General features: G+C 38.0%; 2 protein-coding genes across 6 annotated transcripts; one reads left to right on the top strand and one right to left on the bottom strand.

Moving 5' to 3' along the window:
• The first annotated feature begins 48,756 nt into the window (after window positions 1-48,756).
• SH2D1A (SH2 domain containing 1A) lies at window positions 48,757-63,914 on the top strand. Its single transcript, XM_009976266.3, has 4 exons — window positions 48,757-48,893; window positions 60,881-60,944; window positions 63,246-63,381; window positions 63,741-63,914. Exons 1-4 carry the CDS (start codon window positions 48,757-48,759, stop codon window positions 63,779-63,781), a joined length of 378 nt encoding a protein of 125 aa, XP_009974568.2. The 3' UTR covers window positions 63,782-63,914.
• Window positions 63,915-69,932: 6,018 nt separating this feature from the next.
• TENM1 (teneurin transmembrane protein 1) lies at window positions 69,933-413,086 on the bottom strand. 5 transcript variants are annotated; one of them, XM_042807094.1, is made up of 32 exons: window positions 412,363-413,086; window positions 323,855-324,133; window positions 293,057-293,317; window positions 232,669-232,909; window positions 219,472-219,710; window positions 208,520-208,672; window positions 203,101-203,300; window positions 201,427-201,637; window positions 197,898-197,999; window positions 196,630-196,824; window positions 193,106-193,306; window positions 171,254-171,439; window positions 170,108-170,131; window positions 167,618-167,764; window positions 156,763-156,979; window positions 149,642-149,761; window positions 147,570-147,831; window positions 144,682-144,949; window positions 139,002-139,145; window positions 134,083-134,332; window positions 133,149-133,169; window positions 128,863-129,095; window positions 117,783-117,937; window positions 99,038-99,404; window positions 95,913-96,423; window positions 90,640-90,812; window positions 88,107-88,342; window positions 81,796-82,092; window positions 77,272-77,659; window positions 75,372-76,592; window positions 74,739-74,881; window positions 69,933-73,278 (listed from the first exon to the last, which is right to left on the bottom strand). In XM_042807094.1, the coding sequence occupies exons 2-32, from the start codon at window positions 324,069-324,071 to the stop codon at window positions 72,520-72,522; spliced, it is 8,142 nt and encodes a 2,713-aa protein (XP_042663028.1). In that variant the 5' UTR covers window positions 324,072-324,133; window positions 412,363-413,086; the 3' UTR covers window positions 69,933-72,519. The 5 variants fall into 5 exon arrangements, with proteins under 5 accessions (XP_042663028.1, XP_042663029.1, XP_042663030.1 ...); XM_042807095.1 differs by having other exon boundaries at window positions 208,520-208,669; XM_042807096.1 differs by lacking the exon at window positions 170,108-170,131.
• Between the last annotated feature and the right edge of the window lie 69,696 nt (window positions 413,087-482,782).

Below are 482,782 nucleotides of genomic sequence, written 5' to 3'. Positions count from 1 at the left end.
TGTAAAGTCTGTTTTAGTTATACCATTTTGGTACAAAAGCTTGTAAATGAAAGAAAATTGGGTTTTGAAGAGATGTGATAAAAATGTAGAAAACAACAAACAATTCTGAGAAAGTAAAGCCTGTCCTCTAGTTTACCAAAGAGGCCAGAGAGGAGATACTGGCATAGAATGAAATTCAAAGGAATAGTCTTCACATATGCTGTAAAAAGTATTTCGTGATATTAAACAACCAAAGACAATATGCAAGAAGTTAGTGATTGCTGTTGTTTGGGTTTTTTTGTTTTGTTTTTTTTTTTTTGTTTTGTTTTTTTTCGTTTGGATGGTGTGGTGCTGATTCCTGTAGCCTGTTAGAGCCAGAAAATCCCCATCTTTCCTAATCTCAATATAATTAAATAATCACATCTTTAAAATTTACTCCTCTCTGTTTTCCTCATAGTTTACACATACACTTCTCCTAGCATGGGATTTCAGGATACCACTACTGTTACCTTTAATTTCCTACCCATAAAAATCTATTGAGTTTTTGGAGATTTTTTGATTCACAATACTGTTGTGTTGATTTTCAACATATAGCTACCTTTTTTTTTTTTAATAGCCTGATGAATGTTGTGAGCTTGTTGAGTCATTGAAGCATTTGTCGTAATTGTCAACTTGTGCTTCAGAATTATTTTGATAAAACAAATTTGTTCTTTAAAAATTACTTAACTGCTTTAATTTCATTTTCTTTAATCAATTTATGATACTGAAATGCAGCTTATACCATTCCCTCATTTTCCATAATCCTAAGAAATCTCTAGTACAGAGTTTGTTTAATTTCTGATATTTATTGGCATCCAGAAGGGATCATGTCTTTGATGGAAGTGGGTGATGACATGTATTTGGAAAACAAGGTAATGTAGGACAATACTATTCTATAATGATAATTCTATTTAAAAAGTAACAGTTCAGTGTCAGTTGCGCCTGTCATTTTCCTCAGCTGTCTTTTTCTCCTGTATCCCTTCTTCATGGTGCTGAGCTTTCTTGAATATATTTCTTCGAGTAAATCTTAATTTTCATATTTTTTTTAAGTTTTTAACAGCTAGACTTTGAGCCATTACAGACTTTGTAAATGTGTGCCTTCCAACTAGAGATTCGGTTGCGCTTTTTGTTGTGCTTTTTGTAGCTATTGCCAGATTTTATAGATGTACATCATAGTGGCAGTATAGTGGTAGGAAGCTGTAACTGTGCCCAGAAAGATGCTCCAAAGCATGTTAAAGTGATTGGATGGCTGGCTGACAGAACCTGCATGAAAATTTCCCTGTTCTTCTGGAGAATATGTACCATTCTTTGCAATGGAGTTATGCTTCCCAAAACTGATTGTGTAATTTCTGCTAAGCTTTTCCAAGCATTTTTTGACCAGAAACGAAGAGGAAAGGCCATCATATTTTGCCTAGGTGAACTATTTTTGTCAAAGAGAAACCTGCAGTTACCAGTTTTAAAAGTGAAATTTGTGTTCAGCTGATAACATCTTGAATTCTGCACTTTCAGAAAAGCTATTTAAGGGGAGGGGGAGGGGGGGAATAAAACAACAAAAAGAACAGTAAACTATAAGTCAAAATAATAAAACCTCTAGAGGTCTTAGAACATCTCGAATTAGGAAGGAGTTGTGAAGTTAGTAGTTACTTCATGAAAGCATTCAAGTAATACAAGAAGGCTTTGGAGAAATTGATTAATGAGTTTGATGAAGACAGTTTCTTGTGTGTCGAGGTGGGTAATGACAGGTCGGATCAATGTGAACAGCAGCAGTTCATTTCAAGTTTGGTAGGCTGTGGACATACCTAGAATGCTATCCTGAATAACATCCTGTTTTATTTCCATTCTTTAAGAGTGCCTTTGAAAGAGGTTTTGTTTTTTTTTTTTTTCCCCTGGATACTAATAGTTATGATTTATTTGTCAGGATTTTAGCAGGGATGGTGTCCTTGTGCTTATTTAGCCCTTCTCTAGACTGCTCATTCAGTACATTTGACCTCAACTTAAACTTCTTTCCGTGTACCTTTTTCTCAGAATTGCCTGTAACATCTGTCAACAGGCATTGTAAGACAGTGGTTTCTTGGGAATTGATACGAACACTGTGTCATAGTTCATGCAGTTAATAGCTGGTTTGGGTTGGCTCACAGCTACGGTGCGTATGAACCGGCTTCATCTCAGCCTTCTGATCTTGCGCTGCTCAGCCCGAGTATTTATCTGATAGAGGGCTTCAGCCCTCACATACTGTGTTGGCAGCTCCACGTGAAACCTCTTATTTACCACGCCATATGGCCATTCCAGGAAGCCATGCAATTTGCCGTTGCTTTTTAAATAGCAGTTAAACCACAGTTCTTGAGTGACGTATGTGCAGATCTCTATTATTTTAACACACTCTTTTCACAGGTTTATATTCTGTTTTCTTCTTTTTAGACTGCTGAACAACACCAAAAGCAGAAAAGCAAACCACATCCACTTGTTTTTCATATCATGCACAAAAGCACTTAAAGATGTGGCATATCTTATATTTAGCCTGCTCTTTGTATTTTTCATCTTAAAATACTGAGCTGTCTTTTACACAACTGTTCTTACGTATCAACTGACAAAACTTGTCTTTTCATTATTTCTGTTGCTGGTTTATAATCTTTTGAATCTTGAAAAGCAGATTTTTTGGTGCGTTTTTTTAACTGAAGTCTTCCATTAGAGCTGGGAATTGATGTGCTCTGTGAAACCTAGCGTGGATTAGGGAAGTGGCTTTGTCAGTGAAAACGCTATCTTGTCATTTCCATCCTGTTTGAGGTACTGATGGTGTTACGGTTTACGGGCATGCTGTGTAAATGCTTGTAACTGGAGAAACCTACAGATTTGAACTATCAGTAGTTTCCCTTGTTTAGGATTTTTTTTTTTTTTTCCTTGCTCATATCAATAACTTGTACTTGGTGAAAACAGCTTGGTTGAAGTGCCATGAAGCTAAAAAGAACAGATGTTCTATTTGAAGTTGCTTTCATTACAAATTATCTTTTTTTTTTTTTTTTTTTAATGTTGCAACACTTCATTTTCCACATCAGAATGGTTTTTAACTTGCATAGTTCTGTAGCTCACATGGGTTGGATTTGTAGATCTGACAGAAAGAAGTGGTCCCCTGTAGAATGGAGAGACTGCCAAGGATGCAGTTTCAGCTGTTTTCATCACCTTCCTTTTGCTGGGATTTGTATAGAGTGACCCAAAGAGAATAGGTTGGTTGATTGTTGTGGCACACTACTGATTAATCACCGACTGTGACAGATCACAGATTCTGTGGATTTAGACAGTGAGAAGCATCGTCTCTTCGCATGATGTTCCTTTAGTTACCAGTATTAGATTTAGGTCAATTGAGCCATTATTAAAGTTCAAAAGACATGTCTTTTAGACTTTTCTTAAATCCCTATGCCCAGGGGAAGTCAGATTTTTTTTATTTTGTATTTTTTAAAATTTGATTTGCTCTTTCTCTCTCATTCATGTACCAGAAATGAATGATGTGTGGGGCGGTCCACAGAACCAAACCACCCCACTCTGATGTATAATCAAAACCATGGTAACTTGGCAGGATGGATCTTGCAGGTGGATAACGACTCCCGTTCTACAAAGCACAAACACATGTACGCACAAATCACAGCACCAGATCTAGTTCACACCAGCACAACATGGATCTGGAGAACAAGGTACTCTGACAGGTCAGCATGTTGGGCCTGGCTGGCAGCTTGGCCCCAGCATGGTTCCTCCTCAGGCTCTGCCTTCTACGTGGTGTCAGACTGTGGTGCCCATCTCCCCTCCCAAGGGGTAGCTAATTATTCCTATGTTAACTTGTCACCAAGCTGCCAGTGACCTTGCCAGTCCTGCAACCCTGCGTCAGCCACCTCCTGACTCCACCAAAAAAAATACCAGAAAAGTTACTTTTGCTCTCCAGTTCATTTAACATTGGTTAGCATGGTCAGCCTGGGCTGAGCAAATTCAGTCAGGTCTCACCTCAGTGAGAGAACTCATTTTTTTGTCAGAAAAATATTAGAGAAATCAGCTTTGTTTTGGGGCCAAGGCTTTCAGTCCACTGTATTCTAGGAATAAAAAGATTTGCTACATCAGCATAAAGTACACTTCTTATCCCTGTATGACTTGTTGGGGGAGAGGAGTGGGGAACATTTATAGTGCTAACGTTTTACCCGAGACATCTTTTTCAAAAAACTCAAAAGATTAGTAGTAGTCCTAACTCAATCCAACTTTGTTTATAAAGAAGTCCTCCTGAAATGAGGACTGAAAATGTCACTGCTTTTATTCTTCACTCTCGGCCTGAATTTGGATGGCCCCTCTTACTCCACACTGTATATAACTGGTCAGGAGAGCAATACAAGCCCGGTGCTGTCTTGGTCTTCAGGTGCTGCTGTATATAATGGAAGGTGGGCAAACGTGTGTCTGAGGGCATTGAAATGACAAGCAGATACAGAGAGATCCCCTCTGCTACCTGCATACATTGAACAGGATGATTATTTTCTGAAAGTAAGAACAGTGATTCTTGTAATGATAGACTTTTTCCGTACCATTTTAAGGTACAAAGGAGCGTACACGTTACAGGAATTTGGACTGTGATTTGGGGAACTGAGCCTTGTCTTTCAAGGCAGATATGTTCATGTTCGTGGTACAGCTGATTACAAAGAATTCTGCTTTCAAAGGATGATGCTAGCAATTATGCAAAATAAAGCTCAGGTTAGTAATGCTGTGCAGCTCAAATCAATATGATATTTTCAAAGTGATGCCTTGTAGCTTTTGCAAAAGTCAAATCATTAATTCTGTTTTCATTCTAGTACCATAGCATTTAGGGGTGAGATTTCTCTGACTCTGACTCTCAGATCTGGATAGAAAATTTGTGGTAACTTATTTACTGAATTTGGCCTCTTTGACTTGTTCAAACATTGGGTTGGGGTTTTTTTGAGTTACTTCTATTTCTGGTGCCACTATTCCTGACTGAGATTCAGGTATTTTCTTCTACCACCCTTCAAAATTACAGGGAGCTTTTTTAGTTATCTTTGGTCCCTGTTGTGTTGTTTTTTTTTTTTTGTTGTTGTTTGTTTTTTTTTTTTTTTTTTTCCCTAATCCTGTTTGGATAACTGAGGCTTTTTAACACTGTTTCAGTATAGCTCTTGATACTTAACACATTACTGCGTGAAGATGACCTTCGTATTAGCAGACAGCGTGAGATTTCTGTTCAAGACGGCCTCTGGTCTCCAACCAGATAGAGGAAAAGTTGCAAGTATTTGCTGATGACATCCAAAATACTGTTAGAACAACAATGTTTGTTGCAACATCCAACCTGGTTATAATTTTTAATAAGACTCATAGAAATATTGATTGCAAAGTGTCTGTAGAGATCTTCTAGTCCCCAGCATCCCTCTGGATGTTTAAGTCAGCCAGTTGAAGTCAGTGTGAACAGAACAGATTTTTTTTCATAGCTGAGCTTTAAGCGCTGTGAGGGATGGCAGTAACCGGTGCACTACCCTCGTGGCTCAGAAGTTTTGTGTCTGTCCCAGCTGTGGCTCGGGGCGCTCGGCCCTTTCCCTGTCTGTGTGGCTTCCCCAGCCAGGAGGAGCTGAGCTGCGGGGGCGCTGCCCCCCTCTGCCAGCCCGCACAGCTCCGGTCCCTTGTCCTCTCCGAGGGGCTGGTGTGTCCCTCGCCGTGACCCTCTGACAGTCTCCGCTGAGCTTCCCCAGTTCCTCACCCTCCTCTCGAGCTGGGAGCCCAGCAGGAGACACGCTACTCCAGGCACGGCCTGGCCGGAGCAGCGGCTGTGACACTTCAATCTGCTGGCCAGGCAGGCTGCCGTGAAGAAATGGAATCATCTTTAATCTGCTTAAGCCAGGATTGAGCAATTTTCATATTCAGCTGACTCTCAGCAGGCATTTCCAGAATTATGAGGCAAATATATTTTACTGTACACCATATTAATATATTGCAACTTGAGGGAGTATTTAATATTCCATGTATGCCTGTTTAGTCACTTGATCTGCACGAGCAGAGATTTACTCTACTGGAATGAGAGGGGCTGGTCTGCAGAGGTGCAGTGTCTCCCCGGCCCCGCAGGCAGCCTGCTTTTCATCAGGCTAATGAGCTCAACAAGACTTAAATGTATTAAAATTATCTTTTTCCTTCAAAATATTTCCATCTAACTCTGGTACTTGTGTGTAAACTCCCAAGTATCACCCCTTACAATAGCAGCGTGTAAAAGGTGCAGTGGGGCATGTCTGCAGGGGCCACACATTCTGGATGTTTCTTTGGGCTAGAGTTGATCAGATCCCCTGATGCAAATGTCACTGCCATGCCTGGTTCATGGCTGTCTTGCAGCCTGGGATAAGGTCTCTGCTTTTGTTTTGTTTTCTTTTTTTTTTTTTTTCCTTTTGGTTGGTTGGTTGGGTTTTGTGTTTTTTTTTTTTTTTTTGTTTTGTTTTTTTTTTAATTTGTTTTGTTTTTCCTTTCTATTTTTTCCCTAACAGTTTGTACCTGCAGATCTTCACAAACTATAAATGTCTACAAGAACATCCAAATAAGCAGAGCTGTTCTTGTTGCTTTATGGTAACAAAAAAAATCCTTTTTACAGAGGAAAGAAGGTCATGATAAGCCATTTCAGGGTGAAGATAAAATTGGTTAATAAGACTCTTCATAGAGAAGAAGGATAGTGATGAAGAAAATAACCTTCTTAAAGGATACTTCAGGATTTGTATTGTGAGAGCCGGGCTGAGGCTTCTCCACCGTGTTTTACAGAGTGTGTGTGTGTGTGTGTGTGTGTGTGTGTGTGGACTTTCCCCCGTGTCACTTGGGATGCGGGAGCCGTGCCAGGGCGCTGTGAAGGGTGTGTGGGGAGGTGTCTGACCGGTCCCAGGAATGCTGTTTTCAGTGCCAAGTGCTTACTGCCCTTCCCTCCCAAGAACAGCTCTGCAGTGTGCTCCAGCAGCCTTCGCCTCGGCACACAGAGGCTTTCACCTGTCAGCAGATGGAGGATTACCTCTGTGTTAATGAGCAAAATGGCAAGTACTTCTGGAGCTGAAAGGAATTAATTGCTAGATTAAAATGGGCTAAGTTCTCTATCTTAGGAAAATATTAGCATGTTAGGAAAGTAGTAAAGGAGCCTCTAATAGAAATAGAGGAGCCGGCATAGTAGAAAGGTGAAACAGGAGATGTTTACATGGTTTTAGTGGCTGAGAAATTTGAGAACAGATTGTACTTTTCAATACTGTCAGGATGCGATTTACAGAAATTCTGGTTTAGATGTGTAACGGAAAATACGTTTTAAGTGCTGGAGCATCACTGGTGAAGATTGCTGTACTGCCCGCTGGAGAAAAGGTCAGGTAAGTGATGTTTGACTCATGGGGAGAGGACTTCATCGTTCTTTCATTTGGCCAGACATCTGGGGGAGAGAATACATTTTGTTCAGGCTTAAGTGCAGCATAAATGTAGCTAAATTTATTCGAGGACCCAAAATAGCCCAGAAGCGTAAGTCATGGTGTGTTATGCTGTGCAGATACTCTTTTATCTCCCCTTATAGATCCTCCAGTAGCCTGATAGGCGCCTGTGCTTCCACAGTGTAAAGTGATCCGCCCCAGTAGCATGGTCATGCTGGTTTTCAAGAGATACATGGCCACCAGAAGGGCTCCCTTAAGAGGCTCAAACCACAATACAAATTCCACGCTTTCACCATAATGCCTTCTAGGGAAGTATTTGGGCTTGTTTCAGGTCCTTATATCACCGATTACTGGATCAGTGGGATTTGAATGCTGCCTAAACCGGTTATTCCATTTCCATCACAAGGACCACCCTCTCTTCCCCATTTCTCCTGTAGGGCCCTTCTCAAGATAATACTCAGTTAAAACAGGAGGTCCTCACCATGTTGGCGTGGTCTCTAGCTGGGGCTCTGGGAAGAGGTTCTTTCTGAATCATCAGGAAAAAAAGATGTGCATCAACCTGTCTTGGACTCTGTTTTCTCTATTAGCATGTCTTACTGTGTCCTCTCAGCGGTCTTCCAGCTAGAAAGAAAAATAAATTCAAAGGTCTGAGTGTGTTCAGAAGGAATTTGGGGTGAAAGTTCCACTGGAGTCAGTCATCCAACTTCTCATACCTTCCTATAATTTCAATTTTTTTCTCTTTTTTTTTTTTTTTTTTTTCCCCTAGGTCTCTTCTGAATGGATTTGTCATGGCTGCAACAGTTTTCAGCCTGGAAAAAAAAAAAAAAAATATATATATATATATATTTTTTTTTTTAACCTTTCCCTTTTGCGGTTGCCTGACTTAGCAGTAGGGCAGATGTCTTGCAGCGTGGTGTCCCCAGCCTCGCTGCCGGCACCCGTCGCCTTGGCCCCGACAGCGGTATCTTGAAGCAGCAGACACAGTGAAGTGGATACCAGTAAAGCATAAAAGCAGTAACATAAGAAACCACATGGCTACTGCCATATATTAGATGATGACATAAGATATACCTATATATCATTTCATTAATAGCAGTTAACTTAATCAGTTCTTTTCAGCCTTGGGGATGAACTTGTCAGCCCATCCAAAGTGCTGTCCTCTACTCTTTTACTGCCTTATTTCAACCTGTGTTCTAAAATCGTTAGAGTTTCTTAACTCATTAGGCATTTGCACAATTAATTGTCCAACAAAAAAAGCCCACAATTTTTTATTTTAAAACTGAATAGTTTTAAACTGGAATTTATTTGACTTCGCATTCAGCCCCTGAGCTGGTGTCAGGACGTAGGTAATGCTGACTCCTGCACCAATTAGGACTAATCAGTGTCATTTAAAAAGGAATTTGGGATCTATCATATTTGATATGCTTTCCATGAAATACTGAATGTTTCTGTCTTCACCCTCACTCAGTGGTAGCTGAAGTCTCCGTGGTGGTGTAGATACTTGTTTTAAGCCAGGCTAAAACTCTGCAGGCTCTTCTAAGCAGCGAGGCATCGTTACAGCGATAAAAAGGAATCTTGGAGGAAGTGGGAGCAAAACCCTCTTCTTTCTTGAGGAACGATCATAAAACCTTGAATGACTTGCTTTTCTTTGCCTCCATTTACCCTTCATGCAAGCAGCTCCGTAAGCCTGCTTTATGTTGTACAGCATCTCTTGTGCAGAGCGTTGTGGCCGAGCTGGTGGCTCAGCATCCCTGTGCTCCCTGGGGCCAGCGCCGAGGCGGGGGGGCTGGGCTGGGGAGCCACGGGGAAGAGAGCAGTTGGCTGGAGATGGACCAGGAGTGGCTGGGGCTCTGCTGGTGGGTCCTCACTCCGGGGGTGGTTGGAGGGTTTTCAAACCACTCCTTGTTGCCCTCCTCAAAAGGATGTGCAAGATAGTGCTCTAGGAAGGGCTCGTGTTGGAAGCTTTCTGTATAGATGAATTCTCACCACCCTATTACATCAAATTCAGAGATGGAGAGGCTTCTGCTTATGTTGTTTTAAGAGATGCAGCGTGTTAGGCAGGGCAGTTTCTCACAGCAGGACATTAAAGGTCCTGCAGCACTCAGGGTGCAGCAAAGATGGAGGAATCGGGTGTTCAAGCTTCTCCTGAGAATGGTTTCATGGGCTGCCTCGGTGGGATCAGAGGTCTGGTGCTGCCTCGTCTTACACCAGGTAAAGCATTTCTGCGTGGGAACTGTGGATGTGAACAGGCGGAGACTCACGCAGGGAGAGGGTCAGGTACTTGCTCAGCAGGTGATGTCGGCTGCTCGATACGCTCCAAAGCAGAATTTTAGCAAAACCAGGATCCTCTATCACTGCAACTGCTTGACAGAAGGCTGAGCTGCGGGGACTGCCGAGCAGGTGTCTGACTTACAGACATCTTTTCTGGTGCCAGAATGGTATCCAAGTCTTTGGACAAATTTACTGGAATCGTTATAGTACCTTGCAGTATTGGTGAGGTCTGTGATTCTCTGCAAGGCTGATGGAAGCCACATGGAGCCTCTCACCTAAATTGTCATTTCCTAATCATCTCTTTCAGCGTATCACAAAAGACTACCTTCTAAAACTTTTAAAAGTTTGCATGCAAATTAAAATCAACCTTCCTCTTGAACAAGTGCTGCATACGTACATCTGAATAATGCAATGTCTCACAGCTGAGCAGAACACAGACATTCTAAATTTGGGGTTTATTTCACGGCATCTGGGCACATCTGTACAACAGCAGCATCACACAATGGTACTGAGTGCCCTCCGTGGACAGGTGGAGATGCTACAGCCCCCTGCTAGTGGCTCCCCAACTTCTGGGAACCCACCTAGCCTGAAAACAGTGACGTGCCAGAGCTGTACGACTTCAGGACAGATGGACGAGAAATGGGGTGAGAGAGGAGGGGCAGCAGCAGATTCACCTCCAGTTGGCTTGGTTCATTTAGGAGCTTTTGGACTCCTTTTCGCCATTTTTCTGTGGTCGTCTTACATCTCTAAATGAAGGTGGGGAGCACTATAGGTTGTACAGGGAACCCACCTAAAAAAACCAACGTGCTACAAAGTGTGACATCATGGGGTTAGTGGTAGGCTGGGCTGTGCAGTAGCACAGAACTGGAGCCTCTTGTGTTTGGGGGGACAGACCTGGAAATGCAGAAGAGGAGGGATGGAAACCAAAAGAGATACAGGTGAGGGAAAAAAGCAACAAAACACCCAAACAAACAAACAACAAACCCACAAACGTGTAAGAGGGGGGAAAACCAGGGAAATTTGTTAATATCGGTCAAGGTGGTTATTTGGCAATTAGATGAACTTGTGCATGTCCCAGGAAAAGAAGCCATTAAGGAAAACAGACCTGCCAGCAAGTGGAGAGAGATGTGACTGAGGAGGAAACTGCTGGTGCTGCTCTGTAAAATCTGGTCTTTGAAGGGAACTTTAGCGTTGGTTGGAAAATCTGAAGTCACTAAAACGGAAGGGAAGAGGAAGTCGCAGAGCTACGCAGAAGGCAAAAAGCTCTTCAGAAACCTGATCACTGATGCTGAGACAGCAGGAGCCCTGCTCAGGTAGGTGAAGGCAGGAAAGGCAGCTCCTGCCCGCGCAAGGACAGGCCCCTTCGGCTGGGAAAGCTTCCCCCAGCAGCAGGGCTGTAATGCTCATCGTGGTTGGTCTCTTGTGGCTTTTCAAAGTTCTTCCGTCACAAAATCCCGTGTGTAACTGGTGAATGAGAGGGGCCCTGTCTCGCTGGTTGTAGATCTCAGCCCAAACCCCAGCAGGTGAGAGAAGATGTTGTCCGACGAATGCGCCGGGCTCTGCCTCCGCTCCAGGCTGGCAGCTGCTGGGCGCTGTGTGATCCCGCAGGTGAAGGCTCAGCCCTTCCCCCAGCACGACAGCCGTTGCAGGGCCCGTGGGCACAGCCCCTCCTGCAAGCGAGCGTGGCAGGTCTGAGCCTCCCTGTGCCCGTGGGGCCATTCCCGGGAGGCCCCCGGGGCTGGTGTGGGTGGTGGAGGGCGGTGAGCGCCGGCGGCCCCGGTGCCGCAACCCGACGGCCGTGGGCAGGCAGCCGAGACCTGGGTGGAAACCAGGGCTTGTGGCTTGCTGGTGTGCAGGGCTTGCAGCAGGAGGGGCTTGTGCCCCCACCTTGCAGTGCCTCTGCTCCTACTCATCCTCTTTGCTCTTCCACGCAGACACAGGCGGCATCCGCCTCTGCAAAACCCTGAAGTCTGTAACGAGCTGTGCTAACTGCCAGGAGCTTTTTTTTTTTTTTTCCCTTAAAGAAGTGAGATGATTTAAAAATTGATTTAGTGAAACACCTCCAGCCCAGAAATTAGGTCTCTCTGTTGGGAAGAATAGTGTTTTCTCTCCTTAACAGCACCCCGGGGCTGCCCCGGGTGGGCGAGGGCCCCTCGGGGAGCAGGGGGAACACCACCCAGCTGGCAGCTCTCCCAACCCGCCCCCCACGAAGTGGGATAAAGGATTTAGGTCTGTCCCCAGATAGGGGCTGCATGTTGGTGGAATAAAGGTTTCAAGCGTGTGTGTGTGTGTGTGTGGAGAAGCTGGAGGGCACTGTCCCCAGGGCACAGGTATTTGGTGGGGATGGGCAGATCAGTCCCTACTCTGTGCCTCTGGATTATTCTTCCAGGCTGGGCTCTGTCCTACGGGTGTCTGTCCGTCCCACACGGTCCACTATAGACATCTGACCTGCTTTTCCTGACCTGAACATGAATATTCCCACCACCTCAGCACAGGGCATTGCTGGCTGATGGGGAAAGCCCCAGTTCTCTGGGTTTGTGAGAAAAATTCTGTGGAAAGGTTTCATGGCCTTTCCTGACAGTTCTGGGAGGAGGAGGAAAAAAATGTGTCAATTTTGGGAGGTGGGAGAAAGATTCCCTTCTTGCTCTGGTATTCTGCAGCCTTTCAGGTACCTGAGTAAACGTTTATTCTGGTGAACTGCTCACGCTGCATCTCTGTCATCAAGCTGAAGTGGTTTGAGCTGGGTCACTAATAAAAAATAGATATTTGCATTTCTGTTTCAAACTGTGTTCAAAGCACCAGGAGCGAGAGATGGCACTTGGTGAGTGATTACTGCATTTCATCGTTTGGCACGTGACTCACGTCTGTCTGGTGCTTTTATGCCAGATCTCCAAAAAGGCTTAGAATTCGCATGGGGATGGGTTTTTAAAAGTGCATCATCTAATTCAAGTACAAAGCAGATGAACGGTCTTATAAATGTGATTAGTCATTTGTGTGCTGAAGTCAAAGCCTTATCTCTTTGAAAATCCAAATACCTGTTCATCTTCAATCAGAGCTGCTAGCTCCTTTTTTTTCCCCAATTTATTTATTTTTAATATCTAGCTGATAGTATGGCTGCACTCCACCCTTAAATGCCAGGGAAGAAAACGTGTGCAACCTTGCTGGTGAGAATGTCTTGGGAAAGCAATGTGATTTGTGTTTGTGGGCGAGCAGTGACAAAATTGAAGTGTAAATAAGGGTTCAGGCTGTATAAATCTGACAGTGCACTAGGTGCTGCTTGGTGGTAAATCTGTGTCCTGCGTCCCAGAGGGAGGAGGTGGCAGGAGGCTGCCTTGGCTCTGGCTCGCCGCAGAGCAGAGCGATCCCAGAGCGAGGGGAGCAGGGGTGCTGGCACAGTCCCATTTGTCATGTCCCACTCAGAACAGGGAGACAAGTGATTTAGATTTGTAAACCCCCAATGGAGTGGACAACGGTGAGACAAGTCTCAAAGCCCATACTTAAACATTTATTCATTTCCCACAATGTATTAATTGGATACATGATAATTGACTAAGTACATCACAAATTATGGCAAGTGGCATGATAGGCCTTGTGTTACTTAATGATAACCAGGGAAGGGAGGAAAAGAGGGGAAGAGAGATAGAGATGGGGATAGAAATAGAGATCGCTGGTCCAGGTTCCTGTGTTGGTCTCACCAACGAGGGTTCAAGGATACATCCTGAGAAATTTGAATAAATTTGGAGGGGACCCCCTGACTAAAAGTAAGTTAAAGCCATATTGTAGTCAGTGGTGGTCACAACATCAATTGGAGGATAATGAAAAATGGCCTGAAAATGGATCTTCAAAATATAATACTATATTGCAATTAATGTTGGTTAGCTGGAGAACTGAGAAAATGGGTGAAATTGCATATGTTGATTTGTGTTTTGTTTTAAGATGTGATCATAAAACTCGTGAAAAATATAGATTGTTGGTGGATGATGTTGATGGAATGTATGTATTAGCAGAAAGTGTTAATGGACAAAGGCTGAATCATACGGCTGGAGGGTGCTGCATCACCATTCACAGTGCCACCGCCTCCGTAGAAGCCCGTGCCAAGATGAAGGAGGTTGCTGACAGGACTGGAGAAACTATTTCAAGTAATACAACCGATGGATTGGTTTGATGGATGGAGCCCCAGGTCATGGACTGCATCACTATTAAAATCCTTAGGATTCACAGAGTAGGGAAAACCACTTGTAAATACTGGTCTTATGATATTATGTGGATTCTTGCTTTTAATGATAGGCCTTGCAGCAGTTAGATGTATGCTCTCTCACCTTCTGTCTTCTCTTTCCTCTGTACCTATTCACTATGTATGAATCACAACGGTTGAAGAAGCACTGGGAGTGTTTGAGCCACAGGGTGGTGTAAGAGGCGACTTGTAACTCCCCAAAACAAAGACTGAGAGAAGCAGCCTGAGGAAAACATAAATAATGGTGAGAGAGGAGACTTGGTATGGGGGGAAAGGAGGCCCCATGAGCCAAGGAATGTCTCAAACACAAGTAACAAAACTACAGTCACGGGATGGATAATGTGGAGTCTGGAGCTGATAAGGTTGCCTGGATAGCACAGGGTGCAGCTGGGGGAGGGAGACCGGTGGAGACAGGACGGTTCTGCCCGGGTGCATCTTGCAAAGTTTCAAGGGCCATATGTCAGGTGAATGATCTTTGCTTCATTATCCATGAAATCCTTATTAACACTGACACTCCTGCATATGCTAATGAAGATTAACAAGATCATGCTAGTTATATCATCCCATGAAGCACCTTACTCCTCCCCATACATGTGATACATAGATATGTAGGTTAACCTAGGGGAAGAACCCAAAGAAAGATGTATATAAATTGAGGAGGGCAAGGATAACAGAAGTGAAGAAGATGGATGCATCCTTGAATCCTCACTGGCGGGACTAATGCAGGAACCTGGACCAGCGATCTTTATTTCTATCCCCATCTCTATCTCTCTTCTCTTTTCCTCCCTTTCCTGGTTATCATTAAGTAACACAAGGCCTATCATGCCACTTGGCATAATTTGTGATGTACTTAGTCAATTATCATGTGTCCAATTAATACATTGTGGGAAATGGATAAATGTTTAAGTATGGGCTTTGAGACTTGTCTCACCATTGTCCACTCCATTGGGGATTTATGATTCTAAATCACTTGTCTCCCTCTTCTGAACAGGATGTGACACCACTGTCCCCCCACATGGGCTTCATTTCTCTTCTGGGACTGGAAAAGATGCTAAAATTACCCCAAGGAGACATGCAGTAGGGCCCCTCTTCCCAGGAAATACGCCTAAGCCTCATTTCAACTCATGGTGTATAACTGTGCTGCAGACCAGATGTTGGGGGAATGGGTTCACTGGGTAGAAGGCAGAGCTCCTGCCCCAGCTGCTCCGAGCTCCCTCAACAGCTGTATTTGGGGAGAACCAGCTTTTAATTCAAGAGGGACTTTCTAGGGAAGCACAGGGGCTGGCTCCAAAAAGGAGATGTTAAGTACTGGGAAGAGATTTGATCTCAGTGCTGCGGAGGGCTCTTTCCAGAGTAAAAGCTTATTTATAGAATGGCCCAGAAATAGCAACATGATATATCTGCAGTGCTGCAAGGCCCCTTGTTCCCTGCCAAGACATTCAGGGTGGCTGGACCATTTAAAATATTTTAGGCACAGTTCAACTTCAGCTGCCATCAAAGCTTGCACGGAGGAGCAAGAAGTGTCTGGGCAGGGCAGCAGCAGCCCTGAGCCCTCTGCCCAGAGCAACACATCAGCTGTGCCATCTTTCCCCCAAACTGTTTACTTTTTGAAGGTTTCCTTCTTCACCTTTGGCCGGGGAGCACCCACAGACCCCACACCTTCCCCTGCCACTCCTCCCTCCCAAACCATGCAGGGACTTTGAACAGGCTGTGATAGGGCTTGGAAACTCTGCCTGGGGCTTTGAAATTTTTCAGTGATGTGTTTTGTTTGTATTTTTTTTTTTAGATTTCCATCCTATTAGGAACTTAGCAGGGTTCTTGCTCCCCAGCCCATTGCTCGCGAAGCTGCGATGGGGCTGCAGTGCTCGGCAGCGTCTCTGCCCACCTCCCCTCTCCCAAAGGTGGGAACATCCCTGTCCCCTGGGGAGTGGGAGCCGCTTCAGAGAATGGGCAAAAATCACATTTTTGTCACAAAGTGGTTCTTACTGTGCTGAAATCTGTCAGAGAATGCAGCCAGGGCTACAGCTCTTGTGCTTTCTGGGGGAGGCCCAGGTGCATTTGGGCTGGCTGGGAGCTTTTGGAAAGGTCTGGTTTGCCTTCGCTCTGTGTCAGGGCTCAAAACTTTTAGCCGTGCTGAGAAATTAAAGGTGGTGACAGGAGCCTTGTTTTAGGGGAAATGTTTAGGTTTTTATTATTTAACTAAAACTAATGAAGTAACATGCAGTAATGAGGAATAGTTCAATTTAGCTTATAAAAAAATCTACCATCTTGCATCTGTCACGGTCTGGTGGAACTGCAGGAGGCTTTGCAGCATTTGTATAAATAAATGGAAAAGGTGGAAAAAAGGAGCTGGACAAGAAAGCAGCTCTGCTACCACCCCTGAAGGCGATACCCAGTGTTGGGCCTTTGAGACCCCCCTGTGCGCTCCTAAATAGGGGGGCTGGGGGTTTGTGCAGCCTGAAGGGGAGGACCCTGCCGTGCTGCCCCGCAAGCCACAGGGATCAGCGTGATGCAGACACACGAGGCAAAGAAAATACTTCAATTGATTTCAAGAGGCTCAACCAAGGCTAAAAAACGTGTGCGTTAAGATGAGTTTTGTTCGCCGGAGCATTGCATTGATTCGTCCTGTACCGGCACCGCTCTGCGTAGGAGCAGGACGTGTCCCCATGGGGCCACTTGCAAGATCAGATCTATACTGCACTCAGTTGGGGAGTAACTTATCTGTGAAATCTGCTGCCTAAAGGACAGCTGGCTTTGCCACTACATTTTCTGGCTGTATGTTCTTTTCTGATAAAAAAAGAAAAAAAAGAGAGCTTCATTCACCCTCCCCAGCAGTGGCTAGTGCAAATTTAATTTGGTATATGTAATTTGAGGACTGGGGGGCAGCAGTAAAACCAGAGCTTAGGAGCTTTTGGAAGCTATTAGATAACTGCGCTTAACAATGATTAAAAAATAACCCAATTTCCTTCATGCAGGTGAGGGCTGGACCTTTTCTTCCCTCCGGAGCACTGCCAGGGCTCACGGGCAGCGGGAGGAGGGTGCCAATCACTGCAGCTGTGAAGAGCTGATGAAATGAAATGGTAATTGGGATTTCCTCAGTAAGAGTGGGGGCCTCAGCTTTGCTTTCCTGCAGGAGAGGCAGGTTTGTGCTGGGGGGATGGAAAAGGCCACCAGATCCCTGCCATAGGACCCAGATAGAAACAAGCTGTGTTCCATTCTCCCAAGAGACAGGCAAACAGGACCAAGGGCCAGCCGGTGCCTGTGGTTGACCATGCTTAGCCTACCCCATGGTAAACCCCCAGGGACTTGCTTGTGGGAGCTTGGATTTTATAGGAAGATACTAATATAAATTATTAGTGTGAAGCAGCAGCCAGAGGCACAGCTCAGCTTAAGACAGGTTGTTTCTACTGCTTAAATCAAACAGCTAAACCATAGCACAGGTAAAACTTAGCTGGGGGTTTGCATGAGAAAATGAGTCAGTCGTGCTTTTAACGGTCTGTTTTATTTATTTGTTGATGGTTAATATGTGAAATGGGAGTCCTTACATCATGCACACTCCTCTCTGGTTTAACCAGGTCTTCCTCATGGTGATGTCTGCTGCTCTAGAAGGAGCAGAGACATTCTTATTTGTGTTAATGTGATAAATGTGACCATCTTTCAGTGGTTTGGTGTTACAGGCGCTGGAGGTTTTGCCCCATTGCATTCATTGCGGTGTTTTTCACATTCTCTTAGGAGAGTCGAAATCAGACTGTAAAGCTCATTTTTAAGAACGACGTGAAGAATGAATAATCCTGACCCAAAAGAGAGCTGCATGACATCTCACCCTGAGCATGCCCCTCTTGGTTTTGAGCCAGATGAGCCAGGCTTTGATGGGCTGTGTTCCATGGCAGAGGCCAACCTGAACCCTTCGTGTCTAACAGAGCACCAAGTCACCCCCCGCGCTCCCAGGGCGGCTCAGGCGAAGCAGGTGACTGAGGAGGGGGAGTGAGGCAGCGGCCGTGTCGGTGCTTCGAGCCATTGCGGTGAGAGCAGCAGATAGCAGGGGTGAGATGTGTGACAAGAAGAATATGTCAGGGTGGTATTTCAGACAGCAACCTCATGGTGTTTCCACCTCTGTGACTCCTCATTGCTGGGAGCTGCCGGCACCTGGGCTGTGCGTGGCTCCACTCTGCCTGTGCCGAGGGAGCGACATGGTGAGGGGCAGCGGGGGAGCCCACGGATGAAATAGCTGATGGTGGAAAAACCCCCACTGCAAGGTGCTAAGGAAGAGCCCGGGCTCATGAGATGTGCTGCTCCACGCCGTTCGGGGGACACACATCACCTCTCAGGCTGGGGCAGTGCTTGGAGCTGGTCCCTGGCTCCACCGACATCCCAGCCTGACCCATCACACCATCTCACAGCCTTCTCCTCTCTACCCTGCCCGTGACTGCCCCTCCCCTGAAATCCCTGTCCCTCTTCATCAAATTAATCCCGTACAGCTGTAAGTGAGAACATCCCCGGACAGCGGCTGAGCAGGCTTTGGGCTGTTCCAGGGCAGAACTGCGCTTGCTTCGGAAGCTCCATAAGGCTCCTGGTTGTTCCCCCCATCGCCCCGAGCATTTGCCTCTGTGGTGCACAGGTGACGTTCCAGGCAGCAACATGTGGTGCCAGGGCTGGCTCCTCGCTGCCTTCCCTCCCTCTCCTGTGCACAGGAGAAAGGTGTAAGTGGGTAGCAGATGTGTGTGGGAGCCTGGGGATGAGTGTGTCACAACCACAGAGTGAGCACCATGTGTTGCATCTGTGAGCAACTGACTCCGGAGTTTCCAGGGGGTGAGCGGGTTGGGTTTATTGGTTGTTTTCTTGGGTTTTTTTTTTTTTTTTTGTTTTGTTTTGTTTTGTTTTGTTTTGTTTTGTTTTTTTCTGGCTATAGCCTCATGCTGCCACTGCCTAGGCATCCGCCGAGTCCCCCAGCCACAGTGGGGGGCACATGTCTCCCTCACGCGTTCTTGCTGCAGGATTAGTCAGGGCCAAAGCTTTATTTTAGCTGGCTTGCACAGGTATTCTGTGCTTGTGCCTCTGCCTGGAAGGTAGAAATATGGACAAGGGTGTTGTCCCAGCTCCTTTCTCCCACTTTTTGGCCTGGGTCAATCAAGGCCACTGAGCCAGGCCTGGGTTTCCAGCCAGACTGAAGGCTGAGCCAGGGCTCCATCATAAAACCTGTGTTTCTTCATCTCTTCTCTAATATTTATGTCCAGACTGCAGAGGTTGGAAATACTTGCAATCGATAAAATAGTTTGACAAAACTGATCAATAAAGCATTATAAAATGCGGTGAAAGATGGAGGAGAGATCCACTGGCTGTAAAGCACCACTGCTGTGCGCAGCTCCTCTGGACAAGGAGCACGAGTGAATTGCTGGCTGTTTCCAAAATCTGCCTGTTCCCATGGGGTGAAAAATAGGAGTATTTACCATCTCCAGCTGCTGAGACGGGGTGTGTAGGGCTGTCGTGGCATTAGCGGTGCATCCGGGCTCTCCTCCGAGAACCAAAACCATTGGCAGAACCTCTTGGCTGTGGGCCCGGGGATGATGGCAGAGCCTGTGCCGAGGCTTACGGTCTCCAAAGCATCCCCACGCGCCTCAGCACCCTTCTGCTGGGGTGGGCTGGGGTCGGGGAGGGCAGCGCAGAGCTCGCTGGCGGTGGGCTGAGGGTGGGTGCTGCTCGGGCACGAGGGAGAGGTGGGGGGGCGGCAGCGGGGAGCGCGGCGCTGGAGCAGCTGCGTTGCTGCACCTGGGGACGGGCAGCAAAGCCAGCCCGGTGCCGTACCGAGCGCCAAGAGCTGCAGGTAACGTGGGTGATGTCTCACAGCAAAAGCACAAATCCATTCCTTGAGGTCTGGCTAACCTTTCCGTTCATTTAACCTGGAGAAAGTGGCAAATGAAAATTTCAAGCCCCAAAGCAGGGAATGTCAGAGCACTCTGCAGAGCCTGTGTTACTGCTGCAGCCACCCCAGTTATTTTTCCTTTGTTTAATTAAAGCCCAGGAAATGTAAACTGTGACGGTTCTGCAAAGAGGAAGTGTTACCACAGAGCGCTTCCTTGTTAAAGGTAATTATTACATGTTTGGTTTTGTTTTCTTTTTTTTTTTTAGTCTGCAGCTGTAGGTGCATGACAGATGGGCACTGGCTGCCCCAGCACCCTGCTCACCAAGCACCCTCGCCGCTGGGCACCTGGCCTCAGGGCAAAGGCAGCTGAGAGGTTCCTTGTGCTAAGGAACGCGCTGTGTGCTCTTCTCCAAAGTTTAAACCTCGTGAAGCTACCCGCTTTTGGATGATGCAGAGAAGTTAATGCAGGAACTCAAAGCCTGGCACCACACTAGCCAGGTTGAGAGCTGTGTGCGAGGTGGTGGAGGGAGGGAGCAGGGCAGCTGAGGATATGGATTTGCAGACCCCCGGACTGGCAAGTGAACAGGTAAAACAAAAAACCAAGCAACTACTGCACTGTACCTGAGATGAGTGCTGGGTGCACCACAGTGAGCAACAGCTCGATTGTAGAGCCACCGCATCCTCGGTTGAGCTCCACGTGAGCTGTCATCTCAGTATTTACTGACTTCAGAGCATAATTTTCACACATTTCCTCATTGCTTTAATCCCTTTTGCTGCAACTGATTTACCCCGGGGGCCAAATCTTGTCCAGAAAAGCGGGTGGACTTTGCAAAAGACTTGGGACAGTGAGAACTGGGGCTGGGTTCTTCCACCCCACCAAGCGCTGGGTTGAGGTGTTGGGTGTGGGGCAGCTGCTGGCGGGGGGCCTCACTGCCCCGCTCCCCCCGGGGCTGGACCACGGGCTATCAGGTGTGGAGGAAAACTGCTTTTCTGCCTTCCTTTAGTCCCTTTGATAAGACAAATAAAAGTCTACCCTGCTTCCTCCCTGCCCGGTGGGGCTGTGCAGCATTTAGTGTGGCCCCAGAAAAGGTGCAGCAGCTGGGGTTGCTTGACCCTCTGATTCTTGCTGGTGTGAATAGCCCCCTTGCCTCCTGGTTTCAGGCCAGAGAAATGTTAGTTTCATTTCAGTGGGCACACTAGTTGCAGAGAATTTCTTTTTTTTTTTTTTTTTTTTGAGGAGCTTCTCTTTTCGGAAATAAAAAAGAACAAAAAAGAGGATGAGGCAGATGGGATGAGCAGTGGCGTGCAGTGGAGTTCACCATCATTACACACAGAGGAATTTCACAAAACAGTGTTTCAGAAAGACAGGGAAAGACACAGAAACACACACCTAAACTGGCACCTTTTAATTTGTCATAAACCCATGTGTGCATGCGGTGCATTTGGTTGAAACTCCTATCAGCTGCTCTGTTAGCTCCTGGCACTCCTGGGGATCCCTGAGCACAGCATCTCCCAGGGTCTCGTGTTGGGGTGCCTGGTGCCCAGGGTGCATGGTGCTGGGTGCCTGGTGCCCAGGGTGCATGGTGCTGGGTGCCCTGTGCTGCTCAGACACCAGCAAGGAGCCTGGAGAAGGCTGAACTGGAACCAGCCTTTTTCTCCAGGAATCACTACAGTCTCTAGGCAGTGGGAGTGCCTCGACTCACTTAAGGTTCCTGTTGGATTAAAGCTCCGGGTGTCAGATATATGTATTTATATTACTGTTGCAGAGCTAACAGTGCTTGACTCTATGGGAGCACTGTAAATATGAGCCTTTCCCTGTCACTTGCACTTGTCTTGATTTTAGAGCACTCGGTGGTACCTGGAGTATTTAACAGCACTCTGGCTCTGACTAATGGTTACAGATGCACATAAGATAGAAAGATTAGCAGCTCAGCTGTCTGATTAATATGTAAATGTACCCAGTTATGTGTGAGTGCTTTTAATGAACTAACTCACACTTCTGCCTCCATATATCAAAGGTGATTGATGGAAAAAGCACTTTAGGTGCCTGCTGGAAAGTGTAAAAGTTGTTTTTGTCTACATCCTTCCTTTAAAAAAAGCCTGTAGACCTAGGGCTGAGATTTCCTAAGGGAGAAAAGACAGCCCAGTCTGAGTTTAATCTAAACTAATCCAAATTGTTGGCCACGCTCCTGCAGTATCTGTAAATTCTCAGATAGGAATAATCCATCAGGATCTTGTATAACAATCCACATGGTATCTTAAATAAACCTTCTCTTTGGCTGTAGCTTGCAGCTGACAACTACTGTAAATTATTTGATGATTCTTTATTTGAAGGGCTGTAGGGTGAAATGAATGTTGTGGTGAAGGCAGGAGGCCCCAGACCAGTGGAAGATGCTGCTGCTTCCATCCGGCTCGTGTGGCAGCACGGCCCTGCTCCCCAGCCCACCGGTCGGGCGAGCCGTGCCTTCTGCTGGGCTCTAGAAAATCAAATAAGAATCCCGAGGCATCAATGGGTTTGGGCCATACAAAGGGCTTCCCAGCTGGGGAAGAAACTCTTCCTGAGAGCTCAGACCTGCAGCAGAGGGTGGCAATGGCTGAGCCCAGAGCAGGGGCTGTCACCCTCGGCGTGTGCCCTGTCCCTGTGCCCCCGGCGGGCGAAGCCGCAGCTCCCGGGGCTGCAGGGCATGGGCTGCCCGGCCAGCCGGCAGCCCTGTGACGTGCCTTTCCCTTGGTGGGGAGGGCAGCCCTGGAAACACCCCCCGAGAACACCACCGTGAGTCACATCAGGCTTTCATCCTGCCCCTAAAAACCGCTGTGTATGTTTCAAGATCACTCTCTGCAAAATAAAGACCATTATGCTGAAACTGTTCTTGGGGCTCGGCGAAGGCGGGGGGGGGGGGGGGGGGAAGTTTTGCAGTAGTAGTAAAATTCGGAACGATGCTGCAAGCTAAGCACTGAATAATGTGTGCTCCCTGGGTCGGGAGCTGTAAAGCGCTCAATTGCTGCAAGATTTCACACAGATAAGGTGCACTAGAGTGTGCGGCTGCCAAAGGAGTTTAAAATATTCAAATCCTGTTATAGGTCTCTATTGCTTCATCCTTCTTGCTCCTGCAGGAATTTTGGGGGCTCAAAGCACACAGCATTTTCACCTCCTCTCCAGGCTGCAGGGACTCGCAGCCTCTCTCCTCCAGCAAAGCCGGGCTGGGTGGGAGCCCTGTTCAGTAACCCTGGCCCAACAGCTCTCCCTATAGAGTGTCCCGCGTTGTCTCCTTGCTGTGGTGTCTCGTAGCACGCTGAGGCTAAAATTGCTCTGTCCAAAATTTTCCATGCCTCTAGCCAGGTTTTTTTTGGTGTCGGTTTTAAATAGTCAGACCTTTTCTAAGAACAGGGGTTGGAGCGGTGTGAAGTTTCCTTATTGAAAATATTTGCTGATGTTCTCTCTGTAAGCAGAAACGTCTCGGTCGGTGTGTGAACGAAGGGGGAGTGACAAGGCAGAAAGGCAGCTGGTCTCGATGCTGCCAGCAACAACACAAACCACCGCTGCACACCCACTGTACTCAGGGCTGGTTTCAGCTCCGTAGAGGAGGATTTGGGACACAAGTCCCCTCGTGCTGGCTTGCAGGCGAGCCCTGTGGTGGGCACAAGGGCAGCAGGGTGACACGTGGCTCTGGCCAGGGCAGCTCGGTGCTGGTGGGTGCCAGCTCCTGAGCACCGTTTGGACATCTCTCTGTAAATAAGTGCCACTGCTGGCTCTGAAGTTTTTTTCTACCGTCATCTTTACTGGCAATCATTCTCACATTTTTTTTTTCCCCCTAAATGCAGCAAGCTGGATGCACACTCTGGCATTTTAAGTGTTTCTTTTTATTTTCTTCTAGTTCCTCTGATGCAGGAGAATCAGCTTCATGTACGCACTAGCATAGATAATGGTTTATTGTATTCTGGATGACAAATTGGTTTAAGATAATTATTAGGCTGATGTTTAAAGCTTTCAATGCAAATCAATGCAATTAAACATGAAATAATACTTCATAATTCATACAGAGAAAGATCTTTGTCTGCCACTAATGTTTCAGAAGAAAATGTTACATATAATTGTTTACTCCCTGTTACACCAGTGTCCAGCTAATGGGTGCTGAACTGGGACTGTCATCCTGTTATTTCTCTCCCTTGGTGTCTCATGGATTTTCCTGGTCATTCTCTTTTGCTTACTGTTTCTACTGTAAAATACAACTACTCCTGCAGTGCTCCCCCAGGCCACTGCCAGGAATCCCACCCTCCCTAGGATGTGCTTCGCGGTGTTAGGTGTGTGCTAATGCCCCCACGGTGGAAGGGAGGGGTGTCCCTGGCCAGTCTGGCAGAGGGAAAGCTGGCGGCATGGCCACCACGTGAGAGGGTCTCCAGCACCGACCCGAAATGCTGAGGGGCTGAGAGATCTTTCTCCTGTTTCTCCACGACAGCAGAAAGAGTGGGTGGCTTCAGCATCTTGTTCCAGACTTCCATAATCCTCCTGTTGCAAGTTCCCTGCGCTGCCTTCTCTTCCCACCCTTCCATGAAAGGTAGGTAGGAGAGAAAATCAGTGGTCATTTGGGTTGTGTTCCCTGCGAGCTGGTTTGTTCTTCAGCTGGAAGATGTTTAAGTGTTCACAAAGTGCAAAATAGTCAAAAAGTGTTGATGTCCCAGACAGGGTAAAAACACAGTGAAGGGTATAGCCTTCCTTTATTAAATGTTATTGTACCTCATAGACCTAACATATATATTTCTATATGGATGTAGTATATTCACTTTGCTTTCATGTAACAGGTTACTCATGTATTAGTAATTACTAACAGCACAGATCTTAGATCCTTCTGGGTGGAGAGTGTCCAAAATTTCTGTGGTTTGATCCCGTTTAAGGCTTCAAATACTTTGATCCTACATTACAAAATCAGGCTTCAAGCGGTGCAAGAGACATCCAGTATTTCAAAGCCAGGTTTCTTAATTTAACACTGCTTTAAAACTTGGCTGCTAAGCAGAGACAGCCTCTGTGTCCCTTGCTAAGGGCTGGCGTTGTGGGTGCGCATTGCAAAGTCCTAAAGCAACTTTGTTGAATTCAACTTCACTCTTATTTGCATTCAGGTCTTTACAGGCAGATCTGGATCTTTTATGTTAGATTTTTTTTTTTTTTTTTCCTTTTTCAATTCTAAACCAATTCAAAGCCTTTTAATGGCTGTAAGTATACACCTGATCTGCCATTTTCAGCTGCAATTTGTGTTGTCTCGCAGCAGCATTAATTCCAGCACCTGAGGCAGGAGAAGGGTCTACCGCCGTCAGACTGATGAGCAGGAATGGATCTGTGCTGTTTAATTAGAAGCAGCGCCGGCTTCCCTCAGAGCTGCTCACACTTTGCCCCGAGGCAGCCTGAGCACCAGCCGCCCTGCAAGGCATGGACCAGCCCCGGCCCCCGCCTCGCACCCACCCACAGTGGGGGAAAATCCCTCCGAGTGGGCAGAGCAGCCTGGCACAGAGCTCCTGGCACCGCACCCAGGCTCCTCTGGTGCCTTGCCACGTACAAATTTGTCAAATCAACCTCTAGGCATGAACCCCATGATTTTTGAATTGAGATTCAGCTTGAGCACAATCTTGTTCTGGGCACCCTGAAGATAACATATAGCACTGAGAAAAGATAAACAAACAAACAAACAAACAAACAAACAAAACACTCATATTTTCCTTCCTGGAGGAGAGCTTTGCTGGGTTTCATGCTACAAATCGTTCCAGGTTTGAGGAAGGCTTTTTGGCAGTCCTGGTGAGTCCTGCTTGCTCCAAACCTCCTGGGACAGCAAAGTTGTCACTGTAGGAGCGACAGTGGCTGACTATAAACTATCAATGTTTTCTAAAATCAGTGAAAAATTGTCAAGGAAGAATGTATACTGGCAAGGTTTTTGATCTATTTTTCAAGGGCAGAAATGAAACCCTACATCTCGTCATATGGACATAAACCATCAGGAAACCTGTACCTGTCAGAAGAGGTATAGTGCAAGATATTTTCCTCTTACACTCTCTTCTTCCCTGGCCTTGCACATGGGACAAACACTTATCAGCTTCTGGGAGGCTCTAGGGGAGGGAAAAAAAGACTAGGAATAAGGCAGATAAAAGTGGAAGCAGCAGGATGTGGTGGATGTATTTGCATATAATTTTGCTTTTGTGAGAACAATCATAACCCACTTACAGAAGGATGACATCAAGGTCTACCCTGTCAGCAAATCAGTTTTAAGACCTTTCATTTTTTTTCCAAAATAAGTTCTCTGCAGTTCTTTTCCTTTATAATCTACGCCCATTCAATCTACTTACTGGGATTTATGGACTGAAATTTGACATAGCTTTGTTTTATCTGTCGTGCCAAAAGCCAGATAAATAAACATAGCTTTATTACATGGGACTGGAAGTGGCAGGGTTAAGGGATAATGGTGAGAACTGTGCCTGAACTGGGGTGCAGGAAATGGTCAGACACAGGCAGCTTTGTGAGGTGGGGCCAGTCTTTAGTCATCTGGCTTAATGGCCCAGCTTGCCGACTAGCCCCGGCCTCTGGGAGAAAGCAGTCCCCAGCCCCTTCTTTTGAAACATTCCCTTGTCTAATTCTGGCTCCAAAACTCTTCACATATTCGAGAAAATGGGTTTTCCTTTCATATGGGAAGGAAAATGATACAAGCAGAGCTCAGTAATTTTCAGAATATATTGGGAAGAAAAGGCATTTATTTGGTCAGGTACCAGCTAAACTCTGCAGAAAAGCCATTGATAATGCAGAAAGGGCACTCGATACATGCAGAAACATTCAATAAATGTGTCATGTTTGGGGAAAACCACTTTCAGCTGTGGTCATACCAGGAGATGGAGAGTCCCAAAGTGACCCCGCTCGTACGGCACAGCACGAGCCACTGCTACAGGCTCTGCACCAGCGGGTCCAGGGGACTGGTGGCCAGCACTGGCCCCACAGCTCTCTGAACTGGTCGTACCTATTTTCAGTGGTGCTTGGGTCGTCAGGGGTGGGCGGCAATGAAAGCAAGATGCTGCTGTGCCAGGATTTGAAAACCAGACGGGGACGGCCCAGCTTGACACCAGTCCTAGACAAACATGTAACAGCGTATCCAAGGGTATGACTAATGAGGGATGGAGAGTTATTCCATCACTGTAGGGTTACAGAAAAGAACTTGATATCTTTTTAATGAGATTGCAAATTAGACTGCTAAAGGTAATAATGTTGTTGTAATTTACAGAGATATTTGATTCTTCAAAGCTATTGATTAAGGAATTAGAATTATATAAAATGAATATAGTACATACTGAGTGGATTTCGAGCCAGCAGATTTACAAGCCTCACAACACAGCTGTGAACAGAGGAGCAAGTGGGCTTGTGTCCGCCCAGCTCTGGTGGGGCTCAGATCTTGCTCTTTCATGATTTAACATGTCTGTCAGTGGGTTTGGGGAGAAAATGGAACATCTACAGATGATATTAAACCAGAAGAAAGGTGAAGAATGAGGTAGTAAGTCACAAAGGCTGAGCATTTGGGCTTTGTATCTTGGCACAAATAAACAGTGTTTGTTTTCTAATAAGGTCAAACATCAAGCCTTGTATCCTGGAAGCCCGGAGCCAGGCTGTGTTTGCAGGGCAGGGATTTCTGCCCAGACAAGCAGGGAGCCAGGGAACGACTGAGAGATTATGGTGAATTAAAGCTCTTTGTGCAGCACTGTAGCCTAAAGGTATAGGAATAATTTTGGTGGGATCAAGAGGGTAATTGCAGCACTGGGAAGGAGATGCTGTTGTTTCTGAGTTGGATGACACGTGAATATTTCTGAAACGTGTCCACTTCTGGTCTCTTAAGAAACCCGCTGCCGCTGTGGAAGGCCCTGAGAGGACGTGGGAGAGCATCGTGCGTGGCGGTTTCTGCCTGGCAGAGAGGGAGGGAGCCGTGCCGCTGCCGTGGTGCCTGGCTGACCGCGGGGCCGGCCGAGTGGCCGGCGAGGTGCTCGGCATGGCCAACGTCCCGGGCCTCGCCCCACGCGCCCGGCCGCGACGGGGCTCCTGTGCCGAAACCCGGGTGCCTGCCGAGGCGCTCTGTCTGCAGAGGCGTTTGGCAAGGCAGCTTTGGTGACAGCCCATGCTGGCAGAGGTCAAAGGAGATCCTGTTGCAGAGAGCTGAAGGGGGGCAGGTGTGGAGCAAAGAGGGGTGCTGGCACCGCACAACGTGCCGAGCACCGGGGGGAGCTCAGAGCAAGGAGTGACCCAGCTGGGGTGTGTCAGGACCTGGTTACAGGAGTCCTTTCTGACTTTATTATCTATGTACTGTGCTGCATGTTTCAAATAAACCTGGCTGCTGGTGAATGAAGTGCGTGACTGCTCAGCCTAGATCGGCTGTGTCTCTCTAAAGCCCTGCGCTGGAGCGAGTCGCTCACTCCTGCTTCCTCGCTGTGGCTTTGTGTGATCTGGGCACACGGAGGAGCACAGAGGCAGGGGAAAGCAGAGGGATCGAGGCGATACATTTTGCATTTCCCCTTTGTCTCCTGCATTTTGCTCCTCCACAGTTGCTTGGTGAGAGCCAGCTGCAGCCTTCAAGCATTAGAAATTTTTAAAAATCATCTTGTCTGCTCAGGGGAAAGGTGGCATGGCAAACAACTGCCACATTCCCTGAGAGATCAATAACACCCTGCAGGATGCTAAATTGTCCTTTATTAATCTGATGAATTATCCTGATACAGGGAGGAAGAGATCAACAGCATGGAAAATAAATGCATGCCCTGAAGCAAAGCTTGTCAGCTATGGAAATAGAAGTGTCTTTCCTTTTATCCATAACAAATAATCTTGAAAGTTAGGCTAGGAGACCAAAGTGACTTCTTAGGTTTATCAGTGCTACGTGGATAGAGAAACTTGCTTTTCTCTTTGAAAAGCAATTACACAATCACGCAGAGACAAGCAGTTTCCCTGCTGTGCTGCTGGATTAGAAAGCTTGAATATCTTCCTCCTCATACTTTAAGAGGGCCTGATTCAGCAAAGTACTTATGTCTGTGTTTCAGCATCAGAGCCATTCAAGGGAGCTCAGCTTTAGCCTTGCAGAATCAGGATCCTAGAAAAAGGCAAAATGAAAAGACATCAGATTTCCATTTTGTATTGAAGAGGGCAAAAATGAGTTTTCATAAGGAGGAGCAAAAAGCAGCACCCCTGAGTAGCTACACAGGAGAGGCAACCCTGGCCCGGGGTTTTCCCCCTGCCTTCATAGGCTGCACACCACGAATAATTGTGGCTTTCTCTCTTAAAATGGCATGATTAAGCCATTCCTTATGACATGTGGTCAGCTTTCCAAAAGTCTCTACACTGCCTTCAGTTGCATTGGTTTGACCAAATCAGGGATGGCTATTTTGGAATTTTCAAAGGAAAACGTTGTTTGCCTGTGTGGAGTGAATCCTGCTGTGATTTGTGCCCCAGTTTTCTTTCATTTGCGGGAGCACAGCACAGCATCACTCAACCATGCTCTGCCTGGGCCAAAGCAGCCCCAACCCAGCAGCTCTGCAGCAAGGAGCTGGGGCAGGTTCTTGTGGCTGAAGCAGAGGTTTGCTTCCTGCAGCTGCATCAGCTGTGCAGTGCTTGCAGGAGCTTTTGCACACCTGCTAATTTCCTAGTAAAATAAGCATGAACTCTCACGCCAGAGTCAGGACAACTGAGATGTCAACTCTCACATCATTCAGTGTTTCCACAAGAATAGAAATTTCCATTTTTATTTAAAAAGTCAAAGTTTCTAGCTTAAACTTTCAGAAAATACTTGAAAAACATTTTAGTCAGATTTAGGATTTTAAGCTATGTCAGAATTTTAAAATGGCTGGACATAGCAACCTGAATTGATAGAAATGGATTTAAAACTGCCATTGTAGGGGATTTTTGAAGGTGTGCTAAAGTTGCTCTAGAAGATCTTCAGACAGAGAGAAGCTCATGGCTCTTAGTTAGGGGCTACATTTTCCCCACTGAACTACAGAGTCTGAGTCAGACTGAAGTGCTGGGGTCTCTAGTTCTGCCTTTCCAACTTACTTTTATTTTTTTTTGGTAGAAGATACAAATACACAAATAGTCCCTTACAGTCATTGGATCTGTGCAAGCCACAAGGTATTTCCAAACAGAAGGAGGGGAATTGTGCAGGTGCAAAGCCCAGTTCAGATGATGAACTACCTCCAGTGTCAGTGCTTTGCTCATTTCCCATCCCTATGGGCAAATATGATTTTTTTTGAACCTTTAATCTACAGCACTCAATAAAGTTATGTAAATCTGGTGCAATGAGGAAGGTTTTTAAGCTGTGATAGGTATATCATGGTCTGCTCCCATTCTGTGAAATTGCTTTACAGCCAGGCCATAATCGCAATGACAGACATGCTTGATTGAGTCTTGTCTCTCTGTTAATCTATGGAGTCATTTGCAGGTGAAAATGAAGAGCTGTGTATACCTGTGAAACTGGGGATGCACTGAAAAATTATCCTTTTAATACTGAGTGTGAAGATTCCCCTGTGTTATTACAGGAGTGTGTTTTAGGATTAGAGTCTTTGGAAGCTTCTCATTATAACTGTGATTTATTTTTTAGTCGTTTTTCCCCATAAAGTAATATTAGAGATTAAGGAGCATATATTTCAGGTGATAGTGAAAAACTGAAGATTAAGGCAAGGTACTGAGAATGTGAGTGCATGAGAGATGGTAAAGATGACTCATTTCTCTAATACACAGGGTGAAAGCTTAACTGAAAGGGTGAACAGATGAGAGGCAGAGCGCAAGTGGTGTTTTATTGTCAGATCCTGAAAAATGTCATTTCAGACTCTCAGGGGAATTCTGCCTGGGCTCTCCCATTATGAGTGCAATTTGTTGTACGTGAAAGAAACCGATGACTAGGGGACGGGTGGCCTTTCACAGCGGGATGAGGAGGAGAGCAACACTTTCTGTCTCACAACAGCATGTACCGAAGGAGCCAAGAAGGTTGACTGTCCTTTGCTGGTGAGGATGAGCCAAGGAGGAGTATGAAGAAGTGGTGAAAGGTTCTCTTGAGTCTACAGTAGTGGAAGGACTTGGTGGGAGTCACCAGGTCCGAGAGTGGCATGCGAGGTTAAGTCCACCCCTTGCAGCACTGGAAGGGCTTTTCTCCCCTTGGTTTTGCACAATGGGATGTCTGCACACTGCTGCTGGAGCCTTGTGCAGCTGCAATCATCCTGTGCAGCCCTGGAGAGGTCTCGTTGCTTCTGTGAAATGGAGATAACGGCCCTTCTTATCTACAAGGCTCCTCTCAGATATCAGGATGATTAAGCACACGCGTTTGTAAAATGTGCCCAGCACCTCTTATTATTGATGACAATGATGACTGGGAGCAATGAGTCAAAATGAAAAATCAAAATACAGCATGAGGCAGTGGTGAGATAGTGACTCCCCAGTCCCCAAGCTCTCTGCCATGGTTCTTGCTGCCAGGGCTGCTTCCCACCCAGATCCTGCCACTCAGGACCCTGCCAACAACCAGATAGCCCCATTTGCAGATGGGGCAAGGGGGTTTTGGATGTTCCTTGCCTAATTGCAACCATACGAGTTAGCCCTGAGAGGGGGTGTCCCCCTACCACATTGTGCAGTAGGGAGCAGTGCCAGGAGCAGATGTCTTGAGGCCAAAGTGGGGAGGGCATTGCTGGAGGTGGCTCTGCCCTCCCAGGGTGGACCCAATCTGATTTTCCTCTCTCACTTTGGGTAAGAGGAAGAGAAGACAAAGCGAAACAAAGAGCACCTTGACATATTGACTCATTTTTATGCCCAAAGTCTGTGTCCTCAGGCTCCCTGCTAGCTCCCCTCATCTGCGCCCAATTACACGCCCACTGAGATGGTGACTAATGGAAGATCGGATCATATTCTGTGAAAATCAATGGCAAGCCTTCCCTGGTGCAGGACCAAGCTTCTGTGAGAAAAATGCTTCTTGTGAACGAGCAAAGTTGGTGGGGAAAAAAAGAAAAGTCTTCTTAAAAATCCTTTGCAGTGCTCAGCTTTTATATTTAGCCATCCAGAGACTTTTGATCCAATTTAGCTGGAAAATTGTAACCTTTGCTGAAGAGCATAATTCTGTTCAGTGGGAGGTGGCAGGGTGCTCCGGACCTCTTGGGCTTGAACCCAGAGGGAGGTTTTGTTTTAGGTCTCATGTTGACTAGGTTCTCCTCTCTCATTTAGAGAGTGTAGTGTTACTGTAAGGGAGGATACTCAGATGATAGTTGCCTTGGGCCCTTCAGAAAAATTGCCACATTTTACATTAAGGGCAACCTTCCTCACAGAGTACGTTGCTGCAATTAATTGTCTTGACACATGATTAGTACCTGGGGGCAAGGACGGATCGTTCTGTTGATTGGGCAGGGATGCGTTATTAATTGTATAAAGTGGCTCATAGTCAAAGGACACAAACCAGCAGCTGTGGTTATTGTCACTGTGGAACTGGTATTTGAAAGAGCACAGGAGATTTGTGACGGGACAGTGCTCCTTTGCCATTGCAACATTATTAAGATTCTCTCACTGCAACTCATAAGAAATAGGTCTTTAAACCTGATCCCCCCACAACACCAGGTCATTTGGTATTTCTGGTACTGCAATGCACCCTCCCATTTTCTCCTGTTTATTTTCCATCTTTGCACAGACGTGGCATCTGGCAGACTGAACAGCACAGGTAGCTCTATCTATCAGGGAGCAGTTAGGAGTTTCGTACTGAAAAAATGAACTGACCTTGACTCATTCTAAAATGATGTGATGTCCTGTTTAGAGATTTAGATCCATCTTCTATTAAGAAGTCATTCTGAAAGGAAGTAAGTTCATGAAGGATGTTACAAGACTTAGCAGAGCAGAAGTAAAAACCGCAATAATAATAATAATAACAATAATGATGATTGTATCATGTAATTTATTCTCTCTGCATTCCACGTAGTTGAAGCAATTTTAAAGCTATTGTTACACTGTGCAGGATCTCTTCTTAGTATTAATTACTAGACAATATAATACAATTCAAGCCTTACATCCTTCACCGGAATGAATCCTGAAGTATTTCCCTGCTGATTACAGGATGTACATACCAATGTGAATGCTTTGGAGAAAATACAGGAGGCAGCCACAGGTGGGGAGGAACAATGGCACCTCAGAGGTGATCACAACACCCATGTGGTCCTGATTTTGCACAGAGGAAGCTTCCAGGTGAAGGCTAAAGAAAAGTCAAAAGTCCCAGGGTGAGAGGAATATGTGAGTTGTGATCCGACATGAAGAAATTTTAAGGTTTTTTTTTCAAGTGGATGCTGTTAGTTGTGCCATGCAGCACCTGTGACATCTCTGCTAACCAGGAGGCATTTTCATGCACTGCATTTTATTAACGTTCATTCCCAATTTGTTTCTAGTCTGTGCAGGCTCTGATGGGAGTAAGTTGACACTTGAACACTTTTAGTTACATCTTGTGTGAGCAGCTCACATGCTCATTTCTAAGCCTGCCTGACATCTCTTCAGCTGCTGGTGGTGGTGGGTCTCCAGCAGTGCCCAGGGTGGGGAGGACACTCCTGCCCTCACCGCTGGGCACACAGTCTTGGGACACCCAATCTGTCCCCAGCGCTGCACTGGGACGGCATGCCTAGCCGCCTAATGAACTGGCTGCCTGCGTGCAGCTTCATGCTGTGCTGCCAAAATTTCTCATCTTGACAGCATCCTCCTCCACTCTCATTACTTTAGAACTAGAAATTGTACATACCAACTTTTTAGAGTGACACCTAAAGGGAAATGCATGTTACGTTACACGCTGTTATTAAGTGCCTCAGGCTCCAGCAATCTTTTTTCCTGCCAGCATTGATTCATTAAGCAGCATACGGAAGTATAATAGTGGCTGGTATTATGTTATATCCCCCTTGCTAACCAGACTCTAATTTTTCTTCTTCATTTTTATTTCCAGTGTTTTGCATTGTTGTAATGAAGAACAAATCGTTCTTCACGGAGAAAAAAGCACCTACTGAATTTGAGCTTTTTGGCTCATGTGTTTCTATGAGGCCTGTGTGTCTCACAGGTAGGATTTTTATATATTTGAAATTCAGAAAGAAAGACTTCTTGATTTAAAAATAATCTTGATTTATTTTGGAAGTCAAATTAAAAATAAACTTCTCAAGTTTAAGCATATTCAAGAATAGCAGGCTATTGTATCTGATAATCTACAGAAATGTCCAGGGCCCTAGAAAGCTTACATAGAAGACTAGGCAGGGAAAACAGGAAGGTAAGCCAGATACAGAAAGAAAACAACCAAAAAAGACTTGATAAGAAATATAGAACAATATACTCCCTCCCCACTGCAGAAAAAACCTGTTTCAAATCACAAGAGCAACTCAGTTTTGGTTTAGCTGAAAGCAAGGCTTGGTGCATTCAAAGATGGTCCTGTGCCATCATTTGCAGAATGTGCTAAAAGGTTGCGGCACCTGGTTTTCACAGGCCCTAAGCACTGCACCCCCCATTGTGTGGACATGCAACACTGTTTTTTTCAGTTGATCATCTTTGCACTTGTGTCAAACCTCATAACAACAGACTTAAACTAACGTAAACCACACCTTGTAAATATCAAGGTGTGGAAGCTGCTTCCTGGGGACCACTCAGACCATCCGGTGCGGAATGGACTGGCACAGTGCACAGCTAAAATGCTGCCTGGCCCTGCAGTTGGGTGGGTTTTTACATCTTGCTGAATTGTGTTCTCAGTTAGCTGTGCTGAATTCCCTTGATTTCTGGTTTCTGCTCTCTGTGGTGATGATGCAAGGGGAGAAGCGACCAGAAAGCTCACCCTACCAGAAGCCCCAACGCGTCTCACCCCTGTAGAGCTCCCATGGCGTGTAGACTATCACTAAAGCCTTTTTTTTTAAAAAAAGCCAGGCCTTGTGAAGCTCTGCATGGGCAGCATGTTACTGGACTCCATTTGCAGGTCGTTGCTGAGGTTGCTCAAGGTGCTGCAGGCACGTGGGTGTTGTGCCGGGGCTTTGGGGCCCCATGCAAAAGGCAGCTGGGTGGCAGCCATGGTCCCTCTGCTCTCGGGGCTTGCAGGAGGGCTGCCTGCATGCAGCCGTCCTTGTGCCTTGTGCAGGTGGGTGCCAAAGGGGCAGGACAGGCTTCAGGACAGCCTTGATGCCTCAGCCACCCATAGTGGGGTAGGGGGATCAAAGGTGCAGGACTTGGCAGGGAGGGAGGGCAGAAATGTTGGAGAAAATGAGGAGGATAGTGTTTCCCTGCCTATGTTGACTATGATCTTTCTCTCAGCAGAAGACTTGTTTCTACAGCCATTGCAGATGACTTCTTCCTTCAGCTGAAGCCCCATGTCAGCCCCCACAGTGCCTCGATGCAATGGTAAGGAGCTTGGCTGGCACAGCTCATAGCAGAGCCTCTCCAGGGAAACCCAGCAGCCCCAGTGCTGCCACTGGTGCAGGGGAACCAGATCTGGTTGTGGACGCACCCCATAACACTTCTTTCCCTGTCCTGTCAGAAATGAGCCCTCTGCCCTGCTTCTACTCACATCCTGAATTTGAATACATCCCCAAGTGCTAATGACTTCAGAGCTGCTCCTGAAAAAAATTCTGAGAAGATAAAAACTGCAATAACGGTGATATACTCATCTGTAATAAAAGTCAAGTGCCCTGTTAACCAAATACTTCATTTCTTAATTCAATTTAAACCCTGCTACGACAAATTTTTTCTTTTGAAGTGGACAAAAAATATTTTCAACTGATGATGCATATTTTAAATTAATTTTTAAATGATTATCTTAAGATACGTTAATGACAAAGAAAAGACGTGTGCGGGTGCTCAGGGCAAGACTAGGGCAGACACATTCTTCAATCTTAATTTATTACTGTTTTCACCTGCTGTGTTATCACCCATCATCTATTTTATTGTTGTTAATAGTTAATTTGCATATTAATATTTATTATTGCTCTGGCCCTCAGTAGGATTCCAGGGTTCTGGAGATCAAAGGGAGCGCTGACAAACTCCTCCGGCTCCAGCTGCAGCTGAAGGTGCTCAGCCAGCGGCAGTGAAGTGCCTTGCTGCGAGACCACATCGCTCCACGGAGGCAGAGGTGAGCTTTGTGTGTGAACGTAAAACGCCACTGAAATGAAAATGGAAAGACAGCCCTGAGGACTGGCGGGTTTCCCCACATCAGAACTTCCTGTAGTGACTCTGGTGCTCTGGGTGTGGATGACCTCTTCTTTTATTAATTTTTGTTGTAGACAGTAATTTGTGAATAATTTTCTAGGTAAAACAAAGGCTGAACTTTTGAAGCAAATGTACACGACATGACCTTTATATCTCCTAGTCACTGTCAGGCTTCACTGAGTGCTCTGCACCTTGACATTCAGTAAAGCAATAAAGAATTGAAATGTACTAATGTAACCTTTATAAAAATAGTTAAAATCATAGTTTAATTTTTAATGTCCCACCATGGTGTTAAAATAAGCTCAATAAACTTTGGCAGTAAATTACATTCAGAAGAAACTCAATTTAAATAATATTACGGTTGCGATAGTCAGCAAATTATGTTCTGAACTGCTGCTTCAAGAATAAAACCCCACCACATTTAGGGTGGGGCTGTTGACCTTTCCAATTTTTTGATAATAATTGGGCCACTATTCAATTTTTGGTAGTTGATCTGGAACCTTAGGTCCTTTCTTCTCGCATATCCTGCCCAAGCAATCAAGAGGATGTTGTAGATGAACATTTCTCAGCAGCCAGAGCAGATTAGTTTTAGGTATTTAAGCTGCAGTGTTGTGTTTAATGTCATCTTTATAAAAGACCTTCACAAAAAAAAAAGGACCAAAAGACTACTTGAGGGGAAGATGAAGAAATGAAACAAAAGAGTGGCTTAAGCAAGATTATAAAATTGTTTGATAGCAAAAATAATTTCTTGGTCTTCATATAAAATGACATGGTTTGCTGGGTGATCATTACAGATCAGGCTGTAAAATCAGGCTGAGCTTGTGACTCTGGAGTACCTATCGCAAAGCGAAGATGCCATAGGCTCACATATACAAACGCATGCTGGAAATGAGTGCTGTGTAATGACTGAAATCTGTATACGAGACACATGTTATTTAGATATGTATACACAAGACTACATGTTCCATCTTACATGGAGGGATCATAAACTGTTTCACGAACACGTATTTCTCAGAATTGTTTTGCCCAAACTGCTTTCCTTCTGTAGTTTATGGTGATACAGCAGTCCTCATCCATTGACCTGGATGCAGTTTTGATCTCTGTTTTGTCTAACTGGACAAAACATACTCCCTCATCCATTGACCTGGATGCAGTTTTGATCTCTGTTTTGTCTAACTGGACAAAACATACTCAGGAAGGTGAGGGACATGTGCCCAGAAGTGGCTTGGTTGATTGTTTTAGTCCATGAAAGGTATTGATATTCTTCTTGTTCTCTTGTAAAATTAAATCCTTCTCCCGTAGAGCCAGCCTTTAATTGCCTGTAGTGCTTAGATAGAGCTTGGACAGGGACCATAAAAGTACTTTGATAAATAGGTAGGATGAGAGAAAACAATGGTGCCTCAGCTCTGCTCACCCTCTCCTGTCCCTGCGCCTGCTCAGTCTGACTGCGGTATATCATGGTGGAAGGGGACACGTTGCCTGTCATGGGGGAAGTGCCAGGGAAGCTAAATACAGTGAGAAAATACAGTAATGCCACCATCTCAGGCAGACCAGGAGCTATTACTGGAGGGCTGACTTTATTTCTTATAGCTGTCTGGAGGTTTATGTTTCTTTGAAGCTGAGGACAGCACAGTGAAGGTGTGGGAGGTAATGTTCAGCGAGGGGAAGAGAGACAGAGGAGAAGCAGAGTTTGTACTAACAGGGAAAATGAGCTGAAGGGAAGGAAACAAATCTTACCTCTGGGCAGTAAAAAGGTGGATGCACATTATATACTAGTGGGTGCTTTTTTCTGGAGAAATGGTGATATCTACTAGCAGGTGATCTGGATTGCAGTACTAAAGGCTCATTTCGTTGTTCCCGATGCTGCTCTAGGCTTAGGTAATTTCACATTTTCTCTGTAAAGAAATAATTTTCTGAATGAGTTTTACTGTATAATTTTCAGTGAATGTAATTTAGAAAGACTTCAGTAAAACAGCGCTTTACCCCTTGAAGGAAACTGAGAAGAGGTCAAAAATTAGTGCTCTAGTTTCATGTTATTAGATTTCCCCCAATCAAGGCAGCAGTGAATATACTGCATTAATAGAGCACCAACTGTGTAGAACAAATGGATCATGATACTTTTTCTTTTTATGGTGGTACTATAAATACTTTCTCTCTACATACCTTTGACATTGGAAGTGAAGAATGGCATTTTAACACATGTGAAGAAAGCACATAATCTTATCTTCATAAAAGTTACTTTCACCTTCTTGTGACTAATTAGGAACACGGGACCTCTTTTCAGGCATCGGTCTTTTCTTCTTGAAGATTAAGGCAGATGAGTGTGTTACAGATGCTGAATTAGAAGGGGTTTCATGCATATGACTGCATTGTTACTACTTTGAACTTAGTCAAATTGGAGGCATTTATACCCTCTTACAAAAAAAAAAAAGACACGAGTTTTTCAAGGGGGCACAACTGATAAGAAAGTAGTGGGCTAAAAATGTGATATGCCATGAAATTATCTGACCTGAAGTTGCTGGAAGTTAAGAGGAATGTTTCCACCAGCTTGTAATCTGGACATGGCTCAGTCAAGAGGAAAGCACACACTTTGTTGGTTTTCTTTTATTTTTCAGTGACTGTACCATTTTTCTGTTAAAAGAAACATGCTATCTAGAATTATCTAATTTCTTGTACTTTTATTTGCTTTTCCTTTTCTCAGTAATTTCTCAGTTGTTTTTCAGTTAAAGTATGTACATGCAGTATTTACACAGAGCAAAGAAATTAGGTTTACATCTCTGAAAGATTTGTAAAAACTGAGAAAATTTTGGAAAAGTTATGAAAAAAAAAATTATGATGCCCTAAAGCTTGCCAGGATTATTCTACTGTCTATTAGAAATGATGGGTGAGAAAATTGCAGGAAGAACAGTAAAGAAGGCGTTTCAACAACACAAAAAGGCAAGCGTTTTATGAAATATTTATGTAAAAACTAATTAAATGAAAATAAAATCAGAATTATATTTTGCTTTAGAGTTTATGCTGCAGTATCTTGGTGGGCAAAACCCCCCTCATATTTGATGAAGAGCTCTCTGAGGTAGGCAAAAATTTCAGGCAGGGGATTTCTGTCTGTTTTAGCTGTCAAACAAGAGCAGGAAATTGAATTCAAACACCTACATCTAGCAGCAAAAGAATAACGTGCCTTCGAGTGGCAAAGGGCTGGCACCATTTCCTCACTGGGCATCAGTGTGGTCCCTGACTGTCCCATTGCCACTGCATTGCTCCTGCCCAGCGGGCTGGGGTCTCTCTGGGGGAGCTGGGTTCACTCTGAAGGTCTGGGGTCTCTCCGGAGGGCTGGGATCTCTCTGGGGGGCTGAAGTCTCTGTGACAGGCAGGTTGCTGCAACCTGGTGCCTGAAAATGTTCCTGACAACATTCCTCTGTAAGCAATGCCCTAATGTGTTTTTTGGACAGCCCCAAGCGTGCTTATGAATAGTTCATAGTAAAAGCTTCCATGGAGAATATAAAAAGCAATTAAATCTTAATGGCCTGATGTTTACATTTTTTGAACTACAGGTTGGAAAGCCTGAGTGCAAATTGTTCAGACACAGCTAACATTTTTGCTGTAAGGGGATTTGTGATAAGCATTGGGCAAAAAGTGTATCTAACCAATCTGGTCTCTCATTTTTTTTTTATATGCATTTTCCTTGTACTGCTAGAAGTGAGGGGTTTCAGTTATATTTCAGAAGACAGTTTCTTCAGGAAAAGGGCTGTTTGTACCTGCAGATACGAGGTCCCAGGGAGAGGGGAGCCTGATCTTACCCAGGCAAGGAAGTCAGGATGAAGATGCTGTCTCTGAACACCATCAGGGTTCTTAAACACCATTCCCATGGAAGCCACAATGACGACATACAAATAAAATAAGACACAAGTGTGAAGTACTTTATAGTTGTTTTTTAGGAGCCAGTCCCACATGGCTAGCAGCCTTGAGGGGGCTCTTTGCCCTGGCTGGGACTTCAGACCCACCTCACGTAGACCTAACAACCTTTCACAGGTATGCTATAGCCAAGTCAAGCAGAAAGCTTCATCTCCAAATAAAACATCCCCTTTGATACTAGGGAGGATGTAATCTGTGGTGTCTTAATCTTTTTCCTGCTCCCCACTGGCCATTGGCACATTAACCTGGGTATAACCCACAGGACAAGAGACCCATCTAAGGAGGCAAAGGCTGTCCTTTCAGTCTTGCAGACTTTGTGTCTTGCTGCCTGAGACATTTTTATTTATCTTACAATATTGTAGCAAGCCACCACATACAGGCTTCCTCATTTTGTCCTTCTGGCTCACCTTGACCCTGACATGGAGGGTTCAGCCACACTTGGGTTGTTGCTTCCCAACCAATGTGGCTGCCAAAACATGCCAGCCAAGGGGAAAATGGTTTTCTGCAGGCACTTGCATGAGAGTGCTGGCTCTCAGAGGGTACCCATCTGCTGTGGATTGAAATCGGTGACCTAGAGTTATGTGGATCTTCTGCACCACCCAGACTTCATCTACTTTGATTCTAACCTTTGAAAAACCCACATCTGCCTTAGGGAATGGTCTTAAATGCACAGAGCTGTGACAGTGATATGAGGAGTAAGAGCCTCTCTTGGCATGTAAATGTTGTCTTGGCCAGCTCAATTTCATTTGCTCTTTTCTCTCACTGTATTTGATTTAGTCTGCAATCAATAGTGAAATGAAAAGGATGTGGGTTTAGTCCTTGGCTTGGAGATGCCAGATGTGCAGGGTTCTGTTAATCTGTGCTACATGCTGTGCAGCACAGGAAGGGTCTAACCAGAAGTTGAATGTGGGGTAGACCTTGCCTAAAGATTGCTGCTCTCCAAAAACACCCGTTTCCTGTTGTCGGCCAAGAGAAGTTTCACCTGCTCTTGCTCTCACTACAATCAGGATAGCTCTGCTGTTGATTTCAGTCAGAGCAGAATCAGAACTACTAATCATCTAAGTATCAATGTAGTTTATGATCTGGAGGTAAAGCCTGACATTGAGGCCAATGCAAGTTTTCTTTACTGGAGTGAAGCAACATAACTCTATTGCAGTCTTTAATCAGTGGGAAAAGATAAAGATTAATAAGGGCATTTTTCAGGATCTGTCAGAAAAAAAAAAGAAGAATTTAATATGCACAGGTATTTTCAAATACATAAGCACCACATATATGTGAAGATGTGCGTGTAAACTTCTAAAGAACAATTAGTATAACCAGAACATGTTATTTTTTCCTTATTGATATTGTGTCTGTTTTGCTGACAGCCTGGCTTGTGAAATGAGCACGTGGTGAAGTCCACTGCCAGCATTCCCTCTATACAAAATACTCAGAATGGAAGAGTGTGTGCGTGTATTTCTCTGTACTGAGACCAATGTAACATCACAATAGAGTTTGAACGATTTACGAAATGGAAAATCTCGCCTTAGTGCAATGAGAAAATACATGCAGGGCTGTTCTGAACTAGTTGCTCTAACATTTAGTTTAAACCTGGTTAATAGACCATGTAAAACCTAAACATTTCTAAAAATATCTGTATATTTTCTCTTTGTGATGTTATAGGTAGACTTATGATTAGAATCTCAATATTAGAAACTCAGCTGGAAACGGGAATGTGCACACAGTACATTTTTATTTTGCCATGAGCAATGTTTGGTTTCAGGTGAAGCAGTTTGCGCATCACCACAAATTGATAGTATAGGATGATGAGGTGAGTGCAGTCATAAAAGAAACCTGGTTTATACAATAAACTGGTCCCATTGGGATCAAATGGTACATACTGAATTTTGTATTTATGAAACTTCATCACAGTGTAGTTTACCTCACCCTACAGTTGTGTACTGTGAAGGAGTGACTTTGTTATAGATCAGAGGTTTGTAACAAGAAAGCAATCCAGTATGTGTTTCCAGGGCAGTGGAGACCCCTGAGCTCCTTGTGTGCATTGTCGGCACCACAAGAAGGAGCTGAGTGCTGCTGAAATAGATATAAGGTAAAATAAAAATACACAGACAAGAAGGACTGGAGAAAACACTTTACCCTTTGAGTTTTCAGAGTTCAGTGAAGCCTATTAGAAAAAAAAAAAAACAAAATATTTGAGAGGCAACTTGACTCCAGAGAATAAACACTTACACAGGGAAAAAATAATGGGTAACAAAGGGCTTTTTAACTTAACTTTGAAAAGTAAAATGAGATCCAGTGGATGGAATCTGGAGCCAGACAAATTCAAATTGGAAACATGACCTACATTTTTAATAGCGACTGTGATTAGCCATTGGAACAAAGTACCCACAAAGTAGTGGATTCTCTCCTCTTGATGGCTTCAGATCAAGACTAGATGCCTTTCTGGGAGATAAGCTTTAGTCAAAAATAGTTATGCTTTAGTCAAACACATGTTACAGGGCTCAATATAGAGGTAATTGGGGAAATGTAATGGCCTGTGATATCCAGGAGGTCATGCCAGATGGTATAATGATCCCTTCTGGCCTCAAACTCAATGAATCTCAGAATGAATATAAATGCTATCATCTGGATGTGCATTTGAAATAATTGCAGGCAGAGATTAGACACGCAATTGCATATGGTTCAGAATTGATAAACTTTCCTCCCCTCCAGAACAAAGGCCCTTATTTATGCCTAATTACATGGTGCTGTTGTAATTCAGATAAATATCCGTTAGGAACTCAGATGGGTTGTCAGCAAATCAATTTTAACTACTGTGTGTGTGTTGTGTGGAAATCTAGTTTCTAAAGCTTATATTCAACTCCAGACTTGCTTCCACAAGGATGTATCCAGGAAGCACTCCAGCATGGACATTTACTCTACCGTGAGAGTGTCATTATATGATTTAGTGCTGACAACTTTGAAGTTGATTCAGTTAAATCAAAAAGATATGGAGGTCCTGGTCCCCAGAGCAGCTGGGTGCCTAATGCTTGTGACTACCTGTGCATTGCTGAATTTTACGGGAAAGGGTTGTTGAAAGAGTAATAGCAGAAAATAAAAAGGTGCAAGCTCCTATGAGTAGTTTTGCTTATGCTGACGTTATCACAAATGACATCTCCGCTTGATAATGCACATGCACCTGCAAAATAACCAGCTGCTGCAATGCTTCTGGAGAAAGAAGTATGAAATATTAACCGGTAAAAGAAACCGCATTAAAACACAGATAACTTTTAATATGAATTTCACCATATTATGTAGCTTTCAATTTTAGTGTTATCTCACTCACAAAGCATTCAAAACAACTGCACAGGTAAGCAGTGGGACCACACAGAGGAAATAATATTGTTAAAGTTCAGTGAAATGTCGTCATTTATGGTATGTGTGTACTTACCTGTGCTCAGAAGACAAATGTTGATGGGTATAGTTTCATTCATAAAGGTCCACAAACTTTCCTATTCTTAGTCCTCCCTCAGAATCAACTATGATCAATGGCACTAAACACTCAATTTCCAGGTAATGAAAAAGTTTATTTTTTCAGGTTCTGACCACTGTACAGAAATCCTCACAGTAGATAATTTGCCACTTGAGGATTTAATATTTTGAGGTAAGGAGACTTTCCCTGGACTATATGTTTAATTTGAAGGGGGCAAAAGCCTGGATCTACAACTGCCTTCACAACTACCCAAACATTTGAGCAGTTCTGTGACAGCCCAGTCTTACATGTTGGCCTTTCTCAAAGGGATTGAGATCTGAATGATGTATGTGTCCTGGAGCATAAAGCTGCAATCAGCACCTGCACCCAAACTTTATTTATTATAACCATCTTCCATTTTTTTTTTTCCCCAAGCAACATGCATAGAATATCATGAATAACATGGAGGCTGTAGAAATATATGCTAATCTGTGAACTTTAAGCCAAAATTTCTTTGGGTTCTCCTTATGAATTGATGCTCAGAACCTTACACCTAATTGCACATTTACTAATTGTAGCCTGTTTTTTCCAATCTTTCATTTCAGCTCGAAAGGGAAACATGATATCGGTGACTCTGCAGATACTCTGTAGAATAACCAACATTTTACTGAATCTCAGCATTACTTTCACATGTGAATAGCAAGTCTCTGTCTGCAGATATTATTCCACACAGTTCTGAATATTTTGTTAGATTACACTAAAAATGAAAGTGACATGAAATAATGAAAATCATATTTAAAGTTAGCTGTGTTTTAATGTGGCATTTTGCCAGTTAAATATTTTTTCAAAAACATTGCAACAGCTGCTGATTTTGAAGCTGCTTTTTCAGTACTTCTACAGGGATGGCATTTACGATAATACTGCTGTATCAGCAAAAGTACCAATACAGGTATTTTACTTTTTATCTTGCTTTATAGCCCTTTATACAAGGCCTTCCTATAACAGTTCTGCAGTAGCATTAATTTCATGAAGGTCCTGAAGGTCATTCTTATTTTCAGTAAAATAATAATATCTGAGAATTTTAATGATGCTCTTGCATTAGTGTTATAATATTCAGAATTGTTATAAAATTCAACAACGTATGAAAATGTCATCGCTAGGGATGAATGAAGCAGCTCATCTGAAAATGAAAATCAGCCTGAATCTTTGCAGGTGTTCAAAAAACTTAAGGTAATTTAATTTTGTCTCCCCTACCTCCACTTCTCAGGTACTTCTACAAGTTCCGGTACCTGAAATATCATCATAATTGATTTTTCTAGACAAAGGAAGTGCTTAGAGCTAATTATCTAAACTTAAGTATAGCATTTAGTATGGTGCCATGTGGGAAATTGTTAGCTACAATGGGAGATTAGTACAGAAATTGAAAAGTGAGTGAGAAAGTGAGTAGTAGGAGAAGATCAGTGTTGAGGGAAGATAGTAGAGCTTCCCAAGCATCAGTCTTGGGCCTGATATTATTTAACCTTTTTTATTAATGATGATCCCATAAAAAATAAGTATGTGCTAATGGAATTTACCAGTGACATAAGGGAGGGAGGTACTGTCACTGCAGAGATGAATAAAACTCTCATTTAGAAGGAACTGAGTGACCTTGAGGACCAGGATAGAATAAACGGGATGAAATTCAGAAGAGTGCAAGTTCATGCACCTGGGTCTTGTTAATCAGGTTTCTACTATACCTGCATGCTCATAGATAAGAAAAGAATAAGGCAGCGAAAGACATGGTCCGTACAGAGCAAGGTATTTTCACCAGGGTAGTGAAATGCTGGTAACAGTGTAAGAGACACATATTAGAAATCAGCCAGGATAGTGCACACAGTTCACAAATGATTCACTTCACTTTTGTGAAGCTACCAAAAAAGACAGAGTGACCATGGGAAGGGAGAGCTTAAGTGTGAGGGTAGTTTGGCAAAATGAAGGCTGAGGGAGGCCGCTATAAATACAGCATGGGCATAAGCTCCAGGAAGAGAAAACATCTATTTAAACTAAAGGACAACATTGGCACAAGAACAAATGAGTATAAATTGGTCATGAATAAATTTAGGATGGAAATTGGAAGCAGGTTTCCAAACAACAGAATAGCGATGTTCTGCAATTGCTTTCCAATGAGAACAGTGGAAACAACAACAACAACAAAAAAACCCCAAGCTACTTTTAAGATGGAGTATAATGAGTTTCTGAAAGGAATTATATGATGTGTTTGGCTACGATAGCAGGGAAGTAGTCTTGATGACCCAAGAGGTCTGTGAAGGCCTATCTTTCTAAGCCTGTTTTTCATGACCAAATATTTCAGAGCACTTTTAAGTGCTTCCTTTCCTTCATGTATTTTTTAGATAAATTTTTTATAGTATACTGCAGGGACTGCTAGCTGAACTGATTTAGGGAAGGCACAAAGCTGTGGTGTCCAGAATATGCTGAATACTCTCCAAACAAAACAAGAAAAGTGTCCAGCATCCTACAGGGCAAGGCTTGGGGTGATTAAAGAAACCACCAATTTCAGTGAAAGGCAACGGGGACTAAGTCCAAACAGGGGCAGCACCCCTTGGAGGCTTGGTTCTCTGTTGTTTCTCCTACTCTCCTGAGCCTGCTGTGCTGCTCTATTTTGTAGTTTGCCTTCTCAGCCCCACTGTGCATATACAACAGTACAAAATAGGATGGCAAAACCCACTACAGATGCATAAGATTAAATGGATAAAAAAAATGGAGCAGTCATTGCCAACAGTGAAAAGCTGCAGTCAAGATATATTGTTTGGGAGAAGGGAGAATTTCTCTGTCTTGGTGGTGTGGTGCTGAACTGTGCTAGCAGTGCCACGACTTATCTCTTCTCAGCCCAGGAAGCACTTATGTCCTTTGGTTTGGTTTGTTTTACCCTGCGTGGTGCCTCAATGCTTGCTTAGTGTCCTTTGTTCCAAAATACAGCATTTCTACTACTTCTTAAAAGCTGCATATTCCCTAGTCAATGTGGCCGTAACGGAATATGTATGAAAGCCTGGGTTTTGGGGTTCAATAGCTGGAGTTTTATGGGTTCCTTACCCACAAAAGCAAAACTTGATGTTTACAGCTCTTTTACAGTAAGAGATACTGCTTCATCAAAGTGTTGGGAGTATTCAGGCTGGCCTGGTAATGTGGTGACTCCCTTAGTAAGAGAGCATCTCATAGTAAAAATTTCATGATTTTCCACCTATGCTTTAGCTGAAATCTGATGAGTGGGGAAGAGATCTGTAGAACTGAATGATTCTGGTTGCTTTTCCTGTCCAGCTAACTACACACATACTTTTTCTGAAATCAGCTATTAATACTGAGAATAGGTTAAGAAATGGGAAAGACAGATGAAATCCCCAAGAGTACAGGTAGTTTGAAACAGGAGAAAAAATAGGCAGCATCTTTACGAGGGAACAGTGCTTTGCTTATACCTTGTCACCATCCACATTAATCACATTTGCAGTAGGCAGCAGCTCTACTTTTCTGTGCAAATACTTTAACAACTGGTTTAAAAAAGCGAGCAGGATAGCTGAATCCCCAGGTTCACGTAAACAGGGTAATGAACACTTGCGTAGCAAGATAGGAAAACCATAAACACAGTGGTGGAAGTTTTCAGTCCCTCTCCAGCTGAGGTTTTCTGCAGCTTTTGTAGCCCCTCAGCTGCCAGGCAGGGAGGCAGCTGCTTGCTGGGCTCTCCCTGAGGGCAACAGGCTCATGATGCCTCCGAAAGCTGCAGCTTTGCCATCAGTGACTTTGGTGCAGTGCCCCATGCACGACCTACCCTGTGACTCACTGGTCAGAAATGCCCATCCTTTAAAAGGAAAAGCTAAAACTAGCTTGAAAGAAATATTTTTGAGGAAAAACTATATTAAAGGTCAGAATTGAAAGACATGTGCTATGAAATGATCAAGAGAAAACATTTTGTTTGATTGAAACTTAAAAAGGGCAGCCCTTACTTTTGGTGTTTTTTAATTTAATTTTGGTTCCTGAAGTGTGTGTATCTAGAGAGCTATTTTTTCACCCATCCTTAACTTCAACCAGGACACAGTATTCTGTGAACACCTGGGTGAGATGATTTCATTCTCTGCCCTGTCCTGCTAGCAAACTCAATTTAAAACGAATCAATCATAAGCATGACCAGTTCTTATTGCTATATTTTAGTGAGTTATTACTCATACACTCAGATGTGAGAACGTGGCTCATCAGGGGAGTGCAGTGGCCTCGCACCAGGGATGAATTAATCCCTGAGCTCGCTGCAGCCCTGGCAGCCGTGGGTGCAGGGGCAGTGCCGCCTTGTCATTGACACGCGGTGCCACTCAGTGCCAGGAAACATGCTCAGTTTTTCTATGGGTGGAAATATCTATGGGGAGCATAAAAGTACATTTTCAACTTGTTTGCAAACAGACCTGTTTGCAAGCACGTGTGTATGGGCACTTTCAAGTGGCAAGTGTACTGAGGAAATGTCTGTGACCACAACAGGTGAGAGAAATGGCTTTTTCAGACATGTCTCTGGATTTTGGCTGCCCGTTTGAGAACCACGCAAAGGCGGCAGTGGCACAGATGGCATCAGGAAGGATGTGAGGGGCCTCCTTGCCTGCATCACGGCTGTTGCCTGCCTCCAAGCAGAGATAATGAGCACCCCTGACAGTGACATTTTTACAGTGATTAAACACCACCAAAGCCTACGAAAATAGCCACTCATGAGGTAAATCAGCTGGGGGCAGGTGTCTGTGGGGCTGCTGTGGAGCAGGGGCCATGCTCCGCACCCGCGGCCCAAGGCGAGTAGCTTGGTGCGGTTGGGACAGCCAAGCCAGCTTGCTTCTTCTGGTTTCTCAACCCTGGGGATTTTAAAAATAAGAGGTTAAAAAATAATCCTTGCCTTGCGGAGGGCCTTTGGGGTCCTGCTTCGTCCTTCTTTGTCTCCCCTTGGGTTAACGCCAGAGGAGACAAGCACCCAGCAAGCAGCCGCTGACAGCGGTGCCATGGTGGTGGCCTCCCTGCCCTGACCCAGCGCTGCCATCGGTCTCGCGGCCGTTGTGCACTTTATCATGTCACATCACTGCTGAGCAAGGAGCTGTGTGTGTGAGGGTGGGCTGTGAAATGACACCTCTGTGTGCAAGCTGTGATGCCGTGAGGATGTTAGAGCCTGTGAAAAAGGAAAACAAAAAGGGGCAAAGGAAAAATAAACACAAAAAACCTGTGCTCGTTCCCCACTCTTCCCTCAGTGGTGTCTCGCCCTGTGCGGAGGTTTCAGAGGTGTGAACACATCCTGTTTACATCTGCCACCGAGACGGAGATGTGGAGGGGAGCACACATCTGAAGAGCAGTCGGAGGCAGTGCCGCGCACAGGGAGAGCTGCCCGCAGCGGGAGGCGGCCCCAGCATGGACGCGCTGCCCATCTACCATGGGGCCATCACCCGTGAGGCTGGGGAGAAGCTGCTGCTGGCAGCGGGCACTGATGGCAGCTACCTGCTGCGGGACAGCGAGAGCATCCCGGGAGTCTACTGCCTCTGTGTGCTGTGAGTGCGGCCGGCCCCACACAGCCGCCATCGCCTCTCTGGGTGCGGGGCAGCTGACGACAGCGGGGCTGGGAGCGGGGTGCTGGGAAGGGCTGCTCCGGTGGTAGCTGATTTCCAACCTTTGCATCCACAGTATGGGATGTTCCTGCATAACAGTGACAAAATATGTGCTAATATTACCATTAGTAGGGATACGTGAGACTTTTGGCTCCATCACCTTGACTTAAGGCAGAGCGGTGTGTAAGGGGTGTGGGGGTCCTTTGCAGAGTGAAGAGGAGCAGATTTTGTCTTGCAGAGCCCATGCTTCCTACAGGCTCAAAACAAAAAGAGAAAGCAGGCCTGGAGCACTTAGGAAGGAGGAGACAGGCAACTTGACTTGGGATAGAGTGTGCTGCCTCTTTGTGCTGAATAATCCTCTTGCTTTCTGCCCATCTTCTGCTTCTCTAAGGCACTTCTGGGTGTGCTTAGCAACATCCTCAGTGTCCACTGTCACTGGGAAGGGTAGTGTGGATGAGTCATCTGGAACATGCCTTTGCTTTGGGATGCTCTTGGTCAGGATGTGTGTCCCATGAGGTGTTGGGCTTGGGGTAAACTACCTGTAAAGCACAAGAAAAACTGATAGGTAACAAACTAAGTGGTAATGTTTCATTAAATAGGGTGAAAGGGGAAAGATCTGCTGGGATGGTCTGTCAGAGAGAGGGTAGAGAGTTTTCCCTGAGAAAGCTGGGGGACTTTATAGTCATAGGACCTCGTTTTAATGAGGCAATTTAATTACCCTACTTTTGGCAAAAGCAAAAGTCTCGGAAGTCCTGAGAGAAAACGCTGTACAATGAAGTACCATTGCGTTGAAAGAAGAAAGATGTGTCTACCATGGCTAAACAGACACTTGTGCCTTACTTCAGTAGGAGAAGGAATACAAGAGAAAACCGTTTTAGGGCAAGCAAGAAATTAGTGAACAGAGGGTATTTAGGTACCTGGCAAAAAAAGCAGAAGAGGAAGGAGTCCTAAGTTTGTTTTTCCCAAATACCTTGAATAAAATCCCAGCAGTATATAATTAAGCCCTGGGTAAGCATTATTATTCCCCTGTTGCAGACCAGTAAATGGAGGCATGCGGGAAGGTTATAGGCAATCCAGAAATACAAAGCATTCTTTTCAGAGAAGATCTTTGTGGTGGAAGATATATTTTTTCTTCTCTCATGAAATCAGAAGGTGAACCAAGATAGGTGCTACTGCTAACAAATACCTTAACAGCAAGCTGAAAAATAGGAAATAAGAAGCATCTTGAGTTAAACGAAAATGGAATAGATGTAGCAAGAGGTAAGGAGTACTATGATTCCTATGATGGGAATAGGCAATAAAAGCAGTATCTCTTTTAAATAACCATCAGAGGAAATGGTGATATATCTCCTTAATGCTCAGCAGTCATTCAATGCGGGCAAAACACTCAGACATTAGAGAAAGGGTCAGGCAGAATGTTACAATGCTGAAAAAAGTAGAGAATACTAAAATTAGTCCACCATTAGTCTCAATCAGGGTATATAGGTATGTAACAAGGTCTTTCATTTGCACGCAATTACTTAGGATTTTTTTGCTATATTAATGCTAACTTATGTCCTTCGGAAGAAATTTCATGAATGAGGTAAGATATATAAAATGAAAATAGGAATAACAGAAAGGATTGCTAACTACAAAACTGTGCAATCTTTGGAGGAAAAGAAAAGAGGCTTCAGTAGGAAACAGAACCCTACCTAATTGTTTCTGGAAATTATGGGCCACTCATGTCTTCATGTTATGTGGCATACAAACATATATATAAGCAAAGGGGTAAAAGCAAAAAATATTACTGGTGAATGTTACTCAGGTTTCTTGTAGAATATTGCTCCTCAATAAATTTTTTATAAGGCAAATTTTCTATAGCATCTTTTATAAATCCAGATAGAAAATTAAATGAAAAATATTATGAGTATGATCTGATACAGACAGAAAGGTGGTTGAAAAATTCTAGAGCTAAGCCTTGGTTTCAATACTTCTTAATATTTCAATTCAGATCATTATGTAAGAAATAGCAGATCCAGTAAACAACATATCACACGATAACTCTGGAGACAGTTATCATAAAGAAACCAGGAAATGGTCTAACACTGAAGATAGCAATGACAGTTTAAAGAAATGTGTGCCGTAAACTAGAGAAGTACTTTGACAGGCAAAAGTTTACCAAAGCAGAACACTTTAGTGGAGAGATTGAAGGAACAATTAGGGAAGACATGAGAGGTGTAGATATGTATTCAATGGAGGTTGTTAAGCCTGGCTTTGGCAAAATAAAAAATAAATCAATGGACCCAACGCCACCTCTCCCCCCCAAATTCTAGTCTGAATATCATACACAGAGATGAAACAGGTGGTAAGCATGTCTGTGCATGAGTGCTTTGGTAAAAGCTGAGGGAAACATGCAGTTTCTCTGTCTTTTTTTTTTTTTTTTTTTTAACTTGCTTCTAAATAAATAACAACAATTATTAGGAATAACAAAGTTATTCAGAAATTTACGTTTCATTTCAGAATCCGTGCGGAAGATCATTCTAGGAATACCTAGATATATCAAGATTAGGCAAAACATGTATTTACTGGAAATACTGAGGTGATCTTTGAAACACAGGAAACAAAGCTGGTTAGTCATTAGACATATTGCAATAAGTATCAAAGCTAAACAAAAAAATTTACATCTTTCCAATGACAATTTTTATAAGAAGCAAAACTTTCATACTGCCAGCGATGTTTCTATTTCTCTTAGAAAAAATACAAAAATAGTAAAATTTTCCAAAATCAAAACGTGTTCAGTCTGTCTTTTTGCCCTCTCCCTGCACTTCCCTGGAGAAGTAAAATAAAACAAACCTAAAACCTCCCAGCTCTCCAGCTCCAAGCCTTCTTACAGTTTTGTTTTTTTTTTTTTTTTTTTTTTGTTTTTTTTTTTTTTTTTTACCATGGGGGCAGAAGGGAGTTGTCAAAAGGCACAATTCCAATGAACAGAAAAGAAACATTTATTAAAAAAAATAAATAAACAAACATTTGGATGACAATACTGTCATCAGTTTGAACTCATATATGTGGCCACTCTGCACTTCCAGCTATAGGTACAGTAATTGTTTAGTCCTGTGACTGCCACTGCATTGCTTAAGCTCAAACATTGCCTCCTTTTTCCAAGAAACTGCGTAACTTTGTAATGCCACCACCACCCCTTCCCTGCTGGGCACCCCCAAAAAGCCCTAACATATTTTGGCAGTCTTTGAGCCTCTTAAGTCACGTAATAAAGGCAACAGTGTTCATGGTCAGGCTCATTCACCTTTTGCTTTTCTAATTAAAAAGTGAAGCCCTGACCTTTGCAAAGGAGAAGAGTCAAAGACTTCATGAATCCCTTGCGACTGACACTGATTTTACAGGGCAAGCATAAAAGAGACAGGTAGTAGCATAAAACTTGACCTACAGAGATGGGAAACATTTGGCTAGAAAACTCTGCTTTCTCTCTTCTTTGTTTCTCCTGAAGTATTGCTTTATCTTCCTCGAATGCTGCTTTCTGCTGTCTAATGTCTTGGTGTGTACATGGCATGCTTACAAATCTTCAAAGTGAGAATGTATTTTGGTGTGGCTGTGGCAAAGCACAAAGAACCCACTTTCATAAATATTTTAAGGCCACCATTAAACTATGCATGGAAGAGTAGAAGGGTTTTGATTTGCAACAGTGTGCCCTGGGGCTCTTACAGAGGTGCTGCTGGCAGATTTTGGCAAAGTTTTTTAATATCAGATGCTCCCAAGATCTTCACTGCATGCATACCATTATTAAAATGATAACAGATACCTTAAGGGGGACACAGGGCACAATAACAGTGGCTAGCTGGAGAAGCAGCCTCTTAAACTGTGCCCAAAAAATGCATAAATAAATGCCTGAGAATGCCAAAAGCACTTCTTTCCTTTACAGATATATGAGCACACATGCAGAAACAAGCAGCTCATGCCTGAATTGGCAAACATAAGGCATTTGTAGTTTGGGTCTCAAAATTCATATACTTGAAAATACTTGGAATGCTAGTAGTTTTTTCAGACCTTTAAGAAAGCTAAACATGACATACTTGTCAAACTGTATGTTCAGATTATTTGTTTGAAACCAGCCATTCATGTACTGTGCTGCATTCAATTTGTGGAGAATAATCAGAAGCTGGAATAGAAAGCTATTTAGAGCTCTTGAAGCAATGGTAATGGCAACAGGGATAAGCTGCAGTCCTATCAGATTTTACATGTGCTATTTTTTCTGTCACCATAACCACAGTGCACAAGTTCAGGCAACGTGCCGAAACTTTCTGATGCGGCAGATGTATCAGCTGTACAGTGTGAAGGTGTAATAGAAGATCACGAGCTAGCTTCAGTTTAGCATTTCTTTTGTTTTCCATGCAATATTTTTGATAGAAATGGCAGAATAATTGCATTTATTATAACACTGCACATAATAATCATCATAATTTAAAAAGTAATTTGGAACAAAAGCCTCTGTCTGGGGAGGAGCCTCTCAGTTCAAGGTTGCCGTTGTAAATATCATGCACTATTTTCAGCTTGAAAGAAGTCTTCTAGAGCATGACAGTAAATTCTGCTGAGGTATTTCAGCTGCTTGATAATCAGAGTGAACTTCATCTTTGCTGAGAATAGCTTGTCTAATGGCCTTCAGATATTCCAACGGCTTTTCTTGGAAAGATTTTAGAAAGGCAGGCAGCCTGAACAGTGGTTAACTGCTGCACTAACAAATCTGTAAATGACAGAATGGGTTCAATTGTTAGACAACAGAACCTAGATTAGATATACCCTGAGTTTGTAGGCTTGAGTTCTGAGGATTTAGTTGAAGCAGTGATTTCAGGTTCAGGGATTTTATGGTTGGAGCATGCCCACCTTGCTCTGAGAGAAACAGAAAATAAAAATGAGCTATTGAATTATTCCCAAACAAACTGAGAAATGTTTCATAGAAATATGAAATGATAACATTTACAGAGCTATTGACAGTTTTATCTATTGCAGTTCTTGTGAGTTTTGCCTAAAGTGATGAAAGAAATTTCACCAGATAACCTTATTTCATGACCCTTTGCCTTTGTGAGGTACTATTCTGGAGTGTATAATAATTCATGAAGCCCACCATAAAGTAATTTCTTTCTATTTAGCATCTCAGATTTGAATAAATTCTCATTTTATTTAAAAATCTTAAGAAATTCCTCTTTGAAGCATGGTTTTTGGCTGGCATCACCTTGTACCAGACCAACATAAACTCCGCTCAAAAAGGCTACACACTTGTTCTTTAGGTAAATCAGTGGCATTTCTACTGATGGTTAGGGGTACTCAAGTGATGAAGATGCTGACAACCTTCCACAGAAATCTGTGCATAAATTCAGAGACATTTCATAAGATTTGACTTGCTCTTTCAAGCTTCTGTTAATTTCAGAAGAGAAAATCGATATAATGCATTTGTTTTATAATGATACAGCATTATGGCAATCTAATACTAATTACTGATTCAGTATCATGGGTAAATTTTTGTCACAAGAAGTGTTGGTAGGGAAATGAGTGACAGAAATGTAAGCTCAAGAGGGGGGTGTATAGAGTGCTGCTGTGAGTTAAGCTACAGCAACTCTGTTGGGCTTTTCAGATGTTGTAAATACTGATTTAAACTACTTTATTCACTCTTGCTGACACAGAGTTTGTATCTTGCACATCATCTCAATGTGAATGCTATTTCTTCAGCTTGAGTTAGCTGATGGGTGGTAATTGCTAAGTTGTTGTACCTTTATTGTATATCTGAGACCTAAATAAGGCAGGAACTTGCTTGTCAACCAGAAAATGCAAATTCCAGGACAGAGTGAGGAGCTGTAAGCTTAAATAGGATTTTCTCCTACATTAAATAACAAGACATTTTGGCCTTTCCGTGATTAATAAACCAGGTAGAAATATAATGATTAAAAAGGAAAAAGAAGGAAAAAGAAAGACTTTTAAGTGGACAGCTGGATTGACTGTTTCATCATTTTGGAAGCTGTCACTTCTGTCGCATGGGGGAGGCCATGCAGCTCAGCGGGGCTGGGGGAGACATTGATGAGCACACATGTGGGATATGCAGGCTCCCAGGCACTGCTGTGGAGTCCCCTGACCTCATAAGTTTTGGCTCTGTGGTAGCCACTGCCCACGTCTGTAGCCACTGTGGTGACCATGTCATTGCCCACGTTCCCAGTTTAGGGTTGCCCACTGGGCTGCTGCCTGAGGTTGATTCCCCTGGCTGGGCATTCAGGAGCTGATCCTCAACCTGCATCAGACACCTCCAAGTAAGGCAGAAGCAGCTGAAACATGGCCTGTCATGCTCATTATGTTATCTGCTGCAGACCATTGACCCCCCACAGCAAACATACTGAGTCCCCTATGAGATCTCCTGTAGTACTCATCTCCATAGCATTAGAAGTACTCATATCCGTAATATTAAGTGGTTTCTAAGCATTATCTCAGTTATGAGATGAAGAGTTTGTTAACTCCATTTCACAGAAGAGAAGCTGTGACACAGGAGGCTCAGGTGTGTAGTACCCTTTAGCTTTGGGTTCCCAACGTGAAGGACATAGGAATGGATTTTGAGACTACCCAGTGTTATTCCGTACAGCCTGCTGACTTTGCTTACATTGCTGAGGGCTCTTTCCTTGTTTCATACATCTTCTTACAAACCACCCATCTTCTATTCCTGGCCTTTTCACCCCTCCAGCATTATGTGTTGCTCTCAATTCAAGCCCCCTCAGTCTTCACCTCCATATATCTCCTTCCTTACTCACTGAGTCTTACTCTCTCCCCTGAGTTAGTTTTTAATTGCTGTTTCTTTGCCCAGCTTACATAGATATGGGTACCATTTTCTTTCCTTCCACATCTACCCCACCCAGTCCTAATATTCCCTTCCAAGATGTCCAGCCTAAATTACCTCCTGTTTTTTAACCTGCTAATCCAGGCCAGGCAACGTATGTACATCACTTGTGGCTTGGGATCATGGACACTGCTTAGCTGAGTGCCCATGGCACAGCCAGACCAGGCACGGTGCAGCTACAACTGCTAACAACCTTTAGAGAGCATCTCTCTTGCAGCCTAGGCAGCCACCACTGTTCTCTCTCAGCAACTGCAAGAGATAGATCTTCCTTCAAAATAATTTACTCTAAAAACTGGACAAAACCCGCTAAAATGGGAAGATTATTATTGTTATTGTTGTTGTTGTTGTTATTATTATTATTATTATTATTTTTGATGTGGGAAAAACATTGTTTTGCCTAACATGTCTCCTTTTCTGGCACTTCTGCATTCTCCATACATAAGAAACAAAATTTCAGTTTGTAGGCCACACCACTGTCTGTTTCTTAAGCGATATTGTAAAGTGAAATTCCAAGGTAAGGTCAGGATGCAGAGCTGATTGATATAGTGCAAAGGCATCAGAAGAGAGAGCTATGTAAAGAGGAAGAAATTGATGTCATTTATTGCTGACATGGATTTCCCCTGTCTCTCTGTCTTTCTCCCTTTATCTTTGCTCCATTTTGGATGCAGATATGAATACAAATTAGTTTAATAAAATTTCCCAACTGAAATACAAAACATTTGGAAATTATTTGAAAATGTACCATGCAGCTGAAATGTCATGGTAAATTTTAATCTGCAGCATGCGACTAATACCCTCTGGCTATCTCAATGGTGTAGAAGATTGTAATTATTCACCTGTTAAAGTAAATGTGGCTTTAACAAGTCTGATCACAGTTGAAAAGGAAGAGTGGAGAGGACAGGTAGACAGATGCTGTCTCAGTATGTCATCGGTGAATGATGCCTTTGTAGCTCTTTGGGAAGAATTATCTAGCTCTAAAGAAAAAAGCCTATAATATAAAGAAGTAGACTGTTTCCTGTAAAAGTAACTTTTTCTAGATTTTCCTTTGACAAAGTTTTCCCACTAATGGTATTGCAACAGAGACAGTGTTAGTGCTGTTCCCAGCTGGTATCCCATCCTTTGTTACCAAGATGAAAAAATAAGTGAGATGACATAAAAATATCATCACAAACCACTCTTTTGTAAGTGCTATCCAATATTGTCCTCACAGAAATGGCTGTTTGCTGCTTCCCCTCATCAGCATTTTGGAATTTTTTGCCTTTGATTAAAAATGTATAGGGCCTTGTTCATCAAGCTGTGAATTCATGATGGCGCCCGTCTCTTGAGCTTCATTGGCATGAAAGAGGATCTTTGCAATTGTGAGTGAGGTTTGTGGCCATCCTCGGGCCAGATGAAGGGATGAGGAGCCCTTCATTGGGTCTTTGCCTGGGTGTCAAGAGCTAGTCCTCTTCCAAGATATGTTGGTATGCCAGTGTTACTATGAGACTACATTCTGAAATCCTTCTGTCAGTGACATGCGTCCATTTCCTCTTGGTTTTGTCCAGCAGAGAGGGGAGTTCAGGTCACTGAGAGGTGGACTTGGCCTGCATCTTACCAGGTAATGTCTTTAAAGCATAAGCCATGTGAGAGGCCCCAAGTGACTAGCAGTGTATCCAGGCCACATGGTGTTTGGATATTGGCTTTAGCTAAGTGGCCACACCACATATTGGAACACTGTGTCACACTAGGAGCTTTTTTCTGTCATGAATTGAGTAAAATGTAGAAAACTGAGCTGTCTGCTCATGGTGGCTGGGGAATGTCTCATCGCCTGAGACCTAAGCTCCAGTAAATGAACTTTTCCAACTGCTTTTCCCCAGTGTTACATGTTTTGTTCTTTGAAAGGTAATGCCCTATCCAATCTCAATTTTAACTTTTGTATCTAATATTTGTTTTAAGAAAAACACCTTGATCTTCCTTCAGTCCATACTGATCTCAGTTAATGTTGAGTAGTTTAAATCATGAAAACCTTCTTCACAAAAGTCTGTGACCATGTAGCAGTAAAGAGAGCTTGGCTCATCAAAATCATGTCACTCACACATGGAAGGTAAAAAGCACTTTGAAGTGGTAATGAAGTAAATTCCTGCTGCTTAGCAGAACATTTTGATAAGATGATATTCATTGGTAGAGTACTTATCAGAAGAGCTGTAATTCATTTTGTGAAAACAAAGATCCCAATGGAAAGTAGTTAGACGTGAAGATCTAGCTGTTCCTCTTCTTAACAAAACTCATCCTTCTTTTGTGCATTTCCTTTGAAGAAGCAAGTGTGGTGGTCTCGGGCCATCGCCCATATACATAGTGGCTGTGTTTACTGATGGCCTTAGAATCAATACCAGATGATAATTTTGTGTTTTCAGTTTAAGCACAGTGAACCCCTTCAGGCCTTTTCAGTCTTTCCTCCTTTGGGAAAAAAAAATGTACATTTGCAAGATGAGTGGAGGGCTCTCTCTTGTTCCTCTCAAGGCTGTGATATCAATGTCATACACCGCCCATTCTCCATGGGGTGCTCAGAGCACCCATGTTCCCAAATGTTTGTTCCTTTTTCTGTATCTTGTGGTTTAATACAAGCTATCCTTCATGCTTTTTCTGGGATCAGTTGAAATGTTTTAGAGTGGAATTTTTAAAAAATTCAGTATACATATCTGTCTTATACTTCGCCCTGCTTTGGCCCTGAATATTACTTTATCTGACCTCTATTTTTCAATTTGTCCAGCTTAGTAAACCCTTCTGGCAGAGTGCTGAAAGCCATCAGACATTTCAGTCAGGGCCACACCCTAGTCCCTCAACTGTTTCAAGTCAGGTGATCTCTTAAGTAGAGAAAATGATGAGAGAAACAACAGATGGTAGCTTTCCAGAGAACTGAGCAATGTGTGGAAAAATCAGATTTTAAAAAGACTGAAGCAGTTGGAATGCTTTGGGACAACCAAGACCAAGCATGGGTATTATGTACAGTGTATTACTAAAAAAAAGAGGCAAGAGAGTGTGTTTTAGATTTTTACATACTGATTCTGTTGGCTTTGAGGCTCAAAAAAAAATATCACTGTGGAGATGTTCAAATACCCACTTCAAAGAGAGGGGATAAATTGCCAGGATGTCACTGGTGTTTCCCAGCACGTTATGGCCTGTAAAATCCTAGTTTCAGTAACCATATATTGGCTGGCGTGCTACATGCATAGGTGCAGGAAAGCCCCTTGTGATTTCTAAAAAGAAAAGATTAATGTGAACATCAGCTGCTCATGAAAAGCTGTCAATACAGGCACGGCTCTCCGAGGTTTTAAGAAATAATGTGATGGCAAGAGATTGTCTAAAGGCCTTAATGGAAGACATTGGATTACCTGAACATGAATGTATCTAGTGAGTTAGAGGGATGTGTTTTTAAGCAACCGGGCTTGACCTGTGGCCTCAAACACCAGTGACTGTAGTGCCATGGCACTGACAGGGGAACGGTGTTGTCCTTCCATGTCCTTCCCTCCTCCTGCAGCCACAGCAGGTGGCTCACACCTCTTCCCAAGGGCCCTTTTTGGGCCCGTCCAAATCCCTGACGGACTGCAGCGGTTGAGTTACTGGGGGAAGAAGTAGGGTTGTGGTGGATGTTTTCTGCATTAGGTTTCCATGATGTGAACACAGCCGGCCACTTTTCATGTCCACCGGATGCCAGGTGGAAAGTTATGTCTCTGGGGAAAGCACTCCTTTGGTTAACATGAAGAGGCGGGCGAAGTTGTGGTGGGGTCGTGGGGCTCCATGCACGAGGAGCAGGGCAGTGTCTCAGCTGCTGCACAGAGAGTTTGTTCCCACAGCAGCCCTGATGTGAGGGAAGGACTTTGTGTCTTCCACCTCTGCATTTAATCACGGTGAAAGTCGAGTGGTGGGGGGAGAGCTCACAAATCACAACAGGCATTTTTTCTCCCACTTCGTGGGGTTTTAGCAGTGTGACAACTGTTAACAACTTTTTGCTTGGGTAAATTATATAAGACATCGCTTTGCAAAGGTTGCTATAATGACTTTTTAACAAGAATTTATCCAGAAGCCATGACACGAAGCGTAAGTAATTGCAATCATACGGTATCTGTGTCATCGATGGTTTCTGCTATTTTGTCATAACTACTATAACACCATGTATAATTGGAAAGAAATATAGTATTTTTCTGCTTTCTTAAGAATCAGAATTGATACTGCAATAGGGCATGGTCCCTAAAATCCTGCTGTGTATTAATGTAAATCTATGTTGTATGAAATACAGTCTTTCTTATCTGATACCATCTAAACTAATGTTGCACCCATGGAACTACGATCAATTGTCTCTGTTTCTGAGTTAACTTTCTGGATGTCGGTAAAATAATCTACCATGTAAATCATTCACTGTGTTGGGTTTGTAAGAGAAGTGAGACTGACTCTGAACATGAGTATGTCTTTTGTCATTAGTGTATGACTCCTTATTCTTGAAAGACTCAAATCAGATTTAAAAAGAAGGAAGATTCCACACTCTTATAAATCTCCTTTACCAGTATTTGACAATTAGGAATGTACAGGCAAGGCAAAGAGTAATTTACCTCGCTTTTGTGGCTCTAGCTTTCCAAATAAATTACACTCATGCTATTGCTTCTGGGAACATCTGCATTTAAATCAATCACAATACAGTAATGCTATCTGCCAATAATACACTTTCTCTTTTTCCAGGGAAAGTATGTCTAGTGTGTGTCAGCAAAAGGAGGTCACTGAAAAAAAAAAAATAGAAAAAAATGCCAAGACAGGAATGAAAGCAACATCACTTAACCTAGAATAACTGAATATTGCTAAACTAGATCTCAGTCAGACCAATCCCTCTCAGCCAAAAATAACCCCATAGGTTGAATACTGTTTCCAACCTGCATCTCAATTTTTTTAGCTACTGAGAGCCTTTATGGGTGAGTTTATTTTTAAGGAAAGTTTAGCAGATGAACTGACTCCCATGTAACAGAGTGTACCTCTTGTGAAACCTGACAGTAAAAATAAGTAATAAATACCTGTTGATTTTTCTTTTTTTTCACAGGCATCAGGGTTACGTTTATACCTACAGAGTGTCCAAGACAGAAACTGGGTCCTGGAGTGCTGAGGTGTGTACTTTTTTCTCTTCTGAAAATTTCTACATCCTGTTTGATGTTCATATTGATTTAATGAAATATATTCAAATTATTCATGGTTCTGCATAGTCTGATTTTCATTGAAAGTAATCGATCTTGAGTGTGCCCATCACTCCGATGTCTTGGTGCCACTTCTGACAGTCTTGAACTCATAAATTAATTCCCTGTTACATTTCAGCTGCTGCATAATGCAATAGTGCATTATTTTGCATCATTTTAAATGGCAAAATTATTGTGGTTTTATAATTTGACAAGCACAATCAGTTCCCTTCTATCCCATGTACCATTAATGTCAGAATATTTAAGGAAATTATTTTCAATCTATGATGTTTTGAAGTTAATGTCTCTCAAGATTAATTCATCATCAGTGCAAAACTTATATAGGGTAGCCCAAACATGATACAAAATATATTTTCCCCATCTGATAAGAAACTGGTAATTCAAGTGTAGAGTAACACAATTTGCAATACAGACAACTATTTGTGTTGATGGAATCAGGATGCTAACCCATATTTCTTTTATGAAGGTCTTGTTCTTTGGATGTACTCTGTGTATTAATTCATAATTAGCTTTCTATTCGCACGTTAATGAACACTGATTACAAGCATTGCATAATTTCTAGACAGGTGTAATTCCTTGGCCATTATTATAATAGAAGTGGTTGCAGTGCTACAGAAGACAAGACTGATTCCTGGGGTTACTCCAGCAACTGACATTACTGCAGAATAAATAATTATCTGTGTCACCCTTGTGAATGGTACCCAGGAAGAATTTGCTCATTCATTCCTCTAAGGCACCAAGAGCTCCCTGTAGATTTGCACTGCCCAAGCAAGAGAGTTTTTGGGACTGGGTGGGGTGGTAGTGCACCCGGTGTGCCAGGGTGAGCACCGGTACCTCAAGAAGGGTGCCGAGACTCCCAGGGACCTCGGACTGGGGAGGATAATTCCCTGAGGGAGGCTGCAGCCTGCTTTGGCCCCAGGTAATGCCAACATCTGCAGTGAGGTTTTTCTGGTGTTAAATAGGCCTGCTACAACTTCTCCCCCATGACCTCCGCTGGCTTCCTACGTATGGGTTTGGGGCTTTCCCCAGCTATGTTTTAGGCAAACCTTATCTGTGTTTTACAGCGTAGGTGTCCTGAAGGCCCAGGACTCTCAATACATCCTCTACAGGAAAAGGTGCTAGCTACAGATGCATGATATCAATCCTTCCTTTAAGCAGAAACCTTTAAGTACACATTGCTACGAGCACGTTGGCCTCAGCTGTTAGAAGCCTAAATCCAACTTATCCCCACAAAATGTGCCTCTGAGGCCAAACCAGGCTCCAGCTGCAGCTTTCCCGTCTCTGCTTCCTTCCCTGTGTCTGGTTAGTCTCTGATCAAGCACAGGTCACACCCATCTTTCAAGGGTGAGGCAGGGAAATTGAGACAGTGTTGGTAAAATCCCAGCCAGTGCAAAGCCTCCATCTGGTGTCAGTGAGGCAGGATTTAGCCCGCAACTGCTGGGTGAGAGCAGTGTCCCTTGGATGGGACTATGCCAGCAGGACTTATATTTGTCCTCCCATAACTTTGATGGGGAGGAGTTATTACAAGAATACCCTGAAGGATTTAACACAAACATTGGCTTTTTGATTAAAAGCAGACACAGATTAATTTCACAGTATTTCAAAAGATGCTAACATAGAGAGATAGAGAAACTCCCACTTTTAATAAATAGGTAACATTTTGCTGCTGCCTTAACACAAGAGGAATACTCAATGAACACATAAGATAGTGAATGCTCAGAGAAAGGCTTGCAAAAATGCTGAATTTAGTGGTGTAAGGACTGCTCCTCCCCAGTGAGTGCCAGGTAGCTCTCTAGATTGTCTTACTGTTACTTCCAGGCTGGAAGTATTTTACCAATAAACCCCAGGCTGGAGGTTAAATCACTGGCTGCAATAAACCAGGGTCAGAAATAGCAAAAGGTCACTTGGGAATTTTCCTAATAAGCATGGCAGGCTCTGAGTTTTTCTTCTAGTGATTAAGAAATCATCCTTCTTTCAGCCTTATATCAGCACACTGCTGGAAATCGCTCTTAGGAGGGTTTCATAGCACGGAGGCCACAATGCGCTGGGGGAAAGAGAAGAGCAGTACGGCTCACTGAGTCATTTTAAGTTGGGACATCGGGGGGTCCACGTGAAGGGCTCGCTACTTCCCTGGGGGGGTGTGCATTTCCCCCGAGCCCGGCAGACGCTCAGCACTGAGCATCCCCTCTCACCTCTCACCCTTTGGCTTTGCAGACAGCACCTGGAGTCCACCGGAGGCTCTTTCGGAAAGTGCACAACCTCATTTCAGCTTTTCAGAAACCCGACCAAGGCATCATAACACCCCTGCAGTACCCAGTCGTCAACCACGCGAAAGCCAAACACTTCCCAGGTACTCATGAGGTGGAGGGTTCCTCGGCTGTGTCTGAGCAGAACCCTCCGTGGTGGTGGGGATGGAGGACTTAGACTTATTTGCGTCTTTGACCTGAGCTAGCCAGCAGGGTGGCATTGCCAAAAATATGCCCTTACTTTGCTACTGTGTGATCAAAATGCTGGCACTCAGGTGCTCATTAGGGATAGGGCTGGTCAGTGTGATGACAAAATAAATTTTGAGTATGTATTCCTGAATGTTATACTGGCAGCAGCTACCTTCCCTCCCCAGAGTCCTCGCTTGCGTAGGTATGAACCTTCTGCTCGGTCTGTTTTCTTGGAGTATTCATCTTTTCATATCTTTCTGATGGCTTTTCTTAGGGAGAAATGAAGGCCATGACTTCCACCTGCAGCCATCATGAAGATGTTTCTCCAACTGTGACATAACCACATCTTCCAATGTCTCCTCTAGCCAGTGCTCTAGAACAGAATGATTTATATGATAGTTAATACAACTCCATGAGTTTTCTTGTAACATTTGCAGAAATGTGTATTTCATAGAATTTCTAGCTCAAAATTTTGAAGTTTTAAGTTTCAGAATGTTTTGAATTTATTTTTTTCTTTTTTTTTTTTCTAAGAGAAGATAAAAGAATATCAACTACTAATGTCTTTTTTTTCTCTTTGCACTGTCAAGTACAAAATATTTTTCACTTCAAGATTAGTTCCTAATAAATAATTAGTTACTATTTTTCATTACTTATCTTTGGACCCTGCTTTGCTTTGTTCTGGTTGGCATTTATGCACAACTGGGCAAGTCACCTTTTACAGACTTAGGAAAGTTGCTTACGTTAAAGTTTACTTGCCTTGGGTGGTCTGTGTGTCTGTCATTCATACAGTTCCTAAAGATATTTCAGAAGTTTCACCGTGAGGATCCCTGCTAACCGGTTTCCCATCACAGCAGGCTCTCTGCCCTGTAACTCAGCAGAACTGGCCACCACTGTCTGGTTGTACAAAAGCTGTAGTTTGCACAAATGATCAAAAGCTTAAGCAATGCACTGAATAACTGAGACCAACCAGTGGAGAACATCCTTCTTTGCTTTTAGATATTCTCTGTACTTAAACCAAACCAACCCTGCATACATTTTAAAAAAAAATAAATTATTTTTTCATGATAGTGCTGCTGCTTTTCTTTACCTATCTGTGTGTGTTTCTATGCTGTTGCTGGGCTCCTGGAGGAGAGGGTTGACTCTACAGAACTCATCAGCTGTGCAGGGTTAATGTGCGGCTACCGGAGAACACAGAGTATGTGCCTTTTGCACGTGGGGTTTAACAAATGTGATGATACTGTCTGACTGAACTGGCAGACAGTAGGAAACACTTTTGAACATTGTCCTACAGCCCTCTTGTTTCAGGAGGAGCTGTATCTATACTGCAGTCAAAGGGTGGTAGACATGGTCCATGTTTCGTCCATGTTTCCTCCATGTGGATTTGTGCCAGACAGGCTTGCATGAGATCCTCTGAGCTTTGAGAGGGACACCAGCCAGGGACCAGCCTTGTTTGTATGAGCTTGGTTTGCAAGGTGGATGCATCTGGTCGGGTTGTGCCACCGTTAGTCGTCCTTCAACCCGCACAAATGGTCCTGACTATCCAAAAAAGGTGATTGTCCCACACACCCTTCCAAAGCACAAGCCTAACAGTGATTTCAAATGGACTACAAAATTATCTGTCGACAAAAATACAAGTCTAAACATTGTATAGCCACCTCTGGGCTGCTCTGGTTAAATATTTTGTGCCTATACTTCCAATTTCTTCTGCACAGATTGGAAGGAAAGAAATGTTTCCTAAGAAGTAAAGAGTTTTTTTTTCCCAGAACCACCAGTCTACAGGCCCAAGAGAACAATCCAGATCAACTTCGACCAGACATAGACAGGTTGTGGCTTAGTGGCACAGTGAGAGGCACCGCAGCTGCATGGGGCTGGTGGTGGGTCCCTGCTAGGGCCCCAGCGCATGTTTGTAGTTGCATACAGGATACTTACATTGGGGTAAATACCCTGCATGCATCCTTCCTCACCTGTATGTTAAAAAACCCCTCCACCCTTAACCTACTTAATTGTTGTTATCCTAGATCCTGCCTTGTTTTCACCTCACTAAAGGCAAACTGGATGCCAACAGTGACTGAGCTAAGTGGGCTCCAAGTGCAGGATTATTCAAGGTTACACTGTTCCAAGCAGCATTTGATAAGGCTGAAAGGTTTTAATTTTTTTCTATAAGTATCTGTGTGTGTGTGTGTGTGTAAGAGAGAGAGTATGTGAGCGAAACAGTGCAAGCAATAAAATATTTTCTGTGAAGCACATGTTCCTTGTAAACCAGCAATGAGAATAAATGCAATAAATAACCAGTCCCATCATAACAGGGACTGGTGGGCAATTCTGTTGCAAAGTTGTGACAATTTCAGTTCATTACTCAGTTTCTGTCTGAGTAAAGGCCAAATTTCATTTGTGCTGAAATGTCCCGTCCCCCTTGACTAGTCACATCATATTTTACACTCTGTGTGCACGTGTTGCTCTGCACCTCTTTGTTACATACTCTCGTTGGTTGAAAGAAGGGAATTCATACAGTACCATAGAGTGGCAGGCCCAGCATCTTTTAAATATTTTAAATCTGTTTTTTAATTGTTACATAATTCAGCAAACATCAGCCACAGAGGCACTGAGCTGCCCACCTCCAGCACGGCGCACAACACTCGCAGCACCAGCAGCTTTGCTGTCGCTTGTGCCCACTGACCCTTCCCCTCCTCCTCTGTGCCTTAAGAGTTTCCCATCTTTGCTGTGTGCCTGTAGTGGTTGGTCCCTTGGATGTTCCTCTCTGGCTTTGTGCTCCTGCAAACCATCCTTCCCCAAAGCCAACCGACCTGCTGGGTGCTGGCAGTGTGTGTGTGTGCCCCAGGCTTCCTGGGGGAGCCCTTTTGCTTTCTAAGTGGGGTCTAAGCTCCTGGTTTACTTGGCCTCTCCTGGGAGCAGGAAAGACTGTGCTTGGAAATGGTCCGTGGTAGATGATTGCAGCGTGGTGGGGATAAATGCAGTGGGAAGTGCTTTGCCCAAGGGCTGTTTCCTATAGAAATGTCCTGTTGACTTCAAGCAACGGCCGAGGCTGTCAGTGCTGTGTGTGCAAACCCTGTGGCACAAGAGCAGCAGCTGCACGTCCGCTCTGCGGCGCAGTGAGCTGAGGATAGATGGATTGACTATGGATGACTCCAGCAGTTATTCTTCTTCTAAAAAAATACATAAAATAGGTGAGAAGATGCCATTTTTGTTTAAAGCTGAGAATGCCGTTTCAGTTTCTGATGCAAATTATTAAGACAGAGGCTTGTTTACGTTGTTTTTTTTTTTTTTTTTTTTTCTGGGTGCCCAAGGGTCTGGAACTGCTGTAGGCTTAAACAAGGTGGATACAGAGAGAAGCTCATGGTACCCATGGGAGAAGGAGTCAATGCTTGGTTACGGGAACAGTAATATGGAAATTATATAGATTTCATGCATTGATTTAGGTGTGAAGAGCTACAGATCCTTTTAGAGAGCAGCAGCTGAATTTTGTGGGCATGACTTCACCAGGTAATGTCTGCATCACTTGCTCCTTCCTTCCCACCACCCCCCACTGCCAGGCTGCAGCCACACTGGGGTGCAGCCCCTTGTTGCTGCGGTTGCTCTGCCCCATTATTGCCAGCCCCCCCTGTCCCCCCCCTTCCCCTGGGTGCCACAGCCCCGGTTCCTACAGCTGATTTTGCAGCTCAGTGCGGGGACTCGGTGTCCCCTGACCTGGCCCTCCCTGCTCGGCCTTCTTCCCAGCAAAGGCAATGCTGTTCCTCTGCAGTGACTACTCCTGCCACAGCTCTGGTTTTGCCTCCACGAATCCTTCCCCTACTGCCCGGCTATGGCCAGACAGACATCTTGCAGCACTAAATCAATACCAGTTTCCAGGCTGGTTTTCTTCCCTTTTCTAGCAGAGATCCCCTTTGGTCTAACGTCCTTCTTACCCATCCAACGCAGCTCTTCCAGCCTCAGCCCTCACACTGGGTTATTGCCCAGCCCGGCTGCTCTGATCTGGCTTTCACCACATCACCCTTCCTTTAGCCTTAGACATTCCTTCTGCCCCTCCAGTTCACTGTCTCCTCCTCTCTGTTGCATGTGCTGGGTTTTTTTATTTTTCCTCATGCACACACTTTTGATATATATAGTCATTCATCATTATCTATTTGAAGCAGCTCTACAAAATGTGCAGGTACTTAAACTTGAGCAAAGTCCCCTACCACCGCTGTTGACTTCACCCACTCAATTCTTGGGAGCACAAATGCATTTAGCAGATTTTTTTTTTTCTCTCATATTTGTTCTGATGAAATGTAATAACATGTGCATAGAAACTGTCTGTGATTTCACCTGCAGTGAAATCTGCAGAGTTATATGGATGAACTTTGATAAAATTAAATCTTAGTAGCAGCTCCCTGCCTCCCAACTTTTGAATCAACCAATATTGTCTGAAGCCCTTCTTTAGCTGTATGGAAGCACCTTTTACTGACACGACCAGAATATCCCAAATACATGGTGTAAACAAAGACAATGTCACACGCCATCAGTTTGCACCTTTATTTTTTAAAAATGAAATAGTCAAAGTACTTTCTTTTCAAATATCGACACATAATATATTAACTTTTAATATTTACAGCGTGTTGCTGGGATGTTCTTGTAGAAAATGCATGCTTCTGGTCTGAAACCCAGAGCAAAATGCATCAGACCATTTAACTGCAGCCATATAACATAAACCTGTACAGTATCCAGTCACTATTCAGCACAGGAGTTAGAGCAGGAATAAAAAAATTGGGATCTATTGTTTCCTAGCAACGAGGCTGAGGCCATTATAACACAATTTCTGTAAGATCAGAACCTCTAACTGGTGTTAGACAGAAACTGAAGATCTTGGCATACATTGTAAACATTTTTACTGTTGATGAGAAAGCTAAAAAGGAACATTACTTTGACATATATCATATGCTATGCTTCTCTTTCTCATTTATTGACACTTCTGCCTGAAGAGTATGAAGATTTTAATGTTTTATCATGGTTCATACAAGTAAAATACTGTCAAGGACACGATTTGATATACTAACATTTATTAAAAGGCTAAAGTCCACCACGAGATCTAAGGAAAAACTGGAAATTGTCAAACACGTTTCCTTAGACAAATAATGGCAGGTGACAAATGCCCGGACAAATCCACAGCGAGTCCGACTCCACTGTTCCCCGTTTCTGCCGAGAAGCGATTCCTCTGGCAGTCAGGGCGCTTTCAACCTGGTAATGTTTTGTATCAAGGAGAGGTTTAAGTAACAGTCAGCATTTGATGGGGAAAACCCTCACGGCAGTCGGCGGCCCGAGCGTCACCGTGCTGGATCAGCCGTGCTGCGGCGAATCCCCCCGCGCCAGCTGACACCCTGCCAGGGCTCTGCCCACCTCTTTTTGCTCAGGCTAAAGCAGGAGCTGCTCTGCCCAAACCGCTTCCCGCTTCGGACCCGCGCCTCGGCTTCCAGCAGCACCGATGGCCATCGCTCACCTCGGAAAAGCTGCTGCTCCGTGACCCCGGCGCTGGGCGCCGGCGGAGAGGGGCTCGGCGGGCAGGGGGACGGGGGGGACGGCAGAGCCTTGGGGATGCACGGCCAGGGAGAGGGGGGGCCCGTCCACCGAGCTGGGGTGCAAGGCGAGGGTGTGAAAGAGCTCAAACCAAACAGCTAGGGTGTGTATACCGAGATGCACATTGACCAATCCATACATATTTATTTGGCTATGTTCTACATAGATATCTATATATATATATTATACCTTTGACATGTTCTAGATTTGCTAAATAAATATGAAAGCAAAGGAAACATTACTTGTACACACTATTTGTTTGGCTGTCGTAAAAAATATAGCACGTATTTCTCATGGTAAGTACTTTGCTACAAGATAGTGTGCAACAGTGTTTTTTATTTTATTTTATTTTATTTTATTTTATTTTATTTTATTTTATTTTATTTTATTTTATTTTATTTTATTTTATTTTTTTATTTATTTTATTTTAGTTTAGTTTAGTTTAGTTTTTTTTTCCACTTTCAAAACCTTGTTTGCGGTGCAGAATGCTAGCATCAAATTATGTGATCTAAATAACAGTAAAAATTTCCATGCCATTATTGTCCTTTTTCTCATTTGGGTTTCTAGGCTATAGTGCAAAACAAAAACAAAAACAAAAATAAGAAAGGAAAACTACCAAAAGCAACATTGAGAAATTGGTCTAATTACTAGGAAAAAAAAATGGAGACTGAAATATTCCCTGCCTCCATCTGGGGTTGTTCATGAACAAGATGGTCCAAAGCGATTTGTTTACTTGGTTCTCATGAATCACTGCTGGCTGGCCCATGTGGAGCTACGACTTCAGTCTCCAGTGCTCTTGCAGTAATAACTCATTTCTTTAGCACTGTCACCTCAACACGACATTTATATTTAGTTTCCTAAATTTCTGAAACTGTTATGATGAAGACATTTTTTTTCCTTTTGTAACCGGGCCATGTAATGTCATGTGATTCTTTATACATTTATAGTCTCATAACAAATAATGTTCAAAAATGTACCTTAGACTGCACCCAGGAACTGGGAAAATGCCAAATCTACTTTCAGAGACAAACTTGTAACACATTTCACTCTTTGACCTTTTGGCATAATATGAGAACAACAGTAATCAAGGCAGTATTAAAAAACACAGCTGTAGGTAATACAAAGTGCATTTCCTGCATATAATACAAATATAACTTTAAGAAACTAAAGGCACAAGCTAACTAAATATGTATTACATACTAGAAATGCACAGTTCAAGGTAATTCTAATAGCTTCAAATATTTGTTTATAGTGGATATTTAAAGCAGTTTGAAAATGATACCTCATTAGTGAATTGCAAAAAAGTATAATTGATTAAAATATAAGTAAAATAGACTCTAATATTGACATCTTGGATCAGTGATAAAATACATCATCACATTTATGAATGCACTCTCTATATACAATTCATAAATTATTCTTCCATTGAGTAAAAGCATATTAGAGGCTCAAGGATTTGAAGGTCCATTTTTAGGCTTGGTGTGGAGGTATTCAAATTCTCCGTGATTGTATGGAAAATTACAGAAATCAGAGCTGTCAAACCTGAATGTTGTCAGCTCCCAATTCTATACATTAGTTAATGATGAGCCTGATCAAAATGTGTATGTGCAGGTTTTGGTCCACAATTCCCCCTGGCTGGGGAGTAGAGGGCGGTTTTAGGAGCCAGGCTCTTGCTCAGCCTGGCCCTGCACCCCCAAAGCTGCGCTGGCTCCCGGGGGAGCGGAAGGAGTCTGGAAAGAGACGTTAATGGTGGGAGGCTGAGACCTGAATTCAAACCCCTGGCGGGGTCCGGGGGTTCAGGTCTCGTGTGCCAGCTCAGGCTCATCTCTAACTTTGGTACAGTCTGCTCCACTTGCCCAAAAACAAGGGAAAAAAAGAAAACTGGAAAGAAAGGAAGACAGACAAAGAAAGCACTTTGTTGGCTTCAGTAAATATGAGCAGAAATTGTTTCAATATATTTACTATGTCTGTTTTGAAAGAAATGTGCAATAACATCACTGTTACGGATACACAGGCTCTATAACAAGACTTCTAGCTCCCTCTGAAAGTCAGTAAAGGAAAACTGTTTACCCGTCCCTCCCCTCCCCATGTTCCCTCCCCACCTCCCGATAATCAGGTCTTTTAAAAATGACAAGCTGAAAGAAGGATCACCTACTCTGCTATGAAATAACTGTGCCAGCAGCGCATGATATCTTGGGAAATAAAAATTTCTGTCCATGCAATATAATGCTTTTCTATGTGCTCTAGATATTGAGCTGAAAAGTGAAGAGTCATCCCCAAAATGTTCTACGTTTATCAACATATTTACTATCCACACTTAGGTTCATCAACTCCCAACCCACCAATATTCTGCAGACTCGAAAAGATGAGTAATACAACAGGATTATTAATTTGAGATTAAAAGAACGCGATGCCTAAACCCAACAGCACTGCAATTTCCAAATGATCTGTGAAAAGATGAGTCCTGGCTCAACGACTACCGACAGGACTGATCCTGCACGGCTTGTTGCTACTGCACCCTGTGTGCCCTCCCAGCTGGGTAACGAGGGTTGTCCCAAAAGCACCGAGTTACAGCCCAGTCTGGAGCACGCTGATGTTGGTGGAGAGACTCCTGTCGACTACAGCGCTCGCAAAGCCCTTCTCTGGCCACCCCCGAGGCCTGGCTGAAGGCTGGCGGGGCCGTGCCACCCGGCACCCCTCCACCAGGAGGGTCGGCAGCTCTAAGTGTGCTGCTGGACTCCAGCATAACCCAGTGCCAAGGGAAACCTCGGCGGAGATACCCCCACCTGCAAAAGTAGATGCAACGTGGCATTCATCACTGAGGGGGCTGAGAGGTGGCTACGGCTGAGCAAAGCTAAAGACTGTACGGGACAACCTTTTACGTACTGTATCCAACACAAGTCGAGTTTCCCAGGTTAGAAAATCCCTTAGATCATAGCTGTGAGGAATGACATGTGCGGGGTTGGTGAGCAACTATGAAGTTTCCATACACAGTCTGGTTTCTGTATGCAATCCCTTGAACTTGTGGGAGATCTCACTGGGATGAAAACTACCCAGTAAATACGGGTTGCAGAATCAGGCTCTGTAACCTTGTAAATAATTGGTGAATTATTAAATCAACAACAAAAAAGTTGTGTTTCTTTAGAAGAAGGCAGAGCACGCTGCGCTCTCCCCTACCCCGCAGGGATGTGCGGTGTCACCCCTGGCACCTCGCGCGCAGGTCGCGCTGCTCAGCTGTCAGGACTCTGCCTCTGAAATTTTTGAATACTGCCACACAAGAACTAAAAATCGTCACTGTCATCTCTCAAAGAGTTAAACGAACAATATTAAAATACCATCTTCTGTCACATTTAAAGGCAGTTGGATATGTTTTTTCCTCTATATTTATATATACAGAGTTCTGATCTAGAAAAACCAATACAATAAACCATTTTACGTTTAAAAACAGGCAGTCTTTGGTGACGCAAAGGCAGAGATTTTCTTTGTTACCTTCTGCCTATTTCACTCTGTCTCATAAAGTGAATATTATTGGCACTGTCAGAAAGTTCGAGATACTGCTCCACAGATAAAACAAAATATCCATCGTAGCCTTGTACCCGCCCAGTGCTTAAAAGCTGCTGTTTCTCTCCATCTGTCCATGCCCTAATACCTTCTTCCCCTTCCTGCAACCGCCTCTGCTCCTTAGTCCAGGCCTGAGCCACAGCTCTCTGCCTGGCTACCTCTAAGACATGGTTCTTTTCTTCTTCCACCGTCGTTCCGTACCGAACGTTAAAGCACAGCGCGCCGTGCTGGAGCTGGATGTCAGCAAAGCGTCTAGTCCTCCCGTTGATTACAGAAGTCATCTGCGACACTGTGACGTTGACGCCATTCTCCAAGATGCGTCGTCCTCCGGTGTTGCCGATGAGGGCCAAATCTTCTTCCAAAGACCCCAGCTTGATGAAGTAATGTGTGTCTCGGCCCTCTATGGTGAAATGCAGGTTCTCCAGATAGTGGGCGTTGTTAAGGATGGCAGCAATGCGCCGGCTGTCCTCGTTAGCCACACCTATAATGTCAGCTGTCACTATACCATCCTTTATAGCAAATTTGATGCCTTTTCCGAATACGGAAGGAATAGCGGCAAATCTCGGTTGCTTCACTCCCTCATAGCACTTGCCATCACTATACCTGGGTGTCATAGGAAGCTGATCCAAGGATATAAAGTTTTGGAGTTGCTTTTGTAGCTCACACTGAATACCAAGGATAGTCTGGAAAAGAAAATACCAATAGTTTGCAGGCAAGGCACCTTGCAGTTCATTATAGTGTCTCACAGACCCTCCTAATCCCTTAATTGCCTAGCATGGATCTTCAATTTGTTTGGAAAACATGGTGCACATCTACAGAGACTGGGTATATGCAAGGCTTTCCAATCACCTAAGGTATTGCTTTCTATCTCTTGGACTCTTGTTTCTACAAAACAAATGGAAAACGTGTTTATCACAAATGCTATTTTTGTATTTATTTATCTTTTTTTTCTTCCTCACCTCCTTGAATTGTGACTCTAATGGCTGGTATTTCAACTCTTAGGCATGGGGAAACCTGAACTCAACGCTGTGCTCTTTCACATGATTCTATGCTTAGCCTCTGTGCATTTAATTACGTCTTCTGTAAAATAACAGTAATAGTTTTTATAGCCCATTCTTTAAAGGAAAGCAGGCTGTGAAGGTCTCAAGACACTAGAACAATAGCAACCAGTCAAGTACATCAGATCTGTAGATCTTGCTCCCCACTGAGGCTAAAAAAACCCTCACTCCAGCCATCTATTTGTCTTTTAACACTCCACCTCTCACCACACTTTTTCTGTGCCTTTGTAATAGATTCTTTAATATCTCAGTGACAATTTCACATGGACATGCTCCTACATCTGGAACAAGCTCTGACCCTACAGCCCTCTGCACTTTGTGCAGTCATTTGTGAATGGGAAAAGAAGTGTGTTAAATGCTATGAACATGAACCCACAACACTTTATACTTCCTTTTCCTGACTACATTAGAAGAAAGGCATGTTTTCTCTCTCATCTTTGCAAAATCATATTTCTTTGTTAACAAATGCTCACATGGTCAAATGCAAAACATAAACGCCCACACAGAATATTGGTAGTTGGTCCTGTTGCAGTTACACTGATTGCTAGACCCTGATAGCTGCTGCATGGCTCTTCTTTACTGAAAATAAGCCCTGAGGCAAGGTTGAGTTTTACAACTCCCCTTACAAATCCATAGCAACATTACCGTTTGCCTGAAATAATTACGTGGAGGTAAAGACTTGTAAAGCTGTTTATGCTCTCAGTGATTTTGCATCTCTTGTGGCATCTTTGCTAACAAAGGTGAAAATCTGTTGTTTTAATTTTTTAATCCCACAAAATTTTTTGTAGCTTTTTCAATTTTCACACACTTTTACCCTTTTGCCTATCCTGCCCTTCAAATTTGGATAGTTTCTCTGTATATGGCTGCAAAGTCCCTTCACGGCATTGCTAAAAGCTTCTCCTTAAAACTCTCCTCCACTCTTATGCCAGTACATAATTGACAAGATTAAAGTTTCCAGCATTGTTGGACTATTCCTTGCCTAGGATGTTGAAAGATACAGTCACATTGTTTCCTTGGTCTCCAACATTTTCTAATAAAATTCCTCAATTTAGTATTAGAAGCAGATGAACAGAGTTTTTGCTAACCTTTCCAGGATCCCACTCTTGGGTTTTTGTCTGAAGCTGGAGAAGTTCATATGTTGTCTCCAATGCTTCTATCTCTGGTTTTGGGAATCCAGGTAGTACGTTGTGCAACTGGAAGCCAAAGAGCTCTAGCCAACTTCCAATGTCTATAAAACAAGAAAAGGATGCTGGCAATAAGGCACATAACTCCTAGAAAAAGTGACAGTAGTCTGCAGAAATCCCAGCTATACAGAAATAATGATTTCACATCAGTTTATGTTTTCAGTACTGGTTACAGCATTTATTGTAGCAAACAAATTATTTGATTACAAAGCATAGCTATACTCAAATCAATAGTGTACCTTCTATTTATTTATAATGGAAAAAAATCAAATTAAGCTGCTTCCACTCTTCCCCTAATTTTAGCACTTAGAAAAGCAGCAGAAACAACTATTAATTATTTTCTTGGTTACCATAAAGGCTACAGAAAACAGATAAAGCTTAGTATGATGTTATCTATTAAAGAAATTACTTTAACATATGTAAGATTAGAGCCAAATAGTAACTTTGGATGTACATAAAAGATTTATGGAGTCTTGAATCCATGTCAGAATCTGATAAAAAATTGTATTTTCATAAAAAATGTGTTACTTTTACCTGTTGTATACTTAGCAACATCTTGGATTCTGCCAACTGGGTAATTATTTTCAAATGAGTAGAGATTAAATGGTTGTGGCACAGCATTCAGGTGTTTCCATATATGATGATTTGGTGTTGTCCATCGACCAGCAATGACATCATAGTCCCGCTGACCCAGATGAACTAATTTAGTAAGAGAATCATAGAGCCCTCCATGAAAACCAATGATAACCTGGAAATCTGGATTAGTGTCCTGGTAGATCTCTCCATATGGGGTGTACAAAATTTCTTTTATGACTTGGCCCCGACTACTAAATACAGCTAGAGGTGTTCCAGTGTTATCACAAGCAACATAATATTCTTCTCCACTGCTTAATTCCATTGCAATGAGATGACCTTGAAGATCATAATACAGAGATGTTATTTCTGAGCTACTATGATTGTACAAGTGAGTAACTCTTATTGGGTTGGAGAGATCAGCATAGAAGAACTGTAAGTGTTGTCCCAGGCTTGATTTGCTTGCAACTCGTCTTCCAAGACCATCATAACAGTACTGCACGGTCCAGCCAGACACTTTGTTGTAAGCTTTGTTCAGCAGACCATTAGAGTTGTACTCAAAGATCTCATTGCCTCTTTGCCTGAGAAAACCGTCTTCGTCCATTTTATATTGAATTTCTCCAAGTCTGGTAATGCGATCTCTCAGATCATATCTCAGAGGAGTGAGGCGTGCACTGTTTCCATGGCTCAGCAAGTTGATGTTGCCATTAAGGTCATAGCTGTAGCGCCACTGGGTTTTATCATTCACAGACACAGTCTGAAGTTGACCATCAGCGTCATATTCATAAAAATATCTTGTTATATTGGCATCTACACCTACACGTATATCACAGATCACCATACGACCCATATTATCATACTGGATGGTCATCCAGTAAGCAATCGACTTGAGAATTTCATATTGTACTTCAATCACCTGACCATTGGCACTAAAAATTTTGGTATGTTTCATTACAGTGGTGGTTATAACTTGGTTTAAATCATAGTTAATTACACTGAATTTTCCAAATTGTTCAGTCCTCCCAGAAACATCAACGTAACGGTACAGATCTATGGGAAGAGGCGTCTCGTTTATCATGGCCTGCATGCTTGTGACTCGGAAGTTGTTATAGCTGTAGTCAAATCTGGCGTTTACAAGCCCTTCTTCACTAAACCTGAAGATTTGGCGACCAATAAGCGGACCTGTCCAGAACAAACAGGGGAAAGAGGAAAAGAAAGAAAAAGAATTAATTATGTCCACAGTATACTTACGCTAAGATCTAGCACAGACAGGCGATGAACTCTAATATACCCTTAGGCCTTAATGCTATTTGACTGCCTCAGAAAATACCATTAACTAAGAATATGTTAGATTAGTCTCTCACAAACCTTTATTAATGCTTGCTCTACAAATTATTTATATTTTATTAACATCTGTTTAAATGAGTGCTATTTTATTCATAATTATTATTTCTATTTACTTACAAGATAATTCTAATCTAAATTTATTTTACATGGTGGTTTTCTTCCTCATATAAACAGTCCTTTTGAATTTATGTTATATTATGGTATAAACAGGGAAACTTGAAAATGCAAACAATAAACCAACTTGATTTAGTATTTAGCAAATATCTACACAGTGGAATAAAAACAATCAAACATTCTAAGAGCTATTCCATACCAAGCAATAAAAAGAAAACTGTATTTCAAATGGGACAGCTATATATGCCTATGGACACAGACATAGAGATATAGACACATATTTTTCTATTGAAACATAAAACATAAGAACTTGTAGACATAAAAATAATGAAATTTCATGCCAGCTAAGTGCAGGATCAGGGCCGAAAACTTTAACAAATGTAGTCACAGTTACACAAACCTGTTTGCCTGTATCTGATGGTACAGATGAACCCATCGTGCATTAAATGTATCGTTTTAATAACCCCAGAAGATTCCTCGTAGGTGAATGTGACTTGAGTAGTATCATAAAGAATCTCGGAAAGTCGGGACTGTTTAGTGTACTTGTAAAGGACTCTGCGCCCCGTCCCAGGATATAACGTCTGCAGAAGCCGCCCGTCTCTGGCGACGTCCTGTATGAAAGCCGCGTTGCTGTCCGGGGGGGTATAGATGTTGCGGTAGTACCCGACGGACAGCATGGTTTGCAAGGCGTGGCGCACCATGCTCGGCATGGTGACCGACAGCAGGTAGTCAGACTGGTCGTACTCAAAGATGTAGCGGCGCTGGCTGTGCAACAGGAGCATCACGGACTGCAAGCAAACAGGAATGGCAGTGTAAGTGGCTGATCAAGCAAATCATTACTCATTTAGTGAGGGCTTGAAGGCTAAGGAAATGCTGAAACAACCATCCACTCTTGTAGTTTGCTCTTACTGTCTGTACAATTTCAAGTGAAGCTTTCCGCTCCAGGAGACCTGGCCAGCAAGGTGGTACAAAACAGGAGGAGAATAATAATAAGTCTAGAGGTAAGGACCTCCAAACTGGAAGGCAGATGTGGCTCTCGGTAGCATTTCAGCCTCATGCTGCCTTGCTATGTTGCTTTGAACTATTTAGGTCATCCTTCCAGGAGGCAAAACCAGAGGGAACCTCTTCCTCACACACAGGCAGAGCATCTGCACCAACAGATGTTTCTAGGTGAGGTGGAAAGGGGAAACTTTCAATGCTATGTAAAAGGTATTTAGCTTTTATTGGCACTTTGTATATCTCTAGCACAGACATATCCCTTTTTCTGTATGTCTTTTATTAAATCCACGTTGTCCCAGAGGTCACAGTATCTCCACGCTTAAAGAGAGATGAAAATAATCTGCAGGTTCTTTGGTGTGACTACTTCTAGATCTGGTTTTTAGTGTTTACAAAGAATGTGATTTCTACACAGGTACTTGATATTTGCCCTGTGTTGGTTAATTGTGGCCGGTCAATGCAAGCTGGTTTGTTTGTTTGACAGATGAATGCGCAAGCATGTCAGACATTTTTCTGTGCAAATTTAAAGCTTGGGTTGTGTAAACCTTTTCACCAGTCATGTGCAAAGTCACAGCATTACCGGGTACAATCCCACTGGTGAACAGTCACTGTTGAAACAAGTATAATGAAAACACAGAGTGAAAATATATGGGGGAACTTTGTAGCCTTCCCTCAGGTCCAGCACGTGGCTTGGCTGACCAGAGCACTGCAAATACCTGCCACATGGTCTGAGCTGAGACAGAGCACTGACACTGCACAGTTCATAGCTCACAGACCAAATCTACCAGGCACATAAGCAAATTTGTCAGACTTCTGCATGTTTGAGACATCATGCAAAACAAAGTCTTATGAGGAACAGTGCGACTTCTTTTTTCACAGAGCAATAGGGAAAGAAATCAGAAAAAAAAGGCTTTTTTTTTTTTCCTAAGCTCAAAAATCTTCTCTGAGAAGAAAACACCTAGAGCTCAGCCCTGCAATGTGTTGAGTAACATTGGCCCTGAGCCACTTTGCTCTGACCAATAACCCAAATTCTTATTCAAAGGACCAAAGATAGGCTAATCCTTGGCCACCCTCTCTTCACGCCTGGCCCCCTGCCCTCCCAAGATGTATTTCTTCCTGCCCTTGGTGAAAGACATCTGTCACCTGTGCACAAGCCAGCAAGCACCAACATATGCCACTCGCAAGTTACCCGCTGCCAACTGGTGATGACAGACCTTTACACCGAGCCTTTTCTGATCGCTTTATTGCTGGTCTGCCAAGCATTTCTAACACACACAGTGTTTATTTTGTTTTCACCTTCACTCAAGAGTCCCCAGTCTGCAGTAAACCACTGGCTGAACTCTCTCCTAGCACTGATGTGACGCCTCTCTCTATATACTGCTCCCGGGCCTGTTTTTAAGCTGTCTGCCATTGACAGAGTATGAATAACAAGATCAGAAACATCTCTAATATAAGTTTAGTGCCCCTGTGTGCCATTTTTACAGCACTTTGTGGCTTTTCCACTTTTGTCCAGGATAGTAAAAGGACAGACAGTACTAGGGTTGGAGACTTAGTATCCTCTCTAACTGATTAGAGGATACTATCAAGAGAAAAAAAAATTAATTCCCAATTCATCCTAATAATATTACAATAGATTTTTCAACTCTTTGCACAAATTGGGTTCTAATTGCTTTAAAGGATTTCAGAGAGTAGCTCGTAAAACGTCCAAAAAGCTGTCATTTTATAAAAGCAACCGGAGTCTGCTCAACCATGTAATGATTGATGCCGCATGGTACATTGAGACAAACAGCCACTGGCAATTACTTGGAGCTCCACTGGGAATACACAGAAATGCTGAGCATCACCACTAGATGTCATTTCTGTCCAACATATACACGCAGCTGCTCATCTGTTTTGTCTGGTGGTAAACGGCAAGATTTTGGAAGTGAGTTTGGAGTATTCAGGAGATTTTATAACATCATTAAGTAACTGAGGAAATTGACTGAAACAAGAGGAGCTGAATCTCATCAGTAAAAATTATTTAGAGTCCTACTATCATAGTGCTTTTTAAAACCTAAGTTATTGGAACTGATTTTGGAAGGGGTAGAGATTTTTGAAGCTGTGCAATTAACTCATCAAGTGCTAAAAAATGAAGAATTAAATAACTATGAATTGGAAGCGAACTATATAATTGATTTTTTGATGAAAGAAATCATTGAGTCTTACGAGGTTTCAGACAACCTTTAGCAATCATTACATAATTAACACAATGAGTTATTGACTTTAATGGAGCCACAAAATGATATTTCAGTGTCTAATTTTGACAGTGAATTTATCTTTCTTTGGCACAGGAGCAAACAGTGATGAAACTACATTAAATAGCTGGGAGAGATGTCCATGGTATATATGACTTTCAATAATTTTAATGACAAGTTACAGCATAAGCCAAGCCTGCTGCTACCTGAACCAGTAAGCTTTTGGCATTTGCTTCTACAAGATCAGGGTTTGGCCACCTGTGTAGAATTTCAGAATAACAGTTTTAAGTTACATGACTTTATTTATAAACTCATCATAATCTACAAACAAAGTGGTCCAGAAAGATAAGAAACATACATTTTTCCAAAATTACAGTCTATTAGGCTGAAAGAAAAAATAAAAAATGCCTCCAAAAGGCACATTGCCCAAATATTTGAAAGCTGTACTAAATGCCTGTTTACTTGCAATTTGCATAAGAGCGTACAGACAAAAGAAGCCCTGTCAAATTTATCTGAAGCAAACTTCTGAAGCTTCTAGGGTTTGCCAATCTTGTTAACACATGCAAGAACCATACTGCATGCAGACAAGGAAAGAATCACATTTTTATGCATTCTCCAGCCTCAATAATTTTTTTCTCTGGGTTAGGTTTAAGTTTTTTGAGGATCAAGCTTAAATACATTCAAAATAAGCACAGCAAAGTTTATCTTAAAAGTACACATTTGGAACTTTTTAATACATAAATAACTTCAAAGTCATTGGATTTCCTGCGTGTAATATGCCCTATCAGTTTTACCTCACCTGTCCCCTCCCAGCCCTTCCCTGTGGTTAACGGGTTCAGAGAAAACGTTCTGCAAACTGAAGGTATATTGTATAGTCCAAGATATTGCTATCTTCAAAAAAAAGGCTAAAAGGACATTGTTTGAATACAGTGTCAGACTAAGTTCTGAAAGCTTTAAAAACACAGATTGGCTTTTTGATTTTGAGACAAGACCAAATGAGATGCTTCTACAGATGAAGGAGAAGCTGTTCTTCCTTAGTCTGTACAACACTTGTTCCCTCATTTTGTGACCATTACCTATAGACATAAATGAAAATTACAATACTCAGGCAATTTAGACACGAAGTCACTATAAAAGCAGAGCAATAACTCATTTCATATTAATGTTTCCCCCTAAAATGGCCCTCATAAATACTGAAGTAATCTTTCTCCTCACAGGATCAATCGCTTTTTTACAGCGCAGCATTGAATAGGTGCAAGCTTGCACTCACTGGCTCATAATTTTGGCTTAAAAGAACTGTGTTCATGGGGAAGAAAAAGCTGCCTTTCAGCAACTGTTACATTTTTGACTGTGTTGTACAGAGTAGCAACATGTTTTTCAGCAGTGAGAGTGTCCTTTGTCCACCTGAACTTGGACTGAGACCAAGAAGTCATTTCTACTAACCAATTAAACAAATCTGAGGTGCTAATAACTGTCTTCTGAACTAAACTATAGCAGGTTTAAACTGGCAACAGATAGGTCTAAGCAAGACCAGAGACATTTTGATCTAGTTATGTAACTGTATGCATTTTCTGGTTAAAAAGTCTTAAATACTCTTGCAAGAGATATCATTATAACATAGTTTACAATATAATATGTATATCAAAACAAATATTTTTCCCTTGGTACAACAATCCACTTTTTAAATTATTTACCTTTTCTAAATATGTGTAACTCCATATTTTACCATCAGCCCATGTTCTGGAAATTATGTTTCCACTTGGATCATACTCCATTTTCTCTGTCCAGGTTCCTCTTTGGATGTAGGTGACTAATCCAGAATGTGAATAAGTGATATTGACCTCATTGTACTTGCTGATGGGCGACCATAAAATTGGGCGTCCTGTCTGGTCATACATAATCCGAAGAGTGAATTTTCGATGATCATCATAAATCTTTCCCGTTCTGGTTACATGATCAAAATCAATGGAGAGCAGGTTTCTGTTGTGGGCCTAAACACGAAGATACAGTAAAGTAAGAAAACAATGCATCTTAATTACATACAACACAAACATTTCTGCATCAGCTCTAATCAAAACATGCAATGGTGTAACATTATGAAGGAGAGTTTAGGCCTTATTAAAGACAAGAAAATAGAAAAATATTCAGATGAGAAACAGAAGGACCAGGAAACAAAATGCTGTTTGAATTCAGTATTGTTATACTTTGCATTGCAGGACGCTTCCTATTTCCATGTGCTTAACCCTCACCTCTGCTCTTACCTTTTCCTAAGTTCTTCTTTCTTCTCAACTTTCAACTCTCTGTGGATGGACTTTTCTATCCCAGCCAAAGATGTGTAGTTAAACCCACAAATTAACAAAGATAACCAGTCCCACATTCTCTTTCTTAAGCTCTGTTAATGTTGATAGGTCAGCTACTGCTCTGGGACAGTCCACACCAGGTCACGTATTGACGCTGCAAAGGGAAGAGCTGTGCTGGCAGCTCCCGAAGACCCTGCTCACCAGCGTCCTCATACTTCTTTACAAAACCACCCCAATCTCACAGCTCGTGAAAGCAGTGGCAGCGGTGCCTAGTGCCAGCATCCTTGTTGCATCTCTCTTGCCACCTTTGGGACCACCAACATTTGTTAAACTCACTGTGTCTGACAGACTAACAGAGTGACTGTGCTACGATGTGTTAACATTTATCAGGAAAACGCAGAGGGGTAGCCTAATTCTCAGTTTGAAATCATGTTCAAAGCTGAGCCAGATTCATGAAGACAAGATATATTTATTCTGTGATTCCATCATCTACCTCCTTACATCACTCAGTCACTGGGCAATCACTATTAAATTCCATTTAAATCAGAGATATAACTTAGGGAACCGTAAGACATTGTTCATTGACTTGTCTTTTTCAGATCAGTGTTCAATGCACTCATATCTAATCACTTGTATTAATCTATTCCAGTTAATAAATTGCTTACAGCAGAGTCGATGTCAGTGCAGGTGTTAGCACAGCACACAGCACAGTGCTTGCTCCTCACTGAGACATGGAGGCATAGCCGTAAAGTAAATGGTTAAGAATACCTGTTTAATAATTCAGGCTGGGATCATATGGTGGTAGTGATTAGAAAGAATATTTTTTTCTTTCCCTTTTCTGTTTTTAGATACAAAATAATTTGAAAATCTAGAAGAAGCAGGTGTTCTTTCTTGAACTACCATTCCTGGGGTTTTATATACACACATGTCTAACTTTAATAGTGTTCATTTACAATAGTTGTAAAATACCTATATACCCCTGTAGACTGCTGTAACTATTACAATTTATGCTCTGATGATAGCTATGGAGCCCAAGTAAAATGTGATGCTTCGTTCAACTATATTTGCTTGTATACAGTCTGATGGGTTAAGTATATTATAATATATTTCTTTTCAAACTTCTTGCAATTTCTGAAAACAAACCTTCTTGGTGGCAAAATAACTGAAAAGCAGGCAGGGGATATACCCTGGCTCATATTCATTTGCTGTCTATGTACATGTTTAATGTTCTTATTGCTATTATTATCATTGTAGAATGCAGTTAGGAGAAAGGAAAGCCTTGAATATAAATTGCTTGCAATCTAAGTTTCAGGGATGGTACAACAAATAAGAAAAAACCCAAACAGAGGCAGAATTAGAGTAAAGTGGATAGCAGCAGTATCTGAAAGCTCACATAGTTAAAATAAGGTTTGGGTGAATGCCGTTACTTCCCTTATATTCCACATTTTATGTCTCATTTGATCACTGTCTTATATTAGATTTAAGTTAAATTTAACACCCTTTTCAAGGCAAGACAGGACGATACATGGGTAGCAGGCCTCATTTCAACATGGTCACTGAAAAGGTGCTTTCAAATCCCATTGACTTTTTAAAGACAACTTGTCCAACTTAACATACAGCATAGTAAGGAGCCTTGTGAGAAGCTGGAGCTTGTGTTCTGTTATAGGCCAGGGAAAACTGGTTTCTGAAAGCAATGTCAGGTCAGACTTTCAGTTGATGAAAACAGGGCGAAAATTCAGCTGACTTCAATAATAATGTTAGCAGTACATAAAAAGATATATTTATTATGTATTTTTAAACATTTGTTGACTCTACTTCTATTAGTTTTATAGCTATAAAATTTGCAGTGCAAATAATCACATAAATGTGCACTTCTCCTGACTTTCACTCTCAAACCTAAAATGTCTACAGTGTATAAATCAGATAAGATGATTTTGTTATTTCTTTGGCTGTGTTTTGATTTGAGTCAATGTAAACTGACACACACTGGCAGAGGATTTTGTTCCTACCATTAGAACTTGCTGTAGGAATGGTAAATAAAGGGAGATCATTTGCTAAATGCAATAATAAACATAGCTGTCAAAGCCTGTATCTACAGAACTTTGAATTGAGGCCAGTGAGTTACTTGAGTTACTTCCTTTTTTTGTTATTAAAAAAAAATAAATAAGCAAAAATAAGTAAGAATGGCCAAGTATTCAATTTTCAATTTTGTAGATATTCAGCTATAAAACCTGGACTGCATCCAATGCCAAGTTCTTCTAAGTTATGCAAAAGACAGGAGGGAACAGAGCTGCATTCTAATCAGTATATTACTATGCATCATGCTCGTTGGTTTTAACAACAGCCTTTGCTTCATTTTTAGAAGTCAATTAAAATAGGGGTTTAATTGATAAAAAAGAAGTCTTGTTAGATTAAGATTGATGTTAAAATGCCTGATTGTACATAGATTTATTGTTAATATAAAATACATATATGCCTACAGACTGTTTTATATACTTTCAGGAAGCACCAGGGCAGGCAGTTCTGCACTTAAAGGAAACTTGTGATTAATTCCCATTTCCAACATTGATTTAGATACTGAGACAAAGTTAGATGTCTGTTCTAGCATTTCAGTTAACTTACTCACTTCCGCTCTATTTCTAGAGCAGGGAATTTGCACCATGCAAAAATCTCACTTTCTCAAACACAACGTTTACAGCATTATTCAGAATGTGCTAACAGTAGCCTCTTTCCAAAATTGGAACTAATATTAATAGAGTGATGTGCTTTCAAGATGGCTGCTAATTGCTATTAAGAATTAAAAATGTTAGGACCAGGCAGAGAAGGAAGAGCTTTCTTCTCAACTAGGTCACTCTTTAACTCATCCCCAGTTACCTGCCTTCTAATTTATACCTCTTAGCACTCAAAGCCGTTTGTTTCAATGATGGTATCAGGACTGATCTCTAAGTAACATCTTTAAACCTCATTTCTATGCTTTTCTTTTGCTCAGAAAACTCTTCCATTGTGCTGTGTTTTTTTTTCTTTAACTGAAAGTCTGAAAGTCCTGAAAGTCTGTTCATTTCCACTGAGAACTCATCCAATCCCCAGAGCTTTTTTTTTTTACATATATTTTCAAAGTTCAGCATAGTTCTTTCTGCTCTACATTGCAAGCTTTCCGACACACTTCCTATTATGCCAGTCATGGCATATTAAGTGTTTTAAAACTTTCTTTTTAAAATATAACTCACTAGAAGTTTTCAGAAGGTCTCACTAGAACCTCATCCAGCAAAAGGGCTTCTAATGTTGGTACATTTTTTTCCCCGGCAGTACTCAAGGATCTGTCAACACTAAGCCCTAAATTCCTTTCATTATTTGGTGTGCTGCTTCAAACACACTTTATGATGGTATTTTTTGCTCCTGCTGTCCTGCATATTTCCTTTAATCACCAAGGAAAGACAGCTGTCTCTGGATAAATTCTCCACTCCTTTGCCTGCCTCACCAGCTGCACTGTTCTAGCTCCTTCCACCTCTGCTGATGCCCCACTCTATCAGCATCCCATGTAAACTTCTCAGTGCTAAAACTGAACTCCAGGAATCATGTATTTCACCTACCCAAAGTCCTTCTTATTGACAGTAACATCTTGATAATCCATTTGACCCTTTCTCTTGTGTCTATTTACATGTTGTATCCTATACGCACAATATTTCTCCTCCTTTCCACTGTCAAATCTTCTTTTAATGTGCTATTCCACCAGGTTCCCTCCAGCCTTGCCCTGACAGCCCTTGGACAGGTGCTCCTAGAGCTAAGTACAGTCAAGGGAGGGGAAAACACTGTGATACAGGCAGTTGACTTGTCCTTCTGAGTAGGCAGGGACAATCCGTAAGCCCCCTTGATCTTGGGTAGATACAAAACCACACATTTTACAGAAATAACAATGCAATGGTCAGCTGCTGAGATGTTAGTGGATACTTTTGGAAGGACAGAGAATATAAGAGAGCAGCACATCAAAATCATTCCTACACTTCACCTTCATCTTCTATCCTCTCACTGAATGAAGGTGAAGGAGGAGTACATGAGTGCTTCTATGCACCAACAGACTGATCCAGAGACAGGTCAATCAGCTGAGCTCTGGATAGCTTCAGCGTTGCAGTATTTCAATGAGCATTTTATGCCTCCAGCCAGAATCCATTCAATCCTGTCCAGTTTGTGTATTTCCTCCCTTTTTTGGCAGACAATTTAAGGATCATGCAGAAGCAAGTGAAAATGAGTTGAAAGAACCTGCAATCAATTTCAACAATAGAAAATATAAACTGCATAATGGGAAAATTGTTCAGGATGAAGTACTTATATTAAATGTAACTGTAATGAACAACTTAGCCCTGGTAATGTAAGCAGAATAGATGACTCTCTACATCCTTTCTGTTTAAGATTTTATTACATAAGATCCTTAAAGAAAAACGTGCCATACAGTTATTTAAGCACAAAATCACACAAAAATCAACTGGTTAGGTAATGTGAGCCATAGAAACCATAGTTTGGAACCTGACATCTTAAAGCGTTTGTCACTGCAATAAATTCAGCTGCGTCCCTAGCCAGGGCTATGAGGACTCACACCATGCTAGAGAGAAGGCAGTCAGAAGATGGGCAAGAAAAACTAAATGAAAGTTTTCCCCACTTGCAATATCCTAATAAAGTAACTGTGACTGTCAAATCTGAAAGATGTCCTTTTAAACAGGTGTTTCACATGCAGTGGCCAGTCTGGCCACATCATCCAAGTTTTGTGGTTTTGATTGAACAGAGCATTTCAAAACCAAACAGATTATACTATTTTAAAAAATATATAGTATCTCATAAGAGATTTTAAGAACCATGTCTATATTTTCAGAGCTAACAGCTGTACCTTCGGAGATAATACTTATTCAGAAAGATTGTAGTTAATGCAATATTTTTAAGGCTAAAATTCCCAGTTGTACTACTGGTACAGGTGTTTTAAGGGGTATTCATGTGAAAAATAGAACTGATTTTGTAAAAACCATGTTCTGCAAGGTAGCAGTCTCTTTGAGCCTTAGTGTTACCTAATTAAATGCTGAATGTTGACCATCTGTCATTGTAATCAGTGAGTTCTCCTCACAGATAAAAATAAACCATGGATGCAATGTTAAAGTAATTCTTTATTAGAGCCATAGTGTAACCCAGCCAGAGGGAGTGAGGGGGTTTGAGAGAGTGTGGTAGAGGGCAGAGTACACAGCCTGTCTGGTTACACGAGGAGGCTCTACATCACTCTGGCTTGCAGAAAACCCAGTGGCCAGGACACCCACGGTGTGTGCTGTGAGACCCACTCCCCAGGCAGAGGCTGGCACCTGCTATTTGCCCCAGAAGAAAGGTGCTCAGCAGATCTGAGAGAGGCAGAATGTGGCTCCAACTCTGCTACTGTGCCAGAGTAACTATGCATCATCCTTTGCTCACAGCTTCTTCAAAAGCCATAATTAAGTTCTTAGTTGAAAAAGAAGAGGAAGAAAAAAGGTAATTATGGCTTGAGGTCAAGTCTCACAACCAAAATCAAACTGAGATCAAACATCTCTGTGACTGTCTTGAAATTCATGGCTGGGGCCCACCATTGATACAAACTTTCCATTGCTGTTCTTACAAAGTACAACATTTCAACATGATTTTAGTTCAATGGCTTTCAAAGAGAACACTGCACTTTACACTAGAGGAAGCCTTACCCTTAGCCTTCTCTCAAACGTGGAGATATTGCCTTTGGTCTGCTCCCTCCTTTGCCTCCATTCAATGAGATTTGAGTTATGCTCTCCAGGAAGGGAGATATTGCACTTCCCTAAAGTGGGGCTGACAACCCCTGCTAGAATATGAGGCTCCGTGTTAAGTGTGATTTCCATTCCACTGGCAAAGGTGACTCTCAGAGATCCATCTGGGCTGACCCGGTAGATATTTTGGGTGTTATCTGTCAAAGAACAACCAAAAACAAAGAACAAAGTTCAGATCTCCAGATTCATGAAGCAAATGTTAAGTGCAACAGGGCTGTTTGTCCCTAGGCTACAGATAGCTGAACATACACCAACTGCAGTGTGATTTTTGCAACCTGAACCCCCAGGTCTTCCCATGTCTAAAGAGCTTTTTATTACATTTGGCTTGACAATTTAATTGTGGAGGTTTCCTGCATCTGGAATATAGAGTTTTTGCTTTCAGCTTAGAAGTATGAAGCCCATAGGCTGAGTGTTGACCACTGAAATCTTGATGATTTTAGCATGTTGGGATCTGTCAACAGGATAGTGTACTGCTTGAATGATTGCAATTAATATCTTAGGTCAAGTGTGAAAGCTGTTTTCAAAATGTCTAGGATGATGGCCAGTCTCCCACTGTCCCTTTTCCTTGTATCACCATACTAAAACCTCCTCTGCCCCATTAGCAACAGGACCCCAGGGTGGAGGCACAGTGACATTCAGCCATGAGCCTGAATCCTGATGCAAGAAATCCACTGGGAAGTGGTGGTTGGCAGAAAAATGAATGGGTCAGCAATGGTGGCACAGTGAGCAGCTCCAGAGGCTCAGGTCTGTGCTGCAGAGGGCTGCTGAGGGCAGCTGGGATGACCCAGCGCAGTCTTCTCCCCCTCCCCAAAACTGCCAGAAGCACGAGGAGGGTCCAGAGCATGTCTCCACTGAAAGGACAGAAAGGTCACCTCACGCTCCCTCTCCCTCGCCTGGGCACTGTAATTCCTCTCTTGCAGGCAGAGCTGTGCCACATGGCTTTGCATTTGGTCAGGCTAGGGATATGCACGCAGGGGGTCACTGGGGCTCAGCTGCCAAGGGACAACTTGATCACAAGCCTGAATGTTTAGTGCTAAGAGACAAAGCGAAAGTCTCACCCTTAAAGTGCAATTGAATTCATACCAGCTAGGGACTATGAAAAGCACCTTTTTTTAAAGCTGATCCACACAGCTATTCCAGCTTTTGAGATGTGAATATGTGGAAAATAGTTGGGTATGTCAGAAGGATAATAGGCATTATGTTAAAAGACACTTTGTGACTCAGATGTAGAGATTCCGTGTCTGACTGGTTGTTCTCAGGGTGCTTCGTGATAGTTTCACAAAGATATGGAAATATGCAGATTATATGAATTCATAAATATGATAGGTATAACAATAACTACAGCTGTTCATTTCTGGCACTGCCTGTAGTATGCTAGCACTTTCCTGAGACAGAATTTGGTAATATACCTACTTTGAAAAGTTTCAGATTTAAGGACAGACAATACAATAAGGCAGTCAGTAGACGATGCAGAGAGCAGATGGGGTCACTTGGCCAAAGCCTATCAGGCAATATGATAATATAATATAATTATTTCTACTTATTCAGTGCTGTCTCTGAAATGCAATCATGAAGAGGAATGAGTATCTCGTGAGGTGTGTTCTTCCTAGTTTTTTCTTATAGATCAGAATCTGAGAGGAAGAAAAGTTCTGTGATTTGCTCAGGGTTACAAAGCTTTTCTATAGCAGACCTGGAAGAAAATCAGAGAGCTATTGCCCAGCACCTGCTCTCTCAAAGCCTCTGACAACAGAAAAATCAACAAGGAGAAAAAACCCAGATCGATTAAATTAGATAGAACCACAACTTTGGTGATGAATCTGCAAAATTTGGAGGAGGACACAGAGGCACTTCCATTAGGCGGAGAGTAAATTCTTCCCCAGAGATATGATATTGCCAGAGAAATAATGTGGTGTCTACCAGGGTTGAGTCAAAATCTCATCCCCAAGGCAGTCACCAGCAGAGGTGGCTCATGCTTTCCTCCTTCCTACAAGTGCTGTCACCAGGATACAGCACTACCAAAAAGAATTCACAGCACTGGCCAAACAAATCATTTCAGTGCTAAAATGTCAGTGGAGCATGTCATTCTACTGGGCGGTATTTCTCAGAATAACAAAGTTCAGTGTATTATAGGTCTGTCAAAGTCCTTCAGACACTGAAGTAGAAAGTAGCACGTAAAGCCCGGAGACATTGGAGATTTCAATAATGAGAATCTATCCACGGGACTCTTTTAGGAGGAAAAGAATTCACTTGTGGTTTGTTTCTAATTGGTACCCCAGGAGAATTATAAGTATTTTCTAGCTATTTGTACTGAAGCAAGGAAGAAACAAATGAACTAATTCTAATGTCTTTTTCTGGCAAACCGTTAAGAATGCTATAATGTCTAGGGTTTGAAACGTAATGATCAGGGAAGAAATAACAGAAATGCTTTAATTACCTTGTTTTAAAGTATATATTGTAGAGGTAGCTGAGAAGTTTGTGGCTGTGATCACATTCTCTCGGTTTGAAGTATCAAGTTCCACTCGCGTCAGTTTTTCAACATCGCTGTGGAAACTGCTGACTTCCCCAGTTGGGAAGGTTGCGTTGGTCAGATGACCATCAGAGTCATACCTGCAAGACATGATGTTAAAGACCCATGAAAATACATCACTCTTGTCTTGTAGATACTCTTAAAAGACAAAAAAGAAAAAAAAAGGGAAAAAAGTAAGAAGCATTGTTAACATTGTTCAGTAAGTAGAAAGGTAAGAACTGGTCCATTTAGTCACTCAGAATGCATTCATTCCCTAATCTGAATTCCTGCTTAGACTCTTTTTCAGTGGTCCTGGATAAAATTCATCTGGGAATAGTATGAGATGCTACCTACAGCATTCAGCTTCTGCCAGAGGTTTCAGTGCTGTGCACAGATGGCCGGTGTTTCACCCGCTGGGGTGTGATACAGGAGGGAGGCCGCTGGAGGTCACTCGGCAGTCAGGCAACCAACTCACCCCCAAAAAGGCATTTTCTTACCCATAAGTTTAAATAAAACCAATTCTTCAATTCTGCAACACTCAAAAACTGTCTTTTGTTGCTGATATGTTAAGTACATAATATGAATGGTGAATTTATAAAGGAGACCTAAAGCGTAACAATAGTGATAAAATTAGATTGAAATCTCCAGTGATTAAGTTGCCTACATGGTTTTTACTCTTGTGTTACGTTTCTCACCGGCCTACTCAAATCAGCAGGAACTTCTCATCACAAGTAACAGCACCAGAATCTAGAGCACCGTATTTTAGTTCACCTAAATTGCATAAATGCTAAAGAAATTCTTTTAGTTTAAGTTACTTTATTTGAATTGGGCCATGTTATGAAAAAGTCAATAATTAATTCAAAAGCTCTGAGCAGTGTTTCTAACAGGTCTTTTCAGTTCTACAGATATCTTTCTGATGGTTCACATGGAAAAAAATGCAGAACATTGCTTGGTGCTTGATATTGTTTCATATTAATGCCTCCCATCTTAAAAACCTTATTGATGCTAACACATTTGTATTCATCCAAGACACCTCACTGATACTGCAGATGTATTTGCATGAGTAAAACCAACCCATATACATAAAACAGAAACCTATTTGTGCAGGTAGGAAAGCATAATTAAGTTTTCATGTTTTATTAACTGTCTCCTCTCATTGACAAAACATATTCTCAGCTGGTGTATCAACCGGCAAAGCTCCGTTGCCTCCAATGGAGCTCTTCCAATTCACATCAGCAGACGATCTGGCTGTGTCCTTCACTTTAATGTGTTGTCATAATTTCCTTAGGATCTTTATTTCCCTCTAATTAGTCAGACAAAGTCTATATGTCACAAGAAGTATTGGTGAAAAAACATCAGGATTTTTTTTCTCTTCCCTCCAATATAAAAAATAAAAATAGAGCAGCTGTTCTTTTCAAATGAAACGCGGAAAAATGAACTAGTGACCAGCTTGTGTTTTTTTCAAATAATCAAATGTTAAATCTCTCTCTCTTGCACCTCCTACTGCCCTCATATACATCAAGTGACTTATTTACATTCCATCCTTATGCTGTTTCTGTGCAAATCGACTGGGTGCCACACCCAGTGATTAAAACGGACTCAGATCACTACTTTTCATCATTAGAAAGCTCCATGAACATTGGGCAGTTATATTTCATTTACTGCTTGATCAAACAGATATGACAGCTTGCTAGGTTATTTGGATTTGCTACTGCACCATAGAAAAATCCCCAAATCATGCATTTTTATAGCGTAAATGCAGCCAGTTTACTGGAATGTACTTGTGCACATGACTGGGGATCCATCTTCACTAAGGATCCAGTTTTGCTGCTGATCGTGCTGCTGATGAGATACAAAACTCCCTGCGTAGCTGAAAATGGGATAAACTGTTACTGGATGGCTGGCTAGATACGGTACTGAATTATAATGAGACTCGAGCACATGCCAATGAACTCTTAGTCATGTAGATGGTCCCACTGACTTCAAGAAGAACATGCAGGTTAGTGCCTCAGTAAGAATTCCACAGCGTGACCATCTAGAGGTTTTTTTTTTACTCCAGATTGCTCCAAGAAACCCAGCCCTTTGAGGACAGGTTCTGCCACCTTTCATATGATGAATAGTAGCACACTGGGACTCAGTTCCTGCAGAGCAATGTCCTACCCATACTAATAGGGGCAGAATCATGACATATTTCTTAATGTTAATTTGGGGCCCAGTTATGCCACTGTTAATCATGTCAGTGACCATTTAATCATGCAAATAATTGCATTGATTTCAGTACCCACATGAGGAAGTGCTCACCAATATTTGAAATGCACACTTGGGGATACAGCTTCACAATCCATTTGCATTTCTATGTGCAGCACAGTTAAGAGTTATATCATTTCAAAGGGAAAGCGGTCTAATTAATTTTTTCAGAGAGAGTTGTTTCTTGCAGGTGTTTTCTTGTCCTTGATTTAATAGAGGCCCAGTGCTCCCTCTCCCCTCTTACAGCTTTAATGATATAATATTAAAAAAATCTAGATGACTGAAAATTGTACATTAGCTATAATTTTATGCAAGAGCTCTTTCAGTACTTCCATTCCATCAGATTAGAGTAGATGGATGACAAGTACTTTTGCAGACCTCTTCATAATTTCCCTCTGTGAGTGAATCTGACATATAGGTAGATGTTCTGAACAGTTCATTATCTTTGCTCATATTCCCAAGTATGTGCAATACGTGTTGTTAAACAAACTCATCCCTATTTCAGCTTGGCAGTGCCATGAGTTGAACTTTTGGATGTGAATGTAAATCTAGTTTAAACAGAGAAGATGATTCCAAGCAATTTGAAAGTTGCTTATAGGATAATTCTCTTAGCTCCAATACTATGTTCATATAGGACTCAGACGGAATTGACATATAAGTAACCCCTTCAAAAAAATCTAATTTTTAAACTGAAATCAGGTGTCAGTTCAGAATGTGACCTGTCTGAAAAATAGTGTCTGGTTAAAGGATAACTAAGGACCATCACACCCCGTGACCTATTTATGGCAGAAGGTGAGCAACATCTCCTGAAAGCACATCTATTCAGCACAGCGCTTATACTCCACTGCCCCTCTGACTGCAGCAGACTGGGTGATATTCTGTTTATCAGCCATTCAGGCATCTTTAATATATTATGAAGATGACTTAAAATATGGACTGAACATAAATATTAATGTCGTGACTTCACTATTTAATTTTGCTGTTGTTTTTGTAATGCTAACAATTCTGATTCTGCTAATTTCTACTGACTGATCTACGCTGGCAGAAGTGTGCAGTCGTGCAAAACCTGGACAACTGGAAGCATTAGTGAGGATCTTACCTAGGAAAGTGTTACCTAGCCTGCAGTTAAAGCTGTGAAAGTATGAGAAACTGCTTAATTTAACAAAATTTCTTTGTGTTAATCATATACATCACATCAAACCTTTCAAGACCCAGGTATTTCTTTGTGAAGAAATCTGTATTACATACAACGGGAGGCACCTGCAAGTAGGTGAAGTCCTTTAAAAGATCTTACTATGTTGAGTCATACTTTAACACACAACTCTCCAGAAGACAACAGGAGCAAACAATAATTGTGTGAAATGGTTTACACTTGATGTCAGTGGGGACAGGGTAAGAATACTGAGACTGAGAAGCACATGACTAAAAATAATCTGCTCTAACATGCTCTAACAGTCAAGGCCCTGCACCAATGCATGGTGTTCAGCATTTTAAGAAGTATTAGGCATGACTTGGAGCTACTGTAAAAGCTTTTTGGAAATGTCATTGGTCCATGGTCTGGATTGATGCCATCCTCAAGTAGGGATTTAAATAAATCACTCTCAATGTTGAAATTATTACAAAGAAGCATATATTTTAAGTCAGTTCTGCTTATAAAATGTAGCACTCAGATCAGTGTTTAAACAGCACCAGGACAACAGTGAGCTTTATCTTGTTGCAAGGTAATTTACATTTGTATTGATAGGTGCCTGATAATGAGAACTGAATCAGGAAGGCCCTGTATGGTTTTGTTTTCCTGCATATTGTTAAAAATGGCCCTCTCTGATGGTTTATACTTACATCCTATCAATTTAGTCTTTGGCAGAATAATAGATGGTAGGATGGAAAAACACCCCCTTGAATAAAAAATCCCACATTGCAGTGGGCAGCACTTTTCTTTGCTTTTATCCTACTTTTGTTTTAAGAAAATATAATTCTAATAACCTGTAACGATGGTGAATCAACTACCTCTCCAGGTGATTTATGCAATAACTTAATTCTCCTCAATTTGTTTTCTGTTTGTATCTCACCTGGATGGCTTTTTATTTTAGGTTTTGACCATGAACTCCTGTGCTCCACAGAAGGTATTATTATCCTACTTGAAGACTCTAAACTAGTACTGCAATGTTAACATATGATTTCCATCCATCTCTTGTCATATCCTTAAACAGGGATTATAACAACTAATTACAAATAATGAGAAATCCTGACACAACACACCTCTATAAATAAAAAATGAACTTTCGCTTGGGTCGTTCTCTCTCTGGGGCCAGAACGGGATGTTCTGACTGTATCTTTAACTGTGTTGTCTTGCTCTATACAAGTCCTGTCAAAGTTCTCCTGAAGTTCTTGCTTATGAGGCTATTTCTACTCCCCTTATATACAGCCTTTTGCTATTACATATCCTTTTGTTATTATATATCCTCTTCCTGTGCTGATAGAGACAAGTTCACAGTTGTCCTTGAATATTCCTTCCACAGAGATTCTCAATTTCCTTCATAACACTCCGTTCTCTGATTGGTATGCTAACTTTCCCCTTTGTGCCTTCCTCAGGAATTTTGCAGATTCCTAATTCGTATCACAACTTGCCTCTACTTCTTTAGTTACAAAAAATTCCACAATCATATTCTCATTTAGAGAAACAGATTCACAATAATAAAGTGAAAATGAAGTATCATTTCAGGCAGTTTCTGCTACACTTAATGGGCACTACATACAGAGCTTTTACATATGACAGGCTTTGGCACTTAAGAAATAGTAGTGTTTCATTGTAAAAGCTTGTGCAACAGCACTTCTTTCTCATGCAGTGTTCATAGCAGGGTGTCTTTTTAAATTACTAAAACTGACTAAAAAAAATTTCAATGTTCATTTAAAATAGGATTCCTTACACAAGGCATTTAATGTCATGGACTTACTCATACACAGTTGTCCAGCCATTTTCATCGCTTTTGGTTGTTAAAAGTCCCGTGTTTCCAGGATATGTCATCAGAGCCAGGTTGTAGCCTTGGGCGTAAACTCTTTTCAGAACCCCATTGTTGCTTATTGTCAGCCAGTACACCTGGCCCCCCGGCACCACGACCCACAGGGGCAGCCCACTCGTGTCTCTGCGGATGTGAACTGAATTCCCATTGCTACTGGTGATGGTGCCAATATCTCCTTCGCCACTGTAGGTGAAATTGTAAATGTAGTCCCTCGTTATGAGGTTCAGTGTGTGCAGGTGGGTGCCGTTGATGGTGAACTGATATAGTTCTTGGTCCGCTGGCGACGCAATCTCATACATATTCGTGTCACTGAGGTGAGCCTTGTTTCGGCTGACTGCACGGATGCGAACATTACCAAGGTCTGCTACATACAGTGTGTCATCAGGAGAGACTGCTAGAGAAGAAGGTGCTTTCAGCTTTGCATCTTTGGCATATCCACCATCACCTGGAGGAGAAACGGTAACTTTTTTAATCTGTAATGTCCATATTTAAATGGATCCCCTAAGCTTGACACACTGCTTCTCCTCAGTACCATTTACAGGTCAATAAAACAATAACTTCTTCCAGCTAATTAAATCCTTATTATATAAAGTTGGTGCAATTCTAAATCAATCTGAAAGAAGACAAACAAGAATATAAATTATCTTATTTACGATATTTTTGCTAAGGCCAAAATCCTGCTGCTCAGGAAAGCTGTAATGGCAAAATTGTGAAAGAAAAAAACATGACACCTGGTTTCATTCCCTACTTTTTGTCTGTTGGCACGCAGTTAAAGTAGAATCATGTTATAAATAAAACAAAGAAAAAATAAAACCCAGTAATTAATCTAAAATGACACCAAAGGAAAGATTAGTTTATACTTCTTAAAAACTCAACATTACAGGAAAACAAAACAAGAACAATAGTCAAAAGCACCTTGAGAAACTACTCCTTCCAATATCACTTGATAATTTACTTGGTTTGTGTATTTTAAGGTTTGAGGAGGATATTTGTATTATCATTGGCTACATATCCATATCAAAATTACTTTACATGAGCAGGATTTTCTATAACTAGCAAAAAAGCATATTAAACCTTACTCTTGTAGGAAAACACTTTACTATTTGTATTGCACCCCTTCTCCTGACTGAGAAATAGATTTGCTTGAGCGCTTAAGCATACCTTATGCTTTCTTGGAGATGTACAAATTAGCTGATCTTTCTGACAGCTGACCCTATCCTTCACCAATCCAGCCCTGGAACAATCATTAAATTTGCCACAGTTTTTCATTTTTCAGCACTGAGGGTAGTTTCCCATAATAGGAACCCTGAATAGGATTCTTTTCAGCACTGGTCTACCAGAGCCGTAACTGAAGCTGGCAGCACTTGGCAATGCACATGAGGCTTTGATTATCATTACAATGCTGGGTCAGCAACACACCTTCTCTGAAAGACCATTTACATTTTTTTCCTCTTCATTCTTGACATACTTAATGTTTTCTTGTCAGTAATTAACCTTTTACTTGAAATGAGAGGCTTAAGAATTATGATGACATTATGAAGCTGAACACAGTGCTTCTTAGAGATGACAAGATGACAACATACCGTGCACCTCTGTATAAGGAAATGCTGTCCTTTGTTCCATTATGAAATATGTTTTCATGAAAAAAAAAAAGGCACCGCACTTTGTTTTGGGGCATTCAGGGGAGAGGAGATATGTGGCCTGAGAATGTCCCGTGGTGCAGTGAGGACCTGGCACTGGCCGCTCCAGTTTAAAACACAAAATTGAGAAATTCTGAACATTATGTGTTTCCATCATTTTGCTGGTTGTGCAGTGTGACACAAGCAATGAGAAAGCATAAGCTAGTGTTTTTCACTTGAGGCAAAACACTTTGGTACTCTTCTTGGTGAGAAGGGCTGACTGATTGGGATCGAGTGAACCTTCAACAAGTTTGCCGACAACACTGAGCTGTGTGGTGCGGTGACACGCTGGATGGAAGGGATGCCATCCACAGGGACCTGGACAGGCTGGAGGGGTGGGCCTGTGAGAACCTCGTGGACCTTAGCCAAGTTCAAGGTCCTGCACATGGGCTGGGGCAATCCCAAGCACAAATCCAGGCTGGGCGATGAGTGGATTGAGAGTATCCAGGGCTGTATCCAGAGCAGTGTGGCCAGCAGGTTGAGGGAGGGGATTCTCTCCCTCCGCTCTGCTCTCGTGAGACACCATCAGGAGTACTGCATTCAGCTCTGTGGCCCCCAACATCAGGACATGGACCTGCTTGAGCAGGGCCAGTGGAGCCCATGAAGATGATCAGGGGCTGGAGCACCTCCCTTACGAGGACAGGCTGAGTGAGTTGGGGGGGTTCAGTCTGTAGAAGAGAAGGCTCCAGGGAGACCTTAGAGCGGCCTGCCAGTGCTTAAAGGGGCTATGGGAAAGATGGGGAGGGACTTTATCAGGGAGTGTAGTGATGGGATGAAGGGTAACAGTTTTAAACTGAAAGAGGGTAGATTTAGATTAGATATAAGGAAGAAATTCTTCCCCGTGAGGGTGGTGAGACACTGGCCCTGGTTGCCCAGAGAAGTTGTGACTGCCCTCTCTCTGGAAGGGTTCAAGGCCAGGTTGGACGGGGCTTTTTAGCAACCTGGGCTGGGGGAAGGTGTCCCTGCTCATAGCAGAGGGGTTGGAACTGGATGATCTTTAAGGGCCCTTCCAACCCAAACCATTCTATGATTCTACAATCCAGTAGCATTTAGGTGCAATTTGCACTGGGGATGGCATCATCTTCAACATGGGCAAACATAACTAACACAGAAAGACAGACCTGGAGCTAATTTTGAACAGTGTGTAATCTCTGTATCAAAAGAGTAAAAGCTAAGGCCACCCTGAGGCTCCTCCAGTACCAACTGGAAGACTCACGTCTCTGAATCCAATGAATTAAATCCACAAAGTGCTGCTGATAAGGTTTTTGGCTTTCCAAGGAAACTGAATCTTTGCTCCTCTCTCCTTCCACTTTGCTAATCTGCAGCTATGCCAGGGGATCTCAACAGATAAGAGACAGGAAATAATTATCATCTCCTTACCTGAAAAACAGTCACAGTTAGGATCAATCTTGCAGTCACAATCTGATGGGGCTCCAGCGATTATAGAGATCTCACCATTGGTTGTGACCTGTTGTATGCGGTTGATCTTTCTTTCGTCTGTCTCTGCGATGTAGAGTATGCCACTGTGAGACACAGCAATTGCCCTGGCTGACTCCAGGGTTGAATGGATGGCCACCTTGCTGATGATGAAGTGGTCGATGCCTGGCACCTGGCAGTGAATGGGGCGCCCTGCAATAATTCGTACACGCCTGTTCTCAGAGATCTGCAGGACAATGTTGTTGTCCAGGACATACAGTGAATTGTCTAGAGGGTTCACTGTGAGGTCTGTTGGCCACTCTAACCGCACCTGGAAAATAAATAATTAGGGGGGAAGGCAACGAAAAAAAAAATAAAGAAAAAAAAATTGATTAAGACAGTTTCATTCAGCCATTTCTGATCACCATGTCATCAAGGCACTTGGTGGATTCACCCAGCACTTCTTCACTAGTATGTACCTTTAATTGGGTTTGGCAGGATTTTCAACAAGCATACTCTTTTCTGAGGTCCAGCTCCAGTGTGGAACAAAACTTGATTTGAAAAGTAATTTAGCACCCTCTGAGAGGTATTTGCACAAGTCCATTAAGGTAGGAACTTTATTATACCTATGCAGTCATGCAAATAAAAACACACACTTCATGCCATGCAACATCAGCCAGAAAATTTTCCAGGTCGGAATGTTATTGTTGCAAGGTTGTAGTCAACACTGGCAGAGTGGAAAATAGAGGTTGTCAATGTCCTAACATTTTAATTGACTGTTAGTACAAAAGGAAAATGACATACTAGAAGAGTAGGACACATTTCCACAATTTATTTACTAAGCAAGAAATGTTAATAAGACTTATAAACCATAAGAAGTATGTGTTTGTTAATTCTTTGTAACAATAATACACCAATATGTCACAGTTCACATGAAACAGTAGCCAAGTCATAATTACTTGTAATGATTTTTCTTTGTGAATTCAGTGTATTAGTCATGCATTAGGTAAATTCTTCATACCTAAGGTTAGCTTTTTGCCTTTTTCCACGCAGGTGAGAATGCCAACCAAGCAAAATTTCCAAACCACGCAGGTGGAAATACTAGAATGACCTAATTCATCTGATACCTGTTGCATCATGATCTGGAGGAATTAAACATGCTCCCAATTAAAGGTGGGGCTGCCTGTCAGCCTGAAAGACAACCAGTATGTAGGCTGCTGATTGCAGCATGTGCTGCCCAGAGCTTCAAACTCCTCCTGTTGAGAAAGCTCAATAGGCAGTGTAGGATCACTGAATTGGGAAACAACGATGGAGTAGACTGGTCCTTCTCCCCAGCTTATGGCTAGTGGAGGATTTGGACTGCAGCTTGTCTATGGAAAGGTCAGAGAACAACTGAGCCACTGAGATTGCAAGACAGCCTATTTTTGTCTGTCTCAGGATGCTTTGCTTGTTTTCCTTTATAAAGAGATGGTTGCTTTTATCTGAGTGGATTTTTTCTGGACTAAATATTTCAATCATCAGAAGAGAATAAATAGCAGGCTAAATTGTACCAGTTTTATATGCTTTATTTGTCACAGAAACTTTTATTATTTAATTTACTGATTTTGTTGCTGTTTTTGCTCATTTTTCCACTGTGCTAATTAAAAGATCTATGAATGTAGAGACTGCAGATGCTAATACAGTTCTCAGGCACTGAGGAACAACATATGGTGGAGTGCGCGGCCATCACAAGCCACCTGCTTGTCTGGGGTCAGCTCAGGAACCAGGCTGGAGGCCAAATCTCTCCCTTTGTCAAGCATCAGTATTTCCTGAATAATCTCATTTCCAGAAGTACATTGCTGGTTTGATAATTGATGTTTTAATAAAGTGAGGGCGTTGTGGCTACTGTGTCTCGTCCTGCGTGGTTACATGGTGCACCACACAATTATGAAGGCTCATGGAGTAATCGAATTCCTCCTTGTGCCCAGTCCATTTTACCAGACAGGATAATAACTGCCATTAAGACTAATGCTGTTGGGTTCAAGATCTCTTCTGAACCAGGTGGTACAGTCCTTTCAAATGATGATAAATGCAGTGAAACAGTTGGAAACAGATTTGTCCCATAAAGTTGCTGATTTCTGTGTGTGTGTGGCTTCCTGGATTCTACCCACTGTGCTAGGACTGGTTTACACACTGCTGTTAGATCGTGCTTCAACTGAGAGTTCACTGGGACACCAGATAAAACTCTTTAGCTAGCATAAAAATCTCTAAAAGGCTATCTTCAGGAAACTTGGAAAAAAACATATCTGCAACGTACCTCTAATGTAGAACATTTGATTATCAAAGTAAATGGGAAACAGACACCTTCAACTTTCACAGCCTCCTTCACAGTTTGCTCTGCTGTAAAAATAATCCTTGATTAACTGTAACTAGATTATTAGTGATAAAAACTTTGGGCTGAAATGATCTATTTTTGTCATAATAACTCTGCATGGCACCTGCCATGTCTTAGCTGATTTTCCTTTGTGGACCAGCCACACTGCCTCTGCCCAGTGAATAACTTTAATTCCTTCCACTGTGAAGGTATGCCTGCTGTCTTGCAGATAAAGAGGGACTGGTTTGGGCCAAAAGGACATTTTCCTCTGGCTGATTTGAGGCTGATTTGGTTTACTGAGATAGAATAAACTTTTATGCGGCTGTCCTTTTCAGTTGCAGCAATGTGTCTAAAGCTTAGTCTTAACAGCTGTTAACTGCAAGCACATTTATTTTCATACTGGTCATGTCTGTAAAACTAGCTGCATTATAGTAAAAATAAATAAAATTTTAGTTGGAAATATCTAGACTATTTTGATTCTACACTAGAACTGTTGCCACCTAGCCCCTTTTCTCTGCAAAGCTAAAAGAAGGTATGGCTACTGCTTCTTCTTCCTGGGTTTAAAGAGGTCAGGGATGTATTAATGGTTTAATCCCAGGTGAAATATTAAATCTAGCATCCACCTGTCTGGAGATTGCAGCATAAAAACCAGCTGCTGCTCACTGCAACCTTATGCTAATGCAACTGGAGGGAAAAAAGAGGTGAAGTAGGCCAGTTAAAATCAAACATATGCACAAACACAAACCCCTGTGCATTTGTAATCTGAAGAATTTCACAGATTTAGGAAAAACTTGCACTGTTCTTGTCAGGATGAGGCTTCATGGCATCTTAAACTGATGTAAACTGGGGTTTGCAGTCCCACCCCATCTCTTCTCCCAGTGCAGCCCCCAGCAGCAAGGCCAGTGTTTATGTGCTCCTACAGAGAGCAGGTTCAGGACAGTTCGTTGGCTGAAAACTAATCACCTAAATCAGCTTAAGATGAAGTGTAACTGCACCCTCAGGTTCACTGTTATCTTGAAAAGTCACTGGTTGTTTCTTTTCTTTTAAAGCAAGCTGCCCTCTGGCAGGTTTCTGTGACCAAGCCATCAGTTGTGCTTCATTCAAAGCCAGTAAACATATTACAAAGAAGCACTTCAATTCTCATCTGATATGACTGTGCCTATTAAAACATTTTTCCAGACAAAACCTCAGATAGGATTAGAATATTAAATCAGTTAATATACTTTTTTATTTGAAGCAGTACTTCACAATCCCCTGTAAAAAGTCCTCTCCCATACATGTACATTTCTCTTATAAGTCAAAATTGGGCCAATTGCAGGTGTTTTTTTTTTTTTTTTATATTTAATGGGCTCTTTTTTAAAGTAGCGTACAGAAATGGCATTGCCGATTATCCCATTATAAACAGATTGACAAGTTTTGTTCAGTAGCAGTCAGTACCTCACACTTTTCACAGACTGAAATTTTCAGGTGACAGTTCTGGTTTGGTTCATGGGAGACTGAGTATACGCAATAGAAGTCACTGCCAAAACAAGTGAACCCTTGAGCAATAAGGCCTTTTGCATATAAGCATTAACATGTCAACTTTTCTGGGAATTCAGCATTTAACTGTCAACATAAAGACTCCAGCTATATCTAATAATCAATCTCTAGTTTAAGAAGTGCAAAATTAACACCTACTGGTCTGGCTTTCTAATACATCTTTTCATGTCAAGTGCTCTGGAAAACACGAAGTGCACTAAGGTGGCTTCAGTTTAAATGAATTTTCACTGGCAGATCTACATTTAGGTAGTCAAATAGCTCTCAGACCCAAATGGCATTTTTTGTCTTTGTTTCTTTCTTGCAAAATATACGCGTGCTTGTATAACTATCTACCTACCTATCTGGTTTTAAAATATTTAAAAATTTTTCCCACAGTAAAGCTTTACAAATAAACAAATAATGTGATTTTTTTGTAAAGTAGCACTGATAGGAAAGCCTGCACTCATATACTTCTTAAACATACACGCCTGCACATGTACACACATTTAAGTGTTAGTTTGTGAAGAATACTGCTTCACTTTTGGTTTTGACCATATGGCTAAAACTTTCTGCACATTTTGTGTGACATTTTATGGCTGTGGCATTTTTGGTACTATTTTAAACAAATAACATCAAAAAAATTCTACTGTTCATATCAAAGTAAGAAAAGTAAAGAGGGAAAAATTTATCCCTGTCTGCAGATTCCAGTTTCAAGAGCTTAACTGTTTGGTTGCGGGGGTAAATTTCAATGGGATAAGTTCCATTTATCATGGATTAAAAGAAGCTGTATAAATCCCTAAAAAGGCTTCACCACTGCTTTGATTTCTTGCCATGCATTGCTTGTATATTTTGATTCAATTTCATGTAGTAGCATGAAATTCATGCCAAATTTTTTCTGATAGTCCTGACTGATGGATTATTTCCTATCTGTACCACCCAGCTTCAAGCCCTTCTGTTTATGCTACCTTTACCTTTATTCAGCTCTATGATATGTGTTTGTAGATCTCATCATAGCCTCTTCCATATTTCTCTTTAGCCGCTAGCTTCCTTTTTTCATCTCCTCTTATTTATACTCACTTCATCTGCTGTTTCCAGGCCAAACCCTTTTACTCACCACAACGTCCTTCTAAATAGCATTTTTCTCTCTTGCCTCTCAAGCTCTTCTTTCTCCTTACTTCTGGGAGAGAAATGGCTCCAAGGAAAGACTCACACAGGTGGTCCATTAGGAGTGAGCATGTTGTTTACAAGGCTGAAGGAGACTGGTTCTGCTTCCCTGAACTTTTTACAGGATGTCTCACTACATATATTTCTCTCTATTTTCTCACAGTTGACAACCACGGATATTTTTTCATCATTTTCTGTCAGTTTTGTCTCACTTCTGGGCTCTTTCTTTTGTTGACACTGACACTGTCAGCTCCTCTGAGCAGCTTAGCTTCTTTCTTAATGGCACAGAGAGACACAATTCAGCTGCTGCCGTCTGACACAGGGGAACCCTTTCCCGTGGTGGGATTATAGCCTCCCCCCATGCTGGAGGAGCCTTTGTTTCCCATCCTCCTGATGTTGCATATTATAAAATTCAGAATTATACAGTTCAGCTGTAGCAGTCTCTGCTCTAAACTTCACAAATGTTACTCTCTCTGCATTCACCATTCCCAAGTGAAAAACCCAAATAAATGAGTTTTGTAGCCTAATGACTGCTCTTTTCTACCATGGGCTGGGAAAGCAGCTGTAGCACATTTACAGATGCAGCTCAGAGGTTTGAGGCCACCATTTCTCCAGGATCATGGCTTGGGTAGTCTCCCCACCAACTTGCCTTTGCTGTCAATTATTTCCAGCAGATGAGGGACCCAGCCCAGGAACACAAAGGCAAGGCACCACTCCAACAGTTTTCACTGCTTGTCTTTGCTTCACTTGCCACAAACATTCACTGGGCTCTCACTTTCCAGATCTCTTCTAGTTTCATAATTTCTTTTTTATGATTTTTTTTTCTGCTTCACAACTTCAAAGACCATATCTTGGGTCTACTAAATTGATAGGAAAAGTTTATTTCTATGGGGAGAGGTTTCACACCATCATTATTTAATAATAGAGAGAATATTATCCAGAATCACATAAGCCCATTGACTGTGAAAATCAATGGGTCTTAAACTCCTAAGCCATTTAAGCCTGTTTAAACATGGTACCCATGGTTTATACAGGCTATGAAAGAAACACTTTGTGAAATGCCCAGAAGGAATTTACAAAGTATTTTGAGCAGACTGGTACCTTTGAGAGGAGGAACCTTAAGACTCTTCAATTAAAATATCTCAAAATAGACCGTGAATTTGAATCTAACCCAAACGTGTCACCAGTGCTGGAGTGGGAATAGATGTCCTCCAAATATACCGTTGCATTAATTTGCATGGCCAAAAGGAAGGAGCGGGACCAGGTGGAAATCTAGCTAACAACAGGACTGCTTCCATTTTCTCTCACTTCTAACTTGCATTTCCAGGTCCCGTGCTTGTCAGACAAGACGGCACAAAAGTAAGGTTGCCTAAATCTTAATAAATCTCTCACTAGTTTTGGCCTCATCTTTCCATTTTGGGCTCGGAAGCTCTGGATACAGAAAGCCAGTGTGGTGCTGGCAATGCAGAAAAGGTGGGAGGCAGATCTTGAAAAGCTTTAATCGAGACAGTAATTAAAAGCTGTTTGAGAACAGTGAGGGGCTGGAACTAGTATGTTACGGTGTCTTTTGCCTCCAGTAACTACTGAGGTTCATAAAAGCATCTGGCTTGAAAACTGAGAGGAAGGGAGCATACATAGAAATTAATTTTTCAAAACTGGAAAATTCAATAGTAATAGCTTTTTAAATCCATTGTAAGAGTGAACTAATTCTGTACTAAAATGTAGCAGAGAGTTAAAGCAAAAGAACTACAGAAACTTTTGATTTTTATCTTTAAATTATACATTTTTTTTCACATTGATATAAAAAATTATGGGCAGAAAAAGCAAATAAAGTAATCTGAGTCCTTTTATAGAAATTAGCACCAGGATTAACTGTTATAATGACTTAATTTTGTGCAACTTATTTTTCACAAATATTTACACAGTCGATATTTCAACTGAACAAAACTAATGTAATCTAACTAGCTGTTATGCTGCATTGAAAGCAAACACATATTGCTCTTAGACTTCAAATAGCTAATAAAAAAAAATTAGGCATCTTGCATTTTGCAGAACAAACAAGACAACCACATTCCATGCAGCAATTCTTCTGTGTATTTACATGGATTAGATACTTGACAGAAAATACACTGGAGAGTGTTTGATTCTAGTCTGAGACTATAAGCAGTCACTGTGCTTTAAATTTCTGTCAGCTAAGGGCATTGGTTACTGCTGTGATACATATTTGGATGTGCATTATCAGAGTGTGCCAGAAAAGATTACAAGGATAAAGTTTAGGACTAATGTTTTTTTTCAAGCAAAATTTAAGAAATACCATTCAGCTAAATAATGTATCTCAAGCCTGGGATGGATACAACCTGGATGTAAAAGAAGAGGCACTTTGTTTTCTTGCCTTCCGAAAAGTCCCTGGACGAGGATTTTAAAAGTGCATCTGAAATTAAATTTACAACAGGTTCCTAATAAGATACCTAAATAAAGTTGTTGATGTTCAGTAGCTGAGCTCTAGATCTAGAAAGACACAGAAAGGCTCCAGACCTAGAAGGGCTCAGGAAAGCTTTACGAAGCCTCTTGCAAAACAAACAAACAAACAAAAGGGGTGGGTGATGGGGATTTGCAGGAGGCTCTAGAAGGGGTCCCTGGAAAGTTCTATATTCAGGAAAGGTCCATAAGGGCAATGGCTCCAGAAAAGTCTGCCAAGCTAGAAAGGGCTGCAGAAGGGCTCCAGAGAAGTGCTAGGTAGGCTCTGAGAAAAAGGTCTAAAAGGCTTCTAACAGTCCCAGGAAAAAGTTGTAGTGAGTTTCTAGACATGCTTCAGAAGCTATGGATGTCACAGCATGTCATGTGTGTCCCCTCCCCAACCACTACAGAAAGCTCTAGATCTAGAAAGGCTCCAGATCTACAGCGGTGCTAGATGTCTTCAGAAAGGCTCTCAACGTCTCTAGAAAACTTCTAAATATCTGGGTTTTAGGCTTTTCATAATTTCTAGATCTAGAAAGCAACAGGAATCTCTAGACAGTGCTAGAACTAGAAACATCCTTTTAAAACATATTTTTTTCTTTTTTCCTTCAAAACAAATCCAAAAAGACTGAAGCAAATAGCATAAGTTATAAATCCTTCTGGCTGGATGGGACCATGCAATAATAATTTTACAATGAAATTAGTTCCTTATGACTAGGTTACATATACCAAGTTTCAACCATTTGACCTGTCCTGATTCATCAAGTTTTTGGCATACCTTTCATGAGACACCCAATATACTTTTTATAGTTCATGGTAGTAATAGCAAAACCCACACTGGTTTTGTTGTCACTATTGTTATGGATACAGAAATGTAACTTTGAACAGGCAAGAAAAATAGCAGAAAAAGGAAATCCATATGGATGGAGGACCTAAAGGGTTTTACATCATACCATGACTTTCCCCAGTTCTCACCAGAGACAGCTACATGCTGCTCAGTTTCCCTTTTTGCTTTGAGCAGTTGATTGAATGGCTATTGAGTGATGTTCAGACATTTATGATTTTCCTGCAATGTGACCTACATTGCTAAACTTCATAAATTTATTCTCTGAGGCAGTGTATCATTTTGAATGCCATACCCATCCCAAAGGAACCTATCAGCAGGAGATGAGGCCCAGTTTGTAAAAGCTGAATGTCCTTCAGACATTTTTAGCTAATTTGTTTGTAAATGTGTTATTGTCAGAGTAACATACTGCATAAAATGGTGCTCTCTATCATTCTGTTTGCATCTCTCTCTGTCCTAAAATTCATAATGCACAGCTATAAATGTAACCTCTGCATGGCATGATACAAATGGATACAACCAACTTCTGTCTTGATATTTGCTTTTTTTTTTTCCCTCCACTGACACAGTGTCTTTTCATTTTTTTTTATTTTTTTTTTTTTTCCCCCCTGGGCACAAACAAGGGTAGAAAAGATGCTGAAGCAAACATGGTATCATGCAGAGGAGAAATCAGGCATTCTTAGCTGTCTTTGCCCAGGCTGCAGCTCCTGCCACATTACTTTTTGCGGTTGTCACAGCTTACTTTTATTTGACTTCAGCAGCTTGTAGGCATAACTCAGGGCAAACTTAGTCTTGATAATAATACTGGAGATATCACTAATACCTCCAAAGTAACACTTCTTGATTCTAAAACCTTTTCAGTCTTTGTTTTTAACGAGCTTTGAGACCCAAGAAGTACTCAGACAGCAAGGGAACAACACCCTCTGGAGTTCCCTTGTGCTGACATGCTTCAGAGTCCTGCCCTTTGTAAGCTGTTATTATTACAGCGTTGTTTTGACAGGATCCACAGACTTTCAGGTTCCCCTTGGCACCTGGAGCAATTTGCAAGCCAGAAATATGGCTGTGCCAGCTTTTTTGACCCCACTTCTGCTGGTTACTGTGGTGCAATGCTTTCAGTCATGCAACCATACCCACACTTTCTTTTACAGCTTTCAAATGCAGCAGTTTGCAGCTATGTAAAATATCAATGACCTGATAATAGAATTATATGCTTATATTGCTTTTTTTCACTTACACTGGTTTTATGCCTTTATTTCTGTAAGCTTTCTCTTGATCTGTGCTGTCATGAAGACAGACCAGGAGTCCAAAGACCAGCCCTCACTCCTCTAAGGTGCAGGACAATCTTCCTGGGAGCTGGTCAATGCTAGTTACTATCCCAGCAGTGTGCAACATCTCTGCAAGGACGGACATCATCACCTCTCGTGACTGCTGGCCTCAAACCTGCCCTGTACTCAAACTCCAGACCTGTGCAAGCCCATTTGGTCTCCCTCATCCTAAAGTTATGCAACATTTCCAAATATCCAAACCTGAATACACTGGGCAATGTGAAAGGCTTAGAATAGAGGTAGTAAAGACAGCTCCATGTAAAGCTCAATGATTATCGTTATTCACTTTATAACACCCAAAACCAACCTGTTACATCTGTGGGAGGTCCTTTACTTCACAGATTTTCAAAGGGTTGGTTGGTGAGAGGAAGAAAGCAACATACATATAGTACTAGCCCTGACAATTTTAAAAAAAATATCTAATGTAGGAATTGCCTCCATCAAAGAAGATATTTCTTAAATCACAGGCAGGTCTTGTTATTAGTGGATGTGGACCAACAACTGGATTAAAAGAAAAGGAGGGCCGTTGACTTCTCGGCCTGCCTCTGCATGCTCCCACCATGTACATTCCTTTCTCATCAGATCTTCTTGCACCTTGTACTCCAGAATGTAAGGGACCAGCTTTCACTGTCTGATTACTTATGGGAGCTCTGTAGTATATGCAGAAACCACATACACATATATTTATACAGACACAGTTATATATGCATATATAGGTACATATTATGTGTATATACATTCTTTATGCATACATTTTGGCCACTATGTCTCCTCAACAGATGAAAAAAGTTAGTTGTAGAAACTGATATATCTCAACCCGTTGCAGACTCCCACCAGTGTGGCAAAGATACGCTAAACATTTTCAGCAGCATAATTCAGTCCATCAGATACAAAGCCTCTGCCACAAATAACTCATCAACTACACTCCATGGCACTGAAACCATATTTAAATGAGAGAGATAATCAAAGGCTACTTGCACATAAGGAATAAAAAGTGAAGCAACCAGATAAGTTGGTTGCTTGGGGAAGACCGACAGGAGAGACTCAAAACAAGCCAGGCTGTCAGCTGGGAACCCATTCCCTGGAGAGCTGAAAGACGATCAGGTCTTTGAGGAGCTGGAGGAAGCCTGGGGGTGGCAAGGCAGCTTGAATGAGCTGGAGTTGCTGGGTGGATATGTACGGGGGCTTTGTGCACACACAGGCAGCATTTGGTGAGCGTGGGGGTTTCAGTTAGTTGAGCAGGTGTGTCTGAGAGCACCCAGGCTTAGGGCTGAGCTACCATCTTCTTGCTAACCATCCAATTCTTACAAAAATTTCTTCCTTCTTGCAATTTCTCATTACAAACAAATGATTAAAAACCCAATTTAAATCTGGCTCTGTATAGCAAATAGTATGAGAAAGTCATGAGCAGAAGTTTGTCAGGTCTTCTTCACTTCACCATCAAGTGTGTAACACTCTCTGCCTCAACAATCAGAGAAAAGGATGCAATTGCTGGAAGAGTTGATTAAAATGTACATAGTCTTTTACTCAGTAGTAATGCATTATTTATGGCAGATAATTGAAATAAATTGCTGTCTTGCAGGTGACCAATGCAAAAAGAACACTTGGGCTTTAAGGAAGAAATTGCAGTGTGACTTCATTGCACACTATCTTGCTTCTATGACTAATATTTAAAATTCAGTGATAGAACAATTTGATTAGAATATAAATTGGCTGTGATGAAACCGTCCTGCTTTCTGGTTGATATTCTAAAAATCACATTATATACCTACAAGATTGATTCATGAGCTCTCACAGACTTTTTTCCACCTGAGGTCCTAATCCTATGAGCCTCTTTTCTCTCAGTTCCTTGTTAAAGAGAGGCTACTTAACCTCTCGTCTACCCCTGGGAAAAGATTATTTTATCTTCTACCTGAAGATCCTTTTTTATCATCTTGGTTTTGCTTCAAAGTATGGATACTAGCCACTGTTTGTTCCTACATAGGTTATTATGGCTGAAATTATTTTGTATAGTCTTATGGTTTCCAAAGACTAACACTTAATTAATTGGGGGGGGCTCATTTTTGAAAGGACTTGAAAAAGCCTTGATAAAGGCTCTGTCCACTGTCTTTTTTGGTCTATTTTTCAGAAGCATGTACATTCTCTTAGTATACAGTTGTGCCTTTCTATACTCTTGCCACTCACTACCCTTTCAGTTAAGCTCAGAAAAGCACACAGTGAGAAGCCCCAGTTCCACTGAAGCCAGTGGCAAAAGGGTTGCTGATTTTGCTGGGACCATAATTTCCGTTCTAGTTAGTTTCTCTGGTACTCCAGCAAAGCCAAAGAAGAAAGAATATAAATTAAGCAGCAGAGTAAAAAGAACCAGAGAATAAAATTACTTTATACTGGAAAAAAATAACAGCTTTTCTGGGCTCTTTCATGAAGAAAAAATTAGAAAAAGTAATAATAAAGATTTTTTCTAAAAAGAAGAAACTCTGAAAGTCTTCTGTAAGGGAAGACCACAAATAAAAAATAAGGACCTATAAATTGCCATTTCTGCTTTGTATGGGTTTTATTCAGCAATTTCATGAATACACATAAAACACGTTTCTGCAAGACACTGAAAAACACAGTTCAGAGATTTGGAATATTTATGATGCATTAATTACACATAACTAGAACAGTGTATCAAAAGCTTCACACAGGTAGAGGACTAAAAGTAAATCAAGAGCAGGGGTAGTTTTGCAATAAGTTGCTGAAGTGAAAGCAAAGTTGTTCCTTTTTGGTGGCATGCAGCTCTCCAACACAAATAGAATATTGTGCATCTAGTATTGAAAAAAGCTAATGAGAAAGTGTTTTGTGCTTTCTGCTTCTGCAAGAATGCAGTGTATGCTGTTAGTTGTGTAGAGAAACACCTAAAGGGATAGCATGTCTTCCTCTGACCTGCAATATTAATTAATTAATTGGATCCATGTAATCCTGCAGTTGCTTTGTGATATCCTACTCTCAACCTGGCTTAAAAGTACTTCAGCCTAAAATCAATTTTGTTTTTATGCTGTCAGCTCGCTCCCCCTGTTTCTCACCCATTCATCAGATCATATTTTTGTCTTTCACATTTTCCTTTCCTTCCTCCAAATGCACTCAGTGAAAGTTCTGTTCAGGCTGTGCTTGCTCCAATGAGCAAACCCTCATTGCTGCTTTCAACTGAGGTCACCATGTCCTGGGAGCTTTTTGTTCTGCTCAAAAGGTTTCCACAATGCCACTGAAGCATATTGTGCCTGTGCAGATGCTGGTGGGGAGTGCCTGCAGCAGTTTTGGCTGCAGGAGCAACATCAGTGTTTGTTTTTTTGAGATATATACTACACTTTCAGGCAATTTTGCTCATCTTTACTCCTGGTTACTGGCAATCTGTCTCTCCACTATTTCAAGTAGGTCATCAACAGCATTACTTATTGCTCTCTCCCCTCTCTTCCATCATTCAAAGCAGGCTGTCCAGGACATGGCATTCTTGCCATGTGTGGCTTGCCTTTAAACCCTGTTCTAGAAACCTGCCTTTTTATTTGACCTATGCAAGCAAATTGCATATGTAAGTTACACTGTCACATTTTTATACGGGAGCAAAACATTTTGTAGTGTCACTGAAGTTTATGTGAAGCAACACAATATAGATGGTTCCCTCACATGGAGAACTGCTGAACAAAGGCTGATGAAGTGCAAATGTCAAGAAAAAGTCTTCAAACCAGACCTTTCATTTCTGAACACAGCAGTGACAGTTATTAACACCATCAATCAGGCCGGAGCTATTACTCTGGCACAGACTCATGCCTAGTGGGACTGACATCAGCAGGAGAACAAGGCCATGGTTACAGGCTAAGAGAAAGCTCTTGGGATTCATTTTCTGTTGCCTTGCAAATGTTTGGTCTCTATATTTGCAGTGACTGTGCTCAAGATTGGTTTAAACAGTTCCCAAATACTAACTGCTACCACTTGAACAGATATAAATGACCTGAGGTTCAGAGTGGTGGAAATTCAGCCCACATATTTCTCATGGGAGGAAAGATACAGGATGAAATTGCAAGATGGTAGAAATATCTGCTAATTCTCTCCTCAGCTTTCACCACAGCTATGGAGGCAGAAGAGCAGCGAAGCTTATCACTCAAGCTGAGTTGAAGTGTTTTTACTTTCACACAAAACCTCCCACAACGTCAATATAACTTCTATGAACACTGTATCTAATGAAGTCTGGTTTCCTAAGGACTTCCGTCTCATGGCTGACTGACTTGGGAGTTTAATAAGATCCAAGCACCGAATGAAGCTTTTCCTGTGAATGGGGCATTTATTAGATCGTGAGTGGAATCTCTGGAGTTTAATAAAAGAAAGTTTATGCTGCAATATTTCCTTTTGAAAGGGCACTTTAGGTCTTTCTCCTCCAACTGGATTAATATTTTTTTATGGAATGTGTAGGAATTTATTTGCTGTGAAGGCTGGTGTTCCTCTCCAAATTTGTTTAAAATTGGCCCAAGGTTTTGATTTACTGTGAGAGAAAGAATACTGACAGACAGACAGACATACCCACATAACGTGCTCTCATTTGCTATCAATAACCAGGCCAAAAAATTTCTGTATATCCTAGGGATGCAGCAAACACTAAGAGAGCGTGCACATTTAAGAAAAAGAGCAACATAGAGATGCCTCTGATCTAGACCACGATCAATCCCAAATTCATCAGGCACTGAAACAGAAAGATGATCCCCTCTTTTCCTTTTCACTCTTCATCCCAGTCTCCTCCCTTAGCACTCCTGGTGTGGCTTGTGGCCACGAGGCCCTGTCACAGGTCCTGCTGCAGGGTGGTCCCCCCAGCCAGCCCACTGCTGGTGCGAGTTTGGAGAGGAGTTAGCAGTGCAGCAAGTTGAGAAATCTGTAGGAGGATTTTAGATGAAAGCTTATGTCCCTGATTTAGAGTAGCTACAACAGTCTTCCTACCCAAAGGGTATGGGGAAAGTTGGAGATGTAGCAGGTAATTCTCTTCCCTTCAGCTGGGCTTCCATTTGACAGAAGGAGATATTCAGTAGGCTGTACAGGTGGGACATCAGTTAGCTCAATCCATGAAGCCTCCCATGCTCAGATGAAAAATTATAACGTTCAACATGGGTTTATTATTCATTTACTTAACCTACAACAAAACAGCTTCCAAAGAACAAATGAAGAATGGGAGCCAGGCCTAGAATAGTTTAAGGACCGAGCAGCAGGGGCACTCATCTGAGAAGTCTGGTAATCACATTCTGGGTGCTGTAGATTAGTGAGACGAATATTAAAAATAAAGGAACAAATGAAGATCAACACCACCTTTTGATATTCTTGAAAAAAGTTTTGCCTTTAAAATTTAGCTATTGATCATGTTCTAGTATTCAGGGTTTCAGAGGCAGCATTTTTTAAAAATATGACCAGCTCTATCAGAATGAAAGATACTGGAATAACTGATTTTAATGTAGGTGTCTGCTAAAATCCTGGCACCAAAGGTGAGTGTTTAGTATATACACATATATATTCATAAACCTAACTCTGAAGAGCCATTTTCTTTAGATTTGCTACTTACTAACTAATTTAAGAACACTAAAATCATCAGTGCTGAGAAGAAAAATCATCCAAGTTTTGTGCATGATGAAAAAGTACTGAGAACACTAGCATACCATATATATACCTCAATCGAATGTCCTTTTCCTTCTAAATTCATATTAACATCCTCACAGTGAAGTATGAGATTGAAGTAATTAGTCAGAGCTTGGTGGTTTATTTGCCACAATATATAATCTTTTCAACCCCAGCTGCCCTTCCCTCCCCCCTGGTATGAATGCAGAATACTATGCTTAAGAATGAGAAGGTGGTGAATAACAAACAGAATGATTAAGAAGTGTTTCCATCAAAACTGATATTGGAATAAATGATTAAACCCTTTCCTAATCAACACATTTATTAAAGTGAATGCCTTAAAGTGAAAGCTTGTCATTTATGGTAGTTTTTGCAATGGGCAGTTACTCTATATGCTTACTTCAAGAGTGCGTTTTTGTACTTTGGTAAATCAAGAAATACTGATTTTGAGCAAGTCGTTGATTTTATTGTCAGAACAAATTTAGCTTTGAGAATTGATTTTATTAACTTATTTCATAAGTCCCTCTAAACACACAGTTTGTGAGCAACCCACATTCTCTTGATGTGAATGCCATTTATAATCTAGCCAAAAAACAATTTAAGTGGAGATGGGCCAAGTTCATTCTTCATTTATGTTTATGCCATTCTGCAATAAACTCAGCAGTCTTGCAAGGATATACAATTGTTTCTGACTAAGTAAAAATATCATTCCCTTATTTTCACTGATATAATTTCAGATTAACATGCTTGACTTCAAGGGGATGTGATTATTTCAGAGAGTTTTCTGGTTATCAGCAACAATTTGGGAAGAAGACTACTGAGCAAATTTGATATAGCTGCTTTTCAGAACATGCATTCTCGGCATTTATTTCATGTCTGTGTTTTACTGTGTATGTGAAAAACTTCAAAAGTATGGATTTTGTGAAAAATTTCCATAAGTAGATTCACTTAAATCCCCACAAAACAAATTTTCCAAACAAGAAATTCTTCTGAAAGCTATATATACATCTGTACTTCAGACTGTCAACAATGTGACTTCACCTATCAATGACAGAATATTCTACAGTAAGTATTACTATACTTAGACTTAGAAAATGACGTTGGCCACTTTTTAGGGACACTTTAATACGCCATCATTTATTACATTGTTTAGAATATTTACTGGCAAGCATTTGTGATTTATCCAAAGATTATTGCAGTCTATGTGGTAAGAACATATCTAGATTTCCCAGAATGTTGAAACATTTGCAAAATTTTGAGAAACGGGCAGCAATAGTTTCCTGTAGGTGCTGCAGCATGGAAGCACCTGGACTGTTCATGGAAAAAAAAATTGCTTCTGCTTCTATGAAAAAAACGCCCTACCCCAGCTGAATGCTGATGTCCTGAGAGCAATATGAAGAAGAATTTGCTTTATGACATCCTTTTTCTCACCTATAATTTTTCAGAAGCCTTTTCTGCATGGCATTGGATCTATGTTGTAGAGTAAGGTAAACTAAACCTGTTTCTGACAAATAGCCAACCCACTAAAAAATAAGAATTTAGAGGTATTTGAATCTTCTCACATATCTGGCATATTTGATTTCAGCCCCAAAATTTTACGTTTTAAAATTAATTTTAATTTAAAAAATAAAATAATTTTATTTCTGCATTTGCCAGACCCCCTGCTGCACTTATTCACTCAAGGGTATTTGCATTTTTTAAAAGGAATTGACAACTATCAAAACTCACCATTTCAGATTTACTGAGACTTATTGTTACTGAGCAAAATGAGCAAAAATTTGAACACAAATACACAGCTGCACATCATACGGTCAGTGAAGCAATTATTTGTACAGCCGAGATGCAGATCACAAGGAAAAGGTAGGGAGCAGACATTGCACCTGGCACCATTCCCCGAACCTCAGAGATATCTCATCTGGTTGTTGGTGCCCCAGGCAGTTACATCCAAGAAGCGAGTAAATGTGCTTCAGGCAGCTGTAAGTCGGGTGAAGCATCGCTCCGGCCAGCTGGTGGGCAGCACTGGAGCCGGGGAGCACTGCTTGCGGTGCAGGGGCCCCCCCGGCACCTGCAGGGCTGGCTGCCCTGCCAGAAGAGGTGCCAGGGCAGAAGAGGGGCCCAGAAGCTGTATGATCTTAAGACAGTTACTAGGCTAGCTTAAGCTTGGGTTTAGCACAACTAAGCTAGTCGACCTGGTTCTGCTTTACATGGAATAATTATGTGTCTACTGGACCAGCGAGAATAAAAAGGCCTGTCTATTGCAGAACTGGGAACAGGGAGGCTGAGGTTCCTCTCCCCACATCTGAAAATACTTAGGGTACAGTGACATGTGGAATGGAACACAGACACCTTTTTCTGTTTTGACTCTGGTAATAAAATCCCCAAGTGCTTCTGTGACAGCAGCATTAGATTCCATCATCTGTCCCTGTAAAATCTGATAAGAACTACCCAAAACATTGACCCCACGTTCTTCATGTATATGTATCCAAGATCATAGTCACCTGCTATTACTCAAAGTCTACTTGGAAATGAGGAACAAGCTCTTACCATTGTTACTTAGTGTATTTTAACTGTGATTTTCCAATTATGAAGGACTGGGGAAAGGGCAGGGAGAAAATGAAACACAAAATTAACTGGATCCTGGCTATTAGCTTACACAGTCCATATTATAATTTTAATATGTTACTTGAATGCCTCAAGAGTTTTTCAAGTACAGCTTTTTGCCTATACTGAAGCTGATTAATTCAAGTATTTATTGGCAAAGGTCAATCCCTTCCTCATGCTATCTGTAAGCATAGCTCACTGACTAGTTAAGAGTACCATTTATGTTTCTTCATGTTTATCTAGGTATCTTTTTAAGCATAAACTAGAGATGTGATAAGTGTCTTGTAATCCTATTCTTTTACACTGCTCTTGAAGTAAGAACTGAAAAGCACTTTGAGAAATGTATTGAAATGCAGTAGCTTCGCTACAATACTGCAGTTGTGTAATTACTTATTGTAATGCTCCTCCATGTTTTAGAACAGACATAGATGTAAAGAGTATATATTTTTTTCATTTAGTAGTTCAAGCAAATCAGCCTGAATGTTGAACTAAGAAAGGCACTCTAAACTTCTGATAAACTCCTTAGAAGATCTATCTCAGAGTCATAAGCAACTTTCTGAAGCAATATGTATTCTTTATATAACCCACTCTACACATTCATATGCCATCTCCTGGAAAAAAAATCAAGTGTATAGTTTTGCATTTATATGGTACACCTTGAAATAATCATGTTGAATGGAGGATCCACTCCATATTGTGCAGTCCAGAATTATCTGATTCAACCAGCATATTCTGATATACAATCCTTGTACAAGAAACTAAGTTATCTGTCTCCATGATGTGTAGAAAAGTGACAACACATGAAAACCAGGTGTCTACCTGAGTGATGTCCATTCCAGAGTCACAGCTCAATGGCTGGGTTGATGTGAGGCCGTTCGAACCTATTATTGTTGTGATCACACCATTCTCATCAATTTTCCGAATCATGGTACCATCAACGAAGTAAATAAATCCATGCTTATCTACAGTGATACCTGGATGAAGGGAAAAGGTAAAAAACAGTGTTAGGACTGACATTATCTAGATTAAAAAGCATGAGCTTAAAATGTTTCTTCTCCTCTTAGACTCTGAATATCTGCTGATTAAAAAAAGTGTGACTTTTTTTTTTTTTTTTTCTACCCAGTACTTATTTGAGATTTATACAAACTGTATATGGAAAGATGATACTCATATATCAGACTGTCTTTGATTTACAGAGAATGAGGGAAGATATGAGGAAGAAACAGAACAAAACAGCAGAGGCTTTGCTTGTAATGTAATTCTATATACATAGAATTAGGCTCTTCAATAACTTTACTTCACATGTCCATTACGAAGTGTGACAAGACTAGCTTTTCTACAAACTTATCTTACAGTTGATTTTTCTTCATTTTCACTTTCTTAATTCTCATGCAGAGACAATTTTCTTTTTATTATTGTAGTGTCTGACTTATCAGAGTGTCTGAGCAAGGAAGAAGCACCCACAGAAAGTGAGAGAGATTTCTGTTGTGATATCGGCTAAACATACAAATGGTGCAAACCAGGCTTTGCTTAGCAGGCAAAAGGAGCATCTCTGCTGCAGAATGTATTGTAGTGCAGTGTTGCCCAAGATGATGTTCACGAACTGGAACCAGCTTCATGACAACAGTGGGCTTCAGCAGGAGATGGAGCAATTCTCCTGCTTCTGGATCTGTAATAGATCTAGTACCACTGCACTGCACTGTGCAGCACAGGAGAGACAGAGCCTGAAACAAATGCGAGGGTTATGCAGAGGAACGGTCATGGTCTTTTGTATTTCAGTGGGGAAACTGAGGAATGGAGGGCTTGCTGTCTCCCACCAGCAGTGTGGGGTACAACCATGTCACAACTCATGCCTAGCCTTGTTCTGTCTCAGTCTAACACTTTGTCCCCAGTTCTTCCTGCATTTATTTTGTTAGACTTTTCTATATTGCATGAACTGTAAGTGACATCTTTTTTCCCTGAAATGCTGAAAATATAGCTAGAAAAGCACTTCTATTCATGTTAGGTTTGTGAAATCCTTTCTACCAAAACGGCTCAATTTCTTGCTTTGAACTACTTCATAATTTCCCATTTAAAGTTGCATAACTTTGCAATTATAGCAGCTGCTGTGCACAGCCAAGCTATTTTAATAATGCATTTATGTTCTGCTACACAGAAATGAAAGGCAGAGGACTTGAACAGATGGTTTGGACAGTGGCTTATATGGTTCTTGATTTTTGTCCTCTGCATTTAGCACAACTGAAGGCTGCATGTACTCTGAATTTACAAAACACTTGTCTGCACGCCAGTTTAGGATCTCTCATAGCAATTCCACACACCCTTAAAAAAGAAGAAAAAACCCCAAACTGAATTCCCATTTCCCTCAGCCCCATTTCCTTATACTTAATTTAATTTCTTTAAATATATAGGACCAGTTATAGATGAAGGCAAAGGAGAGTGAGCAGTCTGGGGGGCAGGACCAGGCAGCCCTGATTGGGAAAATGCATCTCCCATGGGGCTGGGAGAAGGAGGACAGTCTCCCCAGGCCCCGAAATAAATCTGTACCTGGCAGTTGGAAATGCCTTGGGATTAGTTTGAGTTACATACACATTCGAGTGTAACACCCTTTCTCTTATAGTGTTAACACCCAGTGTCAGGGTCCCAAGACAAAGTGATCATGACCTCTTCTTTTCTAACAGAAAGCAGGAATAAAGTCTATACCAGTTTTTCTGTCATGGCCAGGAGGTTAGTGAGGGCTCCGCTCTCCCCTCCACCGGAGCAGGCTGACCTCCTGCGCCGAAGGGTTTCCATCCCTTACTCCAGCTGAGAGGGAGGCATTGAACGGGGCCACAAAGGCCTCGCAGGGGGACAGGCCTTTGGGTACAGCCTGCCATCATGTTCCCTACCGCCCAGTTCGTGTCTAGAGGTGCCTCTTCACTGCAGGTGATGTTTAGGCACCTTGCAAAGGTCTAAGGGTATCATCACAAAAAAGTCCAAAGGCCACAGCAGTTAACTTTAGCATCTAGCGCTTCTGCTATGACCAGCTTTCATGCTATCTGTTGGCACAGTGCTGGTAGTTGAAATGAATTCTTTTAAATTGTCAATTCAGTGCCTTCATCCGACTGTGAATTGCCATTAGAAGAGGGGTGTTCAGCATCCCATCACCTTCTCCGTCCAGAACAAAAATTGCCCTTGGACGGCTGAAGTCCTGCAGAGTACTGGGTTAGGCTACATTGCCTCGTTAAGTGAAACAGCTGATCATGGAATGTCCAGTTCTCCAGTACAGATGTCACCTGGGGATTGGAATCATCTGGGGGGGCTGGGTCAGTCACCCGGGGGGAAGTCTGGGAGGTTATAAAAAGGCTAAAGGAAGAACAGCCTGACTCCCACCTAGCCTGTGAGCTCACAGATCATGCCTCCTTGGTACTGGCTCCCTCAGAGAATCTTTACTCTTTAATTAGTAGAGCAAGAGTGATTTTGGAAACTACAGAATGACTGGAGAGCTCATGGCTGTTGTCTGCTTCTGAGAAGTCCAATTATAAATCTGAAGGTTTGAAAGTAAGCTGAGGTAAACTGTGCATCTGAGAAGCAAAAGGGTTTGTTTTGGTCTCGGGGGAGTGATCTGTACGTTCCAGTTTTTGGGAAGGGATGGCACCTCTGTCTGTCTTGCATGCATGCTAAAGACTTTGCACTGAAGAGACCTGTGCACACAAAAGGCCAGAATTAGGGGTGTCTGCAAGGCTGGAGCTGAGGGCTGGCTGCCTCCTCAGAAACAAAGGTTAGGTGTGCGAAGCAAACTGCAAAATCTCTTTTGATACAACTGAGCTGCTAAAACATCCACCCAAAACCCCCAACTGAAGCAAAAAGAAATCTAGCCTGGTTATTAATGACCATATAAACAATTAATATATAAATCTGATGAGGTTTTTACAAATGTTATTCTGAGGGAATGCACATGGCAGGAGCCACAGAGCAAACCACACTCAAAGGATTGCACCTTCTGTGGTGCATCTAGGGTCTGCAGAGGTTTTCATGACAATAGTTCCCAAAGGCCCAAGTCATGATCTGCAGTTTAGTTTGTACAAGGATAAATTTTCTTCTCAGAAAATGAGAAAGGCTATGTTGACTCTGCTATCACAATTTGGTGGCCACAAAGCAGATGGATCTGGGCTCTGAGGCACCTCTTGCTCTTCTCTTGCTGGGATGCTCAGGAGTTCCTGGGCTCTGTCCTGCTCTAATCAGCTTTATGCTGTAAGGCTGAAGCATGCTAAGGGATAATGAGGAAATGGAAAATCTGCTAGGAAATTATTCTAGGGTTTTTTCTTCAGGGATGCGTGAAGGTTGGAGACAAAGTTCTTTTCAGTTCCAGCCTCCTCCTACTTTCTTGGGAGTCTCTTCAAGAATCCTTTTGAGAAGAAAAAGCCATGCTGGACTGCTGTGGCAGGGAAGGTGTGAGGAGCAAGAACCACTGTATTTGACTCTTGTGGTATGCATGCAGCTATGATTGTTGGGGGTGTTTTTAATCTTACTGATATTGCATTGTGGAGCAATATTAGATGGGAATTTATTTGCTTTCCAGTGTGGTTCACAGGCTCAAATGAGAAACCTGATGTGGGTGGGAACTACAGTGCATGTGCTGTGACTTAGTCTGCCTTTGCAGAGGGGTGATGCTGCATGGTAAGCAAGGAGCTATGCTTCTCACCTGGACAGTGCAGCCCTGACTTGAATCCATGCCACAGATAACACAAGGCCAGGATCTATCACTAGGGCAAGTGTATCTTCTGTTTTACGCAATTTCCCTGTGAACAGATGGCTGTGTTGGCTGCAAACCGTCCATTATATAAAAATCAAAAATCATGTTGCAATGAAACGAAACTACTCAGCTGTGTTGCTGAATGGATTTCAGACACTGACTACATAAGAAACCCAAACATCCTCTAATGTTAATAGTTCACATTTTGCTCTCCAGCTATTGCAGAAAGGCAATCTATCTGCAAGGGAAGTACATATGCCAGTGTGATGGCATAAACAAGCCCATGTCTTCAGTATTTGTACTAAAGATAATAAATTCCTGGTACTTCCTAGTAAGCCAGTTTCTTCAAGTACCAGTGTGTATATGACCAACAATGAACTACTACTTCCACTGCTTACTCCTGTATGCTAAAACAACATGACTTTACCTATTTGAAAAAATTACTTATGCATTGCAGTCTTGTTGACAAATATCTCATATAAAGTATCCACTGGAAAACAAAATACAGATTCGTGGCTAAACTGCCCCAATTTATTCATTATTGGAGTTGGATTCATTAATTCTTCTGTCACATCTTGCATGATACTTCACATAATCTGTACTCCAAGAGCTTATTTTTAATCCTTTTCTGACGTACAGTGTAATGCAGAATTAAATCACACGCAGCACTTCAATTGTGCTGTAATCACGGAGGAACTCAAAGAGGAAACATGCACGTGCTGTGTAGTGAATTGCACTGAGTGCAAGTAGGAACACTGTATGCTCCCTGAGTGAGTAAAAAAGGTCATTTTTTAGGCATCCTTTCTTTACACAGAGTATGAGATGTAGTTTGTATTAGGCTTTCAGTCTGATTCTATTTTTTTTAAGGAACTGCAGCACTAAACTATATGCCCAGCTGACACTGTCTCTGGGCACAAGTATGTCTGATTGCATAAATTACAGACTTGGCTTGCTTGGATATAAGATTCCTCATTAAACACTAACATCTGAGTAAGGACAAAATAAACTTGTGCAAGGATTTAGTCTTGTTCTTTGACTCGGGGCTGAACACAATCTCTTTTTCCAAGTAAAATGTTTTGTCACTGGGACTGTCTTACATAGGACAATTGGATTTTGTACCTGAATGTAAAACAGTAGCTCTTGTGAATATCTATCCCCAGTAGATTTATGTGCAGGTACCTTGGAACAGTATTTATAACATTTAGAGGTGTTTTAATAAGTACTATTTAAATTCTGTTAACTAACATTAAAAATTAACTGCTGTTAGTGCAATCACACATGTCTACTAAGTTTCAACACTAGAAAGACTGCAGAAAGTTTTGCTCTTTATAACTGTTTTCTGCACAAAATAGTACTTAGTAGATGGTCTGGGTAGAACCATGATAAACACAGAACGCTGACTATAACCTCTCTTGTTATATGCTCTCAAGAGTGATTTTGGTTAAAGGGTTATTTCCTTTGACAGATCTGCCTTAGTGCACACATCTACATGACTACATATGCAGCTAACACTTTGAAGGCAAACTGATTATTTTTGTGTGTAGTTCTTCTGGGTATAAATTCAAAATATACATTTTTATTATACCTATGATCTGTCAGTCTAGAAATTTTGGCATTTCAATGTTAATGGAGCTAAGCTTTTAGTGCTAAAAATATGGATTAAAAGTAATACAGTAACTTCCCCATTTAGATGTTTTCTTCCCCTCCTCTTAGATCATAGCCTGAACTTCCATTCTAAGACTCTTTGGGAACAAATCCTTTTCGAACACAACAATAAACAGCAGCTAGAGCTGCATGTTGCTCGCTTCTGGAAATTCTACTTTACACTTTTTGCTGTGCTAAAAACTTCACCAATAAGCATTTTGAATTGAAAACTTCTAATTAAACTTCTGAAGAATTTGTAAAAAGAACATCTAAAACTACTGGTAGGGACTGATAAAAGAGAACGACACCTTCTGCTGAAGAAAAACTGTATTTAGAAGGAACTTGCGATTCTCATAAAACTTTTAATAGGACAAAGTGAATCAAATTGGTTAATTACCATTTTAAGGATGGTAAAAGGGCAAATTACATGCCATCCATTTCTAAACTTCTAAATGTCTCCGGTGCTTTTAATTAAAGCTGCCATCTAGAAACTACTAAAGTGATTTTATGCAATTAGTTATTTATAGGTTACCATAATACACTACTCAAAATATGATTCCAAGTGATTTGCAGTCTGTTGCTTTGTGATCTTTGTCATCTTTACTTCATTACTGTCTCACTACTAGAGGCAAATTATTCAGCAGTTCTTTGTTAGCTGGAACATGACTTCAGTACTTGCACTTGCATGTTCTCTTTAGATACATAATAGTAGAGTTGGAGCAAACAGCATTTTTAACTTCTGACCGAATGAAAATGTTCCTCTTCCAGTCTGGGACATGATGACTGGGGTCATACTTGATGTTGACAATGGTTAGCAGAAAAATTAGTAACTTATGCATTCAGATGAAGGTTGGATGACATTTAGGAAAACTTGCTGTCCAAAAAGTTTTCCTTAAATGTTCTACAAGATTACCAGATTTTTGAAATCATGGGTAGCTGAGACTACAGAAGTGAAAAATAATGAATAAATTTTGCTGAATCAAAATGGCATGAGATGAATCTTTTGCTGGTTCTATGATGCATTCATGACAATGATTCAAGGCTGTAAATCACTTTGGTTTGTCTACTACTTCATATATTGCTAATGAAACATCTCACCCCATTCTGCTTTCTTTTTTGAATTGTATGGAAGGGTTGAAAAGGTCTTAGAAATTAGAATAGCAAGAAAGTAGAATAGCAAAGATTGGTGAATAAATAGTATTGATGATTACCTGTGACATGGGGGGTCTTATTTTCACAAAAAAGCTATATTAGGAATTTCGTGTGCATCAGGAAGGCGTCAGGAATCTTTTAGCTGAGCAGGAACAGGCCCTAAACAGGCTACTGTCATTTGACAAATGTAAAGGTTTAATCTGAGCAGTTGTTCTTGCAGCTTTATTTACTTTAGAAAGTATTGCTGCAGATGGTGAGCCACAAGACTGATTATTTCAGGATGTACGCTACTGGGGTGAACACATTTCAAAACCAAGATTATTTTTTTAGTAGTATTGCCTTATTAATATAAAGCAAAATGAATAAAACTATATTGTGGAACTGATTTTTAATTTAAGCTTTCATTTGTGTTGCCATGGTCTGAGTGAAAAAGGTTCTTTGTTACAGCTGTGTATAAGGTATTTTTATGCATGGGATTTAGAACTTACTCCAACCTTCTACATTTTCGTGGTGCTTACTTTGAGGTCACTGTATCTGTGGTGAGGTCACTGCACTACATTCAAGTACTCTGTACTCAGTGTGCAGTTTTTAATTTCTTGAGACATTGACTGTACACACAGCTTGCACAGACAGTGTGTGCTTCTGTCTTCTAGTTCTAGAGCCTGGTCTGCATCCAGGAGTCAAAAGGCAGACACTGCTGGACCTTAGATGCTTAAATCTTAGGATTTAGTGCTAGGGCTTCCAAATGTTGTAAATCTCTTCTGATGCTTAGGGTTCAATCACTGGAGGGACTTACTGTTTTCAAAAAACTTAGTCTGGGTTTTCACCACAGATGTCCTGTGTGAATGCTCCAAGTTGGTCACAGATAAAAGGTAACTAAAATCAGATGTTAATCTAAGACACTTTTCTTAGTATACTGACTGGGAGACACTGTAGCTCAGCAAAAAATGTGGTAACTTGATTGTCTCAGCATCTTGCTGCCTCTGTCAATTAAACTTGGAAAGTCAAATCTATTGACATGTCTAAAGCCCACTGATTTCAGAAGGGCAGGGTAGGTAAGTGTTTAATGCCTTTGATCCAGGCATTGGCTTTGCAGTGCTATGTAGAAGAACTCCCAGATATTTTTATTAATTTTAGTGCTTCTTAACTGCTCCAATACTCAATGATTAATCTAGTTAAAATCAGGATAATATCCCTCAGTGCCTTATTATAAATACTAATCCAGATTGTTTAAATGATAGTGTTGGTGACTAGATGTGCCATAAACACTTTTTTTCAAAAAATCCCCAAACCCACCAAATAGAATTCCTCACAGCAAAATTAAAATCTGTTACTTGGAAAAGTTCAAATGATTGGAATTCAGTCAATGATTAATACCTTGTGTAGTTACTTCTTCATTTTCAATATCTTTTTGTGTAATAAATGTGTTCAGCTTGTCACAGATCTTATTTTATGTCCCCACCTTGTATCATTTCACATTCTGCTTAAGTACTTGGTCATCTATTACATGACTCATTAGTCTGAGATCTCTACAGAATTAAAGAAAGTTGCAGTAAAAATAATATATTGAAGTTCAAATTTCAACTACATCACCCATGCATGCTTAAAAACATCTTTCAAAGTCAGCTCAAGATACAATAGTACAAGATTAATGTTCACTAAGCCCCATCTCTAGTCCTTCACAGAGATGTGGGAACAGACTGAACAAAGTTATATGTGTTTGTTACCTGCAAAATAGAAGTTGTGGAAAGCAGATTAGATCATAATTAGTGTGACTTCATGATGTTTTCTTGTCTGGCATTTAATTCCTGGTCATGAAGCAAAGGCAGTCTTTCCAAATAAAGGTAATGAGAAATAAGTTGGTGAAAGATGTAAATCATTAAATAATAACCTAGGATTGCCCCAAAACCTGCCTGCATACCCACTGAAGTAGAAAAATAGTTGTGAGTTCAAAACAGTTAAAACAGAATTTGAAACAACCTTAATTCAGAAAAGTAAATGCGTATTTGAATTTCCACTTATTAACATACTTCTGAGGATGTTACATTTCTTATCAATTTTGTAAATGGATAAATGGACTCATACAAATAAGCCCTTATTCAGTCAAAAGCGGCCATTAGCAAAAATGAGAATACAACTTTTGAGCTGTAACTAAAAAAGGTCAGATGACCACTAAATGGAGTTCTTTCTCAGATATTCTCTTTCTACCAAGTAAGAGGTAAATTTAAATTTCATTTATAAAAGGAAAAAAAAAGCAATACTCAGGACAAATAAGAAGGTGAAGGGAAAAAACTAAAAATTTTTCTATATTAGCCTAAAAAATAAATGCTAATCTTGTCTAGTCATTGGTAATGCAAATGATTATATTTAATAATCTCTTGACAATTATTCTGTCTTTATTTGCGTTATCAGGTACCTATTCTCGCACAGTAAAAATCGCAGAGGTGAGAAATAGAAGGAATTAATTTATTTCTGTGGTCAAATACTACATAACATTGTGTTGCTTTGTGTTCAAGTATTTTTAAACACGGGTAAGCTGGTGTGTCTGTGGACTCACCAAAATTTTTGTCAGTGTTTCCTGACTCCTAGAAAAAATATATTTCTGTGTGCTGTTTGAATGCTATTCCAGTAGAAATGTGACATCATCTGACTTGACTAAAAATAAACCAAAAGATCCTCTAAAATTATTTAAGTATATGAGACTTTCAGGTTTCTTAATAAATAATAGATCTATGGGTACCAGGCAAGTACTTCCTACTACTTTCAGAGGTTATTCAACCTCTTACAGTTTAGAGGAAAACAAGATAATTAATATACACAGATAATTGTTCATACTATGCTGGTGAGTACAGGTTGATGCTGCATTTTCTTAGGCCCTGTACAAAAGGGCATGTGGCAGTGCATGGTGCCCTGAGATTAAAATCCAAAACATAACAAATCTGACAATTTGAAACTGATTTAGTTTATACTAGATGCATAAATCTAAAGCATCTGGGAGCCATTACCTGAATTTGCCAATATATGAGCCATTGTCTGTTAACAGTTAATTTTTGAATATTTGCTGGTGGTTCCAGAACTCATGAATTGTACTTTTATACCTCTTAATTTCTTTACGACTAGAGCGTTCTTTTAAGGAAGCCAGCCATGCATGGGTATTTTTAAAGAAAATGGCATATTACAAATTTTCACCAACATACTTCCCCAATAAGAAAATAAGATAGAACAACTAATTGTATTGTAATTAGATAGAATCAATTGTAATCAGCAATAAAACATCGATCATTTTCCTGCTAAAGGATCTGAAAACATGTTTTCTACTATTTTTAGAATTGATTCATTACATTAATTAGCTGCCTGAAGATTAACATTTATTTGTATTTACCTCACACTTACCTTCTATCATTAAAGACATGCTAAAGTCATTCTATAATTACAATGTATCTCTTGCTAAGCCTTAAAACAGGATTATTTGCTTGTTTTAGAGACGCTTCTGCCTTGGATATACATTCTAATTTCCTACTGATATACAGCCTTCCTTTATTAGCTCAGGAAAAATCGAAACCCTTCCTTAGAGCTAGTCATTAGGAGGGAGTGGTGTGCTACAGGGGAAGCATGCTAAAAGCTCACTCAGGGCTCTGCCTTGGGAGCTGCTGAGTACCCTTTGTTCCAGGGATTTCAGTGGGAGTTGAGGGTGATCAGCTGCTTTAGAGCACCAAATCCAGAGACTTTATCACAGCTCTAATGCATACTGCAAGGGGATTAATTGTGGCGCTGGTGGGGATTCAAGGCTTCACATGTATTTTTCCTGTGACAATACAGGATGCACTCTGACAGGAAGGCTGCAGAAAAACGCTTATTTCATGGGCAGTAGGTGAGATGTTCATATTTTGCAAAGTGCATGTAATAAAGAAGGACAAACTAGAGTTTCAGATGAACCTGATTTTGCTGGCTGTTTGATTTGAAGATCTCTGACTTAATGTGTATGAGTTAACTCCATTAAAATTACAAGTATCACATGAATGCATAAAATCGAAAAAGTGGACTTTGCAATCATATTATTTGCTTAAAAGTTAAATATAATTAAATGCTGCCACCTTGCAATTGAAAGGTAATAAGAGGAGTGTTGACACACAAGGAAAGAGTATTTCAGAGGATGCTAGCTGGAGCCTGCTGCTCATGCTCTTTCTCATAAAGGACTGGTTGTATTAAAAACATGAGTGAGCTTTATGAAATGATTTGGCTTGCTTATAGTTGGTTAAATCATCACCTCCAGAACCATTTTTGTCCATCTAGTTGCATCCGAGTTTCTAAATAATGGAAGGAAAGAGCAGATGACCAATACCAAGTACTTCAGATATGTTATTTTCTTACCTCTTGGACTGTTGAGAGAGGCCTCGGATGCCTTTCCACCATCTCCGCAGTGACTCTGGTCAAATGGAAGGCACTGATCACCTGTTCCTGCCACCACATCAGCATTTTTGGCCAGATCCTTTGTTTCAATGAGAGATTTTGCTTTGTAGACTTTTCTGGTGTTGGTGTCTGACAAGTAAAGGGATTCTGACACTGGATCAACAGCCAAGTAATATTTATGTGCAGGGCTTGTGCTAAAACAGAAGAGCATCAATGTTAAATAGTTTTTCTTTTTAATCTCTGTTCATGGAAGCATAACAATTGTATTCTACTTATCTGAAGACATATGCTCAATGATTTGGAGATGACAGAGGCATAAGTAAGACCAGCTTTAATGTAGCTCACGCAAGCACCACTGTTGAGAAGGAAGGAACTAATACCAGCTGCAGAGCCTGACCAGCCAGCTATGTATCCGTGAGCTCAGGCAGAGAGTGGTATTGGTGGAGTCAGTCTGTCCATCAGTACTGAGCCACCCACTATAAAGCTAACTGAAGAGACTTCAGCTTAGTCATAATGATTACTATCAAAAGCAAGCTCATTTTTCTATACCTGTTAAGTCCTAGTACTCTTGGTACTGAAAACAAATCTACAAGTTGCAGCAAAGTGAATCACAGACTGTTCTGCATGGGCACAAATACCCACTCTTGGTTATTTTTATCTGTTTCTAAACCTTAGGAAATATGAAGGTGTGAAATATGGTGCCTTAATTCATGCTGACTGTATTGTCAGGAACAAGGCAGAAGGCCAAGTGCTGTCAGTGCAACTAGGCATGAATTAATGTACCATAATTCATGCACTGAAGTGCCTTATTGAGATTATAAAATGTTATTTAAAAAAATATTTACATATGTTAATTAAATGGTGAGGATCATAAATTCTAATTGGAAAACTGGGCTGCATCTTATTAACCAGTAAGACATTTGTTTCTTTTTCAATGTAAAGTTAATTTCCAGTTTGAGGAAATTGCCTAAGCACATGGCACACCGTGCTAGTGTCCTGAGACTGAAGTGTAGTCCTGATTATAAAATAAAGTAAAAATCCAGATAGTTGTAGATCCTTTAAATCATGATTGGTTATTGGAATGGTGGGAGATAGGCACAGGCAGAGTGGTGGCCAATGCCTGGCAGAACATTTAGGTGCTCAGACAGTACTTTTATCACTGCCACGTTTCTCTGGGGGAGGATGAGATTTCTGAACGGTGGCTGGGCTAGACACTGACCTGCCTGCATCCCTTTTAACTTGATGGGACTTTTCTATTTGCTATATTGATATTTTTTTGTTGCTGTTAAAGTGACATTTTATTAACATTGATGCAATCAACTAACACAAGATCACTGTAACAAATCTAGGAAATGAGTTACTCAGCTTTGTCAGTTCTATTTGTGGTTGGTTTGACAATGCTCTGTGTGCAGCTCCTTCTGCAGGACTGGGTTTTTGTGCCACAACAAACCAGGAAAGGGAGAATCTAGATAAAATAGAACTGAAGAGCTGGCAACGGTTCCAGGACAGATATGTAATGTCTGAGATGATACTGACTTATTTTACTGACTCAATTTCAGGTGGATGGAGCTTCTTTAAATATGAAGATTTTGCTTGGCTAAGGCAGGTACTAAGCTTTATTAATCATCTATTAGACAGTTCTATCTTACTGAGCAGTGTTGCAAAACAATGTAAAAAATACTAATATCTTTTATTTTAGCTATCTGCTGAGGAGTCTATATATTGCTAATGAACTCCTAACAGATGATTAGCTGAAATCTTATTTCTATTTATCAGTGATAAGGCTAATGCTGTACCATGATAAGGATGATATTTTGGGCTTATTTTTCTCAGTTTGCATTCTCCACCCAAAAAGGGACAGAAACTACTCAGCTTCTTTGAGGACAGGGCCACAAGCTAGGCTAGCTTAAAGCTGACCTTAGTCACAAACATCTATAAAAGAAGGGGGGAAAGGATATTCCCACAGTTGGGGAACAGATGTGAAACCCTGACCAGGGAGTGAGAGAAGAGTGGTATGATGAAAGATGAGCAAGAGGATGAGCTAAAAGCAATTGATGCTGAATTATGTGTCACCAGTATTATAAAATTTTGTTTCTTCAAAACATTAAGAATCATTTGTGCTACGTGGAGTGAGCTCAGAAGAGGTTGGCCAGACAAATGATGGCTTTTTATTAAAATACTTCTGTGGAAAAAATTGTAAGGAGAATTCTAGATGTTAAATAAACATATTGTTCATCATGTAGAAACTGCAGAGAACCAGGGCTAATTATACTTTCTCCTTGTAGACACATTTTCTGTCATCCTTACTGTTAAATTTAATAGAATGGCTGTTAAAAAACTCTTCATGTTTATGCTTAAAGCCTTGCATGCTAAAATGTTTCAATTTTTAAAGAGTATTAGTAAAAAATGGAACAAAATAACATACTTGTTACTTTTGCAGAAGTTTGCAATCAAATCTAAATCTGAGTCTATTTAATTTAGCCTATTAAAAACTACATCAAGTAGACTAGGATTTAGAGTGAATCTTTCCAGAACAAGTTACTACTATCCTGTAGTAAAATTTTTCCCTGTAACCTCAAAGGCTAGTTTCCATTTTTACCAGCTATGAAACAGCTTTGTTATTTCTTATTAAAATCTTGATGACAAGGAAAATAAATGGGGTAAGTTGTTTTTAAACAGTCACAAATAAGATCAATGGCCTTCTCTGTTTACTGGTCTCCAAACTCTATCCCTTTTTACACAATATTTTCTTTGTCCTGGTAAAAAGAACCCTTTTTAACTGCTCCTTTTGAGACTAAAAATTGTGTTGAGAAACTGGATTTTGAAGCCTTTTCCTGTCATGAGCCTCTGACACCTTTTAATTGTTGCTTCCATATATTTCTTTGAGTATCCTAGAAATTTCCACTATGACTATGGCCTTAACAGCCTCAATAAAGTGGCATACAGTGGGACTGCTGAGTACTTCACTGTAACCTCAAAGACTACATTAACTTCAAGTGATTTCCTCCTATTTTTCAAAGATTTCACTTGGACAGAAATTATAATTAATAAGGTTGGGGTACTTTAGTATTGTCACAACTTGATTTAATTAAGATTTAAGCTCATCTCAAGAAAACAGTACTAGTGAGCAGGTATTAAAAATTCTACTTTACATAATAAACCCCTGAATTTAAAACTCGATTGATATTCTGAATGCATTATAGAGTAAATAAGTTAAATTTGTTCCTTTAGTTGACAAAGAAAGATAATGGTCAGTTTAAAGCAAATGGAAACAATCCTTCAGTTAAAAAAAATAGAACCATGCACTTACCAACTAGGAATTATTCTTTCTTTTTAAGTGTTTGTTGTAAAATATATGAGCTGTGACATCATCTGTAAGTAGGCTGGCAAATAATCTATAGTATTCAATAGCATTCTTGTGGCTAAAGTGAGTAATTCCAACCAGTTCTCTCATCCTGCAAATATACGTTCAGTCCGCACTCTGCTTCCTACTATGCCATGAAGCTGTCAGCTTGGGTTGTACTATTGCTGGTTTATTTATCTCATTTAAGTACTGAAACGCGAAGAAGTTTGTTTCTAAGGATACAGAGTGCCTTGCTATCTCTTTCTAACATGCAACATCATTTCTGCAGCTGGATTGTTGTAATAAACTCCCTCATCATCTGTCGCTGAAGCCTAATGTGCAATGTTAATTCTTTTAAAGAAATTTCTACATTGCAATGACAAAATGCTACCTGGAAAGGGGGGAAGCTACTTCCTTTTTGCTTTGGCTGGAGAAGCAAAGGACTGAGCTGTGACACAGCATCCTCAATTCTGGGGTCTGCTGCGCACCCTCTGTAACTGGCAGGTTTTAAAGTTTGTAGTATCCTAGAATTGCTACTCTCTTCTGTGACTCTGAACCCTTCTTTTATTATTTCTTTGTTGCTGAAACTCCTTGGTTGGCTATACATATGATCATTCAAACACCATGTGAAATGAATATGACAGCTATGAAATGCATTCCCAGCTTTTGAGTTTAAACCTTTCCAACGCTGCTGGGTGATCAGCAAACTGATTTTTAGAGGGAGACTTCATTCCTTCAAAGGGAACACACCAAACCTACTTTCCCATGAACAAAGGTGAATTTAATTAACACTTGTGTTTATTAAATTCACAGTGTTTCTGTATATCCAGACCTCTAAAAGCACTTTTGTAAGACTGTTACCATAAACATTGTTCACGTATTATTGCTACTGTATTTTACTTACCTGTGTCTCGTGTCTCTATTCCTAGCAAGATAGATTGGTTCAGGTTTTAAAAAAAAAAAAAAAGGAAAAGACAAGAGATGTTAGTCCTCAACAAAACTGTGTTCTTTGCCTGACCGCTCACAAAGCTGTATCCCAGTAATAAAATATTGCTTATCCTGTTACTTAGTATTATTTCTTTCTCTCAAACTGCTTCCTTTCCACTGCCTGCACATTGTCAAGTTAATTCTGAACAATCAGCACACATCATCATCACCATCAATGTTAGCTAGTTGGGAGATTCATGGGTGTTAATTAAGAGAAATTTAGTGTATCAGTGTTGAAATCTTTCTCGCCTTCCTCTCTGGCCCTGAAAGGGACTGGGAAGCTGCAGCAATAATTACAGGGGAGTTGTTAATGGTGGCATAGGCCCAGCCTGTGACATGTCAGACTGCTATGCCAGGTTTGCTCTTGTCTGCTTAAACTCAGTCACATCCTCTGCTACAGATGAGGAACAATGATATTAATTTTAAACACGGTAAATCTAACTTCAGCTACAATGCTGTGACTTGTATGATACTCTGCGTATCTGCTGTTGAATGAGAAGGTTTTCTTCAAAAATAAGTTTTATGGAAAATTTTAACTTTATGAGAAAATGTATGAAAAATCTTGCAGGAAGAAAAATGAGTTCTATTAATTCTGTACTTTGTAGAAATTCATTACATAAAACCTGTTCTAAAGGCCCCTTAAGATGCCCTTTTAGACTGCCTTTAACGTAAGCATAAGTTTTCTGATGAGTTTCTTTGACAGTTGAAGAAATATATGCTCACAAGGCAACTAAATGTGGCTGCTGCTTTAAGTCCCAAGGGAAAAACAGGCTCACCATAGTTTTCATAGGCATATCACACTCAGGATCATGAACACCAGTCAAAGAAAGCTATTTTTTTTTTTTTTTTACCTTAATTCTAATATGCCAATTGAGTTTCCAGAGGGAAAGATCCGTCTGACAAAATTGAAGTCACCAATATACACACTACCATCGGGCCCCGAAGCAAGAGCAACTGGGGCAAAGAGTTTGCTGTTGAGCGCAAGACCGTTGCAGTTGGAGCAAGAGACACTTCTCTGGTGCCCGTTGCCCATCACGGTTGAGATGACTGGTGGCTGCTGGGAAATGAACATATTCTCACCATTTCCTTTGTGCACAATTCCTAAGGAGAGGGACAAAAAAAATCAAATGTATAGCTTTTAAACTATTCTGCAGCTGATTATGCAATTCTCTAAAAAACCAGAGTACTAAAACAGCAACAAACATTGAGTCTTTTAAAGACTGTCACAGGGTTCCACTAATCTCTTCCAATTTTGTTCAGTCCCAAGCTTCACCATCACCATTTTGTCGATTAGTGGTTAGTGGCTATTTTAAAAGCCAACATCATGAGCAGAACTCATGGTTGGTTAATGCTCTAACAAATTGACTGTTAATTGCAGTGCTATCTGATTTCTTGGGGATTACTACTTTAATATTCATTTTATTCATAAATTTTTATTAGGTAGCAGAGGAATTTCTTAGGCAGTTTGAATATTTAATTAAAGGAGATTAATAGCAGCACTATTATGCATTTTTCACAAAAGAGCACTGAGTGGCAGTACAAAATCAATATTCAAATTTAAATGTGAGTCCTTCATGGTATATAAAAATGGTGCCAAGTGTAACAAAGCCAAGTTAAGAGTCAAGGAATAATTCTGAGGCACAAGAGAATGTCTTACCATCCAGAATACATTAAGTTCTGTCATAAAGTTTAAAACAACTTTGTAGTGTGTCAGTATTTTAGCACTGCTCTGCAGCATACATTGTTGAAAGTCTCTCCAGTTACTATGTTGGTGATACCAGAACCATACAAAGATGTATTTTCTCAAGATGATAGCTGTAGTGTTTATTTTAAATAACAATGTGGTAGTACAGTTAAGAAGTAACTTCAAAATGACATGCTATTTTAAGATTTTGCCTATTTCTCAATAGAAGATAGTCCAACATCTCTTGCTTCCCTTGGAAAGCCCCGCACTAATTCAGAAAAGTGGCATGATTAAAGGAATAAACACAAGAATTTCTGGACACTGTATTTTCTGTACACTGGGAAATGAGCATATTCTGGATACTGCAGGTTGTACACGTTGAGTCATGGACGAGTCTTCCCAAAGTGCACCAAGTGTATTTATGTACTGTCTCTAGCAACTTTTGTTAAACTATTTTTGGTGGCTTACAGCTAAGTCTGAGGCTAAAATTCACTTTGGAAAGTACTGAGTGTTGCCATAGCTATTTTGAAGGAAATTATATTTAAAAAAAATTATTTCTGAACAACAGAAGACAGAATACATATATTCATTTGAACATTGGCTTAAAAAAAGCATCTTGGAAATACGCTAATAAAATTAATGGCAATATCCTCCCTTGTGCACCAGATAAAAATACTACTAAATAAAGATGCTGCCCTTTGTGTGAAATTAACAATGTAAAGGTAATCTTTCAACTGCCTCATACAAATGCCAGTAAATAATTAGGGCTCTGGAGAATATGATTTGCTGTCAATAAATGTAAGCATGTGCTTAATTTCAGGCTTTTGAGCTGCTGCTTTAATTTTAGTTGGTGCTGTGTTGCACTGAGGCTGAAATTACCTTAAAGCATAAAGTCCCTGTAAAATTACCCCTCCTTCCCCAAGATAAATAAAAATAGAATCAATACACTTGCCCATCAGAAGAAAAATCTAATTCAAAGAATACTCTGAAAAATCTGTTAATAGCACATTCATTTGTATTCATGAGCTATAGGTGTCTTTAGAAGGACTCTATAGAGAATGGTATGCGTTCTATTCTTGATCACGAGAAATGCCCTGAAGATCTTCCAAACTGTCCAAAATCTTTGTGTTAGGAAACATTAAACTCTAATCATGTCATGAATTAGAAGTGATCAAGCCTCTAAACTGGAGGAGGAAAATAACTTTAGTATAGCTGCGAACAGGATGTGATCCTTAATTAACAGTCATATTGATGCAAAGCTGTATGCATTTAAATAGCTTGAGTTTCCAGTGACAGCCACATTGGGACAATACATGTTATTCACATCTATGCTGCTGGAATTGGACATTTTTTTTTTCTTCCTTTTTTTTTTTTAAAAAAGATACTTACATCTGGCAATAGAACACAGTTTTTACTTGCTATAGTTTCTGCATGTCAATACTTGTACCTCCACAGCTTAGACTGTACTATGAAGTACAATTCTGTAAAATTACATCTATTTCTTTTTACAACTTTTCTGTTGTACTTAGTTTATTTTGTATCATCTCTCAAATGAATAGCCTTTATGGGGAGGGAGGTAAGCATGTCTACCCTGTCCCTGAGTAGGAACAGTGTGCACAGCAGCAGACTTGCTGGAAGGCAAGGCTTAGTGGCTGAAGTTTGATATAAGCTCTTCAGGACTAGTTAACTAAGCAAGCAAAGTGCTCCTAGATTTTAGTTTGAAAACAAAATTATAACTTGTAATAGAGAATTTTTAGAAATACATTTATGTTATATTCCAATGCTATTTCTGTAGTTAATTCAGTGACAGTATTTCAAAAACAGATGCAAGTTTCATGCTTCTAAAAGGAGCAGCTCTTCATACATACAGAGGGAATGCTTCAATTAAAAGCGAAAAATCTCCATATATGCATACTTGAGAAGGCTACTCATGCTTTTCATTTCACTCACGGTGGCACAGAGATAAGTCTGAAATGCATAATTCTAAGTTTGAATCATATTCTTGTCCCTATTTAAAGTACGTTTTGTAGATCTGAAATAGAATTTCACTAGTTTCTAGATAAGGCCAGAGCACACTCGTTATTTTTCTCCTTTTGGTTAACATAGATCATTATTTGCTTGTGTTGCTTTAATATGAGCCTACAGGCTGCTCTGTCACATGTGCACTAGCTATGATATAGTCATTGTTTTTCTGCTCCTAACTGCTTTTCTAGTTCCTATACACGTGCCAAGTGTGCATGCTCAAAGCCCATTACAATAGTGAGGAACATCTGAGACATCACTGAGCTCTGGCAGGGCTCTGTCATCCTCACTGGAGATGCTCTCACATGCAAACTGTGATCAGAAGAGACCCAATGGTTTCAAGTCAGATGTGCTTATGCCCTCCCCTCCCCCAGACTGCATCTCTGTAAGCAATGGATAAAGATATTTAGCAGCTTCCCCCTGACTTAAGCCTTGATCATGCCCAGCACCATGGGAACATGTGAGGAAGAGGAACAGGTATAAAAAAATGCACATTCCCCATCCTTGTTATGGGGCTGGGGTAGTGGGCACAGCCTGGATGATTTCAGAGGATGTGGCATGTGGCTGGCCGGGCAGTGCTCTCTGGCCTTCTCAGCTACACACAGAGCTGAGATGGGGCCAGGAAGCAATTTGTCACCATATACCCCGTGCTCAGGAAAGCAATGATTTAGCCCCACTCAGATTATAATTGTATACTTTACAAAATCTCAGAACATGTTAGTGCCTATGGGGTGAATTATAGTAGTAACTGCTGCAGTTAGCAGATAGTCATATAAATTGGAGTTACTACCAGCAATTTAGTCTTGAAATTAAACTATGCAAGTGGTAAATTGGCACTAAGGAGTAGACTGTGGGGCTCACAGTTGGGGGCTGAGCTGACTGAGGTCAGATTTCTTTTTGTGTTAAATGTCAATAGCTGGCATTTAAAAGCGACAATCTATACAAACCAATAAGACAGGGTATGAAAGAATCGCTGTTTAAAATGTCAAACTATTTTACATCAAAACAGAAATCCAGATAATTTACAAACTAAATCTGACCTTTTGAATTGAGAATATTTATACTGTAGCTGCGCATTCAACCACAGAACTTGTAAAAATCTGACAGCCATACATCTGTGCATGAATCTTCATTAACAGAAGTTTGCAGATGAACATAGATTTTAGTGGACAGACTCTCAGCTGGAGCAAATTGAGAGAACTTTACTGAATCCAATACTCTGCTAATTCATAAGTGCTGAAATCCGACCCTAAGTTTCTCTTCCTCTGGACAGTGAGATACCTGTTTTTTGGGCAAAACCATATTTTTTTCTACTTACAATAATTTATCTACAAGTATAGTTTTAATAATTTAATCCCACTAGTTCCTGATTATAGATGTTAAGCAACAAAAAGAAAATCCCCCAGGAATAAAATAAAAGCAATGAGAAAAGAGATTCAAGTCTCCATGCTTGGAGAATCCCTATGCAGTGTTAAGACACCAAAAGCATTTACAGTTTTTTTCTAATGCTTCAAAAGGTGCTGGCTTGCTTGTCCTGAAGAGTACCTTACTGTGCTTCTTCACAAAGTGGGCAGCACCAAAAGCTTCTGCACACCAGCCTGGCAGCGTGGTTTTGCAAGTGCTACCTCTCGCTCATCCAGTCCGTTTTCACACACGGTTTGTCTCTCTGATGCCATGATGCTACTAACCAATGTTAGTCATAGGAAGAATTAGGGGAGTAGACACTTCACTGAGAATATAACACACTATAAACTGACTTAATATGTGGTACTTCTATACCAACAGTATGAGAACGAACATAAATTAGTATGCCCTTTTCCCACCCAAATGACCACAATGTGTTGGTGATCGCAAGAGTTAGTGATATTAATGTTTAATACCTGGGAGCCAGAACATTAAAAATATCCTTTCGGATGGCATTTACAGTTCAGTTCTCAATAAATGAGGGTGCACATTCAAAGAGGATTACATATTAGGAAGTGTAACGCTTAAAATCTGTACAATTAATTCCTTTAAAATTTGTATTCTTCTTCTGCATGGCCAGTTAATAAAGGAGGGACTTACCACTTTGTGGATTTAATACATGGTGTTTGTTTATAGACCAGCCTCCCAGATTTGAAGCATCCATTTCAAAGCCTTGAAGGATTACTGTTCTCTTCTCCCACAGAATAAAATCAGGACATGTTTCATATTCATATCCCACTGACACTGTAAACAAATAATTAAAGATCTATCAGTCTACTTTTTCCTCTGTGAACTACTAGGTAATTCTTAATTCCAGGTTTTGATATTCATCTGTCAAGTAATGATGCCACTAATTTTCCTCCGCCTGATTGCTATTGTTCACTGGCATTTTTTAGTTTAAAAAGGGTTTTAAGAGATTAGTATGTTATTACAGTTACTACTGTTTCAAAGCAGAAAACTACCTGTTGTATCACTTATGGATTTCTAAAGAGTATAAATCTCCTCCAATGACTCCTAACTTGATTGTTTTTTGCATTTCTGCAAATTACCTGAATAACAGCTTGTAAATTATAAATAATTGTAAAAACTGTGCAGAAATGGATTGCCAAGCTGAAAATTTCTAGAATTATGAATTTATCTTAACAGGCTTGAACATCATGGGGTTCCCCTCTACAGCTGGCCAAAATATCTGCTGAAAATGTTGAATTTCCCTAAGGATTGTGGCTTTTGGGGGTGCTCAAACTGACTGAATCCCCTTCCATTTAGTATCTCAGTAAAACAAACAAACAAAAAATCTTCAAAATTTAATTTTGGTATCTCTAATATACAAACCTTTTTTTTTTTAAAAAAGTTATTTTTCTCCTGTAGTTAACCTTTTTAGATTTCAGTGCAACTCATTCATAAAGAACGTTATTTTGACAGTAAATCACAAAATTTTATCTAGGAAATAGTGAGATCTAGTTCAGCCTTTCCAAAATAAAAATGTCTTTAAAAATATTTTAAGATACAAAATAAAATAATATTTAAAAAACACAATTTTCTGACATTTTCAATATTTTCTTCTCACTTTTTCTATGTAGCAGCGTTAGATACGTTTTACGTGAACCATAAATAGTTTTAATACCTTCTAAATTCCATTACTGGATGCAATCAAAATATTTTGACCAGCTATTGCAAGGAGCATTTGTGTTTGTAAGATAAATGTTTTATGGAAAACCGAAAGCTGTTCCTTACAGCTACATCACTTAGAGCTGCTTCATCATTTTAGCAGAAAGAACCTGCTTTTGCAGCTAAACTCTGACTTGTAAAAATCACATCTCCTTAAGTACTGTAAATACTGTATGTTTCAAACATTACAGGTTTCAGTCTGAGGGTCCAGCAGCCACTCTGTCCAATTTTTCTGTTACAGCATCTGTCATGACTAACATCAGCAATGCTTCTGAGCTGTGGGCACAGAGCTTCTTCCAGAACAGCCACATCCTGTGCTGGGATGAGCCATCAAGGTTCAGCAGCCGAACATGCTATTTTGTAGGTGTTAATGCAGAGAGAAGATAAAGGGCAGATTTTTCCTATGAAGCAACCTCACACTTGCCACCTACACGTTAGCATCTTTACTCCATTCACGCACTTAACACATTCAGTCCTGGTCCAGACGTGTATACTTGAAAAGAGTAAAGACCTATAATACAAAGTCACTCAGCCTCGCTCAGTGAACCCTTACAGACCCACTGGACAGTCCATCAGCTGCTGTATGGTACCGTGCTGATATCTGGGTCAAGGGAGATAAAACAATTTACACCATCTGAGAATCTGTGCCGATGGATCCACAATGGCACATTTACTGGGACTGTAGATAACGCTGTAAAGTGTCTGCTATTCCTTGCCTATAGTGGATGTTTCTGAGCTGAAAATACCCTCTAGAGGTTATCATCCCCTTTCTTAGAAGTTTCCTGCTCTCACAGTTATTGTGCATAGCTGCCTTTTTGTACCTTCTCACCAGTGAGACACATGGACATCCACTCCATGTCTAAAACCATGTTTCTATACATACTTACACATATTTATGAGGGATGTCTCTGCTCCAAAAAGGGAATATATGTGTGACCCTAAAGCAGGGTGTCCTGAGCCATCTAATTGGAGGCACTGATGTACCATCCATGAAAATTTCTTATCAATCGTTTTGCATGCAAAGTAATCAAGGCAAAGTGAAACAATTGTAAAGTCAACCAGGTGACTGCAGTGCCACTTGAAAAACAATTATTTTGATACTGGCAGGTTTGGCAAAATGTAATTTTGTAAATGAAATTACAATCTCAGTCAGCTTACCCTCATTGTGGGGTGTTACTTTCTGGTCAAATCAATTTATAGCCCTTTTTTGAAGTGACTGAGTTTTCATTGCATGAAGGAGAACGGTAGTGACTATGTTTTTGGACACTAACAGTCAGGAAGTACAGTTCTTTGCAGGCTCAAAATGGATTTTGAAAGAGTTACTGAAATAATTAGTACCAAAAATCTATTCTTTTCATACAACTACTTAGAAGAAAGAACAATGATTTGTTAGTAGTGTCAGCATATCACAGTCTAAGGGCTGTTGCCAAAATACGGGTAAGAAATAAAAGACACAATTAAACAGGACAGTAACCTCTACTTCAACCTCTCCTGAAATATTTGTACTTCTCAGCATTTTACTTCAAAAAAAGAATGTAATGAACTCAACCAAAGTAACAGAGTAATAAACAGAGGAGACTTAAAACTGCTTGAGATCTGGCTTGTATTCACACCCCGAAGGGTTACTCCTTGCACACCACTTGGTGCTGCTGTGTTGGATGCAAGGACTTGCAGGAGTAAGAATGAGCATATATGGAGCTGTACAGGAGCATTTATTGAGGTTTCTACTGAAATCCTTGCTTTTCCTATATTAAATTACAAAGGAACAGACTTTACCACCTAAGTTTTGTGTGTCAACATTCGTATGATTTATTTTTATTCAGAACAAAAAATGTTACTTTATAATCTCAGTTATTATCTGACAAGAGAAAATGGCCTCTTGTTAGGCACTTGGGGACTAGGCAAACACCAGCAAATGTCTCCAACAACTTTAAACAGAACCACTTGGGTGTGGAAATAACATGCTCCGAAAGTCTTCTTTTCTGTAACTGGTTATGTGATCATTGCTGTCAATAACCCTGAAGAAAAATAAAGATGTTTATAGTATTTATAAAACCAAAAGCAGATGGTTATATTCCTGAGTCCAGGACTTCAACATTCTGCAATTTAATTTAATTAAAATGAAAACTGAACAGAATGCATTATTAAATATTGGTAATATACTGGCAGAGGAAATTATTTTGACAAAAATTCATATAATGGATGCAGATAAATGTCCCTGAGTACTACAGTGTGTCAAATTAAATAAAGCTTTATTGGAATCTAAAAAAGCATGCTAACAATGCACTTAAAATAGAAAGATTTTTACTTCTATTTTGAAAGAAGCATAATTAACCTAAACTCTAAGGAGAAGAAAAAAAATTAAGAACCAATTAAATAATTTAAAAGTTGTTATCCAGCACTACTGCCTAAGCTTTATTCATATTTAAGCATATTGCACTCATCTATTTCTAATTTGGGAATCTGTAACTACAGTGTAATTTCGCAAGATGTTATGTATTTGATTTAAATTGTTTTAAAGTCCAAATATGTACTGGACTTCATGATCATCAGAAGACTCAAATGATGCAGAGGGAGCAGGTGTACTCAGCTGTTCCCACTCAAACACGTTAGTGACAAAGTGCAGTGGCAGACTGAATAAAGGGCACGTGTAGCCCTGCTGAGGGAAGCCCCATGTGGCACCCGTGACCTATGGTCCTGCCTGATCACCCGCGGGAGTGCCAAGGGGCACATTAGAATTTTTTGTCATTTCTGCACTTGCAAAAATATGTGTAAGTGAAGCCAACAACCCATTTGATACCTCACTGCAAAACACTATCAGGAGTCTCTGTCTGCAATGGGCTAGGGCTAGATTTGCCCCCCAGTGAGAAGGTTTCATGAGACAGACAGGCCAAAAAGGACACTTGGGCTCCCTGACACACACCATACCCAGGACGTTCAGAGCCCGCTCTGGCATCAGTGCCAGCACCTGACTGACCCTTTCGAAAAGTTGTCCACCTTCTGCAGATGTGAGCCAGATGTGGTAGATGAGATGATGCAGCAATTAAGGAGAGCTTGCACTAAGGATGGAGTTTTGATCGCTTGAGGCCAATGTAATGTCTTAACTACAGCTGGAATGAGAAGGCCTGTGCTTCTGCACTAGCATTCATAGCAGATCCGGAAACTAATGGAGCCGAAAATTTATCACTTATTTTCTGGTTCCTTCAGTTTTCAGCTGAATTTGTTCCTGATCCGGCTCATTTCATGATTAAATGAATGAGTGGTGGCCCAGCGGTAAGGAGAGAATGTGGGAACGTCCCTTCTGGCAACAGCCTGCAGTCGTATCTGTTGAAGTAGACTGTGGCACCACAGCCCTAGAAGCAGCTCCTTGTTTTCTGATATATTCCTATGTACATCACATGTCATAAATCATACTCCATACTTTGGTCTCATAACCCTTTGTGGACACCAGTGGCTATGTCTGCATCATCCTCTAAGTAGAAATGACTCGGAAAGTGCTAGAATGCTCCTTTCTCCCATCGTCTCTCCATGCAGCTGCCCCACAGACTACCTGGCTGGGAGCACACAGACGATAGCAGAATCACGCTCTAGTTGCTCGGGGGGTTTGCAGGGCTCGCAGAGCCTGGATGGCACCTTTTGGCTCTGCACGGGCCAAGTTGCAGGCACACTGCCTGTATGGACAGCACAGCAGATCCTGAGGAGTGGTCCTGGCTGCCCCTCAGAACAGCAATTTCATATATGGAATGAGGCATATTCTTCTCAAGGGTAGATGGCTCCATGTAGCCCTTGCTATTATTGTTTTATAGCCTGATCCTGACAATGCCACTTGCTATAATTCCCCTGACTTAAAAAGCAAAATAAAACTGCAGAAGAAGTGACTAGGGCTTATTCATAACACTGAGCTTTGCTGGTAAGGTAAATAATCATAATGGAAAGTATCCATAAGATTAGTCCATTAAGCAACATAACCCCCAATTAAGTTAAAAAACAAAACAAACCAAACCAAAACAAAACCCCAAGCTTTTTAAAAAAACAAATCATAAAATTAATGAATAAAAAAATGTCTGGCTGAATAAAATGTATTTGCACAGACAGCACTTCTGTAGCAATTCTCAGAATAGCTGCCTCTGCTGCCTGGTAAAGAAAGCCCATGAAACATGATGATTTTTGTATAAACATCTTTAAACAACAAATCAAGAAGTTTTAACTGTTGGGGATGTGAAATGTAGTAAGAAAGGATGCCTAAAAGTTAGAATTTTGTAAACTCTAAGTGGAAATGACATTTTAAATGTCACAGCCAAAAAATGACAGAAACAATGACACACCAAAGGTCATATTCAAACTAACATTCAAAAACAAAGACAGCTGAATATAATGCCGTTAGTACATAACCATTCTCCAAGGGAAAAGGGGATTTTCAAATTGATTAAATTAGAAAGATGACATTGGAAGAACATGAAAATAAATGTTCTTAGGAAATCATACGAGTCACTTTAGCTAAAGAGACATTTGATTTAAAAGAATGCAAGTGCAGCAACAAAATTTATAAGCCGTATTTTCCTGGCTTGATGTGTGTGAGTGCTTCAGCTTACATCAAGGTGATTCTACATACCCATTGCCTCAGCCAGACCAGAAACCTTCTGTCCATATATATCTGTCTTATTCCAGGCAAACGTGTATACCAAATTGGCTGCAGCAGGAAACCATTTCTGAAGCAGACGTCCTTCAACAGCAACTATCAGATGGACTTTTGTCATTCCAGAAGGGATGGTTGTGTGTGTCAAAATAATGCGCAGCAAAGTTTTATACCCCGGTGTTCGACTGCTGAGATAACTCAGCTTCACAAAACTCGAAGGAATTGGGATTTCCTCTTGGACCACCTTGGAAAAAAATACATCATTGTATCTATAGCTAAGAAAAATGCAAAATTATATGAATAACAGCAGGTGCATATTTTATATTTCACAATCATGATGTGAACACAGTACCACTTAAAACATTGATGACTTCTGTGTTTATTTCAGCAGTACAGTAGCCAGGCATATTACAAAATGTCCAACACTGGTAACTGCTTGGTCAACTTACTGGATAATGGTCTGTCCAATTTGATAAAGAGCCGCCTCCTCTAACGTTTTACTCTTATCTACTGAGGAGCAAATACTATCTCTGTGGACATATTCATACATCTGAGCTCTACAGCTTTATCGTGGCTTTATTATTTGGTTTACTTAACAAGTGTTTTTACCCAGAATAAAATTAGAAACTTTTTTTTAAAATACTCACACACTTTATATATTACATTATGATTTGAAGATACTATCCTGCTTTGGAGGTAATAACTCTAGCTTGTGGAGAGCTAAGGAAGAAAACAAACCTTCCTACTAAAGCACCTTCTGTGCAGAACTGCTTGCGGTAAGGCTCAGCTCCAGCAAGAAGGGGCATGGCATAGGCAGGTGCAGCACAAGGAACCTAACAAGTTAACTGGGGATGCACAGCAATGAAAATGAAACAGTCGGGGTGTCAGAGTCATCTAGCTAACAGGTAAATCCCCAGGGTGTGCAACAGAGCTCAAATCCCACGGCACTGCTGTTAGTGCTGCTCTCTGAATCACTGGGATTAAAGATGGCTTGGATATGCCCACTGTGGGGTAGTATCAATTCCTGGCTGTAACAAAGATAAGCCCTCAGCAACCAGAAGGACTGCAAAGACTTTGAGCTTGTGCGGGAAAAAAAGAAACCTGGCCTTGACCTTTTGAATGATATGGGTCTTCAAGCTACAAAAAGGGACTTAGCTCTTGTGATCTCATGAGAGAAAGAGGCTCTTCTGGGACACACTGTGGGGAAGAACAGGCACTCAAAAGCCACTGGAAACTATAGTGCTTGATAAGGTTAATGATTTTAGTAATAACAAGTTGAGCTGTCACAATGTTAAATTTGTCAAGCTTAGAAAAATACAGACTGTTTTGTTTATACTCCCCAGGTTTAAAATTTTTCTTGTTTAACAATATATTACTTCACTTTCAAAACAATTTTATTTACACATTGCAACAGTATCCCTGTCACAGGATTGCTGCAGTACAGCTGGAGGCCTGCCAGCACTTGTCGTTTCAACATATGAAATGTAGTGTTGCCAGGGAAATCCTGCTCCCTTTATTCCTGATTTGCAGTGTTCCCCTTCTTTCCTGCTGACATCCCAGCTGCCCCCTCTGTCATACATCTGACATCTCTTCTCATTTTATTTAGTAGAAAAGCAGGAAGAAATATTCATGCATTAATACATCCTAATATATCTCCTTCTCCTATTATTCTGGGTTACTTTTTGTTCATTTCCCAGTACCGTACAATGAAACTTAACACTCTAAGAACCCTCCAATGACAAAAAAAGCCTAAAAAGGACTAGGGGCAGTTTCTCTCTGAGTAGACTGCATCTTTGGCACCTTGCTATTTAAAGACGACCCAGGAATACCTTATGTGGAGTAATGTGACCCAGTTTTTTCTTACAAATGTGCATCAGTTAGTCTTAATTTATGTTCATTAGTTTCACTTAGTATGTTTCGCGAAGCAACACTATGGCTATCAGCTGACTGAAACATAATGTTTTTAATAGTTATGGAGATATTTAGACATAATTGAACTCAATCAGAGGTCTCTTGTACGTAGAATAAAGGCTCTTAAGCAGTAACAGCACTTTTATGAAAAAATAGAGAAGAGGTTGGAAATATTAATGTCTACAGGTAGCCTCCAAAATATCTTCCAGACTTGCTCAGTGAAATTTAAAGAGAACCTGAAAGAGGCCTTCTTGCTTGAACTCTAACTGCTCCAACAACATACTAAAAATTATGGGGGTTAACATGGTCTGAAACCTGTGTAGCTGTATTTTGTTGTGTGTTCATTTCATACAACCTCTTTTAAGTCCCAAATAAAAGATCAGTTAAATACAAGGTTAATTAGAAATTGCTTCTAAACATTTAAGGGAGTGTCAAGAAAATATATGTAAATAAAAACAATCCTTAAGATCATGGTAAAATTGCTCTACCTTGGAAAGGAAGTAATAAAACCCAAGAAGCTAACATATAGCTGGAGATGCCATTGTAAAGAACTAGAAGATGTGAATGGATGAAACATCCCCAGGAGTCTTCAAAGCATCGTGGGTCATCTCTCATACTGAGGTATGGAGTAGTTGTACTGTTCATCTATAACCTAGAAATGGTTTTGTGCATCACTATAAATAAATCAGGATTTCAATAATAAATCATGTTAGGACTCCCCACTTTCTTCTGCTTAGAGGTAAGAAATACAAACTTTAAAATATTAACAAAAATAAAGAAATTAAGAAAGAGAAAAGCATCTTGTGCAACAGTACTAAAGAGATATGGATTGGTGTCATTCTGACGAGTAACATCACAGCAGTTAATTGCTCACTATTTGGTATCACCTTCTAAATTGTCTAGAACTTGTTCTGCAACTGAACAAATTGCTAATTTGAAAGTCTTTTCATTACCTGTAGCTCTGGAATAACGGTTCCTCTTTCAGGACAGGACCCTCCAAATGCTGTCAAGGGTGAAGGGAGTACAATCGGATTTGGGCTGATAAAACTACTAATGTCACAAGATGGTATGTCCAACTCTGTTCTTTGCATTACAACTTTGTCTACGATGATAAATCTGTTCCAAGGCAACCAAAGTGTCCTTTTTTCAGATATGAAAGGAGATCTGTCAAAAACTAGAGTGACAGATATGCCTCCAACAGCCACAAGGTCAAAACTGGAAGAGAAAAAAAAAAAAAACAAACAAATTGCTTTGTTTCTTTTTGTTTTATCATCGTATTAGCACATATTAGCACAACTTCCAGTGCATCACAAACAAAAACTTCAAGTTGTTCATTACAGTTCTTAATTTACTACATGAAACCATTCAAGTATACTTTCCCAGCATCACCTTGGTGCTCTTGAAGAAGCTCTACCTATCTGTGCTTTCTCTCTGTATGCATCAGTAGCAAGGTACAGTACTTCACCATTACTTGGCTTACCTCTCCTGTATTTATCAACTAGAATCAGTACTAAAGAGTCATCTGTATCAAAAGTGTGGACCCAGTTACTTTGGTTTATATGAGAAGAAATTTCTAGCCCAGAAAAGGAATGCTACTCATAATCTATGCAGCTACATCATGCAGAATAAGAAGTCTTAAAGACTGTTAGGCCTTTTCTCTATTAACATATCCTTTTCCATTTTTCTAAAGGTAGCAGGAGGAAAAGGTTGAGTACAATGAGCAGGAGACCCCTCTGTGAAGGATATGAAACTTCTGGGAAAGATGCCGATTAATTGCACTGAGAGCAGAATCAGCTTTTGCATATTAAGGCAGGTGATCTTCTGGGAGCTATTGTGAAGAACCTTTGGCATATCTGGGCTGCAGAACAGTGGGACATAGAAGGCACAATATACAGAGTCTCAATTTCCTGAGTTTCTGACATCCAGAGTCAGGTAACACAAGGTAATATGTAAATAGATACTTCACTCTCTGTATTACTGAATGCATCTATTACGGAGGCTTTTGATGGTAACAAACTGCGATAAGAAGTCAGACTTAATTATGCATATATCATCACATTTCCCAAATGACACCGATTACATTCACAGCGAAATACAGGTAGCATATTTTAATGCAACAACTTTATCCAGGCTAGTATAAAGAGGAAATGATAATTACTAACTTTAAGTAGTGCGATTTGAAAGTCAATAAACTAAGGTAAAATAAATATGCATGCTCCTTACTTTTCTAAATTGACAAAGCCAAACAAAAAAAAAAATAATTGTGGAAACAGTGACAAATTACACTCTTTCCCTGTTGGAAGATAGCTTCTGATATCTTGTAATTCACAACACAGCCAAGGAAAATGAAGTCTTAAACTGCCCTTAGCAGTTTAATTCAAGTTCAGGAGCAAAACATGACCCTATTGCAAATAGATGGCCAACCCTGGACTGCAATATAGAACGTATAGGAACTTAATCTCTCTTTGAGAACTGAACTCAGCCCTACAAGGGTGGACTGGAGAAGAAGTGGAAGCCAGGATTTCTCAGGACTGACTGTGGAACAGCAGTTTAACCAGTTAGGGTCTGGAAAGAGTCCTCACTTTTGCTCGTGTGGATCAGGTGCCCTCCCTCTTTTTTTATGTTGATATGTGTAAACCTTCCAAGTAGTTTATTGAAGTGTCAACATGTATCAACATTAAAAAAGGGAGAACACAGGGAATTCTCTAGAAAACCTAACTAGTGAAAATATTCAAATATCAATAAGGTACTGTTACAGCAGTACTGTCACATTTTGACTCCAGGTGTTTGAATGCCACTGTATTACTGTTACTGTTCAGGTTTTTTCTTCTCCTCTTTCTTCTTTGGTCCCTTTACCATAGAGAGCTCTAACTAAATGTGCTCCCAGAGCAAAGGGCCAGATGTCATCCTCAATCCACACTACAAACAGTGAAGTCTATGACAACTTTGTACATGAACAGAAGATGGTAGATTGACCTAACTATACAAACCTAAACCAGTCAAAGACCATACATGAAAGTCTGACCTTCCATCTTGTCGACTGATGGTATATCCATACTCATTGTGGTGCAGAAAACTGACGTTCACTCCAACCAAAGGTGTTCCATCTATTGCTACCACCTGGCCTCGAATGACACATGCCCGTCTGTAACAAAAGGAGTAGAAGGCAACATGTTAAACACATCAGGAGGGTGGAAAGGGGATTGATTTCAGAAACTATGCTACACTTCTGTCCCAGACAGACAGAACTACTCTGATATCATTGTGACTGTTGATTTTGAATGAAAATTCAAACAAGTCCAAAAGATTGATTTGAGAAACCATTATCTCATGAAGATGACACACAGGCTCTCCTGTGAATCGCTGCTGTATCGAGAATATATTTAAATTTCTGGCTGTATTTCAGGATACCATTTGTTCTGCCATTGAATAGCACTACAAATACACACACTGATAGAGTGATTTAGCTTGCTGCAGCTCTAGGGGGTGATGATTTGTGAAAGGGGAGAATGAAACCTCATTCTCTGCTGCTAAGAATAGGGCACTACTGTCTGTTAGAAAAAAGCTGAACTACTGTGATAAGGCAGCAGTGAGACACATCATCTTCACCAAACTTCAGAAAGTTATATAGGTAAATTCAGAGAGCCCCTAATCAGATGTAACATACATTTTTCTCAATACCCCATCACATGCTATGCCCTTCTAAATTCTCTCTGGGATGTGTTGAGCTTGGACCCACTTGTCAGCATAAAAATCCGCCCATTCCAGCAGAAGTTGGAATATGGCAACACAGCAGAACACATCAAAGGCAACAGACAGGAAAGTGAACTCATTACTAAGTGGGCCTAATCAGAGGCTAACAGGATCACAGAATCATAGAAAATGAGAGCTGAAAGGAAATACAAGACTTTATCTTGTCCATTCATTTGCCTCAGGTAAGATCAACTATACCTACATTACTCCAGACAGATGCTTGTCTAACTCTATAATCTCACCAAGTAACACATTCCAATGGCTCTGTACAAGTTCTTTACTCATGTCAAGCTTTTCTTACTGTCTAATTTGAATCTCCACTGCTGCCCTTTAAGACCATTACTTTCACCCTAGCCACAGAAATGGTGAAGAAACTGCCCTCTTTTACTTCGCTTTAGCTTTTATGTATTTGAAGACTGAAATGTAAAGGAGACAAGTCTCATCAAGGACAAGGAATAAGATCTAAAATACCATCATGGTACAGATTAGGACCTAGTGGGATTTTCTAAGGGCTTACACAGCTACATTCCACTGAAACACCTTTCAGTATTTTGCCCTGTGCTGTCAGGTATGCTACATTAGCACACCTCCACTGGCTGAAAGGATCCAGGTCTTGGGATCTAATTATACGACTACACATAGTTCCTGGAACAGTGATAGCACATAATGAAGTAAACAGTGTATGCAGAAGTCTTTTGATAACATTAAGACATTTAGGGTTAAACCCAGTAGAATACTTATAAAGGTAACTGGCATTAATTACTCAATATAAACAATAAGCATAAATGAAGACATTGTAATGTTTCTCTCTCAATTTGAAAGTTCATCGTAGATCTCAACAGACACAGTGAATATGTAATCTAAAGGAAAACTGATTATCTCCTCAGATGAAAGTTATTTTGGAGTCTATATATGAATTTTGAAAATAACCCTTGAGAGATTAATTGATCATGATCCAGTGAAATCATATGCACAAATTGGAGACCATAAATTTCTGAAAATTCTGACTTGTTTCATAAGATCTCTGTTTCATAAGATCTCAGTCTGCAAAGATACTTGACAGGATACTAATTTATCACCATGATATCATCAAACCCGGCTGACTATGACCTGAGAAAATGCAACTGGTAAAAATTAACCCCTTTGAGAGTATGCCATTCACCACAGTTGATAATAAGAATTCCATGCTCCTGTAACATAGAAAGTTGCTGATTTTCAGCAAAGATGCTGATAAATCCCAGAGGAATTGGAGAGGCAGCACTACTGCCAGTATGCAAACCAGAGTTCTGATTTATCACCTTTTAATTTTCTACATTATCTAAATTAGTTGTGGCCCTATTTGTGGGCAAAACCTGCTGCTCCACCGAAGGCAATCAAGCTCTTGTGTGTCTCAACAGACTCACAAGACTCAACAGAACAGGCAGGTTCAACTACTCTTTGATTTGTTAGAGCAGAAAATACCAGTTCCTATTGTTTTCTCATATTTCTAACATCAACAGACCGGCTTTTCCTTTTCTAATCCCTTTATTAGTGCACTCCATATATTTATAATACACATTGGTGTGTGAGAGAGAGACCCTTAAGAGTCATCATTATTCAGTACATTATTCTTGCACTCCTGTTTGTTCATTCCACACAGACCTGTCTTCTGACTCCACTCTGTCCTCATATTTTATCAAGCACACAGATTTGTGCGATAACAACTCATCGAAGTCTTCACTATTTCATACTTAGTCTTTCTTTCCTCTACTCACTTTACTTTTCATTATTCATAAATAATATTAAGAGACTTATCTTTCAACTTTCTTGCTCCTTTTTTATGCTTCATATTTTACAAGCCACACACATTTACAGTTTGTGATAAAAACTCATAAACCTTATTATCCTACATTTATCTGTATTGAACTGTCTTTTAATCTTTTAGATTTTAAATGTTCTAAGCCTGCCCCTGTGTTGCTACATTTGCTCTCAATATTTACTGTCTTTTTATTACCTACTGTAAGTTGAAGAGTCTTCTACTCTCTGGCCTCTTGAATTACCAACACCTATTAAATCTCTGACTAAGCATTTGATCAGAATTAGTTTTAATTTTTGCATTTACTGCAGGTGTGAAAACATTTTTTAGTTACTTTATGATCAGTGCTAATCTCAAAGGCTTGCAGCAGGTTCTCCCTCCCTTCCCAACTCCCTGACAGCTCACGAAGTGGACTACCATGCCCAGAGGCATGCTGGCATGCAGTTTCCCTGCAGCTCTGCTGCTTGCAGAAGACCTCACTTAATTCTTTCCGTACCAGAGCTTTTAGAGCATGTTCCCTGCAGTAATGTCCCTTCATACTCAAATGCCACTTCACGCTTCCTTGCTTTAACATTCAATCTTTTTCTAGATAGGATGTGGACCTTGCTACCAATCATTGATTTTCTTAATTTTAACAAGAGAAACCTCTAAAGGTCATTATGTCTCCTCAATGTGCTGTATGTCCCTCTTCTATTCTCAACCTCTGAGATTTATTCTACACAGCTGTGACTGGCCTGCTTTTCTTTCTCATGAGGGATAAATAAGTCATATTAACTGTCCAACAGTCATCTATCTGAAATGATTGCATAAGTTTAGACTAAGGCTGTCCAAATTGTTTTAACTTAGAAGTAAGTGCAAAAATGTCTTTTCTAATTTTGAGGAGCTGGGAAGGAACATGTCCCTGATAAGATGCCTTAGTGTTTTCAAACGCATTAAAAATGTTTCTAGTCCCCTGGCAAGCTGTACTAAATCTGCAACTCCAGAGGGAGCAGTTGGCTTTTTGAGAGAAAGCAGTGATTCCCATAGGTTGCAGGTGGCCTAAAAGAAGTAGGATTTCTCTGTCAATGCTTCATGGGTCACTCCACATGTAACTGAGGATCTCAGCTCTGTGGGTCTCACTGCTCTGCCATCAGACAGTTTGTTTGACATCTCTAATTTAAAATATAAATAGAAGTTTAAAATTCCAGATGCATTCTTTCACTACTTGCAAGGCATATTATTCCACCACCATTCTGCCTTGCTCTGCTGCTATTTATCTGCTATTTTTTTGCTTTTGTTTTGTGTGTTAAGTTTCCAATATTCTCTAAGCACCTCAGGCTGAGACATTAGGTTCAGATGTAGAACTCTATCAAGCAACTTGTGAATTCGCAAGTGTCACACTACCAGAAGATGTCATTTACTGTATTACATTTCTGATTAAAATCTTCAGAGAAATTAAGCTAAAGGCTAGCAAGGTACATTCATTTCTTCCTGCTGACAACGTTGCTGTAAGCAGCCTTTGAAGGGTGATTAATTCAGTACCATACACTGGACCCTTTTTGTAGGCAATTTGTAGCGAGTCAAATAGCTTGCCAACAGCATGCATTAAAAATACTCAGAAAAGAAACAAGCTAAAAAGCTTCCTGAGAACAGAAGTTGATAAAAACATTATAATCTGCTACACTCTGCTACATGCAGTAGGTCAAAACCATTCCTGATGTAAGCAAGTACATTTCCATTTATTCAGAATGTGTCTAATCTGCCTTTCAGCGTGTCACAGTTTAAGTCGGAAGTTTGTAAAAACTCAGTACCAATGGCATAACTTTGTCATAAAAAAAAGCAAAACATGGTTTGAAAACATTTAGCTCCTTAACATTAATTTTGGTGGAGTATTTAGCCATGGCTCGACACAACACCTTGAATACATTGTAGAAGCCAAATGTTTAAAAATAAAAATCTAAGCTGAAGTCTAAGATGCAAACGCAAAAGGATAGATGTCCCAGCAGTTGTCAGAACAGCCAATTTATTATTTCAGATGATGCTGAAAATGCCAGGATATGGCAGAGACCAAACACTTTCAGTCTGAGGGACAGAGACAATCTTCATCATTTTTTGATAGCTTTCACAAATCTATTCAACATCACGTTGACCTTATCTACAGTGAGATTCATGCAAACATCACCCATATTAGAGTTCCACTTACCTATAGTACAGGAAAACACTGCACAATGTCATTTGAATCAGAAAACTGATAACATTGGATAGATGTTTCTTCCTTAATCCTCCTGATGGTCTCAAGAGACTTTTTGCAAAGGAAAAAAAAAGGACCCAAAAGCAAAATAGGGCTTTGCATAATTTGAGCACCAGTGGGAATGGATGCCAGTTCTTGGCAATAAATGAATGTCACTATTTTATTCAATCCTTTCAACATTTCTTGTTGAACCACCAGTTATAAAATAGGTGGCATTGCCGGTAGCCATGAGTTAATATCATTTGCCTGGACACAACCTTTTCAGCAATAGCTAAAAGGAGATTAAAACCCCCCAAGCATTCTTTGGTCTGTACCAGATAGGCAGGATCACAGATTTCTGATTTTTTTTAAACTGTAGTAACAGTTGTCTTTCTATAATTTTTTTTAGTAATCTTAATTCCCAGGAGAAGAACAGACACTAGATGACAGTCAGACTGACAATGTCAGAGGAAGATTTCTGAAAAGAGGCAGCACAGCTAAGATATTGCCTCCTTCTGAGACTCTGCTTATCTCTCATCCTTGAGGAAAATTCTGGCAGTTTTTAATAATATTTGACTTATGGATGAGCAATTTTTCAACAGCCTGGATGACTTGAGGATCAAGTAAAGTATGGACTGATGAAATCCTCAGGGTGCCCAATCGCAGATTACTGTTGACAAAACCCAGGAGACATGGCAGAGCGCAAGTCTCCAGGCACTGCCCTGATTCCAAAGATACAGACAGGCTCATCTGAATCCCAGTGATCTGCTTGCTAAACTAACTAGTAATTTCTCTGCAGTGGGAGGAAATGATATCTGGGGTGTGAACAATGCACCAATGCAAGTACAAGTCATATTCCTTAGTGGTATAAAGTATCAAACCATGGTGAGGGTGGGCTGCTGCTCACACACAGGCCTTTGCTGCTCTTCGTTCTTCAAAGGCATGGCAGATATCAGGGTAAAGAAACGAAATACTCAGAAAAAGCTTTTAAATCCAAGTTAAATCCCATCAATGATAGGTTTAAAAGATCGCTTCCTTATATCTATAAAAGCACGTTGATGGGATTATGTGCAATCTGGCTGCTAACATTTGCAGTGTCACAGAACACTGTACAGGCGACTTGAGTGCTCACCTCGCCTTTGAAAACACCTCACTGTGAGGCATTTTGATGAGGAAAATCTTTCACTGATGACTTTTGGTTTAAACTGCAGCATGCTCTGCTTCATGGACAGCCACCCAAGGACTTGGCACCTGGTGCAGTGGCACTGTTCATCAGCAGGATACACTGAGAGCCCTGCCACTAGCAGGTGGGTGCTTTTCATGGAGTTAATTTTCATGCCCTATTGTTCTACATATTTATAACATCCTGTTACATTATTAACAGTGATTAAATGTTTAGGTATTTCAGATCAATAAAGACTCTGTTTACATATTTGCTTTATTAAAAATTAATGTTACAAAGAGAAAGTGCACTGAATTTGTGCACAGCTATGGAATGAAGTCGAGAGTATAACCTAAGTGCTGTGTACTGTACTGTGAAAATAAAAAAATTCTTATACCCTTATTACTGGAACATGGTTTATCTAATGCATAGTCCTAGTTGACAGGGTAATAGTTAGGTGATGCGGATGATTTGTGGATCTCTTTGTCAGCATGTAAGTTACAGCTTCCCAGGTGAACTACAGCATAAAAACTTATGTGCCCCTATATTTCAAACATTCAACAAAATATGTGTTACCAGGTTTTCTGAGCAAGTAAGTGCCCCTTTCCTATAGCATAGTCTTTTCCTTTTAAAGGGCAAGCCAACCTCACAAACACTGAGAGATCCCTCTACTATTTGCATGACAGCTAGAGTAACCCACAGCACAAACCAGTAAACTCCACACTGGTCTATCAACATGTAGTAAAATCCAAAAAGTTTGTTAATTAGGTATCTGGGTTATATGTAAGTGACACATGTTAAATTTATTACACTCTAAATACCAATCAAATTCTATCAGGCAGAAAGGTGACTGAATACAACACATATGAATCCAACTCATCCTTCTGCTTCCTGTGATTTTACATATCTACAGCATATAGGGCAGAACTTCCCCTCACTTACTTTAAAAGTATGAGATACTTTATCTTCTACAGCAGTCAAAGTCTTGTCAATAAGAGTAGCAGAGTTTGTTGCTGTAACACTTTTATGAACTAGATAGGCAGTAAAGAGAATCTGATACACAAGATCTTCAGCTGTTGGGACTTAAATGTTTGCTATTGTTTTAAGTATTGTTTGATCACCAGTGAAGAATCCTCAGCTATCCAGGTAACACTGTTTTTCCTGGTTAAGTAATTTCATTTCTGTTCTCAACAGTCAGAAAAATCTTTCATCTAAAAGAAGACTCACCTGCTCTCAAATGAGACATCTCCTGGGATTACATGAGTGCTTTCCTTCCCAATAAGGAATCTGATTCGATCATAAAAGAGCCTTGGAGGATGTTGAGAGAAAGGTGGTTGGCTGTGCTGAATAAGGTCAAGGGGATCAGGCGAACCCTGGCAGAGAGGACTTGCGTAACAATTGCTTTGCTGACAACAGTCAGGGTCTACGCAGTCTGTTAAGCCATCTAAAACAGAGAGAATGGAAAATTCAAGAAATTGAGTGATTCTGAGAATAAGGCACCGTGTTTACTGCTGGAGAGCACAGGACGTATTTAATCAATTGGAAGGCATGCCGATTATGACACATTCAAATTCAATAAAGCATTAACATACATACTTAGTCCAGGAGGGGTATTTCTCTCTAGTCATAGTACTACCTCATAAAATCCCCACACGACAATGAAAAAACAGAACCTACAAACTAAGAGAATAATGAAGAGCAGACTCTTCACTGCAGAACACGCATAAGAAGAAAATCACAAAACAATACTTGTTAATCCAATGGGTACATGATCCACAGTGTGCAGCTGATATCTCTAAGAGTCCTTTAATATCACTACTGTCTGTTCACACCTTTGAAGAATATACACTTGCTAACTAGCCTTGCAATAACGAAGTCTGAAATGTTATCTAACTCATAAGCATCCTCACTACAGTATTAAAAAAAAGTACTTGTTACAGTTGTCTGACTTCTATTTTAAACCATACAATAGTTTTATTAGTGCTTTAGGATGTTAACTTTTTATTTATTGGTTGCAATACTAAAATGATCCGAAAAGGGAAGAATCATGACTGCATTCCTTTTGTAGTTGGTGATATACAAATATACACCTTGATGCAAGCTTTATCCCAGTGACCTGACAGATACAGTCTTCTCCGTGGATGTTTGCGCCAGGAAAGAAAATATGGGAAGTGAGAATAAACCTATTCCTCCTCCTTCCATTTTAAAATTTGAAAAATAGAAGAAAGAATTTTTTTTTTTTTTTAATCTACATTTCTTTATGGACAAACTTGCAACAACATTTGTGGATGAAATTAATTTACTTAAATGTCCAAAGCTAATGATGAAAAGTGAAGCACTGAAGTGCATCTAAATTAACCACCTAAATAAAACTTAAAATTGGGCTATTGGAATTTAATTGCTTCTATCAGCAGCTGAGACATCCAAATTGCCTAAATTACATGCTCAACCAGAAACAGATTTAATAAGGTATGGTAAAATGTCCAACTATCTTCTTAAACATCCATTTTATGATTTAGCAGTTGCTTACTTGCTTGGATTGACAAGCACACCAATGCATATAAAGCAAGATTAAGGCATTGTATCCTTCAACAAAGACATCTCTTTGTATTTTTAAGATCAGTCTGAATAAATGTGGAGTCATCATACCAATGTACAGATTTCCCTTGTGTTAAAATTGGAATGCTATAGGATGAACATACTGTCAGATACTTTCACTTCATGTTTTGACTTTGCATGCTCTGTTCCTACCAACACTTTGGTGTCTATAAAACCGTACCTCCTCAGGGCAAACTGCGTTATCAGGGAAGCTGCTGTAGTCTTGTCACTGACTTTAATGGGTGCAGGACCAATCCACAGCCAACTGCTCTTTTCTCAATAAAGCACACTGCACTGTGTGAAAGCTCAGTAAATAACAGCATAAAATATTCACTTTGAAAAGAAAGCAAAAGCCCTTCTACAGAACAAACAATTATAATGAAATGGGCTTTCCTGGAATATGAAAATCCTTGCCTGACCTTGAGCAAGATAATTGCTTGGCTAAGCAAAATATATTAACAAATCTCCTACTGCAGCTGGGAGATCAGGGCGGGCTAGTTTTTGTGATAATGAGCCAAGGGCAACTGTAGATAGCAAGCAACAACTAAGATCCTCTGATCTGGCAAAGCTGGCATAGCTACAGGTCAGTGCATGCTTTAAGTTCCTTCCACATTCCCCCAGTCCTGGAGACAACAGGCATTTGCCAGTGGTGGAAGAACTTCACAGGGTAATGTTGAGTTTATTGACTTTGAGCATAGCAGTAACTTTATATTCAGGAAAATCTACAAAGCTATTGAAATCTGCTAGGAAATCAGTAAGCTGAAACAATAAGGGGCCTCCAGTCTAAACAAAACCACATGGGAAGTGGATGGAGGAATTCATGATATGAACCAGGAGGGTTTTCATTGTGTTTTGATAAAAAAACAAAGTAGCTTTTTGTGTTGAAACCTGAAGAGCAGGCTTGGAACTGCAAGGGAAAAATACCTCCTTTTATTGTTTCATCTTTTTTGTCCAAGGAATGAAGACATCTCTATTCTTAGTAAGTGAAGTGGAAAACATCAAATTACTAGTAGATTCTCCAAGACTGCAAATATTGAAGAATTCTAATAGACTTGAAAAGGTGATAAAGAAATTGAAATCTCTTGCTTTTGCTTTATACTAGTGAAGATTCTTGCAAAGGGCTCTGATGTGGTTAGGTGTAGCTGTTCAGGACTGGTCTCTGATGATGGAATGGTTATGGAAGTTACAAGCCTTGTTCAAGGAGTTAAGGTACGTTCTGGAAGGTGCAGGCTGACTGCTGTCTACGTGGGAAACTTGACAAACATTGGTCTGGCAGAATAAGTACTAATCAGAAAAAAAAGGTACACTTATTTCAGAATAACAGTATCCGTGGGGAAGCTATTTTGGAATAATTTATTCCACAGTACCTATTCTGATTAATTTTTTCTTGTCAACAAGCCATTAGATGTGGGAACTGAGCTGACCTGAATCTCTCATTTATGTAAGAAATAAAATGAAAAGTCACAGAAATATAAGAATATGAAGATTTGCTTAGAAAAGAAATAGCTATAAAAATAACAATTAAATACTTTGCTTTCTCTATTAGAGTCTTCATTCTCTGCTTCTGTCAACAGCTTACATGCCTGGCAATGCTCTTCTCCATGTGTGCTCATTCTGTACACACGGAGAAACCGTGTAAAGGGAAAGCAGTTTTCCATCTTCCACTCAGACTCAATTTTCATCTTTTCTTTGCAGTTTACTTGACAGAAAAGTGACTATTTTATAAACTCTTCCAGGTTCTGCTAATGGAGTTATTTTGGTTTGAACTACTTGCACCTGGTTTCATTTGCCTCTCCGGGATTTCAGTACTACAAAAGAGTGGGTTTCCCATTAGTAGGGGTATGAAGTCACAGAAGCGTATCCGAATAACCCGTAGTGAGAATGGGAATTTGTCCTAACACCACCATGAGTTTTTGAGGCACTGGATATACCAGGAACAACTTATGGCCTTGGGAGAAAATCCTACCAAGTTGTCAGAGGAAGACATTGCTAACCAAAATATAAATGTTAATCTAAAGTAGGAATCTTCTAGGTTACAGATTTTCATTCATGGCTTCTCTCTCCCATACTGTTTTTTTTTGTTTTTTTTTTTTTTTGCATTTTATTAATCTTTTCATTGATTAGGTGACAATTTATTTCAATCTCCCCTCTCAACCATGCAGAATGAAACAGAAGGAAAAAAAAATATAACCAAACCCAAAGCCCCCAAAGAAACTACTGTAATTCAGCATGATACCCATTAAAATGAATCAGGTAAAACAAACCAGTACAGAATCACAAGTTATATACAGAGGCAATTTATGATAATGTAAATCATATTAGTAAGTGCATGTGAGTGTAACATTTTCAACAAGCCAATCCTATTTGAAATGAGACTTTTAATCCAGGAGAATAACCCACAAAAACAAGTAAATCTTGTTTATAAACTATAACATCAAGCTCATTCACTTGAGAATGCTACAAATGCATTAGTCAGTTCTCAGCCAATGGTTACATTTTTTAGTTAAGGTTTCATATCAGGAACCAACTATTAAAAAATTCACCATATTAAGAAAACAGCAGGGTTTCTCTTAAGTCTCAGGAGACAACAGTCAGGAGTATGAACAAACTACTACAAACAGCAAAAATTGTAATTCATACAGCAGGGGAGCCTGTATACTGAAGTTTTTAGTGTCAATTACCACAAAGTGCATCACAGCATAGGTGCAGACTAAAATGTGTTACAGAGGTGTAAATGATTCTGGTTTGCTATTAGCATTTTTTAATTTATTTTATATAAAAAGGCAGTCAGGCACCTTCACAGTGCACTGCAGATTATATAATAAAGTGATTCACATTTTGATGAGTCTGAAATTATGGTTTCATGCTTTCCAGGTACCTTGTTTTGTATGCAAGCAATAATGGTGAACTGGAAATTTTTTTTTTTGTAAGTAAATAAGAAAATTAAAATATTTTTAATATAACCACTAAAATAGAATTCACAAAGATCGACTTGAGGATAAAAAGCACTTCATAGCATTCTTAAATAATTTAAACAGCCTCAAAGAAAAGGCAGCGCATGCCAAAACAAGTTGCTTTGTTTTCAGTCACATCACTCCCCTCTGTATTTACTGTAGCTCACAATGTTAGAACAAGATTTTCCCATTTCCTTGCTGGGGAAGGAATCCTTTCAGGAAGCTTTCTATAAGGAATGATGTTAATACTTACTGTGTCAGGAGTTCATGTTAGTGGAATCACACAATGTTTTCCATCAAAAAAATATATTTTCTTGCTTATACATTTATATATTTTTTTTTTCTTAATTAATATGATGGACAGAATGCCACAAGTGTGATAATCCCTCCTCAGCTATGTTTCTACTGCAGTCACAGAAGGCTCAGTTTGTGCTAGGTACAGCACATTCTCTAATGTGCACATTATACACAGCAATCTCTCTTCTACATGGATGATCACCTTCCGCAGCCAGACAAATTGGCAATGGAGCTATGGGCCCACCTCTCCATTGGTTACTTTCCAGCAATGTACCTCTACTTTTACCGTGTTTGGGGAAATGCTGTACAGTGATTGTATTTCATATGTTTTATATTTTAGCTTTCCATAAGCTGCATAATACCTATATTAAATCCTCAGTAAAATAAAATAAGACTTGGAAAACAAAAAGGTATTTTGTCAGCTGTAAGCTAATAGCAAGAGCATGGAACAAATCACATATTTTGGGCCTGATACGAACAGCTCTACCCCACCTACTTTTGAAGTCCTGGCTTTTCTAGTCTTCTCATGTACCCTTGAATTACTTGCAACTCACGACTGCAAATATGGGAATATCACAGTAACTCACATTGCTGAAAATAGATCTGTATTCACAAGGATTACAAATTGCCCAGGTAGTGGCACACCCGAGGACATTTGAGAGGCACTGGGTGGGGTCACTGGTGAAGCAGTGGTGGCTTCCCCAGCTCACCAGTGCAGCACGCAATAACTCTCACAGCAGCATCTTTTCTATTAAACCACTGAGATGTTTTTTTAACTGGCTACAAAAGTGACAAATTCAATCAGACTCTACCTCCCATGTTACTAGGTTAGTTATTTTAATAAATTATCCACTATCATTAGGTTCTGGCAAACAAAACATAAATAGTTGACAAATAAACATAAAAGGTGACAAATACTTAAAATTGCTATTCCTCTGTTTTAAAGTTCATTTAAAAAAAAGACAGAGTTCTCACCCTTTCAAGCTTTTGTCACACATGGAGAAGACACTTCTAATGTTAACTACAATAAATTTGAAGTTTTATGGTTAATGCCGAACCCAGAATACTGCAAGAAGTGGTATACATGCTTATATGGCGCATGGATATTCATGTATGCAGGCATATTCACAAACACACATACTAATGTACTTGCTCAGTCACATGAAAACCAAATACATCTCTAAGCAATATGCTATCCTTAGTATAAATAATAGCAATGATCAGCATTTTCACGACTGCAGAGCAGCCCCGAGGTGCATGTGCAAGTGCTCTCTCGGTTCCTCTGTACTGATCTCAGTGAGTGCAAGCCAGCAATGGAGCTCTGAGAACTATGTCCAGAACACTTTCACAGAAAGTAAAAAATGGGCTTTAAGTTTCTCCTTGCAGTAAGCAGGTTTTGTTCTCTGAACTCCTTATGCAGTACAATCTAAAAAACTCAACACCAAGGAGTCGAGCTTTTCAGTACACTTGCATGATCAGTTGCTCAATACTATTGTTTGTGAAAAAAAAAAGATAATCCACAGGAGTCTTCAATTTACGTTTGCTTGCTTTCTTTTACAGATTTCAAATAAGCATTAAACAATGCCTGTGCTGACTTGTTTCACCACTGGCTCAGTTAAGGCCAATTAATGTTGCCAGGAATCTAAGGAAATTGAATCAAAGAGTAACTTCAGAAGAGACTAAGCAGCAGTAACCGTCATGAGTCTCTAACGCTTATTCATATACATAAACCCAAACTGTTTCTCAGATTTTAGCTGCAATACATAGCACGCAGCAGAGAGTGAGGCTAACTGGTAACACTGGTGTCTGTATAAGGGTGTTGGAAACCCACCAGTGTGCCTGTGAAAAGGCTGAAGAGTGTTTTATCCAAGGAGTACTGGTGGCGGTTGGCCTTCCACACACAGACGAATGCAAATATATGAGGGTATGATTTTCAGAAACTGTAAGTATCCCCGGGGAGCCCTCGCTGCTCAGCAACAATGAAAACCATTCCCATCAATATTATTTATATTGTGTAATCATAGCATATTACTTATATATGGACTCAATATCTCTCTGATGGATAGGTTATTAAAATGCCAATGGATGGGTCAGAAATACATCAATATTTTAGCAGCACTGGTTATCAACCTAAGGCTGTGCTGAGTCATATATTTTCTTGTGCTTGGAAAAGCTTGGAGAAAGCTACAATAACTGTCTGAAGTGACTGAAAGGATATTTGGAAAAGAATTCAAAGCTTGTAGTAAATAGTATTTTTCTTAGAAACAAACAGTCAAGATTGATTCACAAAAGAAAAAGAAAATATGAAAAGAGATCCAGGCAAATTTAAAAGAGATATCCATATCAAATAAATTAATGGGAGTGACAGGTTGCAACTTTCAGCTTAAGATAAAGACCTGCATATGCAGCAGCAATGTGTATGTGTGTGTATATATATATATATATATATGTGAGATCAGCAGGTAAGTTGTGGCTTGGCAGGGTGGGGGGGTGACCTGCAAGCTGGCATGAAGCACCCTGTGTGTCCCAGTGCTGCGGCAGCATGCTCTGCCTCCGCACACCCAGGACACAGGCACTCGGCACCACAGAACCCAGCAGGGCTTTCAAGCAACCTCCTGGAGCTACCGAGGATTCCAAATGAATCTAAAGTAATGGCAGAACAAGAGAAAATGACCTGCTCAGGTGAGCTGAATGGTCACCTTATAAACTGAAAATGAAATCGTGTCAGTTACAACAATGAAAGAAGAAGAATAAGAAATGAGTAATAATGTGATGCTGAAGGAAGGCAAGGGGAGGGAAAGGCCCCACTGCAAAGGACATTTGCTTGACTTCTTGGCATTATCTAATGGACATCACACTGCTAACAAACTGCAGATGCACTCCACAAGAGCAAGTGCAAACCATGCCATCGTGCATCTGTTATAATGCTAAGACCTTTTCAATGATATTTGTAGTGATATTTGAACAGGTAAACATGCCCTTAAGCCTGCAAGTAGGAAAAAGCTAACAGAGAGCTATGAGATGGAATGGGAAAGGCAGTTATGGTACAGTCAGGGCACAAATACAGTGTATATCAATGGGGCTCTAAAAGAAAAAGTACTCTCCCTGCTCAGGAAAATATTTCCCTGTGTGTTTAAACCTTACCAGCATGAGTAACTGCACGGATGGGGAGCTTAGTACTTCAGCATCTGGAGAACCAGGATGCCTGTGAATATGCTTGTGGCTTACCTTTATACCAAAATACCAGTTCTTAAAAAATTAATAAAAGACTTTCTCCCTCCCAAAGCATTTGTGCTGTTACTACAGATCAAACAATAACACTAACACTTCCTCGTGCCAAATAAATGGCATTATTCAATCCCTACAGTTGGAACTAATAAATTACTTCATTTTATAACATGTTTTTTTTCTACCATGTATTTGAATGTACTTTTATATAATAAAAATATCAGTTTTTCAGTGTCTGTAAGTACCGTATAATAAATCAACTTGAAACTACACAAAATTATCACTCTACCTAACTCATGGAATTAGAGTTTATTTGAAATAATAATTGTTCAACTTACTACAACTTTGTTCTTTGGTTGTGACTTCCTCTTAATGAACTTGAAGAACAGAACACCTCCTAAGGACTGGGATATAAATGTTTGATTTAAACACAACTGGAATGAATAAGACCTTTGCTAGGTGAGAATACCATGATTTGGAATATCCAACAGCACTAAATTAGGTCTACAGCATGATCTCTTGGGCTCTGTGTCGCTGACTGAATGTGTTCACATCCTAATGGCTTAGGAAGTTACTACCTGTCAGCTGAGTTTCTGTAACTCAAGTGAGTGCATGCTCTTAACTCACCATAACTGCAGATGAGAAGGTTAATAGCTTCCATCTTTATGAACCTAATCCAGTTATGTAGCTTGATGGATGGTAACTCATTATGCCACCGTAATATTCTTGTAGTCTAAGGCACAACCTCCCAGCAAACAGGACTTAACAGGTAATGTCATGGCTCCTTCCTAAGTTCTATTTTTACTGTTGTGTATGTATGCAAACACTGAAACGCCAGGAATCAACTTCTGATTTTGTATTAACATAACACTGGTATAACTCCAAGGAATTTAGGAGAAATTTTATAATTTATGCTTATGCCAAATCAGGTCCCATGAACTTCATATATAAAGAGAAGTGGTTTTAATATGTAGATATAATTTTCTTTTCTTATATAAAATTGATTGTGAAGGAAACTTAATTACATTTAGCCCATCTGTAGTAGTCAGATTAATTAAATATTTCTCTCTGCACTTATCTCTAATTGTAATGCCAACAGAGCTGTCCTAGTCCATGTTATGTTGCCGTTATAAAGGAAAAAGAAAATTACTTTTAAAACCTGCAGTGAAATGATGTTAAGTGTCTGCCTTAAACTGACAAATTCAAGGAGATTTAGAGTTAAAACTGCCAACTCTCTCAATAAGTCACTGTTATTGGAGAATATAAAGTACCAAAATCACAATATAGGGCAGTTTATGCAGAGCTGGTTCACAGAGTGCATCAGAAAATGCTTTACATACATTACAGGCTAAACAGGGGTTTTGTGGACAGATTTAAGAGTGCAGGCGAGTGAGTCAGTGGCTCGGGCAGTGGGGGAGAGCACCAGGCAGATGGGAAAGCATGCGGGGGGCAGTGATACCAGCTGTGGGCCCTGGTGTGAGAGGGATACACACCAACGCAGAAGAGCAGAGAGAGTGGGCAGGAAGATGGTTATTAGATGTCTTGGAAATAAGGTGGAAAAGGAAGGATAAGAGAGGAATAAGGCAATTTTGACTGGGGTTCAGAACCGAGGAAGCCTTTGCCAAAGGACAGCATGGTCTTAGAGCCCACAGGATACAAAATCAGAAGGTCTCAAAATATATCTGTAAATGAGGAATCATCACTGAGTCAGAATGTTTCTATTGAGGTCCCACAGTGACCTTAGTTCCTGGCCCTAAATCAAGCTTAATTTATCAATGACCTAGAAGAAAATAGACAAACACTATACTAAGATTTGACACTACAGTGGGTAATGAGATCTCACCCAAGACACTGAGATGATCTGTGAGTGTGACACAATAAGTTAATATATATTTCAATACATGTGAGTGTACAATCTAAGCAAGAAAATGTAACTGTGATTTGGGGCAAAGGTATTCACAGTCTGAATGAGAAAGCTGCACAGCAACGAGTATGGGGGCAAGCACACTGTAAAGGATGTCAGTAAGTAAAGAAGAGGAAAGCAATAGTGCTTCTTTAGACCATCCAGTAAATCAGTCATCCTAAAATACGTAGGAAAAATAACTAACACTGAGAAAAATCAGTGAGGAATATTGTGGTTTTTTTCTCCAACTAGTAAGTTTGAAATAGAATCTGGAGGTTTTTCCTGAAAAAAAATGCACTAGCTCATGTATTAGAATAAGCTACTGGAAAGGAGGCAGAGATTAATTTATGAAGGAACTCTGTTTTTTTTTTCCAGCAAACCTAAAACTTACACAGCCTTAGTATGAATCAAGACTACAGAGGTCTGAGGTAGGGAGCACCTAGTGTTAAATGCCCTGGTTCAACTGAAATTACTTCTGGTTCAGAAATTACTTCTTCATACTTTCTACACTAGCTTACTCAACAGTCGTTCAAATGTATGTTAAGATAACTGCAAGAACTGTGATGTGTCTCAGTGGAAACATTAAGAAAGAGATTAATGTTAAAAAAGCATCTCTAAATGCACGCCGTATGCTTGTAAATATATTCATTTAATATTAACATAAGACCAAACTCTGGATGCATTTTGACAGGCACAGAGCTTTTAGCATTTGGGAATCCATTGGCTGTCTTTTCTGAAACAGATGACAGAGTTATGAGGTAGAGTGGAAAGGGGATAGGAGAATTTACTTGTTACACCTTTTCTGTGTATTTTTTGTTTGTTTGTTATCTTTTTAAAGAAAAAAAAAAAAAAAGCAGGTAAAAAACCAAGTACTGGGATGATAGCTATGGCACATACATAATATCTGCCTTGAATAACATCTAGCATAAGGGTCTGCTCCCCCACTGCACTGATTCAGATGAAGTTAGTTAAAAAACTGTCTTGAGCAAACAGGCAAACACTGACATTCTGTGATAAAAAGTAAAACATACACCAAAACTATAGATTCAAGTGACAATCAAGGATGTGAAAAATAAACAGAGACATGAATTATCTATCATACCTCCGTCATTGTCCAGGTTATCTCCACACACCATTTCCATGACAATGTTACATCCTGAGCCACTCCAGCCCACTTGACAAACACAGTGCCATCCATTCTGATCAAGAGTGCACCTCCCATTTCCATAACAGAGACCTGGGCAACCATCTAGAAAAGAAAATGTAAAAAGATGCCTTCATGGAGGAGCTCTCTTCTTTTACAGTTACAATCATTAACATTCATTCATATAGTATTATACTTGTTGCCTTCAGATGATCACAGCTCCCTTGCAAACCATTTATGTTTTTGGCCAAGAATGGAAAATTCCCCATCCTGGTCCCTCCCTTTGCTTGCCCAAAAGTAATTTCTCAGTGAGGAATTAGAATTTTTTAGTGTGTAACATTTTGTGGGCAGGAAAAAAGTGAATAGATTTATAGGAAGATATTTATCAGTCTGCTGTGTCCATCTCTCTCTCTACTTATTGAAAAATAAGTTGTAGATCACAAAGGAAGGTATATACTTAAGCAACATTTATATCAAAGATACACATGGAAAATATTGTTTAAATGACAAACTGGCATTTGTGGACATAATCCTACACATTGCAAGGGAGTGGATGTGACCTTTTTATTCTGTTCATAAATACTCAGCTGACTGAGAAAAAGCCAATTTGATTTATGCTACAATACAACTCTTTCCACAGAAGGCAAATGAGGGAGCATTTCTTTCCAGTGTCTAGCTCCATTTCCTTCACATTATAGCTGATTCAAATATGACAAACACTTGTCCTTTAGTGACTCTGATTCTAGATCAAAACTGAAACAATGACTGGAGCATCCTCTGGATTATATACTTGTAAACTCTGAATCAATAGTAATTTGGACATTGTCAGCTAGATCTCTTGCTTATCAGAGTGAGAGGAATTGTTTCTTGGATGTGTATGCTCATGTCCATCTGCTTGCATAGTTTGGTGCCAGCTCAGACATTTGTCAAATCCTCACCATGTCACACATGGAGCCAAAGGACAATGGATAAAGCTCAGAAATAAGCTTAACAGAGCAAATGGCATCCCTTCTAAGAAGGCTCCTTTCTTTTTGATAGCACGGACATAGAGGAACTGAAAGCCCTTCTGTAACTGATAGTGAACATCAACACTTACGTGTTATTGATAGAATTTTTTTTGAGGGATAAAGAAGAGGCCGCAGGCTGCATATCTATTTGGCAACCCCAAGATGCTCCAAAAGGACTTTGGAAGAGCTGACCAGCGAGCCAGTGAATATGTACAACTGGTTTGTCAGGTTGTCACTTACAGCCCAGCATGCAGCACGTGTCCTGGCAGCTTTACACTAGACACGTCATCTCTCTCCTCCTTACCCTCGGCACAGTTTATCACTCATATCTGCAAACAGAGGGATTGGACAGTCTGACCCTGTTGCTTGAAAGAGCTGGAGATGGGTAGCACCATTTCCTCACACTGGAATTCTGGAAGTCACTGCTCTAAAATAGCATGAGGTTGGTAATCACCAGATAGTCTGTAAAGGCCAATTATTTGCCTCTTGAGGAGTTGGGTGAACGGGCAGGATGTGAGAGCTGTTCCAGGTAACAGGGAAGTTTTGTCCACTTAAATTTACCGTCCGGCTGAGTTAATTAGTTTATTGTATATGATCATATTTTGCCGCTGTGTGTGGATATCCTTTAAGACTAGAAATGTAATCAAATGAAGGCCTACATGATTTTACTATTATTTAATTTTGAAGAAATAATAAATGCAAAACAAACATCCAGGTCTTTCTGGAATATCGGTTGGTTTGATATTTCAGCTAGCAGCATTTTTGCAAGGGGCAATGTGCATAATTGCTCCGCACAGCATGGCTAGGACTGAGGGACTGCTGTCAAACTTGGGCAAGGTACCTGTGCTGACATGAATAAGCAGGACCTGCAGCAAGGGCACGGAAATCAAATTAACAGCACCAGACACAAAACAGCATATAATTTTACTCTTGTATGAAATCATTTTGAGAACTATATCACATCTAGCATAGACAGCTTTTAAAAAAGTATACTTCTCTATCAAAAGAAACTTACTTCAAGCACAAATGACAAAAAAAAAAAAAAAAAAAAAAAAGAAGATGTTTGTTCTCATGGAAGACAGGATCAACACAAAGATTTTTGAACAAGTCCTTATCCCTGTCATTACTTTGGAATGGTAAGTAAGAGCAAAAAACTGATTTGCACATCAGATGGCCACATTAAACATGCTTACATTGTTACAACTTTGCAAATGAGTTGAGCACATTATTTGTTAAAAACTGCATTTTCTTCTGTAAATCTTTCTCTGTCTCTGGGTGTATATATCTCTATATATCTGTATCTCCATAAATAAACGTTTTATCTATTCTGGCAACTTAGCAGTACAGAACCTCAGACAAAACAGGTAACACAAAACACTCCATTTCCAGTACTTTTGTATTTTTTCATTATTCTTTCGCAATGCTGATATGAAAAACTTACCTCGAACAGCATCTAAGTAGTGAGCTTAAAAAAGAAAAGAACAAAACTGAGATGGATTGAACTTCTGTACCCAAAGGAAAATACAGATACCATTTGCTTATGGCTTGCCACCTGTTGGTTAGATATAAAGTGTCTCCCTCTCACTGCAGTCAGATCTATTCCTGCTGCTGTGATTAAAATACATTACGTGTGTGATTGTTCTCCATTTGATGACAAGCATGCAGGGGACAGCTTGGGCCATACCTGGCAGTGCCTACAATGTGAAGAGCAGCTCTATTTATGTTTTTAATTATTTTTGTCCTTTCCTGGATTTGCTTTCCACAATCTTTTGAAAATTAAGACGTTCCTCACAAACCTAATTCTTGATTTAGCAAATCAGATATAGTAAATTCTAGAGTCAGTGAAAGAGTTATCTTAAAATGATCAAAATAAAGACAAAACATTCTACTTTTTTTCAAGAGGCAAGCATGACATCTTACACTGCTTACTTCTGAAAATTAGATACGCTTGTATTAGATGCCCTTGTATTATAAACAATTAAAATGTTTATGAATAATCTCACTTTAGGACATTTTAGGAAGAAAGACTATTAGATTTGCAAGAACCTGCTGTATTTCATTAAAAATATCATTATTACATTTTTGTAGTAATGACTTCTAAAAAGATCGGAAAGCTTTACCTTAAGAATACTGTTAGAAGCCAGCTATAGAAAAACCACTTCTAGTAATAAATAAAATATGTAAATCCTCACACATGAAGGCAAGAGATTTAATACAAGAATTACTTAAGCTGAATAATAGCTTCATCTCCTCACGCCTTCTATTTCTTAAACATTCTTTTGGTTCCTGACTCAAAGTTCACAGGTGAACACGACCCAAAGATATGTTAGGACCGAGATATCTGTGTGTTTTTTAAAAAACTAATTCATCAGTGTTATTTCCTCTAAACAGAAAGCTGCACTGAGTTGCTAGTCTGTGGGACAAGCAGGGTTCCCCATCAGTGCAGAGGCACCTTCTTACACCTGGCCTGATTCTGGGTCTCTGTTTTTCCAAAATGACTCGAATCAGACTGATGGCTGTGGCAGATCCTTGTATAACTGGTTAAGATTCGATGTATGTTATTTCTTGAGGTACAAAACCCCCTTACCAATGGTGCAGTGGTCCCCTTCCCATCCAGGGCTGCACTCACACTTCCCATCCTTGCACTGGCCGTGTTCAGCACAGTGAGAGTGACACGTACGTTCTTCACAGGTGGGGCCCACCCAGCCCTCTTCACACTGGCATATCCCTCTGGAACAGACACCATGGCTGCCGCAGTCCAGCGTACAGAGCTCTGCAGAGGGTTACATAAAATACCCAATGTCAAACAGCAGTTTCATACTACAAACAGACTCTGCACCGATACTAAATTTAATCACTTCTGTATGAATATCACTCATCAATTGGATCAAATATGGGATTTCATCACCCAGTACAGACCTTACACAATCTGGCTGCCTCATTCTTTAGCAGCCGCTTGGAAGATCAATTATTTGCTTGGGGTGGGGACTGCAAATGATGGCTTTGCATATAGTACAGTAATGGGTCTAAAATAGACAAACAATGACACAAAAAAATCTGTATCTTTTGACTGATTTTAGCTGAGGCCTTTAAGAACAGCATGCCATGTTCATTCCTAGGTCCCACTGGCTCAGTTCTGAAATCTATTATAAACTCAAATATTGCAAGTGAGACGAATTAAAGGATAAAGTGCCACATTAAATACATACAAGCAAAAGTCTTTGAGATATTCGGACATATATAGTGATGGAAAAACGGTCCTCACTTACAGTAAAAAGAACAACCAAAGAGGTAATGGTGAGAAGTAAGAGCAAGCACCCTGATCTGACAGCAGTATAGAATATTCCATGACTTACAGGCCACACAGATCTGCTTAGTTCTAAAATGGTTTTCAAGGATGAAAACTTTTTTGCCTTCCTGACTCTCGTGAGTAAACTGCTAGGAAACCAGAAAAGCTGTTTAGGGAAGACAGGAGTACCTCCTTCATTGCACTCAGAACAATTTCTATACCTGGCCATTGTAGAACACCACTTATTGTGAAGTGGAATGAAAGTCCTGAATTGTTTCAATACATCACAATATGCCAATTGCAATTCTACTTCCACTTAGACTAAAGTTGTTCTGTGAAAAGAATGGCTTCATTATAAAAAGGTTCTATGTAGTTTGAATTTATTTAGAATAATTAGTGTCAAGAGACAGAATTTGCTTGTTATTCTGCAATTAACCTGCCACAGAAGTGTTTCCTCTTTCTTCCTCTCGGAAAGCAGCTGATAGCACTCTAAGTGTAAGGCAAATAATCATGTCTGCTCTGATTTCAAATGTCAGTGTTACATATTTAGTTGTGGCAAGATTTTTCCTTTGACAGATTTTAAACAATGATCATTTATATCTTGGAACATTGTATATAAACATTCATAAAAGCATTTGTAGTGACAAATGCTGTCACTGTATATACCAAGCAAATTTTTTAAAGTTTAAATTGAAATTTTATAAATTCCAATCATTTTAACTCAAAAAAAAAGGCAGCACAGAAACGGAAAGTGTCATTGCAGATGTGCCAGGCTCTGTCTCCAGTTAAAGCTCGGCCCTTATTTTTGTTAATAACCAGGGTGATGGCACAGAGTGCAATTGAAAGAATCGGTGAGTGACAAAGTGGAAGAACATGGTCAAACTCAAAATCACCTTCAGAAGCAAAAGGCATGGTAGAGAACCCGAGATAAAATTCAGTAAAAAGAAACTGTGAAGCACTGTGCTCAGGAAGTCAAAATCAGCTACACAAAAAAATAATTAATTTTACTATTCAGACAGGGACTTGTGTTATACTGGAGTACAAGATAAACATAATTATCTGCTGATATTCCTGCAAAAGTGTATATAAGACAAGGAAAGAGATTGCTCTGCTATATTCAAAGGAAAACCTGTGTCGAGCCTGGGGCATTATCCCTTAGAAAGACTTGATTGCTGCCTGCTGATCATGTATTAATCTAATGCTTCATGCCTTGGACTGCCTGCTGGAAGGTACTGGGAAGGATTTCTTACCCCTTGCTGCATAATTTGGGTTGGTTTTTGTGTTCTGTTACTTGTTTGTTCCTTGGAAACCTGGGAGACCACTCAGAGGACTACAGGGGGAACTTGCTCTGTTATTTCATTGGTACTGATGTCGCCGAAATACCTGGTCCTATGTTATGGAAGTGAAATGATCCCACCAGATGTGGGATCACAAAAGAACCATCCTCAGGCTAGACCGGCAGAGGACCACTGGTATTATTTTAACCTATCTTTATAGCTTGAGGCACGGGCTAACTCCTGAGAATTAAATCTAACAAATTACCTGCTACTTCAAGGATTTAGGCTGCCAGAGGGGTGCCTTTGATCTCTCCTGATCTCACTCTAGTTCATTATAATTATTGCTTTTGGTATTTTACTGTAAGTGGCAAAGACTGTTAAGAGGATTTTAAGAAATATTCTGTGGTTTACACTATGCTGAGCTAAGTGGAGTAGAGGGGTTTTTTTGCCCCTTCTGGATTGAGTGTCTACTACATGGTGTTTTGCAGTTGTGGGACTGACTTAATTCGACTGATGCCAGAGGTTCAGGGCATATTGTAGGCATCAGTATACAGAAGTGGCAATGTAGGCTGGAACGGCTGAAGTGGGGAAGCAAAGCGATAGAGCTTCTAGTCATCTCAGCAGCTCTAGCATCTCCCACCACTTCTCTACCTGTAAATAAATCAAAGAACCAGCTGTGGAAAACCTTTAGCACATTCCTACACATGGCATGACTGCCTGCCTCACCCTGGTCTGTCTAGCCAGCAGAGTCTAATCTCGACAAACTCATTTACCAAACAAAACAAAAAAAAAATAGCAGCATGGAGCCAAAGGTCATGTAGGCATACCCCTATCATAAGGACATAGATCTTGCACATAATTTCTATTTTATAACCCCCAAATTAAATGGATCTTAAAATGTTTGAAAATTTTCCATTGTTCTCCCCATGTTTCACACAAGGAATAAAATGTTTAAAAGTTATTTAAGCTCCTAAATTCAATCAGATTAATGGATATACAAGATTTCCTATCTCATCAAAAAATATCCTAGGCCAGTCAGTATATAGTCTTCACTCACATGGCTCTTTTATTTAATTCTATTTTTCTACATATGATCATACACAGTCAAATAAATATTCCTTTATTTTTTGCCTATTGAAATACAGTAGCTTCCTCTATTCCAACCACACTTTCTTGGAAAGATAACACAGCAGCACAGGTTCTGGACCCCAAACTGGCTCTGTGTGATAGGAAGGTGTTAGGTTAGTTGTCCTGCACCCAGACATTCAGTTTTCATACCTCATTTCTGCCAGCAAGTTGGGGCACAGTAACCAGATGACAGTAACTGAGTAAAAAGCGTTACAAAAAAAGTGTGTGTCGGACCTGTTCTGGCAAAGGAATGTTGGAATGATCTTATCTAGCTCTTGCCTTTCCTTCTAATAATGCATTTTTCCCCCAAAACATTTAATCTAAATCTTTTTTGATGCAAATCAAAACCAATTCTGTAAGCACCAGATGAAATGAAACCAGGTTTCTTAGTCTGGACCAGACATTTTCCAGTTACCCTATTTGTCCTGCTGATCAGCCAACTCATACTTTATGGTCACTGAGGCCAATCATGAGACTTACATTTGTTTTGGTGATTTAATAGGAGGGTTCAGAAATGCTGTTTACCGTGATAATGTATTCGCCTGCCATGCAAATACAAGATTCTCCCCAGACTTCTAATGCAAAGCAAGGGAAACCAAGCCTAACGTCACCCTATTAATGCAGTGGTAGTAACTGCAGCTTTAATCAACAGCTAATTCCAACAACTAAGATTAAAAAAAGCATTATCAGTTCAGGTTGTCCTGTTTTTAAAGCAAAACAATTCCTTAGCTCCTCTGGTAGATAAACAAGTACAGAAATATCAGCATAGCAGGGAGCCACATTAGCATTTGTGTTTGTACTGAGAGACCGGGTTTCCACAGTGGACTAGACAAAATGAGATACTTAGTGAGTGGACAGTGACTGAATGCAATTGGAAATAATGCAATAACTTGAAATAGGTAAATATCTTCAAACAAAGATGATGTGGTAAAAATTCAGACAGCACTGAAGTCAGACAGCAAGTCAGACCTCATGCAACCGTTCTGCTCAAGGGAACATCTTCCTCCTTCCATAGCAGTTGGTCCTACAGGGTTCAGAAGCACCACAGAATGCCTCACAGGGACCAGCACAGTGGGGTAAGGGCTTTGAGCTGTGGGTAGGTACAGCAGTTGAGACAGCCAAAGATGTCTCCTCTGATTGAAACAGCTGTTCCACTCCCCCTCCTCTCCATCCATCTCCCGGCTCTGTGGTCCCTGCCTGGAACTTATCATCTGAAACTGTGGTGAGCTGATTCTACTTACTGGTAGGTAATTATTCACTTTATTTTCCTGGGTTAATGCCTGACAGCTTGCTGAGTTAAATCAGCCCACCGAGGGATCAAAGAAGCAACACAGGCAGGGCAAGGGAGGAGAAGCAGATCACAGCCTGGACAGGGACTGTCCTGCTGCGGAGCCACAAGCCGTGCCATTGTCTGACTGCAAAGGACAAGAGCAAGGGGAGGTGGCTTATGTGAGGTTATAAGGGATGCAGGTAACAAGAGGTAGAGTTTGGATTAGTCAACTCGGGGACATCCCAAGCCTTCAGTTATGCTGTTACATTAATTGTCAATCACTGTCACAATGTGCGGTGCAACATACACAATTTGATAAGTCCCTCAACTGTGCTGGTGTTTAGGCTTGTAGGCTTACATAAAAACCACCTCTCCTCTGCCGCTCCTCTCTGTCACCGCTGAGTGGAATGTACGCCTGCCCAGCTTGCCTGCCTGAGCTCTGGACAGGTCTTGTGGAGTGTGGTGGGTTAAAGACTGGTCTGTGGCTAACAGACCAAATCCTGTCGGTGTGAATGTTCGTGGCTCCCATGAAACCAACTGAGTCACCCTAATTCACAGTAATTCATGGCCCTTTTTCACTTTTTTTACCTGTACACTTTGCAATCAAAACAAGATTCTCTAAGTGTATGGTTGGAAAGTGAATTTCCTTATTAAAAAAAAAAAGCTTAGCTGTGCAGACTCCAATGTGCTGGCAAATAGCTGGGAGCTGGCCCTGCAGTTTCTTATAGACTTCCATGAAAAACAGTCTTTATCAAATCTAAAATTCAGAGTCTTTAGACTTAAACCAATTAATGAGTAAGAGACTTAAAAAATGTTCAACTCTGTCTAGAATTTTTACTGACAAGTCCTTAACTCTGAATGCTCATTAATTTTCTTGGAAGAAGGCAAATGTGAGCTGTGAAGCATTATTTGTACATATTCTTGAGAAGCAGACAAATATGTTGATCATTCCTGAGCTAATCTAAAAAGCATTAAAAATTCACTCCACGCTCTTCATTTTAATTATCTAAGTCAACAATGAGTTCTTTCAAATGTATTTTATAATAAGTTTCTACTTATGTGATATGAAAAGGGAAATTAAAGCTAAATATTTTATGATTTGTAATGATAAGGGAAGATTTTAATGTTAATTCAACATGTTTCAGAAATAACTCTTAGAAAATCATGCTAGGAATACAAAACTATATGTAAATAAAAGTGGTCAAATACTATGAAAACATTTTCATTTTACTTTTCTTCACATTGAGTGCTGAGTCTTATTCTACAGACAGTCTAAACCTTAAGTATGATATTCATAATTTTGCTATCCATTTTTTAATAAGTGGTTTTCCACAAAGATTAGAAATTAATCTATCCTGACTTTCATCCAAAAAGCTTTCCTGCTGGAGGCATCTAAAAAATCACTTCTCTAGGCCTAATAAAGAAAATTTTTTCAACTTAAATATACATTGCATTTAATAAACTTGCATGATAATTTCAACAATGTTCCTGAGCTTTTTAAATTACCTTCCTGCTTTGTCCTGGAGACAACTCTGTTCTAGCTTTCATTTTCAGCAACTGAATTTATTAATATAATTTTTTACACCACAAAAAAGTTCAAAAATTCAAAGTTTTAAAAGTTTCAAAAGCACTTGAGCTTTTTTTTTTATTTTTTCATTAAAACTAATCGAAAGTTGTCCTGACTAGAGAAGGTTACCTGAGATAGTGCACAATAGAGGTTTATCGTAGATACCGAGTTTTACGTAACTGTACTAGAAGAGGTTTTTTTTTTTATGGTATACCTTATATTATTTTCCTGATTTAAATAAACTCATTTGGCAATCTGGATGTTATAACTGCATCTAATCTAGGCTTCTCCAACAACATCACAGTATGTCAGTTAGGTGTGCAATTTTTTACATTCTTAGCTAACCACAGCTATGCCAATAAACCATCAAGCTAGGGGCAGATTTTCTACAGAGGCAACACAGAAGTATTACATGGGCTATGCCAGTGTTCAGTGACACCAGTTCTTTAAGCTGAAGGACTGCAAAGGACTTCACGTGATTATCTATTCTTCCTTGTTCCAAATGAAATTGTACCTGGAACGGCTTAAAAGCTCCCAACAACAGAGAACCTACAACAGGACTAGGTAATCCATATCACCACCAGACAAATATTCTCTCAATCTAAATTTCTCCTGCTGCAATACTTCTTGTCCTTTTCTCCATTCATCATGCATTTGCATCTCAGGATGAAATATATTAAAGGTCATCCTACAATACCACAACAATTTGTGAATTTGAGTGGTTTGTTATATTTGTGTGAATAAATTCAAAGCAATACTTTAATGTTAATTATACAAACACTGCAAAACGATTGCATTGAATTTGTTCTCACATATGCCTCCAAAATAATTTCCACAGTCATTTCCAAAGATTCTGCTCTTGCACAAAGTGGGACTTGGTGGCCCATCCTAACAAAAGACACAAAGAGTGAGATTCATCTCACCCAACCTGAGACATTTTTGTCTGAAATAGTTTTCTATTTCAGTCTGTTATCAGACTAGAATGTTTAAATTTATTCAGCTATTTATATTTACCCTTTCTGACACTGTGATGAAGGCAAGAGACTGTAACAAGCATATAAAGGTATGTGAATCAGAAGAAGAATGATTTTGGAAAAATTCTCAAGGAGAAAACAGGTCAAACTCCAAATTATATTTGCTCTTGTTTCTGGCTCTGAACAGTGTTAGAGAGAATGATGAAATATTACAACTATTTACAGTTTTCCATGCATGTGGACATTCCTTAAACTCCTTAAATATAATTATTTTCCTCCGTCTTCTTGATGTCTTCTATTACTTGGACTTTGTCGTGGTTTGAGCCTGGTCAGCAGCCAAACACTATGCAGGTGCTCGGCCACCCTCCCCCACCTGGGAATGGGGGAGGCAAATAGAGGGGCAGAGGGAGACTCGCAGGTTGAGATAGATAGAGTTTAATAATTGCAATAAAATAAAATGATGACAATAATAGAAAAAATAAATGGGCGATGCACAATGCAATTGCTCACCACCCGCTGATCAACACCCAGCCCGTTCCCAGCTAGCAACCCCAAAATACCAAGACCCCCCAATCTCAATCCTGGAAACAAGAGAGAGCCCCTTCCCAGCCACCTCTCCTCCTCCTCTATATAGTGAGCATGACGTTACATGATCTGGAAGATTTCATTGGCCAATTTGGGTCCGGTGCTCTAGCCGTGCTCCCTCCCTGCTTCTTGTGAACAGGCAGACCATGTGAAGTTGGAGAGTCCTTGAAATCTCAGTATGCTATCAGCATTCTTCTCATGCCAAACCCCATACTGAATCCAAACCACAGCATTATTCTACCTTCCAAAAAGAAACATTAACTTTATTCCAGCCTGAACCAGGACAGACTTTTATTAAGAACCCTATTTCCCCCCATAATTACATGACTAATACCCTGTTTCCTACTTTTTCTTCAGTAGATCTATTGGTTTTGCTATGACATAAATTAGTGATTCCAGTAAATAAGCTTTTGGGTGGTCTCACTGACAACTGAAAAATAGCACAGCTGAAATCATTCTAACTGAATAAAAGTTCTATCCTGGTGGTGATCTTTGTGTTATGAACTGCATTATCCCAGGAGGTGTTCTACTAGAAGCCAATGAGGTACTTGAGGAGATTGGTTCTTCCTCAGAGAAACAAGAGTTGCAGAAAAGCACTATTGAATAGTCAGTGTCTTCAGCACAAAGTGAAGCAATCTAAACTTCACACAGCCCTGACTATTATTTGGAATAATTCAGACAGTTACCGCACGATGATCAACTATTCCCATTCTTCAAACATCGTTTAGTTTTAAACCTTTCTACTGTAAGCTTTATGCAGAAAACCTTTCTGATGTTCTGATGTTGACATCCTCACAGATATCTAACTACTTTCTTATCTTCTTACCACAGGCCACAACACATAAAACAAAACCACTGCAACTAAAATGCTATATCCTCACTGTTTATTACTCAGAATGTTTCACCATCAATCTAGTGACAGATTTAATTGCTTTCTGGAAATAATCCTACCATCATCCCATTGAACTTATTTCTGGTGCATTAAGTACTCTACAAATAGCTCTTCTGACTATTTAGTCAGTAGGATGGCCACCTTAACACTATTGTGTACCTCAAAATATATGAATGTAACTGCATTTAAAAAACATTTTAAAGTAATGTAGTTTCTGATAACATTACACCTATTTGAAAGTATCTTTTCCAAAGTGGGAGCCTCAATTTGCTGGAAAATGTATTTGTGTAGAAAAGTAATCAGCAGACAGAAAGGTCTAAAGGACAAGTGCAGCTAAGGTGGGGGAAACAACAGAGAAACTTTTTCCCCTTCTTAGATCTTTCATCACACTTTTTTCTCCAGTTTTATTTTTCATCTGTTGAAGAATATTTTCTTCCTGATCCAAATCCAATTTGTATATAGAAAAACCCTCACCCTTTATCGATTTTGCTGTGGTTCAAAATGGTATTTTTACAGTGCAAAAATCTAATCAATACAGCCTGATGAATCTGGATTGGTAATGGTAAACATACTAACAGATATTTCATTTCAGGCAGCCAAAGCTCTGGAAATTGATACCACTGGAAAGGATTACTCATTTGCCATTGGGTATATCTCTGTTTACCCAGCCATAGTACTAGTGTAGAGCAGAATACAATTATGCTGTGCTTGCCACACAAGGGACTTCAGCTGTAGAACCTGTCTCTTTCTTAGAGATGATACAGGTTGGCAGGTTGGACAAGGTCTTTGTGAGAAACATTTAAAATAAATGAGCAGAATTGTAGCCCAATAGCAAGGAAGATTAGCCTGACACAAGGGTAAGGAGAACCACAGAGTATTCTGACCAGGACATTTTATAAATACTGTATTTCCCAAGTAAATATGAAGTTTCCTTGTCAAATCTGGTCCTGTTTTGTAATTTGTCTCCACTGTTTGATTTCACGTTGTACATGTTGTAAAGCAGTGAGATTACAGTCATCATGGGAGATTCATACTCTGACTAACAAACTCTGAAATCCTTCACAATACACTGAGAACCACAAAAGGAAATTCCGTGCAATGTCTACCTTGTTCGATATTTTATTTGATCAGGAGACTAGTAAGAAAGCAGCCCAGAACAATCTATCGTGAGCAGTAATGAGTGAGATGAAAGGTATGCCTTTGTATTCACTCACAGAGGGGAAAATGCAATCCATAGTTCCTCGGGCTGAAAAGCCAGTTGTGTAGGAAGAATGGGAAACCTGTTGAGTAAGTGACAGATCATGAGAATCAGGAAAGGCATGAGGCCTATGATAACAATGAGAAACATGAAGAGCAACCAAATGGCTTTGTAGGGAAAAAGGAAACAGGCAAAGAGATGGCTCGGTAGGTACGTTTAATAAAGTTGTCTCATGGGTACAGCCTGAACTAATACAGTGTCAAAAGAAAACAAAAGTTTTGAGACACCTATTTTCAGTGAAGGTTCACAAGATTGCCTGAGTGGATCAGCATACGTCTTTTATATAAGCACTAGATCTTTTATGATTCGCAGAAGTACTATTATTAACACTGACTAGGGCTATGCTCAGAGCATAGTTTTCCTCAATTATTTAATTAGTAAATTTGGTTAGTAATATTCATTAAAGTAGTAATGATTTATTTAAGAACTATTTGCAAAGAGTAGGCACCATCTTTAATTTACTGGCTTACAGGATGGCCTTTGAATATGGGTCCACTCACAAAATCTGCTCCAGTAAGGGCTTACCTCACCCAGGTCATGCGCTCTGTACATTTGATGTACCTGCTGGCTTTAGTAATGAAGATATATTTTACTTATTGTATCTCTGGAGGGCTCAAAATTCTGAAAAGGTAGGCAGTGGTACTCTGTTACTACTTTTCAACATATTACAGGAACATCTATTCAGATTCACCTGTGCAAAAGCAATGGCAGCCCCAAAATGCCACAGATGCCATTGCTGCTCAAAATGGACATACAGTTGGCACTCTGAAGGAAAGGGGATAATGATTTGCAGAATCTACATCAAAACGCTAGGACTGGATGCTTTTAAAAGGATGTACTTCCATTTTTACAATTTTTTTTTCAGGGGAGAGTTAGACTACATGGACAGACAGAAACAGTGGATCAACTAAAATAAGCCTTAGGAACTCTGTGTTCCTAACAAACAATTTGTATCACAGTAACAAATAAAATGAGACATTAGCTTCTTAGTAACATCACAGTTTCACAATCAAAATCAAAATCAGTTGAAGTGGCTAGCCTCTCTTTTTAGCACAAATAAGCAGTTTCTTGGACAAACTCAACAGCCAGGCCTAACAAGCTCTTGCACAAAAGCAAGCAGCACAGCCCCAATTAGCAAAACTCATACAGTGCTCAGTGACAGACTATGAACGCTGCTTACATAGACAAGGAGCAAACATTTCTGTGTTCATCGCTGCATTTGTGAAGATGAGTACAGAGGGAGATGAAGCAGCTCCCAGTAAATAAACCATAACTTCCCCTGTGTCAGCAGCACAAACAGAAATAGCAACACACATCTGGCAGTGGCTGTTCTCTCGTTGCTGCTCAAGCAAAGATGCAGCTCATGACTTGCATTTTTCCTGCACTGGGGAAAAGCTGCACTTTGGGCACATGATCCTGGCTTTTACATGAGCACTGCTACCACACTCCTCAGCGTCTGTGGTACAGCTGCAGTAGTGCTTTGTAGATTTTAAGAAGAGAATAAGTGTCCTTTATTATTTTGCTCACTCTTCCTTCTATGCTGCCTACAATTTTTCTACTAACTCACCACTTCTCCCTGGTTCCTCCTCACCCATGCAGATGTTGTTTTGCTGAGGCAGTTCTGTTATCCTCAGGACATGCTGCCCTGTCACATACTGCTCAAAGATACCCTGCTATTTCTCGCCCTGCAGAGCTGTCAGAGGCACTGCCAGGCTGGTCACCCTTCTTCAAGGCATTTTTGTCATGAGTGCATGGGAAACCAGAATAGGAGCTAAAAATACAAATGTGCCATGTGAACAGTCAGCTTTCTGTAGTCCATCAGAAAATGATTTTGTATCACAAGATAATAGATACTATTTTAATAATCTTTTTATAAAAAGCAAGGGTTCCTACAATATTGCAGCTACAATACACAAGGAATTTTTGCCTTATCACCATTAAAATGTTCTTGCATAATTGCTATTAATTTAATTTTATTTAAAAAGTCTTACTTGAGCTTCAGCATTTAAGCAAAAGTCCTTAAAGAGAGCAGAGACCAAGTATTCCTTAAATGTCTACATATATTAGCATTGCAACAATCTACGCAATCAAAAAGCTTAAAAATTAAATATGTAGGAGAAAAGAAAGTTTCCATGATTTTGACTTTTATCAATAGCAATTTCCTATTTTCAGAGGTAAGTTAAACTTCGTAGACTCTGATGCATAGACATATTGAAATGACAGCTATTTTTGTAGAACTCTTACCATGACAATAAAAAAAAAAAATATAAATAACTGCTTTTCAGGGACTGATGCAACACATTTTGCACAATAGATGACCTGAAATTCACCAAAGGACAAAACCTCTAGTTGTTCTAGTGCATTTTTGCACTCCTGCTTTAGCAATTCCCATTTGTGCTTTCCCAGCTGCGAGGAAGGGAAGCTCTCTCCTAATACGAGAACTCTTCTTTAAATGCTGGTGGTATGGATAACTTATCAGAGTTTCATCACTAGGCTTGTCTTAGAAAATTAATAGTAGATTTTGTATGTCACTGTTGTTCTGCTGTCCATTTAGGCTGTTTTTTTCCCTCCACTGTAGCATCCACAACACCAGCAGAGTGTTCCCACAACTTCTACTTCAGAGACGTCTTTTATAAAGGGTTCTTGTGGAGTATGAGCCTTTCATATTCAGTATTTCCATCCCGATATTTTCTTGGACATAAAAGTATTCACTAAAGTCCTTTCCATACTATATTCTGTCAGCTGTTTTACCATGGTTCTTAATCACTGTCCAGTAGATTGACTACCATGTAGATGATAAGGTTGAGATGCAACAAGGGATGCAGGCACTTAGCTACAACTTTAAATGTCTGAATCCAAAATTTAGATCCTTAAACACTTTGCTCAGTTTACCTAATTTGGAGGTGCTTGAATCACTTTGGCACCTGAATTGCTATTAAAATCCCACTTATTTACCAGATTTTGCTACTAGATAATTCACTAGATAACTACTAGATAACTCACGCAATTGAGTTCATAATAGCTTTAGGTTAAGCTCTCTAGTTTCACAATCTGTATGACCTTATACAGGTGTTGCCTAAGAATCCTAATGGGCGTTACTCTCAAAACAGATCCACTAGAGCTGGTCTAACACAAGACACATTGAGGGTGGACAGTTCCTGGACACAACCGACTCCCCACAGAGATGAGACGCCATTCATACAGAGAGTAAAGTTGCTGTTAGCTACCTGGAAGGTAGGATAAACAGGACCTGAGCAATTATGGTATCTTGCTCCTGGATAAAGGAAGAGCTGCTGGGATAGAAGCATCCAAAATTGTGTCTGTGGATTCCACCCTGTGGAATAAGTAATATTTTTTTTTGTGGATTAGACCAGGATTTACAAAAGCTGACTTAGGTAAATGATGCTTTACATTTGAATGAGAGACATTTCCAATAATTGCTGAATAAGGTGCAGACAGGGTAGATTAAGAATCTTAATTTTCAGGAAGTAAAGGGGAAGGAAAGAGCAATTATTTTTTGGCATATCTGCAAAATAAGCAGCAATCAGTTGAAAAACATCCCAAGTTTCCTTCATTGTGTATCTCATACCCTTGACTTATCCTAGTTCTTAAATCAATACATGACTACATCAGATATTTCTGGTTCCCTCTGGACTGATTTCAACATGCAGGAGAATTAATTTTTATTGGAGTGCTTCTTCACTGCCTTAAATTTCTCATGGTTTAAATTCTCCAGAAACACATATTAAATGTTCCAGTCTTTAACTACTAAGTTTTTAATAGAAATCTTGCTCACCAGATATCTTTTTTTTCACATTCTTGCAACTCTGCAGGAGATACAAATCAAACTAGTCACACATCATTTTTTTCTTTTCAATGAAATATACAGTAGTAAGAAAAGTCATTCTACAATGCCAGACAATGTACAGCAGGGGAAACTTCGATCATCCTTTTAATTAGCAGAGCACTAATAGTCACAGCTCCTCACAAATTAAAGAAAGTGGACAGTTAGTTGAAATTAAGTAAGTCCATCATTTCTTCAGAACAAAACAATGAACGATGGTTATAGTGTAATTAAAAAGTTCTTGAAATTTGTCTGAAATAGGGAGCAGAGTAGAAGTACCAACATGGAACAGAGCAGTCTATAGAAAATGCATGACAGATTACATCACATATTGAGGAAATTTCAAGGCTATTTTCACTACTGTGAGCTGTTTGTAGTGAATATCCTTGTCCTTGGCAAATGAGAATGACTGACACCCATAATTTGCAATTTCCTAAACCTGAAGAGTTTTCTGATTGCGATGAAATGGTTTTACCTAATTATTTTTTCAAGTTGTAGTTTTTGATGTTTAATTTTGAAACCAATTTGAGATGTCTTGAACTATATTAATACACTGTATTATGCCTTCATTTCTTTTTGAAGCACTTTAAAAAAATGCATACTTCTAATGATTTTTAAATTACTCTACTCTGAACATATCAATTTACAACAATTACAACATTTTGCATTTTTCAAAGCACTTCATTTTTAAAGAGGTTTTATGCTTTGCAAGACACTGAAGGAAGAGGCTGCTGATCCATTTTTACCCTTTGTAAAATTACCACCAATCTTGCTAGAGAGAGCTTAACCAAAAATAGATATGCTAAATATATACCATCTCTATATAATCATTTTAGGATGAATGTTTTTGTGACTAAGAACTGCCAGTATTCTTTTCCCAATCATAATTAGTTTGCTTCAGTGGTATAAATGGATTCAGTGAAATTATGACAAATGTCCTGGAGTAAGGACGATAGGAACTGGCCTACTTTGGCTGAATAGAGTCTGAAGAACTGAATACAGGACAGGATGTCAGAGGCATCAGCTCTGTCACAGATTTCATTACTTTTTCAGTCCATAGTATTTTAGGAATAATGCTGCAATTAATTAGCAACTTGGGGTTGGATTCTTACCTGTAACACACTGGGATTGCACTGGTGGTATCACTGCAGTTACACTAATTTATGCTAGCTAAGGCTCTGCACCACAGAATAACAACTGTCACCCATTTTCTCTTGATACTCCCTTAATCTCAACACTCCATGTTAAAAGTGTCAATCTGAGAACTGAAGGTTTTTTTGCTCAGTTTGTAAATGCTGCACCTTCAATTAGCCAGAGCTTCCCTTCTACCTGACATAAGTAGTCAGTACTCACAAGTTTGATTTTGTCTTTCTGAAAAGCACTGCCTATATGCCTCAAAGGGAGATGACTCATTAAGATCAAGGGATTTTGGATGCCAGCCTATAAAGAAAGCAACAAAGATCCACAGACAGTAAGTAGAAAGTTGAGTATACTGAAGTCCTGGTGACATTAAAATAGTGTACTATCAGTCTTCCATCCTACTGTATTATTTTGTCATGTATGCAGTAAATCACCCCGTACTGCACACGTCAGCTAAGCCATATGTTGAAGGTCTGAATAATAATTGATTTTCACATGCAATCATAACTGGATTCAGTATGGCATAAGGATGCTGAGACTTTGAAATATTCCAAGGATGACCTTTTCCAGCACAGGTAGTTTTCACAAAAAATATTTTATAATCAGTCTCACTTGGAACCAAGTATGAAATTCCTGTTCTCTATTCACATCTTTTAGAGGAGGGGGGAGACTGAATGGTAAACAGAACCCAATCTCTCGTGCATCTCTCTTGAACACGTCCACTGTCAGATGGCTAAACTGGTAAAGGCCAAATGCCTTTGGGCATTTTTGTGTGACTTGCCAAAGTATGTCTAAACTAGGGAAAAACTAAAACTAAATAAGCAAAGTGATAAACACGATAGTAAGAAATTCAAACACAGAATACTCACATTTATATTGTAAGTGTTATCATGGGATTTTAATTTTCAGTGCTTTACATCTGAGAAGCATTTGTTTTTCCATAAACTAATGATTAGAGAGATAAAAATCACATGGCTCTTTTGACAGCACGAGCTAAAGCCATTATAATGTTTGAAGACAACCTATTTGCTGTATGGTAGGTATGACTGTTGGGGTCAATATTTTGGACAATGTGAAACTGTAACAGTGCCATTGCTGTTTTGTTTTGTTTTCTCTTGGGAATACTTTGGGAATCAAAATGGTGGAAAGACAGCTTTTGGAAATGTCTGTGGACCTCTGTCTGGGATCAATTTAACTTGGCCGTAACTGCTGTGTCTCCCTTACTTTCAAGCAAAAGCAGACACAACTCTCTTTCTTCCTCATAGAGTACAAAGTGAAGACTTCAGCAAGTGGGATGGACGACTGTTCAAGGGACAGCTGCTTAAACCAACTTAAAGAAATAAAGTTACTGTAGAAGACACTGGTTCTCTGTATAATTCAATGTAGAGTACACCACAGGTAAAGGCAGCAAGCAATATTTGCTCAGGCCAGCAGGAATGAAAGATTCGATTACATTACCTGAATATTGACTACAGCACTGATCTTTGAAACTGGAAGTATAACAGCTATGTCCAAACATTTCGAAGGACTCCACTGGAATAACTCTATACTGCTTCTCTAAAAATTTCTGACATTGGTATGATTTTGAATCAGTGAAAGCCATAGCTTGTTTATGACCTTCAGTGTTCAAGCCAGTTGGCAAACTGGCAGGACAGTATAATCCATCTCCCTCATGGCAAATACACGCCAGTTTATAATCATATCGAACAATTGAAGTGCTTTGATCTTGTCCATATAATAAACCAAATCTTAGGTATGGATAGAAGGTAAGTGATTTTTTTTTTTTTCTCCTGATGTCACATATGGCTGTAGAAAGGATACATATCAGTGGTGTTTTGATTGGTGTAGTTAAAGCTCTGTCAATATTTTCAGAGTGAAATTCAGTTGCTGCTGCCTAAAGAAGGCAAAAGAATCGGAAGCATACATTATCTTTCTGTTTGAATGTTAGCTGACAGGAAGAACCTTTACAAATAGGTGCATAAGTAGCAAGGCAAAGGCTGAATGAAAACCATGTCATCTTTGGGACAGGCAAATTGAAATCTGAGCTAACAAAAGAAAATGACTTTTCATGGATGTTCAATATCATAGGGTAGAAAGAGGCCAAATATGTCTGTAAGAGTTATCTAGCTAAGAATACTGAAGGATGGATCTTAACAGAGCTGAATAAAAATCCAGCATAGGTTGTGTCGTACAAGTAGTGTAGGATTAGCAATACTAAACGTCTGAACAACTTTTAAGCCATACTGAGCTGCTCTCATTGAGAACGAATTCAAACATGGTGAAAACACATTCTGACAGTTGTTTTGGAGTTCTGTAAGAGGATTTTCTGGACCTCAAGGGATGGCAGCTGGCCATCAAGAACTGTGGATCTAGGAGGAGTATTTGGAGGTGGTGCAGTGAGATTGTTTTTTGGCAGTTCATAGGCCAGAACAGAGACTATGCTGGACATCTGTGTTAAACTGACTAGATAAACTGGCTTGGAGAGTGTGGAACTGTAACAGTGTTGTGGCTCTTTCTTTTGGTCTCGGAAATACTTTGGGAATCAAAGCAGTGCAAATAAAGTGAGCAGGTCTGTGCTACACTGGAGAATGATCCTGGCCTCAGGCCTCTGAAGATAACAATAAGATCTTGAAGCACTTCAGAATTACTGCTTTTTGGGCTAAAAGCTGGTGTAATGGTCACATCAGGAGAGCATGTCAATGATTTGGGCAGCAAGTACCTGCTCTTCCCAGCTCATAGCTGTTAACAGTATGCTTTGTATCGGATGCTACAAAGGTGACAGATTGCCAGCTAATCCTCATACATAAAAGATGCTCAAGCTGATAGGTCATGCAGGTCAGTTTACCTAAAGCAGTAGGTCAGGTGGACTCTGGACTGGTTGTAGGGTAGTTAATTCAGTGCCACACAGCTTCTCTCCACAGCCATAGTGTAGGAAACATCTCTAACACTGGAGTTATTTTTGGATATAAGAGTAATCCCCAACTCTGAATGCAAACTAGGGCTACCCTAGTTATACCAGCCTTTGCAGTACAGATATCTGTTGAATTATTCTATTCTGTTGAAAACATTAATTCCTTAAGAACATACATAAAGCCTAAAGAAAAAGGAAGATCTCTTCAGAAAAAAAGCATTGCAGAAGTTCAGTGGACAATCTGAGACATTTAGCTGCCGACTCAAAAAAGGGAATAATGCCAGAATTGATATTCCTATATGAAAGCCTCCAAGATGGATTCTGTAAAACAGATGGATCACAATTATGTCCTCCTCATTTTGACGGTCTCTTTAGAAACCATGCCTTATATGAGGGAAGACTAGAAATAAAACCCAATTCACTCTATTACTCTGTGCTTTTGTGCATGTGCTCCCTCAAATATTCATATATAAGTATATACACGTTTCACCTTTTTTTAAACTAGCCACTTCTTATCAACCAATTAATTCAATCATGTCACAGTTCCTGTATCCAGTTTGTTGTATTCAAACTCTCTCAACATGCAATTTCTTGTAGAATCTGATCTGAACAGTCCGTTAGATTAGAAGAAGATATTGTCTTTAGTACAGCAAATGTGCAGAAGAACAAGTGTATATACAAGAGCAAGTAACTGCGGTAACTTCTTTTGTCTTTCTTTGACCTTTGAATATTTAATCTTGGAATTTCAGTGTTCCCTTGGTGCAATTTTTTAATGAAGCAATAGGAAAAGAAAAACACATACTTTATGTGGTCAGTCACACTTCCCAAAAGGCCTACTCAAAACCCAAGAAATGCATAAGTTTTTTTTCTGGCATTATTCTTCTTGTGGAGGTGGAGATAGTGATCGGGAGAGATAGAAAGAGAAAGAGAAAGCAGGGGGTTGTGGAGGTGGGGTGGTGGAGAGGAAGCATGTGTATGCAGCATTATGAGAAGCAAATAGATTTAAAATATTTGCTCTTTTTATAAACATTAAGGATGAAAAAATATAATTAATTTGACAAAGTATTTGACAGTCTTTCACCTCACAGAAAGAAACACAATTGTAATACTTTTCACCTATTCAAACTGGGAGTAAAAGGTGCACTTTTTAGCAGAGATGGTCCAGCATAATTGAAGCAATTTACCTAAGGACATGGTAGACTATCTTCCATTTTCAGTCTTTGTGAGAAGGTTGAATTTCTAAAAACTAAACAGAAACTGAGTGTCAAGCAGAAACTGAAGGATGAATTTTTTTGGTTCATGTCCTACAAAAATATCAAACAGCATGAACACCACAGTCTCTTCTAGCTTCAAAAATCTATGAATGATTCCAGATCTCAGCTGGGGCTCCAAACATTTTCAATCCTTTAGGATATGCACGAGTCACACAGTCACCCTTCATATCTGTTCCTCCATGTCCACACTGATTTCTGTCTTTCCCCAGTGTGCCACTTGTGAAATGGAATTTCTTATTGTGTGAAGAGCTAGAGATGGTCAGGTAGGGGAAGGTATCATAGGGATGGCTCATCCCTCTTCAGGCTGACTACAGTGTATCTGGGATAATGTACTCTGAAACATTCTGGCATTTTTGCTATTTTTCCTTTTTAAAGTACAGTAAGATATATGAATTTCTATTTCGGAAAAATATAAAACTTAAAACAATTTATCTTTTTACTATGAAAGTATTTGAAATTTTCTGTGGAATACAAAAATCATCAGGACAGGAGCCTATTTATTTTAAGGTGATACAGAAAGGCAAATTTTCACAGTACTGACAATGATGTGGTACAGAGATGGTGGGAAATTGCAAGGGTTTGAGTCAGGCTGAGAGACTGCTCATCTACCAGTTGCAAAGCTTTCCTTGTTGTCTGATTCCAGATGAGCAGTCTGTGGTTTACCCTTTTCATTCTCTTCACTGTACACAACCTCATGATTTTTTCCATTCGCATACGACAACTCGTTTATTCTGACCTTGTTGACTTACTCATCTGATGTTTCTTTCCTCACTAAAATCAAGCTTTAGTTCCAGCATGCACAGCAATCACTGATCCTAGGAAGAAAGTCTCAAGTGCAAATGAACATCTATACTTCAGTCTAACACTCATTGTATTGCCACAACAATCCTGAATCTAGTTTAACAACTATGAAGAAAGATATATTTGGAAGGAGAAATCTGAAGTATCTAGTTGTAAAGGGAGATGCCTGTTGGTGGTTGAAAAAGCATCCTTTGATAACTCAGAAAACGGTACGAATGTAAAGAGGTATTTTTCCTACTGGTTGATGGAGGTAAGGAAAAAAGTTACCTTTCTTCTAAAAAATAATCAAAAAAATTTTGGAGGTGAGGCAAACATGAAAACCATGATCTGAGCACAGAAGATAAAAGCCTCTTCACTGCAGTTATTTATTAGCTCTTTGTTCTCTTACTTAATATTTAATTGCCCCATACAGCTGACACAACAGACCTATTGGAAATTAACTTCTCTTTTTGAGCTACAATAATGTATTAGAACTGAATCAGTTTGCATATTTTGTGAGCAAAAAATTAGTACATAGCTAGCATCTTTTCTAATTATTTGCTTCATTAATGGAAATATTACTATATTACTAACGTTCAGGTATTATTTTTAACACATAATAAAATACATGATAAAAATGCCAGCAACTGGACTTTTGCTAAAAGCCGGTAAAAAGTCAATTATTATCAAAGCAGCACCTCATCTGACAGTGTCAGACTGAAACTGCATGCAATAATTTTGGACTGTAGAATGAATACAGGTTCTTTGTAACAAACACTGAAAATTATTAGCAGGTTAATATTTTGTCCCTTAAAAAGTTATCATGGAGGGGGATATTTCATAAGTTCCAACTTAAAGATCATAACAATACACCTTAAAGATAGGAATGGAAATTTATACTATTCCAAGTGCTCTTTTCAACGATTTCTAAGAAAAATTGGTGACTTAGACTACTGGTTATATTCCACGTTATTCAGCAAATCTGTCACTTGCATCTCTTCTGTACTGGGATGTGCTATTTATCATCTGAGATTCCAGTTTTGTGAGCTTCATAGTGGAAAAAAATAGTAGTACGTACATTGGTAATGACATGCTCCATTACAGAGTAAAATGTCCAGAGTGCATTCATTTCAAGAAAACGAAACGTAAATGTATAAAGCACATAGGAAATCCATTTCAACTCTTAATCAAATTCAGCCAGATCAAACCCTGATGGTCTTCTAAGAAAGAAAAAAGTTTTTATCCCAGTATGAGAGAATGGATGCTCATTTTTGTTTAAAGATTTTTTTGACAGAGCCTTCTTACTCATCAGTCACTGCATTTAGACCGTTGTATTTTTTTATATCCTCCCATTCTCTCTGAGAGTTGTGGATTCTGTCATTGCATCAGCCTGATAAGTGCTCAGTATTGCAAGTAAGAGTCATACTTAACTCCAATCCATGCCAGGAGGCACTTGCACTCTTGCAAGAGTACTGTTCTCTCTGTCATGCCATAATGCAGTCAAAATTCTTGTCACAGAGAAAAATCCTTTCTATCATTGTCAACAGAAAGCCAGTTGCTGACAAGCCCATTCAGGGCCATGCCACATCACCCCTGGTTCATCCCTATCTTTTTTCTTAAATTTATACTAGCACAGTGCGGAGCCGCGGACAAACGACACGCCGAGACGGGTTCAGTGTGGAAGATAGAGCATCAATCAACGTGTGTGTTTATTGGTCCAGGATACATATATTTATACAGACAATGATAATTATTATGCCTACTAGTCACTAGCTGATTGGCTTAAGCTCTAAAGGTCGTATTTGCACGGTCCACCTACTTGCAGTTAGCTTACAGCACAAGCTTCTCATAACACTAAGTTTCTCATGCTACTATTTCTGATTCCTATTGACTTGTTTTTGATACACAACAGTACCATAACACAATGTTTCTCAGACCACCGTTACCATAACACTGGGTTTCTCAGACCACTATTCCTAATTCCCCTTAACCTGTTTTCGACACACCACAGTACACAGGGCTGAAGCGTCCTTGACATTCCTCCTGTATCAGCAGCTGCGAGCAGCTGCAGGCAAACCCTAGTGAGGCCCAGCATCAGCAGCTAGAGCAGGCTCTGATCATACAATTGCTCGGTGGGCTCAGGACCCTTGTCTCTGAGCCATTCTCCAACAGCACAGTAATAGTAACTAATTTATTTCACGACTCAAACAGAAAGCATAGGCATTATTGAAAAAAGACTCTCCAGCATACCTGTTGAACAGTCTGAACCCGTCCACTGCGGTTCACAGCTGCAGAGTCCTGTGTCCAGGAGGAAGGTGCCGTGCCCCGAGCACTGCTCCTGGCACACGGGAAGCGATGTCTCACAGTTCACACCGCCCCAGCCCATGGAGCAGTGACATTCCCCTTGAACGCACACACCATGGCCAGAGCACATTGGATCCAGGCAGTCCTCTGGAAAGCAGGGAATATATAACTTAGAGCATGACACTTGCACCCTTAGAGTGGTTTCTTAGTGAGATACAACATCAAGGATTCAGGTTAATATGGTGATTTTTGTGCAAAAACCTAAACTGAAATGATGTTAACAAACACAAAGAAAAGACAGTCTATGTTAACGTCTGTGCAAAAGTAGAAGTCAAAAGCAAGAAAAACACCGAGCATGTAGACTGTTAGATATCATATGATTCTACTTGTCAAGGACATTTTCTTATTTATAAAATGCAGATTCTCAAGACAGATCTATTTGTTCAAAGTAAGTGAAGTTTGTGCTTCAGTAGCAGGGCTGGGAAAGAACTGGAGCAATTAATAATTACTTCTACAATTGTGCATTGTGTTTCCATTTGGGTATTTGTGCTCTGTGTTTTGTTTACATCTGGGAAAAGAAAGATTTATTCTTTCATCTTCCTGTGGAAAGCTATCTCTACAGCTGAAAATTCGATACAAAAAAAGTGGCCATCCACTAACCCTGAGTACTGAATCTCTGACTGAATGCTTGCTGTAAAAAAAAAAATCACATACACTCAAAAAGTATGTGCTGGGCAATTGCAGATAATGAACAGATTCATAAAAGTCATAACGTACTGATGAACAATTTGCAAACAGACAAAGAGCTAAATTTGTTCTCAATTTGGATTAAACTATTCCTAGTGAAAAATTCAGGAGCTCTGTAGAAGAATTTAAATCAGCTAGTTAGTCCTGTATAATCAGCATATTCTTTCATAAAGCCCCACCATTTCTTTAACGAGACAGATTTTAAGCAGAACATAGCCTGCCTTCTCTGGAGGCTGCTGGAAGACGGCAGAGCTGAAGAGGATTTGTGGGGTCTGAGCATGGGAAACAATTAGCCAAAAACCTATTCATGCTAGATCCTGCTTCAGACTAATGTTAAAGAGGCACTTTAAAAGTTCTTGTATGTATTTTTCAAGCATCAGCGCAAGCACTGTTTTAATAATTAAACTGTAAACTTAAACAGAATCTGTGCTACACATATGAAGAGATGTTTTCTGCTTCAGTAAGAGAAGACTAAATACTTCAGATGTAGACATTAATGGCCTCCAGTTTATAGGACCTCTTGACCTAAGAATAAAGAAGTAATGCTTTATTTTTTGAGCTGCTAGGCCACCAATTCAAGATCTTATTTCAAGATTTATGTTGTATCTTTTCTAGCCTTCCAGGCTTGTGCACAACACAATGTAATTCTGAAAGAGGGGAATCTGTTTATGGGTAACACATATCTTGCTAAGCATAGGACAAAAACACCGGGCAGTTTTCTCTCATCCTGAGAAAACACTTCATTTTGCTGATCTTTTAAGATTAATCGAGTGTTTCCATAAAGAGTTCAAAGTATCTCTCACTTTAGTAATGATAATCTGACAGGACAAATTCAAAGGACCCCCAATGAATACATGTAGCTACAGGTGTTCTCTGGATAGTACATCTGTTACTACGTCTGCTATGCTAACAATACTGATATAATACTAAACTTATATTTACATACAATAATGTATTCTGAATCCCTGACAATTACTTCCCCTACAGCACAAGTTATGCTATACAATATGGTAAACTGAACAGCTATGTCATGTACACAATGTTACAATAGAAATCCACTGTACTTGGATGCACAGGTTTGTTTCACCCACCCTGTTTTTACATAATTCTACCTTTAAAAAAAAAAAATTTCTTTAAAAATTCAATGTTTTCATAATCAGTTTCAGTAGCTGTCAGAGTACATTGTTCCCCATTATTTTTGTCACCCATTTTGCAGGACCACCTTATGGCAAGAAATGAAGAAACTGAAAACAGCAGTCAGCCTCTCACCAGCTACAGACTTGTTTGGCATCATGGCCTCACTGAGTAAATCTGTGTATTACTTGCTTTTTCCCATTGGGTTTTCTTGGTTTTGTCTGTTTCTGAAACTACCAACAACTGAGTATGTCAGAAGCATTCTCTTGATCCTTTAAAAACCATACCAGGTATGTCAAATCCATTCTAGACATTTTTCTGACTAGAGAATTCAAGCCACATAAAGAGCCTCCTCTGTGTGCTACTCAAAAGAATTACCTAAAATCTATATATCAGGAAGCACAAAGTATGGTGTCACTAGATTCAGGCTAAGGGAACTGGTGAAAAATCATCAAATCAGGGCAAGCATGAATAACAGTCCTGCTTTCCGAGGCTGTGCACAGGGGAAGAAAGTCAAAGTTGATGAGCTAAGAGGCAAACAACAACTGCTTCTTTCTATAGATGAGGGCAGAGACACATTGGTACTATAAACCAGCAAAAGTACAATTACTTGTTCTCAGAATTTCCCACTTTTTAATAGCCAAGCCTTAAAGGATGCTGGTTTAGTACCCTGAACACAGGCTCACAGTAAAAATGACATATGACAACAGAATTACACAATATGCTCTGATAAACTGAAACTGTTTGCTGCTTTTTTGGCTTTATACTGTCAGTATGTTCCTTGCAGAAAAATCTAAGATGTAACAGAATGAAGAAAGAGAAAAGCTGATGACAATCTTCTGATTACTTTGGAGAACCACCACATCATATTTTGTTTAAATAATCTTCTGACTGCCTTACCCTTAGCTTTTGGCCAAGTAAAAAAAGTCTGCACAGGCTCTCTGACAGTTTGTGCTAGGGGACTGAGGTTACAGGCAGCAAGCAGGACTGGGGGTGCCAAGCACCCTTCCTGAAAAAAATTTCTGGAGCCTGAGAGAAGAAAAGTGGAGACAAACAAATCAAGATGGTCTCACAACTTTCATGAAAAAAAGAATCCTTGCTTGCTGGAATGTATTCCAGGAAGCTTTTGGAGAACTGAGAATACATTGTTTGCTGAAAGGCAAAAACTTCCACTCAGTTCTGTTCTTGCTACTTAGATTCAGTGGAGGGAAGCAACAGAAATCATCTGAGAATGAGAGTCCTCCTAGACCAAAAGAGAAACTGAGTATTTCAGAGGATTGACCATGCTACAATTATTAGTCTTATTAGACAATATTAAATCATTTTCATCTTTTAGAATAAAAATGTGAACCTTGGAAATTATGTGATCAGCTTCCACTGACTGTCACTGAGACCTGAATGCCTTTACCTTTGATAATTTTCTATCTTAACATTACTTTCTATGAGACAGTAAGGGTGCTTTTGTGCAAAACAGTACTGTTTCACAGTAAGTTTCTCACATCTATGAGAGTTGTTAACTACCTTAAAACAGGTTTGGAGATAAAAGACAAAAATCAAATCCCCTAACTATAGAGGGAAACTTCACAAACCTTCCTCACAAATCTCTCCTTTGTAACCAGGGACACAGATGCAGACGCCCATGATACAAGTACCATGGCCAAAGCAGGTTGGATCAATACACTGTTCTTCGGGAACATCACACTCTGGTCCTTTCCACCCATTTCGGCACACACAGTGACCTTTCTCATATTCTCCATTTCCGCTGCACAGCACTGGACAGGAATCTGAAGAAGGCAGATTGACCTTTTTAATGTATTTACATTACTTACATAGATTAACATTTATGGCATTTACTGTTCTGTAATATTGCTTTTCTATGACAGTTCCCCAATTTTCCATTTGATTCGAGGGTTGTGAGAGGCTGAAATCTTTGAACTAGGTGGTGAAGCAGTAATACAATGTCCTCATCTCCTCAGTCTACTTCACCAGTATACCTTAATTTTGACCTGAAGTGGGATATGTTAGAAGATAAAAATAATTCCCTCCTCTTGATTGGCCTATGCAGAAAATTTGCAGTGATAACTGCTTATGATTTCCAGTGATTAATATTTCTTCCCTGTGAACTGAAGCAAGATACTGCCCTTTTCTTCCTACTTCTAAGCAGACTTAACATTGCTGAAGTTTTAGCCATTACTGATCTGCATGTAAATCAGCGTTGTGGAAGCTTAGTTTTACAATCCAGTATTAGTTTCTGAGCCAATTAAACTCTTAAAAAATAAAGTCAATCCTAAATTTGAGGAAACATTGGAAAAACATGAGAACTTTCAGACATCATATGCAGCAGGTGATGGATAATACCGACAGAAATATCTGAAACGGAAATAAGCTCACTTACAATCTTTTTGGCATGTTTTTTGTCCCAGTGATGGAAAACAGTGTCCAAGCTGCTTTAGGCTTCTTTTCTACAACCTATTCAAGTTAAGACCATGGAAGAATTTGACTGACTTATGTAATTTTCTCCAAAGTGAAACTGTTTTTCACTCTCAAAAACCAGAAAACATTATGCTAAGGTAACACACTTATTAAAAAATGTATTTTACAATCACAGAGTGGATGCAAAGAGGGATGGAGGAATCTATTAATTCTGAAATTCAGGAAGAGAAAAGTGGTTGATGCATCTTAGCTCACGTACAGCACAAAGAAACTTTCTACGTGTATGCTAGTACTGTATCTGCCATCTGGCTGGAAAAAAAGGAATTTAATCTCTTTTAATCACTTGAATCTTTGCAAGCCCAGCAGTCACACACCATAATCGTGATCCCTGTCATGCACTGTGGGTCAGTTAAAGTGGGATTACCTTTGGCACAATCAGGACCAAGGAATCCTGGGAAACAGTGGCAGTGTCCCGAGATACATTCTCCATTCCCATTGCAATTAGTAGAGCAGTCATCCAGGATTTCTGTTTATTCAGAGTTGTGCACAAAGAAAAGGAAAAATTGGTTGAATTTGAAATAAATGGCATCCTCACCTCACTCTGCATGACACATCTCAACATCCAAATAAGTGCAGAAGCAGTAAAAGGCCCATTTTCATTCATAGGGAGCATAAAACAAAATTCCTGTTCAAACACCTTACAAATATTAGATTTTGTCTTGACAGCTTTGAGATAACAAGTGCATCATTTATATTACACCAAAAAGCTTTTAAAGTAAGTGTTCATGTAAAATTTACCACCATTAAAAGCATTGCAAGAACTAGAGTATTTGCTGAAAACTGTCCACCTTAAACACTTTCTTTTATTGCTGAAGTAATTTGTTTGAAACCTGTTTATAGAGTAAATTGCCTTCTATGGTGTTCATTTGAACCATGTGGATTGAATTCCTTGGAGGAGGGTAGGATTTTCACTTCTATACAATCAGATGAAAAAAAATAGTCTTTTACACTGTGATGAAACTCAGTGCAATAAAGGACTAAGAACTAGATTTGAAGAAAAAACTCCACATTCAATTCTGATCTTAAACTTGTCCATGTTTTATCACACAGCTTTGGATAGTAAACCACTTAACCTCACACATCTGGGGACAAGCTCATATCTGTACATGGATTAGCTGTATTTCCTACAGGAATTCAGTAGGTTCACTGATTTATACTGGTTTTATGTAAAGAATGTGAAGAAAATCCAAGGTTAAGATGCTCCCACGTGGACTACGTCCCTGTCAGGCCAGCACTAGGACTGAGGGTCTCTGCAACCCGTGTGGGTACAGTGCTGGGGGGGGAGAGGGGCTACACACCAGTGGGAACAGAGACTGTTTTAAGGACACATACACTATTAGATGTGGGGAAGTACCTCTGACTATAAGAAGATGGGAAACATGAATCTTTTCCCACAGAATAATAACTGTTGGGGAAAAGGAGGAAAATCCAGATCCTTTTGAAGTGTATCTGTCCATAGCAAGTGATCTGGGAGGAAAAACCTTTCTCAGAGATGAACATACTATTGGAATATTTAATCTAATAAAATCTGATATACTTTTAAAGTCAAATGTAATTTGTCAAAACATGGATAATATTCACATCCAACATCTAATATAACTGAAATAAGTTTATTTTGATCTCATTTATGGGCACTTGGACAGATAAAGATTGGTTCCTTTTGATAACACTTAGTGTTATTTAAAAACATTCCTTTTGGACTATCAGTTTATACTAAAGAATAGGCATTTGATATGTATCTATTCATCAGATATCCACAACCTGCACACAGATGTCTGTTTCAAAGACAAAAAAACAGCTCATTTCTGCAAGTAAGTTTTTTCACAGGTATGCTGCTTGTTATTAACTTTTATATATTACTGTTCATTATCAACTCTTCCATTGCTCTATGTGTACACCTGCCTGTCTTCTCAGTTTTCCAGAATCACACGGTAAACAATCCCTACATTGATCTGAAATGAATAATTAATGGTTTGGAAATTACATCTTTTTGATGCAATGTCTAGTTTGGGCTGGCCTTTATTCAATTTACAAAAGTACTCGAGACATGCCAGATTTCCCATGCAAATTACCCCTCTCAAGGGAGAGTCTGATCAGAGTTTTAGCTAAAGTGTCAGCAAAATCAATTTTCTACATAACTAATATTGAGCAACTTGAAATACTACCTAACAGATGCTCATGAAGAGGGCATGACTGCTTCACACAGCCAACGGTAGGATAGAACAGAGATGCGTCCAAGCTCTTGCTCAATTCTGAGTGTTTCAATCTCTGGTCCTGGTTGGTTCCTTTGTCAGCAGAGATGTCAAATGTGACTCTAGCCCAGGGGTAAGGAGTACGGCTCAAGGCTGCGTTTTGTTTTGGTTTGTTTTTGTGGAAACCCCCAAAGAATCAACCATGAACCATTATACAAAGAAAAGTATGAGAAGAGACACAGGTTATGAAAACACAATAGCTAGCACTATTTTCAAAATGTATCAGCAGTAGGTTCTTGCAGCATGAACCCTCTTTTTCCCCAAATAGTCTTCTCGCAGCCATTTCTGAGATTAAGTATGATTCTTGCCTGCACTGTGGCTCTCACTGCTGCCCTCTGTAAGACCCAGGCTGTTCTGCTTATTGGCCAGAAATGAGATGGACAACTTCTTTTTCACCAAATATAGGAACCACCAAATCACAGCATTCAATTTAATCTTTTAATTTTTGTTTTTGAAAGGGTATGGTACTTAACAATGAAATATTGGTTAAACCCTCTTGTATATACATTGCTGTCTTACAGTAGAAATAAATGAGGCAGCAGGTATTTGGATTCTGATGTGGACTGGAGTTTGACCAGGTTTTATGCTCTTCATAGAGTATCTGTGAAGATGCTTCATAAATTGCTTGAATTCTATTTTCTCATTTGGCATTGAATAATGGCATTTTGTCTTGTTTGTAAAAGATTCACTTTCCTGAACAGAGCAAATATGAACTTTTACACCAAAACCAGTCATTACAATTCTATCTGAATTTCTAAATTATTTTCCGCCAAGTCCTTCAAAATCTTGGTATTTGAATCATACTGTCCTGCTCTGCAAGGTGTTTACCATCAAGTAAAAATAGCATCCAATTGTCCTAAAGAGCAGATGGCATGTCCATTACTAGTAAAGGCATCTTGCTAAACATATGGTAGAACAGGTTAACTAAAGGGCATAGTGGGTAAAGTCTTGCAGCAAGCTGAGACTGTCACAAATACAATACTTCACCCAAATTTAAATACCAAAGAAACCCTACGTGTGAATACTGTTCTCTAACAACACCTAGAGTTGTAAACATTTGTCCACCTATATGTATTAAAAAAGCAGTAGAGATGTGATATGCCGCCAGGACAGTGTCTCCTATATTTGATTTCTGTGTTTCAAATAAAACGGTGCATTTGAATAACTATAAAACAACAGCACCCATCCATCAAACAACAATCTCAACCAAATCCACAAGGCTGCCTTTTAGATTTTCTAACTGAGTAAAATACTGGAAATAAGAGCTTAAAGCTTGGATAGTTTTTGTAGGATTTATGGCTCCCATGTAAATAGGAAGGGCAGACAATCTCTTTTACTTTGAGCAAGATAACACCAGAAATTACTCAAGCATTTAAGCTATCATATAAATATCTTAACCCACATGAAAACTTCACACTTAATTAATTTGATAACATCCATCTTCAATACATAAATGTTGCTATTTGTCTAATATTGGCATAAACATGAAGTTGCTCCACTGAGGTTAATTAAACTAAGCTGAAATAAAACATATTTAAGAGAATACTTAAGAGAAGGCAGAATCAAGGTCGGCAATTTCTTTTCAAACACAGCTTTCCAATGCAAAAATCAGAATAATAAGTTTATTGTTATTGTTCTTACCAATTGCTGTAGTTAGTACAAACACTTGCTCCACTTTCTTTCCATCGTTGTAGAATGCCATATGCCAAGCACCTTGATCCATATACTCAATAAAACCTGTTTCTTGCAGTGAAGTTAAGATCAGATTCCTGGGAGCTTGATGAGGCTCCTCTGAGTTTTTTGGTTCCTGTTTAATTAACTGTTTTCCATCCATCAGTTTTACAAAATCAAACTGAAATAATAATGAACAAAAATTAACTACCTAGCAAATTTTTATGGATCTGATCTGCATGTCTCATTCAAAGAGGAATAAACAGCTGAAACCTTAAGAGGAATTGCCTGACTGACTAAATATGCACCAATGGGGACAGCAGTTGCATAGCCTACTCTATTTAGGTTCAATTTCCATATAAAAAAGTGTTATGGTAGGTCAGAAATCTGGCATCAGAACTTGCTGTTTGCTATGGCAGAGTAAATTCAGACTTGCTGCACTAAGTACAACCGATCGACTTCAAAAATTACATCTGTTTAATGGGAATAATTCCAAAATTCCCAAGCTGTAATGCATACTTTATGCAGTGATTCATTTCAATTGCCAAGATCAGACTAAAGAACCTATTGTTCTGTATCAGATTTTAAAATGTTTGTCCCTTAATATCAATAGCAAAACCTAACTATACTTTTTATTTATATTCAATTTTATTAATGCAAATAAGTATCTATTTTTTACATGGAAGTTCTTAACACCTAACCAAGTTGATGCTGACAACTCAAGACCAGTTAACTTTAAAACATCAGTGATGTAAACATTTGTACGAATCCCTGTCCAATGAATTCATATCTTTCTCTAGGTTTTTCTAGGCATTCTGATTTTCAGTAAAGTTCAACTTCATCTCAGCTGAACACCCAGCTTCAGTTAAAGTCAATGACAGCTAAACATGCTTATTTCTAAGTGCTATTCAAAACTGTAACAAATAATTTTTGAGGTTAGACTAGATGATCTTCAGAGTTCCCCTCTAAACCATCTTTCCATGATTCGATATATGAGTTTATCACACTCTATGGAGTATGATCCTGCTATAAGAAACTTGAAATATCTATTACCCATAGAAATGACAGCTTCATATGCCAAATAAATTAAGCCTAAAAAAAAAAAAAAGTTGAATGTGACCAGAAATATTGCACATTCTTACTGCTTAGCTAGGTTTTCTCCTGCAAAATCTCAAGGACTAAACACCCCAAATTAATATTCATATTAGAAAACAGAAACGGCATTTTGCTGTCTTTTTTTTTTTTTTTTTTCATAATAAGTCTTTATACTAAGTCTTCTATTTTGATGAAGTCTTATAAAAGTTAAAGCATTTTCAAATGATCTGGTTCTTCATCCCAGTGCCCCTGTGAAGAAGATGCTGGAGCTACACAGCAGCACAGTGTGTACCTGCCCAGCCTCCCGGACAGTCACATCACAGTGTCACAACTACTGTCCTTTCTGGTATGACACTGTCCCCTCCTCTGAGAGAGCATGGTTTGAGGCTATAGCTAGACCTCAGTAAAAGAAAGGGATAAACAGGCTGCTTCTTGTGGTTATAGACAGTGCTTTCCTCCCTCCCTGCACTGAAAGCGTATTGTGACCATTTGCATCCAACTGCTGTTTGAAAATGTAAGCATGATAGAATTAGTATTATTTCTAATTACCTGAGTGTGAGTAGGTGGAATGTTCCTTCTGCCATAAATTCCCAGCAGAGAATCTTTTGCCAGTGAAATGTTAAATTTCAGGTACATGGGGTGATGTATAGTAATCTGAAAGCGCCAGAATAAACCAGGGGGGATCGTCTGCATAACTTGTGCTCCAATCTCAACTTCTCCCGTGTCTATGGCTCGTCCTTTCTGAAACACTAATTTTCCAGAAACAAACAAAACAATCAGTTGTGTATTGTATTCATGGTGGGTGAAGACAGTGGGTCATGAAGTATAAAAGTGCTTTAAATATATTGGAATATATTGAAAACAACCTCTAAACAGAGGGCGTTTCACTGAAACCATTGCATTTTTTATTCAACTAGTTGAAAAATACAAATAAACTTGCATGCAATATTTACGACAACAGGCGTAACAGAGCATTTTTGCCCTGGAAATCTTGGAATGCTTTATGAATATAAAAAGGTAGAAGTGCTGCTGTGTAAACCATGGTCTTTACCTATCAGCTCTGCAAACAAAACCCATTCAACTGAGAAAGCACAGAGAGAAGGCAACGGGAGATCTTCCTCTGGCACATATTCCAGACTGCTGCTGAATGGGCATTGCATAAGGTACACAAATGGACGCCAGTGAGGACAGAAAATCCATCAAACCTGGTAGGTCAGAGCCCATGTTCAAAGCCTAGATTTCTATTAATCACCATTCCTAATGATTTTATTATGGTAGTAATAATCTAGTCCTGGAGAAATAAAGAACATCTGTTTTGGCTTGGTCTTTCTGCACAATAACTAACAGAGGTATGAGGATAAGGACAGGCAATCTAAAGAGAAAATTGGCATAATTTCACAGTGCCTAACAATAAATTTGCAGACGTCTACAGTGTGTAACTTCACACATGGGTGTGGGAGAGCTGAAATAGAAAGGGAAATGGAATGTATAAAGAAGACACCGCCAAACTAAATTAGAGCTGGCTTGCCTTGCTGGATTATATCACCATCTTTGTGTATTTTAATGCCTGTCTGTGATCAGCATCGTGACATGCTGCAAAGCACAGACCCAATCCTGTTAACATCTGAGCTAATTCCATTGTAAGTTCTGCAAACTTTAACTCACATTTCTGTGCTTTCTCTCAACTAGGAAAAAAGCAGGATAGTATGCTGCATTGGTGGAAGAGCCAAGAGAAGACTGAACACAGCAGCCATATCCATTTATGCTTCATTGCATTCGAGTATCACAGAGAAGGATAAAGAACAATCAAAGTGACTGGAGCCTCACCTTTTACAATAATGCATATAAATATCTAATGAAACATAACGTACACAAAATTTTGTAAATTGCCATTTGAAATGAAAACAGCAGTAGCAAAGCAAGGGCCAGCTTTTTCCTGAATGTATTAATAACAAAGATCCTCAGTGGGATCTTACGTAGCCTTTAACTAGCATAGGAAGTACTTATCATTCTTAATGAATAGAGATTTAATTTACAAGGCAGGAACAGTTCTCAGGGTACTTGATCTTCCAGCTTTACGGACAACTGTGTCACCAAACCTACAGCAAGAACTAGGAGCTGACTTTTAACACCATATCACATAAAAGCACCTATTTTTAGAACTCAGAACTTGTAATCTATACTCTAAAAATATACCTGTTACTTAGTTCATGAATTAAAATATTTCCAAATTGCTGCTTTAACAGTGTTCAAGGTAAGACTACTTCTGTGCAGTTTGCTTCATGGAAAAAATCTGAATGGTGAGTTTTGAAAAGAGAATTAAACTTCTTATGCTGGGCAAAGAAAGTGGATCCCTTCCCACCCTAGCCCAACCCATCCAAGATCCTACTTGGCTGATGTAAATTCAAAACCCTTTTCCCTTATTTCCAGTACTCCAGAGATATTAAATCTTAATGATTCTTTGCAAGCAATTACCCTGGGTTAAGTAAAACACTAAGGAACTTTTTGGTGATATTGACACATGGTAATTAATGTGATTCAATTACAAGACGATAAAGCACTAAGTAAAAATTCAAGGATACAGTATCATTTTTGAAGTTAATGACATTATTGGTCGGTGTTCAAGGTCCTTTAAAATGTGGTAACTGCTTCTTAGTTTGCTGAAGTGAGAAGGCCTGTTTCTTTGTTGAAAATAAAAAGTATTAGGACTTTAGTTAAGGAGTATTTTCACTAATCGATGTTGTCAAATGCTGAACACCATGTTAGCGTTGCTAGTCTCAAAACAATGTATCTCTGAGTTTTTCCACATTTGGCTGAAAAATACCTTTGCTTTAGTAATAATTTTACTTAACCTTTAAAAAAAGAGATGTACTGAGATTCACTTTTATCTCTTTACACAGGAAAGAAGTGCATGCTGCTGTTCACAATGGTAACATGAAAATATATATTATCTACCACCTACTGAAAGTATGCACTCACAGCATCTCTACCTTTCAAACACTATTTTTTCAGCCAAACACATAGCATGAAAAGGCTACTGTAAAAGCCATGCCTAAAGTGCGTGTTTTCATATTCACTAAGCCACTGCACCTTCCTTGTAGAAAAATAATTTAGCTCTGTTTCTACACTTAACTGAACTAAGCAGGCATTTCGCTGTACAAAAAAGGCATCTGAAGATACACTGTTCACAGACTATCCTTCTATACTTCCTTGCACTTTCTCAAAAAAGTCCAAAATGAGCTTTTAAAATTACAATGCTGTAATACAAGTTCTGCTCTTGTTCTAAAAAGATCTTTCTCACAACAATATTTTTCTTATGATAAAGCATAATTCAATTATCTATATTCAATTCCTTATTCAGCTCCAAATCTTGCCAACTGGTATTACTTCTTCCCTATTCTTTCTTTCTAAGCACACTTCCCTTGCAAGTCTAAAAGAGAAGATTCCTCATCACAGGTTTCTCTTGTCTTCAAGAAAGTAAAACTCTGAACAGCATGGTGCCAATTATCTTCAGAAGAAAGTACCCATATACTGATTATTACTGATCCTGAAACAATCAATCTCCTTGTACTCCTGCGGTAAATACCAGCATCAATAGGATGTCTGAGCTTTTAATCACATTACTACATATTAAAATGTTAACTCATAGCCGTGGGTCAGTGTGTTATAAAGTGACTTCTTAAAGAAACCTGACTTGCTGGTTTGTAAACTTGATTTTCATTAAAAGATTAGTTAAAATAGATGTTTTCAAAGTCTGGAAAAGCATTCTCTGCTGCTGCATTGAGTTGGGAAAATGGGAGGTCACAATATCTGACGCTAGTTATTTATCCCTGTGAAATCACGTCAGAGACTTAAATTTTACAGTCAAAATATCAACTTTCTGTGGTATTGTGATGTAATGAAAGGAGTTGTCTGTTTCCAAATCCTCCTTCCCAGCACATCTCCACAGTGAATTTGTTATGAGCACTGGGAATAAAATTATTGATATATATTAAAAGTGATGGAAAGTAATAAAACCAGCAAAAATTAGCCATAGCCAGACTATGCATGTAATAATGCCTGGTACTAAGTCCACATGATTTTTCTTGTGTTTTCCCATGTGTATAGTCCTTGTTAGCATACACTCTGGATTACAGGTTACCCCCAAAAGGTGAAAGGGGACAAGTGAGACAACAGTCTAGTTATATTCGCAACTGACCTCTGAAACTGCTGGATAAGCCCTCAGTGAATTGGCTCTGCTATCACAGCCCCCTGTGTTTTAGTGTTGTGGGGGAGTTGTGTAGCTACACAAGACCTAGGGATTGCCTGGGGCAAGGCAGGTGGTTTGGTTTTTTACCTACTACATTGAGTCTCTATTGATTCACATAATCTTTTCTCTGTTTTCAAGCATCTAATTTTTAAGATTTTTGATGTTTTTCCTGCACATCCTCCTTTGGAAGCCAAATGCTCTGGAAGAGCTTTTATTAAATCTGTAATATATTGACAAAATGATTTAATGCAGTTGAGAAGAACTATTTGAGATATTTTCCATGGTGCACCAGGACAAAAATACAAAAGTGTATAAAACATTTACTGCAATTCACTACCAATACATTCTAAGGGACAAAATAGTGGATAACAACATCATTGTCTCCTTACATATGTTTCTATTGCTCATTTATCTAATATGGTCTCAATCCAGTTGTGCCACATTGATTTGTAAAACTATTGATGTGAGATGTAATCTTCCTTCAGGAGAGACTGGTACAACAATGTCCCACCTTGTCTCATATTTGCAATCAAAGATCTTACATAAAATAAGATCACAACTCTGCTCGAAAATTTGAAAGGTCTGGAAATCTCCTATCATTGCAGAGCTCTCAGTACAATTTTATGTTCCTCCTAACAACTGGAAAGATTAGGGTTTATGTTCTACTCATTCGTTTTTCTCTGATCTAATCTGATTCATCCACTTTTTCTGGGTATCATAAAAAGAAATGGGAGACCCGTATGCTTCTTACAGTCAGAAAGCATCACTGTGGTGGTCAGTGGGAAGCATAGGCCAGAGCTTGTAACTAATACTGGAGTAGGTGACCTAACAATGTTAAATGACTGGACTTCAGAGAAAGGAATTGTGCATCTCAGGGACAATCCTGCTCTCTGTTTCACACTCCCAGCTGCACAGTCCACTCCTTTCTGATGCCAGCTCTGGCACTCCTCTGCCTTTTCAAACGAGCTGGTTCAGCCACTTACATGGCAGAAGACTATTCACATTTTTTAACGAAGCCATTTTCTGCTGCCACAGTGAACTGACATGTCGTGGTCATGCATGAGACAATCCCCACAGTGGGTGTGGGGACTGTGGGAGCCGCACAGAGAGATTACAGGGGCAGAGCAGGACTGTCCCCGCGACAGCAGGGAACGGCCAGGCTGGCTCAGGCATTTTGCAAAACCTCAGCAGTTTCCTGCGAGCTGATTCACTGTGACTGGTTAAACCAAGATGTGATAGGATGCTGAATTTTAGCTTACGCCTTCAAGAACTGGATGCCTTTAAAAGCATTAAGATTTCTACCCTTCTGCATATTCTGACCTGTCAGAACAAAGGGTTTCACTTTGCCTAAGATTGACTTTGGTTTGCAAGACAGGAACAGCATTAAGCCCTCTGCACAAATGGGAACAAGGTGAATGCAGGTCTCACCTCACCTGTCTTAAGACAGAAGCCAAATGCTCTAATATCTCTTCTCTCACAAAAGAAGGGCCATTATTTTGCTATTGAACATTACCTCCCTAATGGCTTGGGTCGGTTGCTAATTTCAGTGAGATTTCTGCTAAAGGAAACAATCTGGTTACGGGCTTTTCATACTAGTTTTAAAATTATTCTAGAGAAGATAAAACCTGAACTCAAAATACTGTCAAACTATAGCAAATAGAGAATCTGAACAATAGTAATGTTTAAATATTTGTAATCTGTCTTCTCATTCACACATACCTTTTTTTTCCGTTTTATCAGAAACTTTTCCTCCAATTGGTGAGTAAGTAGTATCCATGGATTCTGTTGCTTTATTTCCTTTGCTAACTCCATTTTCATATAGCTGCCCTTCAACTGGCTGTAGTTGCCAGGTTAAACCAAACAAGTGTACTGCTGCAAAAAAATGAAGACCAATTAATTGATGTCTAAGCTACAGCACCTTCAGTCAGACTAAGAAAGAATGCTATGACCCAGTTTCTGCAAAGTCAAGTATTACTTTGTTCTGTTAGTAATATATCAGAATTTCAAGGGGTCTAATGAGCAATTTACAATTTTACCTTAAAACTCAATGTTTAATTAGTTTCCACACTTTCTTTTGGAGCTCAGCCAGGTCAGGGTGATGAATTTCTACAGCAATTAATGGAAATACTTGCAATTAAAAGGATAACAGTTGAATGAATTTAATACTGTGTGACAGATTCTAATGCTACATCAATGCTGTCCCTCAGCTTTAAGCTGTCAAAGAGCTCGCTTTGTTGATTAAAGCACTGACACCAAGTAAAACTTCTCACCTTTCCAACACAGTTATAAGTGAAACTGTGCCCACTGCATTCGCAAACCTCTTTATTTAGGTTAAACATTAGTAAAAACATTGACTCCATAGATTTACTCCAGAATTACACCGCAGACAAAAAACTGATCCAAAATATATGTAATTATTCTACAACACATATTAACAGAAATATAGTTGTTATTTATGTATGCACTGGCAAATCTACTAAATTAATCCTTTAATGAAGTTATAAACTATCCTTATTACCATACATGGGGGCTGCCTACTCCACTTTAACTACACAGCCATTCACTTTCTCTGTTTTCCTTTCTGTTGCTTCTGATCTGAAGCATCGAAGGATGGTAGGAGAAAGACAGCAACAGAGGATCTTATTTTAAGCATAATATGATAGTACTGCAGTCATTCTAGACAATTACCTAGGTCTTACTGAGGAGGGCAAATTCTTCCGAGGGGGAGGTTGCCTTAGCATTGAAGTAACTCAGCAGGGAGGACTGCTGACCCACTAAAATATGTATTGAGGACACCCCCCACAGAGGAGCTGAAATTGTCACATAAAGAGCAAAACCTGAGTAGCAGGCTCTTTAGCCACATGCAGCAATTTGCACTGAGTAGGATCTGCCCACAGTAGGAGCCTAAAAGGCAATATATTTGCTCTTCCTGAATCATAGAATGGTTCAGGTTGGAAGAGACCTTAAAGATTGTCTAGTTCCACCCCTCCTGCCCCGGGCAGGGCCTCCTTCCCCCAGCCCAGGGGGCTCCCAGCCCCGTCCAACCTGGCCTTGAACACTTCCAGGGAGGGGGCAGCCACTGCTTCTCTGGGCACCCTGGGCCAGTGTCTCACAACGCTTACAGCGAAGAATTTATTCCTTATATCTAATCTAAATATGACCTCTTTCAGTTTAAAACCACTACACACCCTTGTAAAATGTCCCTCTCCAGCTTTCTTGTAGGCCCACTTTAGGTACTGGAAGGAACCATGTAGGAATTGAGTAGGAACCTCAGAGTCTCTGAGGAAAAGTAAGTGTGATCTAGAACAGGTCTTGCATTTAGAAAATACATTGCTTCCTTTTGCACTTGCACATACTTTAAGGAAAAAAAATCTCGATCCAAACAGGAAATCTAGAGTCTATTATCCATTTTCTATGTGTTTGCTCACAAGCCTCCCTTGCATGTTGAAAAGTTAAACTATAAACCACAATCACATGCCTTGAATAAGTTCCTGACAATGGCTTGACAAAACTACCACAGGAATGCAAAGTTGCCAATATACAATCATTAACTCCAGATCTGTGTACTCCTGGATCACCCAGCCTCTGATACATGATCCAAATCAAGCAAATGAGAGCATTTCTATTGAATTAGTGAGGTTACAGTATTTTTGACACAAATTTTTTATATTGGTGTCAGTAGAAGAGAGCCAAATTTACTGAATTCTCAAATCACTGCTTCACCATCAGATCTGGGCTCTGGAGACACACCACTGGACAGTAAATTCTCATGCCCCAGAAGAGACATTAGAAGCTTACTCTGGTGTTTAGTGTTGAGATCTCAAACTAGAGGCTTGCTCGGATTGCTTCATATTCTATGGACTTGAAATCATCAAGGGACCTTGCTAATTCTTTGAAAAGGGTCTTGCAGTCAGACCACTCAGACCTAAATTCTGATCTTAGAGCTTATTAATGCAAGACAGATTACTTTTATGAACAAAAGGTACAACAAAAATCAACATGTCTTGACAGCTCTACAGCAGGAGGCTCTTGCTCCTGGCTTGAGCTTCTGGACATTGTTATTATTTAAAGAGTTAAAAACAACAAAAAGAAACAAAGTTCAATGGGATTGATAACTAATGAGTGTACATTTCATTTATACTAATGCAAATAATTATATCAGCATTTGAAACATATCAACACTAGAAGCAAAATATAACTGCACACATCAATAAGCTTTTATTGGCCATAGAATCATTAATATAATCTAGTTGCTTTCTTATGCTAATTCCATTATTACTATCATTAATATCCTAATAAAGCATTTGTTTGCACTGCAGATGGTATGTCACAAATCAAGGACTGAATATATAATGCACCTTTTTTCTTACTACATGCTTTTTCCAGATTACATACACTATGCATTCTGGAATCCATTTGCACCAATTTGAATAGTTTGCTTGACTTGTCTTCCTTCAGGCTGGGGAAGTGCTGTTGCTTTTATAGTTCATGCCAAAGCTTGGCAAGCTAGCAAAACTATTTGTATGTATGTTTGACAATCAGTTTCCTCCCTGCGAAACACCAACTGCATTGTACAGATGATGATCTCTGCCAGCCTTGGACTTCTAGTCCGTGGGAGATGACACAGGATACTGGTAGGCCAGCTTGATGTTAAACAATGTGAAAGACCAAATGTTTGAACAACAAAGCACATTGCTATGAAAATAAGGTCTGCTTGAGTTAAACTGAATGACTTCTACCACTGCAGAAACCTGGTCATCTTGCAATCTTAAAATCCATCTGATTTTCATTATGTTAGCTATAGCTCTTGAGAAATTACCTTTAGATCCAGGCATCACTCTGGTGATAACCAGACTGCCTACACCAGTAAAGCCATTAATTCTAAGCGATACCTTTCTCAGAAGTTAACTACAGGGAATAATTAATGTTTATTTAGCAGACACAGAGCCTTACCCTGCCTCTTCATTTTCAGTGATACTTTTCTTTTACCTGGGGTATACATAATTCCTACAAAGCTTGTGTTTCCTACAACATATGTACATCATGTTTTAAATATACAGATACTTCACCAAATAAGATTAAATAAAACTTTTAAATCTCTCTCTCTCAAGTCTCTTTAGAAATAAGTAGGCACATACTGAATTTCATTAAAAAGCTCAAAAGAACTTCTCTTTTGAGTCATTTTCTCTTTGATTTTTCTAGTGGATTTCTGGCTTTTGCTTTTCCCCTTTTATACAAAGGGGCACAGAAAATACTGTGGAATTTGACTGTGGGCCACAATGTCATTTCCCACAGCATAATTCCATTTGTGAGATTCTCAGCTGTATTTCCCATGTGTAGTGCCCGGGTATAAGACTCTACTACACAGACCAAACAGAAGATGACACCATCACTCTGTCCAACTTAGGACTGGGCTGGGTAAAAAGGAGAGAGATTCACTTTCTGATGAAGGTCTCTGCCCTTTCCTCAAAGTTCAGCCTTCCAGACTGATGTTTACACAAAAAGACCTTGACTGCAGTACTTTTGAGGGCTGGCTGCTGACTAACAGTATCAAACCCCACCATTATGACTAAAGATGCATTACTGGATATAGCTCAAGTTCCCACAGAACACAAAAAAACAGCCTTTGAGGTTTGATGACTACACTGGTATTAAAGAAAAAGTAAAAGCTACTTTGGTGCTCTGCTTACCTGGCTCCAGAAAAATTCTGCAATCAGATACCCTGCATTTTGAAGCACTTAAAATACCTCAGTTACTAGTAGTGTGTGTAAAGGTGAACTGTTACCATTTCAAGCAAAAACCGACGACTACCAGCAAGTGGAGATTAAACAGCTTGTTAGCAGCATCAGTATGCTTCACAATTGCAAAATTCATACTTCCAGCTAGGAGGGGCTGTGGTGAGTCACCAGGAGCATCAGCCCATAACATTCCCTCATCTGGGTCCAAACGAACCTCTCATCTGCAATCTGAGTGGCAGTATTTTCCCTGCTGGTAGCAACAGTGCTTCTTTACCCAGCATTCTTGAACTTTCAACTTGATTTCTCTATTTCCTTAGTTTTTCCATCCTACTGCAAAGTTCATCCAAAAAGATACTTTTTACTGGCATGCTTGAACCTCCAGTATATTCTCCCCTCTATTATTACATTATTACTTTGCTTTGTGTTATTGATGAGTTGCATTCTGTCACAAGCAGAGTTGTACGTTGCTTTCACTGAGGTGATCTGGAGGCAGGAGAACATATCTGAAGGCAAAATTTGACCCTCTTTACATAACATTTGGACATAGAGCTCATACGATGGATTCCACCATACCTATTTACAGTTATAGCTATTTATAACTATATTAGATAGCCCTATTTAATTCAAAGTTTCAGATCAAATTGTAACACTGAAGTAGACATATACTTTTTTTTTTTTTTTTTTATACAACATGCATTATGGATGTTATTGCGGATGCTAAATTTGGAGGAGTCTGTAGTCAGTGGAGCTGAAGAGACTGAAGGATGCCGCAGGATTATGGCGAAGCTAAGCTGCTTCTTCAGTCACTCTGCCCTGGCCAAGCTGCACAGTGGAGCTGCTCAGGGTAACTTCAAATTAACTCTCCCTTGAATACAAAAGATTCTACTCACAGTACAGAGCTTCTCTTGGCTAATATATTTAACAGATCTCTTGCAGAAAAAGATAAATTAAAGACATGTATCTTCTACCCTTTCCATAAATTTCCTTCATGGAACAAAGAGATGAAAAGCTACTGTGACTTTATGTTGCCTAAGGGATTTTCTCTATCCAGAGGCAGGTTTTTGGTTACTTCACGCTACTGCTGTAAGGGAAATCAGTTGGGCCCTGTACAGAACCAAAGCTTGGGTCTTTACCTTTGAGGTAAATGTCCAAACTGCTTATTTTGTTCAACATTTAAATAAAACAAACTGACACTTTCAGATAAACTAACTCAGTCTCTGCAATTCTGTGGCATACTCAAGTAAATATTCACAAATATATAAGCATTTTTTTCAGAACTCACTTTGTAAACTGGATTAACCTGCCATCTGCTATGAAGCCAATGATCTAATTTAATTTATTCTTATCTACCTTCTGTGTAAGCACAGCTTGTCAACTCCTGTGCTACACGTTTGGCAGAATATGAATAAGAGGCTTGGCTCCAGTGCAAAAGAGACTTTCAGTAGTGAGGAAATGTCAGAAAAGTCCTGTACAATAAGTACTTATCAACCTGCAAGACGAACTTCAGAGGACAAAAATCCTACAAATGTGAAGTCTCTCCAAATTGCTGACCTCTACTAAAGGCTTTTGTTTAGCTTTCTCTGCTGTTTCCAGTTATTTTACAAAATCTCAGTAGATCATCTCCCTGAAGCCTAGACTTTAGAAGAGCTGTAATAGAATGTATATTAGCAGCTGACTATTCTTTCTACACCTGCTCTGACCAAGTGCCAGAAAATTATTTTCTATAACTGCTAGCACATTCTGCTTATAAAACTGGATTTCACTGTGGCATGAAGCCATGGATGCATCAGTGCCTCAATTCCAGTAAAGGTGAAGCAATGTGAAAATACCTGAACACAAATAAGAGTCAGAATCAAAGTTCTGACTGAGGAAGGGGTGTTTTTCTTTTTTAAGCTAATTTTGTAAATAAAACGCTATGTCATTATGCTCTAACTAAATTTGAAAATTTGAGACTGTTAATATTTGATTCAGTCTTAAGAATTTTCTTTTTTTTTTTTTTTTAAATCCATATTTATGTGGAATGTTATTTTGGACCATATATGGCCTTTCATGAAATAAAGATTTTTCCATATATTTGTTATAGCCGTCTTAATTCTCAAGCATTCTTCTCTTCCTCAAGCAGTCTTGTCTTTACACCTAACAGATTTTTATACCTGAGAATAGAAATAACTGCTCCTTTCCTGCAATTCTTCTATTGGAATGTGTAAATCTATGCACTGAGATACATACGTCTATAAAATTTGGCCAGGCCCTTCCCAATTTTGAAACCATCATCCCTTTACCCTGTACACAGTGTGAGAAATGACAGCTCATGATGGCAGACCACAGAGAGGTTTTAATTTCCTCGTTTTCCATATGAATATAATTTAAGACCCAGCACCCATCTCCAGTGCATGCTCATAAATAGTGATAATATCATAAAGGATAGGGACAACTTCATATTCATACTTGAGAATACATTTGTATATAAAACAGTCATTATGTAGTCAGGGATGGTTAAATCTAGGAACATGGGATGCAATTTTTGGAGGGATTGAACATTTGCATCTCCTGCTGAAATCAATAGCAACCGTAGGAGTTCAGCACCTTTGATCAATAGGACCAGTGATTTGCAAGTCCAAATCAGTAGCTGATAAAATGGTAAGGTATCATGGAAGAAAAATCCTACTTACTAATGGGCTAAAAATAACTGACTAGATGAGCAGCCACATGAAACATTGTATTGTACTTAAAGAAAATGGTGTGGTGCTGAAAAATTACAGAAAAAATTAACGTATTTCTTATTTTGTCTTTTACATTTGCCTTGTTTGCTCTGAAATTTTTAGTCAAATTTCTTAATTGCCAATGGCTTCTTAGTTTTTTTATTGCAATGAGATTAAAAAAAGAGAATATTTCCTAAACCATTCCACATTGGTAGCCTTTTTATATTTTTTATAGCAACACAGACCAATAGATGAACAGAGACATACAACTAATGACTACCTATAATCAAACAGATATGTTCTTGTCTTTCATGTGATAATTTGGAATCTACATTATAGCCTTTGGATATCAGTATGTACACAGTGTCTTCTAGTCCTCATCTTACAAGATAAACTATTTTTCTATTCCATACTTTCCTTTTGCAAGGTGCCATCTCTGTAAATATCTGATCCTAGACTGGTGACACAGATCTAGCTCAGTCCTTTCAAACAATTCATACCAGGGAAATATACATCAACACATAGCCAGGGATTTATCCATTTCTGTTTTACAGTCAAAAATAAAAAAAATTTAAGATAACTTGATTTCAAGAATTTTCAATTTTCCCTCAAGATTTTCTTTTTTTTTTTTTTTTTTTTTTTTTTTTAAATTTGGGCAGTCATTTTCATAAATCTAACACACACACACACACAGCTCATATGCCCTTCAGATACAGTGAGTGCTAGCAGACAGATTTTGCCCACTTCAAGTTTCTGTATGAAGAGCAGATAACTTGTTTTCCCTAGTCAGCCTTTCACTCCACCGTAACCGAATGCTCTGCCCTCTTCCCACAGCCCTGGCCAGGCTCTCAGGAACCATTGGTGAAGCTGCTGTAGCTGTTGATGCACCGATGACATGCACCAAAATCACCTCCCTGGTAGGTGTCCCAATTGCTCACCTGCCATACTGCCCTCTTTGTGGGCGAATTCAAGCAATTGTGTGACAGAGTGCTAGGAATGTATAACAGTTCTCAACATACATGAAATTACAGAAGAAAAATAGAAGTATGTATGCCTTTATTTGATAGAAAATAATTCTACACATTTACAGTGTGGAGAACAAACATCCACTTTATGAAATGAGGTTTTTTTGGAGTAACTACTATGACTTTAGAACCTAATCACAGAAATTACTCCCATCGAAGTGAAAATATGTGTTTTACTTGACAACCTAAATATTATGACTAAAGGTTTTCAATAAATCAGTTGTTACACAACCATTTACAGAGTTCTGTAATTTCCTTACTGTCCATATAATAGACAAATTTATTTCAGAAACAGCCAAATAATAAACATGTTGATTATAGGCCAAAGTGGAAACATGGAGAAAAAATATTTTTTTTTAACTGACTAGTAGTTCAAAGGAGAGAAAATATAGTAGTATGTGTTCTCAAGTAAAAGCTTCTCTATTGAGTCTCACTGATAATAGGGAAAGACTGAAAAATAAAAGAAAAAAACATTTTGTTACTTTACCTTTCGACTGAAAAATCACAGCTTAGAGCACTCTGGCACAGTTCTCAGTTTGTTACAAATATAAGAGCCACTTGCAAATTTTTGATCTGGAATAAGCTTTGGGTTTCCAAGACTTTGGGAATGTTCTGACTTGAGGCTGAGATTTGGGCCTATTTTTAACAGTAACATGTAGCTCATGTATCTAACGGCAGTACAAGATATTTGAGAAAGCACATTTAAGTTATTAAATAAGGGGAAGAAAAAGCTTAATGTTAAGTTTTGATCTACATTCATTCAGCCTCAAATTGCAGCTCATTATAAGTTAATGCAGACTGTGCCTTAAAATACAATGATGAAAATAATTTTGCCTTTTCAAAGTCTCCCTTTTTCTTCCAGTTAACAACCACTGAGCTGACCCCAGGTTAAGTTTGATCCTGAAATTAAGTGAGTTTTGTTCTGCGAATTGGGCCTGAGTCTGTAGTCGTTGCTCAGACATAACTCCCTTTCGCTTGATGAAAACCTCCCTGGAGTTAGGACTGAGGGACCTGAATCATGGTGAGCAAAGATAAAATGCTTGGGGGAGTGAATTTTAACTTCAGAGTGCTACAGACACTCTGTTTTTGTATATCCAACTACTCTTATTTAAAACATGCACATTTAAATTTTTGACATGAAAAGATATGCAAATATGCAACCCTACAGATCAAGTGAACTTTGAAGATAGTTTATATGCTATTATTCATACCTAACAAAAGGGAAAGAACTAAGGTACCTGACTCATAAGAACAGACCATGAACTTACTTAAATATTTAACTGACTAGAAATGGGCAGCATGAATATTAATTTGGAATAAGCTAACTAATACTACCTGTATCTGTAGGAAAGCTTTTGAAACTGAAAAATTTCTGGGTAAAACTTGAGCAAATAATGGCTTCTTCGAAATTTTTCTGAATTAGAATTCCTGGTTCATAGATTTATATTTTGCTGTAGAAAACATAACAATAAATATTAATAGTTTATAAAATACAAAGATATCTTCATTTTACCTAGTTCTGCCCAACTAAATAAAATGTTACAACTTTATGTTACCAGGTTAAGATAAATACAGACACATCTACAGGAAATTCATATAGAGCTTTTTAATTCACAGTGACATGGAGTGCTTACAGCCTTCTCAGGCTGATGACATGCAGCAATATATCTCTAGAAAGTTAAAAAATTTTCAGTGGCAGTCTGAAATCTAAGCAGAGATGAAACAGGCAGTGCTTCATCTAGATAAAATCTAAATGGTGTGGGTGGGATATATATGGAGCAAACAGATGAGGCTGCAAAATTTATACAGCCAGTCCTAACTGAGGGCATATGCTCACCAGCTGTTATGTAAATCTGCAATTAATGTAGCTTACTAGATCCTCAGGTGCTTTCAAATAATCATACACCAGAAATGTTCAAATCTGCTTTCCCATATGCATTAGACAAGGATGTTAGAAAAAAACCTCCTCCTGAGGAGCATCTCACTGACAGTAACCAGAACTTTGTCATTATGGGACAAAAAAAAAAAATCTAGTGGAAAAGAAAAATGTCTGAAATTGTAATAATTTTCACTATAAAGACATTTATTCGGAGAATATAGAAAATCAGTGGCCACTTATCAGTTTGAGGTATCTGTACTTGTATCTCTATACAAACCACTCTTTCAGGCAAACTCAGAGTTATTCCCATTCAAGCTATAAGATGTTGGGGATACTCTGGCTCCTGCTCACCTGTGAACTGGCAACTAAATCAGCAAACCAAGAGTGCATGTGAGAAAGTGTGTCACACAAGCAAAAATTAACTAGATTTCCCTATGTTTACAGAAGCCACAGTTGTGTTCTAAGATGCTATATAATGATTTTTTTGTAATATTTTCAATTCAGATTGAAAAACCAATGTGACAGTTGATGTTCAGCTAAAATGTCACATAGTAAGTCACAAAGACACAAATACATCTGAAATCACAGTAACTCCAAGCCCACCTGCAATTAAAAAAAAAAAAAAAAAAAAAAAAAAGGAAGGTGTTCCTAGCTACTCGATAAATCCCGTCTATCTATCGTGATAACAAAATTGCAGTTAGGTACTTTCAAAGATAGGTTGGTAATTAAATAACTGCACTTCGATCTATGTAACATTTTGCTGAAACATAAATTCAATAATGGTACAGCAAAATACATCATAGAAAATATGGTGTGAAATACAACATATTTTTAGAGCTAGCTGTCATTCTAGCCAATGATATAAGAATTCAGAGGAAAAGGTGAAAGTTTTAAATTGTGATCAGACTGAAGAAATGAAATAAAGGTAGCAAGGCAAAATACAATAAAGCATTATCAGTCTTTTCCTAATAATTCTTTAAGAGCAACAATGTTGTAAGGCTTAATATGAAAATCAAATGTTTAAATTAAGAAAAATATCACAGCAATTAAAATCAGTAGGAGTCCTCTGCTAGTATAAACATGTCATCTTGAATAGTATTTCTTTTTCTATTAGGCAGCACCAAGGTTAACAAAGTAGAAAGTTAATGAGAATTCCAGGTTGTATTCAACCTCTGGCCAACCTAGCATTTTGTTTGCCAGGATTTACAAAGCACCCAATGGCAAACATTATTAGTAAAACATGATTTATAATAGTGTAAAAGCAAGCAAGACAGCAGAACAGAAAAGGTAGAGAATAATTCAGCATAGAAAAGAAAGAGAGGCTTACCGATAACATAGGCTAGCAACAACGCCAGGGTAACTGTTATAGCAGTAGCACTCAAAGCAGTGCACTTCCAGTTGCAACACCTGTAAGGTTTGTTAAAAGTGAAGGTAGGTCTGGAAAAGGTACTTCTAGGAAGAGGCCTAGGAGGTGGAGAGTAAACAGTATTGGATGTTAAAGGATAGTTCTGACTGGCTGCACTGAAGATAGCTGAAGACCCAGATCCATGTTTAAATAGGAAATGCCTATGAAAAGAAGACAAAGAATCATGTTGTAAAAACCACTTTGTGATTTAAGGAGTGAAAGGAACTGTATAAGCACTGTATGATAAATACTGCATATATCCACAGAAAATATCAAAGACAGGAAAATGTGTATCTGAACACCCTCCGTACTGAAACTTTTTCAACCACACCTCAAGATTTCCAGCAAGGTTTTAGTGAAACAACATAACGTAAATTAATTCTAAACTATCCTCCTAGTGGTTCAGAGTAATGCTAAGGAAGGGTTATTTCTCAGTGCAGTACCTGGGGGCCCTCCAAGACAAGCAGCCCCGGTGTGCCTTGTTACACAGGCATGCCCCAGATGTGGGAATTGTTGCCAGGAGTACCTACTCTGTGCACAGTTACACAACTGGGTTTATCTCACCAAGACTACAAAAAAAATGCAGAAGCCACTACCACTCTCAATATTTATTTTTATCATGGATTCTCTCCAGAATATAGGGGATAACAAAAAAGAAAAAAAAATGAAAAAAGGTGACTATGTAGTGGAAAATTGACAAAGCTAATCCATTTTGAAGGACTGTAGTTACTGTATAGGTGAGTACAATTTCTTTAGTATTCCTAATTGAGCTATTTTGAGAGCATATTTTCTTCAAATGCTTTTGCCTACTGTGGTGATTCTCAAACATACTAAGAAAGAATTCATTTGGAGACCTATTTCAGCATATTTTGTAGAGCTGATTGCCTTCAAGAAAAAATAGTAAAGACCTACATTAGCACAAAAAACCATAAGGTACAGAAACATGCCTTGCACAACAGGCTCTGGTGCAAGAGTGGTTGTCTATATGAAGATGAATGTTTTTCAGCACTGGCAAGTGATCTCCAATAAAATTTTGGGAAAGGATATTTAATATTAACAATAACTTACTGTGCTAAGTGCTCAGAAATTGTCAAAAAAGGACATGTTCAAGGCTCACCATACCAACAACATATTCACATTTGGAAACACCAACTTTCATCGGACCTTCTTTCCTTTATGCAAGTGAGCCAGCTTCCTCAGTGCTCTCTTTTCTGACAGGTACAGATCCAAATCTCATGTCATAGCACGCACCCAAAGAGGTTTAGAGCATCTTGATGTTTCTCTGTCTCAAGCCGTGATGTCTGAGATGAGCAAGAAAGTGAAGGGGCACTGATATTATGCAGCTTGCAAGACCAAGGACTGCCTTGGACACAGGGCTGTCACTCGACCATTAATTTAGCCTGAACCTCTGTAGCCTTTCTGTTGAGTACCCCGACTCAGGAAGGCATTTCCTAGAGAACAGCATTTAACTCTCCTGAGCTTGCCAGCTCTTTCCTTTGGGAGCCAGACCCTGATGTGAAGCAATGACCCACTTGCAGTTTAGGTGCTTTGAACTCTGCCCTGTTCACATGAGCTCCCAGCTGAGTAAGAGCATCTGTGACTGTTGTTGCCCATTTCTCTGTTCTTCCATCAGTTCAGAGATGTGCAAGTGCTCTCTGGTCCCCAGGCAAGCACTACCATGTCACTTGTGATGGGGATGCAAGTTGCCCTCAGTCGTTTCTGTCAAAATTGGAGGATCTTGTATTTAGAACCATGTGGCACTATGATGCCTGCAAGCCGAAAGACACAGACACACTTCACAGCTGAAGTTAAACGGCCAATGTTGACATGATCCAGTGTCTTCCCAATGATAAATGTACCTTTACACCTTCAGCAGGGCACAAGACAAAGTTTTGAATACATATATGGATCAATCAATCAATGCTGGCAGAATTTCTTTGATGGATTCACAGTACACAGGATCAAACACTCAAGAGTATGAAACATGATTATACTGTGACATTTGACTTTAAGAACATTGTAAATACTTGTTCCTGAAAGGTAATTGCTAAAATGGTGTAATGAGTATGATATTATGTATTTCCATTATAAGATTTTAAAAGAAAGGCTACAGTTCTCAATATGTCAGATCATAGAAAATAAAAAGGTATTAGAGAGCAGTTCTATCTTTTAAAGGGCCTTTTATTCAGGCAGTTACATTAAAAAGAAGGTAAATGAGAATACCAGTTAGCTTGCATTACAGATTACATTGCCTGCATATCAGGACTCTTTTGATAAACTACAAGAATGAAATTTTTGTGTTGAGTACTAGTTATTCCTGCTTCATACTTATTACCCAAGTAAACAGCACTTAAACAAAACAATGAAAAGGACAACTCAATCTGAGTACAGTATCCTGGCATTATATTAGGCAACACATTCTAGTTTTCTTTCCCACTGACTTTCACAGTTATATATAGTATATAGATGGCAATGCTCTGAACACAGTAATAGTACCTCTAACTATTTTAGTTCAGAAATTCTAAACTCAAATATGGTAAAATAATAAATTCAAATGAAGTAACGTAACTGTCTACAGGACTATATAAATTTTCTTCCTTCTTATCAGGCCATGAGAATACAGTTGGTTACTTTGTCTTCAATGCTTTGTTGTCACACACAAAGGCTTTTTCAAGTACATGAATTCTTACTTTTCAGTCAGCAGTTAACAAGATAGTCACTTAGACTTTTCGTAGGAAAAAATGCCACAGCAAATTTCCTACTGATATTCAAGGAAGCAGAAGCAGAATTGCCATATAAAATAAGAAAAGAGTTATTATATATAAGCATATACATACACATATATACACACAAATGATATATATATATATATAAACAGTCAATAGTTCTTTAATTGTTTTACATTTCCAAGACAGAATGACAAAAATCTACTTATCTGATAATTTCTCATTTAAATATTTTTGAAATTACTACAAAATGGTCTGATATTGGCATCATTGATTGTCCTTTATGGAGCACAGCTCAAAGATATCAGAGGTAAAGGGAAGGAAATGCTGAACTGAAAGTTACTGTTAAGAATCTAACAGCCTTGCAATCAATAGCCAGGAATAATTTCATTCTCATGCATAGGCATTTATAAATGTGGCTTCACAGCCTGATGGTAAAATGCTAGTGTGAAGAGGGATATTAGCAGAAGAGTGCACAGAAGCTGGATCCAGCTCACACTCTTTTATACAGATGACTCCATTCACAGAGAGAATTTACATAGCTCTAATGTGTAATAAAACTGAGATTCTGAGGCAATGCTACACCAAAACTGAGCTACCAGTGAAATAACGTTGAGAAAATGTTAAAAATCACCACTGTTTATGCCTTCTGTTTTTGGGAGAGTATACTGAGTACCCTAAGACATTTCTATAGAATTTGAAAAACACTGGTGGCACAAAAACAAATTTCCAAAGCTAGACTGTGACTATGTTCTCATAAACTCAGACGACTCATCTGTCTGAGCACACCACTGTTCCCAAAGGATGTTAGGACATGCTAAACTGTTGCTATCAATTCTATAAAATCAGGTGTTCTCTCTAAAGAGGAAAGTAATAAAAATTTCAGTTCAGAAGTTTAGATGTGACTGTGCCTAGTGTGTGCTTTAATAGTCGAACTAAGAGAAAAGATAAGGTTTTTTTTTTTGTTTGTTGTTTTTGTTTGTTTATTTGTTTGTTTTTTGTAAACTAGGAACACAAGAAAAATCCGAGAATTTATAGGAATGATTGATAAGGCCACTAGTTCCAAGTGGGGAAATTCTAAGTGTTCACAAAAACATAAAAAAAAAAAAAAATGCATGAAGAAGATGATAATAATATTCTCTTAAAAAGAGAAATATAGGACATAAGCTGTAAGGCATTTGTTTGTGAAATAAAAGTCGCTTAACATTATTACACTGATAATTCCATTACATAAACAAATATTAAGGGTTCAGTAATAATTTCACATATAAAAGAGTTGGAAAACATTCCCTCTTTAAGGTAACTGCAGTGTCTGTTTGCCTGTCTATCCATTTGTTCACCTCTACAAATGTAAAGCTTTTGAACTTTGAATCCTTTCAAGCAAAGGTAAGTGGAAGAAGAAGATACTGCCAGACTCAAAAATCAGGGGTGGGCGGGGTGTGACCAAAACCCTCAAACCCCTAAAACACCCCAACAAAACCAGCAAAAGCCCCAGTGAGCTCCCATTTCTAAACTCAGCTCTTGGTCCTCTCTAATCCCTGCTAGCCATCCATCCAGCACGGCACATGGGGGCTAATGAAGCAGAATCCCTACTGGCCGATCAATAGCTATGTCTAAATCTGCTACACTGACATGCCCCGTGAAGAGATATGAACTGAGGAAAAGGAGTTACTGGGGAGTTCAGGTGGCAGAAAGTATGAGATTAGTCCTGTCAGTCCTGCTGATCACAGAATAGCTTGCTTTCTGTAAAGAAACAGTTTCATGTGACTCATCATCTAAGTGCTTTTGTTTAACCTCAAGAGGAATGGCATATAAGCCTAAGAGTTCATTTCATTCAAAAATGATGAATTCTCAGCTAGGGGAGGGTTAGAGAACAGGACTTCATCTCTTTCTTTACATCCTTCTTTGTCAGGATATTTTCTTATGTACTTTTGGCTTCTTAATTGTAATGATAATTCACGTTTTACGAAAGCTACACATGAAGCAACATCTTAAATGAATTCATGATGTGGTAATGTAATACTATTACAGAAAACAGGTTAACCACACAAAGAATGCCTGAATTAAATTCTGAGAAAATATTTTCATATCCCAGTAATGTAGTAATGTCCCTCAACTTTGTCAAGGGCTCGATACCACTTCTGTAAGTTCTGTGCATTTACCCTGTGCCTAGCACCTGTAGGCCCAGAAGTCCACATTCATTTGTACCTGTTTTCCTTCAATTTCAAAGAACAAAAGAAGATTTGAAAGTGAACCACTGCGTGAGTTAGTAGAAACGCAAATCTTGCAATACCTTGGCCAAAAATCAGTCTGCATTTCTCCTGGATAAAACAAATAGGAAGACATTTGTACTTGTATGTGTTTCACATTCAAGAAACCGTTACCTAAAGTGTTACAAATTGCTGCATAGCTATGTGATAGGAAAACATATAAGTCTTCAGTTTGATTATTTAAATTTTTCAATTTATTTTCAACTAGATTTTATAACTGCATATAATATATATAACTATATCTATACCAGTGTTAATGTAGGAAATGGAGGTAATTCTTTTAGATGTGAACAGCAGTGCAATGGGAATTTTTAAGAGGCACAGTAGCTGAAACATAAAAAGGATTCTGATTTTTGGCATAACCAGAAAATACATAAAGGTGGTACCCAAAAGGCATTTGTACCTGACACAGTTGCCCATCTACTTTGGCAAACATCAACCATGACCCTATTGATACCCGACCCTTTTAAATCACTTAATATTTCCTGGACAGTGGGAAGAAGCAGAAATTTGGTATTTCCTGATTGTCTATCCATTATATTCTGTTCCCAAAGTGTGAGGGAAAAAAAACCCAGGAAACTTCTAAACTTAGATAATCAGAATACGGACCTCTGTTTATAAATCTTGCATATGGTACTCAGCAAACTATATAGTATAAAAACAAGACAGCTATTCTAAGGTAAGTATATAGTATAAAAACAAGACACCTACTTGACAACAAAGATATATGCACTATACCTTAATCTTGAAAATTGGCCCAGGTATCTGCCCTGTTTTACCTTTTTGTGTACTAGAACTTTAGGAACAGGAATGCTCATGGGTGAAAGAGGAGGGAAATATCCATGAAAACTATTTATTTTATCATTCTATTTTTATATGTATACTTGAAATATATTTAAAACCCTCTAGAGATTTGTCTTTGGGAATAGAACTGCTTTGTTAAAATTTCCTCTTTGAGCTGGACTTGCCTTTTGAATCATTCACACAGAATTGCTTCCCTTTATTCACTCATGTTTTCTTTACATGGTGTTTGAAAACTTAGCCCTGTGACCCTGGATGTGAAAGGATGTGAAAAGAATCTGTATCCTTTATTTTTCGCTTCAGTACAGAACAAGTGACATGATGCTGACTCACTTGTCTGTTATTGCTGTAGGCAAGCTAAGCCTGTTAACCAGGTGACTAGACTTCCAAGTCCCTGGCCGAAATCTGTGACAATAATTATATAAATATAGGATAGCATCAAAATCAATCAAGAACAACTTCTAAAATGGAACAGTTGCCCAAAATACAACTGTGTTCTGATTTTATTGGCTATTTAGTGAAAAAAAAGATAAAACAAAACCTACCATACTGAGGACATAAATTACTCTTGTATAGATCAGTATGGGGTTTAATATTATGATACATGGTGACATTGCTACATCAATCCAGTAGTTTTCAAAATTGCTTTTCTGTGGCTTAGAACTTTCCTTTAGCATTACAACTCAAACAACAGATGGGTAAAACTGATCAATGCACACAGAGATTCGTGGGGTAAGGAAGAAATAAGCTTGTGGTTTGTTCTAATTTTTTGCAATAAAATTTAAATTTCTGATGTGGAAAATGAGAAAAATAGTACTTGCAATAGTGTTTACAAAACTTACATAAAGAACAGTATGTAGTATTTGCAGAGTACTTTGAAACCATTAATCAAGAAGGACAAAAATACCAGTATTGTAATTTTGTTACTGATATTCCATGGTTAGAAGCATGACTTAAAACAAAGGAAGGAATGAGATAACTGAAGTAGACATAGCTGCCCCACAGTTCTCTTTGTCACAAGTTTCCTCCTGTGGGTATTCATGCATATTCTAACTGACTTTTATTAATAGCATTTGAGTCTGCCATCAAATACCTACACGCATATGCATATGGTTTAAAGCCAAACTCCATAACTACTGTGACAAATAACACAAATTTCACTTGAAAAGGGATCTATCACATTAGTTATGTGAATATTATCTAGTCTTCCAAAACAGATTTCCTAGAAGGAGCTATCCAGGGGATAGATACACATTTCCAGGCAGTAATATTATGCACACATATGTGATTTTCTTTGAAATGAAAAGACAATCTTTTGCATATCTGTGACCCTTTCCCACAGTCTGTTTTCCAAATCAGCCTAGACCCTTTGTATTAACCTGTAATTATTTTTCTCTTTCAAAATTTATACTTAGTCTGTTTGTTTGTTTTTTGTTTTTTGTTTTTTGTTTTTTTTTTTTTTGTAAATGACAACACTGTGTTTCATTGAAAGCTAACAGGCTGCTTATTGATGGCCATAAAGGAAAAACATATTTTTACTTTTAGTTATAACTTTATATACTATTCCATTATTTAAAATAATGAGAGAAGAGTATCTTCAGCATGATTGTTCAAGTTACTATATTAAGCCTGCATAAAAAAACCCTTACACAAATACGATCCCACTGTTCCAGGGAAGCCCACACCAGAGCTTCTCCCAAAGAAAAAATACTGTAGAGTATATGAACAATTTAAATTTCCTTATTGTCCTTAATGACTGGAACTCGAATTATTCAGAAGAAGGACCCTCAGTTGTCATTGCTGCTGACATGAAGATTGTACTTCACTGTAGCTGACAAATGTTTATATTTTTATTTCCATAAAAGATGTTTTCTTTCTTATATTATTAAATTTAGGGTCATATTTACAGCTTTTATTTTAAGTTCATGGCCATATTTACAGTTTTTAATTTATCTTTTACACTTCAGAAGTCTTAAATATTTTTAGATCTTTTCTGCTGTTCAGCACAAACACATGGGACTCAGACTGGATTTAAAACCCTTGCTATGTGTCTGTTTTTAATATGGTCAGCCTCTCTATAGGCTAGATTTATTGTTTAATTAGGTAGAAAATGACAAAATACAAGTGAAATGTCATAATAGTAAATACTGACCAACATGTTTTGAAGGAAAGATCATAAAAAAAGCCCTCTCCTACATTTATTCTTGGAATAACCACAAGAATCGTCATTTAACTCAGGAGTAGGCTCCATTCGCAAACAAGTTCTTAATGAATTGCATTGCTCAAATAGTAATTGTGTCCCTGCTCGGTGGTTTATGTTCATTAACACCTGTGTGCCTTGGGAGCTGTAAAAGCCTTTCTGTTTGCTATGGAAACCTTGAATGGGAAAAGATGAAGGGACAAAAGCACTTTCTGTATCTCTGAACTGGGGGCAAGATTCACAAGATGCTCAAATGAAGGGACCAAGGAGAAAGAATAAACCTTCCAAGAGCTCACGCTGAACTGTGGGAGTGTGCATTTATACATGCATTTTTCTTTAATTATTTCTTCTTTTAGTACTACTCCAGCTTAAACAGAAAGTATGTACAGGTTGCTGTGATTTGAAAGGCTATCAATGTACTTTTTGAAAAGCACAAATAATTATGAGCTTGATTAAAAAAGAATGAGGGAAAACCATAGTACACCATAAATCTCTTGGTAAGTGATAGCTATCAAGATCTCCCCTATACTAAACAGAACTATAAACAAGATGATATTTTTTGGAAAATAAAATCCAGATAGTCTTCAATATGAACCTTAAATAACTACATAAATACAGAAAGGAATGACTCCATCTAACTGATGAGCTGAATAAACTTTTTGAACTCCAAAACTCTCAAAGTTTCTAAGTGTCTAGAGCCATAATCAAACTTTAAGGCTCTGAAATATTGCTGAATAGTAACTAAAAATTCTAACTGCCTTGAACCCCCAAAACTTCTCTTATTATTCTAGTGCTTAAAAGTTTTATATAAATTAATGGTAATTGAATCTCAGGTTCATGGTCTGGTACCTCACTGTCCCCTTAGAGGAGCTATTACCATGGTGATAAGATTGCTTAAATTAAGCTGTCTTTTTCCACAGTAGTTGGCTCATCGCCAGTGCAGTGAAGGGAGATTTCAGTCCATTCAGCACAGCATTAACCTTACTGCCAACACTGCTAAATGGGTTAGAGGAACTAGAAAAAAAATTGAGTTAAAAAAGGAAGGAACAAAAAAATGTGTAAAATACTGAAGCACAAAACAGGACTAAAAAATCCCCAATTTGAATCAAAATCAGGTATGTTTTGATATTGAGACAGAAAACTAAAAAATACTATCGCTTGGGTAATCTAAATGCAAAACTTTACTCAAAACAAGTGTGTCCAGTGGTTTATCTGTGAGGACTGTAACAGACTATAAGGAGGATCAGAAATAATGTCAGTTAAAATCATTATTTAACATCTAGTTTTTTCTTCTTATTTGGGAAATTGTCTTAAGTGGGAAAATAAACAGTAAACACCAGGAAAAAACAAACCAAACCAAAACAAAACACAAAAAAAGCAAGATATGGAATCAAATACTGAGTCAACTGACAGGGCATGGAGAAAATGAAAAACACTCCTTTGAATTGTCAGGGTTTAATACATACTCCATAAAAAGTAGTAAGCTATGCTCAGATGAGGCTGTCAGAGATAATGACAATGTATTACACTGTAAATCATAAGATTTGAAACATTAGAGCAAAGTATCTATGAAACCTGAAAAAACAATTATTTTAGTGGAAAGGAAGGGAATAGGCACTAGGTTGCAAGTACCTTCTTCTGGGGGAGAAGAAAAAAATCAATTTATGTAAGAGCCCAATAACATTATCCTAAAAAACAGAATCAATGTTTCCTGTGTTTTTATGTGGTGAGAGAGATCCTTGCAGTCTTTTTCTGACAATACTTACAAGTTATTTTTCTGTGTGACAATGAAATTACTGCATGTTCATAAGTCATTTTAATAATGAATATGTTTTTTCCAAAACTGTGTGTGCCTGCATACAGATAGACCCTGCATTTGCATTTACAGGCACATTACATTGCTGAAGGCTGCAGCACAGTCAGTCGGCAGTTTGAGAGCTGTTACACCTCCTAAAGGTACAGCTCTTCTCCAATTCTTCATCAACAGCTATTCTATGACATGTCCTCTGAAGTTTTAAGTGTGTTCCTAATTCTTATTTTCATTTGGGTTGCTTACAATCAGAATAACTGCCAGAGTTAGATAACTGGCCTTGGTAATGACAAACCCCTAGACTATTTTTGGCTTTGCCAAAAGCTTGTGTGAACTTCAACAAGTCATTTTGCCTTTCCAAGTCAGTCTCCTCATTAAACAGTTGGGCTAGTAAGATGGGTGACCTGACAAAACTGTTTTGTGGATTAGTCTATGCATATAACATCTCTAGATGATGCACAAAACAGAATTTCTGATTTGCCCTTTCCTATAAAAATATGACAAAGTTTTACTCTACAAAAAAACTTTCAGAAAACATACCTTAGTATACACCTTTACTGCAGCACTTTGTGGTCTAATCTAGGGTTTCAAATTCTAATTACATGTTTAATGTATTGCAAACATTTTCAGAACTACAGAATTTCTTTTACATAAATATGACGTTATCATTATGAGAAGACTCACAAACTTGCTTCATTTCTGACTGTCCAGAGTGAATGGGATTTACAGTCACACGATTAGTTCTAAGAAATCTTTTCCCGTCTGAAAATTCTCTAATATTACATGGCTGTAGATAAACCATGCAAACACATGTGCTGTTTATGGATTAACGGGTGATACATTATGTAGAAAAGCTGAACACATGCATTTCGATTTTTGCCTGGTTATTACAGTAGGGAATATACTACTAAATCTTCTTTTTGATTACAAATGTACCAAATTAAAAAAATAATCTGCTTAGACATATTAGATATGTGCATATTCGGTGTACATATATACAAGTAGATTTGTACAAATAGATTTGATACTATTAAAGATTTAGCATGGAAACACAGCTGCCATTGACACGTTTCCCTTTACTTTGTAGGACTATTTTTAAGGGACGGATAAACATAATGGAAAAGGGAAGCAAGAGAATCCAGATATTAGGCTGAAGTATCTGTTCAATTCTAGCTGAATCATTCCCTGTTAAAGGAAGAAAAAACAAGCTCGAAGCCCTTCTTTTTCTCTAAGGCTGTGTTGTGTACTACAGACTTCTGGGAAGTGGTGATACAAATGTTTTTTTTATTACAATGTTTCTCTGATATATCATTTGTCTGCACATAAACTGCAGATACATCTTGGCAAACAGTCTCACAGATTCTACTTTCAGATTATATAGCCTTTCAGCCACCTTCGTGAGAGGCTGCAGCTACCTACCAGAGGGTGTATGAAATCAGCTGAAACAACCAGTGAAGGGTAGGAATGTGGAAAATTCCCAGAGTTTGTGAATCGCTAACATGTAGCCCACAGTATGTTTTTCAGTTTGAATTTCTAACCCACTGCACAGCCCTTTCATCAGTATCCAATTATATAATTATAGATATAACTATGTATTTATGTATTTGTCCTTTATGGGAAATTTCAAATTTGAAAAGGTAGTAAGAAACCAGAAAAACTAAACTGAACTCAAAAGAGACTTAAAATAGCAAAGTATTTTCCCCAATGAGGTCTGACAAGAATATAGTGAACAGGGATGCAGAAAAACTAAACAAGATCTATCCAACTGTTAATTGAAGAGAACCAAAAGGTACTTAACGGATACAGAATGCCCAGAGATCAGCCTTAAATGCAGCAGAAGATATAGATATATAAGCTTGTTACCCTCGAGATGTCAGGGATTTATCTTTATAAAGACTATGTAAACAGAAGCTTCTAGGCCTAGAAGGATTAACTGAACTAAAATTTTCTTTGTGTTCAATTTTGGAGAAAAGCTTTTATCCTCCTTGTTTCTTTTTGTAACTTGTTCTTAAGACGAATCAGGAAAGTTTTATTCTAGAATGAATCATCTTACTCTTCAATCCCAACTTAATAGCATTTCAGGTGAGAAAAATTTGACACTTCTGATTAGCAGCAGCTAAGTGTTTAAAGATGTACACTAAAATTAAGTTTTGTAATAAAATAAAAACAACCTTCTTATCAAAGAACAAAATTTAGGTTTCAGTGATTAATTGTGATAACTGGCCCTTGGACACAGGTGTATTAAAAATTAAAACATTTCCATGCATAATACCTTCTATTCACTGGATCAGATTAGTTGGATGTCAGATGTTCATCTGTTTCACCAAATACAACTCTCACAGAGAGTCATGCACTCTACATGTTTTAAAATGCCAAAACTCAAAGGAAACCCTAATCAAAACTTCTTGGTGCTCTGTTCACAATGAGGAGGAAGAAGGTTGTAGAAAATCAAGGGCTTATTTTAAGCATTGTCAGCAAACACAGCTGTAGTTGAAAGCCATCGAATTAGCTAATACTTATCATTAACAAAAAAAAGCTTATTATAAGCAAAAAAATCAGAAAAAACTGTGCATTTACCTCTGTGACAGAACTCTGGGTACTGTACATGTGTTTGCTGAATACAGAATGTGTTTGATTTCAATTATTTTTCAGAGTAGATTATTTGTGTAAATTGTGAATGCTCCTGTGATTTGGAAGTTGAACCCTCCCTTCCCCAGCTCCCAGAGGTAAGGATCTCCATACTCAATACTTGCCTTGGGTCTGTATTGTTTCTGAATTGCCAAATTATTATCAAATTATATTCTTTGTGTATACATGCAATAAAGTATTTAAATACACATTGAGGAAAATATTATTTTAGTATTATTTTCTATCTTTTCTTATCCACAGGAAAGCTGCAGCCTGAACACTGACTGACTCCAGAAGTGCCAGAGTACACCAATTAAACAAAACTTCTATTTGATGATTAAAAAATGGCTCTGGGAGAATGTGGAGGCTGAGACAAGTAAACAAACACGAATCCTGACTGCACACAACTCTAAAATAGCTATGTAATCTACACACCTTAAGGAAATCAATGTCTTCCAAGACTGCAAAAGACGTGATTTTATGACCAATGATGATCTAGATGAATCAAGTAAACAAGGCTTCACATGGCTACATGGCATGGCCTCAAATCAAAATGCACTGTCATGTCCTGAATGACAAACTTGTAAATCCCCATCACCATCCCATGTCAGTGTTAGGCACCCTCCCTACTTTTTTGGTTTTTAAACATTTGAGGTATGTTGTATACAACAGGTTGGTCTGTACCTGGTTTCCAGTGGGATGTTGCTGTTCAAGACCCAGCTGTTATGGAGATGCACTGAATCTTGTGTACTGGTGGGGGGAGTTGGGGCAGCAGGACTAGGCTGGCTGCGGGTGGTCATCGATCTTCTCTGGAGAGAATCAGCTGTTGGAGGCGGTTTTCTGGCGCAGGTGCATGCGTGTGGTGGTGGAGGTGGTGGCGGGAGGGGTCTGAAGGTGAATTGGTTATGTGGGCTACCTGGCATATCTGAAACAACAAAGAAAAGGCAAAGAAACCCACAGAGAGTTATTAATTTAAAAAGATCAAGCGAGCATGATATAATAGTTATTGGGGTTAAAGCATTGTGCTTTATTATGTTGTTAACCCAGTTTCCTGTAAAATGTTGTTGCAACATGTGAAATAATTTAAAATATAATATTCTACTGAAATGGAGAGTATCAGATACAGACACACACCCTCTAGCACTGTAGTTCAGTAGTTCAACAAAAAACAAAAAAGAAAAAAAAAGGAGATATAACATTCACTTAATTTGCCATAGGATTTTTTGGGGAAGAAGGTAAAGAACAAATAAATCAAGTTGACATTGAATTGAAGCACAGACACCAACTGACTTCATGAGGTATAATTCTCATTTAAGAACATCTGTGAAAGAAATAGACACAGTATAAGAATTAGCCTTGCACTTTAAATCAAGAGAGAAAATAATTGAATAATTCCTACCACCTAAAAGCTTCTTTTTAAAGATAAGATTAACACATTTCTGTAAGTCTGTTACTGCATTTGTTAAATGAGACCTGGGAAAAGGCACTCTTAAAGACTACCCGACGCAGTAGTGATCCAGATACCCAGAGAAAAGGTTTTATGGCAGCTAAAGGCAGACGAGCTGGCAAGGGGCTCAGAGCCACGAGACCAGGCTGTGAAGGAGATGGAGTGGAAGACGTGTGGTGGGTACCCAAGGTCCTGCTACCTGCGCTGCCCCTGTACCAGAGAGGGATGCTGTAACGGCAGGGTCCTGCCCTGTGCAAACACTGCTATGGGGCTTTAAGATGGCTCAGCCCGTGCCAGGGAGCTGGAATCCTCCTGCAAAAGACAACTAAGATATAAACATGGTGTAATGGTACTTTGAAGAGAGAACAAAATCTTGTTTTCTCTACTTCCCACTAGAGTCTCCAAAGCCTCTCAGTACAGCAAGAAACACAGCTATGGAGAACTGAAACAAGAAATCCCTTTTTAAAGGAACAATAATAAGTACTTTGCAGAGAAGGTGCTGATAAAAATTGCTGACAGATTGGGTGAACTGTGAAGCTACTAACCTGGAACTCTTCCAGCTAATTTACCTCCATGTCTAATGTGGCTTTGTCCTATTTCTATACTCACCCTCACTCTCCCTTTTACCTCAGCAGACATTCAGTTAAATTTGCACAAAACCAGCTGGAGTGGAGCTCTGATGAACCTGCAAAAAGTCCCTGCAAGGAACTGTTGTTGCTAGCCATTTATAACACATGCTTGCTTTAAATTATGACATGATGTGCCTTCAAGGTGAAAGATGAAAGCATGCCCCTTCCTTTCTGTGAATGGCTGGTGGAAAAGAAGCACTTTTTTCTCCACGACAGTCACAGTTTACCCCAACTGGAGAAACAAGGATGTTTAGTGCTCCACATAAGCCTTTCTATGCTGTGGTAAGCAAAGCTGTCATGGATTTGGCTCAGGCTTAATCCTTTTAATTTCATTGATCTTTTATCAAGGCAGCGTTCTTACAGTTGCATTAAGGTTTGCGCTGTAACATTACTTTGCATATACCAGAAAAGCATTTCTAAGCATATTGGAAAATTGGAGACCTCAGTAAATTAAATCACTGGAGTCAACAGTCCAGAGCTCTGAAATAATCTGCTAAGGCACTTTCATATAATAATTAATCTCAGTAAATCCTGTATCCTGCTATTTTAGAATTCAAAACAACTCAAATTTTGGACATAATATTTGATGTCCAGCATCCTCAAGTATTTGATCAATGGCTTTCCCTTACTTAGTGGTATCAATCTTAAATCCATTCTACAGAAAATTTGCAGGATTATTATACATCCTATAATTTGCATGACAAGACATTTTATTGGTTGTGCCACTGTCCTGTTAGAAAATTGCTGATCTTTGCCAGGACACAGAGTTAGACTCTACATCAAAAACTATGCAGTAAATGCCGAGCAGCCAAGGTGACTGCTTCTCTACAATGGGGAAAAACTGTTTAATCTATATGGCAACCTATCTTTTAGTTCCATTCTTCCCCTTTTAGCTGTAGTGTCTCTATCCTGTCGATAGCATGCAATTATCTGACAAATAATTTAGTTTGTTCCATGTAATAGACTGGTTCTGCTTTGTGAACCATTAAGTATTTCTGGTTGTTGGGTACCTTATGTATCCCTGTACAATTTATCACAATACATTAACACATCAAATTTCCTGGGGGATTCCTTTTTAATTAACACTCTTGTCACCCCTTCAATTCAGCTACTGGCATCACGGAAAACCTCACATCAGATTCTGAAGTATTTTGGTGATTTAAAGACAAGTCTTCTGCATCAGACCTTCAATTCAGTGAAGCACTGCAAATTCATTATGCTGAGAATCAGCCTGAGTTTCCAATTAGTTTTTACAGACTTTCCACTTTGACAAAGTTATTTTTATTTTGCTTGAAACTAAGTCTACATCTCATTAACTTTATACCACAAAAAATATTGCTTGGGATATAAAGCAGCATTATGTCTATATATGCACACTTACGATTCCACAGGACTGTGAATAAACAATAAACTGTAAAATAACTTAATGCAAAATCATTTAATACCTAAAAAGTGATATTGCACAACATAATTTGTCTAAAGCCAATAAGTTTCCAAATGTATGGGAGTGATACAGAGATTAGCTTAACTATAAATTTTATCTGTTTTTATCTTTAATGGTTGCTAATAATTTTCAGATTTTAATTTTTATTTTTACATCAAAAAGTCTATGTATGATATGCAAATACAGTATTTGTTTTCAATGTGTTCATTGACACGGCAGAAATTTCCATTCATCTAAAAATATAGCTATAAACTATGATTTCAACTCAAACTTTACATTTACAATAATTTGCTTCAGATCAGATTTTCATCTGAGGAGCATCCAAGACAGAAGAGATGCTCTTGGCTCTCACTATTGGCCTTCTAATCTGCGCTTGCATTTAGCTCATTTCTTTACAGACAGAAGAGACCATCCAGAAAACATCTAAATTATTTTCCCTGATAATTCATTATTTTAAAACAGTTCTTTCATTTCAGCAGAGCACATCTAGAACTGTGATGTTTCCTGGTAAGATCTAGACAACATCCTGCTTCTTCATTGCATATTGAATCTGCTTTATTTCACTCTATTTTGCACACTCCCCATCCACTCCACAAACTCCACTTAAACTTCTTTTCCCACTCTTTTTTTTTTTTTTTTTTTTTTTTATTATTATTATTATTTTTAGGGTTTTTGCTTTCATTCTTCAATAATAATGTTAATTAGTTTACTTTTTCTGTTTTGAGACACTTCCCAAAGTCCATACACTCACTCCAAAAGAAAAACTGCTGTACTGATGCTAGCTATAAACAAGAAAAAATTACCTTCTAATTCTGCTAGTCTGAAGGATTTCTACTTGCTCTCCTTTCTTTGAGTTTGGAGGGAGGATTTCTGCTTCTGTCCTGAATGTTTCTTCTTTGGTTCTGACCCATTTATTTGGATGGCCCTTGATCAATATTGAACACATGCTGCTCCATGGCAATTGTATACTGGAGCTCATTACCCTGCAGTTACCGAGCACAGACCTCAACAGCTCCTATTCAGCTGCTGAGTTCTACTACTACTGCTTTTTCCCTCAGGACATACAATAATTCAGATCTTTCTTTTTTACTAGGGCTCTGCTTTTTAGAAAGTGGAAAGTCAGTTAACTTTGACACTTCCCTTACTCTGCCATGTTGGTTGAGTGCTGCCATTCTGCTCAAAAGTCATTGGAGGCACAGACCAATGGGCAAGAGCAGCATTAACATAAACTCATTTTCCTTAAGAGTCAGGCTAAAATGGCTTTGTAATCATAACCATGTAGCCAAATTGCTTTGTAGACTGACAAAAATGTAATAAGCAGCTTTATCAACTAACTAGCACCTGATTAAAAATTAGTTTTGAAAATAAGCCAGGCCTTTGTTGAAGTATTTTCGTAACAGTTTTGAAGTATATTTACTATACGTTTTGGATCCACATAGAAAGAAGGGGCATTTCAACGGTTTTATCATTTATTGACAAGACTACAATAGCCAGTATTGTTACTAAGTGAAGTATATCAGAGAGAACATATTAAAAAGTAATGAAGCTTAAAAGGTTTGTATCTAACCTGTAGTGCTTTTAAGATATTTTAATTTTTTCAGTTCCTAAATTCATTATTTATTGGTATGTTTGTGTTTTTATTTTTTTTAACTAGACATATCTCAGCTGAGTGTGAATTAGCTTGCAATCCATTATTTAATGAACGAAATAGCAACATATGTTTGGAGAGTGTAGTTTAGTTTATTTAAAAGTTCTATGGGTATACTACAGCACAGTTACAAACCAATCTATAACTTTTTCTCAAGCAGAGATGAAGGCGCATAATGGGCACTGAAGAACTGGAAAAGATTCAGTGCAGGGAAGACAGAATCTTAATGCTTAAGACTAGAGCTAAAAGGCATAAAATAAAAATAAAAATAAAAATATCTCAATTTTACGATGAGATATATGCTCTGGGCCTAAGAAGACAAACTAAGAATTAGATGTAGGTGTTACCACTGCAGAGTGTTGGTTCTGCCTCATGTTAATATCCTTACTGGTGTTGTGTAAGTCTTTACACCCTTTCCTTCCATTCGAAATTTAAAAGAATTCTTTTTCTACATATATACTAATGACCTTACTAAACCCCTTAATTATTTGTTGCCTATCTCTGAATTCTTTTAAATTTTGCTGTTACATATTTTGAGAGAAGGGGAATATGAAAATAAAATTGTGTATTGATTTATGTCGTGTTTCAATAATCTCTTCTACACTTCTTCCTTCTGATGTAGCTCAACATTTAGTTAGCCTACCTTACTTGCAAAATCCTCTGAGAACTTTCACAGATCACTAGGATATAAACGTATCTAACCAGTACCTTTAATACTAATTTACCTTTAGATTATTGTTTTGCTGCATATAACTTTTTTTCTCAGCCTTACTACAGAGTAAACCTTACAGAATATAAAATATCAAACATCTCTAAGGAATTCTACAAACCATATGGTTTTAGGCAAAAGAAAGTTTATAATGTAGTGAAAGCTTATAAACTAAAGGTCATATGGACTTAAAGTTTACATATGAAGTAAAAGAGATCTAGAGACCTCCAGGGACCAATCTACTTCCCACCACAGCCTACTGACTCGTGCCCATGCTGCTTTGAGTTCGCCCCTGGGGCAGCAGATTTCCCTTGCTGAGCAGGCTGGAATGGCCCAGAACAGACTGAGAGAGGGAGGGACCAATTAAGCATTGGGGATCATCAAGGGGGTCTTGGTTCTTTATTTATCGGTACAGGCGTGCCCTCAAATAACCAAATATATAATTTCATACCATACTGCCACTCTAAGAGTAGAATGAATCCTACATATCATTATTTAGGTGGAGCTGAAAACACCACACTTCACTTCCAAAGGAAAATTAGCAGAGATCTTATGCCACGTACTTGGAATGGCACCAATGAACATGAAATACAGCTGGATTTACATAATAATCATGTAACGATGTCAAAGAAATGATGTATAATACTTAAACACAGTCCAATGTGCTCATATGGATCCCATTAAATATTTCCTTTATGTTCTCAGTATCACAGACGTTCAATTCCCTTGAATCCCTTACAATTATATACACACACATGATAACAGTTTCCAACCCATAATTTGTGGATTGTTTTAAGAAAAAGATATTTGATAAAATGAGAATTCTAATAATTTCCTAATGCTAGTGGAAAATTATTTCTCCTTCAGCATTTGCAAGTTTAGACATATCTAAAAATTAAATATGATAGCAATTCAACTCTGTTTAAAACACAAGTAACATTTACATTGAATGTCATAAGGTCTCACTATGTACGAAAAAAATCTATTCTGCATATAAGCTACAAGGACCATAAGGACTTATGATGGCTGTTCAGTAATTGTTTTTCTGTTTTTACATTAAGAATCAAAACTTGTACTGTAAGACCTAAGTGACTATATTTTGTAAACATCCATAATGGATCTCATTCTAGGAAACTTTACAAAAACATAATTACCCAGCTTTGAACACCAAAGTAAAAAAGAACGATGGGAACATCACCAGCAGGTCTCTAAAACACTGTTTCTTTAACAGAACTGAATGTTTTTCATTTCTTTCATTCTGTTTAATACAATCTCTTGTGAAGTAGTGCTAAATTCAGCTAAAATTCCTTCTGGAGTCCATATTTATTTAGGTAGACTAATCTCAGACTGGGATTTTCCCATTGTTTTAATTTACATTTTTGGTCCATTTCTAACAAATGTTGGATTACTTAAAGTCTACTAGCAAATCTTCACAACTCAAATAGTTTAAATGGACTTTATTACCTGCATGTGATATTAAGTATCAATGCCTTAAAACTTCTAGTAATAGAGAGCATAAGGAATTTTCACTACCAGGACTTTTTATTCACCAGTAATATACCATTTACTGTTGAACGTCAGGAGGGTATGACTGCTGGTCTTCGCTTCTGGTAAAACATCAATTAGTTAGTGGCATGATAAAAGTGAAAAAAAAAACAAAACCGGATATCTCATAGTGTTTTGGAAAACAAATTGGAAGTGTATCAAAGGTGTCTCTGTAAACAAATTGTTTCTTGACTCAGCTGCAGGAAGATGTGGGAGAATTTTTTAGGCAAAAGAGCAGAGGCTAGAGGTCATTAGAGAAGGAAAAGCTGTGATTTATCCCTAGGGAACTAGCACATGGCCACCCTTTTCAACTTTGCTGATAGGATGCATTCAATAATATTCTGCCTTTCAAGATACAAAAAATTCTGGCATCTCATCTTTGTACCATATACTTAACCTGTCAATTTTACTTTGTAAAAATCCTGAAATAAGACTGATATACTCTTTTTTTAGGTGTGCGTGGGGGAGTGTTTTTGCTTTTTCTAATGATAGAAATGTTAATATACTCAAACCAAAAGAAGGGCTTGTAGAAGCAAAGCTTTCTCTTTTATTCTCCAGCTCTGTCAGCTGGTGCAATGAAAGACATTACCTTTCCTGACAAACTTTCCCTCACTTAGATGCACTTATATCTGTAGACCATTAGAGCAACAATAGCACTACTCCTCCTTAATTAACTCCATCACTCAGTGTTTTAACTTGGGAACCTGATTGCTGAAGTAGAATAATTTTGGACATAAACACTGTACTATAAGATGCCACTCTCTGTGCTGTAGTTTGTAACGAGAAATGAGTTTCAGGTTATAACACTGTGCACTGCGGATAAGATGCAAGTTTTAAATGTTATCATGCAGAAGCACCTGACAGTATAAACACCCTGATGCGTGTTCATATAAAATAAACATTGCCAGGGGGAATTGGAAAGCTAGAGCTCCTGAGGTGCTTTTATTCTGCTGAACTGTCTGAATTATAGCTTCGTTCTATAGTACTTCTTCATATAGCTTTTAAATGCATTCTATGTATAATATTTACATGAAAAACATTATTCCATTTACATGGAATGTTCAAATTTATGTCAACTACTATGACAAATTTGAAATGAAACTATCCTAACTCATGCTCTTCCATCTCCTTCATTGCAGGTGGTACATCCATAAGATTCTCTCAAATACTCATCCAGTTGAGACAGGACGCCTCTTAAATCACTACAGTCTGTTCCAGCACAAGACAGGCCCGTTGCTGGTAAAGTCACAGAGGCCAAGGACAAAATGCGGAGAAGAAAAGCAGCACTCCAACTATGACAGAGACTGAGGGAACAGCCTAAACAACCAGCTCAGGCTTCCAGTGATTTGTTTAGCAGATCAAGCAGCTGCTGGTACAATTAACATCACAGAGAATTCAAAGAAGTGGAGACTGACAGCTCCCAGCCAGTTTAAAGGTGATATTTTCAGGAGAATGCATAATTCCTGCCATTACTTAAAAGTGGTGGTTTCAGTCAATATCATGAGTTGTAACTTCTATCAGTGGCAACTCACGGGGGACAGTACAATCACTATTCTAAAACTCTGAACAAAGTGGGAGAGATTATAGCTTACAGAGTAAGCCTATCATCCAGGTTTACAAAAGCCAGACAGTTACAAGTAGCCTGGCAGCAAATTCTGATGACCTTAGAGGTGAACAGATTTTGATTAAAGAGCAGTTTATGATTGGTAAAATAGGTTGCAAGCAGTCATGGCTGTAAAAATTAATGTTTCCCCAGTTATTGATGGTTTTCAGCAGAGTGATATATAGTCAAGTTTTGGCCTTTGTGTCATTAAATTCATTAGCTGTGAGGGCTTTCTAAAAGGGATCTATGGGTAATGGAATTAGCAACTATAAATCATACTGAAATACACAGTGTATTTAGCCCAGTAGTTTAGTGGAAATATCATGAATATGGACATATTAAGCCACTTTGTCACCAACTTTTCTACAGTGGATGTTAACCTTCCCTGCCTGCCTCTTACCTGCTTCATCTGTGTTCCTGTTATTGTGTAACATTTTTAGGAAAAAAGACTGCTTGAAGCCATGCCCTGTTATATACTCAAATGATGTAAAACCCTGAAGCATTTGGGTTCACTGCACTGCGATAGCTGAGGTGAAGGCTCTTCCATTTTAGTGCTTGTCTTCTCAAGGCTGGGGACAGTGACATGATTCCTACACCAGTTGACTAAAGTACATAATCCTGTTCAATTTAAAGACCAGCCATGAGAGAGATCGGTTTGTTGATTCATATTTTTGTAAATATAAAATATTGTGTAGCTCTACAGAAATATGAAGAGATGGTAAGCCCTAAGTCACGGTTAAACTTGACAGTTACATCAGGACACAAACTCAAGCTCCGATGAGCATGTTCATGCACATTCCTGAAATTACCGGGGGCAAGATCCCAAGCATATCTCTCATCTCTTTGGACTCAGAGCTAGTGCTTTGTTGACAGCACTGCAAACTTACTCTAAGTTTACTTCGAGGTGGAAGTGCCTGAACTTTCTGGCTTCAAGGATGAATCACCTTCCAGCTTCTCCCACCTGAATATACAAAGGCTTTGCACTGCAGATTATTATATCAAATCCAGACATCCAGCATGTCTTCTGACACTATTTTGCAAAACATAATTGAAAACAGTAGATCCATTTTTACAATCAATACCATATACAGACATAGAAGCTTGAAGCTCTTCTGGATCATTCAGTAAGTGTCTCTACCCCCATGTATTTACTTCATTTTTAAGACAATCCTTTTAGGAAGTTATTAATGAGGGTACATCAGGAGATATATAGACTTATTGATGTTCATAGTATTCTGAAGAATATGTTTATAGCTTATATAGGAAAATTAAGGTCTCGATCTTATTCAATAAAACAGTATTCAATATGTTTTTATTATGGATTCCACCTTGACATTAAATTGTTTGATATGGACATCTTTACATATATTTCCAGTGACCGTTATATGATTATAGGGAGTATTAAAAAATAATTCATTTATCTGTGGTTATATAGCAACTTATGGAGGAGCAGAAAAAGCTGTCAAATGCATCCATAATATGTAAATATATGAGGAATTTAACTGTGGCTCTATATGCATATCTATCTCAAATTCATCAAAATAACTAATGTAGTTGTGTTTTATAAATAAATACTAAGGAATACTTTTCTTGATAGGAGACTTTGTAATTAGATTTTGTGTAAATACTGCAGCCAGTTAAATAGACTACAATGTCTGTACGAGTATTGCATAAAGCCTTAGAGAGGGCTCGACATCACCTTCAGCTGGAGGACACAGAGGAGCACGACACATGGTCATTGCACTGGAATAAGCTAAAAATTACTTTAGGCCACATCATGGCATTGTTTTATTTTAAGTAGACTTTCTATTTTTCTATAGAAAAGTTTACTTCTACATTGTTTCCCTGCCTCCCTGGGGAACAGGTCTAGTGGTGCAGTGATGCTCCAGGAGGACCATAGCAATGCTGGGGCCATTTGTGTGGCTTTCCTCTACAGGAGTAGAGAAGTAGAAGACAGCTGTCTCAAAGCTGGTTGTTCAGAACAAATATCCCTCAAGCAACAAAGTTCAACCAGAATTCACCATAAATCACTGGGCTGCATCTGATTATAAACCTGCTTCCGCTGTATTGGCTATGTAGAAATGAGCTCCATTGTTCTCTCTGAGATTTAATTTTAAAGTGATTCTTCTTCCTCTGTAGACTGTATGGGGTAGAAAAGTCATTTGGTGCTACAATTTTCTGCTATCTATTTTGGATAATCAGAAAGTAAACTTTATACAGTTATATGCTACCAACCAAGAAAATGAACAGCTTTTGGTGAAACTGATAATGATTTTGTCTGGCTCTTCCTGAATGACTTCACATACATTCAAACTTGTTATATAAATTAGGAATATGATCCACTACTCCTGAAGTCAAGAAAAGACTTAAACACAGTTGATAAATTGACAAGCAGCAGGTATGTGTACTTATTACTGGTCAAGAAATACTGTTGGCAGCTTTTTTTTTTTTTTTAAAATCAAAGTACATGTGGCCCGTCCTATCCTCTCCTCTGCTCAGAGTAGCCTGACCTATAAAATAATGTGCAGTTAATACATAAAATACAGTAGGACAGATTTTTCTCCACAACCTTACTAGTTTCCCTGTTGGTCAAGGAGAGTTTGCAGGAAACCAGACTGTTTCCTTCAACTTCATTTACATTCTACTTCACAAACTTTAGTTGACAGATTTCTTAAGGAAGTGTTCTTTAAGACAAGTTTCAGTTCCAAAACATATATTGTCCTTTTGAAGTTTTGCTTTAGAAAAGAAACAAATTTTTAAAGAGACTTAATTCAAATTATCTTTTAATTCTCGATTTAAAATTATTGTTTTAAATAAGGAAAACAATATTTTTTTTTTTTTTTAATCAAGAAGAATGGTAACCTTAGCTGTTGGGTAGTTAGCATAATTTATTCTTGGCAACCCTTAGAAGTACACGGTATTATTTAAGAAGAATGTTGCGTGTAATTGTCAGATAGCATAACAGAAAGCTATTTTTCACTCAACAAATGATTTTACATGGTATCTAAGTTATACTGATTTAGTTAAAGGCTATACCTCAGCATAGAATTAGCTGACCGACTACTCCTGCCTTTTATCCCTAGAGGCAGTTAACAAGTTCCTGTCCCTCTCAACTTAATCTACAAGTAAAAGAAATACTTCTATAAAACGATCTATTCATGCCCTTGGCGTTTGCTAACATTTTATTTAGGAATGTTGACACTTCTCCTATAGTACTGAGCTTGCTGGAAGGAAAGACAACAGTACATATGTAACTGATAGCAAACAACAAATCAATTATGTTTTAAAGAAAGGAAAAGACTCATGTAGGGAAAGAAAAAATAACAACACAAAATCAGCTAATGTAAAGCCTGAAAATGAGCATAACAGCCTAGGCACAAACCCACACTTTTCTAGTTAGTCACTAACACATATTTAGTCATTTACAAGCAAGCATGTAGATTTTCTGAAATACCAATATGCTTCTACCACTCCATTAAACTAGGACTTGTGGCCTGGTTCCTCAGAACTATTTAGGACTTTTATCTCCACTCTGCCTTTTATTATTAAGAGCCTCTTAAACACCTTTGAAGACCTGAGCAGAGCTTCTATCAAGTACCAGTGGGGTCATTTCTGCATAAACTGATTCAGAAAGTTAACTTCAGGCAGTAAGGTTTGACAAGCTTCTCTTGTTATTCTTGCTCAACTTGCAAAGGAAATCTAGTGCAATTTCAAATTAACAAAGATTACATCATTTTACAGCATTAATAGGTTATAAAAGTTCTTTGTGACTGTATCCTCAGTTCACCTCAACATTTCTAAGGTGCATTTCACTCAAAGCTTATCTATATACAGTTATTTAAACTCATTGTAAATAAGACATGCATTTTTGAATATTACTAGAAATTACATCTATAAAATATCGAATAAAACCTTCAAAACAAATGCATAAGGGAGTATCAAGGGAAACATACTTTTTCATATGAATCTAACCAACAAAGTATTTTAATGAGTGCACATCTATTAAGAGAATTCTCAGGATACTGTAATTATTATTCATTTTCTAGAATTGTTTCACCATGAAGCTTTATGCTACTATGGGGACTTTAATGTTTATGTTTTGTGACGGCTGCGTTGACTATTAAAAAGCAATTTGGCTGACATTTTAAGTCTTTTGTTGCCAGTTTTAATTGGATTGTTCACCAAGCATCAACTCCCCCGTTAACTGCAAAAATTACAGGCCAACGTCAGTTTATAGTAATGACTGTTTAATGATTTTATCCTGTCAGTATGCCAGATTCATACGGATGCATGCATGATTAGTTTCATATGAAGACCTGTAATTAAATAATTGAAACCCAAACAAAAGAGAATATCAAACAGGAACACATCCTTAATAAAGACTCAAAGATATATCAAGATTCTCATTCCAAATGAAAAAATAATTGATGTTTTGAGGTCAAACAGCGCAAGTATTGGTGTTAAGGAAAAAAGTTCTCTGAACCTTTTTCTATAGAACAAATTTCTCATTAAGTGATGCAAAGTTTGAGAGCTCACTGCAGTGAGTTTTTGCTTATCATTCTTAAAACTCATTCAAAATTACTCAGAACTCATTATTAGCTATTTTTGTTTGCTTTCCAGACTAGGTAAAGCTGCTTTCATAATAATAATTATAAGATATAAAAATAATTAAACCTCAACTGAAACCTAGAGTACTTACAATCAAAGAGCAAGCCCACTAACTTCTCCGAAATTCAGATTCTTGAAAGAAAACCATATATTCTTTGTTCAGCTCTGAATTCTATGCCAAACTCCTACACATTTCAGAATTTCAAATAGAGAAAAAAAATTACTTTTAGAAGATAACTCTTTGAAAGTGTGAAATACCTATGAAAACAAAGCCAGAAACAAAGACTCACAAAGCATGACCAGCACTGCAAAGGCAGCGAGTGCTTCCTCATACTGCTCAAACAGAGTTCAAGAACGTAGGGGCTTCTTAGAGAATTTAGTACTTATGGTTTTGGCCATCTGACATGGATGGTAACTTTCTGTAGGCAGTTTTGAAAAGAACTTATTATTTCACAGATTTTGATACTTAGAAAGTCCAGGGGGGGAAAAAAAAAACATATTGACCAAAGGTTTTCACTGTCTTATTAATAAGCACGTCTGCACTATAAAATTTGGGATAGGGTGTCTCTGTAAACTGAGCTAATACATTTATAGAATCCCATTAAAGTTAGACCTCAAAGGTCAAATACCAGACTTTATTGTGTCACACATTCAGTAAGTTTTCAAGAAAATTTCAGCAATTTATAGCAACCTAGAAGAACTTCCGTTCATCTGTTTTCAGGCTTGACTTTTATAGACTATAGTCACCTACTAGAAAATATTAACCTACTGGAAAGTCAATAGATTTTCAAGGTTGCTTCATTTTTATGTACAAAAAGCTGTATGCCTTGCAGAATCATTCATTTTCCTTTTATTGCCAGGATGATGGCTTAAAACCTGTTCTGACCAAACTTTTGAGCAGATGGCTTTATTTGAAAGATTTAGGGGTAAATTTAGGACCCATCTCTTTTCCCAGTTACAACAGCATGATATGGGATTAACTCCATTGATTTCAATTATGTTATTCTGCCTTGGTTTGCTAGATGTAACCACAGAAGCTAACAGTCCAACTTTGATAGGATATATCAATTTTTTATATATTTAGAAACAGCAAATTTGTCACTTCAAAATATCAGCTGTGGAACACTGCACGATACTGTTCCAGGAACAGGGTTACTGTATTTGTCATTTAGAAAGGGATGAACCACTGAACCAGTAAAATACAGGTTGACACAAACTTGTTTTGATTCGTAAAATAAGAAGGTCCAGCAGAGGTATGTGAATAGACCATACATCAGCAGATGAAAATTCACATCGACAAACGCAAGGTATCTCAAATTGATTGCTGAGAGCTAAATTAACTCCAAGTACTCAGAAAATGGACCTATGTGTGTCTGTAAACAGCTCAATGAAAACCTCTTTTCTATGTACAGTTTTAGTAAAATAATGTAACAGCATGGAAAATAAAGAAAAAAATAAAGTAAAAAGACGTATAGAGTTAAATCATTACATACACAACTAGTGGAATACTTTGTTCTATTCTCGACACTTTTTTTTTTTTTTTTTCCAGAATAATTTGGTAAAAATAGAAGGGATTTTACAAACAGATGACTATATTAGTGATGTGGAAAAACTGCTATGTGAGAAGACACTAAAAAGATTGCGTAGTTTAATGAGAAGGAAGATGTAAATGATAGAGAAACCACATAATGAACTCAGTAGGTATGCAATTATTTACACTCACAATAAAAGTACAGTTGATCACTAAATGAAAGTGTTAGGAGAGAAATTTAAAACTGATAAAAGGGAATACTCTGGGAATTTTTTATCTTTTTTTTTTTTTTTTTTTTTTTTTTTAGCACTACATTTAATCTAGGAACTTGTTGCTACAAACTATCATTGAGATGAGGCGGTTGCAAATATTTTATGTTTAAAATTTTGTATAGGTAATCCACACAGAATAAGCAGGAAAGATACACATAAACAGAAGTGTATCTAAGTATAAAACCTACATATAGAAAGGAATAATTTTTATGTGCGTAAGTACATAATATACATATGTATATTTTATACATACACAAAAATCTCCACTAAATTCAAATTCCAATGGAAAGAATAAAAGTCAGACTGATATTTTCTCAGTTTATTTATAAGGCTAAATTTTTATAATCTTGAAGGATTTAATTTCACATACATTAATACAACAGCATGGAGCAAAACTGCACTCATTGCTTGCTTCCTGCTCCAACCAGAGAACCTCAACCAAATCGCAGCCAGTGGTGAATTTCTTCCTACGTGATCAGGTCAGGCCTGGTTTATTCAGAAGACATTTGGGGAAAACAAGATGAGCATTATTTACTCAGCCAACTGATGAAACAAATTTAAGGCAATCCATTCTCATGAAAAAGAAGAATGGATCTGCCTTGAAGTCATGTACTACAAATAATGCAAAAACTAGAGATTAAATACTTGATTTGCAGATCTCTGAGTGAGCTAGGTCTTGACACTTAAATAGCAATTTGAAACTCAACACACATAAGGAACCCATGAAACTACTTCTATAGGATTTATTGTCCAGAACAGAATAATAATTCAAGTCTCCTTCTGATGTTCATCCTGATGCTTAAATTCTAATTCTGATGCTTATTTGCAGTCTTTTGAAATAAGTGACTATTAGCAAATATTGTAAATAACTTCATACAGATTTTGTGAACAATACAAATGGTACTATTGCACTTCAACCTGAACGATGCAATGACCCAGTAACAAAGTACACTCCGACAAACTCATCTCACAGTACTGAATAACAGCATAACCAAGGAAACTACGATAGAACAAATAGTTTTGTTCATATACTTGCACTATTCTTTCTACACCAGCATACCTTTATTATGGAATACGTAGACTGAATGCAAACAAACAAGTTGTATCAAGGAGATGGAAGAAGGAGTTGGCAATAATGCATGCTATAGTTACCTTTTAGGAAAGAGAATGAACAGAATGGATGAAGATCAACAGGCAGTTTCAGCTTATGCAATTTCAAAATGACCTTTTAAAAGTAATTATTAGAGTTGAGTTGTAGCATTCAGCTGAAATTGAATTCTTCAGAATTCCATGCACTTACAAAGTAGAAATTGTGAAAGAAAAATGCATCATACACATCAAAAACGAGGGAGACACTCAGACGCAACTTCCCTCCTCCTCCAGTTTGTTTTTTACAATCTCACATTGAAGAAAAAGCAACACACCACGTATCTATCAAAATAAAGCATATACTATTGTAGAAAAAATACACAGCTGAAAAGTGTATGAGTAAACATGTCAATGAATTGGTTCTAACTGAAGAAAGAAGAACTGAGCAAAAAGATATAATTGAAGACAGCTGTATGCTAGTTCATAGTCCGAATTCGGATGAAAATTTTGCCTAATGTGGGACAGAATATCTGATGGCTGCAGAGACACTCCCAGGCTAGTTTACAGCCTGTAGGATCTCCAAGATCTAATTCTGTCCTGTTGATTAGACAGGAATAAAAGAGGAATGGGAAGGATCTGTCACCAGCTCAGTTCTGCAGTATATGTGCCAGCACCCCTACTTGCCCTGTGTGCTACAAAGCAACTGCACTGGTCCCAGTGAGGCTATGAAGAAAGAATTGGTACCATTGCCTGGGACATCTGCCGAGATAAAATTCATCTCATGTGAATAGCCTTGCAATTTGATAGGACAAATATTACTATATTGTTGTATCATTTATATTAAAAACATTGCTGCACAACACACCTGACAGCATAGCTAATGCAAAACCAACTTTTACTTCACAAGGCCGAACTAAATGACCAAGACTGTAGTTGACATTTATGGTATTGATTAGGCTCCAACATTAATACAAAGTAAAATGGCTTGGGAAGTTTATCCATTTACTGATTAGTGATTCATCTCCTTCCAGATGATCTCTGAGTATGACAGCATTGTGTATGTTTGCACTCTTCTTCATTGTGAAGCATTACCTCCATTTTACATGCTATAAAGGCAGCACTAAAATTATCATGCTTTACCTACACAAAACTAAACACACTTCATAATGCTTTCAAAATTACTTTATTGCCCTCGACCCCCACTCCGTCAAGCCCCACATGAACAGCAGCAAACTCCATGTCTACTAATAAAAGGCCACCCTCCCCCCAGGCATTAGTCAAAGACAAAGCTGTTCTATTAGGTAATATTAATAGAGAATCCTTGAACAGCTCCTGTCAAAGTGAGTAATATTGTCCGTGTCATCACTGAATATGAAAAATCACCTGGAAGATTTCCAACAGAGATTCCACGAATTATAAGAAAATTCTGCACTCAGTAATACCACAAATTCCAGGCAGACCATAACTACAGGCAGCTGCTATGTGGATGTACAGACACCATAAGCAGAAGTGGTCCCTACACGTACAAATATAGGGGTAAACTGTTGTCACTGGAGCACAGACAATGCACCGAGATGCTCCCTTCCCAGAAGCAGGAAGGGAGACGCACAGATCAAGTGAGACACTGTCTTATTTTCCTTTCACATAAGCCAGGTGAACACAAGGGAACTGCTAAGTGCACTCTCTTGATGGGTATAGTAATACATTCCTTCTCTCTCAGTCTCTCCTGGTGCTTCCACTGGTGCAATGAAGCTCTTTATTTTCTGTCCCAAGTTCTTACTGTCAAGCAAAACTGAGCAATGAATGGGGATACAGTTCAGCTGAGAACAAAGTTTAATTTAATATTCCTATAGCACTTTGAACATAAAAATACACTATAGAAGTGCTAAGTCTTATTAAACTTGGCCAATAGTGAACACAGGGTGACAGTTTTCCTAGGTTTCACAGTATTGCTTACCAGACTCCAATGTATATAAGCATAACCAGGCAATGCAGAACGCACTTAAGGGTAGAAAAAAAGAGGAAACACTCCTCCTCACAAATCTAGAAAAACAGTCTTTATGGCTTTCATCTGAGCATGGGAGGCTCTGCTTTATTTGCTCTGTCTGACACAGACATAGGACTTGAATCTTCAGCACTCATACCATTCACCTACTACCTGAGACATGCCACACTTAAAATGTAGTTGGCACAGCGCTGTCAGTCACCTAACATAGGAGTGCCTGACCACTGTGCTACAGAGCATGTTGGTGTCTGTCACTACTCCAATAAATATTTGATCATTTATATGCAGTGAAGTAGCTTGCAAGGAATTAGGAGAGTGAGAAAGAGAAAAGACTAATTGTGTACCAGGTGCGAGGGTATAATTTTCAATTCTCTCCTTCAGCATTATTTGACTTTCCAGGCGAGTATCTTGACAACTGCCTTTCTTCTGTGAACCTCTCGCTCTGATGAGGAATCGCACCTCCAGACAGAGAGCTCTTCTTTGGGGAAACGTCACTGGAATTGACACATTTCCTGAAATGTTTGGGTTTCAGCACACTTTGAAAGAAATAGGATTTTACATTTTAAAGGTCTACCATAGAGATACAGGCAACACTGCAATGTTAGGTGTAAGTCACAGTGGCAAATTTCTCTTTCACAGGTGGTGGTAGAAGTTTTAAGTTAGAGGAGCTTTTCTGACAGCGCGCAGGGCCTCCTGTGCAGTGCTGGGCTCATGCCTGGGGCAGCACGCCTGCCCATACAGAAATGTTGGTAATACTCTGGTCATTTATTTCTCTACCTACCAAATCCAAGGTAAACAAAATGTAGGTTAAATATAGTCAACAGGAACTTCTTGTTGATTGCAGTAGGAACTAAGTAAAGCACTGCATAACTTCAAGTCCATTTAAAATATATAATTTACCAGTTTTTCTTCATATACAAGAGAAAGACTGTGGATTCTGAATGTATTCACACACCATTGATGCTATAAAGACAGACTAATTCTACTATATAGCCCAATAAAAGACAAGATACCTGGTAACCTGCCTCTTTGTGAAACAGTAATATTTCTCATCTCACAGAGGAGAGATAAGAGACAGCATGGAAAGCTAAAAGGACAGCACTTTATCCCTTTGTTTGAAAATTTTCAATAGACAGCATTTAAAAAAAATAATAAATGGGTTCTATTCAAATGCAGCACCAAAGGAAAGGGTGTCTAGTTCAGGCTGGGCACAGTGACCTGCCCTAGTTTGTATCTGAACAAAGGCATAAAAGCAAATGATAAATTTCCATTTTGTTATACAATATTTCATTAGGGAGCTAATTAAAAAAGCTGTACTCAAATGCAGCATATAAACAATATTACAGATGAAGGGGAGCATTTCTGGGAAGATATTAGCTGATAGCAAGAACATAAATGATTTAATTTTTTTTTTTCTTTTCTCAACAGTTAGGAACAAAAAGCTTTTTTTCCCCATTACCTCATCCTAAGTAGTTTTTCAAATCAAGCCCATGTTCACATTCACGCTGTCACTGATAATGGATCTTGTGTCAAATAAGAAGAGAGTAAAGGACCTGATAATAAGCGCAATTATAAAACATCAAAAATGGTAGATCAAAGTGGATTTCCTTTATTCCACTGTGTACAGTCACTTCACAGCTTTTCAGTGTTCCTGTCATGCGGTCCTGACAGGATGTATTAATTTTCTGTATTATCATAGCAACAAGAATGGCATACTTCAGAAAGCAGTTGACAAATGCAGCTCCTCATTATTACTCTGTCTTACTTTTATTCATTTTGTTTATAAAAACACTTTTTAAATCCCCTTCTCCTGAGATTGTCAGGCATGATGATAGCCATCAAATGATTGATGAACTTGTGATAAACGAAACTTGGGGACAAACTCTCAAGCCTTCTAAGTACTGTCACTCTTCAAAAAAGAACTGAAATTTGCAGCCTCCAAAAATTTGAAACCCAGTAACGACTTCATGTTAGAAGAGCTTGGCAACTTTACCTAAATATTCCCACTCTAATTCATCTTGAAAGAGTATCCATATTTACTAAATTCTATGTGGGAATTTATAGCATGGATTGGTAACTTAACATACAAATTGCATTTGAAAAAAAAAAAAACAAAAACAAAACAACAAAAAACCTAACAATAACAAAAAAAAATCAGCAAACTTCAGGAGTTAAGCAAACTAGCTCAGCTTCATTCTTTCTGAGCTAGCCCCACGGGTACCATGACTCAAGTGGTGCAGCTGCTCAGGCTTATCACTGTAGGGTTAGTTAGAAGCTTCAGACATGAAATGTGCACTTCAAGAAAATAGTTTTACAGCATCTTTGCACAGGAAAAAATATGGACAGAGGTTTTGGACTTGTGGTCTTCTCAATAAATTATGCTTACCCTTCCCCACATCAAAGCTTGCAGGAGAGTGTGCTTTTGAGCTGATCACAAAATGTTGAAGCCAGTATTGCTAATATTCAAAGGAATACAGACTTGAACACAAAGAAAGCAGATTAAGAATCAAGAAAATTGCATAATGTAAACAAGTGCATGCAAAATAAAGTTCTGAAGCAATACATTGTCATATAAAATTGCATACCCCTGTTGAAGTGAGTAGATCATAACAATTTCCACTAAGTATCAACACTAAAACCAGAAAACTATTATACTCAACATATAGAATTTCATAGGATAAATTTTACTCTAAGCATACATGCTAATGTAAAGCATCATGTTCAAAAAGTCTACAATGTTATTTGAATTTAGAGTATACTTGACTAGTATTGACTTTCATGACTATCTTGAAAAAGTAAATCTAAATTCATTAATTCAATTGACTGTGACATGGCCCTATGCAAATGGAAATAAACTGAGGTATTATACTATGCTGTCACCAGAAAGACTAACTATTTTAAATATTAGTATAAAAGCAGATGCAGCAGTTTCATATCCTATCATATGAATATTATGGCAATGATGCATAGAAGTGATTTACATCTTCATTATTTCTAGACTGCAAGAATTGCTATTGCTAGCACTTTGTAGAGTCATTTGCTAACATTTAAGCAAGTTATGATTAATGCAATTTGAGTAGAATGCATATTGGACAGATAGATTATAGCCCTACTGATATTATATGTACAATAATTAGTGCTGTGACAACAGCTAATTATTTTTAATTTCAAAGCTGAAGGATTTTATCCATAAATATTGTGGCTGGAGTTAATATATCAGTTCTTTGCATAGCCAAAACAAGGTGACGGAAATTATGCATTAAATAAATGAATAATTTCTTATCAATATTTAAAACTAATGGAATGCCAATCAATAACACCACTAGACATTTAAAGCACTGCTACAAAGTATCACTGACAAAATTAGCGTATAAAGCACCCACATCATCATCCTACCCACTGTGCTGTGCAACACAATGAAACTTATTAAAAGACAATTGAAAACATAAAAAATACCTCCTTAAAATTCAAAAGGTCTGAGATATCAGCATGAAACACTGTTCCAGCTGTATAGAAAACCATCTGTCTGTCTAAGAACTGGAGAGAAGAAACAGACTCTTAGATGGACTCAAAAGGAATTACTTCATTGATTTTGATAGTGCTACTTTAGAAGAGCACACCCAAATTGTATGGCCTGCAGTCAGCATCAAGACCTTACTTATCTGCTAATGGTCAAAGTAATGTTCTGTATAGCATTAACACATACATCTAAGAATGTAGATAGCAGAACACTGAGGAAACTTTGAAGAGTTCACTTATGAATGAGCACCTAGTTTGTTTCAGACTGGAAGTTATGAGCTTAAAATATACCAGCAAGTTTGAAATTTCAGGAAAAGTGATTTGAAAGACTTTAAGAGAAAATTTCTAGAACTGGAATGGGGCATGAGAGAGCATGGGAGGCAGTATAAAAAAAAGTGTTTCACTGGCACATGAAGATGATGCACAATTTGTAGTAATCCATAATGGGCAATGAAGGACTTATTCCAGCATATGGCATTACCCAGCTACCTCAGCCACAGGTATAAGATGGCACAGGACAACAGCACGGAGATGATTGCTTCAAGCATTAATACCTACTTTTTCTACCCCTGGCGAGTCCATCAATTAATCAACCGATTTGTGCACAAACAATAGCTACTGGCAATAGTAGTGCAGAGCAAAAACCAAGGCAGCCCACCGCTGTACCAGAAGACAAAGATGTGGGCCTGAGCTGCTGCCAAACTGTGTGGCCAAATCTAAACAGTTCAATAGCCTAAATCAGTAGACAAGATATAGGAATGCAAACAGTATTTATGACCCAGTTGTTCAAAAATAATGAAAAAAGCCCCAGAAAACAAGGGATAATTCTAAGTTATGAGATTTTCTTAAACCCTTTTATCCATTTCCCTGTGAGTTCCTTTAGTCGCAGTGGGAATCGTTTCATGCTTTCTCATGACTGAGGAGAACACTACTTTATTTGAAAATAAAGCCAAGATCCTCACATCATCTTGTCAACTCTGCCTCCCCATGTGCTCCTAGGGGAGCAGGCAAAACTGGAGAAGGCTCTGCTTGCAGATTGGTCCAACTTTTAGAAGAACCTTGGGTGTGCTCATCATTCTCTGGGATTGCAGCAGCATATACCGATTTTCTTTTAGCTCTTCCAATTTTCTGGCAATATAGAGCATTAATAGTTGATGTTTCATTGATTTGATTATTTTCTTTAGAAGGTTGTACAGTTCTTCCACAGCTAAGAGCTGTAGAATACTCCCAAAAGCTTTCACATTTATCAGCACTTCTCTGACTCACTCAATATCAGTTTATTAGCCTTAATTTGTACCCTTGTGTTTAACATCAAGGAAGTTACTTTTTGATTGACTCTAAAGAAATAACCCTTAAAAACAGAAACTGAAACAAAAGCTTTCCCAGCAGAACAATTTTTAAAACTTAATAATACTAGAACAAACTTCTTGGTTTCATTTCCTTGGGTAGTAATTGCTCAGTGCAACGAAGAAGCCATTTCTAATAGAAGACTCAGATCCCTAGTTCCTTTAAGTGCTTTTGGTATCAGATTAAATATTAATACAAAACAAACTGTACTACCTTCTGATCTGTAAGTGATCACAATATGAAGCAGATGTAAGACTGTGTCCTGGTTTCAGCTGGGATAGAGCTAATTTCTCTTCTTAGTAGCTAGAATACTGCTGTGTTTTGGATTCAGCAAGGGATTTGGTATGAGAGAAATGTTAATAATACACTCATGTTTTTAGTTGTTGCTAAGAAATCAAGGACTTCTCAACTTCCCATGTCTTGCTAGTGCACATGTACACAAGAAGCTGGGAGGGAGCAGAGCCAGAGTACTGGACCCAAATTGGCCAAGGGAATATTCCATATCATACAGCAACATGTATACATGTATAGAGAGAGAGTTGGCTGGGGATTGTGGTTTCAGGATTTTCTCTCCTCTAGGATCACTAGCTAGGCATGTCAGCAGGTGGTGAGCAATTGCATTGTGCATCACTTGTTTGTATATTCTATTATTATTATAATATTTTTTGTTTAAATTTCAATTATTAAATTGTTTCTATCTTAACCTATAAGTCTCCTTACCTTTACCCTTCCAAATCTCTCCCCATCAGCTGGGATGCGAGAGGGTGAGTGAGTGGCTGTGGGGTGTTTGGCTGCCAACTGAGTTTAAACCACAACAGACTGATGCCAATATTAAAAGTACTCAGCTTTTCTTTAAAGTCAGTGTCTCAATTTATGTAAACAGAAAGGTGTTTATATTTTGGCACTTCAGATTTTCTTGAGCATCTACATCTCAAAATCATCATGAGATGAAAGAACTGGTCAGAAATGCAAATAAAGTATTTTATTTGACTGAGGTTCCCTTACATTAAGAACAGAAGAACCTGAGAAAGCAGCCAGACAACTACGCCTGACCATGAGTCTATTACAAGATCTGATCAGCCAGCAGAAGCAGTCTTAATTTCAAAGTATGCCATACAAGTGACGAAACAGTTATTATAGAAGATGTACACCTTAATTGTATCCCTGCCACAAACATGTACAAATACAAATATCACTACAGATACCTTATTCTGTTTAGTTTAGAATTCACCATCTTTTGCCTCATGGGGCAGAAAAAGATGAAGAGCCAATAATTTTTTCAGATACTTAAGTTCTCAACAGCATACACTTGAAGAAGTAGCAAAATTTCTCTCCACAACTGGAAAGTGAGACATGAGACGCAAGATCAATAGTATCCAGTGAGTCCCAGCAGCAAAGCTTTCCAAACAGCTGGATAATACTGGAGTGCTGCTGAACAGAAATGGCATCTATCCGTTCAAAACAGTGTGCCAGTGTTTGTACTACCACATACAGTCATTTTCTCACATGAAGTGGTACCTGATAAGAAGTATTCTCTTAGCAGTTTGTTTGTAGTTTAGCAAATGCAAGTGTCTAAAGGTGCAATGTTTCAAGAGCCTGCCACATAGCATGCTTATGCTCCAGTCCCAGATATTGCTGGCAATACAAGAAACTTTCCAGAGGACTGAGACCTATGAGGGACACCAAGACCATTGCAGAAGCACAGGCTTCTGTGGAGATGTAGCCCAAATAACTCCCATAAATTTTAAGCACACCAATTGGGATATAATCAGTATTAGGTTGCCTTGAGCTCAAATGTAAGCATACTAAAATAACGTACCAATAGCAGTAACATTTGATGGTGTAGCCGTGCACTACTATAAGCATTTTATTTAAGTATGCAAGCAATATAACCAACAAAGGAAGAAATTATGACCTGTGCGCAGGTGTCACAGAAAAAGATGTAACCAGTGACCCACATAACAGAAGTTACAAGGTAAAGAATGGGATAAGCACAAGGTATTGCAAATTGAGACATCCTCAGCGTTAAGTGCGCTGTCAGTGAATAAATCTAGTAAAGTTCTGTTTTGAGGTCTAAAACTGCTTATCAGAAGATCTGCCATTCTTCTAAATACTTTCCTCACAGCTGTCTCTAATTTCCTAACTGATTCATATATGTATGCACATGTTCAACTGTAACAGAGAGGACCCCAGTTTCCCTGTGATCTATAAGGTCTGCAGTAGACCCTATGCCCTTTAAATATATTATTAAATACAAGGTCACACAAGGTGATTGAAATCAATCTGATCTGAGTTCCTCTTTCTGCATTATCATCCAGAGTCTCATTTCTTCACACATTTAACCCGTCGGATGCAAACATCAGCTTGAAGTCCTACAGTAATCAAGACTGAAAGTGATAACAGATGTCTAAAAAAAGAAGCTAAAGTAGTAAAACACAAAAAAGTATGGGTGACAAACTGTGTTCCTGCAGATTTTAATGTTTCTTTTTAAATCATAATTGACATTAATTGCACTATTTACATGTTAATGTACAACACCTGGCCTCAGCTGGATATAAAGAGGCTGACAATGTTTTCCTCTCACCTCATTGACAAGAAATTGAACATGTACAGTTTTACAGAGATGGGCTTGCTAAATATAAGGCACCAATAAGTAGGACAATGTGAAAGCAATCTAACTTATTCACAAATCTTCAACAAGGGCAAAGCTACTGAACATTCATTCTGAATTATTAAAAACCTAGACCAAAACAACGTCTGAAACACACAGATAGAGGAGAAAAAGAAAAACAAGAGACAAAGCTTGATTAAGGAGCTTCACTTTTGACTTAAAAAAGGAGAGGACATCCCCCACCCTCCCCAGCCAATTACAAAGACTCAGTTACCTTGTGGATAGGATAAAAACTATGCAAAACCAATTCTAGATGTTCTAGATGAATGGGTAATTACTATATTATCCTTATAATAAAAGCCTGTATACTGCAGCACTGACCAAAGTAAGTACCCTCAGAAAACTTCAGCAGCGAGAATAAACCAGTGGTGATAAAGCTCAAAATTTTGACCTACCTGGTTTCTAACTAAAGAGCCTTCTTCCTACAGAGTGGCCCCGGACCAACTGAGAACGACATTACTTCTTACTTTTGCTCAATTGATGAGCCATTTCCAAAATAGCTACTCTAAAAAGTTCCCAAGTTAATTCACTTTATATCTTTTAAACACTTGCTTTTTGAACAAAACTACAGGTGTTATATGAGTACCGCTCCTGAAAATGCTCATTTATTGTTGCTAGTGACCACATCTCTGGAATTAATTTCCGAACTCCTGTTCTTCAGCATCTCATGACTTGAAATCAAAGAAAATGTAGATAACTAAACATTGACGTCTGCCTTATCCACGTCCAACATGAGCCAAATTTTTCCAACTAACATTCGCAGTATAGCAGAGCCTGAAGGATTCTGCCCAGATTCTGTCGATCAGATAAAATATAATCTTTAGATATGATCTAGTAAACTCTGTCTCTTCTGGCTGTATATTCAGATTTTTTAATAATTCTAAATGGATTTCTGTAGTGTGTTCAGGAAATATTTATTTGAGGTTTAATTTTCAGTTCTGCTTTGTTTCAAAAGCTTAGTAATATCCTTTTGAACAGAAACACAATTAAAATAATTATCTACATGTTGCTAATTTTACATTGTTTAAAAAAAAATAGCTTCAAATGCTGATATATTTTTCTCAATGTTCTAATTAGCAAACCCCTAAACATCATTATAGTTCAAATTACTATTGTCCTATCTGGTATTTATCAGAAAAATTATGCGGAAAAGCTAAATTAATTCAATACCAGTGTTTGGTAAGAAAAAAACGTACCAAACTGCTATTACTGAAAGCATTTATGTATTATAAAATATATTTGCATACAATAAAACTCAGCTCATGTAAATGAAAATACATTCAGAATAAATAAATATAATTTTGTTTAATATTGTACAAAATAGAATAAAAGCAAATTCTAAAACACATAAATTCCACAATGAACATAACCTCGGGGCACTTACTTTGATCACACTTTAACAAAGGACAAGTAAGGCAGATGTGTTTAAAAGAGAGGGCTAACCACAGCTGAGGGATGAATTGCCATGTTTCCTCTAGAAAAGATTTGTTGTTAAAATGTAACTTTTGATTTGAAAAGACATACTTTAATCAGTGTTACCAACATACTGTAGGCTTAAATTGGACCACAAATCCTGATACGTATAAAACAAAGATACACAATTCAGAAACAAACATGGTTCATTTGCTCTTTCTACTCAACTACTGGGAAGTGTTACTATTTACAAGCAAGGTTAATGATACAGTAACAGATAAATATAAAAAAAGACATAGATGTTAGAGGGAAAGCAACGACTGCAGGAGGTAGTGTAAAAGTTGTAGGAAATACAGTTACATTACCAGCATTTCTTGAAAGAATAAAGATGAATAAAACAGACAACCAGCTTGTATATAAACTACACACACTAAACATCAATGAAATTTGCTCAGGTCTTACTCAGTCAGAGGGATCAGCCTTCCTGTTAGTATCTCCATTGGGAGATGCTTTTAATGCTGCTAATACGTTTTGCTTTAAGTTGTAGCTGATACACTGTGAGCTGAGCGTGCCTCTGAGTTTTTATCCTAAGAACCTTTCTGTAGCTTTTCACTGTCTCTGCAGATGATGAGGTGAAAGACAAAGGAATTAATATAATACCTAATGAGGAAGATCAGTGCAAAGTCATCATTGCAGAGGCAAAAATACAAACACTAGCAAGTTGAAAGACTTACTGCTTAAAAAAAAACCACAACAAAAAACCACAAGCAGTTCTGACAGTCTCTGAAGTCAGAATTATCCAAATTTAGCCTTTTAACTAGGAAAGAGGCCACTGAATTCCCTATGCACATCCTTCCCAACGACACTTCAGAGTTCAGTCAAATTATGGAGCTACATCTCTTTCCAATGATGAACACCCAGGGTACAGCAGGATGAGCTGAGACCTCTGTGTCCACCTGTACCAACTGCACCACTGACCCCTGCATCAGTGTGTAATTCCTCTGACAGCGTAAATTGGCTTTGAAGTCAGTTCCATTTCCTCTCACAAGCAAAAAAACCCATCTCAACTCATGTTGATCAAAGCTTTTCACTCAACCATGATATAAACTTTATACCAATAATTTTTCTAATAGTTTAATGATAGGAAAGTTACTTGAACACCATTGCTGCTTAACAAAATAAAACATACATTATTGGTTGTGAATGTTCATTTACATAAATACAGATATCTTTCTATTGGGAAAAACAAAAAAAAAAAAAAAAAAAAAGGAGAAAGAAAAGGCTCACTTTGCATACTTTTTTTCCTCCGGTTGTCTCTTATGCAATTTGTCCTATTACTGCATACTGGCTAGAAAAGACCAAATTAATGAACCTGATATGTCCATAGAAGCAGATACATGCAGTCATCTCTAGAACATATGGACAAAAGAGAGGTATAGAAACACTAAATGATGACAGTGAGCAATATAAATCACCACACTGTGGGAAGAGGAAAAGACCCATCCCTAAATCCATTTCTCAGCCCAAGACTAATTTCTACCTTTGTACAAATGTAGCATAAGTATATATATTAAACACATGCACACACACTCCATCTAGAAAACAGCACTCTGGATGCATACACATGGTGGTATGCACACGATAATGAAATTGTTGACTAAACCCCCTTTCATTGTTACTCTGATTTTTAGTAACAGGATTTAGAAACACCAGCAAAAGATATGAGATACAATCTTTATGAAACTCAGCTCCACCAATCAGCCAAGGAAAGAAACCTCAAATTTAGGAGAGTTCAGGAAGAAAAATCTAAGGCTGCAGGAGAATGTAAGAGGCATTCCAAAAGGCATGTGGTTTCCATTATATTTTAGGTTTGGAGGGAAAAGATTTAATGTAAGACGAGAGGCTATACTTTATGTAATGTCTAATTCACACAAAAAAATAACAGTTATGTTTGTCAAAAATCAATAGAAAAAGATAAATTTGAAAATAAATAGCGATTTAAGCATTCAAGACTCTGAAACAGAACAACAAAACATTAATTACAGTTAAGGCTGACATTCTATAATGAATGACTTTGTAACTCACATCTGACAATACCAGACTTCATAGGAGAGAAATAATTTATAGGGACAATTAGGTACAGATTTAGCATTTGAACCTCATTTCTCACTTTCTGTCAATTTAAGTTATGGCTCTCTTATTTATTTGTATTTTAAAATCACGACTCATTTTGAAGAATTCTTTTCTTGGAAGCTAAAATTGTATTGTATTTATGGTTACTAAAATATTGATTTGTTACATAGATCAGCAAATACAAGTGCTGACATAGCTTCTTTCCCAAAGGAAACCAGAGCTGGCAATGATCTTTACATACAATTAACAATGGGAAAACTACAATTTTAATATTGAACCAAGTTTCAAACTAACTGAGGACAGTTTGAGGCTATCATTTTCTCTTCACTGTGAAGAAAACTCTCTTTGTTAGAAATTCTCTTCATCTCCCCTCTCTCCATAAACAACAGACCTTGCTGACTGTTCTAAGCCCTGAAACACCTCTACTTATTTTCCCAAGTGATACTTTACAGAGTATATAAGTTCCCTTTCTTTGACTACTGAAGGTAATTTTTCTCATTCATGTTATTTAGAGTAGATTTACATTTGTAAGAGAAAAAAATGTTCTTTGCCTTCTTTACATTAGAATCTTCTAATGTCATAAAGAAAATACACCTCAGCTAAAAACATCAATTATGTGTGCTCAACTCTGCAAGAATTAATGTAATAAGGGAAAAGATCCTACACGGGAAGAATTAATACATAAATATGTATGTTGTAATATTAAAAAAACAAAGCAAACCACCAAACATACAGGGTCTTGCTTTGGATCTTTGGAAGATTATTATTTTAGAAGTTCAGGTTTTGAAGCAAAGCATATTCAGTTAATAAAACCATAGTGGTTTAACTCTTCTGGTTGTCTTGATCAAGTCTACCACTTCCTATGAAGGTAAATCTTTAATAAATGAGGTTAGCATTTAGAAATAACGGCTCTCAACAGCCCGAAACCCAGTAAACCTACTACATTATCACCTGTAAATCAGAACAGATGGGTAGGGTTTTCCATTTTGAAGCCCCAATTTTCCTCTCACAATATGTTAGTCATTGATGTTTTTACAGTTGTACCTTTAATTACCCTATCACTTCACAGTCATGAAATAAAGCTGGCATCAGTAAATATCACGAAAAATCCTTGTCTGACATTTTAAACTGACTTTTTAATTTAATATGCATTTTTTCCCATTATATTTATTAACAAGTCTTGAGATAACTTTATTATTAATAAGATTTGCTTTGCCATAGCGTAACACTTTTACCTGAGGTACCTATGTACATATCAAGACACCCATGGGTCAGAGATGGTTTCATGCTTTCATAGGAGAGCCATCATGTTCCACAGAGGTAAGGGGAGAGCTGGTAGTGCTCCAAGAATAGCCACATCTGTAAAACTCATGTTAGCTCTCCTTGCTCCCACATATGCTTTGGGGACCACAGAGGAAATGTTTCATACACACCCATTTCTATCCTCCCTGCAAAACCCCAAACAAAACAGGCATGAGGAAATTAAAGAAAGCAGGTCTATATAACTGAACAGATTCTAACAGGAAGAAGACAGCTACAGTAATTTTGAGGTGACAGCATAGCTGGGGAATGTGAATATAGTGTTGGAAATCTCACACCAATCCTAGCAATACTGCTTTAAGAAGTTGACTTCAAGACTGTCTTTTATGAGAACCACATTTTTTGCTGAACATTACTGTTCAAAGTAGACTGCACTGCTGAAGCTGCTCATCCCAAATGTGCAAGTTTACAAGGAAGAAAACAAACCAGAAGAAATACACAGCTGGAGAGACAAGGAGATGAATTTTATTCTCCGATTTGCTGTTGTACTGAAGGGGTAAGAAGAACATCTCTCATGTGCCTTGACAGGCTTGTTAGATATTTTTATGTAGCAGATGTATTAAGAAAAATATCAATCTAAGAAGTTGTTAGGAGTCAATTCCATCAAATTTTTGAATTGGTTGCTACAAAAATAAATGAGGTTTCACAATACAGGAACAGAACTTCAAAACCTAATGGGATAGATTTTTCTATATTGTCTGTTGTTAAGGATTTAAAAGACCAATGTGCAGAAGAAAATTATGCAAATGCCAATTTGTAAACCTCTAGTTCTGCTACTTAGCCTAACTGCTAAGTCATACCCAATGGTATCATCATCAGCAAGGGAGAGGTCTTTCTCAGGCAAGCATTGGCTCCAGCATTTTATGAAACTTGAAAGAAAAAAAAAGGCAGAAAAATAAAGATACAAAAAACAGCTGTATGGTTGAATTCTCAAGAGCACATTCAATAAGGCAACCAAGACCTCCGTCTTCACTGAGATCAGAAATATGTTCGCAATGGAATATGGATATTTTACAATTATATTATTGAAACAACTGGACATGGACCAATTCACTCAACAGACTCAGCCATTCTTTTATCACCAGTTCACCTGGGAACAAACTTACAGGATAATTATACTTATTCTGAGAGAAAAGGGGGGATTTTTTTTCCCAACTGACCTTTTAAAATATCTCTGCAGAATAGATGCTTTATAATAGCTAATCTCGAGGATCTCTTATGGCAGCAAAAAGTCACAAAGGCAGTTCTCATCTTCCTGAGACTTGTTTACATATCAGCTCTTTCACAGTCAGCCAGGCCCAGCTGCATGGTTCTGTTCACTCAGAAGAAAATATAAAGGTTTCTGTGACTTAGATGATTATCACGTGACAAATATTGTAAAAATTATAGCCAGGACTGAGGACCTGCATAATATCCACTGATGTGTCAGGTATTGAAAGCTACACAAATCACTTCTGATGAGTAAAGCCTTTATGCAAGTTTATTTCACTTGTAAAAGTAAAGGCTTGAGTCTGGCACAAGACATCAGAGAAGTAGTATTCAACACAGCATACATATATATACACACACACACACACCCATCTATATATATCTTCACATATATAAATGCTAGTGAGGCAATGATAGCCAGCTGCACAGCGTCTAGAAAACTTAGTGAAACCGGAGAAACCGGTACTAAGCAGTCAACCTCCAGCAGCCATTTCCAAGCCTTCAGCCATACTGTGAACGGGGGGAAGGAGAAAGAGAGTATATTCAAAACCCAAACATAATCCAGACTAATAAACTGATCTGAAAAATGGTAACACAGCAGTGTGAAGAATCTTTTTTAGGGTAAACTAGAGTTAAAAAGAAGCTTCCTTGCAGGTAGCTTATTAGTAAGGAGCATGGTCAAACCTGAAGGTACTGCACGAGCTTCAGACACTCCAGCTGAATCAAAGTAGATTACCATGAACAAAACGATCTGTATTGGCAAAATGCAGCCAAGACTAATGTTGCAAAATTGAGCCTGCAGCCTTTTATACTTTGAAAATCTATTGAGAGAGTCAAACCCTCCTGTGATGCAAGTGTTTACAATTTTGTTAGCTGTGCTAGAATACAAATAAATTGAGATATTCATCAAAACAATTAAATGCAAGTTAAAACTTGTTGGAAAAACAAAACAAAACAAAACAACAAATTGGGGGGCTTTCAAAATGTGAATTTACCAGTACATGTTGCTACAAGTATTTTTTTTTTTTTAAATTCCTGCCAACCTTTCATCATCCATCAGCAGGTCTTCAACATGAGATCAGCTATAAAATGTCAATTAGTAAACCTGCAAAAAATCTGGATGCTGTAAATTAATTTAACGTGAGAAAGAGAAGTTGTTGACTCTGCTTAATCTGTTAAACCATTTCAGCACCTTAATACTGAAGGTGTAGCTGCCTGGAAATTTAAGGCAATGTAACTTGGAGAAGCCATAATTCTGCTCCCTCTCCCATCTCTGGTTACTTCACCTGGCCTGGCTCCACTGTGCAATCACACAGTAAGCTAGGTCAGGGTTCTGCACTGAGAATTAACCTAGCAAAAGAAATTACTATTTTTTGTGTAGGTCAGCCCGATGCCTGAGAGGAGACAGAGACACTAGGCTAGCATCAAGAAGATGGCAGGATTCTGGCAGTCAGCACGATCTATGGTGCAAGTGCATTTTAGGAGAGATGAAAGAATAGCTTCAGGGTAACATAAGGAAGACCAGCCTTCCACCTCAAACTATCCCCACAGAGATACCAGTCAGAAACCTGCAAACGCATATGAACTGACTTCTAATCATGACCACAGTACTCAAAAAGGAATATAAAAAATAAAGTTGAAGAAAAAAAATAGAAGTCAGCTGGCAGATACCTATGTATTGGGTTCAATTTCGGGCTGAGTTTACCAAAGGGAAAAAAAAACAAACAAACAAAAAAAAAAACCAACAAACTTAATTTCCTTGAGCCATGGACTGCCTGTGGAATCAAGGCTGACAGATTTGGAACCATAAAGACCTAATCAGGGAAGTTATACATTCATTTTCTTTTCCTCCTGACTTTTCTCTGCTATCCCATTCTCTATGCCAATACGTAAGAAAATAGGAGGCCCCATACTCTAAGTGTTTCCTGCCAGCAGAAGACTCACTGAAGTCAATCGCAGCTTTGTGTGTGTGCTGGTAAGACAGGGATCCTTGTGTAGAAATGGTTATATAAAAAAAGTATTTTAAAACAAGATATTTCTCTTATTTAATCATCTCACTATGCATTCTTGCCATTCTGGGCAAATAGCCAGGAAGAGGAAAAAAATCTCCTTCAATAGTAACAAAAGACATGAAATTGGTAATGTTATGATTCAGCCATTTTTTCTACCTTCCCCAAATACAAAACAATACATTGTATTTTTTGTTTGAAATAGGCTCTATTTTCTGCCAAAGGCAGTGAAAACACTTAAGCTATCTCTCTTAAAGAGTAAATGTTGCAGACATCATTCCCATTTAACACGCGGTCTTTAAACTTCAGTTCTGTAGACTTGTTTGAGGAGCTTGCAGCCCTTCAGAGAAGTCTGAGGCTGGGAGCCCTGGTGCCTCAGCCCCACCTCCAGCTGAAGGACCCCACGAGCGCCTCTTCGGCAAGTGCACGGTTAATGCTCCCCGCGCTCCGCTCGGGCCTGGTCTGCGGCTGACACTGACAACCAGGGCACACATTAGTGTCAACTGCGGTTTTCTGATGGGAAGCCCAGATGGGTAATTATGAGCACTTAAATGCCAAGATGCCTTATTAACCATTTCACTTTAGAATTGCGTAACAGCAAAATCGAGGTAATGTACTTTCTAATGCAGCAAGATACTCTCATGTACTGACCTTTCATTCATTGAAAAGATGTTCTGTGAGAACCAAGTTAATAATACATTTCTGTCTTTTTGGCAGAATTTGTAAGTACGCTTGTGAATATTCAGACAGGTGTCAGCAAAGGGAAACCATTGCTTAAGTTCTTTGGCAGGACTGCATTCACCGGTTGGAATAAGTCCTTCATTGCCCATTATGGATTACTACAAATTGTTCATCATCTTCATGTGCCAGTGAAACACTTTTTTTTATCCTGCCTCCCATGCTCTATCATGCCCCATTCCAGTTCTAGAAATTTTCTCTTAAAGTCAATGCTGGATGGAAGAAAAACATTTCCTACATGTTTCAGCAACGGAAAAAGAGTGAATCACTTTAATGGCTTATCTAGGATTCAAAGTGCAGAGCATGAGAGTATGTTGTTTCCTACAACATTTTCAGCATCAAAATTATTCTTTTTTTTAAGGCTGGCTTCCATAAGCTCCATGTTCTTCATACTAATTTCTCATAGCAACCTCCTTCCACAATTACAGAGATTGCATGTACATTGCGTTTCTGGGTACTCTCCATCCCTCTCTCACCTTTAATGTGCATCTTTTTTTACTGGACATTGTCCCTGTTTCCTCTGTCATATTCTCATGACACATCTCCACAATCCTTCGTGCTGCATGTGGTCACTACATTATGCCAGTGAAAAGTATATTTCTGATCCAGAGCAGGCACGCACACACAACTGTGCTGCTCATGGGTTAACCACAGCCACTCGATGCTGAGTGGAGGCTAGTGCTACACTTCTGTGTCAGTGGTTTCAAGCCATAATATAAACTGAGCAATTTGTGGATTGTTCACAAGATTTCAGTGGGACACTGTAAAAATTGCTACCAATAATCCTTAGTTTTTATTTTAATGCTAGTAGTACAACAGTGAAGATGCACTGTCTCCATGTAAGGAACTGTCAAGAAAAAAATAATGAAAATAGATTTATTAGAAGTAATTTCAAGGATGAACTAATATTCGGAGTCGGTTCCTAGCTATTTATCATTTCATACACATCTAAAAGCATACTCCAGTTATATAACACAATGATTGCTCAGCTCCTTTGCAAAAGCAGAATTCAAGGTACTATCACAAATTCTTAAAAATGGCTTTTATTTAACAAAGACACTTAAACTACAGCTTAACTAAAGAGTGTTTGTGGATGAAGAGAATAGAGGGGTTCATAAAATGTGAATTTAATTTACCTTTCTTTTATCTATACAGGATTGCATTTCAAAATGGGACTCATTCATGACAGAAACAGTGCTGTAAGTGAAAACAATTATGTGTATCCAATGACAACAATTTTTGAAGTTAAAATTTAGTACCAGGAAAACATCTTATTTTCTAAAGCCAGCTTCTCCGTGAGGGTAGATGCTTTTCCTATTTACAAATACAGAGTAGTAGTATTTAAAGTTAGTATCCAAGTGAAGAAAAAAAGAATTTTCTACTCCTGAATTAACATAAGGCCAATATATGGACATTCACATACCTGAGTCAAACAGTTTTGCTTCTAATAAATTAGGCTTTTCAGTGATTAAATTTTACTACTTTGATCTGGTTTATAATCAGAATGCATGGCTCTTAGTGAAGATCATCAGACTTTCTCGAGTCCAGTATCTTCTTACCTAACTAATCTGGAAGCCAGTCTGCCCTCTAAATCCAATGGTGATAGCTTTCCCCTGCAGGTGATAAAAAAGAAAGCATTTCTACCTCCAGTGGGTCATAACAGATTACAAAATTTCTCCTATGCCAGGATTAGAATACTGTGCTTCTTGTATTAAAATGGCATGGGAAAAATCCTTAGGTAGAGAAAGAGTGCAGAAATCTTGCTTCTATTTATGGACTGTTTTTTTTTCCCTTGTTGGTTTTACTCCATAAACTCCCCAAAATAATAAAGGTGGTGTAGATAGGCTTGTTGGTATCCTCATCTTCCCTTCCCTGGTATTATTAATACATCATGCATGACCCCTAGGAAGACCCCAAAGCGATCCGAAGACCCCCGAGTTCCATAAAAACTGTATATTGAAAATTTCTTACAGTACATCTTTTATAAAATATTTCAGCAGCCTGGAAAACAGAAGAAAAAAAGTATGAACTGAAAGGATTTAAAGGCCACCACAAAACTGCTAATTCAGAAAGCTGTGAAGCAGGTTGGGTGGAAGGAAAACATTACAGCTGATAAATCTGAGTTCCATAGTCTAGAAGAACAGAAAGATATCAGAGCCCACTTTGATATATATTCAGAAACTACGTTCCTCTTGAGGAAAAGTGTCAGGAAACAAAGTTTAAAAACACAGACAAACAAAACACAGGTGTGAAATAGGATAACCTTTCTTATCTTAATCAGAACATGCAGGAGAGGAAGAAAGTAGCTTTAGGGTTGATGGAAGGCCCAAGACAGAAATATGAAGAGAAGCTACTTCTTTCCTCAAAGCATGGAGATGGAGGAGAGAACAAACAAAAGGAGGAGAACAAGTTCTGCCACAGTCTTGCTTTTCAAAGGAGGAAATGTGGTGATGGGTCTCTTATTATCCCACTGGGACCATGGCTGTGTGCCAACCAACTGTGGAATAGTTGAGGTGAACACTAGCTAGGCCTCTCAGAAGTATGATAAAATCTGCAGGAGCAAAATCATTTGTTCATCACAGTATCAGTTCATAGCTTTTAGTAACCACGCAACACAGAGAATGTGGGATTTTCATTTTCTAAGAGCATAACCCAACCAATAAAAGTGGAGATCAAAGATGTTTTCTCCATTTCTCTGGTCACTAAGTGGTAGCACATGCTCAATTTCATAAATAATTGAAGCTAATGGGAAGTATTAACTTTAAATAAATTATTAGCAAAAATAGTGCTTTCTATAGGAAGCACAGCCAGCAGTATAAAAAACCCCTCATACTCCTGGGAATAATTAAATTTATATTAATTAAATGCATTTTTTCCTACGACATCAATGTAGATAAAAATGGGTTAGTGCATAGCATTTCTTGCAACTTAAGTATGACAATGCATGGAAAAATGTATTTGGTTGAATTACAGTTTCAGAATGGACCCAGGGTGAGACAGACTGCAATAGAACTACAGGTAAGTCCAGATGTTTTAATAATAGAAATGGGAAGTCACACTGTTGTATTCTTTTATATGACATCACTCTTGTCAGTGCTCCTAGATAAAGTTGATTCTACTAGAAATTGACTTTATTTTTTATTTTTTTTCCTCCAATTGTTAAGACAGGTTCTTTAGAACACTGTATTTCTCAAACCATCAAATATGTATCAGAACAAATGAAGGCTATCCAAAAGAATTATTCATACTCCCTAGTTAGATTATGTGTGTCATCCACACCCATTAGTAAAACAGAACTCTTTAGTAAACTTTGGATAATGTCCAATTCAGAAACAAGGAGATACTTGGCAGGAGTTGTCGCAACTCTCTAGCAGAGTAGGTGAATTATTTGGTATACAATCAAAGTGACTGGTGAATGTGTTTAGGCTAGTGGAATGTTGCAAATATCAGACACAAATGCAATACACTGTAATATGACTGCTCACCGGCTATTTTTTAAAACTGAAATTAGAGCACCTAATAATCACTAGACAGCTGAAAATAGAGAAACATTACCTGTAAATTAAAAACCTCTCAGGCCACACATCACATCTTTTACTGAGTCAAGATGTATATGCTTGCACACATATATTTTTAAGTCAATCAATTATTATGCACTGCATGCAGAAATTACATTAACCAATGTATGGATTTACAAAGCAAGCCTAAAACAGCCTCTGAATGCTGTACTCTCCCCATCTGCTATATCAGGGACTTAACCTCTAGAATTAACACACCCTGCAAACATATCTCTTAAAATCCAAACCACATAAGCAGAACAAAAGGCCAACCAGCAAAACTTGCACTACTCCTAGAGTGAAAATCTACCTGTAAATCCTAGGAAGGACAATAGCTGTCCATCTGCTCCTGGAGACACTCATCCCAGAGCTGAGCATCTGGGGTCTGTAAACACACAAGCAGTCATAGCTCCTTTGCTGAAGCAAGCAGAATGGGAAAAGAAAAGCGAAGCTTGCTAGCTTCTCAGAGAAATGCCAAGGTAGCATGGCAATCTTGTACATATGGTGCTGTAGGAATGACAATGTTATCTTAAGAAAGCCTAAAAAAACTTACAAAAGAAGTAGATAATAAAGAAGTTTGAATTTTATAATGGGCAACTCTAAGGACGCACTGAAATACAAATAAATATCCTTTAAAAAACTTCTGAAGTTTACATCTGTTAACATACAGTTTTAAATTTGATATACACTGAAGATTTATATCCATCCTTCTGTATGAGAGAAAAAAAAAAACCAAACAAACAAATTTATGAAAAACACTCCAGGGTCTTCCTTCATAACTTTCACATTTAATTTTGAACATTAACTGACTATCTTTGAGAAAATGTTTATAGCAGGGCAAGCTATGAAAGCTTTTTAAAACTCAATTCTCTATAATTGGGTAGAGATAAATATCCGTCTTTTGACCAATATGCCTAAACTCACAAACTGAAATCTGCATGCAGGTGTATAGGTGTGTACAACTTGCAGGACCTGAATCCATCATTTTGATCAAATCAGCAATGTCATTCCAATCAGGTCCTTGTAACAGGGATTATGCTAGAAATTTTTTTGGGAAAGGGTTGCAGAGTAAATTAGTTACCAGGGGAAGATGGTAGGGCACAGATCACAAATTTAATGTTATAGAACTTCAGAAATTGGATTGTATTTGAAAGCATTATTTTCAAAAGCATTATTTTCAAGGAAAAGTTGTAGGAAGCTGGTATATCACTTAGGCTATTCACCTAATTTTAAAATATTCCTTACTGTAATATGACATTTGTGTTTTTTTTCAGAATTTTTAACCATTTGGAATGAACCTCTCATACCAGGTCTCTACCTCAGGGTGTTCAAGGAAGCGGGGAGCGTTATTCAGATTCACCCAGACATCTCTGAGGATGATGTTAGGGACAATGTGTTTTCTGTATGTTGCTGGAGATTTTTCCTCTAAAATGCTCCAGGGCCCCTAGCTGTTGCTGGAACAAGAGATTAGGAAATTGTCATAGCATTAACCTTTATGCCAGTCTTGCATCCAAACCGAATGCACACAAGTCCTCAGAGGCCTCTGGGTGAGCAGAAAGTGATGGCACCACATCGTAGAGACACTGAGCAGACTTCAGCCCAGGGCTACAGTGGTCAGGTCTCTGCTCTTGCTGGTACATGTACTCATCCAGCAAAGAGTGCTAGAGAATATATCTGTGAGCCAGAGGTTTCCTCCTTCTATGATCCTAAAGACCTCTGCTTGTTGGCACTTAAGCATGATGGAGAAGACAGACGGCTGATTTAAACTAATACGAAAGAAAGAAGATCAGATGAAACCAGCTGGACAGGTGAGGGAAACAGTTAGAAACAAGAAGCGAGTGTGAATTATTAAAACAGACTAAAGTGCAAAAGGAGAGAAGTAAGGAACACACAAGAATGATTTGAGAAGGAACTGTGAGATCAGATCTCTTGAAGGCTGCTAGGGTAAGATGATTAGAATTTGAATGGAAAGGCCAGAAAGAAGAAATTAAGTAGGAGAAAAGCTCTGGGGCAAAGCTCAGGCTTGGAAAGAAAGTGACTGGGACCAGGCCAGGGAAAGAAATGAGCTTCAAGGAAGGGAGGGGCAGGGAAGTTGTCAGTTAACATTTGTGAAACCCAACAGCAAAACATGGATTTCTTTTCCTTTCAGTGTTGGTTTCAAAGAGAAGGTGATAGTTTGCTGCTGTTATCAAAAGTTCTTCAACTCAAGTAGTGTAAGTCTTTATATTGAATCTAGATGTTAGAAACTGCTCAAAACCAACTGATGCCACATAATAATTACACTTCTTATTTTGCCTTTTTATAAACCTACAGAGCTGTAACTTCAGTCAGTGAGAGCTATTCTTACTATTATATTGCACTAATGTATGAAATATCTGAAAAAATCACGTGTTGAGCAGTTCAAAACAGTTGCCAAGATTTAGCAGGTATTTTTCACCTAATACGTATGTATGTGAATTCACCATCCATAAAATGGAGGTAATACTCCCATCATTTACCAGGGTTATTGCAAAGAGAAATACATTAACATATCTGAAGTATTTGAATACTATAGTGATGAGCACCACAGAATTGCCAACAGGAAATTAATACTGCTGTAAGAACAAGGTCTGAATAGTGGTAATAAATAAGGCTTAAGGTTATACATTGAACAATTAAAATAAACTAAAATATTGAATAGCTTGTCATCATGTGGGCACATCCTATGCTGTGCACTCAATGAGAGGGGTCCTGAGGGAGAGGGCACAAGCATAAATGCAGGTAGTGACCGTAAGAGAATGCATAGGCATACACACCTTTAATTCTGACACTAGAAATCTTTTGACAACTAGGTTTGATATTCTTAAAATAATGATCACTATCGTAACAGAAAGAGTATAAATACAGAAAAGCAGCATTGTTCACATGAAAAAGTAAATAACACTGAAAACATACCCGTAGGCTGATAGGAATATTCAGTACTGCTGTAAAGATTCAAGTTTAACAAATGTGATGACACACTGTAAAATTCTTTTTGCTTGAAGCTTTTAATTTACCAGCAAACATTTATTATAACTGATGAATACAGTAACATGAGTTTCCTTTGTTCCAGACCTTTTCCTCTTTACATATCTACACACAACTACAGATGATTATTCCAACTTCTTTGGGAATGGATTTTGTTTAATTTCATTGCACAATAACATAAACATGTACACACTCTTACTGCATTCACCTCTTCACTTCTCTGTGATCTTGTCTATATGAAGAATAAAGGTAAAGTAGAGATTTCAGTATCTGCTTTAACATAATGAAGCAAATACTATTCCCATACAAATGGGATTATATAGCAGGGCTGAAAGCTTCTCCTTCATAAATTGTATGCATTAGTTAACATGGAAGTGATAGCAATAATTAAATTAATTTAGTCATGTGTATTTACACATACTGAGTGCCTTCGCCATGATCTATTATTAGCACTTATAAGCTAATTCATAATGAGGTACCAGAACTAAGCATGACGATGTTAGCAAAGTGCTTGTATTTTAGTAGTAGCTTCTAGAGGAGCATAAGATCATGTCAGTTCCTATTTTGGCAACTCGCTCAATGTATGTCAAATCATGCAGCCCTTCCTCAGGTAAAAATCCCAGTTCAAATAAACATTTTCACCCAAGGAAACAGTCAGAAGGCAGATAAAAGTACTGCTACATTTATAAACCAAACAAATTTTGACTGGGCTTTGCCACAAGTGCTGAACTGGACTGAGCCGCTCAGATGCCTTGTGCTTGCCAACTTACAGAATACACTGCCGGTTGGAGCTCGGAGCAGTCACATTTGCTCGTTGCGCTTTTAAAAATAAACTAGACTGACATATCACTTGAATTCTGGACCTTGTTAAAAAATTCTAGGCCAAGGGTTATTGTTTCATATGCCTTAATGTTGATAGAGCAGTCATGAAGTGTAACGCTCTAGTGCGAGATAATAAAATGCCTTTAGTACATTCCTCTGTCCCACTAGATGCAGCAGTCACAAAAGAACAGTAACACACAAGATAATAAAAGAGAAGGTAGCCTGTTACATACTCCAAATGCTTTTGTAAACTTATTTAAAAACTGATCTACTGCAGTAAAGTTAATATACTGTTTTATATTCACATTTAAGCCTAATTTCTCTGGCTCTCAATGAACAATGACAGCACCTGATTTACATTTGTTTCAAGGCAATTTAATTTTTTCCACTGGTGTCAAACTAGTCACACACCAGTCCATGGATAAGAAAAATCACTGTTAGTTCTCTTCTAAAGGAATAGTCTGTAAGGTTTAGACAAGCAAAACTATCTCTTCACATTAATTTTGTTAAGGATAAGCAAAGGATTGACTCCTAAAAGAGTGTCATCAATCCTGCACAGTAACTAAAAGACACATCCTGTAGACAGTCTTTGCAGATACACAATTTAAGAGGGGAAAGAAGTTACTGTTATACCAGTGCTCTGTTATGAATCAGTTAACAGCCGAGATGATGTACTTCACACCTGTAATATACATGAAATAAAGATAGATGAGAACTCATGCACAGCAAGTATTCAGAAGTACACAGTGGAAAACCACAGATGAATTAATCAGACTGTATTTAGATCATTAAATTCATAAAAGCAAAACAAACTCTACTAATTAGTAGCCACTCCCACTATGTTTTCCTTGTTAAAAAGGGTGTTGTTGCCACAGCGTAACTAACCTGAGATAAAAGTCTAGTGAAAGCATGGCAGACTGTATATTTCTGAGTCAGTATGACAAATTACAGAATAGTATTCAACAAGTTCCCAATTTATAATAAAACCACAAAATGACTTGGATTTTTGCTTTAAGCTAGGTCATTTAAATATGAAAATATTCAATGTTTTTCTTTACATGAGGTCAATGCTAAAATGCTGAAGCAAAGACAGAAATGATAACAGAAGATTTTCATTATCTATATCAAGTGTTTGGCAAGACACACAGACATGCTGAAGAGATTTACAAAATCCCCAAGTCAAAATTTTTCAAAGCTAGTATTTGGCAAAGCCTGTTTCTCACAGGTGAGATGAAAAGCTATCACAGGTGATACATGGTGCACTAAGAGAGACGTTGGGGATCAGCCACTCAAAATGCAAAGTGGATTAATTAGCATTGTCCACCCTTAATCAAGAGTTCTGGGAACCAAAAAATTAAATCTGACTGGACCTATAAGAAGACTATAAATTTCCACTGAGGCAGAAAAGCCAATGCACTGGAATAGATGGAAAACGTGTATAAGAAACAGACCCTGCCATGGCTGGAATCTGAAGCTCAAACTATACAGGAGAAAAGGAAGCCGTGACTAACACCTCATCAGGGGAGGGCAGCAATGCAGTAGGATAATGAAGGGAAAGTTCTGATTTAATCTTGGCACAGTTTGATGAGATGTGTTTCTCTTTAATTTATTTGCTTAAACCTTTAATAATTATTTGTCTATTTGGGTTACCATAGATAAATATCCTGACCTGCATTCTCCATGAAGTCTCCTTTATTTAATGACTGATTACTACACAAGTACTTCTCTGATGTGTTGGCATTATTATTTTGCAAACAGACCCTACCAGCACATTCCCAGATGTATATAGTCTTCAGATTCAATAAGTTTTCTGTATAAACAACAAATTGAATGGCCTTTGTCCTTATTAGCTTATAGAAAATTAATTTCTTAGTGTTAATTTCTGGGCTTGGGCCAGTTGCCAAATGCTTAGGGCAGCCACTAGAAGTATAGACAATATCACACAAGTCAGAGATGGAAAGATCTATTAGGTTATTACTTTTGACTATAAACTGATGAAGAACTGCAATCAATGAATCACATGCCTGTCATGTCCTCTATAGTATATACTCAATTGCGTTGGCTGTTTGAAACAACAAAGTCTCTACCACTTCATTTATTGCTTCATACTACTCTAAAACAGACATGTTTGAAAAATTTAATAGTCAGTAAAAACATAATAGCTTTACAGATTATGAAGTAAAGAAAGAGCCAATGCACTCACCCAGTCTGATCACTGTCACAATCAGAACAGCAGTTTCAACTAGAGACCCTCTCATTAACCCTCATAATTCAAGGCTCAGCTCAAGCATGTTTTGAAAAACATTCAGACCCGAAGGGCTCCAAGTACTAAGCACTTACTGTCCCTTGGCAAATTATTCCCATGTTGAATGACTACACGGTATTTTTAGTGAAACACCTATGATGCTATATACATTCAAAGTTGTTCTCTCCCTGTCACCCATGCTTGTTTCAGAGTTATCTGAGTGACAACTCAGACGTGATCTGCAGATTCAGGCCTTTTAAAAAAATCATTCCTTGAATAACAAGTCCCAAAGACATAATCACATTTTGCACTCCTCTAAGAGTCTCTTCAATTTTATACATCCTTGGTTTTGAAATGCCCAGAACCGACTTGTCAGAGAAGTCTAAATAACATCTGCTGTATTTCATAGACCCTTGACAAGACGCAAGTACACATGCAGCCCAAAGTAGCATTTGAGTTGTTGGCTCTATTTATCTCATTTACTGGCCCTTCAGGTCCCTTTCAGCATTACTGCTTTAGAAAGCAGTTCCTATTAAATATTCTATATTTGGTTACTATCTCTCATACTGAATCTCATTCGGTTTCCTGTGTATCCTTGTGGATCTTTGAAATGTTCAGTATTAACCTCTGTTTCAGCAGTGATGTTCTTAATGTCTGCAGCTTAAATATCAGATAGGAAGCACATTTTTAACATCTTTCACTACAATTTCTCATAAGGATCTTCATGTTCCTAACAGATTCTGTGGCTTGCTATGATCCCCCCATCCTCCATGCTTCAGATATTAAAGAGGCAACCAGGAATATTTTAATATTATAGTAAATCTCTATATTGTCTATAATTTTTAATTAAAAATATTATATTTAATTATATGTGCTAATTAATGTTTTTAAACATTGACAACAGCAATAAAGGGAGTAAGTATCACTTCTAATGGTCTTCTCCACTTCCCTATTTCAACTGTTATAACGTCTATGATACAAAATACTATGTGGGAAACAAAGGTTTTAATAAATTAAAGATATAAAAGCCATTATCCTTGACATAATAAAAGCTTTCTTATGCAGAAACTATGCATTTGTGCAAATTTTGACCTGATACCGTCTTAATAACAGATAAGGATAATAATTAAGTTCTTCACAGTTAATAATAAAATTCTGTATCGAAATGCTTTATGTATATTAGATGAGGCTCAGAATGAGCCTGTGAAAGATAATGGAGATAAAATAATCAATATATGTATACCATTTGGGCTTCTCCGAGGACTGGCTCATCTTTTAACCATATCTGTGTAATGTGAAATAAAATAAGTCTTGATTTTGATGAGAATCTATTAGCATTCTTGCAATAGAAGTAATAAAAATCACTGCCTGGAAGCATTGTTTATATTAAGAAACTGAGAAGCGTTAGGGTTAACAGTTAACTAAAACGTTCATTTGTGGCCGATCTCTATGACAGTATCTTATTCCAAATAGGATTATTTTTTGCATTTTTCCTACTATTTGATTAACTGATAAACTTCACTGAACATAGGTAAGCATTTCAAAGTAATACTATACAACCTATAAAGGGGCAGCAATCTCGTGTTATCAGCACAACATGAGTATTTCCAAATGTTTTAAATTCCAACAATGTCCTGGGTTTGAGTGAGCGGTGGGCTTTTTTGGCAGCAGAATGGGAGTAGATACACCTTTCTCTTAACTACAATTTGTCATGTTTCAACCTCTGAAATGAATGCTTAATGAAACTAGGCTTTCTACTTCTTCTCTATTTTATTCTAGGATGACTACAATTTTCAGTCACAGCTATGAGCTTATCACATAACTGAGGTGACCCAGAAGCATGCCTTTAACTAACTCCCTGGGTACCTTCATATTAGTAAAAACAAGATGTAGTCAAGTGAAGAGCCAAGAAATTAACTGAAAGATGTGGAGTTATGAAATGTCATTGAATTTGGTAGGCATTTAAGATCAATCAGGTTAGATCAGTAGAGGGTTGTTCCTTGTTCTTCTGTTCTTAAGGAAATAAAAAGACCAATCAGAAAAATCAAATACATTAAAACATTTGTCATCTGTTTTTAGATCACTATCTCTAAAACAAAGAGAGAGAAAATATTTTTAGAAGTAATTAAATCAGCCAAGTACAGTCAACCTGTAAGAAAGGCCTACTTGTAGAGGAGAATTTCTAGGTAACTGTGTCTACTCGTCTTCTTCCTGTTCTGGTGGCTCATTGGAAGCATCCAAAGAAAGGTCCAAATCTGAAATTACCAACACGAGCTGCTTGATATAAACTAGTTGAAGAACTCCTCCAAATACAATTATTATTCATATGATTAGGAACAAATGCTCGACTGCGCAGTCAGCTGCTTTTTGGGATGTTTGCTTTTCTTGTATTTGCACATGGATCAATATATGAAAACAAATGGAAGAACTCTCTAATCTGTGGAATTTTGAAATACTTTTCAAATTAATTGAAGTTTTGATGTATCAGTTGTGCAAGTCAAGCTAAAAATCAACATCAGATTTATCAAATGAGATAAACAAATTCCACACTTTTCACCTGCTCATCTTTTTAATTTGAGTATTGATTGATTTCAGCACAACCACTCACATTTACGCGATATATGAATGCTCCCAGAACTCAAACTGTTCAAGCTGCTACAAGTAGCAGCTGTATTGAGACAGAGCAGGTGTGTATTTGCCGCCTAACAGAATAAGCAATGCAGCCAACACCAAACTTGCATCTTAGGCTATGCACGATGAGGTTGACATACACTCCAAAAGATCGCTCCCTGCATCACATGAGTATTAGCAGGTCCTCTAGTTTTCCAGGAATGATTGCATCGGAAAATTATACAGACGCTTTAAAACTAATTTAACATCTCATGTTTCCACTTCTTTACTTGAGTTAGCTTGTTTTTTCAGCTTTATCAACACACTGATATTTATTTAGGATTCAAACTTCAGAATATTATCAATCAAAGACACTATCAACACCATAAGAGAAATGTGTTGATGTCCTCAGAGGACATAAGGAGACTAAGAGAGGCAAGGAACCAGAGAACATTATGGCAAGAAGGAGAGAAAACAGCAGGAGCGGAATCTTCTGCCATGTACTTTTGGCAGCTATGTTGTATACCTGAACTAGACAACAATACTTCAAAGAGTACTTGACCATGTTTTTTTTTTTTTTCCTATAGGCATACAAAACTGCAAATTACATCATTATATACTGAAAGGGCAGAAATGACAGGGAGAACAGTGCAGGAGACTATAGCTTTTTGGTGATACGTGGAACCGCTGTCAAAGATTACCATCAAAACATGATCTGAGCTGGCAAAGCTAACAGCCGAACATCTCCACTTCATGGATTCTCCTTGCTGCTTCCAAGCTGGCTGCAGGTTATTTCTGTTTCTGCATTCTGACTCCTAATGCAGTTCTGCAGTGGGAACCCACAACCTGATCTCTACCAGCTGTCTAGAGCCTGGATCAATTTACATTAGTTCACAGCCAGGAATTATATTTTGTTTCATGACTGCACAAACCTAAAACTTTGGAAGAAAACAATCTGAAACCATTTGAAAATGGCAACTTACTGCCATTTCTCTTAATGGAGGCTTCTTGCCATAAATTTGACCATGATTCAGTGCCTTAAGAGTTCTTACCAAGCCTGAAAGAGAAACCTAACAAACCGCAGGCTTTGATGTAGCTTTCTGCAACTTGAGGGGATATGTGGGTTTATTTTCTTTTTTCCCCTTTTCCCAAGCAGAAGGTAGATAATAATTCATTCTAATCTATTATAGAAGCAACGAATGAACAAATAATTCTACAAAGATTTATGCAACCCCCAATTGATTTAGACTGTTTACTTATTATGACTCTTTATTTAACATTAATAAGCATTGTTTAAATTCTAAAGTAATTGCATAGAAACATGTTTATTTTATTGTATGTACAGCTGTAGCATTGTTTAAAAATGCATTCAGTATAAAAGAGTCTTTCTACAGTTTTTTTCCTTTTATTTCTGAGATATTTATGATTTAGGTGTTTTGCCATTATTAGTCACCAACCAATTTATAAGATATCTCCAAGAAAGCTCAAAAAATTCTGGTATAGTGGGCTAGTAAAGAACAGAAAATACATTCTATTTTCTTTTGTATTAAAAGGAAATTGGATATCACAAGACTAAAATGGTGATGCCAGCCAGAAAGATATTTTGAGACAAAATGCAGAAGACTGTCTTCAGAGAAAAGATGTAAACAAAAATGAGTGACTGAAATAACGTGGACCACTTCAGACATGGACAAGAGGTACTAGGGATCAGAAATGAATTATTACGCTCTAAAATGATCCAATAAAAATTGAACCGTAGTGCAGTAATCAGAAAATGTATTGGAAAAAGATAGGTTATAAAAAGAAAAAGGAGCTTTCAAGTACTGTAGGTTATTAGCTACTATGGAGAAATCTGTATTCAGTAGATTACATTTCTAACAAAATATGCACACAACCAAACACAGCTGAATTTGCTGTTCAAAAGGAAGTGAACTATAAAAATTAAAAAGCTAGAATGGAGACAGAATCACAAGCTAGAATAAAAATAATCAATGCAACCATCAATAGGAGTGTCGAGATGAACACTGTACTGACGGAACACACAGCCATGTAGGCTTGAGGAAGAATGACTCAATTATATTTTTCCCCATGAGCAAAGACATAAAAGATAGTTGTAGACATATTGAGCACATCACAACAAAGTATTTGTGCAGCACCCCTTGTTAGAAAGGAAGAACTGCAGTTCTAAACAGTGAGTCATAACAGATGCTCTGGAAGGAAAACATTTGGGCTCTATTGTCTTTGGCAGTGGAGCCCTGGCAGACTGCAGCCACTGGGCTCACCTTCACAAATGTTCACCAGCACTTGCTAGCCCATAAACTCACACTTGCTAGCCCACAAACTCACACAAAATGGGAGGGAAGGCCTTCCTTTATTAAAGCAATGGAGAAGCACTGGAACAGCCATGTTCTTATCAATTTCTGAGCCAGGAGAGGGAAGTATTATTGAAAAAGGCACAAAATCCTTAAGTAGTTTGATGCTAAACTGGGGCAAGTGAGAGGTGGGATGCAAAAGGCTTCCTTGTGCACCTGCATGACAGATCATCTCTCATATACTCTTCCTATCAAAGTAGGCATGTTTCTGAGGACTGCAGCATCCCTTACGCCACTGGCACCGAGAAGACACCAAAAACCCAGGAGGTACTTGGCAGAACACCAACAGCTAGTCCCAAACACATGGAGTACGTGTGAGCAGACATACACTACTAACAACTGAGGGTGGCATCTTCTTCATAACAGCACCTTCTAGCTCCTCTCTCACTATTCCACAGAAAGACGGCTCTTTCAGTCACATTCAGGTTACTGAGATAAAAATGTATCTTGAGAGTGAAGATAGCACATTAAGACCTGAATAAGTTGACTATATTGTTGCACCATTCCCCAAAAGCAAAATCTAGGTTGCAAATGCATGCATAAACATGGATTTTCATTTATGTTGAGCTAATATGAATGAACTATTACAAAGAAAATTTATATCACCTTGCTTATTAAGACGTGATCTCTGGCTAGGCCTAAACCAAGCCTTTTATAATTATACCAGGAAGGCAACTGCCATCCTAAGCTATTTGCATATTCACTACCTCTATGTCGACCTTTCAAAAGAAATTTCTGTGACTAGAAATTAGACTTCATTGCTATCATCTTCCTTATAAAAGGAAATTACGTAATATTCTAGGAAGCTTTTATTCTCTCGAGAAAAATTCTCAAGTACATAAAAATAAATTTGGCATTTTTCCCTTCACCAGGAGCTTTATCCTTTTACATCAAGAGTTCCACCCCTACCTGTGATCAGCAGGCTAACTCAAAGCAGCATCCCTTTCTGTCAGTGGATGAGAGAACGCAATCTATTGCCACCCACAAAATTCAGCCGTATTGCAAACAGTAAGATCTGGCTCATGCAGACCATCAATTAGAATAAATCACAACATACACCACTATGAAGGAGTTTGAGAACCAGCAAGAGTAGCTATTATTTACGTACATTCTGCTTCTAAGATTTTTGTGGTAATTAAAAGATACAAGCACCCATGAATTGTTTTGTCATAAAGAAAACAAATGAAAAGTTTCCCATGCTGAGGTGCACCACTCATTGGATCTCACTGACAATGCACCGATAATAACTAGAAAACAGCCCTATTATGTGATCCCAACATCAACAGTTCAAGCAGATTTAAATCAAATAAGATTCAATTCAAGTAAACTACATCAAGTACTTTCTGGTTGTTCAACTGGCTTATACCAGATTATGCAGAAAAACATAAATTCAAGGCATGCATTATGATTCTACCACTTCAACAAACAGTAAAATACTTGCTCTGAAAGAGCTTAGCAAGACTGGACAATAACAAAGAGTTTGCTGTCTCAAAAGCACTGTTTGGGGAAAAGTTAATCAAATATGATGTTCTCAAACCAAAATTGCTGCTTGATATTGCTGTTGGACAAAACAATGAGAAGGGTACTTAAGTCTAAACAACACTTATTGTGGCTTTGGTACGTATAAAGTGTATGTATTCATTTATATTTTACATTTAATCAAAAATAACTGGAGACAGAAAGGGAAAAATCATATTGCAGTTACAGTTTAAAAGCTACATTGAAAAATTTTTGATTATATGTGTTTTAATTCATTGACTAATTATGAAAAACCTGTGATGTGATTGTGGCACGAAGACCTCTTTTTGCTTGCTGTCTTTCCATAAGTCAAAGGCATTGTTTGAGAGTGTAGGAGCGAGCCATTTAATACTGTTACGAATACTAAAGAACCCAGCAGTGAGTTACAGCTAAGTGGAGTGACAATATGGTGAAGATCATACAGGCAAACAAACCACACCACAAGGGCAGTCTCTCTAGTATGGGGTTCGTTAAAGGAATAGCTTCATGCAATCCTACAGGAAATATACCTTCAACTCTTCTTTGGCCATGGTACTTGATTGATAGGAAATGTAACAATATGTTAGAAAAGACAAGAATAAATCATCATGAAATATTCCAAGCTCATTTACAAATGTGAATTCATTTCAGCTTCAAAGCAAGTGACACGCTTACTACATTGATGTAAACAAGCCTAAAGCAACATTTGGTAATGCTCATTACAATGTCTAGATTCAGAAGCCAAAAGAAAATTAACAGTTCATCAATAACATTCAACTGTTCCACAAATATACCCCTAAGATAAGACAACATTGGCTGCATCAAACTGGAGTCATACTCTGCAGTATTTATTAGCATAACCAATGCTAAATCTATATGGGATCTTTGGAGAAAGAAAAACAGGGACAAATTCTAGTAGCTGGAGTCACAGAAATTCAAAATCATTGATATTCATGTGTTCACACTTGTTTAACATGCATATCATTTGTGGATAGGAGGACATTTAATAGATGCAAACATTTCTCTCAACTTGCCTGTAGTTGAAATACTGATGCTTTTTCCTCTTTTCAGTTTCAATGCACCATGCTGTCTTGATTACATTTCTAACGATGTCAGAGAAGATATAAAATCACTCTAATGTACGAAACTGATGAGGTGGGGAGGGAAGAGAGCTATGAACCATAATAAATACTATATACAGTTTACAAGTACTCTTAACTTTTGTCCCTTGGGTTTTTTATATGCTTTTGGTAGCTTTTAGCAAAGCTTCTAGCAATAGAGCTGAACAGCCCTGACCTGATGTCCTAAGCCACCCTCACTTCCAAGCATTTCTTCCCACATAAAAATCTTTTAGGACATGTTATTTAATAGAATAAAAGAACCTCTAGATCACTGACTTTCCCATCTCTTTTTCTGGATAACACCCAAGGCAAAGGAATATAGTTGCTTTACAATATTTGGTTTCTGTTGCCTGAAGGGCTGCTCCTCTTTATTACTGATACACCTCCTGGTGAACAACGTATGATCAGATGCTGACAGGTGCTGTTCAATTGAAAGTCATTCTTGTGGAGCACTGTATAAAGCATACATTGCAAATCATCTGGAGTAGAAACTTAAGATAAAGAAACAACACTGGCAATATAATTAGTCATCAGAATATGTGAATCTAATTAAAATATTACTCAAAACCATCTGTTAGGGAGAGGAAGCAGGAGTGCCTGCAGGAATTATTCAGTGCTCCTAGACCCATATTCTAGAAGAGCTTATTATACACAATTCCTCTCATGCTCATGTTATGAAATATAAAGCCAGGGTGTAGATCTAGGTATGATTAAATGAAATAAAATTAATATCTAAAATACTGAATTTTGTAAGACCTGTATATGATAGCAGGTTGAAACTAGCAGTATTCAGATCTTCATTATTCTGTACAAACTAACTAAACTCCATATACAACTTTCCATTATCCTATTTTCCAATGCAGTATTAAGAAACAATCTAATATATTTGGTTTAGCTTTCACTCTTAGAAGACTATGAAGGTTGCATCCATGGAAAGCAGCCACTGTCTCCATTTTCTATGCTTCTTCTAGATGTTCTGACCAAAGCTATTTGCTAGTATCAATACTTCCCATTTGTAAGATGAGGATATGGTAATATTATAACCACAACAATTTGTAACTCTGAATAATGCAGATTTATGCTGATCTTCATCTTGCTCCTAAGCCCAAGAGGAAATGAAATACTAACAAATTTGAAAATGGAATATAAGACTTTCTCATGTAATTTAATATACAATGAATTAAATGGGTAAAAAATGAAAAAAAAATCTGAAGAGGAAGAATGAACAAACGTTTGTCATCCATGGTAGGACGACAATAAATTCTTAGAAGATCTCATACTGTCAAGAAGAAATGATATTTAGATTAAACCTTGCTAGACCCTAAAAGGATAATTTGTCAGTATTTTCCACTTTTCTACCAATCCTGTATTCACTTGCTAGATTCCTTCTTTTTATCTCACTTACAGTATATTACAGTCTGGAATACCTGAAAAGCATTTTGCTATGGGGAAGAAAAAGCTCTGGATATCTTTGTATTTAAAACCATACGGGCTGAGGGTATAAGGAACCAGGTAAGAGTAATTTGATCTTATTTATCTCGTAGCCTTAACTATTATCTTCTATGACCAGAGTTCACAAGTTTTCCTGTTAGCCTTATTTTGCACTAATGATGTTCCACTAGCAGTTTTCAGCAGAACATCCCAAACTTTGATGAAATCAGGTTCCAACTCTCAGGAACATTTACATGTTAAGACATATCAGCAAGAATTGCTTATATTTCATAAGAATTAAACTAAACCAACATTAAACTAAAATAAGTAATTTATTCCAAAGAATATACATCTAAAATATGACCAGGTGGTTTTTGTAAAACAGATTGCTGATCTTTTAATACATTTTAAATTTTAACCAAAAAAGATGAGAAATAAAACATATTATAAACTTAATAATAAAACAATATAAATAAAACATCAGGATAGACACATTGATTGTTTAGAATGGAACTGTTCCTGGTAATACACTAGTCCAGAGGTATCCTCATGTAGAATTCATGGTAAATGTTTAACAATGGAAAAAGTATTTTGTTCAGCGTCCCCCTAGTCTCACAAAGATTGCTGAAATGAGGAGTCAGACAATCCTCACGCTTTTGCACTGCAGCACTCTGATGGAAGGCAGGCGCTTCACTGCCTATCCCATCTCATCTTTCGCCCCTGTGGCAACCTAGATAAATTGAGTTCCCAAGAATTGCAGCAGCACTGCAACATCCTCTTGCACTGCAAAGTATTTATGGAAATACTTTTCCTGCTTGCTCATTTCCACCTGAGAAAGTAAAAAGGATTTAAAAGAAAGAAGGAACAATAATTTATATTGCTACAGGCTCCTTAAGCCACATCCACTATCCTTTCCTCATAACACAGGGGAGGAAAGCCAAGTAATTTTTTTTTTTGTGAGCTCTAATGCCAGGTTACTCAATTCTGGGATGAAAATTAGACCTGACTCTTCTTCTCAAGCTTCCCTCCCTCCTCTCTTTTAGCTACCCATGAAAGAAAACAGAACTGCACGGCTAAAAATATTACGCAACCTTGTGCAAATGCACAGGCACTTTATTATGCTGTGGGCAAAGGTCATTTGGATTATGGAATATAAAAATTATTTCTGCTATATTCTAAATACTGTTTCATTATCTTAATGTATAATAATAAATACTCTGATATTTGTCTTTAAAATTTGTATTCATTGTGCTTAAAAGTGAAACACAAGAAAGGGTATGTTTTAAGACTGTGTACTGATTTTAATATACCGTATGAAAACTGTAGAGATTAGCAGATATGCAGATGTAGTGCCCCTGTCAGACAGAAAAAGTAATGAACGTAGTAATTTTAAAAAGTCAGAATTTTCCCCACAATACTGACAAGCAATTCATCATTAACTGAATTTCCATATCCGAGTGATTTCATAAATGGCTTAAATACTAGGGGCACAAATGCAAGACTTTCATTACAACTGAAGTGATTTTACACTGCTTACAGAAGCATCTCACACTTATCCAAAGCATTTCAGATAACTTACATACTTCCTTTGAGACAGTAACATTTCCAATGGAACCACTTTGAGGTCAACGACAGCATCTTACACTCTTAACGCCACCAGCAGAGCAGTTACAACGTCAATGTATATGCCAATGATCTGCAAAAGGCACTACTATGTTACTGCAGAGACTCATATGCTTATTTTGACAGAGGAGGCTTCTTTGAAACAACAGCAGAAGCAACCAACATAAACATCATCTAAACACTAAAAGAGAAAAAACACAATTGAAGGAAAAAAAGTCTTTTATTAAGGGAAGATTAGTGGCCATTTTTTGTCAAATATTTGAGAGTATCATATATCAAATATCTGACAAGCTATAGTAAATTCCAGAAGTTGAAGGAATGTCACCATGGGGTCTTTGCATTTTATTTAATTGATGAGGTTGCCTTAATCTATTAGGTGACTAAAACCATCCAACAGACAGGAGTGTACAAACATGAATGCAATCCATGTCACAATACAAAGGCAAAGTAAAGCACACTAGGAATGAAAAGAAAAATATTATATGGCACGTATGGAATGGGATTAAGACTGATGCTTACCTTTACATTTTCAAGGCTACTTACACATATTTGACCTAACTGCTCTACTTGCAAATTAGTAACTCAATTTCTTAATTGTACCACTGTAAAGAGAGAGTGACAGGACAGGAGCTAATGGAAGTACTTCTGATACAGCCATCCTTATTATAAACACAATCCTGCATAGAGAGTCAGTCACATGCATAATTCTCAGAGCATGTATTGTTGTTATAATGTAGCTGTAATTTCCTGGTGAAATGAGAAAGCCAGAGATCAGCTTAATGCCTGGTTTGTTTACAAAATAACAGTAAATAACAGCAACATTAATCCCAATGCTCTCACTTTCTTACATTAAACACAAGACTTTTACGAAGAGACAAATTCAAATCTAATTTAAACAGGTGTGAATTCACAGTAGGTCTGTTGACACACACCATAAATTAAATCAGAACCCTGTCCTTAGCTAAATCCTCCTCATGTTTGATTAACTACAACATTCACAAAGCTGCGTTTCTCATACAAAATCAGAAATTCCAATATTTCTTTTACTAGTTAGGCATCTTTATCCCTTTAACAGATACTGTTAAGATACTTGAATCTGAAGTGCAAAGAGCTGAGGTGACTGGCCCAAAAGTCACCCATTTGCCCAGCAACCAAAGTAAAAAACCTCGAGAAATTTAGGGAGAGTCAAAAGCTGTTAAATGGACCACTGCTCCCAGGTTATAAAATAAATACTCAAGTGAATTACACAAGATTAATATTACATTTTTCTATGTCATTAAACTCAGCTTTGATCTATAACCTATGAATTTCTATACTACACCTACCTATTAATTTATGGCTAATATTACTATACTGTCTTTGCAGACTTCTGTTTAAAATTATTGATATTATTAAAACTATTATTCCAAATAGAATCTGATCCTGTACGCTGATGTTAAGAAAGAAGTTTCCCAATAATTGTGGAAAAACGGAAACAACTACATTTTTTCATAGCTGTTTTTTTTCTTTTCCCTCTTGTTTTGTTTTTAAAAAGACAAATATGCTACTAAGAAACCTCCCCTGGCCAGATCTCAAGCACTCTAAGGCCATATTCCATGACCACTCTAGTGGTATTTCAGCCTGTACTAATACCTTAATTTCTTGCCTGCAAATCTCAAAGAGGATATTGTGAACTATAGCCAATGCCTAGTTGTCATAAAATAATGAAGTCAAAGGAATTGAACATGAATCCAGCTCCAGGACTGACTGTATTTCACAGTACACTCATCTAGTACTGAGAATCCAGTACTCTGCTATTGGTTCTCACTATTTAGTAGAGAAAGAATAACTAATTGCATAAAAATATGTAAGTATGTGCCAGGAGTAAGGCAAACAAGTCAACCTTTAAAGTACTTCAAAACAACTGACAACCTTAAATAGGTTAAAAATTGTATTATTGTAGGAATCACTCAAGTTTCATACTAGCTCTCAGACGACATATTGTAGCTAAAAGTAAAAGAGTTGATGGTTGTGCAAACAAGTCAAATGCAGCTCAGAAATGGATTATGGCATGTCGTGAATGCACTTGAAGTAAAACTCATCACTTCACAGCTGCACAGACATCCTGTGAAGCAAAACGTAAGAACTGCATGAGCAATTTAATGGGGAAGAGAATATGGATACAAAATGGATTGCAGTCTCATTTTTAGTACACTGGCTAGTGCAGGATGCAGATTTGTGTCAGATGATGTGGTTTTAGATGTATTTCTGAGGACTGCCTTTTTACTAGATCAGGGTTGTATTGTCTCCTGGACCATAACTTTACTCTAGAAAAATAAAGAAATTAATAAATTTGCCAGCTCAGTAATCTGGCAGACCAAACCACAGAACTCAATATTCTGATATGCTGAATGACAGATACCATTGTTTCAGTGAATTGAGGGTAAATGCAGTCTTCTTCAATGGAATAAAGTAACTATTTTTGATATTGGTATTCTGTAGTGTTTCTGTCTGAAATTTACATTCACATATTGTAGAATAACACTGTTGATGTTTAAATAGAGCTATTTATACTATACCAGAGATAAGCAATGATCCCCAAGAAATTGGTCATTCATTACTTGCAGTTAATATATATTTTGCTTAGCCTCAGGCAAAGCTGAAGGCAGTTTGTGCACTAATAAGCTATTATTAGTTGCCATTAACATTGACAACACTAATTTAAATGGGAATGTTGGTGTTTCATACAATCTGTTCAATGCTGCCAAAACAACCAGAGTATGCTTAAACAGTGATTATGACAGAGTTGGTGAGTCTATGAAGGAAAATAATCCTCAAATAAATTCTCAAATTGGGCTACTCAGAATACATAATGAAGTATATATCCTGTGTCAGGGAACCTCCTGCTAGAGCTTTCAATTAATATGAAAAATTCAAGGAATATCTAAACAGAATAAAATTTGCAAAAGTATATTTGCTTCAGATCCATGTGAAACAAAATAATCTCCTGAAATCAGTTCTACCAGCATCCACACACTTAGTTGTCTTAATGTCACCAAAAAAAAAGCTATTCTGTATTTGTAGCAGAATTGTGCTCATAGAGAAAAAAAATAAACCCAACAACAAGAAACAACTGGCATTTTAAAAATACAGACAATAATAGCCATTAATTTTCTCAAACAATGCAACAACTGTATCTTCCTCATTAACTTTACTCCAGTTACAAATAGCTGTGTTCACATGTCATGTGGTCAACCCTTGGAAAGCCAGAATTTCTAAATATCTATTTTTACAGCAATTAGACAGTATCATGGAAACTAGCATTTCATGAACATCCAGAAGCTGATGTTATGTGTTCACCCATTGTCATACCACAGAAGTTTCTGGCTGGCACAAAGAAAGTCTAATGCCACGGCAGGAACTGACAAGGACAAATACACCATTTGTGGCTCCCTGATAAAGCCCCTGGCACAAATAACTGCACAGAAACAGAAAGATGTGGCATCTATTACTTCATTTAAGTGGAGATTTATGAACATTATTCAAAGAGTGCTTTGTTAATGAAAACAAACCCAGATGGAAAACAGGCTGCTCTCTGGATCAGCAATCTTGACTATGAACTTACATGTGAAGTACTACATAATATAAATGAATATGGTTTGAACCATCATTGTTTTCAAATTTATCCACATTAACTTTCAAGACTGTAATTATTATGATGATTCAATGCCACAGGAAGAATTGATACCTGCTCTGTTGACCCTGTCTGGAGGCAACTAAAGAGTTAAATGAGTTTGTGCTCTCAGTTTCTCTCTCTCAGCTTGCTCTTGCCATCACTTTCCTCTCCCAATTATTTAGTTAAAATTTGTATTCAAGTATCTAAAACACAAATCCCTGATTAAAAATTTGTTACTAAGCTTACAAAGAATCAAATATTAAAGCCACATGCAAAAGGACTACTCTGTTCTATTGTAGACCATGCAGGAAATTAATTTAAATTGATTAAAATCATTCTCTTAGACAAACATTTAGAAGAAACGACTCCATTCTTTGTTGGTGAAGCACAATGACTACGTGTCCCTATCTTAATGACGCTTAACCCATAGTCCCTGCAATGTAGGATGATGAAAATAACAAAAGCCTTTCCTTTACTACCTACAGTAATTTTCATCTATACCAAGATGACTTATTTAGTACAACTTGCATGGATAGCAAAACATCATGAATATCCAGCTGCACCACTACATTCCAGACTGAAATACCTAACTTGGTTATATGATTAATCTGCTTTCAGTATATCGGCTTCCCAGCACCTTAAAACATAAATATCCGTGTGTATTTTAGTCTGAATGGTACAAATATGTACATGCCTTTCTCAGGTAGCATACCCTTTAAACCATTTTCACAGTTAAGGACCAACCAATTCCAGGCAGACCAGATTCAATTCCTGCCGCCACCATCTAAAACCAAATGTCTTAGGAAAACATGTAAAAAACCCCAAACCCCAACTAAAAAAACCCCTATGCTACAGCACTTTACAGAGGATGGATCCCAGACAGGAGGTGGCAAAAGTAGGAAGACAGAAGACAGGCATCCGTTGATCATTGTGCAAATGGGGTAACATCTGAAAATTAACTGATTCTAGCAACACAATACAATGTGATAGCACAGAACATTTAATCTTCAAAGGAATATTTAATTAAAACCAAGCTGTGCACTAAAACAATTTTTTTTTTTAACCAAACCACTAATGGAGATAATCTAATGTCTTTGAACCAATACTGGACATTATAATTGGTATTGACAAACATGCATATGAAATTATAATTAAATTACCAGCTTCATATTTGACAAATTCAAAACACATAACTACAGAAATGACATTCATGACTGAACTCTCTTTCATCTTCTGACTATAGATCTACTAAAATGTATCACTGTCAACACTGAGGTGTCAATCTGCCATTTTCACCGGTTTCCCTCTCTCTTATCCAGTTAAAAATACATATTTAACTACATTCAGACCTGCATAACATGTAGTTATTGAACACAGAAATTGAAATATGAGATAAGCTTGTTGATCTTAAGTATGATAAATTTGTTTACTTACTATACTCTTTAAGGAAACATTCAGAACAGATTTTCATCAATTTTCATGCGGAGATAAAAAATTATTAAATCCCCTCATAATACTTAATTAAATAGACATTTTCCCCTTCTGTGGCACATTAATCCATAAGAAAAGTAAATAAGTAAAAAGATCCTGAAAGAGAACAAATATTTTCAAAAATAAACAAAACATACCCCCACCCCAAACCTAACCTGGAAACCCACCCTCCATATGCAGAGAAATACATAACTCAGATATGACAAACACCTGCTCAATCTGTCCTACTGGTAAAGGCATGTCTTCAGGTGTAGCCTGAAATTCCGGGTAAATAAAGCACTTAGGGTTCCAGGTTGTCTTTCTGAAGTGACCTGGCTATGGAGTCTTAAAGCTTCACCCAGAAGCCAGCACGTCCAGGATCAACTCTACACAAAATGTGATATATGTGTACATGCATAGATTTTAGAACCTAATTCATAGGCCACTAAACTCAAATGACACATGTCCTATGGCATAAAAATGGAGAACATGGGAAAATAATTGGTATCTATAAGAATGACATTTTAACAAAATATTGTTTCATTTCTTGTCTACAAGTCTATTGTTTCATTTCTTGTCTTCCATCTACACTATAAATACAATAAGCATACTAAACAACCCTCTCACCTTTAATATAATATAGAGACCTAAGAAAAGAGGGGGACAAAGAAAGTAAATAGGAAGGAGAAAAAAAAAAAAAGGAAAATAAAGTAGAAAAAAGTTTCAAATAAGTTACTACTTCTCTTCAGTACATTAGATGCATTTATTTATTACCATTCTCCCCATCAGACTTCCTTTCATGGTCAGTGTCAGTGAGGGACAATGCTGAGTTTGCCCGGCTTGACAAACAGGAGCTGTGTTCCGATTTCATCCCCCTCATCCACATCCTCAGGGCATGATCTGGTGATGCACCACCTTCTGTTTCTGTATCGACATCTGAGCCCACCTCTAGCGGGTAATTGTGCTCAGCTACACCATGTAAATCTGTTTGATAGCCAGAGCACAGAATATGGGGAGTCTCACAGAATTCCATGTCTGGAAAAAAGAAAAAAGTTCAGAAAAAAATTTAGAAGTGAAAAGCAATAAATCTTTGATTTTCTTTTGGAAATTCTGTTTTGAGAATTAATATTGTTAATACTATTAGAAGACTGTTTTGGTCAGTGACTGACTCTGCTATCTAATCTATTATAAGTATAATATAGCTAAAAGAGTACAACTCTGTAAAATATATAATACTGCACTGTAATTGTGCCTTTTTATCTGATAGAAATATGTATTATACTCAAATATGTGTACACACCCACGTGCTGACAGTAGTACATCAATTTACAACTAAAGTCAGTATCTACAAATACAGATACTTCCTTGTTTTTTTGCCAGAAAGGCAACAGCTCTAAAATTAATCTCTATATGCTTTTATCATAGGAAAGTGTAGCAAATTTGCAAATAGGGAACTTACAAAATAACATTTGAGATATCTGGTTAATCACAGAAGACAAAGAAAAGGGTACTTACCATTGTCTTGCTCTTTGAGAGTGCTGTCCTTGCATATTCACACCAGTGGGTTTTGGTTCTCCAGTGCTGGTGACCTACAGGAACTTCCTAGAAGAGCAGTGACTACTAGGACTGTACAAGTGCCATCTCATGACAGCAAATAATCAGAGATTTTAGAGTTGTACAGTTCTCAATACTTCAGTTATTCCTTATAAACACCGCAAATGTTGGGCAGTAGAAATCCAAGGACAAACAGAAGGTGGACAGGACCCGTAATGTGAATATGCAGAGGAAACATTCTCGAAGAACTACAGGTAAGTAACACACATCAGCAAATTGTAACTTCCCTTTGAGGTAGCCTCTGCATATTCTCACTTGTGAGAATCCAATTACAAATGAAACTCCCAGGGAATAAGACAAGGAGTTCTAATTAAATAAGGATTACAGAACTGCACTCCCTAATTGAACGTCAGACCTGGGATGCCATCTTGAGAGACTAAATACAATATCAAACATGCATACAGTATTCTTCCAATTTCTAAAAAAGAAACATTAGAGACAAGAATCATTGATAGAGACTGAGGACAAATACTCTCTTCTACTATCAGCCTGACCAAAGCTTTAGTTTGTCAAACTAATCCCCTTACCAGCTAGTGCGAGGAATGGCTCTTATACACTCTCTGAAATAACAAAAAGCCCTGGTATTTTCTTTAAGGTATCGATCAAAATCTAACAAAAAACGTTAAGCTGGAATATGCTTAAGTGGCTCAACTGTTAAGTCATCTATTTGTGTATATCTTTCCTTTGCCATCAAAGCATTCCTGAAGGTCTACACTGCAATGACAGACCACGTGGGCTGGCTTTCATCTCAGGGAATGGCAACTTCTTTTTTAGAGGGCAGGGGAAGAAGGTGAGCAGCAAACAGAAACAAGTGGACATAGCCTCACTTTCCTGTGAAAGAGCCCTGGAAGGTCACCCTGCTATTGTCACTGCATCGGCTTGCCCATCCCAGCAGCACCAGCCATCGGAGCAGCAAGACAAATGTGAGGCCCTCCAGAGAGCAGCAAAGAGGTGAGTCAATGCTTTATTGTGAAACAGCTGATTTGAAGTTCTGCTTAATTGAGCTGAGCTACTATAAAAAAGTGCCAGGAGCTTCACTCCACATACTGCACCTGTGCTCTGAAAGAAAGGTGAAAGCCAAATCTTGCTGGCAAGGAGCTCACAACTAGCAATGAGGTAGCTTGTTGCATGCAGGAGTATAGTCCAGATTGACCACTACATCAAAAATTTATGATGGTTAACACATGCTTTAGCAGATGACATGAAAGAGGAATAAATGTATACTACCATTTAAAGAAGTATACTATCAACAAAAATTAAGATTTAGCTGCTGAAACCATATAAAATTCAAGGAAAGTAAATTAGGCTCTTACAGTTGGACACTTGTGTTTAAAGACACTAGCAGGTCTTTAGTGCTTCTAATAAGTGCTAATAAGAAGGTATTTCCAAAGGGGGATAGTTTATTGATGTACATCAAGAACAATTTATATTGAAAAACACACTTAATTGTTTCCTCATGAAATAAGAGAGCCAACAGGATTAATTATCAGCCTTAACACTAGTCTCAATTTTGACTGAGGTCCATACTGCAGAAATAACCTCCAATAAAACTACTACATAAATTATTTTTTAAAAGCGTTCTGTCAAAAAGCAGCAGCATTCTTATTTTTTAGCTTAGATTTCTGTAAAGTACTACAGCAACACAGTGTTCTTAGAGTATGTTCTCTGTCAGCTAAATTACACCTTGTCATTTCAAGAAGCATCTTCTGAACCTCCCTCCCGTCAAAGCAGATTTCTACTTATTTTCACCAGCTGAAGAACTTCCTCATAATTACAAATCTTCTCATAACTTCATGAGCCATGTCAGCTGAGGCCAGGACCTCAGGGAGCAAGGATGCAGGCACTTCTCTACATGGATGTCCAGTCCAGGCAGATGTCTGCCCCTAGCAGCTTGCAGCCCATGTTCTCCCTGTTTACAATTGCATATGCCAAGGGGAAAACTCATCCCAATAAATCTCACAAATGTTAATTAGATTACACATGTTTAAAAAGCACAGCATTTACCCTTCAGTCTATATGCTAATTCAAAATGTAGCAGCTAACATATTCAATATTTTAACTATTTTTTTTTTTTTTTTGGTGGAGCAAAAGAAAGTGACTATTTTATACTATAACTCATATTCAACTGAAATCTAAGATAATATATTGCCTTAATGGTCTACTTCTCAAGTATACGGTCCCTTCTAGTATGTTAACTCCCATGGGATGCATTTTCTCAAAAGCACTTAGAATGCCAAAAGTGGCTGCTTTTAGTCTGCATATCTAAACTTGTTACCTAAAATACTACATATTTCCACAAGGAGATAAAGTTCAAGTGGATTTATGATAGATTTAGTCTTACTAAAAAAACACAGTCACAAGAAAAATGAGGAAACTTTAATATGAAATTCAAGTTTTTTGCATGAACTGTGCACAGAGGAGAAAAAGGTTACAGTTATGAACATACATAGAAGATCACAATAGGATTTTCACCTATGGAGCCTTATGGACCCTATTGTAACACAATAACACAACAGCTAAAACTACAAGTACTTTATCCCTCAAGATTCTAATTTCTTTTTACAAAAATACTTATAAGGAAATGTAAAATATCTAATGATCAAAAAAAGGAAAGAGGACTGGGTGCGTTAAAAAAAAAAATCAGCATTTCAAGTAACAGATACCTTCCTTTCTACCTTTAAGCAACTTTATTTTCCTGAAAACAAAACAAAACAAAACAAAACAAAACAAAAAAAAAAAAACAAAAACAAAAAAACCCTTCAGAGATGAGCAGTTAAAGACAAGTTTGTCCCCACTGGCCAGTGGTGCCTTTGCTATTTAAGGTGCTCATGCTGATATGAGAATTAGGCAGCTGAACAGGCAGCCAGCTCTCACACTGTTCAACTTTGTTCATCAACAGAGAACTACTGACAACTCCAGATATACTCACCAAGTATTTATTTACTACAACATCAGTATAGCCATCAGTATAGTTAACAACTGCATAGTTAGGATTTTCATGCATATAGAAAGCATTTATACCAGTGCATCTCCAGAGCAACTATTTGCATGGCCAGGAATAACTGTGCGCCAGCTAGTCTTTCTGCAACTCTAGTTTTTCTGGCACAGGCAAAAAAGAAAAATTACCCAGGTGAAAAACCATGAAGGTCCTGTTCTTCAACTTAGTATTTTTGCAAACTTAGTGGACTTGCAGGACTTGTGTAGTTTCCATACTGTTGCCATTTGCCAAAAATTTTGCTAATTTCAAACAACTGGGAGACTAAATAAGTATTTATTTCAGCAAATAAATGTTTAAAATAAATAGAAAGATGTCCAAACAATGTAGATAAAAGAGAATCACAAACCTAGTGTATAAACAGAGATGAGCATAAAGAACCTTCCTTTCAAATTTTCCTATTGCCCTATGGAAAACTGTTATTTTGTTTTAATGACACAATGACAAATAATACTCTTTGAAATTACTTAATCAACCTATCTGTTCAACTAGAGAAAGAGCTTACAGAAAAATGTAAATTATTTGTAAACTGGAATAGTTTGACAAGTTGCTATTATGTGCCTTTTATGAACCCTATCATATAATTAAGCAATTCTGACTTACATATTTTAAAAGTCTCTTTAAATATCATAGATTCACAATTTTATTTTATCCTTGATTCTTTGTCTGAGGTGGTTCTTAGTCTGAGAATGTTCCCCACCCAAACACACACAAAAACAGTTCTCCAGATGAAAACGTACAAAATGCTCTACCTCTGCACATGTAAAACTATAAAGGAGCCCAAGTAGCTTAAAGACAAGGACAAAATATCAACGTAATGGAAGATTAAGTCCATGGTACTTATTTTGGGCTGGTCTCCTTCCTCTTTCACAGTGGAGGTTGTTTGAGGATACTGGAAACATCAGTCAGGAGAACAGAACCAATGCAAAGATCCTGAACAGTAATGAAAGGAAATCCAGAAAGGCAAATAATATACATTAAGTTGAATAGTGTCGTGTGTGTTAGCAAGTTGGTGTCTGAAGGAGTGATAATGGGGAAGGGGAAAAAACATCCCAAACATGTGGTTTTTAGATTGTTGCAGGGCTTGGGATTTTCCAGTGTTAAACTGCAAATTTCTGTACATTGTTTCACACTCTGAATTTACGTCAATGTTTTAATCAGCAGGTCTATTGTATGTGTTTCAAAATGAGAAGAAAGTCAGAGCAGCTACTCATGGCATAAGAGACTTGGAGAGAGAGGGGGGAGGAAGAAGTGTAAATCAAATGGGGAAAGTGAAGTTCACATTCATTTGTGGAAGCAATACATATGCAACCTCCTAAATGAGAAATTTTGAGGGCTGTTGAGCACTCTGCTAAATTCAGTGTGTTCAACGGCCCTTAAAATTTCTCATTTCTCACCTGAGGACCATGGTTTACTGGCTGTACACTGGACTTGAGAATTAAATGGGCAGCTACTACCTTAAGGTACTTCATAAAGTTGTTTGTGTAACACAACCTCCTAGATAACTTTGTGAATGTTTTTGTGTGTTCACATTTCATTTAGTCAAAGATCTTACTTGTCTCCATGTTGAGAACATGCTACATATTTCCTACAACAATATAATTCAAAGATATTAAGATTCAGTAACTATTCATATGAAAATCATTGAGGAAGAAGCCAAAAATCAATTAATTTGCAAAAGCACATTACACTGACTATTAATTTGCCTTAGAAATCTCATGTTTATCACCATTTACACTATTACCACAGCCCCAAACAGGTTCTCATTTGTATTTATTTTAATGAAAAAAAAAAACAAAAACAAAAACAATTACACATAAATAACATGTACATAAAAGATACCATTTGAGTTTTGTCCTGGTTTGGGCTGAAATAGAGTTAATATTCCTTTTCAGGGACTAGATGAGTGCTGTGTTTTGGATTTAGCTTTGGATTTGGTATGAGAAGAATGCTGATAGCACACTGATGTTTTCAGCTGCTACCGAGTCTTCAAGGACTCCCCGACTCCCCATGTCCTGCCCGTGCACAAGGGCACAGGGAGCAGGGAGGGAGCACGAACAGAGCACCAGACCCAAATTGGCCAATGAAATATTCCATATCATGGAATGTCATGCTCACTATATAGAGGAGGGGTAATCGGGAAGAAGCGCTCTCTCACTTCTGGGACTGCGATTGCGGGATCTTGATATTTCGGGATCCCTAGCCAGGAACGGGCTGGGTATTGGTCAGCAGGTGGTGAGCAATTACATTGTGCATTGCCTGTTTATATTTTTTTTTTCCTGTTATTGTCATTGTTCTCATTTTATTGCCATTATTAAACTGTTCTTATCTCAGCCTGCGAGTCTCCCTTCACCCCTCTAATTCCCTCCCTCATTCCCAGGTGGGGAGGGGGAAGGGAGGGTGACCAGCTGCAGTGGTTGGTTGCTGACCAGGATCAAACCACGACAAGCTTTTATACTTACATATCAAATGCATTGTATTGTACATGTTTTCTTTTATTATATTACAATTTTTCCTTACATTCCCTTATCTATGTAGTTTATTTTCTCACTGTAATTTGCAGTTACCACCAGAGATGCTAGAAAGTTAAAAATAACTAATAACAAATAAAGGAGGAATAAAAGAGGAATCAAAGTCTGCTATAACACCAAGGAGTTTCATAAAATTTGCAGATTAGGCAGCTAAGGGATTAGGCAAGGAGGCTGCACTTTCAGGAAACTCTTCAGCTTGTGAAATGTATGAGAAAGAAAGAAACTCTTTCTTCCTCCGGTCCTTCCCCAGAGGAACCAGAGGATGAAGTTCCAACCCATGCCTCATGGCAAATACTTTTCTAGTCCCTTCTTCAGTCTAATTCTTCCAATTTAAAGAAAGAGGACAGAAACAGACTGAACCTATTTTTAAAAATGCTCCTGGAGTTCTCAGATACTATTTTTAAATTTCTATTTTGTTTATTTTTGTTTTTCAAGAGTAACTATAAATATGCCAGAGAGAAGGCTTTCGGAGCTACAAGATGGATGCAGTGGGTCAGTTTAATTTAGGAAGAAACAAATTTAGAAAGAAACATTGTAATTATCAGATTGGCTAAGAATTTAACCGTTCATGTTCAAACACATCTTAAGTATTGCTGGCTATAGCCTTTCCTATTCCTAAAGTTTGACTTACGAGGTAAAGTACTTCCATTTACAATATTCTGTAAAAGAGAAATTTCTATTGCAGGTACTCATAAATATCTCTCCTTTAATGAATTTTAGACTTATAAAACCATAGCAAATGCCAGAAGTTAGCATTTAACCTAAACTTCTGATACAGGAAACCTACTTACTTTCAAATAATGACCACACTAACTCTACCTGATTAAAGGCAAGAGTGGGAAAAAAAATTATCTAATTATCACAGATGAGAAAGAACGTCAATATCATTTGTGAAGATAAAGTTCTTCTAATGCTACAGTTGAAATAGAGTTTGGAAAATTTTGCAAAACATCCAATTACAGTTTCATTCTCCATATGCAAAAGTCTATGAGGAAATGAAGAATTTTCATTTAAAAATATTTTCTGTTTCCAAAACCTCCAGTTGAAGAGAGAAGCACTACAATTCCCTTTTGAGAATTTTAAAGGTTCCTTGGTTCTGAAAGAATTTTACAGTTACAAATTTTGGCATTTCTATGTGTTTCAAGGAAGCAATAGATAATGGATCCTTTATTCTTGTCATAAAATTTTCAAAATTAAATCTAGCCACAGCCTTAGTCTGTAGATTTTCCAAAACTAAGATAGGTCAGCAGAACTACGAATCAAATCAGCTAGATCTGATTATCTAACTTTTCTCTTTCAAATAGTTTCATATGCACAAATATTCTTTCTCAAGATTAACAATAGAGTGGGAAACAGTGGAGTACTGCTAGCTTTAGTCCAGTACGTTTACAATTCTTAACAGGCAAAGCTAAAGGTTGTGGTTCTAACTTGTTTGAAAGCCTGTATGACACTTAAGAGAAAGATTGACAGGATTATTAAACAGAGTATAAGCTGTATACTAACATTCTTTAAAGTAAAATTACTCTCATATTGCTATATCCCTACAAACTTGAATTCAGCTCAGAGGTGCTTTTCCGGTAGTAATTTCTGAATGCAGCTACATTTAAAGCAGAATCACTTTCATTTAAACATCAATCTTAGAGGTTTCATGACTGGTATCACTTTCTAAGAGAACTTAAGATGGAAATATGAATTAATGTCTACCTTCAATTTTGTTTCTGGTTTGTAAAATATATCTTAAAATATATTTTTTCTTTTTAAAAAATATTTAAATTGTTTCCCATTTTAAATTTCCAGTCAAACCATTGACTTAAGATACCTGAGCTTCAAAGCCTCTTTTAAATAAAAGATGTGCAAAGCAAGTATCTTTATAAATTTCACTGACTTAGTGCTAGAAAGTAGCACATTTAAAAATCCAGAAGTCTAAAATCTGATTTAATTTACAGTTGGTATAAATCCTGAAGGGAAGTCTATGAAGCCAGTGGGTCAGGTAAAGAAGGTAGCACTTAGGCCTCAGGTCAGTGTGACTGTCTCAGACTAAGCATCTAATAAGTGCATATCTTTGTGATGATGGAAATACATTTAGAAATCTGTTATCAACACAGGTTTACCAGAAATGTTCTCCTTTACTGATGGGCTATTCAACAGACCTAATGTACTCAAACCACAAATGCTGCTCTAAAATAATAACAGTAACTCAGCTCCTCAACCTAAGTTTCATCAAAAACTATGAAGCGCTAATATAATTTTAAAATTGCTTAAGAGACCATCAACAATACTACTACCCACTTTCCTTTGAAGTGACATGAATGGAGGGCAGACTGCAAATGGAGGCAGATTAGAGCAGAGGAAGGTAGTTTATATCACTCTGTGCCAGTTTCAGTGAATGCTCAGTGAATGAATTATTTCAGATATGAAACAGCGCAGGTGAGAAGAAGGCTTCTGCAAGACTGCACTGCCAAAGTTGCATTTGCTCACATTCCAACTGACAAATTGTTAAAAATACTGAAAATAATTAGGAAAAAACTATTTGCAATGGAGCGGGTATTACAGAGAGGTCTAAGCACCTAGAGGCAAAATCCCTTAAAGGAAGGGATGTATAAAGCAGTCACGAGCATCACCGTATGTGTTTACGGAACAAACAGAACAATGCCTTGTGTGCAAGAGCACACAGACCAGTCGCTGCTGTCAGTGTGCTGCCATCACAGAAGCAAGGAAAACAGAGGCAACAGCCTCTCCTGGGGTGGGAGCTCCACGGGCTGCTCTCGACCAGAGGCTCTTGCCAGCAGTTGGAGGCCCCACAGCCTGCAACTGCCTCTCGGCTGCCTGGCAGAGCCAGGGCAGAGCCACCTTCAAGGCAGAGCAGGAGATGTTCTGTTTGACTGGTTTTGTATTGGTCTCGGGCTTTCTAAGAAGGTTGTATGTGAACGGCAGATCTACATTGTATTTTGCCTTTTGCAATTACTCTGTTGTAGTAGTAAGTTGCAGAAATGAGTAAGTCTTTACTTTTCTCTCAAACCTCCACAAGCAGAAGGATTAAGAAACCAGAAGCTAACAAGCAACCAGGACATTTGTGCAAATATCATGTAGAGGAGGAGTGTGCTGCTTGTTCCATGTTCCACCATGCCGAAGAACGTGGCTGGGCCTGGATGGAAAAAGGTGAAGCAGGAAGAAGAGATTCAATGCAAACAATCACCCCTCTCCCAACCAAACCTCAGACAGCATTAGCGTATGTATTCTTTCCTTTTTGTTGTGAATCTGCTAGAATTCCAGAGCAGAAAATGGCTAACAGAAATCAAAAGAGAAAAAGCTGCTAGTGAGAGACAAAACACAGCAGCAGCAAGAGTGCATACCTCTGTAAATCCTGACAGATGTTCCTGGCTCCAAAGGGTGAATTTTTTGCCATGATTTTTGAGAAGCCAGGAAGCATAATGAACCAGAACAAGTACTTCAGAAACATAAATGCTTGACCCTTTCGGATTACTCAAGTAAAAGCTTGACAAATCCCAGTCTGGAAGTTTCCACTGTCACCAAGTGTGCTGGTCACAATAAGCAGACACACACACATTGCCAGCCAACCTCTTCAGATCTTGGGGATCAACACCAAAAGTGCTATCAATCCTGAAAGTACATCTGATACCTCTCCCAAGCATCCACAGCTAAAAAGCCTGTCTGAATGCATCCAAAGTTTGAAATTTTCATCCAATGTTTTCTTGGTGGGATGTCTAATGCTTGCAGAATACTTGACCTAATTTTATACTTCTTTCTCTTGCCTTTTTATGTATACATATTGTTGTGGTTTGGACCTGGTCGGCAACCAACCACCGCAGCTAATCACCCTCCCTTCCCCCTCCCCACCTGGGAATGGGGGAGGGGATTAGAGGGGTGAAGGGAGACTAGCAGGCTGAGATAAGAACAGTTTCATAATGGCAATAAAATGAAAGCAATAACGATGATGGGGGGAAAACAAAAAGAAATATATAAACAGGCAATGTACAGCGTAATTGCTCCCCACCCGCTAACCAATCCCCAGCCCGTTCCCGGCCAGCAACCCCGAGATACCAAGATCCCACAGTCGCAATCCCAGAAGCGAGCGAGAGAGAGAGAGCCCCTTCCCAACCACCCCTCCTCTATACAGTGAGCATGACGTGCCATGATATGCAATATTTCATTGGCCAATTAGGGTCAGGTGCTCTGTTTGTGCTCCCTCCCTGCTCCCTGTGCCCTTGTGCACGGGCAGAACATGAGGAGTCGGAGAGTCCTTGAAGTCTCGGTAGCAGCTGAAAACATCAGTGTGCTATCAGCATTCTTCTCATACCAAATCCAAAGCTAAATCCAAAACACAGCACTCATCTAGTCCCTGAAAAGGAATATTAACTCTATTTCAGCCCAAACTGACACATATATACACTCACATAGGCGTATGAAATATTAGGTATACATAAAACATAGACACAGAAGTATATAAATATAGAATTTGTATGATCTTAAAATAGCTGAAATGAGAAGGAGTTTTGGCAGCCAACAGCACATCCTCCTGCTCAAAGGAGGGCCGAGTTAGATCAGGTTGTCCAGGGCCATTAATGAAGAGTATCAGTCCCGGCACAGAGCAAAGACTGCTGGGAAGACCTCTATCGTGGAACGCAGAGTGCTATGAAGCATTTTAAAACCATGTCTTAGGTGAGGTTTTCAAGAGAGGTTGGGTTAAGCCCCAACAATAAAACTGGAAATTCAGTTTTGAAAATCCAACACATAAATTGATTTTTCACTGTTAAAATATTCAATTTTCCCCATAAATTCACTAATTGCTTCTTAGTGTGTAATCACTTTTTCTACTAAGAAAAAAAATCAACTTATACTGCAAGATATCCCCCCTGATAGATCTTAGAACAGCTAAACAGTTTGACTTTGCCCTATTTCAGATTAGGGGTGCACATATTTGAACTTTTTTTTTTTTATTTTTTGCAATCTTTCAAAGCTTTATATGTGGCGGATATGATCTCACATGATCGTAATAAATTAGCATCCATCATGGAAGCAGCATATTCTTTATTTTAGATTGAACTGCTAAGTAACATTTAGAACAACAAATACACCCTTCAGATTAATCTCAGAACAAGGAAGAGAGAAAGCATGCACATGTGCACAAGCTCTTCAGTACTTCCATTCACATCCAATTACATCCAGCTGCCAATCTGACATCAATGAAAACATATGAAAGACAACTTGGCACATCCATTCCATTTGATTAGCCGACTGGGGATACAGCTTGTCAGTCAAATAACCCCTCTTCCCCCAAAACACTCTTGAGGGGTTTGTCATCAAATGTTCCATCTGATCAAGAAATGGGAGATCAAACTGCCTTCAAAAAATTCTGACCACTTCTTCTCCCTTCTTTGTTCAAGTATTCAGTTTACCAAAGGGATTTTAATAACAGCAGTTCAAACTTAAAGGTCAGCTCTACTAATCTTTAAGTTATATGAAAACAATTGAATGGAGATAATTGCACTTGCATATCTTATTTTTGATACGTACTATTTTGATACGTAACTATTTTTCAACTGTGTAATTAATTTTCTTCCAAGACCTTATGAGATTTTCTAATATTTCCAGATATTATTTAATCTACACTGTATTTGTATCAGTAACTATATAAATGATAAATACTATTACATCCTGTTTCATCAGCTATAAAATGAGGTAATTTTAGGTTTTTTACCATCAAGATGCATCAAAGTAACTCAGATGAAAGCAGTGGAGTCATTCTAGGTGTGCATCCCCAGAAAATGCACTATGATAATCTGACATCAATATCACACAGCTTCATTATTATTTAAGTCAAATAAACAGTTCTTAAAACTTATTTTACCCTAAAATGCAAGCAAAGATGAAAATATGAGACATTTGTGTCAGCATAATAGAGTTCCTAAGCATATAATATGGTATGTACAAAATTTTTCATCTCAAGGTTTGATGTAGAGCTCAGAAAGAAGGGGAAGTATCACCATTGTTCCTGTGCTGCACCAAAGGGAACTAAGTAAGAGAATTCCAAAGCACATCAAAGCTAAAGGTGTCTGTACATTTTCATGAAGTTTAAACAAATGCTGTGAGCCCCCATGATCTGTCATCAAAATTCATCCAAACTTTGGGAACACAGTCACCACATGAAGAAATAACTCCAGTATTTTTCGTGGGTAGGAGCACTTGCCTATATTTTTTGCAATTCTAGACCTTTTTGATTTCCTTGCCCTTTCTTGATGTGAGTTCTAATGGTTTTAAAATACTAAGTGGCCTATTTAAGTATATAATACTAATTTTAGAAGCAATTCTAGTCACTGACTTTGAAAATTCCAGCCTGTGATTTAACCACATAGCATTTTCATCTTTCACACAGACACAGCCATATAATTGATACCTGAGAAATAAGGAGTCACTGCTTGTTAAGCATTAAAATGCAATTGCTCGCCATTGAAAATTAGCAGGCAGGCACTTGCTGTTTCTAATGCAAATCACAAGTAACGTTGACTATCAACAACTAAAACTGAATCCCCTTCCTCATCAAATAAATGAATATATTTGTATTGCTAAAGTGTATAAAGATGGTTGGGAGGCTTAATACCTAACATGAGATAGCTAAAAATTGTTAACAACTTTGTTAGACAAATCATGAAAAAGGAAATGAGAAACTTAAATATCTTGTTTGGATCTTAACAGACTGAAAAACACAGGAGGGATTAGCTGTAGTACTAGCATTCCTCATAAAATTTGCTTCTAAAGTTTTCCAGCATCTGCCTTTGAGACATTTTATTTGTGGAATAGCAGATGCACACCAGTAGCCTTCATCATAGCTAACATTCCTTGTATTCTCCAGTAGTGGGCAACTGAAAGTCTATGAGCTCACCATAATTCTTGGTTCTGTGAAGCTGCTTGGTCAGTGATGCTTGGGAAGAGTCAAAGTTATGAGCCTCCACAGCAGCTGAGGGTACACTCTAACCCAAAGAAAATAAATCAAACCAAAAGGGCACTAATGGATTAGCCTACAGTGGCCCTGTAAACTCTCCCATGCCCTGAAAGAAAGCTTGTCATAGGCAGATAAGCAAAGCTCAAGTTCTGTATTGCTGGAAATACTTCATACCTCCTTATTAAAAAATTCACACAGTTGGAGGTGAACTAATTGAGGCGGTGGAGACAGTAACACAGAAGGCACTTAAAATGTAATTAAGTCATGATGAGAAAAGGGGCACATAAGGGAGAAAGCACTCCAAACAGAGACTCCAGGGAAATAGCAGATTTAAGCAAAAATGAGAGCAACTGTATATTAAACCATGTTCAAAGACATTTATATATACTGCTAAGAGAATCTGTGTAGATATCAATTTGAACACTAAAGCCACAGCTAACCAAGAAAAAAGAGATATATCTTCATTTTAGCTAACCTTCATGTGCTTTAATGCACTCCACAGACAGGAGTTTTGACAGGAAGAAGAGGGCCCTATCCTGCACCTGAGTGATTCTGAATCATACTGTGGATTTAAGAACAAGAACGCCACAGAAGCATTGAGTGTCTCAATTCTTTTTGTTTTATTATATAAAAACATACTTTAGCTCTACTGTTAGCTGTTCTGGAAGGACAGGAGCAGCCACTGTTTAATGTACTGAAAAGCAAAACAAAAAGAAAACAAAAACAGTAAAACCATGTAACTATAAACTTCACAATCTTGACTTAACACATATAACAAATTCCCTTTGTGACAAACTCTGCAGTTTAGAGAGACTTAGTAATAGTCTATACAATTTAGTGTCTATTTTACCCCTCAGTGTTAGCTATTTTACAGGGGGAAAAAAAATGTATCAGAAAAAGATAGAAGATAATATTCAGTTATATACAGAATTGTTTTCACATTAGAAAAAAAAACAAAAACAAAAACAAAAACCAACCAACCAAAAAAAAACCAACAAAAAAAAAAAAAACAAAACCCCAAACAAAACAAAAGGAAATACTTAAATATCCTTTTCTACAAAGATTTCTTCTAGCAGACAGCTTTATGTTTTAAACAGAACTTAAAGTTCTTTTCCATTGTTTTTTCCTATTAAATTTGTTTCATACAAACCAGATGAGTTCAGAGTCTTCACAAGCAACAGTTTTACTATCAGGTAACAAGTCTCAGGTGGATTTTGCCTTTTTTCACATTATCCACCATTCAGTGTTGTCTCGTTTCCCTACCAGCTGCTTTACCATTTCCTGAGCTGCACCATCTCGTACTGTGTCCAATATTAGACACAGCAGTGACAGAGCAAATGGGAAATAAACAGCACAGCTGGTCAGGGCAACTGGCAAAGGAAGCAAGCAGCACATCCAGAAGTGGTTATGAGTGGGGAAAAAACCCACAACAGTTGTTTGTAGGAGTTTAATTCACTTCTCTTTAAAAACATATCAAGATCCTCTCTTGACTCGACTCTAATCAGGTGGAGCTCTTATAAACCAGTCTGATTCAGTAAACACACAAAGAGAACTGAATTACAGACATTTTTTAATAACAGAGCTCCCAGTAGAAGGGGAAGAAGGGAAGGAAGGGCTTAAGACTCAGTGGGTTTGAACATGAGGATGACTCAAAACAAAGAAGGATGAACCATGAGCTGCCATGCAGCAATGAAGAAAGTGAACATAGAACAAAGAATCATTTCACCAGGCTAATAAACAGTACTTGTTTGAACTGTCTTGTCAACACCACATACATTCAGAAGCGTATGTACGTAACTCATCGCTGTCCTCTTCCCAAACTCACTGGTTTGTTTAAATTCAAAATGAGGAATGCATAAAGAGCAAGGAATGAATGGACAGATACCAGAGTGGAAAACAAAACACTGAATGAGAAGCAGCTCGTTAATGCACTGCTACTGAAAACCTGACGAGATACTGGCCAGAAAATTTCACAAGTCGGTATTTCCCTGTTTAATACATTTGTCTTCTTGCTTAGACTAGTTTGTTGAAATTGTAACAGGCAGATTTGTTAAGCATATTTTGAGGCTAATTTTCACAAAATGATGATACAAACACTAAAATGGTGTTGAAGATTGTCAAAGATGCCAAGTTAGTAAATACCTTGCTTGCAAACAATCTGCTACTGAAATCTTAACCACTTCAGACACTGACTGTTCTCTTACTGCTGTTATTACAGCCACTTTTTATTTAGCACTTTTATTAATTTTAATATTTACACAAAAGAAAATAAGCAGCCTTTATGTTCCTTTTTTCTCCTTTAGTAGGAATTATTAGCCATTAAAAATATATTTAATGGATATAATTTTTTGAAAAAGATCATAAAATTAAACTGAAATACAGGTATTTGCTTCCAGTGTTATTCCACTCAATAATGTAGATAAATCCATTATGATGGCAAATTTAAGGACTGAGATTTCTTTTAGTACCGATAATCCTTGACAAAAACTTGAAAATTCTGAAATATGTCTGAACACGCAATTGATCACAATAGATATCAAAATTGGAGCACTGAGTTAAGATAAAGAAGCACCCTGTTTATGTCTACTGTGCTGTTACCTCACATTCAGGTGTGGGATTTAAGGCAGCACATGGAAAGATGAGTGGCAAGTGCCTCTCTCTTCTTCCTCCTAAAACGTGAAGCGCTGTATAAAGGAATAACACTCATCATGGTCACTTGCCCCACATCTTACACCACAGATGATGGAGGATTATTAAAGCATGAAGAATCATAAACTTCATCCTGCCAAAACAGTGACAGAAAAGATTGGTGGTGTGAGAAGTTTGGTTTATTTGAGTGGAGCTGTTCAGGGATGATGATAATTATCTCTGAAATGAATATTCATCACATGGGTGAATTCAAGGCTGAATAATACTTCACTGGAGACTGAGCATAATGTTAAGAAGTTGGCCAAAGGAGACATGGCTCACTTAGATGACATACAGAGGGGTGCCAGGAATTCATGAACTGCAGAAACAGCCTGCAGTAGGCAGATCTATCCCCTATGTTAGATCTGCCCCTTTCTAAATACAAAGCTTTAAATTAGCTTAATAGCTTCTGTATCCCCGAAGGTATGCTCAGCCCTATTCCAATAAATACTTTACTGCTATTATTTCTGCAAGCAGCATACAGCATTGAGGTATCCAACACCACCCCTTCCTTTTCTCCACAACTCCAGAATCTTTTCCTGGCAGAGAGCATCTTGCTTGATTAGAGTAATAAACATTTTCAGAGCCACTTCAAAAGGTACGGTCTGTCTCTGCTGATTTTTTCGCTAGTTGCAGAAGCCTTTGGCTAGCCGAAGTGAACACCTGACAACTGACCCAAAATCCCAGTGGCCACCACAGTGGGACTGAAGTAGGAGAGTTTAACTTTGTTTATAAGTTTTATTTTTTTTTTTTTTTTAACAGATGTTTTCAGACTAGAAAAAAAATACTGAAAGAAAATGTTTGCATGTCAGAAATCCTCAAAAGTTGTTTGTTTTTTGTTTTGTTTTGTTTGTTTGTTTGTTTTGTTTTTTTTTTTTTTCATTTTTTTGTTTGTTTTTGGTTTTGTTTTTTTCTTTTTAAAAAAAAAGCAATGTAGAAAGCAGGCTGGACTATTTTGAAGGGCCTTTGCTTTTTTGGCAAAAAATGAGTTGAACAGCTACATGGGGTACGAGATACTTGAGAACACAGAGTGGAGTCCAACAAAACAATGAAGGAAAAAGGAAACATTACCTGTATCTTCTGTCTCCAAATCAACCTGAAGCAAAGCTATGCTAACCCTTAACTGCAAACCAGCGGTATTAGGAGAGCAACAGTAACTAAACCTATCCTGTGGAGAAGGCAGTGGTAAGGGCACACACAATGTACAGCCATATGTATGGCGGCTCTACAGTCCTACGGAAGGCAGGTGTGATCCAGCCCGCCTGACCAAAGCTACCACTGACCTCCTGTCCCTGTGCCATCCCTGGGTAGCAAGCCAAACTTTAATACCGGATAGTATCGTTAAAGTAGTAAAAGTGTGGGGACAAGCCAAGAAATACTTTAAAAACATGCGTCAATGAGATCTTCGGAAGTCTGATGCGCAGGTAGGACAAAGATGGATGAATAATTCCGTAAGTAGTGGGGTTATTTTTAATTGTCTGAAAGCAGATTTGTTTTCTAAGCATAGAATAAAAGCAAACTACTAGAATCGCTCCAAACACTTAAACTTTACAGACCAATAGCCAACAATTAATTGCAAACATTAAGTAATCACTACTACAAAATCATCTTAAACTCATGTCACACTTACAAGCATAATTCTTACTGATATCAGGAAGAACTGTATCCCCAGAATCAACAGTTTGATTAATCCTTCAAGAATCTGTATGCAAACCAAACCAACCAAATAAATCCTACAAATATTTCCTTCCCAAAACCACTAATTATACACTTCTGACAAAGCAGTACTCAAGGTTATGTACTGACACATTACAACACATAATTTGTAACATACTACTTTGTTAAATCCAGAAAGATTATTTTCTGATTTACAGTAGTATGACTAGTGAAGTCAAAGGACTGATATTTCATACAGAATTAGTAGACTTGTGTTTGTAATATTTTTATCCTGAAGCAGAAATGTAAAATTAATTTTGTCATATCTTTTCAGAAAAATTCTACAGAAATTAAACAGTCTTAATCCAATGTCCAAAGCAAAATACAAAACTGCAAGTCACATAGTAAATTAATGCATTAATTTATTAAGGAATGTAATCACTGGGAAATGAATTTTTAAAAAGATCAATAAAATCCCCCAAATATCTTAGAAAATTCCTCAAGCTAAATTTAAATGTTGAGGAAGCAACAAAAACCATCGAACATACCAAAATACCATCTTGGCATAATGCAATCCAGAATAAAGATGCCTAAGTTAGTACATTCAGTTTTAACTTTACCCATAGTAGTAGTATAATGTGAAAGTTTTGCCTGTGCTCACTGGCTGGGTGAAGGGTGTGCTTTGTCCCTTTGTCACAGACACAAGTTGAGTGTGTTCTGACGTTGAACTGTGCTGTGCTTAATAAGGTCACGCAAACAGATACACCAGTAAATCTATTATTCTTTTGCTCATTTTACTTTTTTCACTAGAACTCAGTAACTATTACTGAATATAGAACTGACTCAGAAAAGCTGAATACACAGGAAGAGAAAAGAAACATATTTAAAGGAAGAAAGATACACTGTGTGATAGCAGTCACAAAGGAAGAAGAAATGCATGTTCATCATTATTTTTACAATAGGTAACAGACAAGGTGGTCATCCAAGATATGCTCACATGAATGTTTATCCAGTAAGAACAGGTAAATAGTTTCCTTTTTTTCCTTTTTCGATTGAAATAGAAGGATTTTTTCATACCATGCCCTTCTCTTTATGAATTCTGTGTTTCCTTCCAGAGAGCCAAAGATAAATGATTTTTGTAATCCATCCCCAAGTACAAAATGAGAAAAAGAACCAGAGCAAGAGGAAATTATCAACACATTTTCCACGCAGCATGGGAGAATATGTTTGGGGGCAACTATTAGACAACATTTCTAGTATTTATCTATTTAAACTCTTAGTAACTGACCTCAACTGAAAAGAAAAACCCCAGATTGTTCCAAAGCTAGCACACCTATGAACACACTTCTGGTCTCTGCATTTCCTTTAATATTCTGCATCTCCATATGTACAATGAAATCTCAGAAAACAATTCTGGCTATTTTTCTGGACTAAACAGGGTAGGGTACAAGATTGAACCTTAAAGTAATGCAGGTAGGACTTGCATTGTATTATGTCAATACTAGACGTATACCCTTCTATTTTTATATACACATTTGTAGTAACAAATATGAAAACTCCCACAGAAACAACAAAAGGAAAACAGTATTAAGAAATTTTAAAATTAACTCCTGCCTCCAGCTGAATAGAATAACTAATTTTATGTAGGGAGATATACAATTCTCTGATTTCTACTAAAAATTATTAAGTTACAATCAATTTCTTTGATTTCATTAATAGGAAGGATTAAAAACATGTCCCAGAATTACATTACAGATAACCACACAATCTGTGTCCTGATATGATTTTTATAAAAAAAATTAGAAAGTTCTCCGCTTGATTACGGCAGCATAAGAAGTTACAGAATTGTTTTTCTTCAACAGATGGTGAAATAGAGATCAAGCTAACAGACATCATTAATTTCATGCAAGTGTTTGAAAAGAAGGAAAAAAGTTTGATATATTCAAATTGAATTGAGTGCAAATGTTTTAAACAATATCTGAAGTTGCTCTTTGATCAGAATTTAAAAACTTTCATCCCTAAGTGCATGCATGTTTCACAGGCCACAAAAAGACATCTGAAAAAAGAAAACTAGATCTTTTCTGCAGTAGTATTCTTAAAGATATTTTTAGTTATCATGAATGCTTACTTTTATTATTTAACTTTCTATTGAACAAAATTGAAGTAAATCATGAAAGCATGACTGCATGAAGCCAGAAGTAAAAAATTCTACAGTTAATCAGTGAAAGCACAAGTCAGCTTCCATTTTTAAGACATAAAAAAAAAAATTATGACTAATAAATTGAATGAATTAAGAAATTAACGTACCTATAAATGACTACTCACTACACTATCTGCATTTCCATTTCTATAATTTTTATACATAACAAAATCTACTTCTAGGATACATTTTATTACATTATGCTGTTAAGAAAGTCATATATGAATAATCTATGCTCTGTAATTTAAAATGAAGAGGAACTCAAGTTTTTATGCACTTCTAAACACCAACCACTTTCACCCTATTAAAATACTTAGAAGCAAGGGAGCCTTAAGAATTTCTGGCAAATATATTGCTGCTTACATTGTTGTCCATAGGAACTGTACATCTGAACTAGGAAGTCAAAACCATCAATATTGGAGAACTGTTAGAAATCTCAGATAAAACCCTCGATAAATCATGTAGTTTAAGCACATTGGGTCATTTATTCCCATACTTAGGTAACTTTTAGACCAATACATCTTCATTTGTTTGAATGAAAACAATCTTAAACTATGTATGAGTTAGTGAGAAAGAGTGTGGCATATCCAGTGAATAAAGAATTCTCTACTCAGTGGGAGAACTAAAATTCAAATAAATTTTAAAAATAGATAAAAATAAAAATGGATTAACCTCAGTTAGCTTAACTAAAATCAAACCTATTAACAGAAGTGTTGCAGAACGGTTCATGAATCTGCAGTGAATTTTTCTCAATGTTTAAGATTACACTAATTTTTCCTTCTGCGATAGCCTCCTAACAGCAAACGCTACATATTTTTGTAAGTGTGAAGACTGACTACATTCCAGTCATTCTATCAGGCTACTTCTATTGCCTTGCTGCTTGTCCAAAAGGCAGCAGGAACATATTTATAAAGTCCTATTATGCATGCCTTGTGATGTTTAGAAATGCCATCTTCAGCAAAGCAGAATAACTTTGAGCATATCCAGGTTTTTAAAGTTGATTCATTCTTCTTTCTTATTTGTTTCTTATTATTTTAATTCCAGGAAAAGTGCATTACTAATAAGGTGATATAAACAATGGCTGAATGATGAAATAAGCACCTCCCATTTAGTTTCTCTGCAGGGAAAGCTCTACACAGCTCACACTACACTTCTGTATTTAGGTGCTCACAGCAGGGAGGTCCGGATTCTTTGCCAAGCCCAGGTATGCAGGAAGAGTGATTTTGGCACTTCAGTCTTAAAGACAGACTTGTCTCACTTCCAGGGCACCTGGGCAGTATAACCTGATGCTGTTTTTCTTTAGCTGATTACAGCTTTGTCCTGGGTTGAGTGAGTGGTGGAGTTTTTTGGTGGCAGGGGAGGGGACTATCGGGGCGGCCCCCTGTGAGAAGCTTCTCGAAGCTCCCCCAGCTCTACGTCAGCTCCACTTCTGTTTGGGAAATTGAGCCAATCGGCTGCGCCTCTGCGATAACGTATTTAAGAAGGGACGTGGTGACGGGCAGTGGGACTGGTGAGGAGGAGTCGCTGCAGCTGCATGAACACCAAGGTCAGTGGAGAAACGGAGGAAGAAAGGAGGGGGGAGGTGTGCCGGAGCAGAGACCCTCCTGTATCCTGTGGGGAGACGGCAGGGCGGCCCCCCCCGCCACCCATGAAGATCTACGGTGGAGCAGACATTGATTTACGGCCTGTTGTTCCTGCTCGCCTGATCAAGGCTCTGTGCCCGAAGAAGGCCGGGGTCTCATGGGAAAAGGTAGCCTCACTGCTGTAATTCAGTGCTGGGAGGATTGCAGCATGTGGGGGAGTCCCACGCCAGAGCAGCTCGGGAAGGGCTGCAGCCGTGGGAGGGAATTCAGTCAGAGGAAGTTAGTGACCCATGACGGAGCAGTGTGGGGAACGCTGCGGCCCATGGGAGGAATTCAAGTCAGAGAAAGTTTGTGGAGGACTGTCTCCTGTGAGAGGGGGACCACGATGGAGCAGGGGGGAACAAGTTTTGGACACTCCCCTCACCGAACATGATGGAAGTGGCAGCACTGACTGCACCCCCCATTCCCTGCCCCTGTGCTGCTGGGGGGAGGAGGTAGATATATCGGGAGCAGAACTGAGCCCGGGAAGAAGGGAGGGGTGGGGGGAAGGTGTTCTCAAGATGTGGCAATGCTTCTCACTGTCCTACTCTGTTATGTGTTGTTAGTGTCTGTAATAAATATATGTTCTTTTTTTTCTTCCCCTAACTAGTCTGCCTTTTGCTCGTGATCACAAAAGGGGGATTTTCCCCCATCCCAGTCCTATCTTGAGCCCCAAGCCTGGCTCTGTCCCTTCTCATTGCCGGAGGGGAAGGGAGAGAGAGGTGCTGCATTGTGGTTGGCTGTCAATCAGGCCGAAACCACGACAAGCTTCCTCTACAGCTCTCTATTGTTTGTAAAGCATGGTAACAGTCCTGGCTTACATGATTGCGTTTTCCTTGGCAGTTCAAAAGCCATGTGTGAAGCTAAGCACCCTACACCAATTAAGTCAGTGGCAACACTGAATCTAGCTCTTCAGATACTACCATTTTCAGTTATCAGAAAAAAAGACTAGGACTTCTGTAATAGCTTATTTCTGAGCACAATATTTAAGACAGTCCAGCTCTTAATTTTCTTTCTTACAGTTGCCACTTCTGTAGCAGTTATGAATTCCAGTACATTAACACTGAATAAAGCATAGCTAATATTTCAAAAATTTTACAAAACTTAACATTTATGTCTCATTAGCCACTGTGCTAATATTATCATTTGAATTAACTGGCTTTGTCATTGCTTGGTGATTTTCACAGCAACTGTTTATATTTTGAGTTGTGACTTTTCTAGGTCCCCAGACGTTTTTTTCCTGAGGTTACAGCTGGAAGTGACTATATCAACCTTATTCAGTATTCACTGTTCTGTTATGTAACTGGTGCTTGGGGCGGTGGTGGTGCTGGTGAAAAAAATCAGTCTGCTGGTGTTAAACATTACCTTACTCTTTCCATGATGTTTTTCGCATCTGAGCTAAAGATACTTCATCCACTTGCAAAGCATTCCTGATGAGTGACAGTCAGCAGGAAACTGATTTTTGAGCAGCTTCCAATAAAACTGAAACTTTAAAAAGAGAACCTTAGATTTTAAATCACAATTTATTTCACATAAACACAGAACTAAGTTCAAAAGTATTTGAGTCTCACTCTCAAAAGAAAAACTATTTCAAGCTCTAAACGAGTTAGGATACATCCACCCTGCTGTTTATCCAGATATGCAGCAATGTCATCAACTCACTGAGCTACTTCTTGACAGTTCTTTATTTCAAGAGGTACAAAATCTTCTGACAGATATATAATTGAGAAACCCTGGGAAGAAATGTTACTTTGTTTCAGCATCTGCTCTATAAATGAAGATAAGCAAAGCAGATTTCTAGTTCCTGAAAATAAGGCAGCTTTTATGCGTTTCAAAAAGAGTGACATAAAAGACACAGCAAGAGTATGTATATTAAAATGGCTTGTAGGACAAGTGCAGAGCTGTTCACTGGTTCCCATATTCTGCAATACTTGCTTTGTCACTCTGTCTTGATGTGTGTTCATATCTTGATTTTAAGTTATGACGGAACTTCTTGGGCATGTTTACGTGTTATTGGAAGAGGCTTTGACAAACAGAATTCCAAAATATGCTAACTCAAAAGTTTAAGCCTCTGCTCTAGATATTCCACTCGTATTGGTCACAGGGTACTGTAAGGATTGCTGTATCTTGGTTTCTGTTACATTGTCTGGGTTAGTCTCCCCTTCTGATTTTTATTTCTATGATTTCTGCCATTTTACACCATGGTAAATTGGTGATTCAGAGAAGAGAATGTAAATTAGGATTTTCGTTTGTATCTGTACACTGACAAATGGATTGTTAACCTTGTGTAACATTTGGAGAATGCTTCTTTTATTCTTGTGATGAGATCTTTTAGCAGGGGATTGGAAATGCGCTGTGATCCCTCTCTAGTTTATTTCCTTTCTCAGTAGTTTTTTTGTTTTGTTTTTCTTGTTTGTTTTTTTTTTTTTTTTTTTTTTTTTTTCTTCTCACTTTTCTCCTCTCTTGGATATTCACTTCTTAAATCAAAAGAATTACTTATGAAAATGAAACTATTTTTGATCACACAAGGCATTTTTTCCACTGAGATGATGGCAGATATTATAAGATTGGAAGCAGCATTACAAGAACGGTGACAGCAGGTTACAAGCTTTTGTAACACAGTTGTGATCTAGGAAGGGAGCACCCACTTCAGCCTTGTGGGAAAGAGTCACTTCGCACACTCAGTTTGTTCATATATTTTGATTTGATGAGGGGAAGGAAAAGCATTCTCTTTGTGAGTTTCTGAATGAAGCCACAAACATACAGTTTCCTCATGCCAGTTATTCCAAGGAGAGAAATTTCCAATTACTTGGCAAATTAAAAAAAGAGTATCCAGAGGGGGTCTGAATGTAAGTGCAGCTTTTCCTTGCATTAGAGTTTGCAGATACTCCCCCACATGGACAAGGCTGCAGTCCAGGAAGCCACAGGGAACTGCTCATTGCACTGTTTTTCTCTGGGAGACAGTAACATCACCGTGATTAGAACACAGCTAGCCAAACAAAGCACAGCACACCAGGAATCCCTATTTCTGCAAAGGAATACAGGAGGAGACTGCACTAAAGCTTTAGGAATGTGGAGTCTTTTACTCTGCCTCATATGTAATTTTTTTTTTGGACAACATGAAGCTCAAACACTCAGACCAGATGGTGTAACATAGAGCAGCAGGAGATTGAGCGTTAGCTATCACTTCCTTCTGCTAATATACAGCCCAGAAATCTGAAGGACCTTTAAATCACCCTCTACTGAAAGCTGAATCCCTTTCATGAGACAGTACAAGGGACATATTTTGTGCCCCTACACAGACATCACTTCTTCATTATGTAAGTCTGTGCCCTAAAGTATGTAGGTACAAAACATGCTCAAATTAAGTTCTCAGAAGATTTTCTAAAATTAGCAAAATAATGTTGTAGACAACATTAGAAGTCTGAAATACTCTAATAACACAAAATACCTCACAAATTTTGATACGGGCCCTATCTAGTAATAGTATGTTACCAGAAGTCATCTATGTTATTTTTGCATTTTTTTCCTTAAATAACAGAATTTCAAGAAAAGTACTTTCCAAAAATTGGTTTCCTTTGTAATCAGCCTGTTCCTACCTTCCTCTTCCAGAACTCAGGAATGCTTCATTCCACTGTGCTAGAACCACCTTCCACTGCCACTCAATACACAGCTCTAAACAAACTATGCAGCTTAAAGGTTAAAAAAAAATTCTATCCTTCATTAACCCACAAATCTCATCATAAAGAAAACACTGGGAACAAGAGAAACAAATACCTGCTCAGCTGAAGAGTTCAAAACTACCACATTTCTAAAAGCCTGCATAGCAGTAGTTCTTTTAAGAGAGACTTTTAATTTTACATTTTTTCTTGTCCTTTTCAAAACTAATATCTCCCCTCCAGCTGCAAACATAAAAAATGCATTTTAATGTGTCCTGTTTACATGTCAATAAATAGGCATTATAATATTCTTTGGTAATATTCATAGCATGAATACTACTGGCAAAGGCTCCAAAATATGCGACTGGCAGGTAGAGCTATATTGAACTGTTCTACCCTGTTCCATCAACCACCAGGTGAGCACTGATAGTACTTGAGCTCTACCTTCTTAATATAAACAAGAGTTTGGGGATGGCCCTGGATAAAATTTTTCCCTTCATTAACTGCTCTCCATGGAAGTTTAAAAGCACAGAATCTTAAATTCAGCCAGGTAAGTGCTCCAAATCTCTATTAAAAAGATGAGAAAAATCACAGCCACTCTTCTGGCATCAATTTCCTGTGGGAGGGCTCACAATGCCACAAACTTGTGGTATGTTAGAGTATTACTCTAGTGTTAATGTAATGGATTAAGGGGAGAAGCTAATATAGATTGGCTTATTTATGTTTACATGTTATTTAAAAACAAAGTAACTGAAACAAAAAGCACATTATACACCACCCAAATTCAACTCTCTATGGCCCTGGTACAGAAACAAAGCAGATCTGCTGCCCTGCATGGATTACGCAATTCTGAAATCAGAAGAGAATATGGCTATTATGTAAAAAGCTTTTGCTACTTCACAGATGACAAAAACACACCATGACATTTTCCTGACAGGACAATTTCCTACCAGTGCTTTGTCATCACGCCTTATGTATATGATGATAAGTAAAACTGGTTTTGACGGGTCATATGATGTTAAGAGTTACATGTGTTTAAATCTTCCTTCCTGCTAAGCTTAGATGTGCTGAACTTTAAAGCATAGAAAAACAGACCACCAATTTCTGCACCACACATGTAGTTTTTCCTTTTCTAGGAAGAGAAAGTGCTTTTCAGCACTGAAGCATTTCTATTGCCTACGTATCCTCACCATTGCTAGAAAGTAACAGAGGGCAGAAATGAGAACTGGATGGCAACAACACTAAGCTAAAAAATATCAGTGCTGAAACAGAAGTGGCCTTAGGCTGAAGAGCACAGCTTTCTCACATTGTGACCCAGGGCTCTTCAAGAAGCCAGTGGAGTCCATTCAAGGAAGATTTGGAACATTTAGCTGGATCTGTCTACCTACTCCTCCTGAAGATAACTGTATATACCTTCTTTACAAAACATTTAATATGTTACTAATCTGCAGCTTTTGTCCTACAAAAAAGTTTTCCTTACTTCTTGGGCTAAAGGCAGAAAAGGTCAATTCTTTGTGAAGCACTCTAAAACGTCATTTCCTACAATACTAGTAATGCTGATTTTTTTCATACAGATTTACCAGAAAATATTTGTTGTTGGATCCTCCTGTTAGGAATAACTCCAGTTTGCCTTGTCCATAATGGAGTTCAATATATTTATCTTGCCAGGAAATACACTTTTGTCTAACCAGAAATTTACCACCTTATGCTCATATTGTTAAAGATCAATAAACTTTATTGTGCCAATGACTCAATCCCAGTATTGTGCCAATGACTCAATCCCTAGAAAACTAGTGTTTTCTACAAATCTATAATTAACCTAAAAGCCATAAACTTTTTTTTTTTTTTTTTTTTTTTTTGTACTGCCAGTATTTGTACAGTACAGCTCCTTTCATATTTATTTGGGTAGAAACAGAGAAAACTGTGGAAGAAAACAGTTCTAATGATGTAAACATGTCACAAATAAGCTAGTGCAATCTACATATGGCACAACTACAAGAACTTTTTTCCCTCATAATCAGGTCCATCAATGAGTTTCCTAGCAAGAACAACACTTCTGATGACTTTTGCCAATTCTACCCCATCTCTTTCAAGTACAAAACACTGTGTTTACCAATACTTCCAAGAATTAATTTACTGTGTTTGCCAATATCCCCAAACTATATGATATTGGGTCTGCCAGGAATTTACTTCATAAGATCTTCTTGCCAGGATGAGATATTGCAGATTTACATATCTTCAGATAAACAGGAGTTTGAGCATTCCAGTGCCTAAGAGAATGCATTTTATGATGTACACATTATACAATTCGCACTGTTCAGGACAGTGTTGTATCTGCTCACGTTGAGTTGTTAGGCCAGTAAAACTTAGATCAGCTTGAAACAGCCTGTGGGGTTATTTGCTAAATCTGGAACTGTCAGATAGCTACAAGTTTATGATGTAAATAACTCTCTGTGGAGGACATCAGTACTAGGTCTCAAGAATAACACATAGAAGACATTGCTTAATCAGTTGATTAATTCTGCACTTATTCTTTTCTTTTCTTTCATATTCCTATCTATAAGGAAACAAACCAATTGTAAAACCAATCAATAAATAATTCCTCTTTAAAGAATAAGATTTGAGGTACAATTTGAAGAATTGCCAGGAGTACAAAGGTATTGAAGGAGTTAAGTGTTCCATATTTGGCTATTGTTTTCAATCTTTAAAACAATTTTTTTAATTTGCAAGATCACATGGCTTTTCAAACAAAACTTGGACACAAAAAATGTTTTGCAAAATGCTAACAGTGTTACTCAGTTCTGTGGGATATATTTGAGAACTCTCAAAATGTTTCCTCTGAGTTCATGTCGAGTTCTAGTTTATACAGATTGTCTATATATGCAAACACAAATACCCATGCATAATGATTTTACATAATCTCAGATTTCAATTGAAACTTTTAATAGAAATAAACCCTCAATATTGATAGTAAAAGTGAAATAACTTCTCAGAATAAAAAAGTTCACAGAATTTGCTGAGATATATCAGTATTTTGAGCAATAAAACACATTTTACTCTGAAGCTATTTACTAAATTCAGACAACTGCCCAGAATAATTTATATAACCTACCGTGCTTAAGTAGCTCATACAAATTCTTCCAGTTTACATAAAAAATCTAAATTGGTTCTTCTTTTCACAAAACTAAATAGATCAGTATAGATACCCTTACACCTGTTCCTGTTACCAGTTTTTTTTTTTTTTTTTTTTTTTTTTTTATTCTGAAAACAACTTTCTTCTCATATTCCATCATTAGAGCTTTCTTGATTGCTATATCACCCTTCATCATTATCACCTTATTCACAACTGTTACTATGTGTCCATTCTCATCTATTCTCACACCTTTCATGGATGAAGTTCATGGATTTAATCCTCACTGCGTAATCCATTAATTCATCACACACTAAGTACAGGGCACTATTTCAGTTGCAGCTAGTAGCTAGAGAAGAATATTATGTCACTATACAGGGATACAACTATGGATGCTCCTTTAGCTTTATAAGTAGAATTTTTTTATGCAATACTCTTAAGCAATGGCATGCTACAGTGCTCTCCTTGCAGAACAATTCTCTCTGAAAATGGGTGCTACGGGGTTTTGGTTTTCGATTCCTTTTGGGTTTTTTTTACATTCCAAAGATGTGCCAAACAGGAGAAAAAAAAATTTTTTAACGATTCTGATAAGAAATTTTAGAAAACAATGGATTTAAACCAAATTCCATCTACAGTTTTATGTATGCATATCGGTCTGAGAGTCCAAAACTGAACCTGATTTTTTTTCCTGGTATTGATTGATCAACTACCAAGAACCACCAAGAAGTCTCCAACTCCCAGACCCCATATCGTGAAACCTGGTGTCCTTTTGTATATAACACACTAGAACCATAATCAAATCAAACTCTCTGGTCTGAAATTTTACACTCAGATTTATGAGCTTTTTTGCTCTACTGTAGAGGCTTAATTTTATTTCTACGAACATGGACATCAAGCCTCATACTGAAGTTTGAAACAGTACAAGACTACTGCTTCCAAGAAGAAACATACCAGTGCTAGCAAAATAGAGGATCTGCAAATTCATACAGTATCTCATAAAAATTAATTTATTTGGAAAAAATCTTGGGGCATATATTTCCAAGAAAATAGTCTTACAACATATGTGTGTAAAATACCTGGTTTGCTCAAGCATAAATCTGATTCCTAACAGGCCAGTCCTGAATAAGTGAGGTAAGTTCATGCCTGACAACTTCTCGCATAAAGGCACATTAATTTGACCATTTCTCCAAAATTATTAATGCAACTGCTTTCAGAGGCACTGTTCTGGAAGAATAAATTCAACATATGACACACAGGCTGGTTTCTTATGCCTACGATAGAGTGATTGCAATTCTTTTATATGTGTCCAAGCTAGCGATGCTACAGCTAACATGAATACAAATAGCAGCAAAGCTTTGCAAACAGGGAGCTCTTCAGAGGCCTTAGGTCCATGCAGAGGTTATGCTTTCATAGCCACAGTTGTCAGTAATGAGGTAGTTACTTTAAATAGATCTACAAGTACATTTACATCACCTCCAGTTACAACAATACAGCCATACCTTAGTTAAGCAAACTCTCATAACATGTTCAAGATTTAGTCATTTATAAAGAATCAAACATGTAAGTTGAGTTTTCTATACAAAACTTTGCTGAAATCTGTATTCATGAGTTTTTCTTTCCCAATATTGCTGTTTTGTAACTCTTTGGAGGGAATATATGTACATGGATCAAGGCTATATCTGGCAGCTAGGTATTATTCCTCCCATGAATTATAGGTACTTTCAGAGAACACCAGTATTATGAAAGTAACTTGATTCAGAATATCTGCAGTAAAAACAAAAAGGCTGTAAGAGTTATGTAGCACAGCTATTTGAATTTTTGCATTAATTTACACATCACAGGGGAGACAAATTTTCCAGCTTCAAAAAGCCAATTTTGTATTTTCTTGTAAAAAATAAAAATATTTTAATATTCAGAAGATTGGAGGCTTTCCTGAGTGAGCAGTGAGGGACTGAGTTGCTTTGTGTGAAGTTTTTTTGTGTTTTTTTGTTGGTTTTGTTTGTTTGTTTTTTTGTTTAAGAAATACCACAATTTTTAGCTGAGAAGTACTGGCCACACTGTAATGGATCAATTTAACCACTTCCTTGAAGAGCAGGGAGCCTTTGCCCCTGGAACCCTGTTGCTATTACCTTTAAGAGGACAGGACTCTTGCTGCTTCTGACACAGACTCAGATTTCTAAAAATACTCTCCCCACCTCACCACTGCCTGAATTTGTGTCAGAGCTAAAGGCAGGTAAGAAGAGCAGCTACTACTAAAGAAATATTTATCTATAGCTATCATGTGATGGTGTCCAGAATACGAGTCAGTCCATCTTTCTAGAAAAGCAATTTTACTTCAAAAAAAACATTTCCTGAATTTCTAATATTACAGTATGGTTAAAAATAGGTAAAAAGCGGGTTGTCACAGCAAGCCTTTGAAAAAAAATATTTGCTTGTCTGCTGACAACATGACATTGTTTCATAGTGAGCAATCGGAAAGTAATAACCATCATTAATAGATAAAATAAACACTTTACCTTGTGTGGACTGGTCAATGGTTTTCCTTTTTCTGCTATGACTGTTATAATTAAGTCTTAGCTCTTGACTATATTCATTCAGAGTTTCTCTTGAGTCATAAGATTGCCTTTGCTTTCCCCCATCTTCACTTTCATCTGAAGAACTCGTGTAAGTCAGATCCACTTCATGTTTAACTTTTGACAGTGGCTGGTAGGGTTTGCAGTCCATCTGCTCCATCTCTGATTAAATAGGCTCAAAGTCATGAAAACAAACAACTGGAACTCCGTAAGGAAATAGTCCTGGAAAAAAAAACCACAATAATCTATTTCAGATATCTTACATAAATTTACCTCACCAAAGCCCAATTCCATGTTTAGTTGATATAAACTAATTAAATTGTATTAATATCACTATAATCCAGGAAATAATCTGAACATGTCTTATTTTACTGGTTTACTTTTTAAAAATAGAATTAAAATAACAGAAACTTGAAATAAAAATAATAAAACCAAATCTTAAGAATTATCGCATTAGAACAAGCAATAACTGTACCTTATGCACAAAATATGTTACAAAACCTTATGTTTGTTATCAAAGCTAAGACAGAACAGTTACTGTTTCTCTAAAGGGATGTATATTCATCTTAAGTGAAAATAACATTTTGTATCTTTTGAAATATAAGCCTAGGAAACAGAAAGGTCACTCTTTTGAAGTATTTTGCTGTAAATTAAATTACATTTAATCAAGACTAAGAGCCTTCATACCACCAGACTTAATAAAACCACCAGACTTAATAAAAAACAAAAATGCACCAAACTATTACTCTACAAGAGCACATAATGGTTCAGAAACAGACATTTGCCTTTTAGATTGTGTGTACATTTCAACAGGAAGAAGCTTCTACCTGCAGTACAACCCCCCTTTTCCTCTGTTTCTCCTGTCTAAACTCATACCAACATGGGAGCTACAGTGATTCTCAACGAAACCTTCCAAACTGCAGCTTGCAGTTTTGTATATCATTAAAATGGTCTTAAAATCCAGTATCATTACAATCAGGTGGGTTGCAGCTGCACATGCAACTGGTGCACTTGTCCTGTATCCTTGCCTTCATGAAGCTGTTTCCATCATTAATTTTAAGGAAAACTCTGTGATGAAATAACAGGGGCCACGGCACACCTTTTACAGCACTACGGTTCACAAAGAGGGAGCTCTGTTAAAATAAGTTTGTTTTGGGTGTTTTTTTTGTTCGTTTGGCTTTTTATTATTATTATTATTTTTAGATTAACAGATGCTGTTACCTTGAAAAAGAAATGTAACGAAAAAAAGGTGGCTGTAAATATTATTGCTACAGGACTAAAAACATAGAAGTTAAAAGAGATTTTGCTTAATTAAAAAGCAATTGCTCACAGCTTCTTAATGATTTTAAAGTCAACAGCAGAGGGAAGTTTAATACCCATTATCCATCTTCAACAAGCACTTTTAACACCATACATTGCCAGCTGTGAGTGTACAATATGAATCTCCAAAAGCAACCATAGAAAAAAATGAAACCACACAAAAGGTAAACATAAAAAACCCCTCACAAAGCATTTCTTTTTATAGATCTATAGAGACAAGTTTAACTTCTGAAATTGTTTGATTTTTTTGAGAACCAAATGATGGTAGCTGTCATGGTGTTCCAGCATAGGAAAACTTCATCTCCTGCTTGGATGTCCTCCCAATACTTTTGGAAGGACCACCTTCCTGAGCAAGAGTGGAAAACACTGTGCATGGCATGAAGAGGGAATAAGGCTTCCAATACAGTAACAGAGGAAAATCCAGGCCCACAGAACCCTTGGAGGGCTGACAGGAAGGGAGACAGACCACTACATTAGGAGTAACAGTGTGGAGTGCACGCCTTGCCTTCCCCACATTTCAAGATGCTATCTGGAGAAAGAGGTTAAAGACACATCTTTACTTGAAACACAGACTCTCAGGGAGTTTCATCCCATCATTTAACCTGAGATAGAATAGTTTTTCAGAAACAATTAGTACCTGGATAAAGGGCTCTAGCTTTAAAAAAACACACAATGCAGTTCACATCTCTAACTCAAAGTGGGCTTGAAAGTGCCCAAGTCAATAAAAAACTATTCAAGAGAGAGAAGTAAAAAGACAAACTAAGGAGCTGCCAGTCTGCCAGAGACAAAGGCTGGTTAACAAGTATGTCATGGGACTTCACCAATGAACACAAGCTTTTGATGCTCTGGATTGAACGCACCATATCAAGTTGGTGTTAAGATGTTTCTGTAGACAAGTTACTAATAAGGGCTATTTGCTTCTCAAAAGTGATTTGCCTAAATAATTTACTGTTATTTGTCAACATTGCCTATTATTGCCTAAGAAGTTCAGTACTTATTTTATGATTTGCTTTAATAGTCTGATCTGCAACAGAAGAATACAAAGGTGCTATGACTTACAAGCACAGGGTTGGCTTAAAAGATTACCTGGTGACTCTGTAGAAATGGTTACTGACAGGAAAAAGCCTTCCCGTATATCCTGTCCGACAGAACAAATGGAGACACTGCTATAGAAGCCAGAAGAAGATGAGAAGAAATTAAGGGCCTATACTAAGAAGATGCAGTAGGCAAGAAATAAATCTCTCCATGAAGGCTACAAGCACAAGCAGCCTCAGATGCATGTGGTGCATCCCACTTTCAAAAGCACAAAACAATGAACGCAACAAATACTTGAACCTTATTTAATATTTTGTTTGGGAAAAGACAACACAATGCGCAACTCAAAATGCTAGAATGGGGCAGGAGTATAAAGAATATTGCTTGGATGTTTACACAGGTTTCTTCAAATAACTGGCCTTCAAGTAACTAAACAAAATACCCAGTCGATCAATATCAAGTTGACCTTGTCAGCAAAATGATAAAGTCTCATAAAGGCTTACAGTTCCTGTAACTGACCTTTGTGTGTTTTAATGCACTCCTCCTCACAATGAATATCATACTTTTTTGACCTTTCCATCACTATTCTGTCATTAAAAGGTTTCATAAAATTTTTAACAATTAAAAAAAAAATGAATAAATGTTTATTGTATATGTAAAGATATAAATATATGAAATGTATATTTAGGCACTGAATAGCAAATAATTCTCAACAATACTTTAAAACTGATATCATATACACTTTACAGTTAGATTTGTAGAAGAATACACAACTAAGATTTTAAATTTACAATTAAACACTTCTGCAAATTCAAAAAGAGTAAAAAATCTCTATTAGATGAGAAAACACCGCCTTTTAAGTAATGGAACTAACATAGATATGGATATGGATTTATATTTTTAATGCATTTAGAAAGTTGCATAAATCATAAATGATGTACATGTTACTAGAAACTATTTTCACATTTCGCTTGCATCAAAACCTTCTTACAACAACCACCTGACTTTCATGTTCTTCTCAGATGAGAATCCTACTTGCTCTGAAGCACAATAACGTTAAGATAACTGTGGCTTATGAGAAAGCCTGTGATGAGGCTGTTTGCAGTGCACATAATAATCAATAGGTATTTTACAAGAAAATTCACTGTGTGTTTTTATACTGTACTCAAATAGAGTGATGCCACAGAGATCATGTTACTTCAATAGTGCTTTGTATAAATTCTTGTCAGGCTGCTCTGATGGGGTGCCCATTTAATGAGCAAATTTCCATACTGATTATCCACCATCAACCCCATGAAATTACCAGTGGTATATCCGGCTGGTTACCAGTAAATCCAGACTTATTTAGAGAGGTCAGGATGATAATGAGTATCATGTAACTGAGCAGGGTCTTTGGAAGTGTACTAGAGTAAGCACATGAAGAACTGCAACCTTTTTGGCCTCAACTAAGCATTATGTCCAATACTCAGAGATTCCAAACTACACAGAATTAAAATGTAATTGCAGTTATGATGATAAAATATAAGCAAGAAACAGTCCTTGTCTACATATGTTCAAAACCTAAACTCAGAAGGCAGCCTCCTACAATTCTGTTTTTCATTCTTAGAGACCATTCCATCAGCTACAAACCCCAGGTCCACATTTGCTCAGTTCTCTCCTATATTTCTTCTCTTTCAACATACACCTTTATCTAAGAGCTACCATTTGCTTATTACCTTTTCAGACCACTGGTTTCTGAAAATGAACTATTAAGTAGGTATTTCAGCTCTGGGTTGCTGAAGGCAAAAAGAATAGTACCTTTATTCTGCAAGTCTTTTCTGATATACAAAACTGTAAAATATGAAAGGTAAAACAAATCAAACACTCTTGCTTTAAACCTTTGAGAAATGCAATACCAAGGAAAAAACTAACAACAAAAAAACAGAAAAAATATTCTGATCTTGTATATATCTTCCAAACTATATCCCTCAAATATTTGTGTAGATATTATAAACAAAGGAAGTCCTTATGTCATCCTTAAAGTTCTCTATTTTACAGAACAGTTATATGCAGTGAGAAAGATACCAGCTAAAACAGCGGAGCAGCAGTAGAGCGGGAACAAATTATGTTTCTAGATGATGCATGGAATTAGATAGCACTATGAAGAAATATGAAAAGTCTGCTTAAGTCTGCAGGATGGAAGCAGATAATGCTTTCCACTGAAGGAAAAAAAATCATACTAAAATCAAGAAACAGTAATTGAAAGCAATCTCTAGAAGATTGACTGTAGAAACTGAGAATTTTTTAAAAACCAAGAAGCAACCAAAATTCACATGAACATTTTTTGTGGTTCATAAAATATCAACACATCAAAAGACTTTGAAGATGACATAATGAAGTAAGGATCACTAGGTATGACATGGCCAATATTTCTCTGTATATGAGTGAGACTGTGAAATACTGAGACATTGTTTTATTCCTGCAAGTGGTCTACATAGTACCTCTTAAGAAGAACAGATGTACAGATAAAATAAAACAATGCGAGAATATGGGTTTTTACATATCTTTCTAAACCAGATATGTAAATGCCAAAATGCAGTTTTCAGGGACATACTGTGGGTTTAACACACTCCCTAGAGGATGTGCTGGTTCAGTCTACAGATAGATTACACTTGCCCATACATATGTATCTGTCATAGTGATAGATGCAAGTGGAATAAGATTCATTTTCACATTTAATGTTTTTCATTTAGAATTAGTCAAAGTCTAATTTAATTCTAGTTAATAAATTAATTCAATGTGTTGGCCATTTTATCCAAAGTTTCTGAGAGAAAACACTACAGAATAGAACTGTAAAGAAAGTCAGGTTGTTGCAGTATTTTGTGGCATATGGCAAGGCTGAAAGTGAACTGAAAAACATACGTTATGTCAGCTACTCAACTGTGATACAGAATTCTTGGCCAACATGTGCCCTTCCCTTTACTTGGAGAATTGCCACTGACTGTAAAAATCACACAACTCCTTAATGTTTTCTTTTGCAAACCCATCATTTGATGTTAGCGAACATAAGTATTGGAGGTTCAAGGGCAAAAGATCAAGATCTATTGCTTTGGGGCAAAGTACATCCATGATTCTGGGTGATACACCCTGGACAGGATCAGAATATCTCCTGAACTCTAAGCTTTTTTTGAAGAACTGTACTTTTGGAAATACAATTCCCGATTATATTGCAGGATAACTCCTGGTATGAACTTTTAATTTCAAATAATGAAAACACTGTAAAAAGTATCCCAGTATCTCAGTGATTCAAATATGAATCAAACATGAAAAAGTCTCATCTAATGCCTTTGCAACTTAACTCTTAACTGCATGACAGGGACAATATAGGGGAAGAGGTAAAGGAAGTTTGGCCTATATAAGAGTGCAGGTTGAGATTACAGGATCAGTATTCCTATATGGATCTCTCAGCAGTGATTTTTGACTGAACATCCTCCCTGGAGTAAAGCTGTATTTTCTTAGTAAAAGACATTATAAGAAGAGAACAGAATTGATGAAAGAGATGTTGCCCCTTACATTCAAGTATGCCTGGGACAGCTAAGCTTCCTCCAATTGTACAGGACGTTTCCAATATATACTAGGCACTTCTCTGAACTAAATATATCCAGATGAAGTGTTAAAATGCTTGCTAATGGAAGCTCAGGTTGCTCTCCACTGTTATGATTACTGATTTGGTGTCAAGAGCATAATTTTGCATTGTAGAAACCTAAAATTAGGAGATTCCACTTAGTAACCAAGTTCTATGAAAATACAGTTTAATTTTGGAACTCTTTTGAACTAAAGAGTTAAACAATATCACAGTGGGTTTTTTTTTTATATGTATATACACTTTGTAAATGCTATCATTTATCTAACAATATAATACAATAGTGAGGTGTACATGTACTTATCTATATGCAGGTAGGAAAAATTGAATCTTCACTTATCTAGGAGAAAGCAAGTATTGTTCTTTGGAAGGTATGCTGTTTTAAAATACATCAACATGTAGTAGATATTGGATGCATTTGTATGTGACAAGAAAATTGAATTCTGCTTTGGCTATTTGTTGATAATGTAAATTGTATAGATGTCAAATTGAGATAATTATTGCTATGTCTCTCTCCCAACTGTGTACTTAATTAAGAAGACCCAGTAAGACCTAATTAGCAAAAATGCAATTTTAAAAATCCAATTTAGTTGCTCAGAGATTATAAAAATTGAAAATAACATGTTCCATTTAGATATTATTAATTTTTTGAGATACCAATTTAAATTTTGTAGCACAATAAGGTTAGCATATGAAAATAATTTACAACACATCGATACCACAGAACATCTGGTAAACAGTTCAGGTATCAGATTGTCACTGATACTAGGATGCCTTGACAATGTCATTTAAAAACATTCAGCTGACAATCTTGTCTACATTTTCACTTTGCCTGTTTCTAATTAGAATAAGAGAAGTAGTCTTCATTGAACAAACAAGACTTATTCACCAGAGTATTTATGGACTAGCAAAGCATAAGAGCAAGCCTAAGTACCATCACACTTGATGAGACAAAAGATTTGATCAGTTAACATCACAGTGAGCGAAGTCACAAAAAGGGAATTTTCCTGGTAGATTTTTTTTTTTTTCCTGGCATTATTCTTATGTTTTCTCCTAATAAAGATTTCACAAGATGTTGTGGTAGACCTTAGGGGGCCTTGGCAATTTTATTTTCCACTTGCAAAAACAAAAATTCCCACCTAACAAAAATCTCTGAAACAAAACGCTGACATCAGCTCCAGCTGAGTATTGCTAATGGGACATTATCTGAAATATTATCAGAATCTCTCTAGTATTGTCTACCCCTCAGCTTTGTTGTGGATTGTTCATATTTAGATTGATGACCTTTTGGGGGTCATTTATTCTTGCTCTAACTTCTAGGATTTCTAGAAGCAGTGTTGATTCAGCAACATGTTTATTTCCCGTACAGACTCAAAACACTGGTGCACTTATAGTAAGCATATTATCTATAGTTTAATGTCTTTTAAGTATATGGATATTCAAACCAATTATCACAGCAGTGTGTAAGAACTTTTATGAAGCCACCATTATTCACTACACATAGAAAACCAACTTTTCAGTCTTTTCCTAAATACGTAGTTTTCTTAACTTTTGCTCTTCTAACTCTAGGAAAAAATACCATCAGTTATTATGCAGTTTTGACATAATCTACTAAGTTAAAACTTAAAAAGCTTTTCAGGCATTTGAAGTACTTTTTACAAGAAGACCTGACTACTGCCTGACCACAAGACCAACACCTGTATCACCTTCATTTGAAGTATCGCTCAGGTTGCTATTTGCATGCCTGACACCATCATGCCTGAGAACTGATCTTACTGTTCCTTTTTCTTCTTGCTTTGATGTCTGTCAAAGTATTCAGTATGTTCAAGTGCCATTGTTCTGACAAGCAGACCCTCCCAATGGACTTGTACTATATACTGTGACTCCCAGAACTGCTATTATTTGAGCTGGTGTCAGATTGATTTTCTTTCTGTTCATGATAGTGCTATGATCTTGCAGGGCTGAAATTACTGCTGATTTATGCCTTGATGCAACCCCTTGAGAACTGGCTTGTATCAGCATGTCACCTATGAAAAGGTACATCTGAATCCTCAGAGATCTTTCTAGTGGAACCTTTGTTCTCATTTCAATCGAGAATCCTTTGTAATGGATGTTTGCTAGAAATTTCTCCTGCAAGTACCAGGAGTCTTCTGTAGTGCAAACTGGAAGTATATTATGTATCTATCAATTTTTACCAGTCTGTGGGAGCCTTCTTGGCAGAAATTAATTTAAGATAAGTTCTCCATTCCCAACCTTATGGTTTTTGCAAATTGGTGATAGCATTTTTTTTAGCACTCCACAAAGACAGTGCAGGTTGTGCTGGCACTGAAGAGCACTGATATTCCCTAGTTTTATGTCTAAAGGCTCACCTATATAAGGAAATTTAACAGACTAAAAACATACAATCATGCCTTTAGTGTGTTTCTGGAATAATAGTCTTTTATGCCAGGGCTGCCTTTCATTTGGATGTTAGAAAAGGAAATAATTTCCTCTATTGTTTAAGCATTATTCACATTTTTACATATTCTGCCTATTAGCATCATGGACAGTTTTTGCAATCTCATTACAAGTAGGCTCTTGCCTACATATCTGAGCAATTTTCCCATAAAATGTAGCATCTTTTCTGCAAAAATTCACTAACAGGTAAGCACTGATTTTACATTTAAACACTTCTAACATGGTAAACTGCAACTGAAATTTTCTTGCCTGTTTTTAAAATCAGCCACTGAAATAATTTCCCCTGCCTCTGTTGGTAGAGCTAATTTAGGTAAGCTAATTATTTTCTTTTCATGTATGCCTTCCCTCATGGTGGAAGAGAAAAGACAGACATGGGGATTCAGCTATGTTTGTTATGGCTTTATAAAGGACTTGGCTATTTAGTTCCATCCTAATGTACAATTCCATACTAGGAAAAAGATCTTCAGTTGATACAAAAATACCATATTAATTCAAACAGAGGTTCAGTGTTGAATGTGGATTTGTTCAATTACATATGAAAAAAACCTAAGAACTGTAGCAACTGCACTGAAGCACATGCAAGTTTTGAGATATTTAAAAAAATCCTTACCCTACAAGAAAATCATCATTTCTACTCAAAAATACTTCATAGAAACAAGTGGTTGTTGTATTTAGTAAAACACTATTACATAAAGTACCTTCTCACTAGGACCTCTTAATGCTCCTAGACAGGATAAACAAAACATTTTAATAAGGAGTTACTGACCAATTCCTGTTTGCCCATGTATTCTTTCAGTGTAAGTGCTTCTGGTACAGATACTGTCCTTTCTCCTAATTTAGGCACCACTATCAACAGTAGTCTTCTCAGAATACTACAAGAGGGACTGAAGCAGACAAATTTTTTGGAAACTGATATTCTGCAGTAACCAATTTCAGTCCAAATGTAAATGGGAGTTTACTGCAACTGATTCTTCCTATTAAACAAGAAACTAAAATGAGGTGTCTGAAATCAAGCATCCCTCCTCTCCTGTTTTGGTGTTGGAAGGAAGATGAACCTTCAGAAAGACATCAATAGCCTCCGTATCCCCAACGACTATCAAGGGAGAACAGGATGACTATAAACCTAACTTGGGTACATAAATTAGCAGAAATTAAACCATGCCACATTTCAGGTTTTTTGGAATAAGTTCTCAAAACTCTCAGCTACTTAAGACCTTATATCATATACCTAATACATTACTATCACTATGACCACTCTGCTAAAGCACTTGGCAAGAATACATTCTCCTTAGCACTTGTGCAATGATTCCACTTAAGTCAGCTCCCTTTCTTCAGCTGAAAAGTCATAGCAAGGAGAAAAAAAAAGAGAAGGATGAACCCGAAATATGTGGCTCTTGTCTGTTGCTTTTATACATACGTATATACACAAACACATATCGATACTAGCTTCATTTAAAAAAAAATCAGAATCATTACCCCTGCCTTAATATTAGGATGTGCTGTTGTCCTCGTCAATCATTTTTCCTCAGGGACATTGTGTGGATAACAATTCCACTCATGTTAATTCTATTTACATTTGGAGCACTGTAGTACACGTTTAATATGAAGCTGTGTTTCTTTCATGGGCAAGAAAAATGTCACTTTCCTTTCCCAAAGCACCAAAAGGCTCCTTTTACTGTCACAGAACACAATTATACGTTCGGGCTCTGCTGTCTCTTTCCAGCCAACAAGGCAAGAAAATGACCTTTCTTTAACCTATGGCTGAATTGCATTATATATGGTTCAGTGGATATCCTTTTTTATATTCTCCTTTATCAAGTGCCTTCTTACTGAGGTTACAAGATGGGCACCTGCCTTTCACATCTGCTAGTGAGTTCATTTTTTTAAAAAATCTTGCTTTTGTTTGAGAAGGGATGTTAACTTTCATCCCTTGGCTTGTAACAATTGTAAATACCTGAAAACACTCAAAGCTGCAAGGAGTCTGTGCCAGCAGAATTTGGTTACCAGTGGCTGCATTTTGCCCTACCACACAATCATGTAAAAGGTCAGGAAGAAATACGCCATTCACACTCACTTACTCCATGTCATGCTGTGGTCTTGTGCAGAATAACAACACTCTGAAACAGCCCTCATTCCTCCTCCATTCTGTGAAGCAATCTGCATGTCTGGTTTGTCTTGTTTTATGGGTAGCTTGGTAATGAAAGGAAAGAGGCATTCTCCACAGCACAGGTATCTCAACTGTGCTTTGGTTTACATGAACAGGGTGCTTGTGGAAGCAGAAAAAGTAGCTGTGACATTAATGGAGTAAGCCACTGCTGATCTGCACAAGAGAACAAGTCAGCAGTGGAGGATTTGTGAACATGATGCTGAATGACAAATATCATTACCGAAGAAAATTGCACCATATGACTGCAACAGTGTGTTGTTCTAAAATTAAGGTAGTTCAGAGACAAAAGAACACCATGCAAATCATTACTTACATACATAGCTCATCTCACAACTAGTCATATAAGTAAGCTCCCCTAGAAAACATTTGGCATTACTATTGATCTGGAGAGAATTCTAAATATTCATTTCAGTGCTCTTACACGTACCAGAGTTGTAAGGTTCAGCAGTTCGCTATGTGGCAATAAGGTTTCTGTCAACTGTTATTAAAGATGACTCATATTAATATATTTTCCCTGTCTAAGAAGGAAAGTTGTGTAGCTTCAGGATACCTTCCTAAACACTGCCATTTTACCAGTACATTGTTATATTAACACTGAAGGTGTTATTAACATGGAGGTAAAACGTGACTGTAGGCACCAAAGGCGACTGGCTAGTAACATACATTACATTAATCTTGTGAAGAACACTGTTCTCATAAAAGCTTAACTCTGAATTACAGCTATTACATTACACTGAAAATAAACAGAAAGTACCAAACATTCAAAACAAAATGAAACAGTCATGTCTTGTTCTGTATTAGAAAAAAATCTTTGTATTCAGCTGAAGAACTTTATATACAACCAGAAGCAATTCATGCCCAAGGGACTATTAGCTTGTGGAATGTCTGGGGATACACACAGTTCTGGCTTTTTCAATATCCACTGAATTTAAACATCATTCTGCACAATAGATGCAATATGAGGTATACTTGCATGTTACAAGGTATATGCGAATGAGATACAGGTTCTATGTACTTGTGAAAAGACAAAACTATTTTTTAATGAAAATACTGTGCAAAATTGTCTGAACATTTGTTTATATATATTGATTGCCTCGACACCAGCATGGTAATCTGTCAAGGCGAATTTTTTTTGAAAGTTGATATTGGCTTTGGAATTCACTGCGAACTAAGGATAGGATCTCTATTACCAATAATGGCAAAAAGACCTGAGAAATATCTGCACTAGTTCCTCTGAAGAAGACAATAAAATACAGGCTTCACATCCACCTACAGTAGCCTGTATAGTTATGGAACATAAGTGAATTTTCCAGAATAAAACAATAAAACCCAACCCCCCCCAAAAAAAACAAACCACCAAACCAAACAACTACCCAAACGCCCCCAAAACCACTGCAGATGCAGAGTGCAATCCTCTTCATAAAAGTACAAGTCTGCATATACTACTAGAGCACAAGTTCTGACATGTTCACTTACTAAGCATCTAGCTCTTAAGTGGTGGTATTTGTTTATGTTTTTTACAAACAGATATATGTATTTTGGCTTCAAAAATACTGCAAGTAGAAGGGTTTTAATCTATGCAAACTTTTACATCCTGGAAAAGACACAGAAACGCCTCCCACACATAGAATCTACTTTTATTTTTATATCTTACCCTTATAAAACTGCAAGGAACACAAATCCGCAGTCTAAACTAGAGACATTAACATGAAATTTACTACTAAAATGGTCATTAGAGGGCCTGTTACTCATTTCAGCTCCAACAATTCTCAAATCTCTTATTTGTACACTTCCAGCTAAGTTTTAATCATGACTGGAGACCTAATCACAGCTAAAATATATATAAATCGAACTCTTATTCCTACTGTAACATGCAATTCTTACAACAGTCAACTTGGAATTACAAGTGGTGTAGTGAGGATGCTGTCAGAAAAACAAGGATAGAAATGAAGTGGCTTTGGTCTTGCTCACCCTGTTTTATGGGTGCTTTTCTGAGAACAGTAGAGTCTGGTCCTGGGCTGACATCCCAGCTGGAGCACTTGGAAAGGGAGACAATTATTCTCCTGTGGCTTCAGCTGATCTATATATTTAGGGAACACAGTTTCGAAGGAGCCTGACAGTGAGCATCATTTTAACAAAAAGAAGGAAACGGTCAACTTGTTACTGGAAATAGATGAAAAGTTGGAGGAAGGAAAAAATTACCCTCAGTAGGCTAAGAGAAAAGAGATTTAGTTTCAATTTTTCTTCTGCAGTTAATGGAATACTTTTTTTAAAAAAAAAGAAAAAAGGTTAAGCTATAGCTACATCAAGCTTTATGTAATTGCCTAGATATTGTTGCCTAGTAATAGAACTACACCACTCAATCGATTTAAATAAATTTAAGGATGAGCACACATACAGAACTGGACCAAGGATTCCAGAGCTCACCAGAACCATTTCCAGGTATTACTGTCTCCAATACTGTGATGGTCAGTGTTACCTGTGTCAGAAGAACACACAGATATTTCTATTTAGATTTTTTTTCTCCCTTAATTAAGACTTTTAGGAAGATGTTTTGCCTTTAATTCCTAAAACATTTATTATTCTTAAACACTTTATTTTCAATTGCTCTTCAAGGTCAGTACAGTAGCCCAGAAGTTTTCTTACTGAAATGAGCAGCTACTTCTACATTTGAAAAGTAGTGTCTCAACAACACATTGATCTGCATTACTTTCTGTGAAACCTTCTTGCTTAATACTTAAAACTGCTGAGTACAAAGCACAATTTCCCTCTAGCTCTTGTCAAACGTTTTTTGTTAAGTGCCAATAATATTATAAAATCTTGTAAAGTACAAAGGTCATTTGTTCTTTAGAGTGACAATCCTACCTAAGTTTCTTGCTTAAATAAGGTGTCTAGGAAGTTAGGTGTTCGAAACATTACTTTAGCAAAACAGCCAACCAACAAAACGAATAAATGATCTTTGACTTTAGTGGGGGATAAGAAGAATTTTTATATGTTAAAGAGAAGAAAAAAAACCAATGAAAATGTGTCTGCCCTAACAAGACAGCAAGAAACACAACCGTTGGAATAGGAATGCTTTCTTATTTGATAATTTTAAAATTTATGATTGGAAAAATGAGCTCATTAAGATTACAAACTTACAAGTTACACAATTAAGGTCATCCTCAATATTATCATCTTAATATTTCAAAGTGAAGTCTGAGCAAATACAGTGAAACTGCTGGAGCTGCAATACTCACCACTTTATAGACTTTGAAAGTAAGAAATACTTTTTTCTGGGGTGGGAACATGCATTCTCTTAAAATCTGCATTTCTTCTAAAAATCTACATACATTCCTCTAAAATTTGATGGAAATTGCACTGATGCACAGTGGCATAAATAAGTTCAGACTCAAACTTCATACATTTGGCAACATAATCCTGTGATTTCTTCTTTGAAGTGCAAATAAAAGCGCTAAGATAACAATTACAAAAGCACTGGGAGAAACCCTGAAAAACAGTGTCTTATTAGCAGCTTGAGAGGGTCCATTTTACAACCACAGATGTCTGGAGGCTGAACTACTTCAATAACTTGGCTTTAAACCATCTAAAACCATATTACAGTCCAAAAGTAATTCAGATAAACTGTATTAGGTGAGTTTGGAATTAATAATCCTCCTTTATCCATTCAGTAGAAGGAAAGTAGAAGACAACTTAATAATTTAGTGAAAGTGTGCGGCACACAAAATTTTAAAAAGTGAGTTAAGAATTCATTACTTTCTTTGGATAACATCCAAATGTTGGTGCACACAGGTCCCAAATTAATCAGTGGTCCAAAACACCAAGTAAATTTATGTCCCTGATGAGTTTAAACATAAAAGAAAACATTAGAAATTTAATTCTTATAGCATAAATGTCTTGAAATCTGGAATGTAATCAACATTATCATATTTACTGAAAGTTAGAGACTTAAATTAATGAGTACCATGTGTTTATCTACCAAATTTCAACTTGCTAATCTAGTCTGATCATCATTTTCCGAGTCAAATGGTTATGAGAACTGCTCAATAAACGCTTAATAATGATCAAATGCCTTTTTACATCAAAACGGACAACCCAAACTTAACACAGAATACATTTTCATTAACACATAAAGATGGAAAATAGATCTACTAGGGATACTGGTGTTCATAATAAAAAAATAACCCTTTAGCAAAAATGTATGTATTCCCTGCATTGACAGGATAAAAAACCAACACATTTAGTGATCTGTGTGGCTGAAATTATTAGTTCAGATTTTAGCTAATGGATACTAATTCTCATATCAAAAATTTTATCTTAAACTACAATAATAGATAAATTTGTGAAAAGTTAGCTGGAACATATAAGGATCATGTAAAAAGCGAATCATTCTGCCCATGAGAAGTATCCTACTCAGGAAATGCAGATCAATTGAGAGAAAGTGTAAGTATTGACAACAAAATATGTAGAAATCACTGCTGATTCCCACTGACAGAGACATTAACATTGGGATATTGGTACTGTACAGCCTGTATCATGTGGTCCTTTTTATCAGGTCCATAGTATTCTAAAAACATAACTAAAGAAATAAAGAACAGGACTCCAAGCTGTCAGGTTTTTCAGTTCAGTATCCAGTTCTCTATATTCCTAAACAATTTCTGATTGAGTCACATTAAGCAGTGAACTCCACAGTTGGTTTAATTTTGTAATTCAGAGTTCTTTTAGGAGGATTAGGTTGATCTCAGCAGAGCTGCAGAGATTCCTAAGAAGTTAAGGTCTCCCAGATTTAAAATAAATAAATAAATAGGTCCAAGTTAATCATCAGAAACAGCCTAATCAGATTAAGGTTGTGAACTCTGGACTACCACAGTGTTTTCCAGCAGCTTGGCAAATTTAATCCACAAATGGGCAATATGATACAAAGGATTTCTATCAAATATTCTATTGCAAGACATTAAACTTATCATTTTGGTAAAGAAAACAAATATCTTTGCTAAATCTAATAAGAGATTTAACCAAGATCTTTAAGGGAGCTATCAAGGGCTACAGTTGTTGCCATGTTAATTCTTTTTCTCACAACAAGCATATTTATCTGGGTATTCAAATTCATTGTCATTTGAAATAAGATAGTTAAACAAATATTTTAATAGGAATATATTAAAATCCTTTCTTCTTTCAGCAGCTTCTTGTACTAGCAATTAATTTAAAACTCCAATTTCAGAACCACTCTGCTTCTACAGGCAGTTTCTCCAATATCTTATGCTCCCTTCTGCATCTCTCCTTTTATACTGAAGATATCACAACCCCTCTCCTCTCACTGCATAGGAGGGTTCCCTGGCTCTGAGCCTGCTCCTCAGTTCTGAACATAGCTCTGCTAAAAGTATGAGGCTTAACAATGACACAATTTTGTTTTAAAAAAGTATGTACGTGTAATGTCACCTCTCGTATGTTACCACATATACTAATTTTTTCCATTGCACTAGAGTACCTAAAAGGATAAATTTTAAAGCCACTACTATTTTCAGAGGTTTACTTTTACAGATACTGTTATATTTTAAGGCCTAACTTATAAATCCTAATAAACAACATCAAACCCCCAAACACAGTGCTTTAGAAGTCTTAACAACTTCTAAAACATACAAGTGTCAAGGTTTCCCCACTCCTTCCACAAAACAAAAGACAAGACTTCATTTAAAAATAACATTAGTGCCCCACAAAAAATTTTTCCCATATTACCTGCTCCTTGAATTACTTTCTATGAAATGTAAGATTACTTTCAAGAAAATATGCCGCTTCTACTTTATCTATAGTGATAGTAACAGGACTAATAGAACAGCCATTTCAAAATACCATTTCATTTGAAGTGCCTTAGTGTACACCGTGCATGATGTACCTTTGACTGCCTTATTAACAAAGGTCATCCCCATAGTCTAATATTATCGGGTACATTTTACTTGTCAGTTAAACTTGGATGAATACATACAGTTAACAGATTGAACAAGGCATTCAGATGTTTCCTATCAACTCTTGACAAATGAGAGATAGATAAGGCTGTACAGTCCTCATGACTTGCTGATTTTGACATACTGATATCTGTATAACAAACTGTTCACAACTACAAGCAGAAATTAAAACTGCTGTGGAATTCAACTTAGCTTACAGCTAAGAAGTTGCACTTCCCTGTCACAAATACTCTGCCATTCTAATATATGGCATTTGCCATAGAAATAAAGTTTTGGAGCCATCTAAGTAGGCCAAATTGTTGTATCTATTTTACAATGAATATACCAAATTGCACTTCCCTGAATTTATGAGTAAGAATCTTTTTCACCCATAAATTTCTTTTTTGTAGCTCTTTATCCAAAAACCTAGAAACGCTTTTCTTCCCAATGCTGCCCTCACATTTTCTGTTTGGTTTTCTATACCTCTCCATCATTTTCTCTAATCTTTCTGTTGCTTCACTTCAATGTGTAGCTTAACACTACAGTTAAGTGCCTTGTTTATACTCAGTCAAACTGAAGGGATAGTGCCCCTACATTGCTCAGATGGCTGCACGCTGCCCCACAGGGTGTTTGGAACATGGGATAATGTTCCACATTTCAGCTCTCATAATTTATAATAGAGGTTAGTTTTTGCTTATGCTTCACCTGAAAGAGTGACAGGAACTCTTGTCTACCAGCCCTGAGATTTACCTCAGTCCCCTGCAGAACGGCATTAAAGTTTAACAGTACCCAAAAAAGCTAATCACACTATTCGTGCATAATCCTGACCAATTTACGGTGAAATAAACTATGTATTAAGAACATGCAATTTTGGAATGTAAACAGACAGTCTTTGAAGGCTTCAGAATCTGCATTCTGGCATTTGGATACTGGAAAATACATGGCTGTCACTGTTTCTGAAGTACTCTTATAAACTATACAATCCTCGCAATGCTAAACTCAAGGTGAGGAAGAAGACTCAAGTGTGGCTAATGTTTTCCCTGCACATTTGGGGACAGGATCCATCCTTAAACACAGAGCCCAAGGGGACAGAAATAAGAGCCAGGGCTACTAACATATGGGTATTATGGTCATTATTTGTGTAGGACTGTCAGAGAGGAATTGCCATGGAAAATTAGCATTTCACTGAGAGAAGAAAACTTATACAATGGTATCGCCCAAGAACTGTTTCAGGCCAATATTTCTCCCAGGATCAATGCCCTGACAAGCAGTGATCTTTATGGACAGTAGGACAAGGGTTGCCACTTTTCTGTTTGCAGAAGCCCAAGCAGAAATATTGTGCTTATGCCCAACATAGTACAGGGCACAAGGAGTTTGACGCTTCTGGAAATGTTAGATTCATTGTACTTGCACTGCACAGTTAATCTGTGCATGTGCAATAAATCCAGTTTACTCAGATACATCAGACTTGCCTAGTATGCACAAATCACCTGTGTGATACGCGTACTGTGGGTTTGCACCTATGCAGAGGAAGTCTAAAGTATTCCCCAAGGAAACGAAATTTTGCACAAACAAAATTTCTGCAGAGAAATGGGAATGTGTCAGGAAAATATCCCTGGCTTGTCTCCAGAAGTGGCCAAATCAGCTTTGTGGTTTTCTGGCTGACCCATGCAAGGAACTCTGGGAAGACACTCACTCTTACCCAAGACATCACAGGCTGGATTAACTTGCTGCAAAGCAATATTCAGGAAAATAAACTGTGTTTGTCAGAGAAGACTAAACATGATCATAGGTTTCACTGCACACCTCCAAAATCTGAGGAGTTATCCACTCACATTTTCCCATTCATTTTTATGGAAATGATCTGAATATGTACTGGACAACTTCTGATTAATTTTCATTTGTTTTCTAAAAACACAACATTTTTCTTCAGAAAAAAACAGTCTTCTGAAATAGAAATGTAAATTAACCAGTTATTTATTCTCCAAATAATATTCATTTTCCACCATAAGTATCAGATTTAATGCCAATGGATATTTGTTTATTTTCTAAATAAAACTGTATCACCTCTTCAGTACAATTAATATAGAACAACTTGACTCTGAACATATTTTTGAAGTAGATCTTTAGCATATAATTATAAATATTGCCTCAAATTACTCTACTAGTTATTCCACTATTCATTTTATCTCTATGAAAATTAGAGATAAGCTTGAAATGTGCAGACCAGACACACTCACTACTTCATTCAAAGAGCTGCTGCTGACAGTGAGATCATACATCTGAATTCTGTCAAAGCATCATCAGCTTTAGATTTCTTGGATAACGTTTATCCTTTTGTGGTTTCTGAACCACACCCATTACTTTATAACACTATGGTATTATCAGAGCCCATAAGAGCTATTCTTCCACAAATAATACGTATTTCCTTTGCCAGTCTTACCAGAAGGAGGACACCTTAGCTATGTTGGAAAAAAAGGTATTCTAAACGTCTATGTGAAGTTTACATTTCTATCAATAGGCAGCAACACTGTTATGTGTAGCATACGAAGCATGTTTATGTACATGCACATGCCCAGACAATTACTATACCACTACAGCACACTTTTTCACGTTGCTTTGTTTTGTTTTAAATGTTACCTGATGCCATCCTCCAACTACATACAAGCAAAACCTATCAGGTTCATATGCTTTTTATAGTACGTGTATGGATCAGCATGGTATTTTAAATTATTTTAGTAATTCTCCCTGACAAACTGCAAACCATACCAGTTGGTTAGGAGGCAAATATGTGCAGTGGGTGCATGGTCAACTGGATAATGCATACCATGGTTGCTGCTTGGGGACCAAAAGATTTTTCAGGAAGACTCAGAAGTTTCTCTTGCACCTTGTAAAGTCCAAATGGCTGCTGAGGCACTTACGGAATTTTAGGGATGATTAAACTTTTGCTTGTTTGTCATCACAAACAGATTTTAGATCGCAGTGTGATTCATCAGAAGACCAATTTCGAAGCAGAAAACTTTAAATATAGTCATCTGTTTAGTGTGTTAGATATGTTGAATCTCACAATCAAAACTAGTATTTGTGCAGGGAAAAAAAAAAGCATGGGTTGAGGATGTAGAATTGATACGTTACAGAAAAAGCTCCTGAGGTACAGCGAAGGCATGTGATTTGCTCGAGGTCAAAGAAGCCACCATTGGCAATCAGAAAGAGAATCTGCTTCTCCTGCCTCAGCTGTGAGCTTTAGCCAAGAGGCAGATGCCACCCTGCAGACTACACTATGTTCGCCACAGTCAGTAAAGCCAGAGCTCTGTTAAAGCTAAGACACCTTCATAACAGCTCACCATCACAAAGCACAACGGACTAATTAATTCACTTTCCAAATATGTTTTTTTAAATTTCTATCATACCGAACAAGAATAGCACTAGAAAGCCTAGTGCTGCTAAACCTACATTTCTATACATGCTGTTGGGCTATGGAGAAAAGCTAAGCCTTCAAAGAGACAGGATTATACAATAAGATAGCAGTTCAACACACACAGATAGTCTTTTGTTATTTTCTGAACTACATTCATCTCCCTTTTCAGCAGGGGCTTTTTTTTTTTTTTCCTATTTTTTCTTAAACTAAAGAAAAATCCAACTGTGTATTCTCAACTGATAAGAAATGAATTTGGGTGTCAGTGCAAGAGGAAATCTGTAGAAATTTTGATAAAAGCTCTTTTGGGGGCAGGTGGGGGAAGAAAAGGCATTAAAGAGGTTATATTGGACAATGTCTCAGATACCATGGTTACAGCTGACCAGAGAAAGAGGCTTTCTGTATTACTTCTCTTTGGGTACTCCATTAATTTTCAGTTTAACAGCAATGTCACATGCTGGCTAGGGTTCAAATATGATAAAAGAGGCCTATAAGTGAAAGAGATTTACAGATTACTTGGATAACATTAAAAGTGATATCATAATTTAAACTACTTCAAGTATTATGAGGATAGTTAAAATCCATCAGGACTAAGATCTAAAAATTGTACAAACTCTTTCATAAATTTACATCTATAAATACTGATATATCTCAGTATACACACATATGTAGACCCACAGCCCAGTTTTTATCATCTGAAATGTTATCTTTGCACTGCCACAAAACTGATATGGGACTAGCACTGTTATTCTAAGAACACTCAAACAAATTGAATACATGTTTTAACTGATAGCATAATGCAATCGTCTCCAGGTTAAACAATTAAAACTCTGAACATGCATATGTACATGTAGCAGCAATATTATTGGTCAGATTTAAAACAGAGGGGCAGTAACCATCAATGATCTTCTCAACTACATTTCCACGTGGTAGGAAATATTTGGTTTACTTTAAAAAATACTTCCAGATTTAAGTCTTTCCTCCTTCCCTCTCATTTTTCCTTATTCATTTGTATTTTAAACATGGATATACATGGTGCACATGCTGAGATGGCAGCATTTCAATAACAGTAAATCAGGCTGCCGTGCTTACTGAAGTTATTATCATGTTTGCAGATGATGAAAAATGATGTCTCTAGGACTGCAATTCACACTACTTTGTGAAGGCAAACGCATAGCCTTGGTACTGCAGTAAGCTTTGGTAAAATACATTTATCACAGGGAAACCATAGGATTTTTTGCAGTCAGAAAGACTGCAAAATTCCTCCTATTCTTTGTAGTATCCATTCATATTTGTATAGTTTTAGGCTGACCATTTGCTTGTTTATTTACTGCCTCCTAGGCAAAATACTGTGCCAGAAATCAGTATGTAGAATAAAAGACTCATCTACATTTTCCTCACATAGACATATTTATGCTCTACTCGTGAATCTCACCCTCACAGTATAAGCACACCAACCTATCTATTTATACCTTATCAGAAAGCTACTAGTGATAATTTATGGAAAATATGTAATAATTACTTATTAAGGTAATCCTAACAGGTTTATCATTCACGAAGGCCTAGTAAATTCACCATATGCTTAGAAAAATTTGCCCCATCCTCTCTATCTAATTTCTTGCCTGCTGAGTGAGAATTCTGCATCATCCAGTTATACAAAAAAGATTGGTAGTACCCATACAGAAATTCACAAAGAACTACATGTAATTCAGTGGCAAATGTCACAGATGAAATAAAAATATTACTATACACAAAACCTTCACAGAGGAAGAAACACATACATGCAGTGACTGTAATCTAGTCATTACTTTACAGAAGAATCCAAAGTTTTCTAAGTGTGCTATAAATCCACATGTCTCAAATGCTAGCTGTTGCTTTTTATCTTTCCTTTACCTGAAAATGCGTAAAATACCTTATCAATAGACAGCTCGTTACTGGCTATCCACATGAAGATTTTCAGGATAGTTATTCTAGCAAAAAAAGATGGCAGTAATTTACATTAAAAAACAAAAAAAAGGCTCATTAAATTATCCTTTTTTTTTTTTTTTTTTTCTTCACTGATCCAGAAACTAATCAGATCAGCTAAGTCTCCATTTCTGCAGGTTGCTAAATACACATTTGGGGTGGGGACAAGATGGATAGAACACTTCTACAGAAAGTCTGATGTTACCTTTACAGACAGAAAACTTGCTACGTAGTGCAGAAATATACAACTCCTCAACTGAATTTGGCTTAGAAAATATCCTTGGATGGGAGAATTTTGATTTGCACAGCCATCTTAAACCTGACTTTATCTTTATAAAGAGAAAAATTGAAAACATTCTTCAAATATACCATGTAACAAAGTGTAGAAGAGAAACTCCCTTGAAGGGAAGCACTGGCAAAACAATTCTAGTAAATATATCTTGGCTACACTGCTACACTGAAAAATGTAAAACCTTTTTTCCTCCAAAAGGATTACCAGACACTTTAGCAAGGCTGCATGGTTTGCTCATTCACTTCATCCTTCCCTGATGCACAGTCACCTCTAACCAGAAAGGCATTGGTACTTAACAGTGTGTAAAAACATCTCCCTCCAGTTAAAAGTGAGGAGGAAGGATAACTTACCCAGTAAGTTAACTTTGTTTATGCTAAATGTATTAATCCTGTACAAACCATAAAGTGTGTTTTCTGAATACTTCTAACAAAGACTATGATGTAGACAAGGCTCGTGTAAAATGTACAGAAGCCCTAAAAATATGCATGTTACGTTCACATGAATATGTGTAAAGGCAGGCATAGAGAACAGCTCTGGAAACAAAATATTAATTATAATATCTTGAACATAAATAGAAGTGTGAAGTATAATAATTCTAAAATAACACATCCTTGGTGGGGGTGGGGTGGAATTACTCTAACAAAATGAAGTTTCAAGTTCTTACAACAGCACACAGTATTTCCAGTGCTAACTCCAGTGTAATTTCTTACCAAAAAACCCCATCAACAACCCTGCTATAGTAACTCCCTGGAGATAAAGGATGTGCCAACTCAGATTTTGCAGACAAATCTCTTGGGGCGGGGGGGGAGGTGGGGGTGTGATAAAAATAACAAAAGTACAATCTTTCTCTGCAGATTCTAATATACTGAAGTGACTTTATCCTGACATATCTAGAGTTGCCCTCTTGCTCCTTTTCAATTTGATTAGTATAGCAAGATCTGCTTTTATATAGTGTTTAGAAATAATTACAGTTAGAGTTCATTTGATGCACCTTGCATGCCAGATTGTCAGAGCACTAAAAGTTTAATTGATAATAAAGATAATATCATTGCCTTACATTTATATGGTACTTTTCACAGTGAAAGATCCCAGAGGCACTGTTGACTTACAGGTACCACCAGAGTGGAAATGTGTTTGCTATTTGTTATCATACAGCAAAAGAGCTACAAGATGGCACACAAAATCAAGCTACCCAAAAGTTCAGGATCTTCCTCTATTCACTCCCCTGACCCTGGGAGCTTTGGTTCTATGTAACAACTGGGCTTGATAAGACAAGTAAAAGTAAAATTTAACATTCAACACTTTTTTTCTGATTGACAGCTGAAAGAGAATGTAGACATGAAAGATACTTTAGTTTTTCTTCATGGTAATTTAATCACAAAGATCCTTTGAAGCACAGATAGTGAAATGAAGATATCTTCAGGTGCTAGAATGACTACCAGGGCTGGGTTTCACAAGGCCTGGGTGAATGGCTGCCCCTGAGTCTTCACCATCATGGTTTCTGGAGAGGATGGCAAGACTTGCACCACCTCAATTCCCTCCCCAACTCAACCATGTCCTTGTACAATGGAGAACTGCAACCGAGCTCCACTGATTACAAAAACTTTGAAAAAGCTTCTCAAAATCATGGATCCTCTCCATATGAAAAAAAAACCACAAAATATCTGAACACAATCAATGCATTTTCTAGCAGATGGATGAGCAACGATCAGCTTGTTTCTCATGACAGAAATCACTGCCTCAAATGGGATGGGAGAAGGGGCAAACCCTCTCTCCCTTGTTTTTCAGGCATATCTTAGTTCAATATATTCTGGATGTTTCTAACTAGCATCTGACAGTAATCTGATATTCAGAAAGCAGAACTGCTAGACAAAGCCTGATGATCAGCTAGCCTCTTTGACCCCAGCAAGGTCAAGATTCTGCTCAAGGCATGAAGAAAGAAATCAGCCTCAACAACACTGTTGCACAAAAATCTCTCTCCAGTGATGAATGGTAAGCAGACATCTGCTCCCATACTCCTGGACTTCCCTACAGCATTTAGCATTGTGGATCAGAAAGATGGCAAGGATCCAAAGAACTGTACTGAAGTCATTTAAGTCCTTTTTGAAGGCACATACAGAAAGTAAGGACGCAAAAAAGCAATCTCAGCAGTGCAAACCTCTCCTCAGAGGACTGACAAAGATACAGACTCTGCATTTGTATTCACAACAATATAGACTCAAGCAACAACAATAGACAAATGGCAATGAAGCCAAAGCTGTATTTATCTCATGTAAGCACAAAGACATCCCAAACCCCACAATTTTGTAATGTTTAGCTGAAATCAGAACTAGAGACTGAATCTGAACCCAGACTTACACAAAGACAAAACACTGAAGAATATGCAAATATCAGTCCTACAACTGATGGTAAACTTTAGTCTCAGGCATTGATGCTTGGCCAACACAGTTCAGTTTCTGCATTCCTCATGACTTCTCATTCCCAGGGGGAACTACTTAGAAGTAGTTTCATCACTTAGTAATATACTGTATTTTATATAAATCACTTAAAGCCAGCCTAATTTCAGACAGGGTGGGAAACTTTCCATAAAGAGCACCGCTACCAGAAACGTCAGCACCTACAGAATTAGGTATTGGTAAAAAAAAGTATCATACAAACTGGATCCATTTCATTCACAGTATTAGCTTCCACCCATATCAAAAGTTTTCTGTGGACATGATAATACTCTCATCTTCACATTCAGTCTCTATACTATCTGTTTCAACTGAGTTACTATGGATGCTAAACATAAGCCCAGAAATGGATCCACTCTGTTTTCAGTGTATACTCACATTCATTTTAGATTTACATCTTTGTTGCTGAAAACATAATACATCTTCAACTTACATTTTCTGTTTGTGTATTCATCAAAGTATTTGTTACTTCCACGTATTTCAGGGGAAAAAACCCAACCCAAACCAGACCCCAAACAAACAAAGCACAACTCAAATCTTTATTATTAAGATAAAAGCAACATATAGATATATTTTCTGATTTATGCTTGCAAGAACAGATGTTTCTGGCAACAGAAGTACTTTTATGGATGAGTTACATATTAAATTTGGAGGACAAGGAAGCTATTAGTAGATTCAGATTAATTTAATTGTTGACGAATGCCAGGCACTGCATTCATAAACACAACTGGGCTCTAAATAAAATTCATTTACTCAAGAGAAAGACCTTACTATTGGCATAGACTATTTAATGAATGTTACAGCTCTCATATCCTGACAATGAGAAATAATACAAAAATATTAAGGTGCCTTAAAAAATTAAAGTACTAACCAATCATTAAATATTCTGAGTGACGTGACATACAATCAATGCTAAGCCTTCTCCTGTAATACTATACTTGGATTGTTTACAGTAAAAATAATACAGATTCAGAAACATGCTATGAAGATTATTATTAAAATAAATATCCTTCAGGTTTTGAACCCTATGTGTATGACTTATCTGCTGCTATCAAGTGAGGATTCTGGATTACTGACCTGTTGTACTGTTCGCTATTAATCATAACAAGCTGGTTCAATTTTCCATTAAGCCATAAACTAGACATGAGACACCAAAAAAGCAAATAAAAAGTGAAACAGAATTCTAGCACATACCTCTGTCCTGTTTTGGGCTGAAATAGAGTTAATATTCCTTTTTGAGAACTAGAATAGTGCTCTGTTTTGGATTTAGCATTGGGTTTGGTATGAGTAGAATGCTGATAGCACACTGATGTTTTCAGCTGCTACTGAGATTTCAAGGACTCTCCGACTCCCCATGTCCTGCCCATGCGCAAGGGCATGGGAATCAGAAAGGGACCATGGCCAGAGCACCAGACCCAAATTGGCCAATGAAATATTCCATATCATGGAACGTCATGCTCACTATATAGAGGAGGAGTGGACGGGAAGGGGCTCTCTCTTTCTTTCAGGATTGCGATTGAGGGATCTTGGTATTTCAGGATCGCTACACAGGCACGGGCTGGGTATTGGTCAGCGAATGGTGAGCAATTACATTGTGCATTACCTGTTTATATTTCCTATTACTGTCATTGTTCTAGTTTTATTACCATTATTCAACTGTTCCTATCTCAACCTGCGAGTCTCCCTTTGCCCCTCCAATTCCCTTCCCCATTCCCAAGGGGGGGGGGGAGGCAGGGAAGGGTGGGTGATTTGCTGTGGGGTGGTTGGCTGCCAACCAGGCTCTAACCACAACAACCTCTAACAGATGATGGAAAATTTCCATTCAGATCAGAGTTTCATAGTTCAGAACAGTCTTTTTTGAAAACCAAGATCTAGAATGCATATTACATACTTATTCTCATTTAGAATATCTACAAAGAACAAAGTAAATTAAGAATCTCTTGCAATCTTGAGGGGAAAAAAAAAAATAAAAAGCAACATTGAAAGGCTCAGTTTCAGCCTAGAAATCTGCTACTGCATGTGCTACGTTATATATAAACACTGAGTGCTTCAGCAAATTCATTTTTCTACAATGAATTATGTATTTACTGGTTTAACTCCCCTTCTCCCTCCTTCTGTTAAGGGCAGTCAACACTATGCTCATAGACTGATAAATCATTCAGATTATCTGTGATTTTAAGTCATACATTCAGCTGTATTAGTCACATCACTGTTTATGATCATCTCCATAGGTTGTTTTGTTTTCAATGAGCAAAATGCCTAATAGTAAACTTTTCAGCAGCAATGACAAATATTGGGTTTTCTGCTGTTAATCCTTTTCATGAAGCTTCTCTGATCTATTACCAATGTAAACCCTCATTAAGATTCATATCTTCTTTTTTTCTTTCTGTGTATACTACCACAAGGGAAACTCTAAGTCATTTCTCTCTCACTGATCCTTTAAGAGCCTGTGGCTACTGTTGATCTGTATTAATTGCTACTGAGAATTCAAAATCTGCATCTTCAAAACAGGCCAGAATAGCTCCCTTCATCATTATGTCAACTGCAGTAAAATTTTATCATAGAAATCCTGAGCACAATGAGGCTGGAGTCTTATGATTTCTTACTCTGAAATCACATTTCTGGTGAATTACGTTTACAAAACAATTTAGGGCTTTTTCCTTACAACAATAATTTCAATAAGCACTTAAATCTTTCCAAGTTCTTTTAAGTATATCTGAACTCACCACAGTTGGTCAATCTAGAATATTAAAAGTTTTCTTTGTATATTTAAGCCATAAGACTTACAATTTCCTCATCTTTGAAACAGCCTTTCCAGTAAAGTAAACATCATCTAAATTTGGAACAAACCTGAACATTCAAAAATAGATATGCAACGTGCATACTAAAGTATTAAGGACAATTTCAGTGGAATTAAACAGAATGAGCACAAACATTCAAGAACAACAGAAATAAAAGGATCTCTAAACTCTCTTATATCTGAAAACTCACAAAACAGGAAAGTACAGGAACACTGGAAAACAGTAAAAAAAAAAAAAAAAAAAAAAGCAGCCTGTTGGAAAATATTGTTCCTGTGTGAATATATACAGAGAAAATGTGTACAAAGTTTTCATCCTAGACCAGATAAATCTGGAATGTAATTTCAAATTGTCACTAGACTTACTATCCACCTCAGAGCGTTTCAGTATATGTGCATTTACTGACAGACTAATCAGAAAAAAAATTAGTTTGTCTTAAAATCCTTTCTTCAGTGACTCACTGCTGTATCAAATCTAGTGGTGCCTTTCCTGCCAAAGTCTGCTTTATTAACTCAACTGCACTAACAGACTTCACATACAAATACCTTAACTGCTTAAATAATAACTTGAGGTATCATATGTACAAATATGAAAGATAGGCTTCCCTAGCTGCTGGCATTTCCTGTGGGAGGAACCATCGGTTCCCCACAACAGGTGCCAAGAAATGAGAGAGACTAATGCATATTTTAAATATAAAGTAAGGACCTATCTGGCCAAACCATTAAAGTTTGAAGGGAAGAAAAGCTTTCAAAAAGATCTTAACAGATACAGAGACAAACCCCACTGATGCGTCCAATAAGAGCTCACAGAAATGTTCACTTAAAAACTTGAAGATGGTATTTTCACAGATTCTAATAAATGTTGATCATACTTTAGCTCCAGAAGACTAGTACCTACACTCACTAAAGAAAACAGCTTATTATTAATAGTACTTGTTTGACTTCAGACATTGATTGAAATACCCTTAAAACAGTAATGAAGCATTATTTTCATTTTTATATGAATTATTTAAAAATCAAAATGCTTAAAAATGAAACATTGAATAAATGTAAACTAACAAATTTGGTTTTTTTCTAGCCCTAAATTGGAAGGTATTTTAATTTCCCACAACATGGGACTTCTTTTGTGAAACATGGATTTACCAAACATTTGGGTAAGCAGAAAAAGCTAGGTTCTAGGGTTCAAATAGGAATATACTTATGTTGCCGAGTCTGATTGAAACTGGGTTGGCAAAGAAGCTTATCAAACATAATAGCCCAAACCAGAAAATACTTTATTACATTGTTTTATGTTTACTCATGATTTTCAATCCATGAGACATATTGTAGAGAATAGAACCTATAGTGAGATGTAGATGAAAAAAGTTTCTCCTCTGAAGCTGCATAATTAGAAAGTTTGACCAACAATCTATATGTTCAAAAATCCAGGAAAAATAATTTTCTGTTAAAGTTAAAAAAGGAAGAAGAGAAATTATGATACTCAACTATCAAATGCTCAGAAGCAAGATCCATGGCAAAGTTTAGAAGCTGTATTTAACTGAACATCAAAATTTGCTTAGCCTACAAAATCCAGAAGTATTTTCCAAAGAGTAACAAAAACATGAAACCTTCCCCTTCTTATACTGCACCAGGTACAGGTGCACAGTGCAAGCATCTGCAGCATTTATAAGACTAATATGAACATAAATAATATATTTAGGACAGAAGCCAGACAGAAATCAATGGCCTAGGTGCAATTCGGGCAGCAGAATGCAACACTCATGCTCCATATTTGAGTTACAGAGGAGGTCTTGCATAAAACATATGTAAAAGGTATCATCTCAATGTTACAGGGCTTTGACCCAGGCTAAAATGCCAAAAAAAAAAAACAAAAACATTTTAGCTTGTAAGTGCTATGGAGATTCTGAGAAGATAGCCTGGTACGTGGCTTCTAGGTCTGCATCTAAACATTTTATGAACAGATAGCAGAACAGCCAGTATTTTAGAAGGGGGAAACCTAAATCAGCAAAACCTAAACAATTTTAGTGCATTTTGCAGTCACTGTCAAGTTTGCAGGAAAAAAAAATGGTTTGGTCTAAAACCATTTATCATTATTTTAAAATAACGTCAAGGAGTTCTCTAAAACTCTTCAGTCATACATCATCTGTGTCCTACAGAGGATTCAGGTGGCAAAAAGCAAACAAGACAAAAAAACAAAACCACTTTTTGCAATCTGAAAGACTCTGGAAATAACACTATATATCAACAAATGAAAACTTCAGAGATGTTATTGTAAAAAAGCCCAAACAACACTTTAGTCACTGAAAAAAAAAAAAAAAAAAACCATCTCTTTAAAGAAGCATGTGTTTCACACTGCTTCATCTAGAAGTGCATCTTGCTCTGGGATTTTTAGTTTTTTCTCTACCTTTTCAGTCGTGGGATTCAAATCTTGATTCTTGTGGGAGTTTCAATTCAGTCGGTTTCCTCTCTTTCAGAGACAGGCCCCCTGCTCAGCCCTCTGCTCTGCTCTCACCCCTGGCCTTTCAGTACTGCTCACCTCGCACACCTGCAAGCATCAGCTCAGACCTTTCCTACCCAGCAGCCTCCAATTTCTTAACCATGAAGTACAAATTAGCCATGATGGCTAAGTAGGCTCTAGACCTTCATTTATTCTCTTTTATTCTCCCTGTGTGGCATTAGCCACTCACATTTGGATATAAGGCAAAATGGCAACGTGTTAACAGCTACACCAGCTCACACATACTACACTAGCCCTTCATCAGCCTTCAAGGTGTTTCCATCAAGTGACTTCACGCAGGGAGTACTGCTTTTCTGAGCTCACTCAGAGATGCATATCCTGAAAATACTTCTGATATATTCCTGGTATGCTTCACTTGCATTGCCTGTACCAAATGCACATATACATATGGAGTAGTTATACTGTAGTGGTGTATGTATATACCAGGATGAAACACTCCTTTTGTCCACTCCATATGCTTCCAGCTCTATACTATAAAGACTTCTATCTGAAAAAGAACATGAGGGTCTGGAAGACAATGTACTTTTCCACACTTCTTTAGCTGTCATATTCTCTTGGTTTATACCAGCAATCTGAAATTACTATAATGGTACATAGGTAACATGCACTTTAGGCTTCTCCCTAAAATGTCGCCAATCCCTGTCCAAAAAATAAGCCTAATTAGAAAACTGATATAAAAAACAATGTAGCATTTAGCTACTAAATAGCCTTTAACTATAATTTTTCAGAGAGAAAACAAGCAGACCATAGAAGCCAGTATTACTGAAAGTCATGTAGTATTTGGTTCTCTCACAAATCTTTCTCAAAAAATGTATTTTTCAAAGATCACAGCCTTTTAGTTATACATAGCATGTAATTCTGGAACCTGTATATGGCAAAACTAATAATGCATTCAGACTAACACATGCATTCAAATCTGTTGCAGAAATCTAAAAAGCTTTCCTTTAGGAGAACCACAGAGGTGTCCCAGCTCCTGGGGCTGCATGGGTAACATTTCCTGCAGCACGCTGGCCAGTCTCCTTGTCTGATTTTTCTGATTTCCCTTCTGCCCAGTTTAGCTGTCAGGGCTTCTAAATCAGATCACTAGCTTAGCTGATTTCTCACAGCTTTAGTATTGTTTGTAAAGCTATGATATTGGAAATTAGGTCCATATTTTTATCTTTGCAATCTCACTTTAGTAAGGCCATAATACTGTATGCATTATGAAATAACAAACCCCCTAATCCTGTGTTAAACTGAAAACCAAACAAGAACCCTTCCACTCAAAATCCACAGCTTGATCTCTTCCAGAAATAGCAGAATTCTGTTATTGCAGAAGACTACAGAAAGAAGTTTTTAATGATCAGGCAAAGGACAGGGGATTTGGATCTTCTGTTCTTAGCACCAGGACAATCCTCCTCAGTGAGCTTTGAAAAGCTCTTCTATAGTTCTATCAATAAAACAGGAAAAGATTTTTCCTGTTTCTACAGTGCAGCTGCATTACTTCATCCACTATTTACAGCTTCTGGATGCTGTAAAGGTAAGATTCATACAGGTGCCTACTAAAGAAACCCCAGACATGGGTTTTGGAAAAAACATGTGCAATGCAACACAAAGATCATCAAGTCACTCACTCTTTGGAAAGTTCACATGTAAGATATTTCCAGGATGTTCAAACTGTACTAAGAACTCTGCAAAAAAGCTATTTCAAAATCTTAAGAGTAAATGCTGTCCCTATATAAATTGTAAATACTGTCTACTTATTTACTTACTGGCATCTTTTTTTAATTTAACCATCACCTTGGTATCCAGTTGCCAAATACATTTCTTGGTTCCCAAATTGTATTTATTTAGTTAATTAATACTTCTCAGACTCCTTTCTGAGAAAGTAAAATGATTTGAGCTAAAGCTCTTGAACAGGTAACAATTCTTTGAGAGAATTTCAACATAGAATGTCCACAAACAATTCTTGCCTCTTGGGTAATTCACTTGTGTTACACAAGAGGAGAGTTAGCACCAACTTCCCAGCTTTCTCTTTAGCTAGACGTACCAAACCTTATGAAGACAAACAGAAAACTCCAACTCTGTTGCCTCTGGCAGAAATAAAGGCTAATTTCTCTTAGCACCATTCTCCCTTTGGTGTTTGGATTCTACTACAACTCCCAATAGCAGATCTCCTCCCCACACATTAGAAGGTTTATACCAACAGGCAACTGCATTGTGACAAAGATGGAGAGAAGTGTGTTAGATGGGCAGAAAAGAATTGAATAACACATATAAAAAAAAAGCATCTCTCAAACAATGAAGTAGTTTTTCTTAATGTTTTAAATAAATGCTGCTTTTCATTCCTCCCAAACTGCATTTATAGTATAATTATATAGTTGCTGGGGGCTACATATAGCTGAATTATAGGGTGTCTCTCCGACATTAAGGTTTGTGAAAGAGTCTCTCCGCTTCCCTTCATATTTCTCTAACCACCGACAAGGATACTCTCAAGGCATTCTATAATTCAATTACAACTATCCTGTGAGAAACATATAATTTTATAGAAAGAAGATTTAAGCCATCATGTATCCATTTTTTTTTCTGTTATGAAAGCATTTGTCTAACGTCTGGTATTAAATTTAAATAGGTTTGAAACAATCTTAACCCAATAGTTTTCAACTGTGTCATTTGATAGTTGTAAGACTGGCACAACCCTCCAAGCTCACTTTTAAGCTTAAGTGCTTTATAGGCTAAATATATGTTGAAGACTATTGTATAGAAAACACCATACAGGGAGTGTATGATGGATTGTGTGCATGTGGGTAAATATATGATATATGCACTCCAATTTCTGTGAAACTAAATTTTATATAAAAGCACACACTAAACACATTCAATGCAATTCAACTGTAATATCACATTCTTAGCTGCCATACTAAATGTGATATGCTAATTAGGATGCAAAAAACCAAATGTCTGAGCTAATTAGTAAATGGCATTAGAGTATCAAAAATGCTTCCCCATCCTACAGATTTTTCCAGGCACAGAAATACTGGTTCTTAACAAACCAGAAAGTGGTTTATAGGTTGGTTTTGGCATTGTTGTTCTGGTTTTGTTTTTTTTTTTTTTTTTTGTTTGTTTTTTTTGTTTGTTTTTGTTTGTTTGTTTTTTGTTTTTGTTTTTGTTTTTTTTTCTCCTAAGGAATGATATGAATGTCAATTGCAGCCAAAAACTAAAGAAGTACTCAATAAACAATTCCCACTCAGATAGTATTTTCATATGTTTCACAGCAAAGGAAAGTGTAACTAATGCAAGTAACTATCCCAAATAAGCTACAGATGGCCTAAATTTGTATTCTAACAAAACAGCTGATACATTGCAAGTAGCAGGATGTCTACAATCACTGCATAGCTCATAGGTATAATAAGTCCTACAATTCAAGATGTAGATGGAAAATGGGTTTAACTTGCAAACCTTAACCAATGTTAATTTCAGTTGAATGATAGAACTGTTTCTCATGTCTTCTATTTTAAACTCATTATAGGGATTAAAAAAAAATAATTTAAATATAGTTTATTTTACTGTTTAAATATTTAATCTAATGTTATTTTTCAAAAAATCAATATTATACAATTTATGTTTCATACTGTCAATATCCTGTGTATCACCAAGTATTACTATAAGAATACAACATTTGAAACCTGATCTTCAGATTGATCAAATAAAGTAGGATGGATAAGTGAGTAAATTGTAAAGAAAAATATTGCAACTATCTCCTAAATGCACACAAATATTAGAGGAACAAAAGAAAGCAAGAAATCTGCTCACAGTTCTGGAATGCTTTGACAATGATGAGTTTAATCTTCTGAGTAGAGACACACGAGTTTGCTTACCCTGGTGTAATTGTGCCCTTCCAGTGTCAGAGACTACTTGTAGTAGGCACCTGAATTGTTTTCACAAAGCTACCAGCAACAGCTTCTCCAGTGCCCAAGTTTGAAGAGAAACCAGCTTTATTCTCAATATATTCATCAGGAACTTTACTACCTTGAGGCATTTGGACATATCTATAAAAATAATAGACCTGGAAGGAACAATGCTCATTGTAGCTCAACTTGTGGAACATACCAATGAACCTAGCATCAAATTTCAAAAAACTGGTAAGTAACATTCAGTCTTCTTGACAACGTACTCTTGGTCACGATTTTTCTGATCTAGTATTTTGGAGTTATTTTAACCGTGAGGCCAGAAAGCAAGAATTTTCACTGTTAATACATACTGTTTTGTTTATACACAAAAAATACCTTTGTGTATTTAAGTCCTCACTTGTGTTTTTTTCAGATGCCACCTGAAATGGATTCTGAAAGCATCCCTGGGGCACAGAACTCCCATTGTACCATGCAAGGAAAGCAGATCCTATGCATTTTAAAGTCATCTTTACTTAAGTTTATTTTAGTGTTTTTGAAATCTGCAGCCTCAAAGCAATCTCTGACTCATCTCTTTCTTCAGCAAATTCAAAACAAGCCATCAGAATAATTCAACTGTATCATGTCAGTTATTTTCTATTTCCTAGTATTTCAAGCATGACTGGATGGCAGCCAATGCCAAATGCTGATTTTTGTAAGGGTAACCACTTGCTACCTAGGGAAAGGAAGAAAGTTGCTGGTTGACATATTATATTTCATCTATCATAATTTGTCAGCTAAACCCAAGAAAGGTTTCTAAAAAGACAATCTAGACAGCACTTCAAGAATTTTATTTTTCAGATAACACAGTTGACAAAAAATGGGTCTTTAAAACTCTTTCAAGACTCCTGACAAAATTAAGCATCTAAGGAGTCGTTTCTCAATTATTTTTCCACTAGGATGTTTTCTGGATCAAGCCGTTCTAAAACTGTGTTACAAATGACACTGCAGTAACACTAAATTGACACTTAAAAATAGAGGTGAATTTAATTACCTTCATTTTGCAAAATGGACTGCAGTACCATAACTTTCACCACACAATCTGATTGCTCTGTAGCAACAATATAAACTTTAAACATACTTCAAAAAGAAGTTATTTGTCCAAGTTCATCAATTACAGCATCCAAAATAACTAAAAAAATGTGACTTAAATCAAAATATTTCCAAGCTAAATGCATCTGAAAGCTATGATACAGATTTAAGAGAACTAAATCCTATGCCAAACAAGAAAATAAATATCTGCATATTCCAGTTTATACCAAACAAACAGATACCTCGTGAGCTTCACATAAGTAAACCAAGTATAAACCATTGCATAGGCTCTGTCTGCAATGCTTAGCTACTTATGCACTAATGATTCTCAGAGAGATCAAAAAGCTTTCTGGAGAAATAAGGAAAAGTCAAAATTATAGTTAGAATATTAAGTATGTACCTACAGACCAAGACAGCTGTCAATACTTCACATACTACTCAATTTGGATTATTGTTTTCACTACAAAATCTTGGTTGTATGCAGGAATATACAATTTTGGTACCACTTTCCACCAATTTTAAACCAATATGAAATATCCCATCATATAATAGTCTGAGCTGTAGTTTAAACTGTGTGTAGAAATAACGTTTACTTCTGTAATGAATGCAATCTTTGTTTAACTGGAAATACACTTTCATTTTAATTTGTTAATTTAAGAAAAGCTGTCCAATACTTACTCCTCCAGCTTGGAGCTTAAACAGCTTATTCATCTCTGCTCAGGAGTGTCAATTGCACGGAAGCTACAATCATAAAAACTTCGCAGAGACACAGATTAGTCTCTATTTATTCAACAATCCATTGTCAAATTCAGATGTAGCAGGAACAGGCAGAAGACTGGTAAGACTTCTTTTCTTGGATTTTCACGTGCCTTATAGCAACAGCAACTAGTTTAATTTTGTTAAGATAGATATTATTTAGATACTTTCAGACAAATCAATTTGTTGATGTCTTGAAACTTGACAAGACCAAGCAGTAAAAAAGGGAGGCTGACTATCCCATGTGGGCCTCTGCTTCCCACTCCCACTGTGCTCAAGAACTGACCAGTTGATCAACTTTAGTAAGTGCCTTTACTGGCCTCAATTTTCTGGGGCTCATTTATTTAGTCCAGATCCAGCCTCCCTGTACTTGTAACCAGGACTGCATATAGACAAAAACAAACACACATGCAAAACAAAACCAAACCCATATTTCATCTGGAATCAAAAGGCAGTATCATTAACAAAGGAACAATGACCCTAGAACTATCTCTGCAATTTGTCAGAGCCTGGCAGCCAGAATACGTCATGTCAGGTCTAGTGACTAGTTTCTTTGTGATCGAACAGAATTAAAAAAAAAAAAAAAAAAAAACGCACAAAACCAAACCAACCAAACAGAAAAATCTCTCTAGAGCTCATGGTCTACTGACAAATAATAGAAAATGAGAAGTAGTATCTCTTTCTGTGAAAGGGAAGTGTCTCTAGATTCATGGAGACTGAGTCTGGTTCCAGTTTGTGATGACAATGGACACAAATGGATTCTGTCATCATCCTGCCTCCAGCTGCGGTGCTTAGAGCACTCGACACATATGGCAGAACTTAATATTTCATTTCCTTTCACCTGCATGTCAGGGTCAGACATTTTTCCTCTGTTTCAGTACTACAGCAAATGTGCCTCAGTGCAGCTAATCTGTAATTCTAATGGGTGACTACTTACTCTAAGATACCTTATAGTGCCATCAGACTCATCTGTTTCAATACCAAAGCAGTGAGTTTCAGTGACAGAAATGTTCCTTAAAGATAAAAATGTATTTTAAAATTATGTAGAAGATGTCAAAATTATGCTTCAGATTTGCTACCAAATGCCCACCTGTAGTTCCACATTTCCTCTGTACCAGGCCCCATGACATGAAGAAACATTAGTTTGGATATTGTTGGCAAGCTGCCTGGAACTCCACTGTTAAGTGTAAGGAGTCAATTGCTTGATGTTGCCAGAAAGAACCCTAGGCTAAAAGAGGGAGCCAACTTGGATGGAGGGAAGAGATTAGTACAATGAGAAAAAAAAAGTAATGGGATAAATAACAAGGCTGCAGGCCTTTAAAGACAAAGCTTGCTAGAAAGAAAATATCACATCAGATTTATTTCTAATAAGAAAGTAAGATTACACTGGGAAGCCCTGAAGAAGAAAACTGCTAAATCTTTGTGACGCTGATCCTTGGAACACAGTGGAATAATACATTTTAATACAGTGTTGAATTTTAACAAACTGCAAAGGCCTTATAAAATGTTAGGTGAAGAAACAAAAAATTATCGAGATTTTCCAGTCTGTGAACTCCTCATAACTGTGATTATAAATGGGAAATAAAATACAACAATAAAAATGTATGGGGGCAAACATATCAGAGAGTATCCTGATAGTTAATGAATAACCAACAAAAAAGCATAAACAGGCTTAGATTACTGTTGTGACAATTCGTATCTAACAGTAAACTAAACAAAACAAAAATCCTCTACTTTCTAAGTGTAAAATGCCTTAAGAAGATCAAAATGATAGTTTTGTTTTTGTAAAAATTAAAGCCTTTTTTCAAGGGAGAATCTCTTACATGTTATAGTACTTCTCTTAATAACATAGTTTGGCCATCTCTGCAGGAAGACAAAGAAACCTGATGAGAAGTACACAATATTCCTTTTAAAATTCCTCACTTAAAAGTTTTCCTATAGCTTCCAAGAACAATCAAAACCAATAAAAAAGTAGTAGCTTTTACTGAACTGGTGTATTGTCAACACAGTATTCGTAACTCCAAGGATGTTACTGGCTGCTGAGCTGAGTCCTGTTTACAAACCTTCAGCTTTCCAGTGACCCAAAAGAACAGAATAGCTCATTCTGACTGTGTAAGATCCGCGAGAATGAGTAAATATTTAACCGAGTCAAAGCAGATTATCGACACAACAGATTTTACAGGGGCTTGACACAGTCAACCTCAAAGGGCAATTATCTTACCAGGAACCAGTTAGAGTGAGAGAGATTGATGTTAGAAGGAAATGCAGTAGAAACCAGGTCACAGAAGGTAAGTGAAAAACCTGTGCTGTCTGCTGGGTATGTCCCAGGCACCTTGGTGGGGAGGGCATCCTTGTCTGCTCCTTCAGCCACCACCTGCATGGTCATCAGAGAGGGGTTACAGCACAAAGGAGAAGGACAGACGAAATAAGCACTCCAGGTGCTGGGACCATATGATTCCCATCTGATATTCTCAGTCTGATTTTATCACTAGCTGATAAAGGTCCTATACAAGATCAACCAGGTAAGAAACAGAAACACTGCTCCATGTGCTACCAGAGAACTGTATTTCTCTGCAAGTGCAGTCTTTCACATGTGGGTGAAACTGACTCCTTGTACAAGCGCATCAAATGGATTGTCACTGGAGGCCTAAGGACTAGCCTGGATTCTCCAGATGTAAACTCATCTTTGGCAGAAACCATTTACTGAAAAGTTCATTTTGGGATTCAAATTAGAGGATCCAAGGAGAACTAATTAGTCCACCATCTAAATGAAGGCCACATCCTACCACTGTTCCATAAAATAAGTTACTATCTCACCCATTTAGATTGAAGGACCTGGCATATCCTATATATTAATCAAATGAATCAAAACCATTTACCAAATAAAAATTATCCAGTCATGATACCTGAACTTTTACTCACCAGTAACTAGAAATCCAGTACTGTTGTATATAGTTCATAACAGCTACATATATTTGTATTATGGTGTCAGTATAAAAAGGAGAAAAACTTTGCAATTTACCTTATGATAAGTAGGTGGTCTTTGAACAAGACAACAAAGTAATCTTCAAATAAAATGAACAACATGAAGTATGCCTGAAAATGGTAGATCAATTGCTTTCATTAAACACATACCAGCATTTTTTCAAAGATTCTTTTTTTTTTTTTTTTTGACAATTAGCTGATGATAACAGAACCTTCCAAATCTTTCAAGGAGTAAATATACAAATAAAAAACTCAAAATAAATTCAGTAAACTTCCCTGTTGTCCCCATCACCAATCCTCATACAGTTGAAAATTGCAGCAAACCCCATTGTGCCTGATCCATGACAATGCTGGCATGATCTACTCTAATAAAACAAAACTCTCTAAACCAGGCAAGCCTTCTGATTACTTGTCCCTTTTTCACAATCCTAGAGGTTGATCCTATCAGCCTGTGATAGATAAATTAATCTAGGTGAGAGAAAATCATGGTCGGCTTTCATACAACAATTAGACCAAATAAACACAACACTGTCCAGCTAAGAATCTAGAGACAAAAACTAAGATGAAAACATAGAAATCAGTCAAGGAAGGACTTTAATCAAGCTGTTAAGACCTTGCTTTTAGCATTCAAGAAAATATTTGTGAAAGTCCAAGACAAAGCTGCATTTACAATGAGTTAAAAATTATATCTGTGTAAGAAAGAAACAAAATATTTCCTTCTGCTTTTGCTCCCAGTTTTTCCAGCGGTGTCCAGCAATTAGCCATGTATTACTAATAAAATACATGCTATTTAATGTATGTCTATCATCAGGTATAAAAGCCCACAAAGTTAACATCCTGCAACTTCAGTCTGTACTCAAAGACAACTTCTTTAGTAAATTCTAATATCCTTATCCTCATAAGAATCATGATTATCATGCCCACCAATTCTATTGGAAAAGATTCTAGAAAGTATTGCCGTAACTACAAACACATTTACAAAAGCATATTACACTTTGGGATGGAGGCACTGTTTGTTTTTAACATTAAGTAACAACTCTGTCGTCTACCCAGAACAACCACACTATGAAGATGAGAGCAGGTAACTTCTGCATCCTTCCCTGCTTGCCACCTTGTGCCATCTTTTTTGACTATTTAATCTCCCCAAAACACATGGCCAAACTGATGAAAATTATTTGTATTTTTCTGAAGATTTAAAATAAAACCAAGAAGGCTGGAGAAAACGTGTGTGTGTGTGTAAGTCGAAATAACTACTGACTACTATTGCTAACACCAGCCATTTTAATGATTTCTTCCCAGCAGTAGTTAAATAAGCAACAATTTCAAGAGTTTGATGAAAACAAAAATTCAGAAGAGGTAACGGGGAACAATAATGTTTTAGTGTTTAGATGCATCTGTCAGAGCATTTACACACCTTCAATATAAAACCTGATTGATAATGCAAGTGGGAAGGAAGATTTATCAGGAACTGATGACAGTTTTCAGCCACTAACGTCCATCACTCTCCTCCCAGAAGCTTGGTCTGGAGTCCCAGTCCTAAGCCTAAAATACTGGGGGTGGGAGGATAGAAAGGCAGAGGGAGGAGAAAGATTTCATCCAACTCATAATGAAGCCAACTGGTGCCCTGAGTGCTGAGAACAGGGTAAGTAACTTCATACATACCTAGGCATCTAAATATCATACATTAACATTACAAAGAACTTCTGGGTGCTTCCAGAGAGTCCATCCCTTCTTAGCACTGAATTTACCTGTAAACACATAAGAGAAAATTCCAGGACCCATGCTCTTCTAATTTACAGAAAAAGTATCCAAAACGTGAGAGAAAAACTGTAGGCCTGTTGCACAGACAATAAAACAAGGCACAGACATATTAGAGTTCTCAAAGCACCAGATAAAATAAAACACAGCGTCATTGTTTAGGAAGATCATTTTCCCAGAAATACCGTAATGATGGGAAATGTCAGTATCCTGTCTTATGTTAATTTCCACTGTAATCTACTGTAATAAAAAAAAAATATAACTCAAAATTAAATGTAAAAGAGGCAAGGGAAAAACTTGGTAGAATTTTGGTTGCAAAATTATTCATCTTGGATTTTCAATTACCATGGAAATATTCAGTATTTGTTAATACATCCCACTTAATAATATATGAACACTGTTGGCCTTGTAAACTTTCCTTCAACCCTCTTCTGACACTTCAGACACATCCAACTAAGATTCATGCACCTATCAAAGGATTCCTTGAAGTTATAATCATAGCCTTCACCAACGGGGTTGTCTTTGAACCTGTTTCTTTCCTCTGTCTGCATTTACTTCTCCTTTTTCAGTTTCTGAACAAATTTTGATATTCACAGACCACATAGCATTATTATATTAGTCAGAAGATGAGTAATTCCTAATTCTTGTATTGTTTGTAGTGCACTGCCTCAGTGAGGGGAAGAGAGGAAGGCTGAGGCACATCCTTATGAACAAATACTGCTTCCCATTTTCATTCTCACACCGATATTACTACACATACATTCCTAAGGCATGAAAAATACTTACAAACCTTTTCTCCAAATAACAAAGAACAGTTACATTACATTTTTTAATTCACTGTTTTGATTAAGTTATACACAATGTTGGCTACTGTACAAAAGCATAACTAAGTGCACTCAGTAAGCATAAAATTTTCCAAGTGTTAAGGCCAACTGGAAAAAGACAACAGGTCCTTCCAGCTCTAGCCCAACAGCTCAATTTTAACTCGGGTATCTGGTATGCACTGAAGGATAAAAAGGCAATGAAACCAGGATTTAGATGACCATTCTTTCATTCACAGCACTGCTGTTTAATTGGTATATGACAAGGATCAAGACACTCTGACTGAATGGTTTTATCCAAAAGTCTCAACTATCAGTGAACAAATGGACAGACACCTGCATTAAAAGGTATCTATAATTTGAAGTGTAGGTGTCAGTGGGTCATAGAAGGGTGTTAGCACTACTAATTTGATTTTTCTTCTAGATATTCTAGATCAAGTGGATCTCTGAAGTAGGGTAAAGTGCAGAGGCCTGTACGCAGCACTAAGTGACATGTGAATGGAGCAAATGGGACCGGACTCCTGTGCAAGCGCTACTGTTGTTAAGGGACAGCCCTGTGACAGGGTGTGCCAGTCAGCCAAAGCCACAGCCTCCTTACTGCAGCAATTTCCTTACAGCAATTCAAGCAGCACACTGGTATGAAGCAGCAGATGTCAGGCTCTTTACATCTGCACTGTGATTAGGACAGAGGATTTAGGTATTTGGATTTAGATATTTGCAAGAAACGTTCCAACTCAAAAGGCTAATGGAAACATATTTAGCATTTATTATTTTTTAAAGAAAATTACTGACTGCATTTAGGTTTTATGGAATAGGAAAGAATCTTATAGATAAACAGTCATGTGAGCACAGAATGTTAGGTTATAATCTAATGAAGATACTTAACCTGAGCATTAAGCTAGCTGGTCATTAATTAAAAAAACCCAACAACTTCCAATGGAAACAATGTCAAAAACTGACTGAACTATTCCTAGAGCAATATTTTATAAGTCAAGCTTTACGGGAAAAAAAAAAAAAAAAAAAATCAGTGGAAACTAAATAATAAACAAGTAAAAAAATGTTGTTTGGAAGGAGCCTCTGGAGGTCCAACATCCTGCTCAAAACAGGCCTAACTTCAACATTAGGCAAGGTTCCCCACAGCCTTATTCAGCCAAATTTTGACACTCTCATAGGATCCTACAACTTCTCCAGGCAACATGTTCCCAGGTCTCTACCAACTCTCAAGAAGAATTCATCATCCTGCCTTCCCAACTAGCACTTCCCTGTGCTCCCTCCTGAGCACTGACCCTTGCCCTGTCACTGTGCACCCCGAGAGCAGCCTGGCTCCTGCAGGCGAGCATGCACGGACACACGGGAGGCCTGAGACCAGCCACTGCTGGTGAAGGCTGAAGTCAGCCATCCTGTCTGTCCTTCCTTGCAAGGTCGCCTCTTCCCTCCCGCCTCCATTCAGCAGCATGCCTACTGAAGCACTTAGAGTGAGAAAGACCTTGTGTGGGAAAGTCTCAAAAACATTTGGTATTGACTTCACACCGCTCCCACTACTAAGCTAACACCAAATGCTTATGAAAATTCCTGCCTACCAGCCTGCTAGCTGAAAATACTATTAATAATTAAACAGATCAAAAAATATCCTTTTTTTCTACTTCCTATATTGTAGGCCCCATCTGTTGTCTATTAACTCTTAGTTTGTAAGGAAAAAGGCTGAAGCCCTTCTTGTTCTATGATTCTTGGCAAGCTGAGTATTTATAGTCCACCTGAATGATTTTCTTTCATTTATTAATAGGAGTGAATGAAGGTCTGTGAAGTATTTTTACTTGTTCATAACACATCATGTTGTCAAAATGTCTTTTTTGAGAAAAAGGTCAAAATCACGTGCATATCACAGAATTCTTGCACCTGACAGATTTTGCCTAATAATAATTACACACAAATGTGTATTTGTAGGTGTATATATAAGTAGAAATACAACTCATTTCACATGCATTTCACAGGTGAGAGATCTGTTTTCTTGTCCCAGATGATACTTTCAGACTATTCATCTTTTTCTACAAAAACACAAAAGAAGACAAAAGTAAAACGAATAATATAAATCAAATTAGGTAAAATGGAAACTTATTCTTTATAAAAGGGCTGACTAATCTTGTAGTCAAATCCCATTAAAATATCTTAGCTTGTTTCCTCCAGAAGAAGAAGAAACAGTACTGCAATTAGATCATCATTTTCAGTAGTCAGTAACACTGAACTGAGATTAGACACTTCTGTTGATAGGGCAGTCTGGCTGGGGACCAACTCTGTGAACGGTCCTGGTAGATCCAAAGTGAATCCTACAGGCCCATCCAATGCGAAATATTTTCTGACTCGACCAGTGAAACCTAGAGCATATACTAAAAGTAGTTTTTCAGTAGTGACTGAGAGTTACTGTAACATTTTAGTTACATTTTAAAACACACTTAAACAAGTGTATTGGTCCAAATGTGATTATTCTTAATAAAATTATTAACTACCATTTTGAAGGTTAAGAAAATATGGAAATAATACTTGAAAATAGCAAAACAATACGTAAGTTATATGTTAAAAACAGGACTTAGTAATACAATAGTAACTGGGACAACCAGTAGAGAGTCCTGAAAAACTTATTTTGGTGTGTCTATGACCAGCTAGTGTACAGTGAAAGTGTACACTGCATACTAAGAGCTGTTGTATATGCACTATATAACAAAGAATATATATACGTTTGTTTTTTTTTGTTTTTTGTTAATTTGTAGTAAAGATAAATATACACCTAGTATTAAGACCCAACTACAACCCAGAGATACAAAAAGAGCTGGTTACTTGTTACCACAAGGAAAGGCGACAAGTGCTATCAGGTCACAGGCACCTCCCTGCTCTGCTGCTCACCTACGCTCCCTGAGACCAGGCATCCACCGAAGGGACCATTCCCAGGCAGAGAGCCATCATGCCCGGATTTTTTCTTCAGACTGCAAGATTTCCAACTGCAGGACAATGCTGTCATATCACCTTTAAATTTTTTAAAAGGCTAGTGAATTCCAGCATAAGGGAATATTAATATAATAAACAATCCTTAAACCATGATTCTAGCAGATTTGGAAATATGTTAAACACATGGCTAGAAATTATCATCAACCTCCGTGACAAAAATCACTACTGACGTGTAAAATTATTTTTTAAAAATTCACTAGAATATCACAGAACATTTTGCATAATAAACAGATGATAAGGAATAAGAACACTAAATTCAAAGTCTTCTATCTCATCTCTTCAAGGCAACTTCCTGTATTTTTTCCAAATAAAAAGATAGACATTTGAAAACAAAAATTGTTTTCAAGATGCTAATTATATTTTTTGTTTGGTTTTTTGTGAAGGCAACACCTTTTACATGTTTTCTATTTTGTATACTTTAGATGGGTGTACACAGTGACATGAGGATAATAGGGGGCCAGGAAGACTTTACAGACACAAACACAGCACATGGAACATGAATTTAGCCAGTGCTAACAAGGATGTCTTGTTCACAAAACTGTTGACTTTCAAAAGGTCAGGCAACTTCAAATCCCTGAAGTGACTCACCAGTCTCAGTAAGAGCCAATTAATAGTTGCATGTATGCAATCCACAAGTAGAATACATAGTATGTGTACTAGAGAAAATGCAGTGTTTATGGGAAATGCAGTGCACTGCGCAGGCTTTTCACACACCGAACGTAAACAACCACCTTACCAGCCAGAAAAGAGCATTGTTCCCCCCCTCACATTTAGATGAGCATCTTGTTAACAGTGTAGTGAAGCTCTAGGACTTTCAAGAGTTCTGGAGGAGGGAGTGGCTTCCTACTCCCTTCTAATTAAATTAATTATTAAATCCTGAAGAAGGAGAGACGGCAAAATTTTAATCTCCTAAAAAACTTATGGAAGGTTGAGGTATAAGAAAAATACCTGTATCCAAATCAACATCCTCTTCCAGGAAAGCAAATCAAATAAAAAATAAGCCCTGACTGTAAGGTTATGGGGCTACTAATTCATCAGCTGGGCAACATTGGGAGAATCTTCTTCTTGGAGGAGGCACAGTTCTCTGTATTTCTGTTCACCCTTCTACAATGTCTGCAACTCTTATTTGCATTTGGACTTGAAAAATACTATCTTTACTTTCATTTTGTGGTTTTGGCAGATTTCATTGTAATTAATCCAAAAAATGGTAATCCACTGCTACAAATGCAGCAGTTCTTAAAAGCAGTATACTTAATAACTAACATTGATTAGAAGCTCCAAATGATCCTGTTGAGATTTAGACATGTAACAGAATTCTCTACGAATTCACATTGGCTGATGAAGGAGCCAGAACAAGATGATGTGTGCAAAGGGGACGTTCCTTTTGACTTTTCAGTTCCCTTTCACATCTTATATCCCTCCTCTCCCAAACTGGAATTTATTCAAACAATTTCTTTGCTCCATTTCTCAAGATCAATCTGGCAAGTCAAGTAGTAAACCTCACAGTACCATACGGCAGAAAACAGCTGAGATATAAACGTGTTGTGTAACGTCAGTCCTAATGAGCGATAGAAATAAAACTCAGAGAGCTAAATACCTGGCTTAAGTGTCAAAAATTCATGGTTAAGGATAAAAGCCTATTGTGTAGCCTATGCCAAATATTTCCAAACTGTAATATTGTATCTTACAGATGTGTGGTACCACTTTTTCTCCCTGAAGCAGCCTGACTGAAAAAATGCATTCTCCAAAACTCTCAATGAAAAGCTCGGCAATGCTATCAGCTGTGTCTAATTGCTCAGTGCTGCTGGAAGAGAAAAGGAATGTAAACACATGCATTTATTTTTTCTCCGTTTGAGTACAGAGATGAATGGAAGAGTGAAGAACTGGAAGTTATTTTCAGACTCTCTTCAGTACACTTTATCGCATATATAAAAATTCAGCTTGGAAAAGCAGATAACAAGAAAGAGAGAAATACTCTGCATTTGAAGAAGTGTAGGTTTTAAGACCCGTCTCAAATATTTTAGCTGTAGTTTTTCTCAACACCAAATACTCTACTGACAATCCTGGTCAGAGTTTCAGCATTAGAAGCACAGCAAGTAAATTCCTGCTCCCTCTTACACATCCACCCCTCCACACACACCTTTTGAAAATATTCCTGTAGCTCAATCTTTCCTGCTACCATCGTAAAACAATCAGATATGGTAATGCCTGTAAAAGTCTGCTTTTATTCTGGGGGTTGTTTTTCGGGTTTGTTTGTCAGTTTGAGGTTTTTGTTGGGTTTGTTTGTTTGGTTTGTTTTTTTTGTGTGTTTTTTGTTTTTTATTTGTTTGTTTGTTTTTTGTTTTTTGTTTTTTTTTTACCTCTTGCTTCTTTTAGAATACACTTTCAAAGCAGGAGAAAATGATGTCTCCATCAAGAATGGCAGTTATCAAAACCCACATGCATGGGCCTATCGTTATGTAAGTATCACAAACTGACACATTTTTTGGCAGAAAAAAAAAGGTACAGAATATTCTAGAGAAAAAAGTTTCTCTTACAATGTACAAGACAGAGGAACAAATATCAAGGAAGGAGCCCAAGCCTCCTCATGCTAGGCCAGTGCATTACATACATTCCTCAAAGAAATCACTCTTGGTCATTGTATGCACCTCCATTTAGTTGGCAACAGCAACAAAGGCTTTTGAAGTCAGTTTTCTGGCATTCCTTCCTCCTGTACTTTGCCCTGCAAATAGGCCTTACAGTGCACAAACTGGACTACATTTACATGAAACTAAACCAGAAGATCTGCTCCAAGCACTAACAGCCACTCAGTCCACAGCACTAAACCAGACCCAGCTGCAGCCCTACACAGCCAAAAGGCACACACTGCACATTTTATGTCTCACTCTACTGACCCACTGCTCCTGTGGATGCACTCTCCATGCTAGCATAGGCATGGCCATCAAGATCCCCAAACCAACACCATCCACTTCTCTGTAAACTGAGTGTTTGGATCTGACTTCTTAAGAAACACTTCTACTATTTAAGACTGGAATAAATTAGACTCTCTGGATTATAGACTAATGCTTTATACAAGTTTTCACAACTAATAATACTGTTAATCTGAAATGTGTGCATTTACCGTTTCTCTTTAGAAAAAAGTCATAAACTATGTTCAGCAAATCCATCACCCCTATATATTCATCCTCTTGAAATACGTTACCTATTACTATGTTCTGTTAATTTTGTTTCATTACTGTATATGCAAAATGAAAACCAAGAATCCTTATCTGCTTTGCTTTCAGCATTTGTTTCCAGACCTGTAAGCATTTGAATTTCAAGAAAACTCTATAGTGTGACATCTTTTTAAGGTTTCCAGCTATATTGCAAGTCTGCTGGTCTATTTAGACTTGTATCACCCAGAAAAGAAACTCACAACAGCAGTAAACTCACAAATGATGAAGAGATTACTGATCTAAGCTCTTTGGTAGGCAGAATGCTTCATTTTCAGTCTGTCAAGTACCAAAAAGTTTCCTACGCTGTTTACTCTACAAAAACTATTAAAGGCAATGCTTTTATTACTTCTTAATGGAAATTGAAACATGGAAAATGTCAATTATCATTTACTCTATAAGTGACATTAATTGAAAGGATTTACTATAAAACATAACTCAGAGCGTAAAAGGCCCATTTGCTAAGACACCAAATGTTTGCCTAAGAACGTGATGATGTGAGGGACAGTAACCTTGGACAGCAACACCAGTGCCACGTTCTGCTGCTCAGCAGTTGGCCACTAATTATTTTACTAGAAATGTTACCCTGTCAGTTATGCATGTTTTTAAATAGATTAAATTTGTTTGTCATATCTGAAAAATTAGACCGTAATTCAAAATCACTAAATAAATATTGCTGAGGAGACCAATGTTTCATTTCAGTTTTGCTGCCAGGTAAAAAGTAGAAACAAGTTTTGAGGCTCCTGTGCCACTCAGCGAAGAGCTTTATACTCTGACTTGTCCCCTAAGCCCCAAAGAATGGAATGAAAAGGGACAAAACAGGGAACGTAAAGGAGCAGAAGGAACAGCTTCTCTGCATGTTCACTTGAAACATCCCTTATACAAAGATTAACAGTGCCCCAAACAGTATTAGCTTTTCCTTAGAGCCATCATTTCAAAAGATTTTGCACACTGCTATTCTAGCAGGCACTGTACAAAATACAAAATAGAAGTGATTCGAGTCAAACAGTTTACAAATCAAGAATGAGACAGGAGAGAACAGACAAATACATCAAACAGACGGGAAAATAAAAAGGGAGCAAATAATGAGGCAATACCAGGTAAAAGGCAGTCTCGGAGCACAACCTAAAGTGACTGGTGTTAAACATTCCACAGATATCATGAATGCAGAGTTCTACACAGGCATTTAAGGATGATGAAGTCACTTGGCAGACATTTATGGGTAAACTTTTTGTTGAATAAAAAGGGACAGAGGTGATTTTTTAAACACTTTACTAGATAGAGATGAAGCTTGGCACAGGCTGATTTGGTCATAAGTTGTCTCCTCCTGTAGGCTACAAAAAGAGAAACTAGGCCACAGAGATCCAAGAAGAGAAAAGTTAACCAGTTTATATTTGATGAGGTAGAGAAAGTGAGTTGGAAGAGTCATTGAAATGACAAGCCAGAAATCTAGCTTTTATGGAACAGTTTTCAGTGGTTATAAAGGGAATGTGTTTAGGGAAGACTAGAAGCAATGGCCACGGTAGTCAAGAACGACAGAACAAGATTAAGAGATTTAAGTCTTCTGTCAAAGGAGTGATTTTATCTTAGAATGTAACTACAAAAAGCACACTCACTTTGCCAGTTTGGGTCAACCAAAAGTCATAGAAATGGGCCTGCTGCAGCACTGGGCCTGAGCTATCAAACCCTGCCAGATTCCTTCAGGCTGAATGTAATAACAGATAGAAAAAAACAAACCAAAACAAAATAAGCAAACAACTGCTGAACTCTTACTGTCAAGAGTGCCCAGAGAAAAGCTGTACAAAGGCAAGTAGTCAAGACAGCAACAATAGACATTTAGGGAAGACAGTGAAAACTCAGCTGTAAAGGTAAGAGGAGGGAGGATAACAAGGATTAGAGACAAGCAGATGATCCAGGAAAGGACTGAGTCATGAAAGCCCAAGGAGAAAAGGATTTCAGGAAGAGAACATGGTATGAAATGTTAAAAGCATGCAATGGTTTTCAGAGGATAAATGGCTTTTCTTCTGATTTTTCTTTGGTATTATTTCCTAAGGAAGATAGAAGTCATTCAGCAGCCCCCACCAACTACTGTCATAGGACTCCTAGCAAACTCCCAGAATGCTCAGTCATCAGGACTTATCTTTAACAACCCTGTAAGCCATTGGCCCTCTGCAATGGAAGAATTCACCAGAAATTTCACACAGCAGTGACAACTATATATTTTAACATTTATAGGATATTTATACCCAAGGAGGAATAAAATAAGTGAAGGCCAATAATATTACTACATAAAATCTAAGGCATGGTACTGGCTTGCATTTTAAGAGATCTGTTGAGTTCTTTTGTGGGTTTTTTTGTTTGTTTGTTTGTTTTATTTTGTTAAGCTGTTGCTGTTGTCCTTGTTGGGTGTTTGGTTTGTTTCTTTGTTTTTTTGTTGTTTGTTTTTTTGTTTGGTTTTTTTTTTTTTTTTGTTGGTTTGGTTTTGTTTTGTTTTTTTATTGTTGTTGTGTTTTTTTTTTTTTTTTTTAGTTTCTTGTTTAGGAGATTTTGTGTGTGTGTGACCTAAACACTGGAAGACTGACTTTTGACTAGGGTGGTGGAAAGCAAGTCACAAACTATTAAATGACTTCATTGTTTCAGCTGAATTTTCTCAGATAACTATATACAAATAGATGAAGTTAAGTTTTGTTTTGCTTTTTTCTGAAAAGAAAAACATAATTATTATTTTTAAAATAAGTTTATTTTTCATCCAGTTACTCTTTTCTAGGGTAGGAGTGCAGAGAAATAAAGAACGCCTAATGTAATATCAACTTAAAAATCTAATCATCCAACCAAGTGGTTGTCACAAGTGACTTGACTTTTAAAGGCAAGAAGATGCTGAACGTTATCCAAGTTTGTTAATTAATATCCTCCTTAGATAAATTCCTTCTTACTGTTGTACTTGATTAATAAATCTCTCTGCTTCAAGGCAACAGATGGCTTAAGTTCTTCCAAAATTAAAAAGTCCAGAACTCTCCGTACTACAACAATCTAAATTTAGTTAGATGCTTAAGTATTAACATTATTTTTTAATTGAGTAATGAAACAGCCAGGGATAGATGGATAATTCATTCTTGCAATTTTCTGGGCAGTTATAAGTTCAGAAGATTGTTGTTGAACATAAACAAAACCACCAAATCCTTGACACCAAATCTGAAACCATTATGTCAAGAATGGGCCAGTCATACTCTGTCAAAATTGTTAGCCAAATATTTTCCATCATAAGAAAATAAAAACACATTACACACTCTAAAGTTTTCAGTCTAGTATCTTCAATTGTGCCTTCCACTTTTGACTCCTTCCCAACAGAATGGGACAGTCTTTCTGAATTGACCTAGATTATTTGTATAGTTTAAATGAATGCCACAGAAACCACTTTCTTTTCGTGACTATACCCTGAAAGACTCTAAACACAAATACCACTTATTTTCTCCTATTTCTATGGCATCATGACCTAAGGGCCACCAAAGTCAGCAGGAACCTTTTAATTGATTTGAAACTGTGTCCTCTGACCCTAATGCTGCAAAGATCTGCACAGACAGGTCCTTGCTTCAATGATCGCACGCTTCTTCGTAGAATCAGGGCTACTAAAGTACAGCAGTTGATTCTTTGTAGTAATTTCAGATTTTATTGCATTCCAAGTTGTCTAACCCCATAAAATTATAATATCTAACTATTAGCATCACATGAAAGTGTGTGTCAGAATCCAAGTGCAAAACAAACAGGTCAGTTGTCAGTACTCCTGGCATAAAATGAATAAGTCTGATTATATTAGCACTTCTGAATAGATCATGTCTATTCATTTATTAATGGGTTTATAATGTTTTCAAACTATATTCTGAAAAGACTTATTTTATGTCTCACCCCAACTATGTTCATTTCCCTCCTCTAGAGTTCATTCTATCTCATGTTTAGTACCTCACTCTGAAATGTTTTCAAAATATTGAGCTTGAGGACTTTAAGATAATTTCATTTTTTTAGTACAGTTTGAGTCTGCTTTCTCTCAAATTAAGTCACAGAGAAGAATTCATCAACATTTCAATTACACTAACATTTTTGTTTTAAACTTAAAATTTCAATCCATTCATAAGTGACTGTTCTATTAGAATTTAAAAGAAAATGTCACCCTCTGGGAGCTGAAATTCAATTAGATGTATATGTCCACTGGTGCTGGGGAAGAAGCTGATCTATACATGGAAACCACAACATAGAATTCTCCACTGGTTTATCTAAGAAAAACAGCTTTTGTCTGCTAAAATGGTCAGTATGACAAGAGAAGAGCATGCACTTTCCTTAGATTTTTCCTAGCATGCATCTTATTATCCTGAAAAGCATAGTATAATACATGTCTTAAAATAAAAGTATTAATATACTTTTAGCACTGCTACCAAGAAGAGTGACAGTTTTCTGTCAGTTTTACAAAACACACACACACACAAAAGGAAATTTGGGAAACCTTAATTAAACTAAACAGTTACTCAGAATTATCTGTTTGACTATTAAAAAAGAAAATTTGCATAAAATTCTTCACATGTAGTTATTTCCTTCCTAGAAGCTCTTAGAAGGTATAATCTCTGTGGAGATGTCCTAGATACAAAGGCTATCCCATCAGACATGCATAAACACAAGACATACGTACTAGAGTCTCGCAGGCACCTTGGATTTCACTGCATTGCTACAAATACGGACAGCAATGAGACACTTGATTTTCAAGAAAAGACCAAGTACTGCAATAAGTGATCCCAGTGGAATAATATACTCCTGCCTTCCTTAAACTGAGCTGTCTACTGAAGGTAAGTCTAATATTAAAGGTTCTCTGGTACATTGCAGAAGAGTTGAGAAGTTACATTTCTTGGAAGGAAAAGTGCTCAATCCTGCAGTTCTTATTTACAGGAGCAGCTCCCCTGAAATCTGTGAAAACACAGGAAACAAGAATACAGGATCCATCTTGCAGTTATGATCAGAGACTAATCTGTCAATTCATGCACATAAAGTTACTTACACGAGAACATTTAAGTTTTGACCCCATTTAGAGAAATATCAGAATCCTTTGGTACACTGAGGTTTACTACTTACAGTTGTATTTTGACTCTGAAGACAGTAAATTACTTTAAACCAATAAAATTACTTAATTATTTCATAACAATTCAGTTGTATATTAGACTAATAGCAGCTCTACATAGGTTGCTACAATAATAGATGCCCAAAAGCACTGCCATGATTTCTTTACATATAAATTCTTAAGTACCTACATATAATAAAGTTTGTAATCAAAGAAAAATTAGAGATATTCAGTGACATTATTTCTCATTTCAATTCACTTTCTTCTGTCTACATATTTAAAATATACTAAAACTCAGGCTTTTTATTTTATGCTTGTATGCTTAGTTTTCAGAGATAATTACTGCATACAAAGCTACCTCAAGTATAATAACAATAGAATATCATAGTTATCTTGCCATTTATTTGGAAATACATTATTCCAGGAAGACTCCTCCTGTGTAACATTAAATTGCCTCTGAAGATCCTGCCATTTGAATCTGTCTTCTGGAACATGCATTTCATCATTATTTTTTAGCCTTGTTACATCAATCACCACAACTGCTCGGAAGATTTCTGGGCTGTGAAGTGATAATTTGTTCCAGCGATATTAATGAGGCAAGCAGTGGTCTTGAGGGAGGTGACAGCCCATTGCTTTACAAACAGTAGCAGATTAAGGTGTTTCAGACTACATATAGTACAACATGTCACTGGAGCTTTCAAAATATTATACGCTAGGTCTTAACGTATTTTTGCCACCCATACTACCAGTTACCCATGGAGTGACACTACATCCCTTGCCATGGTGCACTGTTATTCAAAGAAGCAATACCAATGGTAGATGGTTTAGAGCTTCTGGGAATGACACTATGGATCCAGTAAAAAAAAAAAAAAAAGATTTGTTGATGCTGTAATGGCATTCCCAGTATACTGATGCAGGAAGCAGTACATCTGGAAACAACAGATGGTCTGAGTTTAAATGGGAGTGAATAGAGTATTTTAATACCCACACATCTCTAATTCAGTTCTACAAGTTTGATTTCTATGTTTTCTCAGATTATGGAGTGTTACAGGATCGGTATGACAGGCTTTATCCATATTACTGTTACTATCAACATTGCCAGTTAAAACCCTAATGTTGTACTATCTTTATCGGTGAACTCTGACTTAGCCATATGTGCACTTTCAGAAAAGCAGCCTTGGTCTTTAAAACAAAGCTTAAACTAGAAATTCACATGAAATAAAATACTATTCATTACAGGCCAGATGCTATACCACCCTGAATCATTCGTGATCACATATTTAGCCTTTTGCACTTTATGATATACTTTGTACAGGTACACATGATTCTACAGAATAATTTTAACTAAAAGAAAAAAAAATAATAAGAAAAAGATAGCAGAGAGAACACACTCAGGAATCTTGTACATGTATCCTTTCCATATAAATACCTCAAGTTCTTAACTGATTTATACGTAAGAGCTACTTACAGGCATTTTAAAGAATAATTCTAACTGTGCATGATTTACATTTACACATTTTAACTCAAAGGAGGAGAGGAAAGAGGATATGGCCATCTGCGTAGTTCCGAAGCCTTCTGTGGATAACAGCTAGTGCTACCAGCTCCCCCAGTTACTAATGCCAGATTGAACCATTTGTAACTGGTGCATAGGGAACAGGAACGGCTGGCTAAGAGCTGGAAGATAAGCTTCTAGAAAAAAGACCACATACACTTTTTAAGCAGAAAGCACAATTAACTTCTGGATGATTAATCTGCAGCAGAACTATACCATGGTAAAGATGAATGAGGTGTAAATCTTCTAAGAACATTTGGCTTTACCTTCTTTTCAATAGCATGCACTCAAGGTATTGAAATTTTGAGCCTGATACATCCTAAGACAAATTTAATAGGTATATGATACTGATCTAGCAAAATGCACATAGCCTTGAAAATGTAAAAACAGTTACTTATAGATGGCTGAAATTGGAAATTTGTTCAAGCATAATTAGCCCTTATGCCCTTGTAATATAGAGGTCAGCATCTGTTTAAAGTAGGATTTGACATCAGTTGAAACATACGGATAGGAATCCAAACTCTTTTTCTCATTAAAAATACACCATTTAATTTGGCTCAGTTCAGGACGATTAGCAATATGTGCTCAAAGAAAAGCTTACAATTGGAACAGGGAGAGCTGGCTTGGGCAGAAGACCATGCACAGAGGAGAATCCAGAAGCTTGCAAAGATGGCCTGTATACACAATGCCAGACTCTTGTTAATGCTATTAGCTCTTCATTTTCATAAGCACTCAGCTATATTAAGTAAAAACATTCAGCCAACAAGAAACATATAATAACAATTACATATAAATAAATCAAACATATGACCTCCCTAGAATACCCAGAGACCTATCTTCCAAGCCTTCTAGAAATAAGATTTCCAAAACCAAAAGCGACCCTGAGGTTATTTGCACCTAAACATTACTAAAAACAATTAGACAAAACATAAATTTGAAAAAGAAAGATGTTATGCTCCGATTCATGGTTTAGAAGAATATGCAAGCAAATACATTGCCAAATCTAAGGCTTATAGTGTTATTGAACTGTAAAGTTCAAAGAATGTTGCAATGCAAGAAGTATGTTAGAGAAGAGATTTTAAAGTAAGTCCTAGCACTTTCCAGTATCCGTCCTAATAGATGTTAAAAAACAAACAAACAAACAAAAAAAAAACGCCAGAAGAAAACAACCCAAACTGAAGAACCACTCCCTTTCATTTTAATATTCTCCTCTAGAACTTCTGTATATGCACAGAAGTTACTACGCAGAATGATAACCCATCATTTGGCACTGACATACAGAAGGTGGTGGATCCAACATTTAAAAAGATAAAAAGAAATTACCTGTTTAGTACATTTGAAGTGATTTCAAAGTTATTCTGAAGCCTACTACTGAAACCACATCTGGTAGTAAATGTAGCAAATTAGTACCGTCAGCACTAAAGCTGATTTAGCATATATTTATCTATCTTACCCCCCCCCCTAGAATTGCAAAAAAATAATATGAAAGGAACTAAATACAGCATATTTTTCCCACTGTAATACACAATTTTAAAATTGCAGGAAACTCACTGCTAAAACTTTACATTTCACTTCCTATAATTTAACTGAAGTTATTTGGAACTCCAGAAGTCAGTGTCTTGAACCTTAAGGCTTCAAGACTGGATTTCATACAAACCTTTAAAAAAAAAAGCAAAACCTGATTTCACCTAGCTTCCTTGCATTTCCTCATTTTATGTGTTTAATATTTAACATATAATCTTGTTATGAAGACCACAAACAAACCAGAAAGGAGTACATCCATGCCTCCTTCTACCATACAAGGATCTTTTGCCAATTCACTGTTTATGAATTGGATGACCTGATAGCATGAGACAGCCAAACATTTTTGGAAGCACTATTACTTTGTCATGATATAACGATGTCATATTTGCTCCCTGCTTTTACAGAAAGCCACCAAGGAATTACTTTTCCATGCACCAGTATTTCTAGCAATGATGCTGATACAATAGAGCATACAGAATCTCTCCCTATGGTCACAGGAGTACAGATTACTTCTGCTTCATTTTTCGGTTTGATTTAGCAGGACCTCTGTCAAAAACCGTGAAAGAGTTTTTATCAAGAACCCCAAGGCACGTTTCCAGGGCACGGTGTTATGACATAAAAATGCAAACATCATCAATTCTACACAGTCTTCTTCATATTCTTACTAAGAAACTTGTAAGAAACAAGATGGGCTTTAGTGCATATTCTCATTTACTATTAACACATTCATATAATGCTTTCACGTAAAATTTACCTTTATTATAAAATATGTGTTTTTGTTAAGAGGCTCATTAGATCATATTTAATTACAAACCCTTCTTTGTCTATTGGAATAATGAATCAAATTCTGGAAAAAATGCTTTGCACTATAGCTTGTTTCTGGGTAATTTAAAGCCCCATGATACTCTATTCTTTGACTGTCAGTATGAAAAGCAGAATACGTTAACCATATCTCTATTCCTTCTTAATAGGGACTGGCTGTTCTCATCAAATATGTGGAAGAAGAAAGGAAAACAGGCAGTTATTTTTCCCTCTTTGGATTTCTCAGCTGGGGAGAGTACACTTACCAAATAGTTTAAAGAATATCAAAATAAAACCAAAATTTTCAGCTGCATAATACAGTCATTTTCAAAGGGTATTCTTTCTTGGTGTGCTGAATATAACAATATTAAAATGTACTTCCAGTAGCACTGCAATTTAGCACTGGTTTGAACGTAGTAAAGCAATAGGCATGGCCATACAACATGGAACTTTAATCTGCCTAATTCTTAGAATTTGCCAGCTTCTGAGCAACTGTTGATTAAAAAAAAAAAATAAAATAACCACCAAAGACACAGAAAGTCCCCAAACAAAACACAGACTTCCCCTAATATTAGGCCTAATATCCTACAGAATACCTTCATATCATAACAATTGCTTCCAAAATTCAATATATGCAAAGTTTTGAAATATGGAAATTCATAAGGATTCAAGTGACTTAATATGATGTAAAAAAAAACAAAAACAAAACAAAACAAAAAAAAAAATCCATGTAATTTCTAAGGAACTGATGTTATTACAGAGACAAAAACAATAATAATGATCTATTGCACTGAGAGACATCCCACATGTACTCACTATGTAGTGTCCTGGAATAGACCCCTGTAAAACATGTAAGGGATGTTTAAAGAGTCCAATAATGATAACTACAATTCTCCCACTGTTTTTCAAAATGGCATATTTGTAAAACTGTCTAGAAGCAGTAGCATACTAGGTGGAATACCTATCACAGTATATAACTTTCAATCTCTCATAAAGCCCAGGTAGAACACTGATTTAACCAATACATGGTCACTGAAACTAGGGTTGTTTCAACTGCTGAATCTGTACACAAAAATAATAATAAAAAAAAAAAAAATCAACAAAAAAATCAACATTTGAAAATAGTCGATATGGTCACCAAAAAAAAAAAATATATATATATATATTGAAAACTCTGGAACATGAACATTCCCAGAAGAAAAAACATGAGTATTCAAACTGGAGTTTTCCAGTATTTTCTTCGTCCAATCTGGAAAACAATTCTAATCACAAATGAATGGAGATTAGTAGTAATATTGGAATAGGCTAATTAAGACTTCTCAAAGCAGTGCTTTTCTATGAATCATTTCATGTTAGAGTTAAATATTAAATATTCTGAGGAAAAAAAAAAGGTTTGATTTTTACTGCTGTGCTGTAATATCTTACTGTAACTTAGCAATAGGTGTGATGTTACATATATGAGGACTTTTATGGAGAGGAATACCAAGATGGTGGTAAGCAAATACTTGAAAGAAACTTTTTTGAGAAGTCTTAAAATTTTCAAAACAGTCCTCAACAAATGTACACAATTATGACCACTGTTCATGCTCAACAAAGACCAAATGCTTAAGTACAATTAACATATTGCAGACGCATTCCTTAATTCATGTAATTCTTGTAAGAAGACACAGTAACTCAGCAAGTATGGGAAGTCCAGAAACTGTAAATCAAAATGACAATTTTAATTATCTTCAAATCTTGATGATTAAAAAGAGGTGAGGCTTGTGTTAAAACAGTTTAAATAACTGAGGCACAACAACAAAAAATATGTTATGGGGGTTTTTATAATGGAAAAATTTCTTTAATCCAAGAAAAATAATTTTGCTTTGAACAATTCCCTTTCTATATAATCATTACAATATAAAGACAATAGAGAAGATTTTAGACATCCTCTTGCAATCATTAAAAGAGGATTAACATGAATGGGTTTTTTTCCTAAAGAGAAATAATTCACCTACAGAAGTTTTAGAACATGGTTTCAAGAAATATTCTTCATGAGAAACCATAGTTTGAATTATATGAATGAAAACCAGAGTCCTAATTATCTTATACTGGAGTAAATATATATGAAAACTTTACACACCATATTCCTTCCAAGCCAGTACAGATTTAGGTCATACCCTCTCATTACAGAGTAGGAGATTTTGGTAAAATATGATGCTTACAAGAATGCAGAACAACTACTGCTGTACATTGCCTTCAGCAGCTGTTGTTTTTACCAACAACTAAAGTGGTAACAGTTTTTGAAGACAAAAGCTTACACTAAAGCACAGCATATACACATAAAGGAGTCAAATCCAACTCTTATCTTCATTTGCAGCTATTTCCTATACCACTAATAAAAAAATGGTGAGGTTCCTGTGGGAAGATGAACAAATACAACATATAACAAATGCTAATGACTTGTTCTTCCGCATTTCCATACTAACATTGATCTGCTTGGCTATATAATAAAGCTACATATAGACAATAAAGTGTTACCTCTATTACCGAAACATTCTGCAGTCCTTGAAGATGAAACTAATACAGATGCACTTCCACTTTTCATTTGCCATTTTAGATCAGACTTAAGCCAGACAAATCCAGTACTGAATAATACAAAGAGATAAATCAGAAGGAATTATGGGTTGCTTTATCAGGCCTTTCCCAACTGGCATGTTAAATGAAAGTTCACAACAGTTAGTCAATCAGAAAACTAACATGGAAGAAATAAACACATTTTCAGTAGAAAATATTTCAGGTTTTATTTTTACTGTCTTAACAAAAAAATACAAAAAAAAATAAATAATTTGACTTCCAGATATGACAAACCTACTTAGAAGAATGGAAGATTATTATGATGCCAGTCTTCGCTTTTTCTTAATGTAGTTTCTTAGCTAGCATATGTGCAACAAGTATAAATAGTTTTACAGGCAAATTCCTTCTCAAATCTCAGTGAGATCACTATTTCTGAAAAACTACTTTAATTAACTTCACTCTCTGTATGAAATCTACAAGGTACTACTCTTTATTAATAAACATCTTAATCATGGACTAGTACAAGAGTAAGAAACAAGAAGAACATTGCCACCTAGCTGTTTCATCAGCGTCCATAGAAGATGGCATGTTCAGCTTAAGTCTCTCATATACTCCAGAGAAAAATCAGTCCAAATCAAACACGTAGGAAGAGCTACCTGAAAACATGGGGCAAGAGTAAGTTTCTGTCACTTTTCTCTTACCAACTCTGAAAGCAGCTGGTCACAAAATCTGTCCAAAAAAATTATTCAGTACAATCATGAATCAGTGCCTGACAACAACTTTCTTTCATCAGTTCTCAGCAGAAAGTCAAACAGACTAACATATAGGTGTATACACAGACATTTGTAAATTAAATAGCACTGTGAAATTCTTGCAAAATCTGAAATACCCTTAAGATAAAGATATCTATGCCTATGTAAATAAGTGAATACCGCTGATGGATAGAGGCGTTGCTTCAAAATACATTTCCTGCCTTTTTGTTTTAAATATATTTAATAAAGGTTACATCTGAAAAATAGTCCCTGTACAATTTACAAAACTCAGCTGGCTGCACACATGCAGTATAATGACTTCCCAGAAAATTCAGGATAAAGTAAACCAGCTGAAGCCTGACATTGCAGATGCCCAGACTGGTATTTTCTGAGTAATTGTAAGAAATGCCACAGTAGAATAGCATCCTGCCCTGTCCCACAGTCCAGCAAGAACAAAAGCAAGCATAACAGAACTGGCACATCATCTGCTCGGCAGCTGTGTATTCCTGTTCACAGCTCTGTAGGCAGGAGCTCATGCATTCCAAAAACATTTGGTAGTTTCCCTGAAGCTCTTCACCCTAATACACTAAATTTAGGGAGCTGTAGCACTGAGTACACAGTAAGAAAAGGGGATAAAGCTTCTGTATAGCTGCAAGGCTTCAGACAGCGGTTTAATCCCCCCCTCCTATGAAAATTTTTATCATCTTTAATCTAGAATAATGTCGTTCTCTGAGGAATGAAACTCAGCTATGTCTTGTTAGGAATTGAGGTGTAACAACACAAAATGTCAAATTTTATAAAGTTTCCCATTAAAACCTGAGCCTTTACCGGTTAGCTGCTGGTTACTCCCTCACACTGTAGCTCTCTGGTCATGTCAGTCTGCAAATCTCATCTGGCTGACTGATCCTCCACACAGCCCAGCCTTGAGAAAAACAAGCTACAGAGTTCATGGTTGCACTCCTCTCCAGGCTGAGCCTCCCTTTCTCACAGCACAGGGAAGGACTTCAGAGCACAGCAGGACCCCAAGTGCCTCCAGACTCCAAAGGGAACCATTAACTGTGACATTGGTGGAGCACATTCATTTATAAACAATTCCTGCCCCAACGCCACCACGGCACAGCCAAGTAGGACTGAAATATGCTTGTGTTGAAAACCAGTATTTTCATCATAATCTAGGAGTAAATAACAATTTGACAAAGAAGAGGGGTATTTATTTTAGTACTTTACACTTCATTTGAAACCCAAAAAATTGAAGATTGACTGGGACTACATAAATTTATTATACACCTAGCTATTTACCAACTCTTCCTAAGTTAAGAATACTAAAGACCTCTCACTTCTTCAACTACCTTCATTAACCTGGAACTGCGGTACGAGTTTGAATCAGTAAGAGGATACATGTGTCTACACTACATTCAAACATGCACAGAAACTTGGCAAAACCTATTAGATACAAGTGGAAGAAATAATTATTCAAGATAAAGATCACATTTCCACAATGAGAAAGAAAACAGTCAATTCACCTGGAATTAGTAAGAATTAACTCATTTGCTGTAGATATGCCAAATAACTAGTTATATACATTAACTGATAATTATTCAGATACACTCAGAGATAAAAAACAGAAGTTATAGAGAAATTAATTTAAGGTTCTCAGCATATATCTATTTTTACAATGTCTTCAACAACTAGATAGCAATATTACACCAAATAAAGTGAATTAAAAATAATAATTAAAAAACCAAAACAAAATAAAAACCAAACAGTAAACTGTTTTTGTTTTGTTTTGTTTTTTTTTTTTTTGCCTAAACAGGAAAAGGAGGTACCCACAAAAAGATAAAATGGACTAAGCAGACAAAGCCAAAAGCTTTGCTTTAAACTGGCCAAAGTATAGCACTAGTTCAGAAAAAAAAGCACAGACCAGTCACTGGTGTCACATTCGTGTGTTTTGAAGATGGAACATGTACAAAGAGCTTGAAAACCTAAAGCAATAAAAATTAAGATGCTCAGTAAAACTATTAGTTTATCATACATGCAAACTCCTAAAAAGGAAAACTGCACTTTTTTCCTCCTCAGTGTTACTTGATTGAGAGGATATTATACCTTCATCAATGAAAAGTATACATATGGCTACTAGTACTTAGTAGAATCAACTGCAAATATTTTTTGATGATGGTTCAATCTCTGTAGAGCTTTGTCTGCAATAAAGAAAATTAACACATCTTCTAGTACCCTGCCCAAATTTTAGTTAATCTTTTCTCCTGAGCATTCACATTTTGTATTTAGACGTTTGTCATTCATATCAATCATCAAATAAATATTCTTCCTGTGCTTATCAGACATTAAATCAGGGTAATAATTTACGCAACTAAATGAAACTTGCGTGAGTGAATTAGTCCATCACTCCCCGTCCTCCCTTATCTCTGCCCCATGATTATCAAGATTAGTGAGTTAAGTTTGGTTAAAATTATTCAAAGGTTTGAGGCTGAAATTATTCAATCAGATACCCAGAACTATATAGAAGTCAAATTTAACCCATGTTCTCACCAAGAGAAAGAGGCTGAGTATTTCACACCTACCTTTCTCTTCGGCCAGCTTGTCAGACTAGCCACAAATACTACTGTCACATCTGCGAGTCAGGGTCAAGGCAGATAAAGAACAAAAGAGCAAGGATACCCTGGAGATTATAGGAAGAAACTCAGATGGCTCCAGGGCATTTTCATGATGAAAAAAAGATCAGAGAGAGAAGATCTGGCATATCAGTCATAACAGTGGAAAAAATACAATCGTTAAGAAGTCACCTTTATTTCATCTTTAGAAAAACATAAATTAAAAAAATTGTTCAGTTTGTATTTAGCTCTTTTGCTTCTAGACCTGAACCTACAAAAAGCTAAGCAAGTGTCATGCTTAGCACAGTACACAGCCTTTACCCTCAAAAGAAGGAAGTAGTACCTATTTCAAAAGAATACTGGAAAAAAAATATATATAGCAAAGTTCACATGTGCAATATGCTTTCAAACAAACACATATGTATAAATATGTGTATATATACACACATATGTAAAAAACAGTTTATTATCAACTAAATACAAAGAATTCATGGTTTAAACTTCTTACCCATGATTCCCTTCAACATGAAGGAAATAGATGTTCATTAAACAAAATTTGACACTCTACCACATAATTGCCATTGATTCATCAATTATGTTTACAACATCTTTAAGAATCAGAGTAGCATACTGCATGGATGGTCTTAGTTTCTCTAGTCCACATGCCCTTGTTTGTTACAACCATTTTGAGCTGGATGAATCTAAAGGAAATGAAAAAATTTCAGAGACTTTAACAAAAGCAACAGAGCATATTTTTGTTCTTCAGTCAAGTGCCATCAGTATCTATGTGGTATCTACTTTTCCTGATTTGAACATTAAAAATAATATCCTATGTTCATAGGATCACATGTTCACATATCATAATACATAAAAAAAAGAATATATAAATCAGTGGTATTGTTCACGCCATTTTAGGATAGAGAAATAAAATTGAAATTTTCTTGTCAAAGTATTTTCTTTTTTGGAAACATTATATTAATAATAAGTCCTTTACTCCAGCAGATCTGATAGTTACGTATTCACAAATTAGCTTACTTGGATATTAGTCCTATAAAGGCTCCTCACAATCATCTGGTTTATAGTTACATACTCCTCACTGTATTTTATACTTGCTGTGATTATCGTGTCCAAACACCTATTTTCCAGGTTTTTAACTCACATTTTCAAATTTTCTGAAAAGTTTGTCTAGTTTGCATAGTCCAGCTGTGGCTGACAAGTAGAAGGATAACTCTGTATTGGATAAGAAAACAGCAGTGTCTTATATTTGAAAATAGATTTTACAGATGCATTTCAACTATTTAATATTAAAACCAGCAAGATTTCATTAAAATTATACTCTTACATCAAAAGCAACTATCATTTCTTCACAAGACTTTGGCCACCTGCAGATCTAAGAGGTAACAGGGCTTCAGGCCAGAGATCATGGCTTACTTTATCCTACAAGCCACATTATGATCCACTACAGGAAATGATGGAGAAAGAAACTTCACTTTCATTACATTATACTCTGTTTTTCATAGTCACGGTGTGCAATCCTAGCTTTCCACACAGCTGCAAGCAAGAAATTATGCAGCTGCTGAAGAAACCATTTACCAGCTGAGAAAGTGACTTGACAACGACCCCAATCTATGATACAAATGTAATAACAGTCCTACAGAACACAGGCGAAAAAAAAAAAAAAAAAAAAAAAAAGGAAAACATCCCAAAACATATACAAGAAGAGTCAGTACACAGAGAAATTATTTAGGGCATGTGATAAATTCTCTGAAGACACGCATGTTTCAAACATGCTCTCTATTGTCCACACTGAGCTCCTGATAATCACCAGTGAGGGAGGAAAAGGCACCTTCTTCAGTCCTGATCCCTGGATATTACACTCAAACCAGATCACTCATGAATTGGTTGGGTAATATATGATTATACAGACTTAATTTTAACGTTTGAATTACAAAAGAGAATGCTAGAATATTACAATGTTATAGTAACATGAACACTGCGTGATTATGCTTTTCACTGAAACGGGGAAAAAAATTGTTTCTTCAAAGTTTGAAAATTCTGGAAGTCATTTTCCTTTCACTCCAAGTTTCTGGATAATGTTCAAGACTTCTCACCAGTATTTCTATACAAAATAAAATTAAAACTTCAATGCAAATATCCAACGGACAAAGCAGATTCTCAGGCTCAACCAAAGAAAGAATTTGGACTCACTATGTGGGAAGATACCTACAAAATGAAGCAATTACGAGGTCTTCACACCAATTACCAAGGGGTAATACAGGTTCCATGAGTCTCTTCTCTGCATGGGCTGGCATACTGCTTCCCAAGGCAGAATTAGAAAAAGAAACTAAGAGACAAACTAAAACAAAAGATGAAAACTAACGCAGATAAAGCATTTTCTGTTGTTTCTATTAATGAGACATTCCCCCCCAAAGAGGGAAGAGGAATTCAGAGACAAACGATTATGAATTACTCTCTGTTTGTCAATTTAAGGACAACTGCAAATATTGACAAAGGACAAGGTATTTAAATGGTGCGTGTTTTGTCAGATGGAAGTTGAGAGATGAGGGGTGGAAAGTGAATTGAAATTCTCTTAAAATTGTAATTTTAATACAATTCATTGGATAAACAAACACATGAAAGGCTTGAAGGCACCACATATATAAGTCTGCATACACAGAGCCTGTCTACTCTTAGAGAAATAAAGCTATTAAATTTAAAATTCCTAAATTATTACAGGAAAACCTAAACAGTCCCAAGCTTGGGCAATATTTGATTTACAACTTTACAGCTTCAAAGAGCTCTCTCAGCTTCCTCTGAACTAATTTCCAACTGCTGGTTTAGAGCATCTCTTGTTTTTTTTCCCCTCTAACTCTGTCTTAAAAAGATATAAACACATAAAACCATGTTTAAGCATAGCTGTCACAATAGTTTCCTCTCAAAAAGCAAACAATTCTAAATGTCTATCTACAACTGCTAGAGTATTAGTGTCTTACGTAGCACTATATTTACAACTTTTCAATAAACTCAATTTGAAATATAAAATTAAATACAATATAACTTAACTCAGCCATTCAAGACTGAATTTGCATATTATGGTGTTTCACTTAACCAGAGCTCTGCGACAAAGTTGAAAGTGGACCTAATGAACAGACACAATACTACTGTTAGTTTTCCAGTCCTTCTCAAGAGTTTTACACAAATGGTAAGGAACAGCACTGAGATTTCATTTTATGCATATTTTATGGATATTGTGGGATTATGATAGTTATGGAATAGGGTTTGTGGGGTTTGGCTTTTTAAAAAAATAAATACTGTTCCACCACATTTTTTCATCAGCTCTGACATAAGATAGTTAAATGTGCATAGCTGTTAAAAAAATCATAGAATCATATAAAGGTTTAGGGTGGAAGGGACCTTTTAAAGGTCATCTAGTCTATCCTCCCTGCAAAGAGCAGGGACACCTTCAACTAGATCAGGTTGCTCAGAGCCTCCTCCATCCTGACCCATCCATACCTGCACACTATTTGTGAGTGTGTGCAGGTATGGTTGTGAATGAGCATGCATGTACACTTACTCATGCATAGAAACTCTTTCCATATGGGTAATCCAGTGCCATGAAAGAAAAAACTCCTGAAAACAGGACTAGAACAAAATAAGTTGCTTGCAATATCTACAAAAAAAATACATTTTGGACAATTTGCTTTTCATCAGACCAAAGTATCCAAATATTTTCCCTGACTCCAAGACTAAAATTCAAACTATAAGTGTCACTGGAATCTACTACAGCTATAGGAGTGGATTAAGTAGTAAGTAAAAATCTGAGCAGCCATACATTTAATATGCACACAAAGAAAACAGGAATCCCTGTTTGGATCCTAATACTTCCACCCATCAAACACTGCATAAAACTCCTCTTAATTTTTACAAAGTAGGTGAAAAAAGAACACGGGATTAAAAAGAGAGGCGCACTACCAAATTAATTTTGCTTTTCACTGAATTTATGAAACCAAAATTGAAACAAACACCAAGCGTGAAAAAAGTACTAGTAATCTTGTAGAAAAAGTGTATCATTGCTCACACCAAATGGAAAGGAATATGAGCTGAGAGATGCTTATAAGCAAACAAGCAGACAGCTAATGAGAACATGGCCCATTGTCACTTGCGCAACGTAAAATTAAAAGTTGATAAAGACTGAAAATGTTTTTTACAGTACTGTAGGAGGGCTTTTGCTAATTAGAAATCAGTGTCTCCTCCCAAAGTCTGCCAGAAAACAGAACCAAATATTTACTTCTTTAGTAAGATTTTTTTTAAAATGAGGATAAAAGATGATAACTGCTTTGCGTTTGTGTTCATACATTTCAATTCTAACATTAAAGTGGTAACAAAAGTTTAGTAAGTAAATTCTCCTTTTTTAAACCACATTTAGCCTTGTGTAACTAAATCCCTTCTCCACTTTAGGAAAAAGTAATACTTACATTTAAGATGTACATAAAAAGAAGTCTGTTATGTTACATTCTTCTTCCACAAGAATCAGGAAATAGGAATGAAAGTCAATATGAAGAACATTGTTTTGCTAAAATTTAAGCCTTTAGAGTTGTAAAGGGATGCTCAGAATGGACTATGAACTAGATTATCTCTACAGAAAGAATCAGAATAATTAGGTTTTGTTAAGGGAACATGAAAAGTAAAAACTCTTTCCTTCCATGTCACCCAAGTATCTACCACTTATTCACTATAATTTATACAGAAAAGACAGTAAGGGAAAAGAAAGTCATAGGAAACAGATATACCTTGTGGGAAAATGAGGATTCCTAAATCATGAATTATTTCATATGGAGAAGTGTACGTAGTCTCTTATAAATGCTTTGTGCATGGTAGTTGTCTTCCATCCTGCCAGGCTAGCCACGAGAGCTGCAGCACTGTTCTCTGCTTCCTAGCCTTTATAACCTTGACTTTTTCCCCTAAACATGAAATTGCTCTCTGCTCACAAGCTCAAATCCAAGAGGTGACTTTCAAAGCAAAAATTCTACTAGTCTCTCTGGAGTTGGCAGAAAGGGTTAGCAAAGGTGCCACTAAAAAATTGTCAGTGCAGATTGGAAGAAGAAATTTATGTCAGACTTGTGGTGATCTGTGTTAGTCCTAAGTATCTTTTGAGATAGTTTGCTTATGCCTCAATTTAGAAGGATACCAGGCAAATACCTTGGGTAATATTCCATAGAGTTATAGAGACCAAAACTCAAGTCTCTAGATTTCTTTTAACGTTTGCTGTTTTACAGCAAATGATTCTTAGTGATACTATAACTCAACAGAAAACAAAATATACTATTAGAAATCGGGCACCCAGTATAATTTGGCATTAGTCATTCTTACACACTATACTTAGTAACCAACAAACTGTATTGTTTCACACAAAAGTTTGCACATATTAAAAGACAAAGTATAAAGCAAGTAAAAGTTCATTTTTATGATGGAGCTTGGAGCACAAGCAATACATAAAAATAATACCAAGCTGATTCAAAAAGAAAGTACAAATTACATTTATCATTGTTGGGTGGTACATTTATTTTAAAGTGGAATATTATGACAACTGAAAATAAAGTCTCCATCCATTTCCAGATGATGCTGAAAAATCACTTCAGCTGTTATTTGTTATAAAAGCAACATATCAATCATTTCACAGTAATACTACGCTCGATTCAGTACCAATGCCAGCTATATTACTCATGTTAAGTGTATCAAAGTACACACAGTTTCACTTTATGATCACTAATTTTCACTGCTTAATAGTAGTATATTCAGTAACTATGAATATGCTGTTTGAATACTGAAATACAAACTTCTTTACATATGAAACAGAACAAGAAAGAAGTTTTACAGACTTCCCTGGCCTTCCACTGGGAAACCTTTCTGTTAATAGGAAAGTTAGCCCATGACCAAAAAGATAAGAGTAATATATGAAGCCTTTCCTAGACCTCTCTGACATTCTTAAACAAGGCATTTAAAAAAGGCTTATTTTTAAGGCCCATAAATTCCTAATTCCCATTAACCTCTTGTTGCTTTAGCCCTTCCATAAGTAACTTGAACATAACAATATGACTGGCATCAAATTCAGATTCTGAGCACTCCAACAGCTCATTAGCATTTATAAAGGACATTGAACTTATCAAAGAAAAGTTGCCATAGATGGAAACACAAAATATTAATGTTAATAAAGCAATACGGCTCACTAATATGTAGCAATGAAAAATGAATCCCACCTACAAGATGTGCAAATACTAACAGTAGTACTAGAAGAGACAAATCACAAATGGAGTATTTCTTGAAAATGATAGGCAGAGGTAGTTGAGCAAATCTCAGAACTGCAAATCCCAGAAATGATTAAAACAAAAGAATTAGCAATTAATCTTTTTAAAATTAACTACATGAATAATTCCATAAACAGTCAGCATAATACATCGAGAAACAACAGCAAATTCTATTGATGGCAGCACAGGTATGCAACCAGCACTTCCTGCTGGATACTTTCTCTGCTAAAGAAGTAGATATTCGTAACATAAGCTTAAGTTTTGGCACAGAAAGTATTTTCTGCATAGCGTGCAAAATATTAGGTGCTGAAGAAAAAATATGGGAGTTGTGTCAGTGGCTCTCAAAACACAAAGCAGTTCTTTTTGCATATTTCTAAAGATAGTTCATTCAATGTTTTTCTTTTTTTTTTTTAACTTACACAGATGTGAGAACTACAAGTTGACAGTATGTTGCGCATTGTGTAATAAACAAATGTGGTACTAAGGCCTGCAGAAATTAATGGATATTTGCCTATACCTTCCAGACAAGTTACTACTCTGTGACTGAAGGCTACAAATACTTATTTTTACCTCTTAACCAAACCTGAAAAATATATCAACATTCTTATACATAAGATGCTGAAAGTCCATTGCCTCAAGAACTATGCTGTTAAGATTTACCTTCAAAATTCACTCAGAAAAGGGGCTTTAAATCCCAGTCAGTCACCCTATCATTACAAATTATAGCTTCAGTTCCATCAGGCAACTTGAAGAAAAACTGAAATTGTTGTGCAGCAAAACTCCAAAGTTTGTTGTGGTTGGGTTTTTTTTTTTGTTTGTTTTTTTTTTTTTTGTTTTTTTTTGTTTGTTTGTTTGTTTGTTTGTTTGTTTGTTTTTTATATAATATTCAGAACCACTTGTTGCTAACTTCTTTTCACTCATTCTACAAACAGCTTAGAACCTCTTACCATGGAAACAATTTTTATCTGACACCTTTTGAAACTCTTTTGCCTATATGACTTCAAAGGACAAATGAACCTATTTTAATTAATTGAACTTTTCAGTGTGATAACATTTCAGTAAGTCTACAGTATTGAGAATTCAAATTGACAAATGTCATCTTGAATATCATTCATTAAAAAGCACTCATCTCTAGGAGAATTATCTTCTCTAGCTAATGCTATCCATCCTTAGATGTATCATTTAAATAAACACTCGTTTATTTAGTGGTACATTCCCCAAATATATGTATTTGTATTCTATAAATTTATGTTTGTTCAGATCAGAGGTATATTAACATATATTACTCATATACTAAACTGATCCCTCTTGGGTCTGCCACTATCTACCACCAACTGAAAAGTATCAAAGTCAAAACAATGTTTCTTGTTTATGAGTTTCCATCACTGCTGTTAGATAACTGCAGTCCAGAAGCACTACACTGAACTAGATCATCTATTTTTTTGATCCGGTATGAAAATCTTACATCTGACCCTGATATTATTCCCTTATTCATGTAAAACTGTTTGCCTGTACCAAAGAACTTCATCTAAGCTGTTCGGGAAATGTCAGGAAAAATAACTAAAAGGGGTATCTTTAGTCTTTTAGCCTTACCTAAAAAAATGCAGAACCGGATGCCTTCTTGGCAATGCAGAACTCTGGTTCTAAACATAATTCCCTCTTCACCCGTCATCTCCTTTGAAAGGTTGACAAGTTGTCCCAAGAGCTTAAAACTTCTACAGAGCATTGATGTTTCTTTTACTCTGTTTGTAAACAAAGATTCCATGTAATAGAAAAACCATGGACTGAATATAGCTTTAAGTAAGCTTTACCGCTTGGAAAACCTAGAAGGATGAAAACCTAAGCAGCACACAGTTGCCTGTATATGAATGTGCAACAGGCACTTGATGATGCTTTATAATCCAGAAACCTCAGAATCTGATTCTGTTCTGCTAGAAAAATCTGCCCAATGAGTCTTTATTTAGACCTGTTTCACTCTGCCAATGCTAGCTATCGATTTAAAGATTTAAGAGGACTTAGGGGATCTTCCCAAAGAGCACTGGTGGAGATGTGAGGGGAGGGAAGAACGCATTGCCCTGCACACTCGTGAGAGGGCAATGCGCCTTCAGAGGTGAGCAGAACATCTCTCAGACTACTAAGACCAAGTAGCAGAGGCAGATGAAGCAGTACTGGGTTTATTTCCCCCATTAACTATGCTTACCAGAAGGGTAAAATGAATTTGGATATAATCTGGGAATGCTCAGAAATTAGACACAATAAATTGCACTTGAGGGAATATCATCTACATATCCCCCCAAACAGATGAGTTATTTCAGCAAGCAGGGAAAAGCAAATCTTTATTTCTACTAATTCTGTTATCATCATCCCTTAGGCCTACACAGCTCATCTACTGCCCAATTTGAGCTGTATGCTTCCCCAGAAGTATAACCTTTCTGAAAGTGTCCTTTTCTGCCCTTCTTTTTTTAATATACAAACTTCATCCGGGGTAAGGAAAAACATCAAAACATTTAAAAGGGCTAAAATAGCAATTCCTTTAAATGGTCATAGTTTTTAATAAGTACTATTTAACAGAGAGCTCTATTTGAATCACTATGGTAAACACAGTTCTGTTTTCCCATCAGTAATGAACCATGCATTTTTATTCAAATTTAACAGGATGTTCAGCTCCCAGTATAACGATTAGAAGAGCTCCTGTTTTATTCCACAGACAAAGCAGATACCACACTTAAGTTTTTGTCCCTAGGAGCTGAAACCATAACAGAAGACAAGTTTTGTTAACAGTTTAAGGAAATAACCTTTTAAAAGTTTCTATACTATACAATTCTGTCCTAAAGCAATTTTGATACAAGTTTCCTGTGGTCATAATCATCTTCATGGTACATATAGTCGTCTTCTCATCTATTAACAGTCTTGTAATCCCGCAGCCCTTTCAAGCTGGAACACTAAATCAGCTTTGGAGGGGAATTTTGCACAAATGCAAACAAACAACTTCTGTTAATAGGCGCAATGCTATTTAAGTCTTCTAGTGCCTGTAGACAGCAGGCATCAAGAACACAGTTCTGACCCCCAGGCAAAGCATCAGAGAAAAATTGAGAGAACAACTTTGAGGTTTATTTCTTAATTACAATGAGCTGTCTGCAAATTCAGGGCATGATAGCCTTGAATTGATCTCACTCATCCTCAGTGTAGAAAATGAGTATTTAAGTTGTTTCTGGGTATCAGTTTATCGTAGATAAACACATTTACTTGAGTGTGGCTCTATTTGAAAAATCTCTCATTTCTACTTCTAATTTATTTCAAACTTTGTCGCTCATAAGATTCTCATTAGTACATTTTTTCTGAGGCCTACCATCATTTAGTCATGAACTCATGTTCCAAATAATAATGCAGAAAGTTGGTAACAGATTTGCTGTCCTCCCACAGCTCTCTCGTGCTCTTCACATGAAATCTGTGGAGCAGGTCACAGTTCATATAAAACAAATAAAAACCCTGCACATACGAAAATATAGTTTCCCCTTAGAAATCACAGCAATCTCAGTGGTCAAGGTTAGGATGGACAAGGTGTCCAATGTACCTTTATAGTTTTCTCTCTAACAGGACACAACAAAGAGACTCAGCAAATCTTAAGACTTGTTCTACAGAAAACAACAGTGAACCACAGAACATGCAGGTGAGCCATGAGTGCCCTCCTTTCTTTTCAGCCCAGGGAGATTTCTTTCCATTCTGGTGGAAAACTGGAAATACTTTCCTAACTACCACCGCTGTCTGAAGTTATTAGGAGTTTTTTTACAATATACTTACACACACACACATGTACACATACACTGATGTTCCAGTGAACAAAAGAAGAAAAATAACCAAAACTCTCCACTTTTCCTTTTGTCCTCAAGTTTCCTAGCATTTCTTAGAACAAAGAAGTTGTTTAAAATCTACAAGAATTAATGACACCTAAGTGCAAGCAGAAAATCCAAGACAAAGTGAAACCATCTAAAGAAGAGAACAAAGACAAGCACAACTTCAAGGTGGTGCAATTCACAGTTGATTTATCAATGGATATCACAATTCAATGTTAGTTCCAGAAAAGCTGTCAAGTTTAGGTTTTTGCTGACCCTGATGCCATGGGTCTTCCCAGTAGATTTCACATAAACAGAAACTATACAAAAAGTTATAGAGGACCATGCTGTAATCTAACACAAATTCTGAGCTAGTGGAAGAGCATGTACATGTCACTACAAATATTTAAACAAGAAGTTCAGTGTTTGATTACATCAGTCAAGGCAAATTTGGAATTGTTCAGATCTGCCAAAAGCACTTTTCTATCAAGTGACATCAGGAAACAGGCAGCATGTATCTGTCTGCTGCAGCCTATCTGGAACACCACAGCAAAACCCCCATGCCTTTCCTACTGCTCCAGTCACACAGATACATTCTCCTGCTCCACCTCACCTCTCCTCTTCCTTCTGCACCAACTTCAGATCAGCTTGAGCATACTCAGTTTTGCACAGGCCTACAAATGCAGCTGGTTTCCTTCCCTTCCAATTTATTTCTCACCTTACCTTTCTCCCCAGATCTTCCCTAAATGACGTACAACCTGAAGTCTTGAACCCTCAGCTTTTCTCTGGTATCATACTGTCACATTAGACAAAATTGGTAGCATTTCCTGTGGACAGACACCAAACAGTAACATTCTTTTAAGAGCATTTTCCCTTTGACTGCATTTCATGATTTTCACTCCGCCAATTTAATCTGTTATTCCCCTTGCTTTTTTAAACTATCTTACAAACTCTTAGGAGAAAGAGCCACAGTAGATTTTTCATACTGTAATTTAACATGCAATACAGGTGTGTTACTTGGTTGAGGTCTTTTCTTTTGAGGGTGTAACCAGTTTGGGTTAATTTTTAGAGGTGCATAATGTGTCCTGAGCACCCAGCCTTGATATTAAACTCCTCCAGAAAGATATCACCTTCATTTTCACATGTGGAAAAGTGCAGACATTGAATACAACTAAAAAAAAAAAAAAATCATCTAGATAACGTAGTATTTAGTGTACTTTGGAAAGAAATCAACTACAAAGGGTACCCTGGTACCATAACCATGCCCTTTCATATAAAAGATGGGGCTCTCAATAGCTTTATTTAGGAGTACAACCTAGATCCTTAATATTCTTTTAATGCAATATTTTTAACTGGTATGGTGTTTATGCTTGCAGAACATTTTGATGCATTTACATTGCAATTGTGATTTAATCTACAGCTCTACACTCATCCCTTAGGTGTGCAGTAATCCCCACTGTTAAAAAGGCAAAGCAAAACAAAACAGCTGAACACACACTATTTAAGCCATCTATTTCAAACAGATGTCAGAGACATTTTTTATTATTTCTAAATCGGACCATTGATCAGCAAGATGATGAGCAAAGAAAAAGAACTCCTAAACTAAAATGTGTGACTCTTATTTACACTGCATTTCCAATCAATAAGGTAAAAACATTACTAAAATATGAAGAGTCATGGCTTTGATTTACTGCTGCTTCTCATGTTCTGGTGTGAAGTCCATCCTCACATCGTGCTATAATTGTCTATACTTCATACACTATCACTTTGTCACTGTAACTTACTAATGCCACATTAGTTATACAGAAATTGTTCAAAATTTTTAAGCTCTAATAAAGCTGCCAGATATTTCTGGCTAACACAGCTGTTTTCTTGGTCATTATCCTCAGATATTAGCTCATCCTGTAAATACCTTGCACATTGACAGCAATTGTAATGATGAAGTAAAAGCTTGCAAAGACTTGCTCACAGCTTTTGTTTGGTTTTTTTTTTTTTTTTTTTTTTTAAGAATAGGTCTTCACTGGAAAGATTTAATGTCCTTTACTTATCTACAAACAAAAGCACATGTGGAGAAGGAGCGGGCAATACACATTTCTCTTGTATCATTCCTCTATTTGACCCTGAGTAATTTATTTTAAACATGAGAACTTAACTTGTCTCCATCTGATAACAATACAGACAGTACATTTAGCATCCAACTTGATGACGTTCACTGAAAAGTTGACGATTGCTCATTAAGAATGACTTACGGCAGCAGGGAGGGTGCACAGCAAGCTCACTACCCTGGACTTCAGGGGAACAGACTTTGTCCTCTTCAGGGATCTGCTTGGCAGAGGACCAATGGGATAAATCCCTGGAGGGAAGAGGGGCCCCAGAAAGCCGGTTAATATTCAAGGATCACCTCCTCCAATCTCAGGAGTAAAGAAGAAGGAATTCAGGTAAGAACCCCAGGAGGTCTGCATGGATGAAGAAGGAGCTCCTGAACAAACTTAAACACAAAAAGGAAGCCTACAGAGGGTGGAAACAAGGACAGATAGCCTGGGAGGAATACAGAGAAACTGTCTGAGCAGCCAGGGATCAGGTTAGGAAAGCCAAAGGTCTGACAATTACATCTGACCAGGGATGTCAGGGGCAACAAGAAAAAAATCTATAGGTACATCGGTGATAAAAGGAAAACTAGCAAAACATGGGCCCTCTCCAGAAAGCAACAGGAGACCTGGTTACCTGGGATATGGAGAAGGCTGAGGTATTCAACAACTTTTGTGCCTCACTCTTCAACAAGGGCTTCAGCCACGCCACCCAAGATGCAGAAGGTAAAGGCAGGGTCTGGGAGAAGGCAGAACCACTCATCGTAGGAGAAAATCAGGTTCAAGACAATCTAAGGAACCTGAATTTACACAAGTCAATGGAATCTGATGAGATGCATCCATGGGTCCTGAAGGAACTGGCGAATGAAGTGGCTAAGCCACTATCCATCATATTTGAGAAATTGTGGCAGTGTGGTAAAGTTCCCTCTGACTGGAAAATGGGAAACATAGCCCCCCATTTTTAAACAGGGAAAAAAAGGAAGACCCAGGCTAGTCAGTCTCACCTCCGAGCCCAGCAAGATCATGAAGCAGATTCTCCTGGAAACTATGCTAGGGCACATGGAAAATAAGCTGCTGATTGGTGGCAGCCAACATGGCAAATCATGCCCGATGAATTTGGTGACCTTCTCTGACAGGGTTACAGCACTGATGGATAAGGGAAAAGCAACTGTCATCATCTGCCTGGACTTGTGCAAAGCATTTGACACTGTCCCACATGACATCTTTGTCTCTAAATTGGAGAGACGTGGATTTGATGGATGGACCACTTGGTGGATAAGGAATTGGCTCCATGGCTGCACTCAAAGGGTCATGGTCAACAGCTCGATGTCCAAGTGGAGAGGATTGACAAGTGGCATTCCTCAGGAGTCTGTGCTGGGACTAGCGCTGTTTAACGTCTTTGTTGGCGACATGGGCAGTGGGATTGGGTGCAGCCTCAGCAAGTTTGCCAGACAGCTGAGTTGTGTGGTGAGGTGACACACTGGAGGGAAGGGAAGCCATCCAGAGGGACCTGGACAGGCGGGCCCATGCAAACCTCATGTAGATCAACAAGGCCAAGTGCAAGGTACTGCCCATGGGTCAGGGCAATCCCAAGCACAAGAAAAGGCTGGGCAAGGAGTGGGTTGAGAGCAGCCCTGCAGAGAAGGACTTGGGGGTATTACTGGGTGGAAAACTGCCTGTGAGACAGCAATGTGCACTCACAGCCCAGAAAGCCACCCGTGTCCTGCACTGCATCAAGAGCAGTGTGAGCAGCAGGTCAAGGGAGGGGATTGTCCCCTTATGCTCTGCTCTGGTGAGACCCTCTCTGCAGTGCTGGGTCCAGCTATGGGGCACCCAACATGTGTCTGTGAAAAGTTCTGGACACTGAAAACACCATAAATTTTTAAATCAATGGCATAGACACCTACATTCTAATATTCATCTTCTGATAATTATAATATAAACCCACTTTTTTTTTTTTTAATTTCTTGGACCTTGATTATTTTTATTAATTTGAGCATATGGCCTAAGTTTAGTGTAACAGCATGTGTGTATATATACAAGACGACCAATACCACTCAGTTTCCATACATCTGGCATTTCTAGGTACGATTATATGCCTGAAAGCAGAAAGGGCTACATGGCTAATATGTAATGGGACTCCGGAAGCTGCTCTATGCAATACCCAGTCAAACCAAGTCAAGAAATCCAACGTGTAAATAAGTACCATAGTCAGAACACAGAACATGTAAGTCTTCTCTATCTCAGTTCTCTTCTGACACACAATCAGAATTCAGCTAGACTAGGAACAACAGCACTCAACTGATGTGCCTATACTGTGTAAAAGGGCAGGCATGTTCAGACATCCTTGGCTCAAGAAAATAAGGAAAAGGAGTATCAAAAGTTACTTCATGTTAGTAAATAAAAACTATTCAGCAAAAGGAAGATGAGAAATGTCTTGTCTCCTTGCACACCAGAATGCTCTTCACAAAGTCATCTGTCTTTTTTTTTTTTCCTTAGGGACTTTTTATGGCGATTAATTTCTATACCACCTTTCAATATTATTCAAGACAGTGCTTTAGATTTTCTGCTCAAATAAAACACCAACAGCTAAGTTACAAACTGCATTTTTAGGACGCATTTTCCCCAACATTTTAGGACTCATTTCAGCTTTTAAAACACCTTGAAATTACTCTCCATGTACAAGTTACATATAAAGGAGTTAGCATTTTCATCCTCCGGATGGCATTTTTTCCTGACATTCAATTAACCCTGTATCACTGATATTAATATTTCAGTTTCCATTAAAGTTACATTTCAGGTGTTTTTTTTTTTGTTGCTCAAACAGGTTTTTAAATTTATTAAAGGAACATTAAGGTAAAACCAATTGCAGTTAATATCATGAATTAACTGAACAGGTAACACCTTCAAACTAGTCAAAAAAACAGAGAAGCATCTAAATTACGTCAAGTATAAATACTACTGACATTACTGTGTTACATAATGTTGACTGCAGCTATAGTTCATACACAGATTTCCACAATATATTATGCCAAATTTTAAGATGGATGAGGGCAAATACCTTCAAACAAACAGAAACCACTGAAACATCAACAAATAAAGATAATAAAGATACACAGTTTTCTAAAGTTAGATGGCAATGGCAGACATCAGCTTCATCCACATGAACTGATTTTTAAGCCTACCAGTAAAGATTTTTTTGTAAGGAATTAATATTTATGTAGTTTCAACCATAAGCAAAGATGAATGAGAATTGAAATCTATTCTTTTAAGCATAGTCTCCTCACATGAAATGCAATAGGAGATTCTCAAGAACAGACTTATCCAAAGTGCCAAGATAAGAAGATAACCAGTATCTCCTTTTTACTTAAGCAGCATCAAAATCTTACTTTCCTTCCAGTGGAAGTACCATTTAACATAATTACCCTCTCCTTTCATTCATGGAGACCAACTTACACTTTCCACATTTATGTCTCTCTCTTAGCTAATTGTCTGACTCAAAGAAAGCAGAAAAATAGTAAGATGCACCATGCTGGATATTAATTTTGAAGAAAGCAGACACCACTGACAATTTCATCATAGTTATTAAAACCTGCTACAACCGTACTAGAGAATACTTCCAGGCATATGTAAAAGCTCAGCCAAATATTACTAGGCTGTAACCTTGGCCAAGAAACAATAAAAAGTAAGTTAGTTAAGTCGGTAAACTGAGGGGGCAAGTCTATATCTAACTGATTTTAATCAGTTTTGAATATGCCACTTATCAGTGCTTCAGCAACATGCTCAACCTTTCAAAATAAGTATTTACCTAAGTAAAATGAAAATGGAGCTCTTGGTGAGCATCACTGAAAAACTGTGAAGACACAAAAGCACTCAACAACATAGTGCTGGCCTGGCAGAAACAGAAATGTTGAAATGTTGGTGACTAGTTAATCAGCCTGTTACCGCAGATTGATAGATTTGCATACTACCTAGGTTGAAGCTAGAATCTGAGCTTTTTGTTTTCTAGAGGGTTTTCCATTTAGTCATGTCAAAGACAACCTAGAGTCATATTGACATAAACATAGCACTGCTAATGAATGACAGACTTGATAACCTGCTATATTTTTTCCATATCGATATACCATATGACTAAATCAACCTCTATAAGGGAACAATAGCATCATTTTATTGTGTGTCCACCTAGGATTCCATATAACCTTACATAATAAAAATCAAAATTTTTTTCTAAACATGGTCTTTTTTTTTTGTGAATCAAAGCCCTCACAAATATTAGCTTCAACATTATTTCCCCAAGCATGGTAAACATTCTAATTTTTCAGACAACATTTTTTTTTTTTAATTTATTCATTAGAGAAGACTGTAGTCAAACACTGAAATCTACAATGATGGATTAAATTCCCCTTACTACTCTTACATTGTGATATTTATTGGTGACTTTTGCATGGGTTTTACATATGCAAGTTGTAATAAAAAGACAACCTCCTTATACACAAAAGTTTTGGAAAAATTAAAGTTTGAACACTAGGTTTATAGTTGAACTTTAAAGGCAAGCAAAGCAAAAGTGGCTGAGCAAATACTACATCTCCTTTTCTTAAATAGTAAAGAAGCTAAGCAGAACAGTGACTACTATATGTAAAATTGCTTACACCAATCTTTGCTAAACTACAGTCTGAATTTATCCTATTTTCACTAATTTCAAAGGCAGAAAATCCTGTAATTCAAAACAGTGGGACCAGGACTAGGCCTTTAGAGAAACTAAAACTATATTAAAGTCTGTTTGGTCTCATGAAAACAAACTGTTTTCACTTGCTCATTGTTTCAAGGATAATATTTCAAAATAAAAAAGTAGATTTAAAAAATAAAAAAAAAAAAGAAACAAAACTCACTCTCAATGATTCAGTTGCACAGCAAAAATAAATGGTACCATATACAGAAGCACTGGGGTTTTATTTTTTTTTTTTTTTTAATATACTGATCAACAATTTCACAGCAATAACTAAATCATTTTAAAATATTTTCAGGATTATAATATATGCACTTCCTAAGTCTTCTATGATTAGATTCAGTTAGTTAGGTCCTAAGAAGCTTAGAAACATTTACTTGAAAATAATTGTTGTGATGCTGATTTACGAGCTATAGCTTGCTACAGTTCCGTTAGATTACCACACATGGGTTACCACACATTAGGTGTGGTAACAGCTCACGTACATACATATGAAGACAGTAAATACATTTTGTACTAAGAATAAAACACAAAGATTAATAGCCAGGAGATTAATTTTAAAGCTGTTTTGTGTGCTATTGCAAAATAGGGCTAGGAGTCTGAGGTGGGCAATCTTTTAGCTGAATAGTTTCATCACTAAATAATACTGTTTGCCACATAAAAAAAATCTGTAAGTTTTGACAGAATTTGGCAATTTGTTTCATTCTTTGTTCACATCAAAACAATGTTTCTTCTTTAGAAATGGGCTAAGAGAAATTTTTTAAAATTCTTTAGAATTTTTCATTTTACATTAGCCAATGCAGTGTTTCTCAGACCCAATTTCTTCTTAATTGGCTCATGAAATAAACTTTAAATCATTCCCAGTTTTGGTTCTATTCCAAGTTCTAAGATAAAGAGATGCCATTGGACATAGGATGTCAAATCCATCTGTCTCTCCACAGTGTCTTTAAAGATGGACTATATTTGCATTCTGTAGAGAAGACAACAGTAGCAAAGCACACAAAAACCCCCAAACAAACAAAAAAGGAGAATACAGGACATCTTTTCCTAGTTTCACCACATGGACTTAACAGTTATTTCTCTTATCTGGAGTTAGGTGCATAAGATAAGTCTTACTTCACTTCTACCACCTTTTTTTTTTTATTAAAAAAAAAAAAGAAAATAAAAAATAACAACAAAGGTAAAAAAGCCAAACAAACAAAAAAAAACCCAAACAGCAGCTTCCATGCTTACCATAAGAAAAAAGCAAATTGCCAAACAAACAAAACCAACATAACTCAATTGCTAATAGCACCAACCTTGTTGATATATTATCTAAATGAAGTCTCAAAATAGCAGTACAGTAATTTATCGTAATCTCTCATATACATTACAGGTTTGCACTTGGGAATGGTAACATAAACATATAAAACAATTTCTTGTGGTCTGTAGCTGCTACTCTAGAAAGCTTAGCATGAGCTGCTCAGAGCAGTTCAATACAGCTCATATATGCTTGTGATTTCAAAATTCAATTTTGTAACTCGTAATCAACTACAAAAATATGAACTGAGTATGAGCAACATTAAAATGCAATCTCTTCTTACTATTGACTACTTATCAACTGACAACTTAGTCTGTTGAAATTAAAACAATTGGTATATTTTATGGTGATTGCTAAAGCTGCTGACCATAAGTAAAATTATTGTGCTTTATAGACTTGAAAGTCTCTTAATCTAAACAGCCAATTTAACCTAACATTTCTAAAGACAATGTAACTTTATTTAAAGTGTGTTAATGAAACATTAAAAGGTTGCACAATTAAATTATAGCTGAATATGTTCATATTAGCTCTTCCCTCCAGTATGTCTGCAGAGATAAGAATCAGTTTTAGTTAAACAATAAAATTGCACAGAATGTCATAGAATGATGGCTACCCATCTACACTTACAAAACTCCAGATGAAAATCATCTTATCCCTTCCCCCTCATTCCTTGCTCAACTGTTAGATAAGCAAGCAAATCAGGATCTAATCCTCTGAAGAACCACTTGGTATGACTTCACTGATGAAATCAGTGGCATATTTTCCACATAGGTGGAAATATGGTATGTAGTGTCATGCGCCTCATCAGTGGAAATACGCATATTTACACCTAGGAGAAATTGGCCCATTTCCTGTCAATTAATGCTTCATTTAATAAGCATTACCAAAACATTAATTTTCAAAACAGTACCGCAAGGCTTAAACGACAGACAGTGGCAAAAGTAAAGTTCCCACACTCATCTTCATATGCTGCAACTTCCAATTTTTTAAATAACCAAAATAGTTGCTTACTACTAAGATTTACTCTTGTACTCTTTAAAGACATTTAGTCCATGGTCACCCTGATTTATTGAAATGTATGGAATTTATGGAAACCCACAGTACAGCTAATGGGTTGATAAAACGCCAAACATTACAATGTTATAATTACGTTGTAATAGAGGTTAACTCTCATGTTGTAGCAACCACATGAAAATGAACTGCACAGGTAAGGAACACCACCATTTGTGGACACCAAATCACTTGGACAAGTGCAAGAGGCATCTTTTACAACAATACACAGAATAAATTTTGCAGATATGCTGTATCCAAGACAGTTCCCGTGTATTAACCTAAAAAATTCAATGACCAAAATTCTACTTTGTACAAAAGAACAGGACATCTTTGCTGATAAAAGCAGCTAGCCTACATGCTGTAAAACCCATCTTGTCCTAGGCTACGAAAGATCCAGGTACAAACTGACTATAGGGTTTTTCTTTTGTAATTAACTGCCTACCTATAATACAAGGAGAAGAAGAAAAAAGAAACAATACCAGTCACTACACCTACAACCAGATCTTCAACACTTAAAAGCAGTTAACAATGTAAACTTAAACAACACAAATATATTAAAGTACGCATTTAAATGCTATTATACTAGTTGAGGGCACAGTGTGAGCTCTACATCAAAGATAATTATTTCTATTTTATAGAAGTGGGATCGAATTTTCTTGTAGCAGCCAAAGAACTAATAAAAAGAAGATGGAAAAGGAAATAAAGACTAAAACTCACAAGTTCTTAGTTGAACTTGTTGAAAAACGAGTTCTTAGTTGAACACTGACCTCATGTTAGAGAAACTGGTATGTGGCACTTCCTCAGTAAAAAAAAAAAAAAATGCAATAAGGGTGGTATTTCCCTTCCATATTCAGATCTGGATAAAAACATGAAGGAAACAGATGGTAGAGAAAGGCTTACCTCTGGGAGAGGTAAGTGGCGGTAAGGGGAGGCTGGTGATGAGTGAGATCAAAGCTGTGAAAAAGAAGCTGAAAGCAGAACTGCATGGATTTCAATTCACTGGACTTCACAAGACTGAAGGGCTCGACGTGATACAGAGCTCTGCAGAAAAGCAGACAAAATTTTGGATTAATTTGGAGCTTGAAGGAAAGATCTAGGGAAGAAACTGAGGAAAATAAAAAGAAATTAAAGTCAGCTCATAGGTGAATCTATAACCTAGATGTATAGAAGGTAAGGGATATCGAGTTGTTATAGTTTATATTGCACATCAGTGGTTATGACAGAATGAGATCTGCAAGCATGGTTCTCATGTTGCCAACAGGAAGGGCTAAGAGCTGTGCAAAAGTGGGAGTAAGAGGAATCTGAAGAAGGAAAATCTGGTGAGGGGGGCAGAGAAAGAAGTCAGAAAAACACAGCAGTAGTTCAGAGCGAGAAATAATTTGGTGACAAAGGGGCACAAGAAGTACCTGTCTATAGGAAAGCAGTGCAGTCTTCAGAGCTGAACAATGCTTTGATTAGTGGCACACGTGTGGAAAACAGAATTTGAAAGGGAAAACTTGTATATGAGGACTAATAGATAGTCCTGCTGATGATGGCTTACAGAAACAAGCAGGAAGGCTTGTGTCCAGACCATCAGGAAGCCCACAACCAGCAATGCTGCTTCTGCATTAATTTCTTTCCCAGTGACACCTCCCTGTCCCAGTAGTTGGCTGATGTCTTCCGTAAGAAATTAACTCAGAAAAAAAAACAGGCCACACAGCTAGATCAGAAAAATCATATTGCACATCAGAGCAGCTGAAAAAGAAAGTGTCTTCTGGAACAAAAGCATGTGTTACGAGAAAAGTAGTTCACTTGCTTGCTTGTAAAAGAAAGGATATCTGTGATGTTTCAGATAAGCAACACAACCTCCATGATTCTTTCTTATTTCACAAAAATGGAGCAAGAAAGTCTCACTCCTCCAACCAAGATGTGAAAACCCCATCAAACACCCTATTCCGCTGTTGGCTGCTACCACCTTTGGGAAGGTGATTTTGCTTCCATAGGATGAGAGCTCTGGTAAGAGAAAGAGAGTGTAGGATATTCAACCACCTCCCGGGTCTGGATTCTCTATCAATCATAACAGCCCACTGCTCATTACCATGGAAATGAGTGGAATTTGCATAGTTCCACTTTAAGCTCTTCTATTAGACAGACAAACTCTTCAGTTTACAATAATTAACACCCTGGTTTATCACAAGAAAAACTAAAATAATGCTATTATTTAATAACAGTACCCTTAAAAAGAGTGGTCAAGTTATTGATACACAACTCAAAGCATAGTCAACACAGTCACATTCACATATGCCACCTAAGAATCTTTACACCTAAATTACTCTGTTCTTACTAAGTTTGTGTAGTTAATGTGACATAACACAAAACTCTGTTAGATGAGGCAAATACATTACATGCACACAGTGCAGCCAATATTTTATTAATGACTACTTAAGTCCCAAGAGACCTCTCTTTTAGCAGAAGTTTCTTTAAAAGTTGCATTGCTACAAAACACACTCCTCTGCAACCCCAACATGATGTAGCAGTCTATGAACAAAATTATGCATAAACCAATTATCCCTTAGAGTAGAAAATTATGCAAGAGCAACTGCATGAAAATGTCATCCAAAATAGAATTCCAAATCTACCTAGAGTTCTGAAACAAAGTTACAAAAAAAGACTATTTGCTTATAACCCTTTTCGGATCTAAACCCCAACATTTCAATAACAGAAACATGAATTCTTTAAAACATGTCAAAATGTTGTCAGTTATTTAAGACTGAAGTCCATATAGACAGAAAGAGATGTACAGGTAAGACACACACACTGCATAAAAGTAGAACTGTATACCTAAACCCCAAATGCCTTATCTTAAAAAAAAAAAAAAAAAAAAAAAAGTTTATGAACTACTCATAACCCTTAGCAAACATCTCTCTGCATTCAGGAAAACAAACAAACCAAAACACCAAAAGTGCCAACAGCCTCCAGGCAAACCAGAAAAATACAACTATAATTTGGAACAAGCAGTACTGTCTACTTAAAAGAGGCTCTGAACTGGAAGAGTGCAGTAATTGCTCATTAAGGCTACAGAAAATAAGCACTGCTGAGTGAAGGCTTCCAAAGCAACAACCCAATGCTAAGCCCAATTCAGTACAGTCATTTTAATTTTAATATACTTATAGACAACACTAACTAGAAGCAATCTTTTCCCTCCAATCTTACACTATTTGTTTTCTGGAACTCAGAAATGAGAATTCTGTACTAGAAAGTAGAAAACAATACAAAAATAGCTTTAGCTGAGGAGGTTAATATCAAATATACGTGATCTTTTTCTTTTAAATAAATTAATTAAAATAAAACAGTTCAGTGCAACAGAGTGAAAACAAAGGAGGAATACTCATTTTCAATAATATACTCAATATACTGAAGTTCCAATTTGTAGTAGAGAAAGAGTATTAAAAAGTAAAGAGGTATCTTAAGTATCTTTTAATCAGATTTCAGAAATATTCTGTTAAAACAGTAAATACACAGTAGGAAAGAAACTGACTTGTTTCCCAGTATAGATTAGTCCACTGGATATTTAGTAAGTATTTGTAGAGTTGAGTTTTTGAGTATCCTCAACACTTCACTGAAAGAAGTTCTAGAAAAGACAGGTTCTCATTAGAAAAACCTACTTATATTCATGTGTTTAATGTAGATATTTCTATAAGTCATAAAGGACAGTCAAAACATACCCTGTTCTTAAGACCTCTGTTTAAGAGAGGTAACGCCACCACAACCATTGTATGTTTTCAGATTTATCCGGCCCTAAATACATTGTTACAGGACTGGCTACACAGTAACACCTATGCAGAATGTTACATATTAGCAAGAAGTAGCCCGTGCATTTGAACTCCCTTTGACTTGCTGCTCTTTGCAGATACAGGGTGTTGAACATTAACTCAGTTGTGCTGAAACTGTGAAACATAATCAACAGACAAATCTAGATAAGCAAGTAGCAGACAAGAAATCAGAAACTCCCGAATTGCAGATATAGCGCCATCACCCACCAATTTAATATTTGATCTCAAAAACATTTTAAACTCTAATCCCACTATAGTCATTGTGAGATACTGCCAGTCATTGCAACTGAAGCGAAGAAAGGGCACAGCGTTCTCCCAGTCTGTAAAATGGGAACAAACTCTATGCCTAACCAAATGAAGAGAACTGTTTTTCCATAATCAAAGCCCTAAGTTAATGATAAATTATGCAGCATTATTCTTACATTTTTCAGATTAATTTAAAAATTAAATTAATACCATTTAGACCTCATGAATCACATTGAAATAATGTTCTGCCTGTGCTGATTAACATCAGTGCCAATCCTCAGAATTTCCCACCTCAAGGAAAAGAAGAAAGTATACACTTACCTATTCCTAAGCCATTACTGCAGAGCAAAAATGTTGCATATCTCCATACACACGTGACCACAGGCACACGTGTGAGTAACCATGATCATTTCTTCAGTTTTGTTACAATACCACATCAAATGAGTAATAATAGATTTCTTTTTCTACCTCTTTTCTCACATGACACTGCTTTTATAGAAATCTCATTGAAATACTTTTCAATAGCTTTTTTACACATAAACCATCAATACAATATGTTCATTTACTTCCACATCTGACTACTTGAGATGTTAAGAGTAGTAATTTGCATTCCCACATTCGCAAGAGTTGCTTTTAATAAGAATTTTCTATTTTTTGGTCTATGTGTCATTTAAATATTTAAAAATAGGCAAATGGAAGGCACTTTTCTCTATAAAAGAAAATATTTTTACTGAAGTATTTGAAATTTAGTTTGTTTTTTTTGTTTGTTTGTTTTTGTTTTTGGTTTTTTTTTTTTTTTTGGTGTTCTTGGGTGGTTTGGGAGAATGTTATTGAGAAAAATTCTAATCATTCCTTGAAACAAAACTGTGATATGAAAAAAAAAAAAAAAAAAAAAAAAACAAAACAAAAAAAACGACACCCACAAAGGTTCCTAAATCCCCAAGCTGTTAGAAGATTTGAGTTCTTGAAACAAGCCCAAACCCCCAAAACACACAGTTGCATTAAAAATACCTTAAGAACTTCTGATGGTTTTATATTATCAATATATGCTATCTATAGGGAAAACAGCAATTAGTTTATTAACAACCCTGTATTGCTTCTGAGGAGAAGTGTTTTGAAATTAGCCCATAGCCTTACAAGTCATGCACAAATAAGCTTTGAAAAAAACTATGGACAGGAAAAGAAGGAAAACTATTGGGCTGGGTCTCACCTTCTGAGGAATAGCTCCTTCCCTACTACAGTGTGTCTTGCTATTTATGATTCAGTGTTCTCTACAAGACCAGGAATTCCACACTTCTATTATCCAAATATCAATTTGCTCTACGTTAAGCTTCACAATTAACAGCTTAAATACAGGCACTAGGAGCGGTGGGGTTCTGTTACTGCAAAAACATTTGGAGATATAGTAGATGTTTGAGATGACTGCCCCACCACACGGACAGTTGGTATTTATTTCCATAGTACAGTGTATCTGACTCGTTAATTATCAGAGAAGCACTAGCACAATCAAGATGGGCATCTACAACCTTTGGATATTATGAACACAATCAGTGAAAGACTACCACTAAGACAGTTATTATACAGTCTGAAAAGGGAGGATATATTTCAGCCAAAGAATGGGGGGTGGTGGGAGAAGTTCCTGCCTTTAATTTGAGAATTACAACACGTAAACCCCACATCTGCCAAGGTAGACGTGCTAACATTTAACACAGTAAGATCATACAGTTAACACTCAAGAAGCAAAGACCTCTCTACGTACCACAGTGATATCAACAGCCAGCCTAAGCATTCATCGACTGAGCCTAACGCGTCAGTCACGAGCTACAGCTGTAAGGTATTTAGGAAAGAAAAAAAAAAAAAAAAAAAACACAAAAAAAAACCAAAAAACAACAAACCCACTTGAAAGCAGCAGAGAGGTACAACGACTAAACGCACGCCTTGCCTAAAACTGGGGATTACCAAATCCCTAGACAGTAGCAGAAGGTACTAAATACGCGTTTAACAGAGGACGCCTGGGAATCAGTCGGAAATTAAGGCACCCCGGCCCTCCCGCGGGGAGAGCGGCCGCTGCCCCGCCAGACCCGTCCCACCCCCGCGCCCCGGGGATGCGGCTTTTCGCGCAGCGCCAGCGCGGAGCCCGGGGCCAAGCGCCCCGCGGGGTCCCCCCCGCCGCCGCCCCGCTTCGCCTCAGCGGCGGCAGCCGGAGCCGGGCGGGCAGAGCCCCTCACCGCACCGCCCCAGCCCACCCCCGCGGAGACCCCCCGCACCCCTCAGAAGCGTGAGGCGAGCGGCAGCCTCAGCGTCTCTTCGCCCCCCCGCCCCGCGCGCAGCGCCTCTAGCGCGAGCGCCCCTCCGCGCGCGCAGCAGCAGCGGGCTCCCTGCAGGCGGCGGAGCCCGGCGCGCGGTGCCCGCACACCGGCACACGCGGCCACGCGTCCCTCCGCAAGGCTCCACCGCACACACGCGGGCGCACGTACACACCCAGTGGCATCCACAAAAAAAAAAAAAAAAACCAAACAAAAAAAAACAAAACACACACACAAAGAAAAAAAATACACCACCAAAACCTCTGAGAGAGCCCGGCGGCCCTCGCTGGGCACCCCCGGCGGGGCAGCGCACCCCGCTTGCCGCCCCTGCACGGCCGCCGCCCGCCGCCCGCACCCCGCGAAAGGCGAAGTTCGGGCGACCGCGCTGCCGCTCCCGCCTCCCCAGCAAACTTACCGAGCGCGGCCACCGGCTGAACTTTCAGCAGCGCCCCGGCTCAGCCCCGCCGACGGCTTCTCCCATCGCCTTTAGGTGCGGTGCCCGCGCCCCACTCCCCGGCAGCTGCGGCGCGGGCGAATATAAATCCACATTGCCGCTGCCGGCGCCTCACGGCTCCCCCGCAGCCCGCCCCGGCCCCTCCGCCCCGCTGAGGGGACGGCGCCGGCTCCTGCTGCCGCGGCTCGACCCGCAGCTAACGGAGGCGGCGCGTCAGGCTGTGAGAAGCCGAGGCGTGAGGGAAAGCGGGGCCGGGCTCGGCGTAGCCCCGCCGCCTCGGCTGCCGCCGCCGCCGACTCCTCTCCGGCGGGTACAGTGTCAGCGGCGCCGCTCGCTTTCAGGGTGGGTTTTTGGTGTGGGTTTTTTTCTTTTTTTTCTTTTTTTTTTTTTTTTTTTTTTCCCCCTTTTCGGCTCCTTCGCCGTTAATGAGCATGCCCGGGAGATCTGCGCAGGCGCGTTGCCGGCTGCCGCGCCTCAAGTCGCCTCGCACCGACCGCCGCCGCGGGCTGGGAGGCGAGAGCTGAGGGGGCGCGAGCCGCGGCCGGGCGGCGGCAGCCGGGGGCGGGCGGCGGCGGCCGATTGCGCTGTGGGGAAGCTCTCGGCAGAGTTCGAGAAGTGCCCGGGGAGGTGAGGAGGCTGAGCCCGCCTGAGGGAGAGGAGCGGCCCCGGTCCCTGGGGGACAGGCCGCCCGCGCCGGTAAGGGAGGAATGAGGAAAAAAAAAAAAAAAACACACAAAAAAAAAAAAAAAAAAAAAAAAACCAACACACCGGCGGACCCCTGCGTTTGGAAATAACGCAGAACACCTTCCTCTAAATAATTTACCTTGCCGCGGAAGTAAGACTGATAGTAGAATCAAGGCTTGGGAGAGAGGTGTTGATTTCTAGATGGTGCTTCGACCGCTTTCCTTTCGCGAGCAGAGCTTATTAACGCGGGGATCTCCTGTGGCCACCTCCGTTAACAGTCCCGGGTCTTGGTGCAGGGGAACTTCATCTTCTGGTGGTGGTCTCAATAATTTCATCAGTTATACGCTGTGCATCCTCGAGGCCATACTAAAGCATAAAGGTGATCACAACCTGCTTTTTCCTAATAGCTAGATCTGCACCTGCAGATACTTGTAAAGATTTCACTGTGCTGAAGTATCCAAGGAACTGGTAAAGGTGTGCCTCTGAGGCTGGACCCAGCTCATCAGTCTCTCTCCATCCTAGTTTCAGTTTCCATACATACCGCATACACATATGTATCAATTCCTTAAAATCACAGTGGTTATTGACATTATTTAGCCTGTGCATTCAACAACAGGAACACACTGGAAAAAAATGTGTAATTCACAATTTCTGTTATTTCTTTGCAAGTTTCTGCATAGAACACCCAAAGTTGCATTTCTCTTCTTACTCTCTACCATGCCCCAGGACATATTTCATTTAGACAGTTAGGTTGTGCTGTTTACATAAGTATTTGTGAAAAAGCACATCTTGAAGAAATGAAAACATTGTAATAACTGGCTCTTGAGAGAAATTATATTTTTGGTTATATAATGTCTCGCAGTGCATAAATAAAAAAAAAAAAATAGGTAAGGCCGTCTGTGATTCTAATGCACAGCTGCTAATACATAACTTTTCTGTCGTTTTAAACATTTGGTTTTTGAGACAACCCTGCCCTGAGCTTGCTCTATCAGAAATAAAGGTCAGGTGCCCACAAGAAATCTTATTGAGTCATTTTTTTTTCTTGGTTCTTCAGGTAAAAACACAGAGGTTTGATACTCAAAATTATTTCCTGCCAATATGATCAGTTTGTAGGGAGCAAAGTCAAAAAGAAAACTCACTGAACATCATTGTAAAGGTGATGAAGGAACTGACCCAAAATACAACTCCTTTTCCAAAACATGTATATTAGTATCTGTGTAAATATGAAGTGATGGAGATGTGTCTCCCCAGTTTGTGTAGGCTGCAACCCAATTCTGAAAAAAGTTGTGAGGTTTTAGTAATTCCAAAACCAGACTCTTTGAAAAACGAAGGATGGAAAGATGAAGGATGAAGAACCAGAAAGAGGATAGCTCAAATCTAGCATCAAAATTCAAAATTCAAAATTGCTGCTTTCATGAATGACAGAGCACTGACTTTGTATCTTATTTTCTAGAACTTAGGTATTTCCTTCATTTCTAGAGACACAAATTTAAGATGAAGAAGTTGGTCTAGTTCTTCAGAATGAAATCGCCTTTCAGCAATACTCCAGGAATCTAAATCTGCCTGTCCCTGAAGAAAGCAGAGCTGTAAAGATTCTGAGGTAAATACAGAGTCCTTTAGGAAGTCCATTCTATCTTCCTTGGATTAAATGCATCCTATGCAGCAGAAACTCTTGAACTACTGGCTATCCATTACTTTCTTAGGAAGGCTGGAAGTAACAAACCAAACTCATTTCTCATGAATCTTGAAGCCATTAAACAAACTTCACCATGAATTGAATCTAAAAAATCAATTCTTTTAGGTCAGAACAGTCCTCTCTCAAAAGTTTGTCTCAAATATCTGTGACTTAGTCCTGGTAGGTGGAATAATTCTTCAGCAGTATAGATCAGTCATGAACTATTCTGAGCCTAGAGTAAAGAGTAAATTTTCTTTCTCAGGAGAGGTGGTTGTTTTGGTTTCTTTTCCCTCTGGACAGACTTTAACATTTGCTTTTCGCTAACGCAAAAATTAGATACCACAGGTTGAACACGGAAATAGTTCAAAAACAAACAAACAAAAAAAAAGGTCTAGAATAAAGTTGATATGTTTGTCACAGAAGCATAAACCAAGATAGTCGACTAGTCTAGATTCCAGGTTTTAGGATACTACTATAGTCTAGTAAATACTGCCCTGCTATTAGCAGACAAAGATGACACATTATTATTAATGCTTCAGCTTGGAATGTTGTGGAATTGCCTAATGTAGTCATTAACATATAGTAATCATAAAAGGATGGTAGCATCATGGAGGGAAGACATAAAAAGATAGTCAGTGGAGGTGGACATTCAATCCTACCTTTGTCTCTTCAGCCACTGCTGAGATAAATAAGCCAAAGTTGATAAACTCAGTAGTGGAAAATTGTTGCCGGAGATTGGGTGGACTATCCAGTATATATGGTAATTTCAGATACCCATGGGGTGCTCCCTGGTGAGTTGGGGTTAGGGAAACAAAAAAGGTCTGCTCGGAGGACTGTGCAGTTATTACATATGAGTCCATCAGAAATGTACATAGGAAGGTGCGAAACTTCAGGTATATTATGTGCATGCTCCAACAGAACTAGGAGCAATGCAAGATGAGACGCATTGGATAATGAGAGCATTTCTTTTACAGGAACTACCCCAGTAGAAGGAACAGATACAGATATAGATTTTTCTAAGAATCATAACAAAGATTTTTATAACAAGCAACAAGAGCCCTTAAGCACATCAAACCTAAATGTACCAAATACCAGAAGCGCATTGAGTAAAAAAATTTTGACCCTCATATTTCTCCATCAAGTGTGCTAAACCAGCTTAGAAGAAAGCAATAGGTAACATATTGCTGGATACACTGTTCCAAACGGAATATTCTTGAGTGAAAACACATGCAGTTTTTTGTAGTATTTCAGCTCCCTGCACTAAAGGTTTTCTCTGTAAGTAGCAAAGGACATATCTCTAGTGCACAGTTGCAACATTAGTCAATGCAGTACCAATGCTAAGGACTTGCTTGACACCTTTTGTCTAGCTCAAATTCAGAAGAACCTCCTGAGTGAGTCATTGTCTTTTCTTTAACTGGTAACTGAGTTACACTGAAGCACTGGTTTTAAATTATTGTCGTGCCTCCTGTGGGAATGGAGACCTTTGCCTGCATTGCAACAATCTCTGTTGAGACCTGAGACACAGCTGCTGGTCTTACTGCTGAATCAAAGCTTTTCAAGCCACCTGGGGTAGGGTGTCACCACACTTACCAGAGTTCTGTCAGCCTGCGCTTCCAAGAACGATGCTGAGATTTTCTGGTTTTGCCTCTTATTCTTTAAATCAGATGAAGTACTCAGAAACTTCTCTGGAATTTTGGGGAATTTTCCTAGTTTGCGAGACTGCTTCCTGGACAACTTTGAGGTAGGATAAGCTACCTCCCTAAATAACTGAAGTGGTTGTTGGGTGCACCCTTTATGGAAATTACTCCTTCATACAGTTAACAGGCTTCAAAACACAGAGGCAGGAAGTCAGCCAGATCCCAGTGCTGAGTATGCTTTCTAACACAGTTTGCTTGAAATTGAGGGGTTGACTTGTTTGTTTTGGTCTTTTCAACAGGCTAATAGAAAGCTATTTCAAAAAGGAGATGAAATATTTACAGTAAGTCCCTTAATACTAGTAGGAAACTACCCAAATATGAAGGGCATTGAGATCCCAGCCATCTGCCAGAAAGTAACAGAAGGGACTGAATAGTACTAATAACATTACCCTGCCCCTTCTGTAACAAGCAAAAAAAAAAAAAAAAATATAAGGACATTTGAGACACTGTCAGACCCAAAAGGACACTATTGAGGAAGTTCTTGTTGTGTACATCAACATGGGATCCCAACTGTACTCCAAAAGGTTACATTTTTAAAGTTTATACTTTATAAAACTAATGAGACCGATTCATCATTCAGAGTTGTACACAGTGGTTTTGGAATGTTGCCATCTTTTAAAATGATACCTGACATCACTCTGATGTGGGTAAATATGAGGTGTGGATGTAAAACATCACCAAAATGTAGCAGCTGTCTACCTGTACGCAATGCATATTCAGTTTGACAAGGCACAGATCATTACACAAACTGAAATATAAAGGAGAATCAGGATCATTCTTTTATAGTAATGAGTATATTATGTCATTAAATATTTTTCTAGTTATGTTCCTACTGAACAGATAATTGATATATTTCACTAAAGTGACACACAGGCACAGCCCTGCCCCTAGTCTGGGAGTATTCACATTTGTGAAAGATTAGGAAGGAGAAAGTGAGGCATGAAACACCAGTCAGACGTTTTTACTTTCTGGACTAAAAGAAGGGTCCAGAAAGTAGGAAAAGTTGTTCTTCTATTTCACTCTCACTGAGAAGAGCTGAACTTCATGAAGCTAGGCTAAATACACGTAGATATAGAAAACTGTATATGAAATTGCATTCCCGTATTATTACCAGCTCCCGGCAAGAACAGGTTTTGCCCCAGACTTTCTACCAGAAACTGTACATCGTGTAGTAAAGCTAAGAGAGAAGTAAGTAATTGCAATTTCTGATGGAATATCACTTTTCAGAAATTGTACCCCCAGAACCAGGAAAATGACTAAAGAGAAGTTGATCTTTTTGAAAAAGAAATGAAACCCATTGTATTTTGTTAGTCATCTTGGTGAAAAATGTGCCAGAAATAGATTTGTTTACAGAGCAATTTCTGCCATGCAAAAGACTGAATAAAGCAATGCTGCCTTGTGCCATGTTTACAGGCTACAAAATAATAATACAAACATATGATATTGACTTTCTCTCTTCAAGGCTTTCCATCATTGTATGATGCCTGTCTGCCTTGCTCACTTTAAAAATTTTCAAAGAAAAGACTTTCATAGTTTTTACAGTGTTATCTCTCACATTCAGAGAGATCTGCTGTAAATAACTGCACATCTTCTTTCAAAATTCACCTCTAAACTATCTTGTTCCCAGATGCCTATCAAAAACCTGACAGCAGTTAGGGGGTTTGTGTGCTATGACCGCTGCCTGGTATGTTGACCAACACTGCAAACTTGTTTCCAGATAATTTCCCATCTATCTGGATGGATCGATTATTCTAAACTTACAGTGCCAAAAATATATGCACCTTTTCCACAAATATGGCTCCCTCATTAATATGCAGTAGAGAGAACAGAAAAGTGTTGCAATTTTAATGGCAGGAGAGGGGTGTTACTTCTTTTCCTACCACATGAACACAAGGTGGTGCTAATGCTCCTGTCACCAGTACCGTCCTTCCCCAGTAAGCCTTACCTAGGTGATGGTAGCTGATGTGTAGCTGGTGTACCAGACATCTAATTTTCCTTAAATTAATTATAAGAAATAGGATCCATTAAGATAAAGCATTTCGTTTAAAACTAAACTCTTGGTTTTGTTTTGATAAACTGAAAAAAAAAAAAAAAAACCAAACAAAACCAAACCCCCCCAAAAAACCCCACAACAAAACAAACCCCAAAAGATTTCCAATTGACATAAAGAAATATTTCTCCATTCTTTAGGTTTCAACCCCAGAACCCTCCAAACAGACCAGCTGTATTCCCAGCTTCCTTTCAAGACTCAAATAAAAATGAATTTTAGGTCAAGAAAGAAAAGAAAAAAAAAAGCCTGAAGAGCATGCATACTTTTTCAGTTCTTAAGAAAGAATTAAAAACAAATATAACATGAAATGAACATGTGAAATATATAAATAAATATACTCCCAGATAATTTAAAAGTGCTGGAGATGTGAAAAGATCAGTTTAAATACTGTCCTGCTCTTAGGGAGAAGTCCTTTGGTGCTGCAGAAATGTGCATCTAAATGAGAATATTTTAAAAACCTTATAATAAGATAGATGACTATTAAAAATCATTATTGAAAAAATATTAAATGAAAATGTTTATTCCTGAATATGAATACATGCTGAAAGAGGTTTGAGTCTATCAGCTTGTCCATTAGAGTGGAACTAAGGTAAAGCACTTCTGAAGAGAGATAGCAGGGATCATTTCTTTCCTAAATAAAATAATAGTGAAACTTCTCATTGCATTGAAAGCTGACACTGAAGAAGATAAGGAACATGAAAAGCAAAGGCATGTTTCTTATACTATTTTGGATCCATTGTTTCATCAACCTCATGGTTGGCCTATACTGTAATTTATCACATAGGAAGGAAATCGTAATCAGGATCTTTTTTTCAAATACAGTGTATAAAAACATAAAGTCCCTTCTTCCATATTTCTTTTCAGGTTCATCTGATAATTACACAATTATTGTGTTAGAGAGCAATTCTGACTTACAGCGCAGTGCAATATTTTTTGAGGCATTTGAAAGCGAACATACTTTATGAAGGACCATCTTCCCAGCCTGCTTCTCCCTTTTCCTGTTCTCTTTTATTATATAATATTCCCCAATGTTCCTGCTGTTTCTCTTCTTTCTTGTATTTTTGCTGATCTCTGTTACTCATGTATTTACTTTTCCCTTAGGAAAATATACAAAAACAAGTCCTCAATATCTTAATCTCTTCAGCTTAATTAGACATGAAAGTAACTCTGGCCTCATTAAGACATGTCCTAAAGCAACAGGTAAAATGGAATCGGTTGAGTTTGAAGTCTCATCCAGAGATCAGCTTGTCAGACAGTCCTAGTTGTTAAAGAAGCCTGGGATATAGCTTCTGTAGAGAAGAGAAAAACTAAATGCTTAGTATAAATCTCAGTGGAAGAGATGACTAATTAGAGATAATTATACACCGATTTCTTGCATTAAAAGTGCTTTAAAACATAAACATTCAAATTTTACTTAGGCTCCCAAGTGTTTCCTAGGAGGCAAGCTTGCAAAAAAATGTCTTTTAGATGATGTCAAATGCTTTTAAACCAAATGATTCTATGAGGCATCTCACTGAAAATCGTGATGCCTTGAATTTTCTTGTTCACCTTTAGTTTAGTAAGAAACTGCAATAAAATCTATGGTCTAAGTTAGTGCCCTAATTGCCCTATAACAAAGTTAATCAAGAGCCATGTGGTACTGATTTGCTACCGTTCACTAGCAACTTCAAAACCTGTACCCAAAATTCAATTGATAGGAAGACACTGAGCTGTCTTCAGAACTAAGGTCAAAACAATCAGAACATTGTTAAGGGACATAAAAAAGGATGCTGTGATAAAAATACACCATCTGTGAGGATAAAAAAACCCAAAACCTCAAAATTTAGGACAGAATCTATAAGCAAATTTCTGGAATATTTAGGGAACATTCTTAAAGTCAGTGTAAAAAATTGTCTTAGGTATCTTCATCCGTTAATACTACTTACACTGGAGCAAATACACAATTTCACATTTTTACAATGGAATTCCATTTTTTCTCTCTGTTATATTTGTTATCAAAATCTATCACATGACTCCCACAAAATCTTCAGGTCAATAATATACTGTGAAACTAGTTAATGTACTTTTTTTGAGATAGTAACTTAAGACACCGCAATTCAAAGCACAAACATTTTTGAGGTTTTGCATAGTTATGATGCAGGTGTTCGGGAAAATCTGTATATACTTATTTATTCAAGATTCACTGCGAAGAAGTGCTAGTTTTTCATCTTATGAAATATTGTCAATTCATACAGTTCATTTGGAAAAACAGGAACATAGAGCATTCGCCCAGTCATCCATGTAGTTACCTGTCAGATTCTTTATCTTATTATTGCACATTCATTTCAGAAGAACATTTAATGTCTTTATTAACAACCTGAACAATGGGTGAGAGTGCATGCTCAGCAAGACTGTAGATAATACCAAGTTGTGGTGAGTGGTGCATGCACAGACCAGGGCTCACAGGACCTTACGAAGTTCGATAGAGGATGACACAAAGTCGTGCATGTGAATGCAATACTGTCATGCACTTGTACAGCATGGGGCCAAAGCGGAGAAAGCAGCAAGCACCTGGGGATTCTGGTAAACAAATTGAGCAGGAATTAGCAAAGTGTCCCTGCAGAAAAGGACAACAGCATTCCAGACTGTATGCAGCAGGTATAGAGAAGCATCCTGTGCCTCTTTGCAGCACCTCTGAGACCATATCTGACATAAGGTTTTGAGCTCCCCAGTACAAGAAAGACATCAACTTTCTGGATTGAGTTCAGCAAGATGGGACAGGACAAAAGGCAACAGACACACACTGGAACATGAGAAAGTCCAGCTAAATATTAGGAGAAATGTTTTTACCACGGGGCTATCAAATACTACAACAGGTTGCCTGGAGCGGTTATGGGCTCTCCATCTTTGGGAATATTCAGACTTGTAAGGTTCAGGCTCCAAGTGGGGGTTAGACCAAAAATTTATTGAGATCCCTTCCAACTTAAGTTATTTTATGATTATTATAGATCACTTTTTTCATTATACCAAAAGAAACAAGGTAAAAATACTTGCATGTAAAGCCTTCACAATCACTGTATTTATAACAAACTGTCTGGGCAACTTTAAAACAAAACAGAACCTTTCAACTGATTCAACCCATTCTGCCAATGACACAATAGTCCTGGATAGCCACAGAAAATACAAAAATTTTCTGAGCACTTCACCTGAACTTCAAAAAGTGAAGTTTATATCATCATTACCCTTCCAGTGAATTACTGTCTTCTAGTTAGGGTCACTGCTAGCAGCATATATTGAAAGACTTGATCAGCCATTATGAATAGGTAAAGAATTAAAATATGTAACTGGTCATAACAGTAATGAATGTTTAATCAATGTGAAAAGTTTTAAAAGGAGCTGTTCCTTAAGTATACAAATCTAAGTTTTTGTGACTAGAATTGGTACTTTGGTACTAGTCATGTCAATGGGTTGAAGCTAATAATAGCACATGTATAAGGTTAATATTTTCATTATCTTATTTTTACTTGCTTACCATCAGAACATAATGGCAGTGATGATGAGGCTAGAGAGTCAACTAAAGCAGAGTGTGGACACTCAATCAGAAAACACACCACAATGAAAACAAATACTGCAGGGAGCTATATGAATGTCAGGAAAAAACAATGAATTTGCAAGATTTCTCATGCCAGTAAAAAGCAAAACAAGAATACTGTGACCACATTTATTCTATAATTGTTTTTTAAGCAGAAAATAATTGTCTTAGAGGCAGCCTTCAAGACAGAATGGAATTGGACAGCTATTATTTATCTGATACACAATATTAATCTGTAATTAGAAGGTGTCTGAGTCTTTCAGTCTCATAGCATATAGACAATTACAGAAATACTCTGATAATTATTAATGCAGTTTGGGGGTGCCAGGTGCAGAAGACTGGCTCCCCCATTCCTTAGTACAGTTTTAACTAAAAGTAATGTGATGAGCGTGTTAGTATTCAAGGCTGCTAGTTCTTCTCTGCTAATTTACATTTATATTCTTAATGTCTAGATTGAGCCTAGGGAAATTTAAAACTCTATTTCATTAATGCTAACTTCTACAGAAATCCCAATATGCACAGAAGTTCCTAGATTGCAAGGCTAGTTAGATGAGAATGCAGAAGCTAAACATAATTGCTGGGTGGTTATGATAGTTAAATATGTACTGTCAGTTATGACTTTTGAAATCCCTATAGACATAAACCCACTGTTCCAAAAGTTAAAAATATGAAATAGCAGAGTAATGGATTAAAATATCTTTGAAACAAGTGTTTTGCGTTTAAACTCTTGTTTGCAGATATGTTTTAAACTGTTACAGAATAACAACATGGTGTTTGTCTTTTTCAGGAGAAATTTCAGTGAAGAATTAGATAATTTAATCTCTCTTTTTTTTTGGCTTTTAAATGGATGGAAAATTACAAATACATGTGCAGCCATTTTAACAGTCCAGATTGGGTTGTGTTCTGGCAGGCTTTTGTGAAGTGCTGCAGTTTTACAATGCTAATGCAGCATTAATGTGCACTCATTTACTGGCTGTCATCATCTCTGTGCAGAAGTTTCTGATGCAACCTTTTCTCTAGAAATAACCCATTTAGAGATCTGGATGCAGAAATCTTGGGTCACCTGCAGAAATCCTTGCATATATACATACATATATATATATATATATAAACATGTAAACATATCTCTCAGTGTCTGAGGTTTGGCTAAACTGGCTATGTTACTTTTTTTCCTGCAAAGCCAAATACCACCTGTTTTTATACCTATGAAAATAAGGAGTAGAAAACAGAGTAAAGACATACAGAATCCACACATCTGATTGGGCAATAATTAGCTCAGGATAAATAAGACTTGCTAATTCTGTTACACAGTGATATAGTGTCTTAGGTCCGTTTGCAATTTCTGCCAGACACTTTACACCAAAACTTAAGTTCTGACTTGCTCAACCCTGTGGAACCTGCGTAATACATATCCATTCAAAAATAAACAAAGCATGTTTGCTTTAAGTGATCAGAAAGTTCTGCTTTGGTCTAGTTTGTATCCATCTTGAACAGGTAAGACTGCACCAGTATGAGACTGTAGAGAATCAGACCCAGAACAAGTTAAAAATGATTATAAAATATGCATGGGGCATTTATGTAAAACCATATTTTCTGCTAGGTAATCTCTTATGGAATTTATAATACAGTATATCACCAAAGAGAGAAACTGGAGAAAAGGTTAATAGCTGGACTAATTATAAATCCAGATATATATAATTCAGCCTCCTAAACAGCAACATGCCCTTGCGGTTTAAGTAAGAAGTTATAAGGGAAATACTCTTTTGGAACCTATTGGTCTTTTCTGTAATATTTATGAGTATACTAGCATTTAATTCATTATTTATAGGTTTCTGACATGCATCTCATTTGTTTGATATATAATTTTTATTAGTAGTACTTTGTAGACAAGCAAGTACTTCAAGAAAGCAGAATATAAAGTAAATCTGCAATAGCCTTTGGGAAAATGTATTAAGTATGTAAACCTGATTAAATAATGTGTGGAGATATGGGACAGTATGTTAAACTTGCAATTTTGCTATAGCTGAGGTAAATTTAAATGTTTGTGTTATTCATCCTAACTGCAAAATCTTTAATTTTAATTTTCACTATACAGCAATGGATAAGAAACACAATCATTCTCATGTGAATGAGAACTAAAATACCATGGCATTCCCACATGCTCCTATAACTTAAGGCTTCTTTATGTTATTTGTGTACTGGATGGGAAGAGGAGAATCAGTTTGAAACAATCCAGCATAATATTTGGTATAAAAACCAATGACTGGCTGAAAGGTCTGTTTATAAATGAGTAAATTATGTGCAATTTAGCTGTTCACAAACTGATAAGCACACACACACACACACATATATAATAGGAAGCTGTAGCATAGTGTAGAATTATTACAGTGCATCTTGTGGTCTACAAAGGGAATGTACATGCAGTAAAGTAGCTCCAATAGCTTTGAATTGTAGAATTTGGGATGATGGGACCTTAATCCTATATACTATTTAAAAGAGACTAATATCTTTCTGTGGAAATGCATAGGAAGGGTTTCTGGTATGAGAATAAATCAGATATGTCAATTTAAGTAGAAAAATATAGAAAATACTATGAGTCATGAGTAGAAATAATAATGAGATATAGGCCCAGTTGAAAGATAAATGGAAAAGTACAGTAATATTCCTTGAGACTGTGCTTTGCAATACAACATATCTAAAAAGTATGCATCTAGCCAAATTTTTGCAGCTGAAGATTGTATTTTGGGTGTTTAAATGCAATATTTTTATTCCCTCTTTCACAGAGTAACTGCCAGTATTTGATAATTTTTACGTAAATTGTCAAAAAAAGGTAATAAATTTTTTGGAAGACCTCATCACAGATAATTATCCTTTTGCTAGATAACCTATCAAATGCACAAAGACCTTCTGTTCCATGAACCTCTCAGTAGTCATGACGAACAAAGAATTATAGGCATTTATTTATTCTCAGAACTAGTAGAAGTGACAACTAGTCAAGCCTCTCAGTAACCGCAACTAAATGCAATGGCTTTCAACCCTTTTGGAGCAAGATTCACTGCTGACATTCTTCCTGAATCCTATTCCTTCAGTCCTTGCTGGAGATAAAAGGCAGGAGGACCAGAACCGTTTGGGAAGCAAGCTGCAGGGTCAAAGGAGTTACTGCGGTCAGTTGTGCTGGAATCAATCTTGGCAAAGCGGAAATAGGAAAAAAAGTCTGACCTGCCCCGTAGCTACTGCTTGCTTCCTGACTGATGATGTGAGAATAACATAAAAATAAGTAAAGCCATGTATGTCACTGTTTGGGAATCACTAACCTAGGAGACGAGCAGAAAGTTAGTTCTCTGTAAATTAGGTTCTTCTCCCAGTGTGGCAACTAGACCATATTCCAGACCTCATTATTTTATCCGTTAGAACAACAATGACCTTTACAAAGAACCTTAGTCTCTATTAATGAAAAGTATATCCTGAGAGTGAGAAAAGTCTCTATAGTTATTGTGTGGAAGAACAGAGGAGTAAAATGCAAGAATTAATAATTTTACCAATTTAGAAAATAACATTTTTTGATATTTAGCTGTATATAATGTTTATTTGTATGTTGATATGTATCCAATGTTTACTGGGCAGATTCTTTTGAACCAATATACTATTCTTCTCAAAAGCAATTGACAGCAATCTATTTTCAATAAATTTAAATTTTTACTTTCAAATATGACTGGGAAAAACTTTAAAAAACAATCAAACAAAAACAAACTTTGCCCCTGTTGATAATCTCACACAGGCCTCCTATAAACACAAGCATTAAATCTTTAACTCATTACCTCTTTCCTTGTTAGAGGCTAAATGATACTTCTTTCCATTGTAAGAGGAATGAAGAGTATGCATTTTCTGAGCTGCTGAAGCTTGTTATTGAAATTAAGCTTTATGACACTGCTGTTTTCCATACTTGGACCCAGTCTATTGGATTTGTGTGGCTGCTTCCAGAAATAAGAAGGGCAAATGTCAATGCATTTTCAAAAGCAAAGGCAAGGAACAGGTTGTTAAATGGGCTGAGTTATGCAATCTCCTAGAAAGGACACCTACTAAAAGTATTATGTGGAGGAGCTTGTCCTAAAGTGCTTCTCTGCCTCTGCGACAGTACAGTCCAAACTCAACAATGTCCTTTCCTTTTACATTTAATACCTTTGCATATCTGTGGTTTTCAGTAAGATTGTTTCCTTTAAAAAGGCTGGATGGCAAGGAACATGTCAACTCCTTCACTCATCTTTAAATAAAAGAATGTGTATTTCAGTGTTTATGAAGTAGTGAGGAAGTACTGCCTCTATTTTCCAAAGAATTCTTGTCAATTTTCCTTTCCACATGTTATAAACCATATTGATGTGCATGCCTTCTGAAGTTACTCAGTCAAAAAAGTAATTCATTTCAGTAGAACGATTTCTGAGGCACATCACTGCCCTGTAGACTTTCATCAGATTCCTTTCTTCACATGAAAAATGAGTACATTTCTAAACTGCAATTTTAAATATTGAATAAGGCTACTGATATCAATAAGTTTGATTATTCAAGACATGAGCTTACCAAGTGTTGAACACTATTATTATCAAGGTATAAAGCAAGAGTGTGCAGCCTTTTCTATGTAGCAGTCAGCACTTTGGAGGTTTGGACCCTAAAGAAAGAGGATTAACAGTTTATAGGAATTAATGGAGAGGGATGGAAACCAAGATATTGCATAAGTCCAATATCTGGCCTTTTAGATTATTTAGATATCTTAATTTAGAAATAAATATTTAATTTATATTAAAAATGCATTCAAGTGGAGATCAATAGACCTTTTTTTCAATTTAGTTGTGTATCGCATCTATTTCTTAATGTTTATATTCCCTTGGATCAAGGAGTTGGCAGCTCTGGATATTTAACACTTCATTAACACACAGTGTTAGCGTGTAATAACAACAGGTTATACTCACAACAATATGCACTTTGTAATTTGACAACATTTGTTTAGAATTAACAACTGAGGGTGAGCTAGGAAATAAATATATTAAAAATGGCATGGCAGTGAAAACTAGATTTTTGAGGGCTTTATTATTAACTTAATGTATCTACTTTAAGATCCTGAAGAGCTTATATTTTAGCTTCATATTTTCACATGACTGCAATGGAAGTTGAAGACAACTGAAATTAGATATATAATTACAACCCTAGGTGTCTCTGCAGTTTGCCAGTATTTTACTGTGTGTTATTTCTAGAGAAAAAAAATAGTTTAGTTCTGCATCCAGTCAGTTTTCCAGTCAAGTTTTTCTCTTTGGTAGTCAAGTGAAATTCTGATGGGGAATGGGCACATATTTATCTTTCGGCTGTATATGTATCATCTTGGAGCATTCACATTTTCACTAAAAAGTATGCCATATTTGTTGAGCACTTTGATAAATGACAAATGCACTTGTTTGTGAATTAAGATCTCTGTTCTGTAAATTGATTTTAACATATTTAATATGTCCTTTGACTCTTGCTGCTCTTTATCTTGCTTCTTGATTTTGGTAGTTTTCTTCTTCAAGGAGTATGTGCTTTCAGTTGGACATTTTGCTGTTTTGCCTAGGGTATTCTGATTCATCTTATTCTAGTGTGTTTTCCTATTCAGCTAGTTGTCATGAATCAAAAATTTATTTTCTTTTCATCAAGAGCTTTCTCTTTCCATGAGGTATAATTTTAGTTACTTTTTCTCTTTTCTTTTGCCCTTTCTTTCTAGTTCTTTTTGATAATTCATTTAAAGGAAGCAACATTTTATTTAATGCTGTTGTAAACCATCACTGAATATATTACTACACTGTAAATTCTTCTTTCATACAACACTGGAAGAATTGTAATCATACAAATCCTCTAAAGTCAATGGAGTAACTTGATTGAATGAGAGAAAACAATATCCTTCCATTTCACTAATCTAGATCCTACAAATTTGATAACAACACATCAGTAAGCACTGACAAGTCTAGTTTGCAGGTCAGTAATTAAGGACCAACAGAGTAGGTAAATCTCTGAAAACCTCATCTCAGATTGTTTGCCTGGGATGTTTATGCTGGACAATATTTGGAACCAGATGTTCCATGGATTACAGTAACGCTAGTTTTAGTAAACCTCCTTTCCTCTCTGCTGTCCTTCAGAATCTTTTGCATTACAATTTCCAGATACTAAACAGAAATCAGTAATTGATCAACTCAAAAGTTTGACATTTCAAGTATAAGATCAAAATACATTTTAGGACACAGTGGATGACTCAAAACTATTTTTCCTCTGAGGTGGTATTAGTATTGTAGCCTTTAATGAGCAGCATCTCAACCTGCTATTCTATCTTCTCTAATTTGTAATATAAAATGTATTATACACACATATGCTTCATCTATAATGAATTATTTTCCACACTGAAAAGATAACAAAGAGAAAATGTTCCATAAATATGATAAAATTCCCAGTTTACATTGGAAAATACACCAGTTCAACATCTAGTGTATTGCGTAGAGGTAAAAGATTAGTTATCTTTCTCCAATCCCTGGCAGATGTACATTCTTCTCCCAAGCTGCACCAGCAAGCTTAAGGGAGTCATTCATAACTGCTTTATACAGAAAAAAACTAATTGATGAAGTTGGGAAAAGGAGAAAAACCATGGTTAAATAAAGGATTAATGTATTTGCATGATAACTACACTTTAAGATTTTGAAATACAAACATAAAACCTTGATTTGCATTTCAGATCATTAACATATCAGGGACAGCTTTAAAATCAGCTGGTGATATATATGTATTTTTAATGAAAGACTATTACAAAAAGATTCAGAAAAGCTTAATGAGTAGAATAACAGAAAAGATGAAGTTCAAGCAAAATTTTCTTTGGCTCCTTTTACCTGTACACTACCACACACACGAACCAAGAGATGAAAATTCCAAGAAATTAAATATAAAAATGGAAGGACCATATTTTACACAATGAGGATATTGTAGAGAGACCTCAGGAAATAAAGCCATTCACAGTGAGTACTAGAACACACAAAGAATAAAATATAACTAAAAGAAAATATAGTTTTAATAAGTATTTTTAAAATAGGATCTGTGAAGGGATAGCAAGAAAACTCTTCTTGTAAGAATAGCTGTCTGTCTTAAAGGTCTGTGATGGAAAAGTAGTTACAGACACACTTTTCAATGAGCATCCAGCTTTCACCAGCCTTGTAAGACAGGACCCTGACAAATGTGAAAGCTACTACACTTTATATCACATTAACAATAAAGAATTAAAAGGAAAAGTTAAGACTATTTTTTCCTTATACATTGTCAGAAGATCAGCATTGTCAAGTAAAAAGGGTGTTAATATGCATGACAGGGACCCTAAGTAAATTTTATTTCTTATATAATATTATTCTATACTAAAGTATTGTCCACTTAATTCTTCCTTTAAAAATACTGATAGGCAATAGTAGGAATTTTTTGGTACTGTTATGCTTTATATGGAGTTGCTTTAATTTGTGTATCTGAGAAAGCAAGCCACTCTGAAAAATGGTTCCTTAAATAACACTGTGGCATTTTATATCTTGCCACAATAATTCCAGATTACATTCCTTTACTGCAAAAAAAAAAAATTGCCTCTTTATCAGGGCCAAAATTAATTTTGAGCTCCAAAAATCAAGCTCTCAGGACATCACAATCTAGTCAAAGATTGTTGAGTAAGAAAATGACATAATTTATTCTTTTATAATTCCACTGTTTTAAAATTATATCACCAATTTAATCTACCCTTAAGGAGCACTACTAAAAAGGAAATATTTTATAATGAAAAAGTTTAAGATGGGGTCTGGATTTCTCTTTTACTGAAGGCAGAGGTACTAAGGCTTTTACTTCAGCAGGAGACTACAGAATGGCAAATGAAGTTTTGAGAAGAGATTACAGAAACATCTTTATATCTCGGATTTTCATCCTCTGAGTTTCTGTATTTTGCCTAGAATTCTGGCCTTTGTATAACTGTTCAGCTATGAATTAACTGCTATAGGAAATAATTCATCAAGAATCGGCAATTACATTTCTGATCCAATATCCAGAGTAAAATTCACTTCAATCTCTTCAGTTTTTGCTGGCCTAACCAGGAGAAACGCGGGAGGAAAATTTTTGTCACCAAAATATGCACAGAAAGCAGTATCACTGCATAAGCAAACATCACATTTGTAATGACCTTGGTATGCTCCTAGATTGATAAACGGAGCATAAATAAACTGTATAGCTCTCCAAAACAATGGTTATTTTTTAAGTGACATTCTTGCATATATCACAGTTTCTCTTTAGCTTTTGAACAAAGGTTTGTCTTGCAGTTTGCATTCTTCTTGGAAAATAATGCTGATTTGCAGTATCTGCTACGTTTAACCTATGCATTGTTCATGCTGTTTGCAATTCTACTGCCACCTAAGAGCTATAATAGCTCTGTCAAGTTCTCTGCTACTCTGAGTAGTATTTACTCCATATTTTCAAAGGATTTCTCTTATCTAGTATGATATACAAAAGAAAAGGCATAACAGACAAGGAAAGGTTTATACCAGTTGCTATCCATCTGAAAATAAATGCTGTTTCATTCGTTAACTTTCTACAGAAGTTGATCTGCTTATTACAAGATTTTCTACCATCATTCTCTGATAACTGTCAGAAGAAAATATCCACAAGCTATTATAATTAACTTCCATGTAGAATGATACTTTCAATAGTGTGGCTTTAGGTATTTGGACTACATCAGGATCAGTACTACAATCAGTATAAAAAAGGAACCCCCTTCTTCCTAAGAACTGGTGAACACTGGTTCTCATCTCTGATCCTGAGAACATCTTTCAGTTTATGGTTGGGAGACAGGCTCATTTTCTTCTAGCACCGATAGAAGCTATCCATCTCTGCTCTGGGAGCCGCACATCTGCACCATCAGACAGAATGATCTGTCAATTGGTTAAGGCAGCTGTGATGGAAATTTTTATCCAGAGGACGTTTCAAATACAGAGAAGCAGCACCATGCTGACATCAGACATAAGTGCGACTGAAGCCATGCAGCTGGCATAAACAATGTGCCTTCCTACTACCTCTAGCTGTGGCATGCCACCAGCTCAGATAACAACAGTCCTGCCCATGAAAGCTGCTTCTCGGGGTTGAAATGGACTGTATTTTCTTCCTTTTATACTGCGTGGTAGAAGACTAGCTGAGCAATAACAGAGTTTATATTGTACTGTGCAAAGAAAATTAGGAGTTCTTGTCAATAGTCTTCGGCAATAGTCAAAAGACACAAAATTCCCATTGCAACTACCACAGCTGACCGCAGCCAATTGTATCACGACGGTGTTTGGTGATGTAGATACCCACATCATTAACAGCATAGTAACTATTGTTAAGTGGAGACTTCATTAGCAGCTTTGAGAAAGAGGCAAGGATATAAAAGGGAACAGTGTGAAACTTTACCCTATTTTTTAAGTAATGACACTTGAAGGTCATGGCATGGTAGCATTGAAAAAACTCCAGTGCTGTAACCTTTGCTACATGTGCTCTTCAAGTAAACATGCATCCCACTGCTGTGAATATAGACTCCTCATAGTACTAAAATTTACTTTTAGAAGATTACTATATCATCTGAAATATGCTTCAATCTATAAATATAAATAAGTCTTTTAGCTTGATATGGCACCAATGAATATTGAGAAGTGAATATCTTTCCATTACTGTACTCAGTTTATTCCTTTTTGTTATCTAAGAATTCTGATCTGTATTCCTTTGCCCCTACTGAAAGGATGTTCCAGTATTCACAGCATTTTGATATCTCCTGTTTTAAAATCTGTTTGTTATATCTATTGCTCCCCCTCCACCTAAATTTGTCATCCTCATGGAAGATATAACACCGCAGCCCTGAGTTAAAAAGGATGAACATACTGAATAGTTATTTTGCAGCAATATATTTGCATAACTTTATCTCTGGTTGACCTATGAGTCACCCCAAATGAAGGCACCATTTTGCTGTGCACTGAGCACAGTAGAAGAGCATCGTGGTGTTTAAGACAGTCTCAAGCAAACCCTGCATACAGGTATGAGATGTACAACTAACACACCATTTTCTGTCTTGTTTTTTATTTATTGTTTTAGGGAAATGGATCTCTATGGATAGACATGAAAATCACGTGACTGACAAGATTCAGCATCGGACTCAGTGGAATCTCTGCCTCCTCCACTTCCAGTGCTCCACCTACACCTCTGGGCTCTCTCTCATGGTGCTTTCTCACTTCTCGCCTACCCCAGCATCCCACATGGAGCACGAAGCCGATTGACAAATCACTAATATGGCAGCAAGATGAAGATGTCCTCACACACAAAGAAGCCCCATCTGCAGTGCATGTTTAACTGTGTCTGCAGCACATGCTTCAGCCTCTCTCCCAGTCCCACTCAGCCACACTTCTCCATCCATCAGAACATAAGATATTTCAGAGACTGTACTTTAACGTGTAATTCAATGGCTAGTATGCTTCCCTTCGATTCAACCATTTTGGAACATGCAGGATTTGGTTGCAACTGTTCATAAGATTCCAACATTACAATACTAAAAATGTTAGCTGTATAGAAAAAGTTATAGAAAAACAATGAATGATTTCACTACTTTTCAAAATATTTGAAAAGATGGGATTTATCTAACGCTTCTTAATCTGCGTATTTTTTCTAGAAGTCTTCAGATTTTGATTATATCAGGAGATGATATCAGGATCATAAAATGAAGAGCATCCAACATGAGGAAAACTGCTGCAAAACAGACCGGTCTAAAAGGATATTTCACAATGGAAACATAGTTTCTTTTTTTATACACTGTTTCAATACAGAATGGGTTTTTTTGAGAAACTTATTTCAAGCCTAACACACTACAGTATTTCAGATAGGCTATAGTAACTTAACTTTTAATTATTTTTTTTTTATTATTCAACTACATCTCAACATTATATCCTTAGCTGACTACAAGCTTTGTGTATTCCTTTTAACTCTATCTGTATACTAATGGTGTCACATCTGTTTTCAGGTTTTCAAGCTTGCTGTTAATAGAAAATTTTTCTGACAGTGTTGCACAGCATTTTCCATTTTAGTAGTAATGCTACTGACCTAAGAGTTTCCATCATGCACTAAGAAGAATTACTGGTATAGATCTCTGCTTCTTTATAAATATCCATAATACACCACGCCAAAAAATTCTCGCAACCATGGAAAAATTACGGGACCACATTCCTATTACGGAATACAAAGACATTCTAGAAATTGCTAAAGTAACGAGAGTTATTTGAACTCTTATTATGGTATTACTGAAGTATTAGTACAAGCATTTAAATAGACTGTGAGTAGCTATTTTAGGGAATAACTAAGGGATATTTTTAGATACCCAGACTTCTAAGCTGGAGTTTTAAGAACACGTATCACATAAAGTTAAGATCCTTGCACTATACAATCTCTTGATAACAGCAAGAAACAGGAAATTGGGAAGGAGTATACACTCTTTCTATTTAATCCAAATATTCTAAAAGAGAATTTTACATTAATTTTGACAAAGCTTATCTGGCATTTAAACTAGATGCAAAATTACCAATACAACCTTTTATGCCACTGCAGAATGAATACAAGATGTATATATGCTTTGTTTGAATCTAGTTGTAGCAGTAACACCTATTAAAATGTGGATTGCATGAATACCAAAGATGTTAATGGGGACAAAACTAAAATGTGTTCTCCTTAGAGTGCTACCATAGAGATACATAGAGTCAAGATCACCAGTTGGAATAAGTTCAGTGGTGTTGTGCCTATTCTTAGCCTCTAAGGAACCCACTAAAGTTTGGCCACTATCTGGGAAACACAACAGTGTACCACATCTGAATCAGCAGGTGCCACAGGCTCTTTATTTCATAGGAATAAATCTACAGCCCTTTCCACAAATCCTATTTCAAAAATAATAAATCAATGAGTGGAAACAGATTTTCCAATTTTTTATGCTGGAAAACCACACAGAGAGATCTAATTCAGCTCTGAGTGCCAGGCTTAACTTCAAATGACCTGATTTTGGCCAAATGTGTCCCAGCTTTAGTGTTATTTAAATGTAGGTGCTTTTTGTCTGTAAGTATTAGTGAAGTCCTTGCTGCTTTAGATAAGCAGATGACATTCCATTCCTCTTCGTTTCCCTCATTAAAGCAAAGAAGTTGAATATTAATGAGTGTGGAGAATTATGTTGTCATGCATGTTAGTCTAGAAAATATAAATTCATCTCATAAAGAAGTCAAAGGATCAAAGAAGGTTTTTACTGTTAATTGGAAACAAAGTGTCAATGGTGTCCTGATTTAAAGGGCACTCAAGGATGATGAGAGGTATTTTTTTTTTTTTTTCCAAAAGGGAAATATAATTAAGGTAGAAGTGGAGTTATTATTAGTACTTCTTTACTAAAATCCTTTTCATTGCCTGTGGCATTCAACATGGCATTCCCAATCTTCAAAGTAATATTAAAAATAAAAAATCTATTCTTGCAAACATACTTCAAAATTAGTAGAAGTAATATTTTTATAGCCAAAAGCACTTTAAACATTATGGTTGAAACTATTTTAAATATGGTCGTTTTACATGCTTTTTTCAAATCTACACATTTAATGCAACTAGTATGTTTTCATTGTTCTTTTGTTAAGTAAACTTTAAAATAGTGCATTTAGCTCACAGCTAATAAATAGACAGAAGATAACAGAGGATCACCTCCCCATTTTGGACCCCTGATGCTCAGCCATAATTGCAGCAGTAAAAATTAAACCTCTGCTTGATGAACAAGCCTAGAAACACTAGATTTCTGCACACACAAATACACACACCAGAACAACAGACTGAGCTTATGCTGGCATGGAGTATATTGTTAGTATTTCCTTTAGTTACAAGCAATATTATACTCAACATATACTCAAAAGAGCAGTATTACAAGCATATCCTTACTGCCCAGACTTCACTAAGTAACTCGCAAGAAAGAGCAAATGTCTTTTATATGTCAGAGTATAGAGTATCATAGGAGTACAGACAGGGAACAGTTTTATGTTAATGTCCTTTCTAATTAAATACTCAACCTCTAAATGCTAAGGGATAGATCTCTCACTTTTATGATGAGACAACCTCTGTGCCTTTATAAAATGTAAGGTAATTTCTGTGGTTTTCTTTAGGTAGATCTTACAAGAAGCTCTTATTGTTTACTGTAGCAACTGTACCTGTTAATTCTTACTTCCATATGAACAGAAATTTGTGGAAAAAGTGAAAACCTATTTACATTAAACCTAAGAGAAAATGCTAAAGTCAAGTGAATATCGACAATACTATCTGAAACTTTCCTGGTCTTTTTATATGATCTTTGAGGTAAAGCTTAAAAGGTTTCAGTCCTATAGTTTGGACAATCAATTAAAATGCTTTAAAAAGTATTTATTAACTAGGCCAATTCCAAACAAAAATATTCTACATGCTCCTCCTTATGCATCAGCTGAAATACTATGAGAATAAATTAATTCCATTTATCATTATTACATTTTACTAGAATACTTGATAATAACACCAACAAATAATTAAAATGTAAGTGAGAGATGATATTACAAATCATTACTGCTTCGAACAGAGTTGTGTGAACTTTTTTCAGTAGTAATAGAATTTACATGATTACAAGTGCAGTGGGTACCATTAAAATTTTAACATTTGCCACCTTTTGTCATTATAATTCTGCATATATTCAGGAGCAGTGAATGCTGCATCTATATAAGTTGCAAGTTATAATTCATTATAATATAATTTGAATGTTCTGCCGATAGGATTATTTGGCTGCCTGAACTTGCTGCCATCATTTTTCTTTGAACACAGACCCTCTGGGGCAATGTCAACCAAATGGACTATTGCATTACTATTCAAAATACAGAAACTTGTTTTTAATTTTAAAGTTTCAAGTCCACTCCTTTAAGCTTGCAAAATGGCAACTCAGTGAAGACTGTTCCCTTCTATAAACATGCAAACATGGGGGGTATTTTAGGCTATATATGAGCAATCACCTCTTCAACTAATAGGTAAACTGTAGACTTGAGTTAATTGCTCAGCTCTCAGAAACAGGAATTTGTGTGCATGCTTGGGCGGGGAATACCCCTGCCTATAAAGCCATTCAGCAACAGTCATTAATTCCAGCACAATATGAAGTAAAATCTAATGTGCTTTCAGACTGGTGAGAAATTAATAATTTTTTCACCTCACCATCTGAGACACAGAATCATAGAATCATTTAGGTTGGAAAAGACCCTTAAGATCATCGAGTCCAGCTGTAAAACATGAAGGGCAAATCCAAATTGGAGAGTTTAGAGAGTCCATGCTGAGGAACAGAAGCTTTTAGGCTTCGCTTTCAGAGCAAAGAGACCTGCTGGACTCAGCCTGGGTCAGGGAGGAAGCCAGCGAGGCATAGGTGCTCAAACACCATCGGTCTGGCTGAGTAACCTGCACTGACATGTAAGAAAGGAGACAGAAACACCAGCTTTCTGCATGAGTTGCCATGTTTTCTGTAGATACATGTACATATGTTAGAATCCCTGTAGGTCTATCTGTCCAGGTGGTAACAAAGGCTTCAGAACAAATGTCTAATCCTGCTAGGATGTCCAAATTCTCTGACTTCTCCAGGAGGGCACTGTTACCTCCTTCCAAAAGGACCAGCCTAGCTACAGTCCTCTGATGAAAAGAACTTCAAAATGGCATAAATATGCATTTCTGTTAAACTCCAGTGAAAAGATTAACGAAATAAAATAGCTGTTAACTGAACAAGAAAGTTACATTACCTTCTTCAATTACTGCTTTCATATGTTTGCTTAGATTTAAATATATAATTCACAAGATCAGTGTAGTTAGAAATGTAAAAGACCTATTTAGGTCACCTAGTCCATCTTTGCCAGCACAGCATTATTTTCATCACTGTATTGTCCATTTTCTGTTTAAACCTCAATAATCTGTAAATCATGTAGGGTTTATAAACTGGGTGCTTAGCAGAAATGTTATTTGCAGACGATAATCAGAAGACAAGGAAAAATGACATTGCAATACACACTAGATTTGTGGATTTGGTTTTGTCCATTGCAAAATGGGTATTGCTGTTGGTACCAAGCTATCAGTGAAGTCAGGTACCACACAAGTATACCATTCATGTTTTTTATACGTTTTGACTACAATACCCTACATAGAATTTTGCTTACTATTTTAATTTGGCCAAGGAAAACTAATTCATGCTGGTGCACTGACAACAGAATCATGCTGTCAGGAAATTTGTTTTAAAAAAATGTATCCTAGAACTCCCCAGCACAGATACTTTGCTATAAAAACACGATTCAGGATATATGTGCACAAACACATATAGGAAGGCTATTTTTGAAGATATTTGTTAACAATAGAGGGAGTCTCTACAATCAAGTGTGGCTACCTGTCTGTTACATGTTAAAATCAGTTAAGTTGAACTGAGCAGTCATTTTTTTTTTTATTTTTTTTTTTTTTTAACCACCATAAATATAGGAATCCCCAAATCTGCTACTGAACTGCAAAGAAGCAACATTTGTGATACAGGTGAGGAAGACAACAGCCCTGGAAATGCGCTGACAGCTGCTACTTAGACTGAAGTGAAACAGAACAAATACATAAGAATTGCAAAAAATCAAATGTGCTTCCAAGCAATAGATAACACAGGCTTCTTAGAGGGGTGAAATGGGACTCATGAAACCCTAAATATTTTTCCTTTTTTTTTTTTTTTTAATATTATTTGGGTATGTATATGCATATAAAAGTGTATATATATTTAAATTACTTGTCTTATTATGAAGGAAGCATTCAGTTTAGAACTCAATGTTAATAGACTGGTTTTTGTTAAGTCTGAAAAGTCTGAAACAAATGCCTCAGAGCTTTCCACTTTCTTAATTCAGCAAAGGCTTTGGAACTTAATGAGAACAATTAAAACATCAATACTGCCAATAATTGTACTTCAGAGCATTTTCACAGGACCTCTGACTATTGAGGTTGTCTGAGTCTGAAAGAGTGACAAGTTCTAGGTTGAGGATGAGCAGAGAATGTACTACCTGAAAAAGACTGCTGGGACAACATAGGCTGTGTAGAATATAAATTTAAAATTCAGACACTTTGGTCACAAAAGCCTCTACCTTAAAGAAAGAGAAGGTAGACAGACCTTTCTCAACATTTTCTGAATGCTCCAAAACCCTCCCTTGCCAAAGTCAGTTGTCTCTAGGCTCTAGCCAGCTGTCAAAGGCTCTAGCTACAGATTGCCAGCTTTTACCTATCTTTTTGGAAACAAACAACTCCCCAGTTCTCTGTAGAGTACTCTAATTAATGAAAGCTCATGCATTTATTCTGCATAGTATATAGACCTACTTACAAAACAAAGCAGAACAAGGTTCATCACATTACTCTCAGTCTGAACTTTCCATCACTGGAAAGCAGAAAGGGTAAAATCAGTTGACAGATTCAGGGCATGGGATTGACAGTCAAGAGTGGAACAGGGTCCCAAAGAGCTTGTGCAGTTTCTGTCCTTAGAGGTTTTCTAGACCCCACGATAAATCCCTGAGCTGCCTAGCTGGACCTTAAAACTGACCCTGCTTCAGCAGGAGGTTGGATATTATGATCTCCTGAGCTCTCCTCGAATCTGAGCTATCTTATGACCCTATGACTTTTTGTCTCCATGTTCAAACTGGTTTTAAAACAAGAACAACAAAGAATAATTGAGTGATAAGTAGACTCAGTTATTAAGGTTTGATAGAACCCAGATATTACTTGAATACCCTCTTGAACAGCTTTGATCACCCTCCTATTTCTAAGAGTCTCTTCACTTTATGACTATAAAGTCCTTCAAGATGAAAAGCGCTCCATGAATGGCATGTATATTATTTTTTCCTGTATTTTTAACCTACTTGAGGGATCAACAAAGACACAGTTTACTTCCATGACAGTTACCTGTTAATTTTGTTCTGCCTTGTGGAAACATGCAGCTAATCTGAATGCTCTGAGGTAATTTATTTTCTTGCTTTATCATGTCAACCAACTCTCTCCTATTAATTCAGGACATTAAAATCTATGCCAGCATGAAAGGGATTCAGAAATATTCCACTATTTATTTTATGTGAAAATGTACAATCTGAGGTTAAACTAAACAACCAGAGCACAAAGACTCCATGATAAAGAACTCCTGTGCAGCAGTAATCAAGTTTGTAACCTGGAGTATGACCAGAGAAGATGAGGATTTTAAAAAATACACAAAAATGTAGGATTTCATCCAATGAATCTTATATAAGTACTAGTACAATCTATTTTATTTTAACTTTATACTATCATTTTCCTTTTAGTTTACAAAGAAGAAAACATTTCAGAAGATGAATTTTCTTCTCCACCATTTATTTGATTTATGAACATATTATGTTTATCAGCATCAATTGTCCTAATACCTAGGGAACAATTTGAGGCATTACACAATGATTGCAACAGTGAGATTGCTTCCTAAACAGTCCAAAATTTCCCTTCTGAAGATATGCCTCATTCCCATTGACAAACTGTATCTACACTTTGGTATCCTGTCTAAAAGGCTGAATTTGTAAATACAGTGAAATTATTTCTACCCCCCTCCTTCCTTCAGCCCTTCCTTCAGTACTACTATATACAAGATGAAATGCATCCAGCAGTACAGGGGCCTGTGACAGCACAATGCTTATTTGATAGAAACAGAAAGGAAAACTAAGTTGTGCATATTCAAATTTGACAAACCTATCTAGTTTAACATAGGTTTAGTAGTGAAAAGTTTCAGTGGATCTAAAAGTTGCTGGCTGCATTTGTTGAGAATCTCAGCTCCTACACTGCCCAAGACCTCTGCCCTGGAGGCAAGACACATCTTACAGAAACTTTCTTTTTTCCTTACTCTGTGTAAAATTACATTTTGCAGTCTGTCTGTCTGAAGTGGGAAAAGGGGAACTGTAACAGAGTGAAGGAAAGGAGAAGATTGCCTACATGTAAACCAATTTTTCTCCCAAGATCCTTGCAATAACAGAAATAATTGCTTAGTTTTATGAAATCCAGGAAATCCTCCAAGAAACAGTTTATCCTTGGCCTCACAGCAATACTTGAGAAACATAGGTGGAGGCTGAGTCAACTCCCTTGTAAGTTCATCTCCTGATGTTACAGCCCTGGATCTTGTACATGACTTCAAATGATTTTCTCTTCAATCAAATACTAAACTGACTCGCACTTACACTGTGAAATCACATGAGACTTTCAGGTCAGGATAGCAAGTCTGCAGGACTGACTTAGATATGCTCTTCTACATTCTTCTTTCAGAAGAAGACCTTCTGACACCCTAGACAAAACTAAAATCTGTTTTACAGAGAGTGAAGTTCTAGTAAATCCATGCAAATGGTTCATTTCTATTTAAAATGGCCTCACCTGTTAGGTTTTAGATAAGATGTTAGAAGCAGTTACAGTTTTTTACTCATTAAATTAGTTAGCAATTTTTCAGTTTGTGTGGTACAGTCAGACTATGACTTATTACCTCTCGGTAGCTAACTAGGCTTGAACTAGACAACACATCTGGAAAAAAGCTTTAGCCAAGACATTTGTTTGATAATTTTTTACTCAATGAAAATACACAGATACATTAACACGAACAGATTGTTTTAGATAGAAACAATGCAACATTCAATGTAACGTATTTAACAGAGAGGGGACGTATTTCACTTCCATCTCACAAGCATTAGAGAGATTTAGTTCCTTAAAATTATGTTGCCTTTGTATAGAGAGCAATCCAACTTAAAATGGGGTACAGATGTGACCTGTTCCTGTGGCAGGCAACATCAAAATATCTTTCTGGGAAAGAATTCCTCCAGACCTTCCACTTTGACCACTCCTATGACATTGACTCGGGGGCAGATGAGATACCTGAAGATAGCAAAGCCAGGTACAAGACTATCAGTCTCTAAGCATGGACTTGAATATTTTCTGAAACAGAGGTTGTACCCAAGTTTTCTCCTGGAGTGTACTAGGAGAGTTACCCTGTAGATTAGAGGACATCAACAACAGGTAAAGAAGTTGAGCAGTGGGATGAATGTGACCTTGAGCACAGGCTCAAACTAGGCCTTGTATCACTCTGAAAAATGTAGCTCCTGAACTTGTTCCTGTAGGAATATTTTGCATGCCATCCATGTGCAGACTTATTACTGCTGTGCTTGGGACTCATAAGCAGAACAAACATAAGCTGTGTCCCTTAGATTTGACAATCTGTATAAGAAAAATAAGATTTAACTAGGAATGTATCTGTCTCTGACAAGAGAATGATGGATAGAGCCACTATATTTACCCTGACAGAAATATCTTTGTTGATGAGCTTTCTGTTTTGTGAAAGAAAAGGAACAGTGAGTATCTAGATTTATATATGTGAGGTGAAATATTGCATTTTAGACTGGAATGTATAATTTCATAGATTATGAGTTTTGTTTAATGACTGACTGCAAAACTGATATTTCAGGGTTTAGAATTTCAATGATTTATGGTCTTGTCAGCGAATTGTTAATACGTTTTATGTGCACAGATGTTTCTGCAATTGTGACATGCTATAAAAATTCACAGTGGTCAATTGCCCTCCAGTGCTTTTCATGTCAAGGCTGTGGCAGAAACGTCATAGGATTGCATAGCAGAGCTGTAATGAATAGGAGGTAAGGATAGTTTAGCCATTAACTTGTGAAGTTTCTTCTTGTTAACCACAGCTTGCAGTCATCTGTGCTTCCAAAGGTGTTGAGAATAGAAAGATTATTTGAAATAAAAGAAAAAAGAAAATTCAACTGGAAACATTGCAACAACACCTTTTCAAACAAATGAACGACTAAATAAATACATAAAGTGTACAGACCTCACTTGCTCATACCTAATTTTTGGTCTACATTGCTCCAACTAAATAGGAACAACGTTGGTTAGAAACAAATTTCCCCAATGTCTCTTCAAAATTATTTTCTCAGTAGAAAAATCTGACTCCTCAAAACAAACAAGCAGGATTGGTTGGAGTAAGTCAATTTTTTGAGATTCATGAAAATTTCATAGTACAGTACTGACAGTAAGGTGTCAACAGTTGCTCTCCAACTGGTTTGGGGTTCATCAAGACGTGGAAGGACCAGCATCCACAGCATTGCTGCTTAATACAGAAATATCTGTACAATCACTTGACACACATTTCTATTAGACCTGAATAAATTTAAACTTCAAAGCACCCTCTATTCTCAAAAGCAGCATTCACTACATCCCAAGACTCCTATTCTGAAAGCAAAAGACCTGGTCCTTAGTTTTCTATTTGTTTTAAGATTTATTTTTATCCTTCTTTTCCATTCATATAATTTTCAAAGTTGTGTGTTCACTACTTGGTTTTGTTGGAATACTTTTCTCATCCTAGGCCTATGAAAACGGCAGAGAACTCTGTGTGTGTTACAGTTATGTGGCAGGCCAGGGATAATAGTCAGCTTGGTAACTTATTGGGAATTTACATATTTTTTTTCTGCCTTCCTTTAAACTGTTTCTTAGTCAGTCCTCAGTTTCATGTTTTGTTTGACAGACCTATTTTCAGTCTAACTGAGCTCACTGAATTGCAAAGGAAACTAATGAGTAAGAGCATTACAACACTCCCACATAGATAGGCTCTTCCAACTGGATGCTTAACTGCCACACAAAACCCTCACACAACTCTACCAGATTTGTTGAGCAACAGCGATGTATCAGAACAACAATAAATTGCTTAAAAAAAGCTCTTCTTTCATATATATAGGTGAGAATACAAGTAAACACAGCTACATGTTAAAAATTGAGAATTAGTCTTACAGAATGTTTGGGAAATGAAGTCAATGTACATCTAAAATTGGTATGTCTGCTATAGTGTGTTGTTAGTGTAGCTGCTAGGAAGTAAACAAAATAAAACAAGAATTGTGCCATTTTTCCCCCCTACTGAATTGATTGATTTATCCAATGCAGTAACATTAGAAGGACATTCACACATACACACACACACAAAAAAAAAAAAAAAAAAAAAAAAAAGAAAAAAAAAAAGAGAAAATAAAACAAACAAAAAAAAGAGTTTCATTATGATCCTAGTATATACCTCTTTCCACAGCATGGAACATCAGCAGGTCTGACTGTTGCATTGCTGTAAATTCCCTGTAACGTAAAGACTTCCACATTTCTCCATGGATCCCTGCATGCCTCTCTAAAAAGCTCAACCAGGTCAAAAGACGTGAGAAATTAGTTGTTTATCTCAAGAGTATGAAATTCAGTGGCCCTGGGATATTTTAAGTATGGCCACATCTGGCCATGCCTGCTTTATAATTAGCTGTATGCATTAACAATGGCTTTCAGTGAGAATAATCATTCCTGCTTCAAAAATAATTTTTGGAACTTGTTATTTAAGAACTTCATTAGAGAAAAGCAATGCTGCAAAGTAAAAAACTTCTCTGTTCTTTCTTGTCCTACCACTACATCCGACTTCAACATTTATCTTTTATAAAAGAAAACCAATAAATTTAGCTTAAATTTAGCTGTGAAAAACAGACAAGCCTTAAAAAAAAAAAAAACTATGAGTAGTCAAACACATGGCAACAGATTTTAGCTCAACTAGAATATGAACAAACTCCCATATGGTAGCATGAGCAATCATGACCAAAACAAGACTATATATCTTGTCCAAGGAATAACAAACAACTATGTTTCAACAAAAAAAACTTCACTGTTTTATTTGCATTGAAAAAATAACTATGTTTTTCTGAAAGTTTAACTACAGGAATTGCTGAATTACTAAACATAAAATATCCTTTACCAAGCTGATTCCAGAAGTAACAGATGATCATAAACAGCTTATATTCTTATTTTCTGTAGAAAATTGTTCATTAAAACAGCATAACAGAAAATATATTTATGTATTTCACTCAGTGCAGATACAAAGATATTCCTAAATCAGGACCCAGAGAAAATAAGATGGACTGTAACTGAAAAGGGGTATAAATCAACACATATCTGAACATTCTCCCTGAATAAGTATATTAAACATTCTTCTGTAGAAGTCTAGACAATGAATGATATATGCTACTTCTACTTGCAGTTTAACTCTCTGGGTCCTCTGCAACAGCTATCCAACCACTGCAGGGCTGTGAAGCAGAGAGCTACGGTGCAATAAACTCACAGCAGAATACGTGTTTGCTTGCCAAAGGTTTAATCTGCTGGACAGCCCCTAGATAAGATATCTTTGTTTGTTGTATGCAAAAGAGGGATAGGATGGCCATCTGACCATTGCAGAAAAGCTTTAATCTAGGAACTCTTTACAGATTTCAGTACAACTGCCTTTATGCTCTAACATTAAGCTTATTGTGCTGAAAATGAGATGACAAAGATTTTTTTCTTTTTCAATGAGTTAACTATTCTGATTTAAGTAATATAGCAAATAAATGCTACTGTAATATAAAATAAAGGTAAGCAAAGCAAGAGCACTTATGCGATATCCTGTCCCCATTGGAAGAATTCTCTGCAGTTTTGGTATGTCTTCCCAATGAACTTTTATGTCACTCGCCAGGTGACATGTCTGACCTCAAAATCTTTCCAAACAGTCTGCTGTTGCTTAATGCAGTAGAAATTCAAATAATTTGTTCTAGAGAAACAGGTTGAATCAATATTCAGACAAATTCCAACACCTATATTTGTTCAATATTAGTTACACTTCTGCCTAGTTCAGTGCTGTACTATCACCATGCTATCTAAAGATGTATGTAGATCAACAGTCTGAGCCACTGTGTCAATCTTTTACCTCTCACAAGCATCATGCATAATCCATCTCCCTTTATAGCACAAGGTGAGTTCATAGAAATATCTAGCAAAAAAAAACCCGTTAAGTTGCTTAAAAATTATCTCACAATATGTTCATACATTCATCAAGATGTTAAAAATAGCTAACTCCATACTTTTTCCATGTTCTGCATTATTCTTATACTTCATGAGACATAGTAGAGAATTTCTAAAGTGCACACAATAAATAGAAAACCATATCCTTAAATTGCACTGGAATTTGCTACATGCAGGAACTGCATCCTCTCACCGAATAATGGTAACACCATCCACTAGCTAATATATAGAGGTTTGCATTTCCGTATCTCACAGAACTTTGCAAGAGGTGAGTATCACTATACCCACTTTTCCGCTGAGGCATGGAGAGGTCCCTTGAGTCCTGGTACAGTGTTCTGTCCATTACCCTGGATACCAGACAACAGAACTTGCCTTCCAAGGAAGTAGATCTGTGCATTGCACATACTAGACACAGCTTTGATAAAGCCAGAGATCTCATGGCACATGTGATGTTCCTATTGTAGAGCTTTGGGCAAGAGCTGCATGAGATCTAGTAGCCTCTGCACACGTTTGTAGCCTCACAAGATATCCATGCTTTTCCAATGGAGCTCTTATTCTGATGTTATACAGTCAGAAGATGGTTATCATAATGATAATTGTGACAGGAAAGGAATCAAATATCAGATGTAGGATCACTCTTCATCCTACAAACTCCATTTAACCTGTTGGCAATGAATATTAAGGTCAAGAAATGACTCATACTAAGAATTCATCCCAACCTTAAAGGGTATGTTGAAAAAGTGAATTAATAATAGCCATAGAATATCCTCATTTGATTTGTGTGATGAGTATCTTTTGGAGTCGAAAGCAGGAAGCTTGCATAAAATAGTTTTTCATTTATAAATAATTACCCACTATCAAGTTATTTTTACTCTCCCACTCTTTTCTGATGCTACAAAGGTCATTTAAAATAACAATTGTAATTATGTAGAGACTCCAACAGGATATTTAAAAAATAAATAATTTTTTCTTTACACCTGCCACAAACTGCTGTATATTAAATGTGATTTAGACAAATTGGGCTGTTTGCCAGTAATGAACTGAAAAGAACATCTGGACATGTGCAACACATGCAAATTCACCTCTAGCAAATGAATCTGGTGGTGGTGAATCTTAGTTTGCTTCTAGCTATTTTTTGATTTGTGGCCAATCACTCATGACCTCTAAAAAGGACTAAAACATTCCTATACTTTTTTTAGCCATACGCTTCTTCTTTACTCTGTAATATCAGATTTTAACACAGTCTTTTACTATAGATAAGGTACATAGTTCCATTAGTTTCATATAGTTCCTCTAGAGATACAGATACTCATGACTCATAACATAATAACATGTACTGACGTTTGCAAATCAGTAGAGATACTTAATTTTAGAAACTTTGCTAATAAAAGACTTAAGTCTCTGGAGCTCATTGTTCCTTTTGGAAATCACATGATACCTTCGACAAAGTGGACAGATTCATCCCCACTATCACTGTCCTGAGGTCAGTGGTGTCAAAACTGCACTGTAGTATAAAGTTGCACCAGGGAGGTGTTGAACTCCATTGGGATTTCACATTAGTGACTTAATCTTAAAGGGTTTTTGAGGAAACCCATATGATGAGTCCTAATGAAAGCACTCAGCATCCAGCAGAAATATTCAACCTATTACAGTTCTGAACATTATGGGCAGAAAAATGCCTGTTTTTATCAGAACTGGACACCTTACCCATAGGGTATTTTTGTCTGATATTACTTTTATGTATGTTTAGATCCTTTTCTAAAACTTGAAACCAAACTACAAAAGAACTAATTCAACACATCATGAGTCTGGGGTTTTGTCTGTGAATCTTCCACATGATTTAGTGTTCACAGGTCAACAGGCAAAGAAGTGTCATGCTATCCTATGGAGTTTAAAATATACTCTAATAAATATGAATATTTCTCAGGCAGAAGTATAAAATACAAAGATTTAAATATAGCTAAACGAATAACTCCATAGACATGGGCACACTCAGCATTAATTTCTTATGGGATATTTTGTTGGAGCAACAGCAATAACATTGTAACCAAGAAAAGTACAATATCTTAATCTATAAAGTTAGCACCACTAAGATTATGGATTTTTTCCAAATCTTCAATATTATACAAACCTGAGAATTCTATAAAATATATTACGAAATAACAGAGACTTAGATCAAGCTTAAGACTTCTTATTTTTGCCTTTAAGAGATAACATTTGTGATATACCTCATACAGAGCACTATGTTTAAAGGCATTGACCAACTGTTTTCCAGACTGTTTGAATTTCTTAAAAAAAAAAGAAACCAAAATCCCAGAAGTTCCAAGTTGTCAGAGGCCTGACATACCTGAAGTCTCTTCTAAATGATAGACACATCAATGTCCTCCTGAATTAGCCTTCATTTCAATAACTCTTAAAGCAGATACTAAAGATAATTTAAATATCAACATGGGTATGCATTTTGTTGCACTTATACAATCCTTCAGGCTAAAGAGTGAATGTGAGATTTTATTTCTTGAAATGGGCTATGTATTTACAAATTTTGGAAATTCTACAGCCTACAGGATAAGAATACCTAAAACAATGTGAAATATTTTAAATGTGTGCATGGTTCTCCACTATAGATTTATTTCTGCAGGAAACACACAAGATTTTTATACTGTCCCATGTGGGCGCAATATTACCCTGAAATTCCAACAACTCACCAGAGACAGTGGTATGTATCAGTGTTCACTAACCTCACTTCTTTTGAAACACTTGCTAATTAGTAAGAAAATAATGCAGGAACGTGCCTTTGATGTGTCAATACAGATAACACTAAGATCAAGAGAAGCTGAGATTATTTCCTAGGTGATCATTTCCTAGTATGATTTTCAACACAACTGCAAATTTTCCATGTCAAACTGGAAAAGCTGCTTCTCTGTTGCACCAGAGCAAAAATAAGTTTGCCCTTCTGGTTCTTGTTCTATGTGCCAGCAGGGCAAATCACCAGATTTGTAACATTAAAAATCAGGAGAAATTGTTATACCAGTAATGTTTTCCTCATGATAGAGAATGGTAATTCTACTAGTGGAAAATTTACACTGGAAGTCACAGTAACAATTGCTGTCTGACGCTGGAGAAGTTCAGATCTGTTTTTATGTTCTTTATGTTAGGTCTAAACACTCAAATAAAACTGGAATTTTTTTAAAAGCATGACAATTGAGGAAATGTAAAAATAGTTTGGCTTGTATATATAAGTGACTTTGAAAATGCATATTTTTCTGCCTTGTACAGTGTAAGTAGCTAGATAGGTGAAATAAGAGGTTAGAAAAAAAACAAGCTTTGAAGAGCTTCTCACAGCATGCAATAGACTGCAAAACTGTATTCTTGATATCAGTAAAGTGTATCAGTTTGAGCTCTTTTTTTTTCCTGTTCATTATCTGCCTACTTCCCAAGAGAATATTTCAGAGATTAGTGTATAATTATAATCAACAGTTATTTTATGAGGCTTACAAGACCTCCCTGAACTAAATGACTTTTCCCTTTTAGTCACAAGCCTTTCTATAGCACTAGTAATTTCTTTAAGTGTTCAATCATACAAATTCAAATAATGAATAGCAATCTCTATTAATACTGGGTTCAGCTGCTTTACTGATTGATGAACATATCTTATGTAATGCATTTTTTTCATGTGCAGTTACTTCTGTTTTTGTTATTATTTTTTATCTGAAGTCAGTAGAAGTTCGTCTCTGATAGTAAAAGATTTGGACTAGTACTGCAGATGTATCAAAAAAAAAAAAAAAGGAGAAAAAACCCACTGATATCTTTTGTTAATTATTTGACCATTGTATCTTCCTTTTCATTATTTTCCTTGTAATTTGAAGGCTGCAATTCACTACTCTGTAATGACCAAGTAGAAGGAATATTTTCAAAGGAATTGTCAGTCATTTATACTTACCGCAAATCAGAGTACTGTTAAAAGAAGTACTAACAAGGGAGGACTCCACTCACAGCTTGAATTTCCTTTTACAATAGCTCACATTTTTCTGCTTTAAACCTCTGATAGAATATAATAAAGAATACTAAAATAAAATGAAGAAGTGATACCTCAAGTTTTGCAAGGAGAGGTGTAATTTATAATGGTAATCACAAGTATATGTTATATCCTATTGTATATACCTGCTTTTTATTGTGAAAATGTGATTTACAAGATCCATTGATAGTGATTACGCATCATAAACCAGACAAGAAGTTAGCAATTCCCAATGGGAAACATGTAACAACTATTATTTTTTTATTTCCACTTGTGAGAGGACTCTAAGTGACAGCATTCTGAATATCAGGCAAAATACAGCAGATGGGCACGGGAAAAATGAGACCAGAATAGCAGGCAACGGGTTTAGAATACCAGGAGCTGAAGCACTGCTGTTTTTTAGGACTATACAAAGGAGAGCACTGTGGGTCTGAGGCAGAATAACAATGCATCAGACAGATGTTCACAGGAAAAGCTCCTCCCCAAGTTCAACAGCGAGCACGAAAGAAAGCACATGGCTGAGCAGCCCTTGCCAGTCGGAGACAGAAGCTGACTTCCTAGGAGCTGATGAAAGACTAAAAGACTATAAACAGAGGGGATAAATAGTGCAGGATCATAAAAATTAAGATAAAACTTTATGTCTGATGAGGAAGAGCCAAAAAAAAAGAACAGAGAGGAGTGACACACTCAGAACCAGAGGCTGGGAGGAGGAGCTCTGCAGCAGAGTCTCTTGGATAAGCCACGGCTTTGTCATCGTTAAACAAAAGGACGGTGCAGCTGCAAGATGGGAAATGAGGTGCCACTCCTGAAGGTGATATTTGCAACAGGAGGGGCTGTTAATTAGAAGGTGAGTGGAGAAACAGAAAGTTCTCTGAGCATTTCTAGAGCTGACTTAGAGCAAGTGAAGGTGGATCAAGCTGTACCCGTGTCTCACCACAACCCAGGAGTAGGCCCAGCTTTTCCACATTGCAGCCCCTGTCCTTGCAGTAACGCTAAGGCAATGCTAACTTCCTTACAGTGTAGCACTTGCTGCTTTTTTTTCTTTTCTGTTCTTTACATAAATCTGTACAGATATACTACAAAATTGCAGACCACTCAGGAGAGGACAGTTTCTTCAATCTGGTGTATCTAAACTTAACATAGTAAAGTACCACCATATCCTAAACATAAGTTTTCATGAAGTTGTGTGAGCATAGACATCAAAAAAAAAAATATTAGATTGTTTGGAAAAAGTAGTTAGAAGTCACTAGAAAAAGTCAATGAGCTAAGTAAAAGCAGTGCATTACAGTATCTTCCCTACATAAGCACAATACAGCTGGTGAGATTTGCTCATACGGTGAGCATTCCTGCCAAGCTTCTACAATTATCTCTAATTAAGAAACATTTCTTTTTAGATTAAAATATTCCCATGGTCACATTATTCACCTTCTTTAGTTTGCTCTGTACACAAAAAAGCTGTTGGACTGGAAACATCCATCATTTACTTAAACAAAAAAACCCACAAGGTGTGTGTTAAAATGAGATAACACATGCCCCACTGGCCTCAAATGATCCAATAAAAGGGCTATCTTACAATACCACACTCTTGGAAATGTCTTATTGTGATAATGAAACGGCACCAAAGTTCCTTTTGTTACAGAAAAGCTGTGTTCATCCACATACTATGAGTATTTTTATGTGATTTTAAACAAAAATATCCCACCTTCTGTTATTCTGAGGCACAGCAGAGAAACACCCACTGAATTATTTAATATATTAAATGTGTAATGCAATAATATGTGATAGTTTCAAAATGCATCTTTTATTTATACATGGATCAACATCACAACATTGTAGTGGCCTAGAAAGAGGTTCATTGCTCTGTGAGTTGCCAGTAAAATTCTGGACATGGGACCATGAGGCTCTTTCTGCATTATTATTACTGGTAATATTGTGAAAAGGAGAAAATAAATCTGTATTTTTTCATAGGTCCACATATTTTTTTTTTTTCCTAGATCTTATCTTTCTACTGTTACTACTGAATTCTTTTTACTAGACAATTACCTACATTAGAGATACTAGACATTCTTTTCATGTGTAGAGCACTGTAATTAATACTTACAGACAACCAAAATATATTTGCTGTCTGGACAATCATAACTAAAACTTTGAAAGCAATGAATTGCTGCAAGACAGGAAGAAGTGATGACATTTACGATCCTGCATATTTCCAGCCATACATCAGAGCACGTACCAAGGGCACTTGTCTGTACAGCGACACTGGAACCAGTTGTTAAAGCTTTGACTCCTTCTTCCATTTCTCCTAGCAGAAGGGGAATATTTAAAAGCAGCAGCAGAAGCAAAAGGCCTACCACGTTAGTCTTTCCTTTTCCTTTCTTCTCTGGCGGGTGGCTAAAACCGAGACTAACATTCTAGTACAGTTCTGTCACCACTGCCATAGATTACTTCTTAAATCTTTGTTTCAACTTCACAATGAAGTGTGAAAAAATAATTTTTGAGTTTTGTAAAATGTTTTTCTCCCAGGGAAATCCTAGAAAAGAAAGTGCTTAAATTGCCTACACTTCTACTTAGGGAATAAAAATTTTTTAAGCACTTTGGAGACTCAACAAAGGCTGTCTTCAGCTTCTGCCCTTCAAAAAGGAAAAAGCCTGAGAAGAAAACCAGAAAAATAGGTCAGAAGGGGAGAAAAAAAAAAATTTCTGAACCAAATCCAGTGTTATATTTGAAACTGAAGTAAGAAACAGCGAACACTGGCTAGGAATTTTATCAGTTTTTTTTTTTTTTCCCCTGTCACTGTCTTCATATCTGACACAGACAGTCATTAGGGATAATGTTAGTTCTTTATTTTAACTGAGAATATTAAGATAATGGAAGAAATTGGCTAGTCACTTGTGAAATATTATAGCAATAAAAGTCTATGCTGGAAGATGAATCTTCTTCAAAATAGTACGAGGGTGTCAATAAATGAAGAGTAATGTGAAGATCACTTATATTTATTGAGACTGCAGCATTTATCAAAGTCATCAACATTTAATTGGAGTTAATATACTTGCTAGTTTTTTATTTCTACTGTACAAGTTTGTTCATATATTTAGGGATAAAGTGCTAGACTTACTAGTTTTTATTTTAACTCTTTCTGGCTTTTATCCTCCATCTTTAAATCAGTCTATTTGTATTACACTTGTAGCATTCCTTTGGCAGGACAGCTGTGTTACTCTGTAAATGCATTAGCACTCCCCATAGCGGGCCTGCATGTTAACAAAACCTCTCTCAGTCTCAGAGGTAATACGAGTAAAAAACCTAGGAATTTTAGAATTTGAAGTCAGTAAAAATACTTTATCTACATATATTTATGGAACATTGCTTTATGTTTATGAAAAAAATTATACGATTACCAAATTAGCTTGAGGTGCAATTCCATTCCTGGAGTCTTTCATCCAGGCACGAATCTGAGGGTTGTTTGAATTTGGGAATAAATCTAAATATCTCAGCTATCCCAAGCACTGCAGTCACTGATGTCTCAGGACCTGAGACAGAAAGGAGAGCGGAGATGTCAGGATTTGAAACCATCTCACAGATCAGGCCCCCTTCTCTTTCAGGGGATGAAGGAGCTACTAGAAAAACAGGAATTCACACACTTGGTGTTTGTTGGCATTTATCTTTTAACATCCTACCCAGCTGATGCTGTAGGTTGCAGCTATATCCACTGGGCAGCAGACACCTGCTCACCCTCTTTCACGCGAGGCTCTCCAGAGTTACTCACCCAAGAGCATCTGTAGCAGCCCCCAGCCATCTTTCCTCATTCCCTGCAGCTAACGTGACATCGCGTGACAGGGACACATCCAGCTGTGTGAGGGACAGGGGACCGGGGCCACCAGGCCCACCCAGGAATTTTGGGAAGAGTACTCTGCGACTGTTCTGGCTGTGGCAGCTCCCCTCTTCCTTGGAGCTCCTTTGGCTGTCGCGGGTGCCGGGCAGGGAGGAAGGGTGTCCCCGGGGCAGGAGAGGTGCAGGTGCACAGCAGAGCCAGGGCTGCTGGGAGGCGTGAGATGTCGGAGCAGCGTGGCAGGGATGCCCTCCGCCTGCCCGCCAAGCCACGAGCTTTCTGCAGCGGCTCTGCGGGAGACGCAGCCCTGCCAAGCCTAGCATGGCAAAGCCGTGTGGCCCACGGCTGGCAGGGCACAGTTGCCAGCGTACACCAAACATATGAGCAAATTATTTGTGAAAAGAAATTACGGAAAGATAACTCAGTGCTTGTGTTTTACTGGAATCCACAAACCTATTGGGACACTTACATTATTGACTTTTTTTCCATTGATAGAATCTTTTTCAGAACGTAAAGAGAGCAAGCAAGCATTAATGTATGCATGCAGATTTCATGAGGCTCCCTTAACCAGCTGCTCATGAAATAGTAATGTCATTTTTGAATAAGGGAAATGGTGAATCTAGTGGTCACTCTAACTGCTGTCAAATTGCTTGACAAAAGGTACCTACATGATACAATGTAAGACTACTTCTTACTGCAGTTCATATTTCAAGCCTGAATTTGTAGTAGTTGAAGCATGATTCCTAAAAAAATCCTCAAATGCCCTGTAAGCTGTAAATTCCTACTACACTGTAAACAGGATGTGTTGTTTACAGCTGTTTAGATCCACTAAATATTTGTGGATTTGCTTCCTCAGCTGTAGCAGGAACTTACTGGTCATAACTCCCTGCCTTGTTCAATAACTTCCAGTAATTATCATGAAGAAAATGCAATAAATTTATGTAATAGACTGCCCCTTTGCTATAATATACAATGAGAAGCAATCAATGCTCCTTACAATAAGGAGAAGAAATACAACTGTGTTTTATTTTATAGCTTTGGTAATGCAGCTTTGGAAACCACCAGAGGGAGTGGAGTGAAACTCCAGTGGTCAAATTCCAGCCCCGTAAAACATAGCCCAGGGCTGACGTTTTACAAAGTAGCAACACAACACTGGGTTGCGTACTTCTTAGTAGACTATTTTATTTGTTCACCCATCCAGCAAATACAACATCCCTGTGAACCGCTGCTCTTATTTCATATGCTTAGAAACAGGGAAGCTATATGAATCTCATAAATAACCCTGAAACTTAACCTTTAGCAAAATAATTACAAAAAAGATGATGTAGGAAGAGTGTAGCAAAATATCTACTTTTGCAGTTACCAACAATAATCTTGGAAAACAAGATAAGTATATTTAATCATGGTTTTAATATATAGTTTTACTATAGCTTAAATCAAAGGGCATTTCTGAGACCATGCTAGTTAAAGTATAATTACACGCTACATATCTTGGAAAGTAAATGAAAGCTTTTTCCTGGTGATTTGTTATACATTTTTTTTTTTGCCTCTGGCTAAGTGAAGGCCAGGCCTCTGAAGAGTTTCAAGTATAATGCACAGTGAATATAAAACAGCCCATTAATTGGGATAATAGGTCCTGGCATGTAATTGCATTGCTAAGGTACTATGGATAGCTGCTGAGTGAAATGGTATTTATTCAAGGTTGTTAGTCACCCGTGGATAACTTTATTTGTCCACTGATGCTTAAATAAATGCATCATCCATCAGTAAGAATACTTATGAAAAAATTTATAGCAAAAATCATTATCATGTCTCAAATTATAAAAAGAAACAGTATATAAAAATTGCTGAACAGTGGTACAATGAAGCCATGCCACGCAGTGGTTTGCTTGTTTTTCTGCCAGTGGACAGTAAAATACTGTTGAAAAATCAAGGCTGTATGGCAAGTTTACAGGCTAACAATATTTACCCTAGCCACTTACTATATTAGCGATCTTTAAAAAAATATTTTTTTTCTTAATAATTAATTCTCAAAGTGTTGTAGAAATTAACTTTGTCTACATAGAAGTATTTTCAATAATGCATGCAGTACCAACTGCGAAAAAAAAAAAAAAAGTTTAAAGCCACATGTATGAGTAAGGCAGCATGCTTTGTTCATGTCATCATTTTGTTGTTATTTTGAAATGATCACTAATCACCAAGAAAATAGTGAAAAACAAATCATACATACACAATAGTGAGACACGAGTATTGCTTGATTACAAACAATCTTAAATAAAATTTAAATAAGACAGAAAAGACTGACAAAGAATTCCCAGTGATGTTGCCAACAGCTCAACTCAAAACACCTTCATATCTCATGTAGATAGAGAAATTATTATTAAGGATCTGATTTTCAGATATAGTGCAGCCACATCCTCTTTTATCTTCAGCTACATATGCAAACACTCATTATTTTGACAATCCTACCCTCAAGATCTTATCTCATCATATATTCCTTCTGAATAGAACTGAATAATATCTAATATACAAGGGATACAGGCTTCCAAACAAGGTTTAAAGAAAATACATACATTAATTGAAGTAATGGTGCCTGTAGCTGCAGCAATGTCTTATTATTCATATTTATAATTTCTAGGTAATTGTCAGCACAGTTTGACTGGGATCGTGATGCTTTCTCTGTTGGGACTGCCAGATTGTTAGATAGACACAAGGAAAAAACAACCTCTCCTAAACCCAAAGGGGTAACGTAAGCCTCCTTTGCCATTCACAGCAATAAATCACAGGTCAGCATTGCCCACGTTTGATCTCCAAACCTCCCACCGGCTGCAGGGCCACCGGCCGCCTCCCCGCCTGCATGGGAGCCTGGACCAGCACCTCAGTCACAGCCATCCTCTTTGTCAAGTGGTTGAACTTGCCAGATTCATCCATCTCATGGCATGTAAAGGCCAGCAAATTGAATAGTTTGATAAGGAAGAAGCCCATTTTAAAAACAGTTTAGGTTTTTAACAGTGCAAAAAAGAGTGGCCACAGAACAGTCACTCCTGACTTCCTAATAGACACATTAAATTTCACAGGAGGCAGAGAAAATTCCACCCAACTCACCGAAGGGGTTATTAGTTACATCTAAATATAAAGATGATCAGTGAAGCCTGATCCTGCAAACATGTATGCATGCTATTAACTTCAGATATACAAGGTGTTGCAGCAATCTTAGTGAGGTAACTCATGCGTTAAATTAACCACATATATATTATGGAGATAAGAACACAGCAGCAATGTCTTTTCCTTGAGATTCACTTTTGAGGACTTCTGGAAGGTATCAAGTTTTGAAATATCAGATAACATAATAGGATTGAACAGTAAGTAGCAAAAATCCCTCCAGTCCTCTCTCAAAGACCTTCTGTTCCCAAAACAGGATCTACAGCTTTTCCTCCAAGTTCTATGCTCCAAACAGGAGCCTTCAACCTCTCTTCATATTACTTAATTTCCACCTCTCTATACCATATATTCCCAGTTTATCCACTGATTATTCTTTTTTGTTCTAATTTATTTCCTGATATCTCTATGTTTACAAGTCATATGACCAAAATAGGGAAATTGGGCCTAATGGTTATTCTGTATGAACTGGTTTATAAAATAAGTTCAATTTCATATTAGAAGTCCATTTGAACATGTTAGTCATTATTGCTGCTACACAGTGAAATAAGCATTTAATGTTGAATCTGTCAATAAGTATGCACTGAGCACTTCTTTCTGACTATTACCTAATTCAATATCTAGTTCAACTACCCTTAACTTGTGCAATAATCCAAGACCATAACTTAACGCTGAGATCTATTGTATTTGATTTACACCCCCGGTGTGTTCATTCAATTTATCAAAAATTATACTATAAAGCAACTACAACCATCTGACATTTAAACAATTTCTTTACTTTAGTACCACCTGAAATATTTATTGCCTTACATGTTTTAAACTAAAGTAATAATTAAAACATTTAAGAGAATGATCCCAACAAAGAAAGTAAAAGGATTCTACTTTTCAACAATCTCCCAAAATGCACTCTCCATGCCCTGCTATTCTGGTTACTTATCAGCAGTAAAAATCTTCCTCCTGCAAAAAAAAGCATCCACTCCATATTCAGACAGGTTATACAAAAATCCGTTGAATGAAACTGGTAAAAAGTAAAAGGTTTATTGTAATGGAGAAATACTAAATCTTGCGCTTTCTCTTCTTCCATTCACTTGTAAAGTAGTAGTCTTATTTGCTTAACATGATTCACCTTTCAGAAATCCTTGCTTATTCATGCCCTTTAAGCTATAATTTTCTTAGTGTATCCTTTTGGCAACCATGAATTAGTATTCTCTGCTAACATACTGAAAACATTAGACTTCACAGGACTAATTTTCAACCTTTCATGTATGTTCTCGTTTTAAGAACAGTATTTAAATTTACAGTTTTCAGTCTCCTGGAGACATTGTAATCAAATACGCATTAACAAATAATAAAGGCATCAACAGTTTATTTTCACTATCACATATGAAGCATATGCATCATCTATTTCTATACTTCGCCTAATTTTCATTATTTGTTTAGTAGCACTTCTCCAAATATTTGGCTCAATACTTTTCTACATTAACAATGTTTCACAAAATATTAAAAATATCCCAGAAGCCCCCCTCATGACCTGAGAGAACACAATAAAAGGGACATTTATTAACACAACTATCATTGCTAAAAATCTGTGATAGTCTCTTCAGTGTGACACATTCCTCTGGCTTACATAGTCTGTACCAGGCTAGATGCAGCTCTTACCTGGGCTCCTGCCTGGAAATAAGGGGGAGGACAGAGAACACCTGTAGCAATTTTTTCCAGGGTACTCTTCCAGCATCAAAAAAATTCTGCTGACGGACTTCCTAGGCTTCCATTTTGCATTCATTCATGGCAGTTTTTAAGCACTTATCTGAGTGTCAGAAATATCCTCCTCTCCTTCCTTGTGTTTAACCCTTGGTTCTATTTATAAAGATGGATTGCATGCTTTTGTCTTCATTTTACCAGGTTAAACAAGTAGGTCCTACTATATAACACACTTTAATTTCTTCTCATATGATATATTCACTGTTCACTTAATCATCGTAATTGCACTTCTTTCCATCTGTTCTCATTTAAATTCACTTTTCTTGAACAAGGATGACCAGATTGTACCTACTATTCTAAATAAGATTAATGTCTTCAGTGGCTCTCATTCTTCACTATTTCTTTTGGAAATACTTCACATGATCGTAATGGACTGCATTTGCCTTTTTTATTTATTTATTTTTTTTTAATCGTACAGATACAGAAGAACTGAATTACTAGAGTAATTGTGTACCATTTACAACTGAAAATCTCCCAACATCTTAATATCAAGTTCTACTCAAATATTATTATTTATGGATTTTGAACTTAATATGACATGTCCTTGGATATAATCACATATCAGTGTTACACAGTGTTGCAGGCGCTTTACAATGTTCAGCAAAACTTATCTCCTTTTAGAATTTATTTTACTTTTGAAACTATTAAGTTTAAAAATCTATCATGAAATGGAAAAAATTCCATAGCAGAATTTGGGATCATTCTTTCCCCTCCCCCTCAATTTCCATTAATTCTCTTCACTTTTGCCCCAATATCCTGCAGCAATACTGTCAGAAAGCTAAATGCAAAGCAATAAGGCTCTATTGCTGCTACATGCACTCAGAGAAATTTCATCAAGTCAGAGACCAAGTTAGAGGTAAATATTCTTTTTTCTCTCCTTTATGTCTATTTTTTTTCAAACTAATGAGTAACACAACCTGTACCATCAACTTTGTAGTGGGAAGAACAAATGAACTGCTGTCATCAGATAACTGTTGATACTTAAAACATGTTATGTACATAGGAGAAAGGAAAACTACAGGTTAAAAGCTTCTTCAATTTATTTGCTTCATTCAACGAGTAACTTGCTTATTAGAAATTTAGGGCAAAAATATTTATTGAGAATCTAAGCCCAGATATAAGGCCTTAAAATGGTAAAATTCTAAAAGAAAGAATATACATGCATTCATTATGGGAGCCAATTACATTTTAGCAATTAAGTAAAACATTTATTCTAAGTGCTACTGAATAAATTCAGTTTTGAAAGGAATTTTCAGAAGTCAATCCACATCATGAAAAGAATCATTCTCTCTATAGGATATTATACCCATATCTTAAAATTCCAGCACTTTTAATTATTTGCCATTTACGTTTATACTAAGAAAACACTGGAAGATCACAAACACATTTCAAATCCTATTGTATGAAACTGTAGTCCATTGTGGCCCACCCCCTCTGAAGAATTTCCTATTCAGCCTGAGATATACCAAGAAAAAAATGAAAATAGCAGGGTTGTAAAAAGCCACAAGGTATACTGTTGTATAGTACCATTAAGTTTATCAGCTCAGCTATTTCTGGAATGAAATAACATAAAGCAATTACTTTTTTTTTTTCTCCTTTTAATGCAATAATGAACATACTGAATACAGATTACTAAAACCTACTAGATTGTTTCATGTTTCATGTTTATCACAAAATAATTAAGGGTGTCTAATCAAAAAATATCAGAAATCATAGCTTCTATCCTAGCAAAGTCTGGCTCACAACCGCAGGACTGCCTGATCTCCTGGCTGTTCTGTAATTTACATAAACTCAAAACACATAAAACTGTTCCAACTACTTTTCTAAATACGTGTCTGAACAATTGATTTCAGTAATCACAAAAATAGAAAAGGCTAAAGCAAAAGCCAGTGATATGTTCAATCAGGAAGAGAATTTTCTTTAATTTGCATATGATTTTCACATTTAATGTTCTGCAACACAGTTCACCTCTTGATACTGTAAAATCAATTCATATTTTTTTGAAACTCGACAAGGAAATAACTCAAAGGAAACCTTTTTCTATAGCATTTCATTAAGAAATGCAGTTCTAGAATTCAAATAGATGACATTGCCCCCATACTCCAATTTTCATGTTTGCTAATTTTGGCAGAGTTTTCAATATCCACACAGGAAAAACAAGTAGCCCAAAATTTCTACGTTCTCTACGAGGCATTAAAATTCAGCTAAAGACTCCCAATAAAAACTAATCTTACACCTTAGACTAACATCTTAAAGATATTGCCTTTCCTATCTTTATCCTGCTCCACCTTTCATATTACAGTTCTTTAAGTATAAAGAGAATAATGCAACTTAGAATTATCTTTCATCAAGTTTAAGTCCAGCTATTAGCCATGGAAAGCACTTGTATAACACGCTTATCAAGATTAAAAAATACCTATTTCTGAATTTAAAACTCACAAGTCTATAAAGCTTACTCAAGCTAAAATTTGCTTCACTCACGGGGAATCAGGACCAGATTCTGCTTCCTCTGCTGCTAACTGGATGCAGCAAGATAGTTGTGGTATGCAAAATGTGGAGTTTCTTCTCCTGAAACACATATATTAATGTAAAGGAACCTCAATTGACTTTGCTCAGGCACTTCTCATCACCTAATGATGATTTGCAATCATTCAGCACAGCTGATCTCTTCAGGAAGTCAGCACTGTCTCTTCCACAGAACACTGCTCCAAGTACAAAATAATATTTGTGAGCTTGGGATTTACTTGTATCATGTAATAACATTTTTTTTTCTATGAGAGTTTGTTGGATGCATAAGCAATAATGGACTTATATTGTTTGGGTAGATGTGAAATACTAAGAGGCAGCGATCTCTCGTTTCAAAGAGAATTTCCTCTATTTGACAAGACAGAAACATAATTTCACTGAAAAATACCCCTAGTGTATGGAACTATTTTAGTTTAATAAATCTATCACACATCAATAGAATTAGCATACACACATCATGCTGTATAAAAATCACTATCAAGTGACACATTACAGACTTCTAAACACATTTTTTGAATTTAACATCAGTGCAGCTGAATTCCAGTTTACAGATTCAGATGCATGCATACATACACGAGGCACAAACCCAGAACTCTGCACACAACAACCCCTTCCTGCCCCACTCCTGCATTGTAACATATATGTAGTGGGTATAAACTGCCTTTGGGGACTAATGTTATCTCTGACTTTTTTTGGCTGATGGGTAGAATACAAGAGGGCAGAACTAAAGTGCCTATCCCCACTGGTAGCTGACAGCTCCAAGAGGAGTGTTTCTGCCAGAAAGTAAAATCTACACTCCCACCTACCCCACTCCAAGGTTGTCCAAAACCCCAAGGATTAAGACCTTGCCTTATATTTCTCTCTATATTCTGTCTATATATAATAACATGACAAAGTAGGGAGACTTGATCCGATAACATGATCTAAGCAGAAATCTCTCAAAAATCGTAGAATCATAGCATAGCGGGTTGGAAGGGACCTCAAGGATCATCTGGTCCAAACATTCTTGGCAAAAGCACAGTCTAGACAAGATGGCCCGACCCCCTGTCCAGCTGAATCTTAACAGTGTCCAGTATCAGGGAAAAAGGCAGGAAAAGAACTGAAATGAAAAATAATGTATCAGATAACGGAGATAACCTGTCCCTTAGTTTTATTATTTGACTTTGTTGTGGGTTTTTTTGTTGTTGTTGTTTTTTTTAATTACTACTGATTTCTAGTCTTTGATGGGGCAAGATACCTGTTTACTTTGGATACATAATTATGATAGTATCAAAAAGAATAGTAAAAACTGTACTATATTCCCCTTATGATGCCTTGAGCAGAATGAGAAAGAGTATTTTATATAGTACAGGAGCCCATAAAGAAATTAGTGGTAAACTTATTTTTTAGTAGCAATATTAGCAGTCACTAGAATGCATAATCTGTTTTCCTCTGGTTTTAACAGTTAACTAAAATTAATAAGCATTCTAAAAATCAAAACCACATTTATTTAATTAAACTCTACATATAAAAAATATCCATCAGCTGTTGACAGCATGAATTTAGATTGGCAGCAGAATAAATGCAGTATTTCAGATGTTGGCAGGCAGTTCTTTGTACACATGAGGGCAAGCAGTACACTAAAAAGTATTTCAATTTTAGCTACTAGATTTGAGTGAAACCCAAGTACCTGAGGGAATCCGTTACACACGAATAGGCCCATTGCAATTCAGGAGCAGTCAGTGACACATGTACTCCTGAGTCACTAGGAGAGTAACTTTGATGAGGACAGATAAGAGGAAGGTTGGTTTCTGTATAGGAAACCGAAGTAACATATTGCCCTGTCGTTTGATACAAGGAGACAGAAGCACGTGACAGGTTTTTGGTTTAAAAGAAGAAAAGACGAAAAATCTTGTTTCACTTATATTAAATTTTGCATCATATTAAAAGAAGAATATGAGAGCATGGCAAGTAAGAGGCTTAAAGTCAAACTCTGGAATGCAACTAGCAGCTCTCACAAACTCAAAGTATATAGGTATGTTTTTATAAGATCTCATAATTAGGTCTATGAACCACACATGCGAGGTCCTTCCATCAAGTTACCGTCTCCCTATCCCCAGGTCCTGATATGTCACACGGCGATCCGAAACAGTGCGCCACAAACTCTGTTTGCTTGACAGGTGTAATAGGAGAGCTGAGCAAACTTAAAATATACATTAGTCAGATCTAGTATCAGACAACTATGAGAAAATTATATATTTCTGCTCTGTTACATATAATGAATGATCGCTAAAAGTGAATGCAGGATTTGTTATGTTTTATTCTTTTAATGACAGAGAAATGGAGGCACGAACATGACATAAAAGCACACTGTATATTTTCCAGTTGTCATAGCAGTCTGGCCAGCTTTCTGAAGTGTTTGTTAGTTACCTATTGGTTAGTTAATAAAGAGGTACGGCCAACCACTCAATGGCAACAGGAGCTGGGCAACATAAGGCAGCAGAAATTGTCCACACCAGTGAAGAGGAAAGCTTCCGAGCCCTGTATTTCCTTTTCACATCTAGCAAATCTCCTCTGAGCATGTACAGAAACTTTTCAAAGAGAGTATTTCAGCAAGTATGGATGGATTTTCATAGAAGTAGCAAAACACGTATTTCTGACACAAAGATTTCCTTCCTCCTGCCAAATTTCAAGCTTCTGCTTTGTAAAATGTAAATCAAAGTGGAGTCAGACCTTCCATTTTCAAAATCTCTTTGAATTTGCCTTGACAGCTTCCTACTCTATAATGAAATAAAAATGAGTCATCTGAGAACTCCTGACCTATACTGCAAGTTTGTTTTGGTTATTAGCTGTTTCTAAGATAACTGGTTTTTGTTTTCTTCATGCAGCTAGTCTGTCAAAATTAAGACACCATTTTTCTAGTTGTATTAAGGCAAATATTTCTTGGAGAAGAACATTTAGAAACAGAAAAAAAGTAACCTTCCTACAGCTTTTGTGACAGGCTGCTTTTCTGAGCAAATTAAGAGTCAAATCTTTAAGGAAAAACCCCTTAGTTTACAAAAAGGCACATTTATGAAATCACAGACACTCTAAGAAGATTAAATCAAGTGTACATTCATTATGGATAAAGAAAATCTGCCCATATATACATTGTGAAATTAATTCAGAAGGCAGGAAAAAAGGACAGGATGCAAAGTCTGTTTGCCTTTCAAATCAAACATTTGACATTAATGGGATTGCAATGGAAAAGTGATGTAGGGGGAAAAACATTCAAGAAATATTAACAAATGGAAGTATACAAATAGATATAAAATCACCGAATAGACACAGATACTGAAACATTTATTGAGATGCTCACTCAAGGGACAAAATTTTTTATTTGGGATAGAAAATAGCAAACTAATTTTCTGTGTTTTTCTTTTATATCAGTATTAACTCATACTAATTAAAAACACTACTAAAAGGGGACAGTTAATTGAATAAAACAATGCTGTTTATTTCCATTCCACATTATAGCATCATTCTTTTTTTGGCTGTAGGAAAAATACTGAAGAGTCCAACCTTTTTCAAGGTTTGGGATTATGATCGATCAATAATCAAGTATTCTTCTAGCACTCTATGCTTTTCAAACCACTGAACAACATTAATATTTAATGTATGAAAGAGATGAAGATTGTTAGGGATCCAAGACAGGCAGAGGTTATGTCATTTGCTGAAGACCACACAGTAATTTGGAGGCAAATCTAAGCTGCAAATTTGTATAATCATGTGTCTAAGTTGAGGGGGTTTTTGTGTGGGTTTGGTTGTTTTTTTATTTATAATTATTATTTGTATATTTTCAATTAAGTTCTATATTTTAGTTCTTGGATTGGGTCCACTAATTTTCCCTTTGCCTTTAATATAAATCTACTATAGAGGTATTTGTCAAGAAATTTTCTACTAGATGCCAATCTGAGACTGTTGAATATTACTCCTCCTGTCATGTAGCGTCCTTCAGCATAAACCTCAACATCCCTGATTTTCCTCCTTCCTTTTCTTCTCTCCTCCTCTCTTCCATTTAAAAAACAGAAATGATAATTGAAAATACTTCATATTCTTTTCCCCATTATTTTCATACCAAGGTATTTACACTGTCAATATCCTTCTACACTGCATTTTTTTCCATAATAATCACAATTTCATTCTTTTATGCTGCTATACTTAAGTACTTCTGAGGCTCATCTAGCTCCTATTAAAGTTAATGGATGCCTTGCCATTAACTTCAATGGAGGAAAGATTAGCCTCTAACCTCTCTACCTGGTTTAGTTCTTTCGGGAGAGAATACAACTCATAACTATTTATTTCTTATTTATATAGCTATTACATACATATGGTATATTCCCTCCATTTCCTTTCCAAGTGCTCTCCTCATTTCTTTCTCCATACTATAAATCTTTCAGTTTTTAATTTTTATTTTAGTATTTCAAAATGCATATGTGAAAACAAGTAAACATGTTCCTGCCACAGTTGTTCATTGCTCCATGGTCACATATGGACATAGTGAAACTTCTCTGTTAATGAAAGTCAGATCTATTAACTTCTAGGGAATTGCACAGGTACAACCAAGGGCAAAATTTTAGGCTTTAAAAGAGCTGGAAGCCACAGTAGAGTAGTTTATGGCAAATACAGCCTAGTAACCGGTAACATTACAGTACAGCTTCCCTATCTCTTATTGTATGTATCCATAACAATTAATATCACAGCTGCCAGATAAAATTGGCCTGGATAAATCATTTTCCCTGATCAATAAACACAGTGGCATGTTCATGCTGCTTCACTCTGTCAGTACATCTTACATACATAAACTTCTTTTACCATGTATCTTAGGAACAGTCTTAGAAATGTGCCAAAGACATCAGGGCTAATCTTGCTGATATGTAGCACTAGCACTGACTACGGTGGGCTGGATTCACATAAGTCACTTCAGTGTGTGTTTGGAAGATCTGGCACTAAAAGTGCTTTCAGCATACTAGCAGAGTAAAAAAACCTAAAAACATTAAAACAAAATAATAGATTACAGTAGAATAAATCATGTATGTAAATACATTTCTGCAGCTGTAGGTTTTATTATTTCTACGTGTAGAGGAGCAGTGCTGACCACTTAAATATAAGCATTTAAAACGTGCTACTGCTTCTGATCCCTTTTCTCTTTAATCTGTTGGCATGTCTACATCATAGAAACTGTCACAAAGACACATGAATTAGCTTGGCCTAAACCTGTTCATGTTTCCAGATCAATGTGCAGTAGTGCAATACCATATAGGTATATTTTTGGGGTCTAAAAAGGCATAGCCACTTAGTTCATGAGCCCTGCTACACTAATTCCAATTCCATAAATGCCTCAGATGTTGACAGGCTGGGCATCTTTGTGTGATCATCATCATCATCACAGAATCAGAGAACGGTTCAGGTTGGAAGGGACCTTAAAGATCATCCACTTCCAACCCCCCTGCCACGAGCAGGGCCCCCTTCCCCCAGCCCAGGGTGCTCCCAGCCCCGTCCAACCTGGCCTGGAACCCTTCCAGGGAGGGGGCAGCCACAGCTGCTCTGGGCAACTGGTACCAGTGTCTCACCACTCTCACAAGGAAGAATCGCTTCCTTATGTGTAATCTAAATCTACCCTCTTTCAGTTTAAAACTGTTACCCTTCATCCTATCCCTACACACCCTGATAAAGAGTCCCTCCACATCTTTCCTGTCCCCCACTTTAAGTACTGGAAGGCTACTATAAGGTCTCCCCGGATCCTTCTTTTCTCCAGGCTGAAAACCCCCAACTCTCTCAGCCTGGCCTCACAGGGGAGGTGCTCCAGCCCCCTCATCATCTTCATGGCCTCCTCTGGACCCAATCAAGCAGGTCCATGTCCTTCTGATGTTGGGGGTCCCAGAGCTGGACACAGCACTGCAGATGGGGTCTCATGAGAGCAGAGTGGAGAGGAAGAATCCCCTCCCTCAATCTGCTAGCCACACTTCTTTGGATGCAGCCCAGGACGCGGTTAACTTTCTGGGTTGCGAGCACACATTGCTGGCTTAACAGGCAGTACACCCACCAACACCCCCAAGTCCTTCTCCACAGAGCTGCTCTCAATCCACTCCTCACCCAGCCTGGATTTGTGCTTGGGATTGTTCCAACCCATGGGCAGGACCTTGCACTTGGCCTCGTTGAACTCCATGAGGTTTGCATGGGCCCACCTCTCCAGCCTGTCCAGACACCTCTGGATGGCATCCCTGCCCTCCAGTGTGTCACCGCACCACACAGCTTGGTGTCATTGGTGAACTTGCTGAGGGTGCACTTAATCCCACTGCCCATGTTGCCAACAAAGATGTTAAACAGCACCAGTCCCAACACAGACTCCTGAGGAACACCACTGGTCACTGCTCTCCACTTGGATATCGAGCTGTTGACTGCAACTCTTTGAGTGTGACCATTGAGCCAATTCCTTATTCACCAAGTGGTCCATCCATCAAATCCACGTCTCTCCAATTCAGAGACAAGGATGTCGTGCAGGACACTGTCAAAAGCTTTGCACAAGTCCAGGTAGAGGATGTCAGTTGCTCTGTCCTTATCCACCAATGCTGTAATCCTGTTGTAGGCCACCAAATTTTTCAGACATGATTTAATGCTGATATGTATGATGTGTTTGTGTCATTCATAACACAAGAAAATTCTGAAAGTTAAAATTTAAGCTCATATTCACTATTTTTGAAAGTAAAAGTCCATATGGAAATTAGCATAAAATAGCTAAAACAGAGAGAGCTACTGGGTGAGCTGGCTGGTGAATGAAATAAGGGTTGAGGAGTGAGGAAGGTAGGCCTGGCATTACTTCCGTGATGGACCAGTCCTTTTGCAAATACACAGTTGAACAAACCAACACACCAAAATTTAAGCAGCATACCAAACCCCAAATAATTCACTATGAAAAGTAGCTGGACTTCTATAATACTGTTTAAAGTGATCTGCAAATGCCCCACTGCAGTTAGAAGCCTCTGCCTTCAGTCTTCAACTAGATATAATTTCCTTGGAAAATTAGTAGCTGTAGAATCATCCATTTCTTTCTGTTGAACAGGTCTATTTATAATTACAAACTCATGGCCTTTTCTGGATGAAATATTCATGTAAACTCAACTGCCAAGCTGCACTTATGGCACTTATGGCATAGTAAACTGCAAAACATTATCATATTAAAAGCAATTCAGCAACATGCTTCATGCCAACTTAATAAAAATGTCATTTTAAATATTGTTTAGGAGCACTAGTCTATTTTACAATGCAGGATCCAAAAATGTATTCAGGAGACGGTATATCTTGAGAAAATGAAATCAAAGTAAGAGGCAAAGGGTTGAACCCTGGTAAATAATTGCCAGGTACTGGCAAAGTGTTTTATTCATTGAAAGTTGTCTGTTTTTCCCAATGGTTTCCTAAGACATACTATAGATACTCTACAATTTTGTATGTTAGGTAAAATTATAACTAGTCATTAGACATATGAAGTAAATAATAAGTGAAGATTATTTAGAAGGCACTTGAAACAAAATGCTTATAATAATATTTGCAAATATATATGTATGTATACCAACTTCAAAGATGTGTAAAGACTATAGAAATCTTTTAGATCTGGTGATTAACTGAAAAGCATGAAATATTTTTCATTAAAGAAGTGATATGTAAAATTAAACAAAAATGTATGTAAAAATAAAGATTTTTTGCATGGTGCAAAGGGATTCAAAGATTTATATGGCCGCATACCAAGCTTTATAAATGCGATGTTCAGAAGTAGCATCTTATATTTATTCCTGTTCTGAGCAAGAGTACTAATTGTTAATGATAGTAAACTAAAACCAGAAGTTCTGAAAATGAAGATTAAACTGTCAGACTGGATAGTGAAACATAAAGCTCTAACTCAGAAAGCACTTCTCAGGTAATAAGGGGTTATCCAGTTTTATGGAAAATAGGGCAAATTAAAACTAAATCATAATGATTTTTTCTCCCATCAAAATAAAATTAAAAAAAACCCTCCACATTAAATTAAATATTTCTGACTGTTAAGAAAAGCAAAACCAGTTCAAATGAATGTAAGTCACAGTTTATAACATTAAAGTAAAAATGGTGGCCCTGAGGCTTACTTTATTTAGTAGCTAGTGGATATGGTCCCAGTCTCTGCTTTATTTAAGTATTTTGTACAACATATAACAGTACAAACAGTAGACACTGAAAGCAACTTGATGTCCATCACTCCACATATTCTCAGGGAATAGTCTATATTCAGATTCTCCTATGAGGTTGCTGCTGAAAACGTGAATACTCTTTTTTTTGAATTTGCCTTTCACCTCCAGGCTAAGTAAACCCTGAGTTGTTCTGCAAACTACCTGGGGTTCTGCCAGAAGCTGCTGATTCTGTCAATACTCACCCTGTTCACACTCCATAGCCCACCTAAATAATCTTTTCAACCACAGATACCGTGTTATCTTTTTTGCCTTTCTTTGTTATACTCACTCAATGTGTGTTCCCAAGACCAAATTTTGCTTTATTTTTGTCACTGTAACTCAAGTGATGTCCTTAGAGCTTGCATATATTTATGAAGATATTAACAAAATTAAAAATAATCTCTGTCTAGCTTCATAAATTGTTCTCTCCCATAAAAAGAAAAATCTACAGAGTAGTTGAAGAAAGAGGAAAAGAAGAAAAAAATCCTCTTTCCTCAAGTATCCCATATTTTTCCAGTGGGAATATGAATGAAGTGGTGTCTAGGAGGAAATAAGGCCAAGAAAGTAAAGGAAAAAAAGAATTACTGACTAGGTTCAAGAAGCTTACTATAGGAAGGTGTTCTGCTCATAGACTCCAGCAGTTCTGAGCTTATTTTTTAAATTATTTTCTTTTAAAGCCAGCAAGAGGTCTATTCCCTGCTTATTTGTTAGCAGAGCAATTTTTTGTGCACAGGGAAGCCCTTCCTGCTCAGGGTGGTGTGGATGGCATGTAATGTGTGCTGAAATATATTTGCCAATATTCTAATATTATTTTTATAATTGCTATGTTCCAATAGGTTTTATCTGTAGGAATTTTATTTTAAAGTGTTTAAGTTATTCAGCTCTCGTGGATAATTTCTGGGCAGGAAGAACTTCAGATGGATGACAGAAACTGTTAATTTTGGTTAGCACATCTTCCTAATTTATGACAAACAAACTAATAACTCCATCTTTTCTTTTCTTTCTTTCTAAGAAAAAAGTACTAATTGCTGAAATGAAGCTTTACTACCGAATTTTTACTGTATAAACAAGTAATATTTTCTACAGAAATATTTTATCAATAAAACACTTTCTAGTTTAATAACTTAAAATTATTTACTACAATTGCAGCATTCAATAATGCACAACAGCTTTCTCTGCAGCAGTCTCTGAAATTGCCACATAGATGTTCCTTGACATCAGAAAAAGTTTCCTACAATTATAAAGTAACTCCAAGGATTTCAGCATATTACAGAGTGCTGTAGAATTTCTCTGAGACAAAATACAACACAAAATGTATACAGTTCTGTGGTACTGGCTGAATGCCTTTTCAGATGCTCCAACAACATTACAGTACTTAATCAATAGAGACAGATTATATTGGCCATAAAATCCAAAGAGCATGGTCTTCTAACCAGAGCCACATGATATGTATATTACCAAAAACGAAAAATATATTTATTATTGGTACTCCACATTATGGAAAGGAAGAATGATTCGCAATTACTATTAGACATTTGAGCCATTTAATTTTAACTCTGGAATATACTAACTAGGTAACAGAATCAGTGTATATAGGAAGGAGAGTGGACATAAATGGGCTAGGTTATTGCATACTGTATTTATATATGTGTATGTGTGCAGGTGTGTATCAGCATTATTCAACAAAGATTATTTACAATTATGATCCTACATAGATTCAAATTTTTCAATACAATTTCCACACTAAACTCACAAGAGCATTCTGTTAATTTCCTACAAAAATCTCAATCCAGGTAACAGTGGTCATACTATGAATTAGATTACAAACAAAGTGCATTGGGTTTACATGGCAAGGTTTTGGTAGTGGGGGGGGCTGCTGGGGTGGCTTCTGTGAGAAGCTTCCAGAAGCTTCCCCCATGTCTGACAGAGCCGATGCCAGCCGGCTCCAAGATGGACCCAGCACTGGCCAAGGCTGAGCCCAGCAGTGATGGTGGTAGCCCCTCTGGGATAATGTATTTAAGAAGTGGCAAAAAAACCCCTGTGCAACTGCAGCTGAGAGAGAGGAGTGAGAATATGTGAGAGAAACAACTGCAGACACCGAGGTCAGTGAGGGAGGAGGGGGAGCAGGTGCTCCAGGAGCCAGAGCAGAGATTCCCCTGCAGCCCCCGGTGAAGCCCCCGGTGAGGCAGGCTGTGCCCTGCACCCAGGGAGGTTAGCGGTGGAGCAGATGCCCACCTGCAGCTTGGGGGGACCCCACGCTGGAGCAGGTGGGTGCCTGAAGGAGGCTGGGACCCCATGGGAAGCCCACGCAGGAGCAGGCTGCTGGCAGGACCTGTGGTGCTCTGAGTAGAGCCCGTGCTGGAGCAGGTTTGCTGGCAGGACTCGTGACCCTGTGGGGGACCCACTCTGGAGCAGTCTGTTCCTGAAGGACTGCACCCTGTGGGACCCATGCTAGAGCAGTTTGCGAAGAACTGCAGCCCGTGGGAAGGACTCATGTTGGAGATGTTAATGGAGGACTGTCTCCTGTGGGAGGGACCCCACGCTGGAGCAGGACAGGAGTGTGAAGAGTCCTCCCCTGAGGAGGAAGGAGTGGCAGAGATGACGTGATGAACTGACCACAGCCCCCATCCCCTGCGCCTCTGGAAGGGAGGAGGTAGAGAAAATTGGGAGTAAAGTTAGGCCTGGACGGGAGGGGAGAGGGGAAGGTGCTTGTAAGATTGGGTTTTATTTGTCATTATCTTAATCTGATTTGATTGATAATAAATTAATTTTTCTCTGAGTCGAGTCTATTTTGCCCATGACAGTAACTGGTGAATGATCTCCCTGTCCTTATCTTGACCCACAAGCCTTTCATTATATTTTTTCTCCCCTATCCCTCTGAGGAAGGGGAGTGATAGAGCGGCTTTAGTGGGCATCTGGTGCCTAGCTAGTGTCAACCCACCACACAAAGTAACAAAAGAATGAGATAACTAATCAAAATTTACCATTTTTTTTTTTTTACAGGTTATCCAACATAATCACTGCATAGATTTGAATGTGGAAATGCAATAGCAATAGCATTTTCTTAGGCCAAGATCATAGTGTTCAATATTGAACTCGGAAGTAGATTACTGCCCATCCTCATTATAATATATGTAATACATACCATTCTCATGCTATACCATTATCCTCTTTGCAACCTTTACTCTGGCTGCTCAGTAGAGGAGCTGGTTCTGCAGTGAACGACTGCTTATAATACTAATAGTCAGCATCAGCAGGTGTTGAATCAAGCTGCTCTGATTCAATTCAGAGGTTTATAAAAAAATTATTTGCTTTTCAGAGTCATCAAAAAATCAGCTTAACACCTCATTAACTTGTTAAGGAGACAAACATGTATCCCCTTTACTTGGGCCACAATGATTGAAGCTGTTCACATTTTGAGCTCTGGAAAGATAACTTCGGAGATGATGTACTTTCACTTGGAAGGGTTCAAAGGATTTAGGAGGAAATTATGGCTTGATTTTTTTTTGTTTCATATAATTTTCAAGAATATCGAAAGACCAAAGTCTAATGAGGTCACCATAAAAATTGTTGTTCACTTAATCAAGTTTTTAACCAGGCCTCAATAATTTATTTTTATAAAATGTCATATCCCACTGAATGCATAAGTCAGTAAAAAGACAATAGGGAAAACTCTATTATTAAAAGTACAATTTCCCAAGTAGAGTGATGAAATGCTTTCCTTTTTGTTAATCTTTACTGTTCATTTTAGAAGCATTGGTAATATCTTGAGTTTACTAATAGTATTATGACTTCAAGGAGCTGAGTATGTTTACGAACACAAATTGTCCTGTGTACACTCACTAGAGGTTATTGATTATTGTGTTATCAAAAACTGTTAGCTCACAGGTTGAAAATAAACTTATGTGCTTGCTGTAGACGTGACCCAAATGAAATGTGGTGAATATGTAATTTCTATACTTCTAGATGGTGAATATGTAATTTCTATACTGTTTTCTAAACCTATATATGTTACAGGATTCCGGGTTTCATCAACAAGGGCATCACCAGCAGAGATAAAGAAGTCATTATCCCACTCAGCACTTGTCAGGCCACACCTGGAATATCATGTTCAGTTTTGGTCCTTGATGTGCTAAAAAGCTGTGGCCAGGCTGGAGAGGGTCCAGAGAAGGGCCACAGAGAAGCCAGAAAGGCTCCCACTGGGAAGCCAGAAAGGCTGAGAGAACTGGGTTTGTTCAGCCTTGAGAAGAGAAGGCTTAGAGGAGACCTTACCACCATGTTCCAGTACTTAAAGGGTGGCTACAAAGCAGATGGAGACTCCCTTTTTACAAGGAGTCACATGGAAAAGACAAGGGGTGATGGGTACAAGGTACCCCTGGGGAGATTCCGACTGGACAGAAGAGGAAAATTTTTCACAATGAGAACAATCAGCCACTGGAATAATCTCCCCAGGGAAGTGGTGGATTCCCCAACATTGGACACTGTTAAGATTCATCCGGATAGGGGGCTGGGCCACCTTGTCTAGACTGTGCTTTTTCCAAGAAAGGTTGGGCCAGATGATCCTTGGGGTCCCTTCCAACCTGGTACGCTATGATCTCTTCTCACGGAATTTGTCTTCAAAATAGTAGAAAGGCATATAAACCCCAGGTGTTCAAACCCTGCAGGTTTCCACACTGCAGTGTAAATGGAGGTGAAGCCAGTGGCTAGTACCTTTTTGGGACTTTAACATAAATTTTATTTCTTTTATTGTTTTCTTGGGTCTCTGGTTGTGGGGTTTTTGTTTTGTTTTGTTGTTGTTTGTTTGTTTGTTTTTTGACATTACAAAAATAAACACTGCAGCTCTAGATTCCTATTCACCAGAGTAGAATATTTTGGCAAATAAGCTCCTGAAACTCATCAGCCTTCTGACTTTTCCACAGAAAGCTGACATTTTACCTGGGGCCTGACTGCATGATGCAGACTGAGTCGAACATAATGATAAGAATAAATCTAAATAGCGCCTTGCAAATCACTAGGCCTTTGGGAAATTCACACTTCTCCTTTTGTGAAAGAGCCAACAGACCCACTCAATAAAATGCTGCGTTACTGACAAAACCAGTAAGTTGCTAAGTTCTCTTTCCAGGCATGACTCACAAGAAAAAGGGCACTTGTCTACATACAGACAGAATATCATACTGTTCTGTTACTGATTGACTGTAATAGAGTCATAACAGAGATTAATTCATATCTTCCTGCTCAAAATTGATCTTTTTCTACTTTTAGTTTTTTTTTTTTTTGTTTTCATTAACTGAGAAGAAACTCTGATGTTAGTGATGGTGTCAACGTTGCTATTCTACCTAGTAAGATCTTATAGGATTTTCATGTCCATATCATCATCCAATAAAATTGTTCTCTGAAGTCTTAGATTTGCTTCTATGCATGATAAAAGTAACAGATCAAATAATAAGAAATAGATATGTTTAAAAGCATATAAAATGATTACGTGCTCCACAAGGTCAGATGAACCGAAGGTATTTCCCTTCTAGAAATAAACTACACAAATTACTAGTGTCAGTTAGGCACCTAAAATTAGGGACCATCATAATTCAGATGATCTACTTTCATATAACAAATTCAGTTCATAATCTCCTTGTGATAAAACTCCAAATTAGTATTTCTGCAGAAAAAATGCCCTCAATCAGTGCATAAGATGGGAATAAATCACTTGGTGACTCTTATTCAATATTATGTTTTTATACCCACTGTTTACTCTATGGTGTTGTGCCTTGTTTATTGTATGCTATTCAAAACCCACAGACTAAATGATTAATTTCTTCAGAGCCTTTCTGTGATACTCATCAATGCATCATTTAGGTCCTTCACAACACATTCATAACAACTCTGAGATAAGTGCATATTGTTATTCCTATTCTAAAGATAGCAGATGCAATGCCAGAAATCTAAAATCTGATTTAGTGTTATATTGTGCTTTATATATCTAAGGCAGAGCAATTTACTTCAACTGCAGCTGCGAGGTCTCAGCACTTGTATGCGGAGCTGCGGACGAACAACACGCCGAGACGGGTTCAACGCGGAAGATAGAGCATCAATCCAAGTGTGTGTTTATTGGTCCAGGGAACATATATTTATACAGACAATGATAATTATTATGCCTACTAGTCACTAGCTGATTGGCTTAAGATCTAAAGGTTGTATTCGCACGGTCCACCTACTTGCAGTTAGCTTACAGCACAAGCTTCTCATAACACTAAGTTTCTCATGCTACTATTTCTAATTCCTCTTGACTTGTTTTCGGTACACGACAGTACCATAACACAATGTTTCTCAGACCACCGTTACCATAACACTGGGTTTCTCAGACCACTATTCCGAATTCCTCCCAACCTGTTTTCGACACACCACAGTACACAAGGCCGAAGTATCCTTGACATTCCTCCTGTATCAGCAGCTGCGAGCAGCTGCAGGCAAACCCTAGTGAGGCCCAGCATCAGCCCCTAGAACAGGCTCTGATCATACAATTGCTCTGTGGGCTCAGGACCCTTGTCTCTGAGCCATTCTCCAACACTTGTATATATTACAATCCCAAGTCAGATGTCCAGAATATACACAGCTAAGGTAAACCCCTTATCAAGTGTGGGTTTAGTAACCAGCACAGCATTACTATGTGTCAGGAGCATGAAGAAAACCAATTCTCCAGGTCACTAACCATGAGGACATCTTTTTTTCTTCCTGCAAGACTCTGCCTCATTCACTGAATGCTATTCAGCTGCTGAAATAAATGAGTCAGGGGATCTAAACAGTTTTCTTTCTACAGAAGTTGTTGGGCCACAAACTGCTGGAGAATTGGAGAGTTTTCTAGATGAACATCACAACATTCTCCTGCTCTTGCCTAAGTATCCCATCAGTAGTTACCTGTCACAGGATACTGGGATAGATCAGCTTTCTGCTTTGACCCAGAATGTTTTGGTGGGTTTTGTTTGTTTTCTTTTTTGTTGATGTTGGGTTTTGTTTTGTTTTTGCTTTTTTTTTTTTTTTTTTTCCCAACAAAACCCCCTTAAATTCTCTTATTTCATACCATCTTCTTTAAAATTATATACTTCCTTACAAGTGTTGAGACATATCACGTGGGTCAAAGTGCTGTAAAATTCTTTGTGGACTAGTTCTGGAAAAAATATCCAAAACTTCTACACCGGGTTTCAGATATGTACTGACAGCTGAAGAACAGTAAAATTCAGCTCTTTCATCTACTCTGCTTAGGGGCTACACAGGATATAGGAGGGAGATTTTTCCTGCTCACGTGGTCTAACTCTCTCCTGGCAAAACCTACACAATCAAAAGTTGCCGTTGCAGGAAAAATCTTGTTTGGCTCTGGGGCTGGATCATACCCACTGTGAATAAAACTTCTATAAAGTTTGCTGCAGAAATGAAATCTGAGAAAACCGAATTTACCAGAAAGTTTTAAAGCAGATTTAATTTTCAGAGTTTCATATTAAATACTCAAGAATAATAACCTGTATATAACATCTACTTTTCCTCCTACCTACCTCTAGGAATATTTGAGGATGGCATTGTGAGGTGTCAGATAATCTTTTAATTGAACAAACCAATATACTTTCTCCTTGTTTCATTCTGGACATATAGTATTTTTGCTGACGTTTTTTAAAGTACATTCAAACCGAGGTTTCCACATACAAATTCAATGCAAGTAAAGAGTGATATGGACAGGTGAAAACTAGGTCTTATGATGAAGCTCATCATAAGTGTTGATTTTGGGTGGTGCTTCCTGATACACTTACAGAATCAGGATGCCCGTACATTTGTCCATGGATTTGGCATCCCAGATTGTCACTAAAGTATATTACAGTGGATATTTAAATTCATGTTTATCAATATCTAAATGGCTTCATGGAGATTGGAAGAACAAATAGTATATAGCAAGTCTCAGTTGAAAATTCAGCTTAAGAAAAAAACTGGTATACCAAGAAATCTGAAAAGTAATAAAATTTTACCTAAAATGCTGAATATATCAGAATAATTTGTGTAATGAATCAAAATTGGATGGAGGATATCAGTCAGAACATCACAGGAGAATATATCTACAAAAGCACAATATGTGAAATTTGACTTCCAAAACTGCAGGGGAGAGAGGGAGAAAAGAGGAAAGGACAATTTTCAAGTTAGTTATAAAAAAACCCCATGTCAGCTAATTTTTCTTGTCCCCTCATTATATATTTAATGATTTATATTTTTTTAAATAATTAATTTAATAGAATCTGTTTTTTGTTTTTTTTTTTTTTTTTTGTTTTTTTTTTTTTTTTTGTGTATATTTTCTTTTTTCTTTTAAACAGAGTTTAAATTTAGGCAAATATTATTCAGGAACAATTTTGGTTTAATTAATCTTGGGATGTAAGAATGAACTGGAGGATCTCTTGAGGCTACTCCCAGGTCTAATCATCTATGATGAGTACCCAGAGACATCTGTAAGTTGATGCATCTTATCAATTATAAAATAAAAAAATGTACAGACAGTATAATGACCATTACAGCACTATTTCTCCACACAGTCATTCTAGTACTGGTATGTTATTTAATTACAATATGATCCTCACTATAAAAGAAAAATTACACTCAGATGCATGAACTTTTTAAATTAAAGTGTAGGGACAGGGTCTAGAAATCTCACTCCTCAAGACTACTGTTTACTATTGCAAATATTCCCACAGCAGACATCCTTATCATGATAAAAAGCACTAAATGTTTGAAGGACCAAGATTTCAATAAGTCACTGTATATCCAAATAAACTATATAAGAAAAACATAAGACAAGATACCCTAATTCTTACAACAAGCAATAAACAACAGAATTTATGCAAAGATTAGTGTGCTGGCAAGAAAACTCATTCATTCTTTTTTATAATTCCATGCATTTCCTCACACATTTCGTGTATCTTGTTGACACAAAGCACAGTATTGTTTTATCTCCTTGTCTACACATTCTTTTATGATATAAAGCATTCCCCACCTCAGAAATATCAGCTCAATCTATTACTTCACCCTAATGCTCTCATCAAAACCAGGCAGTCTCACTCCATTTCTCATTTACAGTATTCATGCATCTTAACCTTCCTTCAGAGCTCAGGGAGCGTTCCTATATCTGAGTAGGATTTTAGTCCCTCCAGTCATGACATAGAACAATGCACATGAGGCAGATGCCACGAAAGAGTTACCAGACAACGTGCCACTGATCTCACATTGAACTTGCCTGCTTTCCTCTCACATTTATTTACTGATTTTCTGTAATTGTCTCTGTAACATTCGTTTCTCTGCTTTCATAACCCTTTTAATTAAGGCAAGTCCAGCTTTAAGTACTCACTATATATCCAGAACCTATAAAAGGTATGTGTGAAGTCTGAAAAGAAAATATTCGGGAATATATTTCAATAAACCCCAGAAATTCACATTGATAGCAAACATCTATCACCACTTTTGGGAAACTGAAAGAAATGTTCATGTACTCATAGTTTACAGAGCAAGAAAAAGCATACCACTTAAGAAGTGTTTGTCTAATTAACATCAATGAACAGCTAATTAAGAATAAAAAAACATTAGATGAAGAGAATCACTGCAAAAAGAAGCGGAGGATGCCAATTTACCACATAAATCCTTGATCAAATATTTCAGGGCAGCTAAGACTAATAGGAGAAAATTAACTATTTGCTGCAAAGTTTTCTCAGGTCTATACAGATTTCTTTCCTACAGCAGCATCTCATCCTAGCCCTGCATCTTACTAAGTAAGCAGATACAGGAAAAAAAATGTTGGTTATTAGGAGGAAAGGTTCTGTTTGTATCAAATTATCTATATGACAAACAAAAAGGTAAAATAACTGGAAAAAATTGAACACACCTGAAACTTTAGAAACTATTATTACAAATGCTACTGTGGTGTGCTGAAGTGTCTCCAAGTATTGCCTTATAACCCAGCTCAAACTCGCTGAAAATGTTTGGTTTTGTTTGGTTGTTTTTTGGTGTTCTGTTTTGTTTTTCTCATTTCAGTGTTTCTTAGTATTTCCCAGAATACTCTAGAGGTATTCTCCAGACTACCTTTCTTTCAGAGTAGCTGAAAACTGTTTCTTTTCCCTGAAGGCAGCTGTGAAATAACACACTTTAAACCTTATCCAAAAGTTTTGGAAGACTGAGCAGATCACAAAGCAATGTTTCATTTTGTCTTAGTCCATTAAGGGATTGATAAATCAGTAAGATACATGTAGCCAAATTGCTGGGGAGGGTTCCAATTAAATTCAGATTTTAACCTCTTTTTATTACTTGTAAATGTCCTGTCTAACATTTAACAGTTAATAAGAATCTCAGACAAAGCAAATGAAGAAATAAAGAAATGGTCACCCTTTGCTTGACTCAAGAATAGCAAAATCCTTGAGCCAAAATCTTCTTTAATACAATATTTGCAAACTGTCACTATGTGCTATTCCTTTATTCCTATATTCTTACTCTGAGATTAATATTTCAGATCTGTAGGCATGTTAGCTAATGTGCTTACTTGAAACATTAAAATACCGTGATGACTTGAAGGAGAGAAAAAGCTACTTTTTCATGTGTTAACATGTGATAAAAAACTGATAATGAAATACTGATTATTTATAATGCAATCAAAGCATAGACATTTATGGTGTGTAATGCTGGTGCCAGTTACAGAGTATACTAAATACATAACAATAGGGGTGATGCCCACAGCAATTTAGATATTTATAGAAAAAAGGCAAGCCAGCTTGGCACGTATAAATGGACATGCTTTTGCAGCTGAAAACCGTAAACATTGCTGGAAGTAGCATCCCATGAGATTTTAAATAGCTGCTAAGCTATTACTACAGTCAAACATAAAAGCAATCAATTTGGAAGCTTTTCTGGGAGGAGTGTTCTGCTCAAGGTTTGGGATTGCAAACATGGATCTGCACATCCCCCTCTGCCACGGCACCAGGTCTGCAGTCGCCTGGTGGTGCAGCTCTCTCCGGCGTGCATTGCGCTGGTGTGTCTGCAGGCCTCCCAAGTCAAGGCTCACTTCTGTTTCATGGGGAAAATGTACACATTTGTGTGTAGGAATGTACAAGCACACTCTCCCACCCCCCACTAGGTGCAACTGAGTGGGATATAGTACTTCACAGTTGTGTTTTTAATGCTCTGTGCCCCACAACTTCATCTGTTCTCATAAATATTATGTCACATATCCTACAGACAGCTCGTGTTAAAAACATTTTATAATGTGTTTATGAATTATTAATACAGTTCTTACTTCCTTTACCTGTCCTGTGCCTACGTATGCACACCTCCACAGCATAAAAGAAAATGAACAATTTAAAATTGAAAGCATCCATGTTTTATCTTAAATAGTTTTGAAATCTTGTTGAGGATTTTGTTTTTTTTTTAACATAATGATTTTTTTCAAATCAATATGTAGAGTTTGCCAGGGTCAATAACTGTTGTGATGCTGAAATTTTTTGCTAAAATAAATATAGTTACTGATCTCTACTGAACAGCAGTATCTGAAACACCCAAAACCATCCAGACAACGGGAGATATCAATGGCAATACAGACTAACAAGAGGTAAATGTGAACTTTCAATTAACAATGTAAAAAAAAAATAGTCAAAATCCCAGTTACAAAGTTTAAGAAATACTCATCTCTATCCCTGGCCATTTACAGGTTATTCTGACATGAATCTTTCTCAGCTGCACATAGTCATATTGCCTTACAGCAGTATGATGTATGCACACTTTTTCATTTTTTATGTGAAGGTATGAAAATTTCACCTTGGATTTTTTTTTAGTTGTACATAGCAATTTTCTAAACATGCAGCATTGATTTAAAGGTGAGTATAATTGTTTAGATTTGCTCTGGAGGAGATTAAGTATCTGGCAAATTGAATTTAAGACTGTCAAAACTGCACAATAAGTGTAGTTTATCAGATGGCTATCAATACTGGATGCATTGTGAAAACAGGGAAATCTTGGAAGTGTAAATTTCTATTTTATATACACCATTAGCTTTTGAAGGCACAACTATCCCACTCCATTCCTGTCCCCAGGATCTCCTTACATCCTGCTTCATTTCAGCAACAAACTGAAAGTTAACTGCAAACAGAAACCAGATCGAGATTACATGCTAAATCTGACTATTTAGCATTTGGCTAAAATACCAGAAGGTAACTTAGAAAATAATCAGACTGTACACTATTAAGAATAATTTTATCTCTAGCTTTTGGCTGCATGTGAATGCTTAAGTATGTGTGTAAATACACAAACAGTACATAAAAAGTTCATCAATGACTAACCAGACTGCTTATGCATTAATTATATATATATATATATATGTGCTCAATTCCTTCTTGTTAAACAAAAAACTTGACAAGAAGCATCAGAGAAAATCATAGTGTCCTAGATGCGCTAGACTGCTTTGTTTGGTTGCAGTGTATTGCAGAAAGCCACCCTATATGCACTACAGAAATGACAGATGATACGTACAGTGCTGTAAGGCATCCACCAATCAGTTGCAGGGGCTTGTAAAAATCTTGCCCTTATGATATTGATAGATCCTGACCTTATTGTTGATTCTTAAGCTGTTTTAAAAATGTTCCATAAAAGATTTGTCATGCAGTCTAGAGGGTGGGTAGATGACAAGCTACTCAAGCGAACTGGGAGCATGGGAGCCAAAACACAGAGGTCAAAATCATAAACTATTTCTTGAAAAGTATCTACTCATTTGGTCATGTTAAATACAACCTTAAAGGTCTGCTTAACAAAGTACAGCAAAGACTATTTGAGCTCAGAATGCAAGAATGTTGACGCTCTCCTGTGTTTATGATTTTACTCAGCCTAAGGTTAGGCTCCTATTGCTGTTACTGGGAGCATTACTGCCTTTTGCATGCTGTATTTAGGGAAAAAATAAAAAAATCTCCACAACTACCAGAAGTCACTAACAATATATGTTAAGTATTACTGAACTGCATAGCTCTCTGAGTAGTTTTCAAATGGAGATCGACTTCAATGAACTTGTGGCTGCCCCTAGAAAGTATTGTGCAGTAATTCTTGAGCAAGCACAGTGAAGTCATGCTACAGCAAAACAATATATTGAGCAGAGCTTTTTCCTCCCTGAGCAGCAAATGGGTATGCAGCCTGTGTGGCACAGAGCACTGTGTCTCTCTGAGGATTTCTCATCTGTAATTTAATACTCTAAGTATCATGGGAACCTGTATGTTATTAGACAGTATTTACTCTAATGTTGAAATTAATTCATATACCAGAACATGTTACTGGGAGTGTAATTACATGCGTGTGGACAGTGTTTAGATGAATGAGTCCCATAGCCATTCACAACACCACCATAAATACTGAAGAGATTACAGGGAGTCACACATTAAAAGGTAAATGGCTCACCCACTCCCACCAATGCACCGCTACAGCCTTTTACCTTCCCACCCCTCCTCGTCAGCTAATGCTCTCAGAGATATCTCCTGGCAGTTAGCAGCCACAAACAAGCTCTGAAGGCTGTGCCGTGGTCTAAACAAGAAGCCCTAATCCTGCCTGGCAACCTCTGATAAATAAGTTGTTAGAATCCATTGGAAGTTGGATCAATGCAAAGAAACATCACCCCAAAGAAATATGCACAGAAATTTTGCAAAGCAGGAAACTGCTGAGAGAGAAATGGCATTGTCAGTGTGTTACAGCATCCAAGCAGCTGCGCCTGGGCCTTGGCAATACCAGTGAAATGTCAATAGAGTTACTCCAAATGTTTCAAAGACTCTTAGTATTGCAAAAATAACTATGAATGCTACCATCTAAAAATACAGACGTAATTCATGCTTGTTCCCACTTCCTCCCCCCGCCCTGGCCTCCTTAAGTTGCATTTATACTTTCCATTTGTATTTTACCATTTAGGGTGCCAGTTGAACCCTTGCAATGAAATGTTAACAACCCTGTGTTCACAGGATACTTCTCTGTCCTTGTGTAATTAATTGTATTCCTCCATTACTTGAAAAAATTAAAATTAGCAGACTCCTATTTGGACAATACAGAACACAATTTGTACAAATCCTACAGATTTGTCTTCCACTGTGCAGTTCCTGGATATCACAAAGCACCTGTGCCACATAGTTATCTTGAATTTGATCGTTTTGTACTGGGTGGTGGTGGAATAAATATGTAAAGA

The sequence above is a fragment of the Tyto alba genome, unplaced genomic scaffold (assembly GCF_018691265.1).
Source record: "Tyto alba isolate M040663 unplaced genomic scaffold, T.alba_DEE_v4.0 Super-Scaffold_5, whole genome shotgun sequence".
Lineage (NCBI taxonomy): Eukaryota > Metazoa > Chordata > Aves > Strigiformes > Tytonidae > Tyto > Tyto alba.
Note: the sequence above shows the minus strand (reverse complement) of the source record. Positions and strands in the feature narration are given on the sequence as shown.

Coding starts and splice junctions, on each gene's coding strand:
- SH2D1A (XM_009976266.3), top strand. CDS start 48,757: ATGGACGCGCTGCCCATCTACCATGGGGCCATCACCCGTGAGGCTGGG. Junction 48,894..60,880: donor GTCTACTGCCTCTGTGTGCT/GTGAGTGCGGCC, acceptor TTTTTTTCACAG/GCATCAGGGTTACGTTTATA. Junction 60,945..63,245: donor CTGGGTCCTGGAGTGCTGAG/GTGTGTACTTTT, acceptor TTGGCTTTGCAG/ACAGCACCTGGAGTCCACCG.
- TENM1 (XM_042807094.1), bottom strand. CDS start 324,071: ATGGAGCAGATGGACTGCAAACCCTACCAGCCACTGTCAAAAGTTAAA. Junction 134,333..139,001: donor TGTATTAAATCCACAAAGTG/GTAAGTCCCTCC, acceptor CCCTCTCCTTAG/GAATTGTGCACAAAGGAAAT. Junction 74,882..75,371: donor TGTTGCTAAGTATACAACAG/GTAAAAGTAACA, acceptor CTTGTTTTATAG/ACATTGGAAGTTGGCTAGAG.